At 37.7% G+C, this 576,716-nt stretch overlaps 1 protein-coding gene across 3 annotated transcripts; it reads left to right on the forward strand.

Moving 5' to 3' along the window:
- Positions 1-14,588: 14,588 nt before the first annotated feature.
- On the forward strand, positions 14,589-442,358 carry TAFA5 (TAFA chemokine like family member 5). 3 transcript variants are annotated; one of them, XM_064445595.1, is made up of 4 exons: positions 14,589-15,595; positions 249,729-249,878; positions 364,650-364,777; positions 439,371-442,358. In XM_064445595.1, the coding sequence occupies exons 1-4, from the start codon at positions 15,484-15,486 to the stop codon at positions 439,377-439,379; spliced, it is 399 nt and encodes a 132-aa protein (XP_064301665.1). In that variant the 5' UTR covers positions 14,589-15,483; the 3' UTR covers positions 439,380-442,358. The 3 variants fall into 3 exon arrangements, with proteins under 3 accessions (XP_064301665.1, XP_064301675.1, XP_064301685.1); XM_064445605.1 differs by lacking the exon at positions 439,371-442,358 and adding an exon at positions 437,971-438,075; XM_064445615.1 differs by lacking the exon at positions 14,589-15,595 and adding an exon at positions 129,799-130,279.
- Positions 442,359-576,716: the final 134,358 nt, after the last annotated feature.

The following is a 576,716-nucleotide window of genomic DNA, read 5'->3' on the forward strand; positions in this document are numbered from 1 at the left end:
CTGGTCCAAAGTAAGGCAATTCTGGTCATGTGCAGACACAGAACTCTAAAGCCTCAGTGAAAATTGGGAGTAGGCGAAACAAGGATTTGCCTGCTGCAATTCAGTGATCCTGGAATGGATGGCTGCTAAGTAGTAGTTAATAAGGTTACAGTTTTGCACTAAACCACCTTTTTCCTTATTTCAGTAACGCAGGCTTCAGAATGTACAGACCACAATTACTGCTAGCCAATTCCCATGCAGCCATAATCCATTAAAAAAGCTGATTGTCATGAAGCTTTACTTATTTTGGTATATGAAAAAGTAAACAGCATTTTGTACACAGTCTACATAATGTCTAGTCGAGTTTAAAAGGCAACTCATACTTTATGTTTTTAAAATTTTATAAATACACGCTCCCTTTATTTAAATATACCAAAAGAAGTATATTCAGTAGCACTATTGTAATTGTATCTTATTTCACTTGTAAAAAATATAAATAATTTGGCTTTCACACAGTATGTTCTTAAAGTTAATTTCATCCTAAATAGCTAATTTTTAGTAAATAATTCCCAACAGCTAAGGTGTTTCACAAACATTATGTTCATGTCATGTATCTGGTGATATTTTTATATCTACAGTTGCCCACTTGACAGCTCTAGTCATCTCACACTACTTTGAGTGCCTCACATTAATTTAGAATAAATTATACTGTATAGCTTGTGTTCTTAGTCCACTGTTGTAACAGAAGCTAGCAGCAATGTTAACATTTGCTTGACAAACCCGGTGGCCTTCTACAACGTGACTTGCCTGGTTGACACGGGGCGGGTGGTGGACATTGCCTACCTGGAATTCTCCAACGCTTTTGATACGGTTCCTCACAGCATCTTCCTGGAGAAATTGATGCGTTATGGCCTAGACAAGTGGTCTGTGCAGTGGGTGGGGAACTGGCTGACAGGTTGCACCCAAAGGGTGGTGGTAAATAGCTCCTCTTCCAAGTAGCAACCTGTCACAAGTGGAGTCCCCCAGAAATCGATACTGGACTCAATATTATTTAACATCTTTATAAGTGATCCAGATAACAGCATCAAGTGTAGCCTGATGAAGTTTGCTGATGACACCAAGTTGAGTGGGGAAGTAGACACTCCAGAAGGGAGAGCTGCTCTGCAGGGAGATCTGGATAGGCTGGAAGTGTGGGCACACAAGAACCTTATGAAGTTCAACAAGGACAAGTGTAAGGTCATGCACCTGGGAAAATATAATCCAGGAGTGCAGCACAGACTGGGATCCACCTGGCTGGAGAGCAGCTCTGTGGAAAGGGACCTGGGGGTCCTGGTGGTCAGAAAGCTCAACATGAGTGAACAGTGTGCTGCTGCGGCCAAGAAGGCCAACAGGATGCTGGGTTGCATCAAAAAGGGCATCACCAGCAGAGATAAAGAAGTCATTATCCTTCTCTACTCAGCGCTTCTCAGGCCACACCTGGAGTACTGTGTGCAGTTCTGGTCCCCGCTATACTAAAAAGATATGGACAGGCTGGAAGGGGTCCAGAGAAGGGCCACCAAGATGATCAAAGGACTGGGAAGCTGCCATAGGAGGATAGGCTGGGAGAACTGGGTTTGTTCAGCCCTGAGAAAAGGAGACTCAGAGGGGATCTCATCACCGTGTACCAGTACTTAAGGGGTAGCTACAAAGAAGATGGAGGTTCTCTTTTTACACAGAGTCACATGGACAGGACAAGGGGGAATGGACACAAGTTGCTCTTGGGGAGATTCTGATTGGACACAAGAGGGACATTTTTCACACTGAGGATGGTCAATTGGAATAATCTCCTGGAGGAAGTGGTTGACTTGGCCACGTTGGACACCTTCAAGAGTCATCTGGACAGGGTGCTGGGCCATCTTGTCTAGACTGTGCTGTTCCCAGAAAGGTTGGCCTAGATGATCCCTGAGGTCCCTTCCAACCTGGGATTCTGTGATTCTGTGATTCTTTGTTATTTAGAACCTACTTGAGGACTTTAAGCCCACAGCAGCTATGTAGTTAATGCCTTAGCTGATCTAAATTCTTTCATATTATTCCAAATGGAATGTTAGAAACAAAAATCTACCCAAGAAGGAACTAGCATAGTATTGTAAGCAGAGAATTTGTATTGCTATATAAAATGTGCATAAAACTGTCTACTCAAATGACATGTGCAAATAATTTTTTAGTATTAAGACTAAAGGTTTTTTTCTTTGTGAAAGCTTATGAACAGAAATGCTTAAGCTTTCTGTCTGTACCCATAAAGATAACTACACTTAAACCAAGGAGAACTGTGTGTTATGAATCAGCAGAGAGCTGGGATCTGAAGGTCTAAGAGATTCAAGTGTATGATATGAGTCTTCCTATCTAAATACATCCAAACAGTGCCTTATTTTGTACTCTGACAAGTAGACTGACCTGAAAACAAAAATAATTGTATTTTAGTAAACATAGTTGTAATTTTTAAATTTGTTTTAACTCAATGTAGTGGAAAACCTAAGATATTTAGAAAGTCTCAAGAGATACTAAAGGTGACTGAGAGAGATTTACCCCCAAAAACAGCATTCAGTACTAGGCCCAGTATCAGCTACCTGCTGCAGGTCAAAGTAAGAGATTTAAACCTAGGTCTCCTAACTTGCCCTGACCACAGAGGTACGTATATCTCGATTTGTCAGGATTTGATTATAAATTCTATCCTGGAGCTGAAAATAAAAACTTCATTATGAAACTTTTATTGAAAAGATATACATTTCTGTGAACAGCTTTCATTTCACCAAGTCAACATTTTCTGATGACAAATGTTTTGTCAAAATTATTCTCACCGGATCTTCCTGAAAGACACAAGATGACAAGTTCTTATTACATTATTTAAAAGATACCTACTCTTTTCCTTCCCATTTGGCATCAGAATCTCCTTAGAAAAGCGCGTACGATACTGTAACATTTGGAAAGTGTCACAGTTTCCGAGAATGACATTTTAGTTTATGGGAAACCTCATAAAGAATATTATCTAAGTTTAAAAGTAGCTCAGAAGAAGCTAAGGTGGATGGACTGCAATTAAACTAAAAGAAATGTATGCATTGACAGGCTCAGCTCTTGCCATATTAAGCCTGTAATGGCTTTGCAATTAGGTGGAAAGTCTAATGATTCAAAAGCTATCTCTTAAAATTATATTAGAACTAAAACTGACAAGACAGAAAGGAAAGAATACTGTATAGAAAAGCTTCATCCAGCACCACAGTTAATCACAAGGCAGGAGAAATCACCTATAAAGACATTGAAATATCCTGTCCAAAAAAATTCCTTTATCTCCAATTTTTATCACTTCTGAAGTCTGAAGAATATCCAGATCAGTCAAAACCTGTACAGTTCAAATACCTCAAAACTTCTCAGAATAGCATTTTAAAATATGTAAGATTTTTACTCAGTCTGTTTTCAAAGCTAAGGCTTCTTATGACATGCTTAAAATATTGTATAGATCTGATATAAAACACAGAGAATTGTTTGTGTGAAAGGGCATTCTGGTTATAGCAGGTGTTTTCTGGGGGGATGATGGAACTGTTCTGTACAATTTTAACTAACACAGGTAACTGAAAGTTTGTGTCATACCAGATGCCAACAGTAAGCGTGTTTGAAGGGGAATCACAACAGACGAAGTGTCATGTTAGTTTCATGCAATGTCCAGATAATAAATAAAAACATTGTTAAGGTCCTTCCTGCCTGACAAAGATGGCTTACACAGCTGATAAGACTTAAAATTCCATAATAAGCATCAGAGGAGCCCCTAATGATGAAGGCTGGCAACTTGCCAAGGAATTCTACTGATTGCCTTAATTCATGATGACACAGAAATGTGTTTGGGTTCCATTTTTATTGTCCTGCTACCCTCGGCACAAGAATAAAAAAGAATTAAAATATTCATTAGTGTTCTTGTAAACAAGTATATTATTTCCTCACTTTAAGACAAGGCCAGCTCAATTATTTTTTAAATTCTACACTCCATTTTTTCAGTCCTGTTACCTAAAATTGGATTAACAGACTGTGTGGCTCACCCTATTCCAAACACAAAGGAGTTCTGTTCAGCTGGAGATAATACTGCAGGATACTGGCATGATGGAGGCAATGAAGCTCCATAGGGGAGCAAAAATGTCTCAGAGAGACCCGCAAAATCACTATTCCCAGCCTTTTGTTAGTGTGCCCAATAGGAGACAGAACCAAGATGCCCTAGACATAGAGGCTTTTCTAGGGTACTGATGAACCAGTTCTAATAAGCTGAACACTTGGGGAATTATCACTTATTAAAGCCTTGTGAATCAAACGTGTCTATCACAAGTTAACATGCACAGCTGAGCCATTCTGTCTTCCCACTTACACTGCTGTATATTCAACATGTTTCAATAGGATACATTTCTATAACAAAGAAAGATAATGCTGTTTATTCACAGAATCACAGGTTTAGGCTGGAAGGCACCCCTCCAAGAGCATCTAGTCCAAGCCTTTTGCTCAGGCAGGATAAGCTAGGGCAGGTTACCCAGGACCATGTCCAACTGAGTTTTGAGCATCTCCACAGATGGAGACCTCTACAAACCCTCTGGCCAAGGTTTGCAAAGGATAGTCTTCCTACATCCAGCCAGCCAGCCGGCTGCCACCACAACATCCAGGATCCTTGGGCAGTTGACTCTGCCAGCCCTTTCTGACACCATGCCAGGTCCCCACCCCTCATCCCCACCAAGTCCTGCTCTGAAAACCCAGGACCCCACCAAGCTGAGGCAGAGGGGGGGGGTCCCCATTAGGGCTGGCACCAGTGGTGCAGGGCTACAGGTTTGGCAGAACGCAGCATGTCCATGTCCCCGCTCCAGGGTTAGGTATGGGTGCTGTGTAAGGAGCAAGTGTAGTTTATATGCAAATATAGTTTATATACAGAAGTACTAGGCATAAACACTACATGATACTGCTTAATTCAGATTGTAATAATCCCAAATACAGTGAAGAAGCATCTGACTTCCAATTTCTAAACTTGTAGTTTTTGAAGAGTTAAAAATGAAGGTGTAGGGGAGAAGGCAAACAAGTTTTGGACAGCTGAAAATTATTTTTGTAAGAAAATTTTTATTTCCAGTAACCTCACTTTCCTAATTAAATATCTATGTTAATAAAAGGGAAACAAATTTGGTCTGGATAGGATGAAGAAAGAGAGAGTTCAGAGGATGAATAGAAGTGTATTAATTGTAACATTTCTTTGATCTTGTCAGAAAACATTGTTGTGAATACTAATGTAACAATTTTATTTTTGGTTCATTTAATGAAACCTGTCCTAGATGTAACTATTCAGAATAAAATAGCTATGTGTTGGGTGGAAACTGATTCAATGTCAGAAAGTCAATGCCACACGTTATCTCATGATATGCAATATATTATATGCAAATTTGCCATGAAAGTTATGTACTTACATTAGGTATTATCCAATCCACAGACAAAGCATGGAAGCTAAGACCAAGTAAATCAAACTTTTCTGATATAAGTCTTCTTCAATGGCCTGTCTTTTTCATAATTAAGCACATTATACAATAATTGTTAAAATTACAGTAACTGTCCTGGGATCAGGCAAGAAAAGACTGGTCTCCTCTCAAGGTGAGTACCCACAGAAATAGTTAGCTATGGAATAAGTTTCACTTTTATACTTTCTCCTGCCCTGTAATTCTTGATTTAGTATATGTACAGTGACACTGTTTCAACAAGGGGATTGTAAGTGCCCCATTATAGAACCATTGGTTGATGCAGACTTGCCCACAGCAGAGAAGAGAACTGAACTGAGCTCCCGTACATCCTGAACAACTGTTGTAATCACTAGGATACCTTGAGGTGTGGCATCTGTCCTATCACCACCACTTCATTCTCCTCCAAACAAAACAGTTGGTTAGAAGGAAGGATTATAGGTGACAGCCTTCAGGAGTAGGATCTGGGATAAAGACCCAGGTGGATAGAAAACCACTTACAGTCCTAATGGCAGGACAGGAGTTACCCTCGTCCTCAGCATTTTCAAGTGGCTATCTACTAGTTATTTCTTAAGCTGCACCCGTTTGCTCACTTTACGTTCAGATCCTGCTGAGGTACCTAGCCCTCATCATGCTGTCTGAAAGCACAAATGTTACTCAAAGTCTTAGATAATAGTCAATTACCCTAAAAGAGGGAAGACAGCATCCAACTTTTATTGCTTAATTATTATTTTTTTTAATTTAGCATTATTCCATTACTTTTTAGAGAATAGTTGAAGTTGGTAAAGACCTCTGGAGATTGCCTAGTCCAGCCTCCCTGCTCAATTACAGCAGGATGCTCAGGACCTTGTCCAGCCAGGTTTTATGTATCTCCAAGGATGGAGTCTGCATGATGTCACTCCCCAACCTGTTCCAGTGTATGATCGCCCTCACAGTAACATATTTTTTTTCTTATGTTTAAATGGAATTTCCTGTATTTCAATTTGTACCTATTGCGTCTTGTCCTTTCACTGTATATTACTGAGCATAGTCTGTCCCCACCCATCAGGACCCACAAATCCTCTCCCTGATCCTTCTCTTTATGACAATCAACAGTCCCAGCTCTCTCAGCCTGCCCTTGTACAACAGATGCTTTAACTCCTTAATCATCGTCATGGCCCTTTCCTGTGCTGTGTCCAGTATGTCTGTATCTCTTTTGTAGTGGAGAGAAAGATGGACATGTCTGTCTTTTACTACCTGTTGTGGCAGTCCAGCATGGGACATGGCCCATGTGTCTCAACAGTGCTGAGTAGAGGGGAAGGATCACCTCCCTTGACCTGCTGGCAATGCTCTCCTTAATGCAGCCCAGGAGGCTGCTGGCGTTCTTTGCTGCAAGAACACATTGCTGGCTCATGGTCACTTTGACATCCACCAAGGCTCCCAAGTGCTTTTCTGCAAAGCTGCTGTCCAGACAGTTAGCCCCCAGTCCACACTGATGCATGGAGTTATTCCTCTGCAGGTGCAGGACTTTGTATTTCCAATTTTTGAACTTCATGAGCATAGTGTTCTGTGAGAAACAAACATTGTATCTAAAGGCATCCTTCAGCATGGACATAATTTTGCAGGATGCGCATGGAGGTGACACCCTCAGAATCAAATATGTCCCCTGGCTAATGAAAAAATAGCCCTTCCGTAATTCAGAACTCCCTGCCACCCTGCCACCTCTTGTCCTGCCTCCCACCTCCCCCCCCCCCCCAAAAAAAAAAACAACCCAAAGCTGAAAATCCCAAAGGAATAACAATTTTACCAGTGAGATTTCTAGTAAATCACTGATCCGCCTTCGTAATCTTCCAAAGTAAATGTAATTGCTCCTTTTTGTAAGTTACTGTCGTCTGTTCTACCTCCTAATACCCTTTCTTTCTGTACCCTTCTAAAAACCTGTTCTAGAAGCTAGAAACAGAATGTGTTTGATGATGAACAATGCATTTCAGCTGATCAGAAAAGCCACTGGAAATGTCATCCCTTGTCTGCTCCTCAGTATATCACTTACGAGACAGCTTGTCTGCTTCTCAGAAAAGTCCACCAGGTTCATAGGCTACCATTTGTATACTGTCAGTTACAGTAAACCAATAGTTTCTAATTTCCATTCAGGAAGGCAATGATTTGTTTGAGGGATGTCCTGGTTACACAAAGTTAGCTGCTTTCTGAAAGATGGCATAATGATACCAGAAACACCACTTAATTCTACTCTAAAGAGCCAACAGTTGAACTGGCAAATGGGAGAATGCAAACCACGTTGTCAGTAAGTCGTACCAGCTCTAGATGAAACTTTTAGCTTCTAAATCTGAAGCTTTCCTTAGTTTGTCAAGAATCTTTTTTTCCTGGGGAAATTTCCCACTATTCACTGATTAACCAGATTGCTGTATAGCGACTTTAGCAATTCAGGGACCAGCTTAGGCCAAGCACAACTGCACTCACTGCCCTATTGAGAGGAGTTCTTAACAAAACATTTGCAAAATGTTTGTGCCTTGCCTCACCTTCAAACAGAACATTTCGTCAAAAAGCTCTAGATCTTTACAGGAAAACCATTAACAATTCATGGTTCCAGCAGAAACTAAGGCAACATGAGACATTGAAACACCTGTGAAAGAGCTGTTCAGAAAATTTACTGGCTTCGTTAGCAACAGAAGTCATCTCTTAGAAGCTAACCCTGTACTCTAGCTCAAGACAATACTGCCTCTTTCTTCTCCTACAGCAAGGTTTGTGAAGATGTGGTAAGATGTCCAGAAAATTCCAGGAAGACATATACACGTGTCCTCACATCTCTGGTGTGTGTTAAAATGTTGATGGAAATAATGATTTATGTAGTAAATCCATAGGTGGCTTTGGAGCACACTCCCTGAAAGTTGCCAGACCTGTAATGATCATTTTTCTCTCAAATGGGCAGTTGCTGAGTGTATATACAGACACGTATAGGATATCTCGATTCTTCTCTCCTAGAGAACTCAGTGCAGGGAAACTACCTGATATAGGACTGGAAAAGACCATGCAGTGGCAAAAAAAAGAAAAAAAAAGAGGTTGCTGTGACGGTACACTTCTGCACACCTGTGTGATGTCTAAGGTATCAAACTGTGGTATGTCACTGAAGGAAAACCAATAAAAGGCAATCAGAGCAAAAAATGACAAAATGGAAAGGATTCCCAAACAAGTCGTTTATTCTTTCCTTGCTCTGAATCAATTGTAAAATAATTGCGTATGTCATTGGTTATGTGTCAAAAGCAGTTTTTTTCTGGATGCTTTGGAACTCAGTGTCCCTTTCACTTGATACACAAAATGAAACTAGACCTAACCCAGAAGAGATCTGATTAATAATTTATGTAATCTCCAAGACAGAAATGCACCCATAGTTATGATTTCATATCCCTTTTTTTCTTTGTCTATTTACCGTAATGAAAGTAATTTGCCATATTTGGATTTATTTCAGGTTTGTTTGCTATTTCATGTACTGATTTCTTTCCTAATTTTTAAAAATAACTCACCTTCCCAAATTATCCATGTATGCAAGTTAGTTATTTCTGTTCTTGCTGTCAAATCCAGTATATTGCATCACCGTAGCTCAGGTAATGACTCACTACTGAATGATTTGGTAATTTGCTAAACTCCAGACACTTTCAATAATAGCACTCCAGATACCCCCAAAATTTTTTTTCCAAACCAGTGAAGGTTGCTAAGTGACAGAAACGTACTTATCTACCACATCAGTTGTAGGCATTTCAGTGCAAAGAAACAATCTTACACACCCACATCATAAAAATAAACATTTTATTAGTACATGCTATAAAGAGCTCTAGTTTATTATAACCCAACCTTAGTTCTGATATTTGGGCTTCTTGCATATCAACAGAAAAGTGTTGGGGTTTTTTTTAATCTCAATATTTCAAGGATCAAAGTGAGAATGGAGTCATTTCACAAAAGTTGATTTAATCTCTTGGTCATCTATAGCTAGGATTTCTTGAAAAAAATGGCAGAAACATTTTGATAGGATATTATATTGGTGCCAGTTTCTTATAAAAACTGCAGAGTTGCCTTTGACACAAAGCGGCACTAACTGCATCTTTAAGTGTTTCTCCTTCATGCTTTTTCTGCATTTTAGTGTAAAGTCTATAAATAATATTCGATCAGAATGATAATGTGGATGTTGTGACAACACATCAGTAATACAGACAGGTATAAAAATGTTTTGTATTGGCAGCATATTTCCACTGTCACTCTCTTGCTTTTTTTATGTTTGGCTTTGCAAATAATTGGATAGGTTAGCACAGCTGTCAGAGAACAACTTTGTGGATTTTGTTTTACAGGGTGAGGATTTCTCGTAACTTCTGAAAGCTTTCACGTTAAACCAAAAACACATACAGCTTTTCAGACTATATCTATGTCAAACAGTATCTATAATGTCATTACCAGGCAATTAAAGTCAGAAAAAACCCAGCTAAATTAATAATAGCTAGAAAAAATGACCACTAACTGGTAGCTTAAATCTGTTACAGAAAGATCAGTGAAAAGGCAGAATCTACGAGTAACACATCATAGCTATAGGTTTGTAATAACCAACAAAAGCACTCACTGGTGAGAGCACCAGGCATGTATAATGCAATGAAGCAACGTGACTTATCTTTGGTCACTGAATGGTAAACAGCTTCCCTCTAAATGTATTTTGACCATGCATTAAGAGAACTGTGGACAGCCCAAAGGACCTTACTGTTACTGACCTTGAAAAAAGCCTGTTGCATGAACATGCATCAACTACCTCTTTATATTTTTTAAGTACTCTGCAAATAAATACTTTTACTGAACTACTGTGTGAGAACTAAGTTCCTGATCCCATGGTTTCAGATATCTGCAGTTCTCTGCCACTTAGATTCAAATAAGATTTCTGTTATTGAAGGACTGAACTCACTCTCCAAATTATAATGTGACAATTAAATATGCATGTTTTACATACTCAGTCTCTCTTTCTTCTCTTCTCTTTCTTTGTCACAAATACAATAATTTTCTGCTTAATGCAAACCAATAGCAAAACCTTCCCTATTAAATAGACGGTCAACCTTATGGGAACATAACGAGGTATTAAAAAAATCATTGAAGTATGTGTCTAATTTAAACCTGTTTTTCAAACATGGCCTAAGATTAGTAAATGCAAAGATAGCAAATCTCTCACAAAATCTAACTAAAATGTTGTTTTTCTTTAACCATGAATCTGCATCACCTGACCTGTCTTCACTGATCCCTTCTTCTCAAGAAAGACGGAAGAAAAATGCAATTCCCTTGCATTTTTTCTGATACTTGCTATGGTTGTTAAAGACATGCTACCGATTGTTATAAAGAGACATACAGAGCCTTTTAACTACTTTGTTGAAAATGTAAATGGTTAAATAAAGTTGACGAGCTAGCTTAGTACTAAGCTCCCCTGCTCTTCCTCTGAAAATTCACATAGCTCTTGAATGTAATTCACGTTTTTAACATTGTTAAAAAAAGCTTTTATTGCTGCTATTCTTTTACACTTATTCAACTCATATTTATGTCAAAATTAACAGATCAAAACAATAATGTCCATTCAGAGATTATTCTCTTATTCCTTTAACATCAACTTTTAGAACAAATGAAGCATTTTATTTTAACTAAAGCCAAAACTCCGTTGTTGCCTTGAATATTATTGGTTGGCAATTCTTTATGAAGTACACTGAATCAGTGCACTGCCATAGAATTTACCCACTTTTTACTTAAAGCTTCACTTTTCAAAGTAAATAAGCAAACTCAAAAAGAAGAGAAGGTCTCTCTGTAAAGATATAAAGAATGTTACCTTCCTTCTACCATGTACATGCTTGATGCTAAGTGAACGTTAGGATTTATCCTCTGTAGGCTGCACCTGTAATAGAGGTCAACATCATTGCACAGGCTTTACAGGTCTGACATCCTAGCAGAAAGCAGCGGTGCGTATACACATCATGGACAAACTGCCTGACACATAGATACAGCATACAACAGGCTTCAAACTATGCTCGTTTCTAGTCAATAGAAACATTTTGCTTGTAATTTGAGTTGGAGCAATGGCAAACTATCTCAATAAATAGCTTAAATATTATTTTAATTTCCTGGTAGATATTAACTATGCCAACAGCAATAGCAGAACAGGAGATTTGTGTCTTTGATTGTATGGGAATAAATCTGTTTTCTGACAAGCTTATTTCACTTTGATATAAAGCCTTTAACTTGGGTTTCTATTTTCTTGTCTGCCTTCAGACATCTGTCCATTAGTTTAATCATTGTTTCTACATCTCTGCACACACAAAGGTCCGAATACTGGGAACTTCTTGCAACATGAAGGAGGCATTAAAGATGGAGGCTTCACACATTTTCCTTGAAAATCAATGTGAAGGGGACCTCTCAAGAAAGAGGCAAGGAAATTAATTTAAGGTCACATTCTGCCACTTGTTTACTGAGTAGAATTTTACCCTCTGAGTAGTGTCACTCTAGGGGGAGATACTTTTCAATATAAGACAGGGCAGAACAGCCAGACCATTACTGGGCATCAACACATACCTACAGAACAAATGAGCAGTGACCTAAAATTCCATTTTAAAAGAGTGGTTTTAAGTCTTACCTTGTCTTTGACAATCACATCAGAATGTAATGTTTGAAAATCTTTCTTCATATAAAATGCCTTATGTAAAACTGTTACAGATAGATGTAGACAGAAACACAAAGGCCCCAGCTTGGTGGTCCTTGCTCTCAGTGAATGGTACCTTATTTTCTGAGTAACTGAGTAGTTCCCCGACACAAGAATTAGCCTGGTCTCAAGTGAACGACATCAGTTTTCAGAACTAGCAAAGCAGTAGTTCAGCTTCTGCATCAAGCTTCAGGCTTTATTTAGGTGAACAGTGATCATGACTCCCGCTCCTCAGACTGAATGCTGGATGTATTTCCAAGGGAAATCCTCTTATATAACCACAACTTAATGGGTAGACTATAAGATTTACTGTATAAAATTCTACGGATTATACTGAAAGATATAGCAGCCTATATACTGTTGCAGCTATCCCTTGTGGCTTTAAAGTCTCCTAATCTATACATCGTACTATGTATCTTTTGTGAAGATAGTCGTGCTTTTTCTTTTTAGTAATAGTTAAAACATATTATTCAACTGTACGTTCAACACTCTCAGCTGTAATGGAAATCAAATTTCTTTTCATACATACAGAAAAATACTTAATTTACATGTTAGTCCTGGAATTGCAGTGAACAGCAGCACATCATGCTGCGGCATTTTTGTTGCTTAATACTTATTTACATTTTTTCTGTGAATAGGAAATTTGAAAGTCCTATTTTAAAAAAACCTCATTATGCAGTAGTACTTTACAACATCAAATTGAACTAATACTTCAGGATATGAAAGGAGCTGTGGAATTTCTATCGACTTAGAGAATCTAGTGTCTGTCAGGCATAGAAGGTGTTACAATGACTTAGTCTCTAAATACAAAATAAAAATAAAATGCTCTTTTAAATTATGTGGGAGAGAAGACTAAAGCTTAGCATGTTGCCTTAATGCTTGAGTTGTGCTATATTCTAGTTTCTAAATGCAATAGAAAAGAAATTCCCACTGAAAGTAAGGGGAAGTCATGTCTTGGAAGGGGATGTTCTGCATGTCCCCAAATGATATGCTTCATCCCTGCGGAGCATCTTTGAACACATCAGCCTACTGCCCTACCAGTTCAGGATGCAAACTACTCTGGCAGAAAATCAGATCTGAAATCAAAGAGTACATTGACGAGGTCCTCACAGTGCAAAACTGAACTTAGTTCCAAGTATCTACTCAAGTGCAGCTGTACTAAAGAAGTCACTACAGCCCTGTCTTGTAAATAACGCATCATTCATATCCAATTTTAAGTCCAGATATTTACGTGGCAAATAGACAAACCTGGGGCTACTGAAGGAACACGGATATACTTTTTAATATTTTTATTAAGCAAGCAAAACACAGGAGGAGATGACTGGGACATTTTGTGACCAAGCTCCTCTTCTAGTCTGCCAATCCTGCCTGTACTTAGAACGTGATTACCCTCTGCAGAATTTAAAAATATTAATTTGAAGACATTGTTATGGAGACTCTGAATGGAAAAGCTCAACTACCTGGTCCCTCTTAAAACATTTCAGTTTTTTATAATTACCATAAATGCTACTGGCACACACGTGGATTGGAGCCCTCTAAATTGGGTTTCACATCAATGTGCTCCTGCCTCTACAGTGACAGAAATTGCAGGCCAACAGTCCCTGCAAGGACCACAGATTAATTCAGAGGGAGGCATGCTTCCATTAACACCTAAGGCCCTGTCTAGGCAGGCTACACGGTGGGGAGTGACTTCGAGCCGCGCCGTGCAGGTGAGTGGGTGGGGAGAGGTTCCCTGGACCCCTTCTCCTCCTGCCGACCCTCCGCCTCAGCCGAGAGCAAAACCTCTCCGGGGAGGCTCCGGCCGGGGGCCGCCTCCGCCCCTTTCCCCCTTCTTCCCCTTTTGCCTTTGCCTTTCCCTTCCCCTTCCCGCCCGGCGGCTCCTCCGCACCGCCTCTCCGCGGGAGCCCGTGGGGAGGCGCCGGGGGCCCGGGCCAGCTCTCCCCTGCAAACCCCCGGGGCTCGGCCCCCCCCCGGGGCTCGGCCCCCCCCCGGGGCTCGGCCCCCCCCCGGGGCTCGGCCCCCCCCGGGGCTCGGCCCCCGCCCACGGCGCGGCTGGGAGCGCCCGCAGCGGGGAGAGTCCCTCCGCGGCTCCTCCCTCCCCGCCGCCACGGGTCAAACCCGCCGGTGGCAGCGGGGGAGGCGAGCGGGGAGGCGGCGGGCAGGTGCTGGGGGACCCGCACCGGGAGCGGGAGCGCTCCTCCGGCGGGGACGCGCAGGTGGCGCGGCGCCGCGGGAAGGACGGCTCCGTGCGCTCTTCACCTGTGGGCGTGACCGCCCTCCTCCTCCTCCTCTTCCTCCTCCTCCTCCTTCGTTTTACTTGAAGGGCCGGCGCTGCTCTAGCGGCAGAGCCTAAGAGCGGAGCTGGCGGCGCACGGGCAGGAGGAGGAGGAGGAGGAGACGACCTGCTGCTGCCGACCCTCCCTGTAAAGTGTCCCGCCCGCCGCGGATCCGGCCGCCCGTCGCGCCGCCGCCCCGTCGAGCCCGCAGGACCGGCTGGGAGGGGAGATCAGGCTGGACTCGCCGCGGGGGACGGGGCGCCTCTCCGCCCGGCGGGCCGGGCCGTCCGCCGCCGCCGCCGTCCTCAGCCCTTGGCGGGCCCCGCCGCCCCCCGCTCCTCGGCGGGCGCCGATCGCCCTCGCCCCGCAGAGCTGCCAAGCACAGCCCTCCCCGGCGGGCGGGCGGCCGTGGCCGCCGCCGTGCCCTCGCCCCTCGGTGCCCGCTGCCCCCGCGGCCATGCTGCCCTGGGCTGGGGGGCGGCGGCGGCCTGAGCGGGGGTCGCCCTAGAGCGGCGGGAGGGGAGGGCGGGGGAGGCCACCCCGGGGAGCGCCGCCTCGGCCAGGGCCGGGCCCTGCCCGCGGGGTCTGCCGCCCGGGGGCGGGGAGCAGGCAGGGGGAAGGGCGGCGAGCGGAACAACTTCTGCAAATTAAAAAAGGAAAAGGGGGAAAAAAAAAAAAAAAAAGGCTGTTTCGTGGGACATCTTCAAAACTCAGCACCACGGCAGGCATCCGAGCCCCAGTAAAAGCCAGTGAATCTCACCACAGTAACGGGAGGGAAGCTGGCTGCGGCCGCTGCGCCCTAGTCCTGCACGCGTTAGAGTCGCCTTGGCTTTCTGGCTGGAAGATGGTTCTCGCAACAGGACCGTGTTGCTGCTGGTGAACCGCGGGGTCTTTGGAAGATGCCTTCCTTGGGGATTACACGAGAAGAAAGGCCATCGGTCAAGGGAAGAGCTGGCTGGTGAAACTGTCTGACTCCCCCCCCCCCCCCCCCCCCCCAACTGGGGAAGTGGCTTCAATGGCTCCATCTCCCAGGAGAAGCAGTAGGAAAGATGCCAACGCCTTGCCAAGCATGTCCTCAACTTTCTGGGCTATCATGATCCTGGCTAGTCTCCTGATCGCTTACTGCAGTAAGTACATACTTGTCCTGGTGCTTTTGCTGGACGTAAATCCACGCCCTTCCCGCCTGAGGTAACGCTTCTGGCAAAGGCTAAGCTCTGAAGCTGGCAGGTGTGGGTGCTGTGCCTTAGGCTTGCCACCTGGCACCTCTCCCCCATGGGAAAGCTGGTAGACTGACACTTTAATACTGCTGCTTCTCGGGAGCATGAGGTGTCCCTAGGCTGTAGATGTGGCATTTCCAGTCCAAACAGAAGCATCTCTTGGATCTTAGGAACAAACTTTTTAGTGGTAGTAACTGTGATCCGCTGCTCGCTGTTTATTGTCAGACGTTAGCAGCTCTCTCCCAGGCTGCTTCCTCTGCGAGCGCACTCCCCTACCCCCCAGCACCTCCCATGAACAGGAGCTGTTTTGCTTATGTTCATTCCTTTAGGAAGCACATATTTAGTCAAGTGACAGATATCTTAACATCACCGGGATCATCTGTGATTCTCTGAGTGTGAAATTGCACTGGAACACCCCGGCGCTTCCTGAGCATTCCTCAGCCGCTTAGTAAGCCCATGCTATCAGTTTTAGAGCTGCATCACAGGTTCTTGGTAGAGTTTTGTATTTTCTTTCTCAGGCTTGATAGACTGTCCGTTAATCACACTGAGTTGCAGATAAAGTGTCTGTAAGAATCAAGTACCTGGGCTATTAATACTTTTAAAGGTCTTTATTTTTTCTTTTCAGTTTTTTGCTCTCAGCAAGAGTAATTTTCAAGCAGTTATGTAATATAAATACAGTTAATGCCCGTAATTCTAGGGAATGCAAGTTAGTCCATAATACCAGAGTGAGAATCTGTCAAAGTGAATAGAAAAAAGCAGTTTCTACGTAATAATAAAAAAAAACCATGTAATTTATCAGAAGGGACCTGCACAACTTTGCCAAAATGAATCTACACTGTATTTTCCCAACCTGAGCTGAATGTGGTGTGTAATTTACCCATAATGCGTATTCCTTTCATTAGCTGTAGCATAAAAGACTTTGCACTAGGCTTGTCTTGTTGAGCTGTAATAGGTGTAGGTTATGATGAATAGGAAATGGATTCTGGTTTTCAGGAGCATGACTGCTGCATTTCTTAACCCTCTATTCCATTCCCTCCAACTGTATTATATTCTCGATTTTTCAGTGTGGTTTATTTTTTTTTTTTCTGAAACAAGATTGTAATTGGCCAAGAGAACCTTTAATTCACCTTTTTTTTTTTTTGCATGTTACAGGGACTATTCATACTGACATCAGTGAAAGAACCTTACTCTAAAAAGAATAATGTATTTTTAATTTTTTTTTTAATTTAGCACATTTTGCATTACACTTAAAATCATATAAAACAGGCTACACTTTTAAATAATTTCATTTTGTACATAATGTCAGTCAATATTGTAATACAGAGAGTATACTAACCAACATACTGAGATTTAAAAGGATTTATGTGCATACTGGGAGGTAAGTGATTCAGTAAATGTATATTACAGGATGAATAGTTCAAGGGTAAAGGGAATTCAGCTGGCAATTAGTACTAGGAAATATTTTATTAAGTTTGTGCTAGAAATGTCTGGAGGGTCCCAGGCTTTTTATGAGAAGGTACGAGTACTGTGCAGATATCTTCTATCAGCATAGCTTCAGAAAGAGTTAACTGTAAACTCTGACACGTTAAAAATTTTTTATATTCAACAGTCAGGTGTTTGACAATGTTCTGAAGAATGAAGTTGTCCATTTGAATTGTTATATGTTGCTCGTTTCTTATTTTTCATGTTGTTTACTGATGCTGAACAATGCAAATGTTAGCTGATAATGTGAAGGCAATTTCTGGTGTGCTTAAATGACCAGTTTCTAATTAGTTCTCTCAGCCAGTGTGGATGGTGTTCCTCAAACATGTAGTACGCTCATCATTCCAGATAGTGCTGAAAAGCACCATGCAGCTTAAAATATGCAGTGTCAAAACACTCCACCATTTGTGTTGTTTCACTGATTTGACAATGGCAATTCCAAATGTAAATGAAGCACCATGAACATTTTCTCTAGTGGTAGTATTTGAAAAATTGCAAAAAAAATGTTTTTGCTCTGTGGAAAGGGTGAAGATGTTTTAAAATCAAGGGAAAAAAGTGAAGCTATTTCTAGGTAAAGTAGTACTGCAAATTTTATGAATTCTTTTAAAAATCATCTGGGGTTTATTTATTCTTTTTTTCATCCAATGCCTTATTTTTTGAAGAAAAGCATAACTGGGGGGAGGGTGGCGGGGTGAAGGAGTGGGGTGTCAGTTATGTTTTAAGAATAACAGCCTTGCCAGATTTCTGAAGAGGTAAAAGAAAAGAACGTGACAATGTCAAGTGTTCTGATTTTTCCCCATACCTTATATTCAGGTATTTGGAAATACACCAACTTAAATCTCTGATAGCAAGCAGACTTCTGTAAAAAACCAATATAGTTGAATACATTTTTAAAGTAATTGTAGGAACCTCATATCTGATTATCTCTCACTGTATCGCTTTACTACATTTACATCAAACCCTGCAGCTAAAAAAAAAAAATCCGAACTTCTGCATGTTCCCATATTTTAGCACCATAAATAAAACTTTTGATCTATGTTGTTTACTTTCATTTTTAATCTGTTGGTCTGACAAGGTTTATTCCTGAAACAGTTATATGAATGTTTCTTCCCCTTCCCCTAATTACTTTGTGAATCTTTGTTTCTGGGAATGTGTTTGTTGTACAACAATCATCCCTATTTCTGGGAGCAACCAGTAAACACCATACTCTTGAGTTCCACTTGACAGATAAGCATATTTACAAAGCATCTTCTGGAGGTATATGTACATTCCATTAGACTTTCAGCTATACTTGTATTTCTAAAGCCTGGTTATGTTTGCTTTGACATGGTAAAATGATAAACTGATCATTTTTTCTTTCTTAAATGTTTAGATTATACTTAGGGATAGTGGCTCCATCCTATGGTGGAAGAGAAACCTGCATCAAATCAATTAGGTTAGTTGCTATAGTGATAAATATAATATTCTCCAACTGAAGAAAAATGGTCTGATTTGGTAGGTTCTCATCAGGAGAAGGCAAAAATGCAGTAGTAGAAACAGGCTGTTTATGGTCCTTGATGTGACCACTAAGGAGTTAGTTTACTTAAGAGAAGTATCAGTAAATGTAAAAACAGTCTCAGAAGGCTATTTTGGTAGCGGGTGACCACCATCAGTGGCAATTCAGAATTGGAGGAGTTGTGACATTTTTAGATCCCATGCATGCATTCAGCATACTTGTTTAATGAACAGTGGTAGACCAGAGAGAATCACCTGTAGTGAATTCTTCAGGTTACTGGTTTTGCATCGTGAAGGTATATTGAATTGGTTTTTTCTCACCCTGTGACTGAGTTTTACATTTTTCCATATTAGAAAGTTTGGTCAAATTAAAGAATTTTTATGTGGCATCAGAGCTGCGTGCTACATCAGAAATCTACAAATAACATGGCTTTGATTCAGAATTATTTCTTAGTGTATTTATTCAGTTGGCTTTGCTGTAAATGCTGAGGTCTTTTTGTATGTAAATGGTGACTTTTTAAACAACATATGATTCAGCTTTAGCAAAGTTGCGGCTGTTAAGAGCTTTTGGCTTTCCTTATTTTATACTGTTTTGTAAGCATAAGGAATAGAACATTAGACCCCTGTGGTGTTATAGGTTTTGCTGTTCTGTTAAGGTAATACTTCCAAGGGCAAGCAAATGGGTTTTTTTTGAAAGGAACTATCAAAACTGAATGGTACTTGGAAAGTTCACCATCTTGTTTTAAATATTGTGTATGGAAGAGAGCAATATAAAGCCCAGCATTTATGCTGGCTAAATGGTGATAGTACTAGGAAAAAAAAAAAAGAATTCAAAAATCCAAAATGCAAAATACTTCCTGTAACTCTATGGTTTACATTGTAAGTGCGTGTTCTTTCACAGTAGTAAGAAAAGGAAAGAGGAGATGTTCTAATTCATTATTTCTTTTGTTTGCAGAATGCAAAATAAGAACATTGCAATGATGAAATACTGATAGGTTCAATTAAATGACTGACTTGGCAGTCTACCATTTAAATCCGTGGAATTTTTTGAGCAGAAAAATCAAGCCCTAAGCATAAATAACAAAAGTGCCTCAAGGATTTTGCATGGCACCATACAAAATGCAGATAACTCCCATGAAAAACATTATATTGACCTCACCTTAAATTGAGATCCTGTTACACATTGGATGGTCACTACTCATTCGAGAAATACCTTTTCATCATCCTGTTTTGGAACTGTTCTCTGCCTAGAAGACACAGGCTACTATGGTCTTTAGGTCTTATTGTTCCCTTACGCACTTTGAGACTGGCAGCAGGGATGACAATTAGCTGTGACTGTCACCTGGACACTTCTCCAACAGGAGCTACCATATCATCATATATTGGCTACTGAACAGCTGTTAGATGATAAATGGTCCCTGCTGACTTATGTTGGATGCAAACAAGTCACCTTTGAATGAAGGCCTACAGCTTGTGTTACTGACGCTATCTTATTCAGATCACTTTTTCTGTTTTTTCACAAATGAAAAAGATTCTTTTAATCTGTCCAAACTGATCTGTAATTTTATTATGTTTCCTGCAAGAATTTCTGCAGACAGAATAAATGTGGCATATAGAGCAACTGTCATTATTCAAACTTTTTTTCAGTCTAGTTTGTGTATAGAAATAAAATCTAATGCTTTTGTTGCATTAAATAAGAAAAGCATGGTATTAAATTTTTGTCTCTTTACATAACATCCCAGCTGCTCCTTTTTAAGAAGGTTCATTTTTTGAATTCAAACCAGTGCTTTAGTACTTAATGGCCTCTACAACATACTACCTGTCAATGTGAGCACCAAAGTGACACTGAGATTGTCTCACCAGTTATGTTGTAGTCTGTCCAGATCATGTATTACATAGACGTCATTGGCATCAACATAAGAAATGTCTTCCTATTGCTTTTAATGTTGAGTTCATCCCTTTAAGGCTAAGTAAGCACCATTTAAAATTTCTCAAATGTATTTGAATTCTGGTAACTCTTACTTCCATTGCTAGTCTAGCTACTGATACAGATGGATATAACGGGAAACAGGTGTCCGTGGGGGAACTAGAAAGAAATGGATATTTTCAATTAAATATGTGGCAGAGGAGTATTCCATGTCTTTCAGCAGTGTTGACAGGAGAGAGATTGAGACCTCTTTGATTTGCCTCCCCCCCATGTATGCAGTGTAGTATAGTTCTTACCATATACTTTAAAAACAGCATTGGGAGCATGGAGAAGAGCCCCATTGCTCCAGCTAAGTGTGTAAACATCAGCTAGATTGTACCTTCTTTTACTGGGGTCCCATTAATCTTTCACTCTGTGCTTAGTGACTCCACTGAAGTAGTAGTAAGCCCTTCACTGAGATTAGCCTTTTGAGTGGGTATTCTCCCACTCATTCTTCTCTGCTAGAAGCTGGTATGAAATCTCTCAGTTTTCAGATGTAATTTAGTGCTTTCTTAGTAAGTGCTCTAACCATAAGGCTATTATGTGAAAAAACCACATTGACAGCTAGGCCAGCAGCTGGTATGCCAAATAATGTTTATTAGAGGTATGCCTTGAATGTTGTCAATAACTCAAAGATGCACTTGAATACTGCACTATGTACGGAAGTGTCAAATACCTAGGCAAATCTAGAGAGCTTTGATTAACCACAATCTTCCTGGTCTGCCTATTCTTTGTTCCTAAATTCAAACCAGAATGTTTTAATGTTTAGCTCATATCTGAGCAGGTGTGTTGTTCCATTGTTGGGCTGGGGATTTGTTTAGGGGTTTTTTTTTAATGTTTAAAGGGAAATTACACTGCTTTTTGCACAGATGGCTGGCAAAATTACTTATTGTAGATGTTTTGGGAAGTCATCTCTTCATGGATATGCTTTTATGTTAGCCTTGCAAATAGGAAAATGTTATGCGGTGACTATTTGAAAATATATGAACCATTTTTAGAGTATGTTTTCCAGTATTTTTGGTGTAGAGGTTTATTTCAAAGATTTTGTGCATGTTTTTCAATAAATGGACTTTGACTATAGTACAGGAATCACGAGTATAACGGTAGAGGGTTTTGCATTCATGTGGTGATCTACTGATCTCCTGAAGACTTTGTGTCCTGTGTCTTATTTCGATCTCTGGAGGGACTGCTTCTTTTGACATCTTTCTTCAAACACTTGATTGCTCTCAGATAACAGGAAAGTATCTCGTCTAACTCTGGGGTGAGGAGCATAACTGACTGTTTTTCAAAGGAGTCTTTGTGCAACAGCTAGTTACCCAATATCATCCCCACTTTTGCATCTCCTAGCACTTTTAAGGACCTGTGGCCCAGTACAGCAATAAGAAATATACTTCTTTAGGGCAAAATGTTATTTATTTTGCCAGACGATACGCTGCTGTTGGAGAAAACATGAACTGTATCTAGAGAGATCTCTAGCTACAGTTTTTCCCGTGGTTACAATTCCCCTCAAAGCTGTAGGTTGGTATGACTTATTTTTAGTTTTGATGTTCTCTGCCTCATTCTCTCACAGCTCGATTTAACACATGCTTTCAGCTGACCCTTGTCTTTATGAGCTTTACACCACTGGCATCTTTTGCTCTTCCAGTAGGAGACTCTTGTAAGTTGGCAGGATCTTATGATATTTTAGGATCACATACCTGGCAAGATACAGCTTCCTGCTGTCTTTGCCTGTGACTGAAACTAGTAATTTGAGCTATGACCCCATTGTTCAGTTTGGTGTTTTGAAGGTCCAGAGCTGGGACTCTCTGGTTTTGTTTTGTGTAGAGGTTAATTCCAGAACACTGTTAACAGATGTGCTCTGTTTGTATTTTGTGTACCAAAAACTGAATAAAAGCCCAGAGCAGAATGCCTAGGAGATTGGTAACGTTTCAAATTACAAGTTATGTTGGTTGGACTGATTACTGATTTTTCATCCGTTGTAGAGAATTGTAGTGACTGGCTGTACTCAAGCACAGCGGTAGAACCTGCTGGTTCCGTTAGCTGACAAAGCTGCATCATCTGAGAGAAGGGCCCTTAATTCTTACAGAAACACAAAATTGCTACAACTCTGATGTTGGCAAATGTGTTCTAAGAGATGATATGCTGACAATATGAGATACTGTTAACCCCAGATGCCTGTTTCATTTTTGATACTCTCAGATGTCAGTATCTGTCAGTATCCCTTTTAGCAGAATATTTAATTTTTCCATCTAACTACACCAGTGCAAAGTTTGGCAGAATAGCTTAGCCAGATGATAGAATTGGGTTTAAGCTAAGCTCTTGCACTTTTCATTAAATGGCTGGATTGGAAGCAGAAATGCCGAAATGCTATGGGAGCAGTGACTTCTGGCAGATCCAGAGGAGGCCCGTGCAACTGATCAGGGGCTGGAATGCGTCTCATGTGAAGAAAGGCTGAGAGAGTTGGGGTTGTTCAGCCTGGTGAAGAGAAGGCTCTGGGAAGACCTTATTGCAGCCTTTCAATACATGAAGGGGGCTTATAAGAAAGATGGAGAGAGATGTTTTACCAAGGCCTGTACTGACAGGGCAAGGGGCAATGGTTTTAAACTGAAAAAGGGTAGAGTCAGGTTTGACATAAGGAGGACATTTTTTGTGATGGGAGTGGTAAGACACTGCAACAGGTTGCCCAGAGAAGTTGTGGATGCCCCATCATTGGAAGTGTTCAAGGTCAGGTTGCACAGGACCTTGAGCAACCTGGTCTAGTGGAAGGTGTCCCTGCCCATGGCAGGGGGGTTGGACTGAATCATACTTAAAGGTCCCTTTCAACCCAAACCATTCTATGACTTTTGTTCTCTTGCTTTAAATTAAACTAAATACATGTATAACAGACATTGTGAGAGGTTACCCGTTACTGAAAGCGTTCTCTGGTGTTACCAAAAGGGCTACCCAATTTCTCACTGTTCTGAACCAAAATGGACTTTATATTTAGTTATACCTTGGATAGACAGTTTTCTTCTGTGCAACCTAAAAGAAATTTGACTTTTTCTATTACTTTTTGTATAGTGAATGAATTCCAATGTAGTTCTGTATATAGGCTTGAATCATAAAAATATAAAATTCATTTCTGAATTGAACTAATATAATAATCTGAGTTAATCTTCAAGATCATTTTATTGAAAAATATCAGAAAGGTGTTCCAGAGCTTTGTCAGTATATACTGTCAGTAGCACTTTATCAAACATTCATTTTAAGATGAGAGTATATATGTGTTTGTGTATATGTGTGCTTAGTAAAAAGCACACCAATATTTAAAATAAAATTGAGAGGCTCTAAAAATTGCTTTCACTGAACGTTACTTAAAGGTGGTAGTTTCCCTGAAACTACCTGCTATAAGGCATTTGACCTAACATGTCTCTGTGTATCCTAATACCTGGAATAATGATTCTTTTAAGAGATGGTTTAAAGAATTTTTGCAGATGTTTTCCTTTTAAGTTATCGGCTCCAGCTAGAAAAAAACCAAACATGTTGTAGAACTCAGATCCTATTGGGTTAAAAGAAATGGCTGACAAATAGTTTCAATTCCATCTGACTACAACTGGTCTTTCCTTACTTTAGATTTCTGCAGTATTGTCATCTATCTTTAGCATAGTCTCCGTTAAAAGTCAATGGAAACATAGACATTTTTACAGTGTGGTTCTCATGACCTGTTTTAGGTACATGATGTAGTTTGAGGTAAATTGTGCTGCAGAAGTACTTGTCTTTGTTAACTAAAAAGCAGATTAGACAACTCGCCAAGATTTTAACATATATGTTATCACATTAATTCAGTCCTTTGTTACAGCACCTTTAGAATGTTGCTTATTTTATTTTGAAGGCCCATGCTTTAAATATAAATGTTTAACGTCAAGTAACTGGTTCAGTATTTCTGTAGGGAAGAAAACCTGTAGAAAAATAGGCTTGTGATACAGCTTCATAAGACAGTAGGTCAAGATGCTGAACTACTGTAGCAAAGGATTTGTACAAAGTGAGGGATGTATTTGGCATAAATTACTGGGATCTTCTGAAGACATCTTTGCAAACAGCTTGTATCCTGAACATTTCTGCAATGTGGTTTGTCTTATTGTAAATTCTCCAGTTTCGTTGCCAGTATTTTCACACTCTGGGCGCTCTAAAAATACTGTCTTTCCCCCAAAAAGTTGGAAACTAGGTGAATTTTAGATGAGTGCACCAAAGGTTATCAGCTTTACCATTCTTTTTCTCATTTTTTAAGCCTCTTCCTTGTGAAACAATATTAAACACATTTGTACTGTGCAGCCTTTTGTAGAGTAATTAATATTTTTGAATCACCTTTATCTACTAGTGATTTAGGTAAGAAAAAGTTTAAAGGTGAACAATATGTACATATATATAAGCAGCTGCAGGGGCAAAGATGACTAGAAATGCTTGCCCTGAATATAAGAGCAGATACGAATTGCACTGAGCATTGAAGTGCCACCTCTTCAACTCGTCCTGCCCTTCCTTCTCCCTGCACCTGGAAAATAAAAGCTATGTATGAAAAAAAGCTTACGTTATGTCGTTATTTTTAGTAGGGTATTGGGCTTTGTGACCTGAGTGATTCTTCCAAATCTACGTTCCTCAGTGTAAGTGCTGTTTTTACAGTCCTTTCCATCTGGAGAGATTTGTTGCCTTCAATATCTCATTCTTTTATCAATATGTTTTTGTTCAAGGAATATATTGTGACTTTTCGCCTTTTTCCATGGCATATATCTTCATGGACATTTTTAGTCTAACAGCTGGCCAAATATGGTTGTGCTGCCTGTAAAACTAGAGATCTCTACCTTAATCCTGTCCATAGATGTAATTATTTTCTAGTATAATCTTCACAATGCCTTACCCGAGAGACTTTTTAACAGTTTATGGAGTTATATCGGCTCCCTTCCCCATGATTTTGCAGAGTTCTCTAAAGTGCTGCTCTGAACTCTTAGGGTGATAACAAGTTGCATGCACCGCCACTTGTAATTACGATAAATGGATTTGAGGTATTTCAGATACAATTCCAAGGAATTAGTTTAAAAACAACCTGTAATACTTGAGTTGGTGGCATTTCAAAAGTAATTCCTGTGAAACAGCTTAATGCTTATCTTTTTCCATTTTGACATTTGACAGGAATATAGGTAAGCCAGTGTATTCTTTGGCACAAATATTATATTGACTGCATAAGACTGACATTGTATTAAGCATATATAATACCAAGAACTACTGCTTCATGTTTTCTCAGATAATTTATTTCTATACAGCGGAAAGGGATGTCCTTCAGAATCCTGAATTTCACAGGGAGAAAGTAATCTTTTCCTCTTGATATTTTAATATAAGCAGAGATGCAAAAGGAAATGAAATGACTACCTATCTCATTTTTTTTCATTAATTCCCTGAAATTTATAGGGGAGTTTTTGTCTCCATCAAAGACCAAATTTGTAGAACTCAAGAAAATATTTCCTACATTACCTTATTAGAGCACATTCCTGATATACTTCACTGCCTTTCCTTCTACTGCTTGTAGTAACTGATGAGAGCTTCTTTTAGAATTTAGTGCTCCGTGTTGGCATAGAGTCCCAGTATTAGTTTTCTATATTTTTCAGTTTTGCTTTCTTATTTTTCTTGTCTAAGGTCAGGTGAATTGGCCCTGATGTTTGTCTTGCCACTTTCTGAAGTGCTTTTCTGTTGCTAGGTCTGACAAGTACAGCTATGTGAATCACGGTTTGCCAGAAAAATTAACTTGATATATGTATAGAGACTTTTTCTCGCAACTCCTGGATCTGCAGAGATTTGAGAACTGGGCTTGGTTGTTTTTATTCCACATGCATCAGGTTCTATGAGCCCAGTTATAAACTCTGATGTTGCATACTGTAGGCTTGCATGTATGTACCTTATTAGAACTTAGTAAACTGGCAGTGCACTGAGAGTATAATAGACTCAACATTAGAGTTTAATTTTTCTTCTGTCATTCTAAATTATTTAAAAAGTATATTAAAGCAGTGGATATGACTATGCATAGAGGGTTAGAACTGAACTGTTGAGAAAAAAAGGTACTTTCAGTTTCAGTGCATGTAATTTGAAAAAAGATTTTAATTTGCCAAAATGCTGGAGAGCCCTGGTAGATATGATGGGTATACGTCATTTGTCACGACAGGGGTGTCTAAATTTCAGATGCATGTTAATATTACTCAGGCCGTGTATGTTTTGTGTGCAATAGACACCCGTGTTTTGGCTGGATAGTATACCTTTTTCCCATTGTGGAACAGGAATAGTTCTCTTAAAAGTGGGTGTCAGGAAGCTAGAACTTAAACCAGAGCTAGCTGGCTTTGGCCTTTGTTTGAAAGGGATGGTCACATAAAGCATACGGAATTAAAATTTCAGAGCTCTTCTGTAAAGTCAAAGAGCAGCGTTTCTAAAGTATGCTTTCAATGGACGTCTTATTTTGCGTTCTGGTTTGTTCTTCTCTATGTATATTTCTATAATGCATATATTTATTCTCAGGATGTAGCACTGTAGCTGAACTTAAGTGATCAAAATGTAACCTTTTTTTTCCCCACATCTCTAGATTTGCTGATTCCACCCCCTCCCCCCGAGCAGAGATAGTGCCATGAGTTTGGTGGGTTTATTTATTTTATTATTTTTTTTAAAATGGAAGTTAGTATGAAAATCTCAGAAGGAAAAAAAGTGTAAATTTTAAGAAATAATAGAGGAAGTAAAATTTTGGTTGAAATGCTGAAAAGAATTGGAAGTTAGATATCAACTCTGATTTGCAGATTTTGTCAGCATTTCTTTAAAAGTCAAGAGATCGCCTTTCAAATCAGATACAGCTGTGTGACAGACCACCATCAGAGAAAATTCTGTCCTTAAAACATGAAAGCTTGTAAATTCACACTGAGGCTTGTTTATGTGTTGGTTGCTTTTCCTCTTACTGCTTCTGTCTCTTTGCTTAATGCAAGAATTCCTCCGTAGTGGAGGAATTAAAGCTGTTAACAAAGTGTCAAAATGTTAGTTGCCAACATGGGAATAACAATATTTTAGCTGAGAGGCAGGAAAATCAAGATGTTACAGAATGCGTATTGGCTAACTCATTCACTTGCAGTTAGCGCATACTAACAGAAATCTTGGTCAGGAAGTCCATTCACTGTTGCAACGCTTAGCTCTATAGAATACAGTAGTGATAACCATAAAAATATATTTTGTTTCACATTGAAAGTAGCTGTTATTGGGACTACACTCAGGCAGAAAGAATGTTGCTTGATACATTTAAAACCTACATATATTATCAGTTGATATTATTCCAGTAAAATCACCATAATGCTTAGTTTCTGAGAACAAGGAATTTGAGCAGGTTTAAACACACAAGATGAGGAATGATTTATTGTCTGTAAACAGTTGAAAAGACACCTTTTAAATCAATTGCAGATAATGAAAGAGAATTAATGGTGAGAAGAGAAGGCATTCTTTCTTCTTTTTTTCCTGAACTTGGAATTAAGATGACTAATGTTGAAACAACACATTGGAAATTTGCATGAGCGTCTGAGCAAGTGAAGCTAACAAAGGAAGAAGAGCTTCCACATGTGAAATTCATGCAAATGCTATCAAAATATCTAACAAACCCTTGATATTTCTTACTTCTGTTGAAATTAAGTATACAGCTTTTTTTTTTGAAACCAGGTAGAGTTCTAAAGATAATTTTGAGGTATCACTTAAAATGTGCTTCAGTTTTCTGTTAATTTGAAAACTTTTTCATCTATATGTGGAACTTCTACAAGTACCAGAAATTAATATCTTTTGTTCCTACAATGTCTTTTTTGGAGAGTGATTCTGTCTGTACTGATTAGAGTACACGTATACACAACATGAACCTCATTTTAGAGTACATTTTTTTTCTCCACTGTGTGACTAGTCTCTATACATACAAAAAAGCAGATTTATATAAGATGAATCTCAATTTTCCATGAAGAATATTAATCTTACACTAACAACATGTTTCCAAACATAAATGCATTTTCTTTGTATGTTTCCAACAGCATTGAAAAAGAGTGGTTGTGGTATGGTTTTTTTTTTGCAGGATAGGCATAATCCATCTGCTATTTTTGCCTTTAAATAAGACTGAGGTAGTAAAAGGCTATTACCTCAAGGAACTTAAACTCTATTATCTTTTAAAGAGAAGGGAGTAAAAATCTATGAAACAAATTCTTGTGAATGGCAAATTTGGCCGGTAGATGAATCAGGCAAAAGAAACTACTCTTTCTGACACTTCAAGTATGAGGTACAGGCTCTAATTTTGTGAAGCTCAAAAACAAGTGTCAAGGAGTTTTATGGGCCCCATTACCTTTCAGGTTCATAAAACACTGCCAACAAGCATGTCCCTCTCTCTCCTTTGTAGAATAAATAGCTCAATTAATTTATAGAAGTCTTTCCATTTTGTGTGTAGAATAAGAAAATGAGGGTAAATTAATCTGAATAAATTGGGTTTGTATTTTATTCCATTAATCTTGTGGAAATTAGTATCACAATGATGCTAATACTGTGATAAAATTTTTGTTTCTTACACTTCATTGTCAAGAATGACAAATATAATTGTTTTCTTGGAATGGCAGTGCCGTTAGAAGTTACTTTCACAGACCAGTGTAGGCCTTTGAAAGTTTGAACTGGTCTTTGTACACGTTTTTATTGCTTAGTGGATATTTTCTGTTGAGCATGGGCTTTTGAATTTTGTCTCATTTGGAGCTTCATTTCCACATAAAATCACAGTTCCCTCTTCCTTCCGTACATGCAGTGCAAATCTGGTATAAGAGTGACTGCTTCACCAGGACCAACCCATGCCTGCAAAGCAGGTAAATTCCAATAAGTCTTAGATGAAAGCCAGGGGATGTTTTGGCTGCCGTGGCTGTGTGAGCCAAAGGTGAGGAAGAAGAGACATCTTTGAAGCTCTGATCTGATTTAGAGGCACAAAGACAAATGTATTTGTAAATGGGAGTGATTCTAAACAAAGTTTGTTTTTCGGAGTACTTCTGTCAAGCTTCCAGCATTATTTTGGCCTTCCTGGATTTAGTTCTTACTGCCTTCTCTTTTAAACAGGAGCTTTTAACAGAGTGTATTATGTTCACACTTGGCACAGGGTAGAGTTGAATGCTGTGTGTGCATTCTGCTGCTTGTACTCCAGATCTAGACTCTGATGAGGAGTAAATAGGAGGAGTACAATCATTGTGAGAGTCTGAAGATGGTAGGGAAAATAAATGCCTGTACTGTCCTGCCTTTGTGGTCTGAGAAAAATGACCCGAGTAATTTCAGGCTATTACTGTTTGCCCTCTGCAGCTGTCTCTGGGATGAAAGTAGGAGTATTTGGAGATCAGCTATACCAAGGCTGCCAAGTCTGTTAGAATTGATATGGCTGTCTTCCTTCTCCCTATAATGCAGAGGTCATCCAGCAGAGCCACAGGTGCTGTCTCAGACTGGTGGCATGGTCTGCAGCCCAGCTGACAGGTGGTGTTAGACAGGAGGGTTTTTCAATACTTTATTGAACACCTTGCTTAGAAGAAGGTGATCAGATTCTGGCCAGCAGCTGGGAACACATCCAGCATTGATGTGTCAGACTCTTTAGTACTTTTAACACCTGGTCAGCAGGCTTAATCAAAAGAACAGTCTTTCTGAGCTAAATGTGATGTACTTTTCTGTACATGCACATTAAGACTCAAGATCTAGGTCTTTTAACTGCATTTACAGAAAAGCAATTACTTTGCTAGGTAGAAAATACTGTGTCAGATTCTCTACAGGAAAATCATTGGTTTGACCCCTTTTCTAAAGACAGTACATTTATTAAAATGGTAGAAGGATATCGATATTTTCTTGCACTTGATTGACATGGGAGCAGAAAAAATAAGGTGAGGCCTAATCTTCACTGAATCCCAGTGCATCTTTTGTTTCTCAAGATGTAATTCTCTACATAGAAAAATTATGGCAAAAAGAGTAATATATTGGGGTCTCTTGTTTAATTGATTAAGTTGTTAGAACTTGCAGTAGAAGAGGGAGAATGACAGAAAGGGGCTAAGTGGTCACTTTCTGTTTATACTTTAGGCTCCCCTTTTGACAGCTTCTGATACATTTAGGTGGCCACTGTAGCATGTGAGTGACTGGAGAATTTAAGCTGGAATCGTGTATTCTTGACTACTGATAAGGGTGAACAGGCCAACAGTTGATATTTGTAATTCATTTTCACTTTGATAATTATTTAAAAATCTTCTGATCTTAATACATTTTAGTTTAATGCTTTGCTGGTAATTTGCTAACAACCTACTGGCAACAGCAATTATTCCCAAGGTTGAAGCCATTTTTCACTAAAAATGATATGATTTTTTAAACAGCTACTTCTCCTCCTGCTTTCCAGATAGTAAAGTTAGGAGTGCAGCTGTTCCCTACTAAATGAAAAGCATTAATCATTTTCTTTTCCATAGAAAATCAAATAGCTGTTGCAGTAGTCTCTGTATGTAGAATTTGTTGTTTGGCTGGTTTCACTGTTTTAGAACAAATGATTCGACCATGGCATCATTTGATACAATATGAGTCTGGGATATTTTGTACTGCAGTCAAGGGTCTCATAACATCAAAGAGCGCCTTGTATCTAATGCTTCAAGAAACAAATACATTTAGGATGCACATATCTCATTTAGCTTGCATTTTAAAATCCTGCTGGTATGTCGAAGTATTAATAAATGTATAACACCAGTGGATGATACTGAAGGCCTAAGTAATAGAAAGGGTGTGCACTATAGTTAGACGAAGTACAACATCATGTGTTTATTAATTATCAGCATGAATTTCTGCAGTAAAATGAGAGCTCATCTATCATCGTCCAGGAATAGAGGTCCTTGGCATGTTGGTTAGTTGCAGGATAGCTATGAATCATTACTGGGATTGTGAAGATGTGTGACTCCAAGGTGAATTGGAAAAAAAAAGAAGTACTACCGTTGCTATAGACAGCATTGTTGAGACTTCATCAGCAAAGCTATGTATAATTCCCTTTATTCAGAAACTCATACTGAACTAGGTGGAAAAGTGGATGGATGTTCAGAAGAATGGAGTGTCCACTCTAGAAATGTTTAAAAGTGCTTGGCTTGTTTAGTCAAACAACAATTGAGAATATAATAAGGCACATCAGGAGAATAAACAATAGAAAAGAAAAAAAGAAAAAAAAACCAAGGACATTGTTAGCTCAGGATTAAGTGGAAGTGGGATTTAATTGACTTAGAAAAAGGATTTTAATACATAGGGGGCTGTGATAGCAAGGCACTGGATTTGATGACTTGAAGACATCTCTTCCAGACTTTTGTTTGTCTAATGATATTGCTGTTCTTAATGTTAGGCATCTGTGAGATGGTAATATCTAGCTGTTAACTTATTTCTGTCTTGCCTTTTTTTTTTTTTCCTTTTCCAACAACCAGTCCATTATATCACTCAGATGCTCACTTTCCTTTGAAGCCATGATGTGCCCAAGTTGTGCAGCATCTCATCAGAACTGTAGCCTTGAAGATTCCCCTAACACTGTGTTTCCCAGACAGTGGGTTGTGCCTTTTGTGGACAAACCAGTGAGGGGGAAGGGTTATGAATGTTACTTTTAGGGCACATATGGTTTGTATTGGAAAAGTGAACGTGAACAGGCTGCCGTTCCCTTGAAGCAGAAGACAGATACTGTGATAGGTTCTAAAACCACTGCCAGTACTGATTGCCAGTGATTCATGGTGTAGGTGATTGTATACAGTAGAATACCCAGCCAGCAACATTTATTAAATGTTCTTATACCTAGGTATTTTTGTTTACTTGGTACAAATTAGAAAAATCTGAAGTATCCAAACAAGATTATTTTACAGCCCTTGAGCCTGTGGTTCTCAATCACTTCAAGACACCGTGACTTTGAACTCCTACCACTGCGAGAGCCAGATCATAAAAATGTTCTCATCCACATTTTTCTCTTCATTTTTTTCTTCTTTTTTTTCCTCTGTCTTCCTCTTTTGGTCAAATTGGTTTTCAGACAGATAGCTTCCTTGAGTGCTATGGTTGTCATAAGGGTGTGTAGGAACATGTGGCTGGGATAAGGGAGAGATTACCCTTTCTGGTAATACTCTGCACTGAAACCGTGGAATTGCCTATGGATTACTGTCTTCATCTCCTGATACCTTTTACACATTGATTAGCTCCTTTGGACTGGTTGATACTATATTTTAAGTGCAAGTTTCAAGTTGCAGCTGGAATATCTTCTATTCATCAATATTATACGTTCAGTGGAAATGCACTTATCCTTAGGACTTCCCCAAATAAGTCCTGGGAGAGATCCCCAACTTTTGGGTAATATTTGTTCTGTTGATAAAACACATTCAAGTACCCAAAGTTGGCTGATATAATTTATTTATTATTTTATGAGTTACAGGTCTATTTAGTTCAGCTCTTTATTTATACTGAAACATAGGAACAAATTCACTTGATTATATCAACAAGTCATTCAGCCCAGTAATCGCAGCAGTAGCCATAAATGGATACCTAGGGAAATCTGAGGACAGCACAAGGTTGTATATGACATTTCCCTAAAGCCCTCCTGTCCCCCAGCTGTTTTCTGCTCAGGAAGTCCTGGGTTGGATGAGATTTGGAGGCAGTAAACCGCGGGTGATTTCTATTAACTCCATTTAGTATGGGTGCTGAGAAATGAAGGGTTTTTTTGCCTCTTGTATTTCCTGGGGTCACCAGACACCACTGTAACTGGTGTAAATTAGAATAGCAGTGTTATGCCATAAATTGTATCCAGCTCCAATGGGCAACAAAACATAAGAATCAGCAAAACACCTGTTTGCTTAAAGTGATTTAACTTTTTTTTTTTTCAGTAGGACTGATATCTGGTCTGTTAATTCATGATCATCACGTAACTTCCTTTATCACATACATAGCTAAAAACTGGAATAGGGAATGAGAATATGTAATACTACATTTGAGAGCAGAAGTGTGTGTGAATATCAAACACTCCTCTAACAATAATGTATTCTAAATCTTCTCCCTTTTGCTAAATTCAGAATAGTATGTTGTGTGTTTGTGTTTCCTAAAGTATTTCTTATGCATCTGTTGAGATGAAATTCTGTTCTGTTTTTGTTTGTTTGTTTTTGTGGTGTTGTGGTTCCCCACCCCCCCAGTTCAGAAACACCTTCAGGGGAAACAGATTTTTATATTTTTTTTAGGTTCACAGGAAAATGTTCAGTTCTGTAAGAATTTGTTAAAAAATTTATATTTTTTAATAATATTTTTAAAGGCAAACATACAAAGTAGTTTTTAGCTAGGATTTTAGACAATAATTAGGTCCTGTTGAAAGTCAGGAGGGTGGAATAGCGAACCTCACTAGGACTCTCTAAAATTGGGATTATGTAAAACTGCTTCAAATCGCTTTTCAACTTAAAGATGTTGAAGTGAATCCCTAAATCCCTACCTTCCCTCTGGTATTACAATGAATAATGAACACTTGATATTTCACTTGCCTAGTTGATCAAAGCAGTGGATTTCAGAAGTCTCACTGGGCATATCTTTCCTTGCTGAAATGAGGACTGAGCTTGACTGTAGTATTTTGACTCTTTAACCAACATGACTTTTATAAACTGCAGTTTATTTTCTTTTAACAGACAATCCTGTAAGATCTTGTGGTTTTAATGCAGTTGTATCTTCTCAATCATTTTAAAACTATTTAAATAATTTTTAAATTAAAAGTCTGCCTGAAACTAAATTAAAGGAGCACTTTAGATTATGACTAAATTCTTTCACTGAATAAGCAGATCTGAGTCAATCTAGAGGTGACAATTCTGAGCTAACATCTGCCAAGCACTGGCAGTAACGTAATACTTATGCGAAAGCTTATTACATTGACCTCATAGTCAATGGGTTTAAGAGAAACATCCTTGGTGAAAAATCACATCAGAAACGTTATTTCTGATTGGCTTAACAATACTGTTACTATTAACTTTATAGTGTGCTACCTAAGGAATAATTAAACCAGATGGCATGTTAAACTCAACTGAAAGAATAAAGACATTTTTACTTTTAAGTTGATCAAAATTAGGTAAAACAACATATGTTCATGTGCATTACGATTCCTTTAACTACATATTAACTGCTTTCCTTAATATTCTTCCTGGTGATCTGAGAGCTCTGCTTCTTGGAAAAAAAAAACAACCACCAAACCCCCCAAAACCAATCCCTTTATGAATTCTTTCTTTCTGACTCCCCAGTCACTCGTACCCCTCTGTTGCTTTGGTTTTGATGTAATTTAAATAAACAGGTTGCTCACTGCAGCATCCTCAAATTACGTGAAATTGAAATGCAGGCTATTTTGGGCCACATTCAAATTGTATGAATTGGGGCAGGTACATCCAAAAAAGGATTTGGAGATTGCCTCTAAAGATGCACAGCTTGCACAAATGAGCAAATTACATTTTATGCAACAGATGTTGAGGAGGGAATTACAAATACTGTGGTTCCTGTTATATTAGTCCTGACTTGCCACCGTTTCTCTTTAGCAAGGCCATGCAGGGCTAATAACACAGAATAACACACCACACCACATACATTATAACTAAAGTCTCTCTGCTGCCCATGAACCAGAGCTGCGTTACATTGTTCCCCAAAGCATAACACACTATTATAATTACCCTTGTCATACCAATAACTCTTTTTAAATACTGATGGTATTTCGCCTCTGAAGATTGTCTGGTGAATGGAATGCAGCTCATGGAAACACGTAGTCCCATTGCCTGAACTGATATAAAATTAAATGAGAGTGGAGACACCCAAATGAGATTTATGATCATAAAGCATTATGGAATAATGTTTTATCTTCACATCTGCTCCTTATCCAGGTGCTGTTAAAGGCACTGCAAAAGATTCATAAAATGAACTTAACTGTATCTTGCTTTTGTGAGGGATTCTGAATAATGGCCTATCATTAGCTTGATCATTTTATATGCTTCTGTCTTCCTAGTGTAAACTTCTCCTTAGTCACAACTACCTGTTCGACCAATGAGCAGAATATAGAGTTAACAGTTGAGTATCTGTTGTTGTGACTGGATGAGCCTTACTTAGGTTTTTTTTTGCTGGGAGAGCTTCAGATGGTTGAAGTGGGAGAGAAAAATTATCTTTGTCTGTTATCTGTAATTGTCTGTTATTTTCCTTAGCCCTACATTTCTTCTAGTTATAGTGAAGTCCACAGCAGTAGTATGAGTTGTCAACCAGTCTAATAATGTTAATGTTATAAAGTACAGAGATTAATTTTAACAGAAAAGGCCCTTGATCCCTTGTTTATGTCTAAATGTAGAAACCATGTGATAAAAGATAAATCAATATACTTCACAGGTTTAGCAATTTCCTATGAACATTCCAAGCAGGACATCTATATCAAGGCAAAATTTGCACATAAATAATGTATTGCCCAACAAGTAAGTGTGTTGGTATTGGTACATGGCAAAGAATGTCATTTTATTGGATTTAATGCTTGTTTAAGTGGAGGATTAATAGTATCAGCTAAAGCTAAGCCTGATGCCATTAACATTGCAATTTGATGCCATGTAGGGTATTGCTGCCTTTTTATAATGTTTTGAACACTTTTGTTTTATGAGTTCTGTACCTTCACTGGGCTTCAGTCGTATATGATGCAAAATTCTGTTACATCATCATAGAATCACAGAATGATGGAAGGCATCTCTGGAGGTCATCTGATCCAACACCTCTTCTCAAGCAGGGTCACCCAGAGCTGGTTGCCTGTGACTATGTCCAGATGGCTTTTGAATATCTGCAAAGAGGGAGCCTCCACAACTCTCTGGGCAGCCTGTGCCAGTGCTCAGTCACCCTCACAGTGAAAAAGTGTTTCCTGATGTTCAGAGGGAACCTCCTGTGCTTCAGCTTGTGCCCATTGCCTCTGGTCCTGCCACTGGGCACTACTGAAAAGAACCAGGCTCTATCTTTGCACGCTTCCTTCAGGTATTTGTATACAGTGATATACATTGATGAGATTCCCCTGAAGCCGTCTCTTCTCCAGGCTGAATAGCCCCAACCCTCTCAGCCTTTCCTCATAGGAGAGATGCTTCATCATCTTTGTGGCCCTTTTATTGGACTCTCCAGTATGTCCATGCCTTATACTGGGGACCTCAGAACTGGACACAGTACTCCAGGGGTTGCCTCTTCATTGCTGACTAGAGGGGAGGGATCACCCCTCTTGACCTGCTGGCAACACTTGTCCTAATGCAGCCCAGGATACCATCAGCCCCCTCTGCTGCAAGGGCACATTGCTGGCTTATGCTCCAGTTGTTGTCTACCAGAAGCCCCGGGTCCTTTTTGCCAAACTGCTTTCCAGCTGGTTGGCCCCTGGTGTGTACTCGTGCATGTTGTTGTTCCTCGCCAGATGCAGGACTTTGCACTTCTGTTTGTTGAGCTTCATGAGGTTCCTGTCAGGTCATTTCTCCAGGCTGTTGAAGTCCCTCTGGATGGCAGCAGGACCCTCTGGTGTATCAGCTACTCCTCCCAGTTTTGCGTCATCTGCAAACTTGCCGAGGGAACACTGTGCCCCATCATGCAGCTCATTAGTGAAGACGTTAAACAGGACTGGACCTGCTGTTGACCCGTGGGGTACACTGCCAGTTACTGGCTCCAAAGTAGGCTTCGTGCCACTGATCACAACCCTCTGTGCCTGGCTCTTCAGCTGCTTTTCAATCCACCTCACTGTCTGCTCATCCAGCCTATATCTAAGAGCTTGCCTATGACAATCTTAAGGATGACAGTGCTAAAAGCCTTACTGAAGTTAAAGTAGACAATATCCATTGCTCTCCCCTTGTCTACTAAGCCAATCTTTGGTTAGGAATGAGATCTGCTCTCTTCCTCAAGCTTGTTTAATGTACCTTAGACCAGATTTGAGTAAGACTTGGAAGTGAAACTCTGCTGGAAAAGGATGCAGAGTGAGCTATAAAAGGAAATCAGACAATGCCGAATTCTGACTGTCTAGAAATCACTACAAAATAACATCAAGAAGAAATGTTCTGTTACTGTAATTTGAAGAAATTTGTATTTTTAGCCTACATAGAGATTCATAGGACTTATAAAGGACTATATGGAAAATCTTTGCCTAAGTCCCCATTAAATTTGACAGTGATGGTGTCGTGGTTTAGCCCCAGTCAGCAACCAAGCACCATGCAGCCGCTCTCTCACTCCCCCTGGTGGGACGGGGGAGAGAATCGGAAGAGTGAAAGTGAGGCAACTCCTGGGTTGAGATAAAGACAGTTTAATAGGTCAAGCAAAAGCTGCGCGCGGAAGCAAAGCAAAACAAGGAATTCATTCACCCCTTCCCATGGGCAGGCAGGTGTTCAGCCATCCCCAGGAAAGCAGGGCTGCATCACATGTAGCGGTTACTTGGGAAGACAAACGCCATCACTCCGAACGTCCCCCCCTTCCTTCTTCTTCCCCAGCTTTATATACTGAGCATGATGTCATATGGTATGGAATATCCCTTTGGTCAGTTTGGGTCAGCTGTCCCGGCTGTGTCCCCTCCCAGCTCCTTGTGCGCCCAGCAGAGCACGGGGAGCTGAAAAAGTCCTTGACTAGTGTAAGTGCTACTTAGCAACAGCCAAAACATCTCTGCATTATCACGACTGTTTCCAGCAAAAATCCAAAACAAAGCCCCATACTGGCTACTACAAAGAAATTCAACTCTATCCCAGCTGAAACCAGGACAGCGGTGCTGCTTTGAAAAAGCTGAAGATAACCTGTGTTGTAAAGACCTATGAAATGAAGCAGTTCTTGAGGGAATCTTCTACTCAAATGCTTTCCTCTGTAGCTGGTGTCCTAAAGCACAAGTCTCTTCTTTTTCTACTGCAGATATCCCTAGCCACGTCACACAATCATTTACCTCGAGTGGGTTTTCAAGCCAGCATGGTGAGAAAATGCAAAAGTTGTAAAAGGGGTACACAGAATAAAAAACTATTGCACAAAAGATAAGATTACACCAAAGTATGGAGTTTGCATTTCTAACTATGTGCTTGAAATTAATCACCATGTTTTGTTGAGGTGCCCTATAAATGTTAATAGAGATAAAACTAATTAAAGCCTTCAGAAATTATGCTAAAACAGTATTCAAATTGTTTCATAACTCCATGTAACCCTCTTAGAGTTCTATATGAATATGACTGTATATTAAATTCAGCAAGACCTTTTTGGAAAAGTTTGACCTTGTTGTACTAGTCAGCAAGAAATCTTTCCCCTTTTTATCTTTAGTTACTAGCAAAAACCAGTGGGTCTCATTGCTAAAATGTGTTGCTCCCACGGTCAAGGAAAGCACTCAAGAGTCTGAAAGGAACAGGGTATATTCCAGAATTTTTTCACACTTGCACACTGAAATAGATACCTTTTTTTCAAGTTAGTTTTTCTCCCTTGCCTTCATCTTTTAGTTTCTTTTATCAGTTCTATTCACTTACTTGTGTTAGTCTTTCTACTTGATTTTCCCTGTAATGGCTTTGGGATAAAATACTCTCATGAAAGGCACAACAAAACATTTTGTATAGCATTAAACACTGAATAATTCTGCTCTTTATACTGTCTCAAGGTAATTAAAATGTAAACCAATGAAGTCAGTGCAAGCTAGTTCTTTACAAACAAGTCAATGCTGATTTCAAGTAGACTCAGCCTGATTTATGAAAAATGAGGTTGTTTTTGAAAGATGTTATGACAGAAATGAGAGCAAGAGGGGAAAAGAGTAGTGCACAGTAGCAGACTGAATCTCATAGCATATCAGCAAATTGCATAGAGAGCCAAATTAAGAAGTTATATCTATGCCAAGCCTTCTTTCCCTTTGAAGGGGTCTTTACATTGCTGGTTGTGTTTCATTAAATAGCACGGTAAAACACTGCTGATGTTACAAAAACCAAACAAGCAAATCCACAAATCTTAGGAGAGCAACTGCAGCTGTTAGTATAAATATGTCTTCTCTTTGGAATTTAGGTCTAGACCAAAGTAATATTTTTCTGTTTGTATGTCTAATTTTCTTCTCAAACTCCATTTTGAAAACTGAAATAGTGAGTGGATAATTGTTTGCTGCAGTGTGTTTCCCAGCAACTAGTACTGTCAACAGTAGATAGAAGTTTCCCACCTCGCAGAACAATGAGATAAAAGAATAAATGCAGTGAAACCCCAGGGCTAGTGTCAGAAGAAGAGGAGGAATTAGTGCAACTTACTATAGAGATATTTCATCCTTCAGTTCCAGGTATTCTGTCTTATGTACAAGATAAGGTAGAGGTGGTAAATTCAATGCTAAATGTGCTTGTTCATGCTCTGGATTAGAAGGGTTGGGGACAGCAAATCCTTGAATGACAAGCATTCTCTCTGACTTCCTGACATTGAAGTAGTTCAATAAAAACTCCACACGGAAGTCTTCGATAAAAGAAAGCACAAGAAATAAAAATAATAAAGAAAAAGGAAGAACAGAAAAATCCTACTATAGTTATCTCTAAATTCCCCAGATTTGTCTGAAACACCATCAGTCAATTCATTCTATTCCTTCAAAGGTGCTGGAAATATTTAAGTGGTGTAGAACATCGTAGAGTATCCAAACCTAGAAGATAACGTTCTCATTTGATCTAACACTTGGAAATTGAACTCAGAGGTAACAATACAGGGAATGCCCCTGATGGAGACCAACGGTCCAGGAGTCTGGTGTTTTGTCTCTGACAGTGGCAGGAGAACACATGAGCCTGGCCATTTTCTGCAGTCTGGAGTCACAAATAATTTTTTGTATCCTGAGCATCTGTGTTCGCAGTAGATAAACCAAGGCAGTAACTCTTGACATGTATTTGGGTTTTCTGACTTCCATGCTATCTGAAGAGCACACTGCGATATTCCCCCATTTCTCTTAGGACAAGCCTAAATATAACAACTTATTTTGAGTTAAAATGAGGTTTGAGCACATATCTCTAAGATATTTGCATAATAGTGCAACTAGGAGAAGATAACCTGTTCTTGTTTCCCATGAATATTCACCAGTTTCTTTTGTTCAATTTCTTAAGGTCTGATACTTCTACCACGGACACAAAGGTAGCTCTTTCTTTAGCTTTTTGTTAACTAGAAATGGGGATAGATATATTATTGAGACATATACCTACCAGAAAATTGTATTCTCATAAAGGAGCTTAGACAGAATGCCTGAAATTCTTGTGTGTAGGTCTTCTGTTGTAAGCTGTATATTTTACAGTTTCTCAACATTTAACTCAATCTTAAATATTGGTCAGAGTTTAGAAAGTGATCCAAACTTAGGCCAATGGTGTTTAAATGTAGGGAGATTTACTGGCTATTTTTTATTTGGCACAGCGTTCTAAAGCTAAGCAGGGCAGCTCTAAAGTCTCTTTGATTTAAAGAGACTATAAATAACTTGATTTTATTAACTGTTTGAAAGCAACCCACATTCCCACCCCCAACCTTGTTTCTGCAGTTTCTGGTAGTATCTGCAAAATCTGTTCCTATAAAAATTGAACCACTTCAAAGACAATTTAGAAATGCTTAGTCTTCAGGCTTTGTGCTTTGGTATGGAAATACTGATACATACTGCCAGAAACACAGCTATAGCCAGCTTTATATTATAATAAAGAAGCCTTCTACTCAGGAGAGATCACTGATTTTTTTGTTTTACTTTTGAGTTTTTGCTTTTTAATTTACTTTTGATTTTTTTTGTTTTGCTTTATAATAGCAATTGGTGTAATAACAGTAAAAGACTTCTGTATCAAGGTCCAGCATAGGACCTATCCTCCTATTAGTTAAACTCTGGTAGAGAGCAGTAGTGGATGAACCTCCCTGTGAATTTTACCTTTGCAGGTAAAAGAAAATGTTACATACAGCCTGTCTTCATTGTTGTCAGATTGCCGTTAAGCCATGGAGGACAATAGACAAAACATGAAATGCAGTCAGATTTCCAGGAGCAAGTTAAAATCTTGGAAGTTCCTGTCTTTACTTCAGTGTAACAAACAGCACTTTAATGAGGTGCCCTAAATAAATGACTACAGGTTTGAAAAATCATGCTGAATCAAAAGAGACAGGGTAATTTTTCATTCGACTTGGAGTATTGTTTACTTTCTGAACTGGTATTTAAAATACTGATGCATGATGCCAAAGGGTAAATTATTTTGAGCTATATTTAATTTGAATTTCATTGCGTTTTTGTTTGAAAGATAGAATCGGGCATTCATTTCTTTCCCTTCACTTTGAGGATCTTTCACTTTTAATAATTCTGTTGCCTAATGCCCTAATCTGTTTATTACACTATAACTTAACTTGAACAATGCTGCTTCTATTCAAAATAAACAGATTTAGTATGTCTGTGAAATAGACTTATGTGTAGAAGGATGCTTTACCATCTAGAAAAGCTCGGAGGTTTCTGAATGCTTAAGAAATTATAATGCAAGTGGATTTAGAATCTGTATACCTGCAGGCTCATGCTTATTCAGTTGTACCAAGGCAGCTTAAACTAATATCTAATCTTCTTATGGAATAGTTCTCCCTATAACAACAGGATTGTGCATAACAAGCTTGAACAACCGTTTGGCTCCAGCTGTTGTGTGAAAGGGAGAGAAGGAGGCGTTGCTTAACTTTTTATTCTTTACAAAATGTCTAATTAGCTAATCCTTGCATATATAGGACAACCCAAGAGTCATGCTGTGATGCCATATACTCAACTCATAGGAACCAAGAAGTCGTGAATAAATTTTTCAAAATTGTCCACCTTGATGTTCTCCTTGACACCACTATTCCATCAAAAGGAGAAACAGGCAAAAGGCATAGAAGAATTATTTTGGTAGTATGTTGAACTGAGGTATCAGTGGAAAAAAAATGGATGAAACTCAGTTCTCTCTGTATTAGAAGGGGAAAAAAGTTGAAAATTTTTAGCAACATTTTCCTGAAAAAGCGATTCATTACAGACTCATTTTTGGTTTCTGACAAACAATATGCTATTTTCAACTGCTTATGAAGCATTGAGTAGAAATCTAAATGGCATTATCTCATTTCAAATTCACACATTTTGGAAAAACATATATAGTTGTATGTGAAGATTAGGTTCATTGCTTATTTTGCTCAGCACTTTAAGTTGTACTGCACTGGCAGACTTCCCTTAGGCTTCAAGGAAAAGTGTAGATCCTCTGCAGGGGAAATGATAAGCCAAGGGAGTTAATAACTAAAGGAGTATCATGCATTGCAAAAATCTAGGAGGAGATTCAAAGGGTGGTGTAGGGAGGAAATGGGGGGGGAGTTGGGTAGCTTTTGCTTCTTTGTTAGTATAAAAGACTAAATAAATCTCTCTCTTGTGCATTTCATTGATCTCATTGATGAGCTGAAATAACACAATAGCCAAGATGAATCTACCTCCCGATCTACCTCCCGATATTGTCTTCTTTTCAACAACTAGTGGAGCTAGAACTGTCCAAGGAGAAAACTCATAGGAAAAGCTTTCCTACGCAGCTCCTGAACAGGTTCATATCATCTATCAAACTAAAATGACTTAATCTTGTCCCACTTGTTGCTTCATGTACAAAAACCATGTTTTTTTCCTGTCACTATTTTCTAAACCCATATTTACTTTTGAGTGTGCTGAAAGAATATGAAGTAACTTTACTGTAGGATGTTAAGTTGTAAACTCATTGGCTATTATATTTAAATTAAACAAGAGGGCATAGTATGAATTTTCAGGTTTCTTTTAAGCGGTACTACTATGATGGGAAGTCATAGGCTTGTGATAAAACTGATTATTTCTTTTATTAATAAGGAATATATAATACAAGATATACTACATGTTTTCTAGTATTAGATAAGAAAGGGAAAGAAATATCATGCTATTTATTAAATAGCTTATGTGCTTTTTCCTTATCCAAGAATGTGAAAATAGAATTGAAGATTTTATTTATCTATTTATGCTAGAGATCCAAGAAATTTGATCTCCCACCTGCCATAAAAATCCAAACTAAATTTAAAAATAAATGCTTTTTTATCTTTTCTTTATTTTTTGTAATAGGACAAGAGGAAAAGTATTTTGATGTATGCCTTGAAATGTACAATGTAGACATTTCTGAGTTTAGGATAACTTCTAAGGAAAATACCAACACTACAAAAAATTTATTTGGCCATTTAAAAAGCATGTGTTGCATATGTGTCATCATCTTATTCATCATTTTTCTTCAAAGTAAGATTTTGTCCTCTACCCAATACATCTTTATCATAGCAAAACTGTAAAAAAGTAACAAAATTCAGACAAAAAGCTTCGTGAAAGTAGATATTTAACATAAATTTAGTGTTCTCTTAATCTTACTGGAAACTAATCAGACTTTATTTTGCCTGTAGAGTCAACTTAATTTAGATAAAACACAATCACAATATCCAAAAAGTGCATATCATCTTCACAATTATTGCTTCATACAGACAACTTGCTTATAGTAAAATATGGCTTGCTTTTCTTTTGAAAATGAATTTTGATGCACCAAGGTCACTCAGACTTGTTTTGTTTTATTCATAACACAATGGGGCATGAGGAGTTTCTGTAACAAGGTTAGAAGGCTTCAGGTTTATGAATAAGCTTTGGATTCATAGAATGAGTGTGTTTTAGAGTGGCTGCCTATAGAAAAGCTATTTGCAGCTTATTTGACCTGTCATTGATGTAGTATTGCTGTATCTATCTCTTTTTCTCCCTTGTCTTCAGCTTTTGTTCCTTTATTTCAAACACCCTTAATTATATTTTTATTCTCATCACCACATTAAAGGGAAAGGATAATAACAGATCCATTAGACTTCATTAAACTGATGATTAAAGCCAGAAATTCTAAAGGACTATTTACAAGATGAAGAAGTTTTATTTAAAAGTATGGCTTCTTGGATCTGTCATATCCTAATACATCTTTAGAGCTGTAACTAAAAACCAGCAGCAAATGGTTCTAATCTATTAAATATGAAAGGAAAATATAACAGAGGGATTAAAATTATAGTTAGACTCACTCTATTTGTCATTAAAAAAATCATTAATTGCTCCAGGCTGCTCATTGTTATTAGCAGTTGGTTTCTTTTTATTTCTTCGAATTTATAGTTTCTAACTCAGATATATGTTTCAAATTGCATTCAATGGGATGAATTACAAATATAATTATTAATTTTTTCTTGAGTTTCTAAAATACAAAGAATCAAATCTTTATACGTTTTTGTTCCTATTTCCTATTAGATAAATGAGATTTAGCATCCAAATAGTACAACAGTTGCATGTATATTTTTGTGGCTCTGGGCTCGTCATGTATTACAGATATGTAGAGAGAAACGGTGGGCAGCATATTGACCAAAGATGGACATACTTACACTGTGGAGAGTTTAGATGGTGGAAAGCACAACAGTGGTATATAGATAACAGTTTTTGTCTAGAAGATGTATTGTAGCTTCCTCTTTCCTTGCTAATAATTAAAAAACGAACAAATGTTTAACAAAAGTAGAAAAAAACCCCAAACGCAAAATTGATAAAATGACCTTTTTCATATACAACACAGGATTGATCCATTCAGTTTACTGCAACAAGGAATCAAGGAGTTTGAAAGCTGGATAAAACTGAAAGTAGTATTTCTTTATATGGAAAATGTAAACATAGTTAATTCTAGGCAAAATAAAAACAAAACTATGCTTATAAAACCTCATGATTTACAAGATAAGCCTATCCATAGCTTGTGATGGCTATGGAGAGGCCTCCACATAGACATTATATTCTGTACATGTTAGAAGCAGAATTTCCTCTTAGAGGAAGGTGAACCTGACCATTGTCAGCTGTGTGGTGCTAGGCTAGATGAATCGCCAGCCTTATCTTGTGTAGTAACTTGCTTCTTGTATTGCAAATAAGTGAGTGATGTTTCCAGTTTTCATGAGATGCTTTATAGGATTATTGAGATATAATAGGATGACTTAGTGAGAAATCTTTAGAGGTGATAGAGGTCAGCTGGCTTAAATTTTCTCTCATCTCTTGGTGTTAACTGAATATATGGGATGCACATCTGAAGGTGTAACAGTAAGTGTCAGAAGAAAGAAGCAGATGTCAGATTATTGTTGAATTTCTACACTAAAGTTCTATAAAGTTTAGTTCTTGGAACCTTTTGAAGCTTTCCAGGGTTTGATTCAAATTAGCGCAGTTGCAAATTCTATCTGCGCTTTTATGTTGCTCTCTGTTATTTTGCCAAAGATCTGGTTTCCTTTCCTTTTTTTTCTTTCTTTCTTTTTTAAATATAAGGCATGAGTCCAAAGATCATTTAAGGGATGAGATATATATATATCTTAGTGTTTTTTAGACCTCCACATTTCCCAGCTTTTTTTTTTTTCGCCACAAGTTCCATCATGCTGACCTATTGTTCCTATTCACTTTAACTATATGTATGCTGCGCTTCTTAGCAGTGCACCAGAGGTACAATAGTTAGGTTTTTCTTCTCATCTTTGCAAGGCATATCTGAAAAATTGGACCCAACAGTATGCTATCTCAAAAGCTTATATAATCTCATCTCATTGTTAGTGTAATAGAAAGAGTCTTCTAGTATAATTTTGCATTTCAGCGAGGTTAATTCTAGTCTTTCATTAAACTGCCTTTGTGATCTAAGCTTCTAATGGAGATTTAGATATATTTCATCACCCACATGTTTTCAGGGCCATAGCTATTAGGCCAGAAGTGTTAGTTTCTTACACAGGCATGAAGAACACTTTGAGCAATTATGATAATTGAAATAGGGGTTTGAATTTTTAAATTTGAACTACATAATGTTTGCTCTATATTATTAGAAATGAGATTTTTTACCCCCCTCTTTTGCTGTCTAGAAAAGGAGACAAGTTGCTTAATGAAACTTTCTTAATATGAAAGTACGCCTGACTAGTGTTAATGCCACCAAGAGTTAGGAAGTACCCTCAGTGCCTCTAAATGGAGAAGGAACAAAAGGATTGGAGGTATTTAGAATAGCAAAGAGAAGGCATGAGAGAATGTAGCATTTGTGACTAGAATAGAGAAGTGATGATGCCATTGGAATCAGAATATTGAGGCCAATATGTAAAGTGAACTCCTTGTGTAACTGGTTTATTTCACTGAGGAGGCATCATAATACAGAGGTGGAACAAGTACTCAAAACAGAATCTGCAGCCATGATGGCCTTCTGCTCCACTTTTTGGAGGCTTAGCCAGTTGTTCCTGGTTGGCAGCGGATTCTCTTGTAAGGGGAGGAGGGATTATGGAAGATGTGTCTGCATGGAGTGCAAAGTTGCAGATCTGGGCAGGTGGGAAGACAAGCTTAAGGGAGCAATACACATTCCCACCTTTCCTAAGTGGGGATAAAAAAGTGCCTTTCCTAAGGCAAGGCACTGTGAAAGGTATGTAAGGAATCTTCAGCAAAGAGGATTCCTCAGGAGGAAGGGATGTGACAAACTCAAATGCTGGTCTGTTTATGCTGTGGCCCAAATTGGCTTTAGCCTCAAAGTCTTGTCAAAAATGATGTATTTTCTGAATGGACATGCCGATAGATGTAATTTCTTTCCAAACGTGCACTAAAAACCTACAGAAAATGGATGCAGAAAATAGAAGGACAAAGAATTTGTGCAGGGATGGATGTTGTTCTTTTCTTATTACACCAAATTCACACTTAAGCTGAGCTGTACTTAATGGCTCAAAGGGATGCTCTAGTCTTAGTAACTGACAGAAATCCAGTGACTGTGACTATTAAAAATGAGTTTTTAGGTTCAGTCCAATTTTACTTAAGAAAACCAATCTCTTGTTCTCTGATGAAGTGCTGAGGATTTTAATGAGCTCAGACATAGGGATGAGTTAATGAACATTCCTTTCAAACAGCATCCAATAATTGTGATAGAAATATTTTGAATAGAATAGAATAATTTCATTTGGAAGGGACCTACTATTTGGACTATTTGGTCCAACTGCCTGACCAATTCAGGGCTGACTAAAAGTTAAAGCATGTTATTAAGGGCATTGTCCAAATACCTCTTAAACACTGACAGGCTTAGGGCATCGGCCACCTCTCTAGGAAGCCTGTTCCAGTGTTGGACCACCCTCTCAGTAAAGAAATGCTTCTTAAGCAACAGCTCAACGCATGTAGTTTGAATACAAGTCTATTTCATGAATGGTTTCTGCTCCCTGCATAGTCAGTGGAGAGATTCTAGGTTACTTCAAGGATGTTTAACTTACTCTAGACACTGTAGTACCTTTCCAAGAGGAGATTTCAGGATGTTTTGTGTTAAAACATAAAAAAGTAACAGTAGTTTAAACATTCAGAAAACCTTAAGTTGTAGGATTTCCTTCCAAATGTTTAAAAATTGTGGAAAAATAACAATTCATACTCCTGTTACTAGACTACCTTCATCAGACAGTGCTCCATTTCTTCATTTATGGAAAGATTCACAGATCTGCATTCCTTGGAGCCTTGAAGTATCTGGCTGTGTTCTGTCAATTAGAGCATCTCATGTTGTCGTTGGTATAATAAGAGATAAAATCACATTTCTTGATGCTTTCTCCTAACATTAGCTTTAGCTTTCTAAAGATGATGTGCATCTAATATATGTACAGTTTGGGTAGGGTTTTGCTGAATTACGCTCGCTGCTTATACAGCAAAATAGCACATTAATAGTCAGCATACATTATGTTCACAAGCTAATCTATTCATGGGATTTGAGCTAAAGATTGCTTAGCTCCTCAGTCAGGCCTTAATTACTTCTGAGGCTTACAAGGGATCTATTAATCTAATAATTCAGTGTTTTTGAAACTGGATTATTCAAGGATTATTGGTTGTCTGTGGTTACTTGTAATTAGCCACCTGCTTTTGGCTTTTTCTGTCTCTAGGGGAGGGAATGTAGCTGTATTAATATAGTACAGGACTGAGACTCAAGAGTCCTGTTAGCTTAGCTCTGTGATTTGTGTGCTGAGTATACCTTAACAGGCACTTGACCTTTCTGTGCCTAAGTTTCTCAGTTGATAGCAATGGAGATCACAGTACTAAACCTTCTTTGTAAAACATTTTGTGAATATTGATAAAAGCACTGCATAGGACTAAGTAGTTTTCTTATCATATCCCGTTAGCAGAAACAGACCAAGTGGGAGAAACAGTGAAACAGAGAAAATAAATACCATGATAAACTTGTTACATATAAATTACTCCTGCAATATGACTTGATAAAAAAGTCATATAGATGTTAATGAGGCCAATCTGAACTAAGTGGAGAGTTAGTGTCAAAAATCTTTGTAGCTTCTGATCTAAGCTTATTTATGCATCCATCACTGTACTATAAGAGAATCAGAAATATTGTGTATTAAATCAGTATTAGTCACACATGTTAGAAGAACCCAGCATGTATAAGCCAGCACTGATGCTCTTGCATAGCATATATTTATAACTTCACCAAACTATCAGCTCACTGCTGTAGTACATGGACTTCACAGAAGACGCAACATAGTTCAGTGAATCTTTCTGTGTACATTTTAGACAGGAGTACCTCAGCTCATGGGAGACAGTAGTCAGGCAAGGAAGTGAGGAAGCTGATCCCACCCAAACTGATTGATGTACAGCAGAATTCTCCTTAACCATGAGCCTCTCTGTTCACTGATGGAGAGCACCTATTGTTTGGTGCAGAGCTGTCTTCTACCAAACACATTGCCAGTTTTTGGCTGCATAAGCTGTAAAAACACATGAAGCTACCTGATATCTTCTAAGGAATGTAGAAGCTTTACTGTCTGCTAGAAACTCTTTAATTCTGTGTTTAGAATTTTTGCAAGGACCTAGGGAAGAGGATAGTCAATTAAACAAATATAGCAGTTCAAGCCAAGGAGCCCATTGCTTCTTTTTCAGTGATTCAGGCTACCAGCTCACCAAACTATGGAGTCATATCCTTTTCTTAAACAATTTACTTTTTTCCCCGGCATTCTTAAATTAATCCTTTTTCTTCTTTCTTATGGCGTTAATCCTCTTTGGCTAGTTTACCCTCTTCTTTCTCAATGTCTAAGCAAATTTAGTAAAACCAATAGATTACACAATGATAATATACAGCTTGTTATTTATGATGTTTTCAGTACAGTTCTTAAGCATAGACTCCCATGTATTTATTCTCCAAATAGCTCTCCTGGTTTAATAATACAATTCATTACAGATATTGGCTTTTCATTTTATGGAGAAAAAGCATGAAGTTGGTAGTAGCAGCATAAAGCAAAAAAAAAAGCTGTAAAAATTGAATCACGGAATCATAGAATCATAGAATATCTTGGGTTGGAAGGTGACCCCTATGGATCATTGAGTCCAACTCCTTGCTCCTCGCAGGATTACCTAAAACTAAACCATATGACTAAGAGCGTCATACAGACACTCCTTGAACTCTGACAGGCTTGGTGCCATGACCACTTCCCTGGGGAGCCTGTTCCAGTGACTAACCACCCTCCCAGTGAAGAACTTTTTCCTAATGTCCAATCTGAATTTCCCCTGATGCAGCTTCATTCCATTTCCTCATTGCTGACCACAAGAGAGAGGAGATCAGCACCTCCCCCTCTGCTGCCCCCTGTAAGGAAGGTGTACACTGCCATGAGGGCACCCCTCAGCCTTCTTTTCTCCAAGCTGAGCAAACCAAGTGACCTCAGTCGCTCCTTGGAAGTCTCACCTTCAAGGCTTTTTACCACCTTGGTTGCCCTCCTCTGGACTCAGTCTAATAGTTTGATGTCCTTACACTGAGTAGCCCAAAACTGCACACAGTACTGGAGGTGGGGCGGCACCAGTGTGGTGTAGAGTGGGACAGTCACGTCCCATGACCAGCTAGGTATGCTGTGCTTGATGGACCCAGGACATGGTTGTCCCCTTTGGCTGCCAGGGGACTCTGTTGACTCGTATTCAACTTGCCATCAACCCAAACCATCAGATCTCTTTCTGCTGTCCAGCCTCTTGTCCCCCAGTGTGTACATATAACCAGGATTACTCTGTCCAAGGTGGAGAATTCAGCACTTCTTCTTGTTAAATTTCATACGATTATGTAAAATTGATGGAGATTAGACTTCCAAAGGTTAACTGGGAATTGCTATTGCCTAGGCCAAGACTTCCTTCTGGATTGTCTGTATGTGATGCGGTAACCATCTTTCTTGGATCCCTAACCACCATGTGCTTTTGCCAGGCAAAATTAATACTACATGAGAGAAACAATTTCTGTTCTAAACACTCTAGAATAAACTAGTCCGTTGCCTTTGTGTTATGCCACCACATACAGCCTAACCTTTAGTTCTCTTTATAATGAAAGAAAAATAATGTTTGTGTATTTTGTGTTGCTGAAATGACAAATGTCAGTTTAAGGTAAAGTTTTAAAAATGTGTCTTGTCCAAATCTGTTGTGGGCTTGGAATAGTCATGAGATAGGAACTTGATTTCATTTTAGGTACTGAACAAGTTGTTAGTAAAGACATTTCCTTCCAGAGAATTTATAATTCAGCTGTAAGACTACAGATAAGAAAATAAATTCTGAGAGGACCAGAGGGAAATAATGTTACTTAGCATGAAGAATGACAGTCACAGCATACTGTGCACATTGCTGAAGTGGAATGTTTTCTTTATACAGGCTTTTTAATAGGGAAAGGGAAAAACAGTGTAGGGGCTTTTCCCGTTTATGTCAGGGTATAATATAAAGAGTTGGTACTGATTTATGAGTTCTGCAAAGCTTGAAGCTTGACTTCCTTGAAACTGCTCCTCTGAGGCAATGCAGTTAGGAGCTCTCTATGTGGAACTAGTAGCTCTGTGTATTTCATTGAGGGATGATAAAAACTAAAGATCCTGAATGCTAGATTAGCATCCTTTTCTCTGATGCAGCCAGATGGACTCTTTGGGTTTTCAGGGCTTTGATGCAGAGTGTACTCCTTTTCTTAAAGGATTTTTATTTGTGTGGTTAGAGGAGAGTTTAGTTACATGGATTTGATGGATGAATTATATCAGTAGTTTTGATATATCCATTTTTCATATTAAAAATGAGGATACAATATCTGTAACTTTATTGTTTTGAACAAATGCATTTAAAAAATGCAGTTCATATTCAAAGTGAAAAGTAGGTGTGTTCTAGGTTCCGTTATGTGATGAGATAGACAGAAATAAACATAGCAGGGTTTCGATGAAACATTAAAGTGAATAATCATCTTGCATACCAATCCTGCTAAGTGCCTTCACCTTATAATGAATGATATGGAAGATGAGGAAACTCAGCATCGGTCTGGATAAGGCTGTAAATGCTGTTTATCTCCATTATCTCTCCATTCATTAATTTCATTTCAAACTTTGAGACCGTCACTTTTAGGAAGCTCATCCATACAGGATAGTGAAGAGGGTTTCTATGCTGCTTATTGTTACATCTTTCCTGGTCTTTACAGGATTAGACAATGTCTTGTGAATTCATTTAAATGTTGATTACACTGTCATTATGTGTGCTCTGGGTTTTTTGCAGGAGAAGAATGAGATGATCAAGTTGGTATACTGTGAATAGACTTGACAAGATTGCAACATGGCACTTTTATTGGAGGAGGAGATTTCATTTTAAAATATACTATCAAATGTGTTTTTCTTAAACGCTGAACTGATGATTCCTTTTATTTTGCTTTTGTTTCTTGAATGTGTCATTTAGGAAAATTAAGAGATCTACTGTTCGCTGGAACTGTGGTTTGTCTGACAGTGAGTGCTCAAGGAGTTGTAGTGGGTTTTATGTGTTTTTCTTCCTTCTTTATTTGATACTTCTGTATTTTGACTGTCCAACTTTTATAAAACCACATTTCTGTGAAAAGAAACTAGGAGTTCAGTGAGTGTCACCATCGGTAAAAGCAATTTGAACTGGACAGAAAAATACTCACGAAAAAACTTAGCACTAAATTTAAGGTCCAGCGCATATAGCTAAATAAGAGTCTCTTCTCTCGCAGTTGCTTCCTAGTCACAATTGCAACATGTTGCCTTGTAGCCATGTTGTTGTAGGGCAAGGAAAGCTCTCTGATAGCACCTTCAGTAGTGCTTAGTTACCATGCAGATGAGGGAAGAGCCTTTTCATAGACCATATGTTTCCCTTAAGATAGGGGCATATGGCTTTAAGAAGCTAAGATAAAGAATACTAATTATTTGGTTTACCTCTTTATAGAGCAGGTAAAAATAAAATAAAATAAAATAAAGAAAATGGAACAGTGGGAGTCACAGCTCCAGGGGAAAAAAAGTGCCCCAGTCTTCTCCCAGCCCTTAAGTCACTGCATATTTTAGAGAGGATAGAAGTGACTGGAATTTTTAGGAGAGGGTTTTATGTTTTGGTGCCTGATCTGTGTTTACTAGACATCTGGAGTATTTCCCTGGAGTCTGTGGCTTAGTCAGAATTTACAGAGATGTAAGAATTTGTCTTCAGAATTTTGCATTCAAACCTTCCTAACTCTCTTATACTTTGCCACTCCTCCCAAATATGCATGTATCTTCAGCTGTTCACTTATGAACTCCTTGAGAAAAGGAGGTTAGTGTGTAAGAATGTAATATATGTATTTTTGATTATCCAATTAAGTAGCTATGTTTGGAATGGCTGAAAGGAGAGTAGATCGCACTGTGGTCTCCGGGATTTTCACCCTGAGCTGGACCTCACTTCACATAAGCTCTCATAACAAACTTGGAATGATTTAGATGAAGGTCTGTAATCTCTGTAGGCAGGTGCTTCTGTTAACTGTACATAAAAAGCAGCTGAAGATTGTAATTCCTGGTTGTGAGTAAGTAAGAAATGATTACATTGTCAAAGAGTTAGGTACGATAGGTGTGAAGCTCTTAAAATAGTGCCAGAAACAAGGAGATATTAGGGATTGTGTACTTTTAAAAAGCTGGGCAGGTAGTTCACTCTTAAGCAGATTTTTAATCATGAATATTAGAAGTGTGGACTGGACCTGAAACTTATTCAAAAATTTCTACTTTCATAATTTCATTTTAGAACATACCTGAAGTATATTTCAAAAAGCAAAATGGTGTGTTCTGGATGAAGTAGTACAAAGACTGTAGATGTTAGTAGAAATAAGTTTGTTATTTCAAGGTCTGAAGACTGGTATTTCAGCTGGAGCATAAGGTATTTTGGTTACTGTGTTACATCTGGAAGTGCTTGTTCATTATGATCATAATATGAAGAGCACTCGCACTCTGTAAAACACTACTTCAGATGTCATTTATTGGAGCTAACACTGTAAAAAAGGCTTTTTGAACTCTTACAGGATTTCCTTACAAGAAAACAATTCTATTAATCATTTCTACTGTCAAAAAAAAAGGGATGTTCACATAAGAACTACTTGCTGCGTTTTTAGATAAATGCAAGGACACACAGGTGGTATAATCACTGGTACTGAGTGGGAGCTGCCTACAGGCTCCTCTGTTACCACGAGTGGGCTAGGTTTATCCTGCAGCCAAGGGATACACACAGCACAGCGCAGGCCTGATGACACAGCTAAACGTGTAGCACAGCACAGGCATGCGCCTTCTCAGGTTAACTATTGCATGGATCACTAACTCTTCAATGTACAGCGGTCTTCTGGTTACGATCACTACAGTTACAGTTCTGGAAGGCTCACTTGGTGCAGTCATAGCATAAAGAAATATTATGCTATATTGTAGAAGTAGTTAATACTATTTTTTATGCTCAGTTTGAGATTCAGTTTCAATCTTTCTGATAAGGCCTGGACTCTGATACCTGCTTAACTCCTGTTCTGTCTGAGGCTGACTTTCTCATCAGTTCATTCATACTGATGGAAATAAATGTCAGCATGATATATAACAATCTCTGATAGTCTTTTAGTTTGGTTTTTTTTTTACTGTTTCTTTGGTGACTTGAGGACTAAAAGCTGTACCTTGGAATTTATCCGATGGTTTTCAAAGGATCAGGACCCACACTTTCTGTATTATAGTCTGGTAACTTCTAATTTGGGAGCAGTGGGCTTGCACATCTCAAACTAAGCGCAGTTTAAACACAGTGGTTGGGTTTGCTCTTGTTTCTCTTTTGAAAAGGTGATAAAAGTTGCTTAGGTCAGTGAGCCATAGCATTATGCAGTACCTAGAACTACAGGCTGTTAGGAGGAAGTTGTAGTGGTGTAGCACCTCTTACGGGTACTTGGAGGCACAACCATTCAGTTCTTTCCTATGCCTTGAAGCAGGAACTGGACCTGAAGATCCTCCCTTTTAAGCGCCTTACTTGATTACTTCTGCAGCCATTTACACTTTCTGTCTTTCCAGAATCTTACCAGATTAATTCCTACCTACCTTAGGTCAGAGAAAGGGTGCAGCCCTAGCCAATGCAGCCTTCTGGTTGGAGTGTTTACCTATGAGAGAAATTGGCTTGTTTCCTGCTGCCAGGCACTAAGCCATGGCATGAACAATGATCACTGCTATGGATTTCCCCTGTGGCTTTTCTTGAAAGATAACACCATCCTTTGTTCTTTGCGAGAAAGGTCATGACCTCAGGAGATTCCAGCTGTGAATGAAGCATCTGTTTTTCATAATTTTCATCATTGTCCTAGTGTTTAGCTTTATGTAGGTACCTCAGATGGCTTTGCTTTATTTGCTCTTTTGGTTTCTGTTCTGAAGGACCTCACAGTTTTTGATTCTGAAAACAACCAAAGTATTACACTGTCACTAATTTTATTGGATTTGGACAATTTGTAGCCATCTAAAAATATGTGTCTAATTTAAGCCATTTTCCCTAGGCTTTCTCCAGAGTTAATGGAAGGGAAGAGACACAACCAGCTATGATTCATCCTGTTATTTTGGGCATATATCTTATAAAAGAATGAACAGTTTCTTGGAGGTGTCTCTGTGGTGGCCCTTGATGGATAAATGTCAGATAAATGTCTTTTAGACTGCTAAAGTGGCTGCAGTTAAGTCTCAGCTAAATGTTTTGCTGAAGGAAATTAAAAAACCCTATAGCAAAGAAGGGGTTGGCAGTCTGCACTCTTGACCATTTTACTGCTAGTTTGGAAAACAATTTTTTAATTGGGTGTTTACCCAACCATCCTACTCCTTTTCAGATAATTGGATTTCAGTATATGATATGGATTATGTCATCTGTATGTTCATTTCACATTCTGTTAGTTTCTTGTATATAATGAGAACTTCTCAGCCATGACCTTTCATCAGAAGAAGACTAATCACTTAAAGAATATTCTTTGAATAATGGAAAAAAATCTACCATGAATGTGCATGCCAAAGAATAATTAAATGCTTTTTGCAAAAGGAAGCAGAGAGCAGGACATATGCAAGGAATTTCTGACTAATCATTGGATTTATTCTGTAAATGTATAGAAGATAAAATATTTGCACTGTGCTGAAGTATTCAAGCACTAGAATATTAATCTGACCAATAGATCTTTCAGGGAGACAGCAAAATCATCTTTGTGTCTAAACAAAAGAGTTGAATCTTTCTTTTAAAAAGAGTAAAAATAAGTAACTATTGGTGTTAGTACTGTCTCACCTTTGTTTGCTGAGGATTCGCTTTAGTGCATTAAGTTGTTCAGTCCTCTGATGATCCCCAGAATGTCTGGTTTAATTTGCATATAACTGTTCCTGTAGACTGCTCTTTTCAGTTAAGCTTATTATTTTTTCACTCCATGTTGTGCAGCTTCCACACATTCTTTCTATGCAGGCCTAGCCTCTAGAACTTGGAAGGGAAAACATTCATATTAGAAACAAACTTAACAGAAACCTAACCCAATGGTGAGGCTAAGAAATTTTAGTTTGTGTGACTGTTCTTATGTCATCAATGTATATAATGGCACTAATAATACAAAAATATTCCATTTTCAAATGTTTTTTTAGAATGCATCTCCTTTCGTTGGCATATGGGTATAGTCTGTTTGTCATGCAATTAGAGGGCTGAATAAATTTAAGTTATTGGAAGTTTCCTAAGAATTGAAATGTTCTCCAAGATAAAATATAAAGGTCTCCATTAATCCTTATTATCTACTCTAAAGATCTGGAAGGTCAAGCTTCATCCAAGAGGCTCCTAACTCAGTTACGTGAGGTAGAAGTACAGCATGCAAAACTCACTAATCACCTCCACCAAAAAGAACCTATCTGTCTCCACTGATTTTTTTTTTTTAAATCTAAGTACCTAATTTAAATTTCAATTAAATGTCAAAAATTACAGGAGATGTACTAAGGCATACTTTTCCAAATAATTTTTTTTTCTCCTGAGTGGAGGTTTGAACTAACTTTTTAATATCTTTACTTCTCCATTCCACACAGGATTATCTGTCATTAAACCATTACATATTCCTCCCACTGTATCGATATTCTGTTGCTAATCAGACCCTGTTAGCTAGTTTGATCCATTAAGTTAGACGCAGTAGATCTCAGTGGTCACTATTTTCAGCAGTACTCAGAACTTTATGATAGCAGAGGCTCTTTCAGGCCTGCTGCATATACCGCTAGTCTTTTACAGGAGGAGTGCATGACTGCTAATACAGTACTTCTCATCTTAAATATTTAGGACTAGGTGGTATATTTGGAACAGCAAGTAAATCAGAGACTAGGGGTCTGGTTTAATAATTTCAGACTAGTACTGCTTGCAGCTGCAGAAGAAGTGGCAAGAGAAGCAAAGGAGGAAAAAGTTGACCCAATTGTAGTCCATAGAGAACATTTATCAAGTGTGAAATTTCATTTTTTTCCTCTTTTTTCTTTAGAAAACACACTCCTTATCCATAGAGGGAAGACCAGAAGGGATTATTACAGTATCTAATCACTTCTCATGTCAAGTAGGCCATAGAATGTCACCAAATTGTCTGTGTACTGAACATAGTGTTTGTTTCCTGGGTTTTCCTTAAAGCATTTTACTCAAATCTGATATCAGTAATCTGTTTAGCATATCTTTAAGTGAGAAATTTTGTTAACCTTGACGGCGAACTTATTTGCTTGTTTAAAGAAATAGGATAAACAAGTGTAACAACAGATGCTTTTTAAAACACATTATCTTAGATTCAGTCAGTTATTGGGCAATAATACAAATACATCAGCAGCTGAGGATGCATGGCCTTCTGGTCAAAAATTTGGGAAAATGTTTCTGATTTGGTTTACAAGATAAATTATTTTAAATATTACAATAATATATATTGCCCTAGAGATGTACTCAAAATGATCCAAAATTCTTAAACTTCCTCATATAAAGTTCTGTTTGAATATGACTAATTTTTAAAAGATCTCTTTTTCCCTTAAAAAAATAAGAACACTTTATGTATAACAAGCTTTCTGTAAAAAGCTGTCTGCATTCTGATCATGAAATCAAGAATCTATGATGATAAGGAAAGAATCTGTTATGATAAAAAAAAACCAAAACACTGGACCAAAGGATTATTGAGGAGACACGACAGAAAGTAAATAATCAGCAGAGAATAAGTTATTTAAAAACTACTTTTGAATGTTGCAGGACAATTAATGTTATGAAATAAATTAATTAATCAATCAGATTGATATTGCTTCCCAAAATGTTGCAGCAAATAAGGTCAGTCTTTTGATGAAGTTGTATTTTGTGGGAGTTTTACTAATATTACCTTTTGGACAGACAATACTAGTAGGGAAGCAGGAGGAGACGATGCTGAGGTACAATGAATCTGCTAACTACGTATTCAGATACAAAAGCTAAATAAAAGTACTGCTCCACTTTAGATGACTTTGGGGGAACAGGGTGGGGAATAAGGTAATGGAGACATTTAAAAACTACCCGCCATCTGCCTTTGACTATAACGGAAACTGTTTCTCCTAACTAGTTTGTGGCCTCCTGCACTGCAGAAGGGCAAGGGCAAAGGGGAATAGCAAATAACAACTCTGAATCACCCTTTCCGTGTTTCAAAAACAGTGTTTCAAGGTGCTATTGGTGTAGCGTGAAATACACACATTAGAAAAAACTTAAAAGCTTTCCAACACAATCGAAACTTTGTAATCTGAAAGCTTTTTGAATACCCACAGTTGAGCATATCAGTTGCACCATGCAGAGTGGTGATAAGAAAACTACAATTCAATTTAGCTAGTATTTTGCAGCCATCTTGCACAAGCAGAAATGAGACTGAAAGCAAAGAGCGATCAAACCAAAGTGCTCCATTTGTATTTTAACATCTTCTTGAAGCTCAGTAGTTTTTTCATCTGTTCAGAGGAGAAAGTATTAGTTTGGGTACACAGTAAATATAGTGCTCCTCTAGGTTCAATTGGCAGGCACCACTGGAGAAGCCATAGGCAAAAATTATGAAGACAAAACATTTATGCCTTTGTAAAAAATGATTTTTTTCTTTTATTTAGAATTTTATTTCCCATTCTGGTTCTCTTTAAATGTTCTGCTGGCTAATTTTGAATGGCTCTAGGGCAATGCCAGAAACGTGTTGTTTGATGTTTTGATATAGCAAAGACTTCTCTGAACATCCAGAACGCAGGTTTCCAATTGCAATTAGCTACTAACAAAGTAGCACCACCAAAAAGCTCTTTTCTTCCTCCCACCCCCCTGCATAATACTATGAGTAAGCATCTCCTCAACAGCTATATGACCATGCTGTCATGTGAAAGAATAAAATGGCTACCATTTAATTTTTATAGGACAAAACAATCCATCCTATGTGTAATATATATATCTTTATGAAATTGAAGCATCAGAATATTAGTTGTAAAATAGGGTGTTTTTTATGTAGGTGGAAAGATGAATTTAAATACTTTTTTTTAAGGAAATGGTTTTCTGCTTGAAAGAAGAAGGAAACACTAGTCAACAAGCTTTTTCAAGTCACGTTTGACAGATTTTACATAGAAGGTGTTTAAAAAAATAACATCAAAGCCTTTTGATTGAAAACATGTTTATATGAGGAAAAAAACCCAAACCCAAACCAATCACTACTATGAGGATACAATGATACAGAAGATGTAAACAGTGTAAATAAAAGCTGTTTATCCACATTAACGTAGATCAGGAGGTTTCCCAATCCTCACTTACTGTTTACATTGTGGAGTTCTCTTGGAGCTTGGGAATTGGATTCCTTTCAACAGGAATCAGAAGATGTGGGACCAGGCTTGATCTGGTCAGGAATATAATTTCTTCAGGGAGATATAATATTGCTCTGATATTTAATACCATCTGGTTTGCAAAACAGATCTTCATCTATCAGACTGTCCTATTTGCTGATGTAGACATAGTCAAAGGCTTCCATCCTTGAAGCACTTCCTGGTCTTTCAGTCCTGAAGGGAGAGAGAACCCACCAAACATTGCCTTATTTTTTTTTTTTGTCTTTCATTTGTTACTGCCTTATTCCAAGAGAATTGTAGTCTTCCATGTGAGAATGAGAGCTTTACAATCTCTGCTAAACCACGCAGTATAGTACTTGTGTCATGTCTTTAAGTAGTGTGGCTGTGTATAATCTATCAAGACCTAGATCAGCTGTAGTACTTGGCTGATGGTTGGCAAGACCCAGTGATCCTGGGAGGCAGTTATGGGTTGTATGTGTCACAAACATGAATGTAACTTGTAATTTATAAAGTTATCTTAGGCCATGGATGCCAGTCAGGTTAGTAGTTCAGCCAAAGGATTGTGTAGTTCAGAATAAGCTGACTAGCTGAGAGTACATCCAAAGCCTTAGAATAGTTTTACAACTTGCACTAAACTGCATACAGCTATTAGTGCTTTGAGCTGGCTAGTTCAATGCTGGTACATCTGCATAAGATACAGTCATGCTTGTGGTCTGGAGAGGAAATAGTATTTTGATACTGTCAGGATTCGCTGGAGACAAGGTCATATTACAGCAAGAAAAGAGTCTTTCATTGTCTTTCAGCATAGTTTACAGCTGTAGAGAGGTCTTTGTCATGCATCATGCCAAAGGCCGTAGTAACATGTATTGGCATTTCATTGTTGTTACAGTTTTATGCCTCTACTAGTAGCAATCTTACCTGCTTCGGTACAATGAGATGTGAGGACAGGTTTAAGAAATACAGCTATTAGTTACACACTACTGTGTACTTCAGAATACCAAAATGTATTTACATATTTACATATTTTTATTTCACCATGTACACTACTGCAGTTCTTTATTAAGAACTATATTTAAAACTTTGAAATACAGTTAAAAAGAATAGACAATCCCTTCCTCTTCCTTCCAACCAGTTGTAATTTTTGCTAATTTTGTTGTAATCACCTAACTCTACAAATGAAACTTTAGGTCAGTGAGAGTAACAATCTTAAACGCATTAATTGACTTGTAATTTCTGCAGAGGATGATAAGGATTAAGAATGGGAGAGCTAGCCTAAGATGTTTAATTTCTTGAACAAAAAATTATCCATATTTTTGTATGTTCTTATATATTTATAGAAATCTACAAATATAATATGTTAGATATTTATATATGTAAATAGATAAAAATATCTCTCCACACTCCACAGGCAGTCTGTTTCATCTCTCTTCAGGAAAGATTTTGTACATACCACAATCTCATGACAAACAGAAGGAGAAATGAATAAATACAATAATAATACTTGTGCAAGAACAATTGTTGTTCTTGTTATATATTGTTCTCTCAATTTTCTTCATCAGGCCTCAATTTATCCTGCACAAGCACCAAGGCTTAAGTCACATTTTAAAATACTGCTGTTTCGCTGATTTTCTGACTAGGTACTGGCTTTGAGTAATAAAATGTCTAGAACAACTCCAAATCTTATAACGTTTACTTACACTCAAAAATATTTGTCATCTTCTGAGGGTACATTATATCATACAGGAGCTGTAATATCCCAGTTGTTCAGCATCAGTACTTTTACTTCTGTTTCCTTTCTTCAGTATACTTAATTTGAAGTAGTTTACTATTCTGCAGTGACTGTACTGCATAACGGATATACATTCTATGGCACAAAAATTATCCTGAATAGACATATTAGATAAATTCTCAGGTTGCTTAGGAACACTGCAGCTTCAGATTTAAATAAAGTTTTCAAGTTCCTCCACCTTAATCTGAAGGGCCCAACTGACTTTCCCACCTGCATCTCTGCATGCTCAGACAGTACATCTATCTCACCTGTCCCTTCTTCTACCTTGTGTGTACTACCTTTTTGTGTTCAGGTTTTACCAGGAGCTCCTTGTTCATCCATGCAGGCTTCCTAGCATTTTTGCCCAGCTCCCTGCTTGCTGGGATGGACTGCCCTTGTGGGATACTCTTGCATATCAGCCAGCTTCCTTGGGCCCACCTCTTCCCACCAGAGCCTTATTGCATGTGACTCTTAAGTAGATCCTTAAAGAGGCTGAAGTCTGTTAAGTCCAGAATTTCAACCTTGCTTTTTGACCTGCTCCCTCCTCTTAGGATCCTGGACTCCATCTCATGGTCAAGGCAGCCAAGGCTGCCTTTGACCTTCACATCCCCAACGAGCCCTTCCTTGTTTGTGAGTATGAGATTTAGCCAAACACCCCTCATCATTGGCTCTCCATCACTTGTGTAAGGAAGCTGTCATTAATGCTCTCCAGGAACCTCCTGGGTTGCTTATGCCCTGCTGTGTAGTCCCTCCAGAAAATGTCAGGGTGGTTGAAGTCCCCCACGAGGGCCTAAAAATGTGAAGCTACCTTAACTGTCTGTAGAAGGCCTCATTCACTTGTTCTTACAGACAGCGTGTAACAGGCACCATTACAATATCACCAATATTGCTTTGCTCTTTAATCGTTACCCATAAGCTCTCAGCTGGCCCATCATCCATCCCCGGGAAGAGCTCTATGCCCTTTGTGGGCAATTCCACCTCGTCTTCACAGCCAGGCCTTCCTGAGGAGCCAACCCCTCCACTGCAGCACTCCAATCATTCGAGCCAAACCACCACGGCTCCGTGATCCTGACAAGAGTGCAGCCCTGCAACTGCACATGGACCGCTAATTCCTTGTGTTTATTCTCCATGCTGTGTGCACTAGCATAAAGGTACTTCAGAGAGTCACTGCAGCATGATGACTTCCCAGAACAGGTTTGGGGAGTTTCCCTATAATGGCGCCTTGTAGGCACTTGCTTGCTTACATGCAAGTGCATGAGTTAACCCAACTGAAGCCTTGCTCTGTTGATTTTTGTTCCCTTTCATTCCTATCATGCCAGGGCCTTTGCTTGTCAACTCTGTCCATTGCTCCCTCACAGGGTTTTGGAAAGTCTCTCCCCCTCCCATTGTTTCTAGTGTAAAGCCCTTCTTACAAGGTCAGCCATATCACTAGTGAAGATAATTTTGCCACACTTTGCAGTGTGGATCCCAAGCAGCCGTTGATCCTCAAACAGGGTCCCATGGTCATAGAACCCCAAATCCTGTTTCTGACACCAGCTGTGCAACCAATTGTTGACACGCAGTATCTGTCCCCTCCATCCTCCCTTTCCCCTCACCAGCAGGATTCAGGAGACCACCACCTGGGCCCTCATGTCCCTGACTATTACCCTCAGTGCTCTGTAGTCACTTTTGATACTTCCCAGATTACCCCTGGCACCACCTCTCGTTGGTACCCATACGGAAAAACAGCAAGTGGAAACGGAAGAGGCTCAGACAAGCTATGGCAGTCTTCCCACAGCATCGCAGATCTCGTAGCCCAGCAAGCAGCAAACTTCTCTATGTGATAGGTCAGATCAACAGTTGGGGGGACTCGGTCACCTGCAGCCAGCGATCATCACTGCTGTCACTTGCCACTTGCTCCTGGTGGTCCTGTGTGGCTCAGGGTCAGTCAGCCCAGGTGCTTTACTTGAAAACACACTACCTTCTCAGCTTTAAGGGCAATGAACCTGTTGTGTAGTTGCAAGCCTTCAGGTGGAGCAGGAGCCTTCCTCTCGGTGCCAGAAGTCACCAGCTTCCAGCCTTTGCTCTCCTCAGAGTTTCTACTGATGGTTCTGCTAGGGACAGATTCTGCCTGTGTTTCCACTGAGGTTGAGGTTCAGGGCCCTGAAGCTGTAGGGTCTCTGAGAAGATCCTGTCCATCTCTCTCTCATCCTCTCTGACACTGTGCAGCCTGTTCACTTCCTCCTGTAACTTCTCTACTTGGCAACACAGCTCTTCAGCAACAGCACACCTGCTCAGGAAAGGGGACCACCTCTCCAGCCTCAGGGAGGGGCCCCAGGCACTCCCTGCAGCCTGGGACTCACAGCCTGGGACCTACCGTCTGACACGCTGTCTGGTTTGAAGCCTCTGCTATGGCAGGGGCAGCTGCTCCAACACCTGCTGGAGAATGTGCTCTATAGCACATCACTACTGTACCTGAAAACACTTAGGCTCATCTGAACTGAGGTGAGGCCCATTCTTTGTGTACCTGCATCTGTTATCTGCACTCTGGGAGCTGTGCTTTGGCCCTAGCCCCTCCCTAGCACTAGCTAAAGGCTCCTTGACCCTCCTTAATTGTGGGGCATCTGTAACAGTGGTTGCAGGTATTTTTGGGTTATGGGTAGCTGATTTGGCTTGTTAGAAGCTGCTAGATCTTTCTCAGGCTCACACCTGTGTGGCTGCCTTTACTTTGTCCTTATCTGGCAGCAGTAGGTACTCTCATGTTTCTTAGAGGGTTCCTAGGAGTCCCCTGATGATGCTGGACCTGGACCCTCAGTAAATCTGGAAGCTCTAAAGCAGAAACCAGCTAATAATTTTGTAATTGTCTATCAAATTGTATTTTCTTGACAATGATTTATTGTAATTGATATAGCCCTTCTCACAGAAGTGTTAGGAAAGCAGAATATGAATGCAGGTTTTTGGATAGAGGAATTCCCTGTGATAGTTCAGAAATACTGTATTCTAAGAAGCACAAATACTTAGAATAGCCAGACAGGGGTGAATATTGACTACAAGCTGCTTCTAAGTCAGCACTTAATTTTGGATCATGAAACCTGAATGTTGTCATAAAACCGTCTCTCTGGAACAGTGGGGCAACAATTTTTGTTCTTGTTTTGTATTTATTGTTGGATATTTATTTTTAGAATTGAAAAAATAAGATCACAGAATCACAGGTTGGAAGGGATCTCAGGGATCATCTAGTCCAACCTATAATGACATTTAAATCATAACATGGATACCACCTGTATTTACAGTTTGGAGTTAGCATTTTTATCCATTAGCAAGTTTTTTGTATTAGATCAATGACCAAAATGATTCAATAACTCATCTTCTTTTTGACCTCTTTTGTACTGCTACCTGTGTAGCTTTAGCAACTCTGTCCTCATGCTTCACCATTAGATATATCCTAATGCCTTTTTCCTTCCCTTTGGATAGGATACTTCCCATCTGGTTACCATGCTTCTAACTTCAAAGGTGTCAGATAAATGTGATTTTCCCTGATATCCAACTGATCCTTCAGGGGAGGGAAGAGAAGAAGAAGCAGGAGAGGGTAATAGCAGTGTTTTATTCAGTTGCCAACGTGTAGAAAAATGCAGCACATATTTCATCAAGGAACTGATTGTGGCTTTCCTTTTCCATGGTGAGGCAGATGAAGTATAAAACATAAAACTGAGGAGAAAAATAATATATATGTTTCACTTCTCTGAAGCATCTGTTGATAATGTAAAAACCATTGCCCCTATTATACAAAAGTGAAAACTGAAGTTCTAAGAAATTAAGTGACTTTTTTTTTGAAATCACACATTATTCGGTGTAACATAAAATTAGATCATCTTGTTCTGATTCTAGTGCACAGTTTGACATACCCTAGTGAGAACTCTGCCTCAAAGAGGCTTGGGAAAAAATAGAGTCAGTAATTCGGGACTTCTCCAGTTTATTTTCTATTTTAAGATATGTACTTCATATAGATTTCTTATGCATTATGTTACACCTTCTAAACACTTCTGTGCAACAATGTGCAAGTTTTCATGTCTTTCATCTTTTGCTAGTAAATTAATTATTGTTAAAAATCTTAAGGAAAGATTAATAATAGCAACTAGAATCTTACCAGATGAGAAGAGCTTCCTTAAACTGTTTTTTCTGTTTCTAAGAAGAATGGAGGCAGAAGGCGGATAGAGGATGTTTTTGTCAGGAAGATTATGCATTTAGTACTAAAGGTTTTTATGTGGAGATTTTCTGAAATGTTGTCCCAGAAGTTATCACTTGCTGGTAAAAGCTTTATATGAGATCCCATGAAAATAGAACTTTAATCTCTCAAGCTAATCTAAATAATTTAGGCAGGTTTATTTACAGAAAGATTTTCACAGAACACAATAATGATTCTGGAAACATATTGCTTGTTGTCTCATTTGGATTAGGCTAGATCTTGAAATGCCACCTAAAAGAACAGTCTTTTTTTTTATTTTTTTCTTCAGTGGAATGCCTTCCCCTAGTCCCTCTCTCAGTTCTTTCTGGAAAAAAAAAATTGGTTGTTTCTTTTCAGACATCTATTAATATTTTGTGCTTTTTTGAAACTCTTATTTTGAAGAAAAAAGTGCAAAAAGAGTTTTGGTGAAAATGAAGTTAAAGGAATGTGATAGTTCTCCTGCTGGCAACCAAGAGAATTAAATGACACAGAGATGTGTGAGCTTGTCTACTTTCTCTTGGGATAAACCATCCTGCAGTTCATTGATGTGGCATATCCTTTTTCTAAACATTCCCAGAGCACATATGTTCGAACCTCCCTACCTTACTTTTCTATATTTAGGCCCTGAAGCTTGTTTTGCAAACATACGAGAAGCAGAAGCTTTCACTCGTATGTCCTATTTCTAGAGTCACAGGCAATCCCATCTCTAAGCAGTTATCATTGATGCTGATTAGCCTGGTAAAGTGCAATTTAAACAGGCAGTAAATTTTGTTTTATCATCATGGCAAGAAGAAAGCATAGTAATAGTGAAGTTTTCAGTAAAGCCATGTTAGAAAGACATTCTTTTTGAAAAGCTTTGTAATAGAGGATACTCTTCAGCTACAGTGTGTGTGTTCTATACAACTTGCCCCAATCTGGCTGTTTCCCTAATTTTTCTGTTGGAACATTAGTTGATCTGCTTGATGCTCTCCCTTCCCAAAACATTTCTTTCATATTAGTTTTGATGGTTCACCCAACTAAGCATCTAATCAAATGATCTTTCTTCTGAGAGAAGGAAAAATGCTCCAATCTGTCAGTCTTTCCAAATATGGATGATAAATTCCAACATCCTAGATTTTATTTTTCAGTTTCTAAAGAGTTAAACGAGATGCCTATGTAGAATAAACATTTAAAAATATATCTTGACAGTAATTTTAATCTTTTTCTCATGTTGTTTAGTACAATTTTATGTTGCTCTACTGGTATTTTATTTCTTCATAAAGACAAGATACATTTCAGGAACACTACATTTAAATGTTAAGCAGCCAAGCTAGCAAAAATGATCTTTCCTTCCTGGAGTAAAACATCTGCTGAAACTATGAAAGAGTCTATTTTCTCTTAATAATATGATGCATATATTACTTCTATTGATCGAGTTACATATGCGTTTGAAGAAAAGAATAAAATTCTAAGCAAGCCTGAAGATATTTTTTTTCTGATGTAGCTTTCTGATGTGATTACAGATGAGGATAAAAATTACTAAGATGTTTGCCTGTAGATTTCTGTTATCGTTACTTGCAATGGACCTTGGGTTGGAAGGAAAAGACTGGTTCTAGTGTCATTCACATTTAAAGGTGGTAGTTGTTTTCCATTTATTCCGAAGACAATGATTGGTTGCAGCTCCTCTCTCGGAGATTTGGATAGTAACATTTCTTTTTCTACTATTCAATTACAGTATCATGGTACTGTTCATGACACTACCCTTCGGGAAAATAGTGGTGACAAATGTTGCCTTCTATACTTAGGCCCATCATACAGAGATCTACTGCATAGCAAAAGGACACCTCAGTTTTGGAGTATACTTGAAATCTGTTTCCTCAATTTTAAATACAGCAGACAGGCTTGGGGCTAGTCACAATCTTTTCCTCATATGAAAATCAGTTGTTGTAAATTAAAATACTCCTGCATGGCGTACATTTGGCTTTGCAAAAGGAAGAAATAAAAGAGTCATCCTTGACTCTGAAGGCATAAGGTATTTTAAGAATCAGTATTTTAAGAATCAATATGCAACAATACGCTTGAAGGGTTTTAGTATATTTGTACTTTGGTAGACTGTTTTTTCCTTCTTGTAAATTATCATAAAAAGGTGAGGTCCTGGATATATTTCTACCCCAGCAAACCCAGCAGTATCTACAGAAATCACCTACTAGTGAAAATTTTGATGCTTGCTTCCCATCTCTAAAAATTAAACTAATGTACAATTCCTTAGTAGTTCTGCCTCTTCTCCATCTAGACCATTGCTGCTTTCTTGTAAGAGGGAGAGGAGCCAATGAAATGGTTATCTCTTTTTTTTTAAAGTTAACTGATCTCCAGTTCAAGCAGCTTCATCCTACAGAAGATTCTGGAGGTGATTAGAATTATGCAGGAGAAAATGTGCATGTATGTTATAGATACATTCATTACCATACCTCATCTGAAGTATCGTACTATTCTCCGTTTTGCTATGGCAGTCATTCATAAAAGGTTTGACGGGAGAGTACTGTGCTTCTTGCAAGCGCGCTTCTCTGGCTGATTTCACAGAGGACTATCCATTCATTTGAGCCAACTGTAGAGAGCACTGAGAGCAGATGAAGTAGCTGAGCTAAGCAGAAGTGGATTTGTAATGGTTCTGGCAGGCTATTTGGAATGTCTTCCTATTTCTTTTTCCTCTTGACATAGCCAAGTACTGGTACATTCAGATGTGCAGGTATTTGAATGCTTTGTTTCTTCCCAGTTAGTCAGGGTCACAATTCATACAATAACTGTCTTCTAGGAAAAAGTGTGAGTAGCAGAAATTTGTGCTGTTGAAAACTTCAGAGTGAAAAGTCTTTTAAATGGTTGTTTTTCCGTATGCAAACAAGGAGCTGAATTTAACTTCTATTTGAGCACTGTGAGGCTAGATGAGCTTCTGTAAAACCCAAGTAATACCTTTGTCAAAAATTACAGGATGTCCAAAATCTGAGTTTTATATGATAATGTTGATGTTTTTCCTCCACTATGCTATCCAAGGAATTTGAGAAACTTCTGCTTTTGTACTACAGTGCAGTTTAGACATATGGCTTTGCTCAGCCACTGAAGATGATGAGCTGTCGAAGATTCATGCCAGCACTTGTTTCACCAAATAGTTTACTATGAGGAGCAGGGAATCCAACCTGGTTATCAAAATTTGATGTTTTGAGAGAGCATGAGAAATTTTTAACTGTTATGTTTCCATGCCAGCAGCTTTTCTTATTTCTAGTTGTCTTCATGTTTTATCTTTGCCATTCATGAAACTGCCAAGCAGACTTTTTTATGTTTAACCATTATGAGACTTATTTGCCTCATCTTCACTGCAGAAAATTCAGACAACTGCAATTACTGCTCTGTGTAAATTGTATGGTACCTGAACTGTCTTATATTGCTAAGGCCAGCATATTTTTTATGTAATCAGCCTGATTAAATGATAATAAGACTTCAATGATACTTTATGTCAACAATTAGATCAGTAAAGTTTTAAAGTAGATGATATAAGAACCAGATTAGGAGCACAGAGGTCAATTTTCTGTTCTTCACTGTGCAGATATGCGTAACTGTAAGCAAAAGTGTTGGGTTCTTTTGAGTGCCTCTGATTTTGGATGTTTAGTTTCAGGTGCTGAATAATTTTCATGGTGCTGAGCAGCTTCAGGTCTCAATTAAAAGAATCTGAAAGTACGAACACACTATTTGTCTTTCCTAATAAATAAATAAACAAACCAACTTCTTACCACTATCATAACCAGAGAAAATCACAGTGAAATAATCAATCTCTTTCAAACTCACAAAAAAAAAAAAGGAAAATAGGGAGAGAGAAACTGTCATTTGTTCTCACTCCTTAGTCACTGTTGTTGCCTTAGGGCTGCACCAAGCTTGCTACACTCTCCCCTCTGCAAGACAAGAGAAGAAATCAGATGTGTCTGTAGAACTGAATACATTACCACCAGACTCCGAATGCCTTGAGCAGGTGATGCAGACACATGCACAGGCACTCCGTATTTCCCCCACGTGAAGACAAAGCACCATTTCATCTGCGTTCAGAACCTACTTTGGTGGTATTAGAGAGAAATATTTTTCCTCTGTGGATTGTGTGCATTTTGTATGTAAATATAAAAGATTGAAAATACCTGTTTATTCTTTCACCAGGATTTGGTTTCTCTGACGACAGTTAATAAAAAGTATGTAGAAAATGCTTAGTTCCATGAGAAGTGGAACTAACAACACTTACTTTCTTAGGGGTTTGTATTCTTTATCCCTAATCTTTCCTTTCTTCCTGCTGCAATAAGCATAGCTCTTCCCTTATGGGAAAACCTCTAGGCAAGAGGCAGCACATACTGTGGCTTATTTAGAGCTGTTCATATATTGATCAGCTGGCCAATACACATATCTGACTGGCCAGCTGGTTGCTGTCAAACAGCGTGTTATGAGCTTTGTTCTCCCTGGATCTCACTTTTAGTAAAACTCTCTACCTAACAACCCATTTTTACAGAATTTATAGGAAATCAACGGACTATGTTTTTCAGATAGACAGAAATTGTCCAAAAGATTAAAAAGTTACGGAATGCCAGTTGGAAAGACAGATATTCAAAGCAATGATCTATATTTTCTTCCTGTAAGACATAAGCTAAATACATACATCAATGTTATTCATGTCTCAGTGTCAAGTACTCAGAAATTAGAAGAGGTAAGAATTAAGATTGTCTCTGTAATGTGATTTTAACCACTTTGTGAATAATATGCTGTGTTTTTTTAAGCATTAGCCACTTGATAACATACTGTATTTTCCATTGTCATCTGGAATTTATGTAATTATGAGGACTGCAACTTGCTGAAATATGTTTTGCATATTTCTCTGAGATTTCATGCATAGGGATCCAAGTCCCAAATTCAGGTTCTTGCAGTTAAATGTGCACGCACACACACGAGCACAAGCAAAATCTTGGCAGTGTTTTGTTTTAAAGTACCAGTAATTCTTACAGAGATATTTAAGATTAGTAGCTATTGATTGGGCTTGTTTCTGCTCTCATTTAATTGACATAAACAGGGGTTACTCTAACTGAAATCGATAGGGAGCACAGACCTATGTTAACTTTGATTTACATAGAATTTAAGCACAGAATGCTGATTTTTTCCATAATTTTCATGTGAATGGCAGTATGTTTCACAGTAGTAAGTAGATAAAGGGAATTGGAATAAAAGGCTTGCAAATCCTAAGATTAGTTCTGATGTGGCTAAGGTCATTGTGAGACAAAAATGGTGCAAGGGGCTGCTAACTCTCTTTGCTTATAGGCTATTTTTACATGCCACTTCAGTTATTTTTCTCAAAAAAGCCCCCTCTCTTCTTGAGGGTAAAAAGTATCGCTTGTCATTTATATTTGATGTAAATAAATATCAATTATAAATATGTATGATGCCTTCTGTATATCAAAGGAGTTCTGGAGTAAAGATTTTCACGGACACACATTAGACTCTTTAAATCAACTGTACCATTTCAGATTTGATATAATTTGTACTGTGACATCTAAGCCATTGCTTCTAATTTAGCTGATCTACTTGCCTGAGAGGGAAATACATTTCTTACATACCTCACCTTCTGAGCCCTCTGGTTGATTTTGGCACCTCATAGGTGTAATGTCAGGCATTTCAGGGAGGACTTCAAGATGGATACAGAAAATGATTGACAATCTGTGTCCTACTAACGTATGTTGAAAAAAATAGCTCCTTGAAGCAAATATGGTTTCTCTTGCTTCCTTAAAAATGTGCATTTTTCTGAAATAACATTTATCCATTCCTTGTCCTATTTCTCCCTTAGATAAGAAAGATGATCACATTTATGTTCCAAATTGACACTGAAGAATGTAGTGCATATATATTCTGTGCAGAGTTTATTTCATATTTAGGAAAAAACTGAAGGGTATAAAGAGATAAAGTCATGTTTTGTCCTTAGACGCAGAGATGTTTTGAAAATTTCTCTACTGGATGATTATAGTTTGATGAATGGAACCTCTAAGTCTAGAGACAACAAAGATTAGTAACTGAATACCATTTTGTAGGTTAACGTATGAAGGTGGTCACAACACAGTGAGCTTAAGTCTCATCTTTCACTTGGGGAAAATTGAGAGCGATTCTTCTGAAATCAGTAGAATTACAGTAGAGCAAAGATATATCTATAAAAGGGAAATAGACCAGAATAAATTATTCTGCTGTGATTATTTCCAAATAATTCTCATATGGACCTTCTCTTCTGGAAAAAAATGTTATTGTATTAAGAATAATTCTAGTTGTTTTTTTTCAGGTAAACCAGGCCTAATGCACTAATATCAGAATTTTTTAATGTGAGTAGATCAAGTAGTTTAAATGTTAGCAGTATGACACATAGGTTTGGATATCAAGTTACTGATTTAATTATAAAATAATATTCTGGTAATTAGGAGCTTTATGTTGACTCAATTGATAGTCTCCGTTATCCCAGACACTCTTCATATTTAGTATCCTACTTGACTGTTGTGGTAGAATAGTAAAAGCCTGGCTTGTTCTTCATCACTAAAAAAGATATATTTTTGCTGGAGTATAATTAATCACAGATATTATATAACCATGAAATTTTGATAGAGGCAAAGCAATATAATTTTTGTCGCTATTTTATAAATATGGGGTCAAACACATGGTTAAAAAAACTTTTTTCAATGGAGGCATATCATACGAGAGACAAAATTTACTGCCTAGAGAGAAAAAAGACCTGTAAGGAAGCTAGGAGGCTGTTTCTATGCCTTCCTTCTGGCCTGCTGAAACTTTGGGCTGCTGGTATTGTTTGTAGAGTTATGAGAGCCTCCTTATACAGTTTTAGGGACTGGCTGGTTTCAAGAATCTTGTCAGCTTGTCTCTATATGGCACTGTCTATATGCCAAGCCTTAATTTAACTCCTCAGCAGGAATTATTAAAACTGTTTTTCGTAGTACCTGCACCGGCAAAGCAATCCTCAATATGGTGGTGGGGCTCTTCAGCCTCTTTAGACAATTCTGAACATATGATCTACACTATAATGACAAAATGTAGGGACAGATGATCTTCATCTCACCTAACTTATCAATCACAGTGCAGATGTTTACATCTGAGCTAGTTCTCTAAGTTCCCTCTATAATCAATGAAGGGAAACAGGTGCTTCTTTGAGCAGTTCATATAGCCTTCCCTAGACATGCCTTTTGGGAAGTGGTAAGTGGCATTTCCAGAAAGATCCATTTCTCTCCACTGGCTTTCAGTTGAATATAGACAGGTAAGATATTTAATATCTATATTGTGGATGTCTCAATTTAGGTAAGAAGGCTTAATTTGTGTGCCACAGTTCCACCCTTAAGATCATCCTCACTTGCCTGGTAGGTGGGCTAGTGACTTAAGAGATAGGCATAAGCGAAGGTGCTAGACAGAACAGGCAGAAGAGCAGTCAGATGTGCACGGTGTGCTTACAGCCAGGCTGAAAACTGTTCGTGTACAGCAGCACTGGTGAAGCCAGCAGGTCATGTATAGGCAGGAAGGGTGTCTCTGTCCTGTCAGGTACTCTCCTTGTACAATGAGTACCAAATTCTGCTGCTGTGCTAATCTTTTCCAGTGGTTAGCCTGCTTGTGGGTATGCATCTATTTAGTAACTCTAATCGGGGAGTAAGGAGTCTTTACAGTTTTTCCATGTGTTTTGTATAGATCTGGCTACAAAGAATGAAGCTGCCCCTTTTTACCAGCTAACTGCTAGTGCTTGTTTTCTGCCTTCCTTTATCTACATAATGTAAGACCTGGACCTCTCTGGGTTTTACACCCGGTCAGTTTGCTACTGAGTGAGTATCATTAAAGTTATACTTGAAAAATCAGGCCTACAACCTGCATACAAGAGTATTTCAGTATTGAGCTGTGTTATCTACTGCATTTTAAATGTTTGATGGGACAAGGATACTTCCTTTAGCACAATCTTGTACACTGTATTCTGTCTAGTACCCTGATTTTAAAATTTATTTTGTACTTCACAGAAGAAGGATCAATCTGAGTTGAGTTGAAACGCTACCTCTCATGAAGACAGTCAAACAACTTTTCTGGGGAGAAGGGATACTGAATGGGTGAATACCAATGGGATGATACACAGACAACAAAAAACCAGTACTATAGTTATTGAGAAATCATTTGCTTTATGAGTTCTAAGATTTCTTTGGACATTAACAAATTAGCTTGAAATAGAGTGAAACAGCTTCTAGGAGAAACTAGTGAATCTAAAGCTTTGAAGGGAGGAAGTTTAGACATCAGACCCTCGCTTGCTGGGGTGCTGAGATTTGTCACTGTCGATCTGTTCACTTTAGGAAGTGAATGTGACTTGCTAAGGATGTTTTATGTCTTCAGAAAGATAGGATTAAATTTAGCGGTAAGAGTATTTCTCTGTATGTAAGGTGGAAGTGCATTTCTCTTTAAAACCTTTGCTCTAAACAGTACATAATGAAAGATCTCATATGAAAAACTGGTGGAAGTAGGCCATTTAGCGCTTGACTGTATTGATGTTTAGGAAATGTACAACTAGAGTTGGCATGGAAGAAAAATTAATATATAAGGAAGTATAGATTAAGTACTAAAAATAACCAAATGAAATTTTAGTTGCTTTTTTTCAGTATTTTCAACTTTTTAATTGCAAATATTCCCGACCTATTCATGTTACAGATACAATTAGAACACGACTGTAACAGAATACAATCAAAAACTGCTTTAATCATCTATCTAACCTCAGTCCAAATCCGTGTTAATCTTGGCCATACTTCCTTGGGTATTAATGTAATCTGTGGAAAAGGGCTACCGCTTGAGTACAGAATGTAGCAATAAAAGGTAAGAGCATGATTTTTAAATTATTATTATTTTTATACATTCAGCAATTAATTTAGGTAATTCAGAAATTCCTTTGACACACCACATAATTGGCAAGTGATTCTCACCAAGAGGGTGGAATCGGTGCTTGCTTGTCAAGCTCTGTTCTCCACTGATGTCTGCCCTGACAACACATGTTCATCTTGGCAGGGCTTTGGAGGCAATGTGATAGTAATGTGTTCTGTCCCAAAGTCGCAAATGGCACTGCAATTTATGCATTGTTACCTTAGATGACAGTCATGGACTACTACTGTGGTTTTACTTTTCAAACTGTATTTTCCAGGGTGAAGAAGCTCGATGTAACATATATCTATATGTGTATCTCTGTATGTATACTCTTAGCTGTTGGCACACAGTTGTGTTTAAAGCACGCAGATGGGCAGCTCAGTTCCATTTACCTCTGGTGTGCATTCTGTCATTGGCAGCTGATGTGAGGAAGCCACAGGGACACATCTCCATACAAATGTGATTTTTAAAAGGCAATTTTCATTTCTTATGGTGTTGTTACAGAGTTTTCGCAAAATTTAATGTGCAGATGACTTGCTACGGCATATTGAAAGTCAAAAGGCCTTATTCAACTTTTGTGTTTAACAGATTACATGATGTCTCAAAATTAAAATAACTGCAATTATAAAATGTTGTTTGTGGTTAGAGACAGTGGACCTCTTTGCAGAGTTTGATATGTAATCATGCAAGATAGTCAGCTGCTCTGAAGAAAAAGACGGATATTAAAGCCAACGTGCAATAGTTTAATCAATATGATTACTATTTAAATACAAGTTTAAAGTTTTAATGCTTTTGAATTATAGTCCATTATCCTTGCAGTGAGTGAAGCTTATACATTGCAAGAAAGATTGTGAATCTTTGTTAATATAGTTATTGCTGTTCTTTAGTACTGTTGCTCTGCTAAGCGCTGCTTGAACGCAGTGTTCAGGTAAGACCAGCCCTGGAGAGAGGAGACTCCTCCATGGACCAAGGTAATGTACCCCTTTGGCTGCCCTGTGCTGGGCTGTGCATTAAGTTGAGATAATCTTCTAGTCTTTAATGCCATTAATGACAGGAATAGCAAAACTCCTGTCTAGCGCTAACAGGGCTTTGGGCCAGTGGAAAAGACATTATCTTGTTTAGGCTTTGTCCACTTCTGTAACATCCATTCCCTGTATCTTTCAGAACAGCAGGTGAAATAGAAGCATCTCTTTGTCCACTAGATCATCATCTAGACTGTACTGATTTATTATTATTAAAAGCTGACTGGAAAAGTAAAAAAACAAAGTCAGGGATATGAAAGATTTTGTAAGTGTTTAAATATTTATTAATTCATTCCAAACTCTTCCTTCAGTTAACTGAGCTGTATGTAGCTACAAAGTCTAAACAGCCTATTAATTCATACAGTTAGTTGACATGAGAGCTAATATATTTACTCTTTAAATATTTCATATGCTATCACTATTCTTAACCCTGCAACATGTCCAAAACAGTAAATCCTTGTAATTCCTCATACAAGGGAATTCTTGCTTTTGCAAACACTTTCCACTTGACCTAGTGCTTGATAATTATTTTATTGGCTTAAATGATAGCTGTAATAGAAGAAATAATACATTCAATAATAGATATTTGTGGAATTGCTCCTTAAAAGTAAGATGATAAGACAATGGGACACATGGCATCGCAAACAATAACTGAAATAATGTAATTAATTCTCAGCTCTTCTGGACATAATGGAAAGCATCTCTCTGGGATTTTTGAATGATGAGTGAGTTAGGTTTGTTAAGTGAATAAATTTGTAAATAGTTTTCCAATAAAAATAGCTTTTAGTAGAACGATAAGTATGCTATTCATAAATTATACAGTTCACATCAATTATTTTAAAAGTCCAGATTGCCTTTTTTTTAATATTGAACAATTTATAGACTCCATTATAAACATTGTGTTCTTAACTTTTCGTTTACAGTTTTCCTTTCAAAATAGTTAAATGGCTACAGACTCTTACTGGGGATTAATTTTTGCTGACATCAGCTTGGCTGTTCCCCCTGCCATGTGTAAACATGCATAACATTCCAATCAAACTGTGAAGATTCCAGACAGTTTAACTGACTTTGCTGTACTGGGAATGGTTATGTGTGGTACTTTCATACACAGACAAATTCATAAAAAATATTTATCCTAAACGATAGTCACCTGTACAGTAACCTCTAATTAAACGGAGAGGCATCAAGGACATGTTTTTATAAATAAATTTTCCTATCGTTTTGTGAGATTAGACATATTACAAAATCATCCCCAGTAGTCTTAAATTTATCTTCGACTTGCAGACATGTTTATGTCTTGGATTCATTGTGTTTGATATTACGTTCTTTTCCACATCTGTTTGAATTACCATCTTAACTACATGGGGATTCAATTGCCTCATTTTTAAAATCCACCAAATTGTTTTTAAGTCTGTCACTTGTTCATGTAAATATTGGCTCTGGACAAATTTAGATTTTATTTAGCTGATGCAGATACAGAGAAAATTATTTAGTAAACAGATTCTCCAGGGAACTGGAAATCTAAAAGGTTTTCAGACTTTCTGCACTGATCTGGCCAGATCAGTGAATTTCATAATAAGTGAAAACAAATCGGTGGAAACCATCTCTGTATAAAAATATTATTGAATATTCTTCATCTGGGAAATTCTAGTCCCAACTCCGCTGGTCACCTATTGAGAGATAGTCACATCACTGCTTTTCCTCAGGTTTTCCATGTGAAAATGATATTGCCTTCCATATTAGAGGGTGAGATCTGGAGACATAGAATCATCAGGTCATAGAGCAGCTCAGGTTGGAAGGACCTTGAAATATCCTCTGGTCAAACCTTTCATAGAAAAGCACTCTAGATGAGATTATCTAGCACCCAGTCCAATCATACCTTGGAAGCCTCTGGAAGTTGGGACTCTCCTGTATCCCTGGGGAAGTTGTTCCGGTGAATGACTGTTCTCACTGTGAAAAAATTATTTCTTATATTGAGATGAAACCTCTCCTGGTGCAACTTTCACCTGTTGCCCCTTGTCCTCTCGATATGGCTCCTTGTGAAGAGAGAGCCTCTATCCTCTTTGTAGCCACCCTTTAAGTACTAGGATGCTATGATGAGGTCCTCACTGAGCCTTCTCTTCCCTGGGGAGGAAAGACCTAACTCTTTCAGTCTTTCCTCATAGGACAGGTTCTCCAGCCCTTTGATCATCTTCATGGCCCTCCTTTGAACCCTCTTCAGTCTGTCTATATCTTTCTTGAATTGTGGGAACCAGAACTGGACACGGTACTCTGGGTGAGTCCTGACAAGCGCCGAGTAGAGTGGGATGATCATGTTTCTGTCTATGCTAGCAATGCCCCTGTGGGTGCAGCCCAGGATCTGATTTGCCTTTGTTGCTGTAGTGGCATACTGCTGACTCACGTTCAGCTTGTCCACCAGACCCCCAGATCCCTTTCAGCAAGGCTGCTCCCCAGCCACACAGATCCTAGCCTGTTCTGGGCTCTGTGGTTATTCTGTCCCAGGTGCAAGACCTTGCAGTTGTCTTTGTCAAACTTCATAAACTTCATACTGTTTTTGCTAGACCGCTCTTCCAGCCTGTTCAGGTCTCTGTAGGACGTCTCTCCGTAGGGTGTCTCTCCCTTCTGATATGTCCACCTCACAACCCAGCTTGGTGTCCTTAGCAAACTTGCTGAAGGTGCTTTCAGTCCCAGCATCCAGATCATTTATGAAGTTGTTGAAGAGCCTGGGGCCTAGTATTGATGCCTATGGGAAGCCCACTTATGACAGGCTGCTGGCCTGAGTAAAATCCACTGATCACCACCCTGAGTGTGGCCTGTTAGCCAATATCCTACCCATCTCACAGACCACTCATCCAACCTGCATCTTGTCAGTTTATCCAGGAGAATGCTGTGGGAAACAGTGTGGAGCACTTGCTGAAGTCCACGTAAACAATATCCCCATGTTGACAGAAGATGTTATTTTGTCATAGAAGGTGATCAGATTAGTCAGGCATGATTTACCTCGGTAAATCCGTGTTGGCTTTTCCCAGTCACCTGCTTCATTTGGTTTGTGATAGTTTCTAAGGGCACTTGTTCCATTATTTATATAAATGAGATATACTAGAAAGATAAGCTATGTAAGGGCCATGTTATATTCATTATCTGTGTATATTCTGCCAAAATAAATACAGTTCACACTAAATAAGGTTTGCCCTTTATTTTTGTAACATGGCCTTGATTTTGGTGTTTGTGGTTACTTTTCCTGAACCAAACCCACAATTATCTTGGTAGCCTATAGATTTAGCCCTCAATGTATTTGATTGTTCCATTTTCAGTTTTAGTGCTTGATACAATATTTTTTCATTCACAGTAAACAGAAAGTAATGCAAATGAATTGAAATTGTGACTGTCTATAGTCACTGTAATTAGTAATAATTCACTAGTTTTGCAAATTCATTGTACCGTGAATAATCTGATGTAAAGAAATCTTACTGACAAGGGTGCCTTAACCAACATAGATCAAATTGAAATGTGACTAATCTTTCAAATTCCAGAAAAGTAATAGATCCTAGAGGTCTTTTCCAACCTTAATGATTCTATGATTCTTATATTTTACAGTGTTGTTACTGGTGGATCAGAACTGTGGAGAGAGAATATAGTTGTGGCATATATAACACATAAATCTGACATTAGTCTCAACAAGCTGTTTGGCTTTTAGTTTTACTAACCTCTCTATGGATTATCATTACCAAAATGTAGCCTCGTTTCTCCATCTTGGGAAGAATACTGGGAAAAAGCTGAGTACATCCTACCACAACTCCTTTTATCTTTAATGTAGCTTTTTTCTTCTAGGATTTCTGCAATTCAATTTCAATTTCTGCTACACAAATTTGTATCACAATCTGCAATTCATATTTTTCAGAAATAAAATATCTGCAGCCACAGTAGGATCATGTTGTCTCATTGCTTCATAAATTACATGGTCGTTAAAATATCCTCTAACATTATCATGAAACTGCATTTAAAAGGATATTATTAAAATAATAAAATCCTGTCATGGGCCATGCCTTCTTCATTTTAATCATTAGTTTTAAATTGTTTCCAGGAAAAAAATTTGGTTTCTTGGCATGGCTTTGCTTTTTACTTTTAGTTTTTTTCTTTTTTTTTCCCTTTTTTTTGGTCCTTTTTGGCTAGTATTTAATTGTAATATTTTTAGTTTCTCTCCTGATCAATAGTAGCAATGCAGTTTGTTCCAAGTGGCCATCATTAAAGATTCTTTTTCAGTCTCTTTGTAAGGCTTTCATAGGCTTGACAGCTTTTCTTTGAATCTTCAGTGCATGTAGGTTCATTCACATCTATTTCAGTACAAACTGATGTTGAGCCAAGGCAACGTTATATCATGTTTTGGAACCAAGAATGAAATGAAACATTGAATTTACTGTAAAAATTTAGATTGTTTTGTTGTGCAAATACAGAAATTAAAGGACCAGAACCAAGCCAGTTTTCCAGTTCACTCCCCAGTAATTTTAGCCAGTAATGCCATAAAAAGGGTCAATGGAACCACGTGCAAACTTTAGAACATTTCCCAACACCTTGTAATGAACTTTTAACCCGGTAAATGATGAAGTAGTGCAGCAACAATGTGCTTTAAGAATACAGCAAGAGGAATTTGGGTACTGCAAAGGCTCTCAGTCTTTTAAAAAATCAAGTTTTATCCTAGAATGCAAAACAGAGCTTTGTTAAGTGTACTTCTCAAATAAGAAGTCAAAGTGGACTGTGTCCTGGACAACAGAGGAGCCAAGGTTTTCTGCCCATCTGAGAAGAGGAAAACCTTTTCCTGATGTCTAATGTCCTGATTCCTAATCCTGTGTCTGATTAAGCCCTGACCATGTAAGACACAAACCCCAAGTACTTTAGAGAGTGATACCTGCAAAAGTACCAGCATAACCTACTTTCACCTTCTCTCTCACAGCAGTCAACACCCAATTGTTTGAGTGAAAGCAGTCTCTAGCAGCCACATAATGAACCAAGAAAAATGACAAGCACCTATGATTTGGTCCCAGTAAATATTAATGGTAGCAGAATTATACCACTATTAAGTGCTGTTGAGAATGCTGTCCCAGATGTGCTGTGTAACTGATATTACCCTTTTTTATGGGCTACCCCGCCCCGAATTGATGAACCAAATTAAACCCACATTTTTGTTAATTTAATAACAAGCAGTATATAGAGGAAGTACCCTGTTTCTATTTTCTAATTGCTTTTTAACAAAGACTTGCACTGGCATGCTCCTTTAGAAGACTTCAGTTCTGCATTTCTTTGAAGGGTACTTCTCTGAGTATAAATGTTCTATTACTCAGAAAGAGAAACTATTTGAACCTGAACTCATGTTTGAGTGTGAGGTAAAGAGATGGAGTTACTTTCCTTTAAAGTTCAGCTTACATTGGAGTAGAAAAAACCAAATGTCACTACTTTTTATGAACAGCTATAGGGGTCAGGTTTGGTTCTGTTTTGCTGCCTGAATAATACAATCCTCTTTTTACTTATCAGCATCCAGCAGTACTGTGAGGTATCTGTCTACCTACCTTACCACATAATGAATTTATTTCTTGGCAGTGATCCTCTGTTGCGTTATAATTTAGGTCATTATTTTCTATGCGCTATGCAAATGCAAAAACTGTTACCTAATTGTGATGATTCGGACAGTACTATTTTTCAGGGGTAAAAAATTACAAAGTGATAGAAAATAGGTTTAATGATGATGATTGTTTGGCATCTGGCTTTAGACCCTATTGTCATGCTCTTCGTTTTACCTCTGTTCCTGGATGAGAAGAGCAGAGAGGCAACAGCTCAGCTGATCTCTCTGTTGGTTTAGTATCAAACACTTTGGTCACACTTCTGCTAAAAACACAATCTCTGAGTTTATTCCAGACAAAATTATCCCATTCCACCCACCCACAGACACTGCTTCTCAAAGGAAATAGTGTCACCTGTGGACACCTGCCCCATCTTCATTCCCCAGTCATGCTATAAACACTACCCAGAAATTTCCAACTGTCCCAGCACCCATCTCTGATAGTCCTCAACATTTTAAGCGTTGAGTTTCTGGCAGCTGTCATCAATTGCTTGAGGAAGGATGTGAAGAACACAGGCTAAAATTTATATTTAATATGTGAATTTCACAAAGAACTGTGAAAAACTTGCAGTCATGACTGCTTTTGTGCCATTGCAACTGAAAGCGGAATCTGATTCTCCAGTCAGTGTGCAATCAAAACCTTTCAGGAATAAAAAAGTCAGTTATATTAGACTTCAGACAGGGAGAGTGTAAGCCTAAATGAGGTAATTTTCTGCCTAAGATAACTTAGTAAGGACAAAAGTTGTCTTACTAGGATATGAAATTCATAACGGTGACTTAATTCAGACTACGGAATCCATTATATTTTTCATATCTTTCCTAATACAGTACTTCTAGAAACCTCAAAATTTGCTAATTGCTTATTTTTAAAATGTTTTGAGTTGGAATTTTTTCACTAATGGTTTTGCAAATTTGACCTCCATTTTTCATTAATGTTTTAACAAGGTGCTGTGGTGCTGGAATAACTTAAAAGTAAATATGCACTTTTAGTAAGAACTAAGAGTTTGGAATGTGAAAGTCCTTCACTTTTATTACCTTTAAAAAAGGTAGAATTACTATTGCTTTGTTGTCATTAAGAAATAAGAAAAACAGCCAAACGCAGCACACGGTTCTCAGAAGACTTGTTTTTTTCTATACCAAAACATTCTGTATGTTTGGAATATACTATTCATAAATTTCAACACATAGACCATCAAGTAATGCCTCTAAGAGTGAGGGTAAGATAGATTTAGCTAAGAGAATATTCGTACTGTGTTTCATCTGAAACAGTTATTATGAAACCCTTTGGAGGGGCTTTTAGTCATTTTTAAACATCTGTCATAAAGACTGGAAGTGGTGTTGAGGTTTTATGTCATTTTAGGGGTATATATATATTTATGCATACGTATTTGTGCTTTTAATATAGTACACATGAGGTTTTTTAATAACTTCTAATTATTTTGCTTAGTTATTTAAAATTGGACCTAGTTTTAAGTCTCACATTTCGTGTTTCCAGTATCAATGACAGTAGTGCTGCAGGTTGTGCTTTTAAAGTGGCATGTTTTAATACACTTTCATCCTCAAACAAATGTTCTCTCTAATATTGTTGAAGATATGACCTTTTTAATTCCCCTGAAGTGATTTGTTTTGTTTAACCATTTTATTGGACAACACTAAGTACTGCATATAGGTAAATCCATTTCCTAAGAGGCAAAGGCAGCTCCTTTTCTTGTACTTGGGTGGTTGTAGGCATTTACTGGCATTTGCAAAACTGCCAAACTTTTCAGTGTCCCTATGGGAGAATGATTATTTTCAGATTCTTGTGTGGATTCAGTGATGCAGTCAACCTAATTCTATCCATTTTTAGTTTTGTTGGGAACAATCAACAGGATTACAGGGAGAATGTCTGCTAATTGCAACTCCAGCTACCTTGCAGGGCCAGTGGTGTGAGTAAATATATAATTAACATCTGCATTAGTTTACTTACTGGCTGTGCTAGTGAGCAAATCGAATTCTGAATTCAATAGATAGGTCAACTATGCCACTATCTTTTCTATTAATTTTATCTTCTGTTATTGAGTATACATATTTTTAAATCTCTTCTTGGCTTGGTCAGTATTTTTCACACACTCTCAAGTATTATGCCTACTAGTTTTGATAGGATATTAAGTTTAAAATCTATTTGAAAAGCAGCTATGGTTGCAGATCATAATAGAAAGCTTCTTTGGTGTTCAGACCAATAAATAAATTAGAAGAAGGGCTTTAGGCTCTGCATGATAAAATGAACTGAAAGTAGGGCAGAGAAAGAACAACCTTTGTAACGAGCCTAGCCTGAGGCTAAGGAGAATCAGAAGTTCATTGTGTATTTCAGAATGTGGTGCAACAACCGTATGAAGAGTTGGTGACTGAGGTTTTTCGCTGCCTCAGGATACCAGTGATTCAGCTGTATATAATGATAGGGGATGGTAAGATTGCGCTAAATAAATCCTGTGTCCATAACTCGTAATTTCATACTGGAGCTATGGGCAGGATGGAAGGCCTGACAAGGGTTCGTAGCCAGCAGGATGCAGTATGGACCTGTTTCCCGTACTTACTTGATCGCTGGGGAACACAGAGTGTATTTGATTAGTGTGATTGTATAAAATGATGAAGTAAAACGACAACAGAAATAAGGCATGGATTGATGGCATATAAAGTATTTACTTGTGGACTAAGAAAGTGTCAAATCTGCAAATGGTAGCATATGTTCCCCTGAAAATCAGAGATGTCTAAACCACCTGCCAGCTGAGAACCCTCAAACTTCAGAGTTCTTCTTATTTCTGAAGTATATTTACAAGACATCTTATCTGATCTTTCTTTCTGCTGTGTATGTTTTACTTGTGAAAGCATGGTAAACAGCACAGGTGTACGTGTCTGCATAAAACAATTTGAAAAAATATGAATCTGTTGAGTTGATTTTTATTTATATGCTTGCAATTTGCAATAAAATGAATATGTTTGCAGTATTGGATTAGGACTAGATTTTTAATTTGAACTATTGGATTAGGACTTTACTAGGACGTGATTTTTCATCCTTTTCTGTAGTTTAATTTATTCAGGTCTTGGTTTTCTACTTCTTTCTTAAACTTTTCCAACTATAAGGAGAAGTTGGGGGAACTGGGATTGTTTAGTCCGGAGAAGAGAAGGCTGAGGGGAGACCTTACCGTGCTCTACAATTACCTGAAAGGAGGTTGTAGTGAGGTGGGTGTTGGTCTCTTCTGCCAGGTCATTAGTGATAGGACAAGAGGAAATGGCTTCAAGTTGCATCAGGGGAGGTTTAGATTGGATATTAGGAAAAATTTCTTCACTGCAGGAGTGGTCAGGCACTGGAACAGGCTGCCCAGGGAGGTGGTAGAGTCGCCATCCCTGGAGGTATTTAAAAGATGTGTAGATGTGGCACTTCAGGGCATGGTTTAGGAGACATGGTGGTGTTGGGTTGATGGTTGGGCTTGATGATCCTAAAGGTCTTTTCCAACCTTAATGATTCTATGTTTCTATGAACTATTAAATATTGCATTAAAAAGGCTGTTAAAAATACAGGAATCCTTGACATATAAATATTGTTTTGAACAGTTCATATCTGAACTATAATATGTTGAATTGTAATTGCATGGAATTTCCTCTTTCACTAGTGTGGTCTCTGTAGAAAAATCCCAACCACCTGGAAAAAGAGGTGTTCCAAGTGTGTAATTCACAACAGTGACTGTGATTTTTGCTTAGAGGCTGAGTGAAAGTAGCCTTCAAGGGTGTATAGGTATAACTTAGTGACAGGTCTGAAAAACTGCTCTCCCTGCCCACTGCCCTAGCAGCAAAATTTCCTAATGATTAAGATGTTCATTTAAAATGAAAATGATCCTTCTGGTTCCATTATTATAAAGAACTGATGTATTTAAATCGAGTTGTTTATTTCTCTTCCTATTCCAGCAATTCCCATCTTGGCTTCCTTTACATGAAATCCATAGCAGTATCTCACCTAAAAATGTAAAAAAAATCAGTCATGTGAAGTGCTCTTTCTAACCTGCTGCTACACTTTTGCACAGAAGTCTGTCACCCCTTTGAAACCGAAATAGCCAGATTCCTTGGGGTAGTCGGCATTGGGCAGGCAGGCTACTCAGGCTAGCCAGCTAAACAAAAGAATTTCGTTGGCATGAAGCAAAGCTGTTAATCTGGGAGAAAATCTGTGTTAGATCTTTCAACTTCAAAATGTAGTGGCTCTTGATAAGAAAAGCTACAGTTTGAATATCAGGTTACACCATAAGGAGGTGGAGGAATAGTTCTTATGTCTTATGGTGTAACTATACTCACACAGTTACTGGTATCAGGACTACAAATACTGCTGGTAAATGGGTGAGAATGAGGATTTTAACAGCCAACAGACAGTGCACAGAGATGAAAAATGCTGGGGCAGACGTAAGCATTGCACAGTGGTGCCACTCTGCACTCGTATGCCCGAGCCTTCATCTGAGCCTGCAGCCTGTCTTTTCAGCTGTGTGGGACTCACAGTTGTATTCTTTTTTTTACTGGGTGGTAATAATTCCTTTAAATGAAAATGTGATAATTAATATATGAATTTGTATACTTGCATGACTGTCCTTGATCCAAATAGTATATACTTTATTTCTTAAATATTTCATGTGAAATACGTACTCTCCAATTGCATTCATTGTCCTCCTCTGCCTTGAAGAGAGCTTTTAAGTCCATCTAAAACCTATCTAAACAGCGGCCCTGTAAAGTATGCTTCATGGAAGAGAAGTTGAATGAACTATTCCACCTCTTCTGGGATAACAGTGTCCCTGTGCAAAATGGAGTTGAAGAGTCTTTGGGGCAGAGAAGAAGCAGGTGAAAGCCAGACTCTGTCCTTGCTGCAAGTAATGTCTGTCCAGGGACTCTACCATGTAGGATGTGTAACCAGGTCACTGAATCACCTAACAGATGAGGTCCTGCATCTTTTCCTATGGTTACATCTAGATATGAACTAGCTCTGACCTGGCTAAGAGAAGAGCTTTTACTGGTTCTGCTATGGCCGTATGTGGCTTGTAGGGGACTACAGAGTCTGAAAAGCTGAATATACACTTATCTGCTCTGTAGTCCGTGCCGAGGTCTGGCTTCTGAGGCAGTTGTGTTAGTTGTACCATGTTTGAAGTTATGTAGGTTATGCCTTTGTGAGCTGTGTGATTTCAGTAACTAAAATGCAGGAAGTCTCCTAGATCAGTTCTGAAAATGAAACTTATCCTGTGTCACTTCGCTACTTCCAAATAGAGTTTCTCTCAAGTTCTTCATCAGACATCTTCCTATTTCCAGTTAACTTAATACTCAGGATTTCTTCTTAAACTTTGGACTTATCCTGAGTTAATACACATTTAGTTTTGAGTTACCCATAGTTATACTCTATCTTGGATAACAGTTGTTAAATAGCTGGTGATGTTTCACGACCCTGCTTAATCTATAAGATTAAAAACTTCATAAATAGAAATTATGCTTACAAGTGCTAATTTCCTTTACTAAATTCCATAAACAGAAAAAAATATTAATCACAGAAAGCAAAATGCAAAAAGCAACAATTCAATAACAATTTAATGTGTTGAGTTGAGAAGCCCCTAATGATGAAAAGACAAGAAACAGGGAGGGGAAATATTTTCAATAAGATAGAAAGAGACAAGGGATCGTGTGTGTTCATGTCTATGAGGTACAGTATTTATTAAATACTAAGCTTAATGCTAAACATTTTTCCAACCTTCTTCATTATCTAAATTTCTCAGCAAGGTATTAATATTTTGATTCATGTTTGTGGTTTTTAGAACTGAGTCAACACAGCAGGGAGCTCTTTAAAGGGAATGTCTTGCCTCCTCCTAAGGTGCTCTCTCCCTGTGTTAAGTAGGAGGGCAGTGGTTGCCTTTCTGCCTGTGCTGCTTCCAGAAAACATCCTTCCTCAAGTTTTAGAAATGGTGAGTCACTGCTGCTTGAACCAATGGTCAAAGAGGGGCCATTTTCTAAGGTAGGATAGGGAAATGACATTGCTGTCAGGAATTTCTCCTCTTTTAGTGAGCTCGTTTTAGGCAGCATTGCAACATTTCTATGCTATAAGCCAGAAAGGCACAGTGGTTATTTTGTGCCTCATTTACCTCAAATATCCCCTAATTGTTGCTTGAGGGTTCTAAAATAGAGGCATGGCAATAAAGGAACGCACATAACTTTTCACGGATGTGGTAATAATAATATATTTAGTATTTATTGCATTAATGGCTGGTAATGGATAACTCAATTAGTTCAGACTCCATTTGTTAGGACACCATTCAAATGGGGTACCTCATATTGCCAATAACTTGTAAGATTAAGAGATGACAAATAACATAAGCTAAAAGAAAGGAGAGTGGATAACAAAGATAATTAGAGGTTTTAGCACAAACAAGCTGGTTGTTAAGGTTTGTATTACTCCTTTTCTTCCAGTGTATATGACATTGTGAGAAACTTAAGAGTGGAGGAGATGCTGGCTTCGTAGATTCTGACTGGGAATTCTTTACATGTGGAGCAACCTGATTTTTCACTTTAGTGTGACTGGCCTTGCAGGAAGATAATATGATAGGGAATATAAAATTAATTTTGTGAGAGCTTTGCAATTTAGGCCAGAAGTTCTGGGTTTGAAAGGTAGAAGTGAGATCCAGTAAAGGTAAATAAAATTAAAACAATCATATAGTAGTAAGTGATAATCTAGAAAATAATTTTATTTACCAGCATTTTAAAATGATGAAAAGGGGAGTGGTCAGTGAGTGTGTTGAGGACTTGAAGCACCAAGGTCAGTAAGAAATTGATGACTAACTATTAGATGATAGTTCCTGCAAAAAATAATAAGCAAAAAAGTAGGGAGAAGTTACAAGATTTGAACAGTTAGGATTCTTTCCTGCAGAAAGCAGTGGTTCACTTACTAGTATTGTAGTCCGTAGCTAATTAATAGCCTACATGAAATTATTGTAGTTAATTATGCGGTCATTAATATCCCACAAAAAAGGACGCTTGGTTTCAGTACACAAACTGCTGCAAAGAAAGATTCCAATTTAATTACAATGAACACTAAAGCAAGAAAGAGAAATCACTGTTAATTATATTTAACACCACGTTAATTCCTTCTTATCTTTCTGTAAAAGGACACATCATGAGATATATTGGGTTTATTGCCATGGGTTGCAGCAATGTTCTTTTTTTTACTGCTACAGAGAGTTTTCCTTTCTGCTTTTGGAAAAATCTACTAAAAATTGTGTTTTAAGTACTTTTTGTGTTCTGTTCCTTTAAAGAAAGATCTTAGCATTTGTTAACTATCCTACTCTTTATAATTAAAAAATAAAAAACATAACTAGAATGCCACTGATTAAAATAAAATTTTAATTTAAACTACAAAGGCAAAATGGGCTTCCATAATATTCTCCTACAATTAAATATTGCATAAAATTATATTAGGATATTAATTTTGAGATTAGATTAATCATATCGAAAAATTATATTCAGACTAGATACTACTACTAGTTGTTACTATGGGAATATTCTGGATTGTTTTTGTGACAATTCTATCAACTTGGCTTGAAAATAAGCATGGAATCAAAACTGAAGGGATGAATTTGTTTGAGGAACTTCCTGTTTTAAATGATTTCTCCTTTTTCCTTTTTGTTTTAAAATTCCAATGGTGATCTTATCCCGTAAGATTTGTATACCATGTACAGACATTATTTAAATGCCTCCAGTTATGTATCTTGCTTCTTGGTTTGCAAATAAATAAAAGAAAGGCATCTTACAAACAATAAACTAGTATAAACATGCCTAGAGTGTATGAAGTTTAGGAATAAATCAGAAGTGATATTTTTAAACTGTATTTCCTGTGGTTTGTTTTTTGAAGAACCTATAATATATGAAGTGTGCACAAACATTCTATAAGCAAAAAATAAGCCTGTAGTATTTTGTGTCTTTCATTACTAAACTGTATTCTAGACCATTAAAAACTTGGCACCAACATAAAAACACATAAAATCAAGAAAATATTGCAGCATGTTGGGTAATCATTAAATCTAGTTGTATGAATCTATTTACTGGCAATACCAATGTATTCTGTAAAAATAATGCTTTATAAGGTTTTAGATTTTTTTTTTTCACAACATGAGGGCTAGGTTATTCATATAGTCATCACTTTTCATTATTTAAAGGGATTTATCACTGTATTTATTACTCAGGGATTATTATTATTATTAATTTTCTCCCTAGTAATCTTTGCCTCTAAAAGAACGCTGACATGAGATCAATTTGCCTGGTTTCCTCAGTGCACTACTACTCCTACTCTTGTTGGTTTGACTTAAGTAAAATTTGGTATAAAAGAAAGGTAAAAGAGAGGTAGTTGGGCCCAAGCTTAAAAACTTGGTGTATCTCAGTCGCTGATCTGGAAAGACCAGATCCCTCAGAGTGCAGACTACACTGAACTCTCATTAAAATGTTTGAACCATAGGCTATATTCAACTGCAAAGCTCTTAGCAATGTAAGGTTTCAAACTCATTTGACTCACCAAGATTGCCTGGATATCAGTAAATGTGCAATCTATCTCATGCTTTTAACTTTAAAATATGAAAGGAAATGAGTTCTTGAAAATGAACTGCCTGACTAAAAATGTTCTACAATAAATATACCCCATTCACTTTTCTAATGATGCATAGATATCCTCTGCAAGTATTGTGACCAGATTCCATCTGAATATTTGAGTGAAATTATTTTTTTAGCTTTTATTGAAGTATAATTGCCTGCAATCCTGTATTTAGGAAGTAGTCCTTCCTTTAGCCCTCATTCTGTTGTTCAGAAAAGTACCTTTCATGTAACATTTTTGCCATTAGCAGCTTTTAATCATGCAAATATCATCTATAGCTATAAAACTTAACAAAAATATAGAATGCAAAGATCTCAACAAAATGTAATTTAGTGCTGCACAGTTATGCGTAACTTCTCTATGTATGCATACACTTTTCTGTACTGTTAAAGCATCAAATTCATATCTGAGAAAGAACTCTTATACTGAACTATTCAGCATACTCTATGATAATGTATTACTCCTGAATATCAGTATATTGTAGTTTACTTAATCAATTTATTTTTAAATGAAGAATTTCTACAAATAAATATTAGGATATGCAAAAATTAGAAATTACATATTTGTTATAATGTGCAAACTCCTGTAGGTGCAGCTCTTAACCTAATAAATTTAATTACAATAGGAAAAAAATTCAGAATGGCAGTGATACAAGGTATTTAGGAATACTGCAGCTTAAACTAAATGGCCTCATATCCCATAAATCTTTACAACAGTTATAGAATCGTGATGTAAGATCAGTCTTTAAGTGTTCATTTCTTTCTCCTATTAGTACTAATCCTAACTGGCACTATTAACCTCAGACAAGGTAAGTTCATTATGACCTAAATAAGAATGCAGTTCTGCTTAGTGTGATACTTGGGTAGATACTAAGTAGACACTCATATAGACCCCATTACCTGCCCTTGAAAAACATGAGGGTAAGAGGCTTGAATTGTTGTTTAACCTTCATGAAAACTATTATGTTCTAAGTAAGTGCAGTTAGAAGACACATAGTATTTTTTCTTCCTGGTTTTAATAACAGAAGAGCGGTTCTTTGTTCAATGTAAAAGCTTATTCTTGAGTGCCTACTGAGAAAAAGTTGGGTGACATGAAAATTTTTACAATATCTACTAATGATGTTACCATAGCACATTTCTTCTTCCTGCTGCCCAGAAGGAAGAGATGAACGTGAAAGGAAATATAAAACTGGTTACTGGAATGGCTCTAGTAGAGAGTCTGGATGCACAATATGAATAGCTATGTTGCAGGCAGAAAACTGAGGTCTAAATGTAGGTATTAAACTCATATGGCTCCATCCAGATCAGGCCAATGCTCAGAATCAACCTGAAACTGTCAGTGTTCCACAGAAAAAAAAAAAGAATATTAAAATTTAATACATCCTAGGCATAGAAACGTAGCTAGCCTCATGATAGTTTTCCCTAATTAAGTAAATCAGATTATATTTACACAGACATTAAACATGGATTTCTGTTACTTCATTAATTCTTCTGAAAGTATGTATGAATTAAAGTTGCAATATGAAGTCATAACATCTGGCCATTTGAGTTTGTGTTTGGGTTTTTGAGTAAGTTTGCGGGGCTGGAGTATAATATTTTCCTGTGTTCAGTTTAGGCACCATTGATATACACATATCTATTGCCTTACTCAACTAGCTTTTAACTTTCCTTTCTGCACAGTCATGGATATTGAATCAGTTAGAATTTGTTGAGTACATTTAACATATGCTTAATTAGGTCAATCATTTCAAATACCCTATCAGCACTTTTGCGAAGCACTCAATGCTTAAAATAGTTTCAGGATGTTCTAATATGTATTAACTGAACCTATTTGGGGGTTGTGCTGGATTTTTTTTAATTATTATTTTTGTCAAGGTTCAGTTTTTTTATAGGAACTGATGTAAAAGAAAGATTATTAGGAAAATTTCAGTCACTTTCCTATTTTTATTAATCCTTAAAGAAAGAATATCTTTTTGGAAAATAAGGTGTTTATATTTGACTTCTCTAGGTCCTTCAAACTAATAGAGATACTAGAAATAAGTCTGTATTCTTAAAAATGAATTTAAGTTAATTTTAAAGATGAAAGTCCAAGTAGGCCTGGCAAACAGCTGTTACATTTGTCTCTGTTTAAATACTGATTGTCCATATAAGTTGATTACTCTGCAGATTTTCTGTCTCTGAAAGTAACATAAAATCAAAATTAAGAATACTGGCATCCTTTACTACACTAGAGAATCTCTGAATATATTTTGTCATGTAGTTCACTTATCAGCATGTCACTAGAAATAACATGTAGATTGCTGTAGTATATGGAAAAATCTAAGATTCTGAAAACAAAATTATCTGTTCCTTTTTGAAAACACTCTTTTTTTCTGAGGATGAATTCAGCACATTGCAGATATATGGAGCCACAATCCTGTTTAGATTCCAAAATTATTTAGATGGATATATGACATCACATCCTTTGTAAAGAATTATTACATGCTGGTATCAAAGACCCTTTAAAAATAGTTCTGTTAATCTTTATGTTTGAGAAGGAAATGCACAGTACTGGCACCAGCCTCACCGCTGCTGATTCTTACTGAAACACAGAAAACTATCAGGTCCAGGCCTTTATCACTAAACTTGTGTCTTCTTTGACCTGTTTTTGAGGAGAGATCCATTCCATTATGAAGAAAGCTTCAGTAAATTAATTCTGGAAAACAGCTCAGCTTAACTGTCCACCACAGAAACATTTCAAATAACTAAACAAGTATAGTTAAATGGATATATAAAATAGGAGTACTGAATTTACAGATAATACCAAACTAGTTTATATATCCCAAATAATAACTACCCTATGGCCATTCCCAATACTATTCCAGTGTTTTACTCTGAATTGCTCTTGGTTTAGGAAAAAACAATATCCGTAAACATCAATGTAAGGATATATGATTGTATATATTTTAACTTGCTATCTGTATCCATTTAAACATTTTCTTATTATTAATATATCTATAGGTTAAACATTTTTTATCAGAGCAGTTAATTGCTCTTGAAGGAGACTTTATAAAGACTTGAGTAGCATGGTATTACAGATTTGAAAAAAAAAAGAGACTGAAATCCAGCTTTAATGAGAATGCAAATGAGAATTACTAAGGTTCAGTGAAGGTCATAGCAGCTTAATCATCAATTTATGTCAGCAACTTCTCACAAGTAACAAATGAGTATTAATAAAAACTGTTGTCTTAACAGATTAAACCACAAAATTATGATTGCTCTAGAATTTGACCAGCTGTCCTCATACACATGTGGTTCAGTTTCTTTTATCTACAGATTCAGGAATAACCTATTTACGGATTATTTATTTATATTATTTTGATGAGCATTTTAAATGACTTTGTGTGGCCTTCTAAAAGGATTCTAAAAATGTGCTTTGGTTGTGCCTGAGAAATAATTTTTTATTTCCCTGAAAAAACAGTTTTGATCATTCTCAGCTGAAACTGTAAACTATTTGTTTCAATTAAAAACAGATAGGTTGCATGGATGTGCTTCTACTAAGTTGAATAGAAATCCCTAATTTCCTAAGGCAAAATCACTTCACTGAAATTTAATTTGAATCTCTTTCTACCTTGTAACTTACATCCCTGCAAATATATACTTTTCAAGAACAGAATGCAATGCTGAGAGGGAAAATAGAAAAATGATCTTGTATCTGAAACATTCATGAAACCCAACAGAAGAACCCAAAAAAAGCAAACTTTGTTTTAGCTCTTACTTTGCTTAAGAGTCTATTTGGACAGTTTGAATACATTTACTGCTCATATAATAATATTCCTTTGATGTAAATAAAATTATATAATCCAGAAATATTAATTTTATTCTGTAGAGTTGTAGATAAATGCGTAAATATTTAGCCACTGAGAAAATGGGCAGTTACTGCTGTAAGCAGATGTTTCAATTTTAAGGAAAGTTTCCTGATCATGAAATAAACCAGTCAGGTCACAGTTCCTGTAGTTTATACTCTTTTGGGTATCTGGAGAATCAGGTAAGAGGAAGGGTTCATTAACAGAGGCACAGTTCTCTGCAAGCATGACTGAATAGCTGCTGGATCGTGCACGAGTCCCACTCTGACAGCTTGCAGTGTGGGCTGTGCTTGTGAGCTACTTTCTACACCAAACTGTTTAGACAAACCCACAAAAACATGCGCAAACAACAAAATTAAGAAATATTTTTCTTGAGAAAGTTTTCAGTATCAGGCAATCATACTCAAGTATTTCTTGCTATCTTAGAAACACAAAATAAGTGAAATTAATAATGCTCTGTATCTTCTGTGAGCCCAATCCCCCCCGCCCCCTTTTTCCTTCCCATATCAAGATCTGGAACCTAAAGTTAGAATATTAACTTCGTAAAGCATGAAACCTCCCTATGGGTGAGGTTAAATAATCCTAAATATTAAATTTTAGCAGAAGGGAAACTTCAAACTACAAAATTAATGAAAAATCCAGAAAATATGGAACACATTACTGCTAGGCATTTACAAAGAAGATTACATTAAGGACTTCAAACACTTCCATCCATATTACTGATTTTAGTTCAGTGTTAAGAGCAAAATAACTCTAGGGCAAGTCTTCATTGTGCAAAAAGATGCACTTCTCAAAAGTGTGGATACTACCTGTTAGAGTAGAGAACGGGTAGCGACACCTGATCTGTCAAACTAGCTATATAGCACAGAAGTTGTTTTATGTGTACGCATGCACAGAGGTGCAAGGCAGAAAGAAAGGTCAGATCTGATCTGTCTCCTGTGGTACAAATTATACAGCTACATGGCTGTGAGCAAACCTTGCTTCAGTATTCACTACAGCTTGGATTGGTAGGGAGTGTAGGTGAGGGTATTGTAATCCTCTTTCCAACTCATTACCACGACGTAGACCTGTATTTCTTGTAACGGGCTAGGGAACTTATTGCTGTGCAGATCTTTCTTACTGTCCAAATACTGCAGTCAGTGCGTCTTTAATCTTCATTTATGTGTACCCTAAACACCAGCATGCTTTTGTTGCTGTTGTTGTTTTTCCAACTGAGGTTGTGTTATATATCTGTAACTACAGAAGTTAGCCTTTGCAAGTATCACAGAATCACAGAATCACAGGTTGGAAGGGACCTCAGGGATCATCTAGTCCAACCTTTCTAGGAAAAGCACAGTCTAGACAAGATGGCCCAGCACCCTGTCCAAACGACTCTTGAAGGTGTCCAACGTGGCCAAGTCAACCACTTCCTCCAGGAGATTATTCCAGTGGTTGACTGTCCTCAACGTGAAAAATGTCCCTCTTGTGTCCAATCGGAATCTCCCCAAGAGCAACTTGTGTCCATTCCCCCTTGTCCTGTCCATGTGACTCTGTGTAAAAAGGGAGTCTCCACCTTCTTTGTAACTGCCCCTTAAGTACTGGTACATGGTGATGAGATCCTCTCTGAGCCTCCTTTACTCAAGGCTGAACAAACCCAGCTCTCCCAGCCTATCCTCCTATGGCAGCTTCCCAATCCTTTGATCATCTTGGTGGCCCTTCTCTGGACCCCTTCCAGCCTGTCCACATCCTTTTTGTATAGCGGGGACCAGAACTGCACACAGTACCCCAGGAGTGGCCTGACAAGTGCTGAGTAGAGAAGGATAATGACTTCTTTATCTCTGTTGGTGATGCCTTTTTTGATGCAACCCAGCATCCTGTTGGCCTTCTTGGCCGCAGCAGCACACTGTTTCCTCATGTTGAGCTTTCTGTCCACCAGGACCCCCAGGTCCCTTTCCACAGAGCTGCTCTCCAGCCAGGTGGATCCTAGTCTGTGCTGCACTCCCGGATTATGTTTTCCCATGTGCATGATCTTACACTTTTCCTTTTGAACTTCATAAGGTTCTTGTGTGCCCACTCTTCCAGCTGATCCAGATCTTTCTGCAGAGCAGCTCTCCCTTCTGGAGTGTCTACTTCCCCACTCAGCTTGGTGTCATCAGCAAACTTCATCAGGCTACACTTGATGCTGTTATCCAGATCACTTATAAAGATGTTGAAAAAAATTGGGCCCAATAGTGATCCCTGGGGGACTCCACTAGTGACAGGTTGCCAGTTTGAGAAAGAGCTATTTACCACCACCCTTTGGGTGCGGCCTGTCAGCCAGTTCCCCGCCCACTGCACAGACCACTTGTCTGGGCCATAACACATCAATTTCTCCAGGAAGAGACTATGGGCGACCATATCAAAGGCCTTCGAGAAGTCCAGGTAGACAATGTCCACTGCCCGCCCCATGTCAGCCAGGCAAGTCACATTGTTGTAGAAGGCCACCAGGTTTGTCAAGCACGATCTGCCTTTAGTGAAGCCATGTTGGCTTTTCCCAATCATGTGCTTCATTTGACTTGTGATGGCCCCCAGGAGGGTTCGTTCCATAACTTCCCCAGGGATTGAAGTAAGGCTGCTGGGCCTATAGTTACCCGGATCCTCCCTCGAGCCCTTCTTGTAGATAGGGTTAACATTTGCCTTCTTCCAGTCCTCTGGGACATCCCCCATTCTCCACGACTTCTCGAAGATTATGGAGAGCAGCCTTGCGATGATGTCAGCCAGCTCTCCCAACACCCTTGGGTGGATGGCATCAGGAGGGCAAGCTCCTGTAGTAGTTCATATACTAACTCTTCCTTCCCTGATGATGGGTCGGTGTTTGGTTCAATTGGCAATCTTGTTCCCAAAGCCTGGGACCCCACAGTGCTGGTAAAGACCGAGGTGAAGAAAGTGTTGAGGACCTCTGCCTTTTCTGCATCATTGGTGATTGATTCTCCTTTTCTGTTTAACAGTGGGCCTATGTTTTCCTTCTGTTTCTGCTTGTGGTTGACATACCTGAAGAACCCTTTCTTGTTATTTTTTATGTCTACAGCCAGTTTCAATTCAAATTGGGCTTTTGCTTTTCTGACTGCGTCTCTGCACTCTCTGGCTATGCCCTTGTAGTTCTCGGTGGACAATCCTCCACTTCTCCATCTCTGGTGTGCTTTCCTTTTGGATTTGAGTAAACCCAGGAGGTCATGGTTGAGCCAAGGGGGCCTCTTGCTCCGCTTACTTCCCTTTCCTTTATAAGGGATAAATAGGTTTTGTGCTTCCAATAGAGAGTTCTTGAAGAACTCCCAGCACTCACTAGCTCCTTTGTATTCCATGGAAGCCTCCCATTGGATCCTTCCCAATTGAGCCCTGAGTGCACTGATGTTTGCTGTTCTAAAATCCAGAACCCTTGTCATAGAGCTGACCTTCAGCACACTCAGCAGGATCCCGAACTCCACAATATTGTGGTCACTGCAGCCAAGGCTATTGCTAACCGAGGTACTACAAAGCAGACTTTCTCAATTTGTGAATAGCAAGTCCAGCAGCGCCTCATTCCTGGTGGGCACATCTAACATTTGTATCAGGAAATGGTCCTCTAGGCATTCCAGGAACTTGGTGGATGACATGCAATCTGCCATATTGTTCTTCCAGCAGATGTCTGGGTAGTTGAAGTCACCCATAAGGACCAGGTTCTGTTGGCCAGAAGCTTGCTTTGGTGTCGCTTCATCGGCTTCGTCACCGTGGTTAGGAGGTCCATAGCAGATGCCCACTGTGAGGTCCTGCTTGGATATGACCCCTTTGACTTTAACCCAGTATGTGCACTGGTGCCTTGAAGTTCCATACCAGTGCGCTCACTCAGTCGCACTCACCTCATCTTGAGCTGCTTCCAACAGGGATCTAGCTTAGGCTGAAGAATGTGTGAAGGCAGAGGCATGATAACACCAACCAACTGTAATACTAACTGTGTAATACTAACAGGCTAGGCCAATGACCAATGCATTAGAATACTAGTCCTCTAACGATAAAGGTACAAGCTTTGCTTCATCTATGTTCTTAGACTGCTGTAGGTACAGCAACACAGCTAAACACCTAGGCTGCACTTAAACTTGGAGGAGGGCGGTAGGCATCTTCACATAGGAGTCAAACAGAGTGAAACCATTTAGGGTGACTGCCTTCCCTCTAAGATTAGATGAAGTCTAGCTGAGCAGCTGAGGCTAGGCATCTAAGCTTTTCAAAGTTGAAAGTTTGGAGAGATTAATCCTGTTTATACCGGTTTACTTTTATCTGAGTCAAATAGTAAAACCATTATGCTTTGCATTATATCTTTTTTGTACATTAGATCTCCTGAAGTTTATGAAGTTTATCTATAGAAATACTCTGACTGTAAAAATTGAATTTAATGACAGGGTCCTTAATTGCATCTAACTCTCCATTTATAACTTTTTTCGCTTTATCTCATTATAATTTCATCTTTTACATCATATGTGATTGAGTTATGATTTACTTACACCTTTTGAATCTCTCTTACTAACTCTACATCAAATCAGTAATAGCTGAAACACACTGCATTGCTGTTAGAACCATCATACTGTATGTATAAAGCTAGTTCCTTCAATTTGTTATTTTTACAGTCATTAGCCAGGGTTATGTATGTCAACCATGCATAAACTCAAGGTGCAGTGTTTAGATAACCATGAACTTCTCCTAAATTCCATGCTTATTATAGAAATAATAGAAATATTTCATGTTTAAGACAATGCTAAGGGGAATTGTGAGCTTAGACCTTATATAGTAACAATGCTTTTAATTATATTACCCTACATGTCTTACCAGTTTGCATTTTCATTTTTTTCTTTAAAAGAATTTTAGTATTGAATTGCATTATAGGACACTCTCCATACTTATTTCGAGTGAATTTTTGTTTGGTGTTTTTAGATGTGGCTACTGGATTACGCTGTTGTTGCCTGGCAGTTAGTCCACTTCAGCTGAATAGAAATATACCTCCAGTGCCATTAGTAACTAAATTAATACTACTTTTATCAAGCTACATTTCCTGTTCAAAATACTCATTTGAGTGAAATAGTCTTTCTATTCTTTTCCCCTGAATACCTTGAATTTTAGAATTTCACATCTGATTTGCATATTATTTCTAAAATACCCCTTCACTGTATCATTCATTTGATTCTAATTTACTTTGTTATTTACTTGTTCTTTTATTTATTAATTGATTCATTATTTCTAATAATCATAATAAGTGATTTCATTGCTTAAAAACCAAATCATCTTGTTAGTTTCTATGGAATCTTCTAAAATGTAGGAAAAGAAATTGACTTTGTAGGAAAAGAAGAAGAGTGAATATGGGACGGTCCCCTGATTTAGTTTCATAACAAGTGATTATCAGTAACAGGAGGGAGTGGCAAGAACAGGGTTATCCATGAGGAAAGGCAAGTTGGGAGCTGTGGGACAGCAAGGTAGGCAGCAGTGACTTCACCAGCAAGGGCCCAGGCCTACAATACCAAACAAGGTGAGCAGAGCAGGTCTGGTTACATTAACCAGAGTCAGAGGAGAGTCTAGAGCACCAGGCAAAACTGAAGTGATGAGGGATGTCCCAGGTCAAGCTGGGAAGTCAAGTCAGCAAGTGAGGATCAGGTCCAGTGATGGTAACCAGGATCAGCCCCACTGCAGTGATGCCCAGGCATATCTGTGGTGAGAAAGCAGGTCAAGCCTTGCAAACACAAGCCAAGAAGTCAAGTCCCCAGGTTAGGGTCAGCATCTAGATCAGCAGGGTACATGGCCAGGCACAGTCATGGTGGTACTGTAACTCAGACAGCAACCAAGGGTGAGAGCCCAAGCTCAAATGTAGCTTCTCAACAAAGGAGTGGGGATGCCACTGCTTCTCACAGCAGTCTGAACTGAGGTTATGCAGCTGTGCCATATTAGCACTCACCTTCAGCACAGGTCATTGAATCCCCAGGAGGGGAAAATGCACTCAGTACCCTGAGAAATTCACAGATAATTGCAAATACATTTGTTTTGCTTTGTTTGTGCTGGTTTTTTTTTTCACTGAGCTGGTCATATGGAGAGTAGATACGGATTATTTTATCTAATGGATAGCTGGGAGAAGTAATTAATTTTGACATTTTAATTTCTTTCTTGTGTTCTTTTTAACTTGTTAAGTGTTTGAAACATAGCAGTTAGACAACCTATTATCCTCACATAACACCAATGTATTTGCAATTCTTGAATTGTAGGTTAAAATTAAAATCCGCTATGGGTTTATTTCTTCTTTTCTTTTTCTTTCATGATGTTTTCCTTCTTTAGATAAATTAAATTGAACTTAACAAATCCCTTTCCACTTTCCGTGTCCATATCTACGATTGTCCGCATTGAACAACCTGAATCCATTACAATCAACAGTTCTGGAAGATGGCATAATATAAAACACATATGTTAATTATACTTTCAAGATTTCTAGGCAGAGTTTGTGGTTTTTCTCAGTTGGACAGCTCTCTTTTGACTTTATATCCAGAAATACCAGAAATATCTTCCCCTACACTGAAGATCCTATCTGCCTGCTTTTCTTTGGGAGTGGTAGTACTTACAACACTAGTCTTTTGCATAATAGCTAATGGTTAAAAAAGTCTTGTGGGTGAAAGGAGATTAAATTTCATCTTTTGCATATCTGACAAACGGTCTAATGACCAGGCTGCAGATGCCACAGATAAGAGTACTTAAACTGATTCTTTCTGAAGTCGAACCCATATGCCAACAAAGAATGCAACTGTCATGGTACCAAGACAGAAAACAGAAAAGATCTCATTTTACTTTAATGGTATGAGCAACGAGTTTGCATGAGCTATAGATTCGGTCCCAAATACAGGGATACGATTCATTGAATGCATACCCATTTAACATTAGACATTAAACAAATGAACCCAGTAGTGCCTTTAGCTACTACTGTTTTAGAGTCAGCATTGTTTGCTCTTCTGGTTACACAGTAGCCTAGTTTCAAGAAAATACATAGGAAGCATTTTACATGGTATGATTACTATGAATGTTTTGTGAGACAGGGATTCAATGTTTCTGAGTTGAGCAGAGATGGAAACCCGTCTCGCAATTCCAGTATGAATGCTGTAAACACGGAGATAGGTTATATGACAACAAATAAAATTTCTACTAAGTCTAATACTTTCATCCTCATCAGAGATACACAGGCAGTGTGGACCAAAGCCAGGATAGCAATGGATGTAAAGGAATCTATCACCTTAGAAATATGGGTATGGGCAAATATCCCAATGAAGTTATATTACAGTATACCTTACTAAAATATAAATTATTTTAATTACATTTTAGATGTTTAAATCTTGTTTTAGGGAGAATTTTTCTGGATTACTCTTTTGAGTCATTCTGTATAAATGAATCCAATAAAACCATAAAAAATTAAGCATATTTAAATGATTTATTGCTTATTCATTATGACCCATAGAAGAAGCATATATATGATCTGTTTAAAGAATAAAATGATTTGAATAGGAACCATCTGACACATGGCACTCCTAAATACACTCATTGCAGAGAACTTCCTCATAATAAGATTTCCCTCTATTGTACTATGAAAGTCTAATGTTCCTAATTTAATTAACTTTACCAAAGAAAAAAGATTCCCAAATGTCTTCAACAAACTTTCAATCATAGCAATTTTTGAGGCATTTAACATTTATGATTAGCACTGTTAGGCATATGTAACAATGTATCTTCAGATTGCCACCTTTCTGCTCTATCTGGGGGTTGTATCTCTGAGGAAAATGCAAAATATGGGTCAGTTTATTTCTTTACATTTATTTATATTCCGTTAGCTTTTAGAAAACAGCTATTTGAATGTATTCAGTCTGTCCAAAGTATAGAATCCATCGATAGAAACATTTAAAATGCGAAATGACCTTTTCTTTTGAATAACAAAAGCTGACATTTTGTGAAAGAAAATTCTTTATGCATTTATCTTTACAGTGTGTATTTACTATAAGTGTATGACATAAAATATAACTTTGTTCTAATTTCTGTAAATGCTGTTTACATTATTTTTACAGCCTTTTTAAAGCATTTACATTAAGTCTGAAAGAAATGTTAACACTAACATATTAAATGCTGGAACTATTAAAACATCAGTTTTGTTAAAATCAGAAATGTATTTTCTCTTTAATAACAATCTATAGGTACGGTTAATGCTTTGAAAGTGAAGTTTCAGTTGAAATTTCAGAAATCCTCTCTGAAGTACTGTAAACAGTTGAGTCATGGAAATGATCTGTTGAATTTGAGGACACAGGAGTGAACTAAAACTGCTTAACAGACCTTCGGCTCATCATAAAGCCATTCTGTATTTCTCAGCATTATTAAAAAGTAAAATTTCTTGGAATCTAGGATGTGAATGTCATTGTAATAAAAGCTGCATCATACACAGTGGTGAAGAAACATAAGTCTGTGTTGGTAACATATCAACCAAAAGTAATCAATAGGTAAAACCTAGGAAAGTAGATGATCTGACAGTCTAAATGCAAAAATAACATGTTTTAAAAGCTGCCTTCCACAGAAGGGACTTCTGCATTCAAATGAAAACCAGCAAAGAGTTAAATCACAGAATAGATACCAGCAATGTTAGCTGTTTCCAATAATACAAAATTGCGCGCCTCAAATTACAGAAAATTATTTATTTGTTTACTGGAGAACTGATTTACACCTTTTGTGCACCACCCTGGAACTTTCATTGCAGTCATAATAACAAGAGTCAGCTAAACACGATGTATACCATAAGCCAATATCTGATCTTGGAGTACAACTACTTTAAGGTCTCAATTTTTTTAATTTATCAAAGGTGAGTGAAAGTGGCAGTAAAAAATTGGCTTGGATTTTAAATGCCAAGAATTCTTTTTAGTGTGATACTTACTGCAAATGGCCACAAAAGGATATGGGTGTAGTACTCTAGTATGAAATCACCATTGGCTTCCATGCTGCTGTACCTTGATGGCAGTCGGGCTTTGCCTATAGGGGCATCAGAGACCTATTGAAAATATATAGTGAGAAGAAATGTGTGGAAGTACATCAGTGACTGGCAACCTGAACCGTTCCGACACTCATCATATTTCCGATAAAAGTAAAAATGCACTGACAAAATGTCATGGCCATCCTAAACCAATACTAAGAAGCGGGAGTACTTCAAATATAGTCTGTCGAATAGACCCCATTGAAATGGTAACATGCATGTGTAAAGTGTTAAGGAAAATGTGGGGGTTTTATTTCATTCCCTTACTTATTGAAAAGAAAATAGGTGCTTTTAAGGAAGAATGTAAGAACCCAAGAATGACCATATGGGTTCAGTGAAATGGTCCATCTCCTCCTCTGTCCTGTCTCCAATAGCACTCATAGGTTGGTGCTCAGGAGGAGCATATATAGTATTTCCCAGTACAACTCTTCCAGCTTTTCCCAGATCAGTTTTCCTGAGCCTGACGTGATTTGTCCCATTAGTAACTCTCAATGAAACTTTCCTCTGCACACTTGCCCTGTCTTCTCTTGAATCCATCCACAACGTCACAAGGTGTTGCACAGGCCTACTTGCGTTGAGAACCATGTACTTTTGTTTCCTGCAGCACGACTGCTGCTAGCTTCATTTGATAGTCCTGAGTTCTTGTACCGGAAGAGACAAGGAATAGCTGATCCCTATCTACTTCCCCCAAGTCACCATGATTTTGTCAACTGCCATCATACCCCCAAATGTTCCCTCTTCCGGGTTGAAAATCCTTACCCCTCGGAAATATTGTCTTTCATGACTTAACAATGATCCCTGTTTTGGTGTTATGTTAATACATTTTTTAATTTCTACAAGTTAAAACATCTGCCCGAAGACTTTAGGCAAAGGTATCCAGGCAAATAACCACAAAATGAGTAGACTTTGCTTTTTATAATCCCCTGCAGAATTTGTCATGATATTTTCTTTTCTTTTTTCTCGCTTTCCAGGTTCTTTATAGATTGATGGGGTAGGGAAATTGATGGTGTGAGCAGAAATTGCTTTCTAAGAACTACTGATATTTACTTACTGTTTGCATGACAAATAGTACCGTATGTTTCATTATTGCTAGGGACTGCTGACTACTCTGCCTTACGAATAAACCAGCGGCCAGTGTTTGAGCCTATGGACTAGAAATGCATACCAGAAAGGTGTCAATTAAGAAAACTCTATATGTGAGGTGTTGTGAACTACACTAGAGGTATTCCGGTACTAACCTAGGAGCTGGGTACACTTCTATTCTCACATCACCCTGTTTGTAGAACTTTTCTGAGAAGACCTTACATACGGATCTCTCTAGTTCAGGGCTCAGTAAGCTTTCTATCTTTAGCACTGTTTCAGTTAGCCTGCCACTTCCCATTTTAAGATGTGAAACCTCAGTTGTCTCCCTGTAATTCAGCTGAATGGTTAAGAGCTGTGTACCATATTGGGAGGAATTTGAGTTTCCTGTAGTTTCTTATCTGAAAATATGAATTAGGATTCTCTGTCTAAAGTTTGGGGTTTTTTTAACATTAAAGTGCTCTCCTAAATAATAGGAATACGTAAAAGGCATATAAAGGCAGGGAAGTTATGGTCTGTTATTTCCCAAGTTGTTTTCTATTATTAGTTAGTTCACTGGTATAAAAAAATTCCACATTTCCCTCTGTGTTACATGTTAATCCTGTGCTTTTATAGTGACTCTTGGACACAAACACAGTTCACTTCTATTAAAGCAGTGTGGAAATTTGATTTTTTTAAACAATTGAAATGTGAATAAAACATTGTTTATGACCCTTTTGTAAATATAAGGCAAAAAATCAGAAGATTTTTTATTGGTATATGTATTTTATGCACAAGGCTGTTTTCTACTAGCATGTTTCCTCTTGGATTCTGTATTTCCAAAGAGAATTGTAACATTTTCTTATGCAGAATTCTGTTTTGGCACATTGCTAACAGCAGTAGATGTTAGATACTGTCTATTACCCTTCCTCTGCCAACAACCACAAACAGAACGTTTGCATCTGCTTTGAGCCATGCACCAAATTGGAAACAGTTGTTGTGCTTATATTGTGCCTGCACAATTGACTGATGACAACTACCCTTCAGAGTATATGCGGTTTTTTATGCCTAATTATTTTTACTGCAGAGCTGGGAACTTAAGAATATCCTGTGAGCAAATCTCAGATAACTTGAAGTTAGGAATAACAGGGTAGCGAGAAGAATTGAGAAGATGATAAGAATTTGTCAGAAGTAGATTCATCCTTTCGCCTTGAATATTTTAAATGTTTGAGAAGGTCTGTAGTTGCTGACTTTTATTTTCATTTCCTTTGCAATTACTATAAATGCAGCAATCAGTACTACACTTTCCCATGACATTTTCAAATTACTTTCTGGTACCTCCTCCTCCTTTCCTGGAAGTAATAAGGTTTTCTATGCATCACATGTGGCTTTGTGGTACTAAGCTCTGTAATTTTCTACCAAAGAACCACATTCTACTTAGTACTGGCACATTTTTCTAACATAAATTCTATGAGTTTAACCAAACCAGTAAGAAAAAGAGCAATTAATTTTTATTGGAAATAGAAATTCAGTTGTTTACTTTTCTTTAAAAAATATACTACAGTTCGTGTATCTCTAACATGTATCTGAAACCAGAGATAATAAGATTAAGCCAGATTTTGAGTCAAATCAATGGTGATGCTTTTGGTCATATATTATGTTATTTGGAATCAAAATATGATCTTTAAAACAAAATATTATTTTCTTAATTTATTCCAACATTAAACTACTAAATTAACAAGTACATTATCTGAGTATCGTATTTGGTTTAAGTTTGTTCTTCTTTTGGCTTGGCTTTAAACATACTTGACATTTCTGTAAAGAAAACTGATTCTTTTTATATTCATGTATAGTGTGTATATATATATATAAAAAATTCTGAAATACTTCAAAAATACAGTAATAGTTAACCTGTGTGTTGGTTTCTGTGACTGCTCTTTTAAGTCTAAATAAAGCCATTCCACAGTATCAGTAATTTTAAGGTTGTCATCCACAAGCAGGAATACTTACTGCTTCTTGGAAATGAGATCATACTGAAGTGAGAACCTTTTGCTGAGGTACCATCTTTTAAAAGGAAAAAACATCTAATTTTCCACGTTTTGGATGAAGCTGATTTAGGAATAGTAGTCCAATATGTTGCTGTGCTTTATTGCCTATATTTTTTCACAGAAAGGAAAGGTACCTACGACTGTAGCCATATATATCGGAAATATTTGATAAATTGGAAATATTTAATTTTGGAAAATGAGCATAATATATGAAATGCCACATATGTTCTAAAAATTCTTGCATGCATATGCTTACAAATACTAAACTGAAAGTGTTGGACTGAAAATCTCATCAGACAGTTATCCTGCCTACCCAAGAACAGTGAATAATCATGTGCGAAGAAGCTATGCGTTGACATAGCTAATTGTCCTGAGTTGTGGGCCTGCTTTGTGGTTCACTGTAGTTCGCAACAGGATATACAGATTCTAACAAGGATGCTGCTGGAGAGCATCAGGAGGCAATGCAACTTAAAATCATTGAGAAAGCCATAAAGTTTCTCTAAAAATGTAAAAGTAAAAGCAGTATGCATTTCACCAGAAACATTGTTTGGAATTTATTGCACAAGCCTTATTAAGATCCTTTCCTTATATATCTGCTTTTTAGAATATCTTAATTTCTTTTGTTCAAGGAAAAAAAAAAGTTCTGCTTACAGAACTTCAGTTTGTTTATTTCTGTAGTGGTTTGTTTTCAATTTTCAGTGGAATTTCTACTGTAAAGTATATTTTCTTTTACTACTTTTATATTTTTTCCTAATGCAAGGGATTGTCCGTAACATTGGCTAATGGTACTGCATTTAGCATAAGTGGTGGCTTTATAAAAAGAGAGTGAGAAAGAGTAGCATCTCGCAGTCAGCAAGTGCCAGTACCAGAGCAGGTGCAATACTTAAGGTCAGCGCAGTAGGAGATGCCTAGACACTGCTCAGCTGAGCTCCTTGGTCCTTAGCAGATGAGTGGAATCCCTGAGAGACAGAAAAAAATCCTGCTGCATTGAAGAAAATCTGTAATTACAGACAGTCCATACCCAATTACACCAATGAAAGCAACCGCTTACATGAACTCTGATTACCGCATCATGTAGGAATTTGGCAGTGATAAAGGCATGTAGGCTAAGTTTGTTGAGAAAAGAATTTTTCACTTAGAAATTGGCCCTAAATTACTGTCAGTGGATTCCCTTTATAGAACTCATTGTATCATAAAAATCGTAATAAAACGTAAGTACTGTCACAGACACACTGCGTACATAAACCATCCTTGAGAGTGGGCATCTGAAGTACTGAAACAAAAAAAATGCATTTACAAGCTATGTAAAGCCATCACAGCCAAGAAGGTAATAACCCAGTATAGGGCTTTACTTGCTATTCTCTACCACCAGAGAGAATGCTGCATAAAATGTAGAAAAGATACATGGGTATCTGGTGAATTTTGAACTTGCAAATTCAGAAAATAAGATATGGAAATGTGGAAGTCCCAAAGGAAAGTTCTGCCTACTTTGCTGTTGTCAGGAGAACTGTGGGTAGAGTTGGTAGTAGGAATCTGAAGGTAGCAGAGAGAGGGAGGCTTTTTGCTGGGGAAACGATGAGACTGAGAGGAGGCAGGATCTAGGAAACCTTTTATGACCCTGATAACTGACATACATAAAAGTGCAAATGTCATGTTTGGGGCTTGGAGAAGTGTTGGTTGTGCCTGCCTATTTTGCCCACTGTCTGTTATGTTTCAATAATTCATGCACTGAGCTCAATTTTAAACCAGCCACTTCAACGTAGGGCGCATTGGTCATTATAGGAACCAAAGGAAGATAAGAAAAGTATTTAATTCCTTCCAGTAAACCTTTACTGTCTTGCAGAATTCTGCTGCAATTGCATGCATTTGTGTGGCAGGCCTTCATTCTTGTTGCTTTGTTTGTGCAGCACAGAGTAATGGTAGCAAATTTCATTACGAGGCAGCCATTCTAAAAACCAATAAAAGCTTACTATTCTTTATAGCTGCTCTATACATTTGACTCTCCTTTGGCGGATATAACTTTTTTTCTATCATGACCTGACTGTTTATAATTGTATTCAACCCTTGTAAGTAAGCTATGTATTGCTTTTGCTACTAGTTTCGTGTCAGAGTAGATATGTGCCAGTGTATATGTGGGTTGCATGTTTGGTTAGTTTACATTTAATTATAGTAATGGATTCAACATATAGTTAAAATTATCACCACAAGGTGGAGTTCTGAGCTTTCCGGCACGAACAATCTCTTAATTATATCAACAGGGAGTAAACATAATTTCTTCCTAACTAGTATACTTCAGTTATACCTGAAATTTGCTGGAGTGTTTATAGGTAAAAACATTCAACAGAAGAAGGCAATAACTTCAGAACTACTTTATGGTCGAGGTGGAGTCTTAATGCATTGTTAGTGCTGGTTTTAAACCTGAACTTTTTCATCTCTTCTTGTCATGTATGTACATAGTTGACCCAAAGAAGAAAAAAGAATGAAGAAGAAAAAAAAGTGCATTTAGTGTCTAGGAGTATTTTCCCAATTTTCTTCTATTCACTAAGAACCATGGTCCTGCAGCACATCAAAGGTGTTGCTGCAGATGGTCTTATTAGTGCTTACAGAGAAGGAATATTCTGTCACACAGACACTTGAAGTTTTTGGAAGGAAAACACCATCTACACTTATCACCTATATAAACAATGAATTTTTATAATATGACATTTGGAATAATCAGTTGACTGTTTAAAGGAATTCTCTTATGCATGTTCAGTTGTTGATCTGAAATGATTTCTTGCTGTGCAACTCTGGCAGGATTTTCAAAGATATAGATTTAACAAAAACATAGTTTTAAAGGAATTTCTTCGTTGTCTCCTGTAAAAACAGTGGTTTATAAAATTATCAGTGTTTCTAGTTCATTTTAAATGGCTACTTTTACAAATGCGTAACTCAGATCTGGGTTTGAATAGTTTAACGTGTGTCTTTAAACATACAAGGTTTAGAGTCCTGAAAAAGAACGCGGCACTCTTGTTTCCTGAGGTGATCAGCTGCTGGAGCCGGAGGAGCGTGGCGGCAGCGGCTGGTGACGCCGTGGCGGTGGTGCTGAACGGACAGCTCCTGGCAGCACGGCGGCGTTGCTCCAGCGGCCGCGGAGGCGCGGCGGCTGCGTCATCCTTGTATGGAAACGGTCAGCTAAAAGGCTTTTCAAGCGCATTTATAATAAATCTTATTGATTATAAACAATTGTTTGTAGTGTTATTCCTTATGGAATACGCTGCATCCTCTGAGGTCATGCAAACCTCTCCTTTAGGAGGGCTGTGATACAGTCCTTTCTTTGAATGTTTCTGTTTTAATGCTTAGGAGAGGAAGCAGACTAAGATATTGGGTATTGCTTTGTTTTGTTTCTCTCTTTTTTTTTTTTTTTTTAACTTGTTGCACTAATTTATATCATGATGTGATATTGTCCCTCAGCTTCCCTGCAAATCCCTTGTTTTCAGATGTCATGCAATATGATTTTAATTGTTATGTTACTCAGTAGTGACGGAAAGTTCAAACTATTAAGCTTTAATTGAACAAAACAAAACCAGCAGTATTATAAAGACCCAGTTAACACTTTGCTCTAATTTTCCTTAACCCATTTACTCAGTCATTAGAAATTTAATCTCTAATTTTGAGCAAACTTCGAAAAACCTATTGATCTTTTCATATGCTATATGTATGCTTCTCAGTTTAGAAAACAAGCAAACAAACCCCTCGAACAAACAAACTTTGGAGGTAAACATGAGAAATACTCCCACGGATAAACACTAAGTTCAATAATGTAACACATATAACTGTGAGGATATGCTTACTGGGGACAAAGAAGGCTTTTTAAAATAATAATTCTAGAAAATGATCTAATTAATGAGCAGGAGTAATGGGCAGGCACAGAAAGAATTCTAATCTAACTCTCCTACTAGCGCTCTCTGTGGTCTTAAATGGCTTACAGTGTGTTCAGTGTCTGAGCTCAAATTGTCCTGAAAATGTTTAAAATAAGTATCTATCACACCTTGTGTGACCAGGTTCTCTGCTTAGTATATGGGCCCACCTTCTCTTAAGCTTCAGCAGGAGCTAGTACAAAAACAGTTTTTAGAACAAAATTTGGCCTTGTATATTTGATTACAACCATTATATATAATGTATGTATGTATGTATATACATACAGTATAATTTATAAACATATGTTTTCCATGTGCTATAATTATATCCTTCTAAATGAAAGTTTAATGTCTTTGTCTTTTTGAATTTTAAATAATGTTGCAATTTCTATCCATTCCATAAAGTAATATATTACCTAAATTCAGACTCAGTCAATTCTCTGATATTAAAAAATAAATGAAAACATTCACTCATTACAGAGCTAAACTTGCATTTATGCAAAATGCCAGCTGTATGTTTAAGAAATCCTAATGATGCAATATACTTCCAGAACTCTATGATCTCAATTCCATTTCACAGAAATTTATTTTATTCATCTTGTAGCCATTTAAAAACCTTCAGCTAAGCAGAGGCAGATCTCAGAAATAGTTTAAATTTTTAAAAGCAAAATAAAATGGATTTACATTTAGAAGAAGTCTAATTTTTTCAGCTGTCTACTTTGGTGGGCCACTCCTGGATAGCTGTGCACATTGGCTTTCAAAGCTGAAACTGCTGATGTTTTTCTAGTGATGGGAGGTACAGTACTAAGTCACGTGTACTTATATGGAAGAATATGTTTATTAAATAAAAGAATGAGAAGAAGCAGAAAAAAAAATTAATCCTACAAGTACACAATATTTTCCAACTCTCTGACAAATAAGCAGTACTGCTCCTTCCATAGTTTGGTTACTATTTCCAGAAGCTGAGCATTTTCTTTAAAAATTCTTTCGAATTGCTGTGGCAAAGTAGCCCTGTTGGTAAGAAAGTAATCTAGAGTTACTCTTAAATATTTCGGCCTTTTAGAAACTCATGTATGAACAAGATGTGAAACTGTAATGTTTTGAGACAGGACCATGATGCCACTGGCTTTAAAATGTTGCCTTAAACCTCCAGTTTTACCATTAATTACCATTAGTTCAGCCTTAGCTCAGACTTTTGTCAGTGTTTTGAAAATCTCTGTTTCTTAGAGTCAGGTGTGTGTCATTTTCATACTGAACATAGAACATACATACTGTATAAAGTTTTGGAGCAAGAACACATTATCTACTTAGCTTATTGCCAGGATTGTTGTGGAGGTGACTGTTTCTGTGAACATGGAAGCCCATGGAAGAAATATCTTCACCATGGTGGCCTGTGGATACATGTGTTAGCTAGTATTGCATGCTACTGTTAAGCTGAACAACACTGCTTCTGTCACCCTCTTCTGTTAGAAACAGTTTCCTGTGTCAGAAATGATAACAAGACTCCACTTAAAAGTATTATTTGTTAGAATGAAGTCCTTCTGGCTGTCATTCAAAGCTTACCATTATATAGTAATGATTAATTGCTGAAGTAACTTGTCCAGAAATTTGTGACTGCATCACTGACTCCAAGGAAGCAATCCCTTCCTAATTTGCAGACAGCTATAGCCATCATTTTCTCTTTCTACCAAGAATGGAGATGAAGGACAATACAGATCCCAGTCACAGTTGAACTGGAATGGTGTTTTATGGTTCTTCTCTAGTTTAATGTTGAACCAGTGTCAATTGCAAATATTTAGTAATATAGATCAGTTAGTTCTGTTACCTGACTGCAAGAAACGTATATGGACTGTTGTCTGTCATGTGATTTGAGACTTTCGATGTTACAAATTTCAATCATTCATTGTCACCACATTGAATACCACGTATTTATTAAATTCCTAAACACAAGCCATTAACTTTTGGCAAAGAACAAAACAAACCTTACTTTAATAGTGGCAGGAATAGAAACAGGTAAACTAAAGATGGTCCTGCAACTTGTACTTTAGTATAAAAAGTATACTATAACTATACACACTCACTGTATCTAAATATGATAAATTCTATAACAATGTAGCTGTTGCATATTCCAGGCCTAAATATGTTTATTTTTCTATGTAAGTAGGGCAGAAAAGTCTCACAATCTTCATCTCATTTCTCAAGTGGTCTCACAGTACGTTTGGGAGCAGATAGGCACCAGACTTTTCTAAGTTGTCTTTCTTTCAGAAGTTCTTATTCCAGTTTAGCGATTCCCAGGAGCTCCCTACCATTGCATGTCACTTGCATTTCTATGAAAATTCTGATCTGCACATACTGAACCTTTTCATAAAACCACAAAAGGCAAGATCATAAAACTAGACCTATATACCAAAGATAACTCAATTAAAAGGAATGCAAAATTAACTGAGAGAGTACGTGACCAGCCCAATAATATAATTATGCAGTATCCTAGTTATTCCCAAATTTTTTTAAAATTCTCAGGCTGAACTATGGGCTCAGTTTCTTCTTTTGAGTATATTTTGTTTTCTTCAGCATTTGTTTTAATTTACCAAAGCCATCAGGTTACAGTGAAAAATGGGTGGACTACAATAAAACTTCATCTAAATATTTATTATGTGCAGGTTTAATATGATTTCTTTGGATTCACTTACTGTTATGGTGTAACTTTTATTGCAACTGGGGTAACACGAAGAAGGGTCATGTTGTTGCATTGTTTCTTTGTCCTACTTCTTTGCTTCAATTAGAATTATTGCCTGTTCCACATCCCCTGTGGTGCAGATGGGAAACTGGAGCATAGTAGTTCAGCCTGTATGCTTAGCACACAAATACAAGATGCGTAGTTCTATATCTGTTGGGTTCCAGCTCAATTCCCATCTTGTGACTGAATTACTCACTAATTTCCTTAGGGTGTATCTGATAAGACATAGTAGCACTATCTTCATGGAAACAGCTGGATAGACATTATTTTCCTGAGATTATCACCAGTTGTTTTGTTATTGTACTTCTTCCTGTAGTCTGAACTATGTCATTACATATATATTACTGCACATGTGTATGATCATAATTATGGCTCTTTTACCACTGACAGTGCAATTAAATTTTTAATTAACTAAAATTAGCACTAGATGTGATATGAATGATCCTTCCTTTCAGGAAAGACTCAACAATTTGACTTACATAAAGTTTTGCTATCAACTTTGTTTTCTTCCATTTTGCCAAAGCTTTGGTTAAGTTTTGCCTAAATTATTATGACAGGACAAGAGACAATGGGCATAAATTGAAGGATAAGAAATTCCATTTAAACTGAAGAATTTATTTTTTTTTAACCGTAAGGATGATTGAACACTGGAAGAGGTTGTCCACCAAGGTTGTGGCCATTCACATCCTGACAGAGAAACAGTGCTGAGCAACCTGCATTACCAGTTGACTCCACTTTGAGAAGGGAGATTTGACTAGATGATCTCCAGAGGTTCCTTCTAACCTCAACTATTCTGTGATTCTGTGAAATTAGAGGAAATTTTCCGTGTTTCCTGGTGAAATGAGGCTACATGATCCAGCCTTATGTTTTCATATTGAGCCATGTGATAATTACCAGTAATTCCACAGATTTTTCTCATTGGGCTCTTTTTTTTGGAGTGAAAGTCAGAAAGATTGTGTGCTTTCCCACAAAAAAAAAAACCCAAAAAACAAACAACCCAAACAAACAACAAAAAAAACCCCAAACTGACAAGAAACCACCCCACAACTAGATTTCTGACTGTCTTTAAGAATTCATTTGCCAGGCTGGAGATGATTAATGCAGGCAATGAAAATAAGACCCTTGACAAGAGAGAATGAATTTGCTTTGCTTGTGCCATTCTTTAAGATCTTACCTCTCTATGTTGTTGACAATCTGTTATATCCTGGTAAAATTAGCAAACTGCTGCTCATGACCAAATGACAAGTAACACTTTATTATTTTTTTGGTTTGAGTCATCATCATTTCCTTTGCTGGTTATGTCAATGGTGGTTGTCCATTTTAAATGAAGCCATCCATTTTATCTGATATAATTTTAAGACTCCTTTCATTGCTGTCATCTTCCCATGCGGAACAACAAGTGCTATTGTTTAAACCATCACAACTAACTGAGACTCCTACAGCTTGCCTAGGCCCATATGTTCATATTTAACAGTTTAACTTTCAGTTTCCAGGATGGGATTCCTGTGGCTTTCTTCATTAGTGCTAGGCCAGGCACTCCACAAACTTCACAGCAGAGGGCCCTTGCTAACATCTAGCAAGTGGGCTCTCTGGTACCTGCTTTTAGCTTCAGGAGTCTTTCTTTCCAGATTTTCTGAAAAGCATCCTGCAGGCTCCTCCACATTCTAGGCAAACATTCATTTTCTCCTTGAGTGAGGACTTTGCTCCATGTGTGCACTTCTAGACTTGCCAAATGGTGCAGTTTTTAAAATGAATCCTCTATACAGTAACTTTTAAACTGCACATAAATATAGCCATTCTAGTAAACTGTACTCCACTGAATATGAATTGCTTGTATAAGGGACCATACTCCTTCTTAGTGGCAGCTATGTAGGCTGCCATTTCACATAGTGAAAATACACTTGTTGATATTTTTATGGCTTTTGTACAATTTCAGGTAACTGGATAGTTTCCCCAATCAGCTGTATATCTCTGGGGACAAAGACGAAGAATACAGTAACCTGTTCTAACCAGATAACATGGTCTGATCTCATTTTTACAAAGCAGTCCCAGAGGGGCTTATATCTCCAAGTGGGTGCCCCAAGTTTAAAGTCTTCCTTTAGTCCTTCATTAGAATCATTTCCTCCACTCCTGTTTGACTGTTCAAACACTGCATCCCACCTGGAACTAGGAACATTTAATCCTATTATTCTTTTATTTGAGTGCAGTTCCAGTTCTCTCCAGTCCCTGTTTCAAGAGTCTCACAAGAAATGAAAGGAGACAAACTGATGGTACAAGACACCAGTTTTTTGTCTTTCATGTGACATTTGTTTGGCTTTTATGAAACACAATGATCTCTACTCATCATATTGAATCACAGTATGTTTTTTTGCATGTGCAAATGTAAGCAGATAGCTTACAGGAACAGGCAAAACCTTTTTGCCCTGGACTTGGGAGAATCAGAGAAAATTAAAAGCTATTCCTGCAACCTAACTGAGCACCTCAGTTCTTTAATAGCGAGAGTCTCTGTTTCTCTAATCTTATAATTTTGCTAATGTACAGTGTGTCGTCATAATTTTTCTATTACTCAATGGTAATAAAAATGATAATAAAAATTACCCAAAAGTACCGAGTCATTGCGGTTTCTTGTCCTGTAGTGAAGGTATGATAGGAACTTAAATCACATTTTATCTTAATTTGGATCTTTATGTAGTCTTACAGGGAACAGACATCTGGTCAGAATAGGATGTTCCTTAACACGCTAAAGTTGCTAAAGGTGGATGCCTAAGGAATTTCTAGGGATGTGTCAGTTTAAAAGCATATAGAAAGAACAGAGGGAGGGATGAAAGAATGAGGGAAGAAAGAAAGAAAGACAGAAAGGGAGAGAGCGAGATGATGGGGGAGGGAGGGAGAAAAGGGGAAAGAGAAAGGGAGCACTTCTCTTGGAAGAGAAGTGGGGGAGAGAGGGAGAGAAAAAGGAGGGAATAAGGGATTCTGGAACAGGGCTTCTTGGATAACAAGTGATCTCAGTAGCTGTTTGTACTATTTGCACAGTGATTAAATATGTATGTTAGACTGAAATGGATCTGAGGGCCCTATCTAGTCTATCCTCTTATGTGAATTAGGATCCCCCCAGTGGATACTTATTTAACTTGCTCTTAAACATGTGTTGAGATGTGGATTCCCTATTAAAGATAATCTGCTCCATCACTTAACTTTTTTCAGTTAGCATGTAATGTAAATCCCCTTTGCTATACTGGTAGCTCTCATTAAAAGCAGGTCTAATTTGCGTACAACTTTCTTAAAACATGAAGCCACAAACTGATAAAACTGCTGATGTTGGAACTTTAGGAGTGAAGTTCAGGAGACAGTACTTTGTCTTTGGTTTCTGCCAATGAATTCAAAAATTATACTTTGCTTCATTGCAACATTATTGTACTTTTTTCATCATTAGTCACTTTGTGATCTGCTACACCTTCACACCCTTTTCCATTATTTATGCAGTTGTCCTCTATTTCCTCTTTTTAAATTGTTTAGCATCTGAGGGAAAATGTAATGCCTATGCTTCCTCCCCCACCAAAATGAAAGGCAAGCTGCTGTGTTCCTGATTCAGAAGAATCCTGTTATCATTTGATAAGATCTCTGAATTCACTGAAATGGATCTAAATGACTGCAAAGCTATATATATTCATAGATATCATATATGTGCATGATTATAATATTAAATTAATAAGCCAAATTCTGTTGTCTGGTATTCAGGGGTAAATACACTTACTGCAGTTGTCTCTCCAGATTTGACCTCATTAAAACTAAAAATACTGTATATATCTTATTACAGAAATAGTTTATTCAAAAGGAACTAGGTAGGGAATACAGCTAGCCTTTCTTTATTTTCGTTCTTTTTTCTTTTTTCTAAGAACCAAACTTCTCTGTATAATCAAACACTTTACATTATCTGAAGGAAAATAAGGAAAATATTTTGGTATGAAAATCATGTTCTGGATATGATGTCTCCTGTTCTGAATGTGACGATCAGGGAGTTCTCTTTCACTGCTCTCATATATCAGAACCAGTTATGGCCCGTATAACTGTCATTGTTTCAGTAACCTTCAAATTTGTTGCCATAATGAAGCTCCTCGATAAGCAAAATTATTTTTATTTATTAAGTCAGCGGTTGGATCTACAGCTGAACAGAAAGGCTTATTGTGTAAAGATCTAAGGTTATATGTAACATATTTTGAAATGCTGTATATGGACAGGAGAATATAGTCATGGTTACGGCAGTGGGCAGGAAATCACAGTTTTGAGTCTTGGCTGTGCCACAGACTTTCTGTGTGACTTTGGACAAGCTACTCTTTGTGCATTAGCTAATAATACTATCTCTATCTCCCAGGAGTGTTGTGAGAATACATTCATTAGTGTTTGTAAGGCGCTTGGATACTATAGCGATGGGGCCATATAAGCACTTAGAGAAACAATCCATTTTTGCAACAATGTGCATCTCCCTGACTAAGGACTTTTTTACTGGAAGTTTTTCATAGATGCTTGTTATGAATAAATCCACTTTATAATGATACAGTGAGGTTAAACTGCCTTTTGGAGTGCAGTTTCACTTTAGTATTCAGAACAGGTGTAAACAGTCATAAGTTTGAAAGCTGTTCCCAAGGAAAGAGAATAGAATTTTTATAGTCAGACATTTGAATGGAAAAGATACCTCTCCTGATTCATCTAGTTCAAAACATGGAGGATTATTTACATCTGTATCTGTCACGCAAATAGTTTATTCTATTTTAAGCACTTCTCATTACATTGTCTAAACTACCTCCTCAGGCAAGTCATTCCATTGCCTAATTGCCTTTAAAGTTAAACAGTTTGCTCAAATGTCTACCCTATTTTTTCCTTGTGGATATAAGCTGCTCTTTCAGTCTGTCCTTTCTTTCTGAAATAACCTTCACTCATACGTGTTCAGTTCAGACACACAACACAGTTATAGCAGGTTAACAAGGTATTGCTTTAGAGCTGATGGGAGGTAAATTGGTAAGCCACTGTAATTTGATTTGATAATTTGCCTGGCTGAGTCCTGTACAGTATTAAAATCTGAATATGGGGCTCAGAGCATTAGCACTAAGGAGAAGGAAAAGAATATCCAGTATTCCCAAGGCCTTTTTAGAGGACTTGGTGAGAATAGGGGTAATAGGTGCTGCAAGGACTTCACAAAGGGTTTTGTTTTGTTATGGCTTGTTTTGGTTTTATTTGTAGAAACCAATGGCAGCAGACAGGTGATGGCAGTAAGGGATTTGGAAGAGTGTGAGGAGTCCCTGAGGACAGTGAAGAGGGCTCTGCAATTTTTTAGGCTCAGGAAACAAGATATCTGTTTTTCATCCATGTAAAACTTTTTGATTTGGGGGCTGAGTTTATCCAAATTTGTCAGCCAGACAGAAGGATCAAGTAGAACTTTCAAAAGGTTTATAAATATCGGTGATCATAGGAAGACAGAGACCCTATAAATGTCCCAATGGTGGGAACAGATACTATGTCCTATCCTACCGAGTTAAATGTAGAGAATCAGCATGGTCTTAAAAAACATCCAACTCTAGGAAATCAGAGCCTGCAGTCAATTACAAGATGCAAACATACAGGGAAATAGGCCTCATTTGTTCTGGGGTTCATGGGATTGCTTGTTTTTAATTTGCAGTTTGCTGTGAAGTCCATCACTCCACTACAGTGGTTTGAATATGTGCTGAGCAGGATTGCTTTTAATACAGTTCCCGTATGAGTGATAGTGGAAATGCTTCTCAAGATGATGGCTTCTCAGGATGAATATTGTTTTAAGCTATGGTTAGACTTCCCTCACAATGCAGGAGAATAGAGCTTTGTTGTTGTTGTTTTTTTTCTCTCTCCGAGTATTGGGAATGGAATGGGGTTAATTGTTAAAGAAACATTATTTTCTCTCAGTTGTTTTATACCATAATATCTCTTTTCAACTTTTATTTCATTCATGTTTCTGTTTATTAGGCATTAAGTCAAATACTTAATGAATAAAAATTTTCTGTACAAATATATTTTCATAGTTGGCTACTACAATGACAACAAAATCTCTACCAAAATATTCAGGAAAAATGTAAATCAAAAGGATTACTTTTATCTTCTTAAAAAATAGGAAATATTTTACATTTTCTGTCAGACTAATCCTCTTTGATACACTGTATGCATCACACACACAAAAAATAATTGGGATGATAAAGATTAATATCCTTTAAAAAGCAGTTTAAAAAACCAAAAGATGCCTGTTCACAAAATTCAGTTCTGATAGTTGGCCAATTAAAAAAGATGAGCACCACAAACAGTGGAAAATTCAAATTCCTGTTAAAAATTTTTTATCCTATGTTGTGTCTGTCAAAAGGAAGATACACATCTTTGCCAGTATATCTGGAAAAAGAAAAGAAAGCGGTTAAACCTACTCAAGCTATTACAGTTGCATTACTTTGTTTTAATTACTGCCTTCTTGGGGATGTTTTTCTATATGAGAAGCAGCAGGGTACATAATGGTAAAGCCTGGTAAGGCTTTTTCCTTCTGGCAAAGTAAATTGCAGCTATTTCTTATAGGAAGAGGTCATTGGTCATATACTGATTCTATCCACTTTGATAGGACAACATTATTGATAAACTCCTTCATACCTACGGCCTGTCTTTAGGACTGATGCCATTTGCATATATTTACATCAACAGAATAACTTCTCCCTTGCTGATCCCTCAGGCAATACTTAGTATACAATTAGATGTTATCTTGCTCATACTGATAGTTCAGTTTACTACATAAAGTACACACCTGCTTCTCGTATCTCCTCTATATTGTTCTGAAGTGATTATGAAAAAAAAATATTTTAAAACCTAATCATACCTAATGGAAGAAAAAAAGTCTGCTATGTGTAGGCAAAGAGAAGAAAACAATACAAAATATGATTGGCATTCAAAATAAATCTAAAATATCCTTTTTAACCATAACAATTATTCTAGTTCGTATACTGCCTTTTGCTAGTCCCTTGTTTCTAGAAGTAATTGTTATGTGTTTTGGGAGTTTGATTTGCTCTGGTTTTATAGAATTCCATTAGTTTTCTGTGAAGAAAGTTTGTTTTTCTGGCATTGTTTCTTCATAAAGAAAAAAAAAAAACAACCAACCAGAAAGCAAGCTGTTTGTGGATCCACCATTTGGTGGCATTAGATTTTAAGTTTTTATTTAACACAGTTTTACTATGAAGGCTATAACTAGATAAGTGCTATGTACTACCCTATGGCTCCTTTATAGGGAAGATGCAAATATTTAACCACTTTCAGAGAGAGGAGAGAGCGGGGAGAGAGACTTTTTTACCAAGTTTTGGTTATGTCAGATGCAGTTGCATGTGTTTGGTCAACTTATGTCTGTAATGATGCAAAAAACTCTAAAATCAGTGAAGGTCAATTTTATGAATACTGTTCTCAGCATCTCAAAGTAGCTGTTACATACAGCAGGATGGTAGTAAGGGGAAACGCCAAAGTCTTCGATTCTAAATCTTCAGGTATGAGGGCTGTTAGACCCCTAATGTTGTAGTTTATTCTGTGTTCATTTCCTTTTGCATTTTCAGAAGTGATTTCAATTGAATCATTTATGGTTCTTCCATTCAGATTATAACAGCTATTTTGGAGCGGATAACCCTCAATGGCTGTATATGAGACATTGCCCGAGGTGCTTCCAAGATGCTTTTGAGCTGGGTAAGGAAATCACTGAGTGTTGACACATTCTCAAAGCACTATGGCATGGATTGAGAGCATACAGTTTATGAACTGTTACTGACCTATTATTCTGTGTATTACTGACAGAATAGACTATACCAGTTCAGTTTCCTCTGAAATGTTAAATAAAACCAAATAAGTGGTTTTTTGTTAAAAAAAAACAAACAACACAAGTCTTTTAAAAAATGAAATGCAATCTCTAGTCTGTATGTGGTAATTCATACACAAAAACTTTAATTCATCATTACCCACTTCTGACATGTCTACTTTTTCTACAGTTGCCATTCAATGTATAATATTATACTAATGTAATGTCATAATATTACCATTATATTAGTATACTGGTGAGGTAAACCATACTCAGATTTTTACCGTGACTTTAGGGTCAAAGAGATTCTGTGGGCATGGCTTAACCAATACACTAGTTTAAGACTTAAGCTCACATTTGAACAATAATTCCATGATCATCACTACTATCTTTCTACTACTTTATACACTCTTGTTCAGTCAGAAGCAATTAGTTATTGTAACTCATTTGCCCTTTCGTATATGGACACAGGCAACTAAAAACATATGGACTAGTGAGCTTGAACCTGTGCATGAAGGACAGTATAGGCATGGGGTGTCGGTGTGGGGCTTTCACTGAGCATGCGTTAGGTGAAGAAATCAGAGAAAGCTTTCTGTCTCTTTTTCCAAAGCCTGCTGATGAGTATTGCGATTGGGACAGTCCAGCACAAGTGTGATGCTAATATCTCCCAGGAGCTGGCACGAAGAGGGGTCCATGATCCACTTAACTCCTTCTTTGTTTAACGTTAAGCAATGTCCAGGGAGACTGTATATTCTGCTGTAGAGAAGGATGTTCTACCTCTTACAATGTTTGTATGATGCTCTTTGTAATACTTTATCCATCTGAAATCTCGCTGAATCAGCTGCAATGTCTCCAGGATTTTTACAGAAGTTAGTTCAGGCTGTGCACCGTCACTGCCCCATGTGCCAAGGGTACTATTTTAATATCTGGATTTTTTTGTTAAATGCAAAAATCTTAGACACTCTATTTCATGTTGTAATTAAAGCTTTCTATTTTAAAATGATGTAAGCATGCAAAAAATGGTTCCTATTAAAACAGCACAATTCAAAACAAAAGAGGACGTTTCCCTTTAAAAATACACTTTTCACAAAAAGTTCTGTAGGAAGCTGCTGTACAGCGGCTACTTCATTAACTGTAGTAAGCTATAGGCTGCCTAAGATATCTGCTAAATAGAAGAAATAAACTTACCACAAAAACAGACAACCAAATAATAAATCCGTTGTGCATCCAAGAGAAGGTAATATTAATCTGCAGTTCCTGCCGTTATCCCACCCCAGGTGTACATAGATGGGCCTCCAGTGTGTTAATTCCACAGAGTCCAGTAATACATCTCAGATTAGCTTGCAGTAATCCATTTTCATCCTACTGAACAAAATATTTCTTATACCATTTAGTATTAACTGGCCGTATCTAATAAAAGCTAGAGACTGGCTAATACTTCTTTTTTGCTCTTTACTATCAAGAACTAGTGAACTATATTATACATGAATGGCTTATAAAATTATTGGTTTATATTTCAGAATGACAAAAAGGTTGTGTTCTAAGATTTAAGATTATAAATCTAAAAACCATTTCCTCCTTTACTTATTCAAGATTTTGGAATGAAGTCCTGAACACAGACCCAGAAAAAAAACTTAATACATAAAATTCTGGGCCTTCATTAACATCACAGTCTGATGCATGTGTAGATCTCTTGAAAACATGAGAGTTTTCAGGTTATAAAAAAGAGTGCCATAGTGGTAAACCCATTTTAATTGATACTTAAAGTGTAATAATTGTTAATTTTGTGCATGTAACAATTCTCAACTGTTTATTTGAGATTTTGAATAATTTTTAAAGAATCTGCACTTAACATTTGTCTGAAAAATACTTGTTTCCCCTCCACTAGCTTATTAGCAACCAAAGATTACCTCTTCCCTCAGTAATATCACCCAACAGAATCACAGAATCACAGAATTGTAGGGGTTGGAAGGGACCTCTGGAGATCATCTTGTCCAACCCCCCTGCTTGAGCAGGCACACCCAGAGCAGGGGGCACAGAGCGCGTCCAGGTGGGGTTTGAATGTCTCCAGGGAAGGAGACTCCACAACCTCCCTGGGCAGCCTCTTCCACTGCTCTGACACCCTCACAAGAAAGAAGTTTTTTCTCATATTGAAGTGGAACTTCCTGTGTTCCAGCTTCTGCCCATTGCCCCTTGTGCTGTCATTGGGCACCACTGAAAAAGGTCCAGCCCCATCCTCTTGACACATTCCCTTTAGATATTTATAGGTAGTTATGAAATCCCCCCTCAGTCTTCTCTTCCCCAGGCTGAACAAACCCAAGTCTCTCAGCCTTTCCTCATACGGGAGGTGCTCCAGTCCCCTGATCATCTTGGTAGCTCTCCGCTGGACTTGCTCAAGCAGTTCCCTGTCCTTCTTAAACTGGGGGGTCCAAAACCGGACACAGCAGTCCAAATGTGGTCACATTGCTGGCTCAGGGTCAACTTGTTGTCCACCAGCACTCCCAGGTCCTCAATAGAGCCACTTTCCAGTAGTTTAGGCCCCAGCCTGCCCTGGTGCATGGGGTTGTTCCTCCCCTGATGCTCAAACATTACAGGGGCAGTTGTAGTCTGTTCCTTGTGTGTTCAGAACCTGTTCTGACTAACTGTGGAGGTGCCTGGTTTGTTCTGGATATGCTCCATTTTTGTTGCAGCTCACTTTTCTACTTACTACAGTAAGAATCACTAATAGAAAGAATTAGAAGTGTCCATTGTGGCCTGACTTCATCTCCTGATCATTTTTTGTGATATCCAGGTTTTGAGGTGGAAAGCCAACAATTAAATAAATGTAAAGAAAGTTCTCTGGTTAAAGTTCAAGGTGTTGGTCAAAGAGTGTATTGGTTAAGTTGCCAGTGAGTATGAGTTTGTACAGTAAAATTCACTCCTGTAGAATTTGGATTTTTTTATTTCCCCCCTCTACTACGTGGGAGGAAGCAACAAAACCCCCAGATATATTAGCTTATTAACTTTTCTGTTCAACACTGTTGCTGGACATTCTATAAAGGTTTGCTGTGACTTGACTCATAGAGTCACCGCCTATTCAGCATGGCTTTCTGCATGGGTCTCATTTTCAATTAAGAACTTATTCACAGTTGTGTGCATTTAGGCGAGACCCTCAGGAATTGATGCTGGAAACTGTGGTTCATAACTAAATGCCATTAAATTCATGTGCTTAATCATCCTGGTTATAATACAAAACCTTTTTTCTAAAATATGAGGATAAGCCCTTGCAATTTCATTGTGATTTTTGTGACTGGAATTTTCAAGCCTGTGCCTTTCCCACCAGTCTTAAGTGTGAGTTTCAATAGTTGTATGTGCTCGCTGAATTATCATAGAATCACAGAATCACAGAATGGTCTGGGTTGGAAGGGACCCTCAAAGATCCTCTAGTCCAAGCCGTCTGCCATGGGTAGGGATATCTTTCACTAGATCAGGTTGCTCAGAGCCCTGTCCAACCTGACTTTGAACACTTCATTATCATTTCAAGGCAATAATCTTACATCTGGAGGCAAGTAAAAAGGCCCTTGAGACCTTGTAGACTCTCTCTTTGAGATTAATAGTACATCCTCCTGGATGTAAATTGCTCCCTATTCAGGTCTTTTTAACTAAATGAAGACATATTTTGAAAACAAGAATAGATGAAGGCCATACACAATCCAGAAAAAATTAGGAGTAGGAAAGGATGGGCAGACAGACACTGTAGTATAACAGGTTCTCCACTAAGACATGTGTGTTCTATCAATTTATTAGAGAGCTTCTTTTTCACCTCAAATTTATAAAACTATCCATAGGCAGCCATAGCATGTGTAATCATGTATTATAGAAACTAAATCATATCATTTAGATGTCTTTTTCTTCAGACATTGGAATATTTCATCCTGAACAGGTTGAGTGAAAACTTGGTACATCTCAGTTAAAAAATCCGTTCTCTGGAAGGCAAGAATGAGTTTCAGCGCGGCAGGTTGTTCACACAGGATATGCTGCCCTGGCTCCCTCCTCATTGGCAGCTCATTCATTACAGCTCATGTATTTTCTCATATGCATATTGGCACTAGTTGCTGTGGATCTGTACTGGTTGCGAGTACCATCAGTGTAGGAACTGGATTTCGGAAGGCTCTAAATTTTGTAATCCCAGACGTGTTGGGGTTTTTCTATGTAGAAAATTCCCCAGGTCATAATGCTGTCATTGTTCTCAGTAGGAAGCCTTAATTGCAGAGCTAGTTGGATAAGAGTTGGATTAGCTGGCAGAGTGTTGTCTGGAAAATCTTTCAGCTGTGCAATGTTATCGCTTCCCCTACGTCCCCCCGCCCCCACCCCTCAGGATTCCTAGCCTACTGCATTTGGTGAGATACATATGTTTTCCCCAGCTACAGGAGCTGTGAAGGGTTCCTCTGGGATATCTAAGTATAAATACCTAACTGTGTCTTCAGTTGCTAGGTTATTTTTAGTCAATGGGTGGTTACCAAGTCATCTATAATTGTGCTGTTAAATGTGTCAGAGCAGCTACTGCAAAGCGAGGTCCTCCCTGTAACAGGTTGAGTGTATGAGGTAAAATGAAAGAGGACAAAAGCAACATTTCAGAAGCAAGCCGTTTAAAGGTTTGAATTATATAAGGGAGATAGCTTGACGAGCAGGTATGAAGAAGATGATCCATGGGTTCAGCATGGATGGAGGAGCATGGTAACATAGTTTACTACCTGTAGTGCCTGTGACTGACATATTGTGTCATTTCAGATTTGTGTTCTGAGGGAATTTACCAGCGGTTCAAGGAACCAGAGTGGTCTTACATCCCCTTTTGCTTCTTCTTAGGAAGCTACTATACAGCCTTTGTCAGTAGTGGCTAAAAGCTATTACCAGCTGGTGACTGCTGTGGGGGAGAAAGTGCAATGAGTTCCCGATGGGCAACTGTCCACATGCCATGAACTGCTGGCACAGTTATCTCTCTGTAAATTGAAAAGAGGAAGAAAATAATACCTAAATAGAAAGTCAGTAAGATGGTAGGAAGAAGACAAGAACAGCAAAATAATACAACTGCAAAAGGAAAGAAAATTACGTAAAAAAAAAAACCCCAAACATCTGAAGTTCTAAGTATACATGATGCACCTTAGCAAGAAAATTGCACATCGGTTATTGCAGATTATCTAGGCTGCGCTATCCCTTTTATGAACCTGCCACTAGGAAAAAGAACAGGAAGCAGGTTTTGGTCTGTCAAAAAATTAGTTAAGACATATTAACATAGCACCTAATTAGGTAAGTGAAGGAAAAACAAGTGAAAATTTTAGGTGCTCATGGAAGGAGATGGTCAAATGGATGTGTATTTGTGGTTCTTATGGTAGCTGCATCATGTCACAAACCAGAGATTACTTTCTACTCCAGTGGCGCTTGCCTAGCATCAGCTGAAGATCAGCGATGAAATTTCAAGGACCACTGTAGTTGCAACTAGTCCAGTAGCAAAGAAATGTGAACCGGCCATTGTCAAGCAGAGAACAGAGGGAAAAAAGTACTTGAAGGCTGCACAAACTGATTGGTGGAAATATATCCATCCGTATTCATTACTGTATATTCAGTGTATCATCTATTTTGGTTAGATTCAAAATGGAAAAAGAATTATATGTGAAGGATGAACTGGGTGAATTTCAACAAAATAAAATGTTAAACTTAGCATTAGGAGAAATGTTCCAGCTGAGAGAACCACTGGGCTGGAATAATCGCCTCAAGTGACTGGTGACAGACTATTGCCCGACTAACTCAAAAGTAACAAAAATGAAATCCAGTGGGCATTGGCAAAGGTTTGGTCTAGATAACCTAATAATAGATATCGTCTGCTCTAGTTTTTGTGATTCAAAGCCAACGGTAGTTTCCAAATTCATTAGTGAAAATGGGCTAACGTCATCTCTTGTGCTCCTGCATTTAGATCAGCACTGGCCATGCATAATTTTGGGTTTTATAGCATGAACAGGAATAAAATTATTATGCAAAAGGCATTCAGCACAACTGAAAATACTAGAGGCTTAGTTATAAGTGTATGGAATACACTCTGAACATGATTGTTTTCCAGGAATTTTAGCACGCTTTTAATTATAAAATACCTCAGTAGTGAAGAATAAATCTTCTGAAGTTCAGTAGAATCCTTTCACAGAATTAAATACAGATTTTTAAATCTCCAGAATTGAGCAAAGGCTGCTGTCTTTGCTACAGAGTTCCAGTTTTAGTAATTCTATAGAACTAGATTGAAGTTTTGGTAAAAAGCACAAATGAGCTGTATTTCCGAAAGCCGACACACATTTGGAAATTACGCGCTTCATTTTTGTGCTGCTTTCCCGTACGAACCCTGACCTTGTACCTCATACACGTTTGCTCTTGCTCCTTGATCATCGGGAAGATGCATTCCTCACTTCCTCATCCTTTTCCCAGCTGCAGCTGTCTTCTGTATTGGAAATGTCTTCCAACACCATCACCATCCTTTACCAGCTTTCAGGTGCTGAGCATCCCTCCTTTAACATTAAAACACAAGTGGGAAAGTTCCTGTGGTGTGGTTCCCTGGCAGGAGCTACTGCTCGGACCACAGCCTTTTGCCTCAGTATTGCTGGAAATGTATGATGAGGTCAGAGGTCTGGCAAAAACCTGAAAATTCACAGTGGGGTAGCCTGTAAATCTCTCTTGGCCTAAGCAGCTTAGAAGTTGTTTGATGGGTGTTATTCCATTAGTTGGGAATGCAAATTTTAATAGGCTGAATGATACAGGGGAATTTTTGTCAGTGGAATTTATTCAGAAAAGCCTTCCAGAGAAGTCTACACTGGTAACTTGAGGTATCTTTAATATTTTATATATCTTTATGCAGGTGACAAGTAAAGAAATTGAAGATGGATATTTTTGAATAGGAGTCACCCTATTTGAAAGGTCCAAAAATATTTAGAAAATACAAAAACCACAGTGAACCATATTTAGTACAGCAAGTGGCGTTGCCAGGTACCACTGTCCTCTCAAACGGGAAGTCTTCTGGAATCCCTTGTTGCTATGAGACTAAATATCTCTGTACAGTGTGAGCGCTGAACCAGATTTGGCTCCCACTTACGCTAGTGTGCATGTAGAGTGACTCCCCTGCGGCCGGGAAGCACAGTGCCGCATTCTGATGTCTCGCTTCCGGAAGGGTCTGACCCAAAGCTCACAGAAGCCCAGGAGTATTCATCCAGTTCAGAAGCTCAGAAAAGTAAGACTAGTTTAAAATGGGAGAAGGGCACCTGAAAATAAAGATGCAATCTGGGATTTCAACCCATTGACAGTGGGTCTTCCCATGCTTTTAGTAAAAAAGGAAAGTAACGTGTGCAATTTTTCTTAGGATTTCTCTCCAAACTTAGCGTGTTCAAACTGAAAAATATGTATCGCTTATCCTGGACTGCATAAACTCTGAAGTTTGAGACACTTAAAATCCATTTATGTGTGGATTTAAAAGCTGCTATTTCAGGTTGGGGTTTTTTTGTGTATGCTTAAGTATAAAATGTGTGAATTCTCTTTAGCTGCTTGACACTTTTTCTTTCACCCAGAAGACAAATAAACAAACAAATCCCAACTCGAACTGTGCCCAAGCATGGCCAATTTCTCACCAAAGCGTGCATTTCAGAATGAAAGATTTACAGAGGGATATCTCTTGTGTAGCTATGACATTGCTTTAACATTGCATTGCTGTAATCTTCAAATATAGTAAATGCAAGAAAAGGGTTTATAGGGATTTATGTGAAGTTTAAAATTCAAGAGATAGCTGTTCTTAATATTTCTCAGCGCTATCAGTGAAAAACCAAAAAGCAGAGGGATGAACTTAACACACATCATCAACAACAAGGGAGATGTTTGCCCAGCGAAAATATTGACCTTTTATTAATCTGTCCTTCCGAGCATCTGGGAACCCGCCCGTTTTTTTAAATTAAGAAAGTATTTAAGTGTTACAAGAAGTAACATAAATGAAAGCATGTAACCAAAGAGCTATGAAAACAAAGCTCTTAGCGTGCAAGTATTCCGACTTGCTTTATATCCTCAAAACTACGGATGCGCTTTCACGTCTGTCCCGGATAAAGCCGGGTAACGCATCGGCCACCGGCGCGTTACTGTCACCGCTAATGTAGTGCGGTAGGTCTGCAGCCAGCCTGGGGAGCGCTGCAACTTTCGCCTTGTCGCGGAGCTGCACGGCGGGGAGGACCCGGTGCCGTGCCGTGCCCGCCCGGCGCCCCGGCCGCCTCCCGCCGCAGCTCCCCGCGGTGCTGCGGGTGCCCCTGCGCAGCGTTACCCTCCTCGCACCGGGATGCGGGGCCGCCGCTCCGGCCCCTCCGCGCTCGGCTCCGCGGCACCCGCCGGTTCTTCCCCCGTCTCCCTCCCCGGGCAGCACCCCGCACCCCCGCCGCCCCCCTGCGCGCACCCGGCAGCGCTTCAGCGCGCAGCTGCTCCCCCCGCGCCGCCCCCCCGAGCCGCCGCCTGCGCGGCGCGGAGCCCTCCCGGGCAGCCCGGCCCGTCGGGGCGGCCCCCGGGCGCGGAGCGCCTGCCTCGGCCTGGGCTGCGGCGCGTCCCGCAGCGGCGGGGCCGGGCGCGCAGCCCCCGCGCAGCGGCCCCGCACCGCGGCACCTCCCCGGCCTTCCCGCCCGGCTTCCCTACGGCCGCCGCGGCTCGCTCCTTCCCCTGGAGTGGAGGGGGGGGGGGGGGGGCCGGCAGCAAAATCACGGCCTTGGGCTATTGTTTTTTTTTATTTTTCCTCTGATTTATGGCATTCTTTCATTTGCGTTCTTGCTTTCCGTGGGGATGGCCGCAACGGAGGCATCGACCTGTAGACTGAGAGAGCTCCCGCCGTAGCCCGGCGCGGCTGGTCGGGGGGGCGCTCCGCGGTGCCGCCGCCGGGACGGGGCCGACCCCGCGGGCGGGCGAGGGACGGGGCCGGTCGCGGCGCCCGGGGGAGCTCCTGGAGCCGGGCGACGAGGAGCCCCGGCGGCGGAGGTGCGAGCCCGAGGGGAGCCCGGCGACCTTCGCAAGAGCCCCCGAGTGGCGCCGCGTTTGCGGGGGATGGCGGTATGAACTGAGTCGTGCCCGCCCCCCTCCGCACCAGAGAGGATCTCCGAGCCGGGGGAGGAGGAGGAGGGGGGGTGCAACAAATTGCCGCCAGCCGTGAGAAGTTGCAGTAAAGAGAGATCCCTCCCTCCCCCCGCTCCCTCCCCTCCCCGCTCGCTCTCTCCTCCCCGAGCCCTGGCAGCGAGCAGCGGAGCGGCGGCCCGACGAGCGAGCGGCGGAGCGAGCGAGAGCGGCAGCCCGCAGCCCGGCGATGCTGCGGCGGCTCCCGCGGAGCCTCGGCGGGGTGGGCCCGGCCCCGGCGCGCCCCGCGCCGCCCGGCGGCGGCGCGCCCTGAGCGGGCGGCGGCCCCGCGCCCCCGCGGCGCAGCGGGCGCTGTTGCGCAACCCTGCCCGGTGCTGCCGGCCTCCCGCCCTGCCCGCGCTGCCGGCCGCCGTGCCCGGTGCTGCCGGCCGCCGTGCCTGCCCCCGCCGCCGGCGCGGCTCCTCCCGCGGCTCCGGAGCGCTGATTCATGGGGCCCCGCGCCGGCCGCCTCGGCCAGGAGAGCGCGGCGCTGCCGGTGCCGCCGCCGCCGCCGCCGCCGCTGCCCCCGCGCGGGGTGTGAAGCCCCGGCCCCTCCTCCGCAGCCCCCGCGCCCGCCCGCCCGCCCTGCTCGGGAGTGTGGTCCCTGCCGGGAGCCGCCGCCGCGCCTGGCGCACAGAGGGAAGCGTTGATGCATCGCTGTGGAAATTCATTGTGTGACTTTCTGGGTATTTACTGAGTTTCAGACCGAGATGCAGCTCTTGAAAGCTTTATGGGCACTAGCAGGAGCAGCGATCTGCTGTTTTCTTATATTTGTCATCCACTCACAGTTTCTTAAAGAAGGTAATTATATCTGCATGTCTACATACCCTGCTCTTTAATACTAAGGTCTTTACGGGGTGCCTTAATTATTTTTTACTGTTTCCAGTATGTTCTATTTACAGCAGTGCTTCCACGCTATTTTTCCTTTCCGTTAAAGCCGCCTCATTTTTGTTCCTTTAGATAATAGGTAGCTCTAGACTTACGTTCTTGGTGAATGTGTATGTATATATATATAAAATCAGTGTGATGTTTGGATTCAGTATTTTAGCCAGCGTCTCATTTCTTTATGGGGCACGTATAGCGTATCGAAAATATTTGTTGCTATCAGATGACCACAAACAGTAGTCATCATGGGAGTATTAAGAAACCAAAAAACCCTTAACAAGTAAACGTCTTATTTTTATACCAAATCAATAGGCATCCTTTCCCTCTTCCTTATTCAGTACATTTTCAATAGATGGCACTAAAGTTCTATGGAAAGGGCAGGGCAGAGCAAATACTGGGCATTCGGCATCTTCCTTTTCCTGCTTGCTGCCCCAAAACTGGAAGAGGCCTTCGCATGGATTCAAGGCTCCTGTTTTTTCCACCTTGTGGTCAGAAAATTGTGATTACGATTTACCAGAGAAAACAGTTTGGGTTGTGTGGCAGGCGTTCTTCTTTCTTTTCCCTACGTGTCTTCGGTGAAAAAAAAAAAAAAAAAAAAAAGATTAAGTGGAGAGAGGAATTTTCTTGGGGAGTAACCCTCATATGGCTCTTTTTTTATGTTTTCTTTGTTTGTTTGTCTTATTTCCTCAGGCAATTACTTTCTGCCCCCCACCTCCCCCCCTCCCCCCCCGCTAAAATAACGACTGCACTGCTTATTTGTAAAGCAAACTGTAGTCTGAGATTCAAGTGTGAATCCTGAGAGATGCATATATATTTGGCGGTGTGTGGGAAAGCCTAGTGCTTGTCTTTAAGCAGTGTTAACAAATCTAACACAACAGTACGGGTGTTTTGGTGAAGCCATGTATTCTTTTTTAGCACTGTAATATAGGTGAGTTTATAGCTGCCCGAAGAAGGAGCCCCGCTCAGCTTGGAGTGCTGGCTGCGCAAAGCCTGGAAAAAAACTTTTATGACTGGGACAAAGTTTCACTCAAGACTGGGCAAAGCGACAACCTGGCAACCACTGAAGTATCGCTACTGGTTTTAATTTAGTGTCAGTCCAAAAAAAAGCACGAGACTGTACATTTTCACAGATCTTCTCTGAAATGAATAAACACCCATTTGCCCGATTTGGTTAATTAAGAAGGGTTCTCCAGATGTCTCCAGTGCCAGAGATTTCTCCTTTAAGAAACCTACCCATGCTTTAATTGTGTTGTGTGCAATGCCTCCCACATAGTCACTTACTTAACATTCTTTTAAAATGCTCGGACTAGTGTATTTATTTATCTCTGTCTAATGAGATGAATTGTTTTGGGGAGATTTTGCAGAATGAAATATTGCCAGTCGTTCCAGGCTATTTTTTTGCCAGCATTTGCCATTATGCTTCTTTATTTCTTTTTTCTTCAGCCTTTCACTGCTTGATTTTGAGATCTGTGCTACTGTAAATAATCCATAAAGGAAAAAGCATTTTGTTTCACTTAAAATATTTCTTCTTGCTTTGTAGGAGTAGAAAGCTAGCAAATTAATATATAAAACCAGACACCGTTGCTGTACACCCAGCACTTTAACACATTTTACATTGCTTCTCCTCCAGGATTTATAGCCACTCTGAATGTGGACTGCAGAGAGAAAACTGAAGCTCTTGGGCTTTTTGGAGAACTTAATTGCATCAGTTTGTTTATATTTGTGGACAAAATATCTCTACTTTGTTTAACACTGAGGACTAAGTACTTACTGTAAATACAGATTGCGTGTATTGGGCTAGTTGTCAGCCTTGTCTTGATGGGTGCTGATCTCCACAATAGCATTTTGACCCCTTTCGTATAATTACTTCAGCGGTGCATGTATTCTTCCCTGTAGTTTCAGTAATGACACTGAGTAGTTTAGCAGAATCGACTGAAAGTCTGCATGGTATAACTGAGCTTTTTCTTTATTAAGAACTTTTAAAATATCCAGTAAAATGATTGATAGTATATTCAAATGCAGGCATCTAAGAGAAGGAGAAACAGATAACAGAAGATTTAAGTTATATATTCTAAACTGTTAGCAAAAGCAAGATTTCCATTTCCTTTATGTTTCATTTTAAAACCTGCTTTTTTTATCATTTTCAGTAGTAAAACAAGGGAAAGAAGTGTGAGGAAAGGACTAGCAAATAATTTAACCATATGCCTACCACATTAGTTTACTAAGTAAATATGTATAAAGAATACACGTGAGGTGGCTGTTACCTTACCTTCAGAAGATTTTAAATTCTTTTCTGATATAAGAGTTAGCCTTTCACATTAAAATTTAAAAAAAAAAGGCTAGGAATGGTATGTCTCATTGCACATGATGTTGTTAGACTGTTGATTTCCTGGCAAAAAGATTAATTTCCCATCGGAGCCTAATGAACTACACGGGCTCATTGTTTGTAGCTCAGCTGTGAGGTCGAATCCCTAAGTTAAACGCTTGGACATTCTCATTTGATTATTTCTTGTGCAGAAAGATAATTTCCTGTAGTCCCAAAGAACAAACAAGTAAGCCACCAGCTTGCCTAGCTTGATCAGATTAGCTGATACCACATCTCTCCTGAGACAATTTGACAGTACAAGTTCATACACCAACCATCTCTTTTGTATGCAAGACAATTGGTTTAAGAATGACATGTAAAATTAATTAAAAGTCTGACTTAATTCATTAATGCACGCTTTTTCCATTTTTGCATGTTTTGTAATATTTACTGCTTATTATTTTTCCAGAGGCAGGTCTTAATAGAAAAGTGACATAATCTTCACTCCTTACAACATCTCAAAATGATATAATTACCATGTCTTTTTCTGTATTCATTTGCCTTTTACTCACTTGGAATTAGTGACGTTAGCTGTTTTGTTAAACTCTTGCCACCTATTAACACAAGGTATTTTTATCATTTCAGTTGTTCTGTATGGCTATAGTATGAAGGACTTTCATTACATCCAGCTGAAACTCATTACCAGAACCAAATCCTCCTTCAGTTACATTCATAAATATGAGACTGTGTGTTGCAACAGTCAACTGAGAGTTTTCACGCTGTTAATTTTTCATTTTAGTTCCTATGCTGAACGTAGGTTTTTCTCTAAGTAACCCTGTCTTAATTCTTAAATATTTTTACATACATTTTTGAATTAAGGCAGTTCAGTAGTAGCATTACATTACTGCCATTTAAATGATGTTAAGAAACAATGGATGCTTGTTCTGAGATGAGTGGGAAAGAGCTGTTTAAATGTCTATTTTCATGAATATGTTTTTTCAGGAAGTGAAGAATGGGTGACACAGGGTGCCATTTTTCCACACTTAGGCTTTTGTGTGGAAATACAGGTCGTCCTGTGGCTAATCCGTTCCCCTATGCCCAATCTGTCCTTCAGTGTTTCTAAAAGATGAATAGAGCTGTGAACCCGGGGAAGGGTATTGTGATACATAATTGCAGTCCCATGCCTGTCTGATCTTCCTGCAAAGCAGTTTAACATACCCTAGTCGGCTGCAGTCAGTAGGAAGGGGTGCTAGAAATAGAAATGTCTGAAACTTTTTGCACCCACGATTGAGAATTAAAAGTAAGGAATTTCGTTCACTACCCATGTCTGATTTTGAATGATTTATCATCTCTTTTTGTTTAATACATTTATTCGAAGAGAACTGAAAAACATTGAGTTGATGTTACGCACGTGAATTGTGGGAACCCCTTGCCCCCAGGCAAGTACGCTTTTCACCCAGCAGAACATTTGCACCATTCAGACACAGCAGTGGTGGGGAAAGGTAAAGGATACATTTTCTAAATGTCTTTGGATCCTATGGAAAGTAGCACGGATAGGGAGTAAGGGTGTGTGTATATCCCAGACAGGGTGTGTTTCAGCCCTGGATATACTTTAAAGCTTTGTTTAATCCTGTGATTGCTCATTAAGAGACTGGAATGTTTTATCTATCCAGGGCAATTTAATGTTTTGAATGGTTTATGAGATTAGGGTGGTGTGAGCCTTGTTTGGAGAGGGACTACACAGAAACATGGATTCAGTCTCAAAATCTTACTTAAAGTAGAGAGGATTGGAGTATTCAGATCCCAAAACCACATTCTTAATCTGTTGGGTAGATGTTCAGTAGTAAGATGTGTAAATTAGGGTGATTTTCTGTTGAATCACTGCAGCGGTTAAGTAGAGACAAGAGAATTCAGATACTTCTGCTATAACCAGATGATTATGGCTATAAACCAGAATTTTAGTATCACTTGTGTGGATTTAATATATACTTATATATATGAATAGGGTATCTGTTTAGCACATTTTTCATAATTATAATTTTTTCCTGCTTTAGGCAAAAGTTAGCAATTATTGGTTACACTCTCATTGGCACTTCTCTGTCAAACACATTTAGAGGAATTAGTGTCACAATGGCAAAAAATACTGCAGCACTTTTGAAGAAAGAATGCATTTATTACACATAATAACTTGGTTAAGTTTTATGTTTAATATCTGTATTCTGTCACTTTTTAGAGATTTAAATATTTTAGCCTGCTCTAAAAGTACGGAAAAAGCTTTATGCATATGTTTGTGTTCTTAGGGTGTATATTTTGACACTGAATAATAAGGTACATTACTCTATTTAGCTGTGTAACCCTAAACAACTCTGCTACTCCTCTCTTAATGTTTGAAAATGCCTACTGACAGTTTACCCAAGATAATTTTTTTTCAGAGCTTTCTGTTCATATAAATGGTAGCTTTATAAAGTTGGTAAAACTAGTGTTTACTGCTGTGTAAAACATATTGAGGAAAGGAGTTGTTATCTGCTCAAACTTTTTGAAACTTTGGCCCTCAAAATTTTCCTGGAAATAATTTGAATGTGACTTACTGTGACAGGTAATATTGCCAGCCTTTCATTCCTTTAAAATGTATGTTTTCTTTTATCTTTTCAACATTAAAAAAAGAGTCGAAACAAATAAAGTGAGAAAGAGAATTGCTTTGCAGAATGTGAGGACAAAAGTTTCAGTTTATGTTAGAGTTGGTTTTTTTCGGTTTCCCATTTTATGCTTAACCTGTGTCTCAGAACAGTAAGATACCTTGCGTACCAGATGTGCTGCATATGTTACCAATATATAGTAAAACTGAGTTGAGGACAGTGTGTCCCAGCTGCAAATTTGACTGCTTTTGAAGGGTTTGTGACTTTTAACATACTGTAGTATAATTCTTGTCTCCTGTTTGTCTTTTATACGCTTTTTTGGGCGGGGGGAGAGGCAGACATGAATGAGCTTATCAGAGCAGCACATCAGGCTGGAGAGAGGTGCAGAATGCAAAAGTGGAAGATTTCCCATCCAGGAATCAGATTTGGCAGTTAAAAAGCCCTAAGCTTGAATAAATGCTGCACAAGAAAAGAAAATGTGAAAAGTAACCAATCTGCTTTGCTTTGTTGTTGGTGGTGTTGGTTTTTTTTACATTGTTTTTAGAGTTTTATGGCAAATAAATACAATTCAGAAGACCCAGTTCAGAGGCTGTTTGATGGTGTGTGGCACATCAGGACTGCAGAAAAATGAGAGAAGGTCCTGCTTTGAGATAAAATAACTTTGTATTGAAATGTTTTTGATATTTTCAGAGCTTTTTTTTTAAGATAGGGTGAAAGGAAGCTATGCAGACAAAAGTTCCCAATAATTTTATTTTCAGGAAGGCGAGAAAGATGTTCTCTCTGGCATCTGCTGTGCCGGGATATACCAAGAGGGGGAGTCTGGCAGTTTTTCCACCCATGGAAGGTAGCTTTGAAATAGTCTGGTTTTAGGTGATGTAAATGAAAAAGATGCCTATGTCTTCACAGGGGAGTGCACCAGAGATGGTAAAAACCCCCTACTTTTCCCGACTGAGCAATTTGAAAAAAGGAATTAGTAACATATTTTCAGTAGCCTTTTTACAATTCTCTGTTTTCATGCCCCAAGAGCGCAAGTGAGGAATTATTGACCTTTCTCAGCGTTTATCAGCACTACCTGTTCTTGAAAGCAGTACTCTAGACTGATGTGAGTCACCTCATAGAAAAGTGCATCCTTTTTAGATCTGTTGACTAATATTTATTTTTCTTGTTTCTTATCAAGCATACACTCTATCAAATATAAAACTGGAATAAAAACAAGACATACACAATTGAGATATTTTTAAACTGAATTTAAAAGAGGACATTGAAAAAAAAGCATGTATTTAGAGGTCAAGAGCTCAATATAGTATTGGTAAGAAAAGACATAAATGTCTTTAATTCACTCATCAAACTATAGGTAAAATTATTCCCTTCTCATATCTATTTAAAACAACTTTTTATAATCATATGATGAAAAGGGGCAACACAGTTTTTGTACTAATGATAACAACAGTATTTGTTTTCTGGTAGTATTTAGATGTCCCAGTTGGAATCGGTGGCTCAGCCGCATATGACTGGCCAACTGTAGTTACGTTCATACAAGTCCAAGCCAGGGATCTATTCCATCCAGTATCTGGATTTTAGCAAAGATTTATTTTGCTCAGAAATTATATACTCTTGCCACTCATAACCCATAGTGATAGAAGGTTCTGTTAATAACAAAACCCAATTATTTGCCTAAATGTGCATCTTATGCCTGCTCTAGAAATCCAACACAATATAATGAATCTGCCTATTTGTTATATTTTACCTTTGGCACTACATCAGTTCACGAGTAAATGCTAGTCAGAACAATAGATCTTCCTACTAATTGTTGTTAGTCTTGTGAAAAGCAACGAGTAACGTGTTTGAAATATATCCAAACAGCAAATTAACATATAAATAACCAGAAAAAAATAACATAATGGATCAATACCTATTGAAATGTTTTCTAAAAGCAGATGCTGTATTAATATGTGTTTTCATGTGAGTGATTTATTATTTTTGACTGTATGGAGCAAAGTAGAAGATTGTGTTAATTTGTCAGGTGAAAAATTGTATTTATAATAGACCAGTATATTCTGGATCTCAGCTCCTTTCTAACGTGCCACAAGGCTATATGGTATTCCGAAGTCTAGACGTTTGATTACAGTCACACATGAGGAAAGATGTAGGCCAAATTAAGTGGATCCACAGGAGAAAAAGGGAAAAACTGCAATTTTAGAAGATACGACCTAGAAAGAAGTACTGAAGCGACTAGAGTTGTTAAGTTTAGAGAAGAGATTATGAACATGATAAGAGTTTTCATTGGCTAAAATTCTGCCTTAAGACTAACAAGCTGTTCTTTCCGTAAAGTGGGAAGATTACAAGAAGCGATGAGGGCAAACTGATTTGAGGGAGACTGAGGTTAGGCATTAGGAAAGATTGGAGCAAGGCATATTTGTGCTGTGCGTCAGGGAAGGCTTGCCAATGGCAAGAACAGCATCGGAATAGATTTTCTTGAGAAGCTGTGGAACAGGGGAGTTTTACTTTCAGGCTAAAATATTTTATGTTGGGAATAGTATTGTCAAGTTGAAGCACGCAGGTGGACTAGGTGACTTCTTGAAATCCTTTCAAGTCTAAACCTCCAAAATGTGCGCTTACCTGAAACTTACTTAGAAAGGTGAAAGATATTTAAATATCTGACTCCAGGGCAGTTTTCTGTTGACTGCTGAAGCAAATAGGCTCATGAGAAGACACACTGGGATCTGGAAATATTCAGGGGACAAATAAAAACTCAAGAAAATAACCAGTGTTTTGAATATTTTATTAGCTAAATCATGCCATTTTTTGAGTTGCAGATGTAAATTAAGAAAAAAAAAAAAGGAACAGAAAATCTCATTATTTATGTAGCTGAAGGTCACTCTTTTAAGTGCTGTTTATGTTGCAAGCTCCTTAGGACTTGAAGGTGTCCTGAAGCAGAGCCTTGCTCTGTTCACTCTTCTTTGTATACAAGGAGTAGTGAAATTAGAATATTAGTATCATTCACCTTCTGGTATTTCTTATGGGATGAGGATTTGGGTTAAGGATTATCGAGCTCTGCCAGTCTGCTCTTGTAACCCCAGCATCTGGAGCACTTACCTCCATGTGGCCCTGTGGCTCCTCTGACCTCTGGTATGGGAATCACAGAACCAGCCCCACAACGGGTGAGCTGCAAATGGCTTCAGAATGGTTCTCTGTCAACCTGTGCCTGTTTGGTGCTACGGGTGATTAAGAGCTTTGTGTTTGTTACTGTCCGTAATGGTGTGTATCTTGATGCAATACCATCCAATTTGTATGATGTCTGCATGGTTTCAAATCCAGTAGCAAAAGGAAAATTGGCAAATCATGCTGACAGAAAGGCTTGTGGATGGAGATAAGGACAGGGAGAGATCACTCAGCAATTACCATCACGGGCAAAACAGACTCGACTTGGGGAAATTAATTTAATTTATTGCCAATCAAAATCAGACCAGGGTCATAAGAAACAAAACCAAATCTTAAAAAAACACCTCCTCCCCACCCCTCCCTTCTTCCCCGGCTCATCTTTACTCCCATTTTCTTTACCTCCTCCCACCCTGAGCGGCGCAGGGGGACAGGGAATGGGGGTTGTGGTCAGTTCATCACACCTTGTCTCTGCTGCTCCTTCCTCCTTGATCTCTCCCTCTGCTCCAGCGTGGAGTCCTACAAGAACTTCTCTAATGAGGGTCCTTTCCATCGGGTGCAGTCCTTCAGGAACAGGCTGCTCCAGCATGGGTCCCCCACAGGATCACAAGTCCTGCCAGCAAACCTGCTCCGCTGTGGGCTCCTCTCTCCACGGGGCCACAGGTCCTGCCAGGAGCCTGCTCCAGCGTGGACTTCCCATGGGCTCACAGCCTCCTTTGGGCATCCACCTGCTCCAGCGTGGGGTCCTCCATAGTGTGCAGGTGGTATCTGCTCCACCGTAACCTCCATGGGCTGCAGGGCACAGCCTGCCTCACCACGGGCTGCAGGGGAATCTCTGCTCTGGCGCCTGGAGCATCTCGTCCCCCTCCTTCTTCACTGACCTGGGTGCCTGCAGAGTTGCTTCTCTCACATATTCTTACTCTTCTCTCTGCTGCTGCTGTTTGTGCAGCAGGTTTTTTCCCCCTTGTTAAATAAGTTATCCCCGAGGTGCTGCCACCCTCACGGATTGGCCCAGCCTTGGCCAGCAGTGGGTCCATCTTGGAGCCAGCAGGCATTGGCTCTGTCAGACACGGGGGAAGCAGAAGCCACCGCTGTAGCCACCCTGCTACCATAACCTTGCCACGCAAACCCCATACAGTCATACTCCATAACTTGTGCTTGGAGCAAGTCTTGTCTGGAATTTGTTCACGTCTCTGGAACAGTTACTTTGGTACTCTGGAACAAAGTTGTTCTACTTACAGGTGTAGAAGAGCTAGGTACTAGTTATTGCTTCCGTGAGCAGCACTAACATTTCTTTAAAGACAGGAAATAAGAAAGTTTTGAGAAGGTACTGTCCTGCAATTTAAAATTTCTTTACCCCTTTACCCTAGTTTGTCAAAAAGCACATTTTCTGTGGTTCTGTGGGGACTGCTAATTAATCATGACAACGATATTATATGATATCTTTTGTACTTTGCTACAGTTTTTATTGTATTAAATTTCATGGTTTTCTGCATGGTGCTCTCAATACAAATTTATGGCTTTAAGGAAGAAAAAAACAAACCACTGCTCCGTTATTCAGAGTTGTACATGTTTTGGAGATGTGCATCGTGGATCTGGGAATAGCTTTAGCCTCAAGAGAATCAAACAGTTGTTTGAAACGGTCACTGCTTGAGTATCACCTTGCTTACGGCTATGAACTAATTGAGATTAAACCAAAATGATTCCGAGATGCTTCCTTTTCCTGTGCATCGGCAGTTCCCACTATCTGTTAATGCTTTAAAAGTATTATTTAGTCATTAGAAACGGATGTGCTTCTGGGTTCCTCTTTTGTTCTAGCTTTTGCCTTTTTTTTCTAAATACATGCTGGTATATGAAGTAAATAGTCTTCAGCTTCATTTATTGTGAGAAGATCTTGTAACTGTTGTAAGCATTTTTGTATGCTTGGCTATAAAACTATATAGATTGTACCAGATGTTGCCATAACTTATTTTATAGAATGATAATGGATGCTGATGAGTCTTAGAGTCAAGCCTTTAAAGATAAAAATCCCTTTCCTGTGTGGGATTTTTTTTTTTTGGTAGTATACAGTAACATCCCCATTTTATTGGATCTTTTCACCTTTCCAATATTTTGATTAACATTTTACTAAAACATTTTATATTTTAGTAATATAAGAAGTTTTATGTCTTCCCTAAAGAGTACAACAACATTAAAAATGTATTTTACCTGCTATTTAGGTAATAAGTGGCATGATTTTCAAGTGGGTTGAAGACCCGAGATCTCCCATTGCCTCCAATTAGAGATGTGCTTCTGTTTAATTATGCACTGAGGCCTTACCTAGAGCCAGAACCATACCCTTGCAGTCACTTAACAAATCTAGAGATGCTCTCAGTTCACAGAAGAAGTACAAGAAAAAGATTGTTAAATTATATATGAGCAAGTAGTTAAAATAACAGAAGTTATGAACTATCATTTCTCCTCAGTGTCTCTTCACAGGCTTAATGCTTCTTTCCAGCTAGAATTGCCTAATTCCTTCAGTGGTCCTCGTCCACTTCCAGCACACTCCTGCCTTCTGTCTTGCATGCTCTCCCAGGCATATGCAGCGTCATTCCGCATGCACATGTGAGAACATGGGCAAAAAAGGACACAGTCAAGGATTCTGTGATGATTCTGAACATTGTGCTTTTCTTCCGTAGTTTCTAGGCTCTCTTGGCAATAAACTCCATATTAGCTTTGCCTGTATGCTCGTATAACTGTGACCTCAAGCGTACATATATTCTTGGATGAAATGGGAATAGTGCAGGAGTTATTAGTAGTTAAGAGAGGATCACAGTTAGGAGTGGAAACTAACACCTGAGAATTTTAGAATATTCAAGGTAGTAAATAATGCTTAGGCCAGATAAGAGAGTATTAGCAGTACCTGCCTCACTAATGAGAATACAAAGAATACAAATCAGTAGAACTTCAAGGGCTGACAGTGGAAACATCCTGCTACAAAGGAGGTTGTGAAGATACGGGAAAGCCACAAATCAGTCAGTGGTGATATGAGGGAACATCTTACCCCAGAAGGTGCTGAAAAACTGGCCAGTTGCCTAAGCACAGTAACTGGGGGAAAGGTAATTCCAGCAGGGGGAGATTGCAACCACTGGCTCAACTGAGCCTCAACTGAGGACCAAAGGACTAACCCCCAACTCCTTTTGAGCATGTGCATTGAATTAAAATCACGCTGTAGCTTTAAAATCAAGTGGAAAATATAGAGGCCAATGGAAGAAGAAGGTGCTCACTCAGGTCAATGATTATGTATTAGATAGGAGTGGTGTGTTAACCCTCATGTATAAATGTCAAAATGAGCTCCAGTAGGTGTGCTTGATTTCTGGAAATATTCCACCTTGTACCCTGTGCAGAATAAAACAATGTCTCCTCTACAAACATACTTTGTGTGTTTCAGGAGTTATTTTAAATTACAGGTACCATAACTATATATAGTCTTCAATGTCCCTCTAGCCATTATAAAATTCTTCCAGCATGATTTTTACGTTAGAATATGGCTGGCCATATGATCTAGTTCATTGGGCGTTAGGGCATTCTGTATTAGCTAATGAATTACCAGTATTCTGATTTACTTTTGTTTTAATGCAGTCTGAAAATTTTATCTTCTAGTACTGATAGAGAACTAAGATGAACAAGGAATCTGTACCCTTTTTATAATCACTTCTTCTTTGTTAGATGGGAATTTTTCACTAGATTACTCAGTTGCAAACTTCCAGGCAACTGGTCCCTTAGGAAGCCAATACAGATTGTAGCATCATAGAATCATAGAATTTTGGGTTGGAAGGGACCTTAAAGATCATCTGGTTCCAATCCCCCTGCAATGGGCAGGGACCCCTTCCATTAGACCAGGTGGCTTAGATGCCCACGCTGGGGAGGCCAAGTTTGCAAGTAGTTAAGGCCGTATAGTTTCACGTGCATTTCATTGTGATGTTACCCTTTTAAGTTTTCTTCTTCAGTTTTGTGAGCTCTGTCATGGTGAGAGACAAAACGCATTAGATTTATAATAATTCTAATACTAAACCCATTTCATAGAAATTACGTATATTTAGTAATTTGTATTACAATGTAAAATAAATGTCAAGTCTCTTTGTTACAGGTATTTTAACGACTAGTTTGAAAATTATTTTCAGTTCACAGGATGAGATTTGCAAACCTCCCTTTTTCAGCAGACAAATGATGGAATTCAAATTAAAAGTGGTAACTTGTCTCTTAGATTCGTTCTAATGCTATGACTTTCTGACATGATGTTGAAGATGTCAGATGTATCTCTAGGCTTATATAATTCCCGTTCACTTTAATGGGAACTGCAGACACCTGTGCATCTTTAGGCAGGCAGGTTTTTGAATTCAGTAAAGCTGTCCAGTACTAGAGTAGCATGTCAAAACACAATTTTCTTCCTCAGAAAACAGAGCAATCATATTTTTGTCTCCAGATTTTTTTTTTCACAAAAAGAGAAAAGAACACAGTAAAATTTCAGTGGAATTAACAGTAAGAAGAGCATGAAAAGGACTGCAATTTGCAGTATATTTTAATTTCTAATAGTTTATAATTATTAAAGCCAAACAGAGAAACCTTTGCCATAGAACTACTCATTTGTTTGATTGCTTTCTCCTGCACTTATTTATGTTATGGTTTAAAAGTGGTCAAGGTTAAGCAGAGATGTGCTTACTAACTGTGATTTAATCCTGACTTCTTCTCAATGTAGCTTCATCTTTTCATATAAACTGTCACCATTTAACATAAAAAGAGCTATTCTGAATTCATATATGAGAAAAGATTATGGACAAACACAAAGGAAATAAAGAGTTTGTAATGAAGCCTCACTGTTAATTTACATTTTGAAAAAAAACCAAAAAGTTGCCATAGTAACATGTAGGTTGCAAAAATTTTCTAAATCTGATGTATTAGACTGAGGAAACTCTTAACTTGCATGACATGTTTGTCAAGTTTTGTGAATAGGAAAGAGCATAATTCTGTGCATTTTTGGGGTTGGCCTCAAATAGTTCACATTTGTGCAAAACATAATAAAATATGAAGGCCTCGGTAAGTTATGCAAACTGAGCCTTTTCCAATCAGCTTGCTAATTATGTTGCTCCTAAGATAATTGTTGATGTGTTTTTTTTCCTAAAAATATAGAAAGATAAATAGCTGTTTTTCAGTATAAGAATTTGTTGCAGGTCTGTTGTTAGCAATTGTGCATTTGATAGTGATTATTTTTAAATGTGTGGGGCACCATATTCTGGCTTTTCTCATAAATTTCTTTTTAATTCTATTTAATTCACTAATTCTTTTTTCTAGAACAAACTTACCAATAATATTTTCTGTATGAAACAGAGCTTTGGTAAACAAACCAAAAGATAGAGTTAACAGTGAGATCCAGTTTTGCTATTTTAAAAGGCCAGTTTTAGTACTGTGTGCTATGAGTATTCTAAACTCTAGTTCTGAGTGCCACAGACGACTATGTCAGCTTTCTAACTCCATGTGCAGCCAAACTGAGCAAATTATTTTTATGGAGCAATTTGCAGGGTCAGTCGTTTAACTAGTTACTTTGCTGCATATCTCAAGTCTCAGCAAACAGCCAGTTTTTATTTTCAATGCTATTTATATATTTTAATACTGTTTAAGAGTTATGTAAGATATAATAACATTTGCCCCCAGTCATCATCTAATATTGCCTAAATACTGTTGTGTTGGATCTAGCTCTACTGATGATGGCCAGTGACCTGTTGACTTACGGGATATCTGAGCTATTTAACTTTTTAAGGTGAAGTTTCAGCTGATACCTGATCCAGTTGAGTGTTATAGCTTGATTAATTCTTCTATACTGGTATGTTAGTTTTAAAAATAAATCTCATTTTTGAATACGTTAAATGTAATAACAGAAACTACTTACTACTAGACACCACTAACATATTCCACCATTTTTCAGCTGCAGTTCTACTGCAAAGTGTTCTTTGCCATTAAAAATTATTAGTAATTTTTTTCTAAGTAACATTTAAGTTCTTTTCCATAGAATTATAAAAAATAAGTCAAAAGTCCACAGCAGAACTGAATACACCTGAACCATTGCTCTGCTTTAAGACCTCTGATGAGGAAGATTATGCAGCTTTCCTGGATTTTCATGCTGCACTTATCTATTATGTCTGCATTTACTCGGAGTGGTTGCTGCGGTATCAATCATTTTGCCATGTGGGAAGTCTGGAGCAGAAAGCACACACACACAGAGCTCTTTGAAATCCTAACATACTTAACACAATTAAATCATAAAGATAGTACTTTATGTATGATTGCTAGGTTCCCATTGCAGAATGTGGTGAACGGCAAAACAAAAAGCAGTGTTCACTCCCTGCCAGAGATGAGGGAGGACCTTCTGAGGACACCTGCTGAACGTCAGCAGTGAGGTGTGGCATCCCTAATTGTGGAGACAGTGATGGGACAATTCTCCCTCAGTGTGCTTCCTTGGCTCCTGCCCTTGAGGGGTCTGCAGCCATTTTCTTACACCTGCTTGTTGCCACCTTTGTGTTTGCACGTTATACAAGGGTGTGTTACATACGCGAGATGCATATTCCTTATTTTCCTTGTTATGCTGGTGCTGCCGAACTTCCAAGGCTGCATTCCTTGAGTAACCAGTAAGTGACTGTGTTTTGTGTTTATAACCCCTGCCTCTGCCATCATCCTGTGCTTATACCCTGGGGGGAACCCTACTCCACATCACTGCAGCATCAAAATGGCTTCTGGTACTCCCCTGAGCACTCTTCCTCTGCATTTCCGAAATATCCCAAGTCAACAGACCACTAGTGGGTTTAGAGTTTGCCAAGGGTTGCTATTTAATGATATTTCAGAGTTTTTAAATGCAGAGTCCATGCATGTCACTGCTTAGGAGTAGCATCCATGGATCTCTTGACCACCTACTGTGGGTGCCCAAGACCTGCTATATGTCTTGTGAACACAGTTCATAACAGTGCATTTGATATTGCAACTTATGTCTTTCCTCGTGTCGCTTTGCTTTGTATGGAAAAGTAAATGCACAAGGGAGAATTTTTATTGATTTTTTTCCCCTGTTTTAAAAATACATGAGTTCCTCTTTGAGGTAGAGGAGACATTCAAAGAAGCACACCTTGCTTTCCAGCAGTACAATTTCTGACAGTTTTGAAGGAGGTCATTGGTGAACCTCTGTCCAATGGGAGAAAACTGGGAAATAGTAAGATAAGAAGTCAGGTTTTAAATCCAGTTTTATGTAAACATTTGGTTCTTGGGAGCATTTAGGACACACAATTGCTGCTGTTGTCAACCTGGAATATTTCTGAAAATCATCCATCTCTGATACTCTGTGAAGTCTAACTTTGTGTCTCTGTTTTCAAGTCTTGGAAAACATATAGCTTATTTCTTTATGATGGAGATGGTAGTTAAGTGGTATGTTAGAGTGAAAAATCTATTAGGAAATATTCCTTGCATGCACTTAACTAACGTCCATCTTCTGCATTTTTGTACGGCAGGGTGCTGCTGTAAGGGCCAGCGGCTCCCTGGGGTTGTGGTGCGGGGGGCGTTGGGGCTCCCCAGGAGACCTGTCTCGGCAGGGCCTGGCAGCCAGGGCCCGTCACACCCCAGCCTGGAGCAGGGCAGCCGGGGGCACAGCGGCAGCCCCAGCCCTGGGCATCAGGCACCTGCCTGTGGACAGAGACAGGCTGAGGCCAGGCTGGGCCGTGGGCCCACGGGTGGGCCTGACTCAGCAGGGCAGGACAAGGCTGTGGGGAGCTGGAGACTGGCCCTGCTGTGGTGTTGCTGGGATGGGGGCTGATGGTCCTGGGGGTTGGAATGGGGTCCTGGGTGGTGGGTAGGGTGTGCTGGACAGGGACGTTGTATCTGCTTTTGTAGCTGATCCAGTAAGAAAACCACTTAAAAGTGTTATAAATACAGCACGAGAATACCAGCGTGCATTGACACACTGATTTATTTTGCATATTATGTGGCAGACATATACTTGTGCTTTGAAGACCATACGCGTTACTTTATGGATGTGGTAATGGGTCCGGCATAAGCTTGATCTGGACTGGCAGCTGAAGAGAACTTGAGTCCTGTGCTTAGGATGATTGGTAGGGTGCTGCTTAGTATCAGTGCTTCGGGAAAGTAGGATCTGTGCTTCTGAAAATGCCACTTCTTCAGAAGTATAGAGAAGGAATGCAAAAGAGGAGAGGTAATACTGAATTGACCTGTATTGGACTTCCTCTAAGCAATCGCCAATGTATCAGTTAGGTCCTCCTTCTCCAAGAAGTAGTTTGTTGCATTCTAGTAGTACCCAGAAGTTTTAGAAAGGCACGATGTTGTCTTCCATGAATGTGAGTTTGTGAAGTGTCTTGGGATGCTTCTCAAAAGGCAATTCTATACCACTGCAGGATACTTAGAAACTAGTACTTTCATCTCCTTTCCAATTTTCTTTCTTCCACCTAGTGCTCCAGCCATTGAATGGCATTGAATACAGGACATTATAGTTGATCTACAGCAATGGACTGTGTTGCCATGACACAGAGTTTAGGAATCGTTGTAGTATCACACAGAAGGAGGCACTCAGAAGTAGTGAAAAGATGTTATACACAGTAGTTGTAAATTGTAGAAAACAGGTGCAAACTATGCATGGTTAAATTGCTTTTTCCTCTCTCTGTATTGCTTACTATGATGTTACATCCCTACAAGTAAAGTAATACTTTACTGTGTTTGTGAATGTGATAGGGTAGCTCATGTTTTAGGTATTGTCATACTTGAATCATTTATAAAGCTATCGGTTCATTTAAACTGCAGTAACCAGGACACTTTTGTATTCCTGTATGCAAAAGACAGGCTGCTGTGTCAATGAAGCCCACATTGTCCTTCTGTGGGGTAATTTCCCTAGTTTGCGATTATGATTTGCCTTCTCAAATGACATTTGACAGCACTATGATGTGCTGCTGGTAAATCAGTAACCAGAACTCTCCTCTAACCCATTCAGCTAGAACAGTGTACTCTTTTCAAATTCTGCAGGTGTCTCAGGAGGTCTCTGTGTACAGATATGTGCAATGAATCTGTGCTGGTGAAACAGTAGTCTTTCCCTCACCTATCTGCTATGAAGACTTTACTTTGAATTTTGGTTGTATCACAATCCCAGCTGCGGTGAAGCTTACGTACAGTTCTGAGGCTTGACAGGCTTAAATGCACATTTGTGGATGGTAGTCTGACCAAATTTTGTTTTAGGTGCAAGAGTGACTGCCTGCAGCAGTGTGGTATGCTGTACTTGTAAGAGAGCTTGCATACATGTTCATTTACATCTTGGTATATGGAACGTGCTTTTGATTTTAGGTTGTATATAATGACTGCAATTTGGATTTTGGATTAAAATAGGAAATGTTGTGACCACATAAATGGTATACTTATTGAATCTTCCGTTCAAACAGGTGGTGAAAGGTTTACTTATATTTTGGAACCCATGGTTTTCATATTCTGTACAGGCAAAAACATTCTCAGTTATATAGTTCAGCATCAGGATATTTGAGTTTGTGTTCTGTGGTATTAGATGTATGTATACTGTGAATATGAAGGTAAAGAACATTTCATAAATGCAGTATGCAAGGTACTTACATATTCTGACCAAACGCTTAGTAGTACATGTCATTAGTTTTAAGGAACTTTGGTTTTCAAAGGTTTGTAACAAGAGGTGGAAGGTGGAGGATAATTATACCCCTGTCAGCTAATCAAAGACAATTGCTGCCTATCAGTTAGCAACAGTAAATTCTGAGCTTGCAGACTGAAGCATTTGTTGGAAAAAAGCAGCTTCAGCCCTAACTATATGTATTACATGTTTCCTTATAAAAGTTAATAGTCCTAAACTCTGTAGCTCCTATCTGTCTTTTGATCAGCTCTGCAGCAGTTCTGTTGCTCAAGTCCTTTTGCTCTCTCTTTTCCCCCTTTCCAACTTTTATTCACCTAATTAAACTTTTTCAAGTTACACACCTGAGCTTCAACCACAGACCGTAACAGTCAACTACATTATATTCTGTCTATAAGCTGAGTTTCTGGGAGGTTTTTTCCCCCCTTCTATCATGGGCTGTTTCAAAATGTCATTGCATTTGTTAATGGAAATTTGATTTTTCCAGTCTTAATTTATTTGTACCATGTATCTATTTGTTATTTTGCACTTTCCCTCCTTCCAGTGTTTATTCCTGCTGTAATTGTGAATATACTCATATTCCTTCTTAGCCTTTATTTTGCCACACTACAGAAAAAAAGTTATTTTTCCAGCATTACTTCAGAACATGTACTTGCAGAACACTTGCCATTACTTCTTTCCCCCACAAACAGCAGCTTGAAAAGGTATAATCTGAATTTTAAGTGTCTTGCAGTGGCTTTGAGCACTAATGTTTATACGTGCCTCCCTCTTTTTAGCAGTACCTCTCCTGTTCCCATTTGGTAGGACAGCAGTTGTCCTTTCACGGCCTCATAACAATGATAGTGTATAGTTAACCTGTCATCAGTTCATCGTTTCAGTCCTTTTTCCTCCTCTGTCATTTCCAACAAGTAAATTCCCAAATTTTTCGTATAAATTATTTTTAGTTCCTGCCTACTTGGCTTTCTACTTCATTGTTCTCATGCTACTTCTGTTAAACCCATCATCAGAAAGGCATTCAGTTTCTTCCTATGTTGTATTCTGAGCTTTTTCTATATTAACAATGCCTCTGAAATTTTTGTCTCAGAATTCTTTTGAGCTACTAATTTAGATGTACAATAAAAAGGCTTCAGTAACCACATTTGCAGTAACATTTTATTTTGCACATAAAAAAGCACTGGGCCAAAAAGCAAGATTTAAGGTCTGATATGGGTTTAAGCTGGCATTGGGAGGCTAGATTTCCAAATTAAAACTGATGCCTACATCTCTGAAGACTTGATCAACAGTAATATAAGCTTGTATAGTGAGCTTATTTTTTTAGGACTTGTGTCTTATAAAATAATATTCCAGGCTTTCATAATTAAATTAGAAAAACATGTTCTTTCTTTTTTTAACAGTACTGAACTCATAGTGGTTGGTTTAGCTATGGCAATTAATTTTTAATTAATTAATGAATGTGTGATGGTTTTCACTTAGTTGGTTTAGGAAAAGTATCAGCAGAAGAATTAGTGGGGTTATCTGTTCTCTGACATTTGCAGAACATTTTTTTTTTTTAATACCTGCTGTTTGAGAAATGTAGTTTGGAATTGCTACAGCTTTTACATCTACAAAGAAAAGCCTAGTGTCATATGAATGTGGCTGCATACTTTCCAGTGTATTAGGGATGTAGGGTTTTCAAGTTGATTGTGTATTTTTAAGTATTTTTACTGTAAACAGATGATCAGGGTGTAGGAGAGGAATAATTTCAGAGTTCCTCATGTTTATTTTTTAAAATCTTAGAACCCTTTTAAATTTAGGATCCCCAAAAGACCCTACTGAATAGAGTGGAAATTATTAAACATAAATTGTGACAGAAAAGCTTTGGGTTTCAGTCACAAAATACCTGTCTTGATTAAAAAATATAAAAAAAAAACCAGAACCAAACCTTTTCTAGCAATCGAATAGGTGAAATTAGATTCCCAAACACATATTGTTTCCTAGGGAGGATTGTTTCACTTTGCTCACCTCTTTAATTTCTGAAGGAACATCTCAACTTTGTCTTTCAGACAAGCATAATTGGCTGCAAATAGTAATGTTTTACTAGCTTTGGAGTGGAAGGTTAGCGCAATTGTATGCTGTGAAACTCTAGTTTCCATTTTTTATAGCAACCACTTCCCTGACTTAATTTCACTGAAAGGTTAACAGAAGTTCATGATTCTTTTAGGTGAACCATGGCTCAGCTTTGAACCAAACCATCTATCAAGGAGAGGTTCCTGATCTTATTCAACCCCGGCATAAATTGGATGGTCTGGGATCCTGAGTTGTCTAATCCTGAAATTCATCGCAGAAGTTAGGGCTATGAACTCAATTGAACTACACTAAGCAAAGAAAAAACATTGTTTTCCTGTAAGCTGTTTTCCATCTCTAATTCTCTTGTGCAGTACGTCCTTTATCCTATGGACCGATCTCAAAATTCTGTCCTGGTCCCTTGTGTCAGAGAGCGTGATGAAAGTGTTACCTTCTGCTGGCCCTTTCATTGTATCATTTGCCCTCAGGAGGATTTCAGAAGCATGTGCTTTATAAATGGCATCTTCTGTCTTCTTTTGAAAATTGTTAATACACTTTTAAAAGGAACAGACTTAATACATTTACAGCACAGTGCAAACTATAAACTTGATTTATTTGGAAGTACATATTTTACTGGAGAAGGCAGTGTGCCCTAGCTACCTATAATCTGACTGTAAATTTGCAGGTTTTTTTTTTAATACTACAAACTAAACCAGAATTGTGATTTTCTGAAAATGGAGTATTTTGGCTGAGTTGTGTGACCTCCTTTCATCTCTAAATACATCAGTATTTACATTGCTTCACAGTAATCGCTGATTAAGGATTTCTATTTTAGGCTGTGATTTTTTACTGTAATATATGTTTCTCAAATACTGCAGCAAAAGCTGGAGATATCTTTATGCCTTTCAAATACAGTTTTTTTCTGTTGAAACCTTTGAAGGAAAAAAAATAGTAAAACTCTTATTCAGTTTAAACCCTGCAAGTGTGATTTGTATATGCTATGACTTTTTCATTATTTACTAACTTGAGGTGCTGTAAATCTTATCCCTGGAATCAAAATATTCTGCTCAGTGGCTGCAGCAGTAACAGCACTTAGACAGCAAGTATAGTGGGCTCAGCTGACAAGATTCTGGCTTGTGTTTCCCTAACACAAACATGGCTCATAGAAAATGGATACATAGACTATTCCTGGCAGGAGCAGTAAGAGTTCACAGAGAAGTTCTGCGCAGGTTGGAGAGCTGTGCAACTGATCTAAACACTGCTCATCTGAGTCACCAAACAGGCTGGGTTAAAATTCCTCAAATGTAAATAAGATTTATCAGTTTCAGCAAGCAAACCTGCAGAATTTGATAAATGTCTACAAAAGACATTTTAAAAGATAGCTAGAAAGCTTTCTTGGCCTGAAATTCAACCAGCTTTGAACTTATCTATATACTGTTTAATTAATGTCTTTGTGGAGCAACATTAAAATAATACTGTGCTCTAATCCTCTAAGAAGTAAGGCTGTCTCAAACTACAGCTGAATTACATGCTGCATAAATTAAAGTTTGCAGTGCACAGTATCTTTCTGGAGCTTTATTAAGTAGTGTGATTATGCAAAAGCAGAAAAGTATGAAAGTAGACGTTTCCATATAATCAGTACTGTGCTGTTATCTTCCATTTTTTGAACATTTAAGTCCATTGCCACTTAGAATTAGCATGTTTTTGTTCAATTATTTCATCTATTACTGTTAAGAAGAGCATGCTCCATAGTTTGTGTTGTACATCTGGATTTTTTTTCTAAATTCAATGTGCTTAATAGAGGGAAAAAGTCATTAATTTCAGCATGTCATTAATTTTCTCAATTTACTCTGCTTCTGGGTCAATAGAATAGGATTTTCAATGTAGTGTAAACTAATTCCAGTCAGAAGAAAGTGATATTAACACAAATGACATGTTTTTAAATAAGAAATATTACCAAATACTCAATGTATTTAGTCCGTACAGGACTAGGCTTTGAATAAGTCTGGAATGTAGCTGGCATATTAACACTGCTCGTCGAGCAGAAAGAGGGAAAGGCTGCGCTTCAGAGATTGGAGTTAATTTAGTCTAAACTGTTTTATGGCCTTCAGTTCGGCAGCTCCATTTTGCCTGATGGAAGCGCAGAGGTGAGCCGTCACCGTGTCCCCTGCCCGTCCCTGCCCCGTCCCTGCCCCAGCACAGGTGGGTTCAGGGTGGGCTGGCTCACGCTGCCACAGCGCTCCCAGTGAAGCAGCAAAGGGCTGCTGAGGGTTCCTGTGGCACCTGTGCTGCCGTGCCAATAGTCTGCAGCAAAACATCAGCGGGTGGAAAAAACCCCATGTAAATCTGCTTGGTTGCTATGAAATCAATAGGGTTAGAGATTTGCCTCCCCTGGAGGGTTCCTTTTATATGATGGTAAACAGTAAAAACTGACTTCAGGATATTAAAGTGAGATTATCCTCCTTCTTCATTTAACTGTCATAGAAAAGCTGACTTCAGTCCCAATGAACCCAAGTATCCAGGGTCTTCCACGCAGGGGATGAGGACGTTGTTTATTGCTCTAGACCCAGAGGTCCACTTCCCATGGCCTCTGTGCTCCTCCTGCCAGGGACTCAGGTTGGCAGGGATAAGATGTAAGCAAAGAAACCATCATTGCCTGGAAAATCTGAAAGAATTGCTGGCAGCCCAGGTTCTTCCACACTACATGAGAAGGATGATGTGCATAGGGAAGGATCTTTCTATATATAGATCTGAAATTGAATAATCTGAGAATGGTACCTCTTTACTCTCTGTTAAAAAAAAAAAAAAAAAGTTTTCACAAAGACCAGTATCAGGCAAAGAAAGGCACTTTGTTGTTATTTTTGCTGTTTTGATAGTTATTTTTGGAAAGTGTGAACTAGTAGATTCAGTTATCTGTGAATATAGTGGTAGGAAGTCATGAGCCTTTGCATCTGTTTTTAAGAGTCCAGCTGTGCGCACACTGACACTGTGATTCATATGCTGACCTTAATTCATATTACAGTGCCCCTTGACAGTGTGCCAGCTGTGAACATGCACATGAGGTATAACAGGATCCGTCCTTGTGTGCTATCATGAAAATACGAAGCTTGTCAGCTTCCTTTAGTTACCTTTACCTTGTCAGATACTGTAAACAAGGATATTCAATGTCACAAGGTATATTGAAGATACTGATACTATCCGTCAGCAGGATCTAATTGGTTCATGTTGGATCGGAATACTAATCACATCTAATGCAACCAGTTGGAGAGAGTGAGGTAGAATTTCTCAACATCTTTTTAAACCAGACCTCACAGTCAATTTCACTGTATACCCATGAAATGGTAGTTATCTTTTCATTAGGTGGAAATAAGATTAGAAGTTGTTGGAATGGAGCATTGTCAAAGTTTTCACCTTCTTATTTTACCATTGGTATTCAATCTAAGAACTGAGGGAGCCCTGTTGTTTTTAAACTGTTTAAAGAACTAATCTCCGGTTAAAAACTCCAGATGAAAATGCTTGCTAACCAAATTAAACCAGCAGATAACTTGGTTTGCACCTGTTTGATTTTAATGGAAGGTAAGGACAAGTTTTTAGGTAAATGGCCCATTTGGAGAAAAGGGTTTTGTAATTTGAAATGGAATATTTTCTGAACTCGAATAAAAAGAAGGGGAGTAGCAGTATCACAAACACTGCATGAAGCAGTGTCTGGTGGACGTATGGGGACAACAGTCACCTTTCTACAGTACAGTTTGGTGCAGGGACAGTGTCCTGTCCAGCTTTTAGCTCAAAATAGCCAGAATAATGCAGTAAATGATTAATTTACTATTTGCCATGGTTATGCGTCTGTACAGGGAAGCTTCTTGTTTGGGCTGTGTTCCCAGCACTTCAGCAATTTTGGGGCTAGCCTTGGGGCTACCCCTGCTTTGAGAGTGTATCTCCAGCACCGCACACAGTCCCACCCCAAAGCCAGAGTATGGAACTTGGTAAAAAGACTGCTTTTAATTTTGCCGGGAGACGGGTGCCAGTTTATGTTTCTCGAAGTAGGGGTGTGTACGTGAGAAGGCTGCACAGTAGCATCCAGCATGCTGGTATTTGTGTTTCATGAAGAAGTACCATTTTTTATGTATGGAGATAGGCTAGTGAGGAGGATGGGGGAGGCAGAAGAGGTCCCCTGCTTCTCAGAGCTTTAGCAAAGGTACTGTTGTGAATTCTCACTGTTGCGCCATCTCATACAAAAATGACCTCAAAGCTCCTTCTGAATTGCAAGGACGTGCATCAGTCCCTCAGTTCTCACTTCTGTGCTTAGCTGAGCAGTATCTGGCACCTAGAAACTGTGCTTGTGTTTAACTTTTGTGTTGCATTGAAATTGAAAATATATCTAGAAAATGCCAATCAAGTAACCTTATATTTCTTTTTTTGCTTTAGTAAGTACTGAGTTCCAAGCTTGTCATAGCTATCGTTCCCTGACCTGATTTCATATGATTATGATGTTTTACATTAGTTATGGTCTGTGGATTGATGGGAACACTGTTACTGTCACCAAAGGCTCGGCCCTAAAAATAGGTGTACATATGCTAAAAGGAAGACAAAGGCAAGACACAGGCAGATCAGTTAAACTGTTATTGCCTTGGATATCTGAATAAGGAGGTCAAAAAGGGCAGAGAAAAGGAAGCATTTGCATTCAAAGGGACATGTGAGACCAGCCTGTATATTCTGTGTTTAAAAAGAAGAGGAGTGTATCTGGTATTTCATCACCAATTCCTACTCCTAGTTGAAATGTTAGCTGCAGTTTGGCACTACACTGAAGTAATTTGTTTATAGGATCAGTCACTCACTGTTGAAAAGGGGAAGGAGACTTAGGCTTTCAAATGTTACAAAACCAAACCAAACCAGAAACAAAAATAGATGAGACTTGATACGTTCTTTAAATAATCTGAGATCTCTTTCACTGAAGATGCATGTTGACTGGCTGAGTAAATACCATATAAATTTTTCCTAAGTAATATAACTCCCTCTATAGATAGAAAATTTCCATTTTTTTCAGATAGCTAAATTTCTCTGTTGTTTTTTTCGTCCCAAAGACTAGAACAAAACGGTTGAGGACTTTAAGCGCTGTTGTAGTCCACCTGATAATTTTCGTATTATATGCACTTGCACATTTTTTTCAGCAGCGTAATGAAACAGAATGATTGTACCAGTGCTTACTTTGTAGATGCAGTGAAGCATGTACAAGAAGAATCAGGCAGATTGGTACAATCTTGCTATTAGCAAGAAATAACTTTATTTGATAGGTGGATTTATAAGTATAATACTGTGTTGTTTTGGTTTTTTAAAATTCCATGATTATTTATTACAAACATTTCAAGAAACTGTCTTGGGTTAAGGGAATGGGCCTTGAATATTTATTAACGTTGCTTGTTTTACAAGTTTAAGCCTTAGTAGTTATGCACACAGTATAGAGCATTTATACCCACTGCTGAGTGGCTTATAAATGTTTCACATATGGCTCCATGAGAGTTCAGATAACTTAGATGTTGCTCTGTTTTGCAAAGCCTTCTTGGAGGAATGTGTTAGGTCATTGAGTATCAACATTACATACTGTGCTTTGTCCTTCCTTCCTTCTGACTCATCTATTGTTAAAGGAGAACTTAGATTGGACTGGGTCTAGGGTTTCCCTTGTGTAAGCTGGGACAATAATTAAACAGGCTCAGTTAATTGGTATTTGTGAGCTGTTCAGACCTTACAGTGATAAGGTCCATAAAAATGCCAAGATATAAAATAAAAATTATTTACTTGAAGGCCCTAATCCTCTCTGTCCTTTGTCAGTATTTGTCCTATGGAGACTGTTATAGTTTCATAGCAATATAATATCTTTCTGCAGCATTCCTCTTTTGAAGAATTTAGAATACTTTATAATGAATGAGCTGATTTTCACAATACCTTTTGAGGTCGGTGTATGTTTTTTCTTTATTATAACACTTTGAGGGATTAAACTACAATATATGTGGGTTGTCCATGGGCAGCCTATGCAGAGCTAATAATAGAACAAGGGCCTGTTGAAACTGTCGCCCTCTGATTTTACTCTTTTGCTTGGACTTGTGTGGAGAGAAATTAATGGTATCAGATGGATGCACTTCTAGCAAAGAAAGTGTAAGGAGCACTGGAGCATGGGGAATGCATGTGCAGTTAATGGTTCACCTCGAATTTGTGGCTGTGCTCATTTTGCTTACTTAGAAGTATAGCCTGAATGTCTATGATGCTAGTGATAGTGTCTCATGCCGGAGTGTTTGTTCATCATTCAGATTCATAGGTTCTGTAGAATGGTTCAGATAATGCCCGTTCTGATGAATTACAGTGTTCACAAGGCCTTGAGCCACATCCTCAGCTCTTACTGGGTGCCCAGTGAGAGAGCCTGTGATGGCTGAAGGTTTGCTTTGAAAAGAAACTGTTCAGCTCATCCTGCCCTGATAAGATTTCTACCCCTTTATTACATTTAACAAAGTTACTTTCTCCAAGGACTTTCCAGGCAAATGCCTCCACTCCTTTCCCACTGCTGGCTGCTTTGAATATTTTAGCCGCTGCCAATATAAGGAGCTTTCTTGGTCCCTGTTTGGGTGCTTTCCCTGTCCCACTGGCTCTTGACAGGCCAGCCTGTGAAGGCGTGCTGTCAGCAATAAGAAAAGAAATAAAATCACCGTGGCCCAGCAATAAGTCGACATGGAGACTGTGAAGATCCCTTCAGTGCTCAGCTCCTTGTGCTGGATCACTGCAAGTGCTGGAGTATTCCCAGCTGCTCATCAGATGGGCACTGCCATTACTCCAATTGTGGTCTGCCTCAGTGTTCTCCCTACAGTAATGTTTTCTGGGGACTGGTGGAAGTTCTCCTAGTCCTCTTAATATTGGGCAGGTTCTTCATGTTTTGGTGGTGGCATGTCCTGGGTAGTCTTCCAGTGCAGAGACAGCAAGGGCAGAGTGGCCTGTCCTCCATCTGAAAAAAATTGCCTGTAGAAAACCTGGTGCAGGGTTGGCTTTCCCTGCTGCGTTCGGTCGTGCGCTTCGATTGACTGGGAGGTTCTGCCATGCTTGTATTCAAGTTTTAGCTGGATAAATGCAGCTTGCCTGTACAGACCAAACACTATGTTAGTTGTACATGCTCTGGTGGAGAGCATATCAGGTGAATGGATGGTGTTCTTTCCATGATTTTAACAAGTTAGTTGGAGAGGAGGCTGAATCTTGGAGGTGGGCAACCTCCTGCAGATGCTCTGCAGCTAGGCAGTATGCACAGCTGGAGATTTGCTCTTGTGGGTTGCCTGTGAAGATGCTCCTAGACAGTAGTGTATATGCAGGGCATAGAGCTAAGTATGTATGAAGTTGAGGGCTGAACAAAGAAAGAAGTGGATATTAGTGTGTAAGGATGGGGGTGAAGAAGAACAAGAGGAAGATTATGCCACTGTTTGACATTAATATAAAAAGTCCTGCCAAATCAGTCTTTTATTTCTCTGGCCCTCGAGAGTTAAAGGATACCATAATTCATGCATAATACAGTCTGTTTTACAACTGAATACATAATATTTTTATGAGGCAGACAGTACTTTCAAACTATGTTACATTTTCATATAGTTACATGGGATTACACAGGAGTCACGGAAATTCCTTTATTAAATTAGTAAGTGTGTATCTGGATTCATGCGATGCCTATGCATTGCGATTCATGCAATGCCTATATTTGTAGAATTTCATGGGTTTGAGTCTGTCCCAGTAAATACCTTGGTCCCTAGAGTAACAGTGTAAAATTGGTTGGTGCACTGTGTATCTGCCAAGAAACTGCAGGATTTTGGGTTTGGGGTTTTTTTTGGTGTGTTTTAGAGATGTATCTTGTCTCTGCTGGAAGTAGAGTCTATACTGGAAAAAGGCGTAAAAGGTTCCAGAGCTTAAAGTGGCGTCTTGTGCATGGGACTTTTGTTTCCAGGAGCAAATCAGAGAAATAATTTTTCTTGACTCCAGATTTAGGATTAGACTTTAGCCCCACCGAATGCCGCCTTTATTTCTTCTTGGATTAGTATTAATGTGTAATTGTCTTTTCACAGTTTATGTCCATTTAATTTGGGATGTCATGGTATCACTGGGATAATTTGGATCATGAACACAGGAACGCCTCTCTGCTAGATAGCATGTCGGTGGTATGTTTGCACTATTGTGATAGCTCATAGAAGTTTTGAATAATCAGTCAAGCTTCTGAATATAAGATTCAAAAATACCTTCCCCCCTGCCACAAAAGGCATTTTACTAGAGCCCATTTCCCTCTCACACAAGGAGTTATTTTTAAAACGAAAATGAGAATATGTGGTGAAGCAAAGTACATTTGTTTCCACCTAATTGGAAAATTAAATTTTAAGCATAATTAATATATTGCCTTTTTTTTTTGTTTTTGCTTTTCATTAATCTGTAAAGAGTTTTTGATATATCTGGATGTGGTTTGCTAAATAGAATCTTGGCAGACTTCCACTCCGAGCTAGTTTTTACTGCTATTCATTAGCTGACTTATCAAAATAGCGTAATCAATGCCTGTCATAGCATAAATACATGACCCTTTTGAGTAGCGCAAGTGGCTATGTTTGCTTCTCTCTGAAAGGAGTATGAAATTCCTCAGGGAAACAGAAGGTCAAATTAACATTGGCAAACTTAGCTTCTATCAGTTTGTCTATATGGTATAGAAACATTGAATTTTTTGTAGAGGCTCATTTTTCATAATTTTCCTTGCAAGGCACCTGGGGACATACCCATTTTTTTGCTGATAATGCATTACTGAAAATTATTAGATTCTGCTGAGACAAAAATACAGCATGGCTTATAAAACACACAGCAATCAATGGGTGTTATTGAATGAGATGTATGACTTCTGTTACAGAAATTTAAAATAATCTTCTGAAGTATCATATGTGCCTGGACAGATTGAAAGAAGTTGCAGTTCTACAAAACTCGCCTAACATTAAAACAGTGAGCAGTATGCTGAGTTGTTATTAAATAAGCTCCTTACAAACCTGAAGAGATGATTGATATACTGTTTTGTTTTGAACTGTAGGATGACGGGGAAATGGACTGGATTCTTCATAAGTTTTTTTTTGTATCTGGGCTGTTTTAGGTTTGACAAGATTTTTTCCCCCTTTTTTTTTTTTTTTTTCCTTTTGAAATTTTCGGGGCGATTTGGCTACAATAGGAATTACAGTTGTGTTTTTTTTAAACTGCTGAATGAAGCGTTACCTTTACTACTATATTTATGTAATGTATTTTCACATGAAATCCAAATACAGAAAGTTCATTTTGATATCATTTTGCTAGTTTGAGTGCATTTGGGAGTAGATTTGATGGATATAAATTGACTTATGTGAAGTTACATGTTGGTAGTACAAATTGTCTGACATTAACCCTGAGATGACTAGTAGTGTAACAACAGTAATTGTAGTGTAGCCTAGGTATTTGAAATTTTCTTTTGGTTATGTGTGTCATATGATGTTGTAAAGAATGTTTCTCTTTCTTTGTGAAAAAATGATCTCTTCAGCTGTAAAGCTGTTTTATGAGAGCTACTTTCTGTAATGTCTGAGGGGACTCTCAGAAGCATTTTAAAGCATGAGGTACTTAATATATGTCTCTAGAGAGTTTTGGTAGCGAAGACTGGTATTAAACTGTTAAAACGCCAGACTCCTGCTAATCATTTTTTGTCGGTTAGGGTAGTTTATAGAAAGAGTTTATGGAGAGAGAGTTGCTTCTCTGATATTTTCCATTCATAGACTGGTTAGTGAATAAAGTTAGACCACCTGTAGTTTTAGCAGTGATAACTATATATAGAGACATTTTAGCGTTTTACTGATCTTGGATTGCCTTTTTTTTATTTTTTTAATTTACTGAAATTACCCTGTGTTTTCCAGATGTTTTAAAGATTTGCAAAAATGCAGTCAAAAGAGATGAAAATTGTATTTCATATCTTTGCTTTTAGTGTGTATCTAAAGCCAATATGGAATTGCAAATTTTAGTTATATTTGAAATATTAAAAAAAAAAATAATCAAAAGCAGAAACTATGAAACATGGAAAACCCATATAGTTTATGCCATGGGATTATTCTAATTTTTTTGTTGTTGCTAGAAGACATAAATTGGTACCAGAGAAACAGAAACCAATATATATTAGTAAAAAGGAAGCAAAGTTTGTGTCAGCAGCATGGAGCGCATCCTCAGAATCACAGTCAAGGAGCTAAAAGTGAATTAATTAAGAAAGTGAATTTTCACTTGATAAAAGAGTAAGGTTTCTGTAGAGATGTAACATTCATTCTTTGACTCTTTTTCTTCATGTAACTATGTATTTTTAAGCTACTGAAAAACGTGCTGTCTTGTTTAATTCTCCCTTTATTTTGCTATCATTGGCATAATCAGAGCAAAATTACTTTCTCTTAATAGATCCTGACAATTCTGAATCTAACTTACTGTCTCTTTTTCTCAGCCTGTCATCTCTATAATGGGATAAGGCAGTTGGCTTTAACAAATTCTTATTTTATTACTTGTCTTACGTCTTTTGTTGTTGTTATGCACAGTGGCATAAAACAGCTGATCAAATTGTGTTGAATAACATCACAAAATTGAAAGTTAGTGGCTTTCACAGTGTGAAACCAATAAAGAGCTGCAATATTTCTGTTCACATGACTGCACTATTACTGAGTTTTTGGGAACCTTCTTATATATCTATTAGTGTGCTCCATTTGGAGTAGGAACTTGTTATTGGGCTCTGTGATATCTACAATTAAAGTTTCAGTGTGATATGTTATCAGCACATGATTATCTCATTTATCTTAATTGCATAGGCATTACATTGCCAAAATAAAACATGCATTTATAAAGTCAGAATATGTTCCTGGGGGCTTGTCAGAATATTCAATAACTTATTATAAAAATATCTGTACTTTGCTACCAAAGAGTTTATGACATGCACATAAAATAGTTATTTTTTATATTGCTGGTGTGAGGGCAGTTCATAATATGAAAGGAAATCATAAGAAAACACAGAAAATAGAGACAATACTGAAATTTTTAGGAAGTTCTCTGTCAGAAGTTCAGGGTTCTTTTTCTAAACACCCCTCTAAAGATATGATTTGTTTTCTAATTTTTGCTGATCTTTTTATACAGCATAATTTCTGTTTCAGGAGAAGCTGATGAAGCTAGCAGGTTCTGTTCCCAATTTGAGACTGTTAAATTTGTTACATCTTGAAATTTTATTGAAGGAAATGCCATTTAGTAAAGCAAACAAGACTGGCTGGAAAGATGCTTCAAAAAATAGAAAATCCTTTAGGTTAATTTATTTGTTTGGTTAGTAAAGAAGTAGAGAAATTCACTGGGCCATCATGGGAAACTTCTTGAAGGTCTTTGGTGTTTTAAACTAAAGCTATTACAATTTTTTTTTTAATTAGAAGGCATTCTTTCTCTTGGTGTTCAATTTCCCTTTTAGAAGTTGTTAGTTCATTGCATAGAAATAAAAAGAAAAATTGCATATCATGTTTTTTTTTCATATGAAAATAAATGTTTGCATTTACCACCTTGCTCAGCAAAAATAGACAAGTAACAATGCGTTTGGCAGTGGGAGGCGATAATCAGATACAACTGAAGTTTCCTGACTGCAAACTTTGTCTTCTTATGCCAAGGATCTAAAAAAAGTCTAGAATGATTTCCCAGGGATGTTTTTCTACTGTTTTTTCTCTTTTTTTTCTTTCTTTCTTTTTCCAAATACACTTCACGAAGGACACAAGAAGTAGCAGATTTATTTTTTTAGAAATTTGACAACTTCTTACTTCAGATAAAAACCTATAACATAGACTTCATTTAAGACTGTGTTTAGGTTCTATTTTTTTTAATGGGAATTGCAGTTTCTAGGTGCTTGAACATTTATGTTCAATAAAGAAATATCCTAGAGCTTCTGTTATACTTATCAGATAGGAAATGTATATGAATCTTTACCAGTGCATCTTCTCAAGTTTGAAGACATGCAGGTACAGTGCTGATTCTACACCTCCTATCTTTGCCAATGTGCACAGGAGTGAAACTATTGCCTTTGTTTCGTTCTTGTTTTCCCTTTGCTATTTTGAAATCTCTCCCCAAAACGGAAACCTGCAAGTTTTGGACATCTGCTACCTGTGTAGTAACTGGAGTTATTTATATAGAGCAAGAAGACTGAAGAGGGAAAAAGCAGTGGTAAATGTTATGTTGAAACAAAGTATTTGGGGACTTCTTCCATCTTTCTCTTCTAGCAACGTTTAATGTCCGCAGAAGTGAAATGTTCCCTTACTTCTGTGGAAATGAAAAGATTTAGGTGAGGTGTGCAGATGCACTTCATGTAAGGGGGAGTCTGATAGCAAGTCGGGATCTGGGGGACAGTACCTCAGCTGAACTCCTGGTACTCCTCCTCATTCACAGCTGGAAGGGGAATAGAGTTTCAGGCATAATGTTTGAGGTTCACATTTATAGAAAGTTGGCTCTTAGCTTTACTCTCTTACTATTCTTCTATAGGGGTTGCCATTCTGCTCAAAGAGTAAGACATCTTAACTGTTGACATGCAGCTGTCTGCATGTCTATGGAACTATTTTGAAATAGAAACTTGAATTTGGTCAGCTTAATTAATAAAATAAATCCTACCCTGTATAGCAGGTATGTTTTCCATGCTGGCAAATAGAAGAAAATCTGGGAACAGCAAGAAGGCAGATCAGAAAGAGAAAGCACAAGACCATTTTAGGCACTTCAGCATTTACAGAAAAGGTGTCAGCTAGTTCATGCAAGCTATATTTACCAGGATTTCTAGAGTGTCAGTGGTGAAAGTGGTGAAGTAGATGTGTAAGTCCATCAAGCCTCAGCAGAAATGACCAAAAAAGAATACTAGGCATAGGCTGTATATCAAGCACCTCTCTTTTTTTTAAATGCCTGCACTGCAGTACTTATCTGAGGTATATGGGCAGACCTCTGGGTAACTTCTGTAGGAAGGGTTTCTGTCACTGCACACTAGCTTAGAGCAAATTCCTATCCACACTTCTCAGCCTGTGAAGGAGTGACTAAACCCCTAAAGGCACCCTTTGCGCCTGTTGAAGCTGAACCCCAGTGGAACCAGGGATTCAGACATTTTTGAAACAGAAAAAAGCCTGTATAAGGGTCACTAGGTCTCAGACTAGTGATTCAAGCGGTCTTTTGAAGAGTCTGAAATCAGCTTTGGTCCCTGATCCTTCAGTGTTCACATGCAACACGTCGATCATAGCATAAATTCAGAGTTCTCCAGGAATTAGTTCTGATGAGAGTTTGGAGAATTCATATCTGTGGGTAAATGGGACACATATAGGCTATGCATCATTGTGTATTTTCCTATTGATCAGTGCTTTCAGTTAATAGTTTCAGTTAATAGAAGTCTTGATCTTTACATTCCAAAGTTTATACATATTGAATAGTGATATCTTTCTTTGTTGAAACACAGAACATATCTTAGATAGCATGAAAATAAAACTTGTGATTGAAACTTCTATAACTACTTCAATGAGAGACAAACAGTTAAGTTAGCTAGTGCAGAGGATTAATATTTAAAGGTACTAAAAAGCAGCACAGAGGAAAAGTTAGTATACTCCACTGAATTGCAAAAACACCTTTTGGCTAAACCTACTGGAATTGACAACTCAATTGTTTTCCTGTTAGTGTCATACTGCACATTGCTTATATGCAAACATGTAATTTCCCTCTTTCATCCATAGTATTCCTTTAATTTTTAATGTGCTTCAAGAACCAAGTGTCTACCAGCAAAGCTAGTTTTTAATTATTTATGTGTACTCATATCTTTAGCATATACAGGCCAATAAAGCATACACAGGTTTTTCTGTCACTTTTCATTTATACATTCTAAATTAGAATTAGTGACATATGGTCGTTCCGTACAGATGTGGTCAGTGTGTTACAGTAAATTCTGCACAATAGATCCTGGTGTTAGAGACATGACTATATCTAGTACTTTCTTATGGATGTAAGGTCTGGGTAATTTCACCAGGAATCTGAGGATTTTGGGCCATTCGTCTCCCTCACTGTCAAATACAGAGCATTACTCCCTGAAGGATAAATGAAAAGTGCTTCTGTGCTTATGGTAAGTTAATGCTTTTCTGAGAGCATAGATTCATTAAAAGCTTTCCCAAACTCATTTTGTTACATTTTGTACTGCTTGCATAGTCTTGTAAAAGCTTGTTACTACTAACTTAGGGTTTTCTTTTCATTTTCATCTAGGCAGTATCTTGTGATAAAGCTTAACCCAAAGGGGTTTTTTAAAATAAATATTTCCTATGTTAATTACAGAGGTTAATTATTTAATCTGAGATTTTTTTCTGTTGTGCCAAAAATAAATACATGACATATTACACTACAATATTATTATCGGCAAAAGGGAGCATACCATACATGGACCCAAGAATTTACTACTGGTCTATTTAAAATCTTAGCAATCTAATAAAAATACAACAAGCAGCTTCAAAAATGCAAGTCTCACTTAATACAGAAATATTTTAAATAAAAGTACTCTTTAAATTGTTGTACAGGAAAAGTTGCTAATTTCTACCTTTTCCTCAGGTGCTATGCTCACCTTTCCAGCATCCCTCTGGGTCGATGGTGTCGGTTTTCCCAGGCAGGGGGGTGGTAGGAGGGATCACAAGGAGACCTCAGGATGCTTGTCTTTGCTGGAGGGGGATCTTGGTGTTGGTTGAACTCCTTCCTGCTCTGCAGTGGAGTCTGCTCCTGGTTGTTTCACTGTCCTTCCTGTGCTGCTGCCTTCTGGCTGCTCCCAGCTGAGTGAGAGTGTGGCCTCACAGCCTCCCTAGGCTCAGCCTCCCCCGGGCTCTTGTTTCTTAGACAGCAACTAAGTAACTGTGTTTCCAGACCCTTCCGAAAGAGGCTCTGGCAGAGCTCAAGCTCAGGCAGGGGAGGCAACAGGCATTTGACCCCGAGGCAGGAGCTGTAACCAGCTCAGCCCAGCTCTGGCCCAGGTGAGCTCAGGCCAGCCCTGAGACCTGTGCTCTCCGCTCAGGGCAGAGCCTGTGACACTACTGGGAACTGCAAAAATAGTATTCACAGGGCTGCAGTAGACAAAAGCTAGAAGTGCATACTTATATCTGATTACTTATACCCAGAAAGAGATATTGAAGTCCATAGTCAACTCTTTGAAGGTTGTGGAGACTCATAATTTTGACTTGGGTGGTTTCTCTTCGAGTTATGAGAGTATCCCTGAAAATCAAGCTACTATCTTTCAGCATCATTCCTTAAAGCAGTTTGTAAATATAGGCCCAAGTTCATAGGTAATTTGGTTCATACTAATTAATCTTACCTCTCCCTGAGGGTCCTGTATTGTGATAATGCTTAATTTTTGCTTTTTACCAAGTCTTTTTGTTTTTTTTTAACAGTGTATACTGTCCTCTCAGGTTAGTTAGCTCTTTTGACATGAGTATAGCAAAAAGGACAGTGATGTGAAGGCTAGGCCAGAAGGTGAAATTAAAGCAAAGGTGTCACCAGTTAAAATTATAATTTACAGGAATGCATGACATCCTTTTGTGTGGAAATTTCTCAAAACTCATTTCTAATAAAAGTAATCAGGGAGGCTATTGAAAAGATTCTACTTTTCCTACTGTTAAGAGGCATCCCACATGTCTTCAGCACTTCATAATCATGACATGTTATGATTCACAACAGTGGGTGGCAAAGTGGCATGGCACATGTCTGTTCCTGGGGGACTCTGACTCTGTTTGAGTGACGTGTTCCATGTCAAATTTGTTGGCTCACCAATTAGTGATGAGGCTGGTGTACAGAACAAGGAACTGAGTTTTCCTGAGAGAAAGAGATTATCTGTTGTCTAAAACATTACAACAATTATATGTTCATCAACATTAGGTTTGACAAGGTAGAATTTAGGCTACACTGAAGGGGTCAGTGAGTAATTTCCTTTGAGTTCAGTAGGACTAGTGCTGCACTGTACCAGGAAAAAAAGAAGCCAGAGTAACCTGAATTTAACTGGTTGGTTACTTTGTCAGTTGTTTGGTGGCATCTGGCTTCCAAATCTGTTAGTTATTCTTGGAGTAATTTGGAGGTCAGGAACTTGAACACTGAGAAGCACAAGAGAAGACATAGGCTAAAAAGGGAAGACTTGTAGTCACGTGAAGGAATTCAGAAAATGAGTTCGGGAAGGTGTTGTATCTGTAGTCTTGTTATTGCCCAAAAGGACACACATTACGTGAAAAATAAAGAATTTAGTGTATTTTAAATCTTAACAATATAATCAAATAATTCTTTTTAGTCCAGCTCTAATTATTACAGGAAAAGAGAACAAAAAGCAAGGGAAAGGCTACTACTAAAGGAAAAATATTGATAATGACTAATGCAGTTTTTATTATACACACACTTCCCACTACCTACGCCTTTCAATGGTGTTACATTCATCCTTCCCATGCTTTTCTCCATCCAAAGGCTGTTGGCTTCAGTTGTGGTGAGCCACCACCATCATGAGCGCTTTGCTGGGAGAATATGAAGTCTGTGGTGGGGGTTCCTTTGTCCTCTGACAGGACTGTGATGTTGATGTTGATGTTTTCTTCTTCCTCGCTCTAGTGTCCACTTGGGACCACTACTGCATGATCCCTATCATGCGTTACATCGTTTTTTTACTCTTCAGTCTGCAAATCCACATGACAATCAAACCTGTTACATACAGAGTGTCTAACACTTTGGGTACAGTCCTTTATGCTCTTTGTAACACCAGCACCTGGTTTTGCCCAGTTCCCAGGTCTGCATTCCTTTAACTGACCATTGGTGGTTCTTTTACAGTCCTGGGGTCTTCAAGGATCCACTTTCTTATAATCTCATGCTTTTACCCCCCTACGCTGCATCCGATGTCCCCACTATTGAGGTCTCTGTTATCATATCATGCTTGTATACCTCTGTTACACCATTACCCTAGGGTGACAAATAGTTCCTTCTTCAGAAGAAAACTACTTGTTTCTCCTGTCTGTAAAAGTTATTATTATACCCCAAAACTACCCAAACTCAAATTAGACAGAAGTCACCTCAGCCTTAGAAAATTTCTGTTTCCACTGAAAAAGTTAAAGCAAAGCTCCAGGCAGACCAAGACAAATTTAGACAAAGTGGGTCTGAAAGGTCTCAATTTATGATGTAAATTTGGGTTTGTCCTGTCCAGGGACAGCAGTTGGACTTGATGATCCTTGTGGGTCCCTTCCAGCTCAGGGCATTCTGTGATTCTGTGAGTGCCAAGGCCATGCAAAAGTAGTTGCAAAGACAGTGTGGCTTGTTACTGGCAGCAGCGATATCATGTTTAGAGAGCTGCAGGGCTGCAGCGGTCTGAAGGGAGGGATAAGCCTGTAAAGGAAAGGATGGCAAAGAGAAGTGGAACTTGAGAAGGGTCCGCTGTTTCTGTTGTAGGAATAAGCTGTTACTTGACCGCTCGTATCCAGACTGTTTTACCATTTTAGAGTGTTTCCCGTTTGCCACACCATGGCATGAAGACTTTGTTGTTTAAAAGGTGGCAATAAAGTATCTTCAGTGAAACAAATACAGTAACTTCTGAATCTGTATTGAACTCTGTTCAGTGATCGTTCTGGCTGCAGTTATGCATGCTTTCTGTCAGACAGAGGGGCAATTTACTGCAAAATGTTCCAAATAATTTTGACAGAAAGATGTTCTCCAAATTTATCATGCAAGAAATGAGCTAGAAATTTTATAGTGGATTGGATTTCTGTAACTTTTTGCAGAATAAAATATCTGTTTAAAGTAGTCTTTTCTATCCTTTTTATGGGTATTATGCATAAATGCCTACATAGAAGAGATGGTAAAAAAATATATAGTAGTTTTGGCAATTTAACTTAATCAGATCTAACATATTAATTCTTACAACACATTACAATGGGAATTTGTGTTTTTAGTGAGCCTTTCCTGTTCTTCAGCAGAATATAACAGAACCCACTGAGGTGGATTTTAGTTAAAAGGATAAGAACGTTTTTGCACTGAACAGCTTCAAGAATGACTAGGCAAAAGATTTAAAGATTGGCAGAATAAGAATGTTAATAATCTCACTTTACAGCTGAGGGACCGTGTTGTAATTGGTTGCAGGAAAGTTGTCAAGCTTTACTTTAATTCATTGTTTTTGGAATAACATCTTGGCTTTTCCATACTGAAAGCTTTCTCTCTGAGCTATTTCTTTAAAGCGTGTTTGTCATCATATATTATGGGTCTGGGACAGTTGCCTGTGATTATATGATTGCTCATGAATGCTCTGCTAATGGTATTTTTCCTGAAGAAAAATATTGACTCATTTGTTTTGAACTCCTACTCCACCCACATGTAGTAGTGTAGAATTATGTAAATTTTGTAAATGAGAAAAGTAAAGTTCTACCAAGTGTAATAATGCTTATTTAAATATGGATATCTCTTATTTCAGCTTGTTTTGAATGATTGTTAGAGAAGTCCTGTTGCAGCACATGTGGAGATCTAGGTCCTTAAAAATATTGTCTTAGAAGAAATTGTAACTCAACAGAATATCGTCAGTAGAAAACTTTTTGGTTCTAATTAAACAAACCCAGTGTTACTTCCATTTATCAAATTTAGATTTACCATGTTTATTAACATTTAAAGCTTTTAATTTTACATTTTAATTGCTGTGCCTTTATAAAATATCTAGCCTTACAAAATTTATGTTTTTATCAAATTGAGACTGGCAAAAGTAAGAAGGATTTTGTGTTAATTTTGGCCTATTCCACCATACTTTGTTAAGGTGAGGTTTCTAGGCTTTTTCTTGATAAAACTAGCAATACACACTACGTACATTAAACATATCCCAGCTGTTTTAAACCACTCCTCCATTTGTTTCACACTCCTTATCGATAAGAAGGACTGTACATTACATTGAATTTCAAGTATTACCGTATCAAAAAAAAATCATAAGAGAGTTAAGAATGTTTCATTGCACAAAAAGCCTGAGAATAACATTGTAAGGATTTCAGCAAAAGAAGATGTTGTTCGTCTCTTTTAGGACTTCCTTTATTTTTATTGTAAAATCTGTATTGATTATACTGTCTTGTTTTTATTACTGATTTTTTCTTTTTAATAGCAGATATGCTTGTGAAAAAATGGAAAGTTAGCCACCAAGGATGAATTACAGTACATGCTATGCCAGGAGTAGAGTTACATACATACAAGCTTAAATGAATGTGTCTTCAAGCTTCCGTATATAGGCAAAACTTTGGGAACTATCAAAGTCTTATCATGGCAATATTTAAAAAAAAACAAACCCTAAATTCTCTGAATAAGATTTGCGAGTTCAGAAATTTCTAGAAACTGACAAACTGAATTAATAAATAGAGAAAAAAAAGATTCAGTGTTGTAATTTGTTTGGTTTATTAATTGCTAAACTTTGCTTCATTTGCTGGTTAAGAGTTGGTATTCTTGATTTTTGGTATAGTTCTTGGTATTCATGATTTTTGCTATTCCTGACTTTTTGGTTTCAGTGAACTAGCAAATCAATGGAAAACAGTTGTTTTATATCATCTTGTATTAGAAGTTGAAAATCTTTTCAAGTGGAATTTCAGACTTCTTCAGAGCATTGACTTTCTACAGAATACAGGAATTGTGATGCTTGTGTAAAACTTACAGGGATAAAATTTTGGCATATAAATCTCATCCATTTAATTCTTACATGGTTAAAAAGTTTACTTTCATCCTAGGAAATGTCTTTCTGATATATGGCTTGAGTGCCTGAAGGGAATCAGCAGGTATGAATCACACCAGGTGATAGAGGTATGATGGAGAAGATTGAAACAGTGATTAGGGTTCTTAATTAGCAAGAATCTACAGGCTATAAATTAGTGCCAGCAGAAGTAATTAAACTACTTTATTTGAATTTGGTGACAAGCATACCTAGTTTTAGGAGGCAAACTTAGAATGAAGATTAAAAGAAAAAGATACTTGTTTGTGAGATGCAATACAGATGTGTTTCAAACATTGAAAGACAAACTCTTTTTTTTTCTGCTGTTATTAGATGCTTCTGCTTTTTATTCATCAAATGATTCGTCCTGTTCTGTTTCTTTTTTATATATGTACTATGTTTGCTTTATTTCTTCATGAGGACAGGTGTAAAACATTTGGAGTCAGAGACATGAGGAGATTAATGCCTCTTCCTGGTTTAGCTGCTTTTACACTCGCTTTATGTGCAAATGTCTCCTGGGCCCAGAAAAGCACAGTATTCTTGGAAGATGTTCTTGGTCAGAGGGCCCAGTGGGTTTTCAAAGCTCTTTTGTGCTTCTGTTACACTAGTCTGCTCTGACTGAATATGAAGCTACTGGGCATCATATAATGTGCAAATAGACTGTGCCCTGATCTTGAGCAAATGTTTGGTCATTAGGGATCTCCAAGACCTTCAGAGTTTTTTAATTACTTTAAATGCGAGCATTATCCTTCTGCTTCTCTCTGTAGCACTGTTACAGGAAACAGAGACCTGTTCTGGTGTGGTACGGCCAACAGACATTAAAATTTTCTTGGGTATTGCTGTTGACTGATATTTTGTCTCAGTCTAAGCAGCAGGTGGGTATAGAATATTTCTATATTCTATAGAATATAGTATTCTGTAGAATAGAGTGGAGTATTTTTTTTCCTTTCTTTCTGACTAGTAAATTTTCTGCATTCCTCCCACCAATTCTTTCCCTCTTTCTTTAGGAACATAAATCATCATTTTCAATAGCTTCCCTTCCATCTCATATGGCTACAGGAGATGGAAAGCTATATTAACTGTATAATCTCTAATCACATCAAAGTGACCTCTCTTAGTACAATAGACTGGCGCTTTTAGTGACCTTGCATTCAGCCTAGTTCAGATTCCTTGTTCATCAACCAAGTGGCACAATCTTCTTGACGGATAATATATCTAGAGTTTGTTGAATCTGACTCTCGAGATGAGTCAGTTTTACTCCTCCTCCTCCTCCTCCTCCTCCTGCTGACATTTCTGCATCAGAAGGAGTAATATTCTCTGACTCATGTTTTTAGAGATCAAAGGGAATTCAGTCTGAGGAAACCATATGCACATGCATCAAACAGGAAACTTTCGGAATATTAGTGCAACCTATTGAGCATTTTTGTGGCCTCTTACTTTCTGGCTTCTGATGGCTTCCTAGGAAGTTTTTTCCCCTCCTTATCCTTTTTGGTTCAAGAATCAGTAGATCTGAAAAGCAGACTGCTAAGGAGCCTGTTCCCTTTGATTAATAAGTGAATATATTTGCTGTAGAGCCAAGAATGGAACATCTTGTAACTGTTGGCAGCATTACTAAAAGAATAAGTATCCTCATCGAAGGGGGCAGAGCATAACGAGAGTTTTGATCAAGAGGAAAGAAGACAGTCTTAGAAAGGCTTTCAAGAGTTGTGCATTACTGTAAACAGCTATCTATTTTCTTCTGGACATGGTCCAGTGACTGCAGGAACTAAACAAGTCATTTTCAGGCTCATATGATTTTGAAACCGGACATTTTTTTAGCTACTTGACTTCTTTTCTTCCTTTCTGGCAGAGTTGGCCTGACATTATATGTCTGATGCCAGGAATGTGGCATTCATATTTTTTAGCTCGGGAGGTTGCCACTGCAAATCTGCATAAGACGGCTCTCATTTTCCATTCTGAAGTGCTCGTATTTGTACTGCAAAAGAAAACTGGAGCGTATCGTATAAGCCATTTGGGGAAGCTGTTTCAGTGAGTTCATCCCAAGATTAGTAGTGAGAATGAAAGTCCCCATTTGAGCATCTCCTGCAAGGGAGATTGTAAGTGTGGGATAGTCCCCCGTTTTAACTTCTCTAGTGGCTCTAAAGATATAGTAGTAGATTAATGACAGTCCTTCTCCCCTACTAGTCCTGTAAAGGCGATGCTAGGGAAATAGCTGGAGCACAGCGTACTCTGGCTGTCTCCCTAGTCGTGTTATGACTGGATGTCGTTCCTGAATGTGACAAGTAAAAGCACTTCCTTGTGTGGCCCTTGTATTTTCTGATCCTGGGACAGAAAACACTTCCTGGCTGCATCCATCATGGATCTGCTGCATCCAGCAGACTTTTTATGCTGCAGAAAATCTGGCAGTCTGTGTAGATTCACAGATTTCACATTCTGCTCCTAAGAGCCAAAGACTACCATGCGTGAAGGAAGCCATACTATTGAGGAAACCACTTGTCCAGGAGTTACTTATTTCAACAGTTTCAGCTATTTGATTCCCCCCCAGCCCCACCAAGAAAAGAGAAGGAAACAAACAAACAAGAACACAAATATTCTCCTCAAAGTCTTCTGTGAATTAGGTAGATTCTTTGGATTCTGACTACAAAACTCGTCCCTCGGACACAGCAGTGGCTTTCTGAGTCACAGACATCATATTTAAAGCACGGTTTTGATACTCAAAGGCAATAGTAGAATACATTTGTTGAATCAAAGTCCCATTGGATTTATTAGGGTGATTCTAGAGCTTGTATGCAAATTTCAGAGAACATAGATTTCCCAAATTTTCTGCTTTTGGGGCTGATTTGAAAAACAGTGAGTACAATCTAAGGCAAAGTTCTCTCTCAAGTATTTGGAGATCTAGTCCTGACTGATTCCGTGTGTTAAGGGAGTGCATGTAATATAGTTTGTATGAATATACGTGTATCTGTGCATGTATTATATACCTTTCAGGATCTGGGCAGAACTAATTTGGTGTGGATTTTGTTATTTTAATGTCTGGGCACTGTACTAAGGTTCCTTTCTAGATTGGTAGAAGTGATTACCAAAGAGTGATGCTCATTCTGCCATTGGGTGATTCAAAGGAAGATTTTTGCGTAATAATTCCTGACAAGGTATCTTCCAGTAAAATACCATCAAAACAGAATATTTGGGAAGACAAGGAAACTTCATTAACTCTTTTCTAAGAAAAAATCAATGCAACAGAAACTTTTAATAAGATGTTAGAGTTCCAGTAAGGGCCTGCTCTTTTCTTGGAATAGATACATGTTTATTGAAAAATCACATAGTTATATATATAAATCTACAAATTATAATTATGATAAATTATATATTAAAAATCAATAATATAATTATAAGATATATAATTTATAAAAATTATATACATTGGATCTTGTATAAAATATTATCTCTATATGCATATTTTATACATATATAAACATTTGGCATATTCCTAAGTCTTTTTTTAGTTGTCATTTTCTTACTAAAATGTTTCTTTGCATTTTGTTTTCTAAGTTTTATACCATCTGAAAACCTTTCTATGTAAGGATACCTCTTAAATATTAATTTTGCTTTGTGTGTAATGACCTATGGCAAAGAGAAAGTTATTTGATTCTTTCTATTATTATATGACTAAACGGATACCATGCACATGGAGGAGCATTAGGATACTAATGTGAACTACATTATTGGTCTCATAACCTGAGTCAGAAGAAAGAGACATTTCGCAGATCAGGACTTTAAGCATGTGCCAACTTTATAAAAATTGTGAGGCTTTCACGAATTTGGCCCCATGAACACTACAGTTTTGCTGACGAGGAATTGCCTGATTTGATTACTCCGAGCAGTGCTGGAGGCTGTTTCCTCTGAGCCATGAGGGCTCTGGCTCCTGCTCTTGGGCCACTGCAGACCTGTCACTTGCAGGCTGGCAGCTGCGTCTCCTCAGCTGCTGCGACCGGGCTGCAGCTGGTCTTTCTGGAGGCAGCGAGCGCTGCTGTGAGCTGCCAGAGCTGCACAGTGTCCTCTTGCTGGTAGGAAGGGTATAGGTTCTTGAAGGACATGGTCTCTGCCTGCTCACATGGAATGAATCTCCAGTTTTCGCACTGGCAGGAACGCAAGGTCTTGTAGCTGAGCGTGGGTGTTTGGTTTTCCTACCTGGTGCAGCATTTCTCTGTCTTTTGGCAGATAGCAAAGACGAGGGACCTGCTTCCCTAAGTGGCAGAACATCCCTGCGTCTCGTGGCTGACAGTCAAGACTTGATTCTTGCTGGCTTTGAGGAAGGGGGAAAAGGGGAAGGAAAGCTTTTACTGTTTGGGTTTGCAGTGAAGTACTTAATTTGTAGGTAGACGGGTAATGGTTTCTGATGTGTATAAAATAATGCCCAACACTGATAAAACACATTATTAATTTCAGTTGAAAATGGCTTAGCTTCTCCATAAGACTGAAAAGAAAATTAAGGGTTGTCTAATATATGTTTTCTGCAAAATACTCATTTTGTTCCTCATGTTCTTTAAACAGATGCTCTGATGTGATTTTATAATAATTTTTTATCAGAAATTTTATTAGTCTTCCAGTATTCATTTCATACCGCTAGCTATTCATAGGGTGCCTAAAACATTGCTGTGTACTAAAATTAAAACTTTATGAAAAAAAACCCTAACACCCACTGGCAATAATAGGAAGAAGAAATCCCTCATATCTGGTTGGGAGCTGACTACACTTCTGAAAATTTAGACTTGTCTTCATAGCAAATGATGGCTGTGAGTATTATCTTCTGTAGACTTACAATGCCACTAGTTTAATATTTAATACTCTTCATTAACTACATACACCCTGCTAAATGATTTCATTTTCATAAATGGAAGTTATCTTTGCATAATTCTAATAATTAGGACATTTTACTTAGAACTTTGCTCTGTCTCAAAGTCAGTGAGAAGAAATTGCTGCTAATGAGAAAACCTGCTACTATTAGAAAGCTATTTAACACAGTTGAGTATTTTTCTTGGGGCTCAAGCAGATGTTGAAGCAGGTGAAAATAATAAGATTTTATATTTATTTGTAAATACCAATGCTCCTCATTTTGGGTAAACAAAACAACTTCATATGTTTCAAAACCATTTTGTGTCAGTAATCTTGTTTCCTTGAGTTAGGAGTTACCTTATTCTACTTATACTTCATGTTGCAAACATGCATGTTATAATGAACAAAGCACCAGCTCTGACGTTTAAAATAGACTGTTACAAACTTGCTTTGCTTTTAGATGGATTTTGTGTGTACCTGTCGCATTTGTCATGAAATACAGGGGATTTCTGTGCAAGAAAAGGTGTCATCTTTGGATAAAATGATCTCAGCGTGAAATATCAATAACTTTAATTATTACTGAAAACAGTGCTATTCTTGGCTCTCTTATGCATTGTTTTTATTAACCAAGTCCCACCAGTCGGCACATGATGCCGACTGTCACGTGATGAACCTGTCACATATCTTGTTAATAGTGCAGCAAATACCAGTGGGAATATAGAAACTTTTAGACTTCAGTCGCACCTAGGTCTGTTTGCTTGTAAAGCAGACCAAGAGCTGTTTGGAATCACAATGGTTAGTGTATCTGTGAAGGGACACGGTCACCTTGCATCAGATGTCACCAAGGAGTTTCTGTGTAGGAAAGGATTAGAAAATGTCGGTTATAATTGAATAACTTTTAGTTCGTCTTAAAATTTCATCTGCAAAAATTGGCTAGCCTCTGATGGACAAAATAAAAACTGATATAAAATAAAAAGAAAATGACTAGATAGGTCTTACTATTCAAGATGAATGTATAATGTAAAAACCTATAGTAATCAATAATATGACAAAAGTGAATGTTATGGCATTTTCAATAATTCAGAGGAGTAATAACATGGAAAGAAACTTGTCTTTTAAAAATGAGTGATTTTCAATTTACTATTTCTCTTTAAAGCATCGTTTATTTCTACTGGCCTCCAGCTGAGTTACAAACCAAGGAGGATAAGCACCAAGGACTGCAATTGTACCAAGTGTCCTTGTTGAGATACTGTTTCGTCTCACATAGAGGAGGCTGTATTAGTACTTGGGCTCAAATAACCTTTAAAAGGCCTCTACTCTGAAATCAACAAAGTTAAAGCCAATGCTTTCTCATATTTAGCATAGGTAATTTTCTGCTCATTATTGAACTACACTGAGATATTTTTTAAATGCATGGTTTTGGAATGTTTCCCATCTTTTCCCATCTAATTATTATATGCTCTTTTTTCTCATTTTTACTTTAAAAAAAGAAAGAAAACAAAACTGCTTTCTCAAAAGGATGGACGTTTTGGTTGCCCACTGTTTTATAGTCAGGGCTTGTCACTGATAGACTCATTCTCTGGACATAATGGAAGAAGCAAAATGTCCAAACTGGTACTTGCATGTATCTTAGACATATGGAAAGAAGAACAGAACAGAGGTCCAGATGCAGAAGAGCGATGCTTTCAAAGCATTTTGGAGAAGGATGGACTTACAATGGGAACCTGGAAAGTCACAGTGTCGCTGACATTTAAATATGAAACTGTGTGCAGAAACCAAAGTATTTTTCTTCTGAATTTCTAGACTTAGTTGTTTGTTTTAATAGTCATCCTGACTTAGTATTTCAATAACTGTGCTGTAAAAATACCTCCCCTCAAGAAACCTTCCTTCTGATTAATAAAATTTGTCATTAGCTCCCTTTAAGTGATTTAAAGTAGAAATTATTTTAAGCAGAGTAAACCAAAGAATGAGTTAATGGAACAATGAAGCTGTCATCAGCACATATTGTCCCGCAGACCTTCTGAAATATCAAGATCACTTTTAAAAAAGTCCAGAAGCCCAGCCTCTTGATTTTAGCCTTATCCCTCCCATAAGACTATTTATTACATGTTACTGGTTTGGGGTTTTTTGGGTTGTTTTTTTTTTTTTTTTTGTTAACACAAAATAATTTATATGATTTTCCTAGAGCCACCACTTGAAGTTTGTGGTAAGCTACTGGTTTCTTGGAATTTACTCTTTTTTGTACCCTTTTGGAATTGTAGCTGACCTTATTACATCTTCCATTAACTAGTTTTAATGTACTTTCCCCTGTCTAGTTAATCATAAGTGTGGAAGCAAAATTAATTTTCCCTTCCCAGTATGTTGATATCACTGATGGCTCTTACTTTCTTACTTTTCTGTGCTATGAGCTCCTTCCACCAAGTTCATTTTACAAAAGCCTCTAATTCCTTGCTGCTTTCCCTTCTTGTAAGAAGCCGATACAGGTCTGATAAGTTACTTAGAGATTTAATGTGTTTCTCTTTATGTACTGTTTTTTCATTGTCTAATGTATTTTTCCTCAAAGTTTTGAAGTCACTTGCAACATGTTGGTTTTTTAAAGAAAATTATATAACTTCTTAAAATCAGAAGCTGAAAGCTACAGTTCAAGTTTTTTTCTCACACTTTTCCCCTGCTCCAACATGTGTCCTTCCCATAGTCTGTAGTCTTTCAGGATAAACCTATTCCAACATGGGCTCTCCATGGACCACAGTTCCTCAGGAGATATCTACCTTTTCTGGCACAGGTGTCCTCTACAGGTAGCAGTATGGATATCTGCTCCACCATGGTCCTTTCCCTGGTCTGCAGAGCGGCAACCTGCTTTGCTGTGGTCCTTTCTAGGGGCTACAGGGGAATCTGCACTCCAGTACCTGCAGCACCTCCTCCCTCTCCTTCTTCTCTGACCTTGGTGTCTGCACGGCTGTTTCTCACACTTTTCCTCCTCCCTCTTCACTGGTCTCTGGTGTTCTTGCCCTTTCTTAAATACATTTTCCCAGAGGTGTCGCCACCATGGCCGAGGGGCTCAGCCGTGCCCTGGGGTGGGTTGCAGCCGGCTGGAACTGTCTGCATCTGGCACGGGACAGCCCTGGCCTCTCCTCACAGGGGCTGCCCCGCAGTCCCCCACCCCACTGCCAGCACCTGGGAAAGGACACTCTGTTCAGTAGGCCAGAACTGATTTTGTCCAATAGCTGTGGTAAGTGATTTGTCAGCTTTCCTCCTCTTCTCTCCTTTGTTCCCAACGCCTGTTTGTAGGCAGTTATCCAAGTGAGAGGTGGGACAGTGCATTGCCTGTGATGGATGTTAGTTTCTGTGCCACTGGCGATGACAGTGGCACTGTGGTTCGACCACCACAGTGATGCTACATCTGTGTACATCTCATGCTACATATGAACCTACATGGAGTACAGTAGAGTCTTAATTTCATTCTGCAATTTGTCAGCTGATAGTGCTGAAAGATGTTATCTGGGAAGGCCTTGGAGATACACCCTCCTGAAGTGTAGTGCTGCTTTGGAAGCTGCTGGGTGTCTTGCTTGCCACACTGAAGTGACACTCTGCTGAAGACTGAGCATCCTGACTCATAAACAGTTTTCAGTCCTGACATCTCTGAAGAGAGCTAATGAAACAAATTTTCAAATTCCTTTTTTATTGAAATGCAAAACAAGTGTTGGCAGGAGAGGGCAAAAAAAACCAGAAAAAAACCCCAAACCAACCAACCAAAAAAACCCCTCCTCAGTGCTTGAGGTGTCAATTGACTTTTGATACAGTCAACTGTTTCTGCTTTCTGTAAGAACTGGTTTTTGCCTTACACAGAAGGACATAAGCCTGACCGTTGAGGCAGATTCAGGTTGATAAAATCCTAGCATATTTCATTCAGTGGTATTTTGAGCCTGTATGAGTATATTACATTTTTATGCAAATATATTAAAAGTTTTGGGGGCTAGAATGAGAACAAGTAAACACTGCAAATTGAATCTGGTGATAGGGAGGTTATAAAAGTTTATCTGGAATTGAGTTAGCAGATTGGACCTCTATTTACTGGGCTATTTTTGATGCTTTGGTCTGAGATCTTGTGTACAGTCTTGGTAATTTTATTCAGAACTTGGTATCTAAGTCTCATGTAGCTGAAAAGATACCAGTTCTAATTTTCTTAATAGAGTAATAAGTACTGTTATTTTGTAGACAATAGATTGAATTGAGGAACATTTGTACTAAAATATGTTTTGCATCAGTTTTCATCTCTCAAGCTCTTGAATCTCAGAGCAGGGACTGGGGGAATCTCAGGGCAGAGACTGGCAAGAACTTATAGAAGAACACCTTGAGATCACCTTGAACAACTTGTTGGTTTGAGACCAACTTGAACATCCATAAGTCTATGGGACCCAACAAGATCCATCCCAGGGTCTGGAGGGAACTCACTGATGTAGTTGCCAAGCCACTCTTAATCACATTTCAAAAGTTGTGGCAGTCAAGCAAAGTCCCCAATAACTGGAAAAAGGGAAACATCATGCCCATTTTTAAAAGAGTAAAAATGAAGACCCTGGGAACTACCGACCTGTCAGCCTCGATTTCCGTACCCGGTTAGATTGTGGAACAGGTCCTCCTGGAAGACACGTTGAAACCTATGGGAGACAGGGGGGTGATCAGAGACGTCCAACATGGTTTCACCAAGGGCAAATCATGCCTGACTAATCTAGTGATCTTCTACAATGTGGTGACTACATCAGGGGACAAGGGAGGATCGATCTATGGATGCCATCTACCTGGAGTTCTGTCAGACCTTTGATACAGTACCCCACAACATTCTTGCTGCTAAATTGGAGAGATTTGGAGTTAATGGTTGGATTGTTAGGTGGATGAGGAACTGGCTGAATGGCCACGCCCAAAGAGTTATAGTCAGTGGCTCAATGTCCAAGTGGAAACTAGTAATGAGTGGTGTCCCTTGAGTCTGTACTGGGACCAATGCTACTTAATATATTTATCAATGACACAGGCAATAGAGTGGAGTGCAGCGAGTTTGCAGATGACACCAAGCTGAGTGATGCAGTGGATTTGCTTGAGCAAAAGGATGCCGCCCAGAGGGACTTTGATAGGCTTGAGGAATGGGCCCATATAAAGCCTCATGAAGTTCAACAAGGCCAAGTGCAAGGTCCTGCACCTGTGTTGTGGCAATTCCCAATACTAATACAGGCTGGGGAATGGAGGGATTGAGAGCAGATCTTTGGAGATGGACTGTGGAGGTACTGGTGGCCAAAAAGCTGGATATGAGCCAACAACATGCTTGCAGCCCAGAAGGCCAACTGTATCCTGGGCTGCATCAAAAGCAGCGTGGCCAGGCAGTCAAGGGAGGTGATTCTGCCCCTCTACTCTGCTCTGGTGAGACCCCACCTGCAGTGCTGCATCCAGCTCTGGAGCCCTCAGCACAAGAAAGACATGGACCTTTTGGAGCAGGGCCAGGATAGGGCCATGAAAATGGTCAGAGGGCTGGAACACCTCTTCTATGAGGAAAGGCTAAAAGAGTTGGGGTTGTTCAGGTAGAAGAAAAGAAGGCTCTGGGGAGGCTTTCCTGTGGCCTTTCAATACTTAAAAGGGGCTTTTTACCAGGGCCTGTTGTGACAGGACAAGGGGCAACGGTTTTAAACTGAAAGAGGGTAGGTGTAGATTGGACACAATGAAGAAATTCTTTGTGATGAGGGTGGTGAGACACTGGAACAGGTTGCCCAGAGAAGTTGTGGATGTCCCACCCCTGGAAGTGTCAAGGTCAGACTGGGTGGGGTTTTGAGCAACCTGATCTAGTGGGGTGTGTTTCTGTCCATGGCAGTGGGTTTGGTCTAGATGATATTCAAAGATCTCTTGCAACCCAAACCATTCAATGATTCCATGATTCTATGATTTAACCACCACTTTTTTATAACTGTGGCTGAACTACTGACAAGTTATGTTTTAGTACTTAAATGTTACTGTGGTAGATATGAAAGATATGGTAATAGAGTACCTTTGAGAGACAGTGTAAATTAGAAGACTCAGTAAACTATATATATATTATTTTTTAATAGTGGCATGCCATTTGGCCTACATAATACTGGAAAGAACCAAATTTTTCTTCATTTATTTTTCTCTAGTCAGTTATTCATAATTTTCTTCTTATTTATCTATTTTGGTAACCATGGTGAGGGAATAATACATGAATTGCAATTACTGGAGTCATAAATAAACATGTCTCTCTAAAAGAAAAATAGAGATGCCTTACATTGAAAGACTGCACTTACAAGGTATTCTTTGTGCCTGCAAAATATTATATAAAGAAATGCACTCGTATAGGTGATACCATTGGGAAAGAAAAGGATGAAGCAATTAACCCTGGTCTTTTAGCTACTTATGGCAGCGATTCTGTAGTCTCTCTGTTTTTCTTTATCCCTACTACACTTTAGCATGGAAGGAATTTTTTGAATGAGTAATGCTTTGAAAATGGTTGCTCAGAAAAAAAAGGATTGTCTCCATGCATCTGTATCATGACAACCCAAATTTACAGATAGCCTGGTATCTGTGCACATCCTACAACATACAGATTTCAGATAGGAGTTGAACAAATCTGCTTTTATTGTGATCTGTTTAGCAACAGAATGAAAATAACAACTTGCCTCTAGAATGAAGTTTCAATCAAGAATATTTGCTTGGATTACTTCTTGTAAACTGCAAAGCCATGCTTCCATCAAACAAAACACATCTCTCTCCCGCTCCTTTCCCTTTCTAATGTCAGTGCTAGAAACCAACAGAAATATCTTCAATAAATATACACATGCATTAAAAAGAAATTGAGAAAGTTATTACTCAAATTTAGAAGTAGAATTAAAGTGCAAAGTCAATTTTAATTATAGTATTTTTTTGACATTTGATTTCACTTGTTTGCTTTGTTTATGTGTACGCCTGATGTAGTATTTAAATAGTAATTAAAAAAATAAAAGAAGGGAAAATTACTTTGTACTACTCAGAAATCTAGCCTGGTTGATCTTTGCATAAAATGTATTGATAAAGAAGTATGTTCATTATTCATGTTCCAGTAAGACTCAGTGATTTCTAAAATTGAGTAACCATGGAAACACAACTGGGTGACATAAGGAAGAAAGTGCAGGGGTAAATTTACAGTTAGTCTTTTAATCAGAAGTCATTATGTGGATTCTGTTTTTACAGTATAATTGAGCTCATGTTTTAACTAATTTCTTACCAGTTTAAGTGTGTGCAGGTCTATTTCATATACATGCGTGCACATATAACACATATATATGAAACATACTTAGTTGAAATAAATGTTTTATTTACTTATATCACAGCCTTTTTTTGGTATTCTTTTTAAATTTGATTCCAGGCAGAAAACTTACCAGCTTTCCCCCCTTCATTGTTGTTTCATAGAACTTTTTTTTTTCTAAATGAGAGTTTGAGAACTCTTCTTGAGTTATAAATTAATTTTAAAAGGCAAATTTGTAAAGCATTATGTGATAGAACACTCTAGCAGTCAGAGCATTAGGAGGATCACAGATGGATTATTGGACAAAAAATGTAATAAAAACATTACAAATGAAAGGTAAAGTCAGTTTCTTGTTACTGTATAAAGCATATGTTGTTTTTAATGTGATAAATTACAAAACTTGTAGGGTTTTGCATAGTACTTGGCACACATTCCGGTGTCTGTCTTTTCTATTGCTTGTGATTATGGAATGAAAATATGTATTTGCTTTTTCAGAAAAGTATGCCCCAGGTATTTCTGGACTATGCTATTCATATAATGACCTGCTGGGAAATGTTGTCTCTTCTGTATGTCATTGTGAACCTCAGTCTGCTGTCTTTTCTTAATGTTTTTAATCCACATGAGGATATACCTCCTTGTATGGCAGAAAATGTGTTGGGTTCTGTGGGGTTAATAGCAGTGATTTTTTAAATTGTTCTTGCTCTCTCTCACTATCTAGAAACCGTATGATCAAATATGTTGAGCAAAAAGGCCAAAGATAAGATTTTGACCTTCTGTACTTTAAACTTTTGGAATTTGTAGTTAGTGACTTTCATTGAGATTAAGGTGTTTGTCTTTCTGTCTAAATTTGGGATTTGCTGGGAAGGACGTCTTTCTTCCTGAATCTTCTTTTTTTTTGCCCACATTTCCCGCATTTGTCTTCTCCTGTCATGTATTGGAAATGAAATAGGAAGCTAAGTCCCAAAATGTATTCTCTTGGTTGTGGCACAACCTCTTAAATGTATCAAATGTCAAGCTATGCCCACTGTGAGCAATTCATGAAGAAATTGCCTCAACATTTTGATCACAGTCAGGCTTTTATTATGGAAGTAGCTGGCATAGAAAGACACCTTTAGAAGTGTGAAAACAAGCAACACAACGAAGTAAAAATGATAAAATTGAGCACAGCGCTGGCACAGTACAGCTGCTGTCCCTGGCAGTAACTGCTGCCTTCAACAATAGTCTATGACTGCCAGGAAAACCCCACTCACTATGGGGAAGTAATTTCTGTTGGTTAACTTTCATTTTAATATTAAAGAAGAGTTCAAGCCAGAATCTCATGTGTGAAAAACTCTGAACTTTGATAGTTTGTCCGTGTCCATGTAACAGTCTTATGAAGCCCCTTTATTTTTAAGATTTACCTAAAGGAACACTTTATCCCATCGGTCTCTATAAGTACTTTTCTCCAGTATTGGTGTATTGAGTATTGGTGACAGAGCTTTCCAATCAACAGAATATATTCAGAACTTTTAAGTAAGAAAAAAGAAGAAAAAAAAAGTTAAGTAGACATGCAGATCATTTGCTCTGTAGAAGGTGAACTCACTTCTTCCTTCCCTGAAGTTTGTTTGGTAAGGGAGACACCTCATTTTCAGTGGGACAGTCTGTGGTATGGCAATAAAAAAGCAGAGGTACTGTCTTAGCTGACCATAGTTTTCCTAGTAAGAGTTTATATACTTATACTTGCTACTGCCTTCATCTTGCTGAAGTATAATTTTAAGTCCATCAGATGTCTCGTATCCTTGCAGTGTTCTGAAGTTCTGCAACCCAGAGTCAACAGACTCAGTCGCCCCTTGCCTATCACTTATAGTCTGGCTCGTGTGTTTTATAGGGTACAGTGGAGGCATATATGCTGATCTAACCTGCCTGGTGGCTTAAAGCAAGTAAGTGTCCTCATTTGGACCTGGTAGGCACTATGGATCCAGTTATCCATTGCCTGCCACCTCTCATGGTCACTTATAGCTATGTGAGAAGGTATGTAATACTACCATGATTTGAAGTCATTATATTGCTGGCATGCTTATATGACAAAGACTACAAAAAATGTGAGGCAATGGAGTATCAAGCAATTGATATTTGTGGTATCAGACCTTCAGTGCTGGAGGAAATCCAAAGTCAAAATTGGTGAGTGTCAAACTCTAGAAGGAGTTAGAAGCTTTCTTATTTAATTTTAGTCTTCTAATGAGCTTGCAAACCACTCATACTGTCCTGAAATAAAGGTTTCATCTGGAGGATCATTTTGTCTCATGAAAGCGTCAGGACACTTCCTACTGGACTCATTACACCAAGCAATATATTGCTAAATCATTACAACTCTAGAAACAGGACATCTTTAAAACATCTTAGCTATATGGAGCTTGAACTTAGATACATTAAAGAGACACTAATTTAGATATCTTCACATTTTTTCTTAGCCTGATCTAGGAATTCCTCTTTCCTGTGCTTTTTTTCTTCAGCCAGACTAATTTACCCAAACGTGTTCCTCCTTCCAAGCAATTATCAAGAGAGAAACACCCAAGAATTAAATCTCTCTTAGTTTCTGCAGCTTTGTAAGCATTAATATTTTCTAAATTTTAATTATTTGCATTCCTTTTTTGAAACCTCTGCTACTTACATTTTAAGGTTTTGGGGTTTGTTTTTAACTTTTTTCTATATTATCATCATACAACTACTGTGACTCATAGTTTGGGAAAATATGTGCTATTGTGCTATTGTGTTTGTTCTGCTTTCACTCTTTTTTGAACGTCTCCTGGAAATGTAATGAAAAGAAGCCATCATATAGTGTTTCTTATCCTTACATTAACCACTACTTCACATTATATGCTAAAGTCAATGAGATGAAAACATTCTAGCTTCCTGTTGTAATGGAGTTTGTTCAAAATACACTCCTGTTACAGTCAAAAGAGAATGTGCCACATACAGAGATACAAGAGCTTATTCTTAGTCTGATTGGTATCTTCACAAGCATGTTTGTATCTAAACAAAATGCAAGAAATAGTTATTAGTCCAATTACAAAAATACAAACATTTATTAGCAGAACCCTTGAAATGCTTAGAAAAATGGTTTTAGAAAAACCCCACCCTAGCGTCTTTTCTCTGGTGCTGTGCTCACCCCTCCAGGTTCCTGTTGGGTCCTCAGGCTGGTGGGTACAGCTGCACAGTCACCACCCTGAGGTCTTTGCTGGGCAGGTTGTGACGTTCATGGGGGGAGTCCCCTCCTCCTTAGTCCTGGAACCTGCTTAGTTTTATTTTTGGGTGTTTCCTTGCCCCGGGCTGCTGCCTTCTGGCTGCTCTCTGCTCAGGGCACGGCTTGCGGCCCTTTATGAGGAATGGCAGAAGTTGTTACTGGGCTACAATTTATTTTTAGAAGCGGTTTTGGAGAGTCAGCCACATTGATTTGGGTGAGGATGGATGAAGTAAAGCATCTGCCCCGCTGCTTCAGAGAGCCAGGTGTTTATTTCCAAGGCATTCTGGATTTTTTGTATCAGTTCGTGTCCTGGTCTATCTCATCATTCCCTCCAAATACGAGCTCTTTACCTGGAATTAGCTGAGTAGTTTTCATTTATGGCAGCAGCTTATTCCTGCAGAACCCAGTTATAAGAGCTGCCTATAAGTACTACCTGCAGCATAAGAAACATGAAACAGAAGATGGGAACTGCAAGGAATACTGAAATCCTTCTGAAAGGTGCATGGCAAGTCAGATCAGCGATGTGCGGCTGGCTGACAGGACACGGATTTAGGTATGCAGAAAGGAGGAGCTGAGGTCAGTGGTACAGGTATAGGTTGCAGGAGAGCGGACAGCAATTCAGCACTGCTCAAGCAGGGAAGGGAAATGGTATCTGGGGATGGGTGAGGTGCAGGCGGTTGTTACTGAATCAGGATTTGATGCGTGCACACGCGCATGTGTGTGTCTGTAGGGAATCTGCAACAGAGCTGACTAGCAGAAGTTCTCATGCTGTTTCCAGATGCGTGGGAATGGAAAGAGCACTGGATAAAAGCTGTAGTTTCAGATGCAGCAGCACAGCTTGCCTGCCTCTTGATGCCCCATGAGCTTCCTTCCCTATGCAAGATCCACAGTTTGGTTTTTTTATTGCTTAATTATATGATAGCTCTGTTTAATAGCCCTAATAGAGGATGGCAAAGCGTCAGGACAGTAATAAGAAATGAATGGCATTTCTCTGAACTTAAGGGTGAGCAATGGGTCAGTGGAGTCTCCTGTGGAGCAGCCAGAGATATGTGCATATTAGAGTGCATTAAAATTTGATTTTTCAACCTTAAGTTATTGTACATACATAGTGGTAGAGAGGATGAGCAGAGCTAAAAAGGCAGGAGGTAGACTAACCGTTCTCTTAGAACAGTTTTATCTTCTATAAAGGAAAAGTGTCATGAGTTGGGGGTCAGTCTTTTGGGGGAGTAGGGAGCAATATGTGACTTTTTGCGTGTTTCTTGAAATAGCAATATTATTTTTGTTAGGTATAGTATTCTGAAACACTTCTCCAGGTTCAGGAAAAAATATTCTCATTAACCCTTTAGACTCTTGGTGTGACTTCCGTTATTGTTGTATCTCAAGAGATGAATAAAACAGGATATACTATCTTAAAAAATTATTTGACTGTAGCATTGTGCAAAGAAGAAACTGGTATGTAAAAAATGTATCCTTAATGTACTAACTGATGGCTTAAAGCTGGTTTTCAAGCCAAAGTGCATATCTTCTCTGAACCATGCTGTTTTCCCCAGTTTCCAATGCTTACGTATCCCCTACATCTTGTTTGTAAAGAGGTAGCTTTGGTTTGAAGTTTTTTTTCAAAATGGGAATAGTATTGAAGTCTCAGAAATTTTCAAAACTGGGAAGTCTCTCCCTAAATTACGTTTAGTTCTGCACTGGGCAATAGAAGTGCTTCCATCAGTCTGAGTTCACAAAGGTAAATGAATATGGAGACGCATTCTTCTGGAAGTAGCCTGTCGTGCTGCTCTCTGCAGAAGGACAGAAACGGTATTTTACCAGTTAGACTCTATACACATTTTTTTTTCTTTCTTTCTTTTTCCAGTCAAGAGAGCTAGGAAAACTTACCAGAATCCCAGATTGGGCTTGAGAGGTGTAGCATTTCTCAATGCATCCTTGTCCTCAGAAGCAACAGCTTCAACACATGAAAGTAGCAGCTTTCCTTTGCTGCACTGCACTGCAGTACCAGCTCCTCTCCCAGCAACAGCTGATCACTGCACCCTGCTCAGTGCGTGGTGGCAGTGGAAAAACCCCTGTGTTTGTGTAGGTGTAAACATGTGGCAGCCTATTGCACCAGTTTTCAGTTCTAAAGGCAAGAATGGGGCTTTACTGCTCTTTTACTAGTAAGTGCTGATTTATGGAGAAGTATTAAGAATCTATGACCCATCAAATGTTGGACCTGAGTTTCCTAGAAAACTGTTAGTTTACTTACTGCTTCCTCATACTGATAGGTTCTTCTGTATTGATATATTTCTATGTATTAACAACTGCTTTATGCCTCCCCGTGATGGAACAAATGTTTTGCTTCTTAACTTGTGAAATGCTTGAACCGTTAATTCTAGAACTGTTTCATTCAGTGATTACAGAATGCATCATTTATAGTAATTTTGAAGTGTTTAACATAGAAACCTTTGAACCCTCCTTCAGTTTAGCAAGTAAACAAATTTGCTCTTGGAGGAAGGGTTTGAAGTCGACTGCCAAGGATCAGTGTCGATGAACTGTTCTTAAACAATTAATTCTACTGTTGATTGAGTTAACTTACATTTTCCTGTGAATATGAGCTGGGGTGTTTCGAATCCATTTGGCTTATGCATAGTAAAACTGGCAGAACGTATATGCGTCTATTTTCGATACTGCCAAGCTTCAGCTATGCACCTATAAATGAACTTTCTCAGCAGGCCTTTTATGCCAAAAGAGGTGGATTGTATTACTCTGTTTGCACATCTAGTGGCACAGCTGAGGGCACATCATGAAAAAAGAGTTTTCTGCTGTAGGTGGTGTTGCTAGTGCCAATCTTAAGAAAACACTTGGAAAAGTGGAGAGGAAGGATGATGTTATAGGTGATGAAGAGGGCTGGGGTTTGAAATAGTTTCATCCTGCCACATTCATTGTGTGAGACTGTGAGCGTGTCACACTGTCTCTGTCAATCCATTTGTAAGTGGTACAAACTCTGGTTGCTTTGCAGAGATTTAGTAAGGATAAACAAATCGTATTTGAATGGTGGTGGTTTGGGAGATTTGAACCACAGATATTGTCATTTACAGTAAGTGTTGAGTAGGATTTAGGGTGGAGGAATGTTTATTGCAGTGTACTGCACTCACTGGGAAGACAGCATTTTGGGGGTATTTATATTCATTCTTCTGGTATTAGAACGACTTACCTGTTCTCCATCCTTGCCCTGTGCAGTTCAAAAGTCTTTTACCATACCCCTTCATTCAGCTAAATTTCTTCAATTGTTACACTTCCACTGTTCCCTGCTGCCCTTCCTGGATCAACATCATCGTAGAGATTATATGGTTGACAGTTGTTCCTCATGAATTATCTCCTCTTCTATCCCTCCACTGTCTGGAGCTGCACAGTTATGAAAGAAACTCTAGGCTGTGCAAAATTATATTTTTTTTTCTTTTAAAAATTTGTTTTTCCTTAATAAGAAAAGCTCAATAGATTTTTTTCCCCAGAAATTTTGTGCTGAGCAGTTCACATCTATGTATTTTTAACCATTTATTTGAAAATCTGAAGGTAATACATAGTTCTTTGAAAATCTGCTTTGCAGGTTGTTTTGACATCTAACTGTGGACTTGGTGACAGATTTACAGAATTCGCTGCAGAAAATATGTATTCCTTCCTGTTCAAGGAACTACACAGTGAAGAAAACTTTTTGTGCTTTTGTTTTTTTGAGATTTTTGGGTTTTTGAATTATTGTGGCATTTTATATTTATTGGAGATTATTTGTCAATTTTTGTTTTGCAGTGTGTTTCCATGTTGTAGAAAGTCAGACTTTGATTTTCTTTGCCATAATCTGTGCTTTCTGAATTAGTTTACTTTCTTCTCCTTTACAAATGTTTTTTTTCCCTTTGTATACTGAATTATCTTTCATTTTTAAGTATTTAATATCAGTTCTTTTACCAGTGCTATATAAACGCTTTTGATAAGAGATTGAATATGTGCATTACAACATGTATCATATTTATGAAATGTATATCGTGTACATATATAGTGTTTCACATATGTATCATATATAGAAACTGTACATTCCATGAACTCAATCATGATCACAAAATTCATTAAATTTAGAGGACTGTATATTCCATTTGATTCACTGGTATAATTAGATGTAACTAGAGAATAGTGAAAAGCTCTTTTTTTTTTAAATGAAAGCATTTTTATAGTATTGTGGATAACATCGAGATGGGAAGAGTACTAAGCACTTCTTAGTGTCAGATTCAAAATGAGACTGATAAATTGGAGGAATACTTTGAAATCAGTAACATCAAGTTCAATAAAGACAAACGCTAACTGTTACAACTTAGATATGAGGAATCAAATGTTTATGTACAAAATGGGAAATCAATGTGTAGGCAGCAGTTGTGTGTAAATATATCTTGGTGTTAGAAAAGACCACAAATTGAAATTAATTAATGATGTAATCCTTTTGCATAAAAAAGGGCAAGTAGCTCTGGGACACGCAGACAGGAATGTCATCTGCGACGCATGAGAGTTGCCACTGAGCTTCCTTCAGTGAGCGGGCTGTCACAGAAGTATTTTGCCTGGTCTTTGGCATTAGGCTTAAAGAAAGAAATAGATTAATTGGACAGCATCCAGAGGAGACAAACAATAACCAGCACCAGATATTATACAGACAAAAGAAGGTTTATTAGTTCTGAATAGAAAGATTGAGAGGTATATATGTCAGTAATATTGCAAAAAATTTGCCTTCTAATGTATGAAAGATTATTATGAGCAATGACGATTCTGTTTCCCAAATCATAACAAATAGAACAAAAATAATTAGCATACTTTATAACACTGAGGATTTGGGACTAGAAAGCTATTTATGTATGACACAGCTAAATGTTTGAAAAAACTGTAGGACATCTGGGTATCTAGAGGTTTAAAATACGTGAGGCAAATCTGTATCAAGAATAGTCTAAAGGTGTGGTGTCCTCCCCCAGAGTAAGGGGCATAGATAAGATGAGGCCTTTATTTTTCATAGTCCTAATTTTTTATGGCTTTTATCTCTTCTTGCCTAATTAAACCAGTACATGTTTGTGATGTGTGATAATGTAAGCTTTGAAAATATTTTAATGGTTTTGTATGGCAAGGTTTTTATGAAGATGTGTTAAGAGGTTTTACATATATATATAAAAATATATAAATATGCATATAGATATGTTCATTATAATGTGCAAATATACATTAGTAAGTCTTCATTATATATGGTTCGATAGATGTGTGTGTGTGAGTTTTATAAGCAAGTGGTGTTGGAAAAATAAACCAGTTCCTGGGTACCATTTCTTCCAAACTGGAATAAAACACTACATGTTGAAAATAGTTGCTCTGTTTAACTTAAGTATGTTAATTTAATATACAGTTTGAGAAACAATGGTAGGGTTATTTTTACCTGTGGGACAGTAGGAGCTGCTAGCAAGGCTGGAGGTATTCAAGTTGTTAGCTCTGTGGGATGAAAAGAGACAGATAATTATTACCTGTGGAACATGGAGGAGTTATCTGGGGAAAGGATGTGAGAGAAATAATAATGTGTTGCTGTTAGGTCCATGACTTTTAGTATCTGGCAAAGCTATAAGTTTTAGTTCCCAAGCTTATCTTTCAGAGGTATTTGGTAAGTCTCTGCTGAGAAAGAGGTTGAGTGACCAGAAATGTAATGTTTTGTGGAAACTGCTCTTCCATTAACTGCTTGTCCTGTCTTTTACTGTTTTCATATATGAGTTCATTCTGGCATTGGAAGGTCTGTTGACTTTGACCTACAGAGTTTTATAACAGTATTTGGTGCCCTGCCTGTGTGTGCATGCGTAGGATCCATGTGTTTGATAGCTCTGTTATGTGAGGTGTTTATCCCAGTTGTGCAGAGGTACATTTTACATCTTTCATTCCGGGGAAGATTTGTTTGCTGCAGTGTATGTTGATGGCAATTTCAATGATGAGTCTGCTGAGGTGCAGGGTTGGTTGTTTGAAATTTAGGCACATGAGAGGAGGTTTGGGTTCCTGATTAGCTCTTCAGTTTCAGTGAGAATTGTACACTGAGCTCATTCCTTCCATTTTTGAACATTTGACCTTAGATTCATAGGTACGAAGTCTTTAAATCAAGTTTAGTTGTTATTAAAAGTACTAATGCATAGTGATTATCCCAGGAGTTTAGTGACAAGAGTGGTTTAAGCCTTCTCATATTCTGAAAGAAGATGATAATATTTTATGACAAATAGTAAATGTTAGCTTTTACACATATTTCAATACAGCAAAAATAAGAGCAATCCCGGACTAAAGATACATACAAAAATTAAAATATCTAATTAGTGATTTCAAGATGTAGTTATAATCTGATGCAGAAGGTTGGCAACCTTCACTCTGAGGAACACAGAAGTTGTGATTATTTGCCTTCTAGTCATAATAAGTGGAAAGAGTGTTCTGGCTAAATGGCAGAAGGATGTTGCTTCTAAAATAGTAGAAGTCACTATAATGTTAATAGGAGAAAGGCAATATACAAATATGGTTGGTCCTGTAATAGCTTTCTGTATGAACATTTGAAAGTTATTATCAGTTCTAAGAGTAGGTGTGCAACTGTGCTGCCAGCAGCATGTCTGGAAACAAAAGATGGAAAGAGAGAGAAAAGGTAGTTGCTGCATGTTCTGCTGCAAGGACAGGGGCCACCACCACAGCTCGTAAGTGCAATGCAGTTCAGCTGTCAGTCAGAGGGAATGACCTACAGGGCCTTGTTGGATTGCCTAATGGAGAACCACTTTGAGACAAAAGAAGGACTTCATGCCTAAGCGCAGTAATAGTAGCCATCACCGCATATGAAAACTGAGCTCTGCTTTACCTGGGCAGGACTGGTCTTTCTGAAAAGGTGGCGTCCCTTGGAGTGAGCAATCTCCAGTGATAGAGATTTTCAACAGAAATTCAGGCTGAATCATTTATATTGCCATAACTCAAAGGAAAGCCTATATAACATAGGATGTATTGAAGTATAAGATTAATAAGCTTAGGTAAGCGTGTAGGCTCTTTGTTATTTTAAACTAATTTCTATAATGCTTTGTTCAATTTGCTGAAAAAAAGGTTTCCAGATTCACTTGGTGAGTGGTTTTAAAAAGGTTATTTGTCTATGTCATGGCCACCTGAAGGAGAGAAGGGTTTGCACTTAAGCCTTCATGGTGATATGTGCTTTGATAGACAAGCTAAAGTAAATGCGGCTGCAGCCTTGTAAAATGTTATAGCTCTCAGGTATTAGCAGGCTTCTTTTGGAAGTTACTGTTCACTGCAGCAGAACCGGCAGCGCAGAACATACACCAATCACACCAGTGTTGTATTTCAACTATGCCAGCAATTTCCCCAGCATTTTAGCTTAAAATGTCAAACTGAAGGCAGGTTTGCATCAAGGCACGTAGCGATCTGGAAGGGCGGTCATGTCCCCACACGTTCTGTCCCACTGAGCCTGCTGTGGCCGATGTACCTGCAGGAAGAGCAGGCTGAGTGCAGTCCTGCGTTAACACAGCAGAATTTCCAACTGTTTTAACATGAAAACTGTAAAAACTGGTTTATGGGCAAGTGAGGCCGTAAACCTCAGACAGGCAAGACCTGTCTGCACTGCCACATGCAATTTAAATACCGAGGCTAAGTACGTTTTAAAGACAAGCTCAAGTGTGACATCCAGCCTAGTGCGCCTCACATTAGGCTGCAGCATTTTGGGAATTGTAACCACTAGTTATTACCTACAAAAGTCTTGATGGAATCGGGCAGCCCCTCTGGGCGCGGGCAGGGAGTTACAGGGAAAAGTTTAGGACTAACATGTTGTAAACCAACATTCTGCAGAAGTTTGCCTGTACCCCAGAACGGGCCACTGGGACTGGGTATTTTACTATCTTTGGCCCAAGTACTGTTTGTTGGATGAGTACAAACAACACTGGCAATGCAGCTGAGCAGCAGCCAGATTTACCTCTACAATGGAAATAAACCCTAAGAATTACAGATCTGAAAAAATACACAAACGGAGAAACGGGAACAGAGCCTTGAAATGCTGACACAGAGTGAAAATAGGAATGCATTGCTTAACAATTAACAGCTTCAGTGGTAGGTTATTCTGCAGTTATATGGTCATCGCTCTTCTGTGAGTTTCTATTTCTGAGAACTGATTTTTAGGCATTGTGTTTATCTATAGCATTGCACACAAACATTACAAAATTTTATGAATTTCATACTTAGTTGTGGTGAGTTTGTGCTTCTGCCCTTCGTAGGTATGCATGATGCAAATCTGTATGTAATCCACGTGCTGTGCAGATGGCAGCTACATTTCTGATCGCAAAATTTATGAAATAAGTGAAGGAAGACTGGCTGGTTTAGCCTGCACTGTACCATGACTCATAGGAATCTTCCCATTTGCCTCAGTGAATGTCTGTAGGGAGAGGATGCTGGCTGCATCTTTTAAATTACAGAGCCAAGTATTGGAAGAGAGGATCTTTTCTGGAGCTGCTCATGCCTGTGAGTCTCTAGAGACAGCTGTTTAAAAAACAAAGCAAAACAAAAAATACTGGCAGCATAAAATGTTACAAGTCAGAAAGGAGGTTGCCCAGTGTTCAGTTTGATAATAAATGCCATCAATTTTGGATGTTCACAGGATTATGTTCTATGTCTCTACAATTAAAAAGAAAATAAGAAAAATGCATCATAGAACATTAGCATAATTGTTGTAATGCAAAGGCTTTGCATGCAGTCTATTAGTATTTTCCTAGCCGTACGACTTGTGTTAATTAGCAAAGGAGCTATTTCTACATGATTTACTAGATAAGCGCTGCATTTTAAAACCCATATTTGCAGAAATAAGGCCAGAGGTTCTCCAGCTCATGAAAGGAAACAGAAACTCCTTGAATTTTCTGCAATTTGAGAACATGAGTGTAAGTAGTCTTTAATGAAAAATAACATTGATTTGAGAGATACAGAAAGAAATTGGTAAGATGATGGTCTCGATACAGACAAGATACTAAGGGCTCTCAAATCTTATGCTCGAGCTAATTTAAACCAGCTGATATTGGTACTGGTAAAAGTATCACAGCAGCAGGGAGCTTGGCTTTCACTAGTCACAGAAATATTTACCTGAACCTAAAAGGTTTGCAGCCTGAACTGGACTCCCCTTTGCCTTAGCTGTCACACTATGATTTTGAGCTAGGTAATACCAGCACTGCCTGGTTCTGTCTACAGGACCTGTAATGTCCCAGGGACTATTATAGATGGACACTGGAGTGTCCAAAATAGTGAAGGCGCAGACGATACTAACCCGAAAATATAGTCCCTGGTGGGTAATTTTCTAAACTGCAAACTGGGGCTGTGTTTTAGGACTGTCCCAAAGATGTCTATTGATGAGATAACATTGTCACGTTATGTGTCTTTGGCTACACTCTATTCAGACAGATGAAGATCACTGTATATGGGTATTTTGATAAATTTATTTTTGCTGTTGTTTTGCTGATGTCTGAAATATTTTTATTTATATTACAAAACCAAGCATTATAATCCAGTTTGGCCAGAGAGACTGTAAATATATAGAGAAGAAGTCAGCATGCTTTGTTAGCTTGGACACCTCACCACAGTGCCATTAAACCTCTTTCTGGTTGGAGATGATTCCCATTCAGCTGTTGTGCAACACAGTCAGAATGAGTTCAGTGTCTGTCCACATTCTGTGCAGATATTCAAATTGCCAAAAAGTAAAAGAAAAGGGAGGTGGAGACGGAGAAGGAGGGAAATATGCCTAAGGTTACACGCTGGATTACTGGTGAAGCTATTGTGTTAGTTCAGTCCTTTCTCAGTGACACCACATTGCCTTCTACTGCCTTTTAACTCTCCTGACCTTTACACAAAACTTAGTCCCTTCAAGTCTTTCATTGTTTTAGTAGCTGTTCTCTGAATTGCTTCCAATTTCTCTCCATCCTTTTTTTTATGGAGTTCAGGTATCCAAACTGACTCCATAGTTTAAGTTAAATTACACTGGTTATTATACCACAGACAGGCTATCACAGTGGAGGCGTATGATGGGATACCCTTACGAGTGGTTAGCTCTTTGATTGCTATATTCTGTTATACAGTTAAATTGGACTCACTGTTTACTAGCGCCTCTAGCTTTTTATGGCAGTATTGCAGTTACTTTGTAAAACAAAATCGCCTGTAAATCAGACTTCCAGCTGTATTCAATTTTACTTTTCTAGTTTTAATTTCCTTTTGTTGCCCAGATTTTGTTACTGCTCAATACAATGTCCTTCAATTATTTTTAGAGTATCATCCAAAAATAATAATAATTTTTATTCTGTTGTTTTTACTCATTCAGATAGTATATTTCTCCTGGAACAAGTCTTTTAAAAGTTGTATTTAAAGACAAATGGTTACTATTTTCAAGTTTTCCAAGTATAGATTGTGTTGCTACTTACATGGACACGTTTGCTGCATCGATAATATAACGGTAATCTAATAAATCCTAAAAAATGTAATCTAATAAATGTAATAAAGCAAACTTTACTGGAAGCTTTCTTCTGAACAGTAAAATTATTGCATTCATAGTAGGGAATGTATGCATATTAATAACTATTTCTAAACAATTTTACTTCAGCTCAAACTCACATATTAAATATTATTCGTAAATGTTTCTAGTAATGTAGTGCCCAGCCTTAGACCCAAATTTCTTTGTGCTGTGCAAAAACAGGAAAAAAGAAAGAATTCCCACCCCAAAGAGCTTGCAGGCTAAGGTAGGAGAAGAGGAGAGAACTGAAGGAGGCAGGATAGTGTTACTACGCAGCATGCTGCAGTTACAGCACGTTGGCAGTCCATTAACTCTTGTTGGGCGCTTTGTTGAAAGAAGGGAAAGTCTCTCTTACTAGAGAAACTGATACACTCAGAAAAAAACCCAGGATTTCAGAAGGATGGCAGGTCTGGAACAGAAGCTAAGTACATGCTGAAATAATTTGCTCTGAAGTGGAATAATTAGATTATTTGAGAGGCAACAGTCGGAATTTCTATTGAGCACAGTTTTGCGTTAGCAAAAGGGAGAGAGGGAGCGTCCTAACAAAGTTTTAAGCTTACATTTCAAAGAGCATAATGAAGTTTTGGAAGGAGAGTTCTGACAGTTGGTGTGACAGACACAAAGGTGTATGTTTGAATCTTCGGGCTTGTCCGAGACACATAAAACAGACATAGTTTCTATTTTAATTTGAAAATTCTGTCTTCTCTTCAGTTTGAGAGTGCCTGATATTTACAAAATAGTATCTGAACAGTTACAGTAAATATTCTGCAATATTTAGGAGGGTTTTTATGGGATATTTAAGAGACCTTTTGTTTGTAGGGGCATGGCATGTGGCTTCTGCTGTGCTTCCTGAAGCCAGTAGAATTCTGTTTCTGCCTGTATAAATTGAGGTTGGGTTACATAGATACAATGGAACAAGGTGCACAAAAACTTATATGGTTTGATTATGGTATATAATTTTCTGTCTCTTAACTGCTAGTTTTTAGTATCTATTTTAGCTGTGGGATTTGGTTTTGGTTGTTGTGGTTTTTTTTGTGTTACCTATTGAGTATTGCTGAAATAGTGGATGTAGTTTCATGGCTGTATTAAGTTTTCACCTTCTGTGTTTTACCACCTCAAATTATGATAGAAATAAAAAACACAAATCTGTTTGCCAAGCTGACTGGCTGCCACAGCTGCTTCTGGGGCTGCCTAGGAGTCTTGGTGCCTCAGAGAAGTAGCGTGAGTGACCGCGTTGTGGGCCGAGGGCTGGTTGCCTAAATGAAGAGGTGGCCAGATATGCAGCTAGGTGATTCAGAAAATGCCTCAGCTGTGTTCAACGTGTATTTGCTGAGGCAAACAGGCTTGTTGGGGGTCTGGCTGCCCTTCTTCCTTAGGAGCCCAGAAACCTTAGGAGCTCTGCTGCAGATCAATACTCTTGGCATCCTTTTGCAGAGAAAGGGAACGCTGGACAAACAGACTGCTGGCAGTGCTGATGGAAATAGTCCTGATACTGACCTTAAGCTTTGAGATATAAATAGATTTGTTTATAAAATTTTGCTTATATTGGACCATCCTTCAATGGGAAAAGGCTCATGCAAAAGATGAATGGACATTTCCAGTTAAAATAAGGAATCACAGTAATTCCCTTCTCTCTTTAGAATATGAAGGAGGCCATCCAATGGTCCAATGATGCATTTGGAGAGGAAATTAATAAGGATTTGATATTTATGTTTATTTATTGTGCAACCATTTCTCATAATTTCATGTTCACGCTAAATTATTTTATTATTTTTCTTGTGCTTCTACTTGTATGCCTGGTAGAGCTACATTTTTATGCTAAGAATGAAGGAAGGGATACTTATTTTACCTTACCTTATTTTGACTAGCAGTCTGTAGAGCACCTCTGAGTATGCATATGCAATAAAATAGACTACAAATTCCTCACTGTCTTTTCTTTTTTTTTCTTTTTTTCTGCCTTTTTTCGTTAACAGAGTTCATGGAACTCACTCAACAACACAAAGGGATTGTGGTTTGTTGTTTCAGTTTCCTATGGTCTTATTCTTGAATTGAGTTTCAGGAAATGCCCGATTTAATGGATTGAGACTTCCAAATGTGACTGTAGGTAGGGAAACAGGTTTTACATCATACAGTGCTCTAGGATCTATGTGGGTTCCAGTGTTTTGTAGAAATTCCAAAACTCTAAGAACATTGAATTATTATGAATTTTGGTTGGTTTTTTTTAGTATTTTCTGAAAGGTTTGGGCTTTTATATTGATCTTTTGAAAGCTAAAAAACATCAGCAATAAGTATTTTCTGAACAGCAATACCTAACTTTTATCTGACATGGTGATTCAAGTAAATAAGACTTCATATTAGTGTGGATATTATTTTCTGAAATTTTTGTATAATTTATATATAAAGAATAGAAATAAGGTAGGAAAACCTATAATGTTGAAGAGGTAATGAATAATCAGCAATAAGTGATTTGGAAACAAATGTGCCTAACTAATCTTTGGAGTTGAAATTTATATGCGTTTTTAATGGAGAGAATTGAGAAAGTAGTCTGTGACATGAATGGTAAAATATACTTAGTAAGACTCAAATATATCTTCTGATCATCTAATTAAATGAAATTTTGTTAAACTACTCAAGAGATAATGTCTTTGGATCATAAAAAAAAAAAGAAATGTTAGGAGTGTTCCACACACCTCAATGAAATCCATTCACATGTTTTAAATCTGGCTATGAGTGTTCATGTACTATAACTCACTGCATAATTCTATGTGTTCCATAAATAGAATGAATATTTTAAAGTGGTTCATATGTGGATTTGGAAGAAAAACTGAGCTGTCACTAACGGAGAATTTATGCTGGCAACTGTTATAAAGTATCACATTTAAAAGGATTTGGGGGGAGGTTGTTTTGTTGCTTTTTGACTTTGAGATTGTGTGATGATGAGAACCACTGAAGCATATTGCACTGATTAAATGTAGTACTTGGGAGTCTCAAATGTCACAAAACATATGGAATACCAGAAACATTCATCACTGTTTGAAGGGACTGTCTAAAGCCTTGATAGCCTGGTCTAACAATAGTGCCAGTAAAATAGTCAGTGAATGAAATGAAGATCTGCTAGCATGAAAAAAAAGTGAAATAATGTTGGAACCAAGAGCATTAGGCTGCTACAGAATTATAGCTACTTCTTCCTCCTGCTTATCCTCCTCCTCCTCTTTTGAAGGAAGAACTGAGGTTGTGGTCAGGAAAGGCCATAAAGATGCTATTAGCCTTGCTCTAGCAATAAACAGACATTGAATCTCCATCTGTGTTTGGGATTTTAAGAAACAAACTTTGAATGCAAGAGGGCATGGCCACAAATTTTATTTTAGTGAGGGCAAACTTAAACATGTGACTGTTACTATTGCTAAATCTGATGTGTTTTTTTCTCAGTATGTGGTAACAGTGACCAGTCTTATTTTGGTGGGGAAGGGAAAGACCACTGTGACACATTAATTTTTAAAATATCTGTAGGATGGCATTAAGGAAAACGGAGGAGGGAGCTTCCTGGAAGCAGTCCACAAATACAAAGATTGTTCACTGACTTGCAAGACCACATTTTAAATGTATTTTTGATAAAACAGAAACTACGAGGTTTTAATTGTCAAATGTTTGAAATCCTTACAAGAGACAAAGAGTCAGTATCCTGAATCCTTTTCCTTCTAGTGTCCCACATTGAAACTTCACGTGATGTAAAGGTAAAACTCATTTACCATTCTGTGAGGCAGACCTAGACTTTTTGTCTTATATAAAAAAATAACTTACTGAAAAGAGCAAAAATTATGAGAAACTCTCACTGTTACAAGACAATATATGAAGATTTTTTTTAAATAATGTAACTAGCAAATTGCAGTGTTCTATCATATCATGTTTCTCAGAGGCATCTGACAAAGAGGCAGGGCTTCATCACACGTAACAGTTACTTGGGAAGACAAACACCGTGACTCTCAATGTCTCCTCCTTCCTCCTTCTTCCCCAGCTTTATATGCTGAGCACGACACCATATGGTGTGGGGTATCCCTTTGGCCAGTTGGGGTCAGCTGTCCCAGCCGTGTCCCCTCCCAGATCCTTGTGCACCCCCAGCCCACTCGCTGGTGGGGTGGGGTGAGGAGCAGAAAAGGCCTTGGCCTTGTGTAAGCCCTGCTCAGCAGTAATGAAAGCATCCCTGTGCTATCAACACTGATTTCAGCAGAAAAGCAAAACGTAGTCCCATACAAGCTACTATGAAGGAAATTAACTCTATCCCAGCCAAAACCAGTAGGCTTAGGTTTATTTAATGTGTAATACTTACGGATTCAAACTTTTGTGCAGGGATATTACAAGTCTTCAACAGAAATATATGTCTTTAATAATTCCATTAGTGCTATTTTGTTTGTGATACTCAGTTGTAGATCACTTTGAGTTTAACTCTATGAGACAATGCTATCTTGCCTTTTCTGGTGTAGTTTCCATTGAAAACAAACTCTTCAGACTAAGTAGTCTTAGCTTTAATCTGCACAAACAAGCAAGTATGCATATTGATTACTGAAATGCCAGGGATGCCAGGAAACATGAAGTTATTGCATGTCAGTTCCATAATAAACATAAATATTACTAAGACTACCTGTAGCTTTAAGACATTTCACTCATGGAAATTAAGCACCTTTATAAATTAAGATTATGTTTTGGTCAAGAACAAGATGTAATTGCCTATTTTTGTTTCCCTGTATTATATAGACCTAGTACAATTTTTTTATATTCAGTTATGAATTGTTTTTAATTTAAATTACAGTTCAAAGATACTTAACAAAAATAGATAAGTGCAATCTGAACTAAAACAATTTTTAAATGCAGTGTATTAATTGACTGCAGCCTAACATGCAATTTAACAAATAATTTTGTGCATAGACAGTGGAAGCCTCTTTAATTTTCCCTTAAGGGTAGCCAATTTTCTGCCTCCTTGTTCAAGAAATATCTCTTTAAATTATTCTGTATCTGGAAGTAGCTAATGTTTCTTTGAGTTGCTGAGGAATAGAAGTCAGAAAATAGTGTTTTACATAATCATTAAACAATTAAGAAAATAAAGATTGCCAATTACATGTCTGTATGAGATATGTATGACATTATTTCAGGATCTAGACATAGTTCTTGAATATTTGCAGATTCAAAATATTATTCTGATTTATGTTAACATAAATTATTGCCATTTATCCTTTGAATAAATCAAAGCACCAAGTGATACACTGATTATTTTGAGCCTTATCATCAAATCTTGTTTACACACTGAACCTGTTGCAAAATAAGCTGGGATATGAAATTTAAACATGGTAAGTATTCTGTGCTGTCTTCAGTTAAATTCTAAAGTGAACTAAATTACCTGAACAAAGAAATTTTAGGACTAATGGAATAGGAGTCTCTGTAGGAGAAGCTATTATAGGTTGTTTTCCCTGGGTAGATAAGCCCTGAGTCAGTGGAGGAGCTGGGTTGAATCTGGGTCATCTGACTCCTGCTTGTGTAGCCAGTTCTCTCCACTAAAAGCCTCTTCTCGTGGAATTACGTGGTGATGTTTTCTACATTTGCACTGTGATGTTAAAGATTATTATGGGATATCTGTTGTTATGATTTTATAGTATCCTACTGAGACATCTACTGAGTGAATAAGTTGCAGTTTCTGAAAAATAAATTACTGACCTACTGTTGTGTTGTGCTTATAGTAATACATGTTCTATATTTTCATTGTTTGACATTGGCAAAGAACACTTCCTTTTTTCTAGTATCTTTATTATAATTTGGAGCAAAACTAGAGTAACTCGTGCATTTCCTTTTTGAAAGCTGGGTAACAATCCTATCTTGTGGCAGTTCAGGACTGAATGGATGATGTAGATTTTAGGAGAAAAAAAATATACGTGTGGAATCTGTAGCCAGTGCATGTAGAAGATCTTTCTACAGGTTTTGGACATGGCAGTTGCCGGGTAAATTATAAACAAACAAGTTAAAATTTCATAGTTGACTATTGGTGAATACTAATCTCAAGGTACAGGAAAAGGTTTTGGTAGCTAAACCCAGAAACCTACGTTATGATTTCTTGACTCCTTGTATATTCCTGGGGAAAAATAGGTGCCTTGGAATGAGGTCTAAAGGAATTGGGATAACCATCTGCCTAGCCTGCCTGGGTCTGCCTACATGTAGCCTGTAGGAAACAATAAGCACAGCTGGTTTGTTTGAAACCTCTCTGCTCCCTGGAGATCAGGCTCCTTGTCCTGATTGTCACAGGATATTCTGGATGGCACCTTCCTTCCTTTGCCATCTGCAACCTGACAGGTACCACAGCACTTCTGAAGTTCCGATGAATTCTTATTGTTGCTTTTAAGGAACTGGAAGCAGAGGAGATATGTGTGTATGTTAATGTGAGAGGTGGGCGATAACAACATTTTCTGTATCTTAGAGATTATGGCTTTTACTGGGCTCAGCTTCTTTTTTGCCTTGAGGGTGTTCAGTTGCAGCTCTTGGGACAGAGACTGGCACGTAGCTGTCGTGTGTAATGTGCTGGGAAGTCCCAGCGCTGTGCAGCTATGTGAGGTCAGTGGTTCCTTTGCACAACCAAAACCTGCCAATTTGTGGAGCAAAGAGGGGTGAGAAGCAGCATGGTTCAGTGTTGGGTGATTATGGTTTTTACCTGGGCTGTGGGAGATCTGGCTTCAGTTCCTGTTCCAGCAGCGACAGCTTAGGGGTAGTCTCTGGAGGAATTAATGTAAGGATAGAAACATTCTCACTGAAGCAGCAGTAGAAACGAGGGAGAGAAAACTGTGGGTGTCCACAGTTCATGAGGTAATGGTAGGCATGATAGAGGTAAAACCCTTGGTGCCCAGAGAACATTCCATTAAACAATAAGACGCTTACTGAGGCATATAGAGCCTTTTGATATGTACATTTGTGCATCAAATTCCTGACTAAAAGGTACCTGGTTCAAAAGTATACTTGTATCAAGCCTTTTTTTTTCCTTTTTATTTTTTTTAAAACTTATATAATTATATATCAAAACTCCGGTTAATGACCAGTTCTGTCAAATTCATCTAAAACCTTTCCTTGGTCACCCAGGATTGCTGGATTTAGTCATGCTTCTGACAGTTCTCGGCTTTTGTTACTAATTCTTGTCTTTCTTCCAAGTTTTTATCAGAAGGGCCAGATATTGCAAATAAATGAAAACAAATCCACATATTGTTCCGTAAGGTCTCTGCTGAGTCACTGTAAGAGATTTCTGTTAAGAAGTTTTCACTTCTTCTATATGATACATCATTATACCAAAAACAAAAGCTTTGTTCTTTTGAGTTTATTGCAACGAATCTGATAAACTGCATGGACACTGACATTAATTTTAACAGAAAAGAGAATGCTTTTAAAAACACAATTAGCAACAAGAGAGAAAGAAAAAATTCTGTTATGAAGAATGAGTTTATATAGTTGCACAGCTCAGCTATGAAACAGCAGTAGTATCTGGGAGTTCAGAAGGTGGTTTTAACCTATACAAATATAACATTTATTTGGAAGCTAGGCAACTCCTTTATTTGACTTACAGGTTAGCTATATATATCACCTTTTTTATAGTAGTTTGAGATTATAAGCAGTGTTGTGCTTGGATAACTACTTACGGTGTTGACCTTATGCATTAAAAATTCTATTCTGAATTAGAATAAATGCAGCTCTCTCAGACTCCCTTGGAAGGTCCTGTGCTCCAGCTCGTTGACCAGCTTGGTGACCCCCGGTGGACTCATTCGAGTACATCCATATCTTTATTGTACTGGGGAGCCCAAAACTGTGCTCAGCACTCCAGATGTAGTCTCACAAGTGGTAAATAGAGTGGAAGGATCATTTCCTTATACCTGCTACCTCCACTCTTACTAATATAGCTCAGGAGGCTGTTGTCCCTCTTTGCTCCAAGGGCACACTGCTGACTCATGTTTATTTTGTTGTCCACCAAGACCCCACATCTTTTTCTACAGAGTTGCTTTTTAGGCAATTAGACCCTAATCTGTAATATTGCATGGATTTTTTCTACCAAGGTAAAGGACATTTGCTTAGGGCTTGTCTGTATCTGTCAAGGAATCATCGAATCATAGAATAGTTTGCGTTGGAAGGGACCTGTAAAGGCATCTAGTCCACCCCCTCCCTGCAATGAGCAAGGACATCTTCAACTAGGTCAGGTTGCTCAGAGCCCCGTCCAACCTGACCTTGAATGTTTCCAGGGATGGGGCATCTAACACTTCTCTGGGCACCCTGTTCCATTGCTTCACCACCCTCATTGTAAAAAATGTCTTCCTTACATCTAGGCTGAATCTAATCCCTTTCAGTTTAAAACCATGACCCCCTGTCCTATCACAGCAGGCCCTGCTAAAAAATCTGTCCCCATCTTTCTTATAAGCCCCTTTTAGGTACTGAAAGGCTGCAAACCCAACTCTCCCAGCCTTTCCTCATAGAAGAGGTGTTCCAGCCCTCTGACCATTTTCATAGCCCTATCCTGGCCCTGCTCCAAAAGGTCCATGTCTTTCCTGTGCTGAGGGCTCCAGAGCTGGATGCAGCACTGCAGGTGGGGTCTCACCAGAGCAGAGTAGAGGGGCAGAATCACCTCCCTCGACCTGCTGGCCACGCTGCTTTTGATGCAGCCCAGGATACAGTTGGCCTTCTGGGCTGTGAGTGCACATTGTTGGCTCATGTCCAACTTTTCATCCACTGGTACCGCCAAGTCCATCTCCACAGATCAGCTCTCAATCCCTTCATCCCCCAGCCTGGATTGATACCAGGGGTTGCCCTGACCCAGCTGCAGGACCTTGCACTTGGCCTTGTTAACTTCATGAGGTTCACATGGGCCCATTTCTCAAGCTTGTAGAGCAGTGTGTGATATTTAAAAGTGATGTTGCTGACAGATAAACCTATTGTTTGTGTCTTAAAAACCCAGCAGCACTTTTTTCATTTTCATATTGTAAATGATAGCACAAAAACTGTTCTGGACATTGTTTGCAAAGAAAATTAGGTTAATTGCCTGTTTGTGCTCCTATGTTTATTGCACTCATTAAAGCTTGCAGGATGCCCACAATATTCTATAGATAGCAAATTAGTAGTGCCTTACAGAGTCTTATTTTGAGGACAGGTTCACAGTGACAGTTTTCTGCTTTCAGTGGCAGTAGTTTTCCAGAGAAACAAATGCTCTTGAGCTCAGAAAGAAAACCTTGGAATCAACATCACTTGCAAAACTTCACAAGCATTTGGTCGACAAAATTAGTATAGCCTTCAAATACCTATGTTCCCTAACTGCTTGTTATATTCAAAAAGAAAAGAAAAAAAAAAACAAAACAACCCAAACATTTTATTATCTTAGGCTTACAAAGAGGATAGACATTTTTCATTACAGGCTTTCTGAAGTAATGCAGCTGAGATCAACTCTGTTCAAAAATAATTTTAGTTTGGCAGTTTATTGACTTATATGACAGAGATTTGTTTTTGTCTGTTGCTTAGTAAACTGAAGCAACTGAAAACCACATTGCATTTGATTTTGAATATGCCCAGTGATCTGGATGCCCACTGCTAGTAACAGAATTGTTTATTATGTAGCAATGCAGAAGATGCCTGACACATGCATTTTTGTAATATGCACATTAAATAATAAAAAAAAATATTTTTCATTAGAACTTCTCTGTTCAAATCAGGAGGTAAAATCTAAAATCTTGGACTTACTAAGGTAGATAATGCTGCTTCAGTGGTAACTGTATGAATTGAAGTATATTTCAATACAGGTTAATAGTGATGCTATGGTGTTGCCTTGATCATTAGAGTCTTTAAGCGGTAATCTAGAGGTACAGCTAAGTATGAAAGTTGTTTCATAAGAGCTTTTTCTATGATTCAAGTTTCAGTTTCAAAATACGCTGGTTAATTGTTTTTAAAATTTACACTTTCTATCCTAGTATAAAAAAGCTTTCAGAGGCCAACTGGTTCACGCAATTTCTCTGCTGGTAGATCCTGCAGCATGGCATAGACTAAGGCCACTCAGTTAATTTTTAGGTGCGTCTACCCCTGTGCAATAGGAAACAGTGCTACAATTCCAGGTGTATTTGGCCAGCAAAGATGGCTGGGAATAAGGAGGCAACTGTTTGCCACCCAGTATTGCGTGGAAGACAAGCAGAACGATAAGAAAGACAGGCTCTCCTCAGGTGTTTGGTGTGCATCACGTGGTTGGGAAAAAATTATTTATCTGCATGGGTTTGGATTTCCATCCATGTAGCTATCTGTTGCCTAATTTTTGGTCTTTTTCATAGTTATGGACCAGAAGTTATACATCACTGCTGCTCACTGCAGGACTCAACAACATGTGTAACCCTGGCTTTGATTATTCAGTAGTGTCACTGAATGATTTCCTAGCCCTGCTGAGCCTTGGTTTACAGAAGGTTCCTGAGGCTTAGTGGTTCTGCTGCAGGCTTCAGGCAGACAGCCTGCATGTGCAGTAGATGAAGGCAGCTTACAAAGGCCGAAAGATTTTATGTCACTAGGTGATTTTTGTTATCTCACTGGTTTTATGTAGTACCTTATAAAGCAGGTGCCCTTATTGCTTTCACAAGCCTGTAACCTTTTAAAATTTTAATCTTTATTATTGAAAATATTCATTGATTTTTTTCTTCTGCTCACATGGTTTTCTGTGTGAACCTTTAGATTATTCTTGAATTGTTTAAAAATATTTTTTCCTTCCTTTGCTAATGAAAGAAGGTGTGTGTTTGCGCATGCATGTGCGAGTGCCTGTAAGTGTGTGTGCTAAAAAGAGGAGCAAAATTGTCTGATGTCTATTACAAACTGAAATTGGATACTGCTTAGCTGGATTTAAAAAATGTTTCAAGCAGTTAAAAGTCACTCCTGGGGATCCTCGGTAAAAGCTTGCAATACTTTAGGCTGTAGCTTTCCACTAAAGGCAGTGTTTCCTTCATTAATTTACTATCCTGATTTGAAAATTATGTAGTAGAGGGAGGGCATAAGTAATTTTTACTCTCGTCTTAGTTGAGGTCAACTCAGCTATTCGTATGCCTCATAACTTTCATTTTTTCCACGTTAGTTGGTATGCTTGTCCATAGTAGAGCTTCACATTGAGATACTTCAGTGTGAAGACAGCTTTATTTTGCAGAGACGGTCTATCACTATCTTTCTTGGTATTCTGGTTATGCCAGGGAAGCTTTGTGTGAACCATTTTTAGTTTCCGGATGAGAGGATTAGCACATATTTTACTAATTCTTCCTGCAGAACAATAGAAGAATGAAGCATACAAAATGTTGAATCATTTAAATGTTAGCATGTGTCTGAGACTTTTGTTTCATTCTACAGCACTGGCTACATTCTGAACTTGCAATGAGAAAACCAAAATAATTATTCCCCATGCAATGATAAGGGGAAGTGGCATCTGCTACTTGCTTGGGTAGGTCAGATTTGGAGAACATGGTACAAAACAAAGTCTCAGCAGAAGGCAGAAATCTCCTTTCTTCAGTTTCATTTACCATGATGACACTTGGTATTGGAAGGTGAATCAAACCCATTTTAATGCTGCTGTCATTAGGTGAAGGGAATTTATCACATCTCTTCTTTTAGAAGAAAGAAGGGGGAGAAAATTAGCGTAGAGGTAACACAAAGGTTAAAAAAATCAATTTCCCATTAATTTAATACCTTTGCAAACACTTACAGGCATTCAGGAGATATGTCTAAAGCAAGAATGATATTTTTTGGATACATATGTAAGCCAACCTTTTTTTTTCAATGAATACAATAAGAAACATACAATCAGAAAATGCTATCAGTCATATGTTTCCTACCTTTTGTGTAGTTTTAAAAAATACATTTCTCCTGTAGATGGTTTCTTTGTATTTCAAATGATTAAACTTTAACTCTTCTACAACCTGAGTCATACTCAGCTGGAGAATGGATTTTCAAGCCTGTGACCACGTCTTGCTCTCACTTTGTTCTTCGAAGCAGGAAAGGTGCTGAATGTACAAGACCCAGCTTTTCTAAATTCTCCAGCGACCTGAAATCTTGTGCATTTTTATATTTTGCCTGCTCAGATCAATCTTAACTGACTGGATAATACAATTGTCATGCATATATACAGGCTGCAGAGAGTCTAAGCAAGCTCGTATTGTGTCTCTTCGCCTAGGGTCAGGTGAGGATGGGGTGGGAAGAATTTCACCTTTGTTTTACTTAGTATTTTGAGAGTATTAATAGTTTCTTGGTGTTTTTTGTTTGTTTGTTTTCCCCTGGATATTGAATAGTTAAAATTATTTAGGTTATCTGTTAGTTCTGGCACTTTGATGATGTCTTCTTAGGAAATTGGAACTTGGGGTATTATTCCCTGCACTTCTGTAAGAATTACATTCTACTGTATTAGAAACATATTTATGAGGAAACCAGGAAAGATTTGATACAAGAGGTCCGTGGTAATAGATAAAATTAGAGAACTGCATAATGCATGTGATAAATAGCAGATTTCTGCTCTAAAAATGCTCATGTAAAATTCACATATTCTTCTTGGAGCAACAATATTTTTATTCCTAGTGCTGTAACTAGGCATGTCTTTCATTGGAAGGGTATTTTGAAATATGATTTCCTCATGCCACAGTGATTTTGTGATCACAGGCTCTTTTTTTTTCCCCCTCCTATTGGTAATATTGTGAAGTAACAAACTGCTGAAGTCTCAGTTGTACCCTCATAAAGCAGGGATGCTGAAGACCAGCCTGTAGTGCCATTTCTGTCCCCAAAGCACACCCATTATTCCTAACACCTTGAAAAATAAATTATTTTCTTCTCTGCCAGTGTGAAGCTAATGGAATTACCTTCACCTAAAAAGGGGCGTGAAAATCAAGCTAGTTGCATGGCGCACAATCTGTATTCAAGCCATGGTAGTCAGTGATACTTCCTGAGAAGTGTTCTCCCTCCTGCGGCCTGGGCCGCCATCCGCTGGTGACTGAGATGCAGATGTGCTGATGTTAAATAATACTGTGCCCATAACCTGCAACACGGAGGTACTCATGGTTACATGAGTGGTAACTCCGAGGATATGTTCTGATTGGAGATCTGCATAAGAAACAATGGAGCATGTTTTGCTAAATATCTCATTTTCTGTCATTTACCAGTGCTCTCATTTCCCGAATAGATTCGTCTTTGTAGATCTGTGACTGTCTGTTTTTCATGCATAGCAACCTCCGTGGCCTTTGAATCAAAGAGAAATCTGCTGCACAATTACCTTTGTGTTTTGGGGGTATTCTTTTTTTCATATATCTTCTCTTCCAAAACACAACATTGCTGGAGTGTGTTGGTTTGCTGTGGGGAATATTTGCATAATAACTTTAACAACCAGCTGAAAGTGATCCTCTCTACCGACCAGGCACAATACTAATAGTTTTAGTCTGTGCATTTTTCATTTTTTTATTACTTCTTGAATCTTCTTCTCTGGAATAGGGTTATCTCTGCTAAAATAAATAACATGTTGCAAGTTGCTTTTATTGAACTCTGCTTTAATTTTAATGAACTGAAACATAATTAGAAAGTGTTTGTTATATTATGCCAACAAAGTACCAATCATGAACTGAAGACTGACATTGGAGCAGACAGTTTGTGATTATAACTGTATGTCAAGATCTTCATTAAGATGCACATTAACTGAACATAATTGACTGTAAGGCAGCTGGACAGTGGTAAAATATTTAGTAATGAACCTCTGCACTGCAGTATTTTCTGCCTCAAGGAGAACAATAAAAGTGTCCATATTTTCTTTTAATCCCCTTTAGTAAATGCTGCCATATTAGCAAGCAAAGTGATATGATCACATGAGGGCTTCTTAGTTTCTGCTTCTCCAGTTTGCTAGGGCTATTAATTCCAAGTCTGAAATATTATGAAGGAAATAGAGCAAAGAGTTCATTGTAGCTGAGGTCTCTTGTGCCTGTTTCGCTTATAATCAAAATTTGCAGAGAAAAAAAAAAAAAAAAAAGCTGATTTTATTCTATTAAAAGTTGGACTCCAACAGCAATTTTCAATTTGTTACAAGTAACAATGCATCCTTTTAGGAAATAACTGCTATCCATCTGAACAGAGGCTTCATTTGGTCAGCATCTTTTTTTAAAATTATATAGAATCAGGGAAAGTATCTCATAAGGTGCTGTTTTTCATTATTTTTATAGTATTTCAAAGGTAAATGATCTCACACTAATGTTTCAGAGATATTTGATGGTGTCTAGCCATCAAATTGGTTTTATTTTTTCATGTCAAATGTATGAATCTATCTTTTTGTGGTGAGGTACTTAAAAATATATTAACAATAACACCTCAAGATTATAGTGCAACATCTAGTAGTTGTTTCAGAGTTGTCTTCAGAATAATGCATTTTTGAAACCTGAATTTGTATGAACTTTTCATCACATCATATCTGTAGAATATAATGGACTAGAGGCAACAAATTTATGATTATTGTCTTGTTGGATTATGTAAGAATTAAACCTCTCAACAGCAAAGAAATGAAGATCTCAATTTTCTTTAGGAATCATAATTACATAATTGCACATAAAAAGTCTGTTGCAACAAATGAGAAACAATGTAATAGTGTTGTGTTTATTATCACCAATTTCCAGCGTAATCTCCCTTATGCACTTTCATTATAAAGTGTTATCAGCATAATATACTAGAGCACAGGAATGGTCGTAGTCACCTTAAGTATTTGATGTTATTGTCCCTTTAGTTCTCATTACATAGATCTATCGAGGCCTTTGCTTCACACAGGCCTGTAGTATTCCTGTGTTAAATACAGAACAAGTGAACTTCTCCAGAGTGATTGCGGGCCAGATAATCCGATTCTGCACTGTGAGTTTTGCGCAGCTTTTGTTGAACTTCGCTGTTTTAAAACTTGATGGGCAAAATTTATTCCTTCAGATGCAGCCAACTGTCATTGGTAATTTATTTTTTAGTCTTTGAGTGGTGTTGTAAGGCTTCAGGAAAGACGTTACTTCCTTTAATTTAGATTTTTGAGACTAGATAAATAAAATAATCTACTGAAAAAGATTTGCCTTGGTATTTCATACAGCTTGATGTAAATAGTTCTATTTAGTACAGATAGTATGAAAGCAAACCAAAAGGTGTTGGTTTTCCTCCTGCTTTTGTGATTCCTTCAGCTCAGAAGCTTCAGCTCAGATGTACCATCTGTCAGGTATTTTCCACATTTTTTTAAGTTAGATTTTCCTTTAACGCTTTATATTTTATGATTTGGTTTATTTTTACAAAAAAGCCAGATGACTTGCCCCAGTTCACTTTGTGAGTTAGTGGCATAGGAGCCCCACATGCCATATTTTATTTTTTTGTTTGTTTGTTTTTTCCTTTTGCTGATATTCAGCAGAAACAGCCCTTCTTATTTTGACGCATGCAGTAATATTTTGAAGAGACCTTCATGCTCAACTCTCCTCTCTTTCAGAAATGTGTTGTTGCGATATGACTGCACATTATTACTGTTATTATGTCATCAACATAGTCAGGTCTGGAAGAATTCAAAGTAGCTTTCTTAATCTGCATGCTGAATATGTGTTGAATGGATTAAGAAGAAGTCACAATATGTGATGTGCACACACATCTCTGCAAGTAAATGTAGAAACAATGGTTAAAGAGATACCTATATAATAGCTTCTTTACTGTCATATACTGTCATATAAATATTTGTTTTTTACAATAAGGAAACATTTAGGTGTTGAATTCTTAAAAAATATTCTCTTCATAATGAATCTGTAGTTTTTTAATGTAGTAACTTTTTATTCTGGCTGTCTATTACTGTTATAACATTCTCTAGCTTCCATTACACCATCCTCAGTCCGCAGATACCTGAGATAACTTTGTAGGAATGGAAAAAGTTACATTTCTTGTCAGTTATTATGGTGCAAGTCCTGACTGTTTGCGTTCAAGTCAGAGGAGCTGACTTCTCCTATCCCCAAGGAAGCTTTGGAAGGATTATGTAAAGCTCTTCCTTTTCTCTGTTTCCATCACTTCATCCCTGTGAAAACCTGGTGTGATGTCTGATCACTCCTTCAGCACAAGGACTCTTCACAGGAAGCACAGACAGCACCTATTTCTGTGGCAGCATTATTCAAGCCATGTTGTATCCCTCTAAACCAGCAGTGAAAGCTGAGTCATGGAAATCAAAAGGGGTTGCAGCACTTGAGAAAGAAATAATATAGTAGGTGTTACCCTAACACTTTCTTTTCCATAGCTCCCAGGCAAAAAGTTCCTAAAAGTATGTTATTTTCTTGTGCTGTTGTGAGAGTGGTACCCTTCAAAACACTGTATGACATTGCCTTGAAGAGAGAACCTAAATATTACTGTTTGTTTTAAAGAAGCAATCTAATTTTTACTCACTTTGTTTGAATAACAAAAGGAGAGAGAAAAGACCCTGATTATCTGTACCATGGAGAAAAAAGTGGGCTTTTCATCTGCTATTTCCTACTCATCCCATGAGTAGCTGTCCTGATTCAGTGCATGAAAGATTGACCTTTTCTTCAGATAGACTTACATTCTATCTGTACAAATGAATAAAAAACGCAGAACACAAACAAAACACCCACCCCGGAAAATGACTGGAATTTCCAAAAATAGATTTTATCATGACATTAATGCTCTTGCAGTCTTGTGTCTGTCAATTGCCCAGTGTTTATACTGTTTGTTCACTATTATTCATTTTCTGATATTTTTACTGTACTGATATTATGATAATCTCTTTAAACAGTTGATTCTGAATGACCTAATTTTTAAACTGCTGAACATTTATTGCTCATATTGAAGAAAATCTGGTTAAGAAAATATCTATTCAGCAACTGTGCGGGGTGAGGATGTTTGTGGTTGTGTGTGCCTATCTGTCTATCTCTTGTAAATGCTCCTTTGTATGTTTTACTGAGATTCAGGATTTCACTTAATTTTTTGTGTTCTTATTCTTGGATTTTGTTTTCTTCTTTTCCTGTGAGAGGGTAGTTATGCTTTTGTTCTGGAAAGAATAACATCATTTTAAGAAGAAGAAATAAAGGGATGGGTGGAAAAGGACAACTTTTCAAATTGTCAATTGACAATTTAACTGTTACTGACGTATTTTCCAAGTCTGTGATTTCATCCCCAAATAAATAAAAAACTAAGACAATGAAGAACTGCAATAAATACAGTTTAAATGCTGGGTTTGTTTTTTTTTTTTTATTATGTCATTTGTGGAACACTTCTTAAAGAATTTGAGAAAGTAGTCTATCAGTGGTTTTGTGTTTCTATTGCATTTACATATTTTAATAATATATTTCATATGAACACATATTTGCCTAGTTTTATATTAGTATCCTGAAATGGAGTTTAGGCAACAAAACCTGTTCTGTTAATAGGTGATTTAATATGACATTCTTATATTCTGTTGGAATGGAGTGTGGGAGGTAGTACTTATTGCTATTAAGTTTATCAGGCAATGCAGATAAAGGTGGTGTTAAAAGTTGCTTAGCTCTAAAACTATAGGGCAGTAGCTCTTGGTAGAAAAATAAGCTTTGTTCTTTAATTGTGACACAATTTAATGAGAAACTCTTGCATTTTCTGTGAAGTTGGTTCATAGGCTATGACTCTTTCTGATGTGAATTACTTATAAAGCAAAGTACAGCTCTTTCCAAAATAAACAATACAGGCAAACACATAAACACTGGATAGTGTTAAGACATTATATGATTATATAGAGAATTCTTTTCTCAGCCTTGTGTTTCTGGGAACATTTTAAGTACTTATGCCATCACTGCAATTACTTTTGCAGGCTTCCATGCACAGCACTGAATATATCTGATGGTTGTTTATTAAAAATATAAAACTTCCAGCATGGGCACATTTTTCATCACCTTTCCATGCTTAATAGCCAACTACTAAAACATTTATATTATAAGTAAATCAACAAACCCAAATCAATAAAACAGAACATAGGCTACTCTTTCGGAGAAACTGTTCTTCGAGGAAAATAAACCATTTTTTTTTCCTTTCATGGAAAATTAATTTCATCTATGCCTGAATTTTGTTTTAGTTCTGGCAAAGCTAGATTTGTAAAAGGAAACTATTTTTTTTCCTTTTCACAGGGAGTATCTATGAATGAGCTCAGTGAACAGTCAACAATTATTGTTGGACCCGGATTTCATATTGTATAGTTTCTTTTCCATCATATTTCATATGAAGATGAACGCAGCTGCTCTGTATACAATATAAGAAATCTAGGTCAAGCAGCCAGATTAATTATGTCTGGCATATAATCATGAACATTAAAGTAACATTTTATTTTCTTTCTTTACATGGTTTCTGTACGTAATATTATATAGTTTACAGGAAGGCAATGTTAGTTTATGATACAAATTTGCATCCAGGAAATACTGTAATAGTGAAGCACTTCTGTGATATGATGATAAAAATTGCCATGTAGCCTGCATAATCCCTCATCAGATAATAACAGAGGTGTTCATCTAGTTAATGTTTGCCTGAACATGTCCTCTACCATCTGAGTTTAAAATAAAATAAATTAAACTTTCACTGGAGATATTTTTAAAAGTATTTTAAGTCAGAAATAATAAACAAAGGTCATCACATATAAAGCTTTTTTTACCCCTTGGCTGTGCTTATTCTAATCAACATCAAATTTTAATTCAATAGAAGAGCATTCCGTTGGTAGTTTTTTGCACAGAGGTGCACAAATTCCTGTTTTTTTTCACAACAAACAAGGTTTCAGTGTAGAATATACTGCATGCGCCAAATATGTTCGTATATATAGGGTGTTTTCATTAATACGACCTTGAACATTTAAATAAGATGGTCTGAAGTAAATCTTTTGTATATATGTGCAATGTTTTTGAAGTGTTTGGAGGTACATGTGCTTTATTAATCATTTGATGTGGTGTTTATCTAGAGGAAGAGAAAGATCTTTAGTTTTCCTAGTTTTCTGTAGTGTTCTTTTTCCTTGAATTTTGTGAGTCTTTACCTGTGTTAGTTAGGAGGATATATGTAATATCCTATATACAAGAATCTCATAGCTGTGCATAATCCTTTGTCCTGCTCTTCTTTATGCCTTTTTACCCACATTTGAAGGAGAAAATTCTCATATGTATCTATGGTTGGGGTGGGAGGGAAATAACCTGTTTTACTTCAGAGATCCCTCCAAACAGACAGCGGAAACAAAATTGTGCCAGTTTCAGTTATTTCTACCCACATCATCCTTTAGCTCTAACCAGGCAAACTCTGCCCTCTGAAAAACAGATTTTTGGATCACACCTAGCAAATATGCAGTTTTTTTCCAGTGTGACACCAGGAAAAAACCATTTAACTTGGATGTTTTGAACTCACTGTCCCTCTGCACTCCCAATGGAAATACAAATTATGTCTTAGGGTCACAGGAGCAGTGTATGAGTCCAGAGGCAACTTGGGCTCAAATACTAGGTAATGTGACCCAAAGAGTTTACTCTGGAAAGAGGTATCCAAATCCATAAATATTGGTAGAAAACTGTTGCATTTGAATTTAAGGCCATGGGTTATTCACTGGCCCTTTTATTTAACAGCATAGGAATCCCTGGCATATCTATGTGATTGTTTTTACCTTCTCCTTGTCTTGAAATTTATTAAATCTGAAGAATATATATCTTAAAATATGTAATTGCTATTTTGCAGCCATGATTCTTCAATATTTTGGGTAGGTGTATCTCCAACCTCATGGTTTTCCTGTTTAATAGATTTCAAAGCACCAGTGGGATGCCAGAAGACAGAAGAACTCTTAATTTTTCTGAATATTTCAAATCATAGAATCATAGAATCATAGAATCATTAAGGTTGGAAAAGACCCTTAAGATCATCGAGTCCAACTGCTAACCTATCACTGCCGAGTCCACCACTAAACCATGTCCTCAAGCACCACATCTACCCTTCTTTTCAATACCTCCAGGGATGGAGACTCCACCACCTCCCTGGGCAGCCTGTTCCAATGCCTGACAACCCTTTCAGTGAAGAAGTTTTTTCTAACATCCAACCTAAACTTCCTCTGGCGCAGCCTGAGGGCACTTCCTCTCATTGTATTGCTTGTTACTAGGGAGAAGAGACCAACCCCCACCTCGCTACAACCTCCTTTCAGGTAATTGTAGAGAGCAATAAGGACTCCCCTCAGCCTCCTCTTCTCTAGGCTAAACAACCCCACTTCCCTCAGCCGCTCCTCATAAGACTTGTTCTCTAGACCCTTCACCAACTTTGTTGCCCTTCTCTGGACACGCTCCAGCTGCTCAATGTCCTCCTTGTGGTGAGGGGCCCAAAACTGCACACAGTACTCGAGGTGCAGCCTCACCAGTGCCGAGTACAGAGGCACGATCACTGCCCTGCTCCTGCTGGCCACACTGTTCCTGACACAAGCCAGGATGCCATTGGCCTTCTTGGCCACCTGGGCACACTGCCCGCTCATGTTCAGGCAGCTGTCAGCCAACACCCCCAGGTCCTTCTCTGCCAGGCAGCTCTCCAGCCACTCCTCCCCAAGCCTGCAGCGTTGCATGGGGTTGTTGTGACCCAAGTGCAGGACCCAGCACTGAGCCTTGTTGAATCTCATACCATTGGCTCCAGCCCATCGATCCAGCCTGTCCAGGTCCCTCTGTAGGGCCTTCCTGCCCCCCAGCAGATTAACACTTCCACCCAGCTTGGTGTCATCTGCAAACTTGCTGAGGGTGCACTCAATCCCCTCATCCAGACCATCAATGAAGATATTGAACAGGACCGGCCCCAACACTGAGCCCTGGGGAACACCACTCATGACTGACCGCCAACCAGATTTGACTCCATTCACTACCACTCTCTGGGCTCAGCCCTCCAGCCAGTTTTTAACCCAGCGCAGAGTGCACTTGTCCAAGCTGTGAGCAGCCAGCTTCTCCAGGAGAATGCTGTGGGAGACAGTGTCAAAGGCCTTACTAACGTCCAAGTAGACAATGTCCACAGCCTTCCCCTCATCCACTAAGTGGGTCACCTTATCATAGGAGGAGACCAGGTTAGTGAGGCAGGACCTCCCTTTCATAAACCCATGCTGGCTGAGCCTGATCCCTTAGTTGTCCTGCATGTGCCGCGTAATGGTATTCAAGATGATCTGCTCCATGAAATGCGAGGTAACTTCATGAATGATTCATTTGGTATCAGTTATGGACAAAATAACCATATGTGTAATAAGAGAATTAATAGAGTTGAGAAAAAAGCATGTAGATAAGAAAGAGTAGCAGACTCTTCTAGGGAGTTAACATTTCACCAGTGAATATGGTTTTCTTGATGAGATGACAAGTTTGGTTGATAAATGGCAATGCAAATATATCATATTTTAGCCTTTGTAAGATGTTTCGTTTCATGCCAGCTCACACCCAATTGCTGATCATATATAGTTTTAAAATTGCAGAATCAATTCCTGATTAAGACACTAAACATTTTTTGGGAGGGAAATTTGAAACAAAGGAGGAAAAGGTATCAGTAGTAAGTCTTTATATAAGGTTACTTCTTCTGGACTTCAGATTAGTTCAGTGTGAACAGCAACAGTGACAATAGAGTAAATAAGCTATTTGAAGGAGTAAAACAAAGTAATAAATAATGATTGTGGGGTTATTTTACCTCAGTATAATACAGTGGCAGCACTAATACTCAATTATGGCTGTTCTTTTTACTACTGGAAATAAAGAGGGCGAAGAGAAGAATATTAAAACAGCTTTGGTAGGAGAAAATGACATACAGTTTCATATGCATCAGAATACGTTTAGCTTATCACAGATGTGATTGAGAGGTGGTTTGCTAACTTGTGTCTAAAACACTTAGTAATAAAAGGCTTTTTAATTTAGCAAAGCAAGGTATTAGAAGCTGAAGCCAGAAATTCAAATTAAATATGTGGCAAATACTTTCAGTAGGAAGGTGATTAACCGCTGGGACAAATTGCCAAGAGAAACAAGTGATTTTTCCATCACATGAGGTTGTCAAATTAGAACTAAATAACTCTCAGGAAATTATTTAATTCTTGCCAAGAACAAATTATTGGTCTCAGTACATTGTTAACTGGATGAAATTTTAAAGCAGGTGGTTGGGATAGCGGATCAAATCATTCTTTAGTTTTATAATGTAAAATCGGAAGGAATATTGTATCTAACTCCCATTTGTTGAATCATCACATCAGGAACGTCATTGCAACATGTTACAATTTCAAGTAGAGTATTATTATTTCGTGGCATATTCCCATTCATGCTATGTCTTATTCAGGAGATACTCTCTTGTTACTTACTCGGTCACGTCCGGTTTCAATGGTGATCTTTTTATTTATTGTTTCTTACTTAATTAAGTCCTGGAGAAGCAACTGTTTGGAAAGATGCAATAGCTTTGTCAGTAGAACTAAACTCAGTAATTTACCCCAATCCAAAGTTATTAAATACTATCTTATTGGAGCAGAATAACTGAATAACAGCAAAATTTATTTAATAATAGTGTGCTGGGTCAAATGGGAGGGACGTGCCTTTAAACTTAGGGAACGGGCTTGGTTACTATGAGTGGCACGCACACATCTTACTGCAATATGCAGGCATGCGATGCAGAAATAATTGAGAGAATTAGTGCAGAAATCCTGCAATCCCTTTTCAACTCTCCTTTTGTGATTATATGTGTATTTCAGTTGGCTATCGTTGGATTTTCTTCAGTACTTCCACCTAAATGCAGCAGTGTAAGTTAAGAGTCTTTAACTGCTTGAAAGATTCATTGAAGGAGTGTCTATTAAGCGTATGAGAATATTTAAATGGCAGGTGATGGTATTGTATTAACGATCACTGGGGAAATTCCAGATTGAATTAGCCTGTTGCCAAGTGTAAGTGTATGATTTAGTAGATGCCTCATGTTTGCAGTCCCTGGACATCCAGCGGGACTGCCCTGAGCAGAATACTGTGGGGTTTGATCTTTAGTGATACGCTTCAGTAGCCATTGTAGAACTGTTCCGAGTCTCAGTTTCACTGCAAGGGTTTTAATAACAGGGCTTAAGTTCCCAACCATTTAAGTTCAGTGCCTCATTTCAAATATAGTTTTGTGTGTTTCAGAGATGCAACGGTATTGTGCCGTGTTGAATTGAATGTGATGCAAAGTGAATTGGATTCATCTGCCAGCTTTAGCAGTCACACACTTGTGCTTTCCAAGCTATTAGAAAAATTAATAAACTCACTCCTTGAATTAATGGATGGGCTTGCAGGACACCGTCAGACATAAATTTTGAAGCTGAATGATATTTACATTGCTATTTGTAATGTAAAATTAGTAAAGGTTATTAATTCTATCTGGTCTTCATATTACCAGTTTTATACCACAATTACATGCACAGGCACACACAACCTCTTGAGAGGAGTGCTGAAACGCAGGTACTTAACAGTACATGAAGGGCTGAAGCAAATGTTCACAAGTTATCCAATCTGTCATTTTTACATTTTTTTCCCTTTGCCTATTGGTCCTACTGCTCATGCTGATGGCAAGATGGAATCACTACATTTGCTGTGATTATGCAGTACTGCTCAGAGTGTAAGGAGTTTCTGGCCCACCATTTTAAAGACAGAGTCCCACAGTGACAAAATCAGACTCACAGTCTGTAGTGCTTCTAGATCTCTGCTGCAGAGATTTTTAGGCTGCCCAAGATTCTTTAAATACCATGTTTTCTTAGCTTTTAAAAGGTGGTAGTTATGGTGCAGTTCTCTTACCAGTTAGGGCATCATGCTGGTCAAGATATGAAATGACAACAATGCCATCATGTGCCCATGCATGATATTATTATGAGTGAAGAGGTGTGTATGGAAACAGGAATTGAATAAAACTGCAAATATGTGACTTAAAGATTCTGTATTTGTTTTCACAATTTAATTTCTTTTTTTCTTGCTTTATTTTGGTTTAGTGGTTTTTCTTTTAGAATCTATTGTAGATTTTTTTTTTCCCAGTTGTGAAATGCAGACTCCTTCAAACCTGTGTGTTTATGTTTCTTTACTTTTTGGCTTTTCTGTTGGGTTAGCAGAAGTTTCCAGCCTCCTACCCACTGCTGGAATAACTATTTATTTTTAATAACCCATTTCATGAGTTGCCAGATCCCTTTTAGGGAATGATGCTTCTCAGATTGAAGACAATGCAGGAAAATAAAATTTGAACACGCCTTTGTATCATTGAATCTGCATTTTAGAAATCTCTTCCTGTTTGAATAACAGGCCTTCATACTGCTTTGGTTACACTGTGTTAAAAATATTTACTGATCTTTAAAGGATCTGCTTTCTCAAGACCATCTAGAAGGGCAAAAGGTGTCCCAAATTACAAATATCCTTTCATCACTTAATGTACCCTATTATAAGAGGTGTACTGAAGAACTAAAGAAAGATCTGAATTTGCAGTTCTGTTTACTTTTTTTTTTGGCATTTACAGCAGGGTAACTGAAAGTAGATCATACCTTGTAGAAATTAAAGGTGAAAGTTACTAGATATTTCAGTGTACTTCCCACCATATATTTTCTACTTTTAAATATCCCCAGAGAAGATGCCTCCACTGCCTGCGTCATGAAATTATACTATAAACTTAATTAGAAATCTTTAACAATGAGTTTTTATAGCCTCATACTATTTTTATAGCATACTGTTTTTAAAATATGTTGTTTTTCTGCATTATTGTAGATCTTCATACTTTCAACCTTTGGCTTAGATGCTCTCAGTTTATCCCATTTTAGTGACCGTTGTACCCAAATCCATACTCTGTCATAAGGCAAAGGAGCACAGATACAGTAAAAGGGTGTGTTGTTTTTCAAATCTTGTTTTAAGTTAAAGTGGGCATATTTTTATAGATTACATTTTTATAGGTTGATACCCCATGGCAAATAGTAGTATAAATGGGCCAAGGGCTATTCAGCTACCATCAGTATACATAGTTTGCCAGTCTTTAATGTGACTAATTCCTAGCCAGAAAATATCCTGCATTCTCAATGAAGCATATTGAAAAATAAATTATGGTGACACGAAATTGTAAACAAAAATGTCATTTCATATTGCTGTAGAAAAACCAGTTTCAGTGACATTTTCAGGATTATTGGTGAGAAGACATCAATCTACAGTGAAAAGAATTGAACAGAAGTATAATCATGAGAGTGTTTTGGGTTATTTGTTTAATAATGGGGTGTTAGGCTGATATATGGGGGAAAAATGTTGCAAAAAATATATTTATTAGTAATAGATAGTTGCTTGATGAGAAGGAGACTTGACGATATTTCTATTTGGATAATTGGTTGTTGGTGATAAGTGCTATAAGCAGTTTCCAATGGTCGATGGAATCATCATGGAAAACATAGCTTAGAATTTTTTTTTCTAGTGAGCATTCGAGGGGTTTTGCCTCAGAAATACCCAGAGAGCCTGCATTTGAAGTTGTATATACTAGCGTTCTGTACCCATTAGTGGCTATGAATGGTGCATACCACATCCTTAGTTCTTTTGAGCTACCTTATTAAGATTGAACAGAATGTAAAGTACTAGTGATACACACTTAATCTAGCCCTTCTTCTACGGCTCCTCAAAATGCTGTACTCAGAGTAATTGCTTATCCTGCCTTAGAGAAAATCCTATTTGAATGAGTCACACCATTTAGGCTGGATTTGAATTTTGGACAGTACAGTTACCAAGAATATCTACTGAGAAAGCAGGCAAACAAATGTGATGGAATTTAGTAATTAGTGAAGTTCTGCTTCAGTTCCTAGATCTTACAAGAAGCCTTCACGTAAGTAGTCTGTCCAAGAACATAGTTTATGGCAAAATGCTCCCCAAATCACTTGTTAAATGATGGGCATGCTGCTCCCCACAGGTTCCTGATACTGTTTTGAGAGACTGTTACTAGGATCCTGCCATTAGGCTCATTCCAACTGAAGCGGAAACACATTCACATAGTTGGCACCTCAGCACTTCCACTGGGAATTGTCCTGAACACAGTGAACTGCATTTGTCATTTTTGTACCCCGGCTTTGGCAGATTGTGATATGCCTTCTCCTATGCCATTAAATCTGAAAATCTAGACTAAAGATTGGCTCCAAACCCTGCTTCAAAGTATTTCAAATGCCAGGAACCCTAGAGGTGTATCAGTGACCTAGCCATGCATGTTCTTCAGTTGTCCACTTTGCAATATATATGCAGATTTTGAAAGAGAGATGGATGTGCTTGTCCTCTTTTTTTTTTCAGTTCCACCCTGTTTATACTTTATCTGTCATGGGAGTCTTAAACTCTGGGGTTGTACAGGCTTCATATTTTATCTCCTGGGTATTTTACTAATTTTTTCAACTTTTCTGCGCCTAAGCCTTTTTCCTTCTTTTGGAGATCTTGTTCATGAGGGGCTGCTCTGACAAGGTACAAATAGTTATTGGACTAGGGAATATCAGAACTGGTCTGATTTGGGAGGTTTTTTTACAGTAAGGTATTCCTGGTATTGAAGAGGCTGAAGACCTATTCTGAAACTCAGAAATTCAAGTTTAGAACAGTGACCTTGACAGTCTGCAGCTTTAAAAGGGATCATTGCTCTGCATATCTTGACCAGCAAGATGCTTACTTCAAGGTCTCAATCACATTTTTGGACTAAAAGCATCTTTGTTCTTGCAGAGATTAATTACATCTGTGAAGGCTTTGCAATGTCAGTACAATATCCAAACACTGGAGTCTCTCTGGCACCAAATGTCATTAAAAAAAAATGAGTCCCGATACCAGTCTTTCCTCACCAGTAAAAATGGAGTGATGCTCTTTCCTGAATAATGGACTCTGGCAAAGATGTCAAGTGTCTTGAAGTACATTTTGTAGAATCATAGAATAGTTTGGACTGGAAGGGACCTTTAAAGGGCATCTAGTCCAACCCCCCTGCAGTGAGCAGGGACATCTTCTAGATTTAACTAGATCAAGTTGCTCAGAGCCCCCTCCAACCCGGTCTTGAATGTTTGCAGGGATGGGGCATCTACCACCTCTCTGATCAACCTGGTCCAATGTTTCACCACCCTCATAGTAAAAAATTTCTTTCTTATGTCTAGTCTGAATTTATCCTCTTGTTTAAAACCATTACCCTTTGTCTATCGCAGCAGGCCCTGCTAAAAATTCTGTCCCCATCTTTCTTATAAGCCCCCTTCATGTATTGAAAGGCTGCAATAAGGTCTTCCCAGAGCCTTCTCTTCACCAGGCTGAACAACCCCAACTCTCTCAGCCTTTCTTCAGGTCCCTGGGGTTTAAGGTGAATAGACCAAGTGTCCTTCTAGTTTTGACTCTAAATTTTGAATTAATATGGTCTTTCCTAAGCTTTCTTTTGCCAGAACCTCCTTTCTGTTTAGTTGCATATACTGTTTGAATGCTGAAACAACTGAACTTATTTTCATAATCAACGGGGCAAAGTGTGAATGGAGGCCTGTCACTAGTGGTGTTCTCCAGGGGGTCTCTTCTGAGACCAGTACTGTTTAACATATTCATCAATGACCTGGACGATGGGATAGAGTGTAACCTCAGCAAGTTTGCTGATGATACCAAGCTGGGAGAAGTGGCTGATAGGCAGGAAGGCTGTGCTGCCATCCAGCGAGACCTGGACAGGCTGGAGAGCTGGGCCAAAGGGAACCTGATGAAATTCAACAAGAGCAAATGCAAGGTCCTGCACCTGGGGAGGAGCAACCCCATGCACCAGTACAGGTTGGGGTTGAACTACTGGAAAGCAGCTCTGTTGAGAAGGGCTTGGGAGTGCTGGTGGACAAGTTGACCATGAGCCAGCAATGTGGCCTTGTGGCCAAGAAGGCCAACGGTGTCCTGGGGTGCACTAAAAGGAGTGTGGCCAGCAGGTCGAGGAAGGTTATCCTTCCCCTCTACTCTGCCCTAGTGAGACCACATTTAGAGTACTGTGTCCAGTTTTGGGCCCCCCAGTTTAAGAAGGATGTGGAACTGCCTGAGCAAGTCCAGCGGAGAGCTACCAAGATGATCAGGGGGCTGGAGAATCTCCCTTATGAGGAAAGGCTGAGAGACTTGGATTTGTTCAGCCTGGAGAAGAGAAGGCTGAGGGTGGATCTCATCAATACCTATAAATATCTAAAGGGAGGGTATTAAGATGATGGGACTAGGCTCTTTTCAATAGTGCCCAACGACAGCACAAGGGGCAATGGGCACAAGTTGGAACACAGCAAGTTCCACTTCAATATGAGAAAAAACATCTTTCCTGTGAGGGTGTCAGAGCAGTGGCACAGGCTGCCCAGGGAGGCTGTGGAGTCCCTTCCCTGGAGACATTCAAAACCCACCTGGACACATTCCTGTGCCCCCTGCTCTGGGTGTGCCTGCTCAAGCAGGGGGGTTGGGCAAGATGCTCTCCAGAGGTCCTTTCCAACCCCTACCATTCTCTGGTTCTGTGATTATCAAAGTAGCTGGGTTGTGGGTTTTGGGTTGGGTGTTTGGGGTTTTTTTTCTGTTTTTGTTTATATGGCTTGTCTTCTATAACAGTGGACTATTATCTGTTTATATAGTGTGTGTCTGTATAGCTCGTAATGGTTTATTTGCCTAATCGTCCTTCCCTGATGGGGTAGTGAAGAGCTCTGCAAGATCTCCCTGTGGGTAGCACATCATGGATATAGGGGTCAGTCCTCAGTTCCACTTACTTTTTTTAAGTTAATAGTGATGAATTCCTCTTTCCTTGGATGGGTATTTCACTTCAGTGATCTCAGAGATCAGAGTTTGTAGCTGACCTTGAAGTTCAGTATATACATCACTGTCTTGGCGCTCACACTAATGAGATGTGTCAGGCTTTCTGTCCGTGTGTAGAAAGGACCTCAGCTACAAATAATGTACACCAAATGCATATTTTGCGAATTGTACTAAAGAAAAGAAAATAACATGAAATTCTTTCTGCTTCTGTGGCTCACTACAAGTCACTAGCAGATTTGAGGAATGGTGCATCAGACACCGAAATAACTTAATCAGAATTTACCCTTGTAATGGCAGTCAAGTAATTGTAAACTGTGTGAGCCGTTGCAAACAGGAACATAAATGGAAGGCGAAGAAGGAGGTGCATCCTGAAGTCAGTGCTTTTGTCTGGAACATCAAAAGGAAATGACAGAGCCAGAGCAGGTTCAGGGGTCCTGCAAAACATACTTGTGGATCTGCAGTCAGAGAAACTAATACTATTTCTGCCAGTATGTGGAGATAGTCCATACCTTAACCTAATTGTGAGATTAGTGGTAAGCCAGCCCTTTGAGCCTTCAGACAACGTTAGCCTCTCTCATCTTTCCTTAAGGATATTCCTTTCCAACCATGAGAGCGGGAGAAATCTGGATCTTTGTGGCTGATTCTTTATATGCGAATATGATGTATATACATATTTACACTCTCCTCCCCCAACATTTTTCTGTGATAAGTTATCCTCAGAAAACATCCTTTATTTTCTAACTAAGGCACTGGATTTTATTTAAGCCAAGGCTGCCTATCTTTGCCCCAATGTATGTGCTAGTTCTTCTTACACTTTCCCAGGCAAGCTGTCTCTTTTTACATTGCCAGGATGAGGCCTTTCAGGAAGAATCCTTGTTTGTCCGTATGACAACAAAGTGAGCTAGAAATCAGATGTTTCAACAGATTGTCTTACTGGATAGCTAACCGTGTGGGAAGCAGTTTGTCTGCTGAACTGGAGCCACCTTAGATTAACATAGCTGTCTTATTTTCTTCAGAATGCCTCCATCCCCAGCATATGCAGGCTGCACATCTAGCTGCCACCTAGAGCTTCATTCTGAAATCCACCAAACCTCACAGACCTGCTGAGGTGATGCTGCTTTTGCAGGAGACCTTTTTCAGGCCTTGTTCAGCTTTGAATCATGAGACTGTTCTTCAGATATATGATGTTTTGTGGTCACTACTCCTTAGAGCCACCACTGTGTAACAGAACATAATGAGAGAAAGAAAGATCACTTGTCTCTAGCAGTTCTTCCTCATGTGATTTATCTCATTGTAAATTCACTTTTCCTCCTCTCCCCTTGGACATTTTAAACCCGGGTGGAGTTCTGGTTCATTACCAGTACTATGGAGAGGTGGGCGACCGGTACTCATTTGCCATCTGTACTTCTGAAGCAACAGGGGTATACAGACCCTGAACTGTGCATACACATATAGACAAAATATTTTGAAGTTGGGATTGCAGAGAGAATAACCTTTCTTTCTTTTTCTTTTTTTTTTCCTGCAGGATTATAAATGAGAAAGAAAGGGAACATGCATATTCGTCCAGGGCTATAAGAGATCCTCTGGGCTGTTTAGTTTGTCTCATCTCATGTGTACTAGCAAAATGGAGTGATGTTAACTGAAAGAGGTCAGCATATGCTCCAGCTAATCATGGTTGTCAGTAAAGCTCTTATAATGCTGTTATAAGACACTTTGATATCTCAAAGATGCACTCCCTGAGTTTCTCTGTAGGCCGTGTAGGCTCTGGCACAGTTCAGAATATGTGTTTAAACAATTCCTGTTCCTTCCTACAGCTAAGCAAAATCAGGATCCAGAGTAATTATGCTTTGGTTCACAGTTTAATGTTGTCTCCTAAATAATTTATTACTTTCAAAATAGACTATTTAAGGACAAGTGACAAGGGCAAGATTGTTCTCTTCCTCATAAATCCCTTTAATTACTTCCATAACATGGGGAGCATGTATTGAATTTTGTATTAAAGAGCAAACAGAATACTTTTCAATCTTTATTTAAAGTGAAGTAACTTATGCTGTTATGGGTATACATATAACATTAATATCTACATACATTATCTGTTTTGTAAACAATTATGTGTAGATACAATTTGAGTTTGAGGAAGAAAAGTTTGTGTTTTACCATAGCAGTTTCTCTCGTACGAGTAAAAAAAAAAACAGAACTGTATAACATACAGTGTAGAGTATATCTTAATCGAGATATGAAAGTGTGATACCTTTCTTCTATGTGATGTGACTGGGAGAGGAGTCTGAGATTCATGACATTCTTGGACTGAAGGCTATTTTTCTGGATTTTTTTTCCCCCCCTTTATTTTTAGCTTGACTAAGACAGGGACAGATGCAAAGGGGAGACCTCAAAGCACTCACTGGCCTGAAAGGCATGTTTCCTACTGAATAAAAGCTTATGTTCAGCAGTAGCTTTAAAGTTCAAAGGTTTAAAATTCAGACACTTATGTATAAATTCATGTCTATTTATTTGTTGTTCTAGTTGATATTGTTCACAATATCTTTACCTGAGCGTTGCCTCAGTTACTTGCTGTACAATCCTATATATGTAACTGTGTAGATGTGCAGATTGTCTTACTTCTCAGACCTGTGATTAATTAATGCAGTGTAAATTAATTGTCAAAATATTTCCTTTCACTTTTTGCTTGCCTAGGCTAAGCATAAAAACAGTTAAAGCCCAAAGTAATATTGAAAATATAATGACATGATACATGTTTAAGAAGATACGATTCCATCGTTTGAAAATGTTCTAGATGAATGAATGAATGAGAGGGACAGAAACCCGACAAATTAAACCTGAGTATAATCATCCTAGGGAATGCACTTATGTGATAGAAAACTAAGAAAAGGAAATTTGGTCAACACAAATCAGAGAGTAGGCACTCAAAAATAAATGCACTAGAGACCTTCAGAAGCTGTATGCTAGATTTACCAGAGAAAAGTAAATAATAAGTAGGAAAAAGAATTGCCAAAAGTAATATTTGCATTCTATCCAAAGATTCCACTTATGTATTTTATTCAACAGGATAATTTTAAAACAAAATAACTCTTCGATGCCATTGGAAAGAAATTTTTATTTTGAGTTCAACAGAGTTTTTTTAGTGCTATTTTTGCTAGTCAAAAGTGATTGACATGTAAATGTGACAAGTATTTAAAGAAGCTGAAGAAGATATAAACCATATCTTCACAAAGGTAGGATTAATACCAAAGCACATATTTTCAGGTGATTTAAAGCTTTCCCTCAAAGGATCAGATTTTTGGGTTTGTAATTTATTTTATTTTAGTGGAATGGCACTGACTTACACCAGATGGAATCTGTCACAGTTTCCCATAGTAATCTTCAAAATCTGCTGCAAATCTTTAAGTAACATGGAAAAAGATAAAATTTTCAAAATATTCTTGTCTAATGTATTGGCCAGAAGAGAAGACTAGGGTTAGTGGTGTACTTGCTGCTAAAAGACCTTATTGTTGAGAAATTTCTTAATTTATGTGTTTAGGGCATATATAACATTTATTCAGTTAACACTTTCAGGAAAAATATGGTTTTCTTCTCATGATAATAATAATAATTGATTTTGTCATAGCATAATAAAGAAAAGATCAAGATTCCTTCTGAAGCCTGAGATTTAAAGCTTCATTATAAAAAAGGCTTTAAAGGATGATAGTGATGGGATTAGACCTATTTAGACTAGCTTTGAATTAAAAGCTTTTCTGTAAGCAGGGCTAATGTATATACGTTACTGATTGCTGTTGGGGGGAAGGTAAAAGAAAAGAAAGGTGACTGATGCAAAATTTTGAATACCGTAGGTCTCATAAAACAGCAAAGTATTTGTGAAATTCGTGCTCTGTATGTGGCTTTTGATGAGAGTTGGAGAGGAGTACTCGGTGAGGTCCATACCAGTACTTTGTGGTTTGATGGCAGGTATGTAGCTGGATTTGCAGCTGCAATGCCCTCAAGCATTTTGTAAAATCTTACTTCATTTTAGTGCTTGTTGTTTCTGACTTAACTGTTTGGGGTAGCCAGTAGTTTTTATTGATGAAAGTACTGTTCATTGATGATATTCGCTGTTATAAAGGCTATCACTCCACAGCACATTTTTTTTCTAAAAAGTAGTTTTGCTGCCTAGAACTCAGTGATCCTTGGCACCACTTAGCAAGTGCAAAACTAATCATTATCATACGGGCTATCTCAGTACGATGGGAAAGTGATTGCTTAATGATCATGCCATGTATTTTGCATATTTTTTTCTGTATAAGGCATGTATAAATGTTGCCGCATCATCAGTCCTTTGCCTCAGAATTTTTCTTCAACATCAGCTAATTTCTGAAACTCTGAACACCATATTTAATAACTCAGCAATATGATGTACTGGATTATTATTTCATTGGCAAAGAGATTGCCTAGCATTATGGCAAATTCCATAAAACCTGAGCTATATTCTATATAAACTTTTTGTGGCAGGCCCCATAAGCCAACAATGCCCAAATGTCAACTGCAGACTCACTGGTCCACAGACCGCAGCAGGTATGTGCGACCACACTGCAGTGAAATTTGCTAGTTACCTCTCTGCAGCTGCACTGATTGTTTGCAGAGAATTTTGCAAAGTGCAATGAGAAATTAGTCCAAAGAGCCTGAAAACTATGGTTTAAGTTCTTCAACAGAACCATTTTGATGTGTCACAGTTGAAATGCAGGTAAATTGTTTGCTTTCCATTTCATAATCAGGGGAACACACAATCTGAGTAGACAGTTTTCCATACTTCTGTGTCTGTACTTGTACAGCACTGTCAATAATGAGAGTAATAGTATGTGGTTTGAAATAATGTGCCAAGCTGTCGTGTATCTTGTTTCATTGATACCTAGGGATAGCTAAGTTTTCTGAAAAGCAGAGTACCAGTAGTGTGCACTGATGTTAGGAGAGAATGCTGATCTTCCTTAATTGAATTAGTTTAACAAAGTTACATCAGAGTGTGCTTATACTTCCATGTAATACAGTCATTGCCTTATGTGTACCTGATTTCTCCAAGGAGTGTCACAAATGCACTCGCTGTTCCTTAATGTTATATTTTGCATTTGGATCTTTGATTTAGCTGACAAATGTGAAAAAGCACATGTTGCCAGAGAACTTTCAAGAGCCAAGCTGTGAAGTTTAAAGAACACAGGTTATTCCAGCTAAGGTTGGCACTGACTTCTGCTTAAAAGTTTTTCTCCTAGCATCTAGTTTTTAAACTTGTACCTGCAGAATATAGGTTAGCATTCTTCTGGTACAGGTTTTTATCTTCCAATTTTATATCATAGTGGTGGAAATACTACTTTTATTTTCACTCATCCTCCTCTGGTCAGATGCTGAAGCAGTTGAGAGCACTCCATATGGTTGGAGAGCAAGACCACATTCATATTGCACCATTTTGGTGATTTTTCAGACTCTGAATGTGGGGGCACGTTAATAAGTACAATTGAAAGACGTTAAAAACAACATTTGACCATTTGTGTCAGTGGTATGAATCTCTTGACACTGATTCTCGACTAGTTTACATGAGCAGAAAACAATAAAATAGTATCACACAGGGTTTTACACAGTTCTTACTGAAGACAGTGGAAAAACCCTGCTGTCTTCCTGAGCAATACTGCAGAGTGTTCCAGGCTCTGAAGTCTTACTCACCAAATCTCAATATATGTCATCTGATTTGATTGTCCTCTGATAAGCATGTGGCTTTGTTGTGCTGTGTCTTATATAATGAGTTACTTAGCTTTATGCCTAGCAGTTAGCTACACCGGTTTATTCAGGGAACTAAATATCTCTCATGTCATTAACATTGACATGTTTGTGCAATATCGGTTGAAATTCAGACTGATGCAATGTGTGGCCCATGACATCCAAAAAGAGGACATGACAAGTAAAACCATGTCTGAAGTGTATTTAAAGGGGGCAAAAGTACTAAAATACTCTAGCTACTTTTTGTTGCTGAGTTAGTTTATTTTAAGGGCAGAGTAGGTGTCTAAATTTTGGTGGAGCAGTGATGTGTGTTTTAAAACAAAAACACAATCTCCCTAAAATATAAAGGACAGAATTTGTTCAGGTTTTTAGTAGAGCAATTAAAAACCTTTCCAGCTAAAATCAAAATACTCATTTCAGCTACCAACAATCATCAGCTGCCTCTGAAGTCTGATAATGTAAATTTTAAGTTTACCCGCAGTGATACTGACTTACTGTTCTGTTGTCTTAATATATTATTTCTGGAGTCAACAGAAAAAAATGGAATGAAATACTGCAGATGAAAGGAATAATGACTCATTCGGGCAATTTTTATTAGCTCCTTTGTCGTATGTAAGCAACTAGTGTGGGGATTGAAATCAGCAAATGCAAAATGCTGAATATAATTTGTTTCATTCTTCCTCAGTAGGTGCAAGGCAAAATGTAGACACTGTTGCATTTTCATTCAAGCTACACCTCCAAGGCCATTTCTTCAAATCCTCATTAAACTCATTCAGAGCGATTTTCTTTTTAACCAAGGTCAGGATGGTTGTCTTGCAAATCTTTGGACACCGTGAATGGGAATTCATAAATCCTGACATTGGGAAGCAAGGTTGCTCTTGCCCTACATTTAATAAGGAAAGGAAGTAAGATGAAAAAAAAGAAAGAGAGCAAGCTGCTTTGCCTGATGGTGTTAAAAGGAATATCTAACTTTGCTGGAATCAAAAAATAAGACTTTTTCTCTTTTTAAGCAGGTCACAATGCACTGATGATGTCTCCTGTGATATTCATCATTTATATTTCCAGTAAGCTGGTATGTTACCTGCAATCACTTGTCAGTTTTCCTTTTCTATGGTCTGTTAGTCTGTTAGCCCACCAGTTAAAATACATCCAAAATTACTTCTACATTAAAAATATGAACAGTTGATAGACCAGTTACTTTAAGAGATAGATGTCTCATGAACAGAATGCTTTTTTCATCTGTCATACATAACTGAGATTGAGCACCCTGATGAACAGTTGTGACTTTTCTATTGGCTTTTGGTAGTGCATTTAACTTCTTGGCAAGGAAACCTGTTGTTTTTAATTAAGGAGAAATCATTTGAATTAAGCAGCCAGTATGAACATTTTGGAGTGGGTTCTGAAACACGTGGTGTTTTTGTGGTGTTGACATTCTCTGTTTTTAAATAAAGAATAAAAAATCATAATGTGAGCTAGTATAGTCACATCACTCAATATTACTGACCAATTACTACTAGTGAATGGTTGTTTCCAGGAAAGATAGAACTGCCACAGTAGGAAACTGTTGCACAAATATAGTGGTATCAGTCTTTAGCTGACAATTCAATGTATTTGCACTACAGTGGAGGTGGAGCCATCCTAGCTCCCTTTCCCATAAGGATATACAGGTCATAAGATTAGTCTGTCTTACTATGCTTGTTGTATTCCTTTGTTGTTTATGCTGAGAAGATTTTCCTCTCTCACAATTTATGGGCTCTTTTTTTTTCAGTTTCAAGGTTGTTTGGGGTTTTTTTTTTTTTTATGATTGAAGTAAATAGGTAATGAAAACGGTTCCTTAAGAGTGCATAATGTAAGAGTACTTAGGAGAGGAAGGTGCTGGATTGTTTGCTGCTACTTAAGTAGAGAAAGGCTCAAGAGGGTCTTTTCAAATAATAGTTTTCCACTTCTCTCTTGCTGTCTTTAGTAACAATTGAATCACATGATGTTTTATATGCTTTAGAAATCTGGTAGACTTTATTGCAAGTTTGGCCTCAAAATAAGGAGAGAGTAGAAAACGCAGAATTTGCTTTGCTTTCTGGAGACAGATTTTAGATCCCTTCCTTTAGGTGGCATTGTAGTTGACTGAGTATTTTTTCTTTAAAAGATTTATTTTAGCTATCCCAAGGATATTTCTGTGTCTCCCTGGGAACCTGCAAAGTTCATCTTTTCTATCTCCTTCACTCAGTGATCTGTTTGCTGTCTCCAGATTTCAATGCAACCGATCAATTGCTCTTTACTTAGTTGAAAGAGATGGTGTTGAATGTTACATGAACAGGGTGTGGGGTTTTTTTTTTTCTCTATTTTTGTTATGTTGGCTGCTCAGTAACTCTTTGGCAAAGGATAAAACTTAGTGTAAGAAAAATGGCATCTTTACGTCAGTAACAGACACCCTAGCTCTAGCCCTCTGCAGGGCTCTGTTCCACTTATTTCTGGATGGCCACGTGCCTTCAGTCAGCTAAACTGCAAATGCTTCCCATCTTAGTCAGAGCAAAGAGCATTAAATAGGTTCTTTATAGTGTTTTGTTTGGCTTAAGATTACCATTGCTATTAAATTACAACCATTGTAGTGATCAAACAGCATCAATTTCAATACAAAAATAAAGTGAAAAGCTGTGATAGTTTTGTGCAGCAGGCTTGTGATTTCAGGGAGTCTGGCATACTGAGCAGGAGAATTCAGCCTAACTCTTGAAGCAGACCAGGCAGATTTCCCCAAAACTATTAGGTATTTTAATATGAGAAAAGAGTAATATAAAATAGAAGGTTGTGCGTTTTTTGACACAAGTGTCACATCAACAAAACAATTGCTACCCAGTTGCAGAATTGCAGAGGTTGCTACTGCTTACTGGCTTTACATACGTAACTCAATGACTTTACCATAGTATGTTTAAGCTACCAATTAGGCCCTAAGCTATAAAGGACCCTTAGTACCTGCTGCGTGTAAAGCCAAGGCAAATTCAGGGAACTGGTGATATGGAACTGCATATGAGCTCTTCTTGGTGAGAAGGTGAGTGATATACAACAAAAATTAAAACAAAACAAAACAAAAAAAACTCAAACCCCACAGCACTTCGTCATGAACTGTAATTTCTTTCACATCAGAATTTTGTTAAAATTAACAATAGTATTAAAATTCTGTGAAATACCACTGTAAGCCAGTTATAATTTATTTATTATAAAAATATGCCTTCATTGTATTTATGAAATTTTGCACAGAAGGTAGTAGAAAGGATTAGTATTAATTATCAATTTACCTTGTTTTGTTTTAAGATGTCTGCAGAGGCAAAGTTGACATGACTTAGTTCCCCTTCAGTAAAATAATGGTGCTTTGATAGTAACAGTAGTAAACTGTAGATTACCCATATCTAAATATTTGCTGCACTTAAAAAAAAACAAACAAAAAAAAAAAGACTGACTTGTCCCCACCTTAAATATGTAACAAACATGCACACGGCAATCATGGGATTCCAAAGGAGGGTGGGCAAGGAAGAGTGTCAGAGTGTTTATCATACAGCTGTGCCAAAAGTAAAGGCTGAATGAATGAGATGGAGATTAAAGCCAGTAGTCTGAGCCTGTATTCAATCACTGCAGTCACTCTGTTTGCCTCCTGCATGCTGATGAAGTGTCATGAATGGTCCCATGTACTTTCATTCCAATATATTTCAGGCAGTAGTGATTATTGCTTGTACTCAGCTAAAGCTTGAAATAACTGGCAAACTCTTGCTTAGCAACAGAAGGCCTCATCTTCTCTCCCTTGGGACCACTAACTCAGAAATGTGCTACCTCTTTTAAAAGTTAAAGTCAGAAGGGCTAGATACTTTATATTCATTGCTTTCCGTGATAATTTAAAGAAGAAAACACAAACTAAAGCCCACAAATTACTCTGTTCCATAAATAATTATTGACTGGTTTATGAAGTCCAAATCCAATTTCTTTTATCACACATTAAATTGCTCTGTAGTTGGGCTACATGGCAGTTTTTATAAAGGTATTGCTTTTATATGTTCTGAGAGAAAAGAAGCACTTTACTTCCTTTAGGAAAAGAACTCATAGTGTATTTTGATAAAATATTTTGGAAGACATTTATGTAGTATTAAATCATTTCATGTTTGTGCTTATTTTTAGTGTTTAGGCTATGGTTTTTATTCTTCAGTGAGCTCAGACTTAAAAGGAAAATGAATGCACATTTGTTAAATAAAAGACAAAATGCAGAGTGTGGTTTGAGTTGTACATCTTCAGCATGTGCACAGAAGAATTCATTAAAAAATGAAGCAACATTATTCTAGTGTGAATTATATGCTGCTCTGTAGGTTTCTATTTTTGGTCACCACAAGATGGCAAAAGCAATGAGCACACAAATGCAAGGACGAGTGAGTTTCATAATAATGCATTCTGCATTCACACTTTATGCACATCAAGAGAGAATCCAAGCACAGCAGGGGCGACAATCGCTCCCAACAGTCTTTTGAAATCAAAGTACTTCCTTGAGAATGTCTTTCCAGCACTAATTACACTCTTCTATTGTGGTTCTTATATTGTGCAAAGTAAAATGTTTACACTGTCACTGGATACAGCTCCATCACTGGAAAAATAGAAGGTGAAATCTAATCAGATTATTAAATAGATTTGTTTTCTTTTATGTTTTGCTGGTTCTACTTCTTTGTGTTAGGGCTGAAATATCAAAATCTGTGTCCTTTGTCACCAAGGGACTTTGGCAAAGATACTAATTTTTCACCAACTCCAAGGAAGTCTCTTCACTCAAGTGAGCTGTTACAATGTGGAAAGGATTGGTTGCCTAGATATCTTGAGGGTTTTCTCTTTTTTTACTACTTTTTTTTTTCCAGTTGCATACTGATCACCCAGTAACTACTGTCAATGAACTTTTTTAATAAGAGGAAGGCAAAAAAACTTAAGATATTTCTTATCACAGGCTATGATAGGATATGATATGCATCTGTGTGCGTTTGTGTGTATAGGCATGCATTTATGTGTATAAGATTGTATATACAATCTCAGTAATCCCTATGAAAGTCTCACTGCGTAGGAGAGGATGTAACATACCAGTTATGTAATCGTATTAAAAAAGAGGAGAAAAAGAGTTCTAACTTTATAACATTTGCCTTACTGTGCAGGGGTTTATGTGAAGGATTAAGCAACCGGTCCAGTCTTGAACTTTTATTCTTGATTTACTGCTAAAGTTGGTGAAGAGGATAATTGGTAGGAAGGATTGTCAGATGGAAGTGGAACAGGGAACCATTAAATATTCATTGTTGAGAATGGAGCCAAATTTCCCCTTCCTTGCAGTTCAAAGGCCTGGTTCTTCACCACTTTGTGTTCATATAGCCGTTTACAACTGGGCACACTGCATGGGAAATAGTATTGCTGACCTCAACAGGAAAATGTGAGTTAGTAGCAATATGTACATTTTTGTGCATAAGCTTTATATGACCTATGCATACGTGTCAACTTGATGCAATATGTGTACATCAAAACATCCTTTTACAATCTATATATTTCATCCGTAATTTACTCTTCTTTCCTAGTAGATGTCATCTATAATCCATCCATAAAGCATACATAAGCACACACATATATATGCATACGTGTATATATATACACAAGTACACATATATGTGTATATTTGCTATTTAGGCAATAATTTTACTTCTGTGTTCTAGCTGGATACTACTGCAGATTTCAGTTACGTCGTCCAACAATAGTCCATGATTTCTGGAATTTTTGAGTATGGAATGTACCCTAAAAATTTTGAAGTGTATATATTTATTATTAATATATTATACATTATGCATACAGATACTTTATATACACACTATTTCTGTAATACATATAGTTTTATATTCTTTTAAGGAGTTTTGCATAGTCAGAAATAGATTATGTATACACTTTACCTTATTAAGGTCTTTGGACCTTCTGCTGAATTTGCTTTTCCTGCAGTGATCAGCTTTGTTTGATTGAAGATATCAGAATTCAGGTATTAAATGGAATGGTATTGGAATAAGCTTATCTCATATCAACAGAGCAGTTCTGTTATGGCAAATTGTTATTAATATATGATACAGGAAAGCAGCAGAAAAGAGAAACTGTTTACCTGAAATTGCTGGACTAGAAGTGGTGAACCAAATTCACATATTTTAAAGACTAAAGCATCAAAGCCATAAGCAAGCAGCGATATATACGAGAGTATAGACACAGTGTGTCCTAGTGTATACGCATAGTGTACACTAGTGTGTACTGGTACATTGAATCATTTAATCATAGAGTGATTTAGGCTGGAGAGTCATCTAGTCCCGACAAGATACAGAGACCATAGAGTTGTCATAGAGTGCATAGCTGAGAATGACGCGGCAAGAGTGTGCCTTTGGCTTTGCATCTTTCTCTGCTTCCTGATGCCAGAGCACCTCAGAGCTGCTGCCATGACTTGTGGTACATACAAAGTCATACAAAGTGAAAGGTTCTTAAAATAGAGCTTTCACTTGGATAAGAATTCATTTGACAAATGTCCTTGGTCAGAATCGCAGTTATTTAAGATGCAACACAAATTTGCTGAAGGGCTGGTGCTGAAAGCATGGAGACTTTCTCATTATTCTGTTGAATTTGCTGTCTGTGAAGTTAGTGGTAAAACTTCCATTGATTTTACTGGGAGCAGGATTAGTCATAGTGCAAAGATTCAAGCTGTACAGAAGATGTACAACTGTTTTCACTTAAGACTAGTGAAGGATTTTAGGTTTTTAATTCATTATGTTTCAGCAGATTAGAAAAACTGAATTTTGATTAATACAACAATTCTCATGGCTTCAGCTCTGGGCTGCTGTGAGTTTGATGGTGGTGTGGTTTCACAGAAAATAGTGCTGTATCCTCCTGTTAACAACAGCAAAATGGTTAGGCCAGTACAGAAGATATATGGCAACATCAGAAACTGAATCCTAGTCTTTTGATTGTCATTCCTGTTTTAAACCAAGACTGTGTAATTATTAACTAAAGCATTCCTTCCTTTTAATAATAACAACACAACCCCTGCTTTCTGTACGGAACCAGGATCATGTTTCTCTTGCAGTGAGGTCAAGTCATGTTCTCTTCTTTCCTGCAAAATGACTCTCTCCCTCTGCTGTTACCCTCCTAGCACGACACCAAAATACATGCATGTGTGCATCGACATATAGACACAAATAATGTGATGTGTACTTATAGGTGTGATTAATCATTCAGTTCACTACCCTTAGTTGCCTCTTAGGTAATACACACTTGTGCAGGCCTATTTTGTCTACAGATACCCTACCCAGTCTTTGGTCTGAATGATTGGATTTGTCTTAGTGTTGTAATGACTCTCCCTTTACCAGTGGCTGTATAAATTCAGATTACCTATACCTAATTAAAATAACTTTATTTGGTTTGAACCTAATACATTTTGGATTTGAAGCATTTAGACAAAAGGTTATATGGCCTTTCAGAAACCCTTTTTTAATGAAATATTTGTTGCCAGCTTTTCTGTTCCGATTCCTATCAGCTTATCCTCAGTTTTCATTCAAACTGTTATATTGCCAGTGGGAAAATTAAAATAAGAAGGGCAGGCTGTAAGTGGTCAACATGACTATGTATATCTCACATATGTACATGAATTGCTTGATATCATTCAAGTTTTATTATATCTGGCAAGTGCAAATATTCATTCAATAAATCTCTCCTTGCTGCTTCTTTACTCATCCCTGTGGGATCATTCTCCTGTCCATGAATTTTATACTTTCTCCTGCCTACATACCATTACTGCAGAAACACTGTATCAGTATCACTGACCTAAACAACTTCAGTATTAACACCAAAAGGAAGGCAGAAAATGTTAATGCTTCTCCATAATGTTAATGCTTCTCCTTCAGCATTTCCTCTGGATGAGGAGCAGCACTTAGTTACGCTCAGTGCTCTTTAACTTGACAGCTTTCATGTTGTCCTCTGTACCAGAGGACTTCTGGTCAGTGCTGCTTCAGTGTGACCCATGTAGCTGATCCAATCTCACGTCCACTTGGTTTTTCTTCTTAGAGACTTAGCTGATGAACGATGGAATATAGTTTACGATGGTTTATGATACACTTAAGCCCAAATCTGAAAGGATAATTTAGTGTCATCCACCAGACACAGTCAGAATGCTGAAATACTTACTACAGTCAATACCGTGGTGTTAAAGTTCTAGCAAGTAGGTAGAAGAGATTTCTTGTTGAGAACAAAATGAAAAGCATAGCCAATGCCAGACTTGGACCTGACTCTTTTTTTTGCATATGTAATTCCCTTAGAAATCAGTGGGAATTCTCCTTACACAGGTAGTTTCTACTCTGAAATTTTTCTCTGGGTTAGACTAAAAATTATATATTGTCACGTAAAAATATTGCATCCATTGACTATGGTATCATAAAGAGGAGACTTACTGATTCACTCTGCGGTATTAGTATAATAGCTAATGTGAAGGATCTTGGCAAATTGCTTATATCTTATTTCAATAGAAGAAGCAATACATTCCAGATCATCTTCAACTTCAAGATGATATAATACAACACATCCTTCTGTGAAGTATATGTGCATGCCTGTATGTGAATGTGTTTATCTAAGCACATTTTTTTGCATTTAGAAAACTGTTAACTATAGTCTATGTCTTAGGAAGCATATTTCAGGATGGTACACCATGAGTAGCACTAAAATTAGTTCATCAAATTGCTAAGTAAAGAAGTGACAGGCCTCATTTTTGTTTCTTTTTATTAATGAACTTAATCTGAGGAGGTATTATTTATTAGGCATTCATTGGGAAAGTGATAGCATAGTTTAACTTTTTATTAGCTAGTAAAACTGATAAGCAGTACATAAAAAGATGGTCCTTGTTTTAGAGGGAATAATAATAATAATAATAAAGGTTAATTTAAAGTTTTTTAAAAGATTATCAGTGTAAAGACTTTTTAACATTGCCTTCTATGGTATGAACACATACCCTGAAGTTTCACTTCTGTCAATAGTTTTGTTTGTGTCAATTTTACAGCTGCTAAGTCTAGCACAGAATGGATTTTTACACTTAAAATGTCTCCAGCTTTTCAGTATCCAGAGATTAATTCTGTATCTGGTGGGAACATACGTGAAATGTACCTTCTTGGAGCGTAAGCCCCTCTATATGGTGTAGAGGTGAAATAACGGATGTTGTGAGTGTACAGTGATTGAACACTTAGTTGTGTAAATGGAAGACATTGTTCCTGATAAATGAGTCACAGGAAGGGGTATTGTGTATGTCTCTAATCTTGAGCCCTTTACTGATTTGTAAAGGTGTGTGGGATGACTGTGGTCCTTGTTCACTGCACTTTTCTTTGGGCAGCCTTGGATATATGTGAGCAACTGAAAACTTCTTTTGCTGTTACCCTCATCTGAGTTGTGCAGAAGAGAATCTTATCCTATAAATGGTTATCTTCTTGGAAGACTAGAAATGAGGATATAAAAATCATGGATTTCATCCATGAAAACTTTTAGTTTCAGCATGCACCTGTTTCGTAAGTCATTTTGAGCAAAACGGATAAAATTGGAAAGTGCAGCAATGAACCTGGCCCAGATAGAAAATCACTCCTCCAAGTCTGTAGAACAGCTGAGAATAATAGCCAGCATACTCATGCTTCTCTGTCACACTTGCGTAAAGCACTGTTCCCAGACAAACCTTTAAAATGAAAGCCATCACTCAAATTCATCAGTTAAGGAGCCTGTCAAGTTCGCTTCCTCTGCTTGGTGCTGAAGTTTGGTATTAGTCTAAGAGAAAAAAAAATATTTATTTAGCATGCTACCTCAGTATTTTTTAACTTTTAAGACAATGTAATTGTCTGAAACCCTGGTAATGTACCTGCAGTATTGGGGCTTGTGTGCTAAATCTAGCCATGGGCTCAGCACAGCGCCTAAATGAGGAACTTCATTGCTCCATGCAGTAAACATGGAGGGGCAGCTACTGCTAAGGAGTGTTACACTGTTCTTGTGTTCTCAGTAATGAAACTCTGAGAGCTAAGCAAGAAGAAACAGCAGATGCAGCAGATACATGCTATTCTGTTCTGGTTCTGATGATGTGCTTGATTTCAGAGTTTGTGCTAGCACCCAGATTAATTGAACCTATGCACCAAAAGCTTCCTTTACAGTCACAGAGAGAGGCACTTCAGGAGGTGCAAGTTCTGCCTGTTGAAGCTTTGGGCCTGAGGATCCTTTCTCTACCCCAGATTCTCAGCATCAAACCCTGATTTGGGTTTGTCCATAATACTTCTAATTAACATCATATATTACTCAGTGGGATTATTTCTTCTCAGGTGTAGTAAGACATTTAAAATCGTTGAAATTTGTTTCCTTCTTGGATATGGGTACCATGCTACTTCAGTGCCTCTGTTTTTCAATGCTTGCTTTTGCAGTGTTACTAAGAGAAGTTTATATTTCCCTGTGGTTATGTGTGAGCTGTTGTACCTATATGTTCTCAGTAAGTGCAGTGCTACAGAGTACAAAGTCTTGAGAGACTATATTTTGTATGGAAAATGTTCATGGACTCTTTCCATGAAAAAAAAAGGTGAAAAAAATGACACGATCTACTAGAATACTTTCTCTGTTTTCTAGTGATTTCAGGGTAAACCTACCATCTAGATTACCACAAAACCAACTGCATCACAGTGCCATCACCAGAAAGAAAATGGATTTTTATGTCATAAGCTTTGGCAAAAAGGGAAGAGTAGTGTTACAGGCAGTAGTCAAAATAAACAGGCTTATTTTAAAGAAATTATTTAGATCTGCTAAGAGTACAGTGGATAATCTAGTTTGATCACATTTGTTCTACAAAAGTGACAGAAAATTTCCATCATTTGAATTTTTTATTCCTTCGTAGGTATGAGTTAGCATATGGCATGTTAACAAGGCTAGATATTGTTAGGTAGCGGTTGTTTTCAGCTGCATACTTCGGCCTCCAGGTTTTCAAACCTGCCACAGGCATGAAGTAATGACACAGTTCTTGTTGCATAGGATAGAACTTACTTCCTGGTGGGTGGTAATTAGAAGTTTGGGGTTATTATTCCTACAGTTTAAGGACTAAGACAGATTGACATGTTCTAACAAAACAAAATTTCAGCATATTGATTCTCCTTTCTCACGTGACCCCTACTGGACTTAATTTTACCCCAGATCTGCTGTTGAACCCAGGATCTTGCAGTGCAGATCTTGATACCAGTAGGAAGGGCACTTGTATGATGACTTTTTAAAGTCCGTGTTACATATGTAAATAGTTTTCAGTCATTCTAGAACAGCAAATAGTTTGATTGTAAAAAGGAGAAGCAGAGAAGTTAAAAGCACTGTTTACCTGTGCTGCTACATTATATCTTCTGAAATATGGCTTTATCTGCATGTTTCTTCAAACTGATTTCATGCTCCCTGCAGTGACATATTTTGCTAACACAACAGACTTGTTCCTTCCCGACATACAGCTTCTGGCTCCAACAAATGTCAGTAGCTTTTTAGACAAACCTGTGCTTTTTATTCCTGTCTTTCTCAAGAGAAATATCAGCATCCCTCCAATAACATTTTTCCCCCTGTGGCTATCCTGTTTTATAAACAGACTAGGTTTATTTTACATGTAGAGGTTGGTAAAGACATGGAAGGGTGGTTTTCTTCTTTTTTCTTTTTTTTAACAGTTTTATATATTTTTAGGAAAGTAATAGAGTGACAGCCACTTCCCAACTTCAGCAAATAAGCATAGCTTTGTTTAATCCTGAATTCATGCAGTTATTTCCTTTTTGTAACTAACAGAGGTATCCAGAAGCAATTAACTAACCTGCATTAAGAAGAGTGAACAGGAGGCCCTCAGACCTATAGGTCCTTCTTGGAGGAGCTCTGTGTAGCTGAGATTTGCAATTCACACTGACTTACACAGTGGCAGAATTTACTTAAAGAGAAAAGACTCAAACACCTTCTCTTTTCTACTTACTTTTGGTAGCATCAGTTACAAGTTTTCCTTATTTGGAAGGTCTGTTTTTAGGTCACTATCCAAAAAGAGACATGGAAACTTGATATAAACCCCCAGAAATTACTATGCTAGGGGGAATATTTCTATAATATTCAAGAAAACAACATTGGTGGGATTCTTTTGGTAGATTTTTATGTAAATATGCATTAAAGACATTTCTCAAAGACAGAAGCTGTGATCTCTGTCACTGAAATGAGGGGTGCAAGGGTCACTGGCTCTTCTGGTGCTACAACTCGATGGGTTTCCAGTCTCCAGGCTGGAATCAGTGAAATCCTTCCCAGGATACCAGGCAGGGCAGGGTCTGGCAGCCGGGGGGCACCAGGGCAGCCCCAGCACCAGGCACCAGTCACCCCCCTGGGCCGGCACAAGGCCAGGCAGGGCCGTGGGCCCACAGCTGGGCCTGACTGAGCAGGGCCCACGCCCGGGCAGGGCAGGGCTGTGGGGAGCTGGAGACCAGCCCTGCTGTGGCATCGCTGCGGGGGGAGCTGATACCCTGCGGGTCTGGAAGGGGGCCCTGGGCCATGGGCAGTGTGTGCTGGGCAGGGACAGTGATGCCTATTGTAGCCTCATGGCCCTGGCATAGACTTCTCTCTCAGTACTGTACTTCAGCCATGATTTTCTTTTTTCTTTCTTTTTTGTAAAATGCAGCATATAAATGTGTCAGTTTTGACCTGACACTGTAAAGGAATTTGAGACATGACACTACCATGCCCTAAAACCATGGGATGAGTATGAATTACTTTTTAAAGTAGTGTATCACATAGCAAAATTTATTTAGAAGTAGGTTCATATATATAAATGACTTGCATTTTTATATAGTTGCATTTATTATACAGCCTTAGCTTGATTTTTCAAGCTTTTGGTCTGGTCTGGAATCCCCCTTTGTACCAATTATGTTTGAAAATTGCCTTCAGAAACTTAAAACTTCAAGTTTGTTGTTACTGAGCTTTGGTTTTACATTTGTTTGTGTTTCTGTTATGTTTTAATAGTAAGGTATAGGGGAAATGGTTCATAATTATACAACAACATATTAAGCAATTACGTAAAATAACAGTATCAGGTGCAATAAGTTAGGGCATTAGTCTTATCTGACAAAAAAAAAGAAGTCTCAGAATGGGTCCTGAATGTATCTTGAATCTCCACAGAGTCTTATTTTCTTTCCTGTACAACTATTTAGAAGAGTAGGATCTATCTTAATTAAAATTTACTGCTTATTCCAGAATGGAAGGGCTGAAAGCTATTTTCCTAACCTCCTAATGTCTGTGCCGTTTATGTGCTTGAGATGGCTAAGTGGTAGTCTGAAAATTGCAATAAGATTAGTCATTACTAAGGGGACATAATGTACTGTTTTGTTACAGTGGAACTCTGAAAATACTTAAACTGACTCTTAAAAGGCATTCATTGTATTTTTCTCATGTTGTTCATAACTAGGTTCCACAGTAAGTTTTCTTCATAAAACGAGCACTAAACCCATATATTTTAGGACAAATTATCTTCTTTTGCACCACTAAAATCCAGAATCACTCCTTTTAAGATTGGGAAGCTACAGAGGTCACATGGTAAGGCTGGCTCCAGCCAAATATATCTATGAACCTGTAATGAAGTAAATCTATGGGAAGTTTTGAAAAAATTTGGTCTGCTGCTTTTCAGTTTACTGGGCACCTGTGCGTTACACCAGTAAATTGGGATTATCCAAATTAGTCACGTTTTGTTTCAGACAGTGACTTTGTCCTGTCTTCTTCTACTGACAGCAAAATCATACCCTCAAGAAAAACTGGTAAAGACTATTTTAAACACGTCGTCTAACTGTTCTAGCATGAAGAATTGCTTTGTGTAGTCTGTTACTTAAACAGCCACAATGTTTGTTTCAATAGAAGGATACAAGGTCCTAAAGGATGCACAATGCATCTTGGAAACAAATGGTTTCAATGTCAGTGACTTTAGCAACAGAAAAGGGAAATAGTGTGTTTCCAAGAATATATTCTACTGAAAAATTGAAATGCCCTTGTACTGTATAAATTAAGATTGAAAGAATGTTCTTATTTGATAGTTATTCTGAAATTGTGCTGATTCATTTGAACAGTTTTTTCCCCATACCGAGTTATAGAAGCTCAGCCAATTCTGGTCTGTTACTTTAGATTAAATATGTTTTTTCAGAAGCTTTGTTGGAGTTGGTCTTTTTTATTTTATACTAGTTAATTTCCACAAATTTTGCTATTGTAGATTAAAAGTGAGTGTGGTTCTTTGGGGCAAACTGATTCCTTGCCGTAATCTCTCTCATTCTGAACTAAAACTGGAAAGGAAAAACAAAAGGAAATAGGACTCTCTGAAATTGGACAATGTTCAGTTAAAGAGATCTTTCAGGACATTTTCTTTGAGGAAGGATATATAGCATAAAAAAAATCCAAATTCCACTTAAATATATGCTTTTTACGTTTGTAATTGAAATACTTTAAATATTTGTTATTCAAGTTAGTGTCAAACTGTAAATCATGAGCGACACTAAGTACTTAGGTTCCCCCTAATTTCAGTAGGGATTGTTGATATTCAGCTCTACTCAGGAGTTGGCATGGCTCTGTTGTCAGAAAGACTTCAATATTGTAATAGAAAACTGCTGAATATATTCCTATGATCTGATTTTGAAACAACTCCTGCATTGTGTTCACTGACAAAAGAGTATCTGCATCTAGCCAAGATTTTTAATAACATCTAAGTTTTTGCATTTTGAACTAAAAGAGCTTGTGTTGCTAGGCATCAGATTGGTGATGCATGGAAAAATTGTTCACTGAAAATATAATATAAGCCTGCATGTACAATTGAGAAGTAGATTTTCTGGATGAGCATGAAATCTAAAACCCTGGAAAGACCCATATATTCAAATCAAGTTTTATTTTCATTGTACCCTCAAATACCACAAGTTCATAATCTGATTTTATATCTTTAAATGAATTTGAGGGAAAGTCTTCGGCTTTTCAGCATGCATAAATTTAAAATTCATAGTATCTATAACTTGCTTGCTGTAATCAATGTGCATTAGCCAGATTTTATTTTCTATTAGAGAACAGAAATATATTCCTCAACAAAAAAAAATTAAAATATTATCCCAGGTACCCTTCATGTATTATTTAAATATTTATTATTTGAGGGTTTTACCTATGACAGACAATATAGATCTTTCAAAAGCTTTACTCTTTCAGCAATGGCATATAGTTGAGAGAGGGCTTTTAGTACACACATGTAAAAAATGCCATTTACTTTTCAACTTGTCAATAAAAAACTCTTCTTCAAGAACGTAAGTACTAAAGAACTTTTAAAAATATATTAGTTTAACTGTGAGATATTTCCTGCACCATTTGCTAAATATATGTACCTAAACTCACTGATTCCTGCAGAATACCATGAAAGTCTCAGAGAGAGCAGTTTCAGAACTGATCACAATGGGTCTTCATTCAGAAAAAAGCAAAATATGTGCTGACCACAGCAATTACTGTAAACAAGTCCATGGGTGCAAGCTAGAAGCCAAAAGCCTAATCCTGTTACATTTGGAATTTTAACGTTGTGGGGTTTTTTGGTTTTGGTTTAATCTAACTTACATTTTTAATTCGGAACCCTGTAGTTTTCCTTTTTCCTGAAAGAATTCCATATAGAAGCATGTGCTTGTGGTAGGAGAGAGAGGGACACATATCACTTGGCAATTTAAGAATGCAGTACATCGTCATAGAAGAGCATTAAAGAACCTGAACCTTTTCTCTGTTTAGTAACCAGACAGTGGCAACACGAAGTCAAATATCTTCCAGTGAGGTCTTAATTACTAAAATAAACTTATAAATATTTATAAAATATAAAATATTTCTATAAAAATAATATTAAAATAATAACAGCAACAAATACTCATTTACTTGGATGATGGTAACTCTGGAACAATCTTTACACTTTTAATAATAAAAAATACTAATAAAATATTTCTCTTTTTTTTCTTGGAAGAAAAACTTTCAGACAAGGCTAGAATGAATCAGAGGTCTCTTGCCTTCCCCACCCCCCCGCCCCCGAATTGTTTCATTCAGGTTCAAAGGTGGTGAATTGCTTTGTGTTACTGCAAGTACATAAATACGATCTACTGAAACTATGGTTATGACTGTTCCGTAGGCCGTGGCTCTTAAACTCTCAGCTGGAAAAACTCCAGTGAAACTCCACCCGTTGCTGCCTTGAGATTTCTTCTCTTTGCTTAGGAGTGAAGGCTGTTCAGAGGCTCACAGTCGAATGGCCTTTTTTCATTATTGTGTTTGAAAGAAGTCACTATGTCAGCTTCCCTGAAAATGAAAGGTATCCTAATCCTTGAAACTTGGAACTTACAAGAAGTATATTCCTTTTGTTCCATCATTTTGCACCTTACTTTTCTAGATTAAATTGTTAAAAAGCAAAAGTAGCATATACGTCATCTAAGTAAGGTACGCCTGTAGACTTGCCCTTTACTTAATCGTAGACAGAGAGGACATGCTTTACAACAGAATTACTCTCCCTCTGGAGATGGGCCTCCATAACCCTAACTAATACTTTTCATGCTTTACGGCCATCTAAAGCCAAGTAACTGTCGATGTACACTATGTTCCAGTGCTCAATATACCTGCAATCTTCGCAGCCCATAACACAATGACCAGGAGGTATTTATGCCATATATGTGGGAAAAGCTGTGGCTATCATTCAGGTATCCCAGTTTTTGAAGTTCATCAGAAAAATGAGGTCACTATGCCTGGAAGAAATTATCATCTCTAAACAAAGTAAACAGCAGATAACAGTCATAAAAACAAATAAGCCAGCTGGCTCAAAATGAACCTATGCAGAACAAAGTGGGCCGGTCCAAAGCAGAAAAGATTATCCAAAGGCGTTCTTGTCAATAGTCACTGCTTGCATTCCCTGGAAAGTTTTTTGTTTTGACAAATTATCATGACATAAAGCCTCATTTTGCTTTTCCTCTGAGCGTAGTCCTTATTCACCTTCACTGTGCTGTAAAACTGGTTCCTGTCCTCTGAAATGGTTTTTTTTATAATGATGCATCTACATTATATGATTTACCTTATCTTTTAATGAAAGTAACAATAGTATATTAGAGATAGTGGAGGATATGGCAACCCATACTCTTAGGAACACTTACACATATCACATTTATGCTTCCACTTTTTCTTTGGTTTCCATTCAATTTCTATTCTCAATGCAGGACCATAATCATGATGTTCAAAGAAGCCTGAGGGGTCAAGATCTAAATACAATACACCTCTAATTATGTCTTTTTTACATGATCTGCTAAGACAGATGTATTCCTTGGGAGCAATACATCTCCTGCAACCCAGAATGAAATATATTAGCGATGGGGAGAAAAAGAATGCTTTTTTTTTTGGTTCAGGATGTTTCAGTGTAGCTAGATTTCCCATGTCCCTGTCTGGAAAATCATGTGCCACTATATTTCTTACTAAACCTTTGTTTTCTAACCCAAGATTTCGGAGCAAACAAAGAAAAAAACCCAGCATATAATAGGTAAAAATCCTCTCATCAGTATGTTTATCCTCAGATGTTTTTTATCAACAAAGTGAGTGGAAAAGAGTAGAAACCCGGGATTGATGGTAGCTCATAAGTCTAGTTGCCGGCAGCCATTAAACACTATTGTGACAGTGTTCACTATTGTGAGTATATCTGTATTTATAAATGCCTAATGTGTATTACTTATATATATTTTTTATATTTGCATGAATTTGTAGAGTGCCTTGTTCCATATTCATCTTCAAGATCCTCAGTTTTACCGTGTTGTAATTCACTGCAGTGTAGAAGTCACAGCAACATACAATTTAGTTGCTTTAGCAGTGAACCAGTCACAATGCTTTTGACAGCCTACAATATTTTGCCATTCTGACAGTTTCAGTCAGAATACGGTATCCACACAATAGGAAGCATCATAAGCTGGTTCTGAGAAGAATATACTGGGTAAACTTGTATTCTGAATGGAAAAGTACAGTATACAGAAATATCATTACACTTTTTGACTTAAACGCCAATCATATATGTTTCAGGTTTTGTTGTGGGGTTTTTTTTGTTTTTGTTTTGTTTTATTTTTAATTTTAATGTTAATATAAATTTAAAATTTCTCACTTTTGTCTCATTTTTCTTTTTCAGTATTTCCACAGCATAAAAATGATGTACCGTTAATATTATTTAAACTGCATAACCTTCTTACAGATACAATATTTTATTTTTTACAGTCTTATTTTTTGTGAAAACAAAATCTAGTAAGCTTGTGATTTGCAGAGATATTTTTGCACATGTTCATTTGAAGTTTTATAATTGATTGCCTAAAAAGACAAAATCCAATAGATATTATATTTACTACTGTACAATAGAATCCAGAAATTGTGTGTAATACAAAGTGATAGCTAGGATTTTTTTCAGTCTTACTACACATTGAAATTCAATAATGTATCTTTCCTGCTTGTAAAAGTTAGGTTTTTGCTATACTAGTAGCCTACTATTGGTTGTACGAGAGGAAGTGCATCATTTTAAATGTATAACATTTACTTCAGAGTAATATTCTTCATAAAATAATTTTTTGCAACTTTTTGTTTTGCCTCTCATAGCATGGTCCAAATTCAGAATTAAGTGGTGTGGATTTCCTTAGTATTCAGGAAAAGCTACATATATTGGAGAAGTCAATAAAAAGAAAATAATGTTACTCAGTTAACAGGGCAGTGTCATTTTACTATCATTTTCAGAATGGTTACATAGTAAATTTAGTAAAAGAAAAAAGACCAGCTACTTCAAACACGAGTCAGGTAGAGAATGAGTTACCGTTCAGTTTAGATGAAGCAAGAGCCAAACTGACAACCCAGTCAAACATGGACATACTTTGGAAGACTTTTTTCTTTCAAAAACAACATGCAAAGCAGTTACGGCTTCATTATATTCATGGACACGTGGGGATGTTTTTTGTTTTCCATAGACTTCATCATTTCTTTTCTGAAAGTACATAAAGAGCACACCATTTAAATTTCATTGCTGTAAAAGCAGATTGTTCCTTTACTTAGCCAACATAAGTAAAAGTAGCCTTTGTGACCTCAGCTCTCTGGCTTTTATGGAACAATAATCATTTTCTGACAGAACCAGTTTGCAGGGTTTTCATATGTCCACCACAAAGAAAAATTGTATGTCATCTCAGTTTTATTATATCCATCAGCTGGCTGCCCATTTGTTGTGGAGTGTCTGCTGTGACATAGGGCCGTGGCTCTATTCGGCTGTAATGGATTGCCTGTAGTGCACTCAGTGACTCTGGTACCTGTTGCTGGTTCTTTTTCCAGGTCAACTGGCTGCAGGTACATGTGAGATTGTTACTTTGGACAGAGATAGCAGTCAGCCCCGAAGGACTATAGCCCGACAAACAGCTCGCTGTGCATGTAAAAAAGGACAGATTGCCGGTACAACAAGAGCAAGGCCAGCCTGTGTTGATGGTAAGAAGCAAAGATCTATTCAATCAGTTTCTGCCAATACAACAGTGGTGTAAAATGGTAGTGTCTAATAAAAAACTAAAAGCTCTATAGAAGAAATATGCAGTTGAATGTTAAGGGCATGGTGCTGTTATATTTTGCATGTGGTGATAGGATCAGCAGTGAAACGGCATTCTTTTTTCCCCTACTTTTGATTCCGTATAACATTAAAAAAAACACTGCAAAAGAGCCTCAAAGGTTTTGCGCTGCTGGGAAGCTAATGTGACTGCTCCTGTGTGGTAGCTAACCTTGCTGAAGAAAATACTGATACTATAGTTGGAATATAGTATCTGAAAATACCTCACATGTCCAGCATTCGTTCTCTCCTTAAAGAGATGATTCTGTATGATTCACTGCAGATGCAGTGATAGCATGCAGCTGGAAAACTGCTGACATATGGGGAGGTATGAAAATATTTCACTTCGAAATAATTTTTTGAGACAAATGAACTTCTGTGTTACAGCTAAGTAAGACATTAACAATGGGACAATCTTCAAGATAGGTCTGCCAGTGCAAGGCTATTAGCAAGCATTCATATTAAAAGTAAAATCGGAGACATATTGAAAATAGTTGATGCAAATGGTATGTTTTGATCTAGGCTCAGTTAAAAAAAAAGTAAAAAGAAGATGCTTATGTATAGAGCTATAATAAATTCCCAGATTGCCTTTGAATACTCACTGGTTTGAGTCCTCAAATAAAAATATTGCTGAGAACACCCTACTGTTGCCTCAGAATTTGGTCTTACCAGTGATTATCAAAGAAGAGAGCTCAACGGAGATTTTAGAGCTTACCCACAAAGCTAAATATAGAACATCATGCACATTCTATTTTTGTATTTCCTTTCACTGTTTTTGGTACTCTGGAAGACCGTTTCGTAGCCATCTCTTTCATAATGTGATACTATATCCAGTAATTCTCCTCTCTTCTGTTTTATTGTAATATCATAAGACTTAATTGCTTAAGAAAGGAATTATTTTATTGTGTCATTTATAGTTGTAACTTCAGCAAAAATAGTTGTTAGCTATTGAAAAATTCCACGTTTCCTATTTGAAAACAGCCAAGTTCTAAGGTAAAATAGGAGTTTTGCATCATCTGGTGAGAACTAAACACAATGTTTCCTCAGTCCGTTTTGGCCTGTGGGAGATTCATTTCCTGTAACTTGGGTATCCAAAGTTAGTTGGCTAACCTAGTAACTCCAGTTTTCTTTATACCCAATGGAGAGCAAAAGGCACCTTCTCAGAGTAATTTATCTCATCCTAAGTGCCTAAGATAAATCAGATGTAGCGCGCTTCGGTAATCACTGTTTCTCTGCCTTGCCCTAAGACATCTGTGGTGATGAGACTTTATATAGCTAGAATGTACGTTTCAGTAAGAAGACATGACTACACCTCATCCTCCAATAGCTATATTAGCTTAGTTTCAATGTAGGGAAGGTTTGGGGTCATTTATTAGTAAAAAATATTTTATTAATTTATCTATTTCATTGGGAACTCACGAAGAAGGGCTATTTCAAATTCTGCTTTTGCTATAAATGTGCTCAATCATCATTTTATGAAAAGAGAACTGGATGACAGGACCTATTGTTAGGTATTGTGCAATAAGAGAGGGTTCTTTATGCAATACTCCACATTTGAAAAATCATTGGGAAGTTCATCAATTGAAAAATACAGCTTCCCGCTAACTTACGTGTCCAAGTATTATTCATTTTTTAGAGCTTTTGTACATAGTTCTAATAAGATCTAATAACACAGTTCTTCACTAGTTTGTGAAATATTTATAATTAGGAATTTGAGCCTTTTGTTAAGAATGGTAGCTGCAAGACATGTAGGACATGTTACTTTGCTTTCCTGGACACTGTTCGGGATGTTTTGTAATCAAAGCTCAAAAAGGTTAATGATACCTAGAACTGTATATCAAGTTCCCAAATTAAAAAGAAGGCACCAGCCAAATCTTTGATCTGTAGGTTTTATTAATGAATTAAGTTTAAAAAATACTTTTACATACCATAAGCACAATTATATAGGAAAGAATAAACAAGCACCTTATCTTGTCTCTGATTTTCTGCTTGCAAATAAAGCTGGCAGATAAATTGGCCACTGACTAAAAAGTATGTATCCATGAATTTACCAGGTTCATAGTTTAAAGAACACACACTTAATTTTTCTGTACTGTATTCATTTCTAGAATAAAGTGTTTCGAACACAGCTACGAAATTATTTCTTCTGGACAGGACATGGAATCTACACAAAATTATGCCTGAGAAAAGCTAATTTTGTCTCTGATATTAAGTCACATTACTGCTGGTTTAGGAATGCAACAACCAAACTATTTTTTTTACTTTGGTAAAGAAGGGTATTTGCACATATGGAAATCTTCTGTCTAGCAGACTTTCCATTCACTTTTTTCTTATAAATGCCATTTTTCAAACAAACAAATAAATCCATCTCTGAGCTTTCTTAAATAGGACATAGAGTGTGCTTTTGCAAATTTTCCTTATTTTTATTGTAGTTGATGTTAAGAATGTAATTGCTATTCAGATTTCATTTCTGCTATTAAAAAGAAAAAAATCTCATTGGGCAGTGTTTTTTTACATGCCAGTTTGCTTTCCAAAGGTTTGGTTCTTTTAGTTTTATTCTTTATATAGTCTTGATTTTAATGAGACTATTTTTGAAGTGTAGGTAGCAAAATTAGACCTTAGAGCTTTAATAATTAATGCAAAGTGAAGGCAGGAGGCATAGTAAGCATGACCTGCTAACCTACTCCCAAGAAAACATTACCTAAAAATTGTGTTACAGCTTCTAGCAAGAGAGTGCTCTGAAGATTCAGTACCAAAGCTGGTAATTTTTACAACCTTAAAATGTGTCATGTTGTACCTGGCTGCCATTTGCTCATTGTTTAATGGAGAGAAGTGCCTTAGAATATATTCAGTTATGCTGTATATTTCCTGGAGGTCTGAAATGCAAGTGTCAATTATTGCAGCAAAAAGAGCAAGTAATTTAAGGGCTCTTAAACCTCACCAGCATAGTCTGAGATTGCACTTGTCAACGTAGCTCTTAGAGTAAGTCCTGAGTTGATTACTAGAATCCACTCTGATTTCCACTGCTACGTCAGTTAAGGTCTTTTCCTAAGAAATGAAATGCAGTAGATGTCAGATAGATAAAACTGGAATTGTTGAAAATGAAAATGAAGTGTTTAGGGGTTGGTCTGAGCAGAGCATGAAGAACAGACATTTTCTTGAAATGTTTCCCTATGATGGAGAGTGCTGATTTACTCTTTTTTTTTTTTTCTAGCAGCCTTAAGTATGGCAGATTGCTAATGTAATCTGAAAAAAATGGCATCAATATTCACCCTGATTTCAAGCTTGGTTTAGTGTTGATTGCTTCATTCCTAGACCCACAGAGTCATAATGTATATTTGGTATGTTTGGTTGTGATGTAATTTTTATTCATGAATGTAGGTTTTGTGGTATTAGGACAGTACTTTTCCTGCACATCTAGTTATATTATTATTATTTACAACTACCATTCTCTAGTCCCTTTTTTGAGATCATATTCCATAGCAATGACCTCAGTTGCATTACTTTGATAAGTATTATATCCAACATAGCATCTGGTTTATCACCGGAGTAATTTCCCTGCGTGTCAGTCAAGCCTCATCAGTTTGTTAAGCTGGACCCTGTGAGAGACTGGAAGATAGCAATTATGCTTTATTTTTGTCCAGTACCTTTGCTAATTTAAACTTGTTTTAAAGCAAATGGCAAAAAGTCTTCAATAACTGTGTGTGTACATGTGCACCCATGGTTTGCATTCTTTCACAAGAATTGTATCTATCTGAAAATAAAATTTGTTACACTGAAGCTTTTTGTAGAATACAAGTATATTAACCTGAGAAGAGTGGGATGAACATTTAAATGTTCAATAGATTCCAAGAATTCTGTCCAATATATATTTGTAGCTCAAAAATAAACAGCAATTTTCTCCAGAAAATAGAAACAGCTGATGAGGGGAAAAGTGGTATGAGAGAAGTGGTTTAATTGCTTGAGAAAATTAGGATGGCAATCTTTAATTTGCTTACCTGAATTCTGTGATTAAAAGAGTCTCATGCTCTGGATTTGAGTCCTGGCTACTTTTATGTCCACAAAGTGCTATGAAAAATCCCAGGACATTGATCTTGGTACCCAAAATTCCTAAATTTGGAATAGCTAGAGCTCAGGTAACTGAAGTCAAAGTGTTCAGACAATTTATGTTATGGATCAAAGTATTTATTCTTTTTTTACTTTTAATAAAGTTTTATTCTTTCGCTGGCATTGTAACAATATAATTTTCTATAGAATCTTAGTTGGTATAATTTGTTCATACATTATGATTAACATGCTTTTCAGTTGGCAGTGATTGATTTTGCTTAACACAGAAACTGAGGATCCACAAGGAAACCACATTACATTCAGTCAATAATTCCCTGCTCTTCTCATTATCTCTAGGAGTCTACAGGGAGGTGTAGGGGTCAGAACTGATCATTAATAGAATCCTCGGTCATGCACTTGAAACAAAACTGCCTAATACCTGGAGAGCTTCATCATTCTGAAGCATCTTATCCATCCTGGGGAAAGAAAAAGAAAAAAAAAAAAAAAAATAACTATAATGATTTTCAGAAACGGGAATTTTAGCTTTTACATTTACAATATTTCATATGTTTGTTAATGTGTTATTTATATTATTTTATCCTGATTTTATTGCAGATAATTGCAAATATTTCCTCACTGTAAATATTATACTTTAAAATTTGTTTCATTTAAGGTATGTCAATTTAAAAGAAGCAAAACCAAAAGGCAAAGTGGGATGGATATGAAATTAAAAGGAGACTGAATAATACTACATAGACATTTTTCTGGACAAGAAGCGGTGTACTCTATAGTGTGGAGGAGTTAAGTCTAGGAGAAGAGTGGGACTATTTGGCTGGAACATCTCTTCTGTGAAGCAAGGCTGAAAAAGTTGGGGTTGTTCATCCTGGAGAAGGCTCCAGCAAGACCTTATTGTGACCTGTTGATATATAAAGGGGGCTTTTGAGAAAGACAGAGAAAAATTTTTTACCAAGGCCCGTAGTGACAGGACAAGGGGCAATGGTTTTAAACTAAAAGAGGGTAGATTTGGATTGAACATAAAGAAATTTTTTACAATGAGGGTGGTGAGGCAGATTATTCCATGAACAATGGAGAAGTTGTGGATGCCCTGGAAGTGTCAAGTTCAGGTTGGACAGGGCTTTGAGCCACCTGATCTAGTGAAAGATGTTCCTGCCCATGGCAGGGCGCTTGGACTAGGTGATCTATAATGGTCCCTTCCAATCCAAACCATCCTATGATTTTATGATTCTGTTTGACCCTGGACAAATGGTATTAATTACCTTATGGTGGTAGCAAAACAATTGGCTATTCTGCCATGTACTTACGAAGTTAAACAGGTTAGAACAGGTATCTAGCTTGCCTTGCTATTCTTCTTAACAGATTGGAAAGATTGACAATTACTTTCAACTGGAGAATATTTTGCCTGTAATGAACATTTTGGGAAAATGATCCTAATAAAATTCTGCTGCTTCCCTGGGGCCTGAAAGGCAATATCACCCAGTTTCTGTTTTTCCTTTCTCTATTTGCATAGAGAGCCTGGGTATCAAAAAACACCATCAAAGCTAACATTTCAGTTGTGGAATCACAGAAGAGTTTAAAACTTTCTTACGTTTTTGAAGATTCAGGTACACTAAACAACTAAACTCATTGAGTGGCCAGTATGTACAGATGACCTTCTGTCTAGGAGATGTCTAGCACCCCTGAGAAGTAGATTCCTAATTTGTAAGTATTTAATATTACTAGTGAGTGAGAGGCTACATGGAATAGTAAAGAAGTGTGTATGTGATGGTTTAATATTTGCCTGGGAATATTCTGACTGTGGTAATGAGTTTAATTTCCAAAGAATAAAGTAGTTTTGTTTATAATCAGGGCTTTTAAACAATCCTAGAACTTGTTAACTAATAGTCATGTTTAAAGCTGCATATGTTACTGGTAGGATATAATGCACTGCAATATTAGAATATCTTTCAAGGAAGAGAATAATATTTTGGTCATTGCTTATATACCCTTACTTTAAGTTTTAGTGTACCTTCTTGAGCCTTGGCAATCTCTTAGTGTTTTTTTGTTATGAAGTATCTGAAGTATTCTAAACACTGTGTATGCTCATTTATGAAATAACCATTGGGTACTTGTCTTATGCTGTACCTTAGAATATTCGCAGTTTCTCTTTACCACTACCTAGGAATTTTAAAAGAAAAAAACAATGTACCCTTAACTATATTCCTTTGCTTAGGCAGTGGGGGAAGGATAGCAACTATGCATTTGCCAGCAACGTATGTCGAAAACTTAGTTTTAAACATGTCTTAAAGAGATAATAATTCCTTTCTCTCTTCCCTCACCCCAACTCCCATATATCCAGTCCCAATTGCACCTGTACCTACAGTTGCACCAAATCATGTACAATGCTTTATTTTGATTCAGCTGCCTCTAGACAACCCCATCAGAACTGTAGATTTTCCCAGTTACTGACAATGGAAGTAAAATCTTTTCTGTCACTCATGAACTTCCCCTTCCTATGGTTGGTACTGGAACATTATGACAATTTCCACCTTGTCTGTCACTTTTCATTTAGAAATGCACAGGAAGTTGAATTTCACTCCAGTTGCTTTGCTTCCTGCTCCAAACTGTTAAGGACAACATGGGACATTCCAAATCAAGTTGTGTAATAGTTCTTATCCAAATAATATCACAACCTTGGTAAAATCTTATAAACGTGCTTTCATAAGTCAAGTCAAGCGTCAGGTCTTGTCAAGTGTCAGTTAGAGACTGAAGTGTTGCTGGGGAAGAAATGCCCCTCTTCAACCCGCAACGCAGAAAGTGAGCAATGTAAAACAAATATATCAGTAGCTGCAGCATCAATGGCAACACTACAAGAAATACAGGGAGATAAATTAGGTTTCACCTCCTGACTGAGAATCCACAACAGGAATAACCAAAGACGTGACAAAAAAGCAACCCACCAATGAAAAAAAAAAACAAACACAAAACCCACAACTGCTTAGGAAGGTAACAAGCAGGTTGGTAACTACCCTAAAACAGTATTTTCATCAAGAGCAAGAGTTAAGGGCTTCGCTGTGTTATGAAGTGTTTGGTACCTAAACTCAAATAGCTGGTGAAACACTGGAACAGGTTGCCCAGAGAGGTTGTGGAGGCCCCATCCCTAGAGATATTCAAGGTCAGGTTGGATGGGGCTCTGAGCAACCTGACCTAGTTGAAAATGTCCCTGCTCACTGCACGGGGTTGGACTAGATGACCTCTAAGGTCCCTTCCAACCCAAACCATTCTATGATTTTATGACTGCAGCGCCACCTCGAGTACTGTGTGCAGTTTTGGGTCCCTAAGTGTAAGGACATCAAACTATTAGAGTGTGTCCAGAGGAGAGTGACCAAGATGCTGGAAGGCCTTGAGGGGGAGCCTTCAGAGGAGCAGCTGAGGTCACTTGGCTTGTTCGGCTTGCAGATTGCTGAAGGGCAGTCTACAACTTCCTCAAGGGGGGCAGTGGAGGGGGAGGAGCTGATCTCCTTTATCTGGTGACCAGTGACAGGACACAGGGAAATGGAATGAAGCTGCGTGAGGGGAAGTTCAGGTTCGACATTAGGAAGAGGTTCTTCACTGGGAGGGTGGCTGGTCACTGGAACAGGCTCCCAGGGAAGTGGTCATGGCACCAAGCCTGTCAGAGTTCAAGGAGTGTCTGGATGACGCTCTTAGTTGTACGGTTTAGTTTTAGGTAGTCCTGTGAGGAGTGGGGAGTTGGACTTGATGATCCTTATGAGTCCCTTCCAACTTGAGATATTCTATGATTCTATGACTGGATGTAGCATAAAGATGCAGACCAAGACTTTGCATAATGCTAGTGTTTTCCACAAAATAATTAATTCTTCAGCAGTCAGGTAGCAGAGAGTGAGTACTGATCACAGCTTGAAAGTCAGGCCCAGTATGGGTTTATGGGTTCTCAGGCAGAGTAACTTTTCTCGTTTTTTTGGTAGAGAACAACTGCTTCCTAATGGCAAGTAGATCTATAGATATCCTTCCACAATCTGAGAATGTTTATGGAGTGAAAAGTCAGGGATGCAGGCGAATTAGGTTTAAATAATTACATAGCAAATTGGCAGATTATTTTCTACAAGATTATAAAGGATTATACATCACAGATTATGGGGAAACACTTTGGATATATAAAGGAAATTGATATGGGGTAAGCATAAATAGAATGTTATTGAAGATAAAGTACTTTTCTAAGCCTTATACGCATAACAAGGTGACCAAACTGGAATTACTTTTCACTCATAAGCAACCTCCTTTGAGGTTAAACCTGGCATCAGTATACCATTTCAGGTTAAGTGATGGCTGTCTTTCTAAATTATAGTGCAGGGAAATATTTAGGAAAGCAGAATTTAATTATGTGATTTGGAAGGTGGCCAGGAACCAGGGGTTAACATTGGTACTATTGCAAAGAGTGCTGAGAGAACTTTAATTGCCTCTAATGCTTAGTGCCTTGCTTTCACATTTCATCTGAAAGATAACACCTTCAGCCTCCTGTTTTTTCATTGGATGCATTAGTTCATCAATGCTAACAGCTTCGTTTCCTTTAGTTCCTTGATGCTCCTAAGCAGTCACCCATGTAGTTTAATCCTCTTTCAACTACGTGCTCTGATGGCAGTTTCAGCACAGAAAAATGGTTGGAGGTTATGTGACACTAGATTGTGGAACAATTTTCAGGGGGAGTGGCTAGAAGCCTAATTACTACAGACATTTTAAATTGAACTGGACAAAATACTAGAGAACATATTATGCATTAGCATAAGTACGCACTGCATCACTGGATAGAGTTTTCTGTGATTGATTTCTTGTAGCAGAGCACTACCAACAACCACGGCAGTCTGATTGCAGTCTGTTTCATTAGCTAACTTCAGTCAGTAGGTCAATGTGACATTCCTAAGTTCAGGAGTTTGGTCACTGTAAGCTTGCTCTGCGGGCAGTGATAGAAGATGGACATGCCAGAGGTCATGCAGTGTCAATATTGGAATCGCCTTCTGAAAGCTTCTCTCTTTTTCTCTCTTATGGGATTAAAGAGAACATAGGATGACTAGCAGAGTAGGTTTTCTGCTTGAACGTAATGTGTGTAAACACTTCAGGCCATCAGCTGCTCAGATTGCCTTCTGGAAAAGGTACTGTCTTCAGCGATTAGAGGCAGTTCAAGGAAAAAAACGTAAAATGTTTATATTACCCTCTCTGCTTGTCATCCTAGGTTCTAGTTATCCCCAGAAGGGGGGGGAAGAGAAATTTTCGTAACTATTCATGTGTGAAGGTGGGCTTCTGTCAGGGCAACATCTTCGTCTCCAGTGAGTGCAAGAGAATACAGAGAGATGAGCCTTTGTATGAGAGATGAGCCCTGCCATCAATAGGTGAAATAAAACTATAGCTAAATGACACTTCTGGTACTATGTGAAAGCAGCATGGTCAGGGAGTACTTCCACACCCCGCCCCACCCCCCCCCAAAAAAAACAACAAACCCCCCAAAACACACACAAAAAACCCCTCATTAAGCACAGAGAACTATAAACAGAGTGACAATATGTTTCATAAAAGGGAATCAAGTAGGACTATAATATGGTTGGAAATGGCATTTTAAAGCTATATACCACTTTATTTTTAACTTACCTTAGCTTTGATATCTGTGATGATAGATGATGGATCTGAAGTCTCCTAGAAAATATTAAAATTGATTGCTAAATTAGTGACAACATTAATAACACTAATACATCCAGCACTGGTACAGAGTAGTTAATGCTAGGCACTTTTATATGCCTCTTTAGGAATACTCTGCATAGGGCTGATTCAGAGAAAATATCCTCTTTGAAGACATAACCTCAGAAAGCTATCTGTTTAAGCTGTTGCAAAGGAGTTGGGTTTCCCCTGCTGTTAAGGGTTGAGGTAATACTGCAGCAGGGAAAAAAGTTTGTGGCATTAAAGCTGGCATTTTCATATCATAGAGAAACTTTAGGTATGACTGTATTTTGATTTGCATAACTTGTTTTGCTTATGTCTTACTGTTGTGTTATTTCTACAATATCATAGGCATGCCAGCTGCTTCGTAAGCAAGTTTCGTACAGTCCTAGACTGAAAGCACTTCCAGTCCAATGACAGACTGAGTCCTTGTTTGTACAGCTATACAAGGAAATAAGGATATGTATGTGCTTCCTATTGTTAATTATCCAGATTGTGGGGAGTAGGATAAGGAGGAAAGCCCTCCAAACTGTTTTGTACTGGAAGATGAGGTGGAAGTGGGAAAGTGAAGTTTCCATCCACTTGTTTCAGAGTATTTCTTTGAGAGTTTCAGTCTTTCCTCTAGCATCCTTCCTGGGAGGACATACAGAGAGGACCTCTACCCTTGCTCATCCATTTTGAGAGGGCAAGGTTAAGCCCCAACTGAATGTTAAGGAAAAGGATATACAACTAGTCAAGGTGGGACCCCAGGGATTAGGTAAGAGAGAAATGAAAAGCAATGAAGGAAAGAATTCCCTGTCCTAAAGGAGAGGAGAGAGGATATCAGAGCTAGGCTGTAGTCAGCAAGAAAAAAGGTGGTATTGTGAAAGCAAACACGACTTTGACTTGGTGCAAAACAGGGTGATTTACTGTGAAACAGACTCTCGTTTGAAGGGAGAGTGGCATGTATAACAAGAACTGAGCAGAATATGTGAAATAAAGAGATGCAGTACAAAACTCAGGTAAGCCTGAAGGTGATAAGAATTTTCTTGTCCTTTCCACATTTTCTAAAGCACACAAAAAGTACCTTCTGTTTATTGTTCATTCTGTGAGCTCCCATGGTAAATTCATCTTACATAAGGAAATAAAGAAATAAGTTAAGTTGGCAGTCACCAGCCTCCCTGAGTCAGGCTCACCTTCCAGCCAATTAATTCCCACTTCCTTCCCTGAACCTCTTCCCCTCAATGCAATCAATAAAGATTTTTTTTTTTTTTTAATCACTGAGGGTTAACAGGATTGGACAATACCTTTCATGGGCTATGTCTTAACTAGGAGTCATCCATTCTTCTCCCCTATGTTCCATATTATACTGCAAAGTTATTCAGTATTTTCCTGCATCCTATGTTGTTACACACTGACTTTCCAGCCTTCGTGCCCAGTGCATTTATTGCACATCATAGTCCTCTTTTATCCTGGTTTCAGCTGGGATAGAATTAATTTTATTCCTAGTAGCTGGTATAGTGCTGTGGTTTGGATTGAATACGAGAATAATGTTGATAACACGCTGATGCTTCAGTTGTTGCTAAGCAGTGCTTACACTACTCAAGGACTTTTCATCCCACGTTCTGCCGGATGCACAAGAAGCCGGGACGGGGCACAGCCAAGACAAGTGACCCAAAGTGGCCAAAGGGATATTCCGTACCATATGACGTCATGCTCAGTATATAAACTGCGGGGAGTTGGCAGGGCGACAGTGATCGCTGCTTGGGGATGGGCTGGGTGTCAGTTGGCAGGTGGTGAGTGATTGTATCACTTAGTTTTTTACATGGGTTTTGATTCTCTCTCTCTCTCTCATTGTTTTCATTACATCATCACCATTATTATTACTATTATTACTATTATTATGATTACTATTATTGTTATTATTAAGCTGTCTTTATCTCAACCCATGAGTTTTCTTACTTTTGCCCTCCCGATTCCCTCCCCCATCCCACTGCGAGGGGAGAGTGAGTGAGGAGCTGTGTGGTGTTTAGCTGCCTGCCGGGTTAAACCACATGGTCTTTGTTCAGTACCTTTCTGCTACAGCAGTGCTGTTCCTCTGCCTTTCCGACACTGCACTAAACAGCTATTGCTGTACGTCACCAGGGCTCTCAGCAGAGACCCACGTCCAGACTTTCTCTGTTGCCTTGCACAATGTAAATCTCCTCCACCCCACACTTAGTGTTCCCACGTAGCTCCCTGTTAATGTTCGCTGATTCAGTGACTTGTGGAGGGAAAGATGGGGACCACAGGACCAACAAAAGGGAAGCAGTGAAACAGCTGTGGGGCAGTATTTCTGAAGTGGTGCATTCTCAAAATGAAAAGGTGGGGTTTCAGGGAAGACACTGCTAGTATGGAGCACAGCAAAGGCAGGAGGAGACATAGCGAGACACAGCTATTTCATATAGAGTGGTTGGAAAGAACTGGAAGAGGGAAGAGCAGAAGACAAAGGGCAGTATAGAATGACGTCAGCCCAAAGGCTAGAAGTTCCTCACCTCAAAAAAGAGAAGATGTAGCAGTCTGGACTGTGCCTCACAATGGAGAAATAAATTCATATTTGGGGTAGAGAAAAAAATAATATTTTTGGAGTGTTTCAGATGAAGAACTGATTTGAAGTTTTTAAAAAAGTCTATGAATTGGGGTTTATTCCAGCTGTAATAGGATGTTTCGATGCACTGACTATCACTGGCATTATAATAACAACAGACAATGGAAAAAAAACCCTGTTTTCTATCCAATTATAATTTTTAATGTTTTCTGTTATTATTGTTTTTCTGTTTAGATTTTAAGTATCTCCTTTAACAGTCATACATAATTGGAAGACACAGTCCTCCTGACCTTGAGAATAATCAGCTTTTTTTTAAAAAAATATATTTTTAAAGTTATCTGGCGTTATCTGGGGTATATGTAACACAAATTAAAAGATGTTAAGAACGGGCTCTCTTTGGTAACATAGATGTCTTCTACATAGAGCACCAAGGATATATTAAACTTCAGGCTTCAGCTTTGCACGCATTACTGAATTTTTAATTTTGCTAAGCATAAAACTTTGAGTGTTTGCTGAGAATAATGACCAGTTCTGACCAGCTTTTTTAAAGTACATAGTTACCCTAGACTCAGTATTTGCATTCTTGCTTTAACAACCTTAGGTTACAATACTTCAATTTTGACATAAGTTTTGGAAATCTAAGCATTATATACAAGTATAAAACCAAGGCAAATGCCAACTTTGGAGTGTGGACAAGAAGGCTGGAGCACTGAGCGTAGGTCCCAGCGTGGCCCTGCCTATACTGTATATGAATGAGCCAGATTCAGTGTCAACTGCTTACATGCACTGACACGTTCTCCCTCTGTTTTACTGTGTGGTCATGTGGGGGTGACACCCGATGGGGTCTCTCTAGAAGAACCTGGTTCCTACCTGAAGGGTATCAGCAATTTGTGCCCAGATGGAGTTTAAGCTTCCTTGGTGAGACTAATAATGCTTCCCACAAAGCATCTGAAACCCAATTTTAGTGTGATACGACTTTGTGAAACTGGATCAGGGATGTACCATGTTTTAGCTAATAATATCAAGGCTTTCTGTGTGCCTTTCATCTCAGAGGACCAGTAAAACTCCCACAGGTGTCTGTTTGTCTCTTTTAATCTGTATTTTTGCACAGTCTCTATCTGAAGTTCAGATTTTCAAATGCAGACAGCTTGGTTGGTAATTTCAGTTTGAATGTTGGCAGCTCTCTGTTGAAGTGGTGGGCAGCAGGCAGATAAACTGTGGAAGCATACTAGCCTCTCAGTTTTGGGACAGGAGGAGGTCAGGGTTTAGAACAGTGGGGTAAGTCATCACTGCTAGGAAAATACTGCTAGACTTTCAGTACCAGATTTTCTGCAAAGCAGTTCTTAGACTCTTTATGCAAAAGAATTTGGTTTGCAATTTTGCATTTGTCAGACCTCAGAAGTGGAAATCTCAGTCTGTATAAATATTTTAAGGACCCTACCTTTGTTCATTTTGATTCAAATCAATCTTTATTTTGTGATTGCACCATCATACACTAAAAAGTGCTGTGTTGGTGCTGGCTTCCTTTACCAGTGATAGGAACTGCATTATCTGCATTTGTTGGCAGCATTGGGTACTGATCTAGCACGTTCTGGTGTAGTCTTACAGGTAACATAGAGTCTGGCTAGTTTTAACCTCTTTGCACATTATAGAACCCTTTGTTTTATGTGTTTAGAAAGAAAATGTATACGCTGTGTATCATGAAGCCTCCAGTTCTGTAGATACTTTACACAGCATGAGATTTTATGTTCTGGTAATTGTATAGTGTTTTTCAGATTTAGCTCTGTATTAAATTTTTAATATATATATATAATTTTATATATAAATGTATAGTAAATACAAAACCCTTTTATATTACTATTATTAGGTGGCATTAGAGTGAATAAATTAGGAGCTGAAAGGGCAAAACACAAAACTCTTCCCCAGCAATTAGTGCTTCCCCTACACAATTACATGTGTGGTCAAGGATGACTTTGCAAGTAGAAAAGTCTCTAAGAGAGAACCAGGACAGTACTGTACAAAGTAACCTATCAGTTGTAATTGTCCTAAGCTGTTAATTATACCCATGAGTGTAGTTTCCGGGACATGGCAGAGGACTCAAGTCAGGTTTAAACCGGTGTAAGAGGCCATCCATCTATTACAATGGCTAAACTAATTTATTATGAATTAAGTGGTGCCAGTTCTTTGTGTAGGAAATTCTAAAATGACATTGTGTCCAGTGTGCAAACAAAGATTATGGAAAGGTTTCTGTACTTGAAGTAGTTTTTGCTTCTCTTTCAGATGTTGATGACTGTATCTGGAACATGAACATAAGTTCAGATCCTATTATAAATTAATAAAAAAGCCTACCCAGACAGAGAGACATGATTCCTATCTTGAGATTCTTATAATTTAAGGTTCACATACTTTAACCTCTTAGTCAAATTAAGAATGCTATTGCAGTTAATGAACCTGTTTCCTTGAATTTGAATTTACTGGATCAGTACTCTTTTGGATAGATAGATGTAATAAAAAAAATTATGGAATCAATGCAATGACAAGCTTCCCGTAAGAAAGAAGTTTGGAGAAGAAGTTCGGATTTGTGTATAAAATAATTTGAATTCTGAAGTTCTTTGTATTAATGGTTTCCATTTATTAACTTTTTATGACAATTACTTTAAATAGTGTACTTTTCACTGTAATCTACTAATAATCTCCTGCAGGCTTTTATTCGGAACAGGGAGTTTTATATGAAAAACATCATTATATATGCACACCTATAAAACCTTGGATCACTTCTGGATCTACTGTTCTGGATTAATTTGGATGAAAACCAGAAACCAAAATCAGGGAAAAAAAAAAAAAAAAGTGCTCTTTCAACTGTGGGATTAATGAAACTTTCCTCTAGGGGTGTGACCTTCACTTCTGTATCCCTGCCACAGTAATACTAGAACCCTACCCACACGTCTTACTTTTCCAAGTTCACAATAGTTTGTTTCTGAAGTCATATTTCATTCGGACAAGTTATTTCTTTTTCCCTCATTGTATGTGTTTATGTCTGCTCTGGAAAAACACCAGAGTTAACTCCTGAAATTCTCATTTCTTCTAGTTTTACATATAGATACACCTTTCATGGAGTAATTTAGGCTATGTAATACTATTGAATGAGCCACATGGAGTAGCTTTTGGCATACAGGTGGCATGGACTGCACATGGGAGATGCTGCAAATGGCAGTTTGTAATCTGTTGGTTCATGTAAAAAGAGGTTGCATAAAACAAGCACATAATTAAAAACAAGCATATAAAAAGACTCAAGGTACCTTTTTTTTTAAGATGCAGTATGCAAAAGTGAATACTGGAGGAGCCATGATAATTTAATTTTATTACACAAACTGGCAGTTTACAACCTTGCAAAGCATTATTGCATTTCCAACTTCACTTTTAATCTGAAAAAATTACACCTTGAACCTTCCAATTTGAAAAAAACTTGGTAGTCTTGCTTACAGTGTAATTCTGAATCATCCTATTGAAGTCTGGATGTACAGATTTCTCAGAGCACATCCGTAGGTCAGATGAAACATTTGGGGTGTAGCTTCCTTTATATCCTTACCTTTGCATGGGCTGTCAAGCCAGAAAGCTTTTGATTCTCGCTCAGATTAAGTTGTAGCTGACAATATTCTCTCTCAGTTCTAAGGCTAAGGAAAACTTGAAATATTTCTGAATCAGCTTATGTTTTAGGAAAAAAAATGTAGCAAATACGTAACATAAAAATATATTTTGAATTTAATTTATTTCTTTTCAGGTTTGACAGAGAGTGCACAATATTCTAAAATCTTACTCTGTTTGGTTGAAGAGAAAATAATAGTTCCGACTGCTTTTCAGTTTGGATTGGATTCTTTTCCCTACTCTGAAATCTTTAACTTTTACTGTGCTGTGTAATAATAAGTTGGGTTTTTTTCCTTTAAGTTTTCGTATTAAAATAATGAAAAATAGCTTTTCTGGGCCTTTGACCTTTGGGTTCATATCATATTATGATGAGATTTAGAGGTGTGACATCCTGCTAGTGTGCTTCTGCTGATTTCCATTTTCAACCTCATTTCTGAGTCTTTTCTAAAATTATGGAAGTTCACTGAAGTATTAATTTGTGCAATATTTAAAATTTCATTTTTCAGTTATTAAGGATACTACACCTACATATTATATTTACAACAGAAAGGTTGTTTGCTTGTTATTTTTATTTCCCTACAACATAAAATGTCCTGATTTTCTCTACTGACAAACAGTTGAGTAAGATATTTGAGCCTAAATGATAAATTACAGCAAAGCTGTGTGTAATAGTATTATAAGCACAGGATATCTATTATAAAAATACATGAGGGTAGTTATATACACAAGATAAGCATAAAAAAAAAGTAATCAGATTGAAATTACAGCAGTAGAAAATGCTTGTGATGTCTGTGAAAGTGAGCTTTGAGAAAACTGTGAGAATATTAGTGCGCCTGTACAACAATATATATAAAATTGATTGATATTACCACACTGTTTATCATTGGAATTAAGACATTGATTTTTTTCCCCTCCTAGACTGTACCCTTTTGACGTAAAGCCAAAACCACTTGAATGTAAAATCTTGAAAAGATTTTACCAATTAAATAAAGAAAAATTTTAGTTGTGCATGATAAATGGGGTAGACGCTCCTTTCCCTCTCTTTTCCCTCTCCCTTGCCTGCCCGGATTTGAACAGTAAAGGCTTCTGCAGAATACTGGAGTATGCTTTCTACAAAGTTATTGTGTCCCAGATTTGTTGAGTCTAAATACTGTATGATATCAGCTAGAAAATTGGCCCTGGTGTTTGGCAATCTGTAGTCTTGATAACCATCTGTGTCCATAATACTTCCATTAATAGGATGGACTATCCTCATACCAGAATTTCATTATGTTGCAGAGGCAGAGTGGCTGAGTAAGTAGAGATAACTAGTATCTTATAAGAGTTCCATTAAGAGCAGTCCTAGACATTTTGATAAAAATAAGGCATAGCTATCTTTGAAGGCCTTTCCTGTTTTCTGTAGGATATTCAGTAGTTCCTGAAACCAGATTTTTATGGTTTTTATATGTTTTATAAGGATTCTTTATGTACCAAAGTTTTTTATCATTGCTTTCAGCAGAGCAGTACTGATTCCTGTTTCAGGTGTAGATTGCATAGCTACCATTTTCTGGTAGTCATTCAATAGTACAGTTGCAGATACAGTCATGAATACAGAGTGTTGCTGCTGGATACATCTGTATCAGTACACCATCAAGGTAACAAGAAAATTACACTTTCCATACCCTTACTCAGAAAAATCTTTGGACTGGGAGAGTGTTCAAAAGGATATTTACATTGGTTTTCATAAATGCATTTTAGGAAGAATAATGATGTGTTCATAATTTAGTCTACCATTGTTTTGTTCTCCCATCACCAAAAGTGTGTCCCATCCTGTAAAGGAAAATAAGACCAGGTTCAGGGCAAAGGCTTTCATCTCTTAGCTGAGTTCAAACGAGTAAGGTTAGAAAGAAAATGGGTGCATTTATAAATAACGACTGGCAAGATTCTTGTTGTTATTGTTGCTCATGGCTGCCTTGGTAGTGCACAAGGACAAACAGTCATAGTCCTTTATTATGCTGAACACTGTAGAAACTCAAAATAGTAGTTAGTCCCTGTCCTGAAGAGTAAAATAGAAATAAGATGGGGAAAGGGCCAGAACTTACTAGACAGATCATGAGACCAAATAATATTGTTCCAATTTCATTAATTTCTCTAGGGCTGTAGAGGAATTAAGTTCTGCTGAGAGGTGCAGAGGTAGATGACAAGTATTTGTGGCGGAAACTGATTCTGAAGGGAAAAGGTGTGAAGGGGAAACACCATAGAAAAGACACTAAGAAGTGTGGGTGTGCAGTGGAGCATGCATAAGAGAGGGAGGGAAGGTCTTTGGAGCCTGTCAACACAGAGCAGAGGAAGTCCAGTCAACATTTTCACAACTTTCTTGAGTGTCCAATGATCTTTTGCTTTGCTGATTATTTATTTACTTCTGTGAGTTTTAGGTCATTACCCTAGACTGTGGTGTTTTCATTATGTTTACTTTTGGGGTTTTGTTTTGTTTTTGTTTGATTTTTTTTGTTAGCAGTGTTAGTGGATGCTGGACTACTGTTCTTTTACAAAAAGAAGCAGGACTGTGGAAGAAAGGAAGACTTGGAGGGACACAGAGGATTAGGAGAGGGCGGAGACAAGGACAAGAAGCTAAACATTGTTGCCCGGTTAAGTAAAATTAGAGGTTGGCTAATGAGGTGAATCAAAAGGCAATACAGAGGAACTGAATAATTGCAGTGGTAATAGCACACATTTCCAAGAGAGTAAAAGCTGTAATTAGCTTTGAATCTAGCTGAAATAAAAAGAACAGGTATAGATTCACCTGTAGATAGAAACAGAAGCCCATTTTGTTCTCATATTTGTGATGGATAGGAGAACCCCAACCAGGAAGGTGAAACAAGGGAAGTCAATATTGCTGTACGTCCCTGAAAATATCCTTACTTTTGTTTTCCACTGAGCAGCTTTTGAATTATTTTTTTTAATAAGGAGTGTTTCTTTTTACCCATAATGGATGCTTCAATCAGATGCACTAATTAATCTTCTAAAGGAAGACATCAGTGAACTGATTAAGTTAGTCATGTTGGTGCAGCTCCAGAGTTTCCTCATTTCTGGCCATCTTTTGTAAAAGTCAGTTCTTCAACCTTAAGCACTTTTCTTATGCACCCATTAACAGATATTCATCAATTATTCATCACCTTATGAAGAGAACCTGGAAATGCCACCAGTTGTCTAAAACATAAGATAAATATGCCTGCTAACCAAAGACTTACTTGAAATCCAATTTAGTGAAGGACTTTTATTCTCATTTCTTTTCACCTTGTGTTTGGTGACACAGTTTTCACTGTTTTGGTGAGTAAAACTTTTCTCTTGCAGGTAACTTGTGCATAAGTTTCTTCAGATCATTCTTTCTCCCATTTATCTGGGGTAGACTTTTCAGACCAGGGTGCCCTTCTTTTGTTGCAAAGTACTTAATAGATAATCATATTTCTGAAAACAATCTGAATTAAAACATGAATAAATCTTTTCCTCATTGCTTGGGCAGTAGGACAAGGATTTTACAGATAATGTTTCCATAGTCATACATCTTCTCGCCCCCTTTTTTGTCCCCTGTGTATGCTTTATATATATGTATTTTACATATTTTCAGTTTAAAAAAAATGTGGATCACTCCTGAGCTTCATGGGACAAGGACAGTGAATGGAGTGTTTAGGGTTGAGGAGACTGAGGTATGTTCAATATAAGGATGGGGAAAATAAAAATGAGATCCTAGATTTCTCATGTGGAGAGACAGGTAATTTAATAGAAAGTTATTGCAGTTTTGCCATAATGAGAGAGGAGTAACATCCCACATCTGCTTCAGAGTAAGTGTTTGCTTGCTGATAACTCTAGAATAATTAATCAAATGCTAAAATCCAATATGACTAATTCTTCTGCCCCTGTCCTAATACTGACTAGTGATCTTGTCAGTTTTCAACTAAATTCACAAAAATATTACCAGCGAGGAGTGAAGGGTGATGAGTCCAGCAAGGGTCATATTATATTGGCTTACAAGATGAGGTAAGAAGATGGCATCTCTGTGTAGTCCATTATCCTATTGTGCTGGAGGGAAGGAAGCCTAAGAGGGCAGCAAGAATTTAGCAGTACCCTCTTAGCTCTGGTAGTCTCACTTACTGGTCAAGAGACTGTATCTATCTTCCTTCCTTCCTTCCTTCCTTCCTTCCTTCCTTCCTTCCTTCCTTCCTTCCTTCCTTCCTTCCTTCCTTCCTTCCTTCCTTCCTTCCTTCCTTCCTTCCTTCCTTCCTTCCTTCCTTCCTTCCTTCCTTCCTTCCTTCCGTCCTTCCTTCCTTCCTTCCTTCCTTCCTTCCTTCCACCCTTCCACCCTTCCACCCTTCCTTCCTCCCTCCCTCTCTCCTGTCCTCCTTCCCTCCCGTCCTTCCATCCTTCCTTCCTGTCTTTGAGGGCTTTTTACACTAGCTGCTGTTTGAACCCATGTAGAGTTGGGCCTTCATAATATTCTCAGCCAATTAGTTCAAAGTTGGTTATGTTGGGAAATTTTATATTATGTCCTTAGTTCTTTTACTGTGTGTCATTGTAAGCAATGGTTCACTTTTCGTATGGCACTCATAATTGTGTGTGCGCACAAATAATTATAGTCTTCCAGCATATTAGCCTGTTTAATTTGTCCTCACCAGGTGTTCCACTGATTTGACCCTCTTTGTTTCTCTCTTTGAACCTTTCTAGTTCAACTGTACCTTTTCAGTTTTAAAACTGCCTCGGTAGTATGGCTTCTGTGGCTTTGCAATGGTGGGCTTTTTTTATCTCTTTTGTTCTCTGTTCTTGTCTTCACAACTGGTATCATTCTGCTTCCGATTCTGACAGCCACTGAGCGCTGGGTTGATGTTTATTTTGAAACATAGTTTGATTCAAAGATCTCTCTCTGAGATGTTAATGACTAATTTAGAGTATATACCTGTATATCTGTAGTTAGAGCTGGTGTTTTTTTCCTATGTACATTACTTTGTTTTTATTGACATTGGATTTCAGCTGCTGTTTTATCATCTGGTTTCACAGCAGTATAAGATTTCTTTGTAGCTTTCACACTTTTCTTTCTACCATTCAGAATAATGCATTTCCCTCATCATATGCCCCTTACAGTTCCACCTCAGTAAAAGCTGCAGCATCACAGCCTCCTGGTTACTGGACATTCTGATTCCTGTTCATTTGTATTTTGCCCTGTTTGTTAGTAAACTTAATACTAAATAAGCTTTACAGTTGTGCTGCTTTCTCAGTGTAAGAAAGATTAGACTTCAGGTTATCCTTGGCTTTTTTAAAGTTACTTTTACTGATCTCTCTGTTCCTTTGCAGGGCAAAGATGCTAAAAGGAGAGAACATACCTGTGATAAGTTAGTTCATTTAACATAAAGACATAATATTGCCCCCTGTTTTTTGAAAAGGGAGATATCTGAGGTGGGTTGGGAATTGTTATCAGTATATCAGCCTTGTAGCTCCAGAATCAGGTCTTTTTTTCCAGTCTGGTGTGAGTAGTCAGTTGCTGTTGGAAATTTTCTCTTTATTGTAGAATAATCAGTTGACTATGCTGACCAGCATTTAACCTGATTGCTTTCCACATTATGATATTTTTCTTCTTCTCTTTTCCTCTTTCTCCTCCTTTTTCTCCTCCTTTTCCTTTTCCTTTTCTCCTTGTAATTTTTCTGTAATAAAAACTTCAAGCTGAAAGGTTATTATCATTATCAAGTGGTTGGAAATGTAGTTGAGGCTGCCTATAACATATGATATTAGTTCATGCAAATTCACACAAAAATATGCTCTGCTTGTTTACAAGAATGCATAACCCTTAATAAAAATTCTATACCTGACAATTCCTTAGTTACAGCATGAGTCCTAGTTCAAAACCTCACAAGTCAAGATTGTTTCTTTTGTGTTAAATCAAAATACACTGGAACAGTAGGGTTTTTTACCATCAGCAAAGTTATAAATGATCTCACAATCCATTAAATGCCTGTTTAAAATCTGAGCTTTTAGCCAAAATGACTTCTGACCTCATGTCTCTAATATGGCATGTTTTCATGTTTGAAACAAACTGATAAGAATAAGGACTTATTTTGTCAGTTTGTTTCTGGGATATGTTTGCAAGAGTTTAAAACAACTCTCTGGAGATCACCTGTACAGAAAATAAAGTTTTTTCTATTAGTAAGACATTAAAACATATTTTGGGGTAAGAGAAAAAAGAAAGGTTAAGTTTGGGAATTCATATTCTTAAAAAATCTTCCTTCTTTGCACAGTAAATATTTTTTGGTTTATTGTTACTTATTTTTTGTGTTTTCTTTAATCTATATTATATTTTTTACATGTGCATTGTAGAAGAATATTATTTAAATTCTGTTAGCTTAAAAAAGCAAGTTTTACAGATGTATTGAAGGTGTTTCATTCTTCATTATTAACAGATTTTTTGCACTCCTTTTTCAAATTTTTAGATACTAAGTGGTTTTGTGTTCTTTACAGAATTAGTGCTACCACAAGTTGTTTTAGCTTTGTTTGAAGCTTTGAAAGAGAATATAAAACCTGTTACTTTTGAGGCATTCTCATTCACTGCTGCTGATTAACAAAGATTAATAGTATTTTAAATTATAATTTAATTAGTTCTATCAAATAATTCAAACAGGAAATTAGTTCATATATATGTATACTGTTAATGTAATTGACTGTCAAACTCATTATATGCTATTATAATTTTGCCACATTTAGCATAACTTTAAGAAGTAATACTTGAAATAGTTGGCATTTACAGCACATATAATGTCTCTGCCTTTAGGCATAGCCTAAGGCTTAGAGCATTTTTAGCAAGTGGAGCACTAATAGAATCCATTTTCATAAATAAAAACAGAATTTAAGTTATTCTTCCCAGGGATTAGCTATCTGGGACTATTCAGGAATGTATTTATATTAGTGTTAATTTCTTTAGCATACTAATTTGATTTTTTTTCACATTTGTATGCTCAAGTACAAACTCCTCCAGGACCATCCCTACGTCAATCAGCTCATGCAGATGCTTTCTTTTGGTTCTATTTAAGCTACCCTTGAAATAAATTTAAGAAGTTGATCTATAAAGTATTTCCAAGGGATTTAATTTCTCAACAGTTAGCTTTACATTTGCTATCCATATTAACAAAGTAATGTAGTCACATATCCCTATAAGCTTATCTTAATTTTACATATGATGTTAGAAAATAGAAGTCTCTTAAAGCATTACTAAAATAGCTTACTTTTTATAGCCGATAAGAAATATTAGTCCCCTGGATTTCCTTCCAGCTATTGTGTCCTGGTAGAAATCCCTTCACAATCCCATTTTCCAGCAGTGGGGATGATTTGGACAGGACACAGTGAGGTTTCTGCCTGAACATTGGTCTGGATTTCAAGCAACTCTTCGGTTAGCAAACATATTTCTTTTGTCTTTTAGGTGACTAGTAATGTTTCTAGGTCCTCTTTATGGAGATGATGAATAGACGATGAATGTCCATTGATGGAGGTACAAGAAAAGCAGTAAAGGTGGAAGAAGTAACTTTTATGAAAGGTAGTAGGGAAGATCTTGATTCAGTTTTGGAAAGAAGGAAAGAGACTAGCAGAGGAAGAGGTAGACAGTATAACAGAATGCTACTTTTAGAGGATGTAAGTTAGAAGCAGAAAGAAGAGGAAATACAGCATGAGAAAAAAAAAAACAGGAAAAAGATGCAGTGATCTGTTCTAAATATAGTTAAGTCAATAAAGGTAAATAATGGTGTTAAAAAATTTAAGATGTATAAGTCACATAAGTTCTGTGTAATACACTGGGCCTGTTCCTTCTAGAGTATTTCTGTTATCATACCTTAGATGCGTATGAGCTAGATGACTGCAAATAAGACATGGACTAATGATGTATTAGAGCTAAAAGAGTGATAAGGTGTACACCAGTATTCTGTTGCTGTGAACTCCAAAACATGTATTTAAAGGCCTGACCTGAAGGAGTGGTAATGCAGTTATTTTCACCTTTTCCTTCAGTATTTCATTGTATAATATCTTTTAGTACTTCTTGTTCTGCAACTAGACTTTACATAGATTTTCCAAAGATCATCTTTGCTGCATACTGGTCTGTGTACTTAAGTTTCTTTGAAGAGTTGGTGCCATGCCTGTTTCTCTGGCTTCTGTTCCAAGCCTGCGTCCCAGACCCAAGACTGGCGTTCTGCACAATCTCCTCCGAGGGTGCAGATAATCCAGTCAACCACAGTTTGAACTCCTGAATGTGTGCCGCTTAAGGTCAATGAGAAATATTTTGTAATTTTCTAGATTATTGACCAGGACACTGCAGTTTCTTCTGTGTTGTGGTATGTGATGTTTTCATGGTACGTGATGTTTTCATGGTACATCATGTCTGCTCTTTGGTAAAATCTCACCTGAAGATCAACAGTCACTATCCCCGGCTTCAGTCTGCAGTACAGCAGTTTCCTTCCAGTTATTTCTTTATTTCTCACATGATTTATGACCTGGAAGATGTTATCAGTCTAAATTATTACTTGTGAGTTTTCTAGTGAAACAAGGAGACAACTTTTTAAAATATATTTTTGGTTCACAGAAGAAAAATAAAGCCCTTTCTCCACATTATTTTAAAAAATTATAAATAGATTGTAAAGATTTCTCTAGTTTCATTCATTAAAAAATCCTGTAACTTCTTCAGAACCAGAAAATTAGATAACAATTCTCTTTATCGGCAGAAGTCCAGTTCTGCCAGAGTCTTTGTTACAGGGATCCTTTGTCTTAGAAATCTCATGGCATTTGTTCATTAAATGAAAATATTTTCCTTTCCAAATATGCTTCTATCAGTTCTGTCACTTGAAGAATACTAACAACTATCATGCTGGCTTGGAAACACTACTCTGTTTCTATAAAATAATAATCTTTGATCTTTGAAAATAATGATGAAATTACTGTGCAGTGTCTCTCTAAGTATATAATAAGCTTTCCTTACGGACTGTAACTTTATAACCAAAGATTTCAAAAACAGGACAGGCCCTATGCTCCAGAAAAGCTTCTCCTGTAGGATGTATGTAATTAAGAGATCTACGATGTGCAAATCCCATTTTCTGTGCAGTAGAACACCTCAGTCCTTTCTTATACCCATGGGAATAACGGAGACTTGTTTTCTGATCACTACTTATTTTCTTCTTTTTAAAGTAATTCCTGAAATTGTTTGGGCTGTGGTTCTAATATCAGACCTGTGATTGTTGACTATTCTACAGGATCACTCCTTTCCATTTTATGAAAAATAGGCTAAAAAAAGCTATCAGAAATTCTAAATAATACAATAATATAGCACTTTAAGATTTGATGATTCTCCAAATTTTGCTCAGTCTGTAGAACTTTCCTGACTGAAGAGGCAGCTGTAATGTTTTTATATGAAAGATGAATGGTGTGTCCTTTGAAAAATGGAAAGATCTGTGTGGCTGTCAGCTGCAGGGATGTTATCATATTCCCTTAAATCTCAACACCGAGTAACTATCTGAGATTGCGATTTGCCTGTAATATTGATTACTGCATTCCCATTACCACATTTCACTGTTTGGGAGATGATAACAATCTGTCAACAAGTTATGAGGATTCATCAGTCAAAATGAACCAGAGGTTTTTGTGGATAAGGTAATATTAGCTTAATTTTAAAAGCTACAGTTACTTCAATGTTTTTCATATTTTCTCCTTTTAGAGATGTTTAAATTTGTGATTGTTTGTGTATCAGATTAATTACGGTTCGCTCCGCGGTGCATACTGAATGTAACACTGTTACAGAGAACCAAGCTTAACACCCTAACAGAGCACAATCACATCTAACATTTGTTTCTGCGGATACAGTAGCTATATTTGCCAACTTTGTGCTCAAATCCTTCACATACAAATTAGATCTGTACATATGCAGCACTTACAGCCTTTATTCATGCTGCTACATTTTGATTTAGAATTCAATGTTTTAGAATTTGACAATTTATAGGACATGAGAGTACAGAACATGATAATTTCTTTTGCTGTTAGTTGAGTTGAGATGACAGTAGTTGAGATGAATCTGGGTATCGTGTAGCAGACACTGTTCTTCTGGGGTTACTAGTATTGGTACTACAATGCTGGGACAAAGTATTTTATAACAGCAGATAACTCACTTCCGGAGCAGGAGGTGGAATGAACATCAAATCAAAACACTTGGCAGAAGTCATGTATTCCATTTTCATTTCTCTGAAGAGTTACTAGAAACAAGAGTGACAGAATAAAAACTGAGTCTAGCAAATCTCAGTGTCAGTGTAGAAGAGAGACATGAACACCTATCTGCAGCAGCAATACGTGCAGCACTGGTGCTCAACACTGCCATAGCACGTGCTCTGCCTGCACAGTTTATTTTGTTACCCAGAAATAGTAGGTCTGTTCCATGGCCTGCCATACTCTGTCAGCTTTTTAATGTCTAAATGGAGTATCAACACTTAGTGTATGTTTGAAAACAGGTGGCACCAAGGACAATGATTCTTTTTTAATTGTCGCAGCCAGTCATGAGCGACTAAAAATGTCTGCTTAAGTTTAATATATTTACCAACAGAACTGTATTTTATGGGGTGGCATAGGGAGAATTCTGTTAGTCAACTGAATCATCCGTTAGATTGAAATGTCACTCTGAAACTCCATTGGTTTTCAGAAATGTTGGTCAGGTTGTTTAAGAAGGAGTTAAGGGAGTTTGGGGGAAGCAGCAAGTGAAGTTGCAGTAAACGCAGCATAAGGAAGTCCCTTGGGGCAGCAGCATATTGCCCCTGCTGGCGTTGTCCAGACCAGCTCTCACCTCCCCTCTTATACTGCTTGAATGTGATACAGAGTGTACCCTGGTTCTTCTACTGCTACAGACCGAAACACAAACAAAGTCAGCAAGGCAGCTGGAGACATTTAATCAAATTTGCATCTCATCTAACCTTTGCCAGAGGTGCCCCATAAACAGAACAAAATTGGGAAGAATAGAGGAATGGCAAAATCCTATTTAAACAATTTATTTCTGAAGTCTACAGAAATGTTATTATTTTTACACAGCATGGATGGCATTAGCTACAAGGCATGAATGTAAAAATTACTGTGCTTCTAAATGAGAATAGGATTACTATAGATTACATGAGAAAACAGCAATTTCGTTGGACTTGATGCAGCACTATCTTTACTCATTTTAATATTGATTCTATTTATTTAATGCTTATGCCTAAAATCTGCACCTTCTGATTGGAAACTAAAATATCTGGACAATTTTCTAACATAATATGTTATTGATAATATTGTGGCTATTCAGAGTCATTGTCAGATAGAGCATTCAGTTACAGTAGGAATTCCTGTTATAAGAATCAAAAAATATTTCCTTCCATGTCCATTGCAACGAAAGTGAAACAGGTAATTTTCATTCACTGTGTTTATGGGAAAACAGATGAGCTTATTTTTTTTTTTCTTTCCTTAACATTTATGTCTCAACCTACAGTGAAATATTTATTGCTCAGGTTGTTTTCACATATTATCTGGTGAAACAACTACATGTACCGTAATACCGCTGGTTTCTTAACCAGATTATTACAGAGAAGTTGCAGAGAGCCAGGTTTTACTATAGTAATTTATCTTGAATTTCATACCTCCAAAAAGGAATGAAATAGCCTCTTAGCATAATTGTATTAATATGTTCTCCATGGAATCACACTCCATGGTGTGAACAGAAATTCACTCTGGGATTAAATCATTGCAATATCCTCATAGCTGGGTGGTAAACTCAGACTGAGATTCTTGGTGAAAGTATACATTTAAGTAATGTTAGCTTCAGCAAACCAGGCTGACCTTAATCAGCTTCTTGTTTTATGACTTTGTGTATATGGGAACAGCATTTCCTGAGCAGCCTCATAATTTATGATCAGCTTGAGTAATTCCAAAGAAGTAAAGCTAGAGAGAAAATAGCGAAGAAAAGGGAAAAAAACTCACATAGTAAATCCACTTGCTAATGAATGTGTCGGATATCAGTGCCCATTAAAAGCCTTTCTGCAATATCTGAGGTGAAAACAGCTAGCATGGAAACTGTCTAAATTTAACTGTCTAAAACTCGCTGCCAGGGAAAGGCTGGAGCATTCCAGGAATAACTGCTGGGCTCTAGGGCTCAAGGACATGGGGCCCCAGATGTTATCTCTTCAATTCTGCTGGTAAGAGGGAAAAGCTTAGGTTGGGAACAGATGAATCTTGCTGGATAACACCTGGTTAAACAGCTGGTGTCAACAACAGGGATTTGGCTTTTATGACCATGGGATTCGCTTTCAGGACTCCTGGGGAGAGACAGGATTCACCTGACAAAATGAGGCAAGAACAGCCTTGCCAACAGTCTGGCCAAACTGGTAAGGAGAGATTTAAACTAGGAATTTAGGACCCAAGTGAGGAAGTGGTGATCAAGGGTAGAAAGGAAAGGTTTCTGAGTTACGGAAAGAAAAGAGACCTCAGAAATGACAAAAGAAAAAAAAATAGCAAAGGGATACCTGCCTCAGGTGTATGTACAGAAACACAACCTGTATAACAGGCAGGGGAACCAGAGCAGCAGGTGTGGTCACAAAATGCAGATATCTGCAGATAGTCTTGTCAACACCTTTATTAATGGTCTGAAGGAGCGGATGGCACACAGTCAAGTTTGCAGATGCCACCAAATTCAAAGGATCAGTCATAGAATCATAAAATCAGTTAGGTTGGAAAAGACCCAAAGGATCATCAAGTCCAACTAGGCTTTGTTAATATTTACTGGGAAGAACTGGGTGCTTCCAGAGGGCTCTTGGTCGCACCTGCCTTAGAAAGGTGTTTTTAAAGTGTAATACATTGCCCTTGGGGAAGCTCAGCTCCTCGTACAAAAGAAGATGATAAAAGTGTTTTAGACTAGGTGTCAAGTTTTGGATAGCTTTGAAGTTTGATGAGTCCTTCTTTAAGCCTCCTTTCTTTAGCCCTATTTCCTCTTCCCACTATCCCATCCACTCTATAGAATCCATGCAGAAGCATAATTCAAGAAGTGAACACACCCCTACAAAAATAGTGATCTTTTTTCACAGGCTTCATAGGTAAATTAGTAATGGTATTGCTAATATCAGAATAGCTGTAGAAAATACATATTATTCACATGAGTTTGAACAGTGCTAAAAACTAAAGTTGCATTAAGATTTTTGGGGTAAAATCTGAATAAGAATCTTCCTCTCCTATGCCATTTTATCTTATGAGGAAAGGAAATGTAAAAGCCATTTAGAGCACATTTACAGCACAAAGTTTTTGTAATGCATAAGTGTGAAGACAGATTTTTAATCTTTGTTATTGTATAGCTAAGTGACAAATCATCTTTTGCTTTTTAATCTGAACCCTGGTGCTCAGAAAATGAAAGGACTGGTATAAAGACTTTTATTTTTAAGGCATTTCAGCAACATATTTTTTAGTTTTTATGGTTATTAATTCAATTTCCCTTTTAAATAGCCTATAGATCTGAGGAAAATGTTGCTCAGTTGTGGGCAAAATAACTCTCTCAATTTGGTGATATCAATAGAAGAAGTACAATTTGACTTCATAACTCTGGATCCTTTCTGCATATATCAATAAGTCATTAAAGTTTACAAACATTGAATTCTATAAATAAATATATCTAAGATATTTAGCAAGAAATGTTACTTCTCATCTTACTTTTCATCTACAAGCAATTCTATATTTGAGTTTTTGATGGTTTAGCCTAGTGAAATTCACTGAATTCAGTGGATTGGTGCTATAGACATCTTTGAAATTATTTTCTAGTAATGAGGTTATACCAGTCACCCCACATCTCTGATGGGAGCACTTTAGAGATGAAAACATTGATGGCGCTGACATTATACTAACATTCTCCGATCAAAATAATTCCATATCAAGTGCAGTCATGTGTAAAAGGTTAGAGATACCTGACAGAAAAGATATGTCATTTGATAAAACAAATTGCCATAGAATTTAAAAGTAATGATTACTGAGAATCAGATTGTCACCCAAGAAATGTCATTGCTACATCCTTTGGCCTGTAATCAATCTTTGCACTTGGTTCGGTTCTGCAGAAAGGTTCAGGTAGGCAAGTAATGCTTGATACAAAACCATTATAACCATTCCATTATATGAATTAAGTAGGATAGCAGTATTCCAAATACAGTGGGTTACAAAAGTTGGTCTGCTTTCTGTCACTTATACACTTAGAGTTTAACTCCTGGGTTTTAACTAAATCTTCCTCAGAAAACGCTCATTCTTATAAGCTCCTCACCATCTTCATCAGAGCAATTTTACCATAAGACACAATTACTCACTAGTAGCAATATAGTGCATTTCTCGCAAGGTGAGAAGCTTATGTAAATGGAGGAGTAAAACCATATTTCCTCTCTCCTTTCTTTGAGTCCAATTTCAGGACATAAGAAGAATGAGTCTGTGTGACTCTCCTGTGGACAGTAGTCCACATCATAAAGCATCATGAATTGTTCAGTTAAACTGGCAGACTTTTGGCAAGACAGCCTAAATCCCAGCCTCTGGACAAGCTGATTTACTTCATAGGTACTTTTGGGACACCTGTGGAGTTAAAATATTAAGTGTGCTGATAAAGCTTATCCTTTCTTACATGCAGAATACTAAATAAATGAAAAATAAATAAAATATTATGTTTCTAACTTCCATAGTTTTTTAACCTTCATTAAAAGTAAATTCATAAGCTCCTGGCAGATTGCGGATCACTTTCTACTTAAGATTTACAAATCATAAAGCAACAAGTTTTATTTGAAACCCATGTGAGATTTCCTTTTTTAATTGTTGTCTGTAATGAAAGAGTTCTATAGATTATCAACTAAAAGAACATAAAAGTCTTAAGCATGCCTAAAAAGAGAATTCAGGGTTTTCTTATTAGTAAAGCAGTTAGCTGTCTTGTTTGTTTTCCCCATCTCCAGTTTGTCTTCAGTCTGTCTGTCTCAAAGACCTTGCCTTCATCTGTCTTTATAGTGGGTCAGGTTGTAAGGGGTTTTGATCAAATCACCATTCTATGTGCCACAGTTTATAAGAGATGAAAGAAAACACTGAAGTCCATAAAAGCATTAGAGCAATCATTTGGACACAAGAAAAGATGTCACATTTAAATTTTAATATAGTATTAATAATTTATGAACTATTTATAATATTTGTCTTTCTATGTTCTATTCCAAAGTTTGGAAGTAAGGTAGAATGAAGAAATGAAAAGTAAATCAGGATGAGGTCTTACTGATGAGGTAGATTTTACCTGAGACATAGCTGTCCCTATAAAGTAGGCTTGCCAGAGCAGGTAGATGCTGAACAAGCTAGAGTTCTATGGGTGACGTGGTTTTAAGCATCCAGAATGATTTCTATTCCTGTTGATGATAACTACTGCATTTAATAATATAATATTAATTATTTTTCTAACAAACTTGCAGAAAACTTGCTTCCAAGATGATTGGAGACATAGAGCATAACTCATGAAGAGCATTTGAGGAGATAAGGAGCGATTTGATAGATCTTATGGAAAGGACAGTTACAGAGATGGCATGATAAAACTTACCTCAGTAGTGGTAGATTGAAGCCGGAACAGGTTACGGTTCCTCAGATGCTTCCAAGAGTTTAAGATAAAGCCACTGCTGATCTGATCTGGGATTGAAGATAGTCCTCCTTGAAACAGGAGATTGAATGATATGACCTTAAGAGATTCCTTTCAACTGAAATTTCTATGATTCTAAATGTAAAATAGCAAAAAACCCCAAAATTGTCTGAGATGCATAGAATTTGAAAACTGTTCAATCAGATCAAGCAACTACTGGATTAGCACATTTTCTTTTTCCAGTAACCCAGCCTAGAATATTTCCATCTTTGTTTCTATCCGCTAGCATAATGGTCCTGAGAAGTACTGTCACACTCTTTTAACTCCTTTAGCTGAGTAGTGAAAGAAGTGGGATTATAATTACATTTAACATCGAATCCTATACAGACATTAACTGTCTTTAAGAAGTACAGTCTCTGTTTAACTCTGTAGGTGTGTGCAATACTGTATTAAATGCATAATACTACATTACATTCCTCCCAATTTTTTTTACCTATTCATTTATTTGTTTGCTTGTTTCCTTTCTTACTTCCCTCCCCATAAGAGCTTCCATATGATGTACTGGTCTGTTTCCCATTGTTATTCTCAGTAGCTGCTAACTGCTTTGTGGTCAGGAACTGTGTTGTCAGAAAACATTGGTGTTTATTTAATATATTGAGAGGCAGTCATTCCCAGAAAAGAATATATGTTACAGCACCTCAAATTATTTTCTGCTAACTGATATTGGCAATTTGAAGTTTCTAATACAGGGGATTTGGTCTAATGAGAATGATATAATGGGAACCACATCTGTATTCTTTTTTCTCTGTTCATTAGTAAGTATCCTTTGTTTTCCTTCCTCTCTCTTAAAAAAAGTCTCACTTTGCCATCTGCTTAAAGTACCTGTGTAACACCTATTAAAATTTAAACAAGGATCAATGGAAGTGCAAGAGTCCACTTACAACAACCTGGCAAGGTTTTTGATTTTCCAAAATTTTTGATGAAAAAACAGGTTAAAAAAGATCGACATGTACATGTCTGTATGGAAACGTGTTGATTAAATGTGCAAATACAGAGTTCCTTTTTGCATACCAAGGTCTAGTTTGTACCTTGAGACTGCATTCAGAGATTGTGTGGGGCATCGTAATCAGGACTTTCTGCCTTTCTTTCTCCCTTTCTCCCCACTAGACTTCAAAGATCTTTCTTAGAAAAGACTTCTTGGCCACACTCAGGACAATTCTACTCAGGGAAAACTGATCTGAGAGGATTAATGGTTCAGCCCCATTCTGTGCTGGCCAACATAGGAGCAACTACTGTATATAAGACAATGTCTATATATTTTTAACTTTAAACCAGGCTAATCTAGGTAGAAGGTTGATTCTCCCCTAGTGGGAGGGTATAGCTGACATGCTGCAGCTGTTTTCTACAGCTACAATCTAAATGAAAAAATTCACTACTCATTTATTGAATTAAATTAATTAAAGGAGTTATTGACTAGTCTACATACATTGAGAAACAATGTCATCCCATACTTTTAGAAACATAATTCCTGAGAAATATATACATAACATTGGCCAACTTGTAGTAAAGAAGTGTTTTCCTAGTTTTTAGCGGTAGTAGCTGTCGACATCAATAGCTATGTCTGCACTTCCATTAGACTCCCCCATAAGACCAGTCTGTCTATATCCACATTGCAAGCCCTTGCAGCCCTACAAGAGGAACTGCACCATGTTGTAGCTTGCTTGGAGCTTCATGTTGGCTCGCCCTTTGGCACTGTGTTGCTCTTGTGATATTGGGCTGCAGTGGGAAGAGGGAGGCTGAGCCAGTGAGGACAAGCGTCAAGACTGCATAGCATAGGTTGTCAGGAGAAGTCTGGCTACTATGGGGGCTACATATCTTCCTGTGCGCTCCATAAAAGTGGCCATAGGGCAGCACAACCTCCTTTTAAAAAATATCGTGGCAGTCGGTAGGAGTGGATGGGATGGATATGGCTGAGCAGGCACCATCTGCAGCCATTCATATAGAATTGTCATCAGTGCACAAAGTGGAGTTGGTATGTGCAGGGTTTGTGTCTAGCATGTAAGGTGGGTTGTGATTGCCCAGAACCACCACAGACTGTGACACAGCCAGTTGCTGTATAGATGCAGATTGCATGAGAATCATGATCTTGTTTTAAGAGACAGTCTCAAAACAGAGATTGTTAAAAGCCAAGACTAAATTTCACTTTTACATATCCTAAGTTCCAGTGTAATCCAATTTTTATTGACCAGGTGACTCATAAAATTTTTGCCGTAGAGAGATAACTAAGAAGCATTTTAAGGACTTTCATTGGGGGTGGGGGTGCGAAATGGTTAGTTTGAGATTAATTCCAGCACCGCATGTAGGACTGTGGTCATCTTATCCTCGTCCTGGTACAATAAGAATATTGTATGGGATGTGCTACTCTGATACCATCACTTGAAAGAATAACTGTAGCACACAGAATCAAGTTGGGGTTTTTTTTGTCTTTCTGAAACAAGTTGGACTTCCCATCCTAGAATATATTTGTATTTTTCTGTAACTTCCAGCTTTAGAGAACAGAAATATATGAAAGCCAATTTCCCAAGTTTGGTTTAATATTTTATTAAAATATTATTTTGATCATTTTCCTTGGAGGTTTTTTTTTCACTTTTTATTTTCCTTTTTTGTCATGAAAAAATGCAAGTTTAAAAGAAAAAAAGATGGGAGTAGGCATTTTGATTTTTGCTAGGAAAGGAATAAATTTTGTTCCCACAGCATTTCTATTACAGCATAACTGTGAGACTGAAAAACAGTGTTCAAAAGAAGAAGAGGAATCATTGTATTACTTACAGGTCCTTATTCATTACCTTGTTGAATGCAAAATAATGATAACACTTTGTTTAATACAAGCAGTGTTGTTCTTGGTTTCTACTTTCTCATTGTAAGCGTGGATCATATTTAGAGGCCAGAGTATGAAGGAATCTCCGTAGAAAGAATAATTCATTTATCCGCATAGCAGTATTTCCTTTTTCAGACAGAAGATGCTACATATATTTAAGTAGATTGTGGTAGGGAGGGATGAGGCAGAGAAGAAATCGCAGTTCAATGAAATGTCAGAATCAAAAAAAACCCAGCTCTTAACGTTTTTGCTCACATCAGGTTAGCAAAGTTGGAAAACAGAGAGCACTATTTGCTTGTGTAGAACTCATGGTTGTTACATTTCCAATACCTGGATCTTACTCTGACCTAGCTTGAGTATATCCATATTACACTGCAGTGGGCTGTCTGGATACGCTGTTGAATGCTGAGCTGGGTGGTGCTCACTGAAATTCTTCATGAACAATTATGACCCAGCTGTTTTCACAGATCATGGCTTACCTGCTGAGCATGCGACATTTGGCAGAATCACAGTGTAGAATAAAATGGCTTAGGCCATGCTATCGCTTGAAAAGGGCTTTTTTTTGGTTTGGGGGGTTTTTTCCTCCTTTTTTTTTTCCCGTCAGATGTTATCTGTAATTGGAAAACTGATAGACACTTACATAATCCAAATTCATTAGAGAACTTGCAGGTTAAATGGTTTAACTCAACAAACAGAATGCGATTAACAAAGTGACTTATAATTAAAATAATCCATTCCACATTCTCTGGGCAGTACAAAAAAGTAAAGGAGCTGGTGTGATGCTTGTTCACTGGATGACAAGCTACTGCTGCCACCACTCTCCATAGGGCTGGCCTTAAAAGAATAGAGAGATCAGGGAGTCCAGAAAACAGATGGCTGGCTCTTGCACACACAGGCTCTAGAGAGGTGGGCCATAATGTGGATGACTTGCAACATCTGCCTGCCAACTTCAGACCTATCAGATAGGTATAACATACTACGTGCCCAGAGGGAGGACGTTTTGTGAAAGGCAGTTATTAATAACATCTTGATCTGTAGATATACACAGTGTATAAACGTGGAGTTTAACCTATCCTAAAGCAACACACATGGCAGTTGTGTCCAGTCGAGTGCAGAGAAGTGGGAAAAGCGTCTCATGTTTCCCCATGCCCTTTATGTTTCTTCACAAAGTTTTGCACTGGCTTCAACTTTACTTTTATTACACCCACATAAACAAGGAGGCAGTGTAGAAGTGCCCTCTCTTTCACAGATAGCTAACAAAAAGTGTGATGCTCATCCAGAAAAAGTCTCAGCCTGTATCTAATTGTGGGACCCTTACTCTTTCTGAGCACCCACAGTAGCTCTCAGCACTGAGTTCAGGTACTAGAAGCCATATAGCCCTGTCAACGTGGGTCTAATTTATCTAGTTATCACCCTGGGGATCTTTGTTCTTAGGGTTCTGTGGAAATACCCTGATTATAATCACCTTGCACAGCTGGGGTGGAATACCACATCCCACAGCATGGCCCTTGAAATAATTCCCCTAGTTAACAGTTGCTTGTGATTTTGTGTGTCTAATTTGAGGAGCTCTGAAGGAAGCTTAACTTCCAGAATGTCTTGAATATTAACAGTCTGAACTGTATGAACAGTACCAGAAGTGAAGGATCTGACCGTTGGCTAGAACGAGAGTCACATTCTGAAATCACATAACTTTATTTTTGATCTATATGATAATAATGCCTTGCACTACCCTGGTAACACCGAGGCTGGCACTGCAAAACGCACAAGAATTATATTATGTGTGTATCTTTAAAAATTCAGTAGCTAAAAGCACATGAGTTCTAAACCAAGAAATTAATTTCATTTTAATCTTTTCCCCCTACTTGATGAGGAATACAGCTGACAGAAGTCCTTAGATGAATCGCAGTATGTACGTTTTTCTGTTACAGTGCACCAATGCTCAGCTATGCTGTTCTAACCTGGGATTAGAATGAAGCAAAAACATACTTCATGGAGTCTAGGACTTCACTTTTAAGGCATCTTAGTTTCAAAAGGCATTATAGCCTATTTCCTTCTTTTTAAGGAAATACCAGGTTAGTAGTTAACTGTTTGTATAGTGCATTAGAGGATACAGCCAATTCTGCAACACCTAATAGTAAAGGGCACATTTTCAGTCAAACAGAACCTGGTAGTCTGAAGTGTCCTCCACATTAAGGAAGCACAGCTGTTTTAGATCTGTGCAAATTTGCTGCTTTTTCATTTTTACTACTCAAAATTATTTTGACCAAAACTGCTATGGAACAGATGAGTACTGCATGCAACAAAAAGGTGATCCCCTAAGCAGTTTTGGGATCGTCCATGCTTAATATTTTTAATCCTTATTTTGGATCTGTCTCACACACGACTGTCTTGCCCTTGACAGATATAGTGCACACCTCAGCTTTCATTCGCTCCATTTTAGTTTTGGGTCTTTATTAATTAGGAGGATCAGAAGCAACAGTCTTTCTTAGTTCTCAGGTGATTTATCAGAGCTGGTCATGGTCTGTGCTCAGAAATGAAACAATTTCACATCATTTTCGTAGTTCTGCTAACAGGGAGTGGTCTTCCTTTCTAGTTTTAAAAAATCTTTAAACCAATTAAACTGCTCATGTTAACAGGGTTGGGTCCTGAGCTGTGATCAGCAAGATGAGATAATCCAGAAATACCGGTGAGGTGGAGAATTGACAGTTATTATATAGGTCTACAAAATCTGATGTTGGAACCACTGAACAAATGGGTACCGCTGGCTGATAATAGCCATATGTGTAGGCACATGTTGGCAGGTAAATCTGTACAGCAGATAAAAATGTTTTAACAGGAAATGTTTGTAAAATGGCTTGAGAGTCTAGGGCACAAATTGAATATTTACTAACAAAACATTATTACTGATAATGTGTCTTTGCCAGTTGGTTTTCGTGTTTAAATCTTTTTTTTTTCCCCTCAATTTTTGCAACAAATAAGCTTTCAAAACACACAGAGAGAGAGAGAGATGAACAAACTTGTGTTAAATGTGGGAGTTCTGTTTAGAAGATACTGAGATGCAAGAAGCTCTACCTGCTTTATTTAGTTCTCTTAATTTCTACTGCATTTAGAAGTCTATCATGGACAAAGGAAAATTGTCTAGTGTTACAAAAAATGTGACAAATGTTTGTATATTTTATGAGGGATTTGGTATGAAACAGTCTCAGAGCTTTTATTGTTTTGATTTGTGTTTATCAAGAGTATATTCCATATATAGAAAATATATTCAAAGTAATTCAAAGTATTCTGTCTTTTTAGATTTTATCTTTCTAAACTACTAAATGCTTCAACCCTTGAAATTATAAAGCAGAAGCGTGAAAGGTAAAGGTGGTCTATATACAGAGGAAGCAGACATGAGTTCACAAATACTGGTTCATGTCCAACCATCTTTGCCACGTGAGCAAATATGAATGAAGGTTTTAGTTATTATTTTCAGTCAGTCAGTATACAAAGCACTGGCTTTTTAAAATTGCCTTAAGGTTATGATGAGAGAAAAGCTGCACAGATTCTTAGAAATGCAGCTTAGGAACATTTGGATTTTTTTATGATGGAAAAACCCTGTTCTGCAACAGACCAAATAGAACATTTTCTAATTAGGTTGTCTTTTAATAAACAGTTTCTCTCAACATTTAATTTCTATAATATAATAGCTTGTTTCTTCATGTTTTCCAAAAAGCAGGAAGACGATCTCATATATTTTCATGAAATCTCAAGTCTATTTCTGAGATTTTTCTGGAGCCCCATTCAGTATTTTTCCAGTTCCTTATTTGACCTTTCTAGTGCTTCTCTTGGACTTACTCAAAACAGATTATAGTAATAATTAATAAGTAGTGATAATCAATGTAATAGTAAGAAATAAATAAAGCAAAAATCACAACAGTATACTGTTTGAAATGGAACTTGCTGTGTCCCTTTGTCTTCACACACATCATAGGGCAGTCAAAGTCTGTGAAGCAATTGTGGATCAGGACAAGGCATTACAGGAGTGTATTTAAAACAATAAATTGTTTAAACATTATTTGACATTCAACTATTTTGAACATGATATGCAGGAGTTAATTAATAGCAGCTCCACTTTCTATAATTATATATATAATGCTCCCCTGAAGTGATGTACAGAGGAAAGACAATCAGTTTCTCAGATCCTCCTCCTTTATGGACGGGTTTTTTTTTTCCCCTTGACCTTTTTTTGAATCCTGTCTGTTAGTGGTTTATGTGTAGTCCCAAGAATTACTGATATAGCATCACAGTTTTTGTTCACACCAACTAATGGGTGCTTGTAGTCTGTTTGGTTTTTTTTACCCATGCTTTGACAAGTAGGAAAAATTTTCAGAATCAAGCTATTAAATTATAATAATGGCTTATCCGAAATAATGCCATAGGGAGGTGAATGGGGTAGTTCGTACCTCTCATAACACAGGGAATCACTTTATTTTCAAACTTAGGTTGCAGGAATCATATTTAGTTTATAATTTAAAAGTTTTTATTGCATCATAGTTTTTAAAAGGGATTTTTTTGCTGTTGATTTTGGTTTTTAAATTAATCAATACTCAGAAGTATAAGAATACAACTTAGAGATGGTAGTATTTTTTCTCTGCTTAAATGCCTCTACTCATCCTTGGGCTTCTTATATGTACTTTCATATATGCCACAATTACAAAATTGGCAGTATTTCAAGATAAAATATTTGCAATTGCCCAACTATTACCATTTATGCGCTATTACAGAATTTCTCTAATGTTACAGACAGTCTTTTAGTCAACTTAAAACCATTATATTATAATGCCATGTAAAGCCATCTGGTTTATGAGGTAGTCTTGGTGCATTCATGAAAATGCAGATTGCCAAAGAGACAATGAAAATGGAGCATGTCGACCATTTCCATCCTACGTCTCATTGGTATGCTGTGAGAAGTAAGAGATACTTTTTTAAGATATAACAGAGTTAAAGAATTGTTTTAGCAATATAAGTATAACCACTGTCTCATAACATCCAATGAATAACACATCCCTTAATTCTTCTCGCTCCTGTTACCCATTTGTGTGCACTGATGCAGCTGTGTTCTTTTCGTTGAATCTTAGCTACTGAATTTAGCATTCACACTAACTTAGACAGATATATCACATTCATGAACTGGAGGGCTTTAGCTTTCAGATGCTCCATTAATTTGATAACTATATATGAACTACTTAATTTTGACACTTCTGTTATTGACTTTTTTTAATTTTTCCATGTGCAGCAACTTAGTATTTATCATATATAATCAGGCTGCTGCTCACCACTTTAGTTTTTACCTTAGCTAGTGATACAAAGCTGGTAATTTAGAGGATTAAAACCAAAACTCAATGCATTAAAACTGAGATCATTACTTTCTGCAAGTCAGTGATGACCATAAATTCCTTACTTCTGTAATAGTCTTCTGGCATTCTTAAATATCAGCTTAAATTGTTGTCTCACATTGCATAGATAGAAAAATTCTTTTTTTTTTTTGTAAGATTTTCCAGTCCTTTTAAAAATCTTCCCCCAGATCTTTGTTTTGTTGCTGTTTGAGACTGAATTTAGCATATGATTGTACCAGCCAATTTCACACTATTTTAGGAAGAGTGGTCTTATGTGTTCAGAAAAAATATACTTCCATTTTCCCTAGTTTGTATAACTTAAGCATGCCAAAAAGGAAAGAAGCATTGGTTTTTCCTTCTGACAGGATCCTTTTCTCTCTCTCTCTCTCTCTCTTTTTTTGGTTTTGTTTTGGTTTGGTTTTGGTTTTTTGTTTGTTTGTTTTTTTTTTGGGTGTTATCTAAATTCTTATGTCAGTGCTGCCACATGTCTCTCCTATTTAGTGGTACATCCAGCAACATGCTGGAGAGAAAATGAATGTTATTTATTCTCCAGTGTCCAAAGGTCCCTTAGCATCGGAAGAATTGCAGGGCAGGGTTCAAAGTGTTAGGTGACCTGTGAAGCAGGAGATGTTTTCCTTTTGATTAGGTTATCTCATTCTGCCTTTTTTTTTTCTTTTTGGTAAGTGATCGGAATATATTCCCCATTGCTGTGTTTGCATCGGTTTTTCTAAGCTAATTTTAGTCTCAAAAGTGTAAATCTTTCCATCCAGACTATACTGCCAAAAGGATATCAGGCATAGTTGGGGTTGGGATTTTTATTTATTTATTTTGAGTATACATTAGGCTATGTGTATTATACGTACATCTTTTAGCATATTGTTTAAGTTGTCTAACACAAAGATGGGTCTTCGGTTTTGATTGTTCATAACTTCACTAAACTTTATCCTTTTGGAATGAAATTTTTCATTCCAGCTGCTTGCCTGAGGCTAAATATGGTTCATCTGTTTCCAAGAAAGAGGCTAGGGAAATAATATGTTCTGCTTTGTTAAGCATGATGCTAGGGATGGGTAGGAAAGGGAGGAAACTGGGAGAAGCCAGTGGAGAGAAGATGAGAACTAAGTGAGCCGAAAGGGGCAACAGTGAAGAGCTAGAAATTAATAAAACAGTTTGGTATAATGATAAATTGAAGAGAATTAGGCATTGGGCTTAATTTGGAGAAAATGGGAAGAAAGATATTCCCACATAGGTATATTTTTGATTTCCAAACTTTACAGTTCTTTCTCTGTTAGTCGACATCAGTGAAACCCATTGGACAATTTCCCATCTACATCCAGCTCCTCTGTCCATCTCCCAGCTCCGCATCCTGCTGGCTCTACGGCAGGGATCTTTATAGTAAGTAAAACAGGGCCATAGCACCAGCTTGAGCCCTGGCCTGCACTCATCCATCCCACTTACTAGCATGGTCCCTGTCACATTGGTGGTCTGGGCCGACTAATGCTCTTTGAGACAGTATCTGAGGGAGTAAATGCCAGGGGCCATTCCCAAAGAAGCAGTGTGAACAAGATAAAATCAAGCTTGACTCCCTCCACTGTTTTCCATCACTATCTCAGATCTCAGCACACTTTTCACCATCAAATACTCCCATGTGCTGTCTTTTCGCAGGGCACGGCACACACACAGTTGCGTGCTAAAAAAAAAACCACTGTGAGTGACTGCAGTCCACCCTCCTATTATTTCAGACACTTTAAACCAGAAATCAAAACAAAGAAACAGAAAAAAAGAACAGAACCAAATAATTTTGCCGTAGAGGCCCCTGTTCACTATATGAGGTGCAGAGAAGATCTAAGTTAGTGCCATTTGACTTCAGGACTAAGAAATATTCCTTGGGCCTATTTTATTTCATTGTTGACGTAGACAAAGCATATTACTGGTGCTACTAGTTAATTCAAAAGTCAGAGATCTTTGTGTTAAGGATGCAAAATCTGCTTATCATTCTTCTGTGTTCATGTTAGCTTGGTATCATATAGCATGATTTCTCATTTTTCTAATTGCTAGCTTTCCTGCTCCCCCCAAAAAAGGTAAAATTACTAAGCAAGCCATGGACCTGTGGAGCATGGTTTCCAATCAAGTCATGTCTCATAATGGACTCATACTGCCACCTCTCCTTCTATAAGGGCACACAGCATTTCTTTCAACCACCCAGATATCTGTTTTCCCAGCATTTATAGAAATATTTGTTGGTCTTTGCCAACCTTGTTTGAAATCAGCCAAATAACTTTTGGGTTCAAATGTTAACAGCAGGGATGCTCAGTCAGCATTATTCTACAGTATCGTGTTTTTATGAAGTCAGAATGAAAAAAAAAGGTGTTAGAAGAATATCATTAAGGTGGCAAAGTTGAGCTGGTAAATTGAGACAGGGCTGTCTGTACATTTGGCTAGGCAAGGCTATACTTGCATGAGCAGACACTATCGTGGTCAGAGCAGGCAGTGTTGTCAGAGCTCATTCGCTGTGATGTTAAACCTTCAGTGGTGAATTAAAGAAGCAGAAGATTGGCAGAAAGGTTTATTTCTTGAATGATATCCTGGAAAAATTAATTTTATTCCTAACAGTACCACAAATTTCAAATAATTCTGGAGAAGTCACACTAAACTTTTCACAAATCATTCATTTAGGTATTCCTTATTTTCTGGAGGAACCTAAGTTCTGAGGTTGTACTACTTCTTGGTACGTCAGCCTAACATCACCAAGGGTTACCCTGTGTCAGGGGTTGTCTGAGGTGAATTTCCTTAATCAATGGAAAAGGTGGTGAACTCCAAGGGAAGCATTACAAAATGGTAAATCGCAACAATTTGCACTGAGAAGTTACTGCAGGTCTCTGAGGGTTCCTCCATTCTGCTGTTCAGAGGAAGGGTTTTCTTAACAGTTTGTCTTCTGTCTTTACCAGGCCTCTCAGTGCTTCTCATAATTGTTTATTACAATAGTGACTCAGGTACTGGTCAGAGTGTTTCTCTTTTCACTGAAACACCTCAGCAACCTCTGTGCCATTCTGCTTTAACATGCTGTGAACAAAACGCCTTAGAGGCCAGCCACTATTCAGATCACTAAAAAACCCAATCTGCTTCTAGTGAAGTAAGTGAGAATTTCTGTAGATTTTGTTTTAAAGGAATAAGAATGGCTCTGAACTTTCCTAAATTTAGGGATGAAATCCTGGTCCAACTGAAATGACTTAACATTTTGGATTTTTTAATGACTAGAATTTAATGCTCCGAATTTTTCTGGCATAGGATGGTTTTCATTCCTCGATGCATCAAAACTTCTCAAAATAGTGGGATTCATCCATTCATCTGTTACTGATATGGCAGTCCACTGTTTCTGCGTGCATATAGATAAAGTTCTATTATTAATAGAAAAACAAAGCAATGTTAACAATTCCGGGTATATTTATAATTCAGACTTTGGAAATTCCTTTGAGTGTGATATGTCTTTCATGTGTTCCAGTTACTGGTAAGGAATAAAGTTTTTTAAAACAACTGCTGAGTTAGCATTTGAAAGATCTTTCCTGTTCTAATTATAACTTGTTAGCAAGTTACATGCATTTATGCTCATGCTTTATCCAAAACACTGATTTCACATAAGGCAGTATCTACTTTAGTGCGTCACTGGTTTCATAAAGATGGGCAGCATCTTTCCTAAGCCTGAATAGCACCTTATAAAAACATAGTGTAATTTTTTCAACAGAGTATTTTCTGGAGACTAAAAATGTACTTTGAAGTGACCTAAATTTTAAAACACTACTTGATGCAGGAAGTGGCTGCTCTGGGCTTCTTTGATATCTGCGGTTTGTATTTTGCAAGATGGTCCTGTGTTATAAATACATTATTTTAATTATTAATCACAGTTTATTATTGCTTGATCATTTTGTCATATATTCGATAACTGCAACTACTCGGCAGTACTGAAAACTTTTTAGTTGTGCATGTTCACGAGGAGAATAAGGTTCTTATGTGGCAAGGCAGAGACAAAAACCGGGATAGTCCTGTATTCGTGCTCTTTATTTTGATGTGTTTATTGTGTATCAGTAAATGCCTTCCACATTGATACTACTGTAATTTTTTATACTTGTATGTCACTGTCGTGTATTTATATTACAAACGTTACTGGAATAAAAATGTTCTTCACTGCTTCTACACTGCTCTGAAGTCTACTACTCATTTAGTTCAATTCCTTTTATATTCTCACACAGCTGACAAATGTAATCTACTTCTTGCGGTCAGTAATGCAAAGTTGGAAACTCAGATCCTTGGGTCTTAAAAATAATTCCCTAACATTTTAGATCTACTAGTCAGGTTATCAGAATGGGGATATTAAGGACTGTGATGTGGCATCACCTTGTTTCCATGATTAACTTACCTTCCCAGATTTTCAAGGAGATTCTGCTGCAGACGAGGTCTAAAGCATTAACTTTAATGGATTAATCAAGATGAAAGAGAGAGTGATCTGTCCAAATGTGCATTGATTCATCTAAAAAACACTTAAAAATGAGAATGCTATGGAAAGCCCAGCAGCTGTAGATTTATCAGTATATAAAACCTGAGAGACCAATTCATTCTGAATTGTCAGATTAGCGGATCAGACGCCATTTTCGAACCCAATTAGATGTGTTCCTCAAACAAGGAGAAAGTCATTTCTCTAAGGGCAGATTTTATCAAGTGCTTCTCAATCGTTTCTGGGATTAATGCTAAGTAATAAGTAGATTTATCACATTATTAACTTACTAATACCGTATCAAACAAGCATTGCTCTCCTTTGCCCTACTGTAATAGCTACAAGTCTGATGTCATGCTTATTTTTGTTAAAAATTTTAATTAAAATTCCAGACATAAAGAAGAGAAAGTGCTCTGGGCTTGTTAGGCTGTATTTTTATTTTAATTTTTAACATTAATGTTCTTGTCTTTGTTTTATATAAATTTCTCTAATCCAGAATGATTATTATCTGTGACTGCACTTACTTTTGAACGTCCAGTTTTACCTTTCTACAGGCAGGTGGCTACCTTTCACTGCCTGTCAGTCCCTTTCTTCAAAAACAAGCTGATCAGCAGCCGCTATTAGGAAGATACATCTTTTCGTGATGAAATCTTGCATTGTTGTCCAAGGGATAGGACTGGCAGAAGGAGAAGAGGCTGTTTCTTTCATAAGTTTTGGAATGAGGCATGGTCAGAAATAGATTTGTGTTGCTGTATCTTTAGATCAGCAACTTTCGTTTGGGAAACATATAGATTATAAACCTTTTACTTTTTTTTATGGACTGGACAGGTAGTTTTCTGTGAGTACTACTTTTTCACATTTGTAAGATTTGATTTTATAAGAAGGTGAAATGCCAAACTCTTTATCAAGAGGGACAAATATGACATTTAAGTATATCATTAAAATGTTAATAAATTATTGACAACACACCGGTGCTCTTGGAAAAAAACACTGTTGATATATCATAGTTGCATCTTTTTTCCAGATTTAGTCCTGTTCTGTGTCTGTTAGGGTTTTTTTTAATATTGTTATTACATTTTCAACAGCCATGACTCAGAACACTGAGTCCTGATCCACACAACATTTGATGGTTCAAAGAAAAGTCTTTTGCTTTGCTACAAACTATTGTTTGTTAGCAGTGTTGACAGAACTAAAAGATAAGCTGAAAAATCTAAGAATTGAAGAGTGATCAAACCGAGTATTTGAGTTTCAGGAACAGCAAAAGCTCCTTTTATTGTTCAAAGAAAGAAGAAAGAGAGTTAGGTGCCAAGTTGTAGCTCTTTCACAACAGCAAGAAAATTTTCTAATCTTACGTTTTGTAGCTCCACAATTCCGTTACCTCATTTAGATGTGGAGTGGTGGTTCTGAGTTACCGTATAGTCTCTCAGTCCTAGTAACACCACCTGAACTGTATTAGAGTAGTTTTTGTGTTGAAGTAGGAAAAAAACTTTGTTTAGAACATATTTAATTTATCTGTTGGGCCTGTACACTATATATTACTAGTGGAAACTATACCTACATAGTAGCTTTCATGTTTATGATGCAGTGTCTTTCATGGTTATGTTTATTAATTATGCATTTAAAAAAACATTTTTTCCTCTCCTTTCCTCCCTGTTGTCTTTCCATGTCACAAGTTTTCATTTCAGGACAAGATACTCGGTAGTGTCAGAATCACAGTCATGGTCACAGTCATTATCAGAGATGTCAGAATCAGGCCATGAATAGTCAGGATATTTTAAATAAAATAATTTTTTTGTTTACCTAGTCTCACAATAGGGCTTTAGTTTCTATTTTCAGACTTCCAATAATCCCGTATATTTTAGAACAGCAGTAGCAATGGAAAGTTTAGGATATTGGGTCATTTCTTCTGGTGTTTGATGGAGGTTGCATTATTTTCAGCATGATGACAGATAATCAACAACAGGAATGGAGAACGTACTGAGGCTGTGTTATGAGGTGCTCCTGAAGAGCAAGTGAAGTGTGTGTGAAGCATCACAGGCAAGACAAGTGTTGAATCTATACCTGGCTGGTTGCAAGGCCATGTGAAAGGTGCTGTTTCCCTCTATCCCCCTTTTAAAGGATATTAACATTGCATTTTACTGATATTGTAAGATGATACATACATATTTGGTTTTTGCGTGCGTGTGTGTAATGCTTAAATTTGCTGTGGAAATATCTGCAGTATCATGTGAAGCAGAGCACTGGGGTGTACTGCCTACTCTTTGATCCTGGTCTCATTTCGGTACCTAAAAAGAGATGCTTCTGGGAGTCAGGAGCTCTAGCGTGTCAATGCAGTTATGCCACATCTGCACAGGGCTGCCCAACTTGGATAGAAGTTTCTCCTAATGCTTAAAATATCACTTGTTTGGATCTAGCTCAGTGAAGCTTTAGGTTATTCTTAGGGCACTTTGTCTAGCTCTTTTTCTTTTTTTCCTGAAGTGTAAACTTTCCTCTGAGACTTTCAGTTGTAAAGATTATACATTATTAGCCTCATTAAGAAACCAACAGGGAACTTGCTGGAAAATAAGCTCAGATGAATGAATTATCATAATTATTAATTTATTTTATGCTTGAAGACTGTGTTACCCTCCTGTCTTCTTAGAAAACAGCAGACAGCTTGCTTTCGATTTGTCTGTTTGTTTTTCTTAAACAGCTGTACAGGATTGTAAGCCATTTTGTTCTCTGTAGAACAATGCTGTAAATCTGTCTTTGTACTTAGGTTTGAGTCATTCTTCTTTGCATCAGTCTTATTTTTGATGTACTTCTTCATGCGAGGTGCTGGAAATGCATGATTTATTTGTGATAGTCTGCTGCAGTGTGGGATTTTATTTGCTTTATTAATAGAAACTCATCACCTTTACCTTTGCTGTGGGAGGTGAAAGAGTTTAATTCTCTCTGACTCAAACAGTACTAATCTGCAAACAAAACTGAGCCAGGAGAGGTTATTTGTCATTCCTCTGTATAAACTTGGGCTGAAAAAGATACAGATATTAATATTTCAAGATAAAAATACTTAAGTAGGAGCCCCTATTTTTTCTTCTCTTTTCCCCCCTAATCTCGGGGGATCTAAAAGCATTTTATATTATACGGCATTTATGGTTTTGTTTTTTTTATTTATTGCTATGACATTAACTGTAATAGTAAACTAAAAGTCAGTAAATCAAAATCTCTTACCTTTTCTTGATTAGTTTATGACAATTCTACCCTCACAAAGACTTTGACAGTATGGTGAGAATGGAAACATCAATTTGTATGTAATTTTTATTTTCTGAACAGTATTCTATAAAACTAACTATGAACAGGTGACAAATAGAACTGTACAGGCTTATAGGGGTAATTAATTTTTGAAGGCAAAGACAAGTAGGATGGAAGGACAAATGAAAGAAGAGAGGAAAGGAGGAAGAGAAAATAAACCTAGAGTCCCTCATTTCTTTTTCAGCGTAAGAGAGTTCCTGCCCCCTTTAAAGGACTGTGGCTAGATGCTTTGGTTCTTAGTTACTATTTAGTTCCCATTTGTAAGATGTTCATTTAAGGAAGAACAGTATATTTCTAAAGATCACAATATTTGTGTATTAGAAAAGTACACATCAAAGCACTGTATGAAAACCACATCCATTTTGGACACATCGTTTCTCACCAGGTAGACGCTCATGATTTCTTTTCTGTTTCCTTCAAATCTCATTTTCCTCTTGACTTGGCTTCCTCTTGAAAATGTGACAGATTCTTTGCTGACTTTGTGGCCTGTTGTGATGGGCTTCTGGCTCATTTATGAGTTACCTTACCTCAGTTAATTCGTCCTGCGTAGAGCTTTTTTTCACCTTTGCTTTTATATAATGCTATCCCAGAGAACTGGTTCAAGTGAACAGAGGAGTCCACCCTCAGAGAACTGAAAAAGGCATTTCCCGCAGCATATTAGAATAGTAAGGAACTGTGAAAAGGAGGTGGCCATAAGGTGCAGATGGTTAAGAGGTGGCTGTGAGGTTCAGATAACCTCAGTTACCCATATGAATGACAACTGAGTAGCAGTATTGAATAGGCATCTTATGGAAGTTAGACTCCTACCTTGTTACTAGGACGCTAGGTTTATTTTATCGACGTACACATTTTGCAAGTCTGCATTTATTTGTGCATTGATATTTTGACTAATCCATATTAATGAAATTATATACAGAAAACTGTAACTTAATTACATGGTAAGTAGGAGTGATGCATTGCAAAGTCATCTTAATGTACTTGCACGTCCCCAGAGACTATTGGCAGCATCTGTTAATCTACTCACCATTTTATTAGTAGCGATTGGCAAAACCAGCATAAACCAAGCCCTCCCTCCTATGATTCACATAGTTGTGTGTATTGTATTTCACTTTACACTGGGAAGAAGTTTGAAATAGAAGTCAGTGATACATAGTTAATGGAAGAATAAAACCCTTTTGTGTGTGTTTTAAAACATAACCCTCCTATTTTTATCTTGCCTTTGAAATTTTCATTATTGGAAGTCAGAAATTCAAAGTAGTTAGATCTACTGAGCACATCCTTGGGTCCTTCCAAACACACCTTTGAAGAATGACAGAGGTAACAAATGTAACAAACTGCTTATTCATCCTTTAGCACTAAAAAAGCCTGGTTCAAATCACAGCTGTGGTCACAGAGGTCAAATTCTCCTAGTACCTTTCTTCAACATAACAAGTCATTATATGAAGTCGAGAATTAATAGCTGTAATGCCTAACATCCTATTTGCATTTGAGGATGTATTTCATCATAGTATGAATTCATATGTTTTCCTGTCTGGTAGCACCTTTCCAAACAGTGGCCATTGCATTGCAGTAACATACATGAGAAAAACCGTACTTAGAGACAAGACAGTCAATACAGGCAAAAATGTACTTAGAAAAATCTGTGTGCTGTTAGCATATATGCTACGATTCTAGGGGTGACTTTACTTGCAACAGGAACTCTGGGGAATTTGCTGTGCTCCTACCTGAATTACAAGAGTTGTATGAGGCTTATTCTCTCTCTCTCTCTCTCTCCCGCTCCCTCCCCCTCTCTCGTTTTACTTTTTCTTTTAGGGGGAAAAAGAGGCTTAGGAATTGCAACCTAAAAGGGAGAGAGGAAAAAATCCTTTTTACAAAAAGGAAATTGTTGCCTAAGATTTATGGACCTTGTTGATTACCAGTCATCCTGTAATACCAAAATTGATACTTGTGAACATGAACATTTTTAATATTTTGAAGTGTTAGGGTTTGGGGGGGATTATGGGGGGGTGTGGTGGTAGTGTATTTTTTTGTCAAAACAACAAGAAAAATTAAAGTCTGAAATTATAGGCCATCTAGCAGATTATAGACCATCCATCACATCTTGTAAAATGGCATATGACATTGTGATATGTCCATTCTAGGGAAGAAAAAGGTTTTTTTAAAAAACTTCCTAAAATATTTACTGTTTCTACACATCTTTCTTGACCTGGTCCCTTTTTGCTTTTAATCTCTTTTAATCACTTCTGTATATTGCAGTCTTTAAAGTGATTCTGAGGGTAAATCAAGGTAAGTGAAATGAAGAGGATGCTTATGATGGTGTTCAGCTTGTATAGAAGTGACTGTGCATGAGTCTAAATTAAATGCTCATTATACAAGCAGAACACGCTGCTAGAAATAATCATGAGGACTGAAAATGTTATTCATTCCAGAACAGTTCCAGTGTTTTAGTATACAGAAATACTGCATTATTTTTTTTTTTTCTGTTTGAGGAGATTAGAGATTTATGAGAATGAATACACCTACAGCTTTTAGTTCTCTTACCTTTTGTAGGCAAGTATTCTTTTGATAAGAGTAGTTTAGAGAAGACACGTATTTTATTGGTACAGGAATCTATTCTCAGGTTGTAGTACAAGTGGGCTTCATGAGAAAATAAGATAGATGGTGGGAGCAACCTCTTTAAGTTGCTTTTCTAGGAGCTAAATTCTTCCTTTGTAAGATTTTTAAAAACTTCCATCCTTCTTAGCCCTATTAGAGGGCATAGTTGCAGCCTTCCTGGTCTTTTTAGTAATACTTAAAGTAAAAACCATTTCAGAAGTGACAGGAAAAAAAATTATGTCATATCTTTCTTTCCCCAGCATGTACCAAGTTCTGTCGAGAGGAAGAGTTAGTTATGCTGTGGCCATTAAGAAATTCTGGAGAACCTGATGCTAGAACAGCTGCAAGGGCTCTACCAGTGTAATTCCGTATCAGTCAGCCCCTGTTAGGATTGTCATTATGTGCTACTTATTGTGAAAGGAAAAACACTGTTTAAATAACTAAATGACTGTCACAAGGCACTTGATCTTTGTAGGGGTCCTGGTCAATTTATGGCTTGTGCAAGTCATCACTGAGTTTGTCACAATTGTCTATGCTCAGCTTTTACTGCACATGTGTAAATTCCGATTTGCAAAACATAGCAATCCTAACTGTTGAAGTTGCACCCCTGCAATGAAAACTACACAGAAAAAAAGAGTTGTTTAGGATTTTTTCCTGACTAAATGGTCCTAATGTTTACAAGTAAAATGCAGCCCTTTTTGTCTTCTGTAGCAAATACAGGTAAAAGTACAGTAGAACCATCCATAAGATGAAACAAAGCAAACAATAGACCATTCAAAGATATGTGTAAATAACTTCAGTCCGTAAGAGTGGTTGTGAACAACATATGAGATTTTCATTTTCAGTCAGTCACTCGTGCCACTATCCTGTCAGGCCAGAACCTGGCCAGTACAGACTAAGAAAGTGGCTGATTTGAGAAAAAAAAAAATTCTTTAAAAAGCAATTAGTTTTTGACAATGCCATTGTCTTTGTCTCGCAAGAACTGGAATTCTGTGTTGGCTAATAATTCAACCTTATGCTAATAGAAGTCACATTTTCAACTGAGAATGTCAGTATATACTATAAATAATAGTGTGAGAGCAGGACATTAAAGTGAATGAAAGGAGAAACAATCTTCTTTCATTCAGTTCTAGCGATATCTTTTCTTCATCCATTGTTTAGTGCTTTCATATGCCCTGTTCAACTCGTTTTCAGAGGACTAGATCATGGAACATCACAAAGACATAAAAAATACCAGTAAAACCAGTATCAGATTTTTAAATGGATCCACTAATACACTTTTTTTGCATAAAATATTATTAACTGTGTCAACAGAATGTGTTGTTCAGTGTAACAGACATTCTTCATCACTATACAAGTCAAATTTTAGCCTTCAGTAGCTCAATTATTTCGATAGCTTTTAGAATGCTTCTTCTTGTACAACACTTAATACAAGTATTCACATATTCATAATTTGACTCTTCATTTTGTTTATATTTAAAGTAATAAATGGGTCTAGAAGCAGGGAGATCTCAAATCTGCGTGTTTGATTTTAAAAACTATAAACTTAATTTTTAAATGCGCTTCCTTCATAAAGTACAGGTTATTTTAAAGAATTTGAATTAATAGCATAAGCCATAACTATAGTTCCTAAAATTTTGAAGAGAATGAAAGTAATTTATATCAAATGGGATTTTGAAGGCGGGGGTGGGGGGAGGGGGGTGTCTCATGAATTGTGGCATCCATAAACTAAAAGCTTTCTTTCAGTTCATAAGAACATGACTACACCATTTACCCTTTCTCCTTAGTCTGACAAATTTATTCCATCACTGTACTTCTCAGGTGTTCCAGCATACAAAATATAAACCTGAGATTTGATTTGAAGTATCTTTTCAGACTTCTTGGATGACCTTGGACAGGTAGACTTGGATTCATCTCCCTTAACTTCAGATGACTGCATCTCAGGTAGTCATTCATTCATTGGGGAGAAATGAACACTACTGGACTTGGTTCATCCAAACTGTTTTACACATCCACTTTTACATGAGATGAATGTCTGAGGTTGCACAGGATATATTCCATCCACTTTTGTTGCATTCCTCTTCTGGGAAATGAAGAAGACAGTGTTGTTCCATAACTGCCGTATGAACGTATAAAAAGGGATAAATAATAGTAAGAGGTGACTGAGCTTTGAAGGTCCATCAACCCCAAAAGATTCTGATTTATCTGTCCACATAAATGTGCAGCAGTACGGACAATGAGTCAAACAATAGGGAAGGTAGAGAAATGGGATGAGTAACACATGACTGCAGTCTAGGAGATTGATCTGAGGTGCTGATGCACTTCATGTAGCATAGCAAGATGGGACAGCTGAAAACTAAAATGTGGCAGGATCATCCCACCAAATTAGGATTATTTTGGCTTAAGAATAGTGTTTGAAGTTGAAACAACAATATGAAAGAAGGTGGTATAGAATGCCACAGACTGAATATGCAGAGACAACATATTTTTCTTAATTATTGCAGTCTATTGATGTATTTAGAGAGAAATAATTTTATAATGAATTTTTAAAACTTGTACTGCTAAGAAAAACTTTTCCTGTGTTATGCTGATCACATATGTGGATGGTAACTGTTGAAGGACAATGTAAAATCCTGTGTTATATAGTAAAGTTTGTTCCTCACTCTATGCGAAGAGCTTGCACTCCCAATTTGAAGACATTGTGTTAAGAAATTTTCTCCTGGCTGTGCTGCTTCTCATTAGAGAAATTGTCTGTGTAGCACTTAACCAAATCTGTCATTTAAAGCACTAGTTTCTGAAGATTATTATTATTATATAATAAATTAGAAGACGCTGTTCTTCTAGACCATGTGGACAGGGTATTTTTGTATTAGTTTCTCAAAATGAGAAAACAGAATAATCATAGAATCATAGAAATATAGAATCATTAAGGTTGGAAGAGACCTCTAGGATCATCAAGCCTAACCATCAACCCAGCACTGCCATGTCTCCTAAACCATGCCCCAAAGTGCCACGTCTACACATCTTTTAAATACCTCCAGGGATGGTGACTCCACCACCTCTCTGGGCAGCCTGTTCCATTGTCTGACCACTCTTTCAGTAAAGAAATTTTTCCTAATATCCAATCTAAACCTACCCTGATGCAGCTTGAAGCCCTTTCCTCTTGTTCTATAGCTTGTGACCTGGGAGAAGAGACCAACACCCACCTCACTACAACCTCCTTTCAGGTAGCTGTAGAGAGCAATAAGGTCTCCCCTCAGCCTCCTCTTCTACAGGCTAAACAACCCCAGTTCCCTCAACCTCTCCTCGTAAGACTTGTTCTCCAGACCCTTCACCAGCTTCATTGCCCTTCTTTGGACACGCTCCAGCAACTCAATGTCCTTCTTATACTGGGGGGCCCAAAACTGAAAACAGTATTCAAGGTGTGGCCTCACCAGTGCCAAGTACAGGGGCAACTGAACAGGGCTTTTTAAGGTCAAGCAATAACCTGGGGAACTAATAAAAACTAGGCCTTCAAGGTCTCCAACGTGGAATCTACATTTCAATAAATATAATCTCAAATTATCTTGGCTGTCCTGTATATAAAAGTACAACATATAAACTGAAATACAATAAAAATGTTAACATTGGGCACCATGTGAAAACTATTTGCATGGTATTTTGTTTGCATGTAATGCTACTATCTGTACTAATTAACTACATTAACAAGATCTCTCTCATATTTCTATGTTCATGTGAAACTCCACTACTAAATTACTCTCTTTTTCATCCATAGCCCTAATGGATGTTATCCTATGCTACATGAAGTGCGAGGACTGCTGAGAGTTCTTGTGAAAACCTGTGTAGCTGGTAGGCTTCTTTAGGGCATAATTCAGAAGACCAAGTTCATACTCTGCTGGCGGTCTTCTCTCCTTCAGGTGGGAAGGGAGATGAGCCCCCCAGTAGGAGAATCTAAAGTTAACAGCCTAAAGCTTATAGCTGATTTCCTCTCTTCTTCTTCTTCTTCTTCTTCTTCCCTCTGTTGTTACCCAGTTTTAAGAGAGGATTAGTCAGCTAGTGAGTTGCACTCCTCAGGGAATACAGAGATCTGTCAGGGAATCCTATTATTACTGTCCAAAGAGAAAAAAACTTCTTTGTAAGTCCTCATAAGCCTTTGCTTTTTAAGGTCAAGCAGTCACTATCAGGATTTTTTTGTGTGTGGGTTGGGTTGGGTTTTTTTTCCTCTTTGTTTTGGGTTGTTTTTTTTCATATGCACATGCTCCATGCAATATGTATAGACTTATCAATACTTAAACCAAATGACAAAACTTTTGCTATAGTGATACTTCAGGGCAACAAAACTTTTCTTCATTCAAGAAAGGCCTAACAAAGTGAGAAGAATGGAAGGAATATGGAAAGGTGGAATTTTTACTTCTTCTTCTTTTTTCTCTACCAGTGAAAAATAAATGGAGTTCTTAGGTAAGGTTGCTGAAACTGCCTTCATGACATTGATTGACGGACTCCGTTGTAGTTGGTTGGTTATATTTCAAGACTAAAACCAAATCTTCTCTGGAGAGTATGGGAATTAGGTCTGTATATGTAGTGAGCCAAGGATTACAATTTAATAGATATTATATTCTTTCCCATGGATGATTCTCCAGCTGCACTTGTATATTGAAGATAAATGAATAGTGAGAGGGCCTTTTTTGTTGTTGTTAACAAATTCAGAAGTGATTTATCAGATCTTTTCTTCTCCAAAAGTGTTAGAGGGGGGAAATTCAGTAACATACAATCAAAGTGTCAGATTAGCAGAACTGGAAATGTGAATACCCTTTTTAACAAAAGAAAGACAAAAGCCTAAAATCAAGTAGTTGCTCAGCCTGTGCCAATGGGAAATTTCTCACTGACTCATATGAAACCAAGCTTTTATATCTTGTTTTTTTTTCACAGAATAGGCATTTTCAGTTGGTTTAATTTGTTGGCATTTTCTACCAGAATTTGTTCTGAACCAGGTATGGTTTGACCTTAGATCTATTTTTCTTACGTCCAGCAATATTATAATAATTACTGTATTTTAATTTTTTAAGGTGATACCAATAATACTACATACACTTAATTAATAAGGTTTATTTAATTTTTAAGGTTAAAATATTTTGCTGAGATACATAATTCTTAGCAGGATTTAGAAAAGAGTATACCCATAAAATTCATGATGGCTGACCCACAACAAGATGCGATTACTGCATTCCAACAAAATGCTATTTTTACACATTAGTAGGATATACAATACAATGTCCTGATGTTTTTTTTTTCCCTTTAATATTATATATAGCAGCCTTTTAGTGTAATTTCATAAGTTATACAGTACCTGCAGTAAGTGTGATTATTCACTCATCATACTGTTCACCATTCACTTAAGCAAATAGCCTCTAGTCATAATTTTGAAAGTAGATGTGAAGAAGATTGCATTTCCATAATTAAAAATAAAGATCAAATCCCTCTTCTGTCTTAATTTTTAAATTGCTGCTGTCAAACTGTACAAATGTACCAAAGAAAAGTGATTGAAGTGCTTAAAAAAATAATTCATAATACTTAGTCTTGGACGAATAATAAAAAGGTAGAACATTACAAATTGTTATTTCCTCATTCTAATTAAATTATACAAATCCTTAATGCTTTATATGGGTATACTATGGTATTGCAATCATGAATCCCATGCATTTTTACATTGTCAAGCATATGTAGGAAGGCTAATAAGTAGCTCAACAATCAATGTAATCATGCAATTAAATCTTGAAAAGTAATGTATTTTCATAGTAGCTACTTAAAAAAAATAATCAGGATTATGCATTATGCTCATTAAAATTAAACTACCTCCCAGTATCTGTCATGTCTAGTGTTAAGATGGAACCTGGCTATTCAGCAATGTTTTTCTTTCTTGGCTTCAGATGTAACTGTGTTGTAGATTGAAAGTGCTTTTTCTTTGTATGTTTTATTTTACTCATGATATTTTCTTTGACTTCCAATTAACATTTATTCAACATTTCAGGGCTCACTGATATGTCCTTTTTAAAACAATTGCAACTTTAATAGGGCACAGAGCTGACATTTGTCTACAGATCAAACCAATTTCACAGTCAGAGTTTTGGTTTCAGATTATGTAGTCTGAATACTATCATCTTGTCTGTCTCTATACTTCCTTTAGCTTTAGTAATTGTATTCTGAAGATAGGATACTTCTTAGATGCGTGGGTATGTGCATTCGTATATTTCATGCAGCTTTAGGAAATAGGTGTATACCTGATCATGTATTCCTAAATAAAAAGATATAGTAAATGACATCTCTAAAGAAACTGGTAATATAACTCAGCATATCTATGCTAAGGTTAGTGAAGATGTACTGATTTATGCCAGCTGAGATCCTGGCCAATGGGGATAACAAACAAACTTTTTTTTCTTTACTTCTTTTGTGCTTTATTGCTTAGTGCATCATGAAGCATCCAGCACTAGGATTTAATCTTGACTGTAGCAGCAGTGCAGCAGTGGCATCATGACTGACAGATATGGTTACTACCACCCCCACAAATGCTGTTTCATGCTCAGATAAGCTTTCATCTGTAAACATCTGCAAAATGGAAAACCTAGGTTTGAAATATATACATTTAATATTAGAGTCCACAGCCTCTCTTTTATTCCATTAAAATTACCATAACGACATTTTAGTTTTAAATTTAAGGTGGAATGTTTATAAAATTTTTTTGCTGTTTTAAATGAGGCATATATGAAACTAATACTATGAAAATAAAAATAGTCAAGATTGCTTCAGTGCATCTTCAAGTGTGCCATTTATTTATCTACTTTAATTCTTTATACAGTATAATATAAATTTCCATGACAAGGCTGTAATATATAGATAGCAAAGGAAGCAAAGAAAACATCCTACAGGCATTTGAAAGAGAGTTAAAAATTAGTTTTAGGAGGCCGGTCTCAGAGGTCTCTAATTGGGCATCCAGCTGTGACAGCTTTGCCCATTGAGTAGCCCCTGTGTTCTGAGATCTATATGCTCTGAAGGAAGCTGTTTCAGGGGATTCAGTCCTCTGATTTCATTGTAGTAGGCAGCGAGACGCTCAGGGTGTCTGTCTAAGGGCATTTACTTACTTGATTTTCATGTAAAACTGCGTGCTATGAATTGTGCAAATATAGTTCCTAACTGACCAGTGTTATTTGGGCATTACAGTGCTATTTCTGTGTAATCACATAGGCAAAACCAGAAATAAGAGCACAGATGCAGGAAGTAAGTAATAATGGCCTAATTATTTTGGTATGCTGATATCAGTAAATTTTGCTGGATATTCTCCTGACAAGGTTGTGCTATTGATAAACCATCTTTGAGATGAAAGCTGGTGTTTGGATTTTGATTCATTAGAAATACCTTATCACCATTAAATTGCTCTTGTTTTAAGTGGCGTATCTGAAAAGAACATCATAAACTAGGAAGAGGCATGGTTGTGGTTCTGTTCGGATTGTTCGTGTCCTTCCTGCCTACATTAGTAAGCAATGATTCATCAAAAAAAACCCACCCACAAAGCAAAAGCAACCAATAATCAACGCCCCCCACCCGAAATCACCACTAAATGAACCCTCAAAGGAATACAGATTAATCTTTTATCTGTCCGGCAAAACCAAACTTTATTCATTTGTGGTACGTGCAGTGACAGCTGTAGCATGAAGCTTTTGCCCTCTTCCAAAGAAATATATCCTGCCCCTCTGTAAAGTTTAAGCAAGGAGTTCAAGCTGAAGAAAAATGTTTGCACAAAAATGTATTGATTTTTTTACATCTATCTGTCTATATATTGATTTATCTACCTACTTACACACACACATGAACATACATAAGCATGCGTATATGGTAGGTGGGGCAGGTGAGAGAGGGAAAGAAAGGATTTTATTTTCTTAGCCAGACAGAGCACATCTATTTCACTTCTCCAGCTCATTTAAACCTCCAGTTGGATTTTTAGTTTTATTGTTTCAACACAGGTTCTCCAGCTCCAAGTGTAAACCCCACAGTTACTGAGTGGGAGCAGAGGAATTCCAGAGATAAGCTCTGTTATGGCAAACATAATCTGGTGGACTTTCCAGCCCAGGTGGAAAGCTATGCCCGAAGTAGCACCCCCATGAACACCCACAGCACTCTCCTGTCCAGCTGATGAGGATAAGAGCTTGCTGCTGATCACACAGTGACACATACGCGAGCTCGCGCGCGCAAACGGATCAGGAGCTGGCCTCACGCATGTGGTCTATCCAGGGGCCAGACTCAGATCCCTGTCTCCCCAGTATCTGGCCTTGGTGCTCCTATCCTACATCCATATCCAATCTTGGTATTTCTGTTACCAGTACCTAGGTAATCCTGGCCTTTTATGGCATTACTTGATATGGCCTTGCAAGGCTCTTCCTTACACAAAAGGTCCCCAGTTCTCCCCTTCAAGTACCCATGCAGTTTGGTCTTTCTCACAGGACTCCCCTTCGCCACTGCTCTGTGTCCCTTTTGTCACCTTCTCACACCATTCTTTACTATGTCCAGCAGTTTCTCGCGTTGTGTTCAGTAGCTTCTCGTGAAGCTAACTAGAGTTCACTAAATCTCAGCAATGACTCAGTGACTCTGCAATGTCACTCTGTGTTTTTGTGTATAGATCAGATATGCACTCTGTACGTTGCATGATTGACTTGGGTATTTCCTTAGGGACTGTCCCTTTTCTTTCACATCTGGACATTGCAGAGTGATGTATTACAGGTTATTCCACTGTTATTTCCATCACCAGCATTGGGATCCTGGTTTTATACTGATTTGTTTCACGTTTGATGCCAGAGCTCTCTCTTTTCCTTTTCCCTTTTTAAGCAGTTTCTTTACTTCACTTACTCTCAACTCCCATCATCTTGTAGCTTGGTCCCAGCCAACTAACAACTGTCAGCAATTATGAAATCAGTGAGAATATGCTTGCCAAAGCTGAAATTTATTGAGGATGCTCTGCACTCCTCCTGCAATATATGCTACCCTACCACCATTCCAAATTCTTCCTATGCAGAAAATATTCAAAGGATTAGGACCACATTTTCTACGCTATTTCTCTGCTATTCTTTGGTAAAGGGGCATGGTTAGGAAGAGGAGCTGTTGCTAGCAGTGCTTTTAGTCAGTCTGGCGCTTTGGCAGGCAGACATAAATGTTAACACCTTAAGTATTTTCTATCCTATTTGGAGTCCAACTCAGTAAACAAATACTCTTAGAAAGGAGATGGATATGCAAAAAAGACATAAATTCACCTTTCTGGGAGCACACACATTTCAGCTTCTCGGCCCAAAGCATTAATTCCAGGCAGGTTTTGCTGAATTATATCTCTTCGTGTTGATGAAAAGTTTTATATAGTTAAACATACATTTTAGGACATTCAGGTCTATCCTGAAATACCTGAGATAGTGCCACTTGAATTTGGAGCTAGACTATTTTTCAGATAAAGCTTGTGCTTTGGCTATTCTGTCAGTAAAACTATTACTCCTTGCTTCTCTTTCCTTTTTCAGGAATAGCACTGAGGTAATTTTCAGCTGCAAGAAGAAGGCAGATTTAGCAGCTGTTATTTACATTGGTTAAGGCCAGCATTACAGCTGTATACAGTATGCATACTTGTTACATTAGGGTGTACATGAAGACATTGTGGTACTTAGATTCGGAAGAGCTTTCATTCCTTCACAGCTTACTTTATAAGTTACAGCCTGAGGAAGAACAGTAATACCGTAAACAAGTTTTATACAATCAAATATATATGCATTTCTGTCCTCATTTTACACTTTTACATGTTTGCAATTAATCCAGATTGCAGTTTAAATTGTTTTAAATAAGTTCTTACAGGCATTAAGTCCAATGTAATTTTGAGAGATTTGCAGAAAAGTTTAGAGACTTTTTGGATCTTTTGAGATATTCCATGAATAGGAGAAAAGGGCATGCTTTATTACAGAAATACTTTTATGGAAAAACAGAAACTCAGGGATAACTTGACGTTGTCAAAATATGTTACATTTACTTATTCAAGAGCTCTGAAGAATTAAAAGTATTGCCTAACATGGTATTTGCCCAAAGATCCCTGATACCTAGCATGTTAACCCAAACACTGTGTAATACCTTTTGTAAAACTTACTATGGAGAAACAAATAACTTTGCTCCATCCACCTTGAGCAAATTGAAAGTCAGCGAGAGGAAGTTTGTATTTACCTCCAGTCTTACTACCCAAGTTACCTGGCTGGGAAAGTAGAACATCAAAATAATGTGGAAGTTGTTTCTGCCATCCATACATTTAGATAGTTTCAAAATACTAAGGTAAAATAGCTACCGAAAGCTATCTTATGGATGCTTGCAAGGTAAAGTAGAAGAGCTGAAATAAATGTTAGTTTTTTGATAAACATGTATATGCTCTCTTAATGGCCTTACTGCTTCAGAGTGGGTCATGGGAGGTGGTCACAGTTTGAGATCCCACATTATCCTCTCTTTGAAAACTATCTACATTCTGACTGACTTTTCATCTAAGCAATCTTCTGAGGTGCAAAAATATCTTTAGATATGTCTTGCTCTATTTAGACATCAATTTTATATGTATTTATATTTTATGTATGTACATATGTATAATAAATGACCAGAAAAAGTGCAATGGAAGTGGGAAGGCTAGAGTTCAACAGAAATTATTTTAATCAGCTTTCTTTTCTGCCCCTCATTAATATTTGTTTTTTCAAGTCACTATTGCATTCATAGTCAGATCTCCATCTTTATTATACCTTCATTAACCTTTTAAATCTCCTGTCTGTGTACAGGAGCCTTTCTTTTGTTTAATTATCTGTTTAAAATTCACAAAAGGTAGCTGCTGCCATTTTGGCTTTTTGACATTTTTCACCTGCAGACTGTAAGAAACAGATTTAAGAGTCTTGTTCTGCTGGTTTATGTTGCATCCTGATTTTGGCTGAAATACTGAGGCTGGAATTCAGTCATTCATTGTCATTCAGGAGTTGTTTGAGTTGTGCTTTTGTGCTTTGTGGGATCAGTAGAGCTCAGCTGAATTACAGTCTTGAATTTTGTTTTGCAACCATGTATTATTTTCCTTGTGCTGTCACTGTTTTTTCCTTTTTAGTACGATCATAAAATATCCCAGCTTGAACATTTTATACAGGAATTCCATTTCTTTTGCTTGTAGATAGGATCACTTGGTTTGCAAGTCATTCAGTTCTCTTATCTATCAGTCGATCTATACTTTTTAAGGCACACTCGTCACTCTGCTATCTAGCATACTGCTACCTCGCAGGAAATATGAGATAGCAGTATTTATTCCACCATGCATTATTTGATGTACTTCATTCCTTTTTTCTTCGTGTCATCAACAGTGTTTTCAGTTGCATTTCCTAGAACATCGGGTGTAAAGATATGCACCCTTATCAGGGTTGGTGCAAAATGTTTCTATTACTTTTTAGTCATTCAAGCAGTTCTTTCTCTTCTCCTAATCATATTATTAGCACTTAATAGCAGTTGCTATGGGAGCTGCAGAACCAAACAGTGGCTGAGGCTCAGTGGCAATACATCTATGTTAAAGGTAACATCTGGTCTTTACTCCCTTGAAGATAAGAGACATGGTGAGAGGAATTTTAACTACTCATTCACACAGTAGCTTGTCCCTCAGTACACGGTACGATTCACTGCTAGGAAAGAAGTGGTGTTGCCAAACTTCTGTGATCACATTTAAGGATTAGAAAGGTAGGAGGCAGACTGCATTTCTGCCATGGCTCCTGCCTAAAGTAAGGTGGTTAAAAGAACACAGGGTTTTCCTGCCTGTCTGGATTATTCATTAATGTTACCACTCTTCGGCTCATAACCTGCCTTCTTCAAACACACTTTCTGTTATAAGGAGCTCAGCCTGACTGAAAAAGTCCTTGTCAAAATCTGCCCTTCATCATCTTTGTCGACTTTCTGCTTATTCCCAGCATGCTGCTTTTCTCATAGTCTTTCCTTATTATAACACGTAGGCACACTGCTTGCCAGAATTCCCGTGAGATAAAACCTTAGCCTTCTTTTATGGGTATCAAATAGCTCTTTAATAATCTTCTGTAATTCTGATAGTTCATCTCTCTGGGTGCAGTTCCCTGAAACTTGTGCTTTAATAGTTTTGAATATCTGTTAAAGAACTCCAAAGTTTAACTCCTGTAATATCCATCAAAAACTCTAACAGTGGAGCTGTGTGTTTTTAACTGTCAAGCTGGTAAAGATTTCTCAGACATGCATTTGTTTCTTTGGCCCTTGTACTTTCTTTTTTGGGCGATAATAATACTGGAATATGTATAAATGTCGACTAAGCTAGCCAAAATAATTCTTTATCATCATGCTACAGTCTTTGAACAACTTCCACAGTATGTGGTGTCAATTGACAACCTCATTGTTGTAAGCAAGCTTTTGTGTTATACTTAAAGGTTTTCAATCTTCTTGTCATACCAATTATTTTTACTTAGACAAAAAGGTCTAATATTATAGGAAGATAACTGACAGTTTAATATTTCACATTTCTACGGTACCATTTTAAGAATCGGTCAGGACTTTACACACATTAATGAATTAAACTTTCCAGTAACCTTCTGAGGAAGTGTTACTATCTTTATTTTACAGACATAGAAACAGTGACATGGGGAAGATAAGAGATAAATACATTGAGACAGATTATTTGGAGCAAGGGAAGAAACCCCATATTCTTAGTTTTTCATTTTGACCACAAGGTCATGACTTTTGCTCAAAGACGGAAAGCTTAACCCCTTTTCTCTGCCATTCTAGCTTAGGTAAGCAATGTTTTCCCATACCCTTCTCATTCCATTTTTAAGTGAAGGCTATCCTTCTCTAGTAATCTATGTTCCTGTCCCTACCCAACTGGATAATGAAAAGTCCTTCCTTCCTCCCTCCCTCCCTCCCTCCCTCCCTCCGTCATTCTTTCATTCCTCTAAAACGTACTTCACAGGTTGAACAGGCAGCATTTCAGAACTGGAAGACTTAAGATATTTGTGGTGTGCTATGAACTCTTTTAGACTGGTTGGACAATCTGTATGAAATTTCATGAGATGACCATCTCTGCCATGGCTGCATGCAGCCCTTTTGGTATGTCACCAGAATTTAAGGCCAAGGTTGATCCCACACAATTTTAGGTGTTTTCCAGACACCCCAGTGTTAGGATCTTAGCCTCTTTAAATACCCTTTATTATCAGTGGAGACAAATAAGACCCTCCAAAGAGAAGTTCTGAGTTTTGCTTAGTTACTTGCTATGGAGAAAAGGGTCTCTCTCTGTGCACAACAAAGGAAACTTGGTTGACCATGTTCCTTATTTAGGGTAATTAGTGAAATGCGTAAACTCAGAGAGGCTGCAGAAGGAGGGATTTAGTGCAGAGAACTGAATGAATGTGCAAGCAAAACTGTCTAGTGTATGCAATGAGGACTAAGTCTGAGCTGATCTTTCCATAATGGAAAGAAATCTGCCAGTATTTCAGTGCAGGTATGTAGCATCTTCCTGCTATAAAACCCTGTACTTCATGAACACATGCATAAAGTGATAGAAGTTTTTGCTACGTATTGAGGTTGACTTTGTGGGAGGAAATGACTAGCTGAATTACATCAGGCTCTTAAGTTTTCTTTTTTAACTCTGATGCATAGGATGAAGCAAAAACAGCATTGTGGAAGAGCAGGAAGACGTGCAGAAATCAACAGATGAGTAAATCACGAAGTGAGAAAAATCACGGGGTAGCACTGCTTCTGTAAAATTGCTAAGACACCAGTAAATTAGATTTCTGGGTTACATTAGTGACTCAAAGAAAATGCAGAAGCACTGTTGTTTACCTACATTCTGAGCAGTAACTCTGCAACCTTACGTTAGTATTTTTAGTCACTTTTCAGAGTAAAGCACTGCTTTCCCATGTAATATTTTACTCTAAGCTTAAAATACAGTTACAACTGCATATTGTCTTTGAGGACTGTGTAATTAAAAGTTCTTAGATTACTGATAGAACCATTTTCTCTTAGTTGTCATCCCTAGAAACTTAGTCTGGACTCTCAAGAGACAAATTCTGTATTTTGCATCTCAGTAAAAAATGATGAAAAGTTAAAAAATACAGAGTATACCTTCCCTTTAGTGCTGTACCCAGGCCTTTAATTTATATTATTAGTTCTTTGCTCTTCCTGCTGCCTTCAGTAGATTTGCACATGTGTCATTGATTGAAACACCACAAGTATTTCAGTACAGAACAAGCTGGACTGGCATGCGCTTGTTCATTTGGTGAAAACTATTTCCTTCACTTTGCTACGGGCAGCTAACAACTGATGAAACTCAGCTTAGTCAGAAGAGACTAAACAGATACGGGGCAGGAGAGCTGTGCCAATTTTATGACTTTAAAATAGATAAAACGAGATCCATTTCCTAGAGATCCTAGTTAGAGGCAATTAGAAATGATATGAAACTGAAGCCTTTTACTTTTTGAATACTATCAATTTGCAGTGATAAGAAATTTAATTATTTTTTTCATTTGCATTGGAACACAGTTGCTTAGTGCATGTCGTAATTGCAATTCTTACTCTTGTCAATCTTATTCTTCAACATAATATCAGTATTTGCACTTGAGCTGATTTTTAATGATGTAATTTATGATTCTGAGAAGCAAGTGGAATTTGAATTAGAAGAATATTTGAAACATTCTCATCTTTTATAAAAAAACTCTGTTTGTTTTTCTGAGAGTTAGCATTAATGTAAATTATATGATGAACAGTCATCACAGTCAGAAACCAGTAATGCCTTGGAAATGTTGCTGAAAACAGTCCAAAAATCTATTTTAGAAAAAAAAGAACAAGATCAACATTTCATGCAAGTCAAGGAAAATTTCCTTGACTCTAAATTCCGAGTAAATCTTGATGACCTTCTAGTAGTTATATGTATGTGTTTACTTGAAAAGGAAACTTCGAGGCAATGTGTGGCAAAATATGGTATTGATTTACATGTATCCTAACAAGAGTATCAGAGAATTAGGTCATTGTGTTTGTCATAGAAAAGAAACTGCAGATAGAAATAGTATAACAATATAGGCATTTATTTCTAGGAGCTGGAATAGATTCTGGACTGTTGAATTACAGTAAGTGAACACGTGGAGTTAAAACAGGTTTTCATTGTATGTATCTTCCTGGTTTGACATTTTTGGTTTTGGGAAGCTGTCCTACAATACTGTTAAGCCCTTACTTTTATATTTTTATAGAACAGTAATCTGCACAAACTCTGGCTGTATTGAGGAGTAAGATAAATCAGGAACTTTCTCTCCAATGTGTAAGTTATTTTCTTACAGAAATCTTATAATGCAGACCTGAACTGTGCAGGCAAATAATGCAGTTGTGTAAGGCATGAGGAGGAGTATTTAGTTACATCTTGGGATGAAACTGAATACAGCAGGAGATTTTTATGAGAAATATTTTTTTTTTAATTTATAGAAAAGAAAAATTATGTTAACAATTGGTTAAAAGGAATTGAAGTTGTGGTGCTTAATATTCTCACAGGATTCTGTGTATAAGGTACACTTGTAGGAGAGAAATAGCAGTTTCTGTAATGGACCATGCATTGGTAGCTACAAATCTTCCTGATGTGCAGTAAGCTGTAGGAATGCTGCACAGGCTGAGGCTGTTCCTATGCATTCCTGTACTTCATGTCCCCCCTAATTTCAGTCGCTTAACTGCTTTTCTTGTTTTGGGTTGCTTTTCTTTCCCCCAAGGAAGTTAGACTGAAGTAGGCAGTGTGAATTAGTCTGTGCTTTGATATTAGTTGGAAGTTCACTGGTACTTCAATACGAAGGAGGAATAATAACAGACATCTAGTAAGTTTACTCTCTCATGGCTACATGTTTGTAGAAATACCCTTAAATAGTATAAGATAGTATTGGAACAGATAGTTCCAATTCTTTATTCAAAACATCTAGGTAATTTAATTTAACTCCCAGTTTTACTGCTTTGAAAAGGTTTTTTACTCCTTTCTAGACCCTACTTGCCATGACATGTTTCAGGCTGGGATCAAAGCCATTTGATTGTCAATTCTCTGTTTTTGTTGTGTGGCCGCTGATTTCATTGCCAGTCCCTGACAACGTGGGCTGGAGCCTTGGCCAGTCAAAGATGATAGAAACTAGTTTATGCTCAGTAGGCAAAAAGTGTGACTGTAAAAACTATATAGCAAATAACATTACCTTTGTTTGCAACTCTTTCGTGCCTTTCACAAAATGACACCAAGCCTGAACAGATAAAATTATTTCAGGGACCAGGTAGGAAGGGGATGAGAAGGAAATAGCCATATGTGATAAACAGGTATCAGGTAGGAGAAGCTTGAAGAGATTCTGTCTAGATTAAGGGTTGTCAGAAGATGAAGTCCAAGGAACAGCATAAGGTGTTGGAAGTAATAGGAAAGTGATCTTCAACAGAGATTTTGAGGTTAATGAGGAAAGGAAAGGAGTTGAGGACAAAGCAGAAAAAAAAAAAAATGATACATGGCCTCAATTATCTCTTTTAAAAATTCCCTGAGATTCTTGACAGAGATGGAAAGAAAAGCTAAAAGTGCAGAACAGCTCTTACAGGCCTGTTTCTCCAAGAAAGAAAAGCTTTAATAGCTGTAAGTAACATTTATTATCTCAATTTTTAGTGGTGTGCTTGACATATAATCAGTGATACCACAGTTACACCAGGTTGGCCTAACAGTTAATGCTGTACATGAAAGGTGAGTGCTCATTACTTTGCTTTTTAAAAAATCTTTCCAAGTGAGCTGCTTTTGATCAAAGACACATAATTAAAGAATTAAGCAAGTTTACATGTAATAGACTGCCTGCAGTTTTCCACTGCTTTTTTACCAAGCAATAGTCTACTTTACATGATTGTCTATTACACTCATTAGGAAACTAAGCAAGCTGATTGTGTTTCTCTGAGAGAAAAGTAAATGAAAGCTAGAAAAGGTGTGTAATGCTTTAATGAGATGAGTGTGGTGCATGCTCACAGCCTGCTTGTTTTCATTTAGCACATGCATCAACTTGTAAATTATCTTCAGCTTTCATGTGGCATAATGATCTTTTGCCATTTTGGTTGTGCTGCACTCAGTGGTTGGCAAGTCATGGAGATGGCTGGTGTTCTGGAGGAGGCTTCATTCTCCCTGACAACAAAAGTAACAGTGATTAGTTCAGCTTCTTAGTTGGGGCTCTATGCTATAACCCAGCTTGACAACATAAAGGCAACAGTTTTTTGTGCGTTTGTTTTCTTTTTTTTTTTTTTTTTACCTTCTTCTTTCTCTCTTCCCTCTGTCTCTTCTGGAATGCTTTCTGAGCAAATTCTTTGCTTGTGGAGGAATGTCACATTCTCTTGCACTGGTTGATAAATATTTATGCTTGAGAACAGCATAAAGCTCTCTTCTGGATGCTTTCCCATTTTACAGTATGCTGGCTTTTGGCCTGATCTCTGTATTTAGAAAACACTGTGTATACCTGCATGCTTTCTTGACTCAATTTCCTATTCCTAATGGGTCTGCAGCCAGTACTGCATGAGAACCATAGTGCATATTGCAATATTTTCAGTGAATTGTCAGGATACATAAATAAAGCTAAATGAAAAATAGGTGGCTTCTTTTCTAGGTGTATAACCACATTTTAAGGAGAACTTTATAGATATGCCTGGAAAGGATATAATACACGAAACATAAAAACATTTTTAAGCCCTTCAGTACTCTGATAAAACTCAACAGCTATGAATGGAATTAGAAACAGCAAATAGTAGAACTCCTATGGCAGTATTAATTCAGCCCCATTTCACAATTAAGGGTTTTTTCCTATCTCTTTTCTTAAATGTATTGCTGAGATTTGCTTTTCTATTTAGTTCTTCATGTTAAACAAACTGTGTACATACAATGAAAAATATTTTCATTATTAAAGAAATTGTTCTACCACTTTCAGAATACTGATGATTTCAAAAAGCATTGGCTATGGAAGCTAACTTCCTTTTATCTCTTTGAGAAGAGTTAACAGTTTATTCTGGATATAGTGGGTGTTCCCTGTCCTCAGTAAGGGACCTCTAACAGATGGTTGCATGGGAGAAATGTATACCTTCATGCTGTATCCATACATGGTACACCGTCGGGTGGACAGTCACTTGTGAGAAAGGCAAAGACGAGTGTTTTCTATGCCGCATCTACCTCAAAGCTGAGTATACCTCGCCTTGAAACTTGTATGAGACCAACAGGTCATGTCCGGTGCCTCCACATTTGTGTTTTATATTTGCTTTTGAGGTATTGGTATATGACCATAAAGCTTGCCTAAGTTCCTTCCTGGAAGGGTACTGGAGTGTTTTGTTGCTAGGGCAAAGAGCGTTGGTAGGTCGCCTGAGCTCAGGCCATGTCTACCAGTCAGCATGGATAGGCAGAGTGGCCAGGGAGCTCCCTGGCCTTCAGGCAACTGTTGGATGTCAACCAGCTCAGCTGCGGGGTGGATTAGGCCTTTGTGGCTGCGTAAGCCACGTTTCGACATCTCCATCTGGACAAGATCCAGAACTATGTACTGCGTGCTTAGTGGGGCTGCGTCGCGGGGCTACTCTGAAAGCAGCTCTTAAGTGGGGTCTTAAAATGCTCCTAATGTCTGCTGTGCTTTGGGCTAGGGCTGGGCTAGGTGTCCGGCTTGGTACCAGGGCAGGCTAGTATTGCTCTCACAACCTGGCTGCTTCACTTTCTCTGACAGAGAATTTGGATTACCCCAGAATCTTTGTGTCAGCAGACCAGCTCCATACTGCAATCCCAGCACGGGAACCAGATGTGAACTGCGCATGAACTGTACGTGTCTACCTGGTTGTCATCCTGAGATAGTGCTGATCACTGTCAGTGCTGTGAAAGCTCTGATTACGTACCTACTGGGCAGTGTGATCTCTGTGTCTGTATGTACACACAAACGTTCATATATACTCCTAAGTATAGCTTGGGACTTTAGTTTAAGGATCGAAAACTTTCATGTAGGATATATACAGTATGGCCTTTGGGCAGGAACCTTCATGTCAGCATTGAGACTAAATTAAAATGTTAGCTGAACATTTATTTTGATGTAATTTGTTTTATATTATCTTCTCTGTTATTTTCAAATAAAAGAGAAATAGAATTTTTTTTTTGCTTAATTTAGAATTCACCCATCCCTAACTGGGGGTGAAATTATCATTTTACTGAGACAACTGGTTGGAGTTGGGGTGAAATTCCAACTTTTTTACTAATGCTGTTTTGCTGGGTAGCTTGATTCATTCACTTTGGAGGAGCAGGTTAATAGGGCAAGAAGCATATCGGTGTATGTTCTAATAAAAATATTGTTGCAGGAAGAAAAAAAAGGATTAATTTGAAAAGGAAAGAGGAAGAGATTAAGTTTTGAAATATATAGAACAACAAAGATTGGAAATACTTTAATATTACTAGACCAATTATTATTTTCTCACACTTGCATTTTTCCCTCTGTCTGATGCAAAAGCAGGGTTGGTCTATTTGGTTTTTGTGGACTATGGCTATGTGTTTCAGTGACTCAATTAAAATTTGCAAATTGTTCCAGCAGCAGATGTGCCTGCCAAGCTGGGCAGAGAAAATGTGCAGTGAGGTCACAAAGAAGATGGTTCTTCATTATGCTCTGCCAAAATCTTAGCAGATCATCACTGAGCATGTCCAGATGTAAAATTTCAGTCACTGTCTGTTTTATTTTTGTACTGTATTTTTCATATCCTGCATTCCCATCTCTACTGATGGGTGAAATCAGTTCTTCCCCTGTCAGCCAAGCAAAGTATCAAGCTCAGTCTCTTGTTGATTTCAGTAATCTTTTTTTTTCATGGAAAAAAAATAGGGTAGGTGCATTGTGTATGTGTTTTTAAATCATGACAGTGTCTCCTATCAGCCAGGCTGATACTGAGGGGTTGAGGGAGATGCAGCTAGGGTATAGAGCAATCTGCGCATAATGTCCTGGGGTTGCTTCACTATAAAGCTCTGCTAATTATGTGTTTCCACCCCTCCTAATCACTGTGTCTCATCATGTCAAATTAGTGGCTGTCAGGAAGACATTTCTGATTTTTGTTAAAATTACTTTTGGACTCAGAATGAGCAGTTTAAACTGAAGCTGAATTTTTTTAAGTCATTAAAATCTGGAAAAAAAAAATTGAAAACTTTTAGCAATTTTTAAAGGGTCAGTAATGGCTTAAAAAAATCCCTTCTGCCTGAAAAGTAAATAATTAGAGATCACCTAAGATTATAGTAACTGCAAAATACCTGAGGAAAGAAAAGCCCTTTTCAGTTTCTTTTCTTTCAGAACTTGGTGGTGTATCCTATAAAATGCTTTCCCTGCTTCTTTAGGGATCCAATATTCAGAAAAAAAAAAAAGAAAAAAAATAAATATAACCCAAAATATAACATCATGCACCTGCGGAGTTGGTAGAAGCAATGAAAGTATCCACTGAATTTTTTAAGCCATTGTTAGTTTCTCACTTAAAGTAAGAATTCTCATAAGTGAATAGTTGTACAGTGGAGAGTTTATTATTACTTCATTACATTAAATCTTACTTGTAGTAACCCTCAGTTCTAATATCCATAGTCTTTCAGGTAGTCCTCAGATTTTCTATATGCTGTAACACATCTGAAAGAAACATAAATGGGATTTGAGACATTGAAAACCCTGCCTGAATGTATTAGGAAAGATATTTTTCATCTTCAAATTTTATGCACATATGAGCTAATTAAGACTGTATTATGAAACAAATCCATGGCAGTGCAGATGTTTTAGTTGCAAGAGCAATAGCTTGAGTGATTTCCTGTAGGTTTTTAGAAGAATAAATATGAATCTCAGGCATTGGTCATGCACTCATTTATACTGGCATAATGTATTACCAGAGGAAAAAAATGCAAATAAGCAGGGAAACAAGCCTATACACTTTCTGACTTTTGTTCTATTGTTTGCTTTGGTTTTTTTCAGATCACTTAAGATTGATAAATTTTAGCTCCCTTCTTGGCTGAGATGCATTTCATATTGATTGAATGACTCTCCTTTGAATAAAAGAAGTATCGTTGGCAGAATTTCTAGCTAGATACCTTGCAGTTGATTAGCAGACAGGCTGCTTGTATCTGTCAGATAAAGAAAAAGGACTGTGGGTTTCTGATATAGCTTCATCCTGGACTATTATTTCTTCATTAACTTGTTAAAAGAGAAAAAGCATCTATGAGGCTTTTTTTTTTTTCTCCTCAGGCATCCATGCACAAAATGAGCATGAGCCAAAAGGGAAAAGAGGGGGAGTGAAGGGAAGAAAAGGAACAAGCGATCAGGGAAATGAGTAAATCATAAAAGCCAGACAAAGAATATCAGTATTTCTTGTATTTCATCCATGCTTTCAAAATCAGGAGTGACCTTTCTGTAAGCTGAAATGAGTAGGCATCTTCAGCAAGGTTCATTTGAGGAAAAAATGGGCAGTTAACAAAACACAGTAGCAGTGGCTGTGCAATAGCTCCTCAGGGACTTCTGATGAAGTCAAGCAAGATAATTTTATATTATATAAAGAATATTAGATCAAATCTTTTGGGTCAAATATCTTAAGACTCTTATTAAGTATTTTTTCCCCTGTATCATTGTGGAATGCGTGACTGATCACCTTTCTTAACTTACAGCAGGCTAGAACTCAGATGGTTTTAAGAAAGGCCCTTAGGGCTTTGGAGCTGTTTCTGTTTGACAGTCATGGGCTGGATTCCCTCATTTATATTTAACTGTAATCATCAGCTTTGAGAAGAGTTTCTAATTTTAAACACATGGTGCTCCCCTCACCCCCTCCTTTTGTTCTCGGAAAAGCTATAATTTGCTTGGGTGCATCTCTACTTTAGCTACCAACACACTTGAGCCCCAGAGTGGGCTTCACACAGGAAAACTATGCTGCCAAAAACTGTGTTACCTGCTTGTGACTGTTTCCTACTGTTTTTATTTTGTTTTTTAAAACTACTTCTACCTGGATCTTGAGTATCATTCAAGCCAGATTGTACTGTTGTCATTAATGGCCTTGATAAAATATCATCACTTTAGTGTGGGTATTATGATACCTCAACATCTTTCTTACAAATTTATTTTAAAGTTGAAATAATCAATGTCTAAACAACAAATTAGAAGTGCAATGAATTGTTATTTATTGAACTGATAGAAACCAATTAGATATCTCTCCGTGAGCTATATATGAAATAGAGGGATCTTTTTTTAAAAAAAAACCCTCAATATTCATTTTTGCTCTAGAAACCTTTTATCCAAACTTAAGTCAGGCGCCCACTTCTTAATTAACTGACCACCTATCAGTAAAATGTTATGTCTAAATAAAACTTTACTGCAAAATTATACCATTTGCTTAGATGTCTATGTATCTGAACATTAAAAAGCTTTGTAAACTGTCTGCCTTTACTCTTAGTACAATGCTGACCCCAGAGGGAGGGGTGAGTGAAGGGCAACGGGATTTGTTTGTATTTGTACAGATTGTTATCCTTTTAACAAAGACCAACACAAAACATACAAATCCATGTGTTTGGATTTGTTGCTGCCACATTAATTATACATGCGCTCACGGTGTAACACAGTGCGAAATAATCTAAGATGATATAAAAAAGGAATTTCAGGACTGGCATCTTTTTCTTCAGTTAGAAATCCCAAATCCTAAGATGACTTTTCTGAGAGTATCTTTTGCTTAACAGTGCGTGAGAAATACCATTAAGAAACATTTCCCTAGTATTAGTTTCAGCACTGGCTCTAAGAGTGTATGTCAACCACAGAATTCCAAACCAGAAGTGAGATTTTTCAGCTTTGTGCAACAAGTTCATTTATTTGATTTTTTGGCAACCATTTTGTGGTGAGGCACATGGATAATTCTGCCAAGGAAGCTAAATCATGCAACGTTCAGTATTGTGGTAAACTTATTGTGGTATCTTAATGCCTTGTCTGTAGTCAACAAAGTCTAGAAAGCCATTCAGAATAAAGTAAATGCCTACATTTGATCAGGTGAATAATTCTCTAGACTCTTTAGAATGTATGGACAAAGGGCTCTGCTCTGTTACCTCGTGATAGGCACTTAACATACCTGAGATGCTCTACAATGTCAAAAACGTCACCCTGAGCCTGGCAGTTTTGGCAACAGACTTGCAGGAGATCTGTGCCTCTTTGCATCACCAGTTGAAGGCCAGATAACATAAAGGCACTTTAAAAAATCACTAGATACGTATGTCTGAGCAACGGCATAGAAGTCTGAACTCAGATATTTAAATTTGGTCTTAAATCTGCGGAAATACAGATGGTAGTGAGGTGTCTAGTTCTGCGCATGTTTATTTTTGAGATCCTTTGTGTTTGTTTCTGAAAACAGTCCAGTACCTAGTCCTGACAGTTTGAAAATAAGCAGCCGTTCCCTCAACTGCATAATCTCCTGAAGCCCTGTGGTTATTTCAGTCCCCCATTGATGGTCAAACATACCTTCTGTAATATTGTTCTGCCTGAGTTGAAGCAACATTACGAACCTACATCTCTCAGGCTGCAGGCATGTCTTCAGACAGGGATTGTTCTGGAGTAAGCCTGTTCCAGTCCTTTCTGCTGCAAGTGTTCCACTTGGTTTTTTTTTTAAATAGTTATTCAAATAAATAAGGTTACAGAGAAGAGGCAGATGTGTGTCTTACAGCTTGAAGGCTAAGGCACTTATGGTCCAGAACCAGCCTCTGCTTCATGTTAGGATGAGAACTTGAAAACAGGGATCCTACCTCCTTTTTGACTGTCCCATAATTCTGCAAAAGTAAGTATATGCACAAATTATATTGAAGCTTCTATTTCTGCTTCAGCTTCTAAGCCCCACTATATTTAAGCAAATAGATAAGCGGTACGTGTTTGACTGTCTTTGCAGACCTGGTGTGTGGACCCTGATAAATTGCATGCAGATATGACTTCTGAAAAATAATCAATTACCTTGAGAAGTATAGGTTCTCAACAAGATTGGCTCACCTAAATTAAATATAGTGCCTAATTATGTAATTAACTGATTACTTTTTGATTGCCCCACTTCTAAAACATTATCCTGAAAGACTCCTTTCCTTGGTTTCCCTATTGGTGAAAATACATGCTGTTTTGCTGTCCTTCAGAAATATTTAACTCAATTAGTCCTTCACAGAGATCTGTAATTGTGTATCTGAATACAGTAACAAAATGCCCGTCTACAGAGATGTACAGGAAATTTTAAATGGCTGTACCAAATGTCCTTGAGGTCTTTCCACTGATCAAAGTGTTACTTGTATTTGTTAGTGGAGAGAATTCACAACATACATCGTTAAACCTCATCATCTGTCTAACCAAAGAAATCATTTAAGCAGACAGAAAGTGTTCAGCTTCCTCACTGTTACTAGGGGCAATTTTGATTGGAACCATCATAGAGTATCCATATGCCTGAGAAATTCATTTTGCTGTCAAACAGCATGTGTAAGTGAAGTAGCATTTTCTTGTAAAGATTACTGCAAATTGATATAAATTAAGGTCTGCTTTCTGAGAAGAACGAAGTTAATCGAAGTGGGATTAAAGCTATAGGTTCCTTTCATTTAGTAGAGGTGCTTCACTGATTTGTTAAATAATGGGTTATTTGATGTACTGTATGGAGAGTGATGTAGGTCACTTTCAGCATGCAGTGCTGCAGATATAAAGAAAAAAAGAGGAAAATACTAGTGCTTTCCAGTTTCCCAAATACCGTGTAGGTATCTTTGTAACAAACACATCCCTTCTACCCCCTCCTTCTCAATTTTTTTTGCATTATTTCAAGGCATGAGTTTCTTTTATATCTGCCTTGTTTCACAGCCCTAACACTCAGTTAGGGAAAAACCTCTCAGGAAGATGGCTTTTACTTTCTTTCTTATCAGAATGTATGTTATCACCATTTCACTTGACCAGCAGATTTACTTTTTGTAAATATGAGCCTGAAATTGTTCATACAACATTGAATTATAATTCTTTTGATGGGTTCAGAATATTTAAAGTGATATTGTTTTTGTGTTTTGTTTGGTTTGGTTTGTGTTTTTATGCCTGCAGACTCCATGAATTCTTGTATAATTTTTTTTGCTCTTGAAAAAGATCCTTTGATGCTTGTAAAAAGAAACATAATGCCTAAAGTCTCTGACTTTAAAAGATTATTGCCACTCATGGGGCTTTCCTTAAGTCATCAGATTCTGTTCAAATCCAAGTCGTCGTGTGTAAGCGTCAAAACGCACCCGCCTGAACTGATACAAAAGAATGAGAAGTCAGTTCAATGGCTAAGAGAAAACAAGGGTGAGTTTCAGCTCTCAGTTGAAGACATCTGTACTAAGGTATTTAAATTCAAGTATCTACATGTCAACAGGTGCCTATTCTCCCATTATAGTTGATGGAGCTCTAGCATTTGATTTATTGTCCACTCATGGGAATTTCTTGCCAAGATATCTGAGTGTTCAAAACATCGGGGTTGGTCTAGCAGATATGTGATAAAATTGTGCGAGATACGTGCCCTTCTGGAGAATTAGAAGGAGGGCGGGCAGAACTCCCTGAGCCATTTCAGAAGGCACAGGATGTCTATGTGTGAAAAATGAAGCAGACCCTACTCCAGTCAATGGAGCGCAGGGAGAAATTGAATTTACCTAATATTAGGTGTCTACTTTAAGGTGAGCTGAACTGCCTTGAACTACCTGGCTGAATTGATTACGTTTCCGCTGATCATGCTGGGGACTTCTATACCATTTTCTATGTAAAAACCACAAGTAGGCAATGGATCCCACACCGCAAGGCATCACAGGACACCCATTTCTGTTAATGGAAGTTTGTACTTCTGTTGCCTGTTTCAGCAGAGAGACAAAGGCTGGCTATAGGGTTGTAGTACAGAGGCAAAAAATTATACTGGAAACAAAACTTGCCTCTAAGAAGGGTGTCTGATTGCACCCAAAAAAATGTTCAGATACATTAGTAAGCATTATAAAAGACCTTGTCAGCAGTGTACATCTTTTGTTCGATAAAGAATCTAATTCACACAGGAGTCGTTTATGTCTTCACTGAGAATCTGAATCATCAACGACATTTACTTGATTCTGTTCAGGAACCTGTTTTGGCTCAGTATTTGGCTCAGTTTTAAAATATGTAATGTGAAAAGTTAGTGTGTTTACTGGACTGATTTTCCTGACTAAGTAGTGTATTTTCAATAAGAAAGTAGGCGTCTGCTTGTACAGTCAGTCAGTTCACGTTCAAAATTAATAATTTGCATATGCAGTTCTTATTGTAAAGGTTACCAATGGAAACATTCTCAAAGGATTTTTTCCCATAATATGCTATAAAGTATCAATAAAAGTGAAAAGTAGCACTATTTCTTTATATATGTAATTTTAAAAAAATAATCAACTGTTTGGTAAGAACAAAAAATTGAATGACAGGTGCCTGTTTAAATGAGTTCTTTCGCTTAATTATAGACTGATTTATTTTAAGTAATTTCTAGTCTGGACAAGTATTTACTGACAAATTTTCTCATATATCAGTGCAATGAGAAGTTGATAAAGTCTAGCTTGGAATTATCATTTAATTTTACAATATGAAACATAAAGGAGCTTTGCTACACATAGAATCTTAGTGAAAAACAATTGCCTGAGAAACTGCTCTAGCTTAAGTATGTATTTATGCATAATCATATCAGATGGTACAAGAATTACAGAGCATTCTTATCTCTTACAAGGAGATTGTAGAGATTAATTCATTATACTAACAATTTATATCAGGGTATATAAAAATAATTTAATTTGCATTTAAAAAGTTAAAAATTGATATATCTAAAGCTGTGCACAATGCATTTCCTTTTCCTTACTGTTTAAAAACTTTCCTGTTCAAAATCACACATAGTTATTTCAGTTTTGGATGCAGTGTGACTCCAGCACATGGTATTTTATGGGAAGAAAACTCAACGTTAGGGCTATCTAAATGAATCTACTTTTTCATTAAATTGTTTCTGGAAAGCACAGCCTATTTAGAAGACCACCCTTGTAGCTGGTTTCAGGCAAAGCAATACTAACTGTAAATGGCCATTTTAATCTAGGAATCGGGAAAGCTGGCATGATTTTGAAATGGAATTTACATCATCATCTAAGAAGGGGTTTGCAGAATGTGCATGGAGAAATCAGTCGTCAGAAAAACTGCTTTGTGGCAGGCCTGCTTGGTTTGTGGGAGCTGAACAGTCATCCCAAGCCTTATGTCGGAATGGACATTTCTTATTTCCTCTCAACTGACTAAGGGGTGAATGTTATCTTCCTCACTGACGAGCATTCAGCGCCTGAAAGGATTCCCATTACTAATACCAGATTCCTGGCTGGCTTTGGTCAAGGCCTGAAGTAATAACAAGAGAATCGTGTGTTGTGTCATTATGAAACAAAGTGCATTTTGGAAAAAAGACTCCATACTCACCTCAGTGTGAGGACAGTCTTCCCTTCTTTATTCACAGCAGCAGAGTCTTACTGTGCTGTTTCATTACCACAGTGTGTCACAGTGTGAGGATTCACAGTACATGCCCTAGTTTTCTCTTCCTCTGAAATTGTACGGTGATAGTCATGGTTCACAATAGCTACATCATCTCATTTCATCAAATGTCATTGCTTCCCTCAGATCATGGACAAAAACTTCCAATTCAGACAAATATAAGGAAGAATTAAGCACCTGATTAGAGTCAACAAAAAGTTAAGCATATTTTTCCATCAGTTGCGATGGATTCTGAATCAAGTTTCCCATGTATTAAGATTCAGAAACTAGGGCAGAAGTTAGTATCCCTCCATCTTTACATTATGTAGGTACTCTGTCTTACTGGATGTTCCTCACAATGTGTGAATTCTACCATGTTTAATGGGTACATTTGTATATTCATAATCTGTTCAGAGACTGGGTTGTCAATTCACCCAGTAGCCAGTAATTTTAATCACACTCTTTCTGGTGTGTGAAAGAAACACTTCTTTTTCTGCAGAGAATTTAGTAGGGTTATAAAAAACTAGCCTTCCTATTACTAAAATTATTTACTTAACATAAGTCAAGTCTTTGAATTGCTCTTTAGTTTTGTATGCAAAGGAAGGAATTTAATTTGACTGCAACTCACCTAAGACAGATCTGGAGAACTGAAAAAGGGCCGATCTTTACTCCATCTTTTATTGCTCCCAGGATACTTCCTCATCTGCTATAGCAAGGTGCTGTATATTTTTATAGCTTTGTGATACAAAAAAAATATATAAGGTGCCTTCTGTTTGCTTCCCTGTATTCCCTTATCGTGAAACTCTGGTGCAGTGAGAAGTGCCATTCTCCCACCCTTGAGTCACCCATAGATGAATTTGAAGGTAAGAATGTCCAGTCGGTCACTCCCCAGCAGCCACAGCTCTAATTCCTCTCTTATTTCCTTAGCACTCCTTGCTTCTCTCCACCTGCTTCTTCAGTGACTCTCCCCAAGTCCTCTGCATCAGATTCCAAAACTTGCCCTTATTTTTAATTAACACTTCTCTGATTTGTGAAGGGCACGGAGAGATAAAAAGCCTGTCCCACCAAAGCTGCACTTATTTAGTAATGGTCTAAGAGAAGCTTTTTTGGGGAAAGCAGCTGTGCTTATTTTTCACTTGAGGTCCTGCTCATATTGGTCTGCAGTAATCACTGATGTCCTGGCTTCTGCTGCCAAGACCGTATTGGTCATCAGTTGTGGAGGAAGCCTTGCAGTTTTGTGTACCTGCAGGTAAGCAGCTGCCGTGTTGTAGCTGCTAAGTCAGTGTGAAGGGATATTTGCACTGGCATGATGTTGATACTGAGTCCACTGGCATGCACACTCACTCAGGCAGATCTTTCCATGATTTCTAAGCATCATCATCCACAATTGCTATTTTGCTATTGAAATGCAAAACATCTTATTCTTAGAGGAACAACTGTGTTTGCAAATCAGAACAAAAGTAGGTTATAGTTTATACTTTGAGTGAAAGCCACAGGTAAATCAGTTTACTTAAGATGACAATAACATTTAGGGATGCTTGCAAAAACTGGAGGAAGACAACAGGTCATTTGTTATTACTAATTACTAATATGTATATTAATAATTTAAAAAAAAAATATCGAAGTATTTTAAGTAGCTAGTAATTCTGTTTGCTTGATTAAGATTCTTTAGGAGACCAAAAGGAAAGTTTTAAAATAAATTACATAGCCACTATGATTTGACGCCAGCTATGTGGAGGCGTGACAAAAACACCATATGTATTAGTTCATTTCAGGATGCATGAACTACACAAGTCAGCTGAGGCCCTTCCATTCTGAATCAAGGTAAACTACTGAAAATGCCCAAGGCTTGTTTTCATTAATGATTTAGCCAGTCCCCAAATAACATCAAATGCCAAAATTATGAATCAAACATTCTAATGTCAAGAAAGATAGCAAGTACATCCTTTAAGTGATGGCTGCCATTGCACGTTACCTTTTCCACAGTGCCTCTTCCCCACTCACTATAAAAAGCAGAACATGCTCTCTGCATGAGTTAAAAATGATGGAAGAACCCATAGGGTCTATGCCACAGTTTTGCTATGTTAGGAAGCATTTGATTAAAAGCAAGGGATTTTAGGGGGGATAGGGTGGGGGAAGAGTATCCTCAAGGCAAAGGCAGTGAAAAGGGATACCGGATGATCTTCCTGCCAGTGCTACAAGGTTCCTAGATATTGCAAATCATTTAATCAAGCTTTCCCACAAAGTCACTGGAGACAGTCTTAGGTTATTTGTACCAGCCCCAAGAAGTACATAACACAAGTTGTCTCCCACTGGAAGGATTCTTGAGTTTTACTAGGCAATATCCTGGTGTGGTTAGAGATCCACCTGGCCCTTGTTGCCCATCTGAATCCTTCCTATGCTGAGTTCTTCCACTACCTTGTGCCAGTTTTCTCTCTTTGAGATTTAAATAAGGAGAACAGCAAATTGTGAGGAAAATCCTTCTTTGGAATGGGGCTGCTGTCCTCGGCCATCAAAGAGCTCTGCTCAGAGATAATTAATATGTAGGCAAATCATGAAGAAAGATAACATGTTCAGTGAAGAATGTATCTTTAGAGAATTTAGCAGCTGAACTTCTTAATTTGCTAAATAAAAACAAAGATTTTTTTTTTTCAAATTCATGGGTGGGTTGTTTTTTGGTTGGTCGGGTGGTTGGTTTTTCCCCGCAGAACATCTCAGACATAGTTATAACATCTGAATCCACTATCAGTTGCCTGTTGAGAAGCACAGAACTATTAGAAAACCCCAATGAAACAATCAGAGGACATTTTCCTTTCTTAATACAGATGACATTGTTTTTATCCTTTTCCTAATTTCACTCTTGGAAACACTTGAAAAAATGTTTTAAAACTTGCCAGACCCCATCAGCCCAAGGCAATTATGCACTAAGGAAATCTTCAGGTTGAATATTTTTTGTTTAGGTGTTATAATAAAGTGTTTTATCAGAATAGTAGATTATGGAATACGTCATAAATATCCAGACCTTATACTTTGAGTCATCATAATTTGAGATATTTAAATTTGCTTTGAATTACAGAGTATTTTTTTCTGGACCACTTTCACTATCTGTTTATTAACATCACCACAATAAACAGAACATAAGCAGGTCTTCCTCTGAAGGAAAAGGAAATTAGTTGTTCAGGCAGAATGTTTTCACAGACAGCATCTCAGACAGAATTCCACACTGAGGGAGGAAAACTTGGGGAGGAGGCTATCACAGGCTGAGGTTTGTTTACCTTTCTAAAACAAAGATACAGAGGTAAATTTGAAATAAATCCTATGTATATATTTCAGTTCAGTGCCGGGTGGAAATACCAGTTGCTTACAGAGGAATTTTACCTTGCCATTTGAAGAACTCCTCATTTTTCTTCTTTCTGAATTCTATAATCAGATAAAGGGCTTAGGGTATATTGTGGGGATGGAAAGTCTAGATTATCACTGAGACTAATGCTGCCTCTACTGCAGACACCTCCTGCTGCTAGCTCTTTACTTCCTCAGTTGTCTGTTCTTGAACTATTAGTAGTTCCTTCGGTATTATAGTTAGACACAGTGAGATGCCGGAATTATTCAGCTGACTCACTGGTTTTCAATTTGCATTGAAAATTAAAATGGATTTTTTAATATTTTTTTTTTCTTTCTCTGGGAACATATATTCTCAATTGTAAATATTTGTGTAGTGCTTAACAAGTAGAAATAAGTCCAAGTGTACTTGCGATTTTCCAGCATAATTGATTTAGTTAGGGATCCACTTTCTATTTTCCAACTGACACTGCAGACAAAGTGGTATGTACATGTCTGGTTTTTACTGATATAGTTTATGCCAGCCAAAGGTGCCTCTAGCTTGTTCAGACCTCCAGTGTATATTCTAGATGGGTAAAAGCATGCTATAATAGCACCACTGTTTAAAAGATTGATTGATTTAAATATACTAATGTATTTATAAGCAAAAAATGTCTTATGGTATAGGTGATATCCAAATCTCTAGTTTTGACGACATTTGTGATCTCATCAACAACTACGAGGATATATAAAGATAAGCTTTTGTAAGAAACAAGCACAAGTGGAAATGTTTGTTACTTGTATGTAAATATGGTTTAAAATCTCCTTGTTATTGTTATTCGCCTAACATTAGCGACATTAATTTTTTTCACTTCTTTGTCATTCTTACCATGTTTCCATAGAAGTCATGAAACACAAAGAAATGGGCTGAATTCACTTCTGTAGAAACTGCCCTAGAGCAGTGTTTCCAGGGAATGTGGCCCATTAAGTTTCCACATTATTACAGCTTCTTTGAACTTCTTCCTTTAATGTTTGTGGTTTCAGAGGCTTGAATTGTTTTTTGCCTTTATTTTGAAGGATACATTTTCCAAATGATGTAATGGGCAATAGCTTGAACTTGGAGTTTTGTTGTATCCAGTAACAATAGCATACTTTCATATCGAAGATTGGGATCAGACAGCAGTTACTCTCATTCTAAATGTAAAATTTTAAGACAGCGTGGAGCTGTTGGTTATTTACTTTCTGGGTAAAATCCTTTACCCATTTAAGTAAACAGGCATTTTGGCATTATCTTCAAATGGATTAGACTTTTTTATCAAAAACAGACACAAAAAATTAAGAGATATACTTTTGCTTGCTGCTTTGGAAAATGTTCACAAATCTAGGAAACAACAGTTAAAGTATGTTTGTAATGGATCTTTATAGCATTAATAGTAATATTGGCATCCCATTATGATTTTTCTATCATTTAATTAAAACTTTGATAATTATGAATTAGAATTTTTTGTCATAAATGACCGTAACAAAAGACTAAAGGTGATTAGTAAATGTCTTTGTAGATGTGTATTATCTACACTAGAATAACTTCCTTTGCGGATAAAAGTGAGCCTGGTTTTCACAAAAGATCATAATTTATCCAGTGACCTTAGCTGTGTGCAGAAGTACTCTTCCAACTTTCAAGTAAATTATCTTTGAAAAACTACTGAGGCTGTATTATCTGTTTACCTTTGATATGATACAATCTTCGTTATTCTTTAAGCAGTTGCAAACAGAATCAAGGTGCAAATAAACACACTGCAAAATTGCAAAAAAGCAGTTGTTGGTAAGGAAATTTTAAGTAGTGTAATCAAGCAAAATCAAATACTAATCAAACAATGTAAGTTACTGCAATAGCCACATATACACAAACCCATTTCCAATAGGAAAGCATCATCTTCACAATGACCTTACTGTCATATAAACTGGTACTGAAAATTTCTCACTGCTTTAACTTAACTTAAATACTAACATAAACATTGAAACATTATGACTTTGATGAATGAAAATGCTTCAGAATATTTTGCTTTGCAAAACAATTCTGCTTCCTATTCTTTTATTTAAGTGTTGATAGATAAACAGAAGAATGTTTTTTGGGAATTTCTTAGAACTGCTGTGGAACAACACTAAATGTTCCTTATTTGAGGCAGCCCTAACTATTATATCTTTTGCTGTTTAAAAAGAAAAGAACCTGATAAGTTGGGGGGGCAGGGTTTACCCTAAGTTATTCCTTTGATTAGAAGGCTTATAAGAGCTTGTAAGACCAATGGGCAGTGTTCTAGCTTTGTTAAACAATTTAAGGAGTAAGTTGTTATTTATTCTAGTGCTGCATAGGATTCTATCACATAATGAATGAAGATTAAGAGAACAAAATCTTTTTTAGTTAGTCTAATGAAAGAAAAAAAAAACTCGCTAGCTTGTAGTCTGGTAAATCACCACTTTGATTAGAATGATTTGTCTCTTCAGGTAGTGCAAACTAAGATTGATTTATTTTCAGCCATTTGCTAAGACAAGCTGATGTAGCACTCAATTGCAGGTAGGAAAAGCTTTCCTCTTTCCCTCACCGTTAGAGGTGAAACTGTAGAAACAAATTAGAAACCATTTTAGGGGACTTTTAGTAGGGAAAGATATGGATGCAACTAATGAGCCAACAGTAGAAAAGAAATAAATCATGATTGGTGATTTAGAGCTATAACATTCCTGTGTTTTTCAGGAATCTTTCTCTGAATAAAAAGAGAGTTCCACCTTGTGGAACAGGATCTGATGTCTTCAGAGTATGCATAGATATAATACTACATTATAATACAACCAAAGGATAAAGTTGGGTTATTATAAAACACACACACACACAAAAAGAAAGTTCTATCCTGAAGAACTCGAGAAGAACTAGGTGAAGGCTGAATTTATAAGATATTAAAGTTGGTGCTTACTAAGACCATCCCTTTTCTCAATCGCATACCTGTCTTGTTTTTGTAGGACCCTTCCCCAAAAACGTCTTTGATTTTTTCCAAAGGAAGAAAAAATGTTATCTATTTAATGAAAATAATAGCACCAGAGAATTCTTTCTAGTATAAATATAAGAAGGCACACTCTGTTGAAATCACTAACCATCAGAGGTGGGAACCAGAGTATGTAAGTCAAGCCTCTGTAAAATATGTATATCTTCCTTAAAGCCAGTAGAGGGAGAGACACTGAAGGTGTTCAGACACTGATCCTGTCTAGTTAAGTTAGACACTGTAGAGTATGAGAAACCAGTGCCAGAAATTTCAGTCCTCTTGCAATTTCACCTCTGTACTGAATGAAGGCCCAAAATACCAGGATTTAATCTTTTACAAAATAAGGCAGCAGCAGCACTCACCCACCTTTCACTTAACAGTAGTTGGAGCACTAATCTAAGAACTGTGACCCAGTCGGAGTCTTTTTCAGCCTGTAAGTTTTGAATGGACATCAGAAGAAGGGCACTGTTCACTAGTTTCTAGGGCATTGTGGTATGATAAAAACATTTACTCTTTCTACCCTATGAAATTCAGCTGCTGTGCTGTCATAAATGCCAGAAGGGGAGCAGACAGAGACAGGTGAGGTCTGTAATTCTCACCCACTGAAATAGAAAGGCATTTTTAAGATTTTCAGTGGGTCTAGAAACCTTATGTCTCCCATGGATCATTCCTCCTATCATTGAATACAAACAAGGGTCATAGGATCAAGATATTCTTCAGGTATTTGTGTCCAGAACAAGCACAGGTGAGATGCATAGCGGACTAAAGCGTTTTCAGAGCAAATCTCCCAGTCATCCCCATTTACCGTGATTTACTTGACATTGCAGGCCAGTCTGAGAGCTTACAAGCTAAATTCTTTTTGGATGAAACTCAACTGGAAGATGTGTTCTATGAGTGTGTTTAGTGTGGTCCAGTTATGAGTATGGATGTTCAGGATGCTGAGCCAGGGTAGATCTAGTCTGGAGTGAGCCCCTAAAATGCATATACGATTAACATTGGCTTCTCAGCGCTGACTGTCTTACTCTACAACCTGGAACCCTTGAGTCTACTGACTTTTTTATGTAGATACAGACTCTATGTGCTCCCAAGGACCCTGCCTTAGCTGAATTGAGCTACCACTTTCCTTTATCAGGGGAGTTTGAACTTCTGGTCTTGGCAAAATTCCCCTAGGTACAAATCTTCTTGCCTTGAAACACAAAATAGGGATTTTGTAATGCTCCGTGTTCATTGTTCTCTAATAAAATAAATATATTTCCTCCTTATTTCAAAATATTTTATGTAGCAGTCACAAATATGAAAACAGCAAAATTTCTGTGGCCTGTTTTGTGAACGCTGTTGTGCTATATGTTGTGTTTCTGCCCTGCAAGTTAAGAATGCTTTTAAGAATACTCCAAACTGAATAAAAAGTTAGTAAAATAGTTTCTTGTGACTATTGCTATTGGGACTTCACTCGTGACAGTTTTTTATCCAGAGAAACCTTATCTGAGATTTACTGATAACCAATAAGTGATAAGAGAAATAAACTCCTAACTGCAATTGTAGTATCTTGGTTTTCTTAAGTCAAGAAAGCAATGTCAGCAGTGCACTAATAAAATTATAAATATGCATCTTGAGGTCTGTCTTCTATTCGTTAAAATAAAAAGCATTCCCAAGGAGCCAAACCAAAACCCTTGCAATCTTTTTAAAATATTAATTTAAAAGATTAGAGTCTAGCTTTGATGTGCCATATTATATTGATGGATTACACAGGATAAAAAAGCCAGTGAAATGACATCTAATATACAGGTTTGAAGAACAGTGCTTTAGCAAGTTGCTTGTAAGCCAAGATTTTTTCCCCCCTTTACTCCTTATGTTTTTGCTTAAATTGACAGCTACCAGATAAAATCCATGGCCTGACCCGTGTTATATCCACCCCTCACTGGGAGAACTGTCTGTTATTGCTGAGCAATGAGTATGTTGTATTTTATTATGCAGCTCTTTTGTATCGCTGCAGAATATATTTTCTCAAAATTCTTCACAGCTTTATGCTGTATTATTTTATAAAACCTGTAAAAGAAGGTAAAAGGAAGTGTCAGCTTCAGAAGGCCTTAGACTTCACTGTACTTTGCTGCTTTGCTTTCAAGTTCTTGATTTCACAGGTTGTCTTGATTTGAAATCAATCCTTGCAATGGTGAGAAAAAAGCAAAACCTGATTTTTATTTGCACTGCACCTCTTTTGCAGCTACCACAGTATGAAGCTGCTGCAAGACTGTATGAACTGCATTCCAAGGCTGCTGCCTTTTAGCAGATTGATAGAGTGAAGCTCTACTGAAAATGCAAATTGAATTTAAATTAGTAATTTTTTTGTGGTCCCGTATTGTCCCAAAGAAGAGGTTTTGAGTCTGCTAGCTTATCTAGATAAGTTTGGTCAGTAGGGCTAATAGAATACATTGCTTCTTACTAACAAGCTGGCTTTGTTTAAGTATTATATGGCATTCCAGGCAGTCTGTTTTGTCCTTAAGCTTTGGAGTGGTTCCTGAGTGGTGGAAACATAGTTCAGTGAAACTGAAGAGCTCAGCAATGTAAAGAAAAATCAGAAATAAAAATTCAGCTTATTTCATTGGAATGGACTGAATAGTTAAACAGGAATGTTTCATAGAAATGGTCCAATTTGGCCAAAATATCAGGAACAAATTATACTGGCAAATTGCCAACACAGCTTCTTAGCTGCAGAAAATCTGGGCTCTCTGAGGCTGCAGCCTTTCAGGAGCTGACCTTGTAACCGGGATCTTTTATGCAAACTGCTCCAAGGTTTTAACATCCAATAAATGTGTCCCTTTCAACTCAGCGTTTCAGTATTTGAATTTTGTTATTGTTTTTCTTAATCAGATTGAAATTAGATTTTGGAATATTAAATTCTCCTATGAAACGGAGTGACCTTCTTCTGCATAGATAAGACGGGGAATAATCTTGTAATACAAGAGAAACACTGTAATTTGCAGCAGCTGTTAGACTTTTCAAAGGTGTCGCTTTTTATTGCCGGCTTATTTATGCAGGGGCTGATGGGGTTCCCCATCAAACAGGCACAGTTAAGTAGTTAGGCTACTGCCAGCCAAGACAATGTTTTATGAAATGTTATACCTGTGGCATGTAAGCAGCCAAATCATGGCTTTCAGCTGCCTTTATCACACTTTTCTTAGGTGACTGTATCGTCCACAACATTCACAGTATCTGCAAGTAAATGTGATAAAATTCAAGTCAGGTTTTATTCTTCTGTGGATTAGTGAAGCTAGGCATAGTGGTAGAGGCACTAGAGCTGGCTGTTGTGAGGATTACAGAGTCCCAGCTATATCCATTTACACTCAGTTCACGTTTGGGTGGCTGATGCTACAAAAGAGGCCTAGAATGCTTGGGGTTTTTTTTAAATGAAAAGGACATCATGCAGGAATTGCACTTGACTAAGAAAGAGGTTGCCCTAAAGGTGTATGCAGGTGAGCAGATAATTCTTGCCAAATCCTGGTGGCATTTTGTTTCATCATTTTGTTTACATGTTCAGATACAGTATCACAGCACAAACAGTATGAATTGTAAGAATTTCAGCAGTTCCCTAGACTTACAGGCGTGTTTGAATATAAGCATGTATATGTAACACATCTAGTGAACCAAAGGGGGAAGGAGATGCAGGAGAGACTATAGATAATCTATTAACTACCACTGATTATAACTGTAAATGTGTTGTGTAACAAAGCCAATGAGAAAGCCTGGCAAACGTCTTTTAGACCCAAACCCAGAGTCCATTGAAACTGCTATCTTGTTTGTGCTGCCTCAGTTTTCTCTCTTCTTTGTTAGAGAGAAATCAGGGATGATGCTGTACATTTTTGTACTACCCATGTCCTGGAAAATGCAAAGTGAGCTTTCTGAATTGACTTCCTAGCCTTTTCTGAGGAAGAGGAAAAAAATAGCAAGGGTGACTTCATAGGCTCTACTGTTCAGCAAACTTAGAGGAAATATTTGTATTTTTGAACATTTTAAGAATGTGCTAATTTTCATGCCTTTCACAAAAATAGTGGCAGTTTTGCCATTTATGGCGTGTACAAATTTAAGACTGTGCGATAGTGTGTACAGAATTTCAGTGCAGTCTCATAAGTCTTGCTCCAGATGATTCATCTTTTTCAGCTCTTGGTTAAAGTAAGCAGATTCCTGTGTTAACAGAAACCAAGAAACAATGAACTCCAAGGGGATAGGTTCAATTTGCACAGCGTGATGAAATATGGTGTTGCTTTAAAAGGCATAAATTTTCCAGTTCAGGAGTATCTATGTCTATACTATATTTCCAACATGTTTGTTTAATGTGCTTGTTTTCTTATTACATTGCATTCTGGTAATTTTAAGGAGCAAAGAAAGGTACGGCTCTTATGTAAACAGAGAACTGAAGAGGAGCACAGTTGCAGCCTTGGCCTATAACGCAGGAGCGTGTACCATCATAGACAGTAAAAGTAGCAGGGTGGGGATATAGAAACCTTAGAATTCCATCCATCCCTGGCATGTCTGTGCCCAAGGAATGTATTTGTGAGAAGCGTATTTTGCCATGTGTTCAAATACGCATACAGAACTCTATGGACTTACTAATTCATCCTTCTATCAACGTACTTCGTATTGGAAATAATTAAGAGACTTAGTGGCACTTGGAAGGATAGTATTGATAGAAGGATGGTATAACATAGTATTATATGGGAACTTAAGTGGGAAACGTGTCTGGTCAGAAAGATGAAGCTGGGACAGGAAAGGACAAGATATGGATAAACTAGTAATCTGAGGGAGAGAAGCAGAATGGGAGTGGGGTGATTATACAAATAGTGCATCAGCCTGAATGTCTCATCCTGTTGTGATTTTCCCCCTCAGTTATAATAAATGGGTAGACAAAGGGCACATGATCAGAAACTACTTAAACTTGGTTCTAACTCGCACTCACAAGCTTGCATATTTTGTTCCTGAATATGATGGAAACATCCATGCCTGGGTAAATAGGATCAGGAAGGGTCTTTTGCACTCCCTTCTCTGTATCCAGTTAAGCATCCTGGATTATATATAGGTTGTTTCATTTGTTGATATACGATTACAGTACAAAATATGTGATTTAAGGTAGGAGTCATAAGCAACTTACAGCATGTGATGGATTTAGTTGGGATTGTATTAACTACTCTAAAGTAATTGGCTTTGTGTCTGCTCAACCTGGTTTTTCTGAAGGTAAAATGTCTTCTATTTATCATCAGGAAACAAGAGAGTAGACTTGCATTGTACTAGGCTAGTCCATAATAACGCATGTGTAGTTTAATATGCTGCAAATCCTCATGCTTGTTTCCTGTGATAACTTTTTCAGGAAACAGTATCCAAAGAGCACCGTGGACCTTTCGTTTTTTTTTTTTTGAAGGGGGCAGAATCTCTAAAAACAGCCTGAAAGCTGTTATACTTGAATTACTGGTAATTAATCCCTCCAAGCTAATCTACAATCTAGTAGCTCCACTTACATATTTGGGATTTGGCCCCTCATAAGAGATTTGGACCCTAGCAAAACATATAATTTGCAAAATTTTCTTGCCCCTCCCAATCAGACTGTTAGGTCTCTGAAAATATGCTGAAGCAACAGGGGGATCTAAAGAGTAATGAGCCATTCACACAAAAACAGAGAAGCTTTAAATCTAAGCACAGATACATACCAGACTAAATTCTGGACATCTAATTTTTCAGTATTCTGGGCTTAATTAACATTTCTGCCTCAATTTCCCCATTAAAAAATGAGAAGCAATAAAATGCTTACCTTTATAGTCATAGGGATGCTCTGTTGGTAATTAGATGCTGTCAGACAGAGTTCCTGTAAATTACAGTAATTACTGTTCATTAATTAATTCTGTCAGTTTTATGTTTTATTGTAATGCACTGTCATAGTGCTGTAGTGTTTAAATTGGATGCCTTTAAAATGAACATTCACATTAAAAAGGAGTGAAAGAGAACCTTTTATTGAAATTAAAAAAAGTTCCAAAGAAATATTTTATTATGATCTAATTTTGGCTATGGGATTCCTTTGGCTCATACAGTACTGAAATACTGTACATGTTGGTTTATTATAGTAGTAGTAGTAGTAGTGTAATTTACACTATTGCTATGAAGTGATTATAACTGTGCTATTGCTATGTAATACCATAATTTCAGAGAAATTATTATATTATTTTATCTTTGTTACTGGTGTGTAAACATGGAGAGAAAAGGATATGCTCTTTCCAGTCCTAGGTTAAGGCATAGTTGGCAGAATATATCCATTTCAAACCTGCTGGGTTGAAAAGGACTGTGGAAGTGAAAATGAAAAAAGGTTCTTGAATTAACAGGGTAGTAGATGTGTGCTTTACACAATGAACTAAGCAAACGATGTAGCAAGTTCTACAGTAGGTAAAAAAGAGTTGTACCCATCCTCTGTCCATGGAATCTGTGGTACAGTTTAAATGAGATTAGAAAGCAGAAGGGAAAATTATGACTACCCTACACAAATACATTCTGTGCCTGCCCAGCAGTCCTGTTGCCCATCAAGTGAGGAGGAACGTATGCCATGCCAATCAGTGCCAATATACGAAGTGTGTGCAGACTGTTAAGTTTCTATAGAAAATCTGTGTCTGAGTATCTGCAAAAAAGACCTAGCAAGCTGAAACAGCCACTTAAGCAAATAGTCAGCCAAAGTCAATATTCATAAGCGCCGCACCTCACTCCACAGTATAGATCTCCCAAACGGTGATGCTTTCCAGAGCAGCATGCAAAAATAAATGTTATCTTGCTGTATGAACTAAAGGTTTGAAGGTACAAAGGAGCATGTTTATGGCTAGTAATAAAACTGTTTGACATTTATTTTATAGTATGTGTTCACATCCATTGTATATTTTGTTAAAGAAATAAATGCTGGTTAGAAGGGAGCAGTACTCTGCCTTGTTCTGGGGCAATAGGCAGATTTTGTGGAAACTGAAGAATCAGAGAATGGTTGAGGTTGGAAGGGACCTCTGGAGGTCATCTCATCCATCCCCACTGCTCAAGCAGGGCCACCTAGAGCTGGTTGTCCAGAACCATGTCCAGATGGCTTTTGAGTGCCTCCAAGGATATCTCCACAACCTCCCTATGTCAGTTCTCAGCCACCTTCACAGTGAAATAGTGTTTCCTGACATTCAGAGGGAACCTACTGTGTTTCAGTTTGTGCCTATTGCCTCTGGCCCTGTGAGTGGGCACCACTGAGAAGAGCCTGGTTCCAGCTTCTTTACACCCTCCTTCAGGTGTTGGCTGATGAGATCCCTCTGAGCCTTCTCTTCTCCAGGCTGAACAGTCCCAGCTCTCTCAGCCATTCGTCATAGGAGAGACACTCCAGTCCCTTCATCATCTTTGTGCCCTTCATTGGACTCTCCTCTATGTCCAGGTCTTGTACTGGGGAGCCCAGAACTGGACACAGTACTCCAGGTGTGGCCTGACCAGCACTGAGTAGAGGGAAAGCATCATGGCCCTCACCCTCCTGGCAACACTCGTCCTAAGGCAGCCCAGGATACTATTAGGCCTCTTCGCTGCAAGGGCACATTTCTGGCTCATGGTCAGATTGTTGTCTGCCAGGACCTCCAGATCCTTTTCTGCCCAGCTGCTCTCCAGCTGGGTGGTCTCCAGCATGTACTGGTGGATGGGGTTGTTTCTCCCCAGGTGCAAGACTTTGCACTTCCCTTTGTTGAGCTTCACAAGGTTTCTGTCAGCCTATTTCTCCCACCTGTCAAGGTAAAAACTCACTAAAGTTATCGCACTGAAAAGGAGAGCTGGAAGAAAGGTCACTTCACTCTAAAAACAGTGAGAAGGGATAGATTTATTTACAAGCTTCTCAAGTTTCACCCAGCAGTTCAGACATTTCTGTGTTTTAAGAGTTATTTTGTTCTGGGGTTTTTATTATTCTAGTAAAACATACCTTAAGGGAATGAAAGCCAAGTATCATTTGATGTGCTCGCTTCAAGAAGACAAGTGAGACGAAGGTAATTCTACTTCAAGAGTCTGGTTGATTTGGGTCCCATAGAGCAGAAAGTTCCCATAAAAAGCAATGTATTGACACTCAGATTTCTTTAAACTGGAAGGAATTTAGGTTAAGCCTCTATGTTGATACTAGCTGTGGTATCATTTCAAGTAGGTGGAACTCAGCCCATTTGGAGCTTTTTTGGATCAAAGCTCCCTTTAAGTTAAAACCAAAGTGGAAGCTGTGCAGGTCAAGAAATCCTGGAGCCACACTGTGACTGTACAACACTATTACCCAAGCAAAATGGCACTTTTTGCTCTGATTTACTTTCTACATTGATCAAAGTTAAAGCATTGATTTGAGTGGAGGTAACTGAGGCTATGTGGATATGGAGTCCTAGTACAGTAAAGACAAATGGTAAAATGCATTCTAGAATATTACTTTACTGTTCAGTCCTCTAAAAGGAGCAGTGAATGGAGTAAAACTGCTGGAATGCCGGTAGAATTCATAACTGGTAAACAGTCTTCAACAGTCAATGGGGAAAGAATCCTGATAACAGCTTAGCTGCCTCAAACGTAGAAGCACATTCTCTTTTCTGTCTAAATGGGCATCAATATTTCAGTCTCTCAGTGATGCAGTAGGTAAATGATATTTTTATGTATTCCAAATTATTAGCACTGTTTTAAACTTTTTATTAATTTTTAATCAAAATAATAAAAAATATGTAATGGAAAGTAGATTTTTCTACATGGTAACCTGAGTTTTGGCCTTTTTCCTTTGTTTTCTTATTAGTGTTTTGTTTTCCAAACTGGTATGAGCCTTTTATGCTAAAGATTATGTATCTCTTCTTAAACAACTTCCCCAGAGCTTTGTTTTGATGTCAGATGATGAGATAAATTATTATTTCACTAGTTTTAAAAAGTACTGTGTTGCCTAATTTAAAAGTAAAATTATATTGAACAATAATAAAATAAAATCCTTTTGGTAATCTGAGATTTTCTCAAAGGTTTATTTTCAGAGACTGCTTCAGAAAAATTGCACAGGCTGATCTGTTTGAGCCTATGTAAAACAAAATTATTTTTGTTTATAGAATCTTCTATTTAAAGGCACCTGTCGAGTGAGATGGAAGGCATTTTTATATGTTGGTTTGAATTATATTGCTTTCAAGTGTCACAGCAATGAATGACAGACAAAATAGTTTCCTTTGTGGGTATGTAAACAATGGTATTTATCTACTTAATATTATCAAGCACCCAAGCAACCTTTACTTTGGTTTTATCTTATTTTTTTCCTTAACAAATTAGACTTTCACCATAAATGCTATCTCAGCTACTGAATAAACTCAATGTATTACTTGTAGTTTACCTAATAGTTCTAATTATAACAGCCCTTTACATTCAAAAGCTTTTTCTTTCTTCTGTCTACAATTATGGAAAAAGGTAACTCCGTATTAGAAGAAAATGATAATTTAATACTTTGTTACAACAGCAACTGGAGTTGTTTATTTTGGAAGTAGTAGTTACAAATAACTCATTTCTTATAATTTTAGAATACCCAGGTAGAAGACTCTCTTCTCTAGCTATCAATATTTAGCAAGTCTAAGAATTATGGAAGACGACCAGGGACAGGTAGAAAGAATTCATGGGAGTGGAGGTTGAGCTTGGTTATTTTTGCCTGATAATTTAATAGCAGCTTGGGACAAACAGTGGAATGCCTGGTACACATTTAGACAAGTAATTCCAATAGGTGAAAAGGTCATTCCAGATGATGCAATGGCTATCCCTTTAACATGTCAGAAGACCACTTATGTCAGTCCTTATTCTGAGGGGGTTCTCATAATCAGTCCTGCTGAAATTCTTCTGTCTTCTTTAAATTACTAAATAGTCATTGCACTGGAAAGAAACATGTGAAAATGATTATGAAAACATGTAGAGTAGCATATTTGCTTCAATCCATATACCAAAAATAAATTAAGATAATGAGTTTAATTTACAGATCTTTTGGGCTAGTTCAAATTGCTCTTTTTCAGCTAGTATACTTCTCCCCACCTAATTTTTTCCAAAATCTATAACATTTTTATGTAATAAAGGTGCTGGTATTCATAAAAGTACTTCCTACATAGACACAAAAATTGGAGAAAAACAAAAACAATGTGAAATTAAAAACAATCATGCCATGTAATAAGTGAAAAAAGTGATTAATTAGTAGGTCCTGGTAAATAAATGTAAATGGAGGATGCCTTCAAGCAGTTATATTTTTGATGGAAAACTATATTTTTATCTGTAGTGCCTAATATTCTTTGTTCTTAACTTAGAAGAAAATGTAAAGTCACTCATAGAGTTTGTGGATGATTCACAACCTAAAAGGATGTAAAAAAAGCCTCAGTGGCTACAGTAGTTATACTGGCTTCACCCGTCCTGCTGTGCTAGATGTCTTCTTCGTGTGACCCCTGTGATGGCACTACATGCTAAAGTACCAATTTACATTCCTACTGCAAGCCCTTAAGATGACCCCGGTCACTGCATACTGCAAAGGACAGCTTTCAAGAGTGACAGATACCCCACAATGCCATTGCTGCGATTTCAACACAGCCTTTCCAGAACTTGCCCCTTCACTAGCTCCCCTGCATGCTTCAAGCTGTCCCTGTTGGGCCTCTGTGAAGACCTGGTTTCTGCTATTGTTTACCAGCGCCTGCCGGCAGACCTAGATAGGTGGGACCAGGCAGCACCAGGCAGAGGGGCCACAGAGCATTTAATGTGCAGACCAAATAAGGACCATTTTTGTTAGCTTTTCTCTACTGTGTGTTGTATCGGCGTTGGTCAGTGCTGCTGGCTGTCAGAAGTTGGATTGCAGGACCAGCTGGCTTCTGGTTGCTGGCACCAGGAGCCAAGGTTGAACAGGCACCATGTGCATCTGTTTTCTGTAGCTGCCAAGGAACAAGACGATGCCATGGGAAATAGCAAACATACTGTGATGACCTTGTTATGCATGCTGACATGGGTGGTTGCTAGACAGATTTCAGTTGCCTGGGAAACCCCCATTTCAGCTCTCAACCTACAATGTCAGGGCAAGAGCCCAAGTAAAGACTAGCATTTATAGAAGCTAAGCTAAGTATTTGTAGAAGCTAAGCACTGGAAGGTGTGAGGTAGCTCTATTCTTAGTGATCATTATGGGCACTTCTTATTGCTGTGACTTCAACTGTGGCTAACTGGCTGCATGCGTAGTGCTCTTCCTGTGCAGTCTCATGTGGTGTGCCATGCAGTATTGGGTTCTTACAACTAAGATTTTTACTACATCCTGCCTGTGAAAAGCTAAACCATATGTGAAGTCATGAGGACACGGAAAAATGATAAGGAATGGTGGTTGTGTGGTATCTGCTGCATTGCACTGAGGACTTTGCCTCAAGCAGCTCTAGGAAGTCACTTCTGAGAATGTGGTGATCCAAAAAGTATGCCGCAGAGATTGCTGTAAAGGCTACCCAGATCAATTTCCTCCAAAATGTTTCAAAGGCCAACACTGGGAATGATAAGGAAATTTATCCATGAATGCTGTGGGGGCATTGTCAGAGGTATGTAGCCATGTGAACTGTACCTTTTAATGTGTTGTGGTGGGTTGACCCTGGCCAGTAACTTAAGCACCCACCAGCTGCTTGCCCACTGACCCCCAGGCCCCACAACGGGGTAGGGGAGAGAAGACCAAAAGCAAGAAAAACTTGTGGGTCAAGATAAAGACAGTTTATTAAGTGAAGAGGGGGAGGGAGCAATGCAAAGGCAGTTACTACCTCCCACAAGCAGACTGATGCCCAGCCAGCATGTCTACCTTTGAAAAACTACCCCAGGTTTTTCATTGTTAAGCATGATGTTATACAGCATGCAATATCCCTTTGGTCAGTTTGGATCAGCTGCCTGGCTATGTCCTCTCCCAGCCTCTTGCCCATCCCCAGCCTACTCACTGTGAGAGGAAGCCTTGATGCTGTGCAAGCACTGCTCAGCAGTAGCTGCTACCTGCACTGTTCCAGTAACAGATCTAAAGCATAGCACCATGCCAGTGTCTATGAAGAAAATTAACTCCAGCCCAGCCAGATCCAGTACATATGCTGAATGAAAGATCTGGAAGATGGACAGTGCTCATAAAAGTGAACATCTTACAACGACAGCCTGAAAAAGCTAAAGCAGCCTTGGGTGAATATGGGAAAACCTACTGTTACACATTTGGGATACGGGGCAGATTTTAATAGGCTAGTATGTCTAGTTCTGATGTTCACAATTCAAGAAAGATATGGAAAAATTGGAGAGAGTTCAGAGGACAGTCTTCATGATGATGAAAGAAATATGCTTTGCTGTATGAGGCTTAAGGACTGTGTTTGTACTTAATCATTGATTAAGAGTTAAGAGAAATACAAACGTCCTGAGGCCTCTTCCAGCCCTAACTCTGCAATACAGAGTTAACGGAACTAATCTGTGATTTTGACTTTAAAATTGCAGAACAAGCACAAGATTTTTCTAACAGCAGTTGCCAATATCCTTTGGGACACGTCACCAAATTTGTGGTTTGAAAATTTTAAAGTCAGGATTTTCCGTTTGTTTTCCAAAACAGTCCTCTAGTTCTGCTACAGCTACTGCTAGCTGTGGTGGGTGGAGTGATGAATGCAGGGAATTCCTATGGGTAACGTTGTACAGGAGGTCAGAATACAGAATTATAATATAGAATACAGAATTATAATAGATCTTGCTGGTCTTACAGTCTGTCATCCATAAAATAAATTAACAGCTCCTGTGTTTTTCAGTTTTATAATTTTTATTCAACTCCTATTTATATTTCCATATATAAAAGTAGTTTCTTTTTTTCTTTCTTAACCTAGTTAAGTTCACACATTTTAATTATTGTGAATCTTTACACGGTTTTGCATGCAATTTATTTCTGCTTTTATTTGCTGTATTAGGATCAACAGTTGCAGTTAAAAGACATGAATTGCAGGCTTGTGTTTTCTCTCAAGTAACACAGATTTTGAATTTTCTTGTTTCTGAGAATAACTATGATTTTGTTAATTGTAAGATATGTTCATGTGTATGTATAAACATAAAATCTTAGTGAATTGAAAATCTCAATACTTAATAAACACAAGCAGTTCTGGATTTAGCACTGATGGAAATGGATTTCTTTTGTTTGGTGGAATTATTCTGGTTTATACCAGTTGAAAAAAAAGGCACAAATGCTCTTTATATTGGTAATAACAGCCATTAAAGTCGCATCTTGCTCTAGTAGCTTGCTAAAAGAAATCATAAGGGATATAAAATCAGATATCTTAAAAACTGTTGTGGGAACTTTGGAATTATACTTCAGTGATTCTTACTGTGGGATAGTCACTGAGAATTGCATTTCTGCTAAGCCTTTGATGTTAAATCATACTCTGTAAGAATGTGAAGAGATTTAGCCTAACCAGGGCTTATTTTTATCCACTGTTATATTCAGACATTTCTTTTCACATTATCTTAAAAATCATCTTTCAAAATCCTTCTTCAAGGTTAATCCTGGCCCACTGTTTCAATTAGTCGGTTTTATGATGACAAATTACTTATTTAGCTGACTGACTGAGTTAAGGCCATAGCTAGTTTCACTATCTTTAACTGAAGCATGAATCCTGGAGTGCTGGAAAAAGTCTTCCACTGATATGTATCTTAGGCAAGATACTTCACTGCAAGGCAAACATGCAGACTTGTCTTCCAGTACCTACATCACCTTACCAGAAAATGTGGAGTCATATTTATATTTTACACCATATCTTAAGGAAACTGAGTGATATAGCCAGTGTAGTCAGAGTATCTAGAGGAGGTTCTCAGTTCCAGGCTCTAGCTTCACAAGCAGCTGTGAGAGCACAAGCTCCTCATGTTCAGAAAAGAGGAAGGAAGGGGTGCAGGCTTGGGAGCTGTTCTAAATGCCAAAACTGCTATCTTGTCATTCATGTAATGCATATGGTCCCTATGAAGTTATTGAGAAAAGGCAGAGGCTACGCATTTTCTAGGACAAATATACTACACATGTACTTGCATGCGTGAATATTTGTCATGATTTATGCATTAACTGCGCCAAAAAACCATGAAATTATAGGATTAAAAGTAAAAGAGCATACCAAAGGATACCTGTCCAGAGAGTCTGCTGAGGAGATTCAATTACTCATTTTAAAGTTTGGTGGTTTTTTTTTACCAGAATCAGAAAAAAATGAATAGACTTAGAGAGAGTTCCTTAAGGCAGTTCCTCTCTGTTAAATAATGTGGTAGACTACTAGCACCCCAAGTAGGATAGGATACTGGAGTAAGACTGTACGAAGCTGGATGTTAAGATCCAGCATTTTTTTAATATTTTATTTTCATGTTCCCAGTGTTAACACTTTGCTTTATTAGAATACCTGTGGTTTTGTCTTTAAAATTGTCCAGTATTAAGAGTGGGTGCCAGAGAGCCTGATGAAAGCAGTCATGCTCTTTCTCCTGAAGCAATGAATCCGAATAGAATAGTCTGTGCAGACAGAGCTTTCAGGTGCCTGAAACCTGGGGTCTATTTAGGAATTTCAGGAGTTGAATGTGATTTCCTTCAAAATTTGAGAGTTATTTTGAGAGCTGCTATGATTGAGAGGATAGATGTTCGGAGAAGTGTCTTGAAGTTAATATAATTAAACATGTATTTATTTACAAGAGTGGGCAGGAATGAGAGTGCATTTGGCAGCTTCATTTGGTGTGTCGCTGTGCTAAGGAAAGCAGTCAATGGCCTAACTTAGACTGACATAAATTTTCCAGAGAACTGAGGACAAGACTTAGCACCTTCCACTCTAAGTAAAGCATTTGTTTCGTTGACTTGCTTTCCCTAACTTATATATATGGGCATTAAGAAAAACAACAACCGCAAACTGTTGACCAAAACATTCACCATATATAGTTTTTGCCCTGGGGAGTGGGAGAGCACATGATAAATGAGAGTCACGTTGCTCATACCCTACCAAGAGGCGTTCAGGTCCAGCAGAGTGCTGTGTAAGAAGCTGAACAGAACAGAATAGTGTATTAGCACATCAGGCTTCTTCATGAAAGACTTCATATCAGGAGGGGACAATAATGTGATGTAGGTATGACATATCTCTTCTCGGGTAAGCAGTACTGTCTGTGAATAGAAAACCTTGCAGATTCTATCATACAGCAAATTTTTGTATGTATTTTAGGCAAGGAAAGGTATACTGTATTTTGTATAACGTATAGAGGAAAATGAAGCAGGAAAAATCAAAGACAGTTTTCTTTTTCAACAGCTTTGTGATGCAGCTTTATGTTCACAATTTTCTGTGAAGTATCAATGGCAAACACAGTAGTTAATGATGTATACAGGCCTGATGCTGAATTATATCTCAGGCAAAAAGATACGTGATTTATTATATCTGTTTTTCTGTGTCCTTAATTTTTCTGTGATTAATGTGTGAATCAAATGCAATGCTTTCTGTGTTACTATGGAAAAAAATTATACAGGGGGTTTTGTTCCTCAAATTGGTAATGCAAAAGCCTTTTTAAAAAAGAGACACTTTTAAATACAAATGCATGAACATTTTTTAATGCTATCAATTTAGGTCTATTATGACAAATTCTCCTTGGGATAATTTATGGTATTATGGCTTACGGTACACCTCAGGGGATCAACAAATAAGTTAATTGTTCCTCAGAGATGTACAATTTCCACCCTTTGCCCCTCAATCAACAGCTTGCAAAGCAGTAACTGAGAAAATGTGGAGAAACAAATCTGAGCATATTAAGTTATTTATTCTTGGAACAGTTCTTGCTAGAACATACAGAAATAGAGGCGGCTGGCTGGTGTGGGGTTCTTACATATCCCTCCGGCTACTCATAGAGGCATCATCTTAGACTAGACTGATGCAGGTCTGATCCAGTATAGTAATTTTTGTGTTACTTAGCCTTAGCCTTTGTTACTCTGGGTCAGTTGATCAACACACTAGGAGCTGTAACCAAGAGTCTATCCATGTTTTGACCAATTGGTAAGGAAAAGCTTAGCAGCAGGCTGTACTGTGCCTGCTTATTCAGTGTGTAATAAAGGCACACAAGAGCCTTTGAGGGGTCGTTTCTTTTTTGTTTCTTGTTTTACCAGTGTGTGTCGTGCTAGTGGGAACTCAGGGTAAAACATTCTAGACAATGTTACAGCTGTTACCGAGTGATCAAGTTTATTAACGTGTCACAGGGCTGTGTAGTTCAGGTACTTGGAAATATTGTGACTCCCTGATACTGAAGATGGTTTTGGGGCAGTTAGATTCTCATATCTATCCTACATTTTTATATTACTATAAAATGCCTTGATGTTGCTTATATGCCATTATTGCAAACGGGTTTCTGTTCTGTGTTTTTCTGACCAACTCTGCGCTACTCATGTTTTTGAGGAACTGCCTATAAATTGTTATTAGGAGGAAGTATAAAACATTTCCATTTTCTCTTGTTCTTCTCTAATTAATATGATCGTGGCATCTACAGCACAATATAAAGGAACAGTCTTACCTCATAGGGAACCTCAGTGTTCGTCTTTGTGCCAGTGTGGCAAGTTGATACAGTACTAGCAACAAAATCCACCAATTTCTAGCATGATGTAGCTGCAGGTTCTCCCTCATTCTCATTTACTGTTCTGTGTTAGCAATATTTTTAGGAATGACTGCTGTAAATGACTCAAGGGTAATCTCTTTCCTTTCTGTGTCTTGTCAATTTTACTTGTAACAAACCTAAAAGTGTTTTTCCTATCCTTTACAACAGGGAAAAATTGAGAAAAACATCCTGTGGAAGCACTCTGCCATTTCCACGCAAAATCCTGCATCTGGTTGTTAATATGCAATTCCCGATACCATGAACTTCCATAGAGGTTAGAGATGAGAAAGATCTTTTAGGTCACCTAGTCCTCCCCTCAGTTGTACATACAGTAGATTCACATAAGGCACAGTCATGTCCCCTCTGCACTGAAAGGGAGCATTCTTTTCACACGGCATTAGTGCTTCACTGATACTGGAAAGAAGAGAAAAGACCCTTTTCCTGTAAAGGGTGTACGAGATGAAGTTGTAGCACGTTGGCATAAAAGGCTCTTTGTTAATTGCTATTGTGCTAATGGTGCTTTGAATATGAATGTTTTGTAAGCAAGAAACAGGCAATGATTCAGATGAGCAGTGCCACAAAGAAAACTTAAGCAGGACTGGAAGTGAAAGAAAGTCTTTGGCATTTTGCAGTCTGTTTTTGAATGGGTTGCACAGATTCAAGTAGTCAAGACCATACATACAATAAACACAGTACTGAAGCTGTAGTGACCACTACGAATTTGTAAAAAAAAAAAAAAAAAAAAAAAAACAAAAAAACCCACCAAAAAAAACCCCCATATTCATATCACAGAAAAACTGCTGTAGAATTTGCTGGCTAATTTGTATGTGTGTGCGAGTTACACATGCCTCTGTCACAAGTGAAACGAGGGTGAGGCATACATTTTCAGCAGGCTGAAGTCCCTGCTAGTCTATTGCCAATCTCCTTATTATCAGAATATTGTGTCTGTTTTCATGAAATGATTCTCCCTTGTCATGAATATTTTACAGTTGATGAACTTAGAAATCTTTGTAAGATACAGATAAAAGTAGCTAGCATTTCACTTGGCTAGCCAAAATTTAGGAATTTGCAGATTATTCTAGGTTGCAGAATATGCTGATAATGGCATCAGGTATCTGAATAATCTTATGTTTTCTAACAACAGCAACAAAAAAATATAAATCCTGTTCTTGAACAAAGAGGAATTTAAAAACTCTGTGACCATTTTTCTCCCCTACCAGAAAGCCAGTACACTTACTAGCCCTCTTCTTTGGATTTAATCTACATGCTGCAAATTTTACAGATAGGGATACCTGATCTATCTTTAAACAAACTTGCTCAGGCACGGAAAGCTGTCTATAAAAACAGCAGGTAATGTATATTGATGAGAAATGTGCTAACTAAAGTGCACCTCAAGCTGTAAAAAGCAGAGTTAGGGAAGAGTGGCTAGTGTGCTGTGAATTCACTATTTAATTTTCCAGCAACTAGGCCATGTAAATAGGCTCTAAACTTTTGAACTCACGTGAAATTATGAAAGTGGTTTTTCAGTCCAACAGTAGAAAGTGTGCACATTATTCCACAACTTAATAAAAATTATTTCTTTTATTCCCATATGACTACAGTGGTTAGACAGGATATTCTGCTGACTGGAGATAAAACATTGCAGCGAAGTGGTGACAACAACTTTCATTCCTAATGCAGTAGATGCATAGATATTTGCATACATGCATGCTTATGTAATTATGCATGCAGGGATAATTTAAATGGCCATTTTTAGATCTGCTATGTAAAAGTATAGAAAATTTGTGAGGTTTCCCTGGGAAGACCTTGAAGATTATTTTATTTTGGTATGTTTAAAATGTTGAGACTATATGATCACTTAAGTAGTTCAGTATTGTACCTGAGAGGCATAGAGCACTAGCAGTTGTAGTTTCTTAATCTGCAAGGAGCTATTTCCAAGCTGCAGACTCAGTCAAGCAGTGCTTTGTTGAAAGGAACCCTCAAGAAACCAGTTGTGAGTTTTGCCTGAGTCAGATCTGCAAACTCGTACTGTTTTTGTAGTTACACAGTTTAAATATTTCCTATAAGCCTTCCCCACTCCTTCTGTAAAGCAGGAGCTGGTTGAGAAGGCTCTTTTGCAGAGAGTTACTGTTAAAAGAAAACAATGAAATTCCTGCAGGTGGAGTATTCTAACTTGCTTCCGTCAGCATCTTTAAAAGCTAAGATTACAGACACAGAACCAAACTAAGCTTGGGAGGCTTTAAATTCTTGTCTGTGTCCAGTGTTGATGTGCAGTTCATTTTATTTTGCTACAATGCTTTTCAATAGAAAAATAAAAAGCAACAGCAAGAGATTTAAAATTTAGATGATTAACCTTTTAGGAACACTGAGTGTTTTGTCAGGCACATGACCTTACTATAGCTGACAGCAGAGTACTTAATCATTCAGAGATGAGTATACTCCTGTGAGAGTTAAATAGGAGTCCCATAGAAATAATACTAAAATCTATATAACTGAGGAGTTGTTGCCTTTGCTATTCAATTGTATAAGTGCCTTAAGAGTTTGTAGAAATATGAGTATTCTCTAATAAGCAGTACTTTCTAAGCAGTCTTTCTAAAAGATACGTATCTCAACCAGAAATTGTTGAGATTATTACAGAAATTGCTGGATTACATTTTATGTCCTTCATAAAGCTGGAGATTAGATCAGTGTAACTGTTGTTTCTGTTCCTAAAAACCATGACTGCATCATGTTTCCTGTAAAGGTGTGCAATACAGGAAAGTAGTTTTAACTCTCAGTGACCTGTCCTAGTCAACTGCTTTGTGTCTGGTGGTCTGATATTTACAATGTGAGCAGTTGCTGCAGAACCACAAGTACGTACTTATTTCAGAGTTCATAGTTTAAAAAGTAAGTCTGTGCTGTTCTGTGTCCTTTGGCCCAACCAACCTCCGCTGTGCTGCTTTTGACAGGGAGCAGGACTCCTGCTTGCAAACACAGCGGCCATAGCCTATAAGCACCTGCATTTCCTGCCCTAGGAAAGAGGCGGCATTCCCCACTTTTCACCCTATGACCAATCCCTCTAGTCTGATTTCACAGAAATAATTCTGAAAATTTCAAAATATATTTTCTGATGGTGAAGGAGACAGGGAGACTATTGGCCTTTAAAATACATTCTGCAGCTGTTCATAGATATCCTGGGTGTGTTCCAATAAAGAAAATATTGCCTGTTAGATGCAGAAGGACTATTCCTTCTAATCAGTGATTACTTCTCCTGTAGAGCACCTTCTGAACTGTAGTGTATTTACTATGTAAAATATCCAAAGAATTTTTATGAAGTAGAATCTGATGAATCTTTGAAAATCAATTGCTCTGTGCATTACATACACATGGTAAAAACATCCTCGCATTACCTGAGTTTTGGAGATTAATTGCATTTTTTGTCTTTTTAAAATATCTGTCTCCTGATATTATGTGCAATATTATAAAATTAATTAAAAGTAAAAACCTTATATAAATGTCAGTCATTTGTAATTTAAAAAGTTTTATTTAATAGTGAAGTATAAACAGAGAAAACTTTGCTAAGTTTTCAGACCAGTATTTGCCCAAATTAGATGCAAAAAGGAGGATGAATGTTTCATATCATATAAGTTTTGGGTAAGGAACATTAATATTTTAGGTTCATATGAAAAGCTACAGTAAAATATTCACACGGCTTCATCTGTCAGTCAGAAACCATGTTCTGCATAGCCATGATGTCAGACTGCTGTCTGACAAGGTGTGTGATTGACTGTACAGTCAAGATATAACACAAGCACCTGTAACAGGGTTTCCCATGGACAGTGTACCAGTTCAGTGCATGTTATGTAAACTAACATCTTTGCTGTATTTAAACACCTTTTTTTTCCTCAGTTGGACAAACACTGGCTAATGAAAGCAGAAGTCCTGAGAAAAGGCCAGTTTCCGAGCCATCTAAAGGTCAACGTTACAGTTCACTATGGCAAGTTTCCTGGGGCACTGACAAAGTAATATTTATGAACACAAGTTTCAACAGGATCACAAATGATTATATTAAATGTATGCTCACTGGGAAAGGTGATACTGTATAGCTGTCTTCCTTTCTCTTTGTTTTCACCTGTTTAACTCTTTTTTTTTCTTAATTTTCATTCATAGAACATTGATTTGTGTTAAAATCCCCAGCATAACCATAGCCTATTTTTATTATTTGATCAAAACAAAAGGTCACAGGCTTACCCCGAAGAGCATGCAGTTCACTGTACCAGAGCATCTGGTCATGTGGAATAGAGTGAAATCACAGCGGGTGTAGGATAAGTACAGCCTCTTTGCTGAGTTTCCTTTTCCAGTACTTTTAATTGTTCTCATAGTGGCAGCTGTTCGTCTCCTTCTGTGCGAGGCATCGAGCTCGTTTCTATTCAATTTGCTTGCATGTTCTGTTCTTACACACCTGACAAAAGGAAAGTTTCCCATTGCTGGGGTTGTTGACAAAGGAAGCCCACTGTACTTGAGAACAGCTGAGTTATCACCTCTTTCAGTGGACAATAAGATGTCACCACCATGTCACAACAGCAGTGTACTTGCTGACATTGGACTTGGAAAGTACCAAAAGCAATGAGGGCCAGAGCAGAACCATTCAGCTAAATGCCTGTCCTTTGAATGCAGAGAAAAAATTCCCAGAAATAGCTTTAAAAAGATCAAAGGATAACTGATTTCAGTTCTCATGTGCACGTTCTGATTCTCACTGCTTGGTCCATGCAAAAGCACATGTCAAATAGACTGGTTTTCTTTGGGTTTTTTCTGGGTTTTTAGGGGGGGGTTGGGGTTTTTTTTTCCCCTTACTGACCATGCGCAGAGGTTGTTAAAACATACCTGGTATGGATATGTGAGCACTCCACAGCTAGAGTCCCAAGGAGGGCCTTAATCCTTGGCCATCATTTTAGTGTGTGTTTCATGAGTACAGAATCAGATATTGTGCCATCAAATGTGAAGCTGCAGATAGGGTGAAGTGTCCAGGAATCCTTTGTCTCCCAGACCCATAGCTATCTATACTCTGAGGCTCAGTCTGTTTTCAGACACTTGTTGTAAGGTTGATTTATCACCTTCCTGCCACCCTTCCTTCACTCCCATTCTACTACCAGCCACATAATCTTTTATTCCCAGCTTCTTTTCATGGTACTAATCACTCTCTATCATGTAACCTAGAGCATATTTTATTCCTGCTGTGCCTTCTTCCTTCAAATTCCTGCTTTGCTATCTGCTCAGTGATTACCCTGATATCTGCACGTATTTCATAGCTAGGAGCTCTTGGTGTCCTTCACCCTCTTCCACAGCTGGCCAGCCATGCCAGCATAACATAGGGATGGTCATGAGTGTCTGCCCAGTTCATGTTTTTCCTTTAACCACAGTAAATCTGATCTTCTACCGAAGTACTCTGCTCATATCAGAAGGACTGAAATTGGTGTACTTAAGAGAAAAAAAACCCAAACAGTTCTTTAGCCTTCACTTACCCACATTGTCCTACTGACTCCACTGAACCAGTTGCGCAAGTTTTTGACCTTACCTGTCTCCTTCAATAGCTACTATGTATAGCTGGGCTTTGTCCTCTTTTTCCTTCCTTTCTTGCTGTATTCTTTATTTTCTATTTTCTCTTATCTGTTTTCTTGTTACTTTCCATTATATCCCTCCCTTGTCTCTATCCTTTAGCGTTTTCTTCAGATTCTCTTCTTTGGGTCTGAAATTGCTGTCCCTCTCCAGTTAAATTTGCTGTTCTCAGTGTGCTGGCAGCAAAGTGAAATGTGATGAAAACCTGATCTCTGAAGGGTTCTTTGCTGGCATATCACAGATCAGATTTTTAGTAATTTTTACTTTGCTTCCAGCACACTAATTGAATACAGCAGAGCAGAACAGCAGGGGACAGAAACAGAAGACACTGAGTCCTGACAAAGGCTTTCTCTAGGGGTGGGTGTTCAATTAGCATCTCTTATTAGACAGCAAATGCTAACTACCCACAGACAATGAAGCACTAGATCATTCCCAGATTGAAAAGCAGTGAAGATGTGCATCTGTGGATACTCAGGCAAGCGCTGAAATCCTGGGCGAAGTTGTGGGCCAGGTTGCCTAAAGCATTGGCATTTTAATACCTAGTTAGAAACCACCAACTTCAAAGAGGTTAAGAGCACATATATTGTACCTAAATAAAATTCAACGTGTAAATTTTATCTGTATTTATTATTTATTATGACTCTCAGGGTGCTTGCTATGACCCTGTGAGATTTGGTAAATTATACGGATTTTTTTTCCTGTTTTTGTTAAATTGCCTTATAAGCAATTGAAAAATATGTGTTATATTTGCTGTGTTACTTTTCCATGCAAGCAATTGTAGCAATTGCCAGAGAAAGGCTAAGAGGTTGAGAACAAATGTGGAAATATATTACAATCTCAAATGAGAGCAATTATAAATAGAAGAAAACCAGCCCTTGAAAATTAAAATGGAAACAGACATAAGTTGACTGTGAAGCTGATTTGTATGACACTTTCCATTTTAGGGTAGTGCTTCTGTCATACAAATATTTGAATATCATTTCTCAACATCTGGCTGTAGACAAAGCTAAGATGGCTATCACTAGATCACTGAGTCACATAGTATTAAGGTTTTCAAAGAAATAAGAGTGAGGCCAGATAAATACATGCTTGTTTCCGTACTACAAAAAGGTCAGCTATCCTCTGTTCCTGTGCGTTTACTTTCATACGCTTATTTTCATTGTTTATTTATTTTTTATTTTTTGGGGCATCATAATGAGGAAATGCTGCTATTTGGAGACACAAACAGGAAAGAACATAAGAGCTGTTGAATTTCATAAGAGTGCTCCTAGAATCTGGATTCTACTTCAGCTTTTGTTTCCTTAATTGTTTCTTTTTTGTTTGTTTGGGTTTTTTTATCCTCTGTCTTGTGTTCTTGGAATTTATTATGATTTATAATTATTTCTGATTTGTAGAATACCTTTGGACTTTCTCCCTCCTAAGCTGTCAGTATGTATATATTTTACAGAGTCTTATGAAGATTCAGCAAAACATAGGTACCTTTTTAAAATTAAACAGATGCCTGGATGCCTTGCTAAATGCAGTAGTGTTAAAGGTAAACCTATGCCGCTGTGGTTTACTAAGTTCCTATATTCACACAGCTTAATCCAGTGACCTCTTATGTCACAACAGACTTCCTAGGGACCACTCATGTAACTGGCAGGAGTGTCCCTTAGGCATCCTAGTTTGGGATGCTATAGATGACTACATAATTTGGAGACCATCCCCCATATATTATCCTGCTCCTCCCAAATACATGTTGTGCACAGTGCAATCTGCGCTGTTTACCAAGATTTTAATCCTTTTTCAGTGAACAGGTCAATATTGAAGGTTTCTTCTCAACCCTGGGGTTGCAAGAAGATTTCTCCCTTACTGGAGCTATGATTGGGGTGAGCTGCAGGAAAAGCCTCTGCCCTGTCATTCAGTCTTTTACTCTTCATCTAGTTACCTGGTCTCAATTTGTTGCCTCTCTGTAGCCCACAGGAGATCACTTTTTTCCCTTATATTTCTCAACTTCAGCTCAAGTATCCCTCCCAACCTTGACAGCAAGAGCTAAATGATAAAATGGGTGTCCAGCCATTGCTATATTGCTGTTCTTAGAACTAAGTAGTCCTTGGTCTAGATGCCCTATAAATAATTGAGACGAGCTAACTCTTTGTGAATTAGCATTGCTTCCAGTTTTTTAAGTGGAGTAGAATGACTGCTGTAAAAGGTATCCACAGTTTGTGATGTTTCCTTGTTGTATAGTAAAATAGATTAACGTTTGGGGCTTATACACTATTACAGTCAAATTGCTGCTCTAAAGACAGTTCATGATTGCTATGTCATATTAAAGTACTGTGATTCAGTTTGTGTTTCTGCTGGCCTCTTTCCTGCTGCTGCAGTTTAACTGATGTATGTTCTTAAAAGCCTATTACTTTGCATATTTTTTTTGTTGTTTAATTTCTTATATATATGTATTAAAGCACACTCTCTTTCTGAAGGAAAATGGGACAGAGAAAGGTCCCCAGGCTAGAGACCACTAAGAAATCAGAGGTTTTGTTTCCAGCTCTGCAACAAATTTCTTTTGTGACCTTGGTCAAGTTGATTAACCCTCGTGCAAAATGGGGACAATGAACTGCATTTATGAGTCATAGGTAGAGCTAGCTAAACATAATAAGTTCTGCAAAGTGTCTTGGGATCTGTGATAGGTAGATAATGTATATGTACTGAATCAGGCAGAGGAGAGAAATGGTTGGAGCAAAAGGCTACAGCTGAAAAAAAATGGAAGAGGGAAAAAGGAAAAACATGAGGTAAAGAGAACAGAGAGGGTGGCAGAGGAGTGGGATGATGGAACCAGCTGGGATCAGCTGAAAGTGATTAATAATAAAACAATGAATAGGGCAAGAGAGGAACACTGGGATAAATGTGTTTTTCTAGCTACATCTAAACTGATTAATCCAAAGGCAATTTTGAACTTTGGGAATCAGCTATACTGACCAGTTTTCTTCAAAGTTTAAGGAAAAAAGCGGTGAAATAATGTATGAAAATCAAGAAGGAAATATTTTCTCTAATGCGTACTTTACATCTGGCATTAAGTCCTACAAGATATCCTTGAAAAAAAATACCATGAAGGAGAATATCATATTATAAGAAGTATAGGTAAGCTAACCTCACATTTAAGAAGTGTGTTTCAAACTGGTATATTCTGCCTAGGGTAGAGGAAATTTTCCCTACTCTCCACTACAAAGAGTCTTCCATTTGCTACTTCAGGCCTCTGGAATTGACTGATAAACATCAACTAAGCCATCTTTTATTTTTTTTAACTTTATTTAGGTTCTTGTACCATGGTTTTCATTATGATTTGTAAATATTCATTCCAGACACCACCTTTTAAGCAAAGGAGCACAGTGTATTCTGAAATCATAAGTCTCAGTATCCAAAAGCTTTTGTAATCAATATTATTATTTGATGAAAAAATAGTATACATTTTTTACTTTTATTTCCAAGTTTATTCTCCAGCATTTGAAAAACAAAAAGAGAAAACAATCTGTAACAATCTGAGTGTTTTAATCTAACATATTTTAGATGGCAGTAAGTTTTTGCATTTACTGCTGCTGAACAAGATATATCTCACTTTTTTACTATCACAAAAAGTTCATGGTTTTCAGTTATGAGATTGACTAGAGATGTTGCAATTGATAACTGCCTGAATGTGGAGTGAACATGTGAAAAGAAAGTACAGGAAAGAAAGCTGGTTTTCTATGGGAAAGCATATATATAATGTTAAACCCGGTGAGAAGCTTAGTGACAAAATGTATCTAGTTGCAGTATTTAGCAGAAGATAATCTGTGGTGTTCTGAAACACTATTCAGTTGAACAGTCTTAAATTGGAGTATACTGATCATGAATAGAGACTTCTGTTTATTTATTTTTACTAGTAACTGTAAATCCATTGCAAATTCCTCTTACAAAACAGTTAAAAGCACTTTGGTGGGTAGTTTGGCGTTGTGTTGATATAGCCTCTACTTGCCTCCAATGCCTCAGAACTGTTTGTTTGAAAAACTCTTGCATAGACTCCATTTGTTCTCCAGTTCAAATGGTATTACCCAGGAAAGCAATTCTACCATGTGCCGAGCACCGTCAGTTCCGATTAACTTCAGTTTAAGTGAAGGGGCACAGCCCTTCTGAGGAGATGCAAAGTAGTGTCAGCTCAGATTCTTAAGATGAAATTCAGTTCTTTGCAGAAGGTCTACACAAAGCCTATGTATCATTTAAGTGCCACTTAATTCTTTATAATGGAGCTTGGAGTGGATTTGAAGAATCTGATTGGCTTTTTCTGTCTTGTCTGCAGACGGGTGAATTTCACCCCTGGTGAATATACACAGTAAAAAGGCAACTGTACTGCCTCAGGAAATGCACTGTATTCCTTTGCTTTGGCTAGTGTAACTCAGTTTCAATTACTGCTAGAAATTCTTGGTATAACACTGATAAAATCATTGTATACTTTGCCCCCTATATTATATATTTAGCATCACTGTGATACCTGTGATACTCTGCTATAATGGGCAAACTGAAAAGTGAAAATGCAAATATAGATGTAATCCCACAGGCACAAATATGCCCTCCCCTTTGCAACTGTGGCTGCATATATTTAACAGAACAAGGTGTCTGCAGAGACTTCAATTTATACCTAAGTGCGAGGGTGCCTGCCTGCCCTGCTTTTGGCAAATGGCCCAGAAAACAAGGCCCGTTAGGCTGGGAACCTGAGAGCCTGCGTGTTTGTGAGGCTTTTGAAACAAAGCGAGGGTCAGGTTGGAAAGCTGGACAAAATAGGTACGAACACCTGTAATGGGGGAAATCCCCGAGGGGAAAACAGGGTGAGCAGGCGGGTGGGTTCTGCCTCCCCCAGCGCTGCCTCACTGTGGGGCGGTGGGTCTGGGGCGGCAGAGCTGGTGCTCCAGGGGTCTGACTCCTGACCCCTGGACACGGTCTGGCAGGGCTTAGGGAGCTCCTGAGCATCTGCCCAGGGGGTGCTGGGGGCCACCCGCACGCCAGGAGGCAATGGGGAGGGCAGGGTGCCTCTGTGTGTGTTAGAAGTGTTTGGGATTGGTTCTGAGGGGGCATTTAGGAGTTTCCAAGTGTTTATGAACATTTGGTGTCTAGTACTCTGGTTTACCTTTTGCATCACTGGTATTGATCCTGCACTGCTGCTGGTTATGTGTCATTAATAAATTAATAATCTGTTTTGATACTGATTTGCTTTAAACTATGTGAGCTGAGTAGTTTTTGCCTACAAAAAGTTGTTCTGATTCTCAAGGCCTAAATGCATGAGCTAATCTATACACTTAACCCAGAAATGTTTTAGACTTTATGTTCTGTAAAATACTCTTGGTGTGTTCTAAATTTGTGTGGATATAACCAATTCCCAGAGCAAGGACTCCATATATCTATGATATTACTGATAGCTGCATTCTGAGATAGCAACCAAGCAAACACTAAGAGTAATTCACAGAGGAGATAAATTTTTTTTAAAGGTTAGTTCAAATTACGTTTCCAGGAAAACCTCCCACCTGAGATAGTAGAGGCAATCTAGTAGATATTTTTGAGTTTAGCTGACTATTCGGCCTTCAGTGATCCTTCATATTGTTGAAACATTGCTAGAAATAACTGTTTTGATATGTGAATTGCAAAATATATGCATGCAAGTGGATGAGGTTTGGTGTTAACATTTTACTGAGCTTTTCTGTAAAGCCTGCAGCTGGATGCATGCCTTCACTCAGGAAGGATGAGCCTGTTATCTGTTACATAGGAGATGTTAGCCTTGAAAACTGATATGATTCAGTTCTCAGTAGAGCAGTACCTATGGACCCCAAGCACAATCCAGGTTTCCATGTATTATGTGCTAAAAACACTTAGCGGATTTGCTTCAAAAATTTGTAGTTATGAAAATTGTTTGGGAAACATTCCTCCAGCAATATATGTATTGCCTAATGAACAGTGCAAATTCCTATATAGACGTTTGGGAGCTAAAGTGGTTTTGTTTTTATCACGAAAATCTTAATACGAATTTTAGATTGAGCTTCCACTGAAAGAAATCAGTGTTCGCTATATTGCTAGAGCTTACCAACAATTGTACCGGGACTGAGGACACAAGTTGTTTCATGTCAAAATATTGGAAAGGATTTTATTAAAAGACTTTAAATTTCACTTCTTTTTCTTGCCATGATCCAGTGGCACTGGGGATTGCATTCTTAAGCAGTTCCAGACAGAGGAAGTCAGGGGCATAGGGAGGCTGAATCAGACGTTCAGGAGAGCATAAAGAGCTGCAACTGCCAATGGGTATAAATGCCTGCTTTTAAGCTCCTTGGACCCAGAATTAATTTGGAGCATCAAAGGCTTTTTGCTAAGTATTTCTCCTGTAGTTCTGTTTTTGTTGGGCTCATGACTGTTGAAGATACATTGCATGTACTGGTGTCACACATCAACACAGAGGAAGACATGATCTGTGTCCCTGTGTGTGGAACCTTTTCTGCCCTTGAATCCTAGGACACTTACGTACATTTTGAGGTGGTGAAGATTTCTTATAGTCTTGCCCAGGATTGCTGAGATGATCTCTGATGAAACTGAGGACCATATTCTGTGGACTGTGAGCCTTACAGTCTGAGAAAAAGATACATTGTTTGGGGGCCTTAACTTGTTTAGCATCTTATACAAAAAGGATGTGGACAGGCTGGAAGGGGGCCAGAGAAGGGCCACCAAGATGATCAAAGGACTGGGAAGCTGCCATATGAGGATAGGCTGGGAGAGCTGGGTTTGTTCAGCCTTGAGAAAAGAAGGCTCAGAGGGGATCTCATCACCATGTACCAGTACTTAAGGGGTAGCTACAAAGAAGATGGAGGTTCCCTTTTTACACGGAATCACATGGGGAGGACAAGGGGGAATGGACACAAGTTGCTTTTGGGGAGATTCCGATTGGACACCGGAGGGAAATTTTTCACGTTGAGGACAGTCAACCATTGGAATAATCTCCCCAGGGAAGTGGTTGACTCGGCCACGTTGGACACCTTTAAGAGTCATCTGGACAGGGTGCTGGGCCATCTTGTCTAGACTGTGCTCTTGCCAGAAAGGTTGGCCTAGATGATCTCTGAGGTCCCTTCCAACCTGGGATTCTAGGATTCTGTATAGGGCACCATACAAGTGAGTGCATCTCTGTATATGTCTTTTATAAAAAGTATCCCAAACTAACACTCCACCCCACACTTTTGCCTACAGGGGGAGAGTGAAAGAATAATGAAATATTAGATATTAGTCATATTGCTTAATATTCTATGAGAAGGAACCCAGATACTACAGAGGGGAACTCAACAGTAGTAGTATAATAATCCAGACAGAACCCTACAGGAATTAAAGTCCCTTTTCTCTCTGCCTTGAAGAAAAATTTCTCCCCACAGCTCCTTTGCATCTACTTTGATGCTGCCTGAGCTCTGTTGTTCCAAGACTACTTGGTCTGCATGACCTTGAGGAAATTTTGCAGAACCAGCTTACCAGACACGCAAGCATTAAGAGGAGGAGCCACTAAGCACACAACACACCACCTTTTAGACAGTTTAGGACCCTCCTGACTAGACTTCCTTTCCTTTGTAGTAACAGGGTAATAAGGTGTTTGTTCCAGTCTTTTCCCTCTGCTTAGTCTGTCCTTCCCCATGATTTCCCAACCTTTACTTCATTCAACACCTGTCCTTCTTATATTCCTAGTTCCTGCCCCTAACTATGCCCCTACCATTGCAAGTATCACAGATTTTCACAACTACTATCATTATGTTGACCCCTTTACCCATTTATTATGGCTTTTCTCTCCCCTGTGTGTCTCATTTACACTTTAAGCACTTCAGAATAAGGAGTGTCTGCTCAGGTTTTTGGAGTCTAACACAGTGGATCCTAGTTGTAGGTCACTTTTAGGCTACCATAATGATTAGTTTGCATAGTAAGTCTTCAGTTGTTAGCCCCCACAACAATATTTCCTTGACTGTAAGAAGCATGGAATTAGAAAATCAGCTAACTTTTATGTTCTTTTGATTTACAACAGGGCTGCTTTTGTTTTATGTTGGTTTTTAAGTTTTATTTTTATTACGATATCAGTTGGCACAGCAGGTGTTGTAAATAATTTTGTAAATTGCCTAGGGCTGTCTACATCATAACCTATGGCTGCCTTATCAGATGATGAAAATAGACAACTCAAATTAGAAAGTGTTTAGAGATAAGTGAAATGTGTATTCTCCTGCCAATTGTTTTCGGTTGTTTTTTTTTTTTTTTTCTCTTTTCTGTTCCATAGCACGAATTATCAAAACAAAACAGTGGTGTGAAATGCTTCCATGTTTAGAAGGAGAAGGCTGTGATTTGCTAATCAATAAATCAGGCTGGACCTGTACACAACCAGGAGGACGGATAAAGACAACCACGGTAGGTCACTTCTCTGTTCTATATTTCTTCAGTTTCTTGTTCACTTTAGTTTATTGAAAAACAAAGAGTGAGATTTCTAATTGTTTTCTTGGCCCAGATATGTAAAGTCTGTTGCGTTGTAATTAAGCTATGTGCCCAAGCGTGCTTACTGAAATACACAGCAATGTTATCACAAAGACAGCAAAAATGTGTAATTCCCACAGTTAATAAGAGTCGAAATTATATCAAGGTTTTCTTAAAAGGCACTGGTGGTTTAACTAACTTGTATTCAGCCTGAAGACAGGATCTTATTGCTTCACTGTACAGAAGTTTTCTTATGCTGAAGAAGTGTAGGGTATAAAACTGAACACATGGTCTAGCAGGGTGAAAAGAAAGCTTTCATTGGGAATTGGAGGGAAAATACTTTTGCTATTCCCACCGTACAGGAAAAGCAAGTTGCACAGATAGATCTTTAGTTTTCAGTGAGACAGCCAGCGAGACCTATAGAAAACATAGTAAAAGATCCCTTCTTTCAGCTTTCTTTTGGTTCTGGTTTGTTGATAAAACCTTCAAATCTCTGATTTGGTGTCTTGGGGCATATGCTTGTAGTGAAGCTGAGAGTATATATGACAGTAATAGTTTCTAGCGCCTGTAATAGATCAAACAGATTTCTAGAAAATGTTCTCAAATGCCAATAATTCCTTGACTTCAAAAATGGAAAAAATCTGAAGTGATATAATAGAGCTTCTGATAGCTTGCTAGACCTCTTGAAATGATTTTCCCCCCCCTATAATCTTTTTTTAGATTTACATAGAGCTTGAGTGTAATTTAAATAAGTGCAATCTCAAGAATATTTAGTCTTAAAAGTACTTGTCAGTGAGGACTAAATTAAGGCCCATCATCCCCTGCACAATTTCTCTCTCTGAGCAGGAGACAGACACCAGTACAAAACTTTTTATTGTTTTGGAATTACTATACTTTGGAAAATTAACATTTTTCACTTTTTAAAAAAGAATGAAGATTTGATAGTACTTTATGAGGTATCCGCAAAACAGACTTTATGAATTGTGATCACTCATTTGATGCTCCTGTATTTACCAGACATGATATTCATTATGGACAGGGCTATAAAACTTAACACAGTCTCTGAGGTCTTACTTAAATATAGTTTGCTTTTAGATCTTTTGCATTCAAGTTATGTAAGAGTGACACATTAAGGAGACCTAATATGGTAACTTTGTCATGCTGAAATATTATCTTAAATCTGGTTAATTCAGAGGCATTTTCTGTACCTGAGGTAAACGGAAAACCCATGAACTGTGACACATTGCCAGCTGTCATTATAGTTCTTTATTTGATGTTTTATGCTAATGGCATGACTGAGTAATGCCATGTAAGCAGAGGATCTATCCTTCAGTATCTGTCTTTAATGAAGTGATTCAGATATCCTTTTACATCAAACAACAGGAACCTGATTCTGAACTCTTACTTGTCTGTATGGTTCTTTAATGCTATTGACATGAATGGAATGACTCATGATTTTGATTACCGTAAATGAAATTATAAGCATGCCCTATGAGTAAAATTAAGGGCATGGCAAGTGTAATATTAGAAAACAGACTCTCCCCCACACAGAGACATCATTGTCATCGGTGAGGAGAGATTCTGCCAGAGAGCCAACTGTAGAACAGCTCTGAGCATAAGCCCTCATCTAACATCAAGCAATCTTCAACAGTTGGTATCACACATGCAGACACACAACAAACACACAGTACTTTTCAGTCAAGCCAGACTAGCAACTTAGAATACTTAAAGATGCTCTGAATCCAGAAGGGGAGGGGGGGGGGAAGAAAAAAGAAAGCCCAAGAAACTGCAATCTGTAATTCAGTATTACTAAAAAATTAAGAATAAAAAAATGTTAATTTATTCTTCAGCCACTTGGCTGAAGGGTAAGGGAAGCTTTGGACAATGGTGACAGGTTTAGGAATAATGTCTTAGGAATGCGCTGTGAAGTGCATGACTCTGATTAAAAGAAATTCAATTTTCTAGCAGACACACCAAGACACATTATTTACTGTAGTAGTACTCTTAGGTCTACAGCTGCTGATGCAGTTAAGTAATTTCTATTTCTACTCCTAATCAACACACCTGAGTTACCAGGCCCATCATGGCATCTGAGTGTAATGGGAAGGATTTCTGGCTGGGAAGGGCCAGAAAATGGCCTCCAGTTAGTATGGGGAAATAAATGTCCAAACTTATTGAATTAATTATTGTACACTAAATATATGTTATTAAGTAGAAATAATTCTTCACCAAATCTCCAGTGACAGCCAGATTAGGTCCTTAATTTTTTAACTATCAATTTCGTTAACACACATTTGCTAATCTAATAGTTACAGGCCTTTCCTGCTAATATTAGTTTGTATCTTGAAGGTACTTGGCAGTAGGTCTTGCATTATCATAGTGGTGGTGGATCTTATACCAGAGCTATTACTGTTCGGTAAATGCTGAGACAATAATGTGCTACCCATACGAAAGCCAGAACAGTACTGAACTCTGATGGACTGAGACCAGCTGTTGTGACAGTACCGGCTTTTTCATTTATTCCAGGAGGTTGTGTAAAGTGTAACCTTTTCAGTACTGGGTTTAGAAAGTAGCATGTGGAAAGGTAGAACTACTGGAGATATTATGTAGGACATGAGGTCCTTCTTATGTGAGAATATAGTTTAGGACTCACAGTTAAATATGTGTCTATCAAAAAAAGGAAGAAATAGGATTCGTTTTCTGTAAATGAGTGAGTTTAACATTTACTATTTCTTTTATAAAAATAACAAGCAAAGAGCAAACGAAAATACCCATTGCTCCAAAGCAAAAGTGCCATTTCTGTAAATTGTTTGGAAAGTGCTGCTGCTACATTATGCTTTGAGTCAAAATTGTTTAGACTTTCTATGCAGAGCTAGATTTTTTCACTGCCTGGCACTTTTTGTGATCACTGCTGGAAATAATGCAACCAAGTCAGAATTTTCTCCTCACATGGGTAGCAGTGTTTTATATCCATTTTGTGCTCACTTTGCACAGCTATAAATGACTACACAAGGTGCAAGTCAAAGGAAAATCAGACTCAAAGTATACTCTAAATGGATCTGGATGTCACTTCTGCCCTGTCATCCTTTCTACAAGGTGTGAATGAACCCAAGATTTTTCATCTGCTAAGAGGCTTTTAGAATTGAGGATTGACCGGGCTAACTGCCAACATATGTATTAAGCAGCTGACTGTCAATATGAGGAAACAATATGGCAACTTGTAAATGAAGATAGCAAGAGAATACTACACAATTGTTAGCACTTTCAACATACTAAGTACTTTCATTTAACAAATGCCCTTACAGTCACTTTAAAATCATCTGCCTTAAAGATTTCTTCTCTTTTTGATATTCTCATTACTCTTTCAATTCTTAAAAACAAAAAAGAAGCTATAATATTTTTTTAAAATAGTATGTAGTTTCAATAGTGCCAGAAGATATGCCTTTTTTTTTTTTTAAGATATTGCTGAAGGACCTGTCTGTTTTATATTTCAAGTATAAAACTTGCCAGGGTATAGATGAGAAGATACACAAAGTATTGGATTTACAGGGGAGATTAATTTTGGCACCAAAGTGTATATATGTTGTCAATGATCCATCACTACCTAATTGTTACTTAATTAATTCCTTCTTCTACATGATGTGATTTCAATGCATGCAGCTTAACAGAACATTCATGCACCAGTTCCTCAGTAGCTAACCTTTTAAAACCTTTGTGATTTTACTGCTAAATTAGCTGAAGTGGGAAATTAAGGAGTATGAAGAAGCTAAGAGAGAGCTCACAGTGGATAAAAGGTGTAATTACTCTGACATGGAGCTCAGTGCTTAGCTAGTAAAATTTACTAAGGATCTAGCTTCACCAAGGGACGTGACTTTCTTAATAGAGTTTACTTACACACAGAGCAACTTAGCATTCCTCACCATTAATATAAATGACATGCTGGCTGGGTTGGAAAGGCAATTTGTTCCTTACCCTGAAAAATACAATAGCTGTTTGTATTGGCTGCAATTTAAATCAAGATTTTTCTGCAGAGCTTTATCATACACATATGTATGATAAATGTGACTCAGAGAAAATGTACTGGTTTGCTTTTCATCACTGACTTACGAGCAATGTGTTCTCATTCATACTATTACATTCAAAGTAAAAAGAAATATATATATGTTACATATTTGTAACATACTTGAGAATTTACTTTTTTTTAGACTGAAGACCAGCTGGAAATGTCCTGAGGCCATGGTCTAGTGGTCTGAGCTTGGGACTGGGAGCCAGAAACTCCTGAGCTCTAATCCCGGCTCTGACAGTGACTCCCTCTGTGGCCTTGGGTAAGTCACTGAACCTCTCTGCCTCAGTTTCCCCAGCAGTAAAAATAAGATTAACAATCCTTAGCTACCTAGTGAATTTTGGAGTCCTGAGTTAATATTTTAGGGGGCTTAGAAATTCAGAGTAACTTAAAAATAAAAATACTGTTATTTATAAATGTCCTTATTGGTGATATTCATGTTGTTGTTAGATATTCACATAACCCTGGCATTCCTGTACTTAGCCTCACCTACATTCCAGCTCTGAGTGTTTCTAAATATGCATTTCACATCTCCACGAGTCAGCTGATTTTATTTGGTTAAGCTGTTTTTGGAAGTTTTTTGACATCCCACCAGTTCTAGTTCTGTTTTATTCTAGGACACAATACCCACCACAACAAGCTTTTAGGCAGCACCAAATTAGAGCAGTGGAATGACACAGGCACGCATGCCATGCCGAAGTAAGTTTCCCTCTTCCCCTTCGTCAGAAGTGGTCAACTTATGGAACAGATACGTTAAATCTACTTGTCAGCAGTTCATCTACGAAGCTCCCTCACTGTCACTACACTACACGCAGACCAAGATTACAGAGGATATTTTTCAGGAAGCTGATGTATCCCCTCATCCCAGTCCAAAGAATAGCTTTTAGGAACAAGCAGTAAGTTTGGTCCTGAATTTTCCATCATTCATAACCAAGACTCTTGCGGAACCAGAATCTTTGGCTATATTTAAGCTATGGGACCAGGAGTACATCCTTGCTTCAAAGTCCATATACATGCACAACTATGAGTCCCAATGTCTTCTCTGTCTTCTCTTTTTCTGTGTGTCCCTCTTCCTGATGGCATTCCTGCCACTGCCTTGTGAGAGATCTTAGCAGCAGCAGAAAGGCTCTTACAAATACATTTATGTGGTGAAATATGAACTCAGTTATGAACTCAGCCCGATTCTCTTGCAGATCATCCTCAGCCTTTCTCACTCTGAATTTCTTGTTGGATTTCTAGAAATCTGGTTTAAGAAAATCACTATCCTTATTGTCACTGAGACCTATCTGTATGCTTAACTCCTGGTGTCAGCCAGTTAGAGCTCAATGAGCTCCGAGACCATCACTTCATCAAGCATTATGCATCACAAAGTCCTCTAAAACTTACGCAGGTCTCAGTAGGGTGGTCCTGAAATTACTATTTAAATAAAGTTTTCTGAGTCTACTGCTACATAATTGGAAACTAGCCTTAAATACCTTTCATAAATTAAAACATTTATACGTTCTACCTTTTATATTTATATACCAAGTTAAGAAAGAGTAGAACATCAACACACTCTGCAGAATATCTTCTGCAGATATTGTTAAGGTCAAAAAGCTATGATATTTGGATGTGTGTACATATGAACTACCAGAACTACATTGCTCATAATTAACATCTCATTATAATGTAACTGCAGATCTACAGGATCAGCCCTAGTCATGGCCCAGTGATTTAACTGAGCCTTGTAATACTTTTTTTTATTAATTTGATATTCTTCCCAGTAGTACTAGCATTAACTATGAGAGAAAATACCAATTCTTGACATGTCATAGCCATGTGCTTCAGTGTACACTCTATAGATTTGTACCCCAAGACCTAGATTCAACCTGTTGTTTATTTCCATGGTTTTCAAGAGATTTTTATCTGCTGAACAGAATTTCCATTGCTCTGATTGTTTACAAAAGGTATCATAATTTACAAATGGGTCATCACTGCAATACTGGATCTGGATTCCTTTCTGTTAATTTCCAAGCAAGTTAACATGTGAGTTGAATGTCTTAAATCTCAAAGAGGTTAAAAGTCATGTTTCCAATTCCTGTGTTAGAAAGGCTCAAGACAAGCCTCCAAGTAGAGTGGTGGGATGGTCTTCGTGGCCCCATGTCTTAAGTCCTTCATGTGCTGAGGAAGCTAAATAGAAATAAAATCCTCATGAAGCTGAAGAACCTAAATAGAGCAGGGCCATGCTACTACTTCATGATACGCAAGTTCTCTTGCATATTAGTACTGCTTCAACTAGTACAGTCTTTTCAAAGCTGTGTACTCCTTTGTGGTACCAATATACTGAAACCCACCCATTCTATTCTACATCATCCTTATCAAAATACACTTCTCTGTGGCAAATAACTGTTCTTCAAGTCCTAAATCCAAAATTTTAGCAAAGGCTTTGTGATTTTTGTAGACTTCATGTTGAAAGGAGCTGGCAAAAGCTTGAAGAACCGCCTCAAAGATATTAGGTGCCTTCCTCTGTTCTGAACGCTGAATATGGGTCCTACAGTGATTTACACTGCCTGAAAAGAGACCACAGTTTATTCCAATAATAACTTGGAGTAAAATGTCTAGGTTGAAATCATAATTTGTTAACATCTCAAATAATTCTATGGAAGAAAAATAGGGAAACATAGGTCTCGTTCTTCTCTTTCAGAACACATGTTTTCAGATTTTAATGGGGAATTATAATAGCCTCATGTGGTCTGTGTGTTCTAAATTAAAGATACTCAATTCCTGTGCAAATAAATAAACTCATTTTTCAGATAGATAAGATTTCTATAGATACCTCGGGACAGGACAGATTTAGATTCAGTGAGGTAAAACGTTTCCTGATTAATGCTTAAGGAATTTTTTTTTTTCTTGTGATATGGATTTATCTGTATTTTAAACCAGTTAGTTCACTGTAAAATGAGCTACATTCTGATCCATTTGAGGTCTCAACTGTCACTTCAAGTAAGTAAACAAAAGCAGATTCTACCCTAGACAATAATAAGTTTCCAATCATCTCTTTCATGGTTTTATGGAATAAATTTTGTTTTCAGTAAAAAAACTCCCCAAAACTGCATAGGTTCTTTTTATTTTTTCTATACTTTGAAACAAGAATTCTGAAATATATACAAACCCACGTCTGTAACTTAGGGATTTCATTGACTACTATATCACAGTGTGAACCCACCCAATAAATTATAGACATCTAAAAATGTTCAAGTGTATACAAAACTTTAGAAGCTGCATTTTAAGGACTACTTAAATTGTTAGGTTAGTCCTGATTAAAAAAATACTTTAATTTTAAATTCTTTCTAAATTCCATAATTTTGCAGTACATCAGTAAAAAAGGTATTTTATATGGGGGTACAATTCTCATCAATCTCCTCAAAAACAACAAAAAAAGAACATTAATTTTAAAAATGGAAGGCCCAGGGCATAGACAACTGAGATCTGTAATGGGTGATTCAGGTCCTTGCATGGGAAAATTGCAGGCCCATCAAAGAGTGGATGTGAAGAGGCTGGTACTAGAATTTGTTACTATTGTTTAGAACCTCAGTCACCATTTACATTTAGGTAGGCCTTTCCAAATACTGAAATAGAATTATAATTGGCCGAAGAAATTAACATGTTAAGAATGAGTACATTAATAAACTGAGATTGACAAAAAGGAAACAAGAAGAGTTAAACCACATTCATATTAGTAATGGTAATATTGCATCTTTTTGTGTTTTGACAATTCTTAGAATAACAGATAAACATTTATAAATGTTTATAAATAGATAAACATGGGATTTAGTTTCCTCAACTTGTCCTTTTAGTGCAATTAGATACCTAAGGGTACTGAAGATATTTTGCAAAGGGTGAACATAAATGATATAAAACATGTAGACCAGAGCCGTTGTGGGGTGGCAGCTGGAAGCTATGCAGGAGGTGCTAGTGCTAGCTGCCTGCGTTAAGCAACTAAATCTCATTCCTCATCGGCTAAACCAGACAATTTGATACAGTGCTGCCCAGTCCTACTGTGTGTGCTTCGTAATACATTGACATTGTCTGAAGGTTCTGATTTCCTGCATGAATATGAGAAAATCAATTTTCATTTAATAAGTGGTTGCAAAGAGAGACTGAGGAAACAACCCTGAAGATTACTGCTGCATTTTCTTGATTCACTGTAAGGAGCACAACACACTGTTTGTAAGAAGTGATTCAATAGATGCTATATGCCATGTAGTTGGACTGAAGGGAACTACAGGATAAACTGTACATGTGGAAGAAAAAATAGAGTTTATAATGCAAACAAGGAAGAAAGCTGGAAAAGACAACTCAGAACTTGAGCATATAGTTTAAATCATGTTTTTTTGTGGGTATGTAGTGGAAAACTATGAAGGTTGGAAGCTGGTATGTCACATCAATATCAAGAATTTTAAATTATGCTAAGATTATTACACACCCATTTTACACAGTTAGAACGTTCATGGTACAAGTGTTAGAAAATGAAGCTGTTACATGTGTATATCCATTTTGGAACACTTCTTTTTTAAGAACACCCCGAAATATTTCTGTTAAGTCATGCAAAGCAAGCTAGAAATCTTGAACTGAACAAAAGAAGCAGTGAATAAAAAAAATGAAATAGGTGTTTTAGTGCAGGGATTTTTATAATCCATTTGACACATTATTTCTTAAAATTATACTTGAAAATTAATTCAGAAAGGCCTGTCACATTGAAAACTGCCATTTCAGCAAGGTACTGATGGAGGACCTGTGAACAGTGCATAATAACAGTTAACAGGAGTGTATTGATCTAGGTCAAGGTGGCCCAGGAAGTGACAGATTTGTGAAAGGTCTAATGTTATTTTATGAAGAATGGTTTCAAAAGCATAAAAGGTGTTAAGCTCTTAGGTGTTATTGAAAGTCTGTGGAAGGCAGGCACATAACAGACATTTCTGTTTTCTGATATTCCCCTGCTATATTTTCATTAAGCATCTGGAGTAGAGCTCTGATACTTGGTAGCGTTATGTCTACACAGAAGTTTCTTTAGCTTTGGGTCAGACCTAAAGGGTAAGGTTGCCTGTTTTATGATCTAGTTAACTCCTGCTTGTGAGACTTTGTCCTCACCTGCTTCTCCTGCTCATTTGCATATAAGCATGCTAGGGTATGCAGAAGGACAACTCAGTTTACAGAGTCATAGTAAAGTGATAGGCCAAAGCTTGGGCTATTCCTGCACTTCATTAGAGATTAGCAGTCTCATTACATGGCTGAGACAGGAGGTTGGAAGTGAATAAAGCTGTCTGTCCCTTGATCCAAATAAAACCAGGCAAGGGTGGGACAGTGAAATAAACCAGCAAAATATAGAAGAATAGGACCTATTCTTTCAACTGACAGTGCAGCTTCATGGTAGCTTAAACCAATCTAAACCCAGAGTGCCCCAGTCCCATTCTCCCACCCACTCTGTATATGCTGGACCTCCATTTTGGGCAGGCACTAAGTGCTTGTGGAAATGTCTGGGATGGCAAACACGCATCACTTTTTGCCAGGTTAGTTTTCAGCCACATCATCTTCTGATTACAATACTGCGGATTAACCTAGAATAAGCCAGATATAAAGCATTTTAAATTTTTCTAGGCCAAAACCTATGAGGTATGTCTGCCTCTGTTACATAGTTCTAACACCTGTTGGGCCATCAACAACTGCTGCTGGGTATCTAATTAGTTTTTTCAGCTAACAAACATTGCTATTCTTTCCCATTTATACTTTCCAAAGAATTCTAAAAGTTGCCTCTGAGGTGCAGACAAACCATATGAAATACATCATTCACATGAGATACACTGGTGTACCCTACATGAAGGGATTAAGATATTTGAAAGCCCATGTCCTAAGGTGTGGAGGATGCTGTTGTTTTCTGGAGTGGGGATTTTAAAGGTAGCCTCTCTTCTCTCTAATACTGCTCTTCATTCACATTAAAGCATTTATAAGGACATACATCAAAATTCTAAATTTGTACACTGTCCCTCTGTGAATAATGTGGTGACATTGATTTCTGGAGAAATATTTATTCCTACTGATGGATATTGGCCATCTCTAGGTACAATAAAGAAATCTGCATTTCACATAAGACTGAAAGATATTCCCTTAAGGAAATAATTTTGGTGGTTGGAAAGGAAGCAGGATGTTGCTGTGGGGAAACTCTTTTGGAGGAACGTTCCTGAGACCTAGCTGGACATGTGATAATACAGCCAAAATCAGCATGTAAGGAGACAGTTCTGACCAGTGAGTCATAAAAAAGGGGGAGGAAGGGGGGAAGCATGGTGTCAGTGAAAATTAAGTATTTAATCTCTGAGTGTAGCTAAAAAGAAGTTGGCTGAGATCTGCAGGGCTTAAGTGTGTTGTAAATTTTGGAGGCCAAATGCAAATAATTAAGACTCTAAATCTTGTGATAGGGGCCAAACTTAGGAAGGTAATGCACTTAGGGAGGGAAGCATATAGGCCCAGCATGGTGTTTCTTTTAGTACCTGAGACCCATATCAACCCAGCAGAGATCAAGGAAATAAGATAAGGACGTTCACAGGGTATCCACAGAGCATGTGGAGTAAGTTGCCACACTTCTCCACAAATCACACCACCTGCCAGACTGGGGCATATCCCAGGTGAGGCCACTTTGTAGTCCTTTTGGAAACTCTTGTGCAGAAAGCAGTTCAAGACTGGTGGGTCCAGGTGGTGAAAATAAATTAAAAGGAGCCTGATTTTCTGGCCTAGTAAGAAGGGCACTCCCCTGAGCAAGGAGGAATTACTGAGTACTGATCCAACTGCTGATCTATTTATTTTTTTTTTCCCCCATTGAATATGTGTAAGACCTGAGAGATGTACTCCTCTCCCTTGGTCATGTTTTTGTGATGGATTCAGAGCCGTTCAGGTGACTTAAGTGTGGTTTGAGCATTGATAGTAAATTAGGGGTCCTCTGGGGATGGAAGCATATTTTAGGTGCTGAAACACTCATTTCAGATAGTGTTGTTAGAGCTTATCTGCCTCGCTTCTCAAACCAACGCTTTTCTGAATACCTCTGGAACTTTTCCTCAGGTGTTTATGAATTTTTGTGTCCTGTTCTGTCTGCCCCCAAAATTATTTTGCTTCAATTTGCCTTGGGTGGAAGCTTGGCAACTAAAGTCTGACCAAGTTAAGACTTAAATGGAATTTAAAAAAGGATAACTGTAAAAATTGAAAGACAGTATAAAAATCCCTGAAGGAACTAAAATGTAACTGATGATAGCTCCTGTGAAAATATAAGTAAAACGCATCTTAATCCCACAGTAAAGTCAAAGAACAAACAAACATGTAGAATTGTCTGTATAGAGTTACATAAAGCACAAAAATTTGTTGAACTGCCCAAAACAGTGGTTAATAAGGGAGACAGAGATGAAGCCAATAACAATCCATGACTAATTCAACATTGTAAAATCGTAGAGGAAGAGGAAGCATATAAAGTGGCCTGCAGAGATAAAAGTATGGATAAAGACAAATTTAGGAGAAAAAAATTTAGCAGTTCAGTCTGTTAGGCTGTGGAATAGTTTCTCAGAGCTGGAAAGTCCGACAATTGCTCAGCTCAAAGCTAGCTTGAACAAAGATCTAGAAAGAGTGCTGCAGGGATCAGTCTGGTATTGGAAAGATATGAAATAGATTGACTGATCGGTCTTTACCAGCTTTAACATTCTGATTATTTTTTAACCATCTTTATGAAAGCCATAGTGGAATAACTCATAAACCATTTGAGGGGAAGAGTTGTGATACTTTGAGATTGCTTTGAGTTGTCAGACAGACTTAATTTTTCTCACAGAGATTTGTTGTCTGTTCAGCCAGGCAGACGCTGGTCACAGAAACTAGTCATTGAATTGTGCTGTGGAATAATGTTTCGTCTTCTTTTATGTGACTGAAAGGGTACGGAGGGATGGTAAGGTTCATTTCAGTATTACATCAGTCTTATGCATCCTGTAGCCAGAATTAGGCCTTCAGTAAAATAAGTCTATGATCACAGCAAGCTTGGATTTAGAAGTAAAACATGTGCAGAACCAAGTCTTTAAATAGAAAGTTGAGGGTGACTCCACTAAATTGCAGGAAACAGAATACACACTGATGTAGGAGATGTTCCCTTAAGGCAGAATGAACTCACTTCCTAAAACTTTGAAATCATTAACAATAATAAAATGACCGATTACTTTGAAATAAAATGACAATCAGTAAATCTCCACGTAGGCCAGTATCCCTGACAGCTTCTTCTTGTTTTCTTCTTTTCCTTTTTCTTCCTACCTCCTTTCCTTTTTCTCAATGAAGTCCTGAGAAACTTTTGAGAGTTTTTTTTTTCCTTTACTCAGTAATTCTTATTTTTCCAGCCATAAAAGTTGTACACATTCTGTGGATTGGCAACATCAAATATGAAAAAAAAATAGTTGTCAGGATTATGGGAAGACTGATACTTAGTTATTATAACAGTAGAGGTAGCCTTCTGTATCCTCTTCCATCTAGAAAGCCTCTAGAGTTTCGTCACCCATTTGAATGACATTTTACGCTAGATGGGGCAAGGCTGAATGGTGGTGTTTATTATGCCTAATCACTGATATATTTTAATAAAGGATGTTATTTTGCCGACTTCTGAGGTAAATTCTTGTCTTCTATGTGAAGTGACTCATACAACTGAAGGTGCATTTAGTGGTCTAGGTGATGTCTTAAGGAATGGTACTACCTCAGGTATAGGGTTTACTGTAGCTGAGAGGTGCACAGGGCTGGTTTGGGTGAAGTGGGTGCAGTCTCTTCTCCCAAGAAACAAGTGATAGGACAAGATGAAATGGCCTCCAGTTGCACCAGGGGAGGCTTAGATTGTATGTTAGAAAAAATTTCTTCACCGAAAGGGTTGTCAAGCATTGGAACAGGCTGCCCAGGGAGGTGGTTGGTTCATCATCCTTGGAGGGATTTAAAAAATGTGTAAATGTGGCACTTAGGGACATGGTTTAGTGATGGTCTTGGCAATGCTAAGTTAGCGGTTGGACTTGAGGATCTTAAAGGTCTTTTCCAACCTAAACAGTTCTATGAAGAGGGAACATCCTCCTTCTGTAATATAGATGCACAGCTCTAGCATGGGAAAGATCAAGTACAAGCCACTTATATGAGTTTTTCACTTTGTGATACTTAACACACCTGGGGCTTGGACTAGGACATGAATTATATGACGAGATTTCTGTCTGAGATATGCAAATTTTAAATTTAATTCATAACTAGGCACAGCCTAAGTGTCTGAGCCAAGGACATGAGCAAATGTGTCCAGCTTTACTATCCAGACAGAGGAGCAGGTGCCTATCTAGATCTCCACCAAGACATTGAATTTTCTGTCCCCAGTGGCTAAGCAGACAGGTTAAGTATCTCCAGAAGACCATTAAATTGCTTCAGGCTTTTTTTTTAATCCAATGTCAATATAAAAATGCATATATGTTTCATTTAGAGAGGTCTGTATCCTCTGTTCTGTTCCCTGGTGAGTGTCAGCTACTGGGCTTAGACAGACTATACTGTGTGTTCTCCATGGGACTTCAAATTTTGCTGCACAGTGGTTTAGGTTTTGGAAGGAGTGAAAAATAGTCTGATTCAAGGTATTTGCCTGGTGATCATGGCATTTGCCTGGAATGCAGGAACTGGGGATTCAATCCCCTTGGTGATAAATAGGCCTGGATGCATCCTAGATGAACAGTCTAACTACTAGACTGATAATCAAAAAACATGTGGCCCTGTTGTCATCATCCTTGGTTGAGGTGCAGCCATGTCTTTCCTGACTCCTGGTGTTTTAGCCAGACTTCATATTCTTGCCTGCCTAAACCTGAAGGATAACAGAGAGGCCTTAGTTTAGAAAGACAGATGTCCATCTCCTCAGAATACACACTTCTAAGTATGTGTCATCAATGAAAAATTTAAATTTCATTAAAATGTGTATTTCATACTAACTTCATAGATACCTAATAAATATAAATTCTAAAAGACATGCAGATTAGAAAATTGGATTTGGCAGGTTTAGATGTTTATGACCTAACCTAACATTTTAGATGGCTTGCATTATCCTTTCATGTGACTTGTCTAGTGATCATTGCAGAAATTTTACTCAGACTTTTGAAATTTTTCTGTAGTAAGTTGCTATTTGTGGAGCCATTAGGGAATTTGAACCCAGGTTGTGGCATATCTCAGCTACTGCAGGCAATCCAGAGGATCAGGTTTACCCATACAGCACTGGAGTAAGCATGTTCAGTAGAGGCTGGGGGAGTGATGCAAATGCATTTGAGGGAGGCAGACTCCAAACATTCAAGTTTGATGCCTAGCTTTATTTTTACAGTCACATTTTATGTCTTTATTTTTAAGTCAAATCATCCTCTGGTGTTCTGATTCCAGGAAACAATTTGACCTGGAGGAGGACTGCTTTGCTTTCACCTGCATTTCATTTGTTGTTTTGGAAGGAGATTAAGTGCGTACTTGCACTTTTTAGGTTTGGGAGTCATCCCATTTTTCAGTAGGCTGTGTTACATTAAACATAATGCCTTTCATCCCTGTTTTTCCTTTGTGAACTGCTGTATTCTCTTTCTTCTCGTTCTTGGTGTAACTAACTCTACTGAAATCAATGGTATTACATCAAGAAAAAATGTGTGTGTTTATATAATAATGCTAGACAGTAGGTCCTCTAATTACAATATGAATGCTTTGTCAAATGGCTGGGTTTCATCAGTAATATCTTCATCCTTCTTAATAACTGATAAAAAATGTAAGACCATTGGCAGATGTTTAAAATTGTATTAGTAAGTCAAGCCAAGAATACTTTGGTAGCATACTATGCAGCTGTTCTGCTCAAGGGAGTGTAAAGACATCTCTACCTGCTTACTGAAATAGGCACACTGTTCTGATGCATTGTCATCTGAGTATTATGAGATGAATATATATACTTAGTAATGCAGAAATCCACTCCCATTCCACCCCCTAGAAGTAATATTTTACTTTGTATTTAGGAAAAACAAGAGAAAACTCGGTCAAAATATCATCTTACTGTATGTTTTGTGCCAAGCTTTTATTTGTTTTTCATTTAACATAAAAAATCAAATTCTAATAAAAAATAGTCCCTTTCATGTGCACTTGAAGGAAATAAAGGGAAATGAAAAAATTACATTCTCTGCAATATAGACATTTCAATGAAAGCTAGAAATGCAGGGTTTTATAATGCATATATATTTAAAATGTGTCAAATTAATGAACTTCAAAATGAAACAAAAAATTTTGGAGCACCTGCCGAAGTGTTGCAGAAGTTGCTGACAAGGTAGTCTAGGTTTGACTGTTATTCCTATTGAAAGATACAGTACTGGGCATATTTGTCAGGTCTTAACAAAATTATGAAGTACAGGGAATTTGCATAGACATAACACAATTTCTGAAACGAAAACAAAAAATAGCCACGTATGAAACATCTGCCATATAAATGTCTGTATTCATACAACGAATTCTGCCATGAAACCAAGCATTGCATAAAAACTTGGCACCATAGCTTAGAAGAGTATTGTAGCTAGGTTGTAAAAAGTGAAATATCTGCACAGCAGGGTTTATATGTCTTTTCAAGGAAATCTTCATTACAGTGTTATAAAGCTTAACAAAAATCACATAATCTGAAAGGAAACAAACAAACAAACAAAACAACACCACACTTATTTGCAGTCACCAGATGTAAAAAATATTTTTTAAAATTTTACATTACAAATTCAAGTGTGTGTTGTTTCAATTGTAAGGTTGTCCTGTGAACTGTGGGACTAATGAAGCAGTAGTCCTTGTTCCCTGCAATCCTGCCTAGTTTTCCTTCATGTCACCTAATAATCCAAGAACTCCAGCCCTTCTCAGAACCTACAAATACCCCTAGTTCTCTTCTGTGTCCCCTGCCTCCCTTTCCTACTATGTCCTGTGCTCCTTTCTTCCTACAAAATCCCACTGATACCCTATCTGTCATTTTTGGCCTGCTGGCAGTAAGAGCAGGCTGTTTGTGCTGACCGAACATCCAGTGCAGTCTTTCCCACATTAGGAACATCAACAAACATTAATTTCTCATTAGTAATCTTTTTACTCTGCCCTGTCACCAACCTTTCAAATATTCAGGGACTTTGTGTTGTTGAGATCTCTATTAAATTTAGCTGAAGGTGGTCTGCAGACTCAGAAGTGAATAGTTTGAGAAGGGACTATTAAACCTCATGATCAGAAACCAGGTTAGGAGTGTTAAGTAATAAAGTTAGTGTGTTACTGTTGATGTTTTCAGGCTGATTTTTATTGACCGACTTTGTACATATCACATGTTTTTAAAGTCTAAAGTTGTCACAGCTTTGCTGACAAAATGATGCACTGGAAAGATAAAATGGAGCTCCCAAGAGTACTATAAATAATTCCTACCTTTTTTTTTCTTTTTTCTTTTTCTTTTTTTCATTTTTAATGAGGCCTTGGTCCAGACACAGCCTACTCACAAATCATGTACAAGTTGTGAGATTTTTGCTAGCATCAACAAGACTGAAGACATACTGTACTGTATTGACTATAGCATCAACTATGAATTCTTGGTAAAAGTTCTAAGTTGTCAGCATGCTGCATTAATAAAATTACATTGAATTCTCTGTACATTAGTTCAAGAATAACCTCCTAATTCCATATTCAGAGAGGAGAATGTTCCCAAATAAACCTCCTCATAAGACAAGATTTCAATGATAGTTTTGTGCCTACTTAACAAATGCAGATGTAGACAATTATGTTAGGAATATAGACCTTTGGCTGTAACCACATACTTCTGTGCATGAGAGGCTTGGGAGTTAGCCAGCCTCTTCTCCTCCACAGCTGGGTCTGGCCTACGCTGTGGTCCAGCCTTAGAAGACTTGCCTGTTACGCATGGCTGATGCTTCCAGGGCAGCCAGAAAATGAAACAGAGGTGATCATGGACTTCGCATGACTATTTCTCAGCAGTGCGGGAGCAGTTTCTGAGCATGTCATATATGAATGAGACAGTAACGTAGGAATTACTGCGAAATGTTTTCCCTTTGTTTTTTCCTTTTCCGTGACAGCAGGACTGAAACCCCATTCTCTTACCTTGTTTACTGATGGTGGTGGTGTTTCCTCTGAGTCTTACTAGATACGGAAGAGCAGAATTTATTGGTCTTGGTTCAGTAATATTCTGTTGATCAGCACTAAGTATGTATATTTCATATTATTGCACTCTTTTATACTAACTGTACTGTATAATATAAGAAAAATCTAGGGTTTACACTGCTGGTATACACAGCAGCAGTAACTGAACTGCAGTAAGGGATTTGGTAGTCTTTGATGTTCTCTTCATTCTGTTACTTCTTTATGTTCTGGTTATGATTTCCAGGTGTTGGAGTTTTGTTTGTTTTTGCTTCTTAGTATGTGTAAAAAGGGTCTGTTGTTGATGAATAATCAAACACTTCAGAAGATCTTTAACCTTTTCAGTGAATGAACAACATTCATAAAACTGAGCTCTATAAAAGCCCATAAGACAGAGATAATACTGCTCACAAGTTATTTTCAAGTGGGTCATTCCTGAGTGGCCTAACATCAGTGCAGGAAGAAACTAATAGTTTATATTTCTTAATTCTCTGATACTATCTTTGTGTACTATGAATTCTGGAACAATCCCCTTTAAAAATGGTATTCCATTAGGAGCCAATAAAGAGAAAAAGGTGGAAGAATAAGATAACTGCAGCAAAGATTATTAACCCTCTAAAATAGGGCTAATGTCTGTGTTCGTAGAATTTATAGTATATGTTTCAGTAGAATATTTTGGTCCAGCTGTGCCTCTTAGCTCTAGGAATCTTCACATAGCTCTTATGATACAATTGCCACCATGAAATTTCTGCACCTGACCCCTAGAGGGGGCTCCATGGTGCAAGTGACAGGAATAGGAAATTGGCAGTGAGGGTTTGGAAAGGGGCAAAAAGTACTAATGCTTTAATACAAAAAGTATTAATACAACTACATACATGCCAATGCCCTTCTAAAAGGAAAAAAATCTTTGTGCAAGTTTCCTGAAAAATCTTAGATTGCCTTACTTCTGCCTTAAAGCAATGTGAACCCTGCGGTGTCATCTGCCAACTTTCGGAGAGGTTTCAGGTGAGATGGTTATTGGCCCACAGACAGATATAGTGTTTCTTCAGTTCAGGTCTTGCTGCTTTATCATGAACAGCATCTTAAACATTAATAATCTCATTAACACTCTTGAGTCCCCTGAAGATGGCACAGCCCTGATAAGGGTTAATCAGAGTTTTCATCTACAGTGTGTGGTTAGTCTCTTGGGTCATTTGAGTTAGATGCTCATATAGGGCAGTGACCCCAGCCTAAGGAGCTGCTGCTCTTCCAGTGCTCTGCATCCCCTAAAGCCTGAGCAAGCTGACTTACTTGGCTGGTCACAAGACCACTTTGATCTTTCTAGAGGGAATGATTTGTCTTTTACAGCCCTGTGGAAACAATCCCTCTAAAATTAGGATGTATTTTAAGAATGCAGAAACCGCAAGAAACACATAACCAATACGAGAAGTCTAGCAGCTGTAGTTCTTTCATAAAAAACAAAAAAAAACAAAAAAAAAAAACCAACAACAACAACAAAAAAAACCCCAGAGGTATTGTATTTTTTCTACTTTCTTTGCTCTGGTGAAGCTATTTGTCTCCTGCCTAGTGATGGAGAGTAGCCTGCTGTTAGCAATGGAGATTGTACTGCTGTTAACATTTATGGATGTAAAAAGTTCAAAGTAATGCATAATAAAGATAAAGAGCCCATCCTTACCATCATCTTAGTAAAAAAGCTTGTTAAAATAGGAGGGAAGGATGTATCTTACATGTCATTGGTAATACTCTGTAGTAAAGGCGAATAAGCAAGAGTTTGAAGAGCGTAGGACTAGGTCTCACCTTAACTTATGTGAGGAATGATACATTCACATTTAAATTAGGTTTTGCATACATTTCATTTTTGTCCTTGGAAAAGTGTGTGATGTATCTGAAGCTTGATTTTAAAACTTGTATTCTAAAGAGAAAGCCCTGAGTTACAAAGGATAAGTGGTCAAAAGGAACGTATTTTTGGCCACTAATAAGCTGCCTTTCAGACTGATCTGAGGATTAGTTATTTACTTTGTAGGTAACCATAATGTATAGTAATACTACTTCACCTGGGAAAGGTATGGGATAGGGTGTGGGATCCCACACCTTGTAGAGTGTGGAATATACACGTGGAAAGGGGGGGAGATGACTGGGACAGAGATGGTGGCAGGGGAGGGAGCATGCTGAGGTGGTTTCAGCTGAGTGGAAGAGGAAGGTGGGCAGACGGTGCAACAAACAGAAAAATCAGTATCTGCTCAACACCCAGTCCAGTGGCCGCCACTCAGTGTTGACGGCTGCAGTGGCCCCGAGGAAAGTGGTTTAGTACAAAGTGTCTCTGGTCTTTTCGGTTTCAAAACTATTTTGTAAATCTTAGGAGCTAAAGGTCTTAGCAATTTAGCTGCAGATTCCTGAATCTGAGTGCTCATTTTTGGTACAGTGGCCTTGCTGTTTTTGGAAGCTTAAAGCTTACGAATGCATAACTTTTTGCATTCAGTTTTTCTGAAATACAATCAGGAATTTCCCTAGCTCTTTGTGAAGCAGAGGGATGCCTGGGGCAAAGGACGTGGACAAGGGAAAAACCAAAGCGGCAAAAAAACTTGTGGGTGACGGGTTGCTGCCACAGTAGGTCTATGTAAATAAAGAACTGCAAATTAAAGAGCTTGTCAACAGTTATTTGTCTGTAGGACTTTGCAGAGCAGGGTGGTTTTTAAAGACTTAACATTTTCTTGGATGAATCTTTACAGACCTGAAGCGGATCTGAATTTTCTGTTTTATAAAACTTCAGATGGACATACTATAATTTCAAAAAACAAATCTGTTAGTATTAGCCAAGTTGTACACTCCACTGTCAGTAGGTGAAGACTGCAGGTGCTTTTTCGGCCTGAATAAAGACTTCAGTATTTGATTTATTCATACAAACGGGCCTTGAATAAAACAGCTCGACTGAAGCAAAAATCTGGCAGTTGCGTATTAGGCTGGGCTTTCATTTTTATGCTCTGAAGGATCTAAAATGAATAATACTTATTGCACCTTTGTGCAAGCACACTGTGAATGTAGTTGTAATATAATTGCATTTTACACCAACAATTGGCAACCTTCAGAATAAATATAATTTTGGGGGCAAATTTTTATTATTTTCTTATTCAGATTGAAAAAATAAAAACATTTTCCCAGTTAAAAAATAACCAAACACCAATGTGTATCTAAGTAAACCGGGATTTAATATGGGCCATGGATAATCAACACCAATGGTTTCAGAATGTTCTGCATGTCAATATGCATAAGTGTATGTTTTTCCTCAGCTCTAATGTATTGTTCCTTGTTTAAATCTCCATTGTTCAGTTTCAGTGATGGAAATCAAGAAAAGTGAAAAATGCCAAGGGAGGCGATGCTGTAGTTCAGGTTATTTATCTTGGAGCCACCCAGAACAATGAATTACTGTCTGATAGAGGTAATTTCTTGTTCTAGGTCCTGGGCTAACAGATTACTTGTACTGTGCAGCATCATATTTCCATCTTCTCCCTTTTAATGTTCTATGCTAACACACTGCAATGACACTGATTGGCTTCTCTTTAAATGTGAAATAGAAGACATACACTCTTTTATTTATTGTTCCAAATGAAAAAAAAAAAAATAAAGGCTGCTTTCATCTCCATGGTGTGAAAGACGTTGGGGGATTTTATATCACTGCAAATGTTAGCAGATTTATGCCATGTAAATCGGTTATGTTAATGATGTTCTAAAATGTTCTAATCAGTGTTTATTCTGTCATATTTTATTTATATTTGTTTTTCAAAATATATGTGCGTGTGATACAGGAAACTTGAAAATCATAATAAAGCAGCTGGATTGAAATATAGGCTTCAAGTTAACTACAGAGATGTATTTTAATTAAAATTGTTGGTCAACATTCATTATGAGTACTCAGGGGAGTCCTAATTTGTTTAGCAAAGTACTGTTTTAAAATACTTCTTATGCAATTATAACATAAGTCCTTTTCAGCATAAACTGGACAGTGTGCTTGCTGATCATCCAGGAAAAATGTGTTGACATGCATTATAAATATCTGAGAATTAATATTTACAATTTTTTATTCAAACTTCTAAGCTGAGCTTTTGGAAACTTTTCAATATGTTCTAGGCTGTGATATAAAGTTGTATAGAAGCATTGCAAGGAATACAGGTGATAGCCATTAGGTTGCAACGTAGAACTTAAACACTGCATTTTCCATTTCTTTCCAGATTGTGGCCGACCATAACATTTTTTTTGGGTTTTCTGTGGAGTTAGGTGGAATTTAGGTTAGGCACAATTGAGCATAGAGAAGCTTAGCCAGAAGAAAGACAGGCTCCTCCCCAGAACACATGCTTCCCTGTGTATCAGTATCAATGCACACACATTGATATTTAATACAACACCACAGGGAATGTTGAGATAAAACTGCGAAATGGGCAGAGGGTATAAGTGCTTTCCGGACTAGGTAAAGCTGGATATTAGATGATGTTTAAAAGCTGTCTGGATGTAAGGTATCTAAATATTACTTTAGGCATAATTTAATTTATCTTAGTAGTAATGTGATCAAAGTGATTCCTAGAAAGAGGAATAGTTCAGTCTGTATTCTGAGTATTAATGCACAGCTGTACCTTTGAATCTCTTCCATAGGCATTTTATCACAGTAAGCCCAAGTGGCACAGAATTCATATACTGAACCTGCTAGTAAGTTGTTTGTGTCAACCTGAAATTGTTTTTTTTTTTTAATAAAAAAGCAATCACTAAAGACTGCAACATTGTTCAGAATTTGTGTACTTAGCTCTTGCACAAAAGTACAGGGTATATTTTTGGTGACATTTGAAAGCCAAAAAGACAGAATCTCTTGCTTTATATTTAATAGGCAAGTATGACACTCATTACAGAACTGCTTGAACTGTATTCTGTTTTGTGTGAAATAAATTATTTTCAGTTTGCCTCCTCACATATGCTGTTTTGTTGGGGGTTTTTGTGGCGTTTTTCAGGGGTTTTTTCTTTCTTTTTGTTCTGTGTCAAGTGCTTGTTTTAATTATTTGCTTAAAGATTGTCTACAGCACTGTCATCGATTAAATCTGTTTTTTTTTAATGTACAAATTAATTTACTGAATGTTAATGTACTGAGTTTGTTCAGGTCACTGACTGATAACAGGATTTATGGTGCAGACCCTAGAGTCGTGTTTTATAGAGTCTGTGTGTTAAACCATGATCCCGCTGAAATCAATGGAATCTTCCTGTTCAATGAAGTCAGAACTTCACCTCAGTTTGAAGAGCAGCACAATCCACATGGTGTCGTCTGGTATTTGTCTCTGTGAGGCAACTGAAAGTGTCATATTAAAATTAAATATATCAACAAGGGTATTTGAGGAGTAAAACTAATGGGGAGATGGATTTGCTGAAACCTAAATGCAGTCCCAGAGAATAGACTAAAGCAAGAACTGGCAGAACTGAACAGGCTATTTAAAAGTCTGACTGTATATGGTAAAACTCATGTTGTTTTTTCTGCAAGTTTGATGGAAAAGTTATAGCCATCTTTGATTCTGTCTTGAGCTAACATTACAGGCACTTGCTCAGCAGATAACCTCTGTAGACAGTGACTTTGATAATATTTCAAAGGTAATATTTGTGCAAGGATGAACTGTTCTGGGACAATTTCTCAAGTGAATGAGAAACAAACAATTTTCTGTGAAGATCAGACCATTTGTTTCCACTCTTGTTTCAAACAAAAGTATTTTTCTAGTCAACTAATGAAGAATACTATAATATTTTGGATTTTTTGGCTGTCCTATTTATTTTTCATTTTTGCCAGCCCTGACTTCTTTTGTTATGTCAAAAGACGGCTTTGGACTTTTTTTAATTGAGGGTTTTCATTATAATCATAATTCTTCATAGCACTAGTGAAGGGTAAATGCAAATAAATACCTCTAATAAGGCTCTTTGGGTTTTTTCTGTATTCCAAACAGATTCCTGTCCTTTATTATTTACTACTGTACCACTCCTCCACAGCTGTCTTCTCTATAGCAGGAAATGAAAAATCATACTTTGTATTCTGGGAAAGTAATTTAAGGATACTTGAAATAGAACATGAAAATATTAAAAGATCCAGGCTAATAGCATAAGTAATGCATGATCTCAGTGCTTTCCATAGAATTCCAGACAATTTTATTTGATCATGTCACCTTTTAGGATGTATTTGAGTACTTGATTATCTAAGAAAGGATAGTAATGTATGGAGATATTGTTCATGGTCTGGTCTTTGCGAACTGAGGCTGGTTTTCCTTAACTTAACATGTAACTGTATCCATGTGCCCAGGCACCGACCCAAGCCAGTAACAGCCTGGAGTTTTGGTAGGACCTAGAATTATGTGCAGTATTCTATGATTCTCTGATTATTCTTCTGCTTGATAACAAGTGAACTTTATAGGTGTGTTGATAACTACACTTTCTAGCAAACAGACAAATATCAAGTTCCAATTCTCTTGCTTTCATGTCCAGTTCCCCCTCTTGTGTTTGGTACATACTTAGTATGATTTAATATTCTGTTGGCCAACTCACTCCTCCACTGCAAGCAGAAATCAAATAAGCAATGAACTGAAGTCTGCAAAATTTAAACTGCAGTCTTGTACATGAGAACAAAAACCTGGGTGTTTATACCTCACAACTGTAAGTTTGAAAACCCCAAAACTTATTTTCCTTGTAATGTGACTGAATTTACATGGTAACAATAGAGATGATTTGTTTCCTAATACACTTTGGATACCTTTCTTTCTGTGAATCAGACCACAGTTACACTGCAGATTTTGAACTTGACTAAGGTATCACAGTTGCAAAGACAGTGTAAGTGTTTAGAGCACAGCGTTTTATGACTGCAAAGCACAGAATTTGGGGAATTGATAATTTTTCTTCTCTCCCTCTTGTGGTTCTGCTCTTGGCAGGTCGGCTTGCTGCATACAGAGACTGATTGATCTCTCGCCACGTGGAAATGGCAGGTGCTTGTTAGGCCCCCAGTGGGACTTACTTCAGTCTGCAGCGATTTCTCTTTCTTCATACAGTATTGTTAATAGGCTCCATCTTTTGGTCTCTCAATCTTTAACCAACAAACAAAATTGAACCTGTTAAATGTGTCCAGCATTCCCTGTTTTAATTATGGGTCTTTAGTGCACAATCACAGACACCTGGAGTTTAAAAGTGAATGAGTTCTTGCGAAAGGATAGAGGATTTTGTTGTTCAAATTATCTGTAGTCCACATCCTACTAGATTTAAAAAAAAAAAAAAATAAAGCCTGAAAAGACAGGATTTTAGCTCAAAATATTGCCTTCCCAAATGATGAAATAACAATGGATGCTATTTTTTAAAGAACTGTGGACTCATGAATAAACACAGACTTCTAGACAAAAAAGAAATGAATCTTCATTTAGGAGGTTTTGCAAAAAAAGGTGTGTTTAAGTCACAGACCTGTTCATGAAATAGAGGTTTATAATGCTGATCTTTTTCACATAGTGTATTGGTGAATTAGTCTTGTATTTTCTCTGAATCATTCACTGAATTAATTTACCCTCTAGTATTAGAAGCATGAGTTTGGAAAAGACCATTATGGTATTAAACAATGCTCTAAAAAGCAAATTTTAGGAAAACTGACAAAATTGATCTTAAAACATCAAGTGATGAGATTCAAGGGTAATACTAGATAAATGCTTCTAATAGTCTTCAGTTAGAAGATTTCACTAGACTCCTAAGGCAAACTTGTCTATCATCAACTGCCAGTCGTGGGATCTTATTTTACCTTTGTTTGTTGGATGGGAAAATACACGATAAAAACTGTATAGATCTTTGCAGGCTGTGACTGAGTCACTTCTCCATTAATCTTTTCCTTCGATAAGATACATTGGACTCTCTGAATTGCTCAGAAGGTCTGTTTTCACTCCTTTAATTATTTTCTCAAATCTCCTCTGAAACCCCTCTATTTTATCAGAGATCTCCTAGGTCACAGTTTCAGACTGTTTGGAACAGACTGTTCCAAAATTGGTTGCATCTTGGACAGCAGTGCTCTGCTGGCTCAGCAGTGAAGGTATGCACATATATGCATACCATCATACGCACATTAGATAAGTCTCTTACAGGAAGATTATGATCAGCCCAGTCACAGTCCCACAGCACTTTGCAGACTTATTTTAGCCCAGAATCTAGTATAAGATCCCGTAAGAATGCCATTCATTCTTTGTTCATGTAGAATAATCTTATTTTTGGCCATACTAATATTCTTTTTTTTTTTTTTTTGTCTTATTCACACTTTACCAAGCAATCACAATTGTTCTGTAGAGGGGATCAGACCTGCTCATTTACCTGCTTACATTATGTGTTACTGTATATTTTACTGGACATGATGTGGTGTGTTCATTGTGTTGCAAGTTACTTACATAACAAGAAGTGACCTATTTGCAAGAGAAAAAAGTTAAGGTTTCTAGAAGCACAGTTAGTGAAGGTGCTCCGTTTATATATGCAATTTGATAGGCAACCAGCTAGCTAGTTTTAATAAGTTTCTTTTGTTTTAGCCTTTATTACTTTTTAAAACCCAGATGTCTTTCAAGGAAGCACAATTTCCAAACTGCAGGTTATCAATATTTTGATTAAATTTCTCTGTGAATTCCTTTGCATTCACAGAGAAAATATAAATGCTGTGAAATAAAAGTTCATGCTAAATGTTTCTTTCTTAATGATCTTCTGGTTTAACAGCAGACTGGGTAGAAACTCAGTTAAGCAAGGCTTTCTATTTATGCTACATTAAAAATCTCATGTCTTCTACTTTTTAGAAGCTGGTGGGAGAAAATTATTTCTTTGTAAAATTAAAAATCATAGTATGACTCTTAGTAACTTAGAGTGTGAAAGAATAATTATGATTGGATGCTGGCTGCTAGTAATTTCTCCATGAGTTTTTTAGATATCATTGATTTGTATAAAAGCTTGGTGATGCTTCATATAACAAGGAAGAAGACTCTAGTTCTAAAAGTGGATTCCTTACTAAAATTCTAAGTTTAGATTTTCTTATTTTTAATTTAAAGAAAAGATTTGTGTACACACGCTGCTTTTCTTTTGTGGAAAGGAATAGAAAAACTCATAGAGTGTTAGTCTGTAAGAGGTATTTTCTATATGCTTAAAATGTTGCAGTAGAAGTGGGGAAAAACTTATGCAAAATCCTTGAGGGCTGCTTAGAGAATCTTGACAGTCCTGTGCCTCTCCATCCTGATTTTATTATTGGAATGTCTATTCCTTTAGGTAGCTACCCGTGACTATAAGAAAGGCAATAAAAGATGTAAGTTAATCTACCAAATCAAAAGTTATACTATGTGAAATATTCAATGTGCAGTTAAGATATAAGGAATTGAAAGACTTCATCAATGGGGCTCAACATTTCATGGGGATCAGCCTCACTTTTGCAAAGAGGTATGAGCAGAAGGGAATATTTCTCTCACCGTACTAAGAGCCTTTACAATCAAAGTATGACATTTGCAAGGTCTGCCAGTCTATGTAGACGCTCAGATTTATGCCAATGAAGGACAGAGTCACAAACGTTGTTACCATTATTTCTATCTACTTATGTGCATAGAACTGCTCTATTGGATTTCAGCACTTAAGGTCACACATGAAACTGAAATTCATCATTCTGTTCTTTGACCCAAAGACCTATCATTTAAGTACAAAGTACATTGGATTTCTCTTTCTTGCAGAGTGAGTAACATTTAGAATGTTACTACAACTTTGTAAATATGTGGTGCTGAACAGAAGCACGGACATTAAAAAACATGTAGAAAGATTGGTATTCTTCAGAGAGACAGACATCTCAGACCATGGCATGCAGCATTATGAATGCTACTAAGCCAAATGTGAGGTCTTGTCATGTTTTAATTGATGCTACTCCCGTGGGAACTGGCCTGAATTAGGGCTTAGTAAAAATAAAGTAAATTCCTAGGAGTCTGGTTCTTGTTCTGTCTGTTAAAATCAAATGAATGAGCCTGGATTCTCTTTCTGATATGGTTTGTGTAATTTTTAAGGTACCTGAACTGGACTCTCCGGAGTTGTACTGCTAGCGGGGTTTCTGTGTGCCAGCTTGGTGACTACGCAATATCTTAAATTCCTAAAACAGAAATTACATTAAAAAGGGAACAGAATGAGCTCTGTTCAGGCTAATGTGGAGACACTTTTCCTGAATTCTCAAAAATTTCCTGTTTAAGCTTAGTTATTTCTCCTTAATGGGCCTCAACTGCATTTCCAATACAAATCTGGTATTGACAAAATAAAAGAAGTGTCATTATTGTTACAGAGGCTGCTGTAGCAATAAAAGAAAAAACATTTAAAAAACCCTGGACTTGCTTCTAAGGAAATAATATTTTAAACTTTCATTTCCAAGGTGTTGCTGTGGCTTTTTTAAATGTTTTGTATTCCTTGAATTAACAAAGATTATATGAATATGTTAATTGTATTCTTTATTTAGATAAAAATACAAGTTTTTAGAATTGTGAGTATTAAAAAAAACAAAAACTGGTGACTTTAAATTTTAGGATTAAAAAAAACCCTGAATGTGATTGATCAAGCTGACATTCATCCATGCTCCAATTTGGGATAACACAGGGACAGAAAACATTGCCACTACATTCCCAAAGGCTATTTACAATGACTGTAAAACATTAGTATCAATTTTCCATAAAACAGTATTTCTTAAAATCATTTTAAATGCATAAATGGTAAATAATTGGAATAAATGAAGACATAAATATCTCTTCATTCACCTGAAGACTTTTTAAGTACAAGCCCTTTTATTTTATGCTAGACAAGGCAATGCACATGAAGTGCTTAGCTCAGTAAATAAAGAGAGATGATCTTCTACAGGAAAGTAAATCTTGCTTGAAGGTATAATCAGTACTGTACTGTTAGTACAAATCCAGCTTATGTACAACAATATAGGAATCAAGTCAGCTTACTAGTGCCTTCACATTCAAGACCATTTTCAGCGACAAAAGGCACTGCACTTAATAATTTTAGTCTCCTAATCTTTTGACTCTACCTCAGAAAAGACAGATATGTTCCTGTTTTAACAAAATGCGCAAGCTGTCATACAGTAAGTGTACTTAACGCGCTGCGCTGTTTGAAGTGCCATTAGGACACATCTGTATAGTGGAACACACATATTCTTTGCCGTATGGAGAATTTATTTTGATTTCACCTGAGGCAGCAGGATTTTATTCTGGCAAAATTAGAATGCAAAGTCACTTGATTTTCATCCCCTTTGAGCAATGTGTAGTCAGGAATTATTAATGGTGTTCGTTTTAAAGCTGAAGAGTGGTATTAAGTACTTCATGTCTAACACTGGGAGTGCTTTCACAAAGGAGAAGAAAAGGTATGATTCTAGTCTCATTTCTAGAAGGTTAATTCAGTCATCACCAATGAAATTAAGAGAACTGAAAAAAAATTTAAAAAATTTTGAAAGGACCTTTGGAAGTTAATGGAGTTTATTGTTTAAAGTTTAATTCCTGATAAAATAGTTCCTTCTAGCTTACCTACATGCCCTGTTTGTGCTATAATATGCATACATAGACTACAGAAAGAGCCTTAAGGTGATGTCTCTTATTGTGAATAGGAGTCACCATTAAAAGATAAAGATTTGCCAACAGTTTCAAATGCAGCAGCATACCATAATTACTTTTCTATTCTAGGCATAGAATGGGGTTGTAACTATTTGCAAATTCAAGTTTTTTAACGGTGCCTGCTTTAAGTAACAGCCTTTCAATTATATACACTAGCAAAAAGCTGCTGATACCCTGTTCTAGGAACCCAGGTATAAAAGAGCATTTTGAAGTGCCACATGAAATAAGATAGTGTGAATAATAAGCTAGAAAATATGCTTAAGGAATCACTTTACTATCGTTACTGTGTACAATTTATAAAGGAAGAGCTGAGGGCTGGCATCTGTTTTTTAGCTCACTTCTGTGCACTGCGAGCTTAGTATTGTTGTTTGCCTACAGCTATTTTTGCACTTATTAAGAATCAGTCAATCATACAGCTCCTAAACAAAAGAAAATTATTTGGTGGTTGCATTTACTTAGATGGCTCTCCAAATGTCCAGATTATGGTTTATATATGCAAGGTGGAAAGAAGTTGCACTTCCTACATTTCTCCTGATGACATATTAAATTTTTTAATTTAACTACACAGCATTAATAATTCCTTGTAACTTCACAATTTGACTCATGAGAAAGAGAAGGTTTGGTGTTAGATAATCAAATGCATTTCTTATTTAAAAATGCCTAGAATTATATCTAGGTTTTCTTTATCGGTATTCATCCAGCAATATCTTCTCCCAGATACAGACTGATGTAAATGGTTTCCAAGAAATCTATCCTGGCTCCACTGAATTTTTGCTTTTGTATTTGTTGTTCTTCCTGAATAAAGTAGAGTTGAGAGGTTAGAAGGTGCCATATCTTTTCAGTATTTTTCATTTGGAAAATAATTTTTGAGAACATTATTACATAAGTGTTTGGTCATAGAATTTCAGGCTTTTTGCTTTCTGGTAAGATCGGTGAGCCATGCAGTTATCTATATGCAATGTAAGGTTACATACTGACTTTGATCTTCATTCAACTCTGTAAACTGCAAGCTGAAAAAGCTCATATGGAAGATATTTCTTATTTCTTGAAACTATACTATCTCAGTACTGATTTTTTAAAAAATCTCTTTACATTAAACCCAAACCAGGCCCAAACACCTTTACTGTGGGAAAGACAAGAGAATTAGATTAACATTTTAAATTCTTAGTGCTGATGGCTTACAGTATAGTTCCAGTTCCTTGCATTTCTGGACTTCAACATCAGAATTTCTCTGTTTGGTCCCCAGCTTACTAGAGTCATGGAGAAGGATCCTCAGGAGCTGATATATAAGGAAAGACTGATAGTATGATTTGGAAAGCTCCTTGAGCTGCCGTTCAACGTGACAGTTTCTTTCTAAACATTCTGGGGTTTGTTTTCAAATGTGAATCAGGAAGAAGTGCGATTCTGAAATCAGCATGTTTAAATTGCCCAATTAAATACGATAAGAGGTTTTAGTTTTCAGTTGTTGACTAGACTCCTGTAGAGTGATAAAGGCACACTTTAATTGCACAATAGGTGAGTTGTGGGTGAAAAAGACTGACATGGAACGGGACTCAATGAAGTCTAATCATCGAGAATTCCATTTAGATTCTACAGAGAGAAGCAGCCCCTATCAGAGAGTGATTTCTCTCATCCTTAAAGTAACTAGAGTATATGGGTAAATTAATAGTTTTCTACAAGTTTTTTGCCATAAAGAGAGCATGACTGTGACTATCTGAGGACAGAAATCTAGTATAGGGAAGATCAAGTTTAACTTTAGTTAAAATGTAATTAATATATCATATAGAAGGCACCCATATTCCTTCCAAAAAACCTTAGCTGAGGAAAGGAGTATGTATGCAGTGCAGCACATGTACATTCAGTCTACAATGCACAGAGTCTGCATAGGCAAACGGTGCATGGGATAAATATGACATCCGTGAATGACATGACTTGATGGAGAAGAACCTGTCCCTAGATGTGACAGCCTTAGTAAAGAGTGGCATGACTGTTGTGTAATTCCTGCACTTTTTTTTTTTTTGTTTCTTAGTAAGAAATCCAATAAAAATAAATCTGAAAAGAGGGGGTTTTTATCAGATCAATATCCAGGTCTTAGAAAGTTTAACTACATTTCACTGTCTTTAATGATTCTAATGCTGATGAGCATAAGGATGAAATAACTGATCCCACTTTGTGAATAATCAGAGATAAAATGTCAATAACTTTAAACAAAACCAAAACCTCCTGCAGTTTCTCACTTATGTCATATTTTCAAATAAACTGAAAAATTTCCTTAACTTTGTGATTAAAATAGGCCATGATCCTGTGGCTCCCACTAAGAATAAACTGTGCTGATGGCAAAGCAGACTTCCTGCTTTTCTGGTAGAGTAACAAACAGGAATCTGGTGAGGCCTTAACAGTAGTAGTGCCAAGAGAAAAATGCTATTAATTCACTTAGACTTTCCTATGTATTATTATATTGTCATTACTTATGGACTTAAATAAACCAAATCACAGTCTGATTTAAACTGAAAGCACTGGGGGAACAGAACAATGATGCAGAAGGCGGCTGTTGGATGCAGAAAATAAAGACTGAAAACCCAGAACAATGTTTTTTTCTCTGAGATTATAATCTCAAGTATTCTTTTCAAGAATAATAGCTAAAAACAGTTCATACAGAAGTGTGAATTTTACACTGGAGTTATCCCTTTATATGATTACTTGTTGACAAGCAGTCTGATGGAAACCTACATTAGAATTAGGTAGATATAAGTAAACTGTATGCATGATTATGGCAGAAACCAGTTAGAAGGTTAGTAATAAAAGTTAATCAAACCTTCTTGCTTACATTCTTACAATCCACATTTTTTAATGGCAGCTTTGGTTTAGGGAAGGAAAGCTTTCAGCAGAGAAGTGGTTTTGAGATAGACTGCTGAGGAAAAGCTGTGTTAATCAGGGGGAAAGACAGTCCTTATAGAAAGCTGTAGGTTCCAGATACAACTCAAAGGTGTTTTGTTATTGATGCTTCAATGTCTAGTCCAAATGAAGAGAAAAGGATGTTGGAAAAAGAGTTGCTGTTCCAAAGTAACAACAGCATCTACTGCCCACGTCATTGTGTCTGCTGAGGGTGTGGGTGCTAGATGGGCAGCCTCACGATGCAGCTGGCCATCATGCCCTAGTATCCTTACTAATCAGCAATAAATCTGACCCTAATCTGACTCTAGATTGGTCCTACCAATCCATTTTGGTCCAAGTAAAATAATGTACTATCCTATGCTTTCTCATCAAATAAGTATAGCAATAGTAGACGTTGACAGCCTTGCTCGGTGTCACCAAATTATGTTCCTATGATTTAAAAAATAAAAAGGAAACAAGTAATGTAAAAATGCACCTAACTGAGCAGTGCTCTTCAGGTGGAAACAGTGACAGGCAAGTGCTTATGTTGATTGCTTGAGGACAGGCTTGTAAGGAAAACAGTGTACGGTTCACACATATGAAAAAGCAAGAATGTACCATAAGACAAAGTAATTTAGTAAAAATGTTAATGGTAATTTTTAAAAATCATTACAATGTCTTGAAATCAAGGCTGTATTTGAGGAGCTTTTGGAAACACCTGTACAACCCAGGTTTTATGTGGCTAAACTCTATTTAAGTTGGAATGTAAACCAGGGATTTTTGTGTTTGGTTTTGGTTTGGGGGATTTTTGGGGTTTGGGTGAACTTTTTTGTTTTGTTGTGGCTTTTTTGGGTTTTTGGTTGGTTTGTTGGTTCGTTGGTTTTTTATTACGAGAACGCAGGATATGGTTTAGCAGGGATATTGTTTAATATCCAGAAAGATTCTCAAACACTGTCCTATTCTTCTAGTTAGGGTTTGGTGGATTTTGGTTTTTTTTCCTCCCTAGAGATTTACATTTTTAAGTGTAAAGTCCTTTTTTTTAAGTTGATCCCAGAAAAGATTTAAGGCCTTATACAAATTCTGTAATATGCTGTGACATTTATTAAATTGTCTAGTTTGTCCTTCAATAATATTCTACCAAGGACAGTAGAAATACTGAAACAAATGCACAGTCCTTCTGCATCACTGCGATAATTAAGCCCAGCAAAGTGACTCCTAAGAATGCTTTACTTATGCCAGGGGCCAGTTTGGTTTCCAGCAGCCTTAAAAAAATTAAGATGAGAAGGTGACAAAAAGGTGGAGGAAAGCACGCATGACGTACAATGATTGGTCTGTCTCAACAGTCTGCTTTTGGCATTATATGGTGTATATTGCACAAGCTGACCTCTTTTCAAAGGGAGTCACACATGGAGAGGGCATGCCAGAGGGGGAATTCTGTCATTTTTTGAAAGGGTTATTGAAGGCCACTGGCTGAGTAGATGGAAAATGAATGAGAATTTCAGAACCTGGCCTAGTGGAACAGTCTGTATAACAACTACTTTAATGACAAAATTTTTGGGAACAAGAGCTCCAGAAGAAGCCTAATGTAATAGGATTCCATCATAAAATCCTACCTGGAAACAGTACTTCTCTTCATGAGTAGTGTAGGATTTCTCACTTTAGAGATAAGTATTTAATATTCTAGATTTTAAATAGAAATATTTAAATTTATTTAGAGATAAGTATTTACTATTCTTGCACCTGTGCAAGAATAGTTCTTTCTTGTTTTTTTCTCTTGCATATAAATTTCTACTTAGCCCAATTGTTTCTTTAATCAACATAGCTATATCTTTATTCTTCAATTTTTGGAGAAGATCCCAGAATTCATACAGTTTTGTAACAGAATCTATAATTACAAGTGAGTTTCATGTTATGATTTTAATGTAAAATCTGTCATTGGTCTTTAAACTGCCAATGGCAACACCAACATTATTCAATGACTTGTGCATATGATAAAAACAACCCTTTTTTCTGCATTTACTCCAGGAAAAATCTAAATTTACTGACTGCAGTTCTGTTCTGTCTTTGCTGAAAGCTGCCATTACATGAACTCTTAAAACTGCCAAAAGGATGATGGGAAAAAGTTTATATGGAGCAAACTTCAAAATCAAGCCTAACACATGTGATGAGTATGAAAAAATCAAAGCAGGTTAAAGGTAGTGAGTTTGACTGGTTGTACGAATAGTGAATATTTACCTCATAGTATTCTTAAAATATTCCTGAATTACCTTTAAAATATTGTGACTAACGGTAAAACTTCTTGAGACAGTGGATAAGCTAACTAAAGACCAAAATAAGACAGCAAATAAAGAACATGCCTTAAAGAGGGGGAAGGTTGCCACTTGAAGAAGCATATGCATTTTGGACACTGGGGTCAAGAAGAGTCGGGCATCATCACAACCATATTTAGTAGAGATTTAGTATCCACATTCTCTTGAAATGAGAAAGCATAAGGCATTAAGAGTGAATTTTTGTGAAGCAAGCCAACATGTTCAGCATAAAGAAAACATGAAATATTCTCCAGCCTGTGGCTGGCCACACATGTGGAGAGAAATGTGTCTCCTTCTCTCAGACATTACTTGGCAGAATAGAGGGATGAATTGCCTTTTGAAGCAGTTTCACTCTTCCAATTGATTGTAGGAATGACTTAAAGGACTGGATTAATTGACTTCATGATGGCTATAATGAGCTGAAGTATTAATATTGTGAAGTTCAACAAAGGAACATGCAGAGTTTTGCAGCCAAGGAAGAATAACTCCATACACCAGGACAGGGTGGGGGCTGACTGCCTGGAAAAGAAGCTTTGCAGAATAAGACCCGACAGTCTTGATGGACAGCAGGTTGTACATGAGCCACTAGTGGCAAAGAGCAACAGCCTCCTGGGCTGCATTAGACAGAACGTCACCAGCAGGTAAATAGGAGGTGCCTTCCTCTCTGCTACGCACTGGTAGGACACATCAGGAGTGCTGTGTCCAGTGCTGGTCTCCCCAGTTGGGAGGGACATGGACTCACTAGGGCAAGTCCAACAAACAACCACAAAGGTTGACGGCTTGGAGCATCTGTCATACGAGGAGGGGCTGAGAGAGCTTGGGATTATTTAGCCTGGAGATGAGAAAGCTCAGGTGGATCTTATCCATGTCTCTAAGTACTTGATGGGAAGGTTATAAAGAAGAGGCAGTCAGACTGTCCTCAGTGGTGCCCAGCGAAAGAAGAGACAATAGGCACGAATGGAAATACAGGGAATTTCACTTATACGTAAGAAAAAATAATTTTACTTTGAGAATAGTAAAACACAGTGGGGTTGTGAAGTCTCCATCCTTTGAGGTATTCACAACCCAGCTAAACACATCCCTGGACAACCTGCTTTAGCTGACCCTGTTCTGTGCAGAAGTGTTGGATTGAAGGATTTCCAGATGCCCACACCAACCTCAACCACCCTGAGATTCTGTGATGAAGTCTATGTAAAAAGGGAGGAGGACAAGCGCAGGGGTACATTTTTTAACTGGCACTGAATATTTGGGTCTGTGCTGATTTCTCTAATCACAGTCATCAAAAATGTAGATGTACAAGTCTGAGAAATCCACCCTAGCCTTTACCTGTAATTCACACAGACAAATGAGCACTTAGCAATGTGCTGACCTACCTCAGATGCTTATCTGAAAATAAGATAGATTGCTCTCTGGAGGTGGTTTTTTTTTCCTCCAGTGACTGCATTGTGAGATCAGTGTCCAGTTTGTTCCAAGGTATTTAAAAGTCAGATATCAAGAAAACTATATTCAGTCAAGACAAACATTCAGATCTTCACTGTATTTTATTAACTATCATATACCTACTGTATATGATGTATATATATTTTTTCATGCTAACAAATATATAAGATATGCCCTATTCCAGTATGTAGAGTATTAAAAACAAAACAAAACAAAACAAAAAACAAAACAAACCAGCTTGGAACAACTGAAAGACATTGCTGTTTTAATGGTTAAAATATTACTTGATCTGAGAATTGTCCCATGAAGTGTATATAAAGTCATAATGCACATCTTCCTAATTTAATCAGACATTAAAGGCTAAAGTCATTGTAAGCCCTAAAAACTGGAGGTGTATTCATTATGCAGATGCAAACATCTGTATTTGTGTGCAAATCCAGGGTTTGAATATATGAACGTGGTAACTGCATGAACTGTGTTACACTAGAGGGAACAAGAGACAAAGAGGAGCCGTGCAACAGTGGAATTCCCTCAAGGAATACTCTCTGATTCATCCATCACAAACTGAAGCCTTTTCAGAGGGTGCCAGACCTCTGGAGAGGGGATGCTGGAGGAGGAGCTAAGCCACAATTTGAAATGGTTCAGAGCTTGTTTACCACTGCTCAGCTCAATTCTGCTAACCTCGACTGCCCTCCCCAGTATTCCCGTGGCTCTCACCTGCAAGCGTAACTTTTTCTGTCATCAACGCACAGCCCGGAGAGTATTTAATGTTTTCTTTATGCTGAACATACCTGATTAAATGAATCATCAGTATAATCCCACTGAATTCAGTACCACTTGTGTTCAGCCCATTCTACCTTAAGGTCATCAATGGAGACGTAACATCTAAAAAAATCTAAACAATAGCCACTGGTTTTGGAGGATTCTGATATCACTCCCATTTTATGCTCTGTTGCTACACAGCGGAGGGTTCTAATCTCAACTAACCACATCCAGCACCAGTGTTCTGCTCACACCAAGGTCGATACGCAAATAGAGTAAATAGGAAAGTGACATTCATGTTGAGCATTATTAGAAATGAAAGCATATAGAATAAAACCACAACATGTTTTCCAAATGGAAAATAACCTGTATTTTAAAGCACTCACCAGGTGATTGCAAGCAAAAGGGAGAGAAACCCTTTGAAAATGTAATTGAGTCATTCAAAAGTTGTGTTTCATTCTACTGAGAATAAATCAAGTAACTTAAAAAGAGATGCAAGCATTACATAATTTTTGTTGTGATTTGTTTCTGCTTTCAATTACAATGAAGTCAGTGTCCTTATTTTAGTATAACCAGTCTAATACAGCAAACTTAGGCCAACAGCGGGGTCTCTGTTTCTCAGCTATATTTTTAGTTGCATTTTAGTTTTCTGTAAAACAGGTTCTTTAAATTATCACCATAGCTCTTCAAGTTAACCCTCTTCAAGGGCTAATGCCAGCCTCTTTCCAGCCTCTCTGTATGTATACACATATAGGCCAGCCTATGTGTATAAAGCTGATATATCATGTAATATGTATCATGCAGCTGGTTTTTACGTACGTTCCAGGAGCAGAGATTGGTGGGGAAAAGAGGAGGAGGGATGTAGAATGGTGGAAGGTATTTCCTTCAAAACTTCACATATCATCAGTTGCTGTGACTTACCTGACCTGCCTGTACAAAAGTCACTGTAGCTACATTATGTATGTGACTGCAGAAGTGAAAGAATAAGTTAAGAGTAAAGGAAAAAGCATCATTTTATTACATATTTTTAATGTAGCGTCTCAGCCAAAATTCTGAACTTCATTTAAGAAAGACAGTAAAAGACGTAATATAAATTTCATTCCATTAAAAAAAAGTGCATTATAAGCAATAGTAGGAAACATTGTCATTCCCCTCCCCCCGCCACTTCTTCTTGGGTAAGACCTATTTTTGAGCTGTTCTCATTCAGAGAACGAGTTGCTACTTTTGGCTTTGTTCCCAGAGTACTGCGTACTTGGTGGTGTGTGAGGCATTGCCTCTTGGGGAGGAGGGGGACTGAATCACAGTATTTAATTCTTAATGATTGTTCTGCATGGTCAAGAGGACACAGAGCAGGCAATGCTCTTTATTCATTACTTACTGTTATAGCTATTGGCAGCCAGCCCTTTTAATTTAGTTATCAATACTCAATGCCTTTAATTTTTTACTTTAAAGCCAGTCCAAAATAAGTGCTAGCCAATGAGCATCTGCTAAACAGAAATATTGGTGGATAGATATGGTTTAAGGCAGTGCTGCTAAGGGCCCACCAGTGTGAGTTCTTACTAAGAGTTATTTAGTATTCTCTTGACAAATCTTGTTTCTTCATCAGGATAGTTGCTTTTCTGACAAAATATCTGACAACTAATAGTGTGTGGAAAAATTCATAGGTGTTGCTAATAGATGAGCTTTTCAGATTATCCCATCCATCTCCCTGTTGATATAGGACACTCTTCTAAAGTACATTTTCTATTACTAAATCAAGCTTGGATTTCAGTATCCCGTGGAGTGGGAGATCTACATTTCAGAGGTTACCGAACAACTAGAAAAGTGTCACTGACTGGGAAGCTTCTCTTTATATTTCTTGTCTTTATCTTCACACTCTGCCTTCTAATTACATCCCAGAATACTGTATACTATAATTCCTTTCTTTTCTTGGGAGTTCTACTATTGCAAGCTGATAGTATTTCTCCTACCTGTCCATGGTAGTTAGAACACTGAGTTCTATGGGATATTTAAGTGTTTTAAGAAGTAAAGACCTAAGCATTTATTCCTAATCTCTTTTGTTCTCTGAAGAACTCCTTCCATTTTGCCAATACATTTCTAATAATGCAGTCCCTTTATTTGAACACAGAATTCCAAAAAAAGTGGCTTCATAAGACACAACGATAATCCTCTTTCTCTCCAATGATTACCTGCTGGGCTGTAAAATTTACTGCTGTGGAAGTTCACTTGGTTAACAATGAATCCAAGGCTTGGCTCATTTGTAGAATATGTGGAAGAATCTTTAACCAACCACTTAATATGTATGCAGAGAAGAAAGAAGATGCACACCATTGAATTCATAATGCTGATTTCATACTGATCCTCTGCAAGGGCACCTAGGGACCAGTTCAGTTGATCTGCTGTAGACATCCACGTTGGAGTGGGTTGAAAATGGACTAAGGCTTGGCTTCAGTTGTCCATGCATAGATGTCTAATGCTATAGAGATGCCTCAGGTATACCTGCCTAGCCTCTAGCCTCTTCTTCAGAAGAATGTCTTTGAAGTCCTCTGTCATATCTGCCAGTCCCATGAGGTTGTCTTGGGTACCCTAATAAGGCATTTTAAATGGGAAGGCAATAGACATCTGTGTTTGGACAGCCGACTGAAACTCCAGTATTTTACTGACTACACTGGGATCTTGGATGGCTAATTCACATGCAGGTACCTAAATTTGGTGTTTCAATCTGAGAGTCAAATCTCACTTAATGTCTACAGCTGAATGAGGGGAACCTCATCACTAGATGAGGTGATATTTTGCTATCTGAAGTAGAATACCCAGTAGGTACTGAGTAGAACAAGGGACATTTAGTGGAGAAGGGTTTACCACCTCACTTTGTTTTTGTTGTCTTTCTTTTCCTTGATCACAATTTGTAATTAAATAGTCTTTCGCTGCATTGTGTTTATTACAGGTACTATATTTTGTTCTCTTTGTTACTTATTTTGTGAAAAAGCTACTCTGCAGGTGAGGTCAAACAAGACAGCTAGAATAAATCTCTCATAAGCTGGTATGTAATTGCTCTCACATTGACCCCTCTTTGTTCTTTTCAAAATCTTGCCTCCACATTGAAAGAGTTTCTCTAATAGACTAAAGCTACGCTTTTCACAGCAATTCCAGTAACACTATTGCAAAATAATTTTCTCTGACTTCCACCAGTATATTTATTTATTTGTCCATTTCTTTTCTGACAACTGTTTTCTTTTTCCCATAGTGAGTTCAGTACTGTCAGTTTGGAGCCCTGAAGAACTTAATAGCAGCTTCACTCAACATTTGCTATAATCAGAAAAGCAGTATCAACCACACCAAAGGGAAATTTAGGGATTCTCATTAAAATTCATGTGTTTTTTAAAAGCTCTAAAACACATATTCACATTCCTCCTGGACCTCTCTGACTGCAAATTGAAGAAGAAAACACAAACCAGTTTACTACTAGATGGCATTTGAAAAGTTATCTCCAAATCACACAGATTAGAAAAAAAAATTGCAGTGAATGCATGGTGTTACAGAACCTGATTGTTCTCACTTGAGAACATTTTCTAATTTCCATGGTTCAGTTGAATTTTCAAGGTATGTTTTCTGCTTTTTTTTGCCTTTGATCTACCTGGAGAATCCAGGCCATTAACAGTGACTCCAGCATCTTTGGGAGTACTTTAACCATGAATTGAATCTTATGCCCAGTTTCACACACTTCTGCACTCCCACAGTGTAGCTGTTCTGTCCCAGCTAATTAACTAATGATGAAGGACTCAGTTCAAGGAAACACTTATTTAAAATGTCATTTAAACACATGCTTACAGATGTATTCTTCAATTTGCTTAAAATATGTCTTTATATTTGACATGATTAAACAGACTTCCTGCATTAGGATGCATCAGACAGCTAGCTGCTTCATGGGGTAAAGAAAATACTGGTGATTGTAGGTAGAGATGAAGAGTAACAAATTAATTCTGCTGCTGTTTGTGTGGTTTTCCACTTCACTCATTCTGTTTCCAGTATTAACACCTTTTTTTCCTACATTCCAGTTTTTAATGTCACAAGTGTCAACTATGACCTCCAGCAGTACTTCTTTGACAGACTGTCTTTAGCTGTTAGTCCCTCTTAGGAGTGGGGTAACTAACTAGGCCTGTGAGTGTCACCAGACAATTCTTTGTCAAGAAAGAGTCTTTGTTTGTATGATATGCTTCTCATATAGCTGTTTGTTGGAGTTTTTTCAATTCACTATTTATCTAAGTTGGAATAATCATGAATGGCTTCTTTAAGAGCCTTACAGACAGCATCAGTTTTAAACTGAGTGTCTGCACTGATTCCCTTTAGGAAATTTTTCAAATATTGCCTGTTACCCTTTTCAGAGAATGAAAACATACAATCAGGCTAAAACTTTCTCCTACATTCTGCTCTTTTGTTATATACATCTGTGAATCTTCTGCAGCAGAAAAGAAAAAGAAAGTAGGATAGCACACCTAAGAGAATTTGAGAAAGCTATTTTTTATAGATACACAAACATTTTCTTAGGAAAATTAAAATGGTTTAGATTTTTTTAAAGTATCCATTAAACAAAAAGAATGTCAGTTGCTGTAATGTGTAATGGGGTTGTTACCTGCCAGCTTCAGTGTCTGTCGCCTTGGTTGCTCTGATTGAAAGAACTTGTTGTGCATAATGCTGCAACCAAAGATGCCTTGAGAATCTCAGGGCTACCACAGGGAGGGCTTGTAAATAACAGCTTCAGAGGCTGACATTTATTACAAGCAGAAATCAGTGGGCATTCTGCAGCTAGGCCTGCAGTTCAGTGTGGCTTGACCACCTTCCCATTAGGGGTCGACTTCTTCCCATTTACAGAAAGGAGGATCCATTGACCCACAGTCCCAGGAACGCTGGTAAACACGTCATGATCAAACCATAATCATTGCTCCTCCCCAAATGACTGCTTTCCTGTCTGTGACAGACTCCCTCATCACAGCGTCCTGTTCAAAACTGTCGGCTTTAAACAGCTGCCAATAAACAGCTCCTTTTTTAAAGCACTTCAAACAAAAGTGTTTGCAAAGGTAAGTATTTGTAAGAGAAGTACTCTTTAAAGTCTGAGAAAGATTTTGAATTACATAGCCCTTTCTTTAGCAGCAGCAAGAAGCAGTATTTAATATGCTTGTTCACTTTGTTAATTTTCCCCAAGTCAATTTTTAAAGCCAAAATAATCTCCCTTTGGCTTTATATAGCCAGTATTATAACTGTAGCCACTTTTAAATTAAGCTCTCTTATTGTGTATGCATACGTGAAGTAGGTGATATTATACAAAAAGCATGTGCTTAAATTAGCTTGATAGTAATACATATTTAAGAGCTTAACAAGCCTGCAAGTAATGGTCTTGATAAACATTAGAATAGCTCACTTGCAAGCCTTTTTGTTTCGTTACGTTTTCCTACTTGCACTTTCTAAAGAATGATGAAATGCATAGAGTAAAGAAATAAAGCCTGTTACAATATCCCAGTAGAAGGGAAAAGTGGGTTTTTTTCTACTAACAAGTTTAGAAACTCTTGAATTATTAGATTTGCTGTGAATTAAGACATGCAATGCCTGTTAAAAAAAGTGGGAGATTCTGTTAAGCATGTTAAGATCTCTTATGCTACATAAATACATCTATACCTATATAAGAAACATTTCTCTAAACATACTAATTTTATAACGGATTATGGAATGGAGACTCCTACTGTGTACATGTAATTTTGTCTGGACCTCTGTTATAGTCAGTAATTAAATAGCATAGTGATGGGTTTATTGCAAGTATGAGAAAGTGCTAAGCAAAACAGAAATTATAATGAAATTTGAGATGTCAGTGACAATTGTCTGTGTTATGAATATTCATTTCATATTCATTCTGGATAGTGCCATTTTTCACTATCTTTAATGACTGAATAGTGTTTCAAGAAATAGAGATATAAATAATAGTCATGTGATGATTAACACGGTCTTTCCTGAGTGTTGTAGTACTTGTCAAGTGCCACGTGGGCTAGAGCAATGACTAGAAAGTTAATTTCAAACATGGCCAGCTCAATGTGTTTAGCAGGACCATTTGACATTCTTGCAGAATTGCTAATTTACAGGAAGATAAAAATCTGCTTGTAAGTGTTTTTACTCATGCTGCAGTCTCATTACTGAGGCTGAGTGCTGCACTGGAATTACACAAGTGTAAAACAGGACCCCACAGGAGGGGTGAAAAGAAATGAGTAATATTAAAGCAATGCCCCCAAGAACAGTCGCCTCCAGTTAATTTTGGGAAATGTAATTCACTGTCCTGCTTTCAGGCTGGCACATACGTGTTGACAGAAAACTAAGTATGTGCTGAAATGCTTTTTTTCAGTCAGGACAGAGGCATCCATGATAGTGATTTCACTCTCTGTGTAAAAGGTAGTCTTTGGCTATGTGATCTTAATCTGTTTTGAATACTTCTTAACATTAATAGTGTTCTGCTAGTATCCTCTACAAAAGTTGTGGTATAACCTCCCAATGGTGTGCACTCATACTGATGCATTGAGTCTTTCATTTAGTACCAGTATGTGAAGCCACACAGTCCATGCAACAATAATGGGATCTTCCCTGAGTCTGACTGAATGTTTTGAAAAGAAAGTAATGGTTTCAAAAAAGAAAAAAAATTACATAGCTGAAAACCCAAAGCCCTTGGAGGAAGAGCATCACACAGAAATTTTCCTTTTAGATTACAAAGCAATGCAAAAGAGCATAACAGTTGTTAAATTAATTCTAGAGGACCTCCTTTGTGTAAGCCTACTATGAAAATAAGTAAGACAAATGTATTGCTGCTTCTATTTCTGAATCTCACAGATACCTGTCTTTTATTCAGTATCCTGCTTCATCTTGTATGTGAGGGAATTGGAAAGAAAACAGCTTTGAAATTACTTTGTTACAGCATGGCTAGTAAAAAGGTGATAAAGCATATATGTAAGTTGATTATGTCCATAGTCTCTACTATTTAAAACCTGGGCTTATATTTTCTAGTTTATTCCAGAATATGGGTTGTCATTGTCTGAGAGAGAAAAAGAATACAGAAAAATAATAAGATAATAGCAATAGGGAGAATATTCTTGCTCTGCAGTGTGGAAAACTAAAGAAGCGAAGTATAACACAAATGAAAGTAAGCCTGGTTGTGAGGGAAGACTGTAGGTAGAGCCCCACCGACACTGCTCTGAGCATCCCAGGAAGCTCCAGGGTAATTGCCCTGGACCGTTCAAGAGTCTTGGCTCTCAGTCAGTGAAGTGGATGCCTCAAAGAAGCTTATCTGTCACAAAAGAGTTTTATGCCACCACACTCTTAAGCCTGAATACGCAAACTTTTGCCAGTGTGTACCCTGGGAAAATCGTGTGCAGCAGAGTTGTTTAATCTCCTGGCTAGAGCTTCTTACCAAAAGCTACTCATAAAGAATGAGTTCCCTCAGAATGTAATCAGGTTCCCTCACCAATGAACCAACAAAGCTGATTTGCTTTTAAACTTGGCTTTTTTAAGTAGTGAGGACATTATACAAGATGTCAGCTGTAGAATATAGACTTGGATTGCATGATCATAAGGCAATGGAATTTTAATTAAATGGAAAAGTAAATAGAGGCCTGTAATGAAAGGTATCAATTTCAAATAGGCAAGCTAAGGTAGACAAAAGTAGTTACTCATATAGGCAACAGAGCTCAGATTAACATTTCCCTTGAATGTGAAAGAGGCCTGGAAGTCCTTTGTCTTGCGGTCCAAAAATGTTCTTGAACATATAGTGCAAGCAGAGGCCTAGAAGATGTTTCAGAAAAGATCAAAACTGAATAAATAACCAATACAAATGAGACATTAGGAGTAAACAGGGAACCTGCAAAGGATGTAAAACCTTACATCTTGTAGGATAAAATGAGAATTTCCAGAAGTCAAACTGAAATGGAACTTTTATGGGGCATTAGACTTGACAATGTGCTTAATGATTATGCACATACAAAATTAAAGAAGGAAGAGGAAAAAAAAAGATTGTTAAGGACATTAAAAGTAGTACAACTGTTTCCCTCAAATTAAGTTAATCTGGTTTTGGTTTTAGTATGAGTAATGTTGAACAGCAATGGTACTGCGGCTCTAAGTTTCAGTGCCCCAGAAAGAAAGCTTTATGTGTTCAAATTGTTCTATTTGAGAAGTGAAGTTAAACTGGATAGTGGACACTACACCCTTATGAGAAACACTGGTGGTTAATCAATACAACAACATACTGGGAAGCAGTAAGCAAAGAACTCTAAAATGCCTAACCCCTGCCTTAAATTATAACCTCATGTCATAATTCAGGACTGTTTCCAGCCTTGGTTATTTAGTTTAAACTACTTAGCTAGTCTTATTTGTAATTATCTATTTTTAACTCTAATAATAACTCTTATTTCCCAATTTGCTACTTTTCTTTTCCCAAGGCTAAACCAAATAATATTTTAATCTATCTTATCTGGCCCAAAGCCTTAGTAACAACATTTGTCTTTTATTTGTTTTTCCCTTTAACCCGAACTTAATAGTCGTCTTATAACAGTTTCTTCCAACTCCTCAGGACTATACTCTGTTCATATGCTTTTCTTTGTTATTAACTCCATCACTTCTGCAACAGGCCTTCCAACAAATATGAGTTGCTGTGATAAGGTAAATGTTACTAACCTTTGGAAGCACCGAAGAACCACATCCTGGAGTTAAAAAGAAGCAGTAATGCCACTGCACAGCACACAAATGAAGCTTCATCTAGAATGCTAGGGTTAGTTGTGCTTGCCATTCAAGGTTATTTTAAACTGGAACATGTAAGGAAAAGGGTTACAATAATCATCAGAATATAGCCTTTTTGTAAAATAACTGCTTTTCTTTTTCTTTTTTGGAAAAAATGGGCATTGTGGCTCAGTCTAGAGAACTGAAGCCTGTGAGGGTATATGATTGCACTTTAAACGTAGGCAAGAAAGTAAACACAAAAGAGAATGAACTGTTTTAAGGACATATTGGTACAAGAGCAATCAGATTATAATAGTAGCCAAAGACAACTGTGATCTTAAAATTAAAAGGTTTCTGATTGTCAGTGGAAGTAGGATTTGGAACAGCCTCTTAATAGGAGAGGTAAGCTAAGACATAACCAGTTCTAATGTATAGTGTGGTCAGTGTATGAAAGGGGTGAAATTGATATATTCAGGGGTCTGATGGACCCTTACATTCCTGTATTCCTTTGCTCTTTTTAAAGGGTAGAATTTGTGTTCCTTGAGCTTTGGCTTTTCTCATTGCCTATACTGTTGGAGATTTTTTTTATCTGCTGATCCAATTGAAAGAATCAAGACAGAGAGTAAACTGAAACAGAATATTTAATTTTATTGTCTTTTTATCCTTTTTTTAAGGGGGCAGGGAGATGTTTTACTTGGGTTTTTGGTTTTGTTTTGGTTTCAAAGTGCAGGGTAAAGCTAGTCAATAAATTCAGACTACGCTTGCTAATATTTTTCGTCTTTTCTGGACTGTATTTATGAGTGAAGTTCATAAAAAATGTCATCTAAGTCCACTGCTGACCCAGTCAGAAGACCAAAGCCTTGGTTCATTTTCTGACACTCAGTGCTTCTATAAATATTAAATACACCAATTGTGCACATTCAGAGCTCTACTAAGTCAGGGCTGAGATTGTCTCTTGTGTCTGCCCCTTGTCTGGATGCTCAAGGAAGCAAGAAGAGCTCCTTGTACCCTTTTGTCTGATTCACTGCAAGCCCATGCAAAGCCAGATACAATCTAGACCAGATTTATCATCTGTCCTTCAAGTACCAGGGGGCAATACGAGGAAAGAATAACAGATGTAGCCATGTGTATAGTATCAAATGGGAAATAACTCCAAGAAATGTTTTGCATTTAATTTTAAAACATTAAGAGAATAACTTGAATGACTGTCAGGCAGAAGGTCATTCAACCCTTGGAGAAAGAAAGAAAAATGTCCTATGCTGTGTCTGGAGATAGCTGAGATACAGATGGTACTTAAAGCAAACTCTCTGACCCAGAGCTCAAAGTCTATTTTGAAACTGACTCCCAGACCTAAATACTTTCTGTTCAGTCTAATAGGGCTGAGTAACTTGCAGGATGGTATGTGTTTATACATTAGAATCCAGGAGAGCTTTATATGAAAAACGACTACAGACAATACATGCCAAGTATCTTTCTTCCTATGTATATCTAGTAAATCTACCTCTATAAAAGTTGAAAATTATTCTTACCTGCCAGAATGTATCTTGATATTATGTGGATACTTATGGGAAATGAAGGGCTTACAGAGTCTTTCAAGCCTGCGAGGACCTTTTAAGGACTGAGTGAAATTACAGTTCTTGCATTCAGAGAAGTATAAGGCCTTTTTCCAATTTCACCTGATATCCTGTGAGTTGGGAATAAGGTCTGGTGGTAGTTCAGCTGAGAGTGACTAGTATCCCTAGCATCCTACCAACTGTCAGAAGGGCACAATGAGAAGCAATTGGTAAAACAGCAAGGGCTGGTACAGGGAAACGACACCATGGAGGAAGCTCAGGTGTACTGTCTGTGGGAGCAGAGAATCAGGTGCCTTACAAGAAATGTCAGCCTGAAATGTTACAGTACAAAATGCTACAGAGCCAAAGCTCGGGAGGTTGCTGTGGAACAGTGTAAAAATGACGACACCAAAGCTGTGTGGTGAAAATCTCAGTGCTTTTTATATGGACCTCTGTGCATAGCAGCTGACACTGTCAAGCTAGCAAGGCAGAAATCATAAATGGTCATTGCAGTAATCAAATTTCCACATGACTAGGCACAACCACAGCATTGTCCAGTATTCTGTACCAATATTGCTTGACAAATCATGACCTGAGCTTTCAAAAAAAAAGAAAAAGGCTATGCTCTTTTCTTAGTACACTGTTTACATAATCTCCTAGTTTTTCTCTGTTTATGAGATTACTGTTCTTTTTATCTTTGCTCATTTTGCTAATAGCCCCTCACAGTTTGTATTACAGAAAGCTGGTGCTATTAAAATTTGCATTATTTTACATATTCACTTCCAGTTTATTTCTTCTGCAATGTTGTTTTCACATTGTGTCTTTACACGTTCTGCGAGGATTTTGCTGTTACTTTATATGTATACGACCTTTTCAGAGAAATGATAGTCCATCAGAATAGTTAATGTTTTAAGAGATTTTCCAATGTGCAAAGCTCCAAAACATCACAGCCTGATCCAAAGAAAACTCACCAGAAAACTTCTTTTACAATTAACACTTTGCCGAGACTTTTTGCAAGTTGTGGACTAAAACTAGTAATAAATGGTGTATGTGCTAGACAGCTTGCATCTTCCAATTAGAAAAATAGTCTGACCAAGTCAGAAAAAGCAACACAGAATGAAGGGTGTAATCAAGCCAAGAAAAGAGTTAGAAGGTATAGGTTCATTACGGAGAATAAATATTGTTAAGATACCTTGCATTGGTAATGAAGTTTTGATAAAAACTGTGTTGCACAAAGGTTTTTCTCTTACATTATATAATGAGAACAAGAAAAACTAAAGAAGATTGCGTGGAGAATACATTGTTTAATTGTTGGACGAAATGAGAAATTTGATGCTGAGTAATCTCAAAGTCATAATTTGGTAGAGATACATCAACTATGCACATAAAATACTGTTTCAAATTCTGTTTTGAACAGGGTATCTCACATGTAAAGAAGAGAAGAAACTGTCCAGCAGAGTGTGAGTGCCAGGCATTTATGCAACACACATTTTTGACAACTCTTTTACAAGCACCTCACACACTGAAATAGTGCACAAGGTGGTGAGAGATAATAAAATTTCAAAAATTAAGCCTGCAGTGATAAAGTAAGAAGATCTCCAGCCAGGGACCAGCACAGGTGGTAGAAATCTGTAAAAGACTCTGTGACAACTGTCCTTTCTCAGAATAACACCTCTTTATGCAACAGGCCAATGCAAATGGCAGGACCTCCATTTTCTAACCCAAGACCTGGAGCATGAAAATGAAAGGTGTTGCCTTCCCCTGTGCACCCATGATCTGGGGTGGGGGGAGAGAGAGTGGAAATGTTGATCCATCTTTCCTACCCACTTGCTGTAAGTGCTAAAGGAACAATATTTATCTATTGTATATTATATATAACCAATGTTTATAGCTTGATTAGGGAGACAGAGATCTTAAGATACCATCAAGGCACTGCAGCCTCTGTTTCTTACTGTAGCTGTAAGGCACCCCGTGGTCTTTGCAGAGGCCTTTTCGTGCAAGGACAGATGTTACGGACCCAAACATAACCAACCACACGTGTCCATACCATGCATTACCTGCAGGACTGGGTATTCAAGTGCTGAAGCTCATTTCCAGCTTCAGATGCACTGTGGCATCAGTGGAGGAGCCATTGTTGCAGCAGTCCCTGCAGATTATTACCTACCTGCCCACTTACAGGTGGTCATCCTGTTCTTACAGGCTGGTGGAAGCCATGCCATCACAATGCTGAACCAGAAGCAGGTTGTTTGCAGTGGCTTGGTGAACTTCTGCCATGAGCTCATCCTCTGTCATGGCTGCAGTGAACCGACTCAGAGAAAAAGAGGGCGAGGTACATGTACAAGGTGTGCATTCAAGTCTGGGTCCCTTTTCCATGACAAGGCATCTGCCTTGACATTCTGCTTCCTATATGCCAAAGGAAAGTGAAGGGGAAGCACAAAAAGGAGGCCCAGTGGGCAAAGTGGGGAGAGAGGGACTTCATCCCTTGATACTCTTCCAGGTTGTGGTGGCTGGTTATCACCGCTTCGAGTCCTTTGGTCACAGGTGTACTGCCACTCCTCGAAAGGCAGCTTTGATTGCCAGGAGCTCATTATCTCAGGCATAGTTCCTCTCAGTGGGGTGAGCTACCCAGATGAAAAGGTACAGGTTAAAGCATCTGTTTCTACAGTAAAAGACCAGGATTAGGGTAAAAACTACAGTGAATACCCATTTTACTCTCCCAAAAGCTGCTTGTGCTTCAGGCATCCATGAAAATCAAGCTCCCTTTTGAATGTGTGCCACTATGGCAGCCACAATACCAGAAAGCCCCTTCATGAGCTATCTTTAGAGGCTGGTAAATCCTGAAAACCATTGCCCCCATACTAGAATAGGGCTACCAACTTGTGATGTCATCAGTCTTCTTGGGGTCTATGTGTAAGTCAGTGTTGCTCACGGTTATCCCAGGAAATCCACCCTCTGTTGGGTGGAAGGAGCATTTCTTCAGTTTGGCAGAGTCAGCACTGGTGCAAGTGATTGAAAATGTCCTGGATGCCATCAATGCATACCTCTTGAGAGGTGCAGAATACCAGGATGTCATTGAAGTATGCCACGGCATAGCTATGAAGTAAGTCCCTCAGGACAGCATTTACAGAATACTGGAACATGGCTTTAGCATTGTAGAGATTGAATGGCATCACAGGATGCTCATAGTGGCACCTTGTAGATCCAGCATAAAGAACTAGGGATCCCACTGCAGATGATCAGAGCACTCCAGGATAAGAGGTAGGGGGTGTTGGTTCTTCACTCTGATGTCTTTCCACCCCCTGTAATCCATGGAGAGGCAGAGATGCCTGCGCTTCTTTATGAGAAAAAACCCATGGAAGCCCTCACAGAGGAGTTGGAGGGGTAGATGAACCCATGTACCCAATTGTTCTTGAGGTACTCCTCAAGGACTGCTGATTCAGAATCTGACCAGGTATAGGTGCTCCCAGAGAACACCTCCTCCAGGGGGTGCCCAGGTGGGGATTATAGCATCAGAATGGTGAAAGGTCTTTTTGTATTCCATATGGGAAATGTGGAAGGCAGCACTTCTGTTATTCCTAACACGATTGTAGCATGCACTGTGTATGTGCACATAGCGTAACAAAATGTCTCCCTCAAACCAGAAGGATGCTGGTGTGTTGAAAATGCTTGACACTGGGGTAAAGACAATACTTTGATAACATTTAAAATGCTAAATTTATATATACACGTTAAATCCTATATACATCTTTCTAAAATTGCCATAAAGAAACATGAGGACCCCTTTGAGATGTACCGTGCTGTATATAGTAGATATATGTAACGCAAAGAAATCAGTATATCACCTCAGCCTGAAAATGCCATCAGAATGTAATGCAGGAAAATACAGTAGTGAAATGATGCAGAAATGAATGATACCAGAGGCCTGCTGATAAAACAATATTATACCTTCTTGGACAGTATGCCTACTATACCTTACAGAAAATCCTTAGTTATGATGTATAATATAGACTGCAAGTAGCCATGTGTACAAATATCATCTTGAAAAGTACCATTGAGTTGGAACACCAAATGCACCCATTGTAATTGCTAACACCCACAGCACTCATTACAACCTATCATGACCATGTTGTATGTGCCTTTCAGTCTTCTTGGCAGTTTGTTCTGTTTGAGGGGTGATTTGGAAATGGAGATTTTTCTGAAAAGGACAAGGACAAATTGTTCCAATGATGGGCCAGGGGAGAAAATGGAAATGCAGAAATAAGATGACAAATATGATGTTTGGCTTTGCTTCAGTCACATCAGTACTACCGTATGTAGCATGCTCAGAACTGCCAGCTTCTGAAAGAACGGAGATTTCAGCATTGTCACAGTATTTATAAACAAGACATCTGACAGTGAACAAAAAAAACCTCAAGATTTTTCAGTCTTGGTGGATTAGCAAGGTTTGATTACTTAAACTGGTACTGTCAACACAAATGCCCTTCAAGTATTTTCGTTGGTGTCTCTATGTATTGCATTAGTCTAAGGTATGTGCCATTCCAGAAGTTTATCCTATCTTGCACCATAGAATGGTTTCTAAATTTATACAGCCTGAAGCAGCTATTGAATTGAAAACAATGTCTTTGTCAAAGAACAATGCTTTGTGTCATAGAAGGAAGATACAGTTGATCTTGAATGCAAGAGAACTAGCTACGTAATAATTAATCTCAGTAAGGCAACTTACAGAAAAAACTTCTAGTTTGAAGTTTCTTTTTAAAACAGTTTGCATTTTTGGAAGAAGGCGCAAGTAAAATATTTCAATAAAGAGGCAAAATATATACCTTTAGGTGATATGACTGTACATCCTTCTGTACATATACTACCACCCAAATGGTAACACGTATGAATAGTACCCTGATTACGTGGATTAAAAGCAACTCTTCCAGTACCTTATGTTTCATATTGCCAAGTTCTTCTTGCTAGGGAAATCTAAAGAGCATTAAAATGGTCATTCATGTTCCTAGTTAACAATATTAATTCCTTGAGTCGTAATCAAGTTCATTGAAGGCTATGTGATATGTTCTTAACTGTATTGCTTTGTCACGACAAGAGTTCTTTCCAACAGAAATGCTTGTTTTGGACTCAAAGGTAACACAATGACTTTTTGAATTAAGGGCACAAATGTACATTTTCATGCTTCATCAGCCATGTTCCCTTGCTTTTTGCTGCCTGTATTCATCTGGTGTGTTTACCCAGATATCTTGCTCATCTAACCAGTACAAATTCTCTGGAGTGGAGTATGCTGTTCATGAACAGCGAAACTGTAGCAGCCGTCATCGAACAACTTGGAACTTAGGCTTCTTAAGAGCAAAGAAACTATGTTTTTTTCTTAGCTCAAACTGTAGTGAGGGAACTGAAGAGCCAACAGGAAACCATCATGAACTCATTAATCATAATCTGAGGAAACTTCAGAGGCACCTGTGAGAGCATTTTATCTTGATCCACATAGCGGAAAGAGGTGATTCACTAATCCTTTCATCCCAGATGCTGCGGATGGTGTAGTACAGGTTGAGCCATTGCAACAATAGCTGGCAAGCTTGACCTCTGATAAGAAAATAAATTCAAAGTTCTTTAGCCAGGAGCTGGTTATGCTTAGCCTGTCTTTGAAGAAAGATTGTCCAGCTTGAGTTGTAAACATCCCATTTTATCCACTGTAAATCAAAATGTTCTCAGTACTGGCAAGGAAAATGAAGCATTGTTAGCTTGTTAAATAAAAAGGACTGATGGCCAATACTTCTCCTTTTCATCATTAAACTTTATTTGGAACATGTTTCATGGATGCCAGGTGACTCCTGTAAACCCTCTTTAAAATTACAAATTGCCTTCTTGAACTTTGATATCGGCTGTTACTTTTCCTATTGGTATCAAAAATCAGTGTAGATTAATATAGAAATAATCTAAAATGATCAGCAGCCGTTATGTCAGCTCTTGTACACGTATAACATATTACTTGTCCCCAAAACTTTCCATTCCAAGTGTGTGGGAAGCTATATGTCAGATAAAGAGAAGGGGAAAGGAAATAAGTAAAAGTTAAGAAGACTACTTAACATCTGGTGTGTAGCATTTGTAAAGTCAAGTTAATTTTAGTTAATGAATTATTGTGAAATATAAGGTATTCTGCAACTAGCTGGCTGGTTCCTGGCAAGGTGGCATCCCAGTCCTCATGAAAGTGACATCGTTTGAAATTGTGTGATAACTGTTCTGAATATGGTAGCCTTCTACTGAAGCTTACAGATCTTAGAAAGGCTAATTCCAATATGGGACTCCTACAGATCTGATTAAATGCCCTCCTTTGAGTCCTGTATGTAGAAGGTAATAATTATTTTACTTATGTAAAAGCTGCAAGATAAACCACTTCTGATCACTAAGTTTTTCTAGCATATTACATCTCCCAGTCATTGCTATTGTATTTATCTTTCTCAGGATGTACTCTAAGATTGACCTAATTCAGTACCCCTATATCTTGCCTCTGAAAAGGAGGTTCTTCTAGGCCTGGCTGGAAATTCATGTCTCTCTCTTGCAACTAGCAATTGTGTGCATAAATCAGTTGAGCTCACTGATCTGACAGAAAGTCTTTTTTCACTTTTTTAAATTAGTTAATTTTCTATCAGATCAGTGAGCTGTTCCACTTCCTTCTTTGATTGCACCATAATTAGATTTTAAAAAAATGAATAAGCAGCTGTGTATGGTGCAAGAAAGAAGGGGAACAGTGGATGATATAGGTGTGCTAGTGTAGTATATAATGAAACCACACCTTTACTTCTATATCTGGGAAGTCTAGTAATCAAAGTAAAAGAATTAGAGATTGGCACAGGCTTTACTATTGAAATCAGTTTTCCTGTTTCATCCTTTTGTTTTATTTTACATGCACCCTCTTCTGTCTTAAGATGGTGAAGTGCCAGTCCCTTCAAATTACGGTTACAAGGCAAAATACTGCCAAAAGCATTTACCATGCCCTTAATCTGATTGGATTTCCTTTCAATAACAGCGAACCAAATTATATTATGGAAACATAAAGAAAATACTTTTGTTACAGGATCCCATACAAATCCTACTATTTGTGTACTACTGTCAACATTTACCCTGTGTAGCAAAGTTCAATGTTATTTTCCATGCTGTTACCAGCTTGTCTCATAAACATATTTTACTATCCGTATCCCTGTACACAAATAACCTTGAGTTTGTACTCTAAGGTACAGATAGTTTGTGCTCTCAGTTACATTTGCTGGCCTTGTTCCATGCCAAAAAAATAGATCATTTCCATTCACATAAACCACTTTTTGGTGAATCAGCCTCATGGTTACTTTGGTTATCTGACAGTGGAATGTTTCAACCTGGATTCACCAGACAGCTGTTCACCAGAGAGGAAGGTAATAATATTAATAATCATAATAACAGTACACCAGATTTTTTTTTAAGGGTTGGCAGTTAGGAACAACACAGATGTGACAGTTGTCACTCTAGAAGTAATAGTCTTAGAGCAAACTAAGGATTATTAAAGGAATGGGTATTACCTTAACTGTCACTGGTTTCAGATGTTTTTTAATCCTGTATTTCCATAATAAACTCTTCAGATTTGATAAGTTGTTTAAGACTGGGAATAGGGAAAGTGCTTTCATCTTCACGGTCATAGTTTAATGTTCATAATGTTTGTTAATGTTCATTTCCACTGCGGGGGGACTAGTGCAAAAATGTTCATGCTTTGCTTCCAATGTCTCAGAGAGTGATAGCTACCTTAGAACAGAATTGTCATGATTTGCACAAATCAGTCGTTATTGGACAGATTTAGTAGAGGAGCTCAAGAGCAAGCAGAGACTGGACCTTTGCCATTCAGGTCTCTGCAAAAGAGAGACATGACAGTGAAGAGGAAATTGTACTAACTAGCATTGCGGTTTTAAATTGCAGCTGTGCACTTTTCCAATGGGAATTTAGACTATACTCTCTAGTATTATAAATCAAGCGGCTTTGAAATGAATTAAATACATTTTTAATGGTTTAAAATACTATATTATGGACAGTATCAATTAGATGCAAAGGACGAGTTGACTAGCTCAACTTCCATTCCTTTAAAACTTATCTCAGGATTGCATTACATGCTATGTATAATATGGCTTTCCATTTTTATGGCTCCCCTTGCAGTGTCATCTATTTTGATTTAAACAAAGGTTGGGAATGCATTAATTGTTGCTGAAGATATATTCATACCTTTATTTTAAAATTCCCAGTGATATTGTTGTATATTTTTCTAAGTAATGAAGAGTTTTTCTTGATTTGTTTTGCAACACACGACAGTAGGGGAAAATAATAGTTTAATCATCTTAGAAAAAAATAAGAATAGTAGCAACATTTATAAATATATTAAAGGAGGAAAATGTTCAGAAAAGATCTATTAAAATATATTTCCCTTGAGGAAATATAATATCAGCTTGCATGATTAATTTACAGCATCCCAAGAATTCACTGAAACCCATCTTAAACTTCTTTATGTGATCAATTCCATTTTATTGCTGTGAGATTTATGCAATAAAGCAAATAAATGCTTGATTTATCTCACTGTTCACTTGTGTGACAAAGCATAAGACAGAAAGGATAAAGAGAGATGAAATCAACTGATGTACAGAAAATAATAGATTGTATGCTAATGTTTAGATTTGTGAAGAAAGTTATTTTAGACTTTTTTACCATTTTGAATGTTTACTTAACATATCAGGCACATCAAATAAATGATTCAATTAAAAGAATTATTTTTGCATTCAAACTTGAATACAATGTGTGCATACGTAGTTTGCATGTTTTAGAAAGTTCAAAAATTCTGCCTTTTGAATGGAAACTGAAGTTCTCTGTTTAATCAGGAGTACCTAGTGCAATGGAAATATGCTATAAGCTTCCTAGGTGTTGTCCAAAGTGCCTGAACAATGTCCTGGTGATACCATCACTAGGAATGACAGTGTCATCTACTTCCTCTAGATATATTGCTCACGATAGTTTTTTTATTCTGACAGAAAAAATAAGAACGTGTGGGAATAATGCTTGTTTAAGACAGAAAACAAAATTAAGTCCAGATACAAAAAAAATTTGGAAAAGATACTGTATAAGGAGAACATTTGGAAAGTTTATTTTATAGAACAAGTGTCTTTTGTCAAAGAAACTGAGGTTAAAAGGAACCTTAATGATAGACTTTTCAATCAGCTTTAGTGATAAAAGGCGCTGTAGTCATTTGTGGCTGCTAAAAAAACTTCTTATACAGACTTTTCCTTAGGTCACTGTCATGATTTTTGGTGATGTCAAAATTACACATACTTCTCTGTCAGTAGAAGGTATTACAAGCCAGGAGGCTGCAATGTATAGCGTGTAAGATGATTTTTGTACAAAACCTTCCACACCCACACATATAGCCAAAGTCAGGACCATCAAAGCTTCAGACACTAGTAGTAAACACAGAATGCAACCCCCCACCAATACAAGAATCAGTGGACAAGCACGTCTTCCATGGATGCTGTCTTAGCATCTGATTTACTGGAGGTGTGGCTGGGATTTTTTATTACGCGTGAGTAAATTGGGCCCTAGGTATTTGATGATCAGCAGCGATCCTTCCCCTCCAGCATATTGTGTGAACAGCCAGACACTGCAGTGAGGCATAGGGCTAAAGAAATGGCAGGTCAGGAGCCGAGTGCAGGACTCATCACTCTGCTGAGTATCAGATTTGGGAGGAACTCTTCATTCCCTGAGCTGCTTAGTAGAATTGAATATTAAAACTTCTTAATATTCTAATTGTGCAGTTATATTCTTTTTTTTTTCTAGTACACATTTAAAGATCCCATATGCTAAGGGCCTCATGCTTTAACTTGAGCTGTGTAGCAAGATTTCACACCCAAAAAAAATTTTTTTAAAACCTTTTATGAAACACAGGGCGGCCTGCCATTCCATCTCCCATTTTGTCCCTCATTTATTCCAGTTAAATTTCAGTCAGCAGGTGGCAATTTTGATGTGTGTTCGAGGAAGATGGAAAGGGATTCCTTTGCAAGGCAGTTGCTTACAGATATTTTGTTTCTACTGGGAAGTGTCTACTTCTACTTTCATTTCCACTGAGGACTCCCTGTCCTCAGAAGATCTGGTCAAACACCTGCATTGCTTGCAAGTGAGTCACAGAGGAGAAAATAAATGATCTTCTGCAAAGTAGTATGCAACCTTTACCATCAAGCATCCAGGTTGGTAGGACAGATTATTTTTTTTAATACATATATCGTAATTCATAGGACTGTCCTTTGTTTCTGATATTAGCATGACCACAGCACCCGCTAGCAACATAGACCTGCATACAGAATGCTTTTATTTTCATTTTTTATGAAAGGTATGTGAGCAAAATGAAACTTCACTAGTCTCGGTTGGTTGTTTTTTTGTTTTGTTTTGTTTTGTTTTGTTTTTATACAACATGAATGTTAAAAACAGTCTTGCTGTGGAGGAAGTGCTGTTCAAAACCACAGAGAAACTTTTGGTACATCTGCTGCCCTTGATAGCTACTCACCCACAGCAGAAATGCCTTAAATTTTACCTTCCTTCTTTCCAAGAGAAAAATAAATGAATGAATGTGACTCTGAAACTAGGAGGAAAGGGTTTGAAAGCAGGAGAATAGGTTTTAGGTTTGTGCTTTTTTCCTTTTTAAGGTTTTTTTAAGCTTCTCTTAGTGGTCAGTCAGTCATGCACCTTTTATACCTTTAATTTTTCATAAGGAGTTACATGATTTCCATTTGCTTCCCTAAGATGAAAACAAGGATATGAAGTTGCTATGTGCTGATGCTGTGGCTGGAGTGAGGGTACATTTCAGGATCATAGGTTGTCTCTCTGTCACCTCCTGTCTGTCCTACTGAGTGGGAATCTTTCATTCACTTCCAGGCATTAAACTGGTGGTCAGTACTGGGCCTCAAATTAGCTTTAGAAATAAATTGGGGGTTGACAGTGTCATACTATGAGATAGGCCTCTGTGACAGGGGAAGTTGTGTGAAGCTGGAAGGTGCTATAAGAGGTGCTGTGCCACTTGTGAGCTCCCTCTCATGTCCCTGGGATGCACCACAGACAGGCAGTACTTGGCTTCAGGCAGCTGTAAGGGACAGAACGATACTCGCCTCCTTTTCTGCAGTATAGCCTGTTGTCAGCTATACTGATTGCAAAGGAGATGGCACTGAGACTCCACTCTTCCCATCCATTTTGGTGTGCTTGTTACAGGTAAGATGTGATTAAAAGCATCCATTTATGTCTCCTTTTATCTGGAGCCGAGATGTGAGACAGCCTGTGGTTGTCATACAGGAGTAGCACATATTCTGTATTCTAAGCTATCTTGAGCAGTTTAAAAATTACATTGCAAAACAGGTCCTCTAGATGCTACACCCAGTCCAAGGGAAAGAAGTAAATATTGGGGGAATTTTAAAATGTAATTGTTTTAAACAAGAAAACAAAATTGCCATAGGAAGTTGCCAGCACCTCTTTGTACAGTCCCTTTCCCGTGTATTTTCAATTACTTATTTTTCATTACTACAGATAATACAGAACAAATGCTACAGAAATATCTTATTCTTAGATCTAACAGTATCAGGATCATACTAGCAATAACACAGAGTATGCATTAGTATGCAGTCCTAGAAGGGTATGATAGATTTATGAAAGTTTCTGTCATTTTTTTGTCCCATCTTAGGGATTCCAGAACATCTTGTAGAGCAGGCCTGACCTTAGGCATTCCCGTCAGTCCTGCATGCCTACAATGTAGTTTTGCTATGAAAAACATCTGCAGAATGGCTTTGCTGATTTCCATTCTCTGTGTGCTTTAGTAATTCCAAATCCAGTTAATTTCATTAAGAAAATAAAACTAGGTCTCCGTCTGAATTTATTCTTGGTGAGAAACATCTTTTATGGAGACATCCTACAAAGACAATGTGGAAGGTGAGACTGGTGAATGGTGGGCATGAAGAGACATACAGTAGGGTATCTGCCGCCCCATCACATAAAGACCTGTCAGCATTCCTTGCTTCTAGGGTAGACACTCCTCTTGAATCATGTGATACCGTATTTATCATATTTACACTGACAGGCACCTGAGTGATATTTACTGAGTAAATATTCTATTATGCTGCAGCATTCAAAGCATTCAGGATCATTTTCAAAAGCAATTTAGGCCCACAGGAGCTAGAACCCATTCAGCTTTATTCACTCTGACTTCCTTTTCATAATTCCTGAGGAATATAGCCCATGGCTGGCACAGAGGTGAGTGCTATCTAACAGTGAGGTCAAATATGTGCATTTAAAATGGTTTTCAATAGATCTGGTATGGTGATTAAGGCATAAATGTTAATGGAAACAGATTATTGGAGGGAGTGCATAAGGAAATAGGCTTTCTTGAGTGGCACCATGCTTTACTTGAATCCTCTAGCACAATATATTTGTGTATATATTGTCCCTGTTTATTGACGAGGCTTAAATCCAAGACTGTGTTCAACAAATATCCTGCCTGGTATCTTTGATGCAGTCACTGGTCCCAGCCAGCACGGGCTCACGAGGGGAAAGTCCTGCCTAACAAATTTGATTTCCTTCTATGACAAGGTTACCCACCTAGTTGACCAAGGGAAGCCAGTCGATGTGATCTTTCTGGGTCTCAGTAGTTTCATTACTGTCTCTCACAGTATCCTCCTGGACAACACAGCCAGCACACAGCTGGGTAAACATGTAATGCAGTGGGTGAGCAATTGGCTGATGGGTCAGGCTCAGAGAGTCATAGTAAATGGGGTTACATCGGAGCTGGCAGCCAGTCACTAGCCAGATTCCTCAGGGATCCATCTTGGGGCCGGTACTCGTTAATCTCTTCATAAATGACTTGGATGCAGGACTGGAAGGAATACTAATTAAGTTTGCTGATGACACAAAATTGGGAGGAGCTGTTGACACTCTCAAGGGCAGAGAGGCCCTGCCAAGGGATGTGGACAGACTGGAGAGCTGGGCAATCCATATGAGGCCATATGGGCAACCATATGAGGTTTGACAAGGTCAAGTGTCAGATTTTACACCTGGGACATAGCAGCCCTGGATGTACATACAGACTGGGGAACAAGAGGCTGGAGAGCAGCTCTGCAGAGAGGGACCTGGGGGTTCTGGTGGATGGCAAGTTGAACATAAGCCAACAGTGTGCCCTGGCAGCCAAGAGGGCGAACCGAGTCCTGGAGTTCATCAACAACTGGTGGCCAGTCGAGGGAGGTGATTGTCCTGCTCTGCTCTGCGCTGATGCAGCCTCACCTTGAGTACTGTGTGTAGTTTTGGGCGCCACAATACATTAAGGATATAAAGCTACTAGAGAGTGTCCAGAGAAGGGCCACAAGTTGGTGAAAGGTTTAGAGGAGAAACCATATGAGGAGAGGCTAAAGTCACTTGGTTTGTTCAGCCTAGAGAAGAGGAGGCTGAGGGCAGACCTCATCGCGGTCTGCAGCTTCCTCTCAAGGGGAAGAGGAGGCGCAGGTGCTGATCTCTCCTCTCTGGTGACCAATGCTAGAAGCTGAGGAAATGGCAGGAAGATGTGCCAGGGGAGGTTTAGGTTGGATATTAGGAAAAGGTTCTTCACCCAGAGGGTGTTGGAGCACTGGAACAGGCTCCCCAGGGAGGCAGTCATGGCACCAAGCCTGGTGATGTTCAAGAAGCACTTGGACAATGCCCTCAGAGACATGGTGTGAATTCTGGGGTTGTCCTGTGCAGGGACAGGAGTTGGACTCGATGATCCTTGTCTGTCACTTCCAACTCAGGACATTCTATGATTCTATGATCTTTGGTCTTTGTAATTTTATAAACAACCAGTTTTTCTTGGTAAAGTTGCTCACAGGCATATTGTTTTACTTCTGCACACACCCAGGGGTGTGCCTACTGTGGCAAAGCTGAGGAATTTAGTGCCCATCTTATAGCTAATTGTGTTTGATATCCACTAAGTGCATATTTCCTCACTTAAGTCTGAACTGACGCTGATCTGGTGCATATTGGTACTCTGGGCTTCTTCATAAAGCACTGAATCCACAGGTAATTTCCTCAAAAGCCAGAGCAGGAGAAGAATGCACCAGCTACCTTTTTGTAACAATACTGCAGGGGACTCAAAGTCAAAGCCAGAATCCAGACCCTCAGGAGGTTTCATGGAGTCTGAATGTCTTTTTGCAGGGTCAGGTACACCTGCAGGAGTCAGGTATTCTGTTCTACCTCTGTATGCAGGCTTTTGTCACGTAGCACATGCAAGGCAGAAGATTGTCAAAGACTGATTCTCTTCAAGGAAGTGGCTGGTCTGCTGCAGTTTATTCCTGTGTGAGGTAGTTCCTGCAGCTGCAGATCCTGGTGAAGAAAAGTAGTCAGGCATGCACGATCACTGGAGCCTGTTCAGGTTCATCATCACTCAGTACACTAAGGCACCTGCACATGGCATGCTGGGGGTAATGAACTGAACCCTTAGACTTAGTGGCTAGACCTAATTAAAAATAGTTACTATAAGGCAAGAAACTCATGTTCTATTCTCTTTTCAGTGTAGGAATTGAAATCTACTTTGTCTTTAGTCTAGAGTTAAGGTAAGGGAGAAAAAACACTAAACCTTTCTTGTTTTAGACGTACCACTGTGCAGCCAGCAGCACTGCAAGGAGGAGGGAGAACATGATATTGCAACCCAGCATAGAGAATGTTCTTTTGAAGGAATCCTTAAAAAAAAACCAAAACAAAACAAAAAAAGAAACTACCTGCGTAGTCCTTAACACATCATCTGATTAAAAGTAGACTTGAATCTGTGCAAAGGTTGACATTGTGCTGTGAGACATCCACCAAAGAAGTACTAACCAGAACCTGCAGACTCACACAATTCAGCTAAGTGCTTCTCTGATGTAATAAAATTTAATAACTCTACTATCCTAACAGCCATACGGCTTCCAGAGACCGCACCTAAATATCTCCTTAGTCTCTTTCTATGATTTAAAGTGTTACGGAAGTGTACGCCTTATTCCCTCTTCGGAATCCCAGTGAATAACTTTCTTTTCAGTTTATAGGTGATAGCTGTGAACTATGTTTAAGGTAAAGCCTTGCCATCAGCTGATGTTTCAGATATTACAACAGACCATATGCCTTATTTTCGATAGGAATTGAACTGTGAGATCTACAGTCTTTGTTCATACAGTTGATCAGTCATAAATCAAAAGCTTTTTATTATAGATATTAAACAGCCAAAATTTAATCAATAAGTAAATAATTACATTTATTTGGCAAAAGGACCAAGGAGCATTTATTTTAATTGTTTGTCGTTTTGTAAGCCCTAAGGACTTAGCCAAGTGTTCAGTTTATCTTTCTTCTCTTGAGATTGAAACACTTCTTTCCCCTAACTCACAATCTTGCCAGACAGAAGTGTCCTGCCACGCTTTTCACTTTAGGACACTACATGTTATATTTTCTATCAGCAGACTATCCTTTACAGAGATGTCTGGGAAATAAGCCAGTTATAATGATCTCAGGAGAATCTGCAGGACTGCAGAAAAACAAACCAGTATACTTGTATTAAGCACATGAATGTCTCAAATTAACACAACAAATGTCTATTGACAGCTTTTGATGAATCTTGGCACTAATTTCAGATCAAACTATGTATGGCGCTTTAAATCAAAATGTATTTATCTCTTTGTTGACATTAATACAGATCTGAATCTGTAGCTTCGGAATTATGTGTACTTATAATCCATATCCTTTTTTCCAAATGTTAATGCTGTTTGCGTGTTTTCGGCCTACTGGACAGCTGTATATCGCATAAGTCAGCAGAGCAGTGTCATTGCTAGGAATGACAGGATCATTTTCAAGTCACCCTATTTGTTAATTTTGATGGCAAAATGCTCAACTGCAGTTTATATGTGCTTGGCCATGGATGCCTGGTCCATCTTAGAGAAAGCTGACCTCTGGGAAAAATTCTTTTTCTGTTTTTTTTTTTTCCTCCATCTGGAGTCAGCCCAAACTGTTCCAGATGTCAGAGCTCTGACTTACCACAGTGCCAGATTTTGAATGAAAATTCCCAGGAACAGAGTTTATTGGTGGAATATGCAGATATTCTACTATTTATAGATGAACACTAGTGTAATCAAATATAAACATAAGTACCACATTAAATGGAAAATCATAGCAAAAAGGTCTTCTATTACCCATTGATATAGCTATTCTGCATTTTGAAAGTCTGTATGAAGAACAACTACCCCAGGTTAATTAAGCATACTTTATCAGAGTAAGTTTAAAGACTTGATGGTCTATATGTTGTAAGAAAGTGAACCCTCCTCACCCCAACCTTTTAGTCAGCTAGTGCGCTGGTGTGGAGTTTTTAAAAGGGAAGGGAGAAGATTTAAGAATAATTTGAAACTCTCCTTCCCAAATGTTAAATCAACAAAAAATCAGAGCAATAACTAATCGTGTTTTTTAAAACTTGGAATTTTCACTTCTTTTTGTCATTGAAGTATTTCAATACTTCTAATCCTGGAATCCAAAAGAAAATTTTTAATTGTATCACAATTTTTAATTTTGCTACTCTTATGACATTGCTTTATGGCATATCAGTAGCAATTATAATGTGTTTCATTCCTACTGATGTGTTATAATAGGATGTATTGATCAAATCAATTTTTAGGTATGCGTTTTATTTTGTGATTTTCTTATTTTTAAATTATTAGGGCTTAATGCTACTTAACACCAATTAAAGCATCTAGATCAAAGTGTCCCCTGTCTCTGCTATAATGAAAAGAAGCTAAGCATCAAATGTACTAATTAGAAAAGCAGCTGTTTTCCTGTTAATAGCTTAGCTTGAAATGATTTTTTCTAGGTAGATGAAAACATCATCTTATCGTTAGAAGTTGCACAGCATACAGTTGTTTATTAAAAAAAAAAAAAAAAAACAAAAAACAAAAAACCAAGGAACTTTTTTTAAATATTAAAAAAAACCCAAACAAACTAGTGACATCCAGATTCATTCCTCTAGATAAGGCACTTACCAGTTACCTGAGTTCAGAAACTAGGGCTGTTAGTGTTCTCCATCGTCAATGGAGAGGCATAGGCCCTTCCAAAAGGTACGGTTTCATTTCATTTACATGATAAAAGCAATTGTATTTTTTCCCCAAAGACTACCAGGCTATACGTTTTTAGAGCATTTGATATGCTTTATGGATTCTAACCAGAGGCACTAAATAAGATAACTATGATATGTGTACCTAGCTGAAGTATGTGCTGAAAAATTGTATTGCCACTTCAAAATGTCTGTTTTTCCATAAGAAGTGTCCTTCACTACCAAAATCCTGAGTTAGGCTTTTAGATGACTGAAGGTCAATGGATAATTATTAGAGCCCAGGTTTTTGTTTTTAGATAGAAATATTATATAGTTTTACCACAGTGCAAACAGATAGCACTGTGACACTGAAAATAAGGCATCCCCACTCAGTTCTAACTAACAAGTGATGCTAATTATTTAGGTAATAAATATCAGAATTAATAGTATATAATCATAATAGTATATTTTATTGCACGGTACTACTCCTGGGATGCAAAATGAAAAGGTAATTGATTCACTTTAAAATGACCATTTAACCTTTTGAAATACCATCTTTTTCTTAAGCAAAATTATTCAAAATAATTTTTACATGTTCTTGCACCTATTGAGTCTAGCAGTAATAAAGTGCTTTATGAACAGAGTCAATCATTGTGTGCAGAGGAGAGCTGCAGCTAAGCCTTACAAACAGATGTGACTGCTGAGACAAGTTTTATGCTTGTACCTTGCAAGGCTGTCTTTCTATAGCAGTTTTCTGCCTATGTTGTCATTCCCACAGTGGTGCCTGTGAATCTTACAGATTCTGTGGAACACACCCACATTGTCTCCTACACAGAGCACATTTTCTCTCCTACTCAAAAAAAAGAAAAAAAATTGCTTCTTTTTTCCATTTTTGTTTAATTAGCAAAAAAGGGCTAATGTCAGAGAAACAAAAACTATTTCTTGGTAATTAACACTGATACAGTGGCATCTCCAAGAAACTCATAGCCTAAGCCAAGGCCTATTCTGAGGAGAACATACAGGTCTCCTATCTGACAGCAGTAACTCAAACCATATGATTTCATTTATGCATTAGTCCTGTTCTATATGGCATGTAATTCCTGACCTCAGAGGAAAGATTGATCCTGACTTCTTCCATCTGATATTTATGAAATTTTGCCTAGCATGTCTGGCAGAGTCAGTAATACATTTTCCTCTTTTTATGTTTTGTCTCTTGTTTCTATAGCATCTGAGTTTTGTGTGATTTCTCATAAAACATTCTCGAGTTTCACCCACACAGGCCATCTGGACTATAGTTAATATTTTAGGACCTATCCCCTTAACTTTGATGTACTTTCTTGTAACTGCTAAAACATGGTGATATCTCTTCCTTCTGTCTTGAGAACCTCCCCCTCACAAACCCAGACATATGAGAGGAACCAAGGGCTTGATACTGCCAGCAGCTGAAGTCTTTCAAATCTCCTGTATATTTTTCCAAATCTGAGGAAATCTATGATGAGAAAAAGAAATCTGTGAATTCCCAGCAACAAAAATCTTACCATAATGAAATGAGTAAAGTCCTAAAGTATAAAATATTATATTAATAATAAGTTTCATGTTAGTGGTTCTTGGGGTTGGTTTGTTGCATTAGATTATGAACTCAGAAATGGTACTGTGATGAACAGCGCAAGTACTGTGTGATCCACCACACTGGATTCACTGATGAAATTGTCAGTACTATATCTTGATGCCTGTCTTCACCTGAAGCTTATTTGTTTCTCAGGTTCCTTGAATTTCATCTGAGTAACTGTTTTATGAACCAGCAGGGTCCATTCTACACCTATGACTGGAACAAGTGAGGAATGGAAAACTGCCTTTTACTCTGAGTTAATCCAGAAGAATCTCTTAAATTGCTCAGTCATTTTTTGAAGTGTGCTCAGGGTTTCATGTTACTGTTTGTCATTTTTATAATGTGCAAACGAGCTTGAAAGATAACAAAGGTCGGATAAATGTTTCTAAGAAACAAATTGACAGCTCTCATAACACTTCTAATGACATGTGCCTAGTGTAATAAGACACTTATCTGTGTCCCATCCTCCTGAATTTCCAGGATTATGTGATCACTGCAATGACATTTCTCTCTTAAGGATGGACCCACACAAATATTTCATGGTCTGTCTCATAGCCTTAGCTAACTGAACCAAGATTGGTTGCTGCTTAGGCACAGGGACTGATCACAAGGTTGGTATCTTATTGCTCTTCCCTGTCATCTGCCTGATTCAACCCAGAGGAAATGCTCAGTCACAAGAATATGGTTTGGGTAGTGTTGCATGTGGAGTTACACTGCGGTCTAGTGGGTCACTCATAACCAAATGAGGACCACAGAGTCACAAGCAGGAGCTCTTCAGCATGAGAAAAGAGAATAAGAGCAGAATTACCTGAACTCATGTGTCTAGGGCAGCCTAGACGCTCCAGGAGTCTAAGATGTGTTCAAAAGTGCAAATGTATGACACAAGGCCTTTTGAAGCAGCATCTGGAGTTCAGGAGAGATGCCCAAGGATGTCCCACAGACGCTAAGCATCTATGTTTAGGCAGAATTGAACTCTAGATTTTGTTGACCCTGACTGAGATCACAATCATCACATCTAGATACCTACATTTAGGGCTAATAATCTCTGAATTGGACCAAGGAGATTGTAATAAGGGGGAGTTTAAGGGCTTTTATGGAAGAGACACTGGGCTAGGAATCCCTAAAATCTGATTGAGAAAGGTTACTACAAGGTAGGGGATTCACCCCACTTCTGAGAGGCACGTGAAACTAGATAAGGTGGTAAGTCTCTGAGACTGATATCTGTGTATCAAGAGAAGATCAAATTCACTTCCTCTCCTGCTCTCCAAAAGTAGTATTGCAGCTGCTTTTATATACTTCTGTCTTTTGTGTGTGTAAAATTTGTTGTAAATTATAGAAATTTCCTTGACATTTGCCAGTTTATTTTTCCTCTTTTGTTGTTTGTTTTCAGTCTACTGCAAAAATCTGATCACCACAGCACTGCTTGCCAAAATATCACAGAAACGGGGTAGGGAGAGTAATGGTAATCTTGCCAAAGAATTTAGATCCAATATGCTGCACAGCGTACGGAGCTCTCTGCCTCCAGTAGACAGTGACACACTGGTTGGTTTTTGAACTACTGCATTGTATGCGTCCCAAGTTTGCGTTAGGTTTAAATATATTTGCACTGTTAATCAGAATGCTACACAGTATAATGCATTTAGGTGTCTGCTTTACCACTGAGGGATTAAAAATGTTTTAATTGGCTAGTTTGGGATAATGATCCTCAAATTCCCTGTCTCATCCTTCTTCCCAGCTTTGCCATAGTCATGCAAAACTTAAAACTGGAGGAGGAGCATAGATGTACAAAAGGATATTTTAGTTGGTATTATAAGAATGTATCACAAAACAAACATAAAGCATTTCCTGAAAGGAAGGTGTATGGATATGTTGTCATTAAACAGAGGATCAACAAGTGCGAAATCTATGCAAAATCCTCTACTCTGTCAATTTTCCCCTTACTCTGTTGAGAAATACCCTCCCCCACCCCAAATCCTGAAGAAAATACTTTGTTACATCACTACATTTTCCACTGTCCTTTCAGAATGTTTATGGTTGAATAACAAACTTGATTGAGGATATCTAAAAAGCCTTGGTTTTGATCTGATACAAGACAGGAACCTTGACTTCTTAAGGAATATTCATTTCACTTTCCTGACAAACCTCACTGTTTCTGTGGTGAGGTGTTTCAGGGATAGATTTTTCACATTTTATAATGTCTCTTTGAGGCTAGGAACTAAATCTCATAAACCTGCTAACAAGGTTGTAACACTGTGTTAGGCTGGGAATTTTTGGGTTTGTGCTTTTAGAATGAAGGTTTAAAAAGCTGAACTAATTTGTGCTGAATACATGCTTGTAATGTTTTATATATATGCATTAGATAACTGTTTAAGAGAAATTCTGTTTTAGAAAATTTTACCTTTACAAAATGTGCCCTTCTTTGCAGTGGGCGTAACGACTAAGGCTTTCTTCTGTTTATGAGTCCACATACATTTGAGCTTTGTTGAAGACCATACTTGCTTTTCTGTGTTTGCAGTGGATGCCTGTTTGTTATTCCTACAGAAGGATGCTATCTAAGTTCTTGCTTTTGTTTTCAAACAGGCTATGAGAGAGTAAAAACGCTCCTGCATTCTTCTTACCTGACCTATGTATATATATTCCTCCTCTATGCCCACTCCCCACTGTTGTCCACTTGCTACTTTCTCCTCAAGCCATAGACAAAGGCTAAGCAGAGTAATTTTAAATATTGAGATTTATTTCCCATACACAACATATTTATAAAGATTGCTTGTTAAAAGTCATCTACTATGCTACATTGCTTTCTGGACTGATGCAAAACATGACTGCTTTCTTAAGCAATAAACTCTCGGAATGCATAAAGCAGACGTAGTATCTTGCTGGTGAACACTGAATGTTCGGTTCCTTCACTAGCAATTGAACTTCCCATTTAAAGATCATGCTGTGTAAATCAGAATTATCTCTGTTAATGGATGAAATAGCCTAAATATTCCATCTAAAAGCATTTTGCCTTTTTGATGTATTATTCATTTAAGTTTAACTATTTTCACAGTGGTAGGAAATCACTGCTGCAATTTTTATTGTGTGACTGTGAGTGTGAGTCTAACCTTGCTCCAGACCAGCTGCCTGTCAATCACATGTCACTCACAGATGTCCCTGAACAATCTTCTCTAATCAGACAAGAAAAAGTAACAGTTTTGATTTGTCTGTGGACTTCAGTGCTGGCTGATGTGGGTTGTTGGGTTTTTTCTCTTTTTTCCATGAGGTGAACTAGTAAACTTTAACTATAGGAAAGGCTGTTTTTTAAACTTTATAATTAAAATTCACATCACCCTTTTCACGAGGCATTCTTCTGTTGTGGCAATACAAGCTTTATCTTATGGAAGATCATTATATTTAATAGATTTTTATTAGCACACAGAAATACTTAAGGCTTTTTTTCACAAGCTTCAATGTAATTAAACTTATGTCTTTGTTAAGATTTGTTAATCTTTATAGATTGCTTTATAGTATGCTTTCAGTATAGGTATATAGGTATGAATATTCAGAATCCAGTATACACTAAGTTACGGCATTTGGATAAAAACAGATTCTTAGATACATTGGTGATTTAATCTGAACCTGTTTCCTACCTTAGGGAAAAGTCTCAGGAGTGGTAAATCCAGGTTATTTTTTCAGTACTCTGAGGAAAGCCCCTGGCTATTCTTACACACATTGTGCTAATATTGCAGTTGCTTTTATTTGAAGAGTAAAAGGGAGGCAGAGAAGTAGTAATTTTTTAGGTTTAGAGTTCCATGCCAGCTGCAAATCTTTCTTAGCTTTACCTGCTACCAAGCTTCATATAGGTGCAATCCTCTAACCATTTTAAAAGAGCAAAAAGAAATCAGATACAATTGGGCCTTTACCTAGAGTTATTTCAGCTGTGTTTGTTTTTCACTCAGTGCATGAGAGATTAAAATGCACTGTTTTGCATTGTTACTCTTTAGAAGATGTGTGATCCTCTTCATCATTCCCTCTTTCTATCCACTTTGCTTCAAGGAGCTGGCTTTAGACTTTCACGGGGGGCAGAATGCCTGGCTCTTCTGTTATCCATAATAGCTCCAAATGCTACACCAGCCAAAAGCCCCGCCATGATCACCTTTGTGTTCGAGGGCTTTGAATGTTCTGAGCACAGATATTCTTGCTGCTGTCTCTTCTGCCACCTCCTTTGCTTTTCCTTAGTATACGTTCAGATGCTGCAACGCAAGATTGCATTATTATATATGCCTAAGCCTGAGCTCTTGAACACGGATCACCTACATGACCAAGGGTCAAATGTATTGCAGCTGGGTTACAACACTTGGTTCTAATATTTTCATTCATTGTAAAGATTATCTAGTTATAAGAACAGTCCCGCTGCCTCCACTGGTATTGCTTGTGAAGTAATGGGCACTTCAGTAGAAGGAAGGAGTGTATGATCTGACCCAGCACATTCCAAGATCTTGTAAGTTCAAAAAAGATAATATGAGACAAACAGGATTTTAACAGAAAAAGAAATTAATAATCAAGATGATAGTCCTGGAAGATGGTCGGGGAACTTGAGAAGAGAGGGCTAAGAGGTTATTTAAGGGTAAATGGCACTTTTTTGTTTCAGTTCTGGACAGATTATTGATATTTAGAAAATTCTGGTTAGAAAAAAAATGTCATTTGCAAAGAGTCTCAGAGTTTGAATAAATACTTCTTTCTGTGTCTGACTTGAATAGTAGAAGTAAAAAACAAACAAACAAAAAAAACCCCAAAGAGTGGGTGTTAAAGAAAAGGCATGTACTCCTAGAAGGTAGCTAATAATTGGATTCTGTTATCTCTAACTCATGAATGCTACTATGTTGGAGCACAACACAGGAAAGCATACCTGTGTATACAATACCTAATACACTAGGCTGCTTTTTATAAGCATTCACCCACAAGCACAAACACTAGATCTGGCGAGTCTTATTGGTCCTAGTTCTGCAGGTATTACAGTTTGAACTCTGAAGATGTCCTTCTCATGGCTAGCTCAGTGAGACCGAAAAAACCACTTAGTAGCTTCCATGCTTCTTTTTCTTATTCCTAATAGTCACAGACACTTCAAAGTTAGGTTAATTTGTCTTTTTCTGAAGACTAAACAGTTCAATTTGCATATATGAACAGCGTGAAGAAAGGAAGAGGAAGGGAGGAAAACAGAAAAAAATTTCAGGAGGGACTATGGGAGTTCTCATAAATGCAACAGGTCGTTGCTACTGCTTGGATCATCACCAGGAATTTACATTTTTATTCCTGTAAGGCATGAGGTATCTTGCAAGGCAGTGTAAGGTTTTCCTTGGGCATTGTGATGCTTTTATATCTTTCTTTCTGCATTATACATGCTTAGTTTTTCAGGGACCTAGAACAGACAGCAGCAGAAGCAGAGGGAAAAGACATGCCATTTATCTGACTTGCAGTCAGTTGGTAAAAGGTTTGGAATTGTTTCCATTATGAGTAGATTTGTGAGACAAAAACTGGACCAACTTACATCCATCTCTGTGAATTATCTTTGTACAAAATGTTGTGGGGTTGGTTCTGGTTTTTATTTTTCCATACAGTAGTACAAGAAGAAAAAAAAAAATCCCAAACCAAAACCAAAAGCCATTTACACTGCTGGGTGCTATGCAGAGTTCTGACAAAAGCATTTTTAAGACTGTAGAGGAAAGTGTAAAATGCCCAGTTTAGACAAGTAGTTCAGCTGTTAGGCAACACTGAAACCTCTTTAATATGACCAATTACTTTGTAGGCATCCAGAAAATTTTCAGAAATCAGTGCTGGAGACATGATAGATAGTTGAGAGTTGTCATCATAGAGTGCCAATATAACTTCAACAGGCAGTCATGTAAAAGCACTTGGCTACTGTAGCAAAAATAATTACTTTGGTTCAGTCTGACTTTCGTTTTTATTCTAAAACTACAGAGGGAAAACGAGATGGAACTGCTAAAGCTTTACCAGTCTTGACATGGAATTGTTGGTCTTTATGTGGACTCCATTTAAAATAAGTCAGGCTAGATATGCCTGAAACTCAGTCCTGACTCTGAAAATATTTGCCAGTTACAGTGAGCCTAGCTCGATTTTCTGGTTTGTGATGAGAAATTAAGACATTTTGTCACTAAATTCAATCCTGGATACTACACTGAAAGGCAGTGTTTTTTGGGTGGGTTTCTTTTGTTGGAAAGCCTATGTAAGTCAGCAAAGCACCACATGTTCCTATCTTCTCAAGGTGACTTGCATAACTTGTTTCTTTTGTCTTTGACCGTAGGAATGAACCAACGAATTATTTAATTTGTGTGCCATTAAGGCATAGCTGGGAGTTTTCTACTCCCTCCAGAGTTAGGCAAATTAAGTGGACTGTGTTATAATTGCTCTAATAAGCCAACATTCTCAGGACATATTCAAGCCACCCAAGTACTAGAAGATATATATGGCCATATGAAATATATTGTTTCTTATGCTTTGGATTATCTGTTAATATGCAGTCACTGAAATTATTTTTCCTCTTGAGCAGAATTCTGTGGAGCACGTAGGAGCTTGGGCTTCCATCATGTAAAAAATCAGATAACATACAGTAGTATTTTAATCTCTGACACTAGATGCCCGATTAATATCTCACGGTTGAAGAAGCTCAAGAGTTCTCCAAACTTACAGCCAGAACATCTGGCTCATTCAGAAGGAAGCAGAACCTGCTGTCTGAAGCACTGGGGAGAAATTCTGACTTCAGAAGTCAGTGACAGACTTGTGCAATGGTACCTAGAACTGACATGAGTCTTGTGTAGGGATGGACAGAAAATTGTACTATGTGATTGGTAAATAGTAAACAAGTCCTTATCTTTGGTCATTTTTGGGTATCCCTCTTTTCTCTTGCTTGATCTGTCTGGTTTTGTGGGGAGTGATTAATTTACCTGTAATAAGGAATGAAAGGGGAAAAAAACAGGAGATGGGAGGGTAGGTGTACATTCGCTTCTTCATCTCTGGACTCTTCACGCTCTCTCCAATCCTCTCTCTCCTTTTTATCTGTTGTTCCTATTACCTCTCTTACTTCTTTTTCATGCCTTCATTAATAAATGATGTTTAAACTTCCCTGGCTAACCTATGCCTTTTTTTCCCCCCTCTCATTCCATTTTCTCCTGTCATTGTGCAAAGTTGTAAATTCACCTCCTGTTCTCTAATCTGTTCCTCTTCCTGTCATCACTTTATTTCAAGCCTGCTCTCTGCCCTGCCTCAGCATTTTTAAAATGCATAATTGTGTCCCCTCTTTTCTCCTTCTTTTAAAGTGTTGATACCGTATTCACACAGCAGGGATGTGCAAAGTGGAGGCAGGGGTAGCAAGTCAGGAAGGAAGCTTTTATATGACAAAGCAGCAGGTATCTGCAAATGAATATGGTTGTACCTGAAATCTCTCTCCATCCTGGGAAAAATATGGTAGAGAAGAACACTATGAAAACACCAAACACACAGTCCATCAGCAGTTTGCACTGTTGCTTTTAGCTTTGAGCCATTCCAGTGTAATTCAGGAAAGACAGAGCTAAGTCAGCCTAATTCTTAAAACAATAGTAGTTTACTTTCAGACCTAATAAACCATAAATCTTTTGCTTTGTGTCTTGCTGCCTAAACAGTATTACTACCTTAAAAGTTGTGTTCTTTTCTAATGGGAAGAAAAATACGGGGCGTAGCAGAAACCCCGAGAAAGAGTGTAAAGGGGAAACAGAACAATTAACAGAAGCAAAATTTTAAATAATTTCTCTTGCTGAATGTATATTTAAAAAGGGGAATATACCACAATAATCAACCAGGTTTTTTGCCTTCAGCCTGTCTGAGGCCATGTGGTTTGGAGATCTGATCACTAGTCCGAAAAGGAAAGGCTGTTTGCAAGATTTCTGGGGTGTTTTTTCCTGGAAAAGGTGAGAGGACAAAAGCAGAAATCTGTGACATACACTTTATGCCTTATAAGGAAAGTATTCATCTATCTGTCTGTCTGTCTGTCTATCTATCTATCTTTCTACATACATATAGAGAGAGATCCATATGTTTCAAGCTGTCACTGAATTTATCTGGAGGCAGGTATTTCTTTCATCTACTGCTCTAAGGGTTAGGTTAAAAACTCTAATACACGGCTTGAACCAAGTGAATTGCATTTTCGTATTTCTTTTGCTCTTTCACATTCACTGTTTAGTATTTCCTGGAGTTATGCATGGTATTTCCATCAGTAATAGCAGTTCTGACTATTTGGAGACAGAACAATGCCAAAGCAGAAGATAGTGTTTGAACATTCAAACGGCATTTTGTAACAATCATGCTTGCTTAATACACCTCAAAACATTTTGTCCTGTACAGTATCTGTGTAATTTTAAAACCATTTCTAAACTGTTATTTTGGGTGAGCAGGAGTAGCTGGCTCCTTGTTGTATAAATGAGCCACTACTTCCTCATTTATGTTTATGCTGTCTCCCAGTGCTCTTGTTTTCTTTAATAGTGTGAACTTTGGTTCTGTTTCTCTTTCAAACCACTGCTTCCATTCCATTTTCTTTTAAACAGGTTCATTGGGCAGTCCTTTGCCCATTTTCATTCTTTCGGTATTTTTCTGCTGTGTAACTAAAACAATTTTCTGGTTAAATTGACTATTAATGAACATTATTTACATTAATTTGCACTTGTAACAGCATCGCTAGAGGGCAGTATTGATTAAATTAGGCGCACTCTAGTGCTCTGTGGAAACTTAAAGGAAGAAAAGCCTCTAGTATAAACATGCTTGCATTTTTAATAAACGGCATGGCTTTCATGTCCATTTTTCATCATATCCTGTACATAAAAATTAATAGCCATCTTAATCGCCATGTGTATTAGATATTGTTATATGCAACTTTAATGCAGGTAAAAGAACATACTGTGATATTATTTTTATGAAAAACGAATGTGCATGGAGCTTGGCAGAAAGTTGGTGGCATTGAAGTTATTGTAAGTTAGCATTTATATTCATGACTTTATTAGAAATAATCATTAAAGTGTTATTTTTTATAATAAATAAAAATATAGGTTTGTTCATATGTTGTTTCTCAGGGAAAATGTTTGCTGTGAACAATAAATATCTTCTAATTCATTAACTGTCTCCTTGAAAAATCTCAGCACAGTATATTTTAAAATAATGGACAGCAAAGAGAACCAGGATTGTAAATTCAGACACTGACTCATTTGTTCTTATTGATTTACAGGTCTCCTGACAAATGCAGCAACACAGAATCCTCGTAGGAGTGGTTTAGGCTCTGTGTGAGCTACTTAGTCAAGTTTCACTGCTGTGGACCATCATCCGTTATATGTCATCAACTCAACTGTCTGTTTCTCTGTATCTCATGAATGACAGCATAATTCCTCTACATTATGAGCTAAAGTTTGTTCTACCATACTAAGGATCACTGGACTAAGGAATATAGAAAAAGAGATATGCTTGGGCATTAGCAATACAAAAAAGTTCATGGTTAACGTTTCATCTGCGTTATACACCACTGCTGGACTTGCTGTTACCTACATGTTTTAATCTGAAGAGTCTGCTACAATGAAGAGTATCATCCCAATCAGCCTTAGAGAAGACTGTTTTGCCTATGGGAGGACACTGAGGTGCAAAAGAGAAACTCTTCTTGTGCCCTAAACTGTCTGAATTGCTTTTATTTTCTTATACTTTCAGTATATACAATAGACCAAAGAGCAAAATCTATTTTAAAGAGGACACAATCTTACTGTTAACAGAGTTATGTCATTAAATTGTAGGAGGTCTCCACAAAGATATGATTCCAGCTTTCACAAAGCTGAGGTGGTGTTGTACAGCAGAAGTCTTTATGGAAAGCTGCAGTAAAAACTAACTAGCTCAGAGACCTGCTCTGAAACGCCACGTTTGAGAGAACATAATGGAGCACTGAGAGGAAACGACCTATGTTTGAAAAACTTGGACAAAAAGAACACAAACTGTCTACACGGCACCTTTATTCCTCTGTACTTAGATTGACTTTCTCGTACTAAAATCATTTTCAGTTTTAACCAGTTAAACATGCCTCTTCTACAGTTCCATTTTTGATAGTTAAAGTTGGATAATACAGTATTTGCAAAGAGCATGTTTGGTCATCTGTGGCCTATGTCTCATCTGATACACCATTTAGCACCAGAAAACAAATTAAAGAGAAAACAAAAGTAACACTTGTTTGAAAGAGATCATTAAATGTATTTTGAAAAGCCTAAAGTTATATATTTAACAGTTTTTATATGTTGTATATTTGTAGAAAATCCTATTTAACAATTAACGTGATAACTCTGACAGTCATGACAAGTGGTTCAGAGTTAAGTTGTGTTTTATTACTTCAGTTGTCTCTGAAGTGACTGGTGTCGTTTGCTTTCTTCCATTGGGACATTCTGGATGTAAAGCATGACCAGAGAGGACTGTGTAGAACAAGCAAAGAATAATGTTGTTTATATTACATAAATGCATTCAACCATTGCACTGTTGGAAGGCATTTTTTTATTTTTTTTTAATTTTATTTTTTGTCTTTATGTACTGATAAAAATAGAGTTTAAGATATTTTACTCATTGCTTTTCATAGCAAGGTTTGTTTTTCTTTCTTTCTTCCTCTCTTTCTGCCTCTCTCTCTTTCTCTCCCCCTATTTTTATGTAAGGGTCAGTTTGAAGCCTGTTCCTCGATCCTGTTTTCAGTGTTTTACCTCATTGTTATAGAAAGCCCACTTTTTTGGCATTATTGGTTAGTGAAAATTTAGCAAAGATGAGGGGGAAACTATGACAGAAGAGAGAAACAAACAAAACCTTGCTCCCTTTTACTGTACCTTTCAGTATATAAGTTTGGTACATATTGGTATGATGCAATCAACAAGGGAGCTTAATTTCTTCCTGGCAAATGTATTATGGTTTCAAGTATACTACCTAATACTCCAATTAACTTTTAGTGTTATGCTAGTTCTATTCTACTAAAGAAAAATATATAGAGATTGTTCAAGTGACCATAGATGAAAAGTACAAAAAGGAAAAGTTGATTAAAGAAACGTTTTTAAAGCCCACTCTAATACTGAGGCTTATTTGATGCAGAGATTGCAGGAAACATGAACTATAGATCATTTTGTCTTCAAGTAAAATAGATATATAAAAAATCCTTATTTAATCTTAGCATTTTGACCAGTGTCAAAGTAGCAATTAAAGCCCAGCCACTTGAAAAGTGTTATGGACTGACTGCACTATAAATGACCAATGTCAGGTTTAACATGTCATGCAATAAATGGTGGTAAATACATTTACTGTACATGTAGACCTCCAGAGCCAGATCTCTCACTCTACCAACTCTCTGTTTTGATTTATTTTAAAGGGAGTGTAGTAGCCTTATTTAGTAAACACAGAACAATTAAAGATGTTACATCAGTTTTGTTGCTTTACAGTATTCAGTTTTGTGTTGGTTCAGCTAAATTATGAAAAATAAAGAAAATCCTTTTATAAGTGAGACTTTTGTTCCCTGAGCATGACGTCACTAAAGGAATTTCACCAGATGATAAATGAAGTGGGGACACAGAGAGGAAGACTTAAGTTGGAATGGGAAATTGAGGTCATGGGTTCTGTTTTGAAATTGAAGTTTTACCCTTCCCTTTTCAGGTCTTGGGTACATTCATTCTGGTATGCTCAGTTATAGATCAGATTAAGGTCATCTATTTTCTGGAAACCAGATCCCCATAGGGGATCTAAGAGTAGACATCTGAAATCTTTACACCGAAAACCACACCTTACAATCAGTTCTGAATATGCAAGCTTCTGTCTTTGTTTTCTAAGTACTTTAAGTGCTCAACAAAAGGTAGATGTACATTGATTATAAGGTCTTTTCTGGACAAGAAATATAAAAGAAAAAAGATTCTGATTATTCATCAAATTCTAATTGCTGAGTCTCCTGTGTACAACAGACACCTCAAGGCACTTAAAATGTGTTTTGTACTTTTCCCTCTTCCCCCAAAATGTACAGTTTCAAACAAAATATACTGGCTGCCTTTGTCACTGTGAATTACTACTCCAATAGCAGTGGTGAAATGTTTCTCTCTCAGGAACAATATGTTTTCAGAATATTGTGAACTTCTCATTTTACAAAACTAAGTTGCATAAAAAAATTGTTTGTTTCTGAAAGTATTTTATGTGCCTCTTCCAAAGCAAAATTTGAAACACAGAGGGGAATGTCTTTTTTGAATGTTATTAAATATCCTTCATTTCTCAGCTTGCAAACAAGTAAATTTTTCAAAACACACTTGAAAGGGAACAGACTAATACAAAAAACCACATAATAGACTAATAAAAATAACCTTTAGAAATGCAGTAAACATTTAAACATTTTTTGAAAAAAAGCTTCTCTGTAGCTCTGTTAGCTTTGGCAAGGACAGGTGTAACTACTGCTTTAAATGTCTGGGATATCAAATGGAGCAAATATTAACACACTATAGCAATCAATATGACGCATCATTCACCAATTTCATAATTATGCGTTTAGGTTTTTTTTCTTTTTTTTTTCTTTTTTTTTTTTTGCCAATTCATTTCTCCTCTGCAGTAGCTCAGGCTTTATGCATGTGGTATCCTCAGTCATTCACTTGTTTACTGAAACTGTACCCACATGCTGTTGCATAAATCTTTAACCTAGGCACTTACCGTCTAATATAGCCTATTCCTCACAATCATAAGTACTAATCAGAGTTTCCAGAAGAAAATAAAGAATTCAACACTGTGTCTGAAGAGCCTTTATGGCTATAAGGAACAGCTGAACTAAAAGCTGGTAAACTGATTGGTTGGCAGGAAAATCACAGCACTGACTGCCTGAGCCACTGAACTAGTGGAAAGAAAAAAGTACAAGCCAACACTAGATATAGACACAAGAAGCCAAAAAGAAAAAAAAAGTTTGGAATATTTGTTTGGGGGGAAAAAAACCAGAACCAGCTTTCATCACATAAACCTGCATATATGCAGTATCTTTCCTGATAAAAAAATACAGAAGGTGGCATTCCTTTTAAAACTCTGTATGATTTATAGTAAGAATAACATACATGAATAACAACAAAAGACCAGGAATGAGTTGACTGCTGGTGTTGCATACATCTACACAAGCAGTCACTCCTCCCATTAGAGGGACAAAGTGAGAGATGACAGGAAAATGGAAGCCTTTGGCACGTAACCTTCCAAGACTTAAAACTGTTTCAGATGAAAGATTGGATCACTAAGATGTAGAACAGCATTTTCTATGTGGTTTGGGATGGACCTAGTGAAGACTGGGTTAGAACCACCACAAAATAGTGGAAAATGGCCCCAGTTTCTGATTCCCAAGGCAACCTATAGCAGAACAGGCTTAGAGGAGAATTTCTCTAGTTTCTCTAGTGGCGAGAATCCTTGGAAGGTAAAAGACCCTCTAAGTACCATACTGCTTCTCAGGGAGCACAGGCAGCAGGTGACCATCGCTATTGCTTGTAAGAGCCACTCTCTGTCAGTATAAATTATAGTAGCCTGCAGACCAGCAGCTTCAAGATGAGCAAAGGATAACATGAGTTCCAGGTACTTTTATTCCTCCTTCTCCAAACATACAGACAGCACTTCCCAGACATCCCAATAATGGCAGTAATTTTGTGGCTGGAATTGGGTAATGATTCTCCGAGAAGAAGGATTAATGCAAATGAAAGTGATTTTCCACCTTTGTGGTGAAAATCATAAAGGCCCTAAGAAGGTGGTGCGTATACTTAATGCAAAGAAAAGAAGTAATGTGCTTTTTATTTTATTTTTTCAGGTATATTTTATAAATGATGCTTTTTTATTTATCCCACCCCCTTCAAAGAGAATTGATGTCAATGGAATGTGGGAACTGTCAAAGCAGTTCAGCCAAGTGTTTCCTCTCGGTTGATGCCGTGTCTTAACTAGAGTCTTTGTAAAATTATTGGATTCTTCAGGTGGCAAAATATATCACAGCATTCCCTGAAGTGAAGTTTCTTCTGATCTTTCAGTTACTGTTTTGTGTGTGCTTCACACCAGAGAAGAATACAGTCTTTATATATAGTTTTCCCTTGCATAATTATAGAAGTTACAACGAAGTAATTATTTTTTTATTCCTTGTTCTAATTTTTTTCCTGACACCACAGAAATCATGCTACATTGAAGCAATGAAACTCAGACTGGGCTTAAGCAAGTAAGGATGGACAGAACACATGTGATTTCAAAGTGGGACTTGAATAAAGAAGGGAAGCCAGGAAGGAAACTGAAAAGAAAACAAGACAAGAGAATTAAAGATTTTTCATTTCAGAGTCTTTAGTATTTAATAAGTGCTTTTTAGTATTTAATAAGTGGTAGGGGAGCCAAAAGGAGTAAAATTCAAAACAGGGAAATAAGAAAACAAATATTATTTTAACTGCAGAGATGATAATTTTACTGATAGTATGGTTGTCTTCTTTTGAGATATAAATCCCATTAAAATTTGAAACACATGGGTAATATGCAAAAGGTAGTTCTGTCACTGATTAAAAATAAACTAAGAAAATATGAGAAAAGTGAAAGTAAATGAAAATAAGCCAGAATATACAGTGACTAATAATAAGACATTTTGTGGGAGGATCAACCCAAGTTTCTGTACTGCTTTTGATTACGAATGAAATATGAACACTGAGCTCGCATGGTTTGTTAGGATCAGTAAATTACAGAGATTAGTTAAGATATGGGAGGCATACGAAGATCTGCAGAGGCAAAATGGGCCACAAAATACTGAAAGAATTATAGACTGAAAATCATAGGTTTCAGTTTATCATTTCTCATTCCAGCAAAGGCATTATGGCCTTAGTTATGTAAAGCTTTAGGACATACGTGAAAAAGGGAAAGGTTTCTTTCAGTCTACTTTTGAGATTGATACTAATGTTGGTTTCAAGCTGCTCAGTGCCTAGGTCAAGTCACTGATTCCATGTCTGTGGAATTCCATTCCAGTCAATGATAACCTATTTTAGCTATGTCTTTTCAGGGCCCAAGCAAGCTATTGGAGGACCCCTTGGACACCTATCTATAGTCACAAGGCACAAGGTGCTAGTGGCACTGATGCCATCCACAGCTGGCTTGGACAGACTGTGACCACAGTTTTCTAGGTTTGACGTTGCCAATATTAGGCCAGTGAAAGTGATGTTGAACTACTCTACTGTGCTGCACTGATCCAAAATGACCACTGCAAATGAACAAAGTTGATTAGCATGCAATCGAAATGCATTTTTGTCCTAAAAATGTTATTAAATAACATGCAAAGAACAGCTGAAGTAAAAAACATAAAGGCTGTTAATGTAAAAATCTAAAATAGCAAAAAATATAATAAAGGGGAAAAAAAAAAGTTCTGTAAAGAACTTTCAGAACAACCATGAAGTTTAGTAGTAAAAACTTCAAAGTGTCTGTGTTAGGAGTATAGGGTCTGATATAAACAAAGAAACAATGTAAGCATGTGCAGGGAGCGATTTACATTAGCTAAAGAGCCTGAGTACCTCCTCAAATAGCGGTTTAAATCACCAGGAGCAAGTGTGTCTTCCTTCACCGCATCGGAAGAAGCCTATGCATATTGCTATGCTCTCAAGGAGAGAGGCAGGTGCTTTAAGGTGGATTCTTACAGAGACATAACAATACATGTCAGTCACCTAAGGCAGAGACTACAATGACAAGAAATGTTGACATCAGTTGTCATGCAAAATTACTTACTGAGCTGTGAAGGTGCTAACAGAAGGTTGGCAGTAGCAACCTGGGCCAGTTGTTAATGTACAAAAACATTAAACTGAGCTCACAGAGCCTCAGTGGCAGTAAAGAGGGCCTTCCCATCACAATGATTAATGCAAATGCAAGGGTTATATATTTACTCCTGTATGTAAGATAACATATTTGCTCCTGTATATGCAGAACATATCCACATGGATAGATGAAAACAAATGTGTGCTAATTCTGTCCACATTCCCCAGTTACATCTACACAAATGTATTTAAGCAGCCTCCAGAGCAGAAATGCAACGTAGACTACAGCTTTACTACATATTAGCCTGATTGATACGCTAGCAGTAAACAATAAAAAGTATAATGAGGCTTGAACAAAATTAGGTTTAATCTGGGACAAGTTACAATTTTTCCTCAATGAAGCCATGTAGCATTTGGTTTTCACCACAGACAGATTTGTTTCTTCTCAGAATTTTGGAGCGAGCAACATGACAGTGATAATGTAACTTCCAGCCCATGCAAAGCAAATCAAATGGGAGCGGGCTCTGGAAGGGCAGGAATTCTAGCTGAGTAAATAACAATGACCTCTCTTTGCACAGGAAACCAACACCCACAAAAATGAGAAAAATCACAAGTAATTGTAATGCCACCCAAGCTTCTTATTATCTCATTCTTCCTCAAACTATTAGAATCATAGGAGAATTGGCAATAAAATATACTAAATAGCACTTAGAATTCCATGCAATCATGTGCTTGTTTTCATTTTAATGATTTTTAAAAGCTGATAGGACATGTCAGGCACCCCTTCTCCAAAAAAAGAAGACAGGAATCCATTTACCCTACTAGGAAAGAGGAATGCAGAGAATACAGGCTGCACATTACTATGTTCCAGGTACTTCTCACTACATGGAGACTCTGGAGACAGCAGGACAAATGCAGCAAGAGTAGAAAGCTTTACCTCAGAACAACTGGCCCTCATGGCAGGAAAAAAAATCTATTTAAGGGCCTGAAGCCAAAAGCTTTGCAGTTGGATTAATCAACTTACCATCCAACCTGTCAAGAGAAACCCAAAAGGACAGAACATATGTACAGCATTTAAGGGCATTATTCACACTTTAGAAATTCTGGTCTTTCTTATTCAGCTGATTTGTAGACAGAAAACAGTAACCTAAGGTGAATATAGGAGTGTCCAACATCTCGCCAGGTAGTGGAAAAGCAAGAAAAGTAACATGTATGAAAGATTGCTGGAATTCTGAAAGGAAGGACTTTTTGATAATTATTTAACAAAATATTTTTAAAAATGTAGCAAGCACATAGTATTGCCTCAGTTTAATTTAACAGGTATAACACTGGGATTGTTGTTCATGATGGCAATTGTCTCCACAACTTCCTCAGGAAAAGCTTCTACAGACACCTAATCACAGGATCAGAATCAAGTTATCCCCATGAATTCTGCTGTCTGGAGGCAGGGCTGGGATCTTTGGAGACACCAGATGCAAATGGGAAATACCTGTTGCCAATATATTAACAAGGCAAGCAGATCTTTCATAAATTCATTGGTACAAAAGTGATGCCAAGTCTTATTTGTTATTTAGTCCTCAGTTAAATTAATATCACATAGTTCAAGGCCTTCAAGTCCAAAGAACAGCTTTTAGAATCTGAAATATCACGTGATTTATTTCTTTAGGCTGTAAAGATGTTCTAGTGTTTATAGGAATTATGACTAACTGCAGTCATACCTTTAAGTTTCTGGCACAGGAGAACCAGAAGTTCAATGTCTGTTTCCTGTTCTTCCCCTAATGCAACAGTCAGCAGCATCTGCTATTTTGGACACACTGACTATTGATGCTTGAGTGTGACTGACTGTTGCCTTTCAACTGTTATGATGTGAATTTTCCTTTGTAATATATTTTCCCATAAACCTCTGGCTTGGGAACAAGTTGCTTTACTGTGGAAAGTCCTTCTTGATGCACAGTTTTAGTTCCTTTATGTATGCCCAGCATTGCAGTGAGCCATGCAGAAATCCAGATGAGTTAAATTGCTTCTCAGTGTGATCAGTTGTACATGTTTTGGTGAAAAAGCAAATTTTTCATTGAGCTAAGCTACTAGTAGAGAAACTCTTTGTAACAGGTTCTAGCAGAAGTGGAATCTGAGTAGCCTGGTAGTCTAAGTCCCTCTTTTTTTTAGATCATTACAATCACCAATGTATTCTCTTTTGGAAGGTGATTGCTAATAAATGGACTACTTCTTGGTAGTTCTCTTCCAAAATATTCACTTTACTGCTGAATAGACCTTATCAGTGTTTATGAGATGACTGAGCAATTTAATTTCAGGTTACATTTACATACTGGTTGCATATTAAAAGGAAGAGAGGAAGGCTGCTTGCTTGCTTTGTCCTGGCTGCTTCACTCTGTTTCAAATGTTATCATGGAGGGAAAGAGCAAGTCTGGGAATACAAAATGCAATGAAGAGTCATAGATGAACACGGAGAGTACGCATATTTAGGGACACAGGAAGTTCCTGAAAGAGCAAATGGCCACACTTTGTACGTGTTGCAAAGGGGGCTTCTAAGAACCTACATGGGTTGCTGTAGAGCTTCTTCCAACCCAGAAACACTTGGAAACTTTCTAAACTAAAAGACAAATGCAGCAAGTCAGAGGGGAAAAGCTGTTCTGAGGTCTTTGTTATTTTAATTGTACCCATCAGGTTAGTGTTTCCTCTACTTCAGAAATGCCTTGTTCATGGCTTAACCAAATCTCATACTACAGGCTGAAAGCCCTGCTAGACCTTACTTTGATTACTTGAAGAAATGTGTGTAAGTGGCTCAGTGGCAAGGCCAGTCTGTATTATTTTGATGGTGGCTGTAGTCTCCTAAGGCAGTTCGGGGCACTCAGCAAGCTTCCTCTACTCTGTTTTTCTCCTACTTGGGAACCACAGCAACAGGTCAGGCAGTGGGTCGGGAACAGTTGCAGTCTGTAGTGCTGTGCAAACACACCCGCTGCAATGACTACAGGCAGCTCTAAAGGAATTATTTTAAGGATGTTCCGCCTGACTTGGCTATTAGTGTGGTTTTGGCAGTGCGGAGTGCTGTGCAAACTGAAAGTCCAGCTCGTGATATGGCCTCTAGCTATGCACTTCTATGCCAGATGGCCAGCAGGCCCCAGGTTTACTACTCTGAGGGGATTTTGGATAGGCTGCATAATCTGAAATTACTGCATTTTGGCTGCCCTTCTGAGGAGAACAGGGAAGGAGGATTTCTTCAGCATTTTTCTCTTGTTTAAAAAATAAAATTATGCTTTTTCAGAAGTTTTGTATCATTCTTTCATTGCTTGTCTTGTGGAGAAGAATTAGGAATACGAAGTCTAGATATATGCACAATAAACCTTGTTGGCTTTCTACTTGCTTGGAAAGATGCCCTGGGTTTGGAAAAAAGGCAATCAGCTTGTAAGACAATTATTTGTGTCCAACAGTATCTTCTGATGCTCTGAGAACAGCTCTTCTTCAAGAACCAATTTGAACTCAAGGTAAAAATGAAAATGGTTGTTGCTTCTCATTCCACTTCATAAGATTATGCCTAAGATTATGGTTCAGAGGTGAGAGCTTTCCCAAATGTTTACTCACTCAGTGAAATAATTCAGAAGTCTGTGTATAGTGATGCCATCTGGTGACACCTGTCATAACGATACTTAGTTTTGTCTGTTATTTTTCCAAACACAATATTAAAACCATACCCAGGCTTCATCAACTGATCAGTGCTCCTAAAATGTATTGCCCTCTACAAGAAGAACCTTCTACTATTGCAGAACCTTCTACTATTAATAATGAGAGAGGCAGTTGTCTGAGGACCACCCTGCTTTCATTTTACCTTCAAAAATTTCCTTACAATGGGGTGCATCAGTTCTAAGGGCATTAGGAATGTATTAGTTCCTTAGATGGTGAGTTGGCTGGAGGGAATATATGCTGTACAGTAATCTATTGCTCAGCTATAGCATGCATCAGGTTCCAAGGCAATACTGTATTGCTGTATTCATTTCACTGAAAGGTTTCCCTTACTAGAGTGCGTTGACCAATATTTCTTTTCTACCATGAGCTAAAACAGCATGCTTACTACTGTACTGAAGTAATTAATTCAAAATGTAAAAAATAAAATTAAAATAAACCTATACTTAGTTGTTAAGAAGTCCAGCAGAGAACTCTTACAGTGACAGATGACATTAGCCTATAAGCCTTTATAACTTACATGGTAATAAAATGGGGTTACGTTTCTGAATTAAATTGATAACATGACCAAATCGATTTCATTAGTGTATCTGTCATATTTGCTGTTAATGATGGCTAACAGTGGAATAGAAACTGACAACAATCCCTGAAAAACTGTGCAGATCAAAATTATATTATACTGGCATTCATGAATTTTAATACCCTTTTTTATCATGGTTTTTTTGAACTCCCTTTTTAAATTTGAAGCTCACAGGAAAAGAATTAAACTTTCTACACCTGTCTCAGCTCCTATTATTTCTATTGTTACAAGTTAATAGGCTCAAGAATGGAAGGCATTTCCACTAACTAAAACAAAAAAAGGCCTTGCTTGAGAGTCTCTTGTGAGTGCTTACGGTGGAATGGATGAATGTCCGCTGCTAAAGTGTTGACATCAGAGTCATTTCTCTTGAATGACTAGAGAGCTTTAGGACACCCAAATTGCTGTTTAGAAGACTGTTTGTGGAAGACGCTATTCGTACTAATAGACTTTGGTCCTCTGGTGTGTAACTCCCTTTAATGCTAATGGAAGTTCTGCAAAAATCTACAGAAGAATATACCTACTGTCATGAATCATCATAGCTCTCTAATCCCATTAGTAGGGCTTAAATGTATGTGAGTTAAAAGTGTGCAAGTAATGAAATGCTCACCTCAGAGCAGCAATTGAGAACATCAAAATACCCTTACATAATGAGATAACTTGACCTCTCTGCTATTTGAAAATGTGACAAGATATTAGATATGTCATGAACTGAAAGACCATTACCCTTTCCTATTTCAAGTCCCTGATTAGGACCTCTTTCTTGAGTTAAAATTATGAGAAAATGGGTAATTAATAAGGGGAAGCTGTGGGGTTATCTGGGTGTGGTAAGGTATCACTTTATCTTAAATATATTACACATATATATACATATATATATATAGTGAATGGCATTGTGTCTGATTTGAGTTTATTGTATTTCTTGCTTTCCTAGATGATGCCTCTGTTACAATCAGGAGCTATGGTCGCAGCATGGGTAAACAAATTCAGCGATGTAGTCCATACAGCTTAGGTGGTAGAATGAGAAATATTTAGCCAGCCATATGTGGGGGCTGTTCTGGCTTTGTGGGGATGTTGGTCTTCGCAAGAGACTATGTCCTCACATCTTCTATGCTACTATTAACAAAATAAGTGAGATTTTAGTGAGATTCTTCCTGTACTGTACATACACTCATAGGCTGCAAACTCTTCACAGAGAGAATATCTTTCTATGTGTTGATAATGTATACCAAAATTTTGCTGTTCTTGCTATTCAAATAATATTATTTGCATTTTACATATGTGGTGGGTTGACCTTGGCCTGCAGCCAGATGCCTATGCAGCCTCTCACTCCTGCTCGTCAACAGGACAGGGAGTGAAAATAAGATAGACACAGGGAGATAACCCACCAATTAAAGTCTTGTGCAAAACAGACTGAACTTGGAGACAAACTGTCAGCAGCTAAAATAGGTTTGGGTAGTAAGGAAACCAGACAAAATTAAAAGAACACCTTCCCTCTCCTCTTTTTCCAAGGTTCAACTTCACTCCTTCATGTCCAACTACTGTACCTCCCCTTGCATCTTCAAGTGGTACAGGGGAGATGGGGAATAGGGGGGTTGTGGTTAGTCCATAACAGCTCCTCTCTGCCGCTTCTTCCCCCTCACACTTTTCCTTGCTCCAGAGTGGGTTCTTCCAATGGGCTGCAGTCTTGAGGAGAAACCTGCTCCCATGTGGGTCTTCCACAGGTCACAGTTCCTTCAGACCATATCCACCTGCTCCTGCGTGTCATCTTCCACAGACTGCAGTGCGAATATCTGCTCCAGCATGGTCTTTCCACAGGCTGCAGAGGAATCTCAGCTGTGGCACCTTCAGCACCTCCTCTCCCTCCTTCTTCATTGACCTTGGTGTCTGCAGGGCTGCTTCTAACAATACTTTTCCTCACTGCCATGCAGCATTTTGCCCTTTCTTAAATCTGTTTTCCCCAAGGCGCTGACATCTTGGGTGAGGGGCTCAGCTGTGCCCTGCAGTGGGTCGGCTGGAGCCAGCTGGAAATGGCTGGAACCGGCACAGAGCAGCCCCAGCCTTTCCTCACAGAGGCTGCCCCGCAGCCCCCGCCGACAGCACATGGACACCCAATGAAGTATGTCTTTCTGCAAGTGTTGCTTCATTGGTATCTGGCACTACTGTGAGAGCGTGAAGTAAGAAAAAGCAGAGGAATACACTGGGAGGAGGCAAAAGGACAACTACAGGGAGAAATCAGTGTTTCTTTACTGCATAATTGGAACAATCTAATGCCCCTGGTGGTGTGCTCTGCAGAGATAGCAGCAGCAACATGCACGTCCAGCAGCGCGTATCCAGCGAGGATGTTATCTCATTTGGGTGTTTCCAGATTATCTGGATGTTCCCTCCCAGTGGTTCCACTGGACAATTTCATCCAAAAAGCTGCACAAAAACACATGCTCTCCTACCTGCTGTGAGTGTGTTTGGGTGTTTTCTTTTTCCTTTTAATTGTTTTTTTTTCCCCTCACAGCTTTCTTAATTAACTGCAATACAGGGGATTTAGCCTATAATCCAGTACATTTTAATAGCAACTGTCTTCAAAAGAAAACTCCACTGATCCTCAGTGCCACTTAAGTAAAAACTTACCAAAAAAAAAATTAATTTCCAAGCTGCAGACATCAATGTGAAAAATATGGTACATTTTCTTAACAGAGGTGTTGGGCCCGAAGGAAATCAAGGAATAAGTAAATTAGTAAAGCCAATAAAGTCTAGTTTTATTTCCTTGACAATCTCATTTTGGCCTGAGCAAAATTGCCTCTCCCAAGTCTGTTTCATCTCCTTTCTCTGGGGATAAATGTATTTTCACTGGATTAAATACTAAATCAAAATTGGAATTTAGAGTTGTATTGCAATAAATAAGGAAAAGCAAGAGCCTCTGATAAGGTATTTGCTCCCATATACAGCCAGCTCCAAGTATCTGAGATGCAGACTTTAGAGGTTCCTTGTAGACTGCAGAGAACTGTATTGCTTTTCCTAATACAGAGCGGCATTCCATGGCTTTTCATTTGCTCATGTTTGCTGAAGACTAGTCATAGCAATACTAGGCAAACTTGGTGAGGAGGGCTTTAAACTGAGGAACTCGGGGGAAGAGGGACAAACTGGCAATGCTAATGCCATTACATCCAATGGGGGAATGAGACAGGACAACCTGAGCAGTGACAAAGGTGCTGTGGCAGCCTCATGCTATGGCAGCCAGGAGGCCAAATACCTCAAGGGTCTGCATGTCCATACTGGGTCCTTGTAAACCCTTCCAGGGAAACCTGTATGCTCAAGCACCTTTCTGAAATGCCTGTACACCAACGCACACAGCATGGGGAATAAACAGGAGGCACTAGAGGTCTGTGTGGGGTTGCAGGGCCATAATCTCATTGTAATCACAGAGATACGGTGGGATAGCTCGCATGAGTGGAATGTGGTCATGGATGGCTACAGGCTTTTCAGGAAAGACAGACCAGCAAGGTGAGGTGGGGAGTTGCTCTTTATGAGAGGGAGCAACAGGAATACATCGAGCTCTGACTTGGAGTGGAAGAACAAGTTGAGAACTTGTGGGTAAAAATTAAGGGACAGCCAAACTGGGTGACACTGTTGTGGGTGTTTGCTACAGGCCACCTGATCAGGAAGAGGTTGTTGATGAAGCCTTCTACAGACAGCCAGAAGTAGCCTCGCAATCGCAAGCCCTGGTCCTCATGGGGGACTTCAACCACCCTGATATCGGCTGGAAAAGCAACATGGTGAGCCATGCACAATCCAGAAGGTTCCTGCAGAGCACTGAGGACAACTTTTTGATGCAGGTGGTGGAAGAGCTAATGAGGCTAGATGTGCTGCTCGATGTTATCCTAACAAACAAGGAAGGGCTGGTTGAGGATGTGAGAGTTGGGGGTAGCCTTGGCTCCAGTGACCATGAGATGGTTGAGCAGGAATCTCTGTAGCTTGTATGTGTGGCATGCTGGGCTTTCTGATGTGTCCCACTGTAGTGGAGTGCAACCCACTTTTAAAAATAATAAACAGCCAGTTTTGATGCTGTAGTAGGAGATACTGGAAAATGTGAGAGCAACATATTCATGCAACGCTCTTTAAAGGAAAAATAAATATTAGTATATCTTAAAAGTCACCTGACTTATTCACTGAATTCTATGTACTTTCATAGAATAACTGAGGTTGGCAGGGACTTCCAAAGATTGCTAGTTCAACATCCCTGCACAACACAAGGTTAACTACAGCAGGTTTCTCAGGCCCTATATCAGTCAGAGTTTGAATGTTTCCAAGGTTGGAGACTCTACGACCTCTCTCAGCAATTTATTCCAGTGTTTCATCACCTTCACAGTAAAAAAAAAAAAAAGAAAAAAAATTGCTTGTGTTAAAATGGAATTTGTGTATTTCAATTTGCGTCTTTTCCTACTGGGCACCACTGAGAAGAGTATACTTCATCTCTACTCTACATCACTACCTAACAGAATGGAAACTTTCAAATCAGTAACTTTAGTTACACGTAGTGTTAAATTTCATTTCAGGGGGAAATGTTTACATATTTGTTTTAAACAACATTAAAGCTGTCTTTTGAGATTAACAGAAAAAAGACATGACAGACTGACTAGTCCAGTGATGGGAGATAGGACAGAAAGGTACAAACAAGGGAACAAGCTGATTTAACTTAGGTTTCTGTTTTTCACAGAGCAGACCCTTGATCCAACTCACTTTTGTTTATGTAGCACTTCAGCGCCTACTCACAGCACCGTCTTTCACTCTCTCGCACAATGGAATTTTGTGTTAGCTTTGATTCCGATGATCTCAACAGCCAACCTGAAGAAAAATACTTACCTAGTTATATAGTCAAGTGTCCACTAGTGAAGGGATTTCTCTTCTCTGAAAGACATTAATCTGCAATATAAACAGGAAGAAGTTCAATGATCCATAGGAAGGAAGAACAAAGATAATATTACTACTTTCAAACATAAGTTGTCTCCATGTGGAATTCCTATGTCTCTCTGCATCGAACTCCTGAATCTAGGCTATCTTAATAACAGATAGCTAGGATCACCTGTGTACCAGAATTTAGCATTGGACCCTGCGTAGTATAATTACATTCTTACAACACAGATCCCTTGCTAATAAGGCCCTCCAGAATTCAGTGTGCAGGGGAATTATGCATACTACTCAGCTGTCTGCTTGGGGCTGCTGCTGTTCTGGCACAGCATAGGAACCTGGGATCAGTAATATGTCAATATGCTTTACTGTAGCAGGGAGCTGGTTCTGAAATTAGACACCTATCCCTGTATGACATGGATATAAGCTGATAAGTTCTGCTGGACTCACATCAGCTCTGTGAAGGATAATTTTGTGATGTACCGTTGTATGTGTAAGATGGAGAAACATACTTGCTTATTTGCTTGGTAGTGGCTTGGTAGATGCTGATGTAGCTACAGTGACAGCCATGGCACAACAAAAGGACAGAAATCATGACTTACTGCTGCCCCTGTTAGTTTGCGTTGTCTGCTTACTTGGAACATAACCTTTAATGATGCATCCTTATAAGAGTTTCTTTGCTTCCCTTTCTTAAAAGAGAGATTAGTATATTTCCCCATAATGCATTTGAAAGTGCATTCTACTTTAAAAATAATGTAACTTCCAAGAAATATTGCAACATGACTAAGGGCATATTTTTCTAATTAATATAAATCCAAAGCACTCAATTTGACTAATATTTCAAAATATACATAGACATTGTTCAGGCCACCATTTACTGCATACAGCTGCAAGATACAATAGCATTGTTTACAATCTAAATCTAATTAAAGGGTATGCAGGAATGAGAAATTGATCAATAGCTAATATGTTTTTTCCATCTGCTTTGCTCATCACTGCTAACATGTCAGAGAAATGCCAATACTTTCATCTCATACATGTGCTCGGTTGCTTCCCACTGATACAGACAAGGTCAGTTGTGATATAGGATGCTCCAAATCCTCTGAAAGTTCCTCAATTAATAGATGGTTATCAGACAGCACATTCAAAAAGTGACAGAAAATATAAATGGATCTCAAATACTAACTCTAGGATATCTTCGAACAAAATACATATTTGATTTTAAGCATAGAAACGTCACCTGATTACCTGCAAAAATGTTTGACAGTTCAGAGGTTAAATACATGGTGGATATTTTCCTGTTGAAGGTATCTAAAAGCTGTCAGTTTTATAATAAATTTCCATTAATGTAGTTTCACAATAAATCTAGGGAAACTCTAGTGGAAATCTTCCTGTGATACAGCAGGCAATTTGTTGAGAACACAGGAACATAATCTTTATTGTTCCAAAAACTTGCAGTTGACAGTCTTGATAGTGGTAATCAGCCTTTCCTTCATGCCAAAGGTTGCTTTTGTTAGACTGAGCTCTTTCCCCAGTTGAGCAGAGGCTTGTATGATTATTTCATACTAAACTGTTATTAAGGGTGACTTGTAGTTATACAGATATAAGAAATATTATCTACATTAAAGTTATTGTTCTCCATTTGCATTTCTTCATGTTGTTCCTCCAGTTTGCATAACTCTGTCAAAGATTGTTTTCCTTGTTTGATTCTTCATTTTTTTCAACACAATGCAGCATTTATAGAATTTGGTGCAAAGTTTACTATGAATTAAGAGTGTCCTTATATCCCTGGAGGGCAGCATGTTTACAGAGAAAATTAAACAACATATGGAAAACAACCCAATATTGTAGGTGTCTGACTGGACCTGAGCTTTCTAAGACATCAGCTGCATATAGTTCTGACACAAATACAAATGACATTTCTTTCAGTGATTTCAAAGGGGCTGGGATTTCATTCTTCTGTTTAGACTTCCCTTGACTTGTTAAACATGTTGCTAAATGCTTCTAATAGTAAAGGAGTCAGGTCCACAGTGAGCACGGGAGTAGCACTAGCAGTGGTGCTTCAGACTTTCTGTGGTAAACAATCCATGAAAGGCAGAAGAACACAACTAAGGTGAAGATCAATGAAAGGATATAAAAATATGGGAGTATACGGAAAATTAATCAATCTGTTTTCACAGTAAGGTTACCATTTACCCATGAGATTGTAATGGGTGTGAAATAATAAAATGCACCATTTGACTTTATTTTCTTGTAACCTTGGACTTCAACAAGAATCTTATCGCAACTTATTTGGAAACTTATATTATTATCCATAAAGTGTTTTTAGAATAATTTCAGGTGACTGCATGTTTATGTTTTCTTTTTAATATTTTTTAGTCTTATGTTGATCTCAAACCCATTATCTTAGAGAAGACAAGTATATACTCACATTATGTTCTTTTCCTGAACTTGTGTAAAACATACTGGCTAAATGAATACTTTACTTTCTTGGCAGAATTTTTATAATAAATAAATAAATATTGGCATTTGAAAAATTTTTATTCCTATTAGACCTCGACAGTTGTGAATAAATGTCACTCAGATAATACCAGTGTGAAATAGATTGTGTTTCATTAAATCTCTTATGGATGTAGCCTAAAGTATTGTAACTGAATTAACCTTTAGAATTTAAATACATGGAAGGAAAATAATACATTCACACTTAACATAATGTGAGTGTTGATGTATATGAGGTCAGTGATAAAAACATGAAAGAACTAAGTGGAGATAGGAGCTGTGTGATATGGCATAGTCATATGAAAGAAATTTGAAGAAAATGGGCAGAGAAGGTCTAGGGTGAAATAAATGATGGGTAAAGTTAACCTAATCTAAATTTATATACTTAAAAGTTAGGCATTTAAGTAGGATTTTTCTTGCCTCACCTTTAACTGCCTCAAGCACAGGTGAACTTTTTTCAGGGCTTTCCTTATAGTCAGTGGAGGTCTTGTAAATACAGTTAATAGTGTCCTGAGAACAATTTACCTTATCCTAAGGGAGACACCAACATTTGGCCCAGTGAATTGCCTACAAATTACTAGCTTGATCTCTGTTGACTGTAACAAGATCTTAAAAAACTAGCTATGTACCTGGTTACACTCTACACTACTAAAATTAGACCTCAATTTGCCCCTACTATAAGCTGCTTATAACCCTTTTACAGCCAATAGATCAACTCCAGAAGATAAGTTACACATTCCAGTGTCGGATATGTGCCTGTGGCCAGAGAAAGGAACCTCTTTGTAGAAACTGTAGAGGAAGCTTAAGTGTGTAACTTAAGCCAGATATCTAAATATCTAACTTGCATTATTTGTGCTTCTGTGTTTCAAGACTGGTAGGTGAATAAAAGTAGGGTAATTCTCTTCTGCCTTAGTTTAGTGTGTCTCAATTCCCATAAGTATGGTCTTTGTTTTATAGGGTAAATCATTATGATTTTATGTTTGATTTTCCTGACTAGCCACCTTTACATTGTTAAATGGATGATATAGATTCTATAAAATATAGAAAGTAATCTAGGACTGTTAATTTCTACAGGTTTTTTTTGTTTGTTTTTAAAGCCTTGTAAGAAGAAGTGTACTTTTATGCTCATGAAATTCATGAGGCACTGGAGATGATAGATCACCTACAATAAATACAAATTTTGTCCATCAAGCAGTTCAATTAGACGAGAAAAAAGGATAGTATTCTATATGGAGTTTCTGTAGTTCCTTCCACTGGTCTCAGAGAGGCTGAAGATAGCTACTTTGTTTAGTTACAAAACTGGGATATAGGATTGTTCTTTCCTTTTGTTAGTGTAAACATTCTAGTAAAATGTTTCCCATAAAATTTGTAAAGATAAAGGATGGTTTTCTAATTAGCAGTAAGCACATGTGCCTGCGCACAAAGACACGCAAACAGACACACAAGCTCCAAACCCAGCTCAGCGAAAATCTCTGGTTCTGCTCTTGTAAATTACTTGCATAAGAACAGTGGCAGGACCATAGTTCAGTCCACTGACTATGAGATTATCACAGGACCATGAAATCCAGGAGTATGAAGTATCTATTTTGCCTTCATCATGTTAACTTTCCAGTGTCATAAAAACAACATGGGTGGAGGCCCAGATCCTGCAAAGCATTTACATGTGTTTGAGAACTTTAGAAGCTTTGCTGACTTCAACAGGAACACTAATGCTTTCAAAATTGAGCAACTGCTAAGGCCTTGGGTAATAATTCCACAGCTGGTCATGAAAACTATGAATGTACAGTCTCACAAAAATTACCTCTTGCTCTTTCCACTCCCTCTTGCCAGTAAGCTGTTTAACCATAATGTGGCTAGTTGGTGGCCAAGACGAATGACATTTTTCTATTGTGTCATTGAGTCAGATGAGGTAAACTTGAAATATGTTGGACACATCACTAGACTTCACCATAAAAGTCTTCTATAACTTCCTATTCCTTCCAAAGGCAATGGAAAAAAATCCCAAGGGCAGCCAAGAGTCTTTCTCTCTCATCCTCAGAGGCTTAAATGGGGGATCTTTGTGCAGATGTGCTGTAGTATCAAATCCACAATCTGTGATTCAAACAGAAACATATAACACCATCACTCCTCTCCATAAGTATTGAATAGCAACATAAATCAGAGGCTTCTGAATCAAATAATTCATGTGCTTCTCTCTTTGTAGATTGAAATAAGTGAACATGGGGTCTAAAGATTCACTAAGGTGTTGTGATTTGAGAATAATTTATTGTGTAAAAGAGTAACCAGCCAAACAATATTAATTATAACATTGTTAAAAGCTGAAATGCTTAAATCTAAATAATTTAAAAGTTATGCAATAGATATTAAACACCTCTCTGAGATGGAAAAACGCTGTAGGCAAGTGTTCTTGATAAGTCTAGTTTGGTTAATTATTGCCTGAAGCATTTCTGAACTAATTATTTACCTCCAAAGGGGGATCCATGTTTTCAGCGTTGAAGTGCCAGGTATTGATTTTCTTTAATTGACAGGGCATAGTAGTAGACAGACCACACAAAGCTGAAGGTTAAGCCATTTATAGAAAGTGATAGCCAGGTCCTCCAGTGCCACACACTGCATCAGTGAGAAAGGGAGACCTGCGCCCTGAAACCCTGCACTTTCAGGGAAAAGGATTATTTGTCTCTGTCATCTGCCCTTTATGGTTCATTTAACATCTTAAATAGCCTGTGCAAATTAAGCATGTTTAGTAGCTGCACAACTCCCAAGCCAAAGACACTGTTCTGTTCAACACAAGAACTGGAGTATTTTAGCCTTTTAGTTAAAAATATGTACATTGCTTAACAAATAATAAACATTGAATTATGTTGTTAACCAGTTTTACTGTAGATGGCTTAAAAATTAGTTTAAGATGCTTCTTCACTTTCTGCATACTTTCCCCCCACCTCTATTAAAGTGACTGAATATACATATTGCACAAAGGTTATTCATGGGAATTTTGTTGTTGGTTCTCAGTAGCGTCTGGGAATTTACTGAAGGTGCTTAGACAATTTTTGCCTGCCTGCATGGATGCAATCTTTTCGACATAATTTGGGATGTTTGAAATATTGCAAGTGCCAGCGTACTTCAAACCATCATCAACTTTATATCTCATCAAACCACATGTGATGCATGGACAGGCATTTGCCAGTTGGGTAGAGCTATGCCAGCTTACCATAATATAAAAATAATATAAACCATAATAAATGCAGCATGGCCTCTTAATTCACTGTATCAGTGCTAGCCCTGCCCAGCTGAAATTATAAATAAAAAGAAAATCTTTTTTCTTGTTTTGAATTCTGAACAATTTTCTTGTTCTGTGATTTCTTGCTTTTTTCTTCAGTCCTTCAGTTTCTTTTATGTGATTTTTCTCTTTCATGGCGACTAACTTGTGCTTAATCTTTTCTCCTTCATGCTCTTTAACTTTTACTCATTTCCCAACTATCAATTTCCATGTCGTACTACTTTCTTGCCACTTTGCCCCCCTCTTATTTAAGCTCAAGTGCACCTACAGGAAAAAACTGAAATACCCTAGCTGGGAGCAAGGGCACTATAGGTTTTCCCTGTAGTTAACAGCGTGAGACATACCAACAGAGATGACTTGGTTCTTAGGGGGGATAAATTGCCCTCTGAAGGTTCCTATCTATAATTTGTTTTCTGTAGAAGGAACCTAGAGTGACTGATGCTCCTAACCTAGCAGGCTATCTCAAGTTAAGTAGAATGAATCCAGACCCTCGTTCATCTCCCTTTTATTTTTTTAAAGCCCAACAGCGTTCTAACTGTTGCTTGTTATATACCTTCTTTTTTCCATTTTTTCTTTTTTTTTTCTTTTTCTTTCTTTTTTTTTTTTTTCTTTCTGCATTGCTTGCCTTCACGTGTGTTTGGTCAGAATGAACTCAAACTGCAGAAACCCTTAACTGCCCACATGCCCAAACTGGGCATCACTATCTCTGAATTGAGGTATCCTCGGTGCCTATGTAAGAAACAAAGAAAGATGGACACTTCCAGAGAACAATTCAGATCACAGGTGAACCGAATTCTCCTTTATAATGTCTGCATCTTTTCACTGGTTTCATATATATATATATACACACACACACACGAGTGCTTGTGATTATGGTATAAGCAATTTATTTTGATGTGATTAATTCCCACCCAAGCTGTAATGGCATTCATTCTACTGGGCTGTATTGAAATGAAATATTGTTGAAAAATTTATTTAGTCCACATCATCTAAGCTTTTACCAGTTCCAGTCTTAAAGGGTAACAAATACTTTGTGTTAAATATAGAGTTGAGATACTGTGTTGAGGAATACTACAGTAATTTTACAAATAAACAAATCAAATCAAATATTCTGCAATGTATTTCATTGCTAAAGGCATGACATTTGAAATAGCCTATGAACATGATAAGCTTTGTAGAATATTTTGCTTAAATAATGACTGAACCATTATTATTATTATTTTATTTCTGCCTTATGAAGTTGTTTAATTACATGCGGGTTTTTTTTCCCCATCAAGCCAGTGAAATCTGTTAAGGAGATTCCTATCTCAAACTATTAGCTTTATTAACCATGTATACATCCCCCGCCAAACCAAACATTTCCCTTTCCTGTTAGTCAATAATAATTGAACCACTCCTTTCCTTTGATTCAGACAGGACTTTTATTTTTTGTGGAGAAGATACACAATAAACAGAAAAACACTCCTGCATAAAAGCAGTCATTCATTCTTTCCCATTCCTTTAAACTGGGAAGTACAGCCAAGTTTTATGTTCATAGCAATATAACAAAATAACCATGAAAACGTATTGGCTCTGTCACAATTGTCAGTTATCCATTCTTTAGCATAGAAAATGATGGTAGGAAGGAAAAAATATATGTCTGTTGTTTTTGATATATAAAATCGGTTTATGTGAAAAATGTGCTATGCATAAAGCAGGCTGAACTCCAAAACAAACCCCAAGGCCTGGTTTGAAGACTTTGGATTTGGTTATTATTTCAAAGTTGCATCTGGGGTCCATCTTGAACCAACATGCGTATGTTTGTGCAAATGGAAGTATAAATACATCTGTATGCTGAAATTCTAGTGTCTTAGAAAATGCTGAGTCTAATTATTTGCAAATAATAGTGTCTTTGAAATTTGCTTCACTACTTGAAGACTAAATTAGAAACAATAAAATGGCTGTTAAGCATCTCTTACACGTTTTTTGGCTTATGGAGAATGTGTGCTGTTCTTGGGTAACCATTGGTACCATGACAAAATAGACCTCTGAGGCTTTGATTTGCTCTATTAGTAGTATGAATTTCCCTTCAGGCTGTTGAATTCAATGAAAGTTCAGCATTTTTTTAAGCTATTTAAGCCTGTTGATCTTCATTCTCTTTCAGTGAGGTACCCACTGTATTCACTTACAATACCAGGATTAAGAATTTGACACGCTTTATTACAAGGTAGTGATATGATTGCAGAGTTTGTTTTCATACAAAGGATTATTCATATACCACTGAAATAAAGGTGTTTTCTATCACTCTCAACTAATGAAAACATTTCAAATAACCTTATGAACTTCAGTAAGGACTTGACCCACCAATATGTTATGATGATAGGCTTCCTCTAATACTTCCTTCTGAAGACTGCTCATTGTATTGTACTCTTTGCTGATACACCACTTGACAAAAGCATTAAAAACTAGAGTAGATGGATACTGAACAATGGCTCCCATATCTGCTATGTACATATTGATAATTGCCTTATATTTTTCATATAGTATAAAATGATGAGTAAAATTATCTTTCTTGAGCTTTGATTGTTCCATTTGGGAAATGACTGTAAGAAATACAAACAGTAGCCCCAGATACTTTCTTAGAGAAAGATTTTATCCTAGTTTGTGAACTGAAGTGTAGAATGATGTTTCATTGTAGCACAAATTTGAATATGAATATATATAAAATATCTCAAACCAACCAAGTAAACCTCACTATTTTATTGAATATTTAATTTTCTGTAACTGAGTACTTCAAAGAGTGCAAAGTGTATGAGTTTGGCTATCTGATCTGTTGTCATGCTGACTCTGTGCATGGGCAATCAAAGCAGCTTTTAATTTAGAATCAAGAGTAATAAAGTGTATGTGAACAACCAAGAGATCAAGCAATAACAGCAGTCATTATGCAAAAAATTAAGCAAAAATAAATTGAAGTGAAACAATTTTGAGCTGCTCACCAACAGTTTGGGAGCAGGAAAAGAAGCAACATCCAAATGAGTTATCAGTTGCAAATATTCGAAATATGAGTGTCTGAATGCAAAATCTTTCCCTCCACCCCCAGAGATTATGTTGCTTTTCTCTGATGTTTTATGAGACACATTCACAAATTATTTCAAAATTTTTGCCATTTACATCTCTGTGTTGATTACTTTTCTCAGAGACTTCCTGAATTTTATGGAGTTAATTCTTTTTCCAGCAGTCTTTTCTTCAACTATGTTTCACCTTTTTTTTTCTTTTTAAAATCTAAACTCATATAAATGGTCTTTGAAGAATACATGCCTTGTTTTGTAGGATATGGCATCTTTCAAAATTGCCTCTCTACTAATATCTGCTAATTCTAAAGAGCTACGATCATTCAAAGCACATAAAATATTTTGAATTGTTATGTGGGTGAAAATTTTTGATAATTAATAGATTAAAAAGTCACTATGAAACTGCAGATCAACACTACATGATCGATATTCAAACTGACAATTCAAAACTGAATGTTAATTTTCCCCCAGTATTTCTTGTCTACTATTTATTAACTTAACTAATTTCCATTTAACAGCACAGTGATAGTGTTTTCTGGCAGTAAATAGTTACATCTAAAAATGTTACTTTAAAATTAAATTTAAATTTTAGCTTCTTCATAATCCTTTCACTTGTCTCATTTTCCAGTGCCCTCTTATTTTAAAACAGAACTAAGAAAGTAGTGATTTCTTCTTTTAACACTAGGTGGAGTTAGATTAACTTCTGAAGTTAGTTCCCAGGAGTCTTAAACATTTTCTGGTCTTCAAGGTTTTTTTTTTTACATAGACAGTATAACCAGGGCATGACTAAGTGAAGAATCAAGAATCAGAGATGTTTTGTCTTTCATTTTAAGCTTACACGATGTAAAGGCAAAGACGTGAGATCTTTCTAACCTTTATTCATATTTAGGAGATCTGTGCTAAGCCCCATGGAAACAAATCAGGAAGAGGCAAATATAATTCATTCAGTGATGAAGCTTTCTCTTTAAAACATTTTCTTTAAAATCTGTGTGTATGATGGTGCCTTTCAAGCGTGTCTCATTCTACTGTGGTATGGTTCCAAAATATTAACGTTTATAAATAGTCAGCTTGAATTTATAACTGCAGTAAGGGAAATATAGTAACATCTTAACAATTTGTTTAATAAGAATTTGTAATAAAAGCTGCTGCCCTAAAATACCTGAAGAACTCTGAAGGCTCCTCTTCATTGATGTGGGACTTGGCATGCAAATAATTTGTCTCATTTTTTTTCTGAACTGATTTCAATTCTCCTTTGAGGCATGTTCCCCCTGGGAAGTACACAAAGGATTTCTTTGGGAAAGTGGGAATGGAATTTTTTTCTGTTATTGACTCTTTTGGGTTGACCTTGGCCAGCTGTCAGATGCCCAAGCAGATGCTCTCTCACTCCCCTCATCCTGCTGAGGGGAGACAATACAAAAAATCTCGTGGATCAAGATAAATACAGGTAGACCACTTAACAATTTCTGTCATGTGCACACCAGACTTGACTTGGGGAAAAGTAAATTAATTTGTTGCCTATTAACATAGATTTGGATGATGAGAAACAAGCACAAAATTAGGGCAACACCTTCCTTTTTCCCAGGTTCAACTTCATTCCTTCATTCACGATTCCTCTACCTTCTCCATGGAGCAGTGCAATGTGGGTGGAGGAGTTGTGGCCAGTTCCTCTTTGCTGCTCCCAAAACATTGAGGTATACCTATTCACCAACAGCCTGATCGTGAGAAAAATCAAATTTGGTCCACTGAGGGACTTACACATTCCCAAATTTATTTAGGGAATCTGTCCACAGGCTAGACTGGAACATGACATTTCATTAGGGAATTTCATACCCTGCTCAAATAGGTGTATCAGCTCTATACTGCTCTCTGCAGTTAAGTAATTAAATATCACATGTTAATGCAGCAAGTGGTTCAATGTATACACTATGTTCACTCCACCATAATCTTCTTAAGGTATTTCTAAGAAAGATATGTTTGCTTTTGTAGAGGAGGTGTCCCCATGAATTTCATTCCACAATTTGTGAGCAGTCCCAAGAAAAAGAAAGCCATATCAGAATGGTGCAATGTTAAGGCCTCTCAGATTTAGCTCTAAGCTATCTCGTGTGTTAGTATAGCTCCATGAAAAGGTGTCTGCTCACATTTTGAAAGCTTTATATCCACAATAAGCTGCTACTGAGGATAATTAAAGGATGAATGCATCCTCAGTTATTCTCACAGATACCAAGCTATGAAAAGAAAGTTTCATAGAAAGTTGTTATTGTTTCAAATATTGTTTCAAAGAAAGTTGTTACTTGCTGTAACAAAGGGTGTGATCCTACATTCTTCAAACTACTATTTGACAAGGGACAAATGTATGACAAGAGACCAAAAATATTAGACCGTAGAAATGAAGTTAATACAAATTTTTATTGAAAATATTTTTGGGAGTAAAAATGTTTCACTACTTGTTTTAAAACAGGTATTAAAAAAAATAACAAAAGGAAGAGAAGATCTGTGTCTTTGCATTTATGTGCCACTTCATCCATGGCACAGAACGTTTGTTAACAAACAGTCCCTTGCACTGTGTACTCAATAGCGTAGTATTTATATGTGTAATCATCTGTATGAAGCAATAAGAAGTGAATTCTTAAACACTGAACTACTGAGATATGCCTGGAACATGATGTGAGACTACATAATGGGGCGTGCAAACATGCTTTCTTGCACACACAAGGCTCGTTTCACCCAGATAAGGGAGTTAACACTGTAGTTAGCCTTATTAACACATTTTCTGAGAGATGATGGGCTCAAGTTAGTTCTTGGCATAAGCTGGATGAGCTTCAGAGGTGCTCTAATTTGCACTGCCAAGCAATACCTTTCAAGTTGCTGATCTTAAAGCCAGGTTTCTTGATGTAAATCATGAAATGTCCTTTTCCAAGTGCCTTAAAAACCTATGTCAAAGCTGTTAAAGGGAGACAGTGCCTTGAAGAAATGCCAAAGATGCATGAAACATTGTAGATACCACATAGACACAATGCAACAGTTAGCGAAATCCACTAGAAGTATCTCAGTCTTTTCAGTAGTCTGGGAAAAAAACTTATTTTACTATTAAGGCAACTCTTGATTTACAGTTATGCAGTCATTATGGTTTACATGTATCATAGAAGTCATAGATCTGAAGAGTACTGAAAATGCTTTGTACTCTATGTATAGTTAGGAGACTCACGCAAAAAAAAAAAATAGCTGTCGCCTGTTTGAAATAGTATATATGTGCAAACTAAATGGATATATGCACATTCCCTCCATTCTTTCCTCATTAAAGGTGTGTAAAGAGATGTATGTGAGATCGTTTGCAACCTTGCTACATGTTATAGAGTATGCTCTTTATGTTGATTTGTTGACAGGTTTTATGCTTGAATCCTAATGAGTATAAACAACAGGAAGATTTATAAACAATAGTTATGTGAATATTATATATAAAATCTAACAACACTGGCTTAGACCTATTTGAAATTAATAAGAATCACCTCTCATTACTATGGAGTTTTCATGTTTTACCAATTTTATGCTGGTGAAACAAAATTGTTCGATGGGGCTTTGTCTCATTCCTGTTTCTCCTTGCACATAATCTTGTTCTTTCACAACTTAAAGGCTTTCATTGAATTCAGTGTCTCACACTTTCACATCACCATTCTTGGTACAAACCACTGCTTTTTTTATTGCTGGTGCTTTGTCCTGCTTTGTCCTTGGTACAACGTCTCTTGTTTGATCTTTTTAACCAAAGTTTACAGAGCTGCTATAAATTACTAGAAACAATATATTCCACCAGTCCCACAAATAATTTTAGTTTTAATTTAGGTTGTTTGAAGAATAAAGACATTTATTTGGCTATCAATTCAAACTGATTAGTGACCGTTGATCAAATTGTCATTGCAAATATTCTGTGCATACTGACTGTTAAGAGTCTTGTAGGTGAGTGTGGTTGTCCCAGGCCCAACAGAAGCGGCATCTCCATTCAAGCCCCTAATTTTTTTCTGATTATGCTGATTACCAGCCTAGTGGGAATTCTGTAGTGGATCTTTAGTCTTTCATGCAAGTCCTAGTTGTATGAACAGTTGATAATAGTCCATGCCACCGGACTGTGTGTCTAGTTGCTCATTCTTTGCAGTTTAATAAATATGCACTTACCAAAAGTGAAATATCTTCAGAAAGGCAGGTTTTTTTCAAGGTGTTTAAATCATAACCTGATGTTTATGGAACTCATTTGAGAAGATGACGCACATGTTTGCTCTTGAGTAATCCAGGTCTGTGATATGCTGAGTATCCTAACAGTCACACTGCCTTCATGCAATCTCTGTTATTTGGCTTGTTATTTATAGGTGGGTTTTTTTTAAAGTGTTTAAGTGGATGACATAATTCACATTGGTGTCCATCTTCTTGGCTATGTTACTGAAAGCAAGTAAGGGGCAGGCAAGAATTTTGGCCTTAGGCTTACAAGAAGCTGTGCTTATATAATTAAAGACCTAGCAGACTAAGGAATTAATTAACATAATTAAAACTGTATATGCATCTCTTGCTCTCTGTATTTCTCTCTATATATAGAAACATTTTTTTTATATAATTAGCTAATACCAAACAATTTTTTGATTAGCTTTGAATAGAAATTACTTGACTGAAATTGATGAACAGCAGGGGACAACATAGCAATGTGGGTTTTTTTAGCAGAATCAAGACACCAGAAATAAAAAACTCAGATTCGACAATGAAGAGTAGTAAAACTAAGGACTCATCAGGAAACTGATGAAAACAAGACATTTGTGAATTTAGTCAAATGCAGTGATGAATTAACTTAAGAAATCTGAAGCAAAATGAAGAAGATAACTGAAAATAAGGGAAATAATTACACTGTGATTTTGAAGAGATAGGAAGATAAGAGAAGAAATATTCTGCCCCGGTTAGAACAACAAGGGAGTCCACTTATTAGTCTTTTGGTCAGCCTTGTTCACAGCTGTCTCAGCAACCTTAGCAAAGATGCAAGTATATTTGGAGTTCATAAAATATGCACGTGTGATGCTTTATGCTTTTCTGTGGTATTTGTTTAAGAGTCTGTGTTCTACTAAACTAAAGATATTTTCAAGGGTTATAGTATTTATTTTGCTTGTAGTTATCTTACTCCTCTAGTACTTCAAAGTTTAACAATTTCTGTAGCTAATCAAGAAGGAAGATATACATTACCTTAAGACATATTGATGATTGATTATAAATCATTAACTGAGCAACAAAGAAAATAGGATGCTGCTTCTAGTTTCAGAGAATATCAGACTGAGAGAAGTAGGTTTCTAAGGCCATGTTTGCTCTCCTGTAGGCATATAGACATGTAGACTACATCCAGAGTCAATGACAGGAAAAAGTGTTAGCAGACATTTCATTCCATCTTAGAATACTGAAGATAGATATATGAAATGTACAATGAATCAGGAGATGTCTAAACCTCCCTTCTCTGTGGCCGGAACTGTGAAGATTAGTTTAGATTATATGACTGATCTGTAGATAGCTAAAATTAGGCTAAAATTAGCTAATATCATCACAGTTAAAATTACTTCAGAGGCTTTTACCTTAAGCTGTTTCTTATCTCTCTCTGTCATCTCCCTCTACTGTTATATATGCATTTTGTTATGCCAAAACCATCCTGATTATATGGATATAAATAGGCCCTTGTGCCTATTTATTAAGAGGTATAACGCAAGGAAAAGAAATAATAATTAAAACAAACCAAAACAAATTAAAACAAACAAACAAAAAACCAAACAAAAAACCCACAAAAAACCAAAACAAAACCCCAACAGGGACCTAAAGCCTAAAACTCTGAAGTTTTTTGCTCTGTGAGTTCAAATATTATGATTGATTTCAGTAAACTATGGATGGTCTCTAAATCACCAAGACTGTTTTTAGGATTGAGGCTTTGTTTAGCCTCAGTTGGGTCTCAAGTGTGTTATTTTTAGAAAAGCAATGCTCAGATGACACTATAAATTTCATACAAATCACAAAGTTATTAAACCAAAGTAGATTATTATGGTTGTACAAAGTTCTGGAGGAGCTTCTTACTACTTTCTTCTCTTGTTTCATGCCACTTGTTCTTTATACTTATAGGACACGGTGAGTTTTCAGGGCCCTGTAATGACAGGCCAAATCTAGAATGCTGTATAGAGTGCCCTTACTAAAATTAATGAGTCCTCATAGCCATTCACCATTAGCCACTTATGTTAAATATTCCCTTAGGTCCGAGGAACCAGATACCTCATCAGTCTCCATGACATCGGTCTCCAGTAATCGCTTCCGGTAACCATGTTTGCTGCTAGTCATTCCCAGTAACCATGTTCTGTTTGCACTGCAGCTGATCTGCCAGCAATGGTTTTGCTCTGCCGTTGCTTTAGGCTATAATTTACTGCCGAACTTTGGAAAAGATACATTGATAAGATACAACCATCAGCCTTATAAGAACATGTAAGTTTCTTGAGCAACCTTTCCTGTTTTGTAAAAAACACTCAGACTCTTTGACCAAAATTTATTTATTCAAAGTGTACTAAATGCAGCAAATGTGAGGAGAGAACTCCTCATCTTGTGAGTACTGTTTCACTCTTGCGTTTCATGGCATAAATATAGTTCTTTGATTTCCCTCAACAGAAATGTACACAAACTATTACAAGCACATATGTAAAGTCTGATTTGTTCCTGTGCCCATCCTAGTCAACCCTTAGGTGCAACATATGATAATATTTGCTTTATGTTACCATTGTTTAAATTATAGTTATTTGTGTGAAGTGCCACGATGAATGCTGCAAAAGAACAAAACATATTATGTGCCCCAAAATGGCTGGAACTCTTGCCAAAAAAACAGCAGATGCTCACTTAGTTGACAGCAAGAAAACTGATATTCAATAGTTAGAGGACTTGTTTCAGAGAATTTATGAACTTTTACTGGTGATTTTGGAGACAATGTGAACTGAAAGACAAGAGACTCATTCTATTTTTGGTTTTGTTGTGACTTGCTGTGTGGTCCCTAAGCATCACTTCACCTTTCTCTGTTTCCATTTCTTGTTTCACCCTTTGTCTCCTGTCTTTAGATTTTAAGGTCTTTCAAAGAGTCTGTATTACACATTTGTAGCATGCACAATGAAACCACTGCAATATAAATAATAATTATAATGAGGCCAATTTTAACTCTGCCCTCAGCAGACAAATGAAAGAAAATTCCTCATTTTCTGTAATTTCAGAAAAATTACTTGTTATTAATGTTCTTGTGAACACAACAGGAGGAACTGGAGATCGATCGGGCTCATGTCTTCATTCTATAAACTTTCTGGCTGGTTTCATGAAATCAGCTCACAGCCGAGCTGGAGTCCAACCAACCAGCAGAAAAGACAGGCTTTTAATCAGACTTCTCTACAATGGAACACATCCATTTGATAAATGAACTAATTAAGCAAATGAATAAGTATAACCTACCACTGTGAATGACATTTATAACTATGAAAAAGCTTCAGCTCCACATTAATAGTTCTAGAAACCCAGAGAAAAGGATGGAAAAAATACAAGTTCAATTCATGAAGTGCATTTATGTAAATGGAGTTTTCCCATGGCTAGCGGTCCAGTATAATGTATGCTGTGTGCATATAAAGATGACAAGGGGGAAAGAAATCTGAAATAAGTTTATTCCACTTCTGAGTTTTTTTTTTAATATCAACCATTTCACAGACTGCAGAATGTAGCAATGACTCATGCTCTTTCTGAATGTCCTTTTGTAAAAGCAAGTGGAATACCGGAACACCTGTATCCTCATCTTTCCTTGAATATCCCAAATCCATGTTTAATCTCTCTAGCAAAAAAGCTTGCAGGGCACAGAAAAGATGAGGAGAATGAGAAAAAAAAACTCAGACTCAGTTAAATGTAGCTTCATAACCTGTTACACTCTTCCTGCTTTGTCTGATTAGACAGTTCTAGGACTGATCTGACAGCTTTGGAAACAATGGAAATCGTCTCACTGATTTCAGGGAAACAACAGTGGTCCCTGAGGCTGTGTGACTTTTTGTCAGTGTGCTGCCTTTCCCCTACAGAACCCTTGAAAATGTGGGTTCTCTAAAATATATAATATTTCAGACAAGAAAAGCCATCATTCAGGTTACTGAAATCATATGAGGAGGTAAGAGTTTGTTTTTGGAACTGAAAAATTGAATTTGTGATACAAATACTATATGCTGCTCATGGCTGTCTAACCTACAGCTGCTTATGCAATTCAGGGCATTTTTCATTTCGGTGATATTTAATGAGGTGCTTCTTTTCCTATTCTAATTATTACCTTTTAGTGAACTGGTGTGGTTTTTTAAGACACAGTACCCATATTAATAACTTGTGTGAGAGTATCTGTTCCCAGGACCTGCTTTTTTTCATTACGAGATTACAAATCATCAGTGAGTTATCAACCAGGAAAAGAAATCCAGTTAGTGAGAGCCTTTGAACAGAACCTGTTGCAAAATTACCATTGAAATAGAAAATTGACCTAAAAAGAGAGCAGGAAAAAGAAAAAACTACCCACAGAATGTCCACACTTTCTAGCCAGCTATGAAATCTTTTGCAAAGAGCAGTTTTGTCCAATGTACACTTACGCTAAGAATGTGTTTATTCCAGTAAATATGCAATGAGATACCAAGACCCTCATACATTGTGAAAAGTTTTCTAATCGTGTGTTTCTACAGCATGTGATCAAAATAAGTGCTCCTGAGGGTAGGAATTGGTTTGGCCAAGTTTGTGAGGGAGCATTGACAAATCTAGTTTGAACAGAAAAGGCTGCTGGCTTTTGTGCCACATTCTGACTGTGACTGGATCTCATTATAATACAAATACAATATAGTGTTACAGTACTATAGTTAAAAAAGGTAAATCCCCCAAATGATAACATTTTTGATAGAATAAATTACTTTTCCATAGACTGTTTTGGATTTTTGGTACATCATTACTTTACTGAGGTTATTTCCATTACCTTTATTTACGTTTTCCATTTTCCATGCATCAGCCCTCCTTGCCATCTGCTTCAGACCTGTATTTTGCACTTCCTATATGTGCAGCACAATTTTAGGGGAAACACTAAGCACCTTGAAGTAAGAACCTGGGAAAAGTAGGAAAGCAGGGTTTACAAACTACAAAAATTAATTACAGCAAGCAATAACAGAAAGAAGGCAGAGTTTAGAGCATTCTTCAGGAAAGAGACTACGGTTGCACAGATAATACATTGTCAAGATTCACTTACTTCTATAATATGTCAAATCTTTTATCATTGACTTTACTGTAATGTATTAGTATACTGGTAACCTGTTGAAACAAATGCAGCAAGCGGAGTTTGTTGTATGGTTGACAAATATAATTTTAAAGCAGGTTAAATTGAGTGTAAAGGTGCTTTATGGGTTATTAGCTACACCAAATGCATGAATACGGGAAATGAAAAACAGTCCTGTTAAAGTCACTTGCTATGTATGGAATAATAATGACTTTCTGTAGTTATCTTGCAGAACTTCCTGTAAAGTAGTAACATATTCATAAAGTACAGTTGTGTGATAAACAACTCTTAATTATAGTAGTTTGGAAATGTGGTAAGGAGCTCTGATACAGTTAGAAGTTCTTCAGACAAACTGTAAGCTATTGCATTTATATACCTTGTATTATATTTCAGACTATTTAGCAGATGTATAATGTGAATGTCCTCTTTAAGCCTATGATGTGAACCTGCACATATGATATGGCATACTGTTTGTCACCATTCCTTCTGTGATTTATATATATGCACACACTAGAATTAAAATAGCTGAAAGTTTACTTTTCATTCCTTATAAGTGCTTGATTGGAAAGTGGTTGTTGAGTTTAAACAAGTAAACACAACTGACATTTGCATGAATCTGTATGATTTTTTTTTATTTTTTTTTTTAAAGAAGTCCTTGTGCTCCAACCATAGAATTTGGAGGAATTATGAAGCTGTTTCGGCACCAAGCCCTCCTCTATTCAAGAATTTCCATTTGTTTCTTGGGACATCCTGATTTATAGAAAGAAAATACTTATCTGACCTTGAACAATAGGTTTTCTTTTCTAATATTAGCTTATTTCTTTTCTTTTGTACCATATGTCCCATAGCCAGTGTATCAGACTGTGCTAATCTCTGTTGTACATTTACCTGTTTGAAAACTGCCCAATGCCATGAGACTGAGGGAGAGGAAGTAAACATCATTCTCTCTGCTCAGTGCCTCTGCGGCCCCTTAACACCCTTGTCAGAGATTCCTGGTGTAAAATTGCATTAAGTTAAAGTGGGTAGTAGTGTAGAGAAACCAGAGTTGGAAACAATCAAAATGTTGTGTTGCAAGCTGAGAGCAATGCTCTTTTGGGAGAAAAAAAGGAATGTAAAATGCTAGGCAAAGTCACTTCGAAATTTCGAGACTGCTGTGATGCATTCAGTAATATCACAGGGGAAAGTCATTTTCTTTACAAGAAACAAGCTGCCAGTTGAGACTATTAGCCATTCTGTTAGCCCTACATAATAAAGCTAAATCATGTAAACTGTACAGATAACAGATGGACCAACAGAGACAAATTATTTGTGATGTAACTGATAACTAGGTCGAAGCTGAATTATTGTGAGAAATGGACTGTACTTTAAGAGAGCAGGGGATAGGTTGCAAGATTAGTGAAAACTTGACTTCCCAAATGAAAGCAGTGAGAGAAATGAAGTGCATCTTGTTATGAACACACACGGATTCATAAAGGCAAAATACAAGGGTAAACGAATGACAGAGAATAGATTTGTTGGTAATAAATGTGGAGGCAATCACAGCACAACACAACTGTCCAGTGCCAAGGACATAGACTCATGGCAATGATTAAAGCCATCTCCTGCAGACATACATAATTTCCTGTACAAATTATAATGTACAAAACTATTTTTTTAACTTTGTATATATACAGTTGGATGACACACTTTTCATGACATCAGTAGTGTTCATGGATCTTGAAACAGACATAGATGATTGCTTGATTAAGAACAAGTGACAGAATAATGAATATTGGAGGTGAGCATGGCGTGACTGCAGGGAAGATATGGAAAAGATTATATTTGTTCAGTGTTAATATTTAAAACTGGTTCACTTTGCATAGCAGAATCAATTAGTGGTTCTATTGTTTTGCAGCATATTCTACTTTTTAATAATTTAAATCTCATATATACTCTTTGTATTTGGTTTGCGAATTCACAACCGTCATTGCTGGGTACTGGCTTTTGTCATTGGGCAGAAATATTAATCATTACTAATATGTTTTATGCTAATAAATAAAGTGTAATCTCTTTCTAGCTTTCCTACGTATCACTTTTTTGTTACGCTACTAATTTGTAAGGATGAACTTTTACCAGACTCTAAAGATAGATGTAAGTTTTCCTCAGGGTAAGAACTGACTGTTCTGAAGCCTGCCAGTTTTATTCTATTTTATTCTTTTTTTTTTTTATTGAGCCAACTCTGCATTGTAGAGTGATTTTTACTCAGAGTATCCCCAAAACCTCACTCAAACCAATAATCATGTGTTGATAGGTGAAATTAGTTTCAGAATTCTAATGAAGCTCAGCAGCTGGGAGACAGACAGCTCATCTAAAGATTAAATGAGAAAAATTGCCACTTTTGCTGGTTCCTTTAGAAACTCATTTACATTCTGTCAGCTCCCATTAGGAATGGGAACTGCGAATATTGAGGGAAATATGCATGAATTCAGTGCTGAAATGGCCAATCGTGATCAGTTCCTTCTTGCTTACAAAGCTGCCAGAAGATTTTATGTAGCTATGCATTCTGGAAACAGTGGGTGATAATCTGCTTGCTTTCTACTGACTCCTAACATTTTGAATTTAACATAACCAAATGAACCGACACTCAGTATAACAGGGAGAACAGAGGATAACAATGTAATCCTAAGGCTTGGAATTAAAATTCCTGGAGCCATCTACACACTGTTCTGTCCCTTTTTCTTGCCCCTTTTTGCATCCAGGCTCCTGTAGAGCTTCAGTATTTCTTCTTATGTGACAGTTCCAACAGCAATGACAAGTATTGTACTTCATTTGGTAGCTCTCCTCTACCAGAAAGGTACCACACAATTCTTTCCTTGTCCTTGTTACAGCCTGAATTTTTATGCATTTGGGTCCTCATCATATTGACAACTTTCTGTGCGTTCTGCTGACAAAGCCTATAATAAACTAGGAGTCTGTGTTATGCAGGTTTTACCCATTTCTCCACTGACTTTGGAAATACTTATCTAGACCGCAAGTAGAGGTGACTGCGCCAATGACAGAAATGCATTTAGGAATTTAACCATGGACATAGAAGACAGTGCATAAGTGAATACAGAAAAAGTAATGCTACTGTTCAATGTGGGAAAACATAATGCTGTGGTGCTGCAGATTTTTGTTGGCTTTAATTTAGTTTTCTTTGAATAAAGGTTGTAGAGGACCAAAAATGACATAGAAAGTTGGCATAAGATGTTCAATAAATGTTTTCCTATGGCACCTGCAGAAGAGTTTGATGACAAATTCATAGTTTCAATGAAACAGTCATATTTTCTATTTCAGCAATAATTAGGAAAACTGCTAAATAGACAATGTTGGGGGTTTTTTAGATCTATAGGATTAAATCGCTTATTCTTCACAATTCTAAAAGAAAAGATCCTAATGCTGTTGTTTTTTAAAAAAGCTGACTAGATCATCATAAACAGTCTGGCATTCTGAAGAACACACTAGCATCATTGGAACAGTACAAGACGTGCAAGTCAATTCTACAGAGTACGCTAAATGCCTTGAATCACACAGGTAGAAACTTAACATTTGTGTTACACTTGAAAGGAGATAATTACCTTAAAGCAAATGATGCTGCAAAAGCAGTCATGATAAACAGCTAAATTAAACATACATTTTAAGAGTGCTGTGGTGCAACTCTGGTGATACTAAGTATGAACACAGTGAATACAAAGACTAAGAACATTTAGGGATGTTGAAGGATACTTCGTACAGCTGCAGATGTAGATTTTCAGCTGATGCAATGCTTTCAATGTATCACTTGATAATCCTTACTTCCTTACTCTTTACTTCCACTCTTCTAAAGGATATAGAAAAATAAGACAGGATTTAGAAAAGAGCTGTAAGAATGACACAAGTCTTGGAAACCCCATTTCAGAGCTTTGGAGAGGAAGGCTTAGCCAGCTAACCTTCATAAAATAGTTTAAGAAATTACATGATCACAGACTTATAAGTATTTAAAGCACTAGAGAAATCTGGAAGATAAAAATAAAAACCCCAACACACTATAGATCTCTTATGGAATCAGATTACTTATTTCAAATGCATGAAACTAACAATAAATAAAACCAGAAGGCAGATTAATTTAGGCTCAAGAAACAGAACACAGTATCAAGCACTGGAATAGCTGGTGGATGCTAGTGGTCCCTTCATCACTTGAAATCTTAAGTATGTTTGTAAAAAAGTATACACTACTTTTTACAACACCTATGTCAAAAAGTATTTAATGAATCACTAGTAGTATTTATGTGTATGTTTAACATTTCAAACATGTGAAAATGGTACTAATTCATATTTGAGAAATTTTAGAAGACTTATAATACATACAAAAAGGGTAAAAAATAATATTCTGGGAGCTACCTTCCAGTCAGCCTCACTTCTGTGCCCAGTAAGATCATGGAACAGATCCTCATGGAAGCTATATCAAGGCATATGGATGCCAGAGAGCTGGTTACAGAGTGTCAGCCTGGCTTCACAAAGGGCAAAATATGACTGACTAATCTGGTGGCCTTCTACCATGGACTGACCACATTAGTAGATGAGGGAAGAGTTATGGATGTCATCTACCTTGACTTCTGGAAGACTTTTGACATGGTCCCACTTAACATCCTTGTCTTTAAATGGGAGAGGTACGGGTTTGATGGATAGACTATTCTATGGATAAGGAGTTGGCTGGATGGCCACGTCCAAAGCATTGCAGTCAACAGCTCTATGTCCAAATGGAGATTAGTAACAAGTAGTGTCCCTCAGAGGTCTGTACTGAGACCAGTACTATTCAAAATCTTTATTAATGACATAGGCAATGGGATTGAGTGCACCCTCAGCAAGTTTGCAGATGATATCAAGCTGAGTGGTGCGTTTGATTCACTTGAAGGAAGGGATGCCATCCAGAGGTCAGACTTGAGGAGTGGGCCCATGTGAACCTCATAAAGTTCAACAAGGCCAAGGTCCTGCACCTGGGTTGAGGCAATCCCAAATATCCATACAGACTGGGGGATTAATGGATTGAGAGCAGGCCTGTGGAGAGGGTCCTGGGGATACCAGTGGGCAAAAAATTGGATGTGAGCCAGCACTGTGTACTTGCAGCCCAGAAAACCAACTGCATCCTGGACTGCATAAAAAGAAGTGTGGCTAGCAGGTGGAGGGTCTCTTGTGAGACCTCACCTGGAGTACTGCATCTAGTTCTAAGGCCCCCAGTCCAAGAGAGAGATAGACTTGTTAAAGTGGGTCTGAAGGAGGGTGACAAAAATTATTAGAGGGCTGGAACACCTCCCCTATGGAGAAAGGCTGAGACAATTGGGGTTGTTCAGCTTGGAGAAAGGAAGGCTCTAGGGAGACCTTATTGCAGCCTTTCAATACTAAAATGGGGCCTATAAGAAAGATGGAGAGAGACTTTTTACCAGGGCCTGTAGGAACAGGAGAAGGGGCAATGGTTTTAAACTAAAAGAGGGAAGAATTAGATTAGATGTAAGGAACAAATTCGTTATGATAAAGGTGGTGAGACACTGGAACAGATTGCCCAGAGACGGTGTGGGTGCCCCATCACTGGAAGTTTTAAGGTCACAGATTTTGAGCAACCTGATCTAGTGAAAGATGTCCCTCCCCATGGCAGGAAGGTTGGAACTGGATGATCTTTAAAGGTCCCTTCCACACAAACTATTCTGTGATTCTATGATATATCACTCCTTTCATATTCTTCCCATTTGTATCTAGAGAAAGAAATGTCTTAGTATGTCTTAGTATTAAGACATCATTAAGTTGGCCTCAGAAATGAGAACTGATATCGGTTTTAATTACACTTGAATTTACATGCAAGTATTGTTTTAGAAGCTTACTGATTGGTGGATCTTAATTTTTGAATGTTACCCTAGGTGACAGTAAATAATACCTAAAGATAATTTCTTTGTTTGTGTGGTCTTGTTTTGATACCTGTAATAAAGTGCTTGCTAGAAAAAAAGAAGAAAAAGGTTTAATTTATTGATTTTTGTCTGAGATTTGATTCATATAGAGAAGATTTACATAGATAAACATGATCTATTTGCATTGTTGGCATGTCTCATTTTTTCCCTGGCACTCATAAGTTAAGCTTTCTTCATTAATTTTCATATAGGTCAATGACCTATATAACAGCTCTGTACTGTAAGCACTTTTATACTCTATAAATTGCATTATATATTAAAAATATTTTCTCCACGTAGAAAACTGTTAATGAATAGTTGAGTAAAATGCATGTTGAAAAATGAATAAAGATTTCATAAGACAATTAAGCTCAGCATTATGTTTGCATTACTCTGATATTTGCATTACAAAAGAGTATTGTACAGTCAGTAAAGTGATATGAAGACAGATGTGTTATTATTGTGAAACTCAACAGCCTTCATAACTAAGTTCTCTGTTCTGTTTATATCATGCTGAAAAATAATTTGTTTTGAAGCTATAACATTCAGTATGTCAAGAATAAACATTTATATATGTAGTACTGATTTACTGAAGAGGCTAATAAGACTGTGAAAACATATTGACCATTTGTACTAGATAACTATTTTACAGGAGTGAAAAAATAAGGCTGTCATACAATAGGCAAATATATTATCCTCTTTCAAGCAAGAACCCAAGTCTCTCATATAATCGTACTTTGCATGAAATTATTGTTACTGCTATTTTAACATTTGTATTGAGGTATTGCCTGCAGAACAACTCATTGCACTATAGAGTGTATAAAATAAAACTCCACAGTCCATGATATAATATTTACTTGAAAAGGAATGTGATAGAGGAGCAGGGAGGTGGAAGCTCAGTGATGGCTCTGCAGTAGAGAAATAGATTGAACCAAAGCCTCAGGTAATTGGCATGATATATACTAATCGGGCATCAAATTAGCCCAAGCTCAGTATCTTGTTGAAATGCAGGAATTCTGTAAAAAATAATCTGAGGGAAACTTTGTAAGCTTTGTAAATCAGTCCTAAATATGGGAATCTTGCTTAGGCTTCTGGTAATTTACCTGCACAATCAATCCATCAGCAGTTTTGGCTCCATCAGTGTGCTGCTCTACAAGCATGGCTCTGCATGGTGCAGAGAGCCATGCTCTGGTGCTGAGCAAGCAAGACCTTGAACTGATTCAATATAACTTTGAATATATTGCTTTGGGATTTGTGCTGATGTATCTGCATGGTGTTACAGTGTGCCCTGTTGACATTTTACTTACTCAAAGATAGGTTGGCTGAGGGAGATAACTTGGCTGATGCAGCTGCCAGCTACTTTGATTGCCACTGGGCTGAAGAGCCCACAACTCCCCAGTACCGTAACACCAAGCAATTCCTCAAACTAATTACCAGAATCTGCAGCCTTAAGAGAGTTATCCATATTGGCTAATCTTGAGCCATGTGGACTGAACCCAGAACCATGGATTCTGGGGTTTCTGGGATACACAATTTTAAGGAACCCAGATCTTCCACTGTTTGAGATAGGGCTCTGTTTTCTTTCACCAAGAATAAACGGTACTTTTGTTTTTGTTCCCATTCTGGGTTACATCTAAATTTCAAAATATAAAATCTTGAATGACATGGAATTGCCCCTTTCTGCACAGTTCTAATTAGGTGTGAAGGATGGGAAGAATGATGAAATGATGGGAAGATTAATGATGAATGCTTGCTACCTCAGGGCCTCTAGCAGCTACCTTTTTTAAAGCTGTGAGGTAGAGAATGACAATTCTAGCAATGAAAAAAGAGGCCGTAACAAAAATGGTAGTAGCTTCCCTAAGTGATGTTTCTCTCCCTTTCCAAGTAGGTGGCTGCTTATTCAAAGCTAAATTTTCATGACCACCTCTCTTACAGTTGCTGTAAAAGCAAGTACAAAAATATGTCAGTGGGGAGTCAATACAATTTACTTGTGTGGCTCTGTTTGGAAAAGTCATCAGAGAATACTTTCTCCTGAGATTAAGGTGTTCAGGAGCAGGGGAGTGAGATTATCTTCTTTGCAGATGGTAATTAAATTTTCAGCACTTCAGAAGCATCCAGCTGCCTCTCATGACACCGTGACTCTGGGAAGGTAAAATGAAGTACCTTTTCTGCACTTGTATCTAATAGATTGTATACTGTGATCCCCATGTGTTTGGTAATGTGCTGAACCTATAAAGCACTGCTGGTTTGGTCAGTAAAAGAGCACCACTCTTTTTCCCACTGTCATTTAAAACTTCTAGGAGGTTTGAAAGGTTTGCCCTTACAGAAGCCATACCCTATTGGGCTATAATTGCATGAATGTTGTATCACTCTGTCTTTAATTAAATTCAGAACCAGTTTCCCTGGAGCAGATATAAGACTCACTGGTCTGTAATGCCCAGGATCATCTATGGTTTTTTTTATTTTATTTTTAACCTAAGATAAGAACTTCTGGATCTTTAAGAACAGTGTGTGGTTTATTAAGGATATATTGCATGACTTCATTGCTACCTCTGCTATTTCACACTTCAGTTCCTTCAGAATTCTTGCATCAGCACCATCTGGTCCCAGTGCACTGCCCTTGAGTTTTTTTGAGTTGCTCAATAACATCTTTCTTAGAGGCATCAGCCTTTGTTAAGTCCACACATTACTTTCTCACAAAAATTATCTTTGGGTCAGGATATTTCCTCATTGCCCTTCCTAGTATATATAGGTGTAGAAAGCTACATTTAATTTTTGCCTTGCTTTGCTTTGTTCATTACTTGATAGTTCAAAGGACTGGCAGTTGTTACACAGTTTGTTTGCTGGTTTCTGAAAAAGCTTTAGGTTTCTTCTCACCTCTTAAAGATATTTTGATAGTCTTACTCAAACTTCTTCCCCCTTTATTGTCTTCCCTAATTATAATTTTGTTTTTCCTTCTGTGCACATTTCTTCTGAGTTTAATGGGATGTTAATGGAATATGACTATGTTTATGTTGATGAGTAGTTATATTATATTACTATGCTCTCAAAAGAAATAAAGATTGAGTACATTTTGGAACCCAGGCCTGTATAGCATGAAAAATTAGTATTATTACAAACTTCCCTTGCAGAATCAACCATGCTGTGGTAAGTGAGGTGTGTTTTTGCACCTACCTTTCTTACCAAGTGTCTGGGTGAATTATTCTAAATATTTCCACCTTATTTAAGTTTGTGCACATGAGCAACTTGGGGCAGGGAGGGGAGTCTAAGGCAATGCCTCTGTATGTGCAATACCAGATCTCTGAAGAAAATCCTTGGTCTTTGCCTCTGATCTCTGCATTTTATATAGAGTGCAAGGGAACTTCAAAGTTTTAGGACAGGTGACCATTTTTTTTCCATCTAATTTACCAGAAGGAAAACCATTCAAATTAACAGGACTTAGTCAAGGGCGAGGCCACCTTGCCTCAAACTTTCCACTCCAGGACCCTTACTTTAATAAATATATTTCCTCATGTGTTGCTTTTATTTACAGAAGAGAAAAAAAAAAAGAAATATTTTCTTAGGGCTGCAAAGAAATGCTTCAGTGGTTTTGTGCATCTACAGAGGTCTTCTGAATGCAGCGGAACTTCTTGTGTGTATGAAGTCATTTACATAGGAATGCTAAATATGCATATGATGGCAAGACAAGAAGCACAAGGTAGACTGCCAAGTTCTGGATGAAATATAAGCAGAACAGGGAATATAAAATTTGGTTCTTTTCCAATGTTTATAAAAACTTCAAGATTTAAAAAAAAAAAACCTGAAAATGAGTCAATAATATAAAATCATTGGGAAAGAATGGTTTCATATTCATACTTTTCATAACTTCAATATTTAAGGACTTAGAAAGAAACATCTAACATAAAGCTGTTGCTTTTACTTCATTCAATGATGGTGAAGTCACATGAACCCCATACAGAACCCTCTGTCTTGGGTTTGGCTGGAGCTAAGTTTCACCATAGCAGCTGATACAGCACTCTGCTTCTAGCTATAGGTAGAATGGTGTTGATAACAAACTAATATTTTGGCTATTGCTGAGCAGTGGTCACACAGCATCAAGTCTGTCTCTCCAACACCCCCCACCCCCTCCAAAAGGCCAAGGGGTTGGGGGTGGGCAATAGGTTGCGAGGGGTCATAGCTGGGATAGTTAACCCAAACTGACCAAAGAAATATTCCATACCATACAATATCATGTTCAGCAAAGAAAAAACTAAGAGACAGGAGGCAGGGGACATTAATTATTAAGGTGCCTGGGGTGTTTTTTTTTTTTTTTTGTTTGGTGGGTTTTTAAAAATTTTTATTTATCTGTCTTTATCTTGAGCCATTAGGTTTTCATTTTATTTTCTCTCCCTGTCCTGCTGAGGAGAGGGGAGTGAGAGAGTGGCTTGGTGGGCATCTGGTGGCCAGCCAAAGTCACTGAGTGTGAGCACTGACATAGCTCCCGATTCCCAGCTGTGCTGTAATTACAACTGTAGGATGAACAGTAATTTGATCCTTATAATTTAAGTTCAACAGCTCCTGCTGCAATCCCAGAAAGAAGATTGTGCCTTGTTATGGAAATTACTTTTTTCTGTCTTAATATTGATCTGTAAACCAGTCTATACCTTTGTAAGGCACAGTTCTTCTTGAAGTTACACTAGGCTTGAAAGTTGACAAAAGTTTTCTTCTTTCCTCTTGAGAGTGCAAGACATTTTTTTCCTGCATATTTTTCTCTAGGTGAATCATTAAGTATGCCATAGTTTAGAGCTCTGATCTTTTATTTTGAGATCAGGGCAACAGATCATCAGATAATAATGTGTACATACTCTGCTTTCACCACTTTCTGTAGCTCCTCTCCTTGTTGTATGTGTGTGTATGTGTATGGGAAGGCAGAGAGGCAGAGAGTTTCTTTATTCCACTGAAATTTTAGATATTACTAGGACCATATCTGTGGTGGGCTTTTATTTCTGTCCATTTCTGTAACTTAATTTCATTTTTTTCCCTAATTATAATTCACTGTTTACACAATAAAACATACATGCATAAGAGTGTTTGAATGCAGAGGGAGACAGAAAATCGCCTTACCCTTCTAGAGTCTGAAATTGAAGCTTGAGAAATGCACTTTGTATGGCCTGACCAATAGGGTTTGGCAATCCTAGTGAGAAATTACAGCATCTGCCTTGAGCAGAGAGCACAGGTGTCAGGGCTGGCCTGGGCTCACCTTGACCAGAGCTGGGCTGAGCTGGTTACAGCCCCTGCCTTGGGCCAGGTGCCTGTTGCCTCCCCTGCCTGAGCTTGAGCTCTGCCAGAGCCTCTGTGGGAAGGGTCTGGCAAACCTAGAGAGTCACTGAGCGACTAACAAGAGCCCCTGCAGGGGGCTGAGCCTGGGGAGGCTGCGGGGACATGCTCATGCTCAGCTGGGAGCAGCCAGAAGGCAGCAGCCTGGGGCAAAGAAGAATATAAAAATTACCTGAGCAGGACCCCCAAGGCTCAGTGGACGGTACCGTGAACATCATATCCCTCCCAGTGAATGTCTTAGGATATTAATGTAATATCATGTATCATCCACTTACCCAGTGCTATTTGAGAAAGACTGAAACTTTTAAGCTTAAGACCTAGAGGGAGAATGGAAAGGTGAATATAAACCAGGAAGAGCAGTAGACATTGGGCTGTTTACATAAAATTCTAACCATATTATTTATGAAGGTTTTCTGTTCGAATACAATAATTTGGACTTTTAGACTATTAAAACATTATTTGTACTGCCAATAAATCCCTAGCTCCATATATCGAGTGTGGTTCCTTTTGCCCATAACAAGATTTTGAACATAACATTTCTAAGCCTTGTGGTTTGCTTTGATGCAGTGATTTCCAGCTGTGTCTGCTTTGAAACAAACTCTTCATAATCACCTCTCAACCTCTGACTGCTGACCCTGCCCTCTGGTTCATCTCAGAAAGCTCCATCTTTCTCTGGGTGCCTCAGGTTCCATCACTGCTGTCTTTTCATCTGCTTGCCCTACCCTGTCATTTTCCATACATGAACAGCTTCCCTCTCACCTCCACTTTCTGGAGGGTTTGGGTGACTCAGAGTGCAGTAGCTGAAACACAGCAAATGGGTGACTTTCTCCCGATGATCTAGCTGCAGCCTGCTAGAGGAACAAAGCCCATAGGATTGAGTGACCATACAAGCAGCAACAGCAAACCGATGGGGTCCCAGTATCTTGTTGTAGTTCATTTCATACTCAGATTCACATCATTCCCTGAGAAAGCTTTTTCTCTTAACCAATAATTTTTAACTGTAGGGTAGAAATTTTCATAATTCCTGAGAAATATATTGACTGTGCTGATGCAGACAAGCTGTAAGGATGCAAATTGCTTTCCTTTTATTCTACTACTTTGTGAAAAGGTACTATCAAGAGAAAGTTTGATGTGCCAATGGTGTCTTTTTTGACTAGGAAAACACAAGTTTTCTAAAAGCTGGTCAAATACTGCCCTGCTGTTTTACATTACCATAGCCCAAGCTCAAGCCAAACAAACAAGAAACAATGGAAAGTGCTAGTGCACACTTTGACAGTCGACCTTTTTTTATATGGACACAAGTTATTTAGCCCATTAACATATTTGTTTATTTAATATGATGCAAAACAAACAGTGCAATTTAAATGGGTAATTATTAGTGCCTATTTGGCATTCCTGTCTATGTCCAATTCACATTCTATGTATTATCAACACTGCATCAGAAGCCTCCTCCCATGCCCTCTTCTCTATTAAAATAGTTCCTTTATTCTACACAGTGCTGGCAGTTAATTTAAAAATAGGCATCACCTTTGAAATCACTTACTTGATTAAAAAAGAAAAGTGATAGCATGATCTGATCCATTGTTATAAGTACAATGTTAAAAAACAAGCTTTTCTGAATAGGTCTTAAGGATTAAAATGTTAAAAAAGTTATGGCAATTCTAAGCAGCTATGTCGTAGGCAGTACCTGGTTGCATTTTGTACACAGATATGAAAAAATACATCTATGTAATTAGTTGGTACTTACACAGCTATTTGTCCAGATAGCCAACTACATGTATTTTGTGTATTGCATATTTTGATATAATTATATATTGGCAACATTACGAATGCAGGTATGGTATACAACAATACACATACACACATATAACTCAGATAAATATAAACCTTTGTATTCTTCATGCATATGTGTATCTTAATGTGACAGTCCAAAGCCCAATAACAATGTTCAAAAATATATTGAAAATAGTATTCGAGCAAGAGCTGTGCATTGCTTGAATAAGTTCACAATGTAAACCACATCAATTCTGGAAAAACATATATATATATATACACATACAAAAAATATATATATAACTTCCTGTGGCTTCAGATGAAGGGGTTCAGTATTTAATAGCACTATACAATGGACGACTAGAAGGAAGTGTTCCAACCTCCAGTTTTGTACTTCAGACTGAATTCATATTCACCAATTTGTGTGGTGGTGCTCAGAGAGACTGCTCTTTTCTAAACCTGTCTTTCAGCTCTAATCTTGGCCTAGTGAAAAAGACATGTGTATTCATTGAACATACACCTTGTGACTTATGTTCACTGGTCAGTTCAAAGAATGGTCTGTTCATTAGTGTAATAGACTTTATTATATTTGACTTGTTCAGACCTATTCTTCATCCGCATGCAATTCATAGCATTATGTGTAAGTAAAATAATCACAGAGAAGTCAGAATAAAAAGTACACAATTCCATCTATTTTGCATCCAGCCAAAGCTTGATTTTTCTCTGGAGCTTTGATCTATGCATTTTAATTTTAAATGATCACATGTTAGCATTTCACTCTTTATGGTGAGAGACCACTTCAAACACTGTGCAGCCTAGGCATTACAGAATTCTCTTCCTATATGTCCTCAGTTATCTTTTTATTATTTTAGAGATTGTTCCAGATATGCACAAAGAATTTTCAACTTTTCAATATTGCTATTGTGTCTTTGCTTGAGTATTTAGCCCAGGTAAATAAATTTGGCTCTTAAATCTATTTCAAATTGATTTGCTGTTTTAATACTGAAATTCTCAGAACTAGCTACAGCATGCCCTATCATCACGTATTCATTTAGCTGTAAAGATTGGCCTTTGCTATACGGTGATATAGGGCATCTAATAAAATTAGTAGTTATTTAGGTAAAAAGAAAATTATGGTCACATTAACAGTGACTGCTGAAAAAGGTTCCGGTAATCTAACTCTTGTTTTTCATAGGAAACAAAATGTTTCACATTCCTAGAAGAATTAAGATTTTCTTGAAACTCTGTCCTCTTGACTTATACCCATAGTAGCCACTGCAGCACTTTTTCAGCTTTACCAAACTTTAATAAAAAAGGTGATCTGAATTTGAATGAGATCCAGGCTTTCTACCCAAATATTGCAAATCCACCAGAATCAGCATCACTAATTTTTTAATAAAATAGATATTTTATGAAACCTGACAACATTAGTAGAGATTTTTTACTATTGTAGATTAAGCCTTTCATGGGGAATCACTAATGACAGTCAGGTTCAATAGAACAAAGATTTCATCTAATATTAGTTTCTGGCAAGTCAATTTGCAAGGTTATTTTTGCAGATTAAATTAGCTATATTGGGAGGTCACCCTCTTGCTTCTAAATCAAGAAAGACAGACAGATGCATAATAGCATAATGCTGTAGATGTATTATTAACCAATCTTTCACAATAAGGAAATTAGCTATTCACCAAGAAGGGGTGAATAAAATAAAAAGGTGTTTTATAACGTAATAAATATCTCTGGGAAGACATTGGTGAAAGGCCAGCTGAATATCATTAAGTGTGCAACCTGTCTGTATCTTAACATTCAGCCCCTGGAAAATGTAAGTTCTTAGCTAAGAATCAGAGAAGCAAGATACCATAATTTAAACCAGCTTAGGACCTACCTCTTCAGGGCTACATGATGTAATTTCACTCTTAAAAATGTGGCCTCAGACATCTGGTTACTGCCATAACTAATCATAAGCTATGAGTCCATCAGTAGCTGGTGATGTATAATGTCCAGTCAAAGTAAGTAAATTGGATTTGAAAATTGTTCACCAAATTCAAACTGATTTGTAATGTTTTCTTTATATTTATGTTTTAGAAGTAAATTATTTTTTACTTCTAAGAAAGGTGATGGATAAAAGTAGGCAGTATATTATAAGATGTGCACAGAAAATGAGACAAACTTCTGGGAAAAAAAGAAGGAAAAAACCAAGCAATCTAGATTAAAGATGAGTCACACCTTGAATTAAACAATCTCTTGTCTGTTTCCAGGAAGCTTTTGTCATAGATCAAAAAAAAAAAAAAAAGAAAAAACATCCATGTTTGAATCTCTGCTTCCATTTGACTTTTGTCTAAGGACTGAGTATCTTGCAGGGACATCACTTGCTTACACTGAAACAACATAGTCTGTTACGAAGAATAATGAAAAATCAAAAAGCCTAGAGCTTTATGGGATTAACTAAAGAACCTTTCAGCCCCACTACCCTTTGCAGTGGAGCTGAAAAAGGCATGCAAAAAAACCCAGCAGGAGTGCACCAAGATTTCTCCCCTCACAGTTGTGTCCTCTGGATAAGTGATGGCACCTGTGAGCTCAGGATCAGCTCACCTCTATGATTAGATTTAGGGTTCAGAGAGTCGCAAAACCTAAAACTATAGTGGTATGCAGGCTGACAGGTTTTTTTTTTATTAGTGTAAATCAGTATAGTTCCAATAGCTGCAGCAGAGAAGCTCTTTAAGTCCAAGAGCTGAGCTTCTGACTCTCAGGGTTTATTTCTGTAAAAAAGTGCTATTCTGTCTTGCTGAATGAAGTTGCTTTTTTTTAAGTGATAACTTCCAGTACTGGTGAACATTCAGTACAGGAAAATTAATTTAAAAGTGAATTTAAGTGTTTTCATAGATTTGGTATAAAAATGATAAGGTTATTTTTACAGCTAGTTTTTGGGGAAGGGTTTTCTAACTAAGTAAAATGATAAAGTTTGGGAGTAATAAATTTGCTCTCAAACTATCGTTATTATTATTATTATTATAGCTTATTGGACCTCTAGCAAACTCTCATACCATCTAGGAGTAGATACTGTGGGTCAAATGGGCCTATGATATAGTAAGCACCCTGCAAGGTGGCGAGGTCCTTAAATCTCTTTGAAATCAATGAAAGTTTGGTTGTCTGAACAAGACTTGAGTGTCCTTATAGAATAGCTGATATAGCATGCCCTCAGATACAGATGCTGTACAATATATTAAGGAGGTACATTTACTTTATCTGATCTCTACAGAATCTCATAAGTTTTATTCAGCTTTTGGCAAAAATCAATGGAACAGAGAACTGTTATTTTGGTTTGTATTATGAAAGCATCTTTAAACTTTGACCAAGAGTAGGCTATCAGTGTATTAGATAGTGAGACAAGCTGTGTTATTAAATACTTAAAAATTACACAAAATTGATGAAAAAGGGTATTATTATCCATGCTTTGCAGATGCGCCACTAAACATAGGGAGAGCGTCATTTGCCAAAGGTCAGCTATCTTGATTTTTTAATTTAGTTATTACTTACATTTACCAGCAATACAAAACACCCATAGAGAAGCATTGAACATTGTTATCCATCTAATGCATTTATCACAGTGAGGTCCTTTGCCATGAGTGGAATGCAAAGGCACTATGTTAGTCGAAGTAAAGACAATAATAAATGCCATGTTCTGTCCTCTCAAAAGCATTTGTGTTTCCTCTGAAAGTGCAAATGAATACACACTAGGGAAAGGTATTCCATTTTATAACAGTGTCTAGTCAGTGACATTATCTCCCCTATTACTTGCCTACCTCTTAGATCACTGCTGGGGCTCCTTTCCTACATCTTTCAGCTGACATAGAAGACTTTTTCCAATAGTATGATAGAAGACACCTCTCTTATAGCGTGTTTTCTTCTTTAATGGCTATGTATGCCATGTGACTTCAGTCCCTAACTGGTTAGTAGTGAGTAACTTTATTTTTAGAGCAAATGTGTGTAAAGGCTGTGGTCTTGTTTCTGATGGCAAAATCAGGAGGGAACTGTGGCCATTATAATAGCAAATACGATATCTGTGAATTTTGCTAGCTGTAAGTTGCAGCAAATAGACATACAGAGTTTTGACTTGCCTTTGAAACAAACCATAAATGGTTCTTTTACAACAATCTTAGGCATTGAGTGCTGATCACGGCAGGAAAAACCTCAGCACCAGACTGGTGAACAAAACAGAAAAATGAGGGCGAAAAAACAGGAATGGTAATGAAGACGCAGAAGATTTCTAAGCAGCATTTAGTCAATGGTATCCTTCATCCTTCTACTTTTGTTGCACTTTTCAAATTTCTATTTAAAAGGTAATTTCATTGACTGCTTCAAGCTAATTTTTGTGTTGCACCTTCTATTGGTTATGTGTCTCACATACTTCAGTCCTTATTTCTTTCATTATCTTCTTGTTCATTGAGTTATTCTCCTTATTAATTTAATTATCTCCTTTCGCTTACCTTTCATTTGGTTTAATCTTGAATTTGTCTTTATAGTCTTCTGTCATGTCACTTCCCTGCCATTTAATTCTTACCCCTTTCCAACACAGGCAAAGGCAACATTTGCCTTGAGTTCAGTGAGTTTTGGAAGGATCTTTAGCTATTATTAAGGCTTTATATGATAGCCGAAATCTACTTGATGACACTATCTTCCCCTTGGAGTATGCCATGAATAGATAGTGCTGATCTCGTGATTTCATGATCATGGAATAAGAGTCTGGATGGAGGCCTGTCGCTAGAGGTGTTCCCCAGGGGTCTGTGCTGGGTCCAGTCCTGTTCAACATATTCATCAATGACCTGGATGATGGGACAGAGTGTAACCTCAGCAAGTTCACTAATGATACCAAGCTGGGAGGAGTGGCTGATACACCAGAGGCTGTGCTGCCATCCAGCGAGACCTGGACAGGCTGGAGAGCTGGGCCGAAGGGAACCTGGCGAAATTCAACAAGAACAAGTGCAAGGTCCTGCACCTGGGGAGGAACAACCCCATGCACCAGTACAGGCTGGGGGCTGAACTACTGGAAAGTGGCTCTGTTGAGAAGGACCTGGGGAGTGCTGGTGGGCAACAAGTTGACCATGAGCCAGCACTGTGCCCTTGTGGCCAGGAAGGCTGCATTAAAAGGAGTGTGGCCAGCAGATCGAGAGAGGTTATCCTCCCCCTCCACTCTGCCCTGGAGAGACCACATTTGGAGTACTGTGTCCAGTTTTGGGCTCCTCAATTCAAGAAGGATGTGGAACTGCTTGAGCAAGTCCAGTGGAGGGCTACAAAGATGATCAGGGGGCTGGAGCACCTCCCTTATGAGGAAAGGCTGAGAGACCTGGATTTGTTCAGCCTGGAGAAGAAAAGACTGAGGGGGGATTTCATCAGTACCTATAAATATCTAAAGGGTGGGTGTCAGGACAATGGCACTAGACTTTTTTCAATAGTGCTCAATGACAGGACGAGGGGCAGTGGGCAGAAGCTGGAACACAGGAAGTTCCATCTGAATATGAGAAAAAACTCCTTTCCTGTGAGGGTGGCAGAGCGGTGGAAGAGGCTGCCCAGGGAGGTTGTGGTTTCTCCTTCCCTGGAGACATTCAAAACCCACCTGGACGCGTTCCTGTGCCCCCTGCTCTGGGTGTGCCTGCTCAAGCATGGGGGTTGGGCAACATGCTCTCCAGAGGTCCCTTCCAACCCCTACCATTCTGCAATTCTGTGATTCTGTGATCTCAGGAAAAATTATTCTTTCGTCTCTGATATATAGAAGATTTACTCTATCAACTCCAGAAAGTTTTGCTGGGCTTGCGGGTCCCTCCTCACCCCCCTTTGGTTTTTTTTTGGTGGGGTGTAGAACAGTAATAAGAAGACTTCCAGCAATCCAAGATCAAAAATAGAAACTGGAACCTTTGCTGCAAGATCCCTCGCTCTCTAGATAATTTCACCCTGGCATCCCAAAGACTGGGAGAGCCTTATGGGACCATGAATAACATGGACACTAATGTACTAATACAGCAGTCATCAGAATTGCTTTTGCTAGTGGTGAACCTGTTTAGACCTCTGTGCACTACTTAGATATCCAGTCTTTTCTGTGAAAGTGAAGAACAACCCTGACAAAAAGAAGAATCAAGAGGACACACCATCCTCTCATTCCCCTTAATGAATCATGAAGTTGTACAGCAGATAGGAACCCATATTTGCAGGGAAAGCTTATGTACTTATCCTGTTTTCCTTTAATATTTTAGCATATTTTAGTGACTTTGGAGGGGCAGTAGAACAGAATAGTAGTGCAGCTGGGATTAGGATGCAGGTCTTTTAAATTTCAATCCAGTGCCTATCTACCTTGAAGAAAATAGAGAAATGAAGTCTCATGTACACTAAATTCAAATTTTTTTACTTCATCTATCTAGAAACAGCAATCTAAGATAGTGGCTGGGCAATCCACTCTCTGTCAAAGAGGTAAAAATTTTCTTTACACATACACATACAGAGATGCGTATGCATATGTATTGAACAATTTAAATGATCTCAAAGAGCAGGGCTTAGAAGTAAGGCCTAATTTTACAACTGGTTTGTCTTGAATACCTGGTTTTTAAGTAGAACCAAATGAGAGGCAGAGTGCCATCAAAAAGTACTAGCAACAAAAATATATCTGCAAGTAAGCAGATTGGATGTTAATTAAATCTTTTCTCCCCTGTACTAGTCATGAATCTTAACTTATGCGTGGATGAATATCAAAGGCTAATCATCATTTTACTCCTCCAACAACTTCAAAGCAGTACCTAAAATGGACTAAAGATGAATACAATTTAAATTTTAGTTTAGGAGTAACATATCTATATTCACAAAGATACTTCCCACGGGCAGATATAAATGTGATATACTACTACTTTTACTTTCAACTTTAGTGTAGTCTCTACTTATCTGGCCCCATTGCTGCAAACAGTTCTATATATTCCTGAATTTAAAACATGGCTGCAGCCCCACTAAGTTAATGGGATAACCCACACACTTAAGGGTATACAGCAGTGTTTGCATGAGAAGAGCTAGAAGTTTGAATTTATAAGAAGTTATGACTTGGACCGTTAGCTATATTAGTAAATTACTCATTTGACAACACTGATTTATAGAATTCATCTAAGTTCATTAACAGCTTTGTTTTCATAATCAGTTTCATAGGACAGAACAAATAAATGGATAAGTAGAAAATATTTTTTCCTTTATTTCCCGCAAACTTAAGTCAGCTTCATAGCTAAGGAAAATGAATTATGAAACTTTATCCCAGGACTTTTCAGTTAAATATCTGGCATGAGCAAATAATCTTTTTCAGTGTATCTCCCTCCTGATTTCCTTCACAACCTCATTATCCATGCAAAACTATAGGAACTTCTGCTGTGAAGTGCAGCTAGGAAAGGGACAGCCTAAGTAGGAGGTTCACTATGTATCCACCTTAAAGTACAGAATGAAGAAAAATGAATTGCAGTTAAAACTGTGCCTTGTGTATTTGTTCTACCATTAATGCTTTACTTATTTATATTCTTTTAATGATGATACAGCTTATTTTTGAGTTAAAACCACACCCAAAACAGAGTCATGTTTTTATTCAGTAGTAAAGCAGACAAAATCTCAAATTTCTCCTAAGTCAGACCTATATTGGCAGCTCAATAGAACACTGAAACTCGGACGGAACACAAAATTGCAGAAATTACCTTCATAAGATGATATATGCAATATGCAGCATTTTAAAAGGTATAGCTATAGACCAATATTTTGGTCCAAAAATTCTAATGTTACTGCAGACCAAATAGGATGTCAATACATGTGCTTCTAACAATAATAGGTTTACTTCAAGTTTAAATCACATCACTCTCATTGTCCTTGTTAAGTTACTTTAGGGTTTGATCCAATAATGGGAGTCATACCTTATGCTTAAAATTACTTATTGCCCAATGGCAGTGTAATCACTCCCAGATTTTCCTTGTTTAGTCCCTGAGTTTACACTCTCCCCACGGCATCAGCATCATTCTTGAGTTTTTCTGTGCCAAAATAAAAATGGCACAAATAGTGGTCTGAACACCCACAAATTCAATTATTCACTGAAACAGCCCACAGACAGAGAGAAGTGTTTATATCATAGTTTTACAAAAAGAGGAATTGATGAAGAAACATGAAGTGTCTTGTCCAGAACCACGGAGCTGTCAGTGTTAGTGCCAAGGTTGTATTCACTCATGATTCATATCCTTGTTCTCTAAACACAAGAAGATATCACTCAAGGCCTGTGAAAACCCCTGACTGCAAAAAAAAAAAAAAAAAAAAAAGAAACCAGCATATTTCTGCAATGTCTCATAATATTCTAAAATCTTTGCATGCTGAGAAACACAGGTGAGCATGGACCACAGGGTAGGTATGAAAGCCATGTTTAAGTCATAAAAAGGGACAGATGCTCAGGTCAAAATCTTAGGTTTTGAAGCTGCAAAAGCATAAGACATAAACATGTAAGGTGCCACAGAAAGCTTCAGGTCCAAAAAAGAATTCCATCCAAAAGATAATGAAATCCAAGAAAATTCTTATAAAAGCATTTGGCATCTAGATTCGGGAGTTGGCATGGGTTTAATGCAGGATTTATCCTGGACATTAACAAGGACTTAGCAATGATATAATACTGTGTCTATCTTCTTGAAATTTATCTGTCTTAATTCAGCTGTCTCTTTCTATTTCTCTCTCCAAACTATATCAGTTTTTTGGTTAATTCTACTCCAGTTCCTTGCTTCCAGTCTTCTCTTTAAATCACATTCCTGTTGCACCTATTCTACCTCTCTGCTTCACATTTTAAATATCTTCAGGTTTTACACTGATATTATTTGAGCTCACTGTTTCCATTTTTCACTTAGAACTGCATCAGTTTTTTGAATTGTTTTATTTTCCCTGTCTCTTTCAATTTCTGAGCTTAAATCACATCAGTTTTACATCAACTTTTCAGTCACTCTTATCTCAGACATCTATTTTTACTTCTTACTTTAAATCACATCAACTTTCATATTGATGTAATTTATACAACCATTTCCTATTACTTATTCTTGGCATATTGACTTTAAAAGTATTTCCAATTTGTATAAATCTCTGTGTATTTGTTATGTTTTCAGTACCTTTGTGTGATACACTGAATTAAAAAATAAATTTAACATTATATTCTGTATGGAAATATTGTAACTGGCAACATAGAGTTCTTAAAATAGAATGTTTTTCCTTAACAAAGAACCTAAACCAAATCTTCTGAAATTAATGGGAGTCTTTCCAAGTAGCATTTAAGAAAAATGCAAAGGCAGCATTTTAAGAGAGATATACTCCCATGCTATTAAACTCAGATACATTTTCATAGGAAAGATCAAATATGAGATAAATTTAGGATAGGGGTTAAACTTTAAAATAGACATAAATTATAGACTGATGCTATTTTAGTAACACCTGTTTCTAAATGACAAGATAAGTAATGTAAGCAAATGTAGCTTACCAAGCTGTTCTGAAAGAAGGAAGGCAAGTCTACATCTGCCTTCGACTTTATCAGAAAGGCAGAAAAGAGTCAACTAACTCCACTACAGTTACAGTTACTTCCCCAGGAAAGAAATATATTTGCCTATTTTTCTGTTTCTGAAGACAAGGAATGCAGGGCCAGAGTTTGTGCCATGCAAATGTCTTACCTACTTTAATGGGTCTGGATTTTGAGCCATTAACTGCTTGTTATATTGTTACATTTTGCAAGTTAAACATGGAGAAGTTAGAATATTATTACTGAGGCAAATGGATAAAGATGCATGCTACATTCTGTTGTGGTATAACCCCAGCTAGCACCACACAGCTGCTTGCTCCCTCTCCCCTGCAGGACGGGGGAGAAAATCGGAAGAGCAAAAGTGAGAAGACTCATGGGTTGAGATAAAGAAAATGTAATAAGTAAAGCAAAAGCTGTGCAAGCAAGCAAAGCAAAACAAGGAATTCATTCTCTCCTTCCCATGGGCAGGCAGGTGTTCAACCACCTCCAGGAAAGCAGGGCTCCATCACATGTAATGGTGACTTGGGAAGACAAATGCCGTCACTCCAAATGTCCCCCCCTTCCGCCTTCTTCCCCCAGCTTTATACGCTGAGCATGGTGTCATATGATATGGAATATCCCTTTGGTCAGCTGCGGATCAGCTGTCCTGGCTGTGCCCCTCCCAGCTTCTAATATGCCTGGCAGATCATGGGAAGCTGGAAAAGCCCTTCACTAGTGTAAGCATTACTTAGGACCAACTAAAACATGGGTGTGTTACCAACATTATACTCATACTTAATCCAAACTGCAGCACTATACCATCTAGTAGGAAGAAAATTAACTCTATCCTGCCCGAAACCAGGACACATCCTTTCAGTTGGAACACTTTCAGCTATTTTCCTGAACTAGGCATCAGGTTGGGTGTCCTGCTAAACACAGATATCTGAGCTAGTTACCCACATTTTCCTCCGTTGCCAGTGGAAAGAAAAAGGCACATCATGGGTATGCCTCATCTGATTGGCTGAATGACACCCTAAAAACATCTCTTCCTCTGTGAAGAGAAAGTACTGACTAAACAAATCCTAAGGCAATTAGCTCAGTCATAGAAGTGTATATTGTAGATATCTTCAACTAGGCAAGATGAAGCCCAGCCATTGTGTGTAAAGTGCAATGCAGTGTACAGGAGCTCCCATAGGAGATGAGAATTTCCATTGTTCTCTACTATAGACTGATGAGGCAACTTGACTGCCAGTTTGCATTGACCACAGAGCTTCAGTTATGTAATTTTCATAAATTAATATGTAAGAATGAACAAATTCCATCCACAAGAAGTTTCAGATAAATTCTAATACGTATTAAATGGAAGATGGTTGAATATTAACAAAAAAAAAAAAAAGCCTTGGTTTTCAAATTAATCTGTTGATGATAAGTCAGAACACACTTCTAAGGATGGAATTGCTAAAAAGTTACACAATCCCTGACATTCATTATCTCTGGCAGTTGTATAGTAGGTACTTCCTTTGTTATTATTTCTTTATTTCCCTTTACTTAAATTGCATAGTTTTCCTCTCCCAAATTTCCTCAGAATTCAATTGCTTGTTATTTTCCTTTCTTTTTTTTTTTTTTTTTCCCCCAATATTTGTACTTATAGTTGTTCTGGGTTTTGCATTGCAGTTTTATAAAATTGTTTAATAATTTTTTTCTTCTTTCACTTGGCCAAGGTTTCATGTAAATAATTTATATTCCAGAAAATTCATAGGTCTCAAAGTTGATAGCTATGACTACCAAACAAGATTACTGTAATGACAATTATACTCATATAGCTCAAGCAGACACCTGTGACACTGGTAGGATAAAAGTGCATTGATCAGAATCACAGTCACAGAATGTTAGGGGTTGGAAGGGACCTCTGGAGACAGGATATAATTAATATTATTTTGCCTCAAACCCAGTTATAAGTATACTACAATAATGTGACCAACAACAGTGTATAAGTACTTTGTAATACTGTAACGGCCAAATAAAATACATAGATATTTTGCACAAAGTTGTATGTAATGTGACAACCTAAGGGCCAGAGATTTGTGTGGTTACTCCTAGGAGGCATCCAAATCATGGGTATTTCAAGTTAGAGAACAAAGAACAAGATAACCACAAAGGACTGCATATAGGAAGGACTTCCGGCCAAATCCCTACAGAAAAAGCATGCAACATAAGCACTATCAGGAGCAAACGAGAACCCCCTTTGGGGTAGAAGGTAGAGTAGTGTAAATGCATCTGGCATAAGTGAGGAAGACTGAGAAAGATTACATTTTGACTTCATAGTCCTAATTTTTTTGACAAAGAGCTTTCAAGCCTGCTCACCTTGGCTTCAGGGAATAAGCATGACCAAGGATCGTAGCCATTGTTGCTAATAATACAACATCAGATCCATGGACCTGCATTTTTGGTCTTCTTAACATCACTTCCATCACAATTTCTAATTCCCTAACTGATACAAATCTTAATCTATAGACGAATATATTTAGTTGCAACACTCACAAACAGCATACAAATTAATATTACTTTGAAATAGATATGTCCAGAGACTCGCTCAAAAAATCAGAAACAAAACCCAAAGCCAAAGTATGTGAATTACAACTGCTGCAGTTATTTGTGTGTCAGAAAGTCCTTCATGTCTTGAAAGTTAACACGGTATGTTTCAAAATTATCTGTTTGATTTTGGAGGCTTAGAGTAATTATAACAGCAGCAGCTGAATCTACAAGTTATTGTTGCCTAGTGCATAAAATGAAATGTGTAAGAAATCTACACATAATATATGCCTAATCATGACAATGCTTCCAATCAACAGTATGAAAATTTTAATAATAAGATTCTGTCAGGGCCTGAAAAGAATTTTTCAGTGACAGGAATTACCTCTAGTCCAGTAAGTTTTCTTAATGAGGAGAAGACTTTCCACAAGCCTGTCTCCTTGGGTGGTATTAACAATGAGATTTTTGTTTCCAAAATCAAAAGGGGAAGGAGATACAGAAAGAACAAAATTATCAGGGCAGATTCTTTTTTCATCCTTTTAAAGCACTGATATTGCCACCTTCTGTTTGTTCCATCTCCATCCTTGCAACTCTTCCATAGGAAGAGGAGAAGGTGATCAAAAGGCTTTGAAATTGCTTCCTCCTCCTTCACTTCTAGATTAGAGATGAAGGTCCTGTTGTAAACAATCACTTCTTCTGCCTGTGATTGTAGGAGATAAGATGGAAAACTTGGTGGGGAACAGAAGTGAATCTGTCACTATCCAGCTGATGTAAACGTGATTGACGTAGGACCTACATATGAAAGTGGAACCTGTGAAGTAGGTAGTAGAGCTGGGAAAATGTGATAACTGGACAGCTTAACTGATGAAAGGAAAAGGAATGATAGTCTGAGGGGACAGGACTGATTTGGAGGAACAGGTCTAATTCCACAGTATTGGCGTAGATAGATGTAGGAACAGAACATCCTTCAAGGCTGTCAGGGGGATAAGACAGAGACCAAAGTCACCTTTTTGACATGTGCAAGGCAAATTACATTGTTATCTAAATCACTTTAGGAGTAACTAGGAGTTCTAGAAGCAGAAGACAGAAAAAAGAAATCCCCAAATCCCCACACAACATCATCTTAAAATAAATTATGACAAATGTTTAATTAGTAGCAGAACTAATGAAGTCTGGTTTCCTATAACTTTTTGTTGCATGTGTCTGTATCACTCTACTGTAGCATCCATAAGGCATTTCCTGCAGTACCTCCCCACAGTCCCAAGCTCTTCTCCCTGTGATGCTTTTATTTCCTCTCCATTTACCTGCTCTGCCCTTCCTTCTCAGCATCCAGAACTCCTTTGCTGTATCTTCATCGCCTTTCTGTGACCTGGTATTAACAGCTAAGTAAAAGCCAACATACGTTATAGCTCACTCTGACCCACGTGTGTGGCGATTGATCAGACTCTGACAAACAGGCCAAACTGAACAGAGAAACAGAGTCCATTCTATATCTTTTTGTCAGTTGGGGGGTTACTGTATTTTTCTTTTCAGTTTGATTCAGCTACAGATTTTCACAAAAATTGTAGAAACTTCCGAAGAGGTTCAGTTGCCTAAACTTAAACCTGAGGTTCCATTTTAGACACTCCAACTCTAGCAATATGAGGCAAGTTGTAAATGAGTGTGTACCCTTCTGCAGAGGCTGCTGGAGACCAGAAGAGATTACCTGGTGACAAGTACATTGAGGATATAGGCACAGGATGATATGGGAGGCCCCAGGACTAAAACAACTTATCAGTGATGAATCAATTCTTATCATAGTAATGCCATGATGAAAGATGGGTAAAAGAAAATTTAGGGAGTAACAGAACAAAGAGCAAGTATCCAACTTGTGTGTGAAGCACACCACAGATAACAAATTCAGGTCTATGTAGACTTGCAGACATATGAAGAATAAGCAAGGTGTAAAAATCTATCAGCAAACCAAAACCACCAAGACCAGCACAATATTCTCAACAGACTGAGGATTCCCCATGCAAACCCCCACCTTCTTCACCCAAGTTGAAGTTCTTACTTAAAACTGAGGGGCAGTGAATAGATGAGGTCTACAGCAGAAGAAGGTAGTTTGTGTATTTATGATTTTTAACTGCATATAATTTGAACTATAATTTTTTGTATTATTGTAACTAGAGTAGCAATAATTCTGTGCTTATTCTGTTAGGTCTTTAATAACACTAAAGATATGTTCTTGATTTTGAATTTGCAGTGTGTTCATTTTATCCATAACATGGTTTTGAATAGGAAAGACTGGTGGTAATTCAAGCAACCTACTCTGTGTAACTTGGATGCAAGAACTTGATAATGGGAAACTATTATACACTCCAAGTAAAAAGAAAAAAAGAAAAAAAACCACCCCAAACAAACAAAAACCCAAAAGGTTTTGGCTTGAATGAGAAGTAAGTGTTTGGAAGGACATATTAATCTTAACTAATCAGGTGATTTTGGAGGTGGAGTAAGATATTAAACCATTTTGTGAATTGTTGTGGCAAAGCCATTTGCCCCAAGAAAAGCAATGACTGTCCAGGTCTAATCCTGGGTAGAAGACTTGCTGAAGAGGGTTAAGGTTCTTATGCACAGAGAAAGGAAATAGAGAGCTCTGAATAAAAAGCAAACAATTTTTGGTTTATATTCACAATCAGGTTCCTCATTTGTTAATATCTCTTGATGATTTTGCCTGGAATAAGCAAATTTATTATAAAATTTCACATAACTTGTTCAGTTACCACACTTACTCTCAGGATGTCTGGCAGAATTGCCAAAGTATATACCATTACTCAGATGGACTTAGGTCTTTGTGCAGAACAGATTCCAATTTTGTAACTATAAATATTCCTTTACAGTGAATAAATTCCTAATTCCAGAAATGTTTCCATAAGTTTCAGCTGACACTATTCACTACTTTACATGACTTTAATGCCATAATCTGTCTGAAAGAAGCTTTGCTAATTAGACTGAGCTAGCTATAGAAGCAGTTGTTATTTTTACTGTTGTGATTATACACTTTTTTTGAGCAATGACAAAACGATCAAACTTTCTTCAGAATTTAAGAAAAGAAAATCTGCAACAGCCAACACGTCCACAGGCATTTGACAGCAGCACCTTATACACGGGAAGGGAAATTTCAAAACATCTGAATCCTGACTGCAAAAAATGACACCAAAATATACTGAAGAGAGTTTTATTGTATTATTAGGGACAAACAACATAATAGATTGATCCTGCTTTTAACTTTTGTGAATAACTTAGAAATGATTCAGTCATCAGTTACGAAGTTGAGGAAAACTAAATTTGCACATTTTCCTTTACAATTCAGAGAAAGGTTTTAGTTTTTGTTATTTTCAATCAGACCTCGGCTTTGGTTACATTTTAAAAACTGTCATCCAGAAATCCCTGAAGCTTACAGTGTTTCTTAGTCTGCTGAAAATACTTTTGTCTTTGGCTGCCCTCAGGGCTGAGGCTAGAAGAACACAGGGAAGTATGCCAAGGTCTTGGATGGATGCAGAAATAATTCTACTGGGTCTTCAGTACTTTGGAGCTTTTCCCTTGAAGGAGGGCTAATAATTATTAGACTGAATACTGGACACCTCCCCACTCCACCCCCCGCCCCCCCCCCCCCAATTCAGTGAGGAAAAAGAATAAAAAAGAAAGTACTTGTATTTCTTTAAAGCTCGTGTTCTACACCTGAGTGAAAATGTTCAGCTCTTTTAATAAATATGTAAGGCCTCTGAGAATGTAATCTGTGAATGAACTGTTAATAACTACTTTGCTTGAAAGAAAACAAAAATTCCCTCAAACCTCCTGGTTGTTCTAGCTTCTGTATTCAGTAGGACCATCGGTAACTTTTACATTTCCTCACAAAGCAATTTTGCTACCTTATTTTCCTCTCCTCATCTTTTCTTTTGGTTGCAAATAAAGGTCAGAGTCCAAAAGATAACTGAAACAATGTTATTTCCTGCAGTTCTATAACATGTGGGTTGATCTATATATATTGTGCATTTGGATCAGTATTGTGCATTATTATTAGTGATCATTACTTTATATATTCAGCAATCTGAAGTGTATTAGCCTCTTTGCAGAGCAGCAGCTGAGATTGTGTCCATTTTGTGTGGTACCTACAATTCATTTTTCTGTCTGACACAGTTCAGATGAGGTTGTGAAACTCTAATAAGGAATAATAAAATCAAGGCCAGGGTCAAGCATAGTTCACAGAAAGCTGGTACTAAATGGGATATCTACAAAGATTAAAAAAAACCACCAAACCCATGAAATGATATTAAAACACTTTCTGAAGTATTTATGTTGGAAAAAATTCTACTGAAGTAAACAATGTCGTTTTCATGGTAATAGGTATGGGGACTATTTATATTATCACTAAAGGAAGCCTTAGAGTGCTGGGCATCTAAAAATAAACATCTACAGTTTGGATCTCCTGAAAAGAGTCTGTTTTCCCAGGTGCTTTGAGTTCCCATCAGGCACTCTTATCACTGTGCAGCCTGAGGACTTATTTAAGCTTGGATGTTCAGAGTTACTGAGGCTCCCTGCATCCCCCTTGGTGAATCTGGTCATCATTCTTTAAATCAGTTATTTTAAAAATATTGGTCACATCCCTAAATGTTAGCAGTTATTGTATTTCTCAGCAAGAATAAGCATTCTGATTCCCTGAGGTGTTGGATTTTACTGGGATTGTCACAGTCACAGTAAAGGTGGGGGTCTCCACATGAAGAGGAAAAAAAATATGCTTGGCACCAGCACCAGTCAACAAAATATAGCAGCAGGCCAGAGTAGAAGAATTAAAATAGACAAAGCAAGCTGAGAACTTAAACAGGACCTAGCATCTCATTCTAGAAATGACAGACACTCAGGACTGTTAACAGTTTACCAGTCCTGCAATACTAAATTGATATATATCTCTTTGAAGAGGAATGGTACAAAGCTCAGGATTTTAAAGCAGTGTGAGCAGTATAGTGATGCTATGCCACTACTCTTCAGAGAAATGAGTATTTTCTATTCAGGAAAAAAAGGGATGTGACGAGCACATCAGATGCACATAAGTGAATTTCCTGCTTATATTCACTTCAGATTAAACAGCAAGGGATAGCTGAGCTCCTGGACATGCATGTTACACAAGATATGTAGATTACTATGTCCTTGATATGCCTCAGCTGGGTTTGTGGACAAGTAAAAGGGAACACTACAGAGACACACATTGAAATTTGCTGTTGGACTATAAGGCAGAAAGTTAAAGAAGTATGTCTTTCTGATAGTGGATAAGAAACTTATTTTCTAAAGTTAAAGACTGAACAGAAAAGACATTCTTCATTCTTGGAAATTAGAATATTAGAAAAAAAACTGCACTTCACGTTTACTGTGTAATGGCAATATTTATTTTACAGTAGGTAGAGTGTGATCTATATATATTTAAATCTCATGGTTTATTGAACCACATGTAATAAACTCAGTGAATCACTTTATTTGCAGCCTGAGAAGAATTAATTATAATACCATATCCCCAAAAAGTTTTAAACAGTTATGTTTGTATAGAAAATGCAAAAGCATTTTCCAAATCTTGACTGTCTCTGAACATATAAATAATTATATTTTCAGTGGGGAGAAGCTAGGTATATTGCTTATCTATCATATGTTAGAATACTGACTTCCTCCATTCCTAGCAATCACACAATTTATCATGATCTCAGTCTTTCTTCTCAGTCTGTCCTTTCAGCGTATCAGAGATACCATGCCTATTAATAGCTTGGTGACTTAAAAAACAGTAGATCATACTGCTTAGAGTCACATGAGTCAGCTGTGATAACATAAAAAATGCTGGCATCTTCCATACTTCGTGCCTGTGTTTTATAGCACATTTCCTAGATCAAAATATCCAGAAATATCTGCATAAGCCAAAATGTCCATAACTCAGTGATATACCAATCAAATTTTTTATTCTGGAATTTAACACAGAAGGATTTACATGGATTTGTATTTATAGTTATTCTGGATACAAGTAGGTTATGGTTACTCTTTGCTTTCCTTGATCAAATCCAGATAAATAATCAGGACTCTAGGTCTTTTCCTTTGTGTTGTTTTCATCACGTGAAGGCACTGAAGACATTTTAAGTCAAGTAGAATATCAAAATAAAAGTGTAGAAGGGTATGAAGACAGTCATGAATATACCATATCCAAAAGAGCTAGTTATTTTAGGATATCAGAGATGTTTTTCAATTAGGAAATGCATTACTGTGATACCACATTGCTTCATAGAATGTGTTCATACAATTTTCTCTAATTGTAAATACACCATGACAAAAGATTCCTGATTGGATTTTTCTTATATTTCTATGGAGATCTGCAACGTCCTTAATGATAATTCTATGATGAACAGAAATTTGCAAATTCATTTTTTTCTTTATTTACTCTTCTGATTGTTCTCCTTATACAAACATAAAAGAACCCTGAGTCAGCGGTAGTTAAATTTCCTTCAGTACACTGGATAGTTAAGCATATTATGCAGTTGGACTAGAAATGCTGGTAATTAGAGTTATTGAATCTGGCTGGAAACAATTATATTAATTTCCATTGATTTTGTCGCAGTGCTCAAAAATGTTATCAAACATAAAGATAAATGCATGAAATCCCACTAATATAAGTTTTTATTAAGGTTGTAAATCAAAACTAGACAATGAGGGAGAGAATGTAAAACAACCCATATTTTTAAAGGAGTGTCTCTGTTTTTCTCTAAGCTCATGACAAACTAGAGGACATAGGCCTGGATTCAACCTTGGTGTAGCTCCACTGAAGTTAGCTGAGATACACAAAAAATGGTTTTGCCCCAGAGGCTTTAAGATTCATTTATTTTACATGAAGTCTATACATATTTTAAAATGAGCATTGCCCTTCAGAATGCCAAAAGAGTGAGTGTAAAAACAAGCACATCCTGAAAGATAAAAGAAAATGTGTGTGATAGGAAGTATTTTAGCCCAGAATGTCAAACAAAAGTGACCTTTCCAGCCTTATTCATCTGACTCTCACTTTGCTTGTGTGATGGCTGTGAATTGAACACTGGTGAAGATAGGGGAGGGCAAATCATATGTCCCTCGTGCTTCTGAATGATTTGGATCCTTCCTGAAAAAGACTGCATCATTCACTTGTTGGGTATGCTGCCATACTTAGAAAAATAGAAAGGAAGAGATTACGTCTTCAGATATGGTGCCATCCCCCAGGACAAAAGGGCAATTAGAGTTTTTAGCTCACTTTTTTATGCAGTTATAGCCATATAACTCCTGTCTGAAGAGAGTTATGGGCTGCATGGAGACCTGATGTTCAGTTCTTTCTCCAAGTCTTCCCTCCCAGTGCATAGAAAGGTGGGAGAAAGTACAGAGGTCATGGAGTGCTACTTGACTCTCCTCTTCGTAAAAAGATGTAAGGATCAATTGCTGTGTCCGTATTGCTAGATGAATTGCAGATCTAGTAATGAACTTTTAAGTGTTCAGAGTCCTCTCTTCCATCCACATTGTTGTTTGCTAGCCACGTGTATGCCCTGGAGTCCCCCTCCTGGCTTTCAGCTGCTGCTTCAAAAGGATGCTGGTCTCCTGTAAGTCCTGAATTGCGTCTGTCAGATTCATGTTAATGTACAAGATACCACAGGACATAAGAATGGCTGTAGCTGGCTACGTATGTGTTACTGTATCTCCCCTTATGAAACGCAAGGAGGGTACCGTTACCATTTGTTATAGTTTGAGTGGGATGGAGAGGAAGGCATAATATATTTCCTTCCTGCTGTCAGATTGAAAGGACTGAATCTACTTGCATGTGAGGGTACAGTAGAAACCATATCTCCTTGAACATGAACCACAGTTAAAGGACTCTTTCCCTGAGGCAAATAGTGAATATGAATTCCTGCTACTTGTGAGAAGGTTATAAGGGTGTACAAGTCTCTTCTCTTGTGACACATTCAATAGGAATAAGTTTTCCTATACAAAAGGGGAGTGCTTTAAGAGTTATGCTAGGCAAATTTACAAATGCGTACATTATACCTAAACAGGAAAGAGCAGTCTCTTGGGCTATAGCCAGCCTCCCATACCATTGAGCATATATACTACTATCAGCATGAAAGTATAACCAGCTAGGATATGTGAGCATGCTGTTTCTGTTTTAGAGAAGAAACTCTGTTGTTCTTGAATATGCCTTGCCTGAAAGAACGACTATGAAGAAGGCAAATATCTCACCTACACTACTGACATCATCGGGGTTGAACTTAGCTGCATATTCCACAGAATCCCAGAATCACAGAATCCCAGGTTGGAAAGGACCTCAGGGATCGTCTAGTCCAACCTTTCTAGGAAAAGCAGAGTCTAAACAAGATGGCCCAGCGCCCTGTCCTGACGACTCTTGAAGGTGTCCAACATGGCCGAGTCAACCACTTCCTCCAGGAGATTATTCCAATGGTTGACTGTCCTCAGTGTGAAAAAATTTCCTCTTGTGTCCAATCGGAATCTCCCCAAGAGCAATTTGTGTCCACTCACCCTTGTCTTCCCCATATGATTCCGTGTAAAAAGGGAACCTCCATCTCCTTTGTAGCTACCCCTTAAGTACTGGTACACGGTGATGAGATCCCCCCTGAGCCTCCTTTTCTCAAGGCTGAACAAACCCAGCTCTCCCAGCCTATCCTCATATGGCAGCTTCCCAGTCCTTTGATCATCCTGGTGGCCCTTCTCTGGACCCCTTCCAGCCTGGCCACATCCTTTTTGTAGAGCAGGGACCAGAACTGTACACAGTACTCCAGGTGTGGCCTGACAAGCGCTGAGTAGAGCGGGATGATGACTTCTTTATCTCTGCTGGTGATGCCCTTTTTGATGCAACCCAGCATCCTGTTGGCCTTGGCCGCAGCAGCACACTGTTCGCTCATGTTGAGCTTCGTGTCCACCAGGACCCCCAGGTCCCTTTCCACAGAGCTGCTCTCCAGCCAGGTGGATCCCAGTCTGTGCTGCACTCCCACATTATGTTTTCCCAGGTGCATGACCTTACACTTGCCCTTGTTGAACTTCATAAGGTTCTTGCTGGCCCACTCTTCCAGCCTATCCTGATCTCCCTGCAGAGCAGCTCTCCCTTCTGGAGTGTCTACTTCCCCACTCAACTTGGTGTCATCAGCAAACTTCATCAGGCTACAATTTATGAATTCTACATATTTGGTTGATCATGTCTCTGCTTTCATTAATCAATTCATTTTCAATATTTACAGGAGCTACAAGAAACCTACAAGACAGTACTGAGAGATGAGACCTTGGATATACAAAAGCTTTATGTTAGGAGTTCACTAACCTGGATTAATTTCTTGTGTTGCCTCTACTACATGCTGGAAAGTGGAAGCCACAAGAGCCAATGTCCCAAATGAAAGAAATCAGAGAGTCCGACAGTAGAAAAACACTAAAGAGAAAGAAGTTTATAGCTAAAATATATATCATAAATATATCTCTCCTTTGCTTAGGTATAAAGCTGAAATATTGAGTTAAGCATTCAGGTAAGACTTAGTTTCAGAGCAGAAAAATCCTTTTAGCATATAGGCATTTCAGTTAATCTGTTGCAAATGTTCAAATAAATGCCTTTCATATGGAACTGGCACACAGGGTGGAGATGCCACTAAACTTTGTGCCATAATCTTGTGCCTAGAATGTAGAATGTCTTTCATGAACTCCTCAACCAACATTCAGCTGGACCTCTCATGTCCCATTTCTCTGGACAGTGCTTTGGACTTGACACTTTGTAAAAATTGTGGGATGAATAGAAGAACAAGGATTTTGCAGCCCAGTGGTGAGGGATTCCTAGGAGAGGAAGAAGTGTTGGGATCCTCTCCATACTCCATGGGATTCCTGTGCATTTTCCATTACATAGACACAAGATCCAGTGCAAAGGAAGTCATGAAACCAAAAACTGAAGTTACAGTGTCCCTCACAAAGTAGTGTTCTCACCACAGAGTCATACCAGAGACCAAAGCAGGTGAGACTTAGGTGTAAGGTAGGCATCAAGATGCTTTGATCAGCCAAGGTGACCGGTTCTAAGAATGTTCTATAGGTATCTGGGCAAGCTTAGTGATCAGAGCTAAAAAACATATAGACTGTGTTATTAGGCAGAGATTTTGTGAAGTGTATTTTTGAACTTATTTGGATTTCATTAGAGTTGAACTTCAAATTGCCTTATGGGTGGTTTTGGATTTATCCCTAAGTGTTAGCTCACTCATAAAACTAAGTTGTGATTCCTATCATGCTTTGTTGCATTTGCTTGAAGAAGCAGAAACTATGTTACACTCTGATGCAAAAATTAACCACCATCCAGTAATACCTGGTAAGGAAATACCTGGTGTAAGGAAAAGGATTTTTATGGTAAGGAAAAAGGTTGCTCAGGGAGATTGTACAGACCTCATACTTGGAGGTTTTCAGAAGTAGGTTGGGTAAATCCCTGAGGGACCTGGTCTTACTCTATTCTTTATTGTTAACCCTATTTTAACCAGAAAGTTGGACTACAGATCTTCTGAGATCCCTTCCAAGCTGAATTATCCTATTATCCTAACACTAATGAGATGTGAAAACAGCTGCTTTAGTCACAAATGAAAATTAATTTAAAATAATAGATAGACATTTCCACTGCAGATGTTTAATAAATACATAGGTGCCATTCTTGACCCATTATAGATTAAAACAACAGTTTAAAATAAATAATTCATAGGAGTATGTTTCCACTGCAAACAGAAATTGTATAATCGCTAACATCTCATCACCTGGAATTCATGGGATTGACTAGGCATCCTAGTTGTAGATTTTGAAGTGTTGTTACCTCAGCCATTGAAATGCAATAGGAAACAGTGGAGTTATTTTTAAGACACAGTGCTATACAATATCTGAACAATATGGTTCAGTGCCTTGGAGTTTAACCCATAGGTATTACATAGAATGAAAGCTTTAATCTTTTCCTTAGATTCCTGTCAGTTTCTTCTGAGTTGTATAATTAGTTTAGAAAAGGATCACAGTTACACAGGTAGTAATAAATTTTGGGATGAGATTTTGCAAATAATGTTTATGCTGGCATGCTTCTAGAGCAGCAGGTATGGACACAGGTGACTGGGAGTCTACCAGCTATGCTGAATGCATGCAGACACATATCTCTTCCTTTCTGTATTCTGAATTTGCTATTAGGAAGAATGATGACTTCCCATGCTAGGTACATACAGATGCATTAAAAGCCAGAAACTCTTACTGAATTAATTTTCAACTCAAATAAATTTGTAGAATCAGTCCATCTAATCTGTATCAAGAGAATGCTTATATCACTAATCTATTTCTCTTTCCTATAAATTTTCTCTTGAACTGCAGTTTTTGTTTTGATTTTAGGAGTGGTAAAGACAAATGAACCTGCAAACTGCTACGTCAATCCAAACTATTATTCTTAGCAGGGGAGGAGCTGACAAGTGATGGGAGGAGTGTTTTCTGGTAGTCTAGATCCACCTAGTGAGCATCATTTATATTGATTTCTAACTAGCTTCTAATTTAGATATTTGTTATGGAGGAGTCTCTGAAGAGAAAGAAGGAGGATCACGTAGCACTTTCTCACAAAAAAATTCTGGGGAGCTTTAATGAGTGGCAAGACCAGGATCACGTAGCACTTTCTCACAAAAAAATTCTGGGGAGCTTTAATGAGTGGCAAGACCTGGGCTGGGATTCAGAAAGGTGAAATGTGACTTAGAAATATCTTTGCTCCTTTCTCCACACCTGAGGCCTTTCAACTGATCACAGAGGCTCTGGCTCCTAATGTGTGAGAATGTCATATTGGCTTGGTGATACTCATTTGCATTATGTCCCTACCTTTGCAGCATCTTGAAAATGCTCTTTTGGATGCTCTACAAGAGACACCAAACCATGCACATCTGTTATAGCCTAATGCAACTTCGGAAAGAAATTTTGCCTTAGATTCTACCTAGGGGGAAAATGGCAGCTTTCCAAAGAAATGCTCCCTTATTCCATAAAAAGAACATTCAGTTCCTACAAAAATTTGTGTTGCCTTCAAAAATAATATACAAGTGGTCTTTTCTCTAAGTATTGGAAGTTATATAAGAATTTTTTATGCAGTGGATTTCCATGATTTCAAAATCAAATTTGACAGACACTGTCTTAATTAAGTCTAACAAAAATGACAAATCACAATCTTAACTTGGCACTGAAATTACAGTCAGTCGTGAACCTGTTTTTGTACTGAACCAATTCAAACATGTAGAAATATTTTTGCCTTCATTTTATTTGCCTTTCATTTGCATATTGTGAAAGAAATAAAATTTGAAGAGGAAATGCACAGTTTGATTTACTAGTGATTTTGAATCAGAATCTGGACATAGTTTGGCTTCTTGGTCTGAAAGCTTTACAGACAACAAGTTCATTGACTTATATGATACTACAGACTAGATAGACTGGATATCAAGACTGGAGCTGTTAACAACCTTTTAATCACAAAGGGTCTGCCTTTTTATATTTTCAAAACAGAGGTAGAAATTTGAAGAAAAATAGATCACATCCAAACAGTTCATCTGTACTGTACTCTTTTAACAATTATTTGAAAGACAAATCCAGAGAAAAGGCTAAAATGTCTTTTTTAGCTTCATACATAAGATTAAAACCTTTTTATATCTTAATAGAAACCTATTTAATAAAAACTAAATGGTAAGTATTTTAGCATCCTTGACAAATACACATTAACAGCAGTTTTTTCAACTGTAAACTGCACTGAATTAGAGAAAAGGGCATGGAGTTAACTTCCTTCCAAATTTAACAAAGAAATTCTGCATTACAGTATGCTGGATGGCCGAGCCCAGAGAGTGGTGGTGAATGGAGTCAAATCCAGTTGGCAGCCGGTCATGAGTGGTGTTCCCCAAGGCTCAGTGTTGGGGCCGGTCCTGTTCAATATCTTCATTGATGGTCTGGATGAGAGGATTGAGTGCACCCTCAGCAAGTTTGCAGATGACACCAAGGTGGGTGGAAGTGTCAATCTCGTGGAGGGCAGGAAGGCCCTACAGAGGGACCTGGACAGGCTGGATCGTTGGGCCGAGCCAATGGTATGAGATTCAACAAGGCTCAGTACTGGGTCCTGCACTTGGGTCACAACAACCCCATGCAGTGCTACAGGCTTGGGGAGGAGTGGCTGGAGAGCTGCCTGCAGGAAAAGGACCTGGGGTGTTCGTTGACAGTCACCTGAACATGAGCGGGCAGTGTGCCCAGGTGGCCAAGAAGGCTAATGGCATCCTGGCTTGTATCAGGAATAGCGTGGCCACCAGGAGCAGGGAGGTGATCGTGCCCCTGTACTCGGTGGTGGTGAGGCAGCACCTCAAGTACTTTGTTCAGTTTTGGGCCCCTCAGTAACACCAAAATAAGCCTAGAGCTCTGATTCAGTAAAGCTCTCAGATTTTCCCCCTGTACTCGGCACTGGTGACGCCACACCTTGAATACTGTATTCAATTTTGGGCCCCTCAGTACAAGAAGGACATTGAGCTGCTGGAGCGTGTCCAGAGAAGGGCAATGAAGCTGGTGAAGGGTCTAGAGAACAAGTCTTATGAGGAGTGGCTGAGGGAGCTGGGGTTGTTCAATCTGGAGAAGAGGAGGCTGAGGGGAGACTTTATTGCTCTCTACAACTACCTGAAAGGAGGTTGTAGCGAGGTGGGGGTCAGTCTCTTCTCCCTAGTAACAAGCGATAAGACGAGAGGAAATGGCCTCAAGTTGCACCAGGGGAAGTTTACGTTGGATATTAGGAAAAACTTCTTCACCAAAAGGGTTGTCAAACATTGGAACGGGCTGCCCAGGGAGGAGGTGGAGTCTCCATCCCTGGAGGTATTTAAAAGACAGGTAGACATGGTGCTTGAGGATATGGTTTAGTGGTATACTTGACAGTGATAGGTTAGCGGCTGGACTTGATGATCTTAAGGGTCTTTTCCAACCTTAATGATTCTATGATTCTATATTATATTAAGTGATGTGAACAGCGTGTCTGTCTCATGATAGCATTCTATGATGGCGTGACTGGCTGGGTCAATGAAGGGAGAGCAGTGGATGTTGTCTATCTTGACTTCAGTAAGGTATTTGACACTCTCTCCCATAGCATCCTCACAGGCAAGCTAAGGAAGTGTGGGGTGGATGAGCAGACAGTAAGGTCAACAGAGAACTGGCTCAACAACAGAACTCAGAGGATAGTGATCAATGGAGCAGAGTCTGGATGGAGGCCTGTCGCTAGAGATGTTCCCCAGGGGTCTGTGCTGGGTCCAGTCCTGTTCAACATATTCATCAATGACCTGGATGAAGGGACAGAGTGTAACCTCAGCAAGTTTGCTGATGATAAGAAGCTGGGAGGAGTGGCTGATACACCAGAAGGCTGTGCTGCCATCCAGTGAGACCTGGACAGGCTGGAGAGCTGGGCCAAGGGGAACCTGACGGAATTCAACGAGAACAAGTGCAAGGTCCTGCACCTGGGGAGGAACAACCCCATGCACCAGTACAGGCTGAACTACTGGAAAGTGGCTCTGTTGAGAAGGACCTGGGGAGTGCTGGTGGGCAACAAGTTGACCATGAGCCAGCACTGTGCCCTTGTGGCCAGGAAGGCTGCATTAAAAGGAGTGTGGCCAGCAGATCGAGAGAGGTTATCCTCCCCCTCCACTCTGCCCTAGAGAGACCACATTTGGAGTACTGTGTCCAGTTTTGGGCTCCTCAATTCAAGAAGGATGTGGAACTGCTTGAGCAAGTCCAGTGGAGGGCTACAAAGATGATCAGGGGGCTGGAGCACCTCCCTTATGAGGAAAGGCTGAGAGACCTGGATTTGTTCAGCCTGGAGAAGAAAAGACTGAGGGGGGATTTCATCAGTACCTATAAATATCTAAAGGGTGGGTGTCAGGACAATGGCACCAGACTTTTTTCAATAGTGCTCAATGACAGGATGAGGGGCAGTGGGCAGAAGCTGGAACACAGGAAGTTCCATCTGAATATGAGAAAAAACTCCTTTCCTGTGAGGGTGGCAGAGCGGTGGAAGAGGCTGCCCAGGGAGGTTGTGGTTTCTCCTTCCCTGGAGACATTCAGAACCCACCTGGACGTGTTCCTGTGTCCCTTGCTCTAGGTGTGCTTGCTCAAGCATGGGTGTTGACCAAGATGCTCTCCAGAGGTCCCTTCCAACCCCTACCATTCTGTGATTCTGTTATATGGAATATCCCTTTGGCCAGTTTGAATTTGCTTTCTTGACTGTGGACCCTCCCCTCCCAGCTTTTTGTGCACCTGGCAGAACATGGGAAGTTGGAAAAGTCCTTGACTAGTACAAGCACTACCCAGTAGCAAATAAAATATCAGTGTGTTATCAACATTATTCTCATACTAAACCATCACTATACCAGCTACAGTGAAGAAAATTAACTCTATGCCAGCCAAAACCATGACAGGCTCCTTTAACCTGATACTCTTAAGGGAGCAGACACTCTCCTTCCACACATGCTCACATATTATTTTCAAAGACACTAAAGGCACTTCAGAGGAGAATACACATGTGGATCATACAATACTAGAAGACAGAGAAGAAGAATTGAAAGGAGCGAGTGTTATTGAAGATGTCCCGTTATGAAATGAATTTGAATAAGTATTACCTTACATAAAGGCAGATCATCCTACAGTTAATGACGTAGGAAGAGAAGTATCATAAACAGAGGAGGAAGAGGTTTTAGAAAGGTTTTCAAACAACTTATCTGATAAATCTCTCAGTTAAACCCAATTTTTCTCATATGTGCAAATGTCTGAACAGCAGTAGAAAAGCCTTACCTGCATTTAGAGATGACAGCTGAAAAACACGTAAATGAGCACACTTTATACAATTGCTTAAACACACAGTTTTAAATATAAATGCATATCTGACATTCTTCTGTTTCAATGATATTTTATGACAAAGTAATTATGTCAGAAACAGATTCTGACATGTATTTCTGATAGGCATTTTTTTCTGAAAGTCAAGGTTAGGAAAAATCCCCACCCTTTAAAAATATTCATTTAACAGAAACCCTTAAGCAGCCCTGTGCACCTCTGCTCATCCAAGGATCTACACTAAATGTCTTAATATTAAGAATGAAAACGTATTTAGACTTCTGGTGTTGATAGAGCAAAGAGTAAGTAATTTATTTTCCTTCTCTGATCTCTGATACATTCTTTCATTTGTTAGTTAGTGAGTACTTTTACTGAGTCTCTTTACCTCATTTCCTTCTCCTTTCTTCTCTAACTCTTGGACTTGGTTGCTATATTGGTTATTATCTTCTTTCCCACAGCTATAACTTCAGAAGCAGAATCTTCTGGGATGGTTATTTTCTCATGCTGTACTCCCAAGGGTCTAGTTATACCCCATATAGTGATGTCCCTGGTTACTATTTTGTTTAGACTTGGAGAATATCTGTTTTACTGCTATATTTTAGCAGTGAAAAAAATAGTATCAGTCACAGCAACAATAGCAACATTGAAAACCTGTAGACAAAAAGAATGAAATCCAGCGTGAAAGATCAATAAGCAAAATCCAAGATGAAATTTTAGCCCCAATATATAAAATGTTTCAGTATCCAAATGCAAATTTGTAGGTGGAAAGAAGATAATGTGGAACAACCTTCTCATTAGCTTGCACTGTCATCCTGCAATGGATTTAGAGATGGAAGTTTTCCCTCAGTTAATCATGAGCTGCCACTTGTTTGGAAATCATATATTAGGTCGCCCTCACTTTTTTTTTTGAATTAAAGTAAAATATGTGAGTGGGAAAGCCTGTACGCAGAGAAATTGGATACTTTAAAATACTCATGTGTTGATTACGGATTTAGGAAATAAGGAGGACCACAGAGTTGATACTTGAAATCCCATTGCTTTTCAGGCCTAGGCTTCTAATTTACCCACAGACATATATCTTAATCAAAATAAAAGGAAGAGACTGGACTTCTCTGTATTTAAGCATCTATAGTTATTACTGCCCATAGGCCACTATTTTCTTTCAAAGCATAATCAGAAAAAGAGAAAGTCCTGCCAAATGTTTATGCAGTGTTTTATGAAACATGCAAGAAACTGGTGATAAAGGTAAAATATCCATTTCAGTCTGGTGGGTTCAGATTCATATCTCACTATGTCTACTTGCTATAGGCTAATTATATAAGAAAGCTGCATCACCGTAAAAATCAAAGTATATGACTCATGAGACCAGGGAAAAAAGAACAAAGTGGAAGCATAGCTGCCGTGCAGTTGTTATGAGTGATAACTTAGAAAGAAGGGAGATCAGCTTCTAATTGTACCATTTTCTAAGCCAGCTTCTTGCTGGAGTCAGAAAACCAGTCACTGCACCATTGCATTGCTCGCTGTGCCAGAGCTGTGGAAAGTTGGGCTCCCTTTGCTGCCAGATCCAAAGAGAGAAGATGGGCCAACAGCTAGCGCTAGAGAGTGAGAAGACCCTCCTATTTTAAGCTGTCACAGTTCTCTCTTTTTTTTACCCCCTGCTCCCCCCCAGCTGTGATGAGGAGACTATGAGCCTTGTCTCTCCACTATATCCTTTCTATGGCATAACTGGCCCAGCCCCTGTTCTTTGTTCTTGCAGTAGCAAAATTACATTTAATTCAAAAACTCATGAAATAGTTTAAGAAGTCCAGAATTTCAGACCCTGCTCAGTGGGCTGCTAATACCTTTTATACTGTATAACAGTTGAGAATTTCTAAGTTCTTGCAACCTGGCACTCTCGAAAATTAATTCGGAATCATTCAGACAATGTTTCAAACTGTGAAGTGTAAAGCCAGCTATCAAACTTTTAAAAATGCCAAAAAAGAAGCTTTTTGGGTTTGAATTTTCATTTTTATTGAGAGCAGAAGAGACATAATATCAATTTGCTGTTGACTACTTATGTACAGAACTCTGGTTTTATCAATTTAAGAAGGAGGTTTTTTAGAAAGAGTGCACAATCAGAAAAGTATTTTCCTTTGTATAACATTTAGAATTACTTACTTCTTATAGCTCTTGGTTGTTAGAAAATAGCCAGTAGAAAGTAACAAGGATTGTCTCTGTTAATTAGAAAAATACATTTATCATTGTTCTAAATAAATAAAAGTGTGCAAAACAAAGCAGTGGTATTCTTTATTGTAATTCCTGGTATGTGAGTTTCTTTAGGTCCTGTAAGATTGCATTAGTCACAGTAACAGCATGTCATATCTGAAACGCTAAGGAAACAAAGTAGGAAAGTCACCAGAATTGACACATTGCAGAATAGCCTAGCATGAAGCAATACATCAGAATGTGTAATGGCTAGAACCAATTTATCCATTTATTCTATAATACTTTAAAAGAGCAATTTATTTAAGTGATGTTTTGGGAATGTTTTAAATCATTTTTAAAGGATCTGCACAACAGTCTCCTATATTGTATAGCAAGCTGCTACTACTCAAAAGTTTTGGGGCCAATTCATGGTTCACATGGGAGAAATGTTACCAGTATTATAACATATGTTATGAAGTTAATGCTAAGATAGAAACAGATTGGGCTGACAACATCCTGGAGACTGCATTAATGACTCATTTGCATAAAGTCACTTCAGTGGAAAACTTTATATTCAGTTTACGAATTTTCTCAGCCTGAAGAGATTTAGATTAAAACACTAGCAAAACGAAGACACCTCAGAGAACTGGTGGTAAAAGAGCTGTAGTTTGTATGGTAGCATGAACATTTCTTCTGCTCTGACTCTTGTTTTTTCTACATCTCCTCCATACTCTGTCCCGGTACCTTTTTAACATCTACTTTAATATCTTTTCAACACAAGAAGACAGAGTCCTGCCCTTTCAAAAGATCTTCTTATCTTTCTGGTTTCCTTCCCATTTTAAGGACCTTCTAACAGATACAGTTTTTGCAAGGAAACGTGTGTTGGTGTGTGTGCAAACAATTCCTTCCAGCATTTCCTTATTTGACAGTCATGAACTCAAATAGGTGAAAATTTCATTTTTTGTAATGATGTTTTCTTTGTTGTTTGACTTTTCTTTTACCTATTTAAAAGGTAAATATTTAAAGACAAAAAAGTACAAAATAATTTTGTAGGACATATGTACAACTTTAAACAAGTGTTTTTCTGATACCATCTTTTATATTTTCTGGGAAAAAAAAAAAAGGTTATTCTGACACAATATTCTATAGTTCCTATTCAGATCAATGCACTTTTACTTTAAGAAAATTACTTTTAAAGTAATGAGCATATAAAATTGGAATGATCTAGAATCGCCTTATTTTGAAATTGGTCATGAAGATATGTAGTTCATTGTATCATAGAGAGCTATGATAATGCAACATAAGCTTGTTACTAGCAGATAATTTTTGCTGACTAAAGCCTGGAAAGCATGGAAGTGAAAAAATAATTATAATTACATTGCTATCTACTAATTTTACATTGCTATTTAAGAAAAATATAAACCCTTAAAAATTCCACAAACTTTTGGCCTATTAAAGTAATTATTTTTTTCCATTTGAATTTTTTCAAAATTCAAGATGTGTCTGTAATTCATAAGCTGCGGCCAGGGGTGTTACTGAAAAAAGAATCTCCAGTGAAATATCTTGGGGAAATTTAACATTTGGTTATTGAGAATTTAAATTGAGTCACAAAAGAAAATTTCTTGTCAGAGATCAAAAGCAAAATCCAGCAGAGATCATTACCTGAAACAAAGTGGGAAGGTTTGCCAGGAAGAAGTGGCCTGACATTAAAAGGTATTGCAAAATATGTACAACACTTAGAAGAAAAATGTAACAGTGTTATTCATGAGAGAGGACTCAGAAAAGGATGAGGCTCATAAGTCAAAGACATATGATTTCCAGGGAATTAGAGATGAAATTAAAAGCTAATTCATCAGATTTTTAACACTGGAAATTCCAGGAGAAGACAAACATTTCCTGTACAGATTCATTGTGAAATTATATAGACTTTTGATTAATTAACACACATTTAAATCTCTGCGATGAAACAGTTCCCATGAGTTTGCTTAAGTACCTTTCCCCAGGCCAAATACAAAAAAGGGAAAATTGGAACACAGCTATAAAAAAGGGATGCCAAGCCTTTTTGAAGTGATACTTGGAGCAGCTTGTAGCTGCTTATAGCTTTTGACTTTGAAATCTAGTTTTCACTTCAGGCTGCCATGCCAGGGTCACATCACACGGCTAGCAGTGGAACTCTGCCAGTAAGCAGGATGCTGAATAATTCAAATTTCCAAAGTGGAAGGAGAAATCTAGTAATCACTCCAATTTGTTTCTATTTGTAGTCTTTGGAACTGTCACTTTAAGAAGTCTGGTCACTGTATGTAAAAGAATAATTCCTGTTTTTATCCAATGGCTTGTTCTTTCTGTATTTTTACTCCTTGAAAAGTATTATTTGTGTTCTAAGACACCACTTAAATTGAAACATTTGATCCTGCTATAGGTATTAATTCTAACTAACTGTTCAAAACTAAACAGTAGTTTAGCATGAAATAGGAATTTTTTTTTCTGAACAATGGTAGTTATCTGAATTCCTACAAATAGCAAATATCCAGAATTTAAAGAATCTTAGGTCCTATATTTTTGATGAATGAAAAATTAAATTACACACCCAGATACCTTCTTGGGATCTATATCTCTGCAACACTGTCTTTGGTTCTTCGAAAACCTGGAAGTCTCTTTAAACCTATTAAAAAATTTAGAAAAATCAGAAACCCAGAATTCAATCCTAGTTTTTATCTCAGTCTATCCACCATGTAAAATTAGTTAATTTGGAATATTTTAGTTTGCTCTTCTCACCATAATATATCCAGAAACAGAGCTATGAACTTCTGACCTTTTTTTTGTTGTTGTTGCTGTTCACAGAAATTTATATAGGAAGCTTTGGGAAAATTGACATTATAGATAAAATCACATCGAAAAAATGCATATTTTACACTGTAAGACAGCAATTAGTTGAAACTGTTTCCAAGGCATACAGTAAATTCTTTATTGCTTCAAAATTTTAAATTAAATTTGGCAGCTGCAAAATAAGGCATGGGGTGGAATTCTATTCCCATTGAAGTCAATTGGAATGTTGCTTTTTGGTTTTTTGGCAAGGAGGGAATTTCACCTAAGGATGAAAATAGCAGATGCTCACTGATGTTCTTCTGGTATGTAGGTTGTTAAAAGCAGCTATTGTACTTTCAAGACTTGCATTTCAGCAACTGGAACATGTGCCTGAGCCAGCCAATCAGCATCTATATCTGGATTTTTTGTGGTGTGCCCTGCAGAATAGTGCAGACATGCCCATAATATGACACTCATATTTTCTACCAGTGTAGAAGAAAAGAAATTAGAAAGTTCTGTATTTAACACATTTTATAAAATCCATCTGGGAAATACAAGGAGTCAAATTTTCATTCTAGACCCTTTCTCTTCCATGTAAACTAAGATTGAAAATAACAAATAATTTGAATATGGTCATTACCCTGTGGTAATTGTTGTAAGAGTGCAAGTACAAAATATGGCAGAAAGTAAAAGCTCATTTCACAAAGACAGCTAAATCCTTGACTGAAATGTTACCATCAGGTTTTGTAGTCATTTTGCATTCTTTCCCACTGAAAAGCCCTATCAGAGCTTTGGGATGTGACCAACTAATCCACTTAATACTTATTTAATTATCTCAGCACTCTGTTTTATAATTCTCCATGAACTGCTTAGATGTGAACTGATACCTTCTCAGCACAGAGCTTAGAATACAACCTGCACAAAATTTAATCAAGGGGAAAATTAAAGTAGAACAATATGAGAAAATTTATATTGCCTATATGTTAGCAATTTTGGTCATTTACAGTTATTCACAGAATGTATATGAATAATATTTTACATCTAAACCTCATAATTTCATTATAAATTACAATGGAATAAAGGCACTTAAAAAATAATTGAAATCTCACATAATTGCCAATGAAAGGTATAGGAAATCATAATGGCAGTAATTTAATATGTTAATACTGATAGATTTGATAGCAAAGATACATTTTTTGCAAGCATTACTATCTTCAGAATCTTGACCTATTACAGTTAAATTTATAAGGTCAACATTAAGCACTGCAAGAGCACTATGTGAGTGACACTGGTGTGGTTAACCCTTTTAATTATAACAGGAAGCAGACCTAATAGAGATATTGCAGTGGGGTAAATTGGATAGGTGTCAAGTGTTTGACCACAGCTTCAGCAGTAAATGTTGAACTGACATTAAATTATGTACACCACGTCCTGGAGACCCACATGAACATATGATTGAGAGCAGTCATATCAAGTAAGAAAGATTTCATGACCTTTTGTAACTATGACAGTTTCATCAAGACAAATTGTGTATTGCAACAGTGTTTCTAACACATCAATGTTTGTAAGACTGACTTATTTTTCTGTCCTTAACTGACAAGAAAAAAATAAGCAATCATCTCTTACAGTGTCATTTTTTTCCCCCAGTCTTCATTCAGGCCCATGATAACCATGTAGTTTCGGAGATGGGACCACATTTTTTAAGATTTTAGTTTTACGTTCTTATTGTGAATATGGAATTGAAGTTGAAACTTTTAACACCACTTTGGAAACAAAATGAACTACTTTAATTTGTGAACTATTGTGTTGTTAAAATATAAAAAGTGCTAAATAACATTTGCATGATTTGAATCTTACTTAGGTTGTTTTCTCTCTGTTCACTAGGAGTGGCTTCATATTAACCTGGGATATGCAGCTTCAGAATCTGTTCTTACAGCTTCATCTCCTTCAGCCTTTTTTCAATGGACACAGAATTATTAGATTGATCTGCCTATTGGTGTACATCTCTGAGAAACACGTCAATAAGTGTTTGATACATATTCTCAACAGTTTAAAGTCTGTATAATTTCTATTTATTGATTTTTTTTCTCCCGTGTTGAGTTTTTTCGTACTTATAGTAATTATTTTTTGCCCAATGGAAAGATTCAGTGCATGTGCAGATGAGCAGAAGTTCAATCTGTTTAAACTGGAATTGTGCCATGTTCAGACCCAAAATAAATTTGTTTTGGTTCCACTATGTATTTTTTTTTACTGTTTTTGAATTCCTTGCTGAGTAATCTTTCGAGTTTGTATATAACTATGGTATCACCAAATCCAGACAATCAAATCCCACTGTGATTTGGAATATAAACGTGAACAGGTTTGAAAGGTTTACCAGAGATTTTTGTCACTAACTAGAAGTTCCTTAAAGAAGAAATAGAACTAGCTACATTCTGCAGGTTCTTCTTTAAAGTGATTCTTAGATGGCTCTTAACCCTCCTGAAGTCACCATCAAATCAGTGTGCACAGGTGTACCATAACAGGTGGAGATTAATATATGCAGCCAAAATTCCAACCATGACCATAAGAAGTATTTGTTCTGGAAATTATTTTTACCCACAAATACCAAAACAAGAATCCATTATATTTGTCTACGGCAATAGGTGGACTCAGAGGTAGCCATGGGACATATGGGACATTCAAAATATTTATAGTAGAACATTCAGACACTGATCACAGAAAGAAATTCACTAGATAATCTCAATTTACAAATCTGGTTTTGTTGTTAGATTTTTTTATTTGGTTCTTTGTTTTGTTTTTTAATTTTCCTTTATACCTGTCATTGTCCTGCTTGCAATATCCATTGTCTCTGAGTCATTCTTCACTATATGGAATATATTATCCTTTCTGCCTACATCCAAATTCTGCACCATTTAATCCGCAGATTGTGTGCTACCACAGCCTTGCAGATCAGGAAATTACACTGAACTTTAAGGCTAAGTTTATGCTACTGTTTCATTGGTCCTGAAATTAAGACACCAGCTTTCACTGATAACAACTACGACCCTGCATATAAGCTGGCATAGACTTCTACAATTTCCCCATATTGTGTAACTCTTTTGTTCATTGTACTTATCAAAATTTCACCATAACCATGAAAATCATCAAACATCTTATGAAGGCTTCCCTTGTTCCGAACTGTTTATTGTAGGAACACATCCTGAGGTCTGAAACTTTGAGCCTGGTATAAATTTTTATGTACTTGAGCGCAACTACAAGCTCTTAGAATACCCGTCTTTTACAGAAGAACTGGACCACAAAAAATGCATAAGCTAATTTTAAATCATTCTGGGTTTTCTCAGTCTTGTAAGATGAGACTTATATGTTTACAATAGTCTTTAATAACTACTAGTATTTAATAAAATATCAACTATTCTCATATTTTACTGAAGTGAGAGAATGCCCAACATGGTAGGCATAGCAGTGAGAGACCTAGTTTTAAATACAGTTGAAAGTATTAGAATATGTACCAGATTCCATATTTTTCAAATTTCAAGTGATTTTTTCTCTTAGTTATCATGTAGTGAAGAAAATTCATTAAAGTAAGGTATTCAAGGATGAAAACTTGTCCTCTGAGCACAGAGTTGCATTATGTTAAGACAAACAGTTGTATGAATCTACTTATTACAGAGTTGGTGAAATCTCCATTAAAAATAAAAACAGAATGTGCCACACATACCACTATGTTGAAAGAAAACCTGGAATCACTTGGGTGGGGGAACGGGAAACAGATTGTCTATGGTTGAACCCCTGAGATTTATGTATTATTTCAAGCTTCCTGTGCTTATGTTTGAATGATTATGAGTTTCAGGCTCATGACTCCAACTATTCTTCTATGCCTTTTTCTGTCAAGAAAAGTTTATTGAAAACTGTAACTGATATGGAACTGTAAGTTTACTTGATTAAATTCTCATCGGTAAGAATTTGCTTGATAAGTTGTTTTTTACTTTAAATCATATCATATGTGAATTATATCTCTTTTTACTTCTTAAATCAATTCCAACCAAATGATACAGGGATATATAAAATACATTTCCATTCATAGGTGTTATTTCATTAAAATTAAATGGATTTCACCTCTTTTAAAAAGTGGGATATAATACAAATAAAACAAATCTATTATTCTCTCACGCAGACGAGAGGCAATAGTGAAATCATGGTGGCAGATGCAATCTCTCTAACAGGCTATCAAGCAACAACAGCTGTTATTAGTCTCATCTGTCTTATCTCTATGAATGCATGGCAGTGGCTTATAATTAAGTTTCAGTTTCAGTTTCTAGACTATGCAGCAAAATCAAGAAGTACAATCCTGAGGTCAACATTCCAATGTGATTAATCCTATTATGATCACAGCTGCACTAAAGAGACTGTATCTTGCTTTTATTTTCACTCTGGCCAGCACTGGTTTATGCGGATTAGATTTTTAAATGGAAATTATTTAGATCTGTGTCTATTTTTGTCTACACCACTAAAATTTGAGAATGCTGGAGAAAGAACAGGTTGGAATTTGTAATGAAACAAATTTTGTCAAGATATATCTATTAATCAAAACTGATTATTTTTTTTATTTAGAAAGTATTTTCTGGTCAAAACAAATAAGAATTATAGATAGAGATGAAATCCTCAGCTATCCGATAGCTTCAGTTAGAGAATCTAGATCAAAAGCTTGACTGTGCCTTTTATTAATCTATGCATTTTTACATGCATTTTGTTATTAAAAATTGAAACATCTGAATTTTGCACAGTTACTGAGTAAACTGCAAACTTCAATAATTTTTCCTTAGCAGATTTTCATTTTCTGATCAGCCCAAATAAATTTAAAATATTTCATTTCTGATCCACTTCTAATCAAGAAAGTACTGGAATATTGCAAAGCACAACAGGTAAATTTTGCTTGGGTATTTCTGGCACACTGTACAACAGATGGACAGCTAATGTGTTTGTACTGGCCTTGCAATTACTTTTCAAAGAGAAATCATAAATCCATAGATCATTTTACCTGCATACTGCTATATCTAAGATACTTTTTAAAAAGCAAGAAAGTATGTATTTACTTTATGTTGCAAACAAATTGACATAAAGGGGAAACGTTTTTCTTGATAGATTTTTTTTTAATGTCTCTATGGTTTGCAATTTGGAACTATTTTTCTAATACCATTACATACTTTTTTTCGTTTGTTTGAAAGGAAGAGAAATAGTAGTTTATCACACAGTAGCATTTTCAGCTCAGACTTGTAGATCCTTCAGATTAATTTCTGGCTTTTGTGCAAAAGACCTAATGTTATAAGCCTTTGTGCTGTCCACAAGACTTGCAGTCTAGCTCAAGTGTGAGCGCAAGCTACACTTGGGCACAGAGTAAAGCACTAAGCTTTATCCTTTGCACTCAGCAGGAAGAATTTCAAGGGTGTTTTTCTGGACACTGGTTTTATTAAGATGTGCTGAGAACATAAAACCACCCTGACTCTGGGTGGGGGAAAAAGTTAAACTCTCCCTTCATCTTGCTGATCAGGCACCTCAACAAATACTTTGCTGACACAAGTGAGCAGTAATGATGGCTTCTCAGCATCCTCCAACATATAATAGTAGGCATCTCTGCCCACACTCCATCTTCTGATTATACAAGCTGTGCCCCACTGACTTAGGAAGGACCAGGTTAACAATAGTGCAGTGTGTCAGCACTCCTACAAGACAAAAATACTTCTGTGTTGTTTAGGGTGGAGTAGCCTGGTTTATATACTTTTTTTTTGCCACCAAAAGAGGGATCATTTAAGACCTTAATTAACTTTGTTAGTTTTACAAATTCTGCTCTTTGAAGCTTAGACGTTCAGTGTATAAGCTTTTTTTTTTGTTGTTTTTGGTAATGCCTTTCTTCTCACGCAGTAGAGACCTATATTGCAATGCAACATGCAGCTGTTTGAAAGCCTAAACAAATTAGAGAAAAAAATCCATGAAGAAAAGTTCAAGGTACCTATGACATTTCAGCAGAACAACAACACTCCCCACCCACCTTGAAGTTTAACTAGCAGGTTTAATTAGAAGGCTCAAACTAGAATTCTTGATTGGATCAGTTCTTAACATTGAGATTATTTGAACTACAGTTTTCAAGGTGTCCTTACTTCTGGTGAGCTTTCAAGATTTTCAGTAAAATCTGCTGGATGTACCAAAGCGCTACACAATTTTGAAAATCCTGCCATCCCTTGTAGCTATTGTTATACATAGGTACTTCTATATACCTCTCTATTGCTTGTCACTTAATCCTACATGTATAATTTATTCTTCTTGTCCATTCAATGCAATGTCATTGCATTTGGAATGTTGATATTCCAAAAAAGTGAGTAAAAAAGGAAATTACTAAGAAGAAACTGATGGCTTGGCTTAGTACTATGAAAATATTATTAGCATTCTGGTAATAAGGAAAAAATGTATTCTATGTTTCTGAATAAAATACATGAATGATGTACTGAGGTTAATAACTCAGAAGAGAGACGCTGTGTGCCACCTGAAAACAGCAGCTTGATGGTTATGCTTTGGAATTAAGTAGGAAGCCTCACATTTCCCTTAATTTAATTTGGATCAGGCAGCAGAAGGCAGATTCCTCAAGGCATTTGACATACACAATTATAAACAATGTCCCATTATAGGAACTGTTAATTTGTTTAGATTATTGGACAGTAGATGTCCCTATCTGTGTCCTCATGTAAGGGAGGGAGTACCTCAGAGATGGAGTACTTAGAAAAGCAGCCACGGCTATGAACTCAGAATTTCTGGCTCCATTTTCTGACACAAAACATTCAGAATGGAATCTGCTTCACCTCACATAAGCCCTAAACTCAAATGAGAAAGATAGGTACTTATCAAAGAAAAGTCCTCTCACCCAAAGCCATGTGTCTGAGACAGAAGAAAAAAATTGCACTCAAACTTTGTTAAATTTGCAGAGCTTATCCAACTAAAGGAAGGAATGAAGGAATCTAACACTAGTTATGTGACATTGTGGTTCAGTTTTTCTATTAAAATAAATTCATTTATAAATATAAAATTGCCTGAGTAAAAAAAATTCAGCTCCCTATCTCAGAAAACTCCATAATCAAAATCTGAAGTATAAAAAGTCTAAAATACATTTGAAATTGGTATTACAAACATTACATAAACAATACATACTTTATCAATATTGATAAACAGCAGCAAAAGGGCATGTCAGAAGCAGCATTTTTAAGATTCCAGGAAAAAAAAATCCATAACAAGATTTATTTTGACTTTCCTGTCTATCCCTTGCTAGAAATTCTCTCGTCAGGTAGACTATAATGTGGTGATGAGCTTTCTGTGGGGAATGTCCCTATAAAACTCTAACCAGTTGTTACTGATCTCATCCTTCTCGAAGTTGGAAATAATACAGCCCTGGGAAACCAACTTAGACCAGTTTTTGAATTCCTGCTCTCTCCAGTTACAGGGCCTTGGAAAGATGACTTTTGGAGTGGGTATCTCCCATCCCGACACTGATTCCTCACCACCGACCTTCTCAGATATGACCATTGCAGTTCTTGAGTCCCAGATAGATCAAATTTTCCCTTATTGCCTCCTGCTGCAATCCATAGTTTTTCAAATTCTTTCTCAAGTTCCTCTTCTTGAGTACTATCTCATCCAAAGACTGAGCAATTCTATGTAGCCTTTGGACCTGCACACTGGGAACCAATCCTGAGACCCTGGTGATAGCTGGGCTTCCATGCCGAGTGCTGGAATATAGGAGAGCATCACACATCGCACATACTTACAGGGAGATGTAACCATTCCTTGATGGCTGCTTGAATTGCCAAGTCAAATGTTTCCAGGTATGTAGTTTTTACATTGGCCTGGTCTGCCAAGTAGATCAGTCATGGAACAGCATAGCCTTTCAAGATGCCCACCTTCTGAAACAACTCTGAAGAAGCCTTCCCAATCCATTGTAGCCAGTCCTTTACTTTCTCCAGTAGTTCTGGTTTTGATATTCCTGTCCATGGGTCTACACATAGGTCCAGGTATGTCTCAGGACTCCCAGGTTTAATCATATTAAGGGGAGTGCCATTAATTGTCCATGCTGTACAGTCATTGATGGTATATGAGTCTTCTGTTGGCTGAATATAAAAGCCGTGGCACTTCTCTCCCTGGGTCTTGAGGCCAGTAAGATCACAAAAGACCTCCAATATTTCAATGTTTTTCTGCATCCCTTCCCATGAACAAAACCAAGTCATCCACAAAAGACATAGCTGTTGTAATCTTTGAGCAGTGTTGGAACCCACTTCCTTCTTCAACTTACACAGCAGAGTCCACAGATAATCTGAATAATACTGGGGACATTGGATCACCCTGTTTTACACCAAATTGAGTCCCAATGGGATCCGACTCCTCATTCTTGAAATCGATTCTTGTGGTAATATTATATTATAAATTAGTAATCAGGGTGATTATATGAGTATCCATGCCTTTCTTCTTAAAAGCTGAAATGATGTGAGAATGGCTCACAGTGTTGAAGGATTTTGCTAAATCAACAAAGACCACCCCCAGGGATCAGTGTTCCTATTTAGCATTGTGAATCAGAAGCTGTAATAATATAAGCCCCCTTTGTCTGGGATTAATGGGGCATGCCTTAGTCAGCCTTGCTGTTCAGATAGTTGAAAACAACCTTAAAATGGTTGAACTGATGGTAATTGGCTGCCAATTATTGATGTCCTTTGTGTTCTGGCAAGGCAGATTTTGATATTAACACAGCCCAACATTCTGTCACCATGTCCAGTATGGTTCCTGACACCAGCCATAGATTGGAAAGTTCTGTTAACTGGGTATAGTGAGGATCAATCTTAATAAGGTCTGTCATGTTTTTAGAGATTTCTTTCACCATAATCAGGGCTTCAAATGCCCAGTTGTCCTCACTACTAGCAGTCCTGAAAGCACCAAGTTCCTTGAATGTTCCTGGCGATTCCCACCTTGACTTGAACATTTCGTGTACTTCATCTAGTGGGATACCACACCTTGGGGATTCCACATCATCCAGGATGATACCAGCAACTTTCCCCCTATCAAGGTAAAACACCTGGTGGAATCATAGGAATTGCTCTTGCGTCTTGGCGCTCTTCTTCATCTGCTGGCCATTTGGTGTTTCTGTACTTGGTACAGTACATAAACTGTACTCTACTTCATAAACAGGCAGGAATAGAAGTCTTCCACTACTTCAGCAATCAATACTAATGGGTCTTCCTTCCCTTTGATCACCTTTTCAAAACTCCCCCAGAGAATGGACAGTTTTTCAGATGTCAAACAATCAGAAATCCTCTCCCATTATGGGACCTCAGTCCTTCCTCTACATGTGACCCAGTGTCTACAGGATATTGTCCCTCTTTTTCTAGATGTTTTCTCCATTCCTGATATCTCTCCATTCTTTTCACTGGACTTTTATGGAGTTGTCTTCTCTTATCTGTTACCTGTTTTGTTGATTTTGATGGAATATGTTCCACAAATAACTTATTTTGTTCCTGGGCTACTCCCCTCTACTATGCTATGAGAATCACCTCTCTCTCTGATGTGGGTGGCTCCCCCTCCAGTGCTGTTTGGATGCAGCAGAGATGTATGTCACTGCAAACCCAGAAAACACAGGTTTTCTCATTTCAGTTTCAGGACAGAGGTGGAACTCAGCTCAGACTAGACAGAAGCAGTATTAGAGGGAAAATGGTTTTCCCATGGCAACCCTGGTTGAACCAGGAGAAACAGAGATGTGGGGAAAGGCAAAAACTAATCTGCTCTACAAAGATGATGTGATAGAAGGTAAATATACTTATTTTATGTAGTAACATTATGAATAACCGCTCTGGTCATCTTGAGGTGCTAGGAGAGCTTGGGCAAGCTCATCGAGGGTCTGTGAGAACTGCTAGATTTTTCAAAGCTCAGATTAATTTAAGAAAAATTTTAATAAAGAGGGCAGATTCTTGACACAAGTATTATGCCTTGCAAAATTGAATTTGCTGCTACAGACTTATAGACATAATGACATTCAAAGGAAAATTTCACCAACATCTTTTTCAATCTGAGGAAAAAAGTAATTTCTCTTTCTTTGAAATGGCTAAGATGTTGAGAGAAATTCAGACAGGGTGGATAACGTATTACAAAGAAACAAAAATTGCTTGACTAAGTTGCATAATAAGTGGTGCTGCATATTGCTGAACTGCTAAATATTGTTTCTGCAATAACTTTTTGCAGAAATATCAGCGTCCATGAATATTGTCTCCATCACACTGGAAGTTGAAAAGGACAGATTATCTACAAAATGATGCATAACACCAGCAACAACTGTATTAGCTAATAGTCACCTTAAAATGAAACAATTTGTCACCCTCTCAGATGTTAATTTTGTGGCTCATGATAAAACAAGTTGTTGGAATGAGACCAGTACTGATTCCATGTGTGTTTAGTGTTAAGATTTTGAGGAAAGATGAAAGCTCTTGTCTCAATAGGAATACTTGAGCCATCTGCTCCCTCAAATATTTTTAAAAAATGTACTTATTCTGTTGACTTCTGAATGTTAGGTTCAACAAGAAACCACTGTGTTCAGTTTCATTTTGAAATACATAAGAAAATAAACCAGCATGGGTTTTCATGCATGCATGTTCAGTATTAAGGAAGAGTTTTCCAGTTAATCATGCAAATCATCTTGGTGATTATACTGCCATAGGAGGAAGATAGGATCCAAATAAAAGTTTCAGATTTTATTAAAATTCATTTACTTCAGGCTAGTTGTCAGTATTTCTAGATTTATAATTCAGTAGGTAATATGTTAAAAAATGAAATTAAGAATTCTTGCTTGAGGACATCAATATAAAGCAAAGTAGAAAGTTAAAGATGCCTAGGACAACCACCTCCATGTATTTGTGATGCAGCTGCCTGAAGAACAAGGTATTTTCTGGCCCATATTCAAAGAAATGTTTGGGGTTTTTTTTTTCCTTTCAAACATCAGCACTTGAAGAGCTCTGTGCAAATTGGCTTCAGTGACAGAATAAGAGATGATTTCAACTCAGCTGGCTGTATAAAAACAGCTTTAAATACTGGGCTTGTGCCATGTAATAATTTATAGTTTTCAAGAGAATGGAATGCTTTTAAAGCTCAGACTTTCTCTGCTGGAGCTCTAGGAATGGTTGATGATGTGTTCAACTACACAGGGAACAGTCGGTGCATGCTCTGTACACACCCTTGTATAAGCTCATTAGAGATATACTAGAGCTTGTAGTAAATGTCCAAACACTTTTGCACTATTCAAGATACACCTTCACACCTGGACTATTGTTTTTTAATCCATGTCTCAATTCATCCTATTCTCTTGTCCATACGAGGTATACCTATGGCATCGTGCAAAAGCACTTCTTTGTGTGTAACATCAGTGAAATTAAAAAATAAAAAATTCACCTCTTTTCCAAATGTCAGTAAGAAAAAAAGAAATCAAGAATTTTTACATGTAGTAGATCTGAGACCTTATTATCTTCACATTTAAGCTCCTGATGGACTGGCCAATCAAGTGGACAGTATTATGGATGTTGTTTCCATAGGTAGAGAGGTTGTCAGCTGGTGGTCAATGGGGTTCCTTCAGTTTGTGAAGAACAACTAGGCTGCTGAGTCTAAACTACCCAGTTTATTCATTACCTACCTAGTACCTCAGCCTTCTCACAGACCTTATTCTTCCTGTTCTGGGCACATGCTAGCAGGGACAGCACAAGAAGGAGGCTATCCTGGCAACCATGGCATGCTAAAGGGATGGAGGAAACTATTTTTCCTGAACATAGGGGAATTCTATTTCAGCCAAAAGCTTGGCCCATAATGCAAACCTTCTGGGACAGGTACGGATTGATTTTCCTAGGCTGATGAAAAGGTAACTTCACTGGGTAGTCTGTGAAGATCAAGTTATTCTTGCTCTGCTCTTGCTGACAGGATAGAGAACCTGGATCTTCCAGAGTGATCCCCTTTAAATAAAAAAATAAAGAAACCTAAGTGAAGTCCTTCCTCTAAGAAATGCCACCGGTTTTGGTTTGCTACTAGTCACCGTTGATATTTCCTTGAATAGAAATATGAGCACAATCTGTCTACATTCATGAACAGCTGACCCAAAGTATCTAAACAGATACTTTGTGATCAGTACCTAGTCATAGCCTTAGATGTTTTTCCCACTTCAAAAATTTTACTGTGTAATTTTAGAGCATGCATAATATTGCCCCACCTTATAATCCTGCAGTCAACATATCAGCATAATATCAGGCTTTAGGCCTGTAAAATATATGACCAAAATATTGCAGTTGGACTAGATGATCGTTGTAGGTCCCTTCCAATTGAAATTATTCTATTCTATTCTATTCTATTCTATTCTATTCTATTCTATTCTATTCTATTCTATTCTATTCTTTAAGTGTATTTCATGCCTTGGTGTTCTGACTGTGTGTCAGACTAAAATTCCTTTAGCCATACATTCACCACGCAGAACTTAGATAAGGCTTATATTTAAACAAAAAAAAAAGGAAAAGAAGTCCCATCCCAACCTCAGTCCTCTCAACAGAAATTAAACTGTTTCCACAGTAGTGGATGACTACATTGGCTATAAGCATACAGATGCTGTTAGACTGGAGGGATCAAAATATAGACCTTTAGCATTAAAATTGCTATCCTTATCACCTGATGTAAATGAGCAATTGTTCTAGTGTGAGCTTCAAGTTATCATTACTAAGATAATCTCTTACTTATAATCATATTCACAATGCCTGTATATTGCATAAGTGCTTCACTAATTTCACACTGCAGTACCTTGGAAGTGTGTGTCTGTGAAATATTTAGGAACCAGATAATTTGTTGCATTAGTAGTGATTTTGCTGCTTTTTGTCAATCAGTTAATAGCAAGATAAAGCATTTTAGCTTGTTATAAATTCATTCTCCATTGAAACTCTGGCATTGCATCTTTGGAAAGTTGTATTCTTATATGTGCTTCTGCTCTTTGGGGAAAAACTGCTGTACCAGATTTCAATAGCAGTATTTAAGGAGTTTTATGCAATATTTTATAAAAATAAGACTTTTATTAATTACTCTCTTTAAAAAATAGCATTCCTTACTTAGAAAGCCTCTAGGTATTTGCACGGGCTTCACTTCGCTTTAAATTGCTCATAATGTATAGTGGCACCGGAGCTGTAAAGCCAAGTCAAAAGTTTGTACTAAGCTTGGTTTTCAAAATATCTTTATTTTTCAAGATTTCTTCAGTTCAGATTTTAGATTACTACTGTTTTCACAATCAAAGGACAACACCTGAACACGAAGCACTGAAGGAAACAGCTATTTCTTCTACCACTCTTTTGTCTGCTATGCAGAAAAGTCCTGAATGAATCAGCATTATGGAATCATGTCTCTCCTTGACATTGCTGCTTGAGAGCTTTAGTTATTATGATGTTGAATTCAGTGGAAACTGGTATGTACAACATCCAGTGAAGTAAAATTCTGTGGTTATAATACCTTAATTTTAATTCACAGACGTTCCTTAGAATGGACTGGGAATGCTGTCAAAAATTTGTGTATTTTAGTGTAAACTAGAAGACCTGAAGTCCTAGAGAAGCAGTAGAAGTTCAAAATACATTGTTGTATAAACATCCAGGTGAAACTAAAGCATTTCAGAGCATGACTTTTTAGTCTTAAAAACGCCCCACATATTCTCTATTTCTCAAAATTCAGAAATATGTAGTATTCTCCAGAAATCAAAACAAATATTTGGAATAGAAATTGGTTTTGTGTTCTGTTCCAAAGAAAGGCAAATTTGTTGCAAGCTGAATGAAAACCAGCTAAACTGAGAAGCAAACTATGACTTTACACATTGCAGTTTTACTTGCTGCTACCCAAAGAACTAATCTGTGCTATTTCTTTTGCTGCTGGCTACACATTATTCTGTAGACTTTGGTGGGGGTTTTTTGGGGCTTTTTTTTTTTTTTTTTCCCCCATTTTAGTGATTAAGTTGGTAACAAGGTCAGGGAAAAAATTTATGGAATTCCATCTATTCTCTGTCTATTGCTATTAACTTTTATGGGATGGGGGTATAATAGAGAACCTGAACGTACCTCTCTAACTGTGCAGAAATGTAAGAGAACTGTGTGCATTCTCTTATTTCCCTGAGTGCTCAGGGCAATAGACACGCAATGCTGTCTTTTGTAATTTGAGACAAATTACCTAACTTGAGGATATCAGTAAAATTAGACTGCTGGTATCTTGCAAATGTGTGAACTTTCTTACCTTCTTCAAATACATTTCTTTATCTTCTGTCAGAACTGGCATGCTCTAACAAAAGTTAGAGAGATCTCAGTCTAATCAGAGGACATAGTTTCAGGATGCTGCTAAATCATAAGTGATGTGAGGTCATCACTTCATTTGATATCTTGTATAACAAGAGGCACAACATTTTCCTGAATTAATTCTTCTTTGAACTAATTTTTGAAAAATAGTTTCATGTCAGTTAGAACGTCTTTGTGGATTTGGGAATCAACCATAAATCTCATAAATGCTGTTGAATTCAGTGGGACCCATGAAGGACAGTATATAACGAGAGCAAAATCTGTAGGAATAATGTATCATTGCTGATTCGTGGAAGTCAGCTAGTAGGGGAAATTATTGCAGTCAAACAGGCTCACAGCTAATGTTTTAACTACACTTTCAATTACAATTAGAGTCTGATTTTGGGGGAAAAAAAATGTAAATGAATCTTTACTCTCTGGTGAATGGATTCTGGTTATTGCATTTTTCCACAACCATATTTCTGCTCTGAATGTAAGTACAAATAACTTATGGTCGAATGAATCCTTCACCTTTTTTGTAATTCTTAATCTGATTGAACTCCTTGGGGAGAACACTGACTTCTTCCTACCAGCATTGCTGCTATGTGTTATGGTATAACCCCAGCCAGAAACCAAGCACCACACAACCGCTCGCTCACCCCCCCCATTGGGAATGGGGGGAGAATTGGAAGAATAAAAGTGAGAAAACTCCTGGGCTGAGATAAAGACAGTTTAGTAGGTAAAGCAAAAGCTGCGCACAGAAGCAAAGCAAAATAGTTCATTCACCCCTTCCCATGGGCAGGCAGGTGTTCAGCCATCTCCAGGAAAGCAGGGCTCCATGACATGTAACAGTTACTTTGGAAGACAAATGCCAACATCCCCTCTTCCCCCCCTTCTTCCCCCAGCTTTATATACTGAGCATGACGTCATATGTTGTGGGGTATCCCTTTGATCATTTGGGATCAACTGTCCTGGCTGTGCCCCCTCCCAGTTTCTTGTGCACCTGGCAGAGCACGGGGAGCTGGAAAAGTCCTTGACTTAGTGTAAGCGCTACTTAGCAACAACTAAAATGTCAGTGTGTTATCAACATTATTCTCATACTGAATCCAAAACACAGTTACTAGGAAGAAAATTAACTCTATCCCAGCCAAAATCAGGACACTATGCTCTCTATGTAAACAGAGGTGAAAGAAACTGCTGCATCATAAAATACAAATCAGTACCTTAACTTTAGGTGTAAGATTTATTTTCTTAGGTTTCAATAATTTTGTATTATTTCTCTATACTTGTTTTTCAATATATCAGTGTTCCTTTTTAATTGAGGAGTACAGAAATAGACTTCATATTCCAAGAGACATAGTCTGAATGCTGCACAGGTCAGTATTGCATTAGGCTTTTCCAGCTGTAGTATGTTACTGCTTATTATTCCTTAGGTTTTAGTTTTATTTCTCCGGATAGACTTACCATTCCCTAAGTGTTTTTTACACTGTTGTCCCTAGATACATAATTTTTTTTTGTCTAAAATAAAATAAATTATTGTATCCCTGATGTGTGGTAGATGGTAACTGCTTGTCAGCAACGTTTGTTTTTCCTCATTTACTGCTTCTCCAGTTTCTGTGTTACTCACAATTTTTTCAGTAATAATGCTGTGTTTTACTGGGGCTGCAAATAAGGCCAAAAATAATTCCTTCAGCATTTTATTCGATAAACATGTGTTCACTGATGGTTCTTTAAATACAGTTGTACATTAAAACCTACATGTTAAAAGCTTTTATTCAGTTTAATACGCATAACGTTGGTGTTTGTAATTTCTTCTTTGTTAATCAGCATATTCAGTATGAAACTAGATGACCTATAGAAGTAAAACAAGATCATCAACATCATCCTTATCAGTCCAATGCTAGCTTTTCCTGATCAGCTTACAAGCAAGTTCAAAAGTATGTCTTTCCTATAAGCCCAGGCTGATTGCCATTAATTATATTATCCTCTTTTAATAGGTTATTCATCGAATCCCATATCTCTTGTTCCATAATTTGTCTGGGATCAATGTCAGGATGACAGGCCTATAATTAGATGTCCCATTTATACTTTTAATATATTGGCATAACATTAGGTTCATTCAGCCTTTTGGAAATGCTCCAGTGCACGAAGACTTATTGAAAATCATCACTGATGATCAAGAGATCTCCTCATCTGACTCTTTACAGCACTTTGAGGCAAAACTAACTGGACCTGCTGATTTAACGTCATCTATCATACTGTTATTTAGCAGCCTTGTTGTTTCCTATTACAAGGGAAAGCCTTTTACAGTTTAAATCTCATGCAACACAGTGTCTAGATTTTTCACAAAACCATAGAGACATTCCCTCATTCCTAATGCTGTAATTCAAAACTACTTCTCTATTTTTCAGAGTTTTTCCTTCTATAATTTTACTTCTACTCATCTTCTTTTCTTCCTGTTTTCCAATTTCTTATTTATCTGAATTTTTATAAATTTTAATTTTCTTTCATATCTTTTACAGTCACAGAGACACGCTCACTTTGTATACATATACTGAATATAGTCTTCTAGGCTTTGCAGAATTTAGCTAAGGTTTTGAAAATAATCCTGTGGCTCTGACTTTCTTAGGTAAACCATGATTAAATGCCTAATCTACTGTGTGTTTGCAAAGGCAGATTTATTTAATATGCAGAATACACAAGATTCCTGAAATTTGGTTCTGTTTAATACCTCAAATGGATCAGCTCCTGCTTTCTGCAAGGTATAATCTGGTATCTTCATTACCAAACTAGACACAAAATTAAAAAGAGAGTAATTTTTTGAAACACACAGACTCCATTTGAATATAGAGACTCTGAACCCAGGACACTAAAAAAAGGCAGTGTATTTTCAACTTCCTGCATTTGGTCTTTTTGACTCTTAACTAATTCCACAATCTCTCTGTGTTTGTTTGTTTGTTTGTTTGTTTGTTTTATAGTTGGATTTCTATTAAAGGAAGTTGGAGATTGATCTGTAAAAAAACATGTTAGTGGAATTCTTTTTCTTTATTCACTAATCAAATTAAAAACCCCACCTGTTTTACATACTTTCAGAAACTTCTGAGGCATCATTCAAGTAGCTGGAAGGTCTGAAGAATAAAATATAAATTCATTACTGGTGAAGTCAATGGATGACACAAATCTTGGCTGTCTTACAGACAACTGTCCTACTCAGCAACCAAACTTGCTTGTCCTTTAAGACAGTTAAATGTAAAACCAACTAAGCAACCAATTAAAAAATCATAAGAAAGCACAAATATTTTTGAAAAGTGAGTAATCAGAATGCATTTTGAACTTCCCATGGCAGGCAGTAGTTTGACGCTATTAAGTCTCAATAAGCAAGAGACTATTGAGTAGAAAGAGGGAGATTATATCCCCACAGTACATTACATTAGTGAGGTCATTACCTGAATAATGACTGTGTGAAGTGCTTTAGAGCAAAAATGACAGATTGAAACAGCTTCAGAAAAGAGATATGAAAGTATTCAAGGCCTGACAGGGTGCCTTAGCAGACTTGTTTTTTGGTTTATATTTTAAGAGGTGACTTCATCATAAATGAAACATACCGAAAATTGAGATGTAACTGTTCAGTGATTTAACGAGCCATTGAAACAACCTATAAAAGTTCATGACAGGTTCTGCCTTATATGGTGTCATTCACACAAGAGAATGTGACTTTTGGTATAGTTGAAAGTAATCAATGCATCACAAGAATGAGGTGAAATTATGCTCTACACTATGCAAGATACCAGATTAGCTGATTATGCTGATTTCTTCATGCTTTAAAATCTGTCATCTTAGTGAAGAATTAATAAATGAAATATACTGCTAGAGAAGAGGAATCAAGTCTTAACCAATTACAGCAGTGGCAATAAAAATTTTACTTTGCTAGAGATGAGCTTGATACTGGACCATTGCTATCAATGAGAATATTACTGTTGAAGTCAGTGAAACAGTATCAAGTCCTCTATGAAGCCATGCACTTGGGAAAAAGAAAAAGATTCAAAAGCAGAAGCTAGAGTAATGATAAAAAGAGGGATGTGGGATGGAATAAAGGATAAACTGAGTCAGACATAAAATTAGAAGAGATTTTTAGACTGTTTTCAGTTTATTAAAACTAGGTACTACATTTTGCCTGTCCTCTGACACTGCACATTTGTTTAAGTTTATGCTGTCCGTAGCCTATGCAACTTAATGAGAAATATTGCCTAAGTTGGCTATTGGATGTTCATGCTGACAAGATAATGTCACAGTCAATATTAAGGAGCTCGGCTGGAAGGGTTCACCTAGAAAGAGCATGTTAACTTCTGGAGCCTTTCCATGTTTACAGTGAGCCAACATCTTAAATTTCCACAATGAGAGATTTAACTCTATAAACATTCAGGCTGTTTTTCATAAAGAAGAGTGGAAATATCTTTTTTTTTCTATGCTTTCCACTCACTCTGGCAGAAAAAAATGGTTGCTACTCATGTTCATATACTGGAGAAGCTTGAAACAAATAATTGTAACAGGCAGTAGCAGCTTTACTGTTTTACTAATAATTAACTATTTGAATTCTCATGTAATAGAAGAGAAAATTTTCTTAGTGGAAAATAAATTTAAAAACTTGCATTTTCTAATGCAACATCAAAATAAGCCTAGAGCTCTGATTCAGTAAAGCTCTCAGATTTTCCCCCTGTACTCGGCATTGGTGACGCCACACCTTGAATACTGTATTCAATTTTGGGCCCCTCAGTACAAGAAGGACATTGAGCTGCTGGAGCGTGTCCAGAGAAGGGCAACGAAGCTGGTGAAGGGTCTAGAGAACAAGTCTTATGAGGAGTGGCTGAGGGAGCTGGGGTTGTTCAATCTGGAGAAGAGGAGGCTGAGGGGAGACTTTATTGCTCTCTACAACTACCTGAAAGGAGGTTGTAGCGAGGCGGGGGTCAGTCTCTTCTCCCTAATAACAAGCGATAAGACGAGAGGAAATGGCTTCAAGTTGCACCAGGGGAAGTTTAGGTTGGATATTAGGAAAAACTTCTTCACCAAAAGGGCTGTCAAACATTGGAACAGGCTGCCCAGGGAGGTGGCTGAGTCTCCATCCCTGCAGGCATTTAAAAGAAGAGCAGATGTGGTGCTTGAGGATATGGTTTAGTGGTATACTTGACAGTGATAGGTTAGCGGTTGGACTTGATGATCCTAAGGGTCTATTCCAAGCTTAACTATTCTATGATTCTACCAGGGTCTTTCATTGTACCTTTTACTGTTAACATAGTTTAAAAAGACCTTTTTGTTGTCCTTCACAACAAGCTGACCTGTTTGAACTTTAACTGAGGTTTGGTCACATGAATTTTCTCCCTACAGTGGCAAACAGCATCTCTGTAGTCCTCCTGTGTTTCCTGTTCTTGCTTCCAATGTCCATACACTTTCCTTTTCTGCTTGAGTTCTAGAAGATCCTTGTTCAGTCATGGTGGTCTTCTGCCTTGTTTGCCTGACTCCAGTCACTGGAATTGCCTGGTCCTGTGCTCTTAAGAGAAGGCTCTTAAAAAGTGACCAGCATATATAGACCCCAAAGGCCCTTCAAAGGCAGATTCCCAGGGGACCTGAATAACTAGCTCCTTCAGCAGCCCCAAGCTTGCTCTCCCCATACTCAGGGTCAAAGTTTTGCTGGCAGTTTTTCTCCTCTCACCAACGATTTGAAACTCAACTGCTACGTGGTCACTGTGACAGTCACCAATCAGCACTTTGCCCACAAGTCTCTCTGTTTACAAACAACAAATCTAGGAGGGCACCTTTCCTAGTCTCTTAGTACCTGCACCAAGTAGTTACCTTAAGCTCAGGAACTGGGTCCCTGTAAACCTCATGAGTTTCAACAAGGGTAAGTGCAAGGTTCTGATTCCTTGTAGAATAATTCATCAGTATTGTCATCCTGGCTGGGTGGTCAATAGTAGACTTCTACAACAACATCTGCTTTATTTGCTTTCTCCTTAATCCTTACCCAGAGGCTCTCAAACATGTCGTCACCATCTGTAAGTGCCGTATGACCTAAACTCTCCCTCTCCCCTCTCCTATAGTCTGACTAGGGTTACTTGTATGTGACACAAAGGAAAAGGGGCACTAGCAGTCTAGTTCTCAGTGTCTCCTGGGCTTCTTTTGATCAACAATGGCTAACTGGGGTATGGACAGGTCTTTTGTACCCTGCACATATAAAATTTTGACATTCATATTTAATATTAATTTTGAAAATATTTGAGGTGTACATTCGTATTCTAAGTGGATTCAGAATCTACAGCATCTTCTAGGTCATATTCATGTAGGAACAGATCATAAGACTGGACTATTACAATACAAGACCACTCATGCAAAATTCAAAACAAGCTGCTTCATTTGATTTATCCACATAAAAGACAGTAATTTCAGTTATTATTATGCATCTATTCCCACCACTCACCTTTCCTTTAATATCTTCTATTGATCACCTTAACTGTACCACATTTCCAACAGTTAAGAAGAATACAAGAAAGACAGCTTTTCTCAGCTCTGTAGAGGATTCTGAGGTAAAATAGCCACATATGTGTTACCATGGCCAAATCAGAGGCTCTGACAGAGATTTCCAAAGGAATTAAGAGGGTGAGTAGTAAAACTGATCTTTTCTGAACTTTACACACTGGCTTTTCTAGGTCCTTTCACCTTCTGTCCTAAAATCTTAGGACACATTATTACTTTCACATTCTCCTTACACTGAGACCAATTCATCAGTTTGCCTTTGATATCACTCTTTCCTGGGACACAAAGCAGATTGCTCAAAGATAATAATGTAACTGAATCATAGACTCATAGAATCATAAAATCATTAAGGTTGGAAAAGACCTCTAAGATCAAGTCCAACTGTTAACCCAACACCACTATGCCTCCTAAAGCATGTCCAGAAATGCCCTGTCTACAAATTTTTAGAACACCTCCAGGGATGGTGACTCCATCACTTCTCTGGGCAGCCAATTCCAATGCATGACCACTCTTTCAGTAAATAAATCTTCCCTAATATCCAACCTAAACTTCCCCTGGTGCAACTTGAAGCCATTTCCTCTCGTCTTATCGCTTGTTACTAGGGAGAAGAGACTGACCCCCGCCTCGCTACAACCTCCTTTCAGGTAGTTGTAGAGAGCAATAAAGTCTCCCCTCAGCCTCCTCTTCTCCAGATTGAACAACCCCAGCTCCCTCAGCCACTCCTCATAAGACTTGTTCTCTAGACCCTTCACCAGCTTCGTTGCCCTTCTCTGGACACGCTCCAGCAGCTCAATGTCCTTCTTGTACTGAGGGGCCCAAAATTGAATACAGTATTCAAGGTGTGGCGTCACCAGTGCCGAGTACAGGGGGAAAATCTGAGAGCTTTACTGAATCAGAGCTCTAGGCTTATTTTGGTGTTACTGAGGGGCCCAAAACTGAACAAAGTACTTGAGGTGCTGCCTCACCACCACCGAGTACAGGGACACGATCACCTCCCTGCTCCTGGTGGCCACGCTATTCCTGATACAAGCCAGGATGCCATTGGCCTTCTTGGCCACCCGGGCACACTGCCCGCTCATGTTCAGGTGACTGTCAACGAACACCCCAGGTCCTTTTCCTGCAGGCAGCTCTCCAGCCGCTCCTCCCCAAGCCTGTAGCGTTGCATGGGGTTGTTGTGACCCAAGTGCAGGACCCAGCACTGAGCCTTGTTGAATCTCATACCATTGGCTCCAGCCCATCGATCCAGCCTGTCCAGGTCCCTCTGTAGGGCCTTCCTGCCCTCCACGAGATTGACACTTCCACCCACCTTGGTGTCATCTGCAAACTTGCTGAGGGTGCACTCAATTCCCTCATCCAGACCATCAATGAAGCTATTGAACAGGACTGGCCCCAACACTGAGCCCTGGGGAACCCCACTCATGACCGGCTGCCAACCGGATTTGACTCCATTCACCACCACTCTCTGGGCTCGGCCATCCAGCATACCGTTTTTAACCCAGCGCAGAGTGCACTTGTCCAAGCCGTGAGCAACCAGCTTCTCCAGGAGAATGCTGTGGGAGACAGTGTCAAAGGCCTTACTAACGTCCATGTAGACAATGTCCACAGCCTTCCCCTCATCCACTAAGTGGGTCACTTTATCATGGAAGGAAACCAGGTTAGAGAGGCAGGACCTCCCTCTCATAAACCCATCCTGGCTGAGGCCAGTCCCCTGGTTGTCCTACACGTGCTGCATAATGGCATTCAAGACGATCTGCTCCATGATCTTTCCCAGCACCGAGGTCAGGCTGACAGGCCTGTAGTTCCCCAGATCCTCCTTCCGACCCTTCTTGTAGAGGGGCGTCACATTTGCTAGTTTCCAGTCATCTGGGACCTCCCTGGTTGACCAGGACTGCTGAGAAATGATGGAGGGTGGCTTGGCGAGCTTGGGCAGCAGCATGACCCTCTGATGTATCAGCCACTCCTCCCAGTTTTGTGTCATCAGCAAACTTGCTGAGGAAACACTCTGCCCCATCATACAGACCATCAATGAAGACGTTAAATAGGACTGGACCCACTATTGGCCCTTGGGGCACACCACTAATTGCTCATTTCTATATAGCTAAGAATAGCCAAGATTAAATATAGCTAAGACTAGGTAAGCCTGACACAGACACCAGCCCCCCCAACCCAAAAAAACCCACAATGAAACAAAACCAAACCAAACAACAACAACAACAACAAAAAATGACACAAAAAAACCCCAACCAAAAACCCTCAAAATATTCTTAATCAACATGAAAAAGAAACCCAGAATGGAGAAATGGAGTCTTTACAAACTAGATGTTGGTCAGATGTAGATCGGTGATTATTTCTTCTAATTTTTTTAATGGGGATGATGATGTTGCAGAGGACAGAACTGAGGATAGAACAATAGGAGGAATAATATCTAACATAGACACAAAAATTCAATTGCTTATTATGAAAACAAAACTACCTGTAAGAAGGTATTTTTCTCTGGAATGTAGGTACTGAAGAACTCCAGTGACTAGTGTTCAGTATCTTCCACCTAATTTATGTATACATATTAAAAAAAAAAAAATAAATTATGGACATGGTCCTGGTAGCCAAAGGCTCATAATAGATTCTAAATTAGTTTTAGAGGGAAGTTACAAGAAAGTGCTTTGTAAAAGTAAAATTGACTAAAAATTTAACCTAACTTTATGAAAAATATCTAGATTTGCCCTGTGTTAACACCTTTGCTTTTTTATGAATCAATACATTCTTAACAAATGAATAATGAAAAATTTCAATAAAATTGAAATTATAAATGTGCACAAGGTTTCTTGCAACTGTGAAAAACTAGACTGAATAAAGCTATTCTCTCTAGTCTTGGACTAGCTGCCTATAAACAACTTTCTCAGGGCCAAAATGAAAGTAAATCTTGAAGAGCAACTCCTGGAAAGTGTCCTAACCATAGGAGAAGTGTGGCTACCATTTATCTGGAATCAGTTAACTGTCTGAAAAACAAAATTTGTTACTAACATGATTTTCATCATATTAAATTTTTATGTTACCTTAAGTTACATGACACATCAAAATGAAAAAAAAAAAACCAAAACCAAAACCAACCAATACTGTTTATTCGAACTTGCTTTTCTAGAAAAGTGAAAACCATATGAGAGATGCTTCAGAGGAAAACCTCTGATCTTACTTGTGTGATAACTCTGTAATAAAGCAGAAACATTTTGTTAGACATACAGACTGTTATTGGTTGATTGGTTGGAACTATCAGGAATCCCTAGAAGCACAGTGACAGCTAGGATTGCTAAAATATCAAAAGCAACACAGAAGGATGGCCTGATAAATATTTTTTGATTGGAAAGACATTTTTTGCTTTGGGACTTTGTCTTCAATGGTAGAAACAACTAGATTTTAATTAATTTCCATAGCCTGTAGTGAGTCCAGTGAGAAAACTAGAAAAAGGCTGCAGACCTTACAATTTATTTTGCTTCAGTTACCAGACTTTGCATTAGCTAACATGTATTTTTCTTTTTTTTTTTTTCCTTGGATTTTTTAGCTCTGTATGTCTCCCGTGTGTGCTACTATTGCAACTACTTTGAAAGCTGTTCATAGCAATTTGCACAGAGGAGGCCTTCCAGCCTGGTAAACACTTATGTAACCCATTCTCTGCTGAGTTTTGAAGTTTTGCCGAGGAGCTTGGCTGCAGCTTTTGACATCCTGGGAGAGGCAAGGGGAAGATGATTTGCTTTCTCATATTTAAAGACATGTTTGTTTGTCATACTTTTCTCAAATGTACCCTGTTATCTCTCATTTTGATGTTCTTTATATTATTTTTTCCCCATGGCTTAATTGTATTACTAATTCTCTGGTTGATTTATTCACTGTAGGAGTCAAGAACTAACGTAATTCATCATTCAATGGCATATACATTGAAGTATGAAGTATATTCATCTGCTATCACATGCTTGCCAGCTAAGAACATTTTAAGTTTTTCTGCATACAAAAAAGGTTTTAAGTTTACATTAAAAAATGGAGGACAGTTGGTAGGTAAGATGAGGCTTCATGTTTTTGTTCTTTCAAGGTTGTTCACTAATTTATTTTTAATATTCTCTGTACAGAAAGAGGGAAAAGAAGGACATTTCAAAGTCTCCTGAACTGTATTTTGTACAAAGGAATCTCAGTATTTGAGTATCAAAAGTTTCTTTTAAAAGTTTGTATTGCAGCCTGCTAACCAGTGTTGAAGGTAAAATATATAAGATAAATGAAGGTAGAATATATAAGATAAATGAAGCAATACTTCTTAATGGTATCAGTGAAAAAGGAAGAAATATGTTCACCTGTGTTCCATATCGATGTAATAAATCACTTAGCTTAGTAGAATCTTCCACCATTTTATACAGTAACATGTAAGAATTATATCTTACACAGATTTAAAAGACAGGATTCTTTGAGTTGCTTGCTTTCATTCTGCCTAGCTCCCTGAACTGAAGCTCCTACCATTGAAACAGATTCTGCTGTTAGGGAGAATGCGTAAATACTACAATCCTTTAAAATAATGTTTGCTTTGGAAACAATACTTGACCTTGTTTTGTATCACATGACCTTTTCCCAGACACTGTTGGACAAGGGAGCTTATTACCTGTGCAGTTCATTGACAAAGGCATCACATCTAAATTCATATCAAACACACAAACTTTATCAGCCCTCTGAAAACCAGCAAGCATTAAAGTCCATTGTGAGAAATTTATTCTTACATAAATGAGTGACATTTATTAATTGTTAATTTCATCAATTACAATATTTTCGGGAATGATTTTTTTCTCCATTTTCTCCTTTATCCCTCTATTATCAGATCATTTTTCTTTGAAATATTTTACTTTTAGGAAGCATTTGAGAAAATATTTCTCTTATTTCAGATGAGGAGCAGGAGAGAGAATACAATACAGAACCGTAAGCAGCTAAATATTGCTTGGAATACTCAATGTCCATAAAATAGCTAAAGTCAGGCTGGAATGTTTTACATGGCATACTATATGGCAGGGCAGATTTAAAGCTAGTATAAGGGTTTGATCTCCTGACCTTAATTAAACTGAGGCATGTCACCGTCTGAATACCTGTCCTGAACAGCCAGAAGCGAAGGAAGAGAAATTAAGTAGTGCAAGAAATACAGCAGAAATATATTTTTCTGTCTCCCTTTCTTATAGTCTCTCTCATTTTATCTCTTTGTCAAAGAATTGTAAAGAAAAAAGAAAAAAAATACGTAGTTGCAACTGAGTATAAACCAGTGAAAATTATGTCATAATTATCATCTCTTTACTTCCATGTCTACCACCAATTTTCTGATGGATGCGGCTATATGCAGTATCTGCCACACAGATTTTTCACTTCATATTCTTTGTTGTGATTTTGTTTAGTTTGACAATGACAGGTTTGACAGTAACTTTTTCTCTCATCCTTTGAGTGTGATTCTCTATTCCATTTGATGCTTGCAAGAGAAGGGAAGCATTGGAGACTGTATGTGAAATTATGTCCTGCCATCTGTTGAAGGCAGACACCTGGCTAATGAGATCTGCACAGGTAGAATCCAGGGAGGTTTCACCAGGTGTACAAAAGTAGCCTTATCTGCATATCTCAGAAAATTATCCACAGGTATGGTTTCATACCGTCCAGTGTCACCAAAATATTTGTTTAACAGCACTTTCGTTCGTTCTATCCTGAATTTTTGTTCTGCAAGAGAGAGATGGCAGGGTTCTGTCTGTCTGGTGTATTTTTCAGAGGGGAAATTTCAGAGTATTTGTAAAATTTCATAGACTACTGTCATGTCTGCAACTAAAATTGCAGCATGGAGTTCAGCCTCTATTTTCACTGACTCAAAAGCAAATACAGAATTTGATGTTTCAGCAAGTAATGGTCTTTTGCTCACAAAGCACCTCAAAACCTGGTTGTTCCAGAGTCAAAAATATTTGATGGAAACTTTGTGTTCTTGCTTTTTCTTTTCAAAGTGTAAAGTAAATGACTGCTAAATTTTTATTAGAATCATATGGCTGCTCTGGGTGACTAGAAAACTGAACAAGAGCATCTTTGTTGTGAATTCAATAAGTCATTCTTCATATATAAGTTGTTTTACAATATGATCTTAAGCCATATGAATATTTTTTGTAGTAGGGGATGGTGCATTTACATCAATATAGATTGTATTGAAATTACCTCAGGCAAGTTATTTTTTGCTAGGGGCAATATCAGGAGTATGAATTACTGAAGGAAAGCAGAAATGTAAGGAACAGTTTTCAGTATTTCTTTAGTATTCAGATAAATATTGGTTGTGTATCTGTGCTCCTTTTTTTTTTTACAACCTTTTATCTTTAAACAACTACTCCAAAGTGTTCCCAAAGAAGCTGAAAACTCTTTTATTAAAAAAAGCATTTATATTAAGTGGATTATTCTTTTATATCCATTGTGTAGTGCGTAAGACAGACTTTCATTCTTTATTTGTAGCTCAGATATTTTTATTTACATTTCTGGTTGTGGCTTTTTTTGACAATGAGTTTTCCATATATTTTTTTTTTGTATTGCTGCAAGGGAAGTAAAAGCCTACAAGATGTGATGCATGCTCCTAGCTAATACAATAAAAGCAATTTACATAATTTTGTCATGTCCTGTGTTATGTTTTTCTTTCTTTCTAAAGAAAATAAATTAAGGAAATGCTTTCACAATAATAATTTTGATTTTACTAATAGCATCTTAGACAATCTTCTCCACAGAAAAATTGGCTGCTGCTGTTGCTACTGCCAGTTTTGCTGGTGCTTTACATCAAAGCTCTAAACTTGCAGTATGGAAAGGCTTTTGGAAGGTCACATAGGCTTCAGTCAAGTGCTTCATATTGTCTTCCATGGTTAAACTCATTGTATGGCATTGACATAGTAAGGTTTTCATAGTGCGGTGTGCTGCAGGAGTGGCCTCTGTGAGAGTAGGACAGAGGCTGCCCCATGCTGGACACAGCTGGTTCTAGCCAGCTCCAGAATGGACCTACAACTGGACAAAGCCGAACCCATCAGCCAAGCTGGTGGCCCCTCTGTGATAACGTATTTAAGAAAGGGTAAAAAATGCTGTGCAGCAGCTGTGAGAGAAAGGATTGAGGAAAAAAAAAACCACCAAAGTCAATGAAGAAGAAAGGGAGGAGGTACTCCAGATGCCAGAGTAGAGATTCCCCTGCAGCCCATGGAGGACCCCACACAGAAGCAGGTTTTCTGGCAGGAGCTGTGGCCTTGTGGGGGACCCACTCTGTTCCTGAATAACTGTACATCATGGAGAGAACCCCTGCTGGAGCAGTCAATGAAGAACTGCAGCCCATGGTAAGGATGCATGCTGGAGAAGTTCATGAGGGACTGTATGTATCCTATGGGTGGGGATGCCAGACTGGAGCAGGGAAGGAATGTGAGAAAGAAGGAGTGGCAGAGATGAAGGATGATGAACTGACTACAATCCACATTACTCACCCACCTGTGCCACTCAGGGGCAGGAGGTAGAAGAGTTAGGAATGAAGTTGAGTTTGGGAAGAAGAGCAGGGTGGGAGCAGGTGTTTTTAATTTTGTCTTTACTTCTCACCATCCTACTCTATTGTTAATTGTCAAGAAATTAAAAATATTTCCCCAAGTCAAGTCTCTTTTGCCTGTGACAGTAATTTGTGAGTGATCTCAAATCCTTGTCTCAACCAATGAGCTTTTTCACCTTTGTTTCTCCTCCTGTCCTGCTGAGGAGGGAGAGAATGGCTGGGTGGGCACCTGGCAGCTGGTCATGGTTAACCCAGCACTAACATTCATATTCCTTCTACAGTTATAGAAGGCTGATTTTTATTTAAAAAAAATATATATATAATTTTTGAGTAAGGCTGAAAGGGTGTCTGTTTATCGTCAATCTTGCTGTAATAAAGACAGGGTCATTGGGAAAGCTAATGTATGTTAAAGATGAGTATGTGAAAATAATTTCTGTGTGAGCATAGTCATACCTTCCCCTATACTGCTCCTGTGTGGCAGGATTTTCTTCTGTTGGAAAGACCAGCTGATGAAAATTCTGTTGAATTATTATACCAAAGCTTATACTAAGCAGGCTCAACATTTTCTTTTTACCTTGTGTTATTAAACTGATAATTTCTGATAGCATCTAAAAACGTTGATGTATGGAAGATTTTCTGTTTCAACAACCAATAACTTGGAATATATTGAATGCAATTTCTCCTACTACCACACAAATTAACTGCCAGAATGAAAGGTACCTACCCTCATATGAATTACCAAAGACCTGTTCCTCATGACAATGTTCCAAGGGATTAAAATTCTGCTTAGTTCTTGCTTTTCCATATTATTTTGAGCCTGCACAGGTTAGTTTTGCAAAATTTTAGGACGGTTTTGCTGTCAGACTTGACCAACGTTGGAGAAGAGCTGACAGCAACGTGAGGTAAAGTGAGTGCCAATCACACATATATATTCGTTGTTCAGTGGGCCTGCCAACCTCCACAAGGCTGTGCCATCTTGCACAAGGTTAAATTTGGATACTAGTATTCAGTCTTCCATCCCATCATTCAATATAAAACATCCTAGCATTCAACGTAAAAATATTTAAAAAAATTAAATGAGTTGGAGATGCCTGAGATTTGACAAGCCATGACCAAATAATCTTAACAAATCTTTTTAAGACTCCACATTCCCTAGCACTACCATCAATGTCATACTGCATACCCATGGATGTACCTTCTGTTAAGGTCAATGATGGGAATATAATACTGAATTCTATTTGACTGCAACATTTGGTGCTGGGTCACATGCTATGGGTTTCTCTATAATGCACATAGTTGTGATGGGTTGACAGGAACATTTCAGATAGAGAAGAGAAAAATTGTCTGTTCCTTCCTCTCGCTTCCTCTCGCACAATAAGGCATTGCATTTTTTAGGTTCTGTAGCTTGTAACAAACAACCCTGAAATACAGTTTGAGTATTCACACAGTCTGAAGCAGCACTTTGATAACAGTTTCATATATTGCAAAAAGCAACATACAGTTTTCAACTTCCCTCAGGTGCTCTTGGCAAGTCAGAACTTAACATCTATTTTGATCGTATATCATTGAGCCATAGTATGAATACTGACAAATCAAAGGTTAAATAAAAAGCATGATCCCTGTAATTTTGGTTGTTGCTAATGAGTTTTCTAAAAGATGGGCTATGACAGTCTATAGGACAGCTGTATTTTTTTGCATTAAATTAGTTTGAATTTTAGCACTATTTTCAAGGTAGTAAGGTTTATGTTAGTCAGTGCTGTAGTGTGCTGCCTACTGTGGATCACCCCCACCAGGGCCCATCCTGTCATGGGTAAAAATTAATGCATGTGTCAATAGTCTTGTAGCCTGCTACAAATGATTTGTGTGTTCAGCCCATTTACGTGTGCGAGGAAGCAGCGCTAATCACAGAGCATTGAGCTCTGGAGCCTTGAAGACTGAATGCACTAACTCATTAGGGAGAGTGAACAGTAACGCCTGAAAGGATTCCCCAAACTAAACTTGTGTGGGTTCAATTATTATCAGACCAGTCCCAAAAGAAGTGTCGCATTATTTTTTAACTTCTGTTTTCACCTGCTTTGAAACAGCAGCTTGCTTTACTGTTCCTTTGTTACTGAAAATTTTGAAATAAAAATCACAATAAAAATAAGACAATTAATTACTCCTTGATATTTTAGAGATTCAAAGTAGATTTGTTAATTTATTGCTTGCATGTAACATCAATGAGCTTTCAAGTATTCAAGGAATGTAGAGAAGTTACAGTAGGTGACAATATTTATGTAAAGTGTGATAAAACTGCCCAACCTGGTTACTGACCCATCATGTGATTGTATGAAATATGCCTGTAGATGGTGACAGTGCTCTGTGTAGATTATTGATAGATTCAGGACATTTTGTTTTTAAACTTTGAAGACAATACACAGACGTTACACGAGGAAGTGCAAGACAGTTTTGTATTTACAGAACTTGGAAAATTGTTACAGCCTGATGATGAAAAGGAAATAATTGACATTGACTAGATTTTTCCTCTTTCTCAGACCCAGTGAATCCAATTACATATGACTTTGCTAAGTGATGTAAATGAGTGATATCAGGATTTATTTAATAAAAGATTATTTAGTTTTTAGAAACCTTTTCCTTTGAAGGAAAAATTAATTACAAGTGCAAAAAGATGCAACAGAGAAAAAGAAATAGCTTCCTAGGTCATTTAGTGGACATTTCAAGAAAACAAAATATTTTGAAGAGCAAAAATTGCCTAAAAACTCCAGCTGCTATTAACATTTTAACTCTTCTTATGTCATTACTAAAGCTTATGACAGCTGAAACTATCAACCTTTCAGCTCCTGAGGGGTCTAATCTAACATCCAGTAAAGTCAATGAAAAGATTCAAGGCAACAGCTTCTGCTGTTCATGAGCTTAAAAAATTTAAGCCATTGGCTAATGCATTAATTTATGGCAGTGACAGATTTCAGGGCTGGGTGAATCTTTTGGAGGATTTTGCCCTGGTAGTTTCAGCTCTTGACAGTTACAGTGGTTTTAAGTGTCTCAGCTAGAGCACTGGCACACAGGTAATTGACATTCTCTGCATTTGTAGCTAAACTAAGGTGTATTTGAAAAATCTTTGGCTCCCCTTTTGGAGCATGTTTTAATGGAGCACAGTGCATGAGCAAGTGCAGATGATCTCAGAACACAGAACTGATATAAGCCTTCTGAGATACTCCCTGTAACGTGCAGTCTCATCCTGCCAGACAGCATCACTATAAGTACAGCTGTATTTCATGCAGTTGTGGAGTGCTTTGTGACATTCCTGCTGTGTGGCTTTGTTTTGTGCTCTCTTTTACTAACTATCTCTCCCAGGTCTTATCCTGTCTCTGGAAAAATTATTGCAAGTGTTTATACAGTGTGCATTTCAGAGTAAGTGATCCAGGTCCCTGGTCCCTGATAGACAGGAAAGCAATGCATGTCATAAAAGGATTGGGCTCTGCAAATCTACACGCTACAAACACCATTGCTTTAAAAAAGGCAAGCTGGAGCTGCTGACAGGTTTGTGTCATTTAGAAGCGAGGAGGGCTTAATTATCATCCAGCTAATCCCATAAGGAGACATAGCTTGATTTCATTAGTAGAGTATAATTTTGTACACTTCACAGTAGCTGCACAGCTTGCCTTAGTTACTCACTGGCTCTACAAAGTAGCTTGCACAAACCTATCCCTTTACCACAAAAGGTGATACCAACTGAAAGAGAATGAAAAATGGGTACAGGTGAAGAGGTTTAAATAGGAATGTACTGTCAATTCCTTTTAGTTGCTTTCCTTCAAAGGAATTTAGACATTTCAAGTTAACTCTCTCTCCAGTACGTGTTACACTTTTCAGAGCATCTGGAAAAGTGAATTGACAGTTATGTCATGTACGTACTGTATATTTGGAGGACAATTTACAGATGTGTTATGAACTGCGAAGGAAGGAACATTACTGGGGATGGAAGGTAAATGCATAAACAACACACGTGGTCCTACAAATGCACATTTGTGTATATACAGTTATGTGCCTGTGCGTATATGAGTTCTTTGTTATCTTTGATACTAATCAGTATAGCTGAAGAAATATGTTTTGGTTAATATAAAGGTAGTTTAAATACGGATTTCTATGAGAGTAAAAAACTTCATGCATTCGGAGTGTTCTAATGAATACCTTTATATTGGGGAAAGATGAAGAGATGTGTGTGTGGAAATGCAGTAATAGTTTATTTCAACATCTTTTGAAGAAACCTTCCTCATTTTCTGTTTTGAAATGGCATTAGAACAGAAAATTCAATAAAAGTATTAAAATTTCTGAAAACACAAAGCAAAAAATAAATATTTTGCTTGACAAAATGTGTATATTTGCGAACCATTTTTGCTTGCTGAAAGAACTAAAAATTAGAATTAATTTCAAAACTCAATTATTTATCTCTAGGTTTTTTTCGTTTGTACATCTCAGGGGAAATAATATTAACTTTAAGATGTGTTAAGATACTGAAAGCTGAGGTAACTATAAGATTCAGCTAGCTGAACTATTTAGTGTCAAGAGCCTTATAAAAATGAAAGTAGAGGCATTTGAATAACTTCTTAAAACTATTTGACATAGCATCTCCTTTCCCAGTAATTCCTATTTTCTGCTCCTCTGTTTGCCCTTGTTTCATTGTCTGCTGCTTGCCCTCTCAGTACATTTTTGTGGTAGCCTAAGAAAACATTGAAGCTGATTGTGAAAGATGAAGAAAAGGGAATAGTTTAAAAGCAATAAAATGGTATGAGAAAAAAGAAATTGAAATGAAAAAAAAAATGTTTTGCAATGTAGTGCTACTCAGGGAATAATTCCAACAGAATTAATCAGCCACAGTACAACAGGGGCTTGGTTTATTACAGGCTTTAAAAGAGCCTTTAGGGTCTTGAGTATGCAGTAAATGGGGCCCATCTTTCTCTCAGGAAAATCAACAGGAGTTTTGGCATTGACATTAGTGTGAGTAGGATTGAGTCCAAAGACCACGTACAGGGGAAAGCTACACTATCCTCTTCAGCACTGGGTTTGAGTTAATAATTCTAATGAAAGTCACTATGCAGAAATTAGAGCATGCATGTAAATCATGGCATTCCTGGTTCCTTACCTGAAACACGGCAACTACGGACAGCGGATATCATAGCAGACTTTATCATATATATCATACCCAAATGAAAGCTAATCTCAGAAAACTTTGTGTGATCTTTACATTTTTATGTTATCTTACTGAGGCCAACCATACAAAAAAAGTAATTTCTCAATAGTACAAATTATCCTTACAGCTCATATATATGGATCAATGTATCACAGAATTAGTTCTTCATAGTCCTTTGTATCTTTACTAAAAGAACAAAGCAGCAAAAATGAAGACTAATTTTAAAAATGTGTTGGGTAATAGTCTAAAAATGAAGTATGTGAGTGGCTCTCAAATTACTACTACTTGGAGACTGTTGATTACATGATGTATCTATGCAGACACAATGCTTTTTTTTAGCTGTGCTAAAACACAGCACTATACCAGCTACTAGGAAGAAAATTAACTCTATCTCAGCCAAAACCATGGCAGTATGTACTCCTTATTCTATATCATCTACGTCATGTGCAGGTCCTACACTTTTCAATACATCCCAGTTAATCACCACCCCTTTCCCTGTCTTTTGATATACAGACACAGATCTTATCCCCTTACTCTGTGTGTCATCCATCTAAAATGTCTGTTGAGTTCATTTAGACCATGACTTTGGGCTCCATCTTTCATAACAGTCTTTCAGGGTAGGAGAGATCGTATGTGGTGTAGGATTGTTGCATGCTGAAGCCAGTTCTGGTTCCCTCATCAATGCACTATGCTCTGTTTCATCAAAGTTCATTCTTCATTAATCTGGGTGGTTTTTACTGTAATACTGTTTATATGGCATAATACAACCATGGTAGTGATGACATACAATATTATATAGCAGTTAACATCATACCGTTCAGTTCATTGGCTTTTTCACCCAAAATCAAATCCCCTTGAGGCACACATCAGACTCCTCCATCCTCCCGCATCACCCACCAAGTGCACCCAGGTCTTGTCGTTGAGCAGAAGCAGCTCCATGAATGTGTCTTCCTTTGCCCAAGGCAGGAATAACCCAGACTATCTTTTCCAGCATGTTTTTTATGTGCACTACAGGGACTTTATCCCCTTTTACAGTATGTAAATGTTTTGATTGGTCAGGACCAGCTCGATTGGCAGATACCTTGACGTTGACTAACTAGGTGGCCTTTGCTAAATGTGTATCCCAACAATGTTTAAATGTTCCATCCCCCTTTGCTCTCAATGTAGCCTTTAACAGTCCATTGTACTGTTCAGCTTTCCTGGAGGCTGGTGCATGACAGGGGATGAGATACACTCAATGCCATGCTCTTTGGCCCAGGTGTCTATAAGGTTGTTTCGGAAATGAGTCCTGTTGTCTGGCTCAATTCTTCTGGGGTGCCATGTTGCCATAAGACTTCTTTTTCAAGGCCTAAGGTAGTGTTCTGGGTGGTGGCATGGGTCACAGGATATGTTTCCATCTGTCGGTGGTTGCTTCTACCATTGTAACACATAGCACTTGCCTTGGGTTTGTGGGAGTGTGATATAGCCAACTTGCCAGGCCTCTCCATATTTATGTTTTGGCCATCATCCTCTGTACCACCTTTAACCTTTTGGTTTGCTTGATCACAGTGCATGTTTCACATTCATGGGTAACCTGCTCAATAGAGTCCATGGTCAAGTCCACCCCTTGATCATGACCCCATCTGTATTTTGCATCTCTCCCTTGATGGCCTGAGGTGTCACGGGCCCATCAAGCTATAACTAAATGTGCTGGTTTTGGCTGAGAAGGGGTTAATTCTCATCACCGTGGGGGGTCGGCTACCTTTCCAGCTTCCCGCGCTCTGCCGCGTGGCGGGGGGAGGGGCTGGGAGGGGCAGGGCCATGGTGGGGGCGGCTGACCCCGACTGGCCAATGGCAGGTTCATTCCATACCATGTGACACCATGACCAATATATTGAGGGGGGGCGGTGGCAGCACGGAGGCGGTGCGGCGTCGGGTCAGCGGGCGGTGAGCGGCTGCGGCGCGGGCGGTTTGTTTCGGCGGTTGGTTCCCCCTCTCCCCTCCCTTCCCCCCTCCCCCGGGGCTTTGCGCCTCTCGTGGTTCTCCTTTACATTACATTTCTACTGTTGTTTCTTTTAATTTTAATTATTAAACTGTTCTCATCCCAACCCACGAGCGTTACCCTTCTGATTCTCTCCCCCATCTACCGGTGGGGGAGTGAGCGAGTGGTTGTGTGGGGCTGAGCTGCCGGCTAAACCACGACACTAATCACCCTAATGTTGCCAGTCCAGATCCACCTCAGCCACTTCAATCTTCGCAGCCTGATCTACCTGCTGGTTGTTTCGATGTTCTTCAGTGGCCCGACTCTTGGGGACGTGAGAATCCACATGACGTCCCTTTACAACTAGGTTCTCTACCCGGGCAGCAATATCTTGCCACAATGTGGCAGCCCAGATGGGTTTGCCTCTGTTGCTTAAAGAACAGGTGCTTTTTTTGTCTTTTTTTTTATAAGGGATAGAAGATTCATCTACTTTGTACTTCTGACAGAGAAGGAATAGGGATCTTTCTTGAAGCTTTTTTTTCTCCATTATAGTTTATATCATTTGCAAATGGTCAGTATTTTCTAGAGTTTAGGAACATTTAAAATATATCTACTGTGACTTCCTCAGTAATTGATATGCCATTGAGGATAATGGCTCTGCATTAGAATAGTAAGGATTTTAATAGATGATTTTGATAGCAAGTGCCAAAGATGACATTTTATGAATTGAACAGGTTTAAAAACACTATGCTATTTTATCTGGGTTGGGATTGTATTCACTCAATGATTCCTTCTTACTGTACATGACATCATGTCTACTTTGGCTTTCATATCAAAATAACAGCAGACTTTAAACTAAAGTGGAGGGGGATGGGAGGGGACCTTAAAATCCAACAGGATTTCCCTTGTTACAAGTGCTCCTTGATTGCTTTCTGAGAGCAGACTGGATATTAAATTGATGATATATCTAAGCTTTTCTTTGCTCCAATTGAAACAATAAATGGCATCTTAAAGAAGAGTTAATCCCAAGGGTCACACATGATTCTCCTTGAAATGCCCACTACTTCATAGTAAATACATCCAATTTCCTTCTGAATTATTATATTCATAGACCTATAGATGCACATCAGTTAGAACAATTTCTCATTCTTCTTTTTTTATTTTTTTTACAATCTTCCCTGCCATGAAAGTCAGAAGGTTAAAATCCATCTTGCCTTTTCATCAGTTCTGCAACCTTTTACATGCCTAAAAAGTTGTAGTTGTTGCGTGCTTTTTCTTCAGATTTAAATACAGGCAGACACACTGGCTCATGAATGAGCAGGTAACTCTGTAAATATGTATCTTTTCTCTCCATGATCTCACACACTGGGCACAACAGGGATTCGTGTTGCAAAACAGCAAGGACCAAATGGTGTTGAAAATGCTCTCATCTTATTCTTCTGCTTTCATCCACTTAGAAATATAATGCCAGTGCTCAGACTCGGCGGCTCAGCAACCTGCAGCCCCTCAGGGAAATATTCTTATGAAGTTACCAGTGGCTGGCTGGTAAATGATTTGAAATCACCAGGGTCCTATTAATCTAAAATGGCTTCAAAAGAAGAATGATGGAGTTCTAGACCTGGACTTTCCTTCTTTCCCCCATGGAGGCAGCTCTCTAATAAAGGTAAATGATTCTTGTAAAGTATTAAAAAAAAAAATTGTCAAATGCCATTATAAAATTTTGTTTATAAAACTGTTTCAGATTTTGGTCATTTTTCTGTTGCAAAAAGGCCTGCTGCAGCAATTATAATTTACAATATCTGAGGGGCTGCCTGTTGGTCTCCTCATGACAGAGGTATTTTTCATTTATCAAGGACATACTGAGGGCTCAAGTTACAAGGTGTAAAAAAAGCCATTTATAGGATAGTACATTCTTGGTGTTACTAAATAGCAGGCCCATTAATATCTCTTGCTGGTTTTCAGCTCTAAGATTGTTTGCCCCGTGATGTATCACAAAGTATCTTTAAACTGAAATTACTAACAGAATACTGAAAGAGATTAAATGAGAAATGCAGAAAACTTTCTGCACTCCTTCCTCTTGATCTGGACATGGTTGATGACTTAGCTCCCTAATGAGAAATTGTTTCATCTGGTGGAAAAAAAAAATCTGTTAAAGAGTAGGTAGAAAGGATACAGTTTCACTAAATTATTTTATATGAACATCAGATAAAATTCTGAAATAAGGTGTTTAACAATGCCACTCAAATTGTGAAAAGTGAGAGAAGTACTGCTCTAATATTTGTTTTGTGTCCTATACAACCATATGTATTTGTAATATTAAAGGAATAGAATATAGAATCAGAAATTACCACTAAAATTTAGGTAGCATTTTAATCCCCCTTGAAGAGTTATAAATGACTTTATGAAAAGAAAACCATTTGGAATCTGGCCATAAGTTCTTAAGAAATCTTCTTCTCCTTAGTAAGTCCTCAGTGGTGGCATTGAAGAGCTACAGGTAAAGTCAATGAAAGCTACAGCTCATGATAAATACAGATCTCAAATAAATAAAAAAAAAAATTAATTGATCTCAAATTTATCTCAAATCAATATATATAAAGCTTTGGTTTTTCCTTAATTTTTTTTTTCTTCCCCCCATCTTTTTTTTTTTGTTTGTTTGTTCTGTTTTTCTGTCTTTAAGAGGTATTTCACAATACTGACTATTACTACCAAACATAATATACAGAATATGAACTTCATTTTAGTGGTGCAGCTGTTTGGATATTTCATACCAGTTTTCCACTTAGGTGTTTCAGGACATTGTTCAATGAAAGACTTAAGTAGACTTGTATATCCCATTAAAGTAAAACTCTAAATGTAATGGACCCAAACTGTTGAAACTGATGAAAAGACTTCAAAAGGCCTATGACTTGGGTTATAAAACACTTGCTTCTGTTCCCTTTGAAACCAGCAGAGTAGAGAATTGCAGATTTCCATCATAGACTAGACAGGGACAGAGTTAGTTTAAAGCCTTGTACGCACACAGGAAACCAAAGATGAGTGTTAGATTCTTAGGATTCTTGTAGGGGGTGAATTAGGTGCCTCACATCAGGTTTAACTCTCATCCTCTGTCCTGGAATCACTCACCTGTTTCATGGTGTAAAGCTGTAGTGGCCATCTGAGGTGGCAACCTCGACACCCAGAGCCCTTTGCTAAGTGTAAATGCCAATGGTGGTTCTAGCAAGAAGGAGTTACAGGTCTGTCTTTGACATAGACCTGCAGGAAACACTTTTCCATTTAGCACAGTGGTTAGTAAATTCACAAGCCATGTCACAGGGTCTGATTTATATATTCTATATTCTGTGAAAGTTCCCTGTTTCTCAGGCCAAAGCTAGCACATTCAGATCCTTTGCTCATCCCTTGACACAGGGCTTTACAGGCCCAGGGAATGATTAAAGAAGAAATATAGTCTTTCGACCTGATAGGTTTGTGGTTAGGGCAGTCAGTAGCTGAGAAATAATCAAGGTTGTAGGCTTTATTGCCAATTTTCTTTAAAAATCAATTAACTTTTACTGTAAGACATAAATAGAATTAGAACTGAGATTTCCTTCATCTCCTTGTTGGACCCAGCATTGGGTTCAACGCTGCTTGCCTCCTTTTGTTGTTTTGGGTTGGTTTTTTTTTTGACTGCTCTGAAACAGTTCAGCTCCTTGAATTTCTCATGCTTTGTTCATTTGTGGCTATGCATTCATATCAGTGCAACCTCTGGAGCTTCACACATGACACTATTATTTGTATTTTCATAGAGTATAGAATGTGCATTGAGAATGAAGACCTGTTATGCAAGGCTCAATACAGCCACATGCTACATGGCTGCTTATCCAGAGAAATTACAAAATGCATTGTGTTATTTCTATTTGCTACTTCAGAGCATATGCAACTATAATTGGCCTATTTTAAATATGTTAAGTGTTGGTGTGGACTGAATTCATTATTAGAAAATGAGCATTTGCACTGGCAAAAAGCCAGATTAGAGACTGATAACAGGGTTTGGCATACAGTACAGAGTAACAATAATTTGCAGGTCAGTAATTGGAAATATATACTCATGCATGCCATTTACCTTATCAAATATGTCATTGATGAATATGTAAAAGGAAGTGCTTAAAGCTCTCTTCATTATTTTTAAGAAATATAACATTTCTTTTATTGACTAAAACCCTGTATAAATTTCTTCATAGAAATAAAATTGCTTTTTTCTTCTTTTTTTTTTATCTTTTATTTTTACTTCATATTCCTTTCTAGCACTCCTTGTCCTTTCTCCAAAATCAGATTTCTGTCTAGTGGCTTCATTTGGTTTGACTTCCACTGGTTCAATGCTCTGAAACCAGGTAACATGTAAAGCAAAATATTAAAATGGCAAGTAATTTCTTTTCTATGACACACACCTAACTTGTATATAGATATGTAGTCACTGCTTCTTATTATTTTAATAAAATTCAGTATCTTTTTGCCTTTCTTTAAGGAATCAACATCTTGTGATTTAGAGGTTAAGAGTATAACAGGGTCTATACATAGTCTGATGGAGGTATTATAGGCACCATGTTTTTTCATAATTCTGTCTCATAGTTTAACGTTTTTATAAGGATAACTTTGAAATTTTGACATTTTTGAAACCCAAGAATCAAAGTGAAATGACATTTAAGAATTGCAAACTTTATGGGAGCTGAACCTAAAAAACAAATTATTACTTGAGCTGAATATTAATAATTGGTCTTTGGAGATATATTCATAGAATCAGAGAAAGTCCTGAGTTGGAAGGGACCCACAAGGATCATCAAATCCAACTCCTGTCCCTGCACAGGACAACCCCTAATTCACACCATGTCTCTGAGGACATCGTCCAAGTGCTTCTTGAATATCGTCAGGCGTGGTGCTGTGGCTGCCTCCCTGGGGAGCCTGTTCCAGTGCTCCAACACCCTCTGGCTGAAGAACGTTTTCCTAATATCCAACTTAAACTTCCTCAGGCACATCTTCCTGCCATTCCCTGTGGAGCATTGGTCAAAAGGGGGATATCCTCCCTTACCAAGTCACCATGAAAAACTTGGACAGATGAAAAAAACTAGAAGTATTGAGTTCTCAGAGCTGTAAAGCGAGCAGTGCTAAAAAATTAAAAATCAGATCTTCCGTTTTTCAAATAATGTATCTCCAGTGATTGGATATGGCCAGCCTTAACCTCTGTATATCTCCATTCTGCATCTGTAAAATGGGAATAAAACATGTTCATCTCACAAGACAGTAATGAAATGAAGCCACTGGGAAACAAAAATGGCCAAGAAAAGAATTCTCCCTTCAAAGTGGGTTTTGAATAAAGAGCTGTAAATTTAGTTGAGATAGGGAGGGGCACTGAATAACATAGAAAAAATACTGCATACTCACTGATTTACTGAATATTATCCATTATAAACACTGAATGCAGCACCAAACACTGTAAAAGTAATATGTAATCTTTAATTTACAGGTTGTTTAATAATTCATAACACAACTGCAAAAAATAATTTTTCTAATTTATTTGTCTATTAATAAACTTCTTATGTTAAAAATGCTGGTTTTACACAATCAAACTCATGAAAGGAAAGAAGCAACAACAAGACAGATAAATACTTTCTCAAAACCTTGAAATTTTACCTTTAATTGTCTTTCGTTCCCATGATATGTCAAAACAGAAATCTAACTTCTGTCTGAATATCTAATAAACAGATTTGAATGTCCTTCTGCTGTTTCACCAAGTCCTCTTAAAAAGACAAGTATTTCATTATCATCTAACTCAGCTCTGATACATTAAGATAACAGCTAAATAATACATGTAATTATTCCAGTTAAATTAGAGCATATACAGCTCCTTCTGTGGCTGTTGTTTCACTAAGAAGATTCCAATGGGAATAGTTCCTAAAGAGAGGATGCACCTACTCATAAAAATAAGACGATAAGAAGTGAATTTTTGCAAGCAGTGGGAGAGAAATAATAGGTAAATTAATTATGTCTATTCATATCTTTCACTCACACATTCCATTTAAACCACATAAAACCAAACCAAACCAAAACAAAAACACCTCACTCAAAATGAAGGTTTCCAGGCTTTTTTTTTTTCCAAATTAGAGCCCTCTGGGTTAAAACCATTACAATACATACACAAACCTAGGATAAAAACTGTGAGCTGAACTCATGCTAAAGCAGGGCTATACAAGTCCCTTGTTATATGTTAAGCTTAGTGTTGTGTTAAGCTCCATAACTGAAGATCCTATAGTACTTAGCAGTAGCCTTCTGTGGGTATGTGTCAGAGAAGTACATTGGACCCTTGTTGTTATGATCGCTATGGAATATTCACCAATATACCTTTGGCTTAGGAAAGTTATTAATGGAGAAAGACCACTTGGAACAACTATTACAGTCTCACACTTCAAGTAGTCCTTTACTAAGCCTAGGGAGATGGGAGTTTAAGGTAATGTAATTGTCCTGGTTTCAGCTGGGATAAAGTTAACTTTCCTCCTAGTAGCTGGTATAAAGCTGTGTTTTGTATTTAGTATGAGAATAATGTTGGTAACATACCAATGTTTTGGTTATTGCTAAGTAGTGCTTACACTAGTCAAGGACTTTTCAACTTCCCATGCTCTACTGAGTGCACAAGAAGCTGGGAGGGGACACAGCCAGAAGAGCTGACCCCAACGGGCCAAAGGGATATTTGATACCATATGACGTCATGCTCAGTATATAAATTGGAGGAAGCTGGCCAGGGAGCAGCAATGTCTGTTTGGGGACAGGCTTGGCATCGGACAGTGAGTGGTGAGCTACTGCATCATGCATCACTTGCTTTGTATATTATTATTACTACTACTACTACCACTACCACCACCACCACCACCACCACCACCACTACTACTACTACTTGATTTTATTTCAATTATTAAACTGTTCTTATCTCAACCCACGAGTTTTCTTGCTTTTACTCTTCTGATTTTCCCCCTATCCAATAGTGGGGAGTGAGCGAGCGGCTGTGTGGGGCTTAGTTGCTGGCTGGGGTCAAACCACGACAGTAATGCTCAGTGAATACTGCTTCATCGTTTGTTTTGCAACAGGACATTGTGCTATGCGTTCTATTATTTGTTCTCAAGCTACAAAATAACCCACTACAATTATCATACCAAAGATGCCTGGTAAAAAAGAAAGAAGTCCCAAATGGTAGCCTTTGTTTCCTCTCAGCCCTCACCACTCCCTTTCTCCATGTCCCACATCTGTTACAGTTAACACATTCATTCTGCTATATGAAGATGGAAGGACAGGAGAAAATTAAGGTCAAAGGTTTGGTCTGGATCTCAGTTAACCTGTGGTGGGCACTGACTTACTAGATATAACTGCTACTTCTCCTCAAAGGCAAGTCTTCAAAAGCAACAGGGTTTGCCTAGTTAGTATAGGGCTGCTATACTAACCTTGACCCAGCTCCCCAGGGATTTCTACACAGAGGCTAAAAGTGGTGGAGAGAAGACTTCCATGGGTCCCTGAATACAAAGTTTTCTGAGGGCTGCAATAGGGTAAAAGCAAATGAAGAAAGCCATCCTAACTACTACAGATAAAAAGAGCAGAACATGGTTTGAAAACTTGAGAACAGCTGCACCTAGACTGTATAAAAATAATAAAAAATTAATAATTCCTGCCCAAAGAACTTGTATTGGATAAGGGCGACAATGCAGACAGACGCAACAATTTGTTTCTAATTAGGTTTTTACACCAGCTGAGCATACACTGCTCTAGGATTGAAGAAAGATTTTTCTTACAAGGAGTGGAGGAGGCTTTGTTCAGAATATTCAATATTCCTTTCACATTTTGCATGTTGTCTTCCTTTGCTTATTTCCCCTGTCCTGAATGAGAAAATGTGTTGACCAGCTGCCTACAATTCAGAGGTGGAAACATAAATAAAGGCATAGAACAGAAATGAAAAATCTCATACCCTTCTCTGTTGTAGGATCAAAGGTAAATATTTCTGTTTTTCAGCACATTCAGACTACTATGTATGTGGTTTATTTATTAAGATAAAATTCAAAACAGCCTATGATCTTGGGGCTTACTATGTACATTATCAGGCAATACCTGGCACTCTTTCCTCATCTGTTTTGAAATTTGTATTCTGATCAACATCCAGGAAATTGAAATCCCTTTGTATCAATATTATAACTATTTAGAAGATTCCCTTAGCTGCCTCAACATTTTCTGCTCTTTCCTATTCTACTCTAGAGCTCTATAACAGGCTGTCTGTGAACACGGCTTTCCAAATTTAACTTCCCCACACTCCAAACTGCCATCACTGTAGTTATCAAACTATATATATGATATCATCTCTTCAGATACAATGTTCTCTATTGTTTGTATTATTGTACTCACACTTAGCATGTTAAGGCTCACCTTTCCATATATCAAGAACTGAGATAGGCCTGTCAACGTCACAAATTATCTCAGACTTGATTGCAACAATAGTTCACAAATCTCTTTGCTTTCATATACTTTCAACTGAAGTATTTGTTTGTTTATTTATTAAGATCAGATTATCTCCAAATACATTACTGTTTTCCTACTCCATGGTATTTGCAAAAGAATTCCACACATTGCTTCCACCGGGATCTCCAGATCCTTTTGTATTTCTGTGAATTGGCAAAGTGTTTTTTGTAGTTTCTAACAATGTAGCTGAAATCACTTTCAGATAATACAGAACTTGGGCTGGTAGAATATAAATATAAATATCTTCATGTAGAAAGATTATGATTATGTTTCTGTGTCTTAATAAAAAGAAAACAGCAAGATCTTTGAATGGGAATTGTTTTAACTGTTGAGACTGTTTTATCTAAAATGTTAAGTAATTAATGTCTATTCATGAATCACTGCTGTTAACTTTGTGTACCTTGTCCTTATGATCCACAATTCATTAAAATCTTTGGGTACTGCAGGATACTTAGCTAAAAATTATTGCTAATATATCACACTATTATAAACAATGACTGTTAATGTTATTAAATTTAATTAGTTTCTCATTGTCTAAAGAGAAAGACATGGCAACACTGAAATTTACTGTCTGTAATCCTGCATTGTCCAGTACTATCAGCACTGTCTGCTGTCATCAGCAAATGTTCAGAAACAAATTTAAATACAGGCTAAATAAAACCACAAAATGTCTTCTAATGTCTCAGTGAATTATACAGGCAGGTGTGTAAATGTAGAACACTACTTGTGATTAAACTATGTGAATATGTTGCCAGATTTGGAAATTAGGGGGTCTTTTAATAGTGATTCAACTATATTGGTATATTTTTTAATTACTCTACTGATGTCTGTGTAATTATTGGTTTGTATACCAGTGAAACTGAGATATCAACCTATCTCTTCATGAACAGGTCTTTTGTCACTTGGCAGCTGATATAAAAAGGATATCACCACAAGGGAAATGAGGAACACTCAGCTGAGTAAGAGTAGCAAAATGTGCTAATTATTTTTCTTCGGTGTCTTGATTTGTTTACTTAGCTTGTCCATAATGTAAATTATTTTGAATGTTTTAAAATATTATCATAATGTAGTTTTATATTAAATTATTTTTTGCCTGTAAAGCTCACGATAATTTGTAAACCAGCCTCAACATGAAAAAGGTGGAAATTTTAAAAATGGCTTATGCCGTACAAGGAGGGAGATCACTTTGCTCACTGCTGGAATGCATCTCACTTCCAAAGTGTTGACCTGTTTTCTGTGCACAGCACACTTGTTTAGTTCAGGAAAGAAATGAGGGATAACACTTCTCCCTTTTGAGTAATATTCATTAGAATCATTACGTCACCTACTATTTGTTTAGCTCAGTCACCAACATTACACATAATGTTTAACACTGAAAATTTCTTACAATATTTCTTCTGCTTCAGGTGAAAGCACATCACTGGAGCCTGACTGTGCCATGTCACATATTATTGCAGAAAAGCACCTAAAGTCCCTGAACCTCTGGTTGCTTCTTAAAGTTTTTTCCAGCTAAACATTGACCTACACAAACTCTTCTTAGTTTGTGATATATAAAAGCCCAACTCCATATGCTACGGGTGCAACTCATAACATGGTGCACAGAACTGTGTAAAATTCACTCCTTCGCTCTGTCTGAAAGAAATCCCTGTAAAGCTATTATGGGAATTGATGGGGAGATTCCTCTACCCTGGATTAAAGGACAGACAAACAAAGACAGCCAAGTTTGTTCACAGGTACACGTTTGCTTCTGTGATGTCACATGTATATTCTGTTGCCCTGCATTTCTTAGCTACCTGCCTTCCTAACCTTAATTTCAGTGTTCAATGCGTGTTGGAAAGATATTTTTTCCTGGTTAAAAAAAAAAAATTTGCTCTAAATCCTCAGGCATAGAGAATGTATGAGACCAAGTTGAGGAAAACAGAGGGGCTGTTATATCGCTATGACTTTAATTAATCTTTCCCCTCCAAGACTTTAATTCCCATGTGATGACTGCAGAATTTTTTTCATTGAACTGGGAAAACAGAACCAAAAAACTTTGTTCGTTAGCAGTTTATTGCCTTGTTGCTATGTTCTGTTACACTCAAAACCTTGTTGTAAGCAAAAAGGAACATAACATACTGTCATGGTTTAACCCCAGCGAGCAACTAAGCACCACACAGCCACTCACCCCCTGCCCCCCTGGTGGGATGGGGAAGACAATCAGAAGGGTAAAAGTAGAGAAAACTCATGGGTTGAGATAAAGACAGTTTAATAGGTAAAGCAAAAACCGCACATGCAAGCAAAACAAAACAAGGCATTAACTCACTACTTTCTGTTGGCAGGCAGGTGCTCAGCCATCTCCAGGAAAGCAGGGCTCCATCACGCGTAACGGTTACTTGGGAAGACAAATGCCACCACTCTGAATGTCCCCACCTTCCTTCTCCTTCCCCCAGTTTTATATGCTGAGCATGAGATCATATGGTATGGAATATCCCTTGGGTCACTTGGGGTCAGCTGTCCCAGCTCTGTCCCCTTACAGCTCCTTGTGCCCCCCAGCCCACTCGCTGGTGGGGTGTTGTGAGAAGCAGAAAAGGCCTTGACTCTGTGTAAGCCCTGCTCAGCAAACGAAAACAGACTTGTGTTTTCAATACCGTTTCAGCACAAATGCAAAACAGAGCCCCATACTAGCTACTATGAAGAAAATTAATTCTACCCAGGCCAAAACCACCTGTAAATCTATTAGTCCAATTAACTATTTCATAGTCTAATAACAGTCTAAATAAATGACTAATACTAAGAGGTCTGTAATAATACCCTTAAAATCATTGTATTTGAACTGGCTTGGATCTGTCCCTGTTGTCTGATCTTATTCTCACCCTTCCAATGTCCCTTTGGGATCTATGGTCAGCACTTCAGGATGCCTCATGAACTGCAAGGTAGAAAGGTTTTCATGATTTTGGAACACCACAAAATCTTCATCAGGAGGAATAGGTTACTTATGAAGTGCATGGGAGATTTGTGTGTGGAGTAGGGTGGGCCCTTCTTCCTTAGTTTGATACACTTTGATTTAGTTTTAAATGTTTCCTTACCTCACGCTGCTCCCTTCTGGCTGCTCCCAGCTGAGGGACGAGTGCTACCCCCACAGTTTCTTCATGCTCAGACATGGGAACATCCTCGGCTTGCCAGACCCTTCCCACAGAGGCTCTGGCAGAGCTTGAGCTCAGGCAGGGGAGGCAACAGGCACCTGGCCCAAGGCAGGGGCTGTAACCAGCTCAGCCCAGCTCTGGTCAAGGTGAGCCCGGGCCAGCCCTGAGACACGTGCTCTCCGCTCAGGGCAGAGCCTAAAGCCTTTTACAAGAAATAGCAAAAAATCATATCTACTAGGTTACAGTTCTGGCCACAGATACACCAGTAATCTTTTTAAATTTTTTTCCATCTATCTATTGTTATAGCAAATATGTTCAAAATCACATCTTACACTTGTGCAAAAAGACCAGTTACAAAAAAACCTGCATTGACGAGATAACTTGTGTCTAAGTATACCTTAATGAAGAGTTTCCTGGAAGAGATGAACACATACTACTAAACTATTCTTCACATGGACTTTATTTAGTAAATCAGCTTGGGGTCTGTTAGACACCCTTCTCATTAATGAAAGAATCACAGTCCTTGAAATCACTTGCATCAAGGTTTGCTAAAGAGGGTTAGAATCTTTTTTATAAAAGTAATAAGTACATTGTGTACTCATACATATATATATGGTAAAAGCTTTTTTGTAACCATTTTCTTACACATTACTGAATAACATGAATCTAAAACTGTGATTTATTGCATAGACTTATCTCTGCTTTTATCTAACTGCATAGCATTTATTTTTAATGCTAATGCATCCTCTCTGGAAATATCACTAGTCTGTAATGACATCTTTCTTTTGGTTTAAAGATGGGCATGCTTGCATGAACTCAGAAGAAAAAGTTTCTATTTGTTTGCATTATTGCTGTTGCATATTAAAATGATGAAAGATGAAATGTGCAAAATGCTTTATAAAATTTTAACAAGGTGCATGCATAAATTAAGCTGTAATAAATGTGGCTTATCTCATTGAGACCAGAAATATATGGTTACAGGAAGGTGAGGTCCAACTGAAAGAACTAACAAAAAATGAGGAATAAACTCTATGTTTATTCTGTACTGTTCTTGCCACTTATTTTTGGACAGTTGGGTTTTGTTTTCCCTTTTTTGGATTGGTTTGGTTTTTTCCCCTGTCAAAATTGCTGTAAACATAAGGTTTTGCAAACAGTAAAGCAGTATGGAAGTACAGAGAATTTTTTAATATTGATCTTTCACAGTTGGTCAAGAAATACCAAGTACTGCTAAACTGAAATTTCACAAAGGCAGGAAATGATTGTTTGAAGTCAAAGATGACGGTTACCCAAGTAATAAGAAGAGGATCAAAGTCTCTCTTTTGGTTTTTTTTCCCTGTTGTGATTTTTGGCATGAAGTTTATGGCAGATTAAATTGATTTGGAAGAAGTAGCATACTGGATATAACGGCAACCTGTGATACTTCTGTAGACCATACAAAGACTGTTATGAATTTTGTAAACATTAATTATTTTCTCTAATGTGTCACATTAGTATAACACAACTTAGCCTGGATAGTTGATGCATCTGAAAATGGATTAGAGTTGACGTTTCATGTGGATAGGCATTATGCAAATGACAGAAAACAGAATGAGCTGGTCACTTAGCTGGAATATCTTTCTAGACTTGTAAACTTTGTGTAGGATTTTCAAAAGTGTTTATCATTGGCCAAGATTTCCATCATTGCAATCAACAAGACAGGACAGGGGTTAGAAATAAGAGAAATGTACAATGCTTTTCAGGTCTTTCCTTTGGCTTAAGATCCAGCTCAGCATAGTTGACTTTCCTGGAGATCAGACATCTACTCCAAGCTACTCATCTGATCATCTGGGAAAGGAATCTGCCCTAGGCAATTAATCTTATTGTGTCTTAAGTATATAAAACAGTTAAAATAACTATAGAATAATAATAAGGGGTTAATATTAGCTGGGATGAGACTTTCTTCTAGGGAAAATATTTCTTCAAATGCAGTTGATCTCGTGAATTGATTCTAGTGTTCTAGTGTGTACAAAGACAATTGGGATTTTGCCTACAGCTTTACCATAAGATGAAATGGCTATATGGCTTTCTTCAAAATTCACATTAAAATACTGAAAATTTGGCCTTAGAGTTCCTATGTATATACAAATATGAGTTTGTTGTGAAAATTGCTTCTCTGTTGTTCGAGTTGTTATATGTATTTTATTAAGATGTTTCCAAAAAGATAATTATTTCAGGAAGAAAGTGTAAGGAAAGAGGTAAAGGTAGTTAAAGAAGGATAATTTTTCCTTCAATATGTGTATGCTCAAAAACATCCAGATGCACCATTACTAAAATTGTGAGACTTTAGATTTAGAAACCAAAGAATAAAGGAATATGGAGTGGGAAACCTAATTATATTATCCCTGATTTCATTATTAAAAGCCATTTTGCTGAGTCACGTATTTTAGCAGTTACTGCTGTATGTCCTTAACAAATATCTCCAGCAATGTACTGTCAAGAAATCCTAGCCCACACATAATGGACAGTCTTTTTCTTGTATGTCTTCCAGACTGAAGAGGAAAGCAACTGTAGTCATTATGAATACTCTTGACTCATGGAAAACACAGTATCTGAAATTTCCAGTGTTGTTTACTCCTGCTTCTGTAGCAATACATAAAAAATAATTGTGTACCTTACTGTACATATTGCCAAAATGAGCACAATGCAGTGACTTAGTGCAGTGCAATTCTTGCCTTCCAAACTCAGTGAAGCGATGAGTAAATTTGCACGATTAGTACTCATGTTAAGGAGTATTCTAAAGAAGGATAATCCCAATTGTCATGACACTTGCCACCTGGAAATAAAAAAAAAAAGGGCAAAAAAATCCCCAAACTAACCAGCCAAACAAAAACTCCTTAAAATTACACGCCATTGATTTTTCTTTGTATCAAGCTGCCCAAGTTAGTAGAATCACATATATATTAGCAAGAGCAAAGGCATGATTTGTAGAAGGTACTTTTGTCTTTTACAGAAACCAGAACTGAAACTTCCTTTCAGTTCTTCCTTTCCTTGTCCAACAAAGCATTTAAGACTCTGTTTAGAATTCTGTAGGGTTACTGACTTCAAAGAAATGGATGTGTGTTAAGCATGTGCTTAAATTCTTGGCTAGATTAGAGCCAGAATTTCCAGCAATTTGCTGGATTAAACCTTTGAAAAATGAGATATTAACACATAGCATTTATAAGAAGAGGAAATGGAAGAAAGAAATTCCTTTAAATTTTTTGTATGCTTTCCTTTCCAAACAACCTTTTGGTTTGTTCTGTGTTAAATCTCTCTTATTCAGGTTTTAAAATGTAGTGCAGGCTGACTATTATCTTCTGATGATGAGCATTAAGAAGGAAAATTAGAGTAGGATGAAAGGGTGATAAAATTTCTGCAGTGAAAATGAATAAAGAAAAACTATAGGCAATAGCAAAAAAACACTAATAACCAACACTGGGAAACAAGGCATTCTATATTAATAAAGTCCTTTTCTTTTTACTTTGAAATACCATTTTCTCAACATTAGTAACAATAATGATGGTCTCTTCACTGCCTGAGAATGCATACAGAACTTTTACAAGGATAATTGCATGGTTTTATGAAGATGCCGTGCTGCTCCATTGCTGCAATATTAAACTCAGTGGACCTTGTTTTAAGATACATAACCCTAGCAGATGGGACAGAGAACGCTGATGAAAAAAATGTAAAGGACACATGTTCAACTAGAGAAAATATATTCCCTGTGTTATTTACATATTTTTGTACATTCAAAGTAAAATAAAAAAGGAATTACTTTAAATATGTATTTCTTGAATTTTTGAATTTTCCTCTCTGCTTTTTAGTGAATGGACTGGGTTATTCACATTTTGGTTCTCGAAGTATTAGCTTTTAAACCAATCACAACAAAGAGTTTCACGAGACTGCAATTATGTCAGAATAAGTACATGGTATGCAAAATTGCTGTACAAAATCAGAATTGTTGAGAGAAATTGCTTGAAATAGTCTGTATAGGTGGAGAGCTTCCTAACCTGGTGCTAGGAAAAATTTCACACGCTGAGAAAAGTAACAGTCATGATAGCTGCAGAGTTTTAGTCCTGTCAGCAAGGCCTCTCAGACTCCCTGAGGTATATAAATAACAGAGAACTTTTTGTTTTCTGTCAGATTCTGTACCTGGTTATACTGCTTGGGCCCTATGCACTATGCTGAACAGTTCTGAAGACTTCCATCTAAGCCTTGAGATCTCAGTGTTTACAAGCCCAAGTGAAAGTGAATCAAGACCTTCACATCTGGCCAGTGATGAGGAAGTGTTAAGTGGTTAATAATCAATGGAATGAACATTTTTATGTCACAGTCTACCTGCTCTTTCATTTGGGAATGCTTCTCTGGCTGAATACTTGGAATTGGCATGGCACAAAATCTTCTGCCCTTCTTGACATGATACTCAGGTAACAGCTCTGGCAAGCATCATGTTCAGAGTGACAGGAAAAATATTTTTTGTCCAGCACTTTTGCTTAATTTATGTTGTTCTCTATTTACAGTTTCACGAAATAAAATAGACCACCAGCTTAAGATATTCATAAAAATCCAGTATCAAACTGGAGCTACACTAGGCAAAACCAGATGACACTCCCTCCACTGAGGTAGACCTTTTAACAGGGATTTCTTGCAGAAGCTGTTTTGTAATTACATTCCCATTCCTTCATTATGCTGAGATTAGTGAATTTGCAGCACTGTAATACTTGGTGAAGAGAACAGCCTCACAAATATACAAATAATCAAGCACATCCCTCGCCTGCATTCCAGGTACTTTTTCATTATTATATAGCAGAGCATATGCTATTCCTCAAAATCATGAGAGATGCTTAGTTCTAACTAAAGTCACAGTGCGAGAAAACTTCAGAAAATGCTAATGCATTTCAGAGACTCTGCTTTCTGACTGTGGTCCCTGAACACGGTGACAACTATTGTGCTGATGCTTCCCATTCTCAAAAGTCTGTCAGACCCAATTAAAAACTGCATTCTGGTAATCCCTGTTCTTTGCAGTAGCAGTTTGTTGTGGAGATATTTAGCCTGCTTTCTACCTGCTACAAATAATCCTTCTGTGTTTATTTTCTGTTCCCCTCCCCATATGTTGACATGCACATTCATACACAAATCTCCTAGAACAAAGAATACTACCTTCTTGCTCTGTCATCTGTGTTAATATTTCATTATGAATTTTTTTTTTAAAGTAAGGTTGTAAGTTTCTTCACATAAAACTGGTGATCGCATATTTTCCCTTGATGTCCTCCTTGCAAAGATTACTGTTATGGTTTAGCCGGCAGCTCAGCCCCACACAGCCACTCGCTCACTCCCCCACCAGTGGGACGGGGGAAGAGACTCAGAACAGTAATGCTCATGGGTTGAGATAAGAACAGCTTAATAATTAAAATAAAACAGTAACAATAATGTAATGGAAATGAAAACAATGAGAGAGGCATGGAACCTGGGCCGGGGGGAAGGGGGAATGAACAACCAAACCACACGTGATGCAGCTGCTCACCAACCCAACACCACCAGTCCCCAAGCCACAACCACCCCCCACACACCAACTGCCCCTGTTAATGTACTGGTCATGGCATCACATGGTATGGAATGAACACCCCATTGGCCAGCTGGGGTCAGCTGTCTTGGCTGTGGCCCCACCCCCTGGCCTCTTGCCCACGTGGCAGAGCAGGGGAAGCTGGAAAGGTCCCTGAATGCTACAGGTGCTACAGTGAAAAGAATTAACCCTTTCTGTCACAATCCACTGTTGGGTTGCACAATTTGGCAGAAGTTAAACCCCCTTGCTTTCTAGCCAACCTCAGATAGTTCTGGGTGGCTAGGGGCGGCTGGGCTTAAATTCTGAGTGATGTTCCATTCGATGTGTTATCGTGACCAGGTTTGTTGTACTGTCGGGAACAGAATTAAGACTCAAAACGGAATCAAGTGCCAAGTCTCTTTATTTGGCCGCCAACAAGTACGCAAGAGGAAAGGAGAGAAAGAGAAAAAAAAGAAAAAAGAGAGAGAGAGTTACAATAGCTACCAACACAGATCTGCAGCATCATGTCAGTCCGATGTATCTTCAGTTCAGTGGGGGAACATTCCAACTGGTCTCCGCATGTTCTGCCTTTTATAGCATTGTCCTGTTGCATAGTCAATGAGCTGTTTTGCATAGCCACACCTCCCACTCGGCAGTGGGGTGCATGCGCAGTATCGTCATTAGAGGGTGCTCGACAGCTCCAGAGGGTTCCAGAGGGTCCAAGACACCCTACCCCCCACCCCCCCATATGTTGTAAGATGACCCTGGGGCCAGGCGCATGTGCAGAGGACTGGGCCTATGTGCTCCAAGACAACAAGATATATATATATATGTTCCTGTTGGGTAGAACTTCCTCAGTTGCCATTGTGGTGAAGCCTTGGTAGTCAAGCCATTCTGCTGACAATGTTGAGACAAGTTTCTAGTCCCTTACACTTTCTCAGCCAAAACCAGCACAATTACCTGTTTTTAGAATGCATTCAGGCAACATACCAGGTTGTATGAGGCTTCCTAAAATGAGACACCTAATTTAGGTGTCTATGTTATGATGTTCTTTTCTAAATTTTCCAATATTCAAAACTGGCTCCTCTGCAGGGTGATTTGGAACACCATGGGTAAGCTCCTGCTCTGTATTGCCTTGTGGAAGAGTCTGTCTCTCTCCATCAATTGCAGAAGGAGACTAGGAAGATTGGTCAATCATACTAAGCCTCAGATTAGTTACCCTTTTCAATGTGATCGCTGTCCTAATTTTGCTGATATCGGTAGAATTTTGTGATCTCAGACTGCAAAGGAGCATTAAGGCCTTGTGAAGGAAATCTGTTGAATTCCCTATAGTTCAGCGAAATCCAAACTCCTAGGTAAGAAACATAATTCTGTGTTTATTTCAATGAAATCTGTGAACTATAAGGTCTTGAGGATCTCTTCTAAATGGGGACTTGCATACCTGACAGATGAAATTTTTGATCTTCATCTGTCTCATTTGTTAACGTGTTTCCAGCTTGATTATTTAAAGTCCCTTTATGCTGAAATTAGCTAAAAGAAAAGATTGTGCCGCCACTCTTTATAGTGACTACTAAGAATGTTTCTGACTTCTCTGGCTTCTGGTACAAGTCTAGTGTGTAGGATTACTTCTAAAATTAATAAATATTGTTATACACAGAGTAGAAAAAGGGACAAATACACAATTTGTCCAGTTGTGCTTCATTATTACTGCATTTGGAGAAGTTCTTGGAAAGAAAATCTGCTCATAGGTACCAAATACAAATAAATTCCTTTTCAGTCAAGAGGTTTCTATACCTTGAATAGTTGGAAACTGGGAAAGTAGGTGGTGGAAATAGAATGTATGCATATACACATGAATTTAATTCTCTGCTTGAACTGTCTACTTGCAGCGTGATGTGCTAGGAGGCAGCTGAATGAGTATTTGAATGAGCAATGGCAGTTAAATGAATTCTGCTATGAATTTAGCACTAATGTTTATGGTGTGAAACGGTTCTACAGACTCATTTAATAGATGTCGTTCCTTGCCTTGAAATTCAGTACTCCAATATAAAACTCTGGATATACCAAGTTATGATATTGTATGATCACAGTTAAGATATCCAAGTTCTGTTCCAGAAGGAGTGAGAATTCAGAGTGGAAATTATAGGAATATGGAATTAAATTCAGTCTGTTAATGTGGCTTGTTTATGATTCTGTGTATTTTGTGGATGACACAGGGTGTCTTAACAGTGGTAACTCATAAATATGTGCATATTGCAGATTTAGCTTATGCTTGGTATTGATTTACATTTTTTTAGGCACTCTGCAAGGATCTTTCTTAAAATGTTAGAAAATGCAGTTGAAGTGGCTAATGGCAAAGAGTTTGAATGTAGATTTGTTATAACTACTTTGTTTTCCATTTAGTATCTTATGCGGTTGGCTTTTTCATTACTCTGCTATAGAAACTAAAGAGTAGACTGAAGATCATATCAGGAAGGGAAAAGAATGTCATGATTCACCCAGCACAGCTCCTCTTTCCATACGAATTTTGTTTGCACATATAAAGTTAGCACATATAATCTGGAGTTATATTCCAAACAAACTTTGTGATAACATAATTTACTTGCTAATGATTACAGCTGAGATAGTAAAGAAATTTTCTGGAAAATGTAAAAAGCCACTGGCAATCAATTTGTCTTAAAAAGGGATATTCTTCTGGGTGATGACAGAAAGAAGTGCCAACTGGCTGAGGAAAGTTTGGTTTGTACAACTAGGAAAAGTTTTAAATGTAAATATACATATACCTTTAAAAATAAGTTTTTAATTCTATGTGTACAATATTATTTCCTAGATATACCATACTTTGAAATCAACTCATTCCATATATCTGAGAAAACCTGAATTAAATACAGACTATAGAAGAAAAACAACAATAAAAACAACAACAAAAAAAGAACCCAAAAAACAAAACCCCAAACCAATTCTGAGTCAGCTAAGTAAATAATTGTTGGGCCTGCTGGTTTAAAAGTAAAAGAAAAGAAAAAACCAACACCCCAAACCTGAAATTCTTTTAGTGATATAATGTCTTCTCTTCTCCCCTCCTTTTGTAAATGACTGCTGACGGCTATATGAGAACCTTGTGAAGCAGGAGAAACCCTCTACTTGTAGTCATCAGTACACTTTAAACTACATCCAAGACTTATCTCCTAATGTTCTTGTGTTACAGCCAAAATTACCCACAAATGAGTAGAAAGATGGAGACATGAATTTCCAGATCTGTTGAGCTGCTGGGATAGATGGCTGTTAAAGCTAAATGATGATAAATTTACATAGCTTTATTACGGTATTGACAAAAAAAAATTACTGAGAAAGAAAATTAGATGCAAATTCCTTTTTGGATTAAAGAGCTATCGAATCTGCATGTATCTCTTAGCAGTGAGTTCAACGTGTTGTATTTAATAATTCTGAATGAGATTCATCTAATGTCTTTATTATATGTCAGAGATAGTTGTCCAGACTCCCTTCAGCGACCAGGACATGATTCATATAATCCCAGAGTAATATTACCAGGTTGTTACCATTTGTTTATTTTCAGCAAAAAAGGTCAATAGAGCCAGTGCCCTCTTTACAAATAGCAAAACTGTTTTGAATTTCCATTGATGAAGTTGAAAAGCTTGAGTGTGAATTCATTAGGTTCTTTAACAGACATAACTTTCCCAGTCATAAAGTCCTCTAGGACTGAATATGAAGAAGGAAACTGATGGTGGGAAACTGAAGGTGGAATAGCACCATCATAAACATGGGAGAGACTGGTTATAGATTCCATGTCACATAACTAGACCTCATTCTCAGTTTGAATCAAGCATTATTAAGTGTCTTGTTGCAGGTCAGCATCTAGACCTCAGGAAATCACTTGCCAAATACCATTGGAAAAAGCTCTGTTCAATTATACTTACTGACTGGCTTTTAAAAAAGATCACCATTAAAAGGGGGTCTCAAGGGAGTCCTCCAACTCTGCTACTGCCCACTTTGTTATTTCTCACATGATCTTTATGACAGCTCCTACAGCAAATACCTCACATAAGAAACCTTTATGAAAGGTTCTGGCACTGAATACCTTTGGAGACAAGAGTGCTTAGGGCCTCTGAGGAAAATCTTACTGCTTGGAAATAAACCCTTTGGCAGAAGAACAGCGCTCTTTCCCAGGCTAAGAGCACTCTGGGGGTCTCTTTCATCCCTTTACATTCCATAGTTAAAATCCCCCTGGAGAAATTATGCAAATTTAATTCTGTGGGGCAGTACTTCTAACTCTTCAAATAGCAGTAATATAAGCTTTTCTGGACCTTTTGGCTTTAGGACTAAAAATTTGAAGTAAGCTTTGTTACCAGGTAAACTCAAATAAGACTGGGTATGTCTACTACTTACAGGCCAGCATGAATTTCATGCTGATTTTGGCACTGCTGAATATGGTACCTTGCTACCACATTGCGTTTCGGATTTGTCATTATTTCTCATGAAGAAACAAAAAAATAATTCAAAAGTTAGCAAATAAATAAAGGAAGGCATGATATTCAAACTACTGATTTAGGAATGTAGATTTGTTTTCTTCGTGTGTTCTGATAATGATGAATAGATAAAATAATATAAAATTCATAGTACATTTTGTCAGCTCTTCTTTTGCTTTGAACCACATTGGTAAGTCATAGTTTCTCATAGCTCTGTAACTTCAGGAAATATTTTTTTGAGACAG

Source organism: Phalacrocorax carbo, chromosome 1, assembly GCF_963921805.1.
Source record: "Phalacrocorax carbo chromosome 1, bPhaCar2.1, whole genome shotgun sequence".
Taxonomy (NCBI): domain Eukaryota; kingdom Metazoa; phylum Chordata; class Aves; order Suliformes; family Phalacrocoracidae; genus Phalacrocorax; species Phalacrocorax carbo.

Coding starts and splice junctions, on each gene's coding strand:
- TAFA5 (XM_064445595.1), top strand. CDS start 15,484: ATGGCTCCATCTCCCAGGAGAAGCAGTAGGAAAGATGCCAACGCCTTG. Junction 15,596..249,728: donor TCTCCTGATCGCTTACTGCA/GTAAGTACATAC, acceptor TTCTTTTTCCAG/GTCAACTGGCTGCAGGTACA. Junction 249,879..364,649: donor AAGGCCAGCCTGTGTTGATG/GTAAGAAGCAAA, acceptor TCTGTTCCATAG/CACGAATTATCAAAACAAAA.